Source organism: Schistocerca nitens, chromosome 1, assembly GCF_023898315.1.
Source record: "Schistocerca nitens isolate TAMUIC-IGC-003100 chromosome 1, iqSchNite1.1, whole genome shotgun sequence".
Taxonomy (NCBI): domain Eukaryota; kingdom Metazoa; phylum Arthropoda; class Insecta; order Orthoptera; family Acrididae; genus Schistocerca; species Schistocerca nitens.
The window spans coordinates 963,466,663-963,994,317 of record NC_064614.1 but is presented as its reverse complement, the minus strand read 5'-3'; the positions used below and the strand labels follow the sequence as shown (position 1 = coordinate 963,994,317).

Sequence of the window (527,655 nt, the reverse complement as noted above, 5' to 3'; positions counted from 1 at the left end):
AGTGTCGCTCCATCTGTCAAACGGCAACAACTTTTACAGCAGTGAGTGTCGCGACTGTTATGTTAGACTGTGGTCTAACATAACAGTCGCGACACTTCGCCTCGATTTTGTTGCCTTCAGCGCCAGCAGCGCTCCAAGCGGCCGGTAGGTTGAACTGCGAGTTCGGCGCGATCGTCAAAGCGAATAGTGATTGTTTATTTTGATTTATACAATGGTTTTTACCATCGGGAGCGTTTGTAACGCAATAAATTGCAGCAGCAACAGGCAGAAGACACCACAGTCGTCTTTTTTAGGTTTCCTAAGGATCCTGGGAGGTATATACCATCATGTTACTAAACTGTATCGTCAGGATTCACTTGCAAATGTATGTGTATAAATGATGAATGTTTCGTTTTAGGAGCAAAAAAATGGCTAGTTAATAGCAGACGAGAAGACCTTATGAAGAAAGACCCGGTTTACCTGTAGAATAATATTAGGTTTTGTTCGCTACATTTCGAACAAAACCAGTTCATGAACGCAGACAATAACAAACTCGTGTGGAATGCAGTACCCACACTGTTTGACATTCCAAATAAGCCACCTCAACTGACGATGAAGAGGAAACTGCCACAAAGATTCGACAGTCAATATAAAGCTGTAAAACAGTCCTATGACACAGAAGCAGCCAGTTCTACTCTCCATGTATTAGTGCCAGATTCGTGAGAATCGTCAACACAGACCTGCTTTGACGATGAAGTGGTTAGATTAAGTGGAGCTGTTCGTGTCTTACAAAAGCGTGTGAAGTGTCAGAATGTGCAGATCGCTAGACTTCGAGCGAAACTATTATGGGACAAGGAAAGTGCCTACAGACAGATTGTTTAAAAATTATTCAAACATTTGGTTTTTCGTGAAATGTAATGTAATCAGCTCATTATAATGTTTTCAGCATATTTCTCCCACTATTTGTCAGTTGCTTGTCCCACTTAGAATAATATAAAGATGAAGGTCGTACTTGTGGCAACAGGCGACAATGACAAACACAGTAGGCCTACAGAACGATAAACGAGCTGTGCATCGCTTTTGCATGTAGAGGTACATGTCTGTGCTTCTTACATGTGAATCTGTGTGTTTATATTCTTTTGATATCAACGTGGTAAGCTGCAATTCTGTCCAATGTCGTAAATGTTTCTTCACGAATGTGTTGTAGCTTGCCACTCTATTCATGGTTTTTGTCCATACTTGCGCTTATTTTAGAATCATTTTTAGAAACATATATGCCTTCTGATACTACACAAACTCTTGGAGGCAAGAAACTAACTCGAATAATTCGGAAATTACGTAGGAAATGGATGCAAAGAAACATTATGCTTACGACGCGTCTGACGTTCACCTTACCTGCCGCTTGGAGCGCTAGTGCCGCTCCATCTGTCAAACGGCAACAACTTTTACAGCAGTGAGTGTCGCGACTGTTATGTTAGACTGTGGTATATTTTCTACCTGCGTGCACTCCGGCTGTACGCCATTCTTTTCGTTGCTCTGGATCTTTGGTTAGCAACGAAATAAATAACGCCGTTTTTCCGATCGCTCTCAAGAATATTGAGAAAGGGTGATTCATTATTAACACTTCGACTCTAGTGTTGCCTGCAGTGAAAAACTTTTCGACGAGTGGTAACAACAAATTGTTGCATGCAGTTACGGCAGCCGTGCTGTGCCGTCGTTTGTGCTTCGTGCGGCGGCTGGCACCGATTCCATCAGGTGTTTCATGGCACTGTTATCAAGTTTTTTTTTTAGTGTAATCTACTGGATATTTTACCTACAAATAGTTCGCATCAAGATTCAAAGCATTGTCGCTGGGAGATTTCTCTCAGCGGCTATTTTTAAAATGGAAACTAATAACGAAATCCCTGTCGGTACCGGCCAAGGGTCGGCTATCGCTTTGCATACGAGTCACAACATCGAGACTCTCATGTCGCACCCTCCTTCAATAGTGTTAATTACAAATAAGCATCAACTGGGTGCCATCGAAATGTGCTCACAAGATCACTGTCCTCAGAATGATCAGATGGAGATGGATCAACATTCACCAAGTTCAGCTGGCTTGTCGCAGTGTCTGACAAACAACACCCAGCGACAAAAGGCAAGACACCGATCACCATCACACCAACAGGCAGCAGCTCCTAACGCAAATGTTCCACCGGCCGCTGTGGCCGAGCAGTTCTAGGTGATTCAGTCCGGAACCGCGTGACTGCTACGGTCGCAGGTTCGAATCCTGCCTCGGGTATGGATGTGTGTGATATCCTTAGGTTAGTTAGGTTTAAGTAGTTCTGAGTTCTGGGGGACTGATGACATCAGATGTTAAGTCCCATGGTGTTCAGAGCCCTTTGACCCATTTGAGCAAATGGTCCGAAGAAGGCAAAGGCAAGTGAAAAGCACAGTAGTAATGTTGAAAAGGACGTAGATATTGTAGATTTTGATAATGTTGCATGCACTGTGGAAGTTCTAGAGGTAGGCAGTAACTTGAGTTTAAATATAGGGGACAGGAATTGCGATGAGCAGCCTGCTTCCCAAAAGTATGTTAGTCGCGAAAATTTGGACAATTCGGTGACCACAACGGTACCTCTTACGGAAACAACACGTTTCCTAGTAACAAAAAATATGGTAGCAAAGGTAATACATATCAGTCAACAGACATGGTTCCCACGTCGTCTTTGTAGAGGGAGAAAATGGTAATGTAGGAAAGTTACATCCAATGACATATTTAATATCTCAGCTATTGGTAGAAACAGGTATAAAATTGAAACCAAAACAGGGCAGGTTTTGGTTGCTTGATGTTTTTTGGCTGAAGAATATGGAGGCTTATATTCCAAATTTCCTGACAAAGAGGAGGGGAGTTATCTGTGATGTTGATATTGCATTATCCCACCAAGACGTCCTTGTAGAAATAAAGTCGAAATTTTTAGTAATCGACATATGAAGGTTCACAAAGAAAGTAATAGAAAATGGAGAGTTGAAAGTACTTCCCACACAGAAATGTGTTGTAACATTTAAATCTCAACAACTTCCCCAGTATGTATATTTGTGCAGTATGCGATACCCTTTTGTACCATGTGTCCAGTCAGTTTTGCAATGTCACAATTGCCTTAGATATTTCTATTTAAGTTTGCAATGTCGTAGTAGTGCCCGCTGTGCCAAATGCATGGGAGCCCATGAGACCTCACACTGCTCACATGTCGGAGAGCCCAGGGGTTTGCATTGCAACGGAAACTACCTCGGTATGGATCACCGTTGCCCAATATATCAGCAGCACATGGAAGCAAAGAGCAGCAAAGCCTATGGCGCTTCTTACGCAACTGCCGTCTCGTCATTGCGACCATCACTTGGGCAGACTATTGCTGGTGTTTCTACAACACGAGAGCTCTCTCCTAGTGACTGGCCTAAAATATGTGAGAAACAAAAAGGTTTGAACATGACGGACAGAGGGCTACAACAGGGACCTAAGCATGCAGTTCCAGCTCCCAGGTCTTACAAATATAAACCATTTACTCTCAGTCCATACAAGCAGGGTTATTCTGATATGTTATACGAATTTCAGGATCCTCAGAACTCAATACAAAACAATCCATATCCTCCCACTCCTCTGGCAACATCTTATACTGGTCGAGAAACTACTATTAACAGCCTTTGTGTTTTAATTATGCACAGCTTACTTTCTCTTAAAAGTGAAACAGACGTGGTAACGACACAGGCTCTTATATATCATGCTGTTGAAGACTTGTGCAAATCTGACAATGGCTTTTAAAATACTCTATTGGAATGCACGGTCAGCAATCTTGAACAGAGAAAGTCTTTATCGGGAGCTTGTATTTGCGAAACTTAGTTTCAGCCAACCCAACGAATACAATTCAAATGATATGCTGTTCTCAGAAACGACAGAGACGATGGAAAAGGAGGAGGAGTAGCCATTTTGATTAGAGAGACAGTTAAGTTTAAAAAATTGGACATCACTATTAGGACAACAGAATGCTAGGTAGTTGCTGCTGTGATTTACACTCCTAACGGGACATTCGGAATCCTCACCATTAAAAAAAAAAACACCAAAGTGTAAAATACAAGATCTTTCACTGGATCAGATTGTAACCCAGCTTCAAACGCCATTTCTCCTTTGTGCAGACTTCAGCGCACACCACTCACTATGGGGTTGTGTAATAGATGACGCGGATGGCAGACAGTTAGTTACACTTTTTGAAAAGTTCAATTTGATTCTTCTAAAAGATGTTTCTCCTACTATGACCGTCGACCATCGATTTGACATTCTGCTCTGTTGACTTCAACCATGTATCAGAGTGGATGGTCAAACGAGACCCTCTTGGCTCAGATCATTTCCCTCTGGAAATCACAATAGACTTACCTATAAATACAGTAGAAATTATCTACTGAAACAGCAGGTGGAAAATAAAGGATACTGACTGGCCAAAGTATATTGCAACAGTTGAGGTGAAGTTTCAATCTTTCAACAATTTTTAGCTCCGAAAGAAGCCTATCAACAGCTAATTTCAATTATTGAAGACGCTGTAACAATTTCCATTCCAAGAAAAAAGTAAGTCATCGTTTTGAAGTAACTGCCCCCAGACTGGTGTACACCAGAGTGCTCTTGAGCCATAGCACAGCGCAAACTTGCGTACAGTATCTTCTGTAAACAACAAAATGTAGAAAACTTCATTGCATATCGGAAATAGCAGCGAAAGATCGAAGGTGGTTAAAAGACTGTAAAAAGAATACTAGCTGGCAAAAATTATGTGAATCTTTAAATAACAATGTTAGTCTCACTGATGTTTGGAAGAAATTAAGATTTTTCAAAAACAGAAACTCCACTATGCGTCAGCCGTTAAGTGACGCATGGCTTGAAGACTTTGTGAATTTAATCTCACCAGCTTTCGCAGCCGAGCAGCCATATTGCCCCCCGGAGCAACGGGATTACAATCATCTGCTCGTGGTACCGCTTTCGTATGAAGAACCGATGAATGGCATTAAAAAGAGCGTAACTTCCACACCCAGTAAGGACGGTATACACTATCAGGTGATAGAAAATCTTTCAGACATAGCACTCAGAAAACTGTTCCAGAAATTTAACCAAATATGAATGAATGACACGCTAATAGAAGATTGGACAACTCACGTAATGGTACCCATACTGAAACCACATAAGGATGACGAGCAGGCCAAACTATATACCTATTTCTCTTTCTTGCTGTATCGGCAAAACTCTAGAACACTAAAAAATCGCTTGGAATGATGGAATCAAATCAGACCCTGTCAAGAGTCAGTATGGGTTTAGAAAAGGCAAGGGAACAACAGATAATTAAAATATCTTAACCTCAGAGATCTATGATGCAACAACAAGAAAAGAGAATGTAACAGCTATACTCATGCATATAGTTGGAGCATATGATAATGTTCTTATACCTGTGTTGCTACAGGACTTGGGAACCATTGGAATCCTGCCACAACTGAAACAGAGGATGACAGACTAAAGGGCGAAATACTAAATGTCTTTTTCCAAAGGTGTTTCACAGAGGAAGACTGCACTGTAGTTCCTTCTCTAGATTGTCACACAGATGACAAAATGGTAGAATCGAAATAGACGACCGAGGGACAGAAAAACAATTAAAATCGCTCAAAAGAGGATAGGCCGTTGGACCTGGTGGGATACCAGTTCGATTATACACAGTGTACGCGAAGGAACTTGCCCCCTTCTTGCAGCGGTGTACCGTAGGTCTCTAGAAGAGCGTAGCGTTCCAAAGGATTGGAAAAGGGCACAGGTCATCCCCGTTTTCAAGAAGGGACGTCGAACAGATGTGCAGAACTATAGACCTATATCTCTAACGTCTATCAGTTGTAGAATTTTTGGAACACGTATTATGTTCGAGTATAATGACTTTTCTGGAGACTAGAAATCTACTCTGTAGGAATCAGCATGGGTTTCAAAAAAGAGGATCGTGTGAAACCCAGCTCGCGCTGTTCGTCCACGAGACTCAGAGGGCCATAGACACAGGTTCCCAGGTAGATGCCGTGTTTCTTGACTTCTGCAAGGCATTCTATACAGTTCCCCACAGTCGTTTAATGAATAAAGTAAGAGCATATGGACTATCAGACCAATTGTATGACTGGATTGAAGAGTTCCTAGATAACAGAACGCAGCATGTTCTCAATGGAGAGAAGTCTTCCGAAGTAAGAGTGATTTCAGGTGTGCCGCAGGGGAGTGTCGTAGGATCGTTGCTATTCACAATATACATAAATGACCTTGTGGATGACATTGGAAGTTCACTGAGGCTTTTTGCGGATGATGCTGTGGTATATCGAGAGGTTGTAACAATGGAAAATTGTACTGAAATGCAGGAGGATCTGCGGCAAATTGACATATGGCGCATGGAATGGCAATTGAATCTCAATGTAGACAAGTGTAATGTGCTGCGAATACATAGAAAGAAAGATCCCATATCATTTAGCTACAAAATAGCAGGTCAGCAACTGGAAGCAGTTAATTCCATAAATTATCTGGGAGTATGCATTAGGAGTGATTTAAAATGGAATGATCATGTAAAGTTGATCGTCGATAAAGCAGATGCCAGACTGAGATTCACTGGAAGAATCCTAAGGAAATGCAATCCGAAAACAAAGAAAGTAAGTTACAGTACGTTTGTTCGCCAACTGCTTGAATACTTCGCAGCAGTGTGGGATCCGTACCAGATAGGGTTGATAGAAGAGATAGAGAAGATCCAATGGAGAGCAGTGCGCTTCGTTACAGGATCATTTAGTAATCGCGAAAGTGTTACAGAGATGATAGATAAACTCCAGTGGAAGACCCTGCAGGAGAGACGCTCAGTAGCTCGGTACAGGGTTTTGTTGAAGTTTCGCGAACATACCTTCACCGAGGAGTCAAGCAGTATATTGCTCAATTCCTACGTATATCTCGCGAAGAGACCATGAGGATAAAATCAGAGAGATTAGAGCCCACACAGAGGCATACCGACAATCCTTACAATAGTGGGAACAATACGAGACTGGAATAGAAGGGAGAACCGATAGAGGTACTCAAGGTACCCTCCGCCACACACCGTCAGGTGGCTTGCGGAGTATGGATGTAGATGTAGATGTAGAACTGATTTATGGGATCAGCACTTTCCTCACTTAAAGACCCATATGGGTTCAGTTCCAAAATAAATTAATTGAACCACTTCATCTTACAACGGGTCTTCCACAAGGAGCTATCCTCAGCCCCCTACTCTTTGCACTATACACTAACGAGTTGGCGAGGATTATTCCTTTTCCAGTTAAAATCCTCCAGTATGCAAATGATATTTGTTTGTATGTGTCGGCCAAAGGAATGGATCAGGCTGTGTGTGAACTATCAAAGGCGATGGGCACAATGGATCAAACATTACGTAGCTGTGGGTTACAGATTTCGGGAGAAAAATCGGTACTTGTTTCTTTTACGAACCAAACTATGCCAGGCTGCTTAAATAGAGTAAGACTTTCTAGTCATAAAATACCATTAAAATCCCGGGCGATGTTTCTTGGCGTTCTCTTCGTTTCCTGAATGAGTTGGATACATCATATTCAAACCGTCGTCAGTACATGTGAAAAAGCATTGAATCTTTTCAGATCAGTTACAAGAGTATGGTTGGAGGCTCATCCAAACTCTCTGCTCACTCTCTACCACACGTTGATACGTTCCCGTGTAGACTACGGATGCACAGTCTATCACACTGCTGCTAACAGGTACCTAGCACTACTGGATAAACTGCAGTACAGAAGCTTACGCATCTGCCTCGGAGCTATGCATCTTTCCCACCAACGCCCTTCTCCAGTAAGCATCAGAAATGCCTCAACATATTCGCAGAAAAATGTTGTGTGATCGTTATATCTTACAGCGGATGGCTGATACTAAACATCCACTGATAAAAAAGTGTGAAAGGCTCTCTCAAGTAGGAAATAACAGCAATGTCAGGAAACAGAAGTTTTATATCTACAAGCGGTGAGAAGACTGGAAATATCTCCAAAAAAAGTATATCGAAGTGAATTTCTTCCAAAGTTCTTATATGACTATGACAGCTCTTATCACGATATTCTTGTAGCATACTTCGTCTATTGCAGCAAAGGAAAAGGATATGGGCAGTTTTCACCTACGTCACACGGGCCGAAAAGTGGGCAGGATATCTTAAACTATATACAGATGTCTCAAAAATGGGGATGTAAAATGTTACCGGATGTGCTTTCTTCTGTCCAGAATCTGCAGAAGAAAGGAAGTTTCAACTACCAGGTGATGCTTCCACATTTCTTGCTGAAACTTTCGCTATTATAGAGGCAATAAAATATGCAAGATCTCTCAAAATACCCTAGGCAGCAATAATCACTGACTCTCAAAGCGTTTTGAAACCCATTAGTTACAGGAATTGGAAAAAAAAGCTAGTAAATACACCCTCGACATACTGGATCACTATCACAAAGCTAAGAAGACTGGCCATATTATAGAATTTGTATGGGTCAAATCACATTCCGGCATTCTATGCAATGACAAAGCAGATCAACTAGCGAGAGATGCGATTAACAGTGGAAGACCTATGGACATTAAACTCCCATACACAGAATACCTCCTAAAAATAAAACAAGCGGTTTTCTCATGGCAGGAAGAATGGAATGAAAGTCAACAAAAAAAGAGGTAAAAGCTATGCTCGAATACAGACGTTCATACCAAGACAGACATGTTTGCGAACTTCAAACATTCAAGGAAAATTACAACGTCCATTGTGAGAATGCATCTCAATCATGGACCTTTCACTGCCCACTTACATAGAATCGGCGTATCGGAGACACCCTACTGTCAATGTGAAGAGGAAACAATTGGTGATGTAAATCACATCTTATTTCATTGTAGACGCTAAGAGAAAGTCAGAATCAACTTTTTAAAGGAGCTTTTAAGACTTGGTCACAGCCAGCCGCTTTGCACGATCCCAATTCTGGGAGACAACCAGGAGTACATACTGTGACGTCTCGTTTTGTCTCGGCTCGATGGTGATGGTTGTCCCAGTCGAGATTACGTGGAACGGCGTCCGTCGATCACGACAACGCCAATCGGTAACTATTAGAAAAATAAACTCCTCCCGCGATTTGGTTATTTTTCAGATACTGTCTCTCAGAACTGATATCAACGCCTTGATGGAGCAGCACGCCGGAGTGTGTGCGCCGCCCTTGCTTGTAATTAAAGCAATGGTGTTCGATGTCTATCGATCTTCTCCACTTATAAATATAGCGACTGCACCACTCGATAACGCGATGACTCCCTTGATCTGAAATGATAACCAAAAGTCCTTTGGGTGTTCGCGACAGACTTTTCAGTTTACGCGAACTTGCTGACTGCAGTTCTTATGCCCAGTTTGAGAATGGGTATTCATACGTTGAAAATATAATGTCTTGAATCATCAATCTATCACCCAACCGATTTCACACCATGATTTTTGCTAGGGTATTGAGTTGTTAATTATTATTCCGTCGTCAAAGCGTCGCTACGTCGCGTATTCAACAACTACATGACGTAATTCCAGAGATAACATACCCTTGAACAATGTTCAGAATGCGTTGTATTTGGGTGTAAACTTATTGCTGTTTGCAGTTAAATTGTCACTAAATCACTTTTATGTTATCCGAAGAATCAGTTAATTTCACAAATACAATTTAAATGTCCATTAAATGATGTATGCGACACGAAGAATTAAAGTTGAATTAAAGTTGATTGTTAGTTGGTAGGGTTTGGTTGTTTTGGAGAAGGAGACAAGACAGTGAGGTCATCGGTCTCATCGGATTAGGGAAGGATGGGGAAGGAAGTTGGCTGTGCCCTTTGAAAGGAACCATCCCGGCATTTGCCTGGAGCTATTTAGGAAAATCACGGAAAACCTAAACCAGGATGGCCGGAAGCAAAGTTGATTGTTCTTCGTAGTTATTTGTCCATACACTGAGCACATACACCGATTTTTCATTCAGGGAATTGCGTCTGTTAGCATCAGCGTTTCTGACTTTGACGATAACTTCTGACAACACACAGCGCAATTGTAAGTTCTTCATGCGTTTATCTGATTCCTAGTCAAGTCCAATAATTTAGTTTATGTCCGCGATCAATCTATTTCTGTGTCCTTTGACGTTCATGACCATTAAGTATCACGAAGGTTAAGTCTCATCACAAATAAACAATCACACAAATTATTTTTCTGTCACATATATGAGCTATCTTGCTATCTGTCTAAACGGTAATGATGATATTACTTCAGTCTGACTTCTGGCTAATACTTCCAACCGTAAAACTTTTAAACCTCAGATCGGTTTTAAAATAATCTAGTAGCGCTTAACATACGTATTACCATTGCAAGAGTACAAAAGAGAAGTGAAGTTAACATCTCCATTACCGAGTTACATTGTAGTCACAGCGAACTTACAGCTTGATGTGGCTGCAACTCTCTTCTAGGATAAATGTTATCTATGGTCAATTTATGGTCTGGGCTTAAAACTTCGTAAATAACAATTTTTTTAAATTCTTTCTTTAAAGTTTCTGTTTCGTATCATATGGTATTCCTTGATTCAGTTTTTTCTTTATGATAAGCATTAGTATTTACATAACATTCCTGTTAATCAAACTGTCAAGAGTGTAAATTTTGTTGTCAGTAGCTGTCATCACTGTCAGGATGACTGATTTTTCTATTTCTTTTTGCAGCAAAAGGGTGTTCATTATGGATTCTACAATTGGGGTATTACAATATGATGCCATATCCCAGTTCCTAGAGAAAGAAGACATAAAAATCTAAAATGAATTGAACTTAACTAAAGAACTTAATAAACAAATAAATTTTTAGCAGTCAACTTTGTTTCGTAATCTGATTACAAAAATTTTGATCTGAAAACATATGAATGTATGCCCTAAACAGTATGTATGGCGAAGAAAAAATGTTACCTTGTTATGTGTGTCTGTACATTAATTTGTGATTGCTAAAAAGTTTGTATGCTAGAAGACAATAAAAAGAAAAAAGTAACTGTTGTTCTGTGGAGTTGGTAAGTTAAAGTATATTGTGGCTTATAAGGACACAGATACAGTATTTGTTAGTTGTAACTGTGCTGTCTACTCATAGCAGTGTATGCCATTATGAGGAAAAATGGTGAAGAGGTGCACAGTGCTGAACTGCATGTATAAATTCGAGACAGGAACCAATATTACCTTTCACAGATACCTAGATATGTTTAGACGCTTTATATTACAGAATTTAGATCATAGTGCTTACGTTTTCAGAAAGTATTCCTCACTGACTTTACAGTTTCTTTTTTTTTCAGTTGCTGCTGTTTTTGAGAGTACTGGTCTACATGAGGCTCAGAACATTTCATTATGTCACACTATAAAACAGGTCAGATGTTGGCGAGAACAACACGCAGTTAGGTATCAGAATTCGTCTGCGCATCAGATATGAGACTAAATGGTGATAATATAGTGTACCACATACCAGAAAATCAGGAGCACTAAACAATGAAATACTACAATTCGCACTCATGTCAGTGTAATATGCTGTGCTTAGTTGTGAACAAACAGTTATTTAGAATTTCTTGTAGTATATAAAATAAAAATCGGTGAACAGTGAGTGGTTGCCATTTGTTTATAAATCAAATTGTCACCTTGTATTTATATACGTAAGTGAACTATTATGTTTGTGACGTAACTCAATGGAATGTGTGTTATATCCAAAGCCATGTAAGTTCACCACCCCAATGGCTGTCTAAGCAGCTATCTAACTATGCACTGTTAACAGTAGACCACTTATGGGACTGTGGGCACTAGTGTTGTACTGTGGTTGTACCCATAGGATAAAAAAATCTGTTGACTGAGCATTCAGATGGGCAGAACAGAATTTGGTTGCCACCATACAATACCTGCCAAGCCATGTGAAATTGATACATTGTAAGATTAGCCCACAAGAGTTGTGTTGTTTTAGACGTCAGTACATCGGTAGTACCATACAGTTCCAATACCGACAAGTCTTTCTGAAGTCCTAGAGAAGCTTGTGTACAAGATGATTGTGAATGGTCTTAATTCAGTTCAAATTATTCATTCACTCTGTAACAATTAATATATTTATATGTTGTCAAATATTCATAAAAATTGTAGACACACATTCACACCCACCCACACAAGCACACACACACACACACACACACACACACACACACACACACACACACACACACACACACACACACACACGCACACACACACACACACATATATATATATATATATATATATATATATATATGTGTGTGTGTGTGTGTGTGTGTGTGTGTGTGTGTGTGTGCTTGTGTGGGTGGGTGTGAATGTGTGTCTACAATTTTTATGAATATTTGACAACATATAAATATATTAATTGTTACAGAGTGAATGAATAATTTGAACTGAATTAAGACCATTCACAATCATATATATATATATATATATATATATATATATATATATATATATGTATGTATGTATGTAATCAGTTTCATTGCCAATGTAAGTTACAATTAAATGTGTGTTCGCACATGAGTCAAACTTTCTCCTATGACAAAATACAGGTAGATTTCAATCACTAATAACTACAAGTCTTGTCTGCCTGTGTTCATTGCATAGTATTTGTTCTGTCTGTGATGTCATCGTTCTGGTGTAGATGCATGCACGTAATTGTAATGAATTAGATTTGTGTAACATTATAAATTGGCGTAGCATGGGAAAGCATTTAGTTTGAACATTTGTTTGGATGTTTTTGGGAAGAGCTTGCAGAGCTCTGCTAGAACCCAAAGTGAGACAATAAAACTACTGGCCATAATATAAATGAAATTTGGTATTAAATTGAAAATTAAGAAACATATAATGAAAGATTTCGTGTCATATGACTCGCAAATATGGTCAGAATTATTGGAAATCCCATATCAAAGGAAAGCTCACATCGAAATAAATCCAAAAAGCCTAAAAAGTCGAATTCCAGGCAAATGTGATAGCTACATCACCTTGTAAAAGAAATGAAAAAGTTTCGAAAAGCAGTTACCTAGATGGACCATTGGGCACACAGCGGTCACTGACAGCCAAAATTTCTGATTTATCTATTCTGTATCAGCACACTATTTTGTGTACCCATTAGATTAAGGGGAGACAGTGGCAGTCTTGCACTGATATTTTTGTAAATCCATATCTTTGCCATTTTTTGTTCAATCTCATTGAAATTTTGCACACTTATGTATAGAGATCTAATATGATTTTTTTTAATTCAGAATTTTTAATAACAATCTAATGCAGTGAGACAATTTTGAATTTTTATTGCATTATTACTTTAAGGTACACTTTTTCATAATTTCAAGGCAAATTTGGCAAATTTTTTTAATGGTAAAATAATCTACACTAATAGGTGTACAATTAAGTGCAGTAACTTTTTGGTAAATCAATGCTATTATTTTCTGTGATATTTTGAATTCCAACATTTTTTACAAGCAAACTTTTCAATATATTATCAACCACAAAACTATGTATAATATCTCGATTAAAATTTTGTTCCATTTAAATGTTGCTTCAGAGTAAAAGAACATGTGTTCCAAATTTCATTACAATCCTTCCAGTAGTTTCTGACATGTGTTCCTGAAAGTAGAAAAGCTTAAATTGGAGAAAAATCATTTTAAAGTTTGGATGAACTGTAAAAAAAATCTATCATACCTTAGCTAAAGCTGCCCATATTCATATTCCATTTCTTCCTCATCATCCTCTACAGCTCTTTTAGCTTCTCTGATCCTTTGCCTAGCAATTGTTTGTATGTTCTGGACTGAAGTCTCCGCCTTCACGATTCTTTGCTTATCGATGATCTGCAGTATCTGCTCAGTAAAGAATCCAGGTGTAAACCCCAACTTGCTGAGGATGTGAAGTCTTGCCACATTCCCATCATTAAACACTGCTGCAGCTTCCAAAGCAAAAATCTTCATCACCAAATTGGAAACAAACACAGTCTTTGGACATCTTTTCCAAATCAGAGCATTGAAACTTTCATTTGGATTCTGTGTTTCCCCATGCAGACATTTTTCTAGCAGTTCTGGTGAAGCCAGAGCTTTAAAAGTTGGTTTAATGGCCATTGAAACCTCATGAGGAAGGTTATTTTTATGGGTATAAGCTTCCCCACTTTCCTTACTTTTCAAAAATTTGCACCATTCGTTAGAACAGAGGCGATGTTGAGTTGTAGTGTCTGTCAACAAGTAATGAAACGAAATGGCCCATACTGCTTTCCTTATACTGTCTAAGCTTGTGAGATCACTTCTAATTGCAGCACCATAATAGACTTGTAGGCCGTCAATTCTCTTCTTTGTTAGTCTGTTTTTACCTCCCAGTAGCTTCCCATTTTCTAGTCACTTGCCTTTATTGTCTGCAACAAGTCTTCAGAGTAGTCCACCCATCTTCTTCTGAATATGGCCTAAGCACTCCAGTTTCTCAATAGTGCAATCTTTTCCATAGGGATGACTTTCAACTACATTCTTGAAAGCACTAGAGTGTCCATCTCCTAAATACTGTACATATCTTACTCCATACTTTTGCAAAGATCTATGGAAAATGAATTTCATACCTGCAGCTTCCATCCCACCACTGGAGCCTGCATAATTTCTGCTACAAACAGGTTTATGAGCTTCTTGCCATTCTGTTTCTTTACCTGCGTCAATATATTTCTTGTGCAAGGAACATGCAGAACAATATTTAGACATCACCTCAAAGTCTAATACTTTCCAGTGTCGACACTAATGATTGTTGAAACTCCATGCAGTGAAGTATGCCCCCTCTTCATCCAGGAGCTGTCACAGGAAACTGCTATATCGTTGCTATTAGTTGCTTCACAATTTTCTTGAATTGCCTCCAGGACTGCCATTTTCATGGTCTCTTCACTTACTTCTGCAACTGCATTGAGGAGAGCAGAAAATTTTAGGGGAGGACCAGGCATGTTCATAATAATACCACATAAAACTTTTCCACCATCTCTTACAATCCCTATACATCTTAGTCCATAAGCAAATCTCATATTGGCTTCATAGATTCTATTACTGACCTTTGATGTCTTGAATGGCCTGTCAGCATCACAGTTTTGACACAAAATGTGCAATGTGCAAACCAAACCTTCTCTCTTTCCATCATTAAGCAAATCCACGTTTCCTCCACAAACAGAGCACTTGCAGGCTTTTCTAAGAGCTTCTGCCACCATTTCCAGATCCACAATTCTGAAACCTGTATTTCTGTCATGATTTGTTTCTTCTGACACAATCCCTGTTTCAAGTTTTATTTTAGATGCACTTGGAGACAAGTTAATGTTTGCATCTGCAGGCCTGACCCAAACCTCAATGTCAGTTTTTCGGTTTATATTGGCAATATGGGTCTTACTATATTTTTTAAATACTCTACCATGCACAATAAATCAAACATTACTCGAATTCCACTGAACAGCACAAAATTTGTTTACAACACTCCCCAGCCTTCTGTACCCCACTGATTGAACCAGAAAATGGATCCACAGCCTTCTTTACAACACTGCTGTTATGTATTTTCCAGGTTCACAGGCCAAATTCTGCAATAAATTTTTTCCTCCATTTGGTACACTGCAAAGCGGGCTTGGCGCTAAGGGTTTTAATTTTGTTATGCCATTTGTAGTTCGAATTTCAAGGAAATATTTTTCATTATTTCTACCACCGTCTCCCCTTAAGGAGATTGATGATTAAATTACATAATAATACGATATGTGAGTATAATTTCGTCCTAACATTTTCACGAAAAAGTTATGCTATATATCCGAGATGCGCACACAGAAATTTTTATATTTGAATTATCAACAAGTTTACACTGGAGTGCAGTCATGCTACAGGCTGGCAGCCCTACGCCAGGCGAGATGTGCGAGCTCTTGCACTCTCGTCAAGATAAGTGATTTACATTGTAATAACTGTTAGTTTAGTACAAATTACTCAGTAAATGTCAGCAGCTTGTGGTCTTGCAGTATCATTCTCTCTTTCTGCGCATGGGGTCCCGGGCTCAATTCCCGGGGGTCAGGGTTTTTCTCTGCCTCAATATGACAAGGTGGTGTTGTGTCGTCTTCAGCATCATTATTCATCCCCATTATGGTCGGAGAAACGCAACGATAAACCACCTCTGCTAGGACCTCGCCTAGTCAGCGGGGTGGGTCTCCCGCATCAGTCACTATGCTCCTCAGAGTATGGAACCTCATTACTACTTACTACTCACTAAATAGTGACTTTCAAGTACAATGTCTGACCCATACGGTAACATACATAATGGAAGTACGAGTACAGGACGTAGACGCATGGTCGATGACATATGGAAGCTGGGGTCTGGCCGTGAGTCGTGAACGGATAGCCAAATGATAAGGCGACCGCACGCAATAAGCGGAAATCCAAGTTGTAGTCCCAGTCTGGCACAAGTTTTCACTGTTGTCATTCCATCCTACAGCTGATGGTGGTTCTTATTCGCAATTTCACATTCATTTCACGTGTTTTGCATTGTAATCAGAATAACACAGACATTTCAATATCATATAATACAAAAGTTTGTACTCTGTGCAGAAAATAATGACCAGTGAGCAAAAATTTCTGCCACTTCTTGACTTTTTCTGAAGATGAAGTAGTACTTACATGAGAAAATTGTTGAAGTGCATTGGTTTCGTTTCGAGAAAGGCTGAAAACAAGAGAACTGTATTACTGGAACATGGAGACATTGAGCATTTGCATTCCAGGTTCCTTGTTAAAACGTAAAATATTTGAGAGGTGGCATAGAAATACTTTATTTGAACAGTAATTTAGCATGCTTCAAATACTGACAAAAAAGATGTTGTGGGTGCCACTGCATAGGGAAGCGTCTCCAAACGACCATTAGTTGGAAGTGTTGGTTCCAAAAATAAATTCATTAAGCAAGCAGAATTAAAATTCTGGGCCAGGGATACAATCATGCTGGCATAAATTCTCCTAATTTCAAAAAATGGTTTGAATGTGTTGTGTTACCATATTTTACGCCCTGTTCTGTAATAATCATGGACAATGCATTTTATCAAAACATTCAAGACAACAAAACGCCCAAGAGATATAGAATTAAGGTATCCATGATGGAGTTGCTGTGGAAGAGAAAAATCCAACGTAATATCATCTCAAAGGAGGCTCTGTACTCCCTGATCAGGAGAATAGAGCGGCTGTGAAGTCAAATACAGCTGACATATTGGAAACAAGCAAGGGTCACAAAGTAATTCGCTTGCCACCATACAGTTGTGATTTAAATGCCATACAACTCACGACACTAACTAACTGTTGCTCCTCTAAACAGCATCACATACAAACAAAGCAGTTGAATCTTTACTTGTGGTTACCTGTACTTTATGTACTTGGTCTATGCACAGCTCTGTTTAAAAACAATTGATCAGTGTAGTCATAGGGTCGAGCCACGCATAGATGCTTTCATGCACCACCGCTAATTCAGCTGTGATTCTACAGTCAAATATTCTACACTTTGGCTACAACTGCTCGTTAATAAAATACACAGAAACACAAAATAAAAGTAAAATGGATAATTTAATAACAATGCTTCTGTTCTAACGTCTGTGATTGATGCAGATGACAGAGAATTATGTAGAATAATGTTTATTCAAGAAAGGACATCTCAAATAAAAGGGGGGTGATACTACGATATTCAGTTAAAATACAGAGGGGAAATATTCTTGTCAAATGCAGTAAAGCTACACTCAGAGCATCATAAGAATGGAAGCAAAATCTCCAAACTAAATTCTTATCAAATATAAACGAAAACTAAGTGCATTTCATAATCACAGTACATGAAATATTTACTAATTCGAAACAGTTCTCAATTCAACATGATGAGTTACAAATTACCATATGCAAATACATGGAATAATATCTCATACTCTGTCTGTCCTCAGTTCTGTAATACAAGTGGGAAAAGTTAGAGTCCTGCTCTGGATCACATTCAGACCCCTTGAAATATAAAATCCCTTCAGAAGTTACAGTATGATAGGAGCTGTTTGCCCAGAATCAAATACTTCCATGACTGATACCACTCGTTATCACAAGCAGGTCTGTTTTCTTCCAGAAATGTGTTTTCCCATAATAGCTCCCTCAAGCTCTTAATTCAGAAAGTCCCAGTCTCCACTTTACTCCAGTAGTCTTCCACTACCGTCTGCTTTCCCATTGGCTGAAGGTTGTCCCCACTAAAAATACATTGTTCTTAAGTTGTACAGACATGATTTAACTCGACCAATTCCCATACTTAACTATTACAAACCTTAAATAAGAAAATGTCATAAACATTTGGTCACACTCAGATCACTTACAATAAATATAAATAATACTGGATCACCAATGAAATTAGCCAACATTGTTCCACAAGTATGCTCATGATTAATGAAAACAGATTATTGTTAAATATTTTTTAAACAATTATTTATACCTTCTTGATAGATACGTCTTTAGTTTCTCATTTCACTTGTGGGGTCAGTTAGTACATGCGATTGACCATTTTTAAATTAACACAGTAATTTAGTAGCCCTCTCAATCAGCATTTAAATAAAATTTCTGGCAAAATAGTAAACTGTCCATTAACACATTCAGCGCTATGCTGTATGTTATACAGGCGCACATGTATCGGCTGTGTGAGCGATGCCTGTATTCCGTATGGATGCAGCTTTTCCGTTTGCTGAAATGTGTTTTCCCATATACTACACTACTGTCAGTATAATCTGTAATCGTAGTAATCCATATTCAGCCCACTAGGTGCAGCAGGAGACGAACAGGAAGTGCCTAACAACAAGCTTCAAAACAAGGAAGCTGAAGCAGATTTTTTTTATTTTAAGGAAACGACCTGCTTTAATGCTCAAATGGAAAAATAAATGTAACGTATATTTTCTTTCCACAAAACATCAGACTACAACCAAAGAGGTTTCTGCGCCTTCTAAAGGAGGATTTACACGAACAACAAAGCCAAACATTGTCATAGATCGTAAAATAAACAGCTAATACCTATTTGCGTGCCTCAGCGATACAGATAGCCGTACCGTAGGAACAACCACAACGGAGGGTATCGGTTGAGAGGCCAGACATAACGTGTGGTTCCTGAAGAGGGGCAGCAGCCTTTTCAGTAGTTGCAAGGGCAACAGTCTGGATGATTGACAGATCTGGCCTTGTAACAATAACCAAAACGGCCTTGCTGTGCTGGTACTGTGAACAGCTGAAAGCAAGGGGAAACTACGGCCGTAATTTTTCCCGAGGGCATGCAGCTTTACTGTATGATTAAATAATGACGGCGCCCTCTTGGGTAAAATATTCCGGAGGTAAAATAGTCCCCCATTTGGATCTCCGGGTGGGGACTACTCAAGAGGATGTCATTATCAGGAGAAAGAAAACTGGCGTAGAATGGATCGGGGCGTGAAATGTCAAATCCCTTAATCGGGCAGGTAGGTTAGAAAATTTAAAAAGGGAAATGGATAGGTTAAAGTTAGATATAGTGGGAATTAGTGAAGTTCGGTGGCAGGAGGAACAAGATTTCTGGTCAGGTGACTACAGGGTTATAAACACAAAGTCAAATAGGGGTAATGCAGGAGTAGGTTTCATAATGAATAGGAAAATAGGAATGCGGGTCAGCTACTACAAACAGCTTAGTGAACGCATTATTGTGGCCAAGATAGATAAGAAGCCCACACCTACTACAGTAGTACAAGTTTATATGCCAACTAGCTCTGCAGATGACGAAGAAATTGAAGAAACGTATGATGAAATAAAAGAAATTATTCAGATAGTGAAGGGAGACGAAAATTTAATAGTCATGGGTGACTGGAATTCGGTAGTAGGAAAAGGGAGAGAAGGAAACGTAGTAAGTGAATATGGATTGGGGCTAAGAAATGAAAGAGGAAGCCGCCTGGTAGAATTTTGCACAGAGCACAACTTAATCATAGCTAACACTTGGTTTAAGAATCATGATAGAAGGTTGTATACATGGAAGAACCCTGGAGATACTAAAAGGTATCAGATAGATTATATAATGGTAAGACGGAGATTTAGGAACCAGGTTTTAAATTGTAAGACATTTCCAGGGGCAGATGAGGACTCTGACCACAATCTATTGGTTATCACCTGTAGATTAAAACTGAAGAAACTGCCAAAAGGTGGGAATTTAAGGAGATGGGACCTGGATAAACTGAAAGAACCAGAGGTTTTACAGAGTTTCAGGGAGAGCATAAGGGAACAATTGTCAGGAATGGGAGAAAGAAATACAGTAGAAGAAGAATGGGTAGCTTTGAGGGATGAAGTAGTGAAGGCAGCAGAGGATCAAGTAGGTAAAAAGACGAGGGCTAGTAGAAATCCTTGGGTAACAGAAGAAATATTGAATTTAATTGATGAAAGGAGAAAATATAAAAATGCAGTAAATGAAGCAGGCAAAAAGGAATACAAATGTCTCAAAAATGAGATCGACAGGAAGTGCAAAATGGCTAAGCAGGGATGGCTAGAGGACAAATGTAAGGATGTAGAAGCTTATCTCACTAGGGTTAAGATAGATACGGCCTACAGGAAAATTAAAGAGACCTTTGGAGATAAGAGAACCACTTGTATGAACATCAAGAGCTCAGATGGAAACCCAGTTGTAAGCAAAGAAGGGAAAGCAGAAAGGTGGAAGGAGTATATAGAGGGTCTATACAAGGGCGATGTACTTGAGGACAATATTATGGAAATGGAAGACGATGTAGATGAAAATGAAATGGGAGATACGATACTATGTGAAGAGTTTGACAGAGCACTGAAAGACCTGAGTCGAAACAAGGCTCCCGGAGTAGACAACGTTCCATTAGAACTACTGACGGCGTTGGGAGAGCCAGTCCTGACAAAACTCTACCATCTGGTGAGCAAGATGTAAGAAACAGGCGAAATACCCTCAGACTTCAAGAAGAATATAATAATTCCAATCCCAAAGAAAGCAGGTGTTGACAGATGAGAGAATTACCGAACAATCAGTTTAATAAGGCACAGCTGCAAAATACTAACGCGAATTCTTTACAGACAAATGGAAAAACTAGTAGAAGCTGACCTCGGGGAAGATCAGTTTGGATTCCGTAGAAATGTTTGAACACGTGAGGCAATACTGACCTTACTACTTATCTTAGAAGAAAGATTAAGGAAAGGCAAACCTACGTTTCTAGCATTTGTAGACTTAGAGAAAGCTTTTGACAATGTTGACTGGAATACTCTCTTTCAAATTCTAAAGGTGGCAGGGGTAAAATACAGGGAGCGAAAGGCTATTTACAATTTGTACAGAAACCAGATGGCAGTTATAAGAGTCGAGGGCCATGAAAGGGAAGCAGTGGTTGGGAAGGGAGTAAGACAGTGTTGTAGCCTCTCCCAAATGTTATTCAATCTGTATATTGAGCAAGCAGTAAAGGAAACAAAAGAAAAATTCGGAGTAGGTATTAAAATCCATGGAGAAGAAATAAAAGCTTTGAGGTTCGCCGATGACATTGTAATTCTGTTAGAGACAGCAAAGGACTTGGAAGAGCAGTTGAACGGAATGGATGGTGTCTTGAAGGGAGGATATAAGATGAACATCAACAAAAGGAAAACGAGGATAATGGAATGTAGTCGAATTAAGTCGGGTGATGTTGAGGGTATTAGATTAGGAAATGAGACACTTAAAGTAGTAAAGGAGTTTTGCTATTTAGGGAGCAAAATAACTGATGATGGTCGAAGTAGAGAGGATATAAAATGTAGACTGGCAATGGCAAGGAAATCGTTTCTGGAGAAGAGAAATTTGTTAACATCGAGTATAGATTTAAGTGTCAGGAAGTCATTTCTGAAAGTATTTGTATGGAGTGTAGCCATGTATGGAAGTGAAACATGGACGGTAAATAGTTTGGACAAGAAGAAAATAGAAGCTTTCGAAATGTGGTGCTACAGAAGAATGCTGAAGATTAGATGGGTAGATCACATAACTAATGAGGAAGTATTGAATAGGATTGGGGAGAAGAGAAGTTTGTGGCACAACTTGACCAGAAGAATGGATCGGTTGGTAGGACATGCTCTGAGGCAAGAAGGGATCACCAATTTAGTATTGGAGGGCAGCGTGGAGGGTAAAAATCGTAGGGGGAGACCAAGAGATGAATACACTAAGCAGATTCAGAAGGATGTAGGTTGCAGTAGGTACTGGGAGATGAAGAAGCTTGCACAGGATAGAGTAGCATGGAGAGTTGTATCAAACCAGTCTCAGGACTGAAGACCACAACAACAACAACAACTACCTATTTACAAGCAAATCAATGATGTGGTGTAAAAAAATTTTGTGGCGTTTTTTTAATGTCATCTGTGAATATCACTAGTGGAATTTATAAAAAAAAAAGTCGTTTAGCATTAATAGCTGCAGCAGGAGACATCCAGTCAGTGGAGCCAACACCAAATATGGCGGCCGCACCATTCAAACACGCGAAGGGCTGAACTATGGCACAACCGACGCAAGTAAGTTACGCCCGGCATTCACGAGTGCAGCTATACCGCTACGCCGAATTTTGGCAACGATGCTTCGCGCATCGGACGCACAGAACAAAGCAAGTGGACAGTGCGAGCCGGTCAACGCAACGCGACACACGTCCCCTCTCCACCGACTTCGCCGTCGCGGACCACGTGCGTCGAGTTAACGCGACTCCCCCGCAAACGCGTACGCGCAGTCTGAAACGCAATCGCTCGTTTCGCGGAGTGCACCCTTCCGTTTGACAGTACCTTCCTCCCTTCCACGGACATCGCGGCGCTTCCGCTCGCGCCAGGAACTGGACATTCGGCGACGCGGCCTTTATCTCGCTCGGTCCACGCGATCGCGCCACGGCTGATCATTGGAGTGTACACCTTCCGGGATCTGTGATCGAGCCGTACCGCTAGGGCAACACGCCTGTACAGACGAACGTAAATGGTGCCTTGCATTTGTAACGTAGTGTAAGTCTTGCAAAGAATAAATGTGTCACGACAAAACTGCTGTAGTCATTCCATCGCCAAGCCCCCCTTTTGAACATAGTGCGTGGGCACGGCAATAAAGCCAGTTCACCGCATGCTGACGACCGTAAGCGGTGATACCACATGTCGCCGCTTCACAAACACACAAACATTAGCCTAGATGGAAATAGAAATAATGCTCGCCATTTTCGGGAAATTTACCACCCACTACCAACAAGGTTAATGTCACATGGTACTGCAAGGTATTCTCTGACAAAAGAAAGAAGGGGATTGTCAGCTGGAAGAGGAAAGAAAGCAGATGGTGGGGCAAAGGTTGCAGTGTTGGACTTTGTGTACCAAATGTTTTAAAGACTATCAGTTGGAAGTAAACAGTGCATAAATTACATGTAGGCACCTGTTGTGGTATAGTATGAAATAAACATGAACTTGTGAAGTTTTTTTGTTTTTATTCTACTTGAAATCTTTGTGAATAAATGTAAAACTTTTTCCAGGGAGGAGAGTTTTTGTTCTTCTCAATGGTAATACATCAGTAGTAATGCAAACATACACATATACACTCCTGGAAATTGAAATAAGAACACCGTGAATTCATTGTCCCAGGAAGGGGAAACTTTATTGACACATTCCTGGGGTCAGATACATCACATGATCACACTGACAGAACCACAGGCACATAGACACAGGCAACAGAGCATGCACAATGTCGGCACTAGTACAGTGTATATCCACCTTTCGCAGCAATGCAGGCTGCTATTCTCCCATGGAGACGATCGTAGAGATGCTGGATGTAGTCCTGTGGAACGGCTTGCCATGCCATTTCCACCTGGCGCCTCAGTTGGACCAGCGTTCGTGCTGGACATGCAGACCGCGTGAGACGACGCTTCATCCAGTCCCAAACATGCTCAATGGGGGACAGATCCGGAGATCTTGCTGGCCAGGGTAGTTGACTTACACCTTCTAGAGCACGTTGGGTGGCACGGGATGCATGCCGACGTGCATTGTCCTGTTGGAACAGCAAGTTCCCTTGCCGGTCTAGGAATGATAGAACGATGGGTTCGATGACGGTTTGGATGTACCGTGCACTATTCAGTGTCCCCTCGACGATCACCAGTGGTGTACGGCCAGTGTAGGAGATCGCTCCCCACACCATGATGCCGGGTGTTGGCCCTGTGTGCCTCGGTCGTATGCAGTCCTGATTGTGGCGCTCACCTGCACGGAGCCAAACACGCATACGACCATCATTGGCACCAAGGCAGAAGCGACTCTCATCGCTGAAGACGACACGTCTCCATTCGTCCCTCCATTCACGCCTGTCGCGACACCACTGGAGGCGGGCAGCACGATGTTGGGGCGTGAGCGGAAGACGGCCTAACGGTGTGCGGGACTGTAGCCCAGCTTCATGGAGACGGTTGCGAATGGTCCTCGCCGATACCCCAGGAGCAACAGTGTCCCTAATTTGCTGGGAAGTGGCGGTGCGGTCCCCTACGGCACTGCGTAGGATCCTACAGTCTTGGCGTGCATCCGTGCGTCGCTGCGGTCCGGTCCCAGGTCGACGGGCACGTGCACCTTCCACTGACCACTGGCGACAACATCGGATGTACTGTGGAGACCTCACGCCCCACACACACACATATATATATACACTCCTGGAAATGGAAAAAAGAACACATTGACACCGGTGTGTCAGACCCACCATACGTGCTCCGGACACTGCGAGAGGGCTGTGCAAGCAATGATCACACGCACGGCACAGTGGACACACCAGGAACCGCGGTGTTGGCCGTCGAATGGCGCTAGCTGTGCAGCATTTGTGCACCGCCGCCGTCAGTGTCAGCCAGTTTGCCGTGGCATACGGAGCTCCATCGCAGTCTTTAACACTGGTAGCATGCCGTGACAGCGTGGACGTGAACCGTATGTACAGTTGACGGACTTTGAGCGAGGGCGTATAGTGGGCATGCGGGAGGCCGGGTAGACGTACCGCCGAATTGCTCAACACGTGGGGCGTGAGGTCTCCACAGTACATCCGATGTTGTCGCCAGTGGTCGGCGGAAGGTGCACGTGCCCGTCGACCTGGGACCGGACCGCAGCGATGCACGGATGCACGCCAAGACCGTAGGATCCTACACAGTGCCATAGGGGACCGCACCGCCACTTCCCAGCAAATTAGGGACACTGTTGCTCCTGGGGTATCGGCGAGGACCATTCGCAACCGTCTCCATGAAGCTGGGCTACGGTCCCGCACACCGTTAGGCCGTCTTCCGCTCACGCCCCAACATCGTGCTGCCCGCCTCCAGTGGTGTCGCGACAGGCGTGAATGGAGGGACGAATGGAGATGTGTCGTCTTCAGCGATGAGAGTCGCTTCTGCCTTGGTGCCAATGATGGTCGTATGCGTGTTTGGCGCCGTGCAGGTGAGCGCCACAATCAGGACTGCATACGACCGAGGCACACAGGGCCAACACCCGGCATCATGGTGTGGGGAGCGATCTCCTACACTGGCCGTACACCACTGGTGATCGTCGAGGGGACACTGAATAGTGCACGGTACAGCCAAACCGTCATCGAACCCATCGTTCTACCATTCCTAGACTGGCAAGGGAACTTGCTGTTCCAACAGGACAATGCACGTCCGCATGTATCCCGTGCCACCCAACGTGCTCTAGAAGGTGTAAGTCAACTACCCTGGCCAGCAAAATCTCCGGATCTGTCCCCCATTGAGCATGTTTGGGGCTGGATGAAGCGTCGTCTCACGCGGTCTGCACGTCCAACACGAACGCTGGTCCAACTGAGGCGCCAGGTGGAAATGGCATGGCAAGCCGTTCCACAGGACTACATCCAGCATCTCTACGATCGTCTCCATGGGAGAATAGCAGCCTGCATTGCTGCGAAAGGTGGATATACACTGTACTAGTGCCGACATTGTGCATGCTCTGTTGCCTGTGTCTATGTGCCTGTGGTTCTGTCAGTGTGATCATGTGATGTATCTGACCCCAGGAATGTGTCAATAAAGTTTCCCCTTCCTGGGACAATGAATTCACGGTGTTCTTATTTCAATTTCCAGGAGTGTATTTCAGAGTAACTTATAAATGAATGTGAGCTTGCACAACATCTTACACACGTGTGTTAGACTTTGCACAGAGCGAGAAATATGGCTCAAAAATATTTCAAAATTGGATTTAGTCAATTGAGAATAGTTTTCGAACAAAACGTCGTTCTTGACAGATAATTCCCTTATTAGTGTATTGGAAGAACCCAAATAATTCATCTGAGGTGCTCATTCTCATGTCGTACATCTGTGTGTCTTGATTTTTGTTCATCAGCGTCACTGTATGCTCTTCGGCTTAAAACTGCTAACTTCCCTTCTGAATAATTTCACTTGTCGCCATCTTGAAAGTGGCATTAGTAGCATTTCACGTGAAAACACCAACGTGCAGGTAAGTGTAGTGGTGGGAGGATACATCTGTATGAAATTCATGCTTGTGGAAACCCAATTTAACGTACCAGATTTTAACCTGAAAGGTCGATTTTGCAAGGAAATTTATAAATGTGAGGGGAGTGGCAGGGGGCTTATGCACCTACGTTAGGAGTGGTGTTAACTCGAAGAAGGTAGAACTTAATAAGGTGAAGTGTGCTACACATTATTTTGAATGTTGTACATGTGGGTCGACTTACTGTTAATGATTACATGAACAAGATCTCTAATAGTATGCTGAACGGATGCACTGGGACAAAGGCAAAAATCGTGATGACATACAGTGTCGATGATGTGGTGTTCCTACTAAATATGTCAGTGAGAAATAAAACCTCATGGTAACATCACATAATAAAAATCGGTAGCCACCCTTAGAAATATAAGCAGACAAGCCAAAATGAATATAATAATAAAACTATAACTTTGATGATACAGAGATGTTAAAGGAAAGTTTTACTGACAGGTAAAAGACTAAAAAACGATTCGTTACATCATCAGGGGAAGCAACAAAACAAAATCCATTTGTTAGCTTTAAGTATTAAAATGCGAAAATGCAAAACTAAAACCAATAACTTCATAATTAAATGTTGCCAACTACAGAGAGAGCAGAAGAACCTAATGGAGAGAGCCATGAAAAATTATCATTTCAGACTAATAATCCAATCTTATCCTGGAATTTATTTTCTGCAATGTACAAAGTATAATTTCAACTGCAGAACGGAAAGTCTGCTAAAAGTAAGCAATACCCCATACGGTAACACAAAAGAGGAATTCACCATTGCTTTGTGCAATGCATTGTGGCCTAGTATTCTGGGGCGAACCAGCATCTGTAGTAAGGATGAGTTGGAGCAACCTTGGTATCCTTCCAAACTCAAGTTCAAAAGGAAATTCTTGGCAGATACTGTGGATGCAAACTCATTGCTAAAAATTGGTAAGCAGAAAAAACTTGAAATTTCTCTTAGTCAAGCATGAAATACAAATTTTAGTAGTACAAGAAATAAGATTTTTTTTAGAAAATGTTGCAGGAACCAACAAACACAGAATTTTGAAGGGTAAACCGGCAATAAAAAATAAGTAAGGAGTATCAATACTTGGTACCACCTTCCATACTCATAAAAATGCAGCAGATAACGTTACAGAATTCAAATCCAGTACAAAAGGAATCTCTCTTCTCACAGTGAAATGCAAAAATAAACAGTATACCTTTCTTAAATGCCGTGCTCCAATTAATGATGACAATAAGAAAAATACGAGTAAAGTGGAATCTTCCTGGGAATTTTGGAAGACGAAATATCATAAATTCCAAAATCAAATGTTTTGATAACTGGCGGATTTTAACGCAAAAATAGGGAGGGATAAAACTTTTCGAAAAGTACTAAGAGAATCTTCAGCCTGTATTACTGTTAGCTTCATTTAAAAAATGGATGAGAAAAGCAAAAACCTGGATAACTCCAAATATGATACTATGGGAATTCCAGTTAGATCATTTGGCTATTTCTCAAAGTAATATTAAAGAAATCATGAATGTAAAAGTAACAATAAACTCTATTTATCTCTGATCATTACCTGTCTAAGGAAACTGAAACTTCCTCCTACTAAAAACCAAAAGAGACAGCAAAAGTTGATTATATATAACACAAACAGGCTGAACATCACAAAAGAGGCACTAAACATCTTCAAGAAGAAATTAAAATAGCTACATCTGGGAAATGGAAAGAGTTATACAAAGAAATCAATAGGGCAGCGAAGAATGTGTTTGGATAAACAAAAATGAAGAAGAAAGTCTAGTCAAATGAAACCTGTGAAAAGATTGTTGCAGGAAGAACAAAACATTGGAAACAATTGGAATGTTCTGGGAAGAATGAACACCTTGATGAATTTAAAATGCAAAGTAAAGAAACAATAAGAATAATAAATAATGCTAAACAATCTTTTGAGAAGACACAATTGCTTGTCATACAAAACACCTCTGTTAAAAATAACTCCCAGAATGTCTATCAAATATTTAAAAATAATCTAAATGTCTATAAAAATTCCAAGTATTTGCTAAAGAGATGAAAATGGTAAAATAGGCCTAAGTAATACCCAGAACTGTGAAACACTAAGAAAATACCTTGAACAACTCTTGAACTGTGAAAAACCGAACTTTAAGCTTCTATTTCCAGATCTTTATGAAAAGAAGAGGTATGGAAATTAAGAGATAATGAAGAAGTATATAGGAAGATAGAAAACATAACTGAAATGCTACAGAAGAAGCGAGTTCTATTTTTTAGATGTTTATACAGAATGAATGGCGACAGATTAATCAAACAGATTTTTAAATATTTTTGGGAAAAGAAGATAACAATAGCCTTGATTCAAGAAATTAGGAAATATTTGGAAAGAAACAATACAAATGTAAAAGATGAGCTGGAAAGAGAAACTTTTAAGAGGAAAGTGTTAAAAATGGAAGGATTCTAATGAAGGAAGGAGAAGAAGACAGGGTCAAAATGGTCTGAGGAGAAAAAAAGGATACATAGTGAGAGTATGAAAGAAAATTGGAGGGAGAAGCAAGAAGATCAAATAAGGAAGAATTGAAACTGGCACCCAGGTGCCTTAGATGGCACAACAAGAAAAAGAAGCAAGAAAAAGAAAAGTGAAAGTAAGGTAACAGGAGATGCTCAGTAGATTGCCAGTATATTCAATGAGAAAACATACCACAAAAGCTGATTAAAATGAATGAAATTTAAACAATGAAAAAATGTCAGTTAATTAAAAGAAAACTTTTCTGAATCCATAAGCAGAATGTGAGGTGAGAGAAGCTATTAATAAATTAAAAAGTAAAATGTCCAGTGACATTAATGAAATTCCAGACAAGGTAATCAAACACAGTTTCACAGGCACAGATTCTCAGCTTACTGACAGTAATACCTCTTTCAGGACAGGTACGTTTCCATCAAAAGTAAAACAAAAATGGTTCAAATGGCTCTGAGCACTATGGGACTTAACTTCTGAGGTCATCAGTCCACTAGAACTTAGATCTACTTAAACCTAACTAACCTAAGGACATCACACACATCCATGCCTGAGGCAGGATTGGAACCTGCATCTGTAGCGGTCGTGTGGCTCTGGACTGTAGCGCCTAGAACCGCTCGACTACTCCAGCCGGCTCCAAAAGTAAAACCATCCATATAAAATCCATTCCATTAAAATGAGAAAATATCTGCTGCTAATAATTGTAGTTGAGTGTCGCAACTAGTAAATGTTTCTAATGTAGTAGAAAGAGTAATGTCTACAAGGCTAGTTGATTTTCTGAATAAAAATAAATTATTGACTAATACTCAAAAAAGGTTTTAGCCAAAACACATCAAAGAGCCAGCAACCTTTCAGTGCATGTTAAAGGTCCTAAATGCCTTGGTTAGGAATACATTAAGTGTGGAGGGGTGGGAGGTATTCTCATATTAATCCAATTAGTTTGATCTATTCACCCATGACTTTTTGTTTATGAAACTAGATTGTTAAGGGATATTGTGATTGACCTGCAATTGGTCTAATTCCTCTAACAGACAGCAAAGACTACAAATTTGTCCTGAAGACAGGGAATATCTTTCAGATAACGAGACGTTAGTTATGGAATGCCCTAGGAATTCAGGTTAGGTTCTCTGTTATTCCTAGTATATTAAAATGATTTGCCAAATTCTTGGTGACATCAGATGCAGTGTTCTTTGCCAGTGACACAATCATTCTTATAGAAAGAGGCATAGAAGATGATGCACAGTATAAAATTTGTAAGACAATTAATGAATCGAGAAAATGGTTTAAGGATAGTGCCTACGTCATAAATATGGGAAAATGGTGTTAATAAATGTCAATAGTATCAGACATAAAGCTAGAAATAGCATGAGAGCTGAGTTAAGGAATTGCACTACTGCACCGTCCTGTTGCCCTGGCAGCAACAGAGACCTTTGCTTCAGAATTTCTTGCTCGCATGGAAGTGGACACTGATTGGCCGTGGGAGATTATGCGGACAGACGAAGCCCACTTCCATCTGACAGGATATGTCAATACATAGAATTGTCGAATATGGGCAACGGAAAATTCACACGCAAATCAACCAGTACCACTTCTTCCTGGAAAGGTCATTGTGATGAGCGGGTTTACTGCATCATTTATCATAGGGTCATTTTTTTCGAAGAGAGAGGTGCTTCTGGTCCTGTTATCTGTACCGTCTCTGGTAAGCGCTATGAGTGTCTTTTGCGCAACCACGTCGTTCCAGCTCTCCAACAGCGTGGATGGGATCTTTTTTATGCAAGATGGCGGACCTCCGCACATTACAAATCCAGTTAAGCAGGCGCTGAAGCGCCATTTCGGAAATGTAAAAATTACCAGCGTTTCCCTACAGCTTGGCCGTCGCGATCACCTGATCTTAATCCATGTGGCTTCTGGCTGTGGGACTATCTGAAAGATGTTTTGTTCAGTGTTCCGATTGCAAACTTAGCGGCATTGAAGACACGCGTTGCGCAACACATCACAGTACCTGTCGGCGTTAATTGTGGTCCCAGCGATTCAGCTCCGACGACGAGGTGAAAGAAGAGAGAGATTCATAACTTTCTAAACAGCATGGCGGCGACCTGGTAAGACATGGGCGTACAAAAACTGCCGCAGCGTCTACAAAAATGCGTCGACAGAAATGGTGATTATGTCGAAAAATAGTTAAATGTTCTAGCTGTAAACTGATGTAAACCATTGTAGAAATAACAGGTCTATGTGCTTATAAAAAAAATAGGAGACCTTACTTTTGGGATTACCCTCGTATAACCCATGTTTTTTTTTCTGTTTTTCTTCCTTGCGGCAGCTGGCGATGTTTGGCGTGATATACTTCATTTTCGTTGTTCTCTCTCTCTTCTACAAAGGCTGCGTTAGGGGAACAACTTCCAAAATACGCCATGACATGGGTACTGCGGGCGGTGAAACCAGCTTTGCCAAAGCGGGGACTGGTGAGGCATGCCTTGCTGGCAAGGACGCCGCTAATCGTCGTGGGAGAAGCCGCCGCCACCGCTGCTTCCGTCGCACCCATTACCCATGCCAAGGTCTGTTGTGGAAGTTGTTCCCTAACGTAGCCACTGTAGAATAGAGAGAGAACAACGAAAATTAAGTATAACATTCCAGACATCGCCAAGTGTTCCAAGAAGTTATTTATAAGCAGAGTGAGTATGTATTACCCATTTAACTCCGGATCCTTGGTATCTCTCTCAGGTTATCCGGTATCTCCTCACACCATCAAAGGCTTTCCTCCATCTCCTCAACCCACTGTGGCATTTCGTCCTCTCCTGAATTGTGGAACAGCCATCTGTCCATCTCACTGATATCACCTAAAGCCACATATTAATTTTTTTTAATAATAAAATACAAACACTCGAAAAAATACGAAAGCAGAAACTTTTTTTTTTTTTTTAGAATTTAAATGTACAGGAGATCTGCAATGGGTCCTGCTTGTCCTCAACACATACCCCTCCCTATCATTTCCTTCTGCCAGGAAATCCACTACAACAACAACAACAAAGAATAAGCACCATATTACATATATGATGAAATTTTTGTCAAATAGCAACGTATTACATATATACAATACTATAAAGAAGTAAAATATATGCACCACTTGCTATGATGATGATGATGCTGTTCCTGGCTTTCAGCAGCCAGCTCACCATTTATTTGTTGCCCAAATGCTGAAACTATAAGACGACGTGTATTCAATACTACGAAATTCTTAGTGAAAAGTTACAATTATCGATTTTGATTTTCGAAATCATGTACAACAGACTCACTGACTGACTACTAAATAATATCATTATATTACGTATGCAAAGAAAAAATCTATACTACTTGCGAAGCTGCTGCTGCTGATTCATCACAGCATTCATTTTCTCCAAAATTTGGTGGATGTATAATGAAACAATAAGGTGAAATGTATTTAATACTGTACTATAGAATTCTCAGTCGAAGAAAAAGTTGCAATTGCGGATTTGAATATTAACTTACCAGGTAATTCCTATTGCCTCGGACATTTGACACCACTGGCATTGCCACCGCTGCTTGATGCCACTGATAGCTTCATTTTTCCAAATAAACTGGTAGCACACACACACTAGCAAGAAAACAACCTGAGACACCGGCGAACGATGGGAGAATGAGGCCGGGGGTGGAAGGAGTAGGGTTTATATTGACTCAAGCTCTGCCCACTAATTTGACAGGAATAATCAGGTTGCAGTACTTGGGTATACCTTAGGCGACAGGTTTGAACAGATTCGTCGACACACTCACAAACAGAAAGTAACCATTTGAGAGACAGAGAGAGAGAGAGAAAGAGAGCATGTGTTTCAAGGGGAATTTCTCAGGTACCAGATATTAAAGAGTTGTTGCCACCTGAAGCTTTTGTTTGGGGATTGGCGGGACATCGGTCAATGTGCCATGTGAGGTGGGTGGTGTATGTTGTGGCCGACAGCATTTGTGTGCTCTGAGCGTGCATAATGCAGCCTGCACCTGTAGAAAATTGCGAAGTATCCAGCTTGGTATAGCTCTCAGGGCATGCGCACACAGTTCTTTGCGGTCGGTGTGAAAGATTGTTAACAGTGTAATTACGTGTGGTAAGATATATTTGTGCAATAAGAAAAAATCCATCTATTTAATTATTTCTTTTCGATGAATTTTACAAGACCTACATGTTCCAATACAGCAGAGAATGATGAGCAAGAAAGATCCAACACCTGCAAATTGAATTTTATAAATACACAGTATATTATTTGCTATGTAATCGAATTTCCTATCATGGGACCCGCCAATTTCCAAGTGGGGGAGGAGAGGGGAAGGATTGGGGGGCTTTTTTGTAAGGACAGATTATTTCCAGGGGGTCAAGTATCTACATCGCAGAGTCATAAAACACTTAGCTGAACAATAGGTTAAGGTCATAAATCAATCAGCTGTCACAATTTAATTAATTTGCATTTCAGTTTAATATCAAATTGGTGTGCAACCGCCATTGCCCACTACTGGCTTTATCTTTGGCAGATTCAACAGTTCAGATGCGAGAAATGGAAGATTTGTTACCTTGAGAAAACATGGGTTAGTGCAGGACATGTGACGCAAGAAGTGTGGACTGACAAAACAGTGACTGGTATGAGACAAGCTTTTGCTGCACTTCTACCACAGGTTAAGAAATTCGATGGGAAAAGGAAAAAAGGCCAATTAAAGCGCTTATAGGAAGTAACTGCGGTTTTGTGGAAGGTGCTGAACTGATGTTTGAATAAAAAATAAAAAGACTGGAGATAATCATGGAGACATATATGGTGAAATACTCATAAAATGGTTCAAAGATATTCTACCCAAGATAGAGCGCAACAGTGCTATAACTATGGACAACGATTCATATCACAGCGTTGAGGTTGAGTGTAGACCACAAAAACCTTGACAGCAGGAAGACATTGTAAATTGGCTGATGAGAGAGGGAGTACTTGTTGATCCTACTGCAATTCAGCTAGACTTACTGAAACAGGCTGAAGCTTGTGTTGTAGATCAGTATATAATAAATGAAATAACGCAGTCTGTGGGTCATATTTTATTAGTTTACCGCCGTACCACTGCAGTTTGAACCACATGGAATTTATTTGGAGCCAAGGTAATGGATTCGTCATAAGAAATATTGCAACATTTAAGCTTCCAGACATGCTTAAATTAATAAACGAAGCTCTGTCGCACATCACGGCCAAATGCTGGTGGGATGCAAAACAACGTGTAATAAGAGAAGAAGACAAAGTGTAGCACTTGCATGGTTTCATAAATCGTGCTGTTGATCAGCTACTTATCAGTGTTGAAGACGGCAGTTCCACTGATGAAATGTCTTCTTCAGATTCAGATTCAAAGATGGAAGGAGTTCAGAGGTTACCACACAGCTGAGGTACAGCAATATAGCTACAATATGCTTTTAAAACCACATATTGGTCTTGCAGATAAATTACACTGTGCTTACACAAGTATTTTTTTGATGTCCTTGATCTAATCTAAAATATCGTTCACACTTGGTCCCATAAAAATAGTATTACTGGGGAATTACTGTATATTGATTTATCCTTTTTAAAATTCAAATGGCATTTCGACTTTTTTATATGACAAGAACAACAAAACATGTAAATGAGGACATCTGTGCAGGAGCCTCGTTGTCGTATGACTGCTCGCAAGAAATTTATGACTCGAACATCTGCTCCTGTGAAAAGCGTGCTGTTAAAGGTATCGTGTGCATAAAATGCAAGAGTTCTAGAGCTTTTCTCGCTATATCTGTATTAATGGAAACGCCAAGCAGAAAATCTGGATATGAACAAATGTGACATCTTCAAACTACAGATAACACTTAGAAGCAAAGGGAACGCTGAAGAGATTATATCAGCGCTAATAAACGAGATTACAGATTTAAAAATTAAATATTAATTATACAACAGAAAGTGAAAGCTGAACTTAATATGTTAAATATGTGTGTGAAACAGAGTGTAGACAGCAGCACTCTATGTACTGTATTCCACAGGAACACTGTTGTTGGTACTGTGTGCATGATACGCGAGCTCAACAGTCTTGCTAGTGGACGGTACTTTACTGGGCGCTCGCGGTACGACGTACCTTACTTGGCAGGGTTGACCTTATCCTTCCCCTCTCAACAAGCCCAGTCAAGTTGCAGAGAGGAAAGTTCTATCCACGTGCGAAGCAGTCTTTCGCCCCTGTGTCTTAGTGACGTGCGGTTGGAAAGTGAAGGACACAAGTGTGGATACAAGTGCTTCGATATAGTTCCCGAGTGTCGTGCCGATCATCTCGAGCGAATTCTCCAGTAAATCAGCCCTGCCTTGCGTTTTTGGCAACCAGTTAAGCAGGCGCTCAACTCTCTTACACAGAACTAGATATATTTTCACGCATTTAGTAGCTCATGTGCTGCGGTCAACTCTTGCCTGTTTAGTCCCTTTGGAGAGTCTGCATTTCAGCCCACTGACTGGCCCTTAAATATTAAATTGGCAGTGCTAGGACACAGCATATTAGTCAGCGTAGTTTCCACTCTGAAACACCCGTCATTTCCCAACGAGATCAGGCAGCAACTGGCGGTAGTGACCACTACAGGGCAATTTTCGTAGGATGCTTTATTCTGTCTTTGACCAAGACAGCCACTGAAGTCATCGCCCTCCTTGCTATAGATGGACAACACTTGCTGAGCGGATAGATGCATTAACATTATGAGCACCCATGCGGAACAAACAGTTCAGTGCAAAACACTTCGCGCCTTCTGTTCTGTATAGGTGGTCAGGTTAAATCAGCTTTCTACACAACTTGAACAATTTGCGAGTACCGCTATACCCCATGCGCAGAGCCCACGATTAGCACATCAGCCAAGAAGATTCACCGCTCACCTCCCACCATTCGACGCCTGCAACCAATGCCTATGATTATTCTTCCACAGAGCTGATATTTGCTAGCTCCGAAATTACAAACAACACTACTATGTTTGTCATGACTGTTGCAAAACCCAAGCCTGTCGTTGCAGTGGACAGTAGGTTAATAGACCCCTTAGTCCCACGGCTAACTACACGACACTTCAACATCGAAAGAGCGTCCGGAGGTTACAACTGCTTAATAAAATACCCACTGGAGGCGCTATTTCGTAGATCATGGTAGATCGTCATAAAACACCGAAATTTAGTTTAAAGCAGTTTCCAATGATTGCTGTTGCACTTGATAATGAGGAACAGGAACAGCGAGCAAAAAGAGTCTGTGTCATAAAAAAAATTGTTAAAAAATGGAGACTGTGGAGTTCTACACTCTTTATAACGAGCTGGAAGAGGAGGAGTCATCGTTCTGTAAATATTTTAGACTGTCTAAACAACAGTTTTTTTGCCTGTTAAGCAGGGTACAAGTAAAAATATCGAAGAGAATTCAAGATTTAGGAGTCCAATATCACCATGGCAGAAGCTGATGCTTTGCTTAAGGTTCGTCTACGTAGGCCGTTTTGCTGAGCTAAATGAAACATATATGGGGGTGCTACTTGCAGGCAGCAAAAGGAAAATATCACGTGACTCCGTCAATGGCTCGTCAAAACATTCTTCCTGAGAAACCCCGACATGCTGCTGACGTGACGTGACGTGTCGATGACGTTCCGTTGAAGGCGTGTGTGAATGCCACCGTTTGAACTACAGAGGAGAATCTTTTGATGTGAGTGACGTGACGGTGACTTTCCGTCAAGTGTGAATCCACCTTAAGACGCGGCCTCGTGTCCATTGTGCTTAGCGACAGACATCCGTTTGCAAAACTTGCAAACTTCAAGCTCTACACAGAAATTCCGTAAGAATGTGTAGGAGAAGAAATGTTGGCTTACACACAATAAGATGTGGAGTGCTTTAAACAACAGTGTCATGGAAGAAATAAAAGGTAAAATTAAAATCCCCGAACGCTCTCGTCTAGAAGAACTGCTAGAAGGGAGAGATCTAATTATCAACGACAAAGCTGCTATCTCGATATTAATATGCACAAATCCGTTTGTGGTTAAATTATGTGTAACGTTGCACAGTAACATCGACTGGCCAAATCGAAAGTACATAGTTGCTGTTCACCAATCGGATGAACCCACATCTTTTCATCTTAAGTACAAAAAAAAAAAAAAAAAAAAAAAAAAACCTCTAGGAAAGAAGACTCGCATACTGCTGGATTAGCATATGTATTCAAATATATAGACACTCATTTCTCTACTCGATCAGAGCATGAGATTGGGATGCAAGGTAATCTATAATATTAGTGCGATCTACATTCAGTGAATCATTGTATAGCAGCTTGTAGTGGTTTTCTTTTAATGTAGAACATTCGCAGGTGACAGAGACTTCTGCAAGCAGGCGGGAAGATCTGTGGTGTGGTTGGTGGTTGACCTGAACAAAACTAAAACTATTGCACATTAACAGTACCTAGAAGTACAATACACTGTCATAGGAAGTGACAGTAAAATACCTAGCAGTGAGCATGTAGAGTGAGCTGAAGCAGAAAGCATATGTTGGGTCTAGATTCATTTCCTGGAATCTTAAGGAAGCAACCCAAGCACTAAGAACTTACAAGTCGGTAGTAGTAGGGAGATAGAGTTGCTGGTGCAGAGTGCATTGTTGCCAGATGTATCCAAGATGGCGGCGATGATGTCATCCAAGATGGGGGCCTGGAGACTTCGCAACAACACATGATGTCATACAAGATGGTGGTCATGACGTCAGCTGATGACGCGAGTACCATTATCCAAGACGGCGGCCTTTGGCGGGAAAGTCTCATGCCCCATGCCATGCCCCCTGACAAGAAGTTTGAATTTTGGTGGGAAATTGAATTATGTGCTTCTACGGGTCACCTGGCAGTTCCCTGCCTCAACTTTGTGACTTTTTGTATGATGGTGCGTTATCCTCTTAGAAAATAGGCTGGCATTTCGAATTTTGGAGGGCATTTTGCTCTAAGAGCTTACTCCTGCAGCTGAGGGGAGTCAGTATGGTGTTGCCCCCCACTAGAAACTGCTCATGAAGTCATTCAAAACGAATACAGTTTGTTTAAATTTGTGGAAATTTATTATCTACCTATAGCATTAGAGGCTTAGTGTGGTGTTACCACCCCAAGAGACTGAGATATCAGTGCGTGTCGAGCTGTTAGTGTGGAAGGAGCAAGTGTTCAATTAGTGAGATGTTGGTGCCAGATAAGGGGAGTTTTAATAGCTGTATTACATGCACTCATTCAGCCAAGGAGTGCATCCACAGCTCATTGCATGAAGAATGGAAGCGGGCATTAATGCTTGACTACATGAAGAGGAATAATACAGTGCTGCAAATAAATGCTTTGCACTAAGATGTATTAAAGATGGATTACACAACACAAGGAAACATCTCTCTGCTGTAACTGGCTGTTATTTCTAAAACCTACACATAAGCTCCCACCACACAAGAGACAACTGCCTCTGATCCAGCAGACCAAAGAACTGAGCTAGTTCATGAGTTCAGTACACAGCATACAGACATGCAGGCTACTCGTGGATCACAGAAATAATGCATGTGTAATGCTATGTAAACACACTCACAATGGTTAAACACCCGGAAATAATGCAGTGCACAATCACTCAGTGCACGTAAAAAACGCAACTTATCAGTGACTCAAACCCTGATTCTATTGAATGGAAAGCTCAAGTACACCTGCTAACACAAGGAAACTGTCCAGATGTGGGAGGGAAGGTTAGTTTAGTGTACTTTATTTGTTTTGGTCGGGAAGCTGATGCAAATATCGATCCTAATTATGTAATAAATCACAAAGATCGGGCCTAATTACACAACTATATGCATAGCTCTGCACAAGGACAGCATAAAATCGCAATACAGCGCAAAAACTGAAGTTACCATACAACGGGTGTTATCCTGCTGGGAAAAAATTTCCCAGTACCACTCGGACCAATGACAGAAACACTCAGACTCTATCCCACACCTACGAGCTGGTGGGGTGTAAGGTACAATCCGTTCTTTTTGGCGGGAAGTATGTTCAACTGACAAGATACTGGTGTTGAATAGAGAGGAGTTAATAGAGTATAGTACCTGTAAACTGTAAAGTATATTACCTGTAACCTGTAAAATGTTTTTTTATTTCATTTTTTTTCACCAATAAGATAACAGTACCTCTTTTTATTTGTACTGTCTCATGCATTTTGTGAACAGCACCTTCCGGCGATGGTCAACACTGGATCAGTAATCATTACATGACTGAAAAATGAAGAAACAATGCTTTTCGAAACGGAGTACCGAGACATCTGTTACCGTTTAGACTGGAACTGAGATTAACTGTAGAGCTAATCACCTTCGAATAGTTGTTGTAAGGGCTATACAATATCGCAGACTCTTCCAGTTTCCCTATGTTTCAATATCTTCCACATTTTTGTCAATGGGGAACATTGTTTCTGTGTTTTATTTCTACCAGTCTGTGGTGTGGTAGCTGTACAGATGCTCAGTTTTCTGTGAGAGTCAGAGGATCGAAGCGTGTTAATGTCAGTTTAGCAGCAGCTGACATGGGTCTTTAAGTCATGGTAGATAAAACCAAGTGTTTGGCTGTGTACACTGACTGCATGTGTTATAATCAAAAAATACAATGTATTAAACGGCTTATGAAGGAGCAATACAGGAACCCTCTCATGTGATTGATAGTTTGTTGGATATGGTCATCCTACTGTGCAGGTGATGAAACTTTACACCGGTCTGTGGAAGCGACATCGATTTCAATCCACATGCTCCAATGAACCAATACCTGTATATTTAATAGGACAGCCACATATGTTTGGGTGATAGTCAAGAATGCTCCCTGAGAGACCAAAAGTGACTCATTTCGAGATATGAGAGCGCCACGAATATGATTCACCAGTGGCTGTAATCATTAAAAGATGTCTCTACAGGATCCAACGCATGAAGTGGTTGAATGGATAGACTTGATTCCAAATCGCTGACAGCATTTCTACCAGAAAGCGCAACACTATCAGCGGCTCGTGTGTGTACCTGAAGACTCTGTGGTCAGCTTCAGATGTCGTTTCTCAATAGTGTTCCTCGAAAAGAACATCGTGTTCCCTGGATGGATTCCCATTTGACCTACCTGGTGAGTGTAATCCGACTACAGAAAAAACAAAACCAAAAATTACTCGCCATGCAAAGTGACTCTTATGATCAATTTAATTTCGAAATAACGAGGATATTCTGTGGAGATCGGTAGTTTTCGCATCAAAATAGTCGAAGTCGTTTTATTTTTTTATTTTTTATTTTATTTTTTTTTTTTTTACGTAGGGTGGGTATGACTCTGCTGATCATTTGTGATCGGTGGAGGCAAACTTCGCTGGACGACACAAAATAGTGAGATGCGAGTGCAGTCGAACGCATAAAACTATACCGATTTTGCTCAAAAAAACTAAATGAAAATTGACTTTGTCTATTTTCGTGGAAAGAGAACATTTATTATCGTCGCGAATGTTTTAATAGTTGCTTTATTATAGGAGTCGAGTTGATTTTAGATAGTCCAGCACAGAACAGTGGACGATTTCTCTATGGGACTGCGGCTCTCCCATGGTCCCAGTTGGAGCGTTCTAAGTTATGTTAAACAAAAGTGTTTTCCATCCCAGAACGAGAGGCCTATTGGAGGCGTTGAGAACCTGTCTAGTCTGTGACAGCTCGTCGCCGAAGGTGCGCCCCCTAACCATTAGGGGCAGCTGTGTCACTATACTTTAGACGACCAAGATGTATTCGGGACAGCCGTTCTTTTATCTCCCATTGTTTAGTTAACTATACCTGCTTTTGTCCTCCCCCCATGAACCATGGACCTTGACGTTGGTGGGGAGGCTTGAGTGCCTCAGCGATACAGATAGCCGTACCGTAGGTGCAACCACAACGGAGGGGTATCTGTTGAGAGGCCAAACAAACGTGTGGTTCCTGAAGAGGAGCAGCAGCCTTTTCAGTAGTTGCAAGGGCAACAGTCTGGATGATTGACTGATCTGGCCTAGTAACACTAACCAAAACGGCCTTGCTGTGCTGGTACTGTGAACGGCTGAAAGCAAGGGGAAACTACGGCCGTAATTTTTCCCGAGGGCATGCAGCTTTACTGTATGATTAAATGATGATGGCGTCCTCTTGGGTAAAATATTCCGGAGGTAAAATAGTCCCCCATTCGGATCTGGGTGGGGACTACTCAAGAGGATGTCGTTATCAGGAGAAAGAAAACTGGCGTTCTACGGATCGGAGCGTGGAATGTCAGATCCCTTAATCGGGCAGGTAGGTTAGAAAATTTAAAAAGGGAAATGGATAGGTTAAAGTAAGATATAGTGGGAATTAGTGAAGTTCGGTGGCAGGAGGAACAAGACTTCTGGTCAGGTGACTACAGGGTTATAAACACAAAATCAAATAGGGGTGATGCAGGAGTAGGTTTAATAATGAATAGGAAAATAGGCATGCGGGTAAGCTACTACAAACAGCATAGTGAACGCATTATTGTGGCCAAGATAGATACCAAGCCCACACCTACTACAGTAGTACAAGTTTATATGCCAACTAGCTCTGCAGATGACGAAGAAATTGAAGAAACGTATGATGAAATAAAAGAAATTATTCAGATAGTGAAGGGGGACGAAAATTTAATAGTCATGGGTGACTGGAATTCGGTAGTAGGAAAAGGGAGAGAAGGAAACGTAGTAAGTGAATATGTATTGGGGCTAAGAAATAAAAGAGGAAGCCGCTTGGCAGAATTTTGCACAGAGCACAACTTAATCATAGGTAACACTTGGTTCAAGAATCATAAAAGAAGGCTGTATACATGGAAGAAGCCTGGAGATACTGGCAGGTTTCAGATAGATTATATAATGGTAAGACAGAGATTTAGGAACCAGGTTTTAAATTGTAATACATTTCCAGGGGCAGATGTGGACTCTGACCACAATCTATTGGTTATCACCTGTAGATTAAAACTGCAGAAACTGCAAAAAGGTGGGAATTTAAGGAGATGGGACCTGGATAAACTGAAAGAACCAGATGTACAGAGTTTCAGGGAGAGCATAAGGGAACAATTGACAGGAATGGGGGAAAGAAATACACTCGAAGAAGAATGGGTAGCTCTGAGGGATGAAGTAGTGAAGGCAGCAGAGGATCAAGTAGGTAAAAAGACGAGGACTAGTAGAAATCCTTGGTTAACGGAAGATATATTGAATTTAATTGATGAAAGGAGAAAATATAAAAATGCAGTAAATGAAGCAGGCAAAAAGGAATACAAACGTCTCAAAAATGAGATCGACAGGAATTGCAAAATAGCTAAGCAGGGATGGCTAGAGGACAAATGTAAGGATGTAGAGGCTTATCTCACTAGGGGTAAGATAGATACTGCCTACAGGAAAATTAAAGAGACCTTTGGAGATAAGAGAACCACTTGCATGAACATCAAGAGCTCAGATGGAAACCCAGTTCTAAGCAAAGAAGGGAAAGCAGAAAGGTGGAAGGAGTATAAAGAAGGTCTATACAAGGGCGATGTACTTGAGGCCTATATTATGGAAATGGAAGAGGATGTAGATGAAGATGAAATGGGAGATACGATACTATGTGAAGAGTTTGACAGAGCAGTGAAAGACCTGAGTCGAAACAAGGCCCCCGGAGTAGACAACATTCAATTAGAACTACTGATGGCGTTGGGAGAGCCAGTCCTGATAAAACTCTACCATCTGGTGAGCAAGATGTATGAAACAGACGAAATACCCTCAGACTTCAAGAAGAGTATAATAATTCCAATCCCAAAGAAAGCAGGTGTTGACAGATGTGAAAATTACCGAATTATCAGTTTAATAAGTCACAGCTGCAAAATACTAACGCGAATTCTTTACAGAAGAATGGAAAAACTAGTAGAAGCCGACCTCGGGGAAGATCAGTTTGGATTCCGTAGAAATACTGGAACACGTGAGGCAATACTGACCCTACGACTCATCTTAGAAGCTAGATTAAGGAAGGGCAAACCTACGTTTCTAGCATTTGTAGACTTAGAGAAAGCTTTTGACAATGTTGACTGGAATACTCTCTTTCAAATTCTAAAGGTGGCAGGGGTAAAATACAGGGAGCGAAAGGCTATTTACAATTTGTACAGAAACCAGATGGCAGTTATAAGAATCGAGGGGCATGAAAGGGAAGCAGTGGTTGGGAAGGGAGTGAGACAGGGTTGTAGCCTATCCCTGATGTTATTCAATCTGTATATTGGGCAAGTAGTGAAGGAAACAAAAGAAAAATTCGGAGTAGGTATTAAAATCCATGGAGAAGAAATAAAAACTTTGAGGTTCGCCGATGACATTGTAATTCTGTCAGAGACAGCAAAGGACTTGGAAGAGCAGTTGAACGGAATGGATAGTGTCTCGAATGGAGGATATAAGATGAACATCAACAAAAGCAAAACGAGGATAATGGAATGTAATCGAATTAAGTCGGGTGATGCTGAGGGAGTTAGATTAGGAAATGAGACACTTAAAGTAGTAAAGGAGTTTTGCTATTTGGGGAGCAAAATAACTGATGATGGTCGAAGTAGAGAGAATATAAAATGTAGACTGGCAATGGCAAGGAAAGCGTTTCTGAAGAAGAGAAATTTGTTAACATCGAGTATAGATTTAAGTGTCAGGAAGTCATTTCTGAAAGTATTTGTATGGAGTGTAGCCATGTATGGAAGTGAAACATGGACGATAAATAGTTTGGACAAGAAGAGAATAGAAGCTTTCGAAATGTGGTGCTACAGAAGAATGCTGAAGATTAGATGGGTAGATCACATAACTAATCTGGAAATATTGAATAGGATTGGGGGAAAGAGAAGTTTGTGGCACAACTTGACTAGAAGAAAGGATCGGTTGGTAGGACATGTTCTGAGGCATCAAGGGATCACCAATTTAGTATTTGAGGGCAGCGTGGAGGGTAAAAATCGTAGAGGGAGACCAAGAGATGAATACACAAAGCAGATTCACAAGGATGTAGGTTGCGGTAGGTACTGGGAGATGAAGAGGCTTGTACAGGATACTGTAGCATGGAGAGCTGCATCAAACCAGTCTCATGACTGAAGACCACAACAACAACAACCTGCTTTTGTGTTGGCGAATGACCACCGTCTCAAGGCAGACAGAGGCCAGAACGTGTTGCCCTCAGTCCATCCACCCTGTAGGTGGAGAGAGGGCCTCGATCTTCGGCAGTTTGTGATCGTTCATCGAGGAACTACCGCCTCCTCTTCAGTCTTTTAGGATGACGATTTTTTCCTGTACATGTGCTGCGTTATCACCAGTTCGTTACAAGTGCTGGTTCTTTCACGACAATTCCGAAGTGTAAGTAGAACTGTGACGCATTTTTTCTATCAGCTGTGATAGCGTGAATTGGCTTCGATTACCTGGGCTGTAGGGTGATTTTTAGTAGGCTCTGCAGCAAACTCTGATGTCAAACAGCGATAGATGCTGTATGCTTACAGCTAATATACATTATTAACTCCTCTCTGTTCGACACCAGTATCTTGTCAGCTGAACATATTTCCCGCCAAAAAGAACAAAGATAGTACCTTACACCCCAGCATTTTTCCCGCCAGCTTGTAGGTGTAGGGTAGAGTTTGAGTGTTTCTGTCATTGGTTCGAGTGGTATTGTGAAATTTTGTCCCAGCAGGATAACACCAGTTGTATGGTATCGTTTGTTTTTTTGCTGTATTGCGATTTTATGCCGTCCTTGTGTAGCGCTATGCATATAGTTGTGTAATTAGGGCCAATCTTTGTGATTAATTACGTGTTTAGGATCGATATTTGCGTTAGCTTCCCGACCAAAATAAATCAAGTACACTAAAGTAACATTCCCTCCCGCATCTGGACAGTTTCCATGTATTAGCAGGTGTACTTAGGCTTTCCATCCAGTAGAATCAGGGCTGACTCACTGATAAGTTGCGTTTTTTACGTGCACTGAGTGATTGTGCACTGCATTATTTTCGGGTGTTTAACCATTATGGGTGTGTTTGCGTAGCACTACACATGCGTTAAATCAGTGATCTACGAGTAGTCTGTACGTGTCTATGCTGTGTACTGCATTATTTAGGTAATTTAAGAGTTGTTTGCGTCTCTGCACTTCAGTGTACTGCAATATTTACGAGTAGTTTCCAGGTCTGTAAACTGTATATTGTGACCCCAAGCACATCAGGATGAGTGTTTTGTATCAGTGTAATAAATAAACAACGTGAAAGCCGCCCTTAAATAAATTGTTCCAAAAATCAATAAAGTACACTCCTTCCTCTCTTCCAACAGCACAGAACGGGCTGAGTCCGTTTCCTGCCATTTTTCCCCTCCTGACTGCTGGGGGGATGAGGAAGTTCGGGCATATGTGCAGCTGAGAAAAACACATGACGTCATCATGAAGATGTGCTCCTGTTGACTGACTGCACAATCACATGACCTATCGCGGCGCCCTCTAGTACTGAACTCATGAACTAGGTCAGTTCTTTGGTCTGCTGGATCGGAGGCAGTTGTCTCTAGTGTGGTGGGAGCTTATATGTAGGTTTCAGAAATTACAGCCAGTTCCAGCAGAGACAGATGTTTCCATGTGTAGTGTAATGCATCTTTAATACATCTCGATGCAAAGCATTTATTTGCAGGACTGTATTATTCCTCTTCATGTAGTCAAGCATTAATGCTCGCTTCCATTCTTCATGCAATGAGCTGTGGATGAACTCCTCAGCTGAATGAGTGCATGTAATACAGCTATTAAAACTTTCCTTGTCTGGCACCAACATTTCACTAATTGAACACATGCTCCCTCCACACCGACAGCTCAACAAGCCCTGATATCGCAGCTTCTTGCAGTGGTATCACCACAGTAAGCTACTAATGCTGTAGGTGGATAGTAAATTTAAACAAATTTCAACAAATTTAAACAAATTCAAACAAACTATATTCGAATTGAATGACATCGTGAACAGTCTCTAGTGGTTGCAACACCATGCTAACTCTCTTCAGTTGCAGGAGTAAGCTCTTAGAACAAAATGCCCTGCAAAATTCGAAATTCCCGCCCATTTTCCAAGAGGATAACGCGCAATCAAGCAAAAAGTCGGAAAAGGGGGTGGGGGACTGCCAGGTGACCCGTAGAAGCAAACAATTCAATTTCCCACCAAAATTCAAACTTCTCTCCAGGGGGCATGGCATGGGGCATGGCACTTTACCGCCAAAGGCCGCCATGTTGGATAATGCTTCTCATGTCATCAGCTGGCGTCATGACCACCATCTTGTATGACATTATGTGTTGAAGTCTACAGGCCGCCATCTTGGATGAAGCCATCGCCACCATCTTGGATACATCTGGCAACAATGCACTCTGCACCAGCAACCTCACTTATGTACTAGTGATGGTGAGCTAAAGCAAAAGAATATGTCAGCTGCAAATTAATTTTCGTGGATTTTTAAGGGGTGTATAACCTGCCCACTAAGAAGTGTCAGTGTAGGAGGCCAGACGCATTGGCATGTCACCTAGAGACCACTGCACTGCAATTCGGATCAAAGTATAAGGGGTACTGAAGATAACCTGTTGCTGAGGTAAACATTGACACTGATTTGATCTGGCTTGTTCTTGTTAGTTAATAGGTTCTCGATGTACGACAGTTAGATAAGTGCTTAATTACTGTATTTGCTTCTAAATGAATAACTATCACTATCCATTTACATATTATCCATGTGGATATACTTTGCTCTAGATGGAATGCAGTATCATGGTTGGTTCACTGTCGAATAGCGCGTGGGGGTAAAAATGGAGAATGCTGTGATTGGGTACCGTATTTCCCTGCTATTCTAACAGTACCTCTGAATAATGCATAGAGGTGTGAGGCTGTTGCACCAATGTAAATGATACAATGGATAGTGTATTGGAAGCACTGTGATACTGTTAGATTCGTATTATGGAGGTATGTTCTATTTGAAAGAAAGGTGATGTATTTGTCTCAAAACATTACGCTGTCAATGAATACTCTGACACCTTTACACTGTCATATTACTAGCATAGTAATAAAAAAACCGTAAATGAGATTAGGACACATACAAAGGAAAATTTATGGTTAATAATTTGATATCGATGAATTGTTGGTGTTACGCTTCTGAATTTTTTTGTGCAGCCGTCGTATATTCTGATAGTTGTGAATTACTTCCTGTAAGTTAGTATGCAATTTTTCTGGTTGTGATAGCTCTCTACCCATCAGTGTACCTAAACTCCATCCCAAACGTTTCTGAGCCTGCGCGAACTGAGTTTCTCTTAGAGCACAGTCCTGTAGAAGCGTTCTACATCTACACATCTACATGTATACTCCTCAAGCCACCCAACGGTGTGTGGCGGAGGGCACTTTACGTGCCACTGTCATTACCTCCCTTTCCTGATCCAGTCGCGTATGGTTCGCGGGAAGAACGATTGCCAGAAAGCCTCCCGCCAAACTAGTGGGTAGATGCTTCGAGAACATAAATGGGAGCATGAGGAGGGAAGGTAATGTACTTTTCGATCAATTTAGAAAAGAGACATTTGAAGCTGACTACAGACAGATTTCACTGCTGCCAACATACATTTCGCGTGAGGACCACAAAGATAAGATAAAAAAAACGCTCATATGGAGGCATATAGGCAGTCTCTTTTCTCTCGCTCTTTTTGCGAGTGGCATACGAAAGGAAGTGACCAGCAGTGGTAAGGGCACTCCCAGCCACGTTCTGTATGATGGCTTCCGAAGTATGCATACAGATGTAAATGGAAATTTAGTCTACCTGTTAAGATGCCAGTCCATCCATTTATAGGCACACTAAACACACAGAAGATCGTTGTCTCCTATTAATCGAGAAATGGACTAGACTGGAAGTGACTGGCCACGCCTTCTTCTTGAGATGCAGTGTTCAAGAAAGATAAAGAACACTACACTCATAAAAAATATTATATGATGTATTTCGCTCATTTCAGTTACCTAGGATGCGACTTGTAGCTCATAAATAGCTATAAGATTGTTTCACTCCCTGATGATATTGCTTCATGTCCCCTGTATACCGGTAGCATAGATTTACAACAGCACCATCGATCCAGATAAACTTGTTTACAGGGAATAATTGTACCTGTGTGATCTTACAGACTGTCGTCGCCTCATCGCTGCCAGTGTCACCTACAGGTGCTGCTGCCTACCTACTCCTAGGAGTCGCCGCTGAGCCGACCCGCCGCCCCTGTTGTCATCATCGACGAGCCCCTGCCCGGAGGGATTCGCCAGACCGCCTTCACTGCCTGTCAGAGGGGCTGCCACCCCGCCTAGGTCGAGCTGCCGCTGCCCCTCCTCACTGAGGTCTACCTCGTCACTGCTGCCGCTGCCGCCACTGCCGTCTTCGCTGCCGCCGCCGCCGACGACGCTTCTCGTCCGTACCGCTGTCGCCATCACAATCGTCGCCATCTTCACACCCCACTGGCTCACCACCAACATGGCCCACCTACCATCTCCACCATTTCCACCTCCCCTTCTGCTGCTCCAACCACCATCACATGAAGTTCATCGCCATACCCCACCCCCATTATCTCTTCCCTCCCTGTTCGCCCTACTCCTGTTCTGTTTTCAGCCGTCACTTCCCCCAACTCTTCCCCACCTTTAGCTGCCACCCCATCGTCATCTTTGGAATTCCCGCCACACTCTGCACCACCTACATCAGGCTCTCAGCCAGCAAGAATTTCAGTACTCTGCACCACAGTCCCTGCCACACCCACACCCCACCCCCTGATTCACTTGCCCCTCAGGGAGGACCTGCCACCTGGCACCTACTCCTCCAACCCATCACCAGCCCCATTTCCCATTTGTCCTATCCAAGAAGCATACCAAACGCCCTAATGTTGACCCTACCACCACACCATCCACAAAGAAATCTCCTGATCCCCACGACCCACCCACCACCATGGACATGACTCCATCCCCCACCCCTACATCTCCTTTGACCTACAGCCTCTCAAATCCTATCCCTCAATTCCTCGCCACCAGCACCCTCATCCTGGCCATCTATAAATACTTCCCCAATGCCCCCATCTCCCTTATCATTCCTCACAATGATTCGGTCCTCTTTAAATCCCTTAATGCATCCTTCCACATCGATCTCCTTTCAAAAATCCCACATGTCCACTTTAGCCCACGAGCCACCCTTACCCCTTCCACACTCCCTCCTCTCCCCGACAGTCTCAACGTCCCCATCATCTGCTGACCTTCATTGCTGTGATCATGAAGCTAATCACATGGTCACAGAGACTGAGGTGCTGGCGGAACTCAGTTCCCACCCCATCCTTGAAATCCACTTCGCCCGTATCATCTTCAATTATGCCGGGCAGACTTGCCTTAGGAGAATGTTCACCAAATCCTCCTCCTCCATTGACTGCCTCCTTACAGAGGAAGCCTTCATCTTTAACAGACGCCACAAAGTTGACCCCCCCCCCTGTTCCTCTCTCCAGTCCTACCACTACCAAGGATGTCTTAAATATAAAGTTCTTGTCACTGCCTACCCACTAGTACAAATGCAAAGCAAAGCCTCCTCCCATCACCCCACAGCTCACCATCCCCATCCATCCAGAAGATAATCCCATCCACCCCAACAACTCCCTCTACCCTCTGCGGAGGACATCATCCATTTTCTCACCATTGTCCTACAAAACATCCACCCTTTCCAATGCCCCCACACCCTTTCCCAAATCGCCCTCACTGCCAATTCCTTCTTTCACTTCACCACCTATGCCACCTACTCTCACAACCAGGCCCACTTCACCTTTGCCCCCATCACCACTCTCATCTAAATCTCCCCTACCATGATGCGACAACATCACAGTATCCTTTACCATAATATCTACTCCCTGCCCACACACAAACACCTCTTCCTCCACACCCTCAATCAACACCGTGTGAGTGCCTTCATACTAAGTGGAACCTTCCTCCAACCCCATCTCTCCAACTCCACAGCCCCTTAAACCCTCCACCACTTCTGGCATAGCAGGGGTTGCTATTGGCCACCTTAAACACCTCCCTGTTCAGCTCCAGCCTCTTCTTCTCTACCCTTACCATCACACATGCCAACATCTCCATCCGCCCTCGCACTCCCATTCTGTATGATTCCCTGGCCCACATTGACCACACCTTCTCCACCTACATGATTGCTGCAGACCTCAAGATCCACAGCCGTGCTCCTGCCGACCTCCAGTGGTGGCATCGGTTTATTGCAAACATCCAGGGCGACCTGGTTCTCTTCCCACAACACACCTGACTCAAATCCAACACCACTCTTCAAGTGATCCTAGCCTCTCCCAACCTCCTTGGGCGAATCACCACAGAAGTCCTTGACCTCATTGGCAGTGACCACGCCCCTGTCCTCCTCACTGTCTCTGATGGTCGCAATCCACGCCCCATTCCTCGACCTGACATTCCTCCTAAACTTGTCCTTGATTACTTCTGCGCCAACTGGTATGCCTACTGGGACTCCATACACACCCAGGTCGAACGCCACAACCTTACCCTCAAATCTCCAGATGACATTGTAAGGTGGCGTCATTTTACAACTTATGAACTGCATTCACATCCAATATGACATAAGTAAGGCCCTTCAGAAACGAGCGCCATCTGGAAAGATGATTCGCCAACCAAATTTAAGGGGGAGAAAAGATTTGAGCAGCGAAAAGAGGAGTGAAGAAAAAAGAGTGGTTGTAGGGTTGTGGAGCAGGAGATTCTTCTTGGAGGTCCACGGCAATCAATGGATGTCTGTGGCTGTAATTTTGGTGAAGTACAATTTTGCTATTATCTCGCTGAGGCAAGAAGTTCTGTGGTTACAGCTTCTGATCGTTATGGTGATCTTGCTTATGCACCGGCGTGTGGGAAAGTGACTTTACATTGGTGAATCACGTGTTCTACTCCGTTCTGCACTGAGGCTTCACACTGCTCGTTGCTGTTTAGTACACAGGGGATGTCAGTTACTCCGTGCCTAATTACAGATTGCGAGTACATTATAGGGCACAGCCAGACAGTTTGAGAGCCAGTATTAATACAGGGAAAACCTGAGAATAGTAATCCTTATTTAGTTTCTTTAATTTGTTTTTATGATGAATAAATGTATTAAAATCACGGCATTTATCCTTTAGTGCATAGTATTTTCCTGTACCACTTAATCTTGTCTCTTGTGTACATTTTATAACTTATTCGTTAAAAGGGGGTCTGGATTTTGTCTGCTTATTCTGATATTGTGTCATATCCGCAGGATAAGATTAGGAAACGCGTAGGTTATCACATGACAATTTACATAATTAATGAAATACTGTCCTAAGAGTCAGGGAGACTTCAGTAGCGTTGAAATGTCCGTTGCGCAAATTATCACTTCTATGTACTCATGGCAAGTCTCCACCATCAATCGCCAGTTGAAGAAGTGGAGGTACGTTAGATATCGCTACCCTGCCAGGATTATCTATCGATCCTTCCTCTGCACTCACGACTGGGACACTCTTACTCACCACCAGCAATTACAATGGCACATCAGCAATATGCTTACTGCGAAGAAACGCCATTCCTGGCGACAGACATGCACACAACTCAACTACCACACTCCCCATAAACTCTTCCAAGTATTGGAAGTACTGGGAACTGTTCTACCCCGCAATGCCCTCTCCTCCATGATGACGGTTCCTTTCCTGACAACCTCAGTAAGGCCAACCACTTCGCCTCCCACCTATGCAAAGTTTTTTCATTCCAGATGATCCCCAATTTTATTATTCCCTCTTCCCTGATGTCATCAAACATATGGATGCCTCCGCTCCTCCCCTTGTTACTAGCTTCCAGCACTGGGGCCACACACTACCATCAGAACTTAACAGTCCCATCACTACACAAGACATCATCCTGACACTCCGCACCTAATACAACACTGTCACTGGCTACATCCATGCTACCTACCATCACCACAAACACTGCCCTCCCTCCTTCCTTGCAGTCCTTGCCACACTCTACAATGTAATCCTTGCCACCAACTTCTACGCTGATGTGTGGTAAATCTCCCGTATCCTGATGTTCCCCAAACCTAACAAGCGTCTTTCTGATGCCTCTTCCTACTGCCCTATATGTCTCACCTTGGTGTTCAGCAAGCTCTTAGAATCCATCCTTACCTGATGAATCCATCCCCACCTCCACCAACACCACCTCCTTCCCAACACCCAATGTGGCTTTTAACCTTCTTTCTCTGCTGACAACCTACTCCTACACCTCACTCATCTCCTCTCCCTCCAGCTTAACTCTCGTTGGTCCACCAGTTAAGTATCCCTACAACTTGAAAAGGCCTACGACTGTGTATGGCATCCCGGTCTCCTGTTTAAACTCCAGACGTACACCCTGCCTATCAACTATGTCCGTGTGATTGCCACCTCCCTCTCCCGTTGTCCCTCCCACGTCACCATCCACAACATCAATTCCTGCACCTTCTACCCTTCTGTGAGTGTGCCCCAGGGCTCTGTCCTCTCCCCTCTCCTCTATCTCCTGTACATAGAAGATATCCCCCAACCCCCCTACAGTCCACCTCCTGCAGTATGCCAATGACACCACCTTCCTTGCCGTAACACCTACCCTTCAATGATCTCAATGCCTTCTCTAGAATCACATTGACCTTTTTGCCATGTGGTGTAGCCAGTGGCTTCTAAAAACCAATCCTTCCAAGACCCAGGCAATCATTGTAGGTTGTATCACTCCCTCCTTCTGGCTCCTTGGTTTTCTCTTACCATCTGTGCCAATCCTATCCACCTCTCCCCCATCCTCACCTACCTTGGACTCACCATTGACTGTCACCTTACCTGGACCCCTCATATCTGCTCTATCCAATCCAAAGCCCACAATCGCCTCCATCTCCTTCAACTCCTCACTCGCTGGACGTGGGTATTAAGCCCCTCTACCATCCTCCACACCTACAAATCCTTGATTCATCCCACCCTCTGCTATGCCAGTCCTACCTGAATATCCCCCCCCCCTCCAGATCCTCGAGCACCATGCACTCTGCCTCACCTTCCGCATATGCCTACTGTCCCCCACATGGATCCTCTATGACCTGATCCATTTCCCCCATCTGCTTTTTATCCTCAAACATATCTTAATCCTCAACTTCTCCTACAGCAGACTTGATGCCCCCATCCCCTGGCTGCTCCTCTCCTCTCCAACCCCATCTGCTACCACGCCTTCACCATTGTGTCCCACCTACCCTCAACCTCTACACCCTTCATCTCCTTTCTCAAGGTGGTTTCCATCAGCTCCCCCCTCCAATGATACCCTCTATCCCTCCATTTATGCCTCCTATCAACTCTTATCGTTAACTCCCCCTCCCTACCCCTCTCCCTTGTCCCATCCTGTTTTATCCCTCTTCCCCACTTACCCTCTCTTTGACTCCTTTCTCTCCCCAAAATCCTTTTGCATTCCCCTCTGCTGCCTTTCCCACTCCCTCCTGTGTCCGTCTTGCCCCCTCCCCTCCAATGAATCCTCTCCCTTCATGGGCTCTTCCCCCTTTTACCCCCCTCATCTGTCTGGGTCTCCCCCCTCCCCATTTGCCCTAAGCTGTGGTGTGTCATCTACATGCCAACTTTTTTTAGTGCAGTATTTTAAGTGTGTGTTAAGTGTTATGCATCTTTTCTGAAGTTTAGTGAACAGAAACCATAGTGCTGCAAGGTGTGACTTTCTGTCTCTTGTGAACAGAAACCAGACTGTCGCAGTGTTTTTTAATTATCTGTCTACTATTGTACCTATCTGCTTACTGTGTTTTTTTTAATTATCATTGCCAACTTTTGTTTTATATTTTAACTTCCATAAATTTCCGCCATTTTTAACATTTAAAGGTCACCGTTTCTATTGCCTGCTTTTATCATTATTACCTTCTTATTGTGTTTTTAAAATTCTGTAGGCTGGAGAGCGGCGTACTAAGTTGCTGCAAGCCTGTCACCTTGGGGGGGGGGGGGGGTATCAAAAACCAATAAAGGAAAGAAATGTACAACAGCACTTTGACAGTGTATTGCTGTCCTAATGTTATTACCCATCCTTATGTATCTCCCAGCAGCTACTCCCCTGCACTTCAGTAATGTTTACTGTCCTTTTATTAATACGCATCGTTCTCACATGTAGCAGTTTCTATACTGACTGGAAAAGCTGTCTGCTGCTCAGTCAATGGCAACTGCCAACTCCCATGATTCACAGCCAGAGAGAAAATTTGAATTTTCCTTCTAATTTTTGAATTTCCTGCCATTAGGAGGAGGGGTTTAGACTGAGCCAGTATTCTGGGTCGTCCATTTCGGATTGTGACGCTATAGACAGACGTACTGATATTCCAAAGATGATGAAATGAAGAGGGAACCTTACGTCCTTCCACACCATTTATATACAAATTGAGTTTTTATAAATCATGAATATTATCAATTATTAATATTATGTCATCTGCAATGCAATGTAATTAGCATTTAAATTTAGCGCGAAAATTCGATTTTACCACGAAAATTTGAATTTCCCACCGATTTTGAATTTCGTGCCGACTTTGAGTTTTGCGTCATTTTTCTACGTCAGGGAGGGAGGAGTAGATAATTGATCGATTTATTTTATTAGTTAATTAATTTGATGTCAAAATTGCGTCGGAACCTCTTCTTTTATCTTCCAGTCTTCAAAGGCAAAGATCCCAGGTTTGAGTACTGATCTGGAACAGGTTTGATCTCCCAGAGGAGAGCAGAGAATATCCCATAGGGGGAGGACTCCTGAATAGGCTGGGCATTTGACAGGGCTAGTAGAGATAGTTATTCAATCAATTTAACTAATAAGTCAATTAATTTGGTATCAAAAATGGGCCAGAATGACCATCACTATACTACTGCCTGTGTGTCAGCCTATCGATTGTGCTCCAAACTATACCCCACTTCTTGGTCAGAACTTGTTACCTATGAGCAATTAATCCAGGTTTTGAATAATGTTGTGACAAGAAAGTTCAGGTGGCATCAGACAGGTTTAAATTTTGTCAGACTAGGGAAGTAGTCAGGAGAAACTTACAGGCAGTGGGTGACAGATGTGCTAGGGCTTAATTACGTGAAAATGCAAGTATTATACTCACCTCATGATATGTGACGCCATTGCTAAGAACATAGCTCAAACTAGAATAAGAGAACAAATTATCATGTATCCTGATAATTCACTGCAGCAAGTTTTATAAATTGTTGAGTATCAAGACTCTTGTGATAGTGCCATAGACAATTTTCAACAAGTCAACATGTGTTGTAACGTCTAGCAATAGTATTGTGCGGCCACGTAAAGAGACCACTTCCAGGTCGAGCCCACAGCAGCCCAATCGGGCTCGACATAGCCAACCACATGAGCAGTGCATAAGCATTGTGTGTGTCCATCACGAAACGTATCTTGTTTTTCAGGTGACAAGAACCGACATGTTCAAGCGGTATGTTCAGAGAAAAACAGGACTCCTTCTCCTAATATATGCCCATAGAAATCGAACTTTGCTGTACATGTTGTACATTCTGAACCATCAGAGCTTCTAGTGTGGAAGAGAAGTGTGGTAGCTCGCAAAGCAAGAAATCAACATTTTCTTCTTCAGTGCAACGCTACTCTAAAAGCTCTTTGTGGACCTTGTGATAGCAGACCAAACTACTCAGTTGCTATGAGATATGAATCCCGCATTTTCGTTGCTCAGTCGCAATACTTATGATCTTCTTGGCAACTTCAAGCTGCAGAAATCACACACTACACTTACGGAATATAATGGAACAGACATCCCTTTGCTATTGAAGTGGGAACGTGTGGGATTCTCCACTTACATGTCAAGCGTGCACATACTTTGTTCAAGATGTAGGGTATGGGATGGTGTGGTAATGGAAACTGGTAAGTGCACTTCCCGAAATTATATTTATTCTTCCGAACGAGTAAATGAACAAGTGACAAAACTGAAATCAGATCGCAACATCCATCAACTGGCGATCGCGATAATTCTGTCTGTACAACAACTCCACTCGAACACCTACCCCGCAAGGTGTACACTCCCCGGAGACGAGTGCGTCGCCCGATCGCGTGAGCATTGGAGAACAATGGATGCGCGACTCGAACGAAACGAACATTTTTCTCGCGCGGTTCCATGTATTTCGCGTACGCTACGAAGCGAAGGCGGAAATGAACAGAGAGCATCAAACAAACTTCTGTATGTGTATGTGGGGAGCTTGCATTAAGCTCGATGCACGTGGTCCGTGGATTGAAGTTATAAGGTGCAGTCGAGATTCAGTTGCAACCACGCGAATGCGTTCGACACAGGGATCCACGCATTTCCCCTGGTTTGTGAGTGGGCGAAAGCAGTTAGAGTTGCGGCCAATGGACGGTTGCAACCAGTTTTGATGGATCAAAGGAAATTCTTCTGACTGGCTCCAATGTCTTTAATAAGCCTTCTCCAGAGAGATGAACGCCCGCATGTGCAGAGCTTTTGGGGTTCAGTCCTGTAGCACTTTCGTTAAAGATAAGAAGTTATAGGTTCCTGCTAGTCTTTTAAAGGAACTGTATTCCTCAAACGAAATTTAATACATCAAAGAGTTTTTTCTGCAGAAATGTGTTGCATATATACAGCCCGGGGTATCAAAAGTAAAAGGATCTCATTGTTCTTTAGCGTCCCTCCAAAGAAAATTAATTTTTCTCTTCCATGTAAGGATCCAATCACAATAGCCAGTAGTTGAGGGTCAGATACTATATTTACTGCTACTAATGACATGGGCACATTAAGTTGGCACACTTTAGAGAGGAAGTGGCATAGGTAAAAATAAACATGCTATACTTTTACACATACATCATACATCAATGAAATTAAACTGCATACCAGATTCTTAACCAATGGACACATTGTGACCACTCCCTACCAGTAATCATCTTGTGGTGCAGCTCTTCTTGTTGTCTCCGTGCTTGCTAAGAAAATGGGATGAGAAGTTCCGCCTTATGCACGAAACCTTTTTTTCTTTTGTCCCACCCATACATGTTTCAGCACTTTTGTGCTATCGTCAGTGGGTTCTATTTTTATTTTTAACTGTAAATTTGTTGTTAACATATTAACATTTGCGTCGTTTACAACATTATGTAAAAGTTGCATTTATAACTTATTTGGCGAAAAGTAACATACCTTACATTATGTTATTGTCCTCTTGTTTTGGTAGCTGTTATGCTACACAATATACAACTTGACATCTGCAAACCAATCCCACCACCAATACAACAAACCCACTGAGGACAGCACAAAAGTGCTGAAACATGTATGGGTGAAACAAAAAAAAAAAAACGGTGTCTTGCATAAGGCGGAACTTCTCATCCCATTTTCTTAGCAAGCATGGAGACAACAAGAAGAACTGCAGCACACGATGATTATTTCTACACCAAGCCAGGTATTTCCATCGCAGCTCTTCAACAAATAAAATATGTTTGGCTTATAAAATTTTACCTAACTATGTAACAATAACTGTAAACAACATGTCACCAGCAGCACAGCAGACAAAACTTAAGGCAGAAATCATGTGGATAAAGCAAGAAATCCGGTCTTTGTATTCCAAAACACAGACTCTGAATATTGAATTATACAGATTGCATTCAGAATTAGCTAATCACATAACATACCCACCATTTTTTATGAACTAATATACAGGGTTAGAACATACACTGAGACCAAAATAGGCAGAAAACAGATAATCCAACAAAAGAAACTCAAAAAAATGTTAAATCACACAAACACCCACTAATCCCACCACCAATACAACAAATACACCTTTCACAAAATAGTGATTAATCTAACATACATAAAATTATCTGAACAAGAAAGCAGCCTACTTGAAAAGGGTCCCAAACATAACATTAACACAATGGTGTCACATAGGACAGTAGAAAATATCATAACAGAAACTGAAAACATCATAAAGCAACAAGAAAAACTAAACACACCCGAATTTAACGCAAACCTAACAAGACACCTAGTTGCTGAGGAAATAATAAATATAATCAAAGAGAACAAAACCACCATAAAAGAAAACACTAGGACTCCGGAAGAAAAAACCTACAGAAAACTACAAAATAAATTAACACAAGAAAATGCCATCATGACACAATCTGACAAAGGTAATTCAATGGTTGTCATAAACAAACAGGAATACATTCACAAAACATTAGAATTCATCCAAAGCAACAACAGCACAGAATTAACAAGTGACCCAACAAACCGATACCAAAGTAAGTTGCAGAAAACCCTGAGAAACATAGAAACAATTTTCGCAGGAACACAGATTAAAAAAATGATACAGAAAAATCCCAAGGCCCCCACCCTAAAATCATCGCCTAAAGTTCACAAACCTGGAATACCCATACGTCCATTAATTAACTTCACCAAAGCATCAACATTCCACTTAGCCAAACACACACACACTCTGCTACAGACAATATACAAATACACTGACAACAGACGTCTAAAGAACTCAAGTGACTTAATAGAAAAAATAAAAAATGAAAACATACCAAACCCAGCAACATTGGTTTTATTTGATATAATTTCAATGTACACACACATCACAACAGAAGAAACCATCAACATAATAGAAAGAAACCTCCAACTGCAAGGAAACATACCCACAACAAACATACAAGAAATATTAGCCATACTCAGGCTCATCACAGAAGAGAACTGCTTCACATTCAACAGATTTTACTCTCAACAAGATGGACTACCCATGGGATCCCCAATCAGTGGCCTCCTAGCTGACATTTTCCTCAACCAGATAGAAAAACAAATCTTTGACAAAATAGTAATACCAAAACAGAACGAAATAATATATTGGTACAGATACGTAGATGACATAAATTGCTTAATAGATGAACCACTGTCCCGCATAAAAGAACTTCATGATAAGATAAACTCCATCCACCCACAAATACAATTCACCATAGAAACACAAACAGATGAAAACTTAATTTCTTGGATCTCACTATACACAAGAGAAACAACAAACATGAATTCACAATCTACAGAAAACCCACACTCACAAGCACCATTATTCATAACCAATCCAATCACCCCATAACCCACAAAGAAGCCAGCTTCAGATATTTACTTCACAGGCTGAACAAAATACCAATGAATAAGCATGACTACACACAACAACTGAACACAATAAAACAAATTGCACAGGAGAATGGATATGACGCAATGAGAGTAGACAAAATAAACCACAAAATACAAAAACAAACAGCACATAACCATGAAACACACACACATACAAACACAACTCATCACACACCAAATCAGCAGACAGTAAGCAACAAATGGCACATAATAACTGACAACAACAAAGTCACACACAGGGTGAGTAATATACTAAAGCATGACTACACACAACAACTGAACACAATAAAACAAATTGCACAGGAGAATGGATATGACGCAATGAGAGTAGACAAAATAAACCACAAAATACAAAAACAAACAGCACATAACCATGAAACACACACACATACAAACATGAATTCACAATCTACAGAAAACCCACACTCACAAGCACCATTATTCATAACCAATCCAATCACCCCATAACCCACAAAGAAGCCAGCTTCAGATATTTACTTCACAGGCTGAACAAAATACCCATGAATAAGCATGCTCGCGGAGCAAGCTGTGAGCAGCAAGGCGCGAGCACGGAGCAGCGCGAACACGCTACCCCCACTACCAGACCAGAGCGGAGAGTGGGGAGAGTCACGTGGGGCAGACAACAGCTGCCGCCAGTCAATGTAAATCCGCGGCCACCTGCAGGGATATCACTCACGAATTATTACTGCGACAAATGAAACAAGTAAAGGAGAATGTACACGTGCCACATAATTTTATTAGCTTAGTGAAATGCCTCTACATTCGTATTAATTTGTGAACTGTTACACAATAAAAGGTGTCACTGAAGTGTGGGATTCTCGGTTATCTTGTACTTTTTTCCCTTTACAATTGCGTCTATGTTCGGAGTAATTGTTCTTGTGCATTGTAGGCGCAGCGTGCAGTTTAAATTTCGATCAGACAATGCGTTTCTCAGGCGCGTCTTGTTACATTTCATTGCAGAGAACAGTTGTTCACAAACATACGTGGAACCGAACATTGATATTATTGTAGCTTCCAGTTTGTGCAAACGAGGAAATCTATCCTGAGGGAAGTGTCTGTAGAATTCCAAAATGTTTTTCTTGTTCTGAAATTTGTCTCTCTATTATCTGTCACACTGAAGGTCAATAATTTCTAGTTGCAGCTCAGGACGAATCTCCTCAATATTCGCTGAATATGGAGAGGAGAACAGATCAAAATCACTGTCTAGTGTTGTCAGGTCTTGAAAGCGTCGATCAAATTCTCCCTTAAGGGCAACTAAACTATGTGAATAACGTTCACAGTCTTTGTGAACATCTTGCATGGATGATAATTTAGGAAAATGAGCTAGATTCCCTGTTTCCAGCTGACTCACCCAAAGTGTCAATTTCATTTTAAAAGCTCGTATTCGATCTATGAAATGAGTAATTAGCAGATATTTACCTTGTAGTGAAATGTTCAAAGCATTCAGATGGCTAGTTAAATCTGCTAAGAACGGGAGATCACATTTCCATGAAGGCTCTTTCAATTCAGGAAAACACATGTTATTTATTTCCATGACCATATTTATCTCATCTAATATGAAAAAAATAGATTTAATAATTCGCCACGACTAAGCCAGCGGACCTCGCTGCAATAAGGCAGGCTACCATACTGGCTTTCTACATCCTCAAGAAAGCTTTTAAATTGCCTGTGTTGTAGCCTACGGTTCCTTATATAATTGGTTGTACGAACAACAACACTCATCACATTTTTTAGAGTGATACTCTTTGCACATAAGTTTTCCTGGTGGATCACACAGTGAACGCGCCTTATTTCATTCGGCACGGTCAGTTTTTGCATATTCTCCCTCATTCTCCTTCAACAGCGCAACGAACCCTGGTTTTTTCCCTGTCATCGCTGGTGCACCGTCTGTAGACACTGAAACTAAAGAATTCCACGACAATCCTATATTTCAACACTTTCTTCAACACTACTTAAAATATCACCTCCGGTTGTAGTGTTCTTCATGGTTACTACATCGAGGAGCTCCTCCCTCACCTGAAAATCTCTATTAACACCTTTAATAAATATGGCAAGCTGCGCTGTTCCAGTGATATCAACACCTTCGTCCAGAGCTAGAGAATATGACATAAAATCTTATATTTGCAAGCTGGCTCTGGACGTCGTCTGCCATGTCCTGTATGCGACGCATAATGGTCATGTTAGATAATGGCACAATCCGAAACTGTTCAACTTGAGATGAACACAAATGTTCCGTTGCAACTGCCAAACATTCTTTTATTAAATCGCCATCATCGAAGGGGCGCAGGGATTTTGCTAAAAGCAAAGCAATTTTGTAACTTACTCTGAGAGCTGCCTCAATTGATTTTTCTTTGTCGTCCAGATCTTCTTCGGATAGCTTCCTTTTAAGTTTAATAACTTCCTGTGCACGATCTGGTCCATCACATTTTCCACTTCCGTAGTCTTTCGCGTGGTACAACATATAATGGCACTGCAAATTAAATTTCCTAAAAGAATTCAGCGTTTTGTGACATACTAAACATTTTGCAACACCATCTTTATCTGTAAACAGATACAATTCCTCCCAATGGGGGTTGAACTGCGAAAGCATGGTTGGGGTTACACATCGGCGAGATGACATGTTTCTTAACCAGCGAAGTGATTGTTAGAGCTGATCATAGTACTTTAAACGTTACTCAGACGGCGCGAATTCAATAGGCACCCTGCGGCCCTATTCAAACGTACGCGCGCATTTCCGCTCCTTCCCCTCCCACCCTACTCCGCGACCTTGCACCTGCTCGCGAGCACGTGCCTGAGCAGACGCGAGTACTCGCACTCAAAACTGGCCAGCTGTTAAGCCCTGTACTAAAGAAACAAGGACTCAACATAGCATACAGAACCAGCAACACAATACAGAGCAGACTCGGAAGAATTACCACCAACACTGACAAATACAGCCAGTCTGGCATCTACCAACTTACTTGCAACTGCTGTCAAACTGTATGTGTGGGCCAAACATGCAGGACCTTCAGAATCAGATATAATGAACACCTCAGAGCACTGAAAAGCAATAGCACACACTCAACATTTGCAGACCACCTGGTAGCACACAACCCCACCCATCAATCATTGAAACTGACCTTCACATCCTAAAAACTAGCAGCAGCCTATACCAAAAATTAACTATAGAAGAAAACTACCACATCCAAAAATCAATAGCCCAAGGAAAGAAAGTACTCAATGAATACACATCACTGTGCAACAAAACTCTCTTCGTCACAATATAAGAACTATACAAGTAACACACACACACACACACATATACACACACACACACATACAAACACAAACAAATCCTCTCTCTCTCTTATCTTTCTTTCTTTCTTTCTTTCAGTCTCTCTCTCTCTCTCTCTCTCTCTCTCTCTCTCTCTCTCTCTCTCTCTCTCTCTCACTCTCCCTCTGCCCCAGTACTCATCACACACACGCAAACCCACATAAACCACACACCACTAACACCAAATACGAGGGCGGTTCAGAAAGTAACCTCCGATTGGTCACAGTGCGGGTTGTGGGGGGAGTAGTGACGCCAACTGTGCGTTCACGCACTCAACAGGTCAGTTGGCATCAAGCCGTGGTCGAGTGAACGTCGTACCTGCGCTAGTTTAGTTTTTGTGGCAGTTTGAAATGTGTGCTGCAATAGAAAACCCCGCCAAATGTGAAGTGCGTGCTGTCATAAGGTTTTTTACAGCCAAAGGATATTCTGCAGCAGCTATTCATTGTGAGCTTTGTACCGTGTACGGACCAAGAGTTATGAGTGAAGGAGTTGTCCGTGAATGGGTACGTTTATTTAAAAGTGGACGAGAAAACGTTCATGATGAAGAGAGGAGTGGTAGACCATCATTGGTGACTGACGAACTCGTTCAGACAGTTGATGCCAAAGTTCGTGAAAATCGACGTTTCTCAATGTCGGAGTTGTCTACTGGTTTTCCACAGATTTCTAAGACTCTCTTGTACGAGATAGTGACAGCAAGATTGGGTTACCGTAAGTTCTGTGCACAATGGGTGCCCAAAATTCTTACCGACCACCACAAAACTCGAAGAATGGCCTCTGCATTAGACTTTCTGTCACGTTATGAGGACGAAGGAGAACCATTGTTAAACAGAATCGTGACCGGTGACGAAACCTGGATTAAGTACGTGAACCCTGAGACAAAAGAACAATCAAAGATGTGGGCACATTCAAATTCGCCTAGCAAACCAAGAAAAGCCTCGCAAGATTTTTCTGCCAGAAAACTGATGGCAACGGTGTTTTGGGATGCCAAAGGGGTGTTGTTGGTTGAATTCATGGAACGTGGTACGACCATTAATCAAGACGTGTACTGTGAAACAATAAAAAAGTTACGACGGGCTATACAGAACAAACGCCGTGGTATGCTGACTTCCGGTATCGTTTTTTTGCACGATAACGCCCGTCCTCACTCTGCTCGCAGAACAACGGCCCTTCTTGAGTCCTTCAAGTGGGACGTTGTCAACCATCCACCTTACAGCCCAGACCTGGCGCCAAGTGATTATCACCTCTTCATGCATTTGAAGAAATGGCTCGGGTCACAGCGGTTTGATGACGACGAAGAGCTCAAAGATGCGGTCACAGGCTGGCTCCAGGCACAAGCGGGTGATTTTTATGCAGAAGGAATTTCAAAGCTTGTGAAGAGATACGATAAGTGCCTCAATCGCTATGGAGACTATGTAGAAAAATAGTGCAAAGATGTAGTTGTAAGATGTATATATTAAAATATTTTTATTTAACTTGGTGTATTTGTTTAAATCAACCGGAGGTTACTTTCTGAACGGCCCTCGTACAATTCAAACTCGCGCGCCTCACCCAGCAGAACACGCTACGAAACAAATGAACGCCACACAGCCACAACAACACGTAATGTTTTGAGTAATCGAAAAACTGCATTGCCACACGAACACAGGCAAAGAAGTAAGCCTATATACTTCGCCAACAACACAGGAAAACGGACCACAACTTCAAAACTGTAAGTTACAGAAAGAAAACGTGATACAGTCTTATTTCCGTTCGTAAATGCATAACAAACAGAAAATAAATTACGTTTTGATGTTTGCAGATGTCAAGTTGTATATTGTGTAGCATAACAGCTACCAAAACAAGAGGACAATAACATAATGTAAGGTATGTTACTTTTTACCAATTAAGTTATAAATGCAACTTTTACATAATGTTGTAAACGGCGCAAATGTTAATATGTTAACAACAAATTTACAGTTAAAAATAAAAATAGAATCCACTGACGATAGCACAAAAGTGCTGAAACATGTATGCGTGAAACAAAAGAAAAAAGGTGTCTTGCATAAGGCGGAACTTCTCATCCCACTCCCTACCAGCTAAACCAACGACAATTTTTCTTCAAATTAGATAATTTTCAGCATTCGTAATGTTTGATCATCTACAACCTTGTTGTTTATTAATATTGGTACTAATTATCTGCAATGTATTGTCAATCAGCAACCAAATATTTTGCCAAAATCAGTAAGACGAACTGATCAAATTTTTTCATCATAAGCATGTAATCAAAATATGTAAAAGAAAACACCAAAACTGGATCTGAAGTTAATACATCCTTTAACTCTTGAAATGCTGTCTGACACTTGGGCGTCCAGCTAAATATAATCCCTTTTTTTTAACAATTTCGTCAATGGTTGTGCTCTTTCATCAAAACCCGTTCACGAATCGATGATAATGATTTGATAATCTAATAAATAATTGTAGCTGCTTAACAGTCTGAGGGACTGGAAAGTCACGTACTGCTGATGTGAGGCGCGGATCTGTCCTTAGCCCATCCTGACTAGTTATATGTCCCAGATAGTTTACTTGCGTCTGTGCAAAGTAACATTTTTCAATGCTAAGCGTCAGTCGAGCTTTCTCTAACCTGTCAAATACTGATTCCAAACGCTGCATATGCTCCTCTAGATTTTGCGCAAAGTCAATTATGTCATCCAAGTTTGTTGTTGTTGTGGTCTTCAGTCCTGAGACTGGTTTGATGCATCTCTCAATGCTACCCTATCCAGTGCAAGCTTCTTCATCTCCCAGTAATTACTGCAACCCACATCCTTCTGAATCTGCTTAGTGTATTCATCTCTTGGTGTCCCTCTACGATTTTTACCCTCCATGCTGCCCTCCAATGCTAAATTTGTGATCCCTTGATGCCTCAGAACATGTCCTACTAACCGGTCCCTTCTTTTTGTCAAGTTGTGCCACATACTCCTCTTCTCCCCAATTCTATTCAATACTTCATCATTAGTTATGTGATCTACCCATCTAATCTTCAGCATTCTTCTGTAGCTGAATTCATCCAAGTAGACCATACATTTACTTGGTTTTAAGCTTCTGAGGACTCCATCCAACGACCATTGAAATGTGTCTGATGCATCCTTCAACCCAAAAGGCATCCTATGATATTCATAATGACCAGATGTTGTGCTAAATGCTTTTTATGTCTATCATCAGGATAAACTTAAATTTGGTGGTACCTACTTCTCAAATCCACAGTCGAAAAGAACCTGCATTGACCCAAATTGCCGGCCGTTGTGGCCGAGTGGTTCTAGGCCCTTCAGTCTGGAACTGCATGACTGCTACGGTCGCAGGTTCGAATCCTGCCTTGGGCATGGATGTGTCTGATGTCCTTAGGTTAGTTAGGTTTAAGTAGTTCTAAGTCTAGGCGACTGATGACCTCAGATGTTAAGTCCCGTAATGCATAGAGCCATTTGAACCATTTGACCCAAATTATCCAATGTGTCCGTAATATTAGGTATTGGATACACATCTGATTGTTTACTCACTCAAAAATCAACAACCACAGCGAAATCGTCCCATTTGCTGATTTCTTAGGTATAAGGACCACACTGGTTGACCTCACACTGTCGATACGTTGTATGATTCCATCTGCCAATTTTTGATCTACAAACTGTTCTATCAAAGACTATAAATGCCTTGGCATTCGGTACTGTTTCCTAAACATTGATAGATGATTCCTCGTTGGAATACTATGCTGTGTGACCTGTGCAGCCGGTAACACTCCCTGTGTATTGAACAAACACCTATACCTCACTAACAATGTTTCCATCAGTGATCTCTCCTCAACCTTCAAGTGTGTCACCTTCTCTTGCAACGCAGACAAATCGACGGTTCATTCTGTTTCACTTTGAAACCCATAATCCTCCATGTCCTCATTCTCATAAACTTCTAATGTGGCTACAAGCAACACCTTTGAGAGAGTAACTTGGTATTCCCCAAAATTATCCAGGCTTATTGGCACAATAATCTGACCTCTAATGTCGCTTGTACATATAATACACCTACGTACAAAACCACCTTGCTCATCCATCATTATTACTAGTGGTTCTACCAAACACACTACAACTTGCGGAACGTCAATATCAACAGGTACCCAGATTAGTTTCCCTGCACCTGTTGGTACTCTGTCACGAAAATCAATATTTAATGCACTTATACACTGTTTATCTGACGCTACCTTTGAAATAGGCACATCTTGTGATGCAGAAACATTTGCAACTGTAGTCCTCAATGGAAATACACTCCTGGAAATGGAAAAAAAGAACACATTGACACCGGTGTGTCAGACCCACCATACTTGCTCCGGACACTGCGAGAGGGCTGTACAAGCAATGATCACACGCACACCAGGAACCGCGGTGTTGGCCGTCGAATGGCGCTAGCTGCGCAGCATTTGTGCACCGCCGCCGTCAGTGTCAGCCAGTTTGCCGTGGCATACGGAGCTCCATCGCAGTCTTTAACACTGGTAACATGCCGCGACAGCGTGGACGTGAACCGTATGTGCAGTTGACGGACTTTGAGCGAGGGCGTATAGTGGGCATGCGGGAGGCCGGGTGGACGTACCGCCGAATTGCTCAACACGTGGGGCGTGAGGTCTCCACAGTACATCGATGTTGTCGCCAGTGGTCGGCGGAAGGTGCACGTGCCCGTCGACCTGGGACCGGACCGCAGCGACGCACGGATGCACGCCAAGACCGTAGGATCCTACGCAGTGCCGTAGGGGACCGCACCGCCACTTCCCAGCAAATTAGGGACACTGTTGCTCCTGGGCTATCGGCGAGGACCATTCGCAACCGTCTCCATGAAGCTGGGCTACGGTCCCGCACACCGTTAGGCCGTCTTCCGCTCACGCCCCAACATCGTGCAGCCCGCCTCCAGTGGTGTCGCGACAGGCGTGAATGGAGGGACGAATGGAGACGTGTCGTCTTCAGCGATGAGAGTCGCTTCTGCCTTGGTGCCAATGATGGTCGTATGCGTGTTTGGCGCCGTGCAGGTGAGCGCCACAATCAGGACTGCATACGACCGAGGCACACAGGGCCAACACCCGGCATCATGGTGTGGGGAGCGATCTCCTACACTGGCCGTACACCACTGGTGATCGTCGAGGGGACACTGAATAGTGCACGGTACATCCAAACCGTCATCGAACCCATCGTTCTACCATTCCTAGACCGGCAAGGGAACTTGCTGTTCCAACAGGACAATGCACGTCCGCATGTATCCCGTGCCACCCAACGTGCTCTAGAAGGTGTAAGTCAACTACCCTGGCCAGCAAGATCTCCGGATCTGTCCCCCATTGAGCATGTTTGGGACTGGATGAAGCGTCGTCTCACGCGGTCTGCACGTCCAGCACGAACGCTGGTCCAACTGAGGCGCCAGGTGGAAATGGCATGGCAAGCCGTTCCACAGGACTACATCCAGCATCTATACGATCGTCTCCATGGGAGAATAGCAGCCTGCATTGCTGCGAAAGGTGGATATACACTGTACTAGTGCCGACATTGTGCATGCTCTGTTGCCTGTGTCTATGTGCCTGTGGTTCTGTCAGTGTGATCATGTGATGTATCTGACCCCAGGAATGTGTCAATAAAGTTTCCCCTTCCTGGGACAATGAATTCACGGTGTTCTTATTTCAATTTCCAGGAGTGTAACTTACCATCGAGTTCAACCTTTCGTTGCCAAAGATCAATTTTAGCACAATGCCTAACCAGAAAAGCTAACCCCAGTATCCCAGCAACACATTGTCCTACAATCGGCAACACCTCCATTTGCTCCGTTCCCTGTCTTAAACCGGAGACGTGTTGTCCTAATTGCATCTACTGCACTGCAGCCCACTGTACGCAATATACCTTGGTTCATGTAGTCTACCCTTATCCACGAGATCCAGACTCACAACCGATACACGTTTCCCGTTTACCCAAGCCACTAACGAACAATCCGTCTCGACGTGTGTCTTACATGCACTTCTCTTTACTGGGAATGCTTCCCGACGGTCGGTTCAAATGGCTCTGAGCACTATGGGACTTAACTTCTCGGGTCATCAGTCCCCTAGAACTTAGAACTACTTAAACCTAACTAACCTAAGGACGTCACACACATCCATGCCCGAGGCAGGATTCGAGCCTGCGACCCTAGCGGTCTCGCCGTTCCAGACTGTAGCGCCTAGAGCCGCTCGGCCACTGCGGCCGGCGCGACGGTCGGTAGACTCCCGTTGCTGTTTAACGGTTTCTTTTCCCCTTTATAGTGATTCCGCTTCCTCAACCCACAATCACGTGCTTTATGCCCATACCGTTGATAATTAAAACATTTTGGTTGATAACACTGAGGTTTTACACGACTCTTCCGCCTACAGCGATGGCATATTTTATTTAACATAAACAGTCTCTGCTCATTTTGAGGCCTAGTAGCACGGTCTACCTATTACAGATGCGTAGCTATTCTCAATCCCCCAGCTACATCCTGTGGATTCTCCATCCTTACCCTGCATGAAAATTCTGGAGAAAATTCCCCTTAGGAATACATCTAGTGCCCTATCCTCCGCTTCTTTCAATAACTCTGTGTCCGCATCTGGTTTGCCAGTCAACTCATAATTTTGCCTGTTCAACTTGTGTATTCTATCCAAAAATGCTTCCACTGTCTTATTTGACATCTGCCTCAAATAACTCAATTTTTCACGAAAGAACCGCGCACTGTTCTGTTTTCTGTACCGATGCCTTAACCCGTCTGCCAATTCTGTAAACGTACTTATCTTACCCAAAACCTCGTGGTGCATAACGTACATCTTAGCCTCACGCAACAAGTGCAATTTGGCCATCTTCAATGGTGTCTGCTCAGACCAGTTGCACAAGCTGGCTGTGGATAACACGTCCTGTATAAAAAGAGTGACATCCTCCGACGTTTTTCCAGAAAAAGCAGGAATAAGGCCAGCGGCTCTAGGATCACTGGATGGTAATTGAACTAGTAGTACTGTTTTAGACATATCAGACTCCGACTGTATGGAATCCACAATTAAATTAGTCGATTCTTTAGCCATCTGCTCATTCTGTTCCTGCAACAACCTAACCTGCTCCATTAGATGAAACAACAAGTTCACTGTTACCAATCACCGTTTTATTTATTTCCACGACGCGTTTCGAAGGTTTAAACCTCCATCATCGGGTGGATTTACATTAGTAAGTATTACATTTGTGTGTGTGTTGTGTTACGATTTTTGGAGGAACTTGTGGCACTGCCTTCAGTGGTCACAGGTTCCTTTTGCTGTCGTAACAAATATTTGTTTACAAATGTGGCAGTATACATGTGATGTGTTACGACAGCAAAAGGAACCTGTGACCACTGAAGCCAGTGCCACAAGTTCCTTCAAAAAATCGTAACACAACACACACACAATTGTAATACTTACTAATGTAAATCCACCCGATGATGGAGGTTTAAACCTTCGAGACGCGTCGTGGAAATAAATAAAACGGTGACTGGTAACAGTGAACTTGTTGTTTCATTTAATGTCAGTAACAGTCACGGTAAAGCCTAACCTAAAAATGTTCGCATTTAAAGCTGCTCCATTAGAGTGGAAATGGCATCTGTGGTAGAGGCTGCTCGGGTTTGCGCCATATTTGTGCATTTTCCTTCTCAAAATAAGCTCTACTTGCTACACACGACCACACAAAACATATAAAAATTACGTATTAATGCGTCTCATTACCAACCAACGACACTTATTACAGTCCTCTTTTGCATGACCATAATTCCCGCACGTGGAACACACAACAGGAATATATCTATCACGAGGCACACTATGACCAGACAAGTTACACGTTTCACACACTACTGGTACTAAGTACACTTCCCTACAATTCCCCTTAAGCTCAGACACGTTAGGTGTGTGTGAAATCTTTGGACTTAACTGCTAAGGTCATCAGTCCCTAAGCTTACACACTACTTATCCTAAATTATCCTAAGGACAAACACACACACCCATGCCCGAGGGAGGATTCGAACCTCCGCCGAGACCAGCCGCACAGTCCATGACTGCAGCGCCCGAGACCGCTCGGCTAATCCCGAGCGGCCACTTTAGGTGGTTCACCATGTTTCACCAAAGCTACTTTCAAATGACTGCGCCATAATCTGGACATTATCACAACCAAAACAAGTATTTGTGTGAGCAAGAAAGTTGTTCAGCAACTCACCCCACAACTGCTACTACAGCTGCATGGCTCTGGTACAGGCTCCTGACGCCGGTGTGGTAGGCGTCAGAAGAAACACTTCTGACAGCACTTTTCCATGTGACAACCATTGGGGGCCGTGGCAGATGGATTGTGTGTCAGGGGGCACTATCCCAGTTCGCCACTTGTCGGTTCCATGAGGGAAGAGGAGGTGGTTGTAACTTCTGTACGCTGGTGGGCGCAATAAAAGAAGAGAGACTTTTAACCATTTATTTCTGCAAATACGTCTCTCCTTTAGCGATGCTGCAGTGATCCTCTGCCGCTGCTTGTCCGGGTGTGCCGCGAGCGCCCGGCAGCTACTCAGGAAGTGCTGCGCGGCGTGGCCGAGCGGTTCTAGGCGCTACAGTCTGGAACCGCGTGACCGCTACGGTCGCAGGTTCGAATCCTGCCTCGGGCATGGATGTGTGTGATGTCCTTAGGCTAGTTAGGTTTAAGTAGTTCTAAGTTCTAGGGGACTGATGACCTGAGAAGTTAAGTCCCATAGTGCTCAGAGCCATTTGAACCATTTTTGAAGCGCTGCGTCTCCACCCTCCACACTCGAAGAAGGTGGCGCCAGTGTATGTGGCTTACACACGCCGGCCTAGGAAGTCCTCGACCCATTCCAGCAACTGTGACTCATCTCTGCTTTCTGAACTGCATGACAGTTGTCGTGCGGTCGAGAAGTGCTCCGACCCTGGCTTGCCGTACAGGCTCCACTGAAGTGTCAGGAGCGCTGGATCCCTGGCTCAAGTCGACATGGAAGACCCCCAGGCTTTCCTGTCCGCTTTGGAAGCTGTCAGCAGCGCCGAACTCGTGACAGATGCTTACGTAGATGTAGACATCTCTCCGGCGGCTATTGACCGTGCTGAGTACGAGCAGGAAACTACAACAGACTTATACCCAGCATTAATACTGTGTCAGGGAATCGAGTACGCGCGTCCTGTATGGCATCAATCCTTCTCACCAATGCCCTCCTGAACTCAAAATGCTGGAGTATTTATAGTGTGAAATATCGGCTGGTGTTGACCCAACATCACTTGTAATGACGGCATAGGCTTTCCTAATACGAATGTATCAGCGATTCATATCGAGCCCTATTTGCTTAACAAATTTGTTACACCAACAGACTGGTGCATAACAATATTCAGTACGTCTTCTTGCGTTACCGACGCGGTTCTTACTTCACCAGACGTGATATTTCTCAGTCGTATTGCTTTACTAAGCTCCTGCTGATGCTAGCTACCCAATTCTCGCAAAGCGCTGATGTCTTGCTTTCTTCCTGAATTGCTAAAATGATGGAACGCTGCCGTTTCGTTTCACACTTGTTGACACTCCCGCAAGGAACACAAAGTGAATGAGATCTCGCAGTTATGAAATTCTGCAACCAGCTGCCTGATACATGGTTGGTACGTAACAGTGCCTATCATTTTAAGTACAGACAGAAACAGAAACAGTATCAGAAGGATCAAGTGAAGAAGGACAAACAAATTGGAAGACTATGGGACCCCTACATTTAAAAGAAGATGCCCTTGACTTGTTGTTAAGCCAGATTAGCATGCCATCTGCAAGATGGAAAGACAAAAATAAGCTGTTTGCTGTTTTATGTTTCCATCAGTGCGTACGTTACAGAGGTATGTGGAAGGCATACAAATTAAATGTGGGATAAGTGACAATATGTTCCACCTTACATTGCACAAGGTACAGCATTTTTCTGATACTGATCAGCTAGTGCGTATATCATTGGACGAAATGTCTCTGATGTCAGATTTAACATATGACAGCATTTCTGACTGGCGGCAATGACTAAAACACAGTAGGCCTACGGAACAACAAATGGGGTGTCGATCCCTTTTGCGTGTAGAGGTATGGTACATATCTGTGCTTCTTATGTGTGAATCTATGTGTTTATATTCTGTTGATACCAATATGGTAAGCAGCAGTTCTATCCAACGTTACAGGTGTTTATTTACGAATCTGTTGTAACTTGCCACTGGGTTCATGATTTTTATCCCTACTTGGGCTTATTTTAGAACCATTTTTAGAAACATCTATGTCTTCTGATAATACAAAAACTCTTGGAGGTAAAAAAAATTCAAATATTTCGTAAATCTCGTAGAAAAGGGATGCAAAACAAAATTATGTTTACGACGCGTCTGAAGAGCTCCTTTATCGCCTCTTGGAACGCTAGTGTCGCTCAAGCTGTCAAACGGCAGCAACTTTACAGCAGTGAGTGTCGCGACTGTTATGTTAGACTGTGGTTCGCACCTGTGTTGCTTTTCCTGCTGACCCACGTCCGTGCGCACCACACATTGCCAGAATTTTGCCTATCAGCAGGTATGCACGCCGACGGATATCTGACGCAACTAACTTGGGCCAGCTATGAGCGGCTCTGATCTGTTCACTGATTTTTGCGGTATGGTGCCACATTATATTCTTGCAGCCTTCCTGCTGCGTACAAGAATTTGTAAAAGGCTGTGACATTTCGAGTTTTACGTTCATGCAACAGTGTAAATATATTTGGTCTTGATTTGATTGATTCGTTTGGGTTGTGTTGTCAGTTACTTCTTTTGATTCGAAGGACAGTGTTGCTCAATTCTGTGCTGAATTCAAAAATTTGTTTGCTGCGGCTTAGGCAAAGCTTCTATTTTTGTTGCGCACATGGCCATGAAAAATATTGCGCAGCTTCACTTCTGCAGAGCTCATGCTGTACTACACAAACTCCGTGAACAGGTTGCTCGGATACTTTCACAGTGCAGGACAATGGCGTTATTGCACTCATAACGGACAGTTAGTAGGCATGTCTGTTAGCATTGGTCAAGAAGCCTTCAGGCAGGTAATGTATTTATGCAGACTTTCAGGCAACAGTGATCCCTTTGCATCGATATGATAAACTTATGACCCGTTTGGGAGCGGGTAGTTACGTCTCTAAGACTGATTTACTCGATTTCGACCTCCAGATCACGTTAGATGGACAGTCACAGCAAGTATTTGTCATTAATACACGCAAGAGACTTTTCCAGTTCCTTCGTTAGCCTTTCATTAGTGCATCTGCACCAGCAATTTTCCAGCGCTGTTTGGAACAATTAATTGCATCTTTCCTTCGTGTACAAATTAGTTTTTTGATGGCATAGTTGTATCAGATCGCATAGCAGATGACCACCTTAGTGACTTGCGAACCCTCTTCCAGGTTCAGTCAGAGGCAGGCATAAAACGCAACAGAAACAAATGTGTGTTCCGTCAAACTGAGGTTGAGTACTTGCAGCACGTAATTAATTCTGAGGTTGTTCATCTGACGTAGTCGCACTTGCAGGCCGTTTGTGACTTCAAACATCCAAAGAAGGTAACCGAACTGCATGCAGTGCTAGGGCAGCTGATGTATTACATCTGATTTCAGCACCATTTCTCCGTCTTCGCTGCAAGAATGTACCCACAGCGTGTTCACAGGAATGTGACATACCTTTCAGACGACTTAGAGACGCTTTGCTCACTGATCGGTGCCTAGTTCATTTTGAATTTCCAAAACTATAATCTTGGCTGTGGATGTCTCTTTGTACAATACTGGTGCTGCACTCTGGCACAGGATTGGTTCTCCTGACAGACCAACGGCCTTCGCCAACAAATGGCTTAGCAATGCTCAGAGCAATTATTCGCAAATAGAGAAACAGGTTCTTCCATCATTTGTGGAATGACTAAGTGTTATCAGCATTTCTACAGAAGAAAGTTCTACTTGCTATCAGACCACAAGCCTTTGCAGTCACTTTCCATCCCGGCCAAGCCAATTCCAAATTGCACTTCACAAAAACTGCAACTTTGGATCTCTTCTTATCGCACTACCAATATGAGATAACGTACAGGTCCACATCCAAGGTCGCTAATTCAGGCATGCTTTCATGTCTTCGCTTTGAACTGGATGAAGAATTCGATGCATCAGAAGAAACTTGTTGCCACACTGATGCACAGAACTCAGACTGTACCAGTTTCCATTTGATTACCAGAAGATCGTTGAAGCAACAACAGAGGACCCAGAATTACAGACTCTGTTGGACCACGTCCACACTGGTGGTGTGTGATACTGTGAAACAAATTGTTAGCCAAGTGGTTCACCACTACTTTGCATATCCACATAAACTGTCTGTGCTACAAGATGTCCTATTGCTATGTACTGAAGCTGCACAATCGCTTGTGGTGATTCCACAGGTTCTCCAGAGAAATGTTCTTAGTTTGCTTCATCATGGTCACTGGTACATAGTCTGCACCAAACAATTAGCGCGCCGTTATTGCACATGGTTTGGCAAGGACTCACAAAGAGAACAGATGGCAGCTCAGTGCCATGCTTGTGCCGAATACTGGGAAGCCCCTCCTCAATAGTTCTTTGATTGCCCAAAGCCTGAAGTGCATTGTCAGTGCTTGCATTTGGGATTTGCTGGACTTTCTTTTGTGGTTCACATGCACTTTACTACGACACATTGCACTCTTTAAGCCTTGCAAATCCATATTTTACCTCGAGGGTGTACCAGAGTTGTTTGTGACTGGCAATGGACCACAGTTTGTGTCTGCAGAATTCGAAGACTTCTGTGCAGCCAAATGGAATTCGTCGCACCACAAGTGCTCCTTTACATACACAGTCTAGGGAGACTCAGAAGGCTTCAGCCAAACTTTAAAGCAGCGGATGGATACACTATGCATCCACCACATGGGGAACCAAGCTTTGTTGCTCTTGTTGTCATTCTTCAGCCCCGGAACAGCGCATCGTCGGCGGAAATGCTTCACGGACGATGCCACTGCACCTTGCTCCACTTGCTGCACTCTTGTGCGGTGTTAGAAGCAGCGGCCATCTGAGCGTCAGTCTTCTACGTCTTCTCCTACTTGTAGATCTGTGATTCTAGCGATAGTTCCGTTTTGATAGTTGGTGCCGAACATTACCCCACGTTGTCGATAGCTAAACATTTGGCGTGTATAAATGCTTACATGTGTCAGGCCTCTGCGTATTCCTAGTCACGACTGTAACAAGCTGTTAATAGTGTAGCAGTTCTTTAGAGTAAATTGAGTGCAATATATTTATTCAAAATGCATTTTTTCTACTAATCTTTAGATTCCGTTCTTAACCGTTTACACCAACAGTCACTTCACAAAATACACTCCTGGAAATGGAAAAAAGAACACATTGACACCGGTGTGTCAGACCCACCATACTTGCTCCGGACACTGCGAGAGGGCTGTACAAGCAATGATCACACGCACGGCACAGCGGACACACCAGGAACCGCGGTGTTGGCCGTCGAATGGCGCTAGCTGCGCAGCATTTGTGCACCGCCGCCGTGTGTCAGCCAGTTTGCCGTGGCATACGGAGCTCCATCGCAGTCTTTAACACTGGTAGCATGCCGCGACAGCGTGGACGTGAACCGTATGTGCAGTTGACGGACTTTGAGCGAGGGCGTATAGTGGGCATGCGGGAGGCCGGGTGGACGTACCGCCGAATTGCTCAACACGTGGGGCGTGAGGTCTCCACAGTACATCGATGTTGTCGCCAGTGGTCGGCGGTAGGTGCACGTGCCCGTCGACCTGGGACCGGACCGCAGCGACGCACGGATGCACGCCAAGACCGTAGGATCCTACGCAGTGCCGTAGGGGACCGCACCGCCACTTCCCAGCAAATTAGGGACACTGCTGCTCCTGGGGTATCGGCGAGGACCATTCGCAACCGTCTCCATGAAGCTGGGCTACGGTCCCGCACACCGTTAGGCCGTCTTCCGCTCACGCCCCAACATCGTGCAGCCCGCCTCCAGTGGTGTCGTGACAGGCATGAATGGAGGGACGAATGGAGACGTGTCGTCTTCAGCGATGAGAGTCGCTTCTGCCTTGGTGCCAATGATGGTCGTATGCGTGTTTGGCGCCGTGCAGGTGAGCGCCACAGTCAGGTCTGCATACGACCGAGGCACACAGGGCCAACACCCGGCATCATGGTGTGGGGAGCGATCTCCTACACTGGCCGTACACCACTGGTGATCGTCGAGGGGACACTGAATAGTGCACGGTACATCCAAACCGTCATCGAACCCATCGTTCTACCATTCCTAGACCGGCAAGAGAACTTGCTGTTCCAACAGGACAATGCACGTCCGCATGTATCCCGTGCCACCCAACGTGCTCTAGAAGGTGTAAGTCAACTACCCTGGCCAGCAAGATCTCCGGATCTGTCCCCCATTGAGCATGTTTGGGACTGGATGAAGCGGCGTCTCACGCGGTCTGCACGTCCAGCACGAACGCTGGTCCAACTGAGGCGCCAGGTGGAAATGGCATGGCAAGCCGTTCCACAGGACTACATCCAGCATCTCTACGATCGTCTCCATGGGAGAATAGCAGCCTGCATTGCTGCGAAAGGTGGATATACACTGTACTAGTGCCGACATTGTGCATGCTCTGTTGCCTGTGTCTATGTGCCTGTGGTTCTGTCAGTGTGATCATGTGATGTATCTGACCCCAGGAATGTGTCAATAAAGTTTCCCCTTCCTGGGACAATGAATTCACGGTGTTTTTATTTCAATTTCCAGGAGTGTAGATCAAAATTTATCACCAATCAACAAACGTCATACTGACATCACAAAAGGCAACATTTCACCTTCTGACTGCTTACAGCACCATATTTTCACCTGGTGGCAGAAAGTGAAACTATTATTTTTTTCAGTATACTCCATGAGCAAACTAATTAATGAACATACTTGCAGTGCATCAGCCCACAATGCAGCACTCAGAACATCAGTTTAATTACAACCATCTGATACAGTCGGTCACCTAAGTTCCCTTACAAATCTGGTTTTCAAAACAGGGATACTTCCAGAGAGCTTTAAGTTAACCACTATTTTGCCTCTGTATAAAAAAGAAGACAGAAACTCACTTGAAAACTAAAGGTCTACCACAATAGCGCCAGCAGTACCAAAATTACTGAAACCTTCGTAAAAAACCAACTGAACGATTTTTTAAAAAGTAAATCCCTTTTAAACAAGGTCCAGTATGTGCTTCGAAATGGACTATCAACTAGTTCAAGATGTGTTTTCTTCCTTACAGGGCTTTAAAAATAGATAATACACCCATGCCAGTCTAGCAGATCTTAGCAAAAACTTGGGCATTGTTTCACATAATAACTTAATAGAAAAACTAGAACATAATGGAATAAAATGCAATGAACTAGCGCTTATGAAATCATATTTAGCTAACAGTATTCAAGCAAAAAATCAGATTTTCTGAATGTAAGGTATGGAGTCACCCAAAATTCTGTAATGGGACCTTTCCAGACCTTTCCTGTTCGTTCTGTATGTAAATGACTTGCCAATTTTTGCGCCATGTAGAGCAGTGATGTATGCAGATAACACCACCTTCATCACATCTCATGCCGATGAAAAGTTCATGGTACAAATGAATGACCTCTTGATGAAAGAGGTTACTCAGCGGTTCAGGGATAATAGGTTATAGCTGAATGATACCGAGCAAACACGCGTTTCTTCATCAGGATTCTTAATACTGTCTTTCTCAATCAAAGTGAAAACTGAGAGAAATTGTTAGGTATACATTTCGACACTGAATTATTTGGAATACAACAACAGACAAATTGTGCAATAAATTATCGAGTGTAATGTACCTGATAAGAAAATTAAAAAGTTGTATCAATCAAGATCTGCTCCTGATGGATATCTTCCAACAAAAAACTGAACTATGGGCTACTGCTCTGGGGAAGCTCTGCTAGGACTATGAATGTTTTCCTCTTGCAGAAGAAAGCAATAAGATGCACTTTTGGTCCAGAAAACAAATGTTCTAAAAAAATAAGGCACTGGATACAAAGTAATTACTTTTTCCAGCTTGTACATACTCCAAATACTACTCAGTGTCAAAGAGTATATATATATATATATATATATATATATATATATATATATATATATATATATATATAGTGCCCATGCATATGAAACCATGAATAAAAACTTGATAAATGTCCTTTGGACTAGACTATCCAACACAAAAACAGTTCTGCATACACTGGCAAGGTGTTTCTGAACAAAGTACCACTAAGTGTAAAGGAACTGCCACATAAATTTAAAATGGCGATGGAATCTTGGTTAAAACGAAAGACCTTTTATAACCTTGAGAAATGCATATGTCATAGAGTAAACAATTAAATAATTTGAATATAATGTGATCTGAATTCTGGGTTGTACAAGCTGTGTGATATTGAAGTGTAAACTGACATTCATGTAAGTCAAATACGTAATATTATATTCTGTTGTCTGTAAAGAAATAACCTATACTGAACCATGTCTCATGCAACAGTAATATTGTCTTCAGACAAATAAAGGGATGTGATTTGATTAATTATATTGAAGTGGCACAAATCATTATATATCTCAATTACTGTATGCATTCATATTTAAATATGGCGATGTGCAGAACAACCGCAATTAGTTTCCATATTTATTTAAAATTCTCTAGCTCAGGTGTGAATTAGTAATGCCTGTCTAACACCGTTTGCACATTACGAAAACAGAAATCCTTCTACAGAATGGGAGGAGAAACTTTTTCAGTTTGTTTCCCAAGTCTATCTTCGCTACCTTTCAGACGTTTTATGTTCTGCGGTAGGTGATCAAAAATGTTGGTAGCAGCATTGTACATCTCTTTTTGTGCTACAGACAACTTTAATGTGAATTAATGAAACTTCCATCATATACAGTCACCGTAAAGAAACTTCTAAAGAAACAAACATTACTGTGTAATAGGTGTAAAACTATGTGTAGGGCTATAGCTAGAAAGATGCTGAATGAAACGCGTTTGGTTTCCAAGAGAGCAATACGTTACACCTTCAGTGACTACCATAGCAGAATAATGTCAAGTCATATTTTACAGAACCAAAAGAAGTTCTGGTCATATGTAAAGACTGTTAGTGGCACCAAAGTTAATGTCCAGTCCCTAGAGAATGAAACAGGAACTGAAAATGAGAGTAGCAAAGCAAAAGCTGAAATACTTAACTCTGTTTTCCAGCGGTCCTTTACAAAGGAAAACCCAAGAGAACTGCGCCAATTTAATCTTCGAACCAGTGAAAAGATAAATGAAATAACTATTAATGTCAGTGGTGTTGAGAAACAGCTGAAAACATTAAAACTGAACGAAATTCCAGGGCCTGATGGAATCCCTGTCATCTATCTATACTATATCGTTGATATCTCTAACAAAAAAGCGTGTCCAGTTCTTGGAAAAAGGCACTGGTCACGCCTGTCTACAAGAAGGTTAGTAGAAGTTATCCACAAAACTACCATCTAATATCCTTGACAGCGATTTGTTGTATAGTCTTAGAACATATTCTGAGCAAAGACATAATGGGATATCTTGAATAGAATGACCTCCTCAATACCAGCCATCATGGATTTCGAAAACATCGATCACGTGGAACCAAACCCGCACTTTCTATACATGACATACTGAAAGCTTTGGATCAAGGTAAACAGGTAGATGCTGTACTTCTTGATTTCTGAAAAGCATTCATAGTACCACACCTACACTTACTGTCAAAACAACGATCATATGGGACATAAAGTGAAATTTGTGACTGGACTGAGGCCTTTTTGGTTGGAAGGAGGCAACATGTTACCTTGGATGGATGGTCATTGTCAGATGTAAAAGAAACTTTGGATGCGCCCCTGGGAAGTGTGTTGGGCGCTTTGCAGTTCATGTCATATATAAGTGATTTTGCAGATAATATTAATAGTAAAATCAGGTTTTTTTGCAGACAATGCAGTCATCTATAATGATTACTATCTGAAAGAAACTGCATAAATATTGAGTCAGATCTTGATAAGATTTCAAAGTGAGATTGGAAACTTGCTGTAAATATCCAGGAATGTAAAAGTTTGCACTTCACAAAAAGAAAAAACATAGTATCAAATGGCTCTGAGCACTATGGGACTTAACATCTGAGGTCATCAGTCCCCTAGAACTTAGAACTACTTAAACCTAACTAACCTAAGGACATCACACACATCCATGCCCCAGGCAGGATTCGAACCTGCGACCGTAGCGGTCACGCGGTTCCAGACTGAAGCGCCTAGAACCGCACGGCCACACCGGCCGCCAAAACATAGTATCCTATGACTATAATATCAATGAGTCACTATTAGAACTGGCCAGATCATACAGGAACCTGGGTGTAATTCATTGGAGGGATACGAAATGGAATGATCGCATAGGTTCAGTTGTGGGTAAAGAAGGTGGCAGACTTTGGTTTATTAGTACAATACTGAGAAAGTGCAACCAATCTGCAAAGGAAGTTGCTTACAAATCACTTGTGCAATATTGTTCAAGTGTGTCGGACCCGGAGCACACTAGGCGTAACAGGGGATATTGAATGTATACAGGGAAGGGCACCACCAATGGTCACAGGTTTGTTTAGTCCGTGGGAGAGTGTCGCAGAGATACTGAAAGAACTGACCTGAAAAACACTCGAAGATAGGAGTAAACTATCCCGCTAAAGTCTGTTAACAAAGTTTCAAGAACTGGCTTACAAGGATTACTGAAGGAATATAACACAGCTCTGTATATATCTCTCACATAGGGATCGTGCAGATATGATTGAAATAATTACTGTAAGCACAGAGGCATTGAAACAATCACTTTTTTCGTGCTCCATACGTGAATGGAACAGGAAGAAGCCCTAATAATTGTTACAATTGGACGTACCCAATGCCATGCAACTCACGATGGTTTGCAGAATATAGATATAGATGTAGATGTAATAAATGTATTTCTTTTTGTCCACGTAGCACTCGTTTTTGTGATCTCGCAAAAAAGGCCTCTCACTGAACGATTCAATAAACTGCGCAATTGTTACTAACGACCAGCTGTGAGACGTATTTTGGTAGGCCAAAGCACACACATGACATAATTACAATCACAAAAACCAGAATAAGGTGACTTGAATACGAAATTCTGTCGCAAATTGGCAGTTGAAGGACGCTAATCGGTGATGGAGGAATGAAAGTGACTTCATGAAATTAAACCTTTTGGTAATTCGAGTTGTTTACCGCTGGTGCATACATTTACAAGAGTTACTTAAAGAGTTAAAGAGGTTCTAACTTTTAGTGGCATAACTAAAGGTGCTGCCACTCGATGAACACTACAGGAACCTGGTTGTATCCAAATGCAACTACAATGACACTACGGGTGACGTTACTATTGTTGCATTTGGAGACCCGCCTTAAGCCTTCAACGATGGTGAGGTAACGCTATAATCCTTCGACCATAGATATGGTCGAAGCTATAATATCTCCTTTCATGAACATCTTTGATGATTTGAAAATCTGTCATCAGAGTGGCATGTGTTTATTTATTGGGCTTTACGGTGGTTTGATGGATGACAACTTCGTTGGGCTTCACTGTTTATTTCTATTTCGCCTGGTTTTGCAGTCCTCAACGCAAAAAGTAACGTAAACATATTAAAACACTTCCTAAATTTACCTTTTCTTATGAGTGCACAGCAGACGACTAACTTGTTTGCATTTCTGTAGTTTTAAATCTAAAGTCGTAATATCTTGTACCTAAGTTGGCCTATAGACACTGTTTTGAAATACAAGCTCAAAGTGATATTGAATTAAGCTTCGTAGCTCAGAAATAACTATGTTTTTAGACGAAACATTTATAAAGCACTTCAAAATGATAGGAACAGACCATATCCTGCCAGAGCAAATCACATAGATCTCGTAATTGTTACGTACTGCTGACTTCAGATTGGAATCCTGACTTTAAAGTGCTTGTGGTTGCTTTTATGTTGTATTTGCGAATAGTGATTGTAGCCTTTTTCTAGAGATCTAGTAGCCTTTTTCGAGAAATCTAGTTGTTATGTTGTTTCACGACACGAAGTACTTGGGTACAATTTCATATATTTTTAAATCTCTGGTCCCTTCTTCTGTGAACGTTCAAAATTTGGATGGTGCTTAACTGAATGCATGTAGGAAAGTTTCATCATACATTTCGCATTATATGTGAATGCTTAAGATAGACTGTAACTCGTTAACTATACTGTGTGCTAAATTGTGGCAGAATTTTTTTTTTTTTAAATCCATGTATTATAGGCTGAGTGAAGTAGTGCCCACTAACACATCAGATAAGCAGACAAGGTACTTACAATAATTTACTTGAAGTTCTCAGATGTGAGTAGGGCTGTGTGCATTTTGATGCTGTATTTGAAGTACTTTTATTTCACTCTTAATTAATGGCAAGAAGACATAGTGCTTTGGTTTTTGCCTCAGTCAAGGATAAATAGTTCATCTGTTCAGTGACATAAAATTTTTATTTGTTGCTACTTAATTTTACTCATAATAATTGGTGATGACAAGAATGCCCAACTGTCACACTGTTTCACCTTACAGAATATTTTCATTGTCAAACAACAGTGTGGAAAATGTTTTGTTATAGATGATACAGACAGATGTCCAGTTCTGCAGTCAGTGTTAACCTCACTTCATGACAAGTGATACAGTTACTAGTACTGCATTTTGTAAGTTTGGAAAATACTCTGACTTGCATAACATATTGCATCCTATGTTAAAAAACTTGCCAAAATAAAATGCCTTATGTTTTCAGTTTAATATAAATCATCAGAAATTAAATTTTGAATCTCTAATAGAGATGTTGCTAAACATTTATTGTTTTATCATTTCAACAAGACAATAGGTGTTTGTGATTTTTTATTTTTTAATCCATCTTTCAGCATTAACATGCAATCGATGTCGTCAGAAAAATCACAGCTTTTTGTACATTATGTTTTACATGGGCCGTAGTCACACAACATTATTATTATTATTATTATTACATAGCAAAATATTACATGGTGAAAATATAGCAGTGTTGTACCCTATTAGCTTATAACTGCTGCTACTCCCATATCTATACATGACAGCAATCCTTAATTTATCGGCCGAGCGGTTCTAGGCGCTACAGTCTGGAACCGTGCGACCGCTACGGTCGCAGGTTCGAATCCTGCCTCGGGCATGGATGTGTGTGATGTCCTTAGGTTAGTTAGGTTTAAGTAGTTCTAAGTTCTAGGGGACTGATGACCTTAGAAGTTAAGTCCCATAGTGCTCAGAGCCATTTGAATCTTAATTTATCAATAAAGTAGGTCATCTTTACAACTATTCTGAAATTTTTCTATACCATAAAAGGTATTTTCCTTCATCCACACTTTGGTTTTAGTTTTGAAAATGTCCAGTGGAACCAACTGAGTGTACGGGTAAAGTGTTGAACTTTTTGCATGTATATATTGCATTGTGTCTACTTACAGGATAAGTGGGGGTAAAGTCCTACAATTTTCAATTTTTCTAACATTATGGTCAATGATGTGTAGATTTTTCCCACAGTTTCAAACTGAAGGCATAGATTGTGATGTTATCTATAACCCATCAAGATTTCAGCTCTACCTTATTATTAATTCCAGAGAAATTTACAGTTAGGCAAAAAAAGAAAAATTGCATGTTAAAGCACCCCAGGTCTTGCCCCATTTTGGATAAATATGGATTACAAAAGGATCATTGCATTAAAGAAAAACCACTTGAAATATCCCTTTGTGATGTCGTTCAATTGTAGCCAAGTTACTCAACACAATATTGAACTTAAATATCTCGCAAATTTGAACATATTGCTTAAAAAATATTTGTACAAAATAACATTTTTTTTTTCCACAAAAGAAGGATTGCTAAGGTAACCTGAAAGAGTTCAGTGACTGATGCTAAGCTATCTAAGTACCTAGTAAATAGTGTAGGCCTACTTTGTTGAGTCATCTGAATAAGTTATTGCATTATGGAAGCATGAAGCATTCATCCCTGTGGGTTACGACAGTTTCAGTATCCCATTGTCAACAACCCTTCCTCTGTCACAATAAATTTGTAGGCTCCTGGAAAAATTCACCTTCATAGCCTTCCTCCTGGTATAACGAAATTACCTCAGCAACAAAAAGCTGGAAGTCCTAGGCTCCTGTACCTTTTCTTCAGGTACTCCTTCACTTTACCTGAATATTTTTGTTTTTTGGCAGCAGAATTATATCTTTAAGTGAGATAATCTTATATAGTGTGGGTTTAATGTCATCTTTTGGGGGAGGGGGCAGGGTTGTTATTGGAGCATTTCTGTCATGTTACTGTGGCTATCGGTGTTAACCCCAAAACACTCTGGGGATTTGCTCCATTTCGCCATATTCTGGCAAATATCCCATGTTTATCTTTGGGACCAACTGCAACAATTATTTCCATTTGAAAGTGAAATTTAAATGCAGGAGTGTCAATAAGTTCTTCGTGATTCTTCTTTCCGAATGATACCGTATACAATGTTTAAGTGAAATATCAGAAAAGTTACATGTAAATAGGAAAATACGGTCTTGCCACATTTTCTCATCTCTGGAATGACTGACCAGGATGAAATTTAATGGAACAGTAAGTTATAATAAGGCAAATATGCCACTTGTTGGTCAACTCCTGAATCACTGACAATTAATTCAAAAACTTGGTGTGGGTTTTTACCCCACATGGTGCTTTATCCTGCCTACCCTAGACAAGAAAGTATTTGATAGCTTCAATTTTGTCATTAGGGAATCAAACTGGTGGCTTTTGCTTTGTTTTCAGGTGAAATGTTAAGTCCATATTTTTTCACCAGTTTGACTACCTGACATTGCAAGTATCATATCTGTTGACAAAACATTGAACACTGGTCACTTTACACTTGTACAAGATTTTGCAGTATCTGCTAACTGCATTCCTCCTTGTTGTGACAATTCTCTTGTGTGACGTTAGAGATGGCCTCCTTCATAATCTCAAAGACTGTGAAGAATATGCAGTCAGGTGCAGTAAAGATTTTAAATTATTTCTCACTAACAAAATACATTTTCTTTGGCAGTGGCTGCTGCTGAGTGGCTTGAGTTATTTTCACCTCCAACAAAATTTCTTTGGAGTGTTAGTTCATTTGAACCAGCTGCAGACTGTGAGAACAGAAAGTAAATAATTCCAAAATGGCAAATTCAAGACTTCAAGGCATTGACTCACACTGGCAGAGGAAACAATTTAACCAACTGTGATAGTGTCCACAATCTTATATAAAGGCAAATATTAAATAAATTCCTCACTAGTAATGCTGCTCATTTGTTCCGTGACTACAAATAAATATGTATGGTGAAACCTGACAGACAATAGGGGCAAAAATGAAAGTTGCAATTCCACCCATCTCCTTGACCTGTGATATCATCAAAATGGCTGGACGATCCTATTTCAAGCACATACAAAATGGCAACCATGATCACAAATTTCACTTCACCTGTGTAGCGCCCTCGATACCATGAACCCACAAACAACTCCAAACCCAATATTGCAGATTTCGCTTGACCTTTATGGTAGCTAAAACAACACGCTTATATTGTCAAATTTGTCATTTTGGCCTCCAGTTACTCTATCTGTCTAAAACAAAGTCCACAATACAACAAACCAAAATATACAAAAATGTAACTTAACCAACAATACCTGTCAACCACAATCCAACAAAGTTACCAAAAACTAACAAGAAAAACCCCAAACTTCATGAAAACTTGCATCAGTACCAATATTGATATACACAAGCAACTGCTAACACTAACACGCATCCATACGTATTACAATAAAAAAGAAAGAAAACTATGAAAACATGCTCGTCAACCAAAGCCACTGTCACGCAGATCTAGGCTGCCCAATCTTGCCCCCCCCCCCCCCCCCCCCCCACACACACACACACACAAAATCATCTGAAATCAGCCAAAAAACTCTAAGACATTGATCATAGACATCATATCTTTACCCTCTGCAACAAGCAACAACCTATTTGCAGAATTTTATCACATCCATGACAGACAAAAATAAATAAATCTCTGACCATAAGAAACTCATGGCACTAATAATTCCAAACATAAACAAGTATCCACCAGTAAAATTGAAGTGCCTCACTAGCAAACTGCAACAGACTCTTTCAATAACAACCTAACACCCTCATCCCACTGACTAACATGCTAACTAACAACTTTGAAACATAAAAACATCAGATACAGGAGACACTACAAAACATGATGCAACACATAAACACCACATCACCATTACTTCACACAACGTAACACAGTGATGTCATGGATCAAAGCAGTTGGGTGGAATCACAATTTTCGGTTTACCCTATTTGGGTTGCAAGAATGGCAACTTGACCATCTAGCACAAGGGAGACTTCTATGGCTGCATATCCTGTAAACACGTCTTATTCAGCCAGTGTAATGGATATAACATCACAGAAATGGTAATCTAATTTGGGAAAGTGCTAGTGAGTATGTGCTGTGCCATGTCGTAACACAGGATAGAGGGAAGACAGGGTTTGGGTCAGTCTGCAATTTCCAAATGGTGAGGAGCAAATGCAGAAAGACAAATTACTAGCTAGGCAGATTGACGATTTGGATTAGTGCTAAATTCTGTCACAGGACATCTATGAGAGACACTTATTCTGGGATTTGACAGGATTCCTGTAATGGGAGACTCATGGAATTCAGGGGTCTGATTAACACTATTTATTAGTGATCAAACTAACTACTAGACTGAAGGCTAGTTCCAAACATTAGAAAAAGCAAAGGAGACCATTGGTTGCACGACAGGAGTCAGTATCTGTATCCTTGGGGGGTGGGCAGTAACAGTAACAGCATGTTATGTACAAACTTGAGATCATCACTCCAAGTGAGAAAAATAGACGTTATAGCTTACCAAGGCTGGCCGAGAATGACATGGTGTCGGCACCCAAAGATCTGACTGCGAACTCCTCTAAATACAAAAACATGCATTTTTAAAGAATTGTGGTGGCACACTACTTCTCCCTTCCTGTAGTTGACTCACCAATCCACCAGCAATTACCAACTTTCAGTCAACCAGATGAGTCGCTCTAAACCTCCAAGGTCTCTCTAGCCAACCACATTTAGATTCCTCCCCTTCTTCTATTATGTAGGTAAAGTTCTTCTGGACTATACATTAACAAACCCCCAAGTTTGTCAGCAATACCATTCAGCAGAAAGCTGTAGGTCATTGACACTCCTATTATGGCCAGCAACAACAGTGTTCTACGTAACTTGGCCCTGCCCCCAGTCCTCTTGTGAGTGGGGAGAGCTATAGTAGCACTCTTAACTTGCCTATACCCACTGACGTTGCAGTTTGTAGGAGCAAGTATCAAGCTTGCTGCCTCTGGTAAGACTTGCCTTTTTGTGGCCATCTTCTAGTGTGATGCCTTACAACAGTGTTCAGGTGGTGACTGGAGTTACCAGTTAACTCTCTGACATGAAACTTGACTCCCCTGGGACAGCTGTCCAGAGCGTCTGCATTTTGCAGGGCTCTAGTGTTAGTGTTTAGCCCCACTAACTTAAAAGTTACCATTTTTGCCTGTTCTTTGCATTGTGTCTCTGATTTCCCATCTTGTAGTGCCCTTAACGGCTTCCAACAGCCTTAAGCATAACAAATTGCAAGTCATTACGTTGTCAGTATGTGACAGTTCTTCATGTCTGTAATACTTAACTACTCCTCTTTTCTCATATTCACAAGAGCATTATGGAGGCGATCAAGAAACTTCACTGACAGATGCTACAAGATAAGTTTTTATAAAAGGAACAAACACAATATACAGACCATAGTTCGGGATTACATATGCGTCCGATTCCACCCGTCTGCTTTGACCCATGACATCACCAATATGGCGGAAACGACCATTCTAAATGTCTCCAATATGGCACCTAGGACGTCATTACATAAACATGACAACAAACTCGAAAATACATATAAGACCAACACACATATCTCCCTCCAAAAATATAATCCAACTAACAGGATCATGAACACATATAGACACACACAATTCCAAACCACACAAAATGGTGACATAAAAACACCACAAAATCCCCAAATTCTGCTACACTTACAATATCGACAGGAATTGGTCTCTTCACTTCAACTACATAGCTCAACCGCAATTGTTAATACTGCAAAATAAAAACAAACTACTCCAAATATTATAATCACACTGCAGCTATCAATACCACAAAACCAACACTTAAAACAACAAAAATTGGAATAGGACACTTCCGTTGTGACCTATCAACAGCTCACAATACCAAAACACACATAGCTATGACGACAAATTGGAATCGGTCACTTCCCATGATCTGTGTAGCTCAAATACAACTGACGATACAAAAAAAAAAATTGAAATTGAGTACTTCCCCTAAGATACATAAATCAACGACAAGTGCCAATACCAAAACATCAACCACTAACACATGCAGTAAATAACACCGACCCAACAACACGCAAAAACCCCACTGAACAACATAACACGCGAACAATAGACCCAAAGAAATGACTGCTTACCGCATTTCACTATCTCCGCCACAAGCCCAAAAAGTTGCAGAAACTTAATGACGGACAACATTTCAGCCCGCAGATGCACACTATTAAACTTAGAAGTCATATTCACACCCATAAAAGAAGCCAAAAAATTGAATTAAACGACTTACCGCGCGACAAACAGCAAACCAATAACATCAAATGACACCACAATAACATAAACACAACGGAAACTTAATTCTTCACTCACTGAAACCAATTTCCATTCTTCTATAACAGTCACGACCGATAAATGCACACTTCAAGAACCGACACCCAAATAAACCCAATTCACATAACACGCAGACCATACACACACCACCAGAGGACACCACCAATCGCAACAAGACGACATCTACAAGCATAACACATTCATAAATTAAACTCCACACCGTCATGACATCACACGCCACAACACCCTTACGTCAGGGGTCAAAGCCGATGGGTGGGATTGGACGCCTCCATTGACCCCATAGTTCTTTATAGAGCAACACGTAAAGCGCAGGTTGTGCGTAGCACTGACCCCATTGACTACACAACAGTAACACAATGTAAAGGATAGGCCGAGCACTCATTTGTGATATCTTAAATAATGCTGTTTCATAGTGCATGAGTGGGCCATATATATAAAACTCTTTGCCTTACCAATGTCTGCTTGTGTCTGTGTATGTGCGGATGGATATGTGTGTGTGTGCGAGTGTATACCTGTCCTTTTTTCCCCCTAAGGGGGAAAAGGCCAAGGCCTGTACAAATGTCTGCTTGTGTCTGTGTACGTGCGGATGGATATGTGTGCGCGTGTGCGACTGTATACCTGTCCTTTTTTCCCCCTAAGGTAAGTCTTTCCGCTCACGGGATTGGAATGACTCCTTACCCTCTCCCTTAAAACCCACATCCTTTTGTCTTTCCCTCTCCTTCCTTCTTTCCTGATGAAGCAACCGTTGGTTGGGAAAGCTTGAATTTTGTGTGTATGTTTGTGTTTGTTTGTGTATCTATCAACCTGCCAGCGCTTTCGTTTGGTAAGTCACATCATCTTTGTTTTTAGATATATATAGACACACACACACACACACACACACACAAAACACTATGGAAAGAAAGAAGCACTGGTACTAAAAAAGTACAGATACTGTGGATGGAAAAGAAAATCATTAATGTCATAAGGTACCACTGAGATTATGTTTACTGAAAACACCAATGACTGTGCTGATGGCCATTTCATCGTATGACAAAGGCAGCTACCAGGTGCTGCAGCATGTGGCGGACAGCCACTGATGAGTAGGGGTGGAAGTGATGAGGGGTTGGGTTGGCGCAGTGTCTCCCCTCTTGTGAGAGGCTGTAGGGCAGGACCAGGGACAGTGCCTGCATTGCATCATCCTCATCCTCACTGAGGCCAGGGGCTGGTGTCACAGGTGTCAGCAGGGGCATCGGAGATGACACCCGCACAGGACCCAGCAACAACAGCGGTGATGGCTGCAGCAACTGGTGCAGCTTGGGGTGCAACCATGACGGCAGTCGAAGAGTGGGTGATGAAGTGTGAACCCCAGGAGCAGTCAGCCAGACACCGACCTGCTCTGTGGCATGAACCGGTCTGTCTGCGACACAGGAACAGGCATCAGCTGTGGCAGGGGTTTGCGGGATGGTGGGCCCCCCAGAACAGGCCCCATCTGGCGTGACCACAGCTGGTCGAAGTGATGGGACTTTTACCCATCAGGAGTGCAGGTGACACACAGGTGCCAGCCTTGGCAATGCTCAATAATGGCAAGAACCTAGTTTGGTCAGCAGCCAAAGCCACGAGCCCAGACAGGCACACTTTGCTGGAACTGTCGTGAAGCTGGTGGCGCTGGTGGATGGAGTGTCGGATGCAGCAGGTGAAGGTGGTTCAGTAGTTGGTGTCCATGTAGCAGCTCCATTGGGCCTTGCCCCCACTTGAGTGAAAAGGTATGGGCTCAAAAAACTTTTTAATGCAGCTTCAGGAGACCTGCCAGATACGACTTCCACATTTGATTTTTAAATATTTGAACCAAGTGTTCAGCCTTGCCAGCAGATTGAGTGTGAAATGGAGTAGCTGTGAGATGGCGAACACCATTAGCCTGACAAAAACATGCAAATCTTCAATTAACAAACTGGGGGTCATTATTGGTATCCACTGTATACATAATCCTTCAATTGCAAAAATCGTGGAGTAGGCATCCACTACAGTGAGCCAGTACTGATTTAGGAAGGCCCCGGCAAAATTGACATGTAGACACTCCCTTGGGTGGGGCCACCTGTTGCTGAACACAGTGAGTGCATGCGGCGATAAACCACATAAAATCCTCGTCTATGTCCGGCCAACACATATGCCGAAGAGCCAAAGTTTTGGTGCGAGAGGTCACCCAATGACTGATATACAGAAGCCCCAGTATATTATGGCGTTGTTGTTGTTGTTGTTGTTGTTGTTGTTGTTGTGGTCTTCAGTCCTGAGACTGGTTTGATGCAGTTCTCCATGCTACTCTATCCTGTGCAAGCTTCTTCATCTCTCAGTACCTACTGCAACCTACATCCTTCTGAATCTGCTTAGTGTATTCATCTCTTGGTCTCCCTCTACGATTTTTACCCTCCACGCTGCCCTCCAATACTAAATTGGTGATCCCTTGATGCCTCAGAACATGTCCTACCAACCGATCCCTTCTTCTGGTCAAGTTGTGCCACAAACTTCTCTTCTCCCCAATCCTATTCAATACTTCCTCATTAGTTATGTGATCTACCCATCTAATTTTCAGCATTCTTCTGTAGCACCACATTTCAAAAGCTTCTATTCTCTTCTCGTCCAAACTATTTATCGTCCATGTTTCACTTCCATACATGGCTACACTCCATACAAATACTTTCAGAAATGACTTCCTGACACTTAAATCTATACTCGATGTTAACAAATTTCTCTTCTTCAGAAACGCTTTCCTTGCCATTGCCAGTCTACATTTTATATCCTCTCTACTTCGACCATCATCAGTTATTTTGCTCCCCAAATAGCGAAACTCCTTTACTACTTTAAGTGTCTCATTTCCTAATCTAATTCCCTCAGCATCACCCGACTTAATTCGACTACATTTCATTATCCTCGTTTTGCTTTTGTTGATGTTCATCTTATATCCTCCTTTCAAGACACTGTCCATTCCATTCAACTGCTCTTCCAAGTCCTTTGCTGTCTCTGACAGAATTACAATGTCATCAGCGAACCTCAAAGTTTTTATTTCTTCTCCATGGATTTTAATACCTACTCCGAATTTTTCTTTTGTTTCCTTTACTGCTTGCTCAATATACAGATTGAACAGCATCGGGGAGAGGCGTAAGGAAGTGGAAATCTTAAAAAAGGGAGCATCCTTCTCCATAGCTAGCAAAATAACCCTAACAAACACAGGAAGCCGGTGCTTGATGGGAAGAAATTATGCAAGGGATCTGAGGCATGGCTCGGGATTTTTACCGACCAAATGTTCTGCACAGAAGAGAGGACCCAACAAAGTACAGGATCCATGGCGGTGGCAATGCTCTCAACTAAATAGAAACAAAGCAACTCATTTTGATCAAATGCTGTGTCTGGGCGATTGGAAGGCGAGGTAAGGCATCAGCGTTGGTGTGTTATGCTGTTGGCCAATATTGGATCTGATAATGATAATGGGAGATGAAGATAGCCCACTGCTGCAAATGGTACTCTGCCCTGTTCGGCGTGGAAACCGAAGGGTTAAAGAGAACAAGGAATGGCTTGTGATATGTGAGTAAATGAAACTTAGAACCTCATAAGAAGACGTGAAATTTCTTAAGGGGGAACCCAATCGCTAAAGCCTCCTGTTCAATCTGAGAATACCAATGCTGAGGAGGAGTTAGTCTTAAAGAAGTGTAAGCAATGGGCCATTCAGACTTCAGACCAGTCCGTATATTTGTGCAACAACACTGCACCAAGACAATGCTGAGAGGACTCTGTAGCCAACACGAGATGCTGACCCGCTGAAAGTGGGCTGACACAGGGCAGATTGCAGCTTAGATTTAAGCAAAGTGAACACTCCATCACAAATTGGGGACCAGAAAAAAGGCACATTTGTATGGAAAAGCATGTGCAGTGACTGAGCAACTGTGGATGCATCTCGTAAAAAACATATGGTAGTATGCAACTTTACCTAGAAATGCTTGCAGTCTTGTAATGAAGGTCGGCAACAGAAAATCTGCAATTGCATCAACATGGTGATGCAACGGCTTGATCCCTGTGCAAGAAACCTCAAAATTTTGGTACTCATTTGATGGCAGAAAAAAAATTGAGATTTGGCAAGATTACAGTTCTGTACTGCTAAACAGAAAGCAACTATCGGAGGTTGCTAATGTTTGGTCTTGCCCACTCGTTTTGTATAGGGTGCATAAGGGATACTGCATTCTCAAAATGCTATACAACAGTTCAAGCAAATAACATTAGTAGTTTTATTTCTATAAAGCACATTGACAATACTTAACTTTAATGTACAAAGGTGTTACAAATGATGGGCGACATGAAACATAAATCTGAGTCCTTTGCTATACACAATGTTCAACCAAGCAATGGATATGGATCACTACAATCTGATATCATAACACTTTCTGCTAGACAGCACTAATACTGTCCTCTAATGTTGGGCAGGAGTGGCGAATATATTCACTTCGGCTTGGGGGCACTGCCCGGTTATGGTGCGGTTCTAATCAGCGCACCATTGGCTGAATTCATTTCACCGCCTTCTCTGGTCTTGCATTCTTCGTCTTCATTCCAGTGCTTGTGGTTATGCCAGAACATTCCTCCTCCACTCCCCCCCTTCCCCCACTCCCCCAAAGTGATGGACCATCATCGCGTAGGGAGTGCAACTGTGGTGGCGGGTGCAGGAGTGTGGGTGCGATGTCGGGCCGGAAGCTGTGGCTGCAGGGGACGTCAAGCTACAAGCTGTACCCCGCCATCCGGCCAGCGCTCTGGCAGAAATGTCCCCTGGAAAATGACCAGAAGGGTACATGTCCACCTCCTGCTGCCATGGACCAGACAAAGAAGGCAATGACTGCTGCGGTGTGGGCGGGTGCAGCTCCATCAGTAGGACAAGATGAGGCGGAGCAGGTGGAGGCTCCATCTCCATGCGGTCAACCCGCAGTGTCATGACGACACCCTCAGGCAGCTGCTATGGCTGTGCTGCCCTCTGGACTCGTGAATCTGGGTGAAGAGAGGCTGGAAGATCGTCGTGTACATGACAGAGGCAAAGTTGATTTTGATGGCAGTGCTGCAAGCCGTCTGGACCTGGAAGAAGATACATGCAATTGCCAAGTCAACGGACTATCTCACCTCGCACCCACCATCTGCTGTCACTAAAAACCCTGTAAAAGAAAATATCATGTGGTGTGAAGCGATTCATGGGGCCTTCCTTTGGTGCCCGTTGCTGCGGAGGGTGGAGAAGGTGGAGCAGTCTCCAGTAGCGGTGGCCATGAAGTAATTTCACTGGCGATGGTCCATCTTGCGGGTGCAACGATATGAGGCAAGAAATACTTGCAATGCGTGATCCCTCGTGTGCTGAGTGAAGTTTGGCCATCTACTGCTTTAACGTTCTAACAAAATGTTCCACTTTGCCATTTGACTATGGATGGAATGGTGCACTAGTTAGATGCTGTACGCTGTTGCGTTTCCAGAATGTTTCAAATTCATTTGATGTGAACTGAGGTCCGTTGTCTGACACTAGTACTTCAGGTAAGCCTTCTAGGCATAAGACCGATGACAACACCTGAACTGTGCTACGTGATGTTGCAGAGTTAATTGCCACAGCAAAAGGAAACTTGCGATGTGAGTCAATCACAATCAACCAACTGGTGTTCAAAAAAGGTCCTACAAAGTCTATGTTCACACGTTGCCAAAGCGAGTGTGACTTAGGCCAAGCAAAGAATTTTTATGGCAGAGCGGATTGATTTTCCGCACATGCGTGACACTGTAACGTCATCTGTTCTATTTCGGCATCCATACCCTGCCAAGCACTGTGTCTGCACACTAACTGTTTTGTACGAACAATCCCCATGTGTCCTTGGTGAAGTAACTGCAATACTTCGTTATGCAAAGCTTTAGGGATCAACACACGTGACTGTCCACTGTCATTCTGAACAAGAATCACACCTTTCTGTACAGTGAGGCTATGCTGACGTGCAAAGTATTGGCACACTACAGAGTTCTTTATGCTTTTCAATGGGTGAGGCCAAGATGTGTGAATATAAACAGATGTTCAAATCTGAATCAGCTTCCATGGCCTGTGCTATTTTCCTATAGTTCAGTGGAAAAGACTGAAGCAATTCAGAATCCTGAGCATCGATGTACAAAAAGATGCAGCGGAAGCGTCAAAGTCTGTATCAGGGCCGATCGGAAGACGTGAAAGCGCGTCTGTATTACCATGTTAAACTGTCGGATGGTACACAGTCTTGTACTGGTATTGAGACAATAACAAAGCCCATCATTGCAAGTTTTGGTCAGTTCGTACAGGAACCAGTTTCATCAGATGAAACAAGGACTGCGAAGGCTTGTGATCTGTTACTAAGTAGAATTTTCTGCCATACAAATAGTGGTGGAATTTGGTGACACCATACGCAATAGACAAACCCTCTTTTTCAATTTGTGACTAGTTACATTGACCTTTGGATAACACTTTTGATGTGAAAGTGATAGGTCTGTCTTTATCACCAGTTCTGTGCGAAAGCACTGCATAGATTCCGTAAGAGGAAGCATCATCTTGCAATACAACTGATTTTTCAGGATCAAAGTGAATTAAGCATTGATCACTGAGCAATGCATCATTAAGTTTTTGAAAATCTACTTGGCACTCATCTGTCCAAACAAAGGGGATATTCTTGCAACACAAGCGATGCAATGGAGTTGCGATTTGTGCAGCATTCAGTATGAACTGAATATAATAGTTCATTTTCCATAAAGCTGACTGCAATTCTTTGACATTGTGAGGAACTGGCAAGTCTCGTATAGCTAACAAATGCGACTGAAGAGGATGTACACCTTGACTGTTTATGACATGACCAAGATACTGCAATTAGGTTTAAAAAAATCACACTTGTCCAGTCTACACTTTAGTCCTGGTTCAGATATCACATGAAACAAGGCATGTAAATTTGGAATATGTTCTTCAGGTGTACAACCTGCTTCTACAATATTGTCCAAATAGTTTGAACAGTTTAGTACTTGCACAGTCAGCTGTTCCAAATACCGTTGGAAAATGTCGAGTGTGGAAACATTGCCAATAGGCAAATGCAAATATTTAAACAAGCCCAAATGAGTATTTACTACACACACTAGCTCAAGACGGTAGCACACTAATAGATAATTTATTTGTACAGATAGAGGATGTAAAACAAACACATGCTTTCCCTGTGGTAAATGGATTGTCAGACCATGAGGCACAACTGATTAACTTACAAAACCTAACAGGGTGTACAGTTTGGAAACCATTAAGTAAAAGTGTGAGGTTATTCAACCCGGTATCTGTAGAGCACTTCAGAGAAAGCTTAAGAAATGTTAATTGGAAAGATGTATATAATGAGCCAAATGCTAATGATAAATGCAATATATTTCTTGATAAATTTATATCCATTTTTGAGCATTGTTTCCCAAAGAAAATTACTAAATGTAACACCATACACTTTTCAAAGAAACCTTGGATTACTAAAGGAATTAAAGTGTCTTCAGAAAGTAAAAGAAAACTGTATGAGGCAGCAAGAACTAGTAAAGATCCAGAAGTAGTTTTACACTATAAAAATTATTGTAACATACTGAGAAAAGTTGTCAGGAAATCAAGAAATATGTATGTTAGAGAAGAAATTAACAACTCCGGCAATAAAATCAAATCAATATGGAATGATGATAAAAGGGAGACAGGAAAAGTAGCCACTGGGGTAGGTAGTATTACTATTAAAGAGAACGAGACCATCCTAACCAACAGTACACAAATAGATAATGTATTTAACAACCATTTCTTAAGTGTAGGAGAAAAAATTGGTGAGAACAGTTCAAAAGAAAAAGCCAGGCAGTACATGGAAGAGTCTGTTTTGAAAAAAAAAAAAAAAAAAAAAAAAAAAAAAAAAAAAAAAAAAAAAATAGTCAGATCAAGTTTCACCTAACAACCTCTTGTGAAATAAGTAAAATTATTAAATCTTTGATAAATAAATGTTCTGTTGGAGTAGATGACATTTCTAATAAGATATTAAAACAATGTGGAGCAATGACAACTGTTGTTCTGAGTCATATATGTAATGCATCACTAACTCAAGGTATTCTCCCAGGCAGGTTAAAATATGTCATTGTCAGGCCTCTGTACAAAAAGGGGGACACCACAGATGTCAATAATTATCAGCCAGTATCCTTGCTTACATCATTTTCAAAAATCTTCGACTAAGTAATGTACTTTCGAGTGGTTAGCCATCTCAACAGTAATGGGATACTTAGTAAATCACAGTTTGGATTTCAAAAATGCTGTTCCACTGAGACAGCAATATAGAATTTCACTGTCCACATAATAGAGTCTTTAAATAGTAAAATGTCACCATAGGAATTTTCTGTGACTTGTCTAAGGCATTTGATTGTGTGAATCATGACATTATGTTACAGAGGTTACAGTTCTATGGTATAAATGGAATAGCATACGAGTGGTTTAAGTCATACCTACAAAACAGGAAGCAAAAAGTTTCCTTATATGGATCAAGTGATTTAAATAAGTTTCCGACTTCATCCAACTGGGATGAAATTACATTAGGTGTTCCACAGGATTCAATCATGGGCCCCCTTCTGTTCTTGATATATATGAACGACCTCCCTTTCTATCTGAAACAGGAAGTTGAACTGACACTGTTTGCTGATGATATAGGCATCATTATTAATCCAGTAAAAGAAACTCCAATTAAAAATGATACAGATAAGGTCTTTGGAAAAGTCATTAATTGGTTTTCTGCAAATGGGCTTGCTCTAAACTTTGAAAAAACACAGTACATCCAATTTTCTGCTGCAAAAAGTACAGTTCCTTCAGTAAGTATAAACACATCAACAGAAGTCAGTAGACAGGGTAGAGCATACTAAGTTTTTGGTTGTACATATAGATGAGAATCTTAATTGGAAAATTCATATTTTGGATTTTCTAAAGCGACTAGGTTCAGCAACTTTTGCAATCAGAATAATTGCCAGTTTTGAGGATATAGAAATTAGTAAGCTAACATACTTATGCATACTTTCACTCTCTGATGTCATACGGAATAATATTTTGGGGTAACTCAACATTTAGACAAAAAGTATTCACTGATCAAAAGAAAGTAGTTAGAATAATGTGTGGGGTTCATAGTTTCACATCTTGTAGGCATCTTTTTAAAAGATTGGGAATTCTTACAACAGCCTCACAGTATATTTACTCACTAATGAAATTTGTTCTCAACAACATGGACCAGTTTAAAAACAACATAACATTCATGATTATAATACCAGAAAAAAGAAAGACTTACATTATCCTTACTCAAAGTATCTTTGGCACAGGGGTAAAATATGCTGCTATAATTACCAGATGTCTCACACTGATGCAGTGTGGCCTTTTTTTCCGAACTGCCCAATGCTTAGGGTATGCAACACACTCATATTGGACAAACCAGTACAGGCAAGATGGAAGGGGGCAGGCGACTGCTACTGTGACGTGGCCAGTTGCTGCTCTGTCTGTAACCAACGCTGCTCCACGCAACACTTAGTTAAAGGTTGTACTGATGCAGTGGTTTCCCCATCTTGCTGAATACTTGCAGCATGACTAACAGGGGTTGACTGAGCAACTTCTGACATGTCCCCCCATGCAGTAATCTGATTTCCTGTGGCCTGTGACACTTCAAAGGACTGTGGTATATTGAGCACATCTGTAACCATTGGATTCTCACATTGAAGTGCTTTTTTGCAAACTTCCCTACCTGGGGCCAGCCGAATAACCATTTCATGCACCATGTGATCAGCATAGGATTTGTGATGAGTGCTAGTGACTAATTTACAGTGATGGCTCAAACCTTGTTATTCTGCAGCCCAGACTTTGTAAGATTGGTTGGGGTGTTTCTGACAATGGTAAAATTCTACATGTGTCCCAATGATCTGCGTTCTGTCACAGTAATCGGTTAAGAGAAGCTTGCAAATTTCATCAAACGATAAGTTGAGCGGTTCTTGCAAAGGCGCAATTTGGCACAACAACTGATACATGTGTGGCGAAAGCCAGGAGAGAAAGAAAGCCCAGCTTGGGTTTACATCACCCACATGAAAAACCTGGAAATTTCGGCGTAATCATGTCTTGTAGCAGTCCCGATCTTCAGCCAATTCATCATATGGTGGAAAGGACAATGATTACACTGATGTAAGAGCAACATGCTGCGAACATGAAGACACTACTTGATTGGAGTGCAGTTGCTGTTCTGCGAAAGCTTGCTGCTGGGCAGTGAGACATTGGAGTATTTCTTCCATCGGGATGTTTGTTGGGTGATTTAGCACTGGCACTAACACATGGAGGAAATCTAACCCTCACTCACTGCCAGGTTTCTTATATCAAGAACAAGCACCATATTTGGAACATAGTACGAGCAACATTAAGATACAGGTTGTGCATAGCACTGAACAAGTAGACTGGTCAACATGAATGCAGCATAAAGAATAAGCAGAGCACTCATTTGTGATCATTTAAATAATGCTGTTTCATTGGCGGCCCACCAGTGTGTGCCTGGGGACTGACACAAGTGGTCTCTATAAGCGGCTCTATGGACTCTTATGTGGACTGTATGGACTCGTGCTCTCAGAAATTGCATGCATCATGAGGAAGTGTTGCATATCGCAGAGAGGTTTATGGTTGAAATTCTGAGCATATGTTCCAAGAAGGATCAGGCAATATTTTACTTCCTCCCCCACACATCTTGTGAAATGAATGCACCTGGAAAATTAGAGCTAAAATTAGGGTTTGTCAACAGTCATTCTTCTCACTCATCATTTGTGAATATTGTGTTTAATGGGTTACATTTAAAATGAATCAGTGGGACCCATCATTATCCCCTAAGAGGCCCTACACATTCCTCATGGCCTTTCAACATGCTCGTGATGGGGTTCACTTGCTCATAAGTATGAGCTTCCACTGTGTTAAGAGTGAAGAAGTTGACAAATACCATCCTCTTGATTATACACAATTTAACAAACAATAAGTGCATATCATGAGCACAATTACAAGGATGTTGCGGTGCTCAGTTCATGCATATATTATTCATTAAAAACCAATTGAGATGGTGTGGTGTTAGCACACTCAAGAGGACCACAGTTCAGATCCACAGCTGGCCTTCTAGATTTAGATTTTCTGTGATTTTCTTAAATAACTTAAGACAAATGAGGGTATAGGTTCCTTTGAAAGGGCATAGCCAATTTCCTTTCCCACTCTGAGTTTGTGCTCTATCTATAAGGACATCATTATTGATGGGACGTTAGACACTATTCTTCCTTGCTTCCTTCTTTCTTCCCTTCCTACCTTTTATTCATTAAAATATGTGTATTCAGATGTATTGTATTTATCAATGTCTTCACAGTGGACACAATATGTTCTCATACTGTCTGATGATTCGAGCTATATAGTGGGTGATGCTCCAGGTGTGATTGAGAGTTTTGGTTACCTCTATATGTTATTCTAAAGGCAGTAGCATTTAAATAGTGTTTTGATTTTTTCAACACTTTATAATAGCCACCTACTGGAATCAGCTGATGGTGCACAAGCAACTAATCAAATAAACAGATATTTATTTAAAGATTTTAAATAACTGAAGGATGAAAAATGGTTTTAACTTTCAACATATTTTTTGCTAGAGTCTGTGCTCACAAACATATGTTTCCTTTATAGTGAGGCAGTCAGGAATGACTTTTAAACATAATCCTCCAGCTTCTCATTAACTCAAAATGGTGTCGCAATAGAAGCTAAGCTGTAGAGAACTGTCTGTTGTGCCTACGGCACATGATCTATCATGAGAGCACCATCAACCAGAGAAATGCTGCCTTCTTTTGGTACTACTATCTGTTCAAAAGAAAAAAAAATGGTGAGAATTAAAATGTGCCATGAAAATTCTGGCAAAGTGATTTCTAGGCAACTGTGGTAAGCACATTAATCAATTATTTGATCACAAATAAAGTAAACTTTCCATTTTCAGAAACAAAAAATAAAGCAACAGAAACTATATCAAATTTTTTGTTACTTGCTTGAACATCCTGTAATAAACAGCACCCATCCTTCTGCCCACATCTAAGCTGACTGGGTGTTGTTAATTTTCTTAATACTAATGGGACATTTTGCGTTATATAGATATTGTCAACTGAACATTTATGTCTTTTGCTGTTGGAACAGAATACCTTCACTACGATATGAGTGATAATTTTACTGGTGAAAGTGTCACTAAAGCTGAGTTACTAAACACAGTTTTCCAAAATTCCTTCACAGAAGAAGATGTAGTAAATAGTCCTTATTTGAATCAAGAACAGTTGCCAAAAAATGATTAATGTAAATAAAATATCCTTGGTATAGCAAAGTAGCTTAAAACAATAAAGGTAAGTCTTCTGGCCCACGTAGTGTACCGATTAGGTTCCTTTCAGAGTATGCTGTTATATTAGCACCATACTTATTGATCATGTATAGCTGCCTGATCGACAAAAGGTCTATACTGCAACACTGGAAAGTTGAACAGGTCACACCAGTACTTAAGAAAGGAAATAGAAGTAATACGGTGAATTACAGGAAATCATTAAAAAAACAGGCATTTTTCGTTGCAGCGAGATCTTTTTACAAAATTTCAGGCACCAACTTTATCCTGTGAATGCAGAAATACTTTGTTACCAGTTCACATAGGGAGAAATGATCATCTTAAAAATATAAGAGAAATCAGAGCTTGTAGAGGCAGAATTAAGTGCTCATTTTTCCCAAGCACTGTTAGATAATAGAAGCTAGGAAAATAGTCAGAAGTTGGTTTAAAGAACCCTCTGCCAGGCACTTAAATCTGAATTGCAGAGTGGTTATGTAGATGTAGGATGCCCAGAATGATTGTGTGTATTATCATGTTGTGTTGGTCTGCCATCCAGACACTGGTTTGTTGCAACTCTCCACATGGTGTATCCTATGAAAGCCTTGTAAACATTGCTCCACTACTACTGCAGCCTGCATCATCTGAACTTGCTTACTGTATTCAATCCTTAGTCACCCTCTACAATACCCCCCCCCCCCCCCCCCTCTCATCCCTACTTCCCTGCAATATAAAACTGATGATCAGTTGATGCCTCAGGACGTCACCAATCAGTCCCTTCTTTCAGTACGGTGTGCCGTAAGTTCCTTTTCTCCTCAGTTAGATTCAGTACCTCCCTGTTAGTTATTCAATCTACCGATCTAATATTTGGCAGATTCTACTGCACCACATTTCAAAAGCCTCTGTTCCTTTCTTGTCTAAACTGTTTACCACCCATGTCTCACAGCCATACAAGGCCACACTCCAGACAGACACTTTCTGAAGAGACTTCCTACATTGTTAACAAATTTATCTTTTTTAGAAAAGTGTTTCTTGCTGTTGTTGGTCTGCAGTTTATATATTCTCCACTTGGGTCGTAATTAGCTTCTTTGCTGCCCAAATAGAGATCTTCCTCTACTGCTTGAGTGTTTCATTTCTAACGTAATTCCCTCTTGGTTGCCTGTTAAGTGGTGTTCAATTTATAACCTCCTTTCAAATTACTATCCATTCCAGGCCTTATACTAGCTTTGGCAGAATCATGATGTCTTTGGCAAATCACAACATTTTTATTTTTTCTACCCTAACTTTTCTGTAATTTACTTTCCCAGTTGCTCAGTGTACAGACTGGATAACATTGGATATAGGCTACAACCCTGTCTCATATCTTCCTAGCTACTGCTTTCCTTTCACATTTTTCAACTGTTAGAACTGCAGTCTGGTTGCTGTATAGGTTGTAGATAACTTAATGCTCTCTATATCTTATCCTTGCTGCCTTCAGGATTTCAAATAATGTGTTCCAGTCTACATGCCAATTTTTTTTTTAAATATAAAAATGCTCTAAATCTAGGTTTACATTTCTTTAACCTATCTTCTAAGATAAGTCATAGAGTCAGTGTTACATCACATGAACCTACATTTCTCCAGAACCCAAACTGATCTTCCCTGAGGATTGCTTCAACTAGGTTTTCCATTGTTCTGTAAATAATTCATGTCAATATTTTGTAACCATGGCTTGCGAAACTGATGGTTAAAGCTAATTTTCACACTATCAGCACCTGTCTTTTTTTAATGTAAACTACTACATTCTTCTTGAAGTTTGAGGGTATTTTGCCTATCTTATATACTAGTAGGTAGCTTATAAAAGGCACAATATGTACAGTTCTGTACAGTAAATGGTGTAACACCATTGATAAATATAGACTCTGAACAGAATCTGTAGCTAAGGCAGAATATTCAAATTTTTTGGGTGTGCATATTGATTAGAGACTGAACTGAAAGAAACACATTGATGATGTGTTAAAGGCTTTGAGTTTGGCTATGAGTGCTGCATTCACTGCTTTCATATGGCATCATATTCTGGGGTAACTCGTCATTAAGGAAAAAAAGTATTCATTGGACAAAAGTGTGTAATCAGTAATAGTTGGAGCTCAGCCATCATCATCTTGCAGGGATATTAACAGTAGCGTCACTATATATTCACTTATGAAATTTGTTATTAACAACCCATCTCAGTTCAATAGCAGTAGTGATGTGCATAGCTAGGAAAGAGGCTATTCTTCACTATTCTTGGTTAAATCCAGCTTTGACACAGAAAAGGGTGAATTATGCTGCAAGAAAAGCCTTTGACCACATAACAAGTAGCATCAGGAGTCTGACAGACAGCCGACCATAATTTAAAAACAATTTAAAAGACTTTCTGTATGACACCGTCAACTCAATAGATGAATGTTTAAAAGAAAATTAGTAATTTTACAATTAGTAAAACAAAAAAACAAAATTGAACTATTGCATGTAAAGAAATCTCTTGTTAAACTGACACGAAGTGTCTACCTTTCCCCACATCATGCATGCTTCTGCAGCCTTGCATTTGTCCTCAAGCCATTCCTGCTTAGCAATATTGCACTTTCGGTCACTCATTTTTTTAGATATCTGTGTCCCCTTTTGCATACTTCATTGCTGCACTTTTATGCTTTCTCCTGTCATCAATTAAATTCACTATCTTGTGCATTATACAGGGATACTGGGTGGGTATTTTGTTTGTACTTATTTGTTCCATTGCTGCCTTCATTATTTCATGCCTCAAAGCCATCCACTCATCTTTTATTGTATTTCATTCAGTTGCTGCCTAATGCTTCCTTTGAAACTTTCAACAATTTCTAGTCTTTAAGTTTTTTGAAGGCCCATCTCCTTAGCTTCCTACCTTACAACGTGACTTTTTTGAGGGGGGGGGGGAGGGGGGAGGAACATATTTGTGGTTAAGGCAAGTGAAAAGGTACATTTGGTGCTGCGGGAGCTCATATAGACGAAGTGTAGATAGTGTACCAATGTAATTAGGTGAGTTGAAGAAAGGTTTTTGGAAATGGTGGATGCGTTCTCTATCACCAAGTTTTATGCCCAACTATGAAAAAGCTTTTCCCTGATGGGAAGGCAAATGTCACTCTGCTGATGGAACAGGTGCAGACCCTTGGCACAGGCCCTATTATAGTTCACTGTTGAAGGACAAAGACTGGACACAGATTATTAAAGGACGCTGATAAAGACTGAATTCCATCAGTTACTGAGCTGAAGCCACCAAAATGGTCATGTTTTACTTGAGTATAGTCAGGCCTATTCTTGTGTGGTATCAGACCGCACCAAAGACCTACATGCTTTTGGCAAAGACAGATTGTAGAGAACTGCTTCAATTGCAAGTATGAAATAATATATTACAGTCTCTAGTCTTTGAAACAGAGTTGGCGCCTGGTACATTATCTTAATATTTTTTGGGGGGGAGGGAGAGGGGGAGAAACATCTTTATTCCTCTCCTAAAACCAAGTAACTAAAGTTTTGATCTCACTAGGTTCACATGGAAGACCCTTAAAATAATCTTTAATCTCCCTATTTGACTTTTGACATTTTACTTTGCATGGATGATGTCTACTTACAATTACAAGTTAGAAGTACAAGATTAAAATATTAACAAAAGTTAATAAATTTCGATCTGTTCCAAGTTTATATTGCATAAATAGTTAGGCTATATGCAAACAGTTATTGGTTTCACCAATATATATGATTCCATCTGCACATGGATATAAGTGAGCAAATGTAATTCAATTATTTAGGACTCCTTACCAGAGACATGATTTTAAATTAAATTTATTTGCTTTTACAACACAAACAACGCCTAATTCATGAAATAAAAATGACATCCATGTGAAGTTGGTGGGTTTTTAATTCAATCAACATATCTTACTCATTCACCAGACTGTTACTCATTCACTGAATGAAAGCAGTTGTCAGTTAAATATTGCTGAAGATTGTTTCTAACTGTTGCAAATAATTTCACGTGTTTAATGTATTGTGGCAGATGGTTGTATAGTTTTATTTCCTGATGGGAAAGGCTGTTCAAGACTACTTCTGGTTTACTTGGAAAGTGAGTGTTTTCCCTAATTTTAGTTTATGAATATTAATAGAATTGTTTCTGGTGTATGCTTTAACATATTTTCTAATATATTTGAGGCTGTGAAAGATAGAATCATAAGGTTCAGCTAGGATATCAAGCATAATTTTATTAGAATCTGTTCACCTGTGAACATCAGCAGCTGCTGAGTTAGATTTTGTCTGTGGCTTGTATGATGTTTCAGCTGTGCTTATAGTGTTACTGTCATCTGCAGACAATATTTGTTTTTAGTTAGTCAGCAAATAGTATCTGCAAAATTAAAATGTATATTAAAAATGGTGAACGAGGTGCCGTGTTTGATTTGACTGACTATGGAAATTCATGAGTAACTCCCAGTGTAGATCCAGGAAGTATGAGTCCTACATTGGAGAGCATACCTCCATAATTGTCTTGGGAAGATGTTCTCAGACAAAATTGACACAAAGAAATGGTATCCTGCAAAGTATCACATGTACCATTGCTTTCTTTCCAGCTATATACAGAAAGCATAACCAATGTAGAAAGGAGACCATTTAAGTGTTCAGTATTTTGTGGTAGTTTTAAAATCTGTTGTTCATCCTCTAGGACTAGTCACTTTGCACTTGGTACTTCAGAGACTGGAGGAAAAGACTGCATAACAATGTTCATGTTTTCCTCAAAGATAATGTCTTTGTTAATTTCATTTGTGTTTGATGAGGTTTTAGTTTAGTTCAGCTGCACCTTAAGAGCTCCCTGCCATCAGTTTCAACAATTTTATAGTGTTTTTGGGCTTGATATTTAATGTTGAGCTCACTTTGCGGTAATTCCCAAGGAACCTTATTGTGAGAGCATTGAAGTTCGAGTATGTTTTGCAAATACCATTGTAAAAGAAACTAGGGAATTGACAACACACTACAGTTTTACTGTGAATACCAGTATATTCTTACATAATTTGATTATGAGTTTAGCTGTTATGGTTCTGTTCAGTTTTCTCAGTTGGAAATATTGAATGCCATGCAATCATATCAGCTAGTTGGAAGTTAGTGAACTACTTGTAGCAATTGGTTGATGAATCCTCACCATACTACGAGTTTTTATGGCCAAGTCAGCTGGAGCTTCTATGGAATTTTTCGTCATTGTATGCTCACGAACACTGTGGTCGTGAGCAATATTACCTTTAGAAAACTAAATGAAACAGCTAGTGGTGGAAGCTAAAGAAATGAATGTTCTCCTATAGTGGTGGAACTAGTAGCCGCCAAAGTTTGTTTTTTTGCAAACCCAAACAATTTTTAAGTTACCCATACACAATGAGATGAGTATTGTAACTACTGGTGTAAAATCCACTGTATTTTAAATATGCACTGTAACCTTGATTATTATAGGATGATGGCTCTAATCAAGGATACTTTACTGGTTACGCCATGATATTCCTAGAAAAAGGCATAAGAATAGATTTACCAAGGTAGTTCATTGTCTTTGATCAATAGTTATACACAATCACAATCAGTCTAAAATTGATTAGATGTGAACATTTGTTGAAATTGCTCATCTGTTTCAGGCCACTTTGTGCTCTTCTAACTGTTCAATGAGCATACCCAGCAGAGAATCTTGTGCTGGGCAGTTAGGAGTCCTCCTAGTGTTGTCTCTTCAAAATGGTGATGAGAGATCATTTTGCTGGGTATTGGAGTATTTTGGAATTCACAGATACAAGATGTTAGAGGCAGCTGTTAAGAATGGCTATAGTGAAAATTGAATCACTTCGTGCTTGCTTTCCTCCATGTTGTGGTTGAAAAGGACAACCATGGAAAAGAGGTTGGTTTGGAGTGAGATGAAAGACAAAAAAGCTTCTGTTGGTCAGGTCAACTGCTTGGTAGGGCATACCTGTTTCTTGTAACTGATGAAAAGGATACCATTTAAAATCACTTCTGTGTTGGAGATTCCTCTTTAGGCCGTGACTTCCTCCTCTGTCAGGAAGAACCAACATAGTTTTTTCCCTAAACTCTTGGGACACAGAGTGTAGTGCTTTTACAAGCCAGTTTTAAATACCTGTGTTTCTGATTCAAAGTATATTTGTTTTTCTTAGTGATTTATTCCCATTTTACCATTATCTGCTCAACAGTTGAACAGTTGTGGTTATTTTTGGAAAGTCACTAATGAGTATATTCTTGTGTGCCGTAACACCAATGAAACAATAATCTTTTCCTAGATACACTTGGAAAAGGATGGTTTGCAAAACATGAACTGTAGGACTATCGGAAGGCAAAGTGGAGGTGTAATCAGCACAGTTAAAGAGAGAAGCAGTTTGATATGTCAAGGAAACTTTGTATGTGGTTATTAAATGTGTTGAAATATTGTACCAAGAAGATGTGAGAAACTGGTGCACACCTGAGAGGACATAATAAACTGCTTAATTGTTCTGAAAGTCGGATACCTGAAATGTGTCTCTGTGAGCCCTGAGCCACTCACACACTCTTTCTCTGAGAAAATGTTTTTAGGGCAATATTACATAAAACTATACCTCTGCATAAAACTTTTGCTTTTTGCTCATTGATTCATCTTACAATTAAGACTTTTTTATTGCTATTTTCCTTGAAATTTCTTATGAGAAGTACTCCTATATTTTAATTTTGATTGTTATTTTCACCTTAGGTATTTTTTGTTTCAGGTCTTAGATGCTTCCATATGATGATATGACTGATAGACCCTTAAAATGTCCAATGAAGGGCCAGAAATGGAGCTGCAAGAGATACTGTTGTATAGTTCCAGGCATGGTGATTCTGTAATGGTACAGGAGCTTCTTGTAGCGCGCAAAGATGGAAAGATTAGATTGGACATAAGCTGCAAGGGTAAATAGTACTTAGTAGTTATTTGTCAAATGTAATTATAAACTTGATCCAGGGATGTAGGCCAAAACTGTGGCCAGCCTCCCGAGTATTGGCAGGTTTAACCATAAACTTTAGCAACATGAGGAAACATGTGCAGGCACTGACCATGCCAAGGTCTGTGATAGGCCTGGCAAGCCAGTGATAGCATACGAGGCCTTTCGTAATTTTGTCCACAAAATATTTCTACGCTTACCCTTTAATTATTGTGCATGGTGTCCTTTGAAATACTCTCCTTTACAATTGATACACCACTCCCAATGCCGTTTCCACTTCTGGAAGCAGTCTTGGTATGCCTCTTGCTGGGTCACATGAGCACCATTTATGAATTTTCTTTTATCTCATCCATTGTTGCAAATCTTTGTCCTTTCAATGGGATTTTCAACTTTGGAAATAATAAAAAGTCTGCACGGGCCAGGTCTGGAGAGAACGGAGGATGAGGCAATGAAGTGGTGGGTGTGCGATATCATGTGCAAGAGCCATGAGGTGTCTTGCCACATTTCAGGGTGTTTTCTTTTCACATTTCCTTGCAGCATCGTAACAGGTCTCGATAGTACCATTGATTAACAATTTGTTCCTGTGGCATGAATTCATTATGATCTAGTTGTTCAAAATCAAAGAAAACTATCAGCATGACTTTGACATTTGACCTGACCTGATGAGCTTTTTTTGGTCTTGGAGAACTTTTCTTGACTCATTGTGAAGACTGAACCTTAGTCTCAACATCATAACCATAGACCCATGTCTTATCACCAGTTATGATTCTCTTAAGGAACACCTTGTTCTCATTTGCGCATTCCAAAGCTCTTCATAGATTGCGAGGCGAAGGTCTTTCTGGTCTTGACTCATGAGCCGTGGTACGAACTTGGTGCCAACATTATGCATTCCAAGACACTGTGTCAGGACTTCATGACATGATCCAAACGAAATGTTACAGTCTTCTGCAATCTCTTCTACAGTCAGTCTTTGATTGGCACGCAGACTTTTGTTGAAGTTCCTGGCATGAGCATTGTTGACAGACGTTGAAAGGCATCCTGAATGAGGGTTGTCTTCAACTCCCGTCCAGCCATTTTTAACCGTGTGAACCATTTGTAGCACTGAGAGTGGCTTAAGTGCTCATCACCGTAGGCTTTCTGCATCATTTGATGTGTCTCTGTAAAGATTTTCATGATTTTTATGCAAAATTTAATGCTGATGCGTTTCTCCTCCACCTCTGCCATCTCGAAATTCTCAAACTGTGTGTCACAATATTCTACTCAATACAGCACTGAACAATAACTAACAGACAAACAACAATGAAACTTCCAGCAGTTACACATTAAACACAGGCATGTGCAGGGATGCCAACTGCATTTCACTCCAACACACTATTGGTGCGAAATTATGAATGTTTCGGATTTTTTTGAACAGGCCTCGTACTCTAAAGATATAACGTTTATTTGTCTAGATTGCTCCTAAAATGATATGACCAGTTTTGATTGTGCTAGCAATCATCTTCAGATCTAAAATAGACAGGAAGAAATTTTGTTCATAAAAAGTTCTTTCTACTTACAAAATGTTCAATGAAAAACGAAAAAAAAGTAACGAAGACCGTACCATAAAACACCATTACAGAGTGGGAGGAAAGGGACTAACAAAGGTTGAAGCCAGGGGTGTTATGGGAACGTAGGATATACTGCAGGGAGAGTGTAGTGCTTTGAGAATTTCGGAGGAAATTCTAGAATCATTCGGCCTTCCAATGTTTCGAACACACGATATTTTAGATATGAGTAGGAGAAACGAATCAGCTGACTGCGCATAGTTTATTTGTATGTGCAGGTCAAAAAAGAACAGCCACGAGAAAAAAGATAAGAACGGGGGCTTATCGGCTGCAGACAAGTACTTGCTGTACAGTCCACAGAGTTTCGTGTATGGGCAAAGAAGAACAAGAAAAGTTCATGTAGTATTCTGTGTTCTTTAATGTCTGTGATGATTATAAAAAGACTAGTGGACAGTTGAAAGTAGTTTCCTAAGGACACTCATGTGTTGGACGCGAATGAGGAATAGAGACCTTTAAATTTTTTCATGTCTCAGTTATGATCGATGCGAGACACATGTAAGCTATTTTGAAGAAGTGTAAATGATTCTAATGTTCGGAGAATGAGTTAGCTTGCCGAAGTTATTGTTTATGAACGTTGAAAATATATTGTGATTGAATTGAAAAGTTTTCTACGAGTACAAAAAATAATTTCAAGAATAGAAAAGTAGTTAGTAAATTCCTTTAACCAGCAAAATATCTTTGGAGAAGAAGCTGTTGGGAGATTCACATAGCGGATTAACCCAAGAAGGGGACCTGCTACACATATCGGGCAAGTTAACTGAATTGAGAGACGTGCGAGTCTTGCACGCCAGCACCACACTGTCTCTTGTTGTCATCCGGAGAACATTAGAAGAGTTCCTGCAACAATTCAGGAAAGCTGGTGTTGGTAGGAAGGATGTACATGGCATCATCTGTGAAACACACAGTGTTGGGCTTCATGATCAGCAAGGGGTTTGGAGCAGGGGTGGAGTAGGAATGAACAAGGATATTGTGTAGGTTCGATGAATGGTGGAATACAAATGTGGGATGGGGGAGGGGGGGGGGAGTATAATGGGTATAATTTTCCTCATTTCTGGGCACAAGAAGACATAATTGAAACTCGGGCAGAGAATATGATTCAGTTGCTTCAGTCCTGGGTTATACTGAATCACAATGTAGTATGCAACTAGAGACAAGGCATGGAAGATCTGTTTCTGGACAAGGTTGGGAGCATAATTTGGTCTGTGGAGGCCTCAGTGAAACTCTTTTGCATACATAGAGAGGGGCTGCTTGCCACTACAGATGTGAAGAGCATGGTGTCTAGGCTGTAAGGAAGGAACTTCTTGGTATGGAATGGGTGGCAGCTGTCAAAGTGGAGGTATTGTTGGTATGTATGGAGGAACTGATGGAGCCACCCTTGAGGTGGAAATCAATATTGAGAAAGGTGGCTTGTTGAGTTGGGTAGGACCTGGTAAAGCAAACGAGGGAGAAAGTGTTGAGGTTGTGGAGGGATGCTACCCCTCGCACTGCTTGTCTTGTGCCACCTCCTTACCACACCACCCACCCCAGACTGCTGCACACATTAGGTGCTGGCAAGTTCGCGATGGACCCCAGAGGATGGAGACAGTAACCATGTGTGTGTGAGTTGTGCTTGCATGAATGTGTTCATGCGTGTGTTCTATTTCAGGAGGAGGACTGTTTTGTCTGAAAACTTAAATGTTTAGCCTCTTTTCATTGTGCCTGTCTGCAACTCAATGCCTCAATGTGTTAATAGTGATCTGTCCTTTTGTATTGTTATTCCATCCTGGACTTTCCATTGTTCCATTACATAATAAAATTTATTGTATTAAAACAAAGTTAAACAATACACAAAATAATTTTGGCAGGTTAATTTATGGTAGTAAAAGAGCTCAACAGCAGATAATAACAAAGTGTGGGGAGAGAGTATGAGAAGATAAAACAATAATTCTAATGAGCAGGCTGCTAATTGATAATGGAAGTTGCTCTTTTGTAAATTATGAAGTAATTTAATAAATAAAATGCTAGGTACAAAAAAAGGAAAGTTGTACCATCAAAAAGTTCATTCATAACAATAAATTACAAAATAAATTATCAAATAAAAAGCAAAATACAGAAGGGCAGAGAGGAAACATTGTGCCACTGATAAGTTCATTGCATCCATCAGGGTTCTTTTACTACCATAAGTTGGCTTGCTGACATTAATTTGTATATTGTTTAATTCTGTATCAGTGTAACAAATTTTATTACATAATTGTGCTTCAGTGGTGCCTTCTAGGAAATGCATGCATGTTTTTAGTACTTACATATAACTTGATACACTCTTTAATAATATTTTATGGTGTCTGCTTTGTCCCTTTCTTTTCTTCAAATGGTTCAAATGGCTCTGAGCACTATGGGACTCAACTGCTGAGGTCATTAGTCCCCTAGAACTTAGAACTAGTTAAACCTAACTAACCTAAGGACATCACAAACATCCATGCCCGAGGCAGGATTCGAACCTGCGACCGTAGCGGTCTTGCGGTTCCAGACTGCAGCGCCTTTAACCGCACGGCCACTTTGGCCGGCTTTTCTTTTCTTTCTGTATTGTACATATTGTAAGTAAATAGAACTTTTTATGAGCAATATTTTTTCTTACATGCCTGTCTGCAAGGATAGACACTGTTGACAATCCCTAGCTGTATGAAATACTTCAGCATTAATTTCTGACTTAGAATGCATTGAGACCATCTATATTAGGTCCAGATCTACTATCCAACAGTGACATGTGAAAATTTGTGCCAGACTGGGACTCAAATCTTGAATTTCCTGCTTATTGTGAGCAGTCACCTTAATCACTTCGGCTATCTGCGCACCCTCAGCAGACCAACCTATATGTCCATGTGTCACACTATCTATGTCATTATATCATAGTCCACTTAATTCATTACCCAAGCTTGAACCGTTATTTGTATTCCTGCGACAGGTAGAATGAGACAGTGAATAATTGGGACAAATGATGATGTTGTCGTGTGTCCACCAAGGCCTGTAATTCTTACGCACATGTCTGAAAGAACAGACATTGTTGATGCTCCAAAGCTGTATGAAATACTGCAAAATGACTTCACTCACTGTGAATTACTTAACATCAGCTGTATTATGTATAGATCTATTACCTAATAGTGACCTATAAAAATTTGTGCCACACTGGATCTCATACCCGAATTTCCTGCTAATCGTGAATGGCAGCTTTAACCAGTTCGGATGTCTGTGCATGCTGTCCAGACCGACCCAAAATCTAGGGGACTGCATTTAGTGGGTTAAAGTATAATGATGTAGACCGTGTGACATGCATAGTTTGTGTTGGTCTGGGGACCAAGCTTGAATAGCTGAAGTGGCTAAGGTGAATACTCACAGTGAATGTGAAATATGTGTTTGAGTCCCAGTCTAGCGCAAATATACATATTCCACTGTTGAGTAGTAGATCTGAATGTAATACAGCAGATACCAAGGAATTTGCAGTTGATGAAATAATTTCGAAATATTTTTTCTGTCCATTTTAGATCTGAAGATGATTTTTAACATGGTCAAAAGTGATTCCTTCATTTTGTAAACTTGCAACCAAGACAAGCAAAGGTTATATTGACATTTAAGATTGATTTTCCACATTCTTGACCATATCGAGCATTATAGTATTTAAAAGAATTTGGAATCAATGTATTTAACTGAGGATCACATTCAACATTCTATAGATTGTTTTTGTGTGATTTATGTAACGAAAGATTGTATTATTGAGCTCAATTAGCAAATTTATCAACAAAAATAATCAATTTTTGAAATATAAATAATTGGATAGATAAAAAAATCTTCTTATCTAGCAGTAGCAGTAGCAGCAGCAGCAGCAGCAGGAGAACACACACTAAAGGGTATTACAGTTTGCTAGCTTTTTGAGCCAATGGGCCTTTTTCTGTCCGAAGGGTTGAGGGGAAGGAAGAGGAGCGAAGGAAAAGGACTTGTGAGAATTAAGAAAAAGAGTAGAGTTTGGAAAAGTTGCCCAGAACCCAGGTCAGGGGAGACTTACCAGATGGGATGAGAAGGAAAGACTGACGTTCAGTAAGTCTCACCTGACCTGGGGTTCTGGGTTACTTTGCAAATCCTACCCCCTTTCCTAAACATCACCAGTCCTTTTCCTTCACCCCTCTTCCTGCCCCTTCAGCACTGCTGCCAGAAGCAGGAGCCGCTGGCACCAAAAGCACAAACTTTAATATCTGTGTTCTCTTGCTGCCGCTTTGTGCATAGATTTTTTATGTATCCAGTTACTTATGTTTTCAGTTATTGAACCTGATTAATATTTCTTTAAGGTGATCTTCTTCAGTACCTTTGTGGCTTAAATTATTTTGTGCGATGATGGTAGTAATGAACCTTGTGGTGTAGCTTGTAATACTTGATAGCACACTACTATGGTCAGTAGCCTCTAAAATACTCGAACCACAAAATTGGCTATTCCAACATATTACTTGCACATTGTTACTACCAGAGAAAAGCAAGTTACAGTAATTACCAATACTGTGCTTCTACTGAAACACTTTGTTGAGCAGGAGGTATATAATGAGACTGTTCAGACAAGAATAGGTAGAAGTATATGGAGTGATAGAGGAGCAAATAACTGGACATCAAAACAGAGGTGGTGGGAAGACAGTATTGATATTCTCAGGCTGCTGATTGCTGCAGTAGAGAAGATGGACTCTTTCAGTGAGTTCCTTGGCCTTCAGCCAACTGATTACAACAACATTTAAGTAAGTCTGCCACACACATTCAGCAAGGACAGAAGCTTTAATTAATAGTATGCTCTTCGCTCTCTGTGGCATATACCACTGCCTTATATGTAAAATAAGGGAAAGGCAACCACTTACTTATAGGGGATTGGTGTGCGGTGCACAGGAACGCATAATAGAAAACAGGTTTCTATTACCAGTATGTATTTCCATGCACCATGCACCAATCCTCTGTAGGTAAGTGGTTGCCTTACATATTTTTCCATTGTGGAATTTCCATTACTGTTATTTATTGTGTTGTACTTATAACTTTGCGAATCTCTGTCCCTCTTTCCCTCCCCCCTCTTCCTCCTTCGTCCCTCTGCTTGGCCTCCCCCTCCACCTCTCCCCACCCTCTCCCTCTCCTATTCCTGCTCAGTCCCCTACCACTTTTTTGAGTCCTAGTATGGAATTCTATTACTTTACCCTGGTTGTCTGTAAGCCACATAAGCTTGATGAAGGAACCCAAGAAAATTTTTGTGCGAGAATGTACTTTAGCAACATCCATGATGGCCTTCCTGTCACTAAAACTGTATACTGGGTGAGAAGTTTTCGTCTCTGGAACCTCTCCCCAAAGTTCATAGAGGTATTTTTGAAACACCCTGTATATTAGTCACTGTCTCATATTCCAATATATTGTGGTTAGAACAATAGGTAATGAAAATGAAAATGAAAGTAAATGAATGCGACATCAAGAAGAGCAGATTATAACATTTCAATTCCTGCAGAGAGCGACACACTATGCCATTTGTCAACGTGGATCTGTAGATGACAGTGGCACTGTTGACCTCTGAATGCCTCCAATAGTGCATGGTGACACTTTATACTACGAACTCAAACTTTAGGGAGTAAAATCTTCAAAGATTTCAAAATAAAAGTTTTAGTTGAAATCACTTTATTCACTAACACAGTCAGATTGCTGTCTCTTACTGCCACAGATTTCAAGTTCCTCCAAAATTCCCACTGATCTCAAAATTAGATACCTCAGCATTTGTAATTTAAATAATTGATAATTTAAATATAAATCCCCAGATCATGAAAAAATCATTTAATCAGATGAGGGAGATCTAAGGGAACGAACTTACATATGAAGTATGCTTTACATAATCACTTTACAGTACGAAAATTGTCTATTTTTGACTGTTAACACACATGCAGCTACAGACAGTTGCTAGTAAATTGTTGCTCACCAAACATTATTGTGTTGTTTCCGCTAATTAAATACATTTGTAAAGTGTACTTAAGGTAAGGAAAGTGATATGAAACACAACTGTTGAGAAAACTCTTACCATCATGCACTGCAAGCCACTTTCTTATTTTGAATAGAAAATTTCTGTATATTACTGTCTGAGACTTTGTATTTAAATAAATATTGGTTATGGATATGGTATCATGTTCGTGTCAGACTCTTGGATGTATAGAAAACAGTTTAATATGGAACTTTTAAGTTATTTTTGTCATCTTATTGCAGTAGCTCACATCACTAAAATTCTTTTCTGATTCAGGTTTTGGTAACAGCAACATATTTTCAGATGGAACACTTTCTCAGATTCAGCAAGAATGGGGAAAATAACTAAATGCAGCAATACTGACAAAACTGTACTATTAATTCCTATTATCATTTAGGGCAGCAATACAGTCAAAATGCGGTTACTGTAATGTTTCTAAATCATTTTATTAGTTGTGATTTTCTCAGCAAGGTTCATTTGCTAATTCATTACAGTTTTCAACTTCTTGGTGATGAATTAACATTCATGGAGGTATTCATCGCATATCTGGTAATTGTTAGTTTCATGTTAAATTTCAGGGAAGAGCAAAAGTAATTTAGGCTGGACACCTTTACACCTTTCTACATACTTTGGCCATAAAGATGTGGTTGAACTTCTCTTGACCCATGGTGCGGATATCAATGCTGTTAATGATGTTGGAGATACGGCATTGCACAAAGCAGCATTCACTGGCAGAGAGGTGAGATGTATATTGAGCCACTGTTTCAAGTTTTCATACTACAGAATTTAGCAAAGATTATGTTCAGTTACCTGTAGTTTATACCAGTGAATATTAAATGGGTAATAACATCTGAAGGGCAGGTTATTTACATGTTGTAATAAAATAGCTATGACAGTGTGACATTTACACTGAAGATGAGAAAAATGTAAGCATCTCACTTTTAATTTTCTTCTTTTAGGAGTTTTAATGAAGTGAAGTGAGGAGTATGTGACTGAAACATCTGTGACCAAATGTGAGACATTAGATAATGTAATTTTGAACATAGTGTACAAGCCACTTCTGTTGCTTTTGGTCTCTTTTATGTTATAATTTACAAAACTGTACATTTGTATTGAGTTATATAGCTTCCATTATGGACTGTAATATAGTAGATTAAACTCAGATTGATTAAATAAATATGTTGTCTCTGTAGATGACGGTTGGTAGTTTTTGAAATGATGTACTATAGTGCTATGGGTAGATAATACTGTTGCAATTCCAAGATTTTTACAGTAATTATATTTGAAATAACTTCAGTATAGGCTATTAACATTTAATTAATCAAACAGCTGAATAATAGTTATACACCAAGAGAGCCCTTTCATTTGCTATAACAACATGATAGACTCTGTAATCATAGTGATCTGGCCCTGCCATTCACAATCTGAGCATCTTAATGTGATGTGATCACATTGAAGTGCCAATATTAACACTTCTCAGAGACTTATGTAGGGCATAAGTGTTGCTGGAAAGTGGTCTATGAATACCGTAGTTGCAAAGGAAGGAAGGTATAAGCAGATAGCCCAAAGTGAATTACAGAAGAGGCTTGAAAAAACTTCTGATAAAAATGTAAAAAGTTGTAATATATGTTTGAGAGCAGTCAATAACAGAAGATGCTAGAGTGTGGCTGGCAGATGATCTCTAGATATTGTAGAGGGAAAAGCACATTAAGAATGAAATCAGGCAAAAATTACTATCATTTCACGTTGCCTAAACTAAAACAAATTGGTAACACACCTTAACAGAGATATTCACAGAGTAGCTCTGCTGAAAATCCACTACAAAGGGAATTTTCTTTGTTGTAAATGTACATCACACTGCTCTTTCATAACATGGTCATGTCCAGTGGGTGAAGTAACTTTGAGTGAGATGCACTTTGACATAGTTGTATTGTTAAAAATTGTTGGTGTAGGCTGTGTATTAGGTACCCACAAAATATGTGCCATTTGAGTTTACCTTCATACCAGTAGTTAAAGTTAGATAATATTTGTGTAAATTATTTCTGAGGTGTATAAATGTGGACCTTCTTAGGAAAGTTTGGTGATGAAATCTTCTTGAGTTATCAAAAGAGTAACAATCCTATTCTATCAATCCTTTCGCTGCTACAAACATGCTCATTGCATTTCGTGCTGAGGCAGCTTTTATATAGCTCTAATGCTTGTCAAATGCTGGTACCTGTGCTGAGAGATGGTAATCTGGCCAATTTGGAATACTTATCATTTGATTTTTCGAAAACTATTAGGTGAAAAAAATTGATTTTTGAATATCTTATGGTTCGGTATCTTCACTCAATAAAGAACTGTGTTTCTTTTCGTTACCTATCATATATCCTGTGCTGCAACAAATTAAGTAAAACATAACATGAAATTTTAAAGATTTCAGAGAGGTAAAAATGGAGTGCGTAAACTTTGCATTTGGTTGATTTTAGATCATATATTGCAGTCAATGAAATGTTGATAAGATATCAAAATTTTATTTAAAATTGAGAGCAGAAGTGGGTATTTCATTGTGTTCTTAAGTTATTGAGTTTTATATCTGAAGGATAGTTGCGGAAGGGGAGGGGGGGGGGGGGGGTGCACAGTCAAGTCCTTACGCACTGTGAATCATGCAATCATGTGAATTGCCATATCTTATCAACAATTCAAGGTATCGAAATGAGGTTTTTTTGCAAATGATTGCATGCAATGAGGCACATATGTTGTATGATGAATACTCAAAACTTTTTTATTCACAGAGGTATGGAAGTAACTTATTCACAGCAGTGAAAGATCGGTAGCTCAGGACATATTTGGACATCCATAACATTGTAGGAAAATCTAAACAGTGTGCGTATACATGTCTACAACACCTGGGGAATGGCATAGCAGGATGTGTATACACACCCACAGCAACGAAAGGGTTCGAGTCTTGTAGGATACTCTCATTCATGTTCTATGGACAAAGCTTCTCTGTTTTTCAAAGAAGCAATTGAACCAATTACACATACTCAAACCTGCAAGCACGAGACACTAGCAGAGGACATGATAGTGTGAGGGGAAATAGATTGTTATGTGTCAGTGCTACCAATGCATATTTTACATAGCTGCCTGAATTGCTGTCAACCAGGAGTGATCTTGAAAAATTTATTTAACTTGATCAATCCATATGAAAGTTATGGGGAAGCTGCCATTCTGGTCAGATAGACTGTCATACCATGACTAGTAAAAGAAGTTTGTTGTGACTTGTCAGTGCAATAAAATTTCTCAGGTTGCTTGACACACAATTTCTCAGAGTGTCTGCAATATTTCAGAAAGCATACACTGCCCTCACAACGTTTGATGAAGCGCTAGTGTCTTGCGTTGTATCTCCCTTATATAGTCATTGTTGGAAGATATAGATCCATGTAAGTGGGTTATGGTATATCCCATGTCCCATGCAGGGTGTATACGCGAATGAGGAAAAAAAATTCATGGATTTTTCCCAGATTTCCCAGTTCAAAATATACTTTTTCTCTGTTGCAAATACACTTTTTCCATGTTAAGTGACAGTATACTTTTCCTCGGAACTTACAACTTATCAATCCTTTGAATGGTTTTGGTTTTATACACTGGCGTTGAATTTCCTAGCACTTTAGAAAACGAAACTCGGGGAAAAAACACGTTTTGGAAAGATATCTGATGTGCAGCAATATGTACACTGCATATTTTCGTATAAATTTTAATTCCACCAAACACCGCATGTTACTTTTTGAGATTGCGATGCACTTTTGTAAGCCAGTCATACCTCATGTCACGTGCTCTCGGCAGATTATGTCAGCGACTATTCAGAGCATAGGATGTGTAATGGAGTCAGCCAATAGCAAAACCACTGTTACGTAGCGCAAACATACAATAGGAAAAATTAATGCTTTAAATAATATGCATAGTACTGCTACAAAAAAGTTTCACATATAATATTGGTCTCGAAGATTAATAAGCTGTAAGAGAAGCTAAGATCTCACATATAATGTTGATCTTGTTTGCGTGTCTTATGCTCTAAGATACATCACACAAATTTGCCAGTAAAATTTTTAACAACAACATAAAGGTCTTATCTTCTAGGCTCGAAATTATTCTAAATGGTATTCCTCAAAGAGTTGATTTTTAAATGAGAGTCAAACACTCTGTGATTTAAGAAATTCATTGTACATTCTTGCACTTAGTTCATCTTGCGTAAAAGGAAATTTACTTTGAAAGTAACGCTTTTCAAACAACCATTCGCAGTATTTTCCTGCAACCTGTTAGAAATAGGTTCGTTTCAGTAGTTGCACTCTCGTGCCAGATAACAGGCGTCACCGCACTTGCGCAGCTACTATGACGCAGGAAGCCTGTATGTTCATACGTGTAAAACATTAAAAGATCTTACATTATGACATAAAAGAAAGAAGACATTAGAGGATGCTCAAGAGCATCAGAATTTCGTGAATCATAGTAAAATTCAGCTTAAAGTGCACATTCGTAAGTACAGATTCAGGTGTAAATTCTTTTGCAGTACCAGTACTGTATTATCTCATGTTTGGTTCTTTATTATGGCATAATTCCATAGGTGCTAGATGAAAATGTGCATTTGAAATGCAGCGAACAGTTGAAACTAGCCAATAGTGCAGAATTAAACACTTCTTTTTGAATAAATTGACTGCCTCAGCGGGAAAGATTAATGAAAGCCAAATTTCTTTAGCAAACTGACAAAAATAACTTTATTGTTCTGCAAGATGATTAATGCTTGACTGTCAGAAAGGTGGAAATAAAATAAAATCTGAAACTAATAACATATTTCAACTCAGCCTTCCGTAATTATGTGAATGTATTTTAATTCACTTGATAGCTCTCGGCCACATAAATTTATTTTGTTTTCGTTTAACGTGAGAGCAATAAATGAAGAGGAACCAGTAAAATCACTTAATGCAAACACGTGTCATGTGAAGACTACCCACCTTACTATTACAATTCAAGACCGCTCTGAGCTTCAGTCCTGGATCTACGGTATTTCCGAACCGGGGCAATACTGGATAGTGCCCCCCCCCCCCCTCCTGAGCGTTTGAGATAAGAGTAATTATAACAATGCTGATCATTCGCAAACTGTCAACCACATTGGCATTCACCCGTTCTGCATTATTCTGCTCAGCTCGTATAGTCCCGTCCCCTTTTGTCTGCAGGAAAGCTTATTTCTAGATGCCACGGGAATTCCCCTGGCAGAGACATCACATACACTACGCAAGCATTTAAAAATCAACTTATGATTCATTAGAAATCAACATAGAATTTGTTCAAAAATGTTCAAAACCAACAGGGATGCGTTTCAAAATAATATGAATAATCGATAGACCAACGTGCACTGGATGCTAGGTGCTTTGTGAAACAAGGTCTTTTTCCTCAAGAATATGAATATGGCATCCCCCCCACCCCATGAAATTGCCGCCCAAGGCAGATTACCTGGTTTGCCCACTGCCCCCTAGATCCGGGCCTGTTGCCCAAGAGTGAATCTGGCAGATTAGGCACGCCAGCAAAATTTTTCCGGGTAGCATCTTGCTGCTATTGCTTATACTGCTAACTGCCACACTTGTATAGCCAGAAGTGGGAGAAGATGCTACTTGTACGCGACACTACAGTGCATGCGCATTAGCTCGCTTGCAACTGCTCAAATGAATCTAATGTAAGCAGTTGTGACGTCACACTCATCGGAGGCAATTTGTTGTTATGAAGCATTGCATAGTCTTTCTAAAGCCTTTGACACAATTGGCTGTTGGCAGGAGCTTGTATAAGCACTGTTTTTTGTTGTTGTATATGGCACATTTCCTTTGCAACTTAAGTTTTTTTTCCCCCTCCCCTAATTCATGTTTTAGTGCTCCAGTATTACTCTGTAATAGCGAGATACAGTAATATACCTTTACAGTATTGGTTCTTACCAGTTCAAGTTACAAAAATTTAACTGAAAACTAAAACAATAAAAAATTAGTGGATTTTTACTGGTTTTCTGCTGGATGAAAAAATTCCCAGGTTTTTTCTGGATCTCCTGGTTGTCCCGGCTTGTATACACCCTGCCATGGTTTTCCTGCAGAATGGGTGGGGTGGGGGGTTTAGGAATGTGTCTTAGAGAATCCTATCACATTGCCACACCATTAGTATAAATACAAGTATGACTGCATGCTGCAGTGCATAAGGCAGTAAGTTTGAACTGCCAACCACATAAACACAGAGGTGAGCGGTGGCTAATTGGTTATGGAGTGGCTATTGTGAGGATTTAAATTTTCACCTCTGCAGATGACTATGAGGAGACTGACTGTGAGAGTCTTGCATTAATCCAGAATAAGGGAGGAGAGTAAATAGCTTCTGACATGTCGTGGATATTTTCTTGTGTTTATTGCGCTTTTATTTCACACTGTGTCCGGTATGAACTCCTGAAGCAATAAACCCAAAAAGAAAATTTTCATTGATGTATGGTGGAAACCTTCATTTGCGCATAAGTTGCTTCTATGAGCTGGATACCTTCCACCCTGTATGTCAACTAGAAAAATTGTGGAAAAAGGATTCCAAGCTATTTAGTATTGTGAAATTTCTTAAAAACTGCTGTGACTGTACAACATTCTATGCTTTGCTAAGATGATTCTCAACCCCATCAACCTCAATGCATCACAATGCATCTTCCTCCACATGAGTTAGGCTTCTGTAAGTAAACACCTGCATTGAGAACCGTACAAAATAGCTAAGACATTGCTATTCAGTTGCAGTATCGACAATGTCTTTGTCGACCACATGTGGCACGTTCCACTTACATCTCTGTAGAAGAAGATACATTCCAACAGGTCGCCAGTGTGCCACCATGCGTCTCGCTTTCTCCAGGAGTTACCATTTCATATGAATGGTTCTGTGGGTGCCACCAGAGGAGGCCATCTTTGCTTCATCCCACTGCATGCAATGTTCTCATCCACGTGTCTAAGATCTGGAAACGTGCAGTGGGAGTAGAAGGGCATAGCATGAAACTACTAATGTTGTAACAGCTAGTGTGTGCTTGAATCGGAGACAATGTGAGAATGACAATCAAATAATCAAAATATTTGTATTTAATTGTTTATCCTGTTAATAATGTGAATAAATGTGATGATTTGTTCATTTACTAATGTTTATAGTATTCTGTGCCACCTCATTCAGCTATGGACACAGTATTCTGAAGGCATGCATATAGGACTTGACAGACACAATGACTACATCACAATGCAATTTACAGCAACTAAGGTGACAGCTGAGATATGTGGCAAATTTCAGAAATTAAATCCAGTGTGACACTGTATTATGAGATCTTCTGGTAATTTGTGGATCTAACTGGGACAGAAGCAAATACAGCAACAGCTTCAATCCTCAGGATATAAACTTTTGTCATCATCTAAGAATGTGAGATCATCAGTGGAATGGATAGTCCATTAGGGTACTGTCATCTGAAGGAGCTGAATAAATCCATTGAACTACATTTCACAGACCCAGAACTTCTTGGCTTCCCAGGCCTTAACATCTCATTCTCTGAGAGTAATCCATGATGAAGTTGCATCAGGAAGAGGACATAGTTATTTTTCCAACTGATAATGGGAATTCCAACGTGCTTCTTCACAAATTATGAAGAACATGGCAGCAGTCCTAAATGATCCAGCATATAAGGCAATGGCAGGTAACAAAAATCCACAGTAGTAACACCCACAGTAGCAAATGACAGTAAAAGTATAGTCACGTTAATGCTCACAACACAAACAAGTACATCTTCCATGTACACTGCCCGGCTGGTACAAGTATAACAACAAGATCCACGAATGGAGTGGAATTAGATATCATGTAGTACACAACAGAATGAAGGAGAGAGCACTCTGCTCCATGGTTACCAGGTGTACTGGTACGAAATGAGCGTTAAGATACAAATGTGTCGATAGGGAACATTTGTTGTGAACGAGCCTTAATTTTTTTGTTTGTTTGGTTGGTATGATATCTGTCAAAGATATTTAGTATGTATCAAGTCATGGAACAAACATCATCATATGTTTTCATCGTGTTAACAATGTCGAATTTTGTACCAGAGAGCGATGATTTGCGGAAAGCATTAATTTTTTGTTTTCATTTGAAAAAAAGTGCTGCAGAGTCGCATCGAATGCTTGTCGAGGCATGTGGTGATCATGTTCTATCAGAAGCAAAAGGCAAAAGATGGTTTCAATGGTTCAGAAAGAATGATTTTGATGCAAGAAATGAAGAACGTGGAAGACCACCAAAAAAGTTCGAAGACGCCGAATTGCAAGAAATATTGGATGAAGATGATACTTTGAGTCAGAAGCAAATGGCAGCAATGCTAAATGTTGCACAACAAACAATTTCTGACCGTTTGAAAGCTATGGAAAAGATCCAAAAGTGTGGAAAATGGGTGCCACATGAATTGAATGAATGACAGATGGAAAATCGAAAAACAATTTGTCAAATTTTGCTTCAAAGACATGAAAGAAAATCAATTTTGCATCAAATTTTTACTGGCAATGAAAAATGGATTTATTTTAAGAATCGTAAACAGGAAAAAGCATGGGTTAATCTGGGACAACCATCAACATCGACTGCAAAACCAGATCGATTCGGCAAGAAGACAATGCTCTGTGTTTGGTGGGATCAGAAAGGTGTGGTGTATCACGAGCTTCTAAAACCCGGTGACACTGTGAATACTAATCGCTACAGACAACAAATGATTAATTTGAACTATGCATTGACCAGAATGGGCCAGAAGACATGGCAAAGTATTTTTTTTTTTTACACGACAATGCACCTGCACACAAAGCAAAACTGGTTCAGGATACAATCAAAATACTTGGCTGGGAGCAGCTACCCCACCCACCGTATTCACCAGACTTGGCCCCTTCTAACTACCATTTGTTTTCATCAATGGGACACGCATTGCCTGAGGAACACTTCGATTCCTACGAAGAAGTTGGAAATTGGGTGTCTGATTGGTTTGCTTCAAAAGACAAACATTTCTATTGGCGTGATGTCCACAAATTGCCAGAAAGGCGGTCAACATGTATAGAAAGCAATGGTCAGTACTTTGAATAAAATGTTTTTACTTTTCAATTAAAAATTAGTGTTTCATTTTCACACACACACACACACACACACACACACACACACACACACACACACACAAAAAGAAGAAGAAAAAAAAGAAAAGAAAAAAAAATGCTCATTTCATACCGGTAGACCTGGTAAATAGACAAACATTAGAATGTCCCACTCGGTGGTGCTGGACAGCGGCAATGTGCACCATTGGAATGCACTGAAGCCTGTGCGATCTGAAGGTGCCACCTCCTGGCGGCCAGTATTAGCCGCCACATGCCAGTGTAGGATATGATCAAGAAACAAGTGATGGGCTAGCACCTGTTGATTTTAACTGACATGATTGGTGTAGTTGCTGCAGATTATCACAGTCATCTCCTCTTATCGGGGAAGCTGTAAGCTTGTGTTACACCGGCATCCCTCCACCATAAAATGGGACAGCGCTTGGTGTTCAGATTGGTGACATTGTCTTGTGTTGTGCTGCTGGTGGGTGCCCTGTGCGCTGCAAAGAGTTACCTGTCGACTTGCATTGGAGAATAGGGCCAAAAGTGACTTGGACGGTGATGGGATTGCTGTGGGTGGGACGATGACACCAGATTCTCAGAAATGACTTGGGCCATGGGCACAGGAGAGAGCTCTGGCAGAAGTGGTGCCTGCTGTCCCTGCCTTCGGCTGTTGTGAACAGTCTTCTGCACCCAGGTCCTGATGAACTGGATGAAGGCTAGAAACAACGTAGGAGGGTGAAAAAGATGTAGGATCATATGGGGACATAATCTGTGGAAGGCCCACCATGAACGAAAGGTAGGAAAGAGGACCAAGAACGGGAAGAGCAGGCTTCTTCCAGATGTGGGTGGAGGTGGCAGAGAAGAGTCGTCCACTGGGGGTTGGCATCGATTTTGTTAGTGGGTAGCCAGCCTGTCTTCTGTCTGCAATATGAAGACATGCCGACCATACCGGCTGTGGATGACTGCTGGGATTCAGCACTCACGGCGACTAAACACGCAAGCCCAGATTGGAGTTCCAGGTGTGTAGTGCACCTTCTGAGGTGCCTTTGGTGGCCTTGGTGTAGGGAGCAAGAGATTCAGCACTATGCTTGGCTGACAGCCATGCAGACACTTCAGCAAGCTCTTCTCACCCATGGGAGAGAACCTGCAGGAAGTAAGAAAGTATGTGGTGCAGTATATTCGTCCAAGGTTGTGTCACCATCCTCTTCTTCATTTGTGTCTTAAATGTGCAGATGAGGCGTTTTGCCTTCACATTTGACTGAACATGAAACGGGTACGTGAATATGTTGAATACCATGGTGTGCTCAAAAATCCTGAAAAGTATGATGGATGAATTGAGGACCATTGTCAGTTATCGGGGTGCAGTGCAGGGCAGTCCTTCAGTGGATAAGAAACAAGTGGGATCCTAACCATTGTATTTGCCGTAGTGGAGCAGCAGTTGACTACAAACAGAAACTGGGAGTTGGCTTTGATGACCACCAATCAATAAGCACTCAAGAAGGGGGCGTTGAAGTTAACATGGACCTGAACCCACAGCTGTGATGGCTCAGGCAATGGTTTACAATATTGTGAGAAAGAGACCTGATGACCTGCACATTTAGAGCGAGGGCTGATTAAATGTCCTATCCCACAATCAGTTCCAGGCCAGTAGACATAGTGGCAGGCCAGTATCCTCATGTGCAAGATGTCCCAGTGAAGAATGTCTTTGGAACAACCACCTGTGGAACAGCGTTCCTGTGGCAATAAGAGAATACCATTGAGAGGCATGAATCTGCGTCTCAGCAAAAAATAATTGCGGACGGGATCCAATGAACAAGCCAGAGGTCTCCCATGCCCCTCTGCTGAACTTATTGTTGCACTTGACGAAGAACAGAGTTGGAGGTCATGGCGTGAGTGATGCGAGAACTGCTAATAGGGAATCCACCGTCTGTCCAGCTATCTTCCTCGTCGAGATAAAAACTAAATACTTTATCTTGATCAAAATTAGGGTCAGGTCCCATCAGAAAAAGCAGAAGACCATCACATTGGAGTGCTGAACAGTAGGTTTGAAATGAAGCTCATAATTATGTCTGCTGTGAAACAGGGCCCGCTGTTAGTCCATGAGTTGTCTTGTTAGGTAACTGTGCCACAGACTAAAAAGAGACACCAATGGCTTGTGATCAGTTGCCAATTACAGTGAGATGCGGGCGTAACTATAGGTTACCATATCTAACATTATAAGGACAATGACTATGCTACCAAAGTGCTCTGCGTTACCACCTAGACATCCTGCAGTGTTTGGAGCTACAGGCATCAGTATCTCCAAAAGTTCACATGGAGGGCATACCATTAAGGCTCATAGTTAGTGCCCTCAGGTCTTTGACAAGCGCACTGTCAAAAGATGTAGCCACCATACAAAGTGCTCCAGTGGGACACTGCTGTCACCAGATTGAAAATTCAGCACATTTTGTGGATATTGTCAGAACATTAAAATCAGACACTGGTAACATATTGGCACTTTTTAAAATTATTATTATTATTATTATTATTCTTTCATTGGTCATCAGTGTTCGTCTCTAAGAAATATATTTCCCTGAACAACATGTTGAACATCATATTAGGTTGTTTGTGTCACTGCTTAACAGCAATGTGCTTCCTTAGGATGTGAAATACTATTAGAATTCAGTCAAGTTTGTGATGGACTCTATCATCTGTTGTGGTGAACTTCTGCATTGAGTAGTTTCATGAAATCACACTAAAGATAGTGGCACACCCACTTCAGTATTTATAACAATATGTAGATGATATGTTTGTAGTGTGGCAGCAAACATAATAGAGACTTTCTAAATTAATACTTTGATCTCTTAAATGATTTTCATAAATGCGCCAAATTCATTACGGAAGTTGAGAATAACAACTGTTTCCTGTTTCTGGAGGTACATTTGAAATAATAATAATAATAATAATAATAATAATAATAATAACCAGAACAAGCACAAATAGAACTCGAAGTAACACACATGTTAGATATAGAAGAAAAATTTCAGCTGACATATATAGAATACAAAGACACAAATACAGACATTAGACCATTCTTGCATAGACCGCCAAATAACCCACAAGTCGAAACAACAATAAAAACTATCAACACAATCATACACAACAAAATAAATGAAAACACAACTACGGAAGAGTTACAACTACTGGTTTGTATAGGAGCACTCACTACACTAAATATACACACTAGACAGAGATCAGAACCAACCAACACACAGAAGAAACCCACAAAACCAGCATGGCAACACAGGCTACAGATCAGAATAGAAAAACTGAGAAAAGACATCGGACAGCTAGCACAATTTATAAGAAATGAAATGCCAGAAAAAAAAAAAAAAAAAAACGAAAAAGGTTAGGTAAAATCTCACAACAAGAAGCGAAAGAGCAATTAGATGAAAAGAAGCAGAAATTACAAGCATTGGCCAAACGACTTAGAAGATACAAAAAAAGTGAAAATAGGAGGAAACAAAACCAAACATTCAACACAAACCAAAAGAAATTTTACCAGACAATAGATAACACACACATTAAAACAGACAATCCACCAAACATAACAGACATGGAACACTTCTGGAGCAACATATGGTCAAACCCGGTACAACATAATAGGCATGCACGGTGGATACAAGCAGAAACAGATACATACAAGATGATACCACAAATGCCTGAAATGATAATTTTGCAACATGAAGTCACCCGAGCAATTAATTCTACTCACAATTGGAAAGCCCCTGGAAAAGATAAAATAGCAAATTTCTGGCTAAAGAAGTTCACCTCAACACATTCACATCTAATGAAATTATTTAACAGTTACATTGCAGACCCATACACATTCCCTGATACACTTACACATGGAATAACTTATCTGAAACCTAAAGATCAAGCAGACACAGCAAACCCAGCAAAATATTGCCCCATAACATGCCTACCAACACTATACAAAATATTAACTTCAGTCATTACACAGAAATTAATGACACATACAACACAGAACAAAATTATAAATGAAGAACAAAAAGGCTGTTGCAAGGGAGCACGAGGATGTAAAGAGCAACTGATAATAGATGCAGAGGTGACATATCAAGCTAAAACTAAACAAAGGTTGCTACACTACGCATACATTGATTACCAAAAAGCTTTTGATAGTGTACCCCACTCATGGTTACTACAAATATTGGAAATGTACAAAGTAGATCCTAAATTGATACAGTTCCTAAACATAGTAATGAAAAATTAGAAAACCACACTTAATATCCAAACAAATTCAGATAATATCACATCACAGCCAATATAGATTAAGCGTGGAATATACCAAGGAGACTCATTAAGTCCTTTCTGGTTCTGCCTTGCTCTGAACCCACTATCCAACATGCTAAATAATACAAATTATGGATACAATATTACTGGAACATACCCACACAAAATGACACATTTGCTATACATGGATGATCTAAAACTACTGTCAGCGACAAATCAACAACTCAACCAATTACTAAAGATAACAGATGTATTCAGCAATGATATAAATATGGCCTTTGGAACAGACAAATGTAAGAAAAATAGCATAGTCAAGGGAAAACACACTAAACAGGAAGATTACATATTGGATAACCACAGCGACTGCATAGAAGCGATGGAAAAAACAGATGCCTATAAATATCTAGGATACAGACAAAAAATAGGAATAGATAATACAAATATTAAAGAAGAACTAAAAGAAAAATATAGACAAAGACTAACAAAAATACTGAAAACAGAATTGACAGCAAGAAACAAGACAAAAGCTATAAATACTTATGCTATACGAATATTGACCTACTCATTTGGAGTAGTGAAATGAAGTAACACAGACCTAGAAGCACTCAATACACTTACACGATCACAATGCCACAAATATAGAATACATCACATACATTCAGCAACTGAAAGATTCACATTAAGCAGAAAGGAAGAAGGAAGGGGATTTATCGACATAAAAAACCTACGTTATGGACAGGTAGACAATCTAAGAAAATTCTTTCTAGAACGAGCAGAAACTAGCAAAATACACAAAGCAATCACTCATATAAATACATCGGCTACACCACTGCAATTTCATAACCACTTCTACAACCCTTTAGATCACATAACATCAGCAGATACGAAGAAAGTAAATTCGAAAAAGAAAACACTACATGGCAAGCACCCATATCATCTAACACAGCCACACATCGATCAAGACACATCCAACACATGGCTAAGAAAAGGTAATATATACAGTGAGAAGGAAGGATTCATGATTGCAATACAGGATCAAACAATAAATACCAGATATTACAGCAAGCATATTATTAAAGATCCCAATACCACAACAGATAAATGCAGACTTTACAAACAACAAATAGAAACAGTAGATCACATCACAAGCCGATATAAAATTCTAGCAAATACAGAATACACCAGAAGACATGATAATGTAGCAAAAATAATACATCAACAAATCACCATACAACATAAACGAATAAAACAACACGTTTCCACATACAAGTATGCACCACAAAGTGTACTGGAGAATGTTGAATACAAATTATACTGGAACAGAACCATTATAACAGATAAAACAACACCACATAACAAACCTGGCATCATACTCACCAATAAAAAAAAGAAATTAACACAACTAATCGAAATATCCATACCCAATACAACAAATATACAGAAGATAACAGGAGAAAAAATTGAAAAATACATCCAACTGGCTGAGGAAGTCAAGGACATGAGGCATCAGGATAAAGTTGACATTATACCAATTATACTATCAACTACAGGAGTCATACCACACAATATCCACCAGTACGTCAACGCAATACAGCTACATTGAAATGTATATATACAAATACAGAAATCTGTAATTATTGATACGTGTTCAATTACCCGAAAGTTCCTAAATGCAATGTAACATATACCGCACAGTTAAAAGGAAGTCACGCTTGATCAAGGTCCGCGTCACTTTCCATTTTTAACCAGACATAACGTCTGAGAAACGGAAGAAATAATAATAATAATAATAATAATAATAATAATAATAATAATAATAATAATAATAATAAAATATGTTCTGCCAGTCGTAAAAGGCGACGAAAAGAACAAACCACTAATAGGGCTAACCCCCCTTTTAGTGTGATTACTTGGTTCAGGACAGAACTAAAGAAGCCTCGGACAAGCGCCGTCATGGTCGGGGACGGCGCTTGAACCCTATGCCCGCCCACAATGGTAATGACACTGCTAGCCAACTGGAAAATGATTTAAATCCAAATAGAGGTGTTTTGCAGGATATGCTTCCTGCAACCACCCTAGAAGGAAAACAAAGACAGAGGATGAGATGGTCAGATGAAGTTAATCGACACCTCATGTTCTGTTATTACCAAGCAACAAACCTAGGAACCAACACAACTGGATACAGATCACAAGTATACACAACATTTATTACCAGATACCCAGAATTAAAATTTTTAACAGAACAACGTCTAGCTGATCAGATTCGTGTAATAATAAAAAATAACAGGATACCCCAGTCAGAATTAGAAAACATCAAACAACAAGTACAACAAATACTGGAACAAAATAATGTGCAATTAGAAGAAGAAGAAAATACAGTAATGGACTCAAACATCCCAGAGCAAACAAACAAAGAACAACACGCATCAATTAAACAATCAGAGGAAAATGAAATTTTAAGACAGCCACCAGCACAAGCACAAATAGAACACGAAGTGACACACATGTTAGATATAGAAGAAAAATTTCAGTTGACATATATAGAATACAAAGACACAAATACAGACATTAGACCATTCTTGCATAGACCACCAAATAGCCCACAAGTCGAAACAACAATAAAAACTATCAACACAATCATACACAACAAAATAAATGAATACACAACTATGGAAGAGTTACAACTACTGGTTTATGTAGGAGCACTCACTACACTAAATATACACACTAGGCAGATATCAGAACCAACCAACACACAGAAGAAACCCACAAAACCAGCATGGCAACACAGGCTACAGATCAGAATAGAAAAACTGAGAAAAGACATCGGACAGTTAACACAATTTATAAGAAATGAAATATCAGACAAAAAACGAAAAAGGTTAGGTAAAATCTCACAACAAGAAGCAATAGAGCAATTAGATGAAAAGAAGCAAAAATTACAAGCTTTGGCGAAACGACTTAGAAGATACAAAAAAAGTGAAAATAGAAGGAAACAAAACCAAACATTCAACACAAACCAAAAGAAATTTTACCAAACAATAGATAACACACACATAAAAATAGACAATCCACCAAACATAAGAGACATGGAACACTTCTGGAGCAGCATATGGTCAAACCCGGTACAACATAACAGGCATGCACGGTGGATACAAGCAGAAACAGATACATACAAGATGATACCACAAATGCCTGAAGTGATAATTTTGCAACATGAAGTCACCCGAGCAATTAATTCTACGCACAATTGGAAAGCCCCTGGAAATGATAAAATAGCAAATTTCTGGTTAAAGAAGTTCACCTCAACACATTCACATCTAACTAAATTATTTAACAGTTACATTGCAGACCCATACATATTCCCTGATACACTTACACATGGAATAACTTATCTGAAACCTAAAGATCAAGCAGACACAGCAAACCCAGCTAAATATCGCCCCATAACATGCCTACCAACAATCTACAAAATATTAACTTCAGTCATTACACAGAAATTAATGACACATACAACACAGAACAAAATTATAAATGAAGAACAAAAAGGCTGCTGCAAAGGAGCGCGAGGATGTAAAGAGCAACTGATAATAGATGCAGAGGTGACATATCAAGCTAAAACTAAACAAAGGTCGCTACACTACGCATACATTGATTACCAAAAAGCTTTTGATAGTGTACCCCACTCATGGTTACTACAAATATTGGAAATATACAAAGTAGATCCTAAATTGATACAGTTCCTAAACATAGTAATGAAAAACTGGAAAACCACACTTAATATCCAAACAAATTCAGATAATATCACATCACAGCCAATACAGATTAAGCGTGGAATATACCAAGGAGACTCATTAAGTCCTTTCTGGTTCTGCCTTGCTCTGAACCCACTATCCAACATGCTAAATAATACAAATTATGGATACAATATTACTGGAACATACCCACACAAAATCACACATTTGCTATACATGGATGATCTAAAACTACTGGCAGCAACAAATCAACAACTCAACCAATTACTAAAGATAACAGAAGTATTCAGCAATGATATAAGTATGGCGTTTGGAACAGACAAATGTAAGAAAAATAGCATAGTCAAGGGAAAACACACTAAACAAGAAGATTACATATTGGATAACCACAGCGACTGCATAGAAGCGATGGAAAAAACGGATGCCTATAAATATCTAGGATACAGACAAAAAATAGGAATAGATAATACAAATATTAAAGAAGAACTAAAAGAAAAATATAGACAAAGACTAACAAAAATACTGAAAACAGAATTGACAGCAAGAAACAAGACCAAAGCTATAAATACTTATGCCATACCAATATTGACCTACTCATTTGGAGTAGTGAAATGGAGTAACACAGACCTAGAAGCACTCAATACACTTACACGATCACAATGCCATAAATATAGAATACATCACATACATTCAGCAACAGAAAGATTCACATTAAGCAGAAAGGAAGGAGGAAGGGGATTTATCGATATAAAAAACCTACATTATGGACAGGTAGGCAATTTAAGAAAATTCTTTATAGAACGAGCAGAAACTAGCAAAATACACAAAGCAATCACTCATATAAATACATCGGCTACACCACTACAATTTCATAACCACCTCTACAACCCGTTAGACCACATAACATCAACAGATACGAAGAAAGTAAATTGGAAAAAGAAAACACTTCATGGCAAGCACCCGTATCATCTAACACAGCCACACATCGATCAAGACGCATCCAACACATGGCTAAGAAAAGGCAATATATACAGTGAGACAGAAGGATTCATGATTGCAATACAGGATCAAACAATAAACACCAGGTATTACAGCAAGCATATTATTAAAGATCCCAATACCACAACAGATAAATGCAGACTTTGTAAACAACAAATAGAAACAGTAGATCACATCACAAGCGGATGTACAATACTAGCAAATACAGAATACCCCAGAAGACATGACAATGTCGCAAAAATAATACATCAACAGCTTGCCTTTCAACATAAACTTTTAAAACAACAAGTTCCTACATACAAGTATGCACCACAAAATGTACTGGAGAATGATGAATACAAATTATACTGGAACAGAACCATTATAACAGATAAAACAACGCCACATAACAAACCTGACATCATACTCACCAATAAAAAGAAGAAATTAACACAACTAATCGAAATATCCATACCCAATACAACAAATATACAAAAGAAAACAGGAGAAAAAATTGAAAAATACATCCAACTGGCTGAGGAAGTCAAAGACATGTGGCATCAGGATAAAGTTGACATCATACCAATTATACTATCAACTACAGGAGTCATACCACACAATATCCACCAGTACATCAATGCAATAGAGCTACATCCAAACGTATATATACAACTACAGAAATCAGTAATTATTGATACATGTTCAATTACCCGAAAGTTCCTAAATGCAATATAACACATACCATACAGTTAAAAGGAAGTGACGCCTGATCAAGGTCCGCGTCACTTTTCATTTTTAACCAGACTTAACGTCTGAGAAAGTAAAGAATAATAATAATAATAATATGCTACTCTGAGCACATGGGTGGTGGGAACCAAACACGTGTAGTAGAGCATGACGATCATTACAGTAATCTTGCTGTATGTGCTGTTTGCCAGGGTAATATATGCTACCCATTCTTCATGTGTACAGCCATACTTCATGATAACTCTGCAATCATCATGCTTACATAAAAAAATAAATTGTTGTTCAAATGTGACACACCATATAACCTAAAAGGTCTTACCAGTTATACCTGTGATAGGATAAATTTTGCACTGAAGGTGATTAAAAGGATGTGAAACATATAGCAAAGAAATGGATGAGGAGACATTCAGTTTGATTAGGTTTTTGCCAGTATTGTTATTGTGATTATCATGGGAACAGCTGAGGACCTCATTTCAGAAGCTGGCATTATAAAATTATAACTCCAAAATGAAAGATTGTTGAAATACTCAGTATAGTACAACGGTGAGAGGTACAAATTCTTCAACCTCTTCCTCTATTTTTTCACAGAAGAAGGAAATTAAAGTTCAATAAATGTTTCCCTCTGCTTTTGTATGTCTCTTCATCAGTGTGCTGTGGCTTCATAAGTAGACATTTCTTTGAATTTATTTTGCTTTTTTTTATTGATGTCCAGTAAATGGAATAGAAATATTGTGAATTGTGTAGAGCTTTAAAGTAATATCCAATCTCTTTTTCCATTGTGTTGGTAGTTAGAATATGTTATGTTAATTTAATGAAAGCTTTTTACATCAAACTGTTTCAGAGAATCTCATTTAATTTTAAGTAGGTTTCATGTTGTTTTGATTCTGCACACTATATGCAAACCTCAACTGAAAATTGTTATTTTAACACACACATAGTTCCTTAAGAAAACTGTAGTAAATCTGATGTATTCTGTTGTAGGACATTGTTGTTCTCCTGTTACAAAACAATGCAAAAGTTGATGTAATAAATGGAGAAGGCCAAACACCAAGAGACTTGGCCAAAAATGAAGATGTTGCAAAACTGCTTTGGGCTGCAGAAAAAACAGACATGCGCCACAAAGAGGAAAGGCTCCTTGCAGCAGCGAGAGAAGGGGACCTAGACACTTTGAACATTTTGGTAATTATAATATTAAGAACTTGCTGGATGTGTTTTTTCTTGCACTGTAATCCAGTATAATTTGCTTAATTTTCAATAGATAACTACTCACCCATGAACTGTGGACCTTAATGTGGCGGGGGTGGATTGTGCGCTTCAACGATACAGATAGCAGCACCATAGATGCAGCCTCTATGGAGGGGTATCTGTTGAGAGGCCAGACAAATGTATGGTTTCTGAAGAGAGGCAGCAGCCTTTTCAGTAGTCGCAGGGACAGCAGTCTAGAGGACCGACTGATATGGCCTTGTAACATCAACCGACATGGCCTTGATGTGCTGGTACTGTGAACAGTTGTAAGCAAGGGAAAATCACAGTTGTTGTTTTTCCCAAGGCCATGCATCTCTGCTGTATGGTCAAATGATGATGGCATCCTTTTGGGTAAAATATTCTCTATGCAAATTAATCCTACTCTCAGATCTCTGGGCTGGGACCACCCAGGAAGATGTCATCATCTGGAAAAACAAAACTGGCAATCTATAGGTTGGAATGTTAGATTCCTTAATTGGGCAGGTACGTTAGAAAATCGATAAATGGAAATGGATAAGTTGAAGTTAGATGTAGTGGTCATTAGTGAAGTTCAGTGGCAGGATGAACAGGACTTCTGGTCAGTTGAGTACAGGGTTATAAATACCAGATCAAGTAGGGAGTAGGTCTAATAGTGAGTAAGAAAATAGGAGTGTGGATAAGTTACTATGAAGAGCATAGTGAAAGAATTATCACAACCAAGACAGAGGTACAAAGCCAACACCTTCCACAATGGTACGTGCTTATATGCCAACTAGCTCTGCAGATAATGAAGAGATTGAAAAACTGTGCGATGAAATAAAAGAAATTATTCAGCTAGTTGAGGGATAGAAATTGAATTGTGATAGGAGACTGTAATTCAGTAGTAGGTAAAGAACATATATACTTTGTTCTGAAAAGACAATGCTCTACATGGGCTCAGAAAGAAATTATAGAATGGATTACACAACTCAGTAACATTGTTTTCTCAAGAGGATGGTCTACATTGTGCTGCACAGATGACTTAGAATGTATACATCTTCATATATCCTTATAAAGTTATGAAACATACAAATAGATTGAACTATCGAATCAATTTTATTCATGTTACAATTTATTGAAGTGCCGAATACCTGGATCCTCAACACTAACATGCTAGAAAAATATGTGCAACAGAACTGACTTGTTCATAGCATTAGAATATTTTAAATGACAGTAACACACACATTTTATTCATGTAAAGTTCAGTTATTAATTAAAGTGGCCAGTCTTTACGCAATGAGAAATAATCAGCACAAGTCTACAAGCAGCATGCACAACTACAGTGGGAAGTAATTTGTTCTGTTGTTGCATAAAACAATGTCTCTACTTGTACAAAAATATCACTGCTCTCATTTACCATGATACAGTTCAAATTTAGCACAGTCCTTCAGTAATTTGATAAGTATAATTACAGTCCAGTGGTCCATTTAAGGCAGTGCAGAATATGAATCACCGAGTCGAACAACAGTTCACTATGACGACGATGGTAGTCTTCAGTACTTGTTGATCACATTGCAGTTCACTTTTTTAAAAAATCATTTATTTAGATTACAGATATCACTTGTTGGTAGTTAACATTAAAGTTTTTCAGTTGCCAGTGTGCATATATTCCATTATATAACGCACATTACTGTGGAATGATTCAACAATGAGCACCTGTCTGACGTAGATGTTACTTGTTTACTTTCAGACTGCAGACTGACCCTTTCATGACTGAGACTGGTGTAGGAATGAAGTGTTATTTTGAAACTTACTAATGGTTTGAAAAATGGCTAGTTTGGAATTAATTGCTTTTGATGCACTACAAGAACTAATATGATTTTGTTTTATAGAAAATGTTGCTATTCTATTCAGCAATTTAGGAAAATATGTGGAACTATTATCCTTATGCCATTGTGAATCCCCTCATTTATATGAATGAGTGCAATATTTCAAAACACATGAAATTATCAATTAGTGAGTTAATTAATTTTACTGAAGTCAGACGGGACAGAAAAATTAATGTAACAAAAGAAGTTAGGTAAAGGTCAGAATCTAGCCACGATTACTACAAAATCAGCAATGGAAAATGGTCTTAGCAAGATACTTTGATGTTAATTATTGTGTAAGATAATTAGCATTAGGTAATTTAAAACACTTTACAGGAAAGTGTGAATCCTAAACTTTTGAATAGTATAGGTCACTTTCCTGAAATATAAGTATTAGCTAAAAGGTTTCTATATGAGGCAAACAGCAGTGCTAACTTCAAGTAATTGTAACTTTTAAGTAATATAGCTGTAATGGGAAGAAAATAAAAATTAGTAAAAAAAATATTGATTATTTTTGGGAGTAGAAAAACATAACAGATACAAAGGATCCACCTGCTTTGTCACATAACTGTACATTGGTTGTACAGACAGGGTGTACAGGATGACTCAGCTGCCTGTACTGATCCATTTTATACAACCTGCACTACATCTGTTTCAGGAATGCTATCCAGATAGGTGACAGCCACATAATCCTTCTCAGAGCTGAAAATATGAATGTATGACTCACTGCATTAATATGCTAACATAATTTCATAAACAGAATTTGTACAATAGGTCTAAGATGTCTTTGTAGATTCTACCAGTTATGCTGCAACATTTTGACAATGTGTTTCACATCTCCAGAGAGAACTAGCCAACATTGTTCTGTCATGTGGGGTTGCATAAAACCTCCCATTTTGATATCTCGTGTTAATTTCATTGTTTCCGATGAAACACACTTTATAAGGCAATGTTTTTGAGCCATTATGAATGGTTAAGTACTATAAACAGAGTAAAGTTACAGAGATAATCAAACCTGTATGACTACACTGCTAATTACACAAAGAAAGATTGGAGACACTTGGATAAGAATGGAGGAAGTAAAAACAAAATCAAAACCAAACAATGGAAAATCCAGGATGGAATGTAACAACATTATGAAAAGGATAGTTGCTACTCACCATATAGCAGAGATGCTGAGCTGCAGATGGGCATAACAAAAAGACTGTCACAAAAGAAGCTTTCAGCCAACAAGGTCTCTATTATCAAAAATAGACCACACCCACCCACCCACCCACCCACCCACCCACTCACCCACCCTCACACACACACACACACACACACACACACACACACACACACACACATGTGTGTGTGTGTGCAAACACAAATCGGACACACATGATCATAATCTCTGGCAGCTGAAGCCAGACCACGAGCAGCAGCAGCAGCAGTAGCAGTGCATGATGGGAGAGGCAACTGGGTGAGGGTAAGGAGGAAGCTGGGTTGGGGAGGGGGAGGGATAGCAGGGTAGGGGTGAGTGACAGTGGGGAGTATACAGGGACGAGGTGGAGAGAGCAAAAGGCAGCTAGGTGCAGTCAGTAGGTTAGGCAGAGTGTGGGGGAGGGTAGGGGGAGGGGGGTAGCAGAGAAGGAGAGAAGTAAGAAGACTGGGTACGTTGGTGGAATAGAGGGCTGTGTAGAGCTGGAAGGTGGTAGATGGGTGAGGACAATGACTAATGACGGTTGAGGCCAGGAGGGTTACAGGAAAGGAGGATATATTGGAGGGACAGTTCCCATCTGCACAATTAAGAAACGCTGGTGTTGTTGGGAAGGATCCTTATGGAACAAGCTGTGAAGTAGTTATTGAAATGAAGAATGTCGTGCTGAGTGAGAGGGTGGTCTAGTTATTTTTTGGGCATCTGGTAGCATACATACCGACAGACAGCTTGTTAGTTGTCATGCGCACATGGAAGGCAGTGCAGTGGTTGGAACTTAGCTTGTAGATCACATGACTACTTTTTCAGGTAGAAGAGATGTGAGGTAAGGGGTTGGGAGCAGGGATGGATGAGTATGTTGTGTAGGCAGAATACCACTGTGTGTGGGGTGGGATGGATAGTGGGCAGGACATTTCTCATTTCAGGGCACAACGAGAGGTAATCAAAACCCTGATGGAGAATGTAATTCAGTTACCCAGTCCTGGGTGATTCTGGGTTATGAGGGGAATGCTCCTATGTGTCTGGACGGTGAGATTGTGGGAGGTGTTGGGTCACTGGAAATATAAGGCATGGGACATTGGTTTTTTACAAGGTTGGTTTCATAATTACAGTCTGTAAAGGCCTCAGTGAGACCCTCAGTATATTTCGAGAGGGACCGCCCATCACTGCAGATGCGATGGCCACAGGTGGCTAGGCTGTATGGAATAGACTTATTCACACGGAACAGGTGGCTGCTGTCGAAGTGTAGGTATTGCTGATGGTTAATAGGTTTGATATGGGCAGAGGCACTGCTGTAGATGTTTTTGAGGTGGAGTTCAAAGTGTAGGAGGGTGGCTTATTGGATTGACTAGGACTAAGTGAAGCAAATGGGGGAGAAGGTGTTTAGGTTCTAGAGGAATGTGGATAGTGTGTCCTCATTTTCAATCCAGATCGCAAAGATGTCATCAGGGAATCTGAACCAGGGGAAGGGTTTAGGATTCTGGGTAGTTAGAAGCATTCATTTAGATGGACCACAAATAGGTTGGCATAGGATGGTGTCATGCAGGTGCCCATAGTCGCATCCTGGATTTGCTTCAAGGGAGAAGTAATTGTGGGTGAGGATACAGTTGGTCATGACAACTAGGAAGGAAGTTGTTGGTTTGGAATCATTTGGGTGTTAGGAAAGAGTGTTCAATAGCAGTGAGGCCATAGTCATTAGGGATGTTAGTGTAAAGGGAGGTGGCTCAATAGTGATGAGCAGGGAACTGTGTGGTAAACGAACAGGAACTGTGGAGAGTCGGTGGAGGAAATGATTTTATATAGGAGGGTAGCTTCTGGGTAATAGGCTGAAGGTGTTGGTCTATGAGAGCAGAGATTCTCTCAGTGGGGGTACAGTAACCACTCACAATTGGGCATCCTGTGTGGTTGGGTTTATAGACTTCAGTAAGCATGTAGAAGGTAGGAGTGTGGGGAGTGGTAGGGGTGAGGAGAGAGATGATTGTGGGGAGAGTTTCTGGTATGGGACTAAGGGGTGGAGGAGAGACTGGAGATCCTGCTCGATTTTTGGAATGGGGTCTCTGTGGCAAGATTTGTAGGTGGATGTATCTGACAGCTGGTGGAGTCCTTCTGTCAGGTAATATTTGCAGTTCAAAACAACAGTGGCAGCCAGAGATGGGTAATTTCCTTGTAAGGCCATGTGGGGAGGTTTCCATGAGCCAAGCAACAATGCAGGAACAGTATGTGGGACTGGATTCTGGCTAGGGATAAGGCAACTTTTCTGTATTGATGCAGGAGCAATGATCCGTGCTGGAGGGAATCCCAAAAATACACTCAAATATGCGTGAAAAATCACAAAAAGAATGAAACAGATGAAATACGGGAAGAAAAGATGAAATCTTAGGGAGTACGATGATAGTGAAAGGCGAAAACCTACTAAAATTGGCGTGAAGACACAATGAGGTAAAAAGAAAAGATATTATTGAATATACAGTGTGGCTCATAAGTAGTGTGCGCAGTGTGGTTTATCCTGGGGGTTGAAAGTCTGAGGGTGGATAAATGTGAAGGATGAGGATGGCAGATGTGACTGGATGAGGTGCGTAGTGGTGTAGAATGGAGAAGGAGTGGGAGTTGGGGAGTGGTTGGTAGGATGAGATACAAGATAATGAGGAAATAACATGCGAAAATATGGGGGAGTGATGCAGGGAGAGTGATCCATTTGAAGGTATAGGATTAATGATATCGGTGGGAGTAATATAGGATATAAGATGCTGCACCAACAGTCAGCATGGTCTTGTAGCCGTCTGTTGTGCACGGTAAAAACAGTTGATACAGTGTGGCTCATAAGTAGTGTGCGCAGTGTGGTTTGTAAGGTGCCAAGAGAAATATAGGGGAAAAAGAGAAAGGAGGACAGACATTGAGTGTAGTAATGCATTATAAAATAGTAATGAAGGAAAACAGCACTGGGTTAGGATGGGGAAAAAAAAACTGTCAGGCAGAATCAAACAATGGGAAATCCAGGATGGAATGTGACAGTATTCTGAGAAGGATAGTTGCTACTCACCATATAGCGAACATGATGAGTCGCTGACACACACACACACACACACACACACACACACACACACACACACCTACTTATGGGTCATGTAGAGGAATCCTTTTTAAACACCCAGAATCATAAACCCCTCACCTGGTTCAGATTCATTGGTGACATATTTCTGATCTGGATTGAGGATGAGTAACGCTAACAACATTCCTCCAGAACACCAACACTTTCTCCCCCATTCGCTTCATCTGGTTCTACTCAGTCCAACAAGTCACCTTCCTACATGTAGAACTCCACCTCAAAAATGGCTACATCAGTACCTCTGTCCACATCAAACCAATTAATCATCAGTAATGCCTACACTTTGACTGCTGCCACACGTTCCCTACCAAGAAGTCCTTTCCATACAGCCTAGCCACACGTGGCCATCATGTCTGCAGTGAGGAGCAGTCCCTCTCCAAATATACAGAGAGTCTCACTGAAGCCTTCACAGACCGTAAATATCCTTCCAAACTTGTACAAACATACATCTCCCATGCCTTATCTTTCCAGTCTCCCACCACCTCCCAAAGCCACACCGTCCAGCCACAGAGATGCATTACCCTCATAACTCAGTACCACCCAGGACTGGAGCAACTGAATTACATTCTCCGTCAGGGTTCTGATTACCTCTTGTTGTGCCCTGAAATGAGATATGTCCTGCCCACTATCCTTCCCACCCCTCCCACAGTGGAATTCCGCCGTCTACTGAACCTACACAATATACTCCTCTATCCTTACGCAACCCCTGCTCCTAATCCCTTACCTCATGGCTCATACCCCTGTAATAGACCTAGACGCAAGATCTGTCCCATACATCCTCCCACCACCACCTACTCCAATCCGGTCACTAACATCACCTATCCCATCAAAGGCAGGGCTATTTGTGAAACCAGTCATGTGGTCTATAAGCTAAGCTGCAACCACTGTGCTGCAGTCTATGTAAGCATGACAACCAACAAGCTGTCTGTCCACTTGAATGGCCACCGACAAACTGTGGCCAAGAAACAAGTGGACCACCCTGTTGCTGAACATACTGCCAAACATGATATCCTTCATGTCAATGACTGCTTCACAGCCTGTGCCATATGGATCTTTCCCACCAACACCAACTTTTCTGAATTGTGCAGGTGGGAACTCATGTCCTACAGACCGTAACCCTCCTGGCCTCAACCTTCATTAGTCATTATCCTAATCCACCTAGCCTCTTCCCTGTTCCCATTCCAGCTCTACACAGCCCTCTATTCCACCAATGCACCCAGTCGTTTTACTTCTCTCCTTTTCTGCTACCACTGCCCCCTCCCTCTCCCCCACCCTTTGTCTAATCTACCGACTGTACCTAGCTGCCTACCCTCTCTCCGCTTAATCCCTGCACTCTCCCCAGCAGCACTTCACTCTCCCCCACCCATACCCTGTTATCCCCACCTCAGCCTCCTCCTTACCAACCCAGTTGCCTCTCCCAGCATGTGCAGCTACTGCTGCTTGTTGTCTGGCTTCAGCTGTCTTGTGTGAGTTGCATTAATGTGTGTGTGTGGGGGGGGGGGGGGGTTGCGCGCGTGAGTCTTCTATTTCTGACAAAAAGCCTTGTTGGCTGAAAGCTTATTTTGCAACAATCTTTTTGTTCTGCCTATCTGTGACTCAGCATCTCCGCTATATGGTGAGTAGAAACTATCCTTTCCATAATATGAAGGAAGTAAGAAATACCTCGGGGGGGGGGGGGGGGGGGGGGGAAAGATTAGCTCATAGCCAGTCCTTATTTGTATTTTGAAACTGTGATTCCATTTGCCAACAGTCGCCCAAAGCTTTGAGAAGGGATTAATATTGATTACATGGCTACTGTGTGTGTGTGGATACCATTCTTGCTACGGATAGAGTGCGGGTTCCATAGATGAGATTGGAGGTGGCAGCTGAATCACCCTATGTATTCCAAAGTCAAGATAATCATATATTTAACTTCCTACATGAATCACAGACTTTACAATTTTCATAAAACATGAATTCAGATATTACATATGTAAATGAAATATATACTAAAACTGTCCACCAATAAAAGCTATAAAATTATACACACCATATAAAGAAATTACAAACAGCAATAAGATTACCAAAATATGCTTAAGTAACTCCATGTTATACACAACTTGTAAATATATAATTTGTGTTACTGTCATAAAGAAAGAAAAGTTTTTTTACTATTTGACAAATATACAAAAGAAAAACATTTTAGACCGACCAAATAATTCAGTTTATTTATTATCGACTTATTCTATTCAAATAATTCGGTTTTACACAGTCCATCACTGGAGGTCCAAGACACAGCTCCATCTTTGCTCACTGTCACTCCTTGAAGGTGGTCACCCTCTGTAGTTATTCATGAAAAGGAAAGCAAACAAAAAACCTCTACATTTGCATACTAGTAATTTGCAAACTTATCCCTGTAAGAAAATATTTCATATGCTCTAACAACCATGACACATTTTACATATGAAGTTTGATCCAAAGTAATGAGATTGTTTTATTGCATGGACTTTATATATACAATTTTCAATTCTTTTATGTTGGTGATACACATGTACCTGATGTATGTTTGAATTTTCAGATGTATGTTTGCATTTTCAGCTGGTTTGAGTATTTGATTTACTGTTGGCAGCTGAAGAGCTTGTACGCTTTTGAATAATTGGCAAATTTTTATTTTTTACAAAAAATGGATCAAAAACTTTGGGTTAAATTTTACTTGAAAAATGGAATCAAGTGAGCACCGCATTCAGAATGTTGACTATGTCTTTTGGCTAATTAACTGTGAGTGAGAAAAGAGTTTACAAGTGGTACAAACATTTCAAAGGGGATCGAGAAGACATTGGAAGATACCCACTGCCCTGAATGTCCGAGCACATCAATTAGTGATGACAGTTTGGAAGAAGTAAAGAAAATGGTTCTGTGAAATTGCAGAATGATTATCAGAGAGGTTACTGATGATATCGGCATATCATTTGGCTCATGCCAAGCAATATTTTTGGATGTTTTGGCCATGAAATGCGTTTGTTCCAAAATTGTTGAATATTGACCAAAAATGACGTCGCATAGACATCATTCGAGAATTGCTGAAGGTTGTAACAGTATATGGGTATGACATTGAAACCAAGGCCCAATCATTCCAATGGAAACTGTCTGAAGAGTCAAGACCGAAAAAAATCAACAAGTTCAATTACATGTGAATGTTCTTCTCACTATTTTATTCACTTGCAATGAGATAGTGTACCATGAGTTCCTGCCATATGAGTGTACGGTCAATAAAGAATACTACCTAGAAGTTGTATGGCATTTACATAATGTAATCTGAAGAAAACAACCAGAATTGCAGCAAAACCATTTGTGGAAACTGCATCATGATAATACTCACCCTCACACCTAAGTGCTTGTTCATGATCTTTTGCCAAAAAACAAAGCCATTGTGTTGTCTCAGTCACCATATTCATCAGACATGGCCCCCTGTAACTTCTTTCTATTCCTGAGGATGAAGGGGACCATGGAAGGATGTTGTTTTGCCACCATTGATAAGATAAAAAACAGAATTGCTGAAGGAGGGGAACACCATAACAAAAAGTGAATCCCAGAAGTACTTCCAGGGTAGTACAAAACACTGTCACAAGTGTATTATATCTGAGGGGTATTTCTTGAAAGGGGATCAAGTTAGTGTTGATGAGTAAATCAAGATTCCTTAAGAAAAACACAAACTCACATTACTTTTTGATCACACCTTGTCTCTTGATTTTTTAAAATTTACAGCAATATTTGATAGTTCAACCAAGTACTTATGCTACCAATTCAGAAATTCATCTATGAAGGAGAAATAGTTTCAACTGGAAATTATTTCAACAACTTTCATTATATGACAGCACATATAGTTGAAAGAGAAGTGGTCAGATATTGTTATGGCTCATTTCTTTGCTCCTTTCTGTGCAAGAGTAATGGTAAGTTGCAGATAGTGAAGGCTATTTTTGTTTGCATTGTTAAACTTTGAATTTCTGAAGGAGTTGAACACCATAACAAGAAGTGAATTCCAGAAGCATTTCCAGGATAGTAAAAAAAACACTGGCACAAGTGTATTATATCTGAGGGGGATTACTTTGAGGGGTACAAAGTTGATTTTGGTTAATAAATGAACATTCTTTAAGAAAAACAAAAACTCCCACAGTTTTTTGATCACACCTCACATACACATTTACTTTTCAGACTGACACAGAAAATTATGTAAAGTAATACAAAGAGATTGGAAACTGAGCCTCTATAACCAACTGTGTAATCCAAACACTTTCCAACGTGGCAAAGCATAAATATTTACATACCACAAACAGTATATATCCATTATCATAACATTGTTACATAATTAATAATTGTAGTAAGTTAAATGGATGGAAGCTGTTTCATATCATTAAATGACTTTACTCAAATCAGAATAGTAGAGGCAATCGTATGAAAATGAATCAGATGAAAAGCAAAGTAGTAAATTGTTCATAAATTCCTAAGTAGGCACCATTATTGTTCGAACAGTCCACAGGTGTACTGCCTGTCCATAGTGTCCAACAAGCACAATATTTTGGCGATCAGACATGTCGCCATAATCAAGTGCACTTACGAACTGAGCTCCTGAGGGCGGGCGGACGTCTTAAATCCCCTCCCCTCGCGAGGTATTCTATTTGCGCTCCATGCCCACGCTGGTGTCGATGTCTGGTGGCGTCGGTGTAATTGTCTCATCCGCCCTACTCGCACGTTTGTTTCCTTTGCTGAGCATCTTTTTAATTAGACTAAATGCTGGTTCCCATGCCCTGCTGAGGCTGTAGCCACAATCTCGGTTGATGAGTCCGCCCTGATACGAATTTCGATAGCCTCTCTAACAACACTGTCCCAGTATTTAAATGTCTGTGCCAGGACCATGGTATGTTGGTAGTCCATTTTATGATTTTCGGACAAACAGTGCTCTGCGACCGTAGATTTGGTGGGGTACCCAAGTCGAGTGTGCCTCTGATGTTCTCGGCAATGATCTTCGATGGTGCACACTGATCGGTTTGCGTTTTCTTCCTGTATACCCCGTGGCCAAGAGTACCATCTGCTCTTCTTTTGACCATGATGTCCAGGAATGGTAATCTTCCTTCTGCTTCAGTCTCCATAGTGAATTTGATGTTCGGATGTATGGAGTTCAGGTGTGTAAGAAGTATAGTAGCTTCTCTCTTCCATGGGGCCAGATCACGAACGTCTCATCCACATAACGTAGAAAACAAGTAGGTTTCCATTTGGATGAAGCCAAAGCTTCATCCTCGAAGTACTCCATATAGAAATTCGCGACCACAGGTGAGAGCGGGCTCCCCATTGCCACTCCTTCTGTTTGTTCATAGTATTCTCCATTAAAGAGAAAATACATGGAGGTCAGAATTTCCTTACACACCTGAACACCATACATCCAAACATCAAATTCACTATGGAGACTGAAGCAGAAGGAAGATTACCATTCCTGGACGTGATAGTCAAAAGCAGAGTAGATGGCATCCTGGGCCACGGGGTATACAGCAAGAAAACACACACCGATCTGTATTTGCAAGCAGGTAGCTGCCACCACCCTGCACAGAGGAATGCGGTGCTAAAAACACTGGTGCACAGCGCGCGCATCATCTCTGATGCAGCTAGTCTGCCCTAAGAGCTGGAACATGTCAAAACTGTATTCTGGAAAAACGGGTACTCGGAATGGCCGATCAGACGCGCTCTCCGCCCCACCTCTACAGTACAGCATGTGGAGATGGAAGAAGTCACAGAGAAAGAGATAGCCACTGCCTATATACCATATTCTGCCACACTATCAGGGAAAATAGGACGAATATTGAGGAAACACTGAGTAGGAACTGTCTTATGCCCACCAAATAAAACGCGAGCATTATTGGGAAGTGTCAAAGACAACCTTGGTTAGCGAAAGGCTGGCATATACCCAATTCCGTGTCAATGTGGGAAGACTTATATTGGACAGACAGTGTGGACCATCGAAAATCATTGCCAAGGACATCAGAGGCACACTCGACTTGGGTACCCCAACAAGTCTGTGGTCACAGAGCAGTGTTTGACTGAAAATCACAAAATGGACTACCAGGGTCCTGGCACAGACATGTAAATACTGGGACAGCATTTTAGGAAGGCTATTGAAATTCATACCAGGTATGGACTCATCAACCGAGATTGCAGCTACAACCTCAGCAGGACATGGTAACCAGCATTGAGTCTAATTAACCTTTTAAGTGGGCATGACGGATATATCCGTCCATGCTCTGCTATTGCACAGTGGGTTCGACGGATATATCCATCCACTGCGTTCTGTGGCTAGTAGCTAGTGGGAATGACGAGTTATCGGCCTGCCGTTGACACTGTGAAATTAGTTGAGCTTCGTCCACTTGATGGCAGCTCTTGTCACGCAACACAGCGTGTTCTAGGCTAGTTATAACATTGTCCACTCGAGCGCGCATTGAGAAAATGCATCCTGTGAAGCAGTTGCAATAGCGCGCCTTTTTCGTCTGTGTTTACCGCAGCGTTAGTGAGTGATCTTTTGCAATGGTGAAAAGAAGTAGTTTATCAGATTCGGAGATTGAGAAGCTGCTTTTAGAAAGTGACGATAATTTCAGTGACAGTTCTGAAATTTTTCAAGATACAGATGTTGAGGCTAGTGAAAGTGACTTCGATTCAGAAACATCTGACGACGACACACTACTGCAGCAGACGGTACCTAGTGAATTTGTGTGTATTAGTTCAGTTCGTATTCAATATTTGTTCAGTGGTAATAGTGGTACAGTTGGGCCTCTAAAACAAAACGATGTGACGAGTTGTTTTATGTGTTTTGTGGATGATGCTTTGTGCACAATGATAGCTGAACAGACGAACTTATATGCAGAACAGTTCATAGCTTCTCATCCAAATTTAGCAGCACACTTCAGGGTTCACAGGTGGCAGAATACTACATGCGACGAGGTAAAAACACTTATTGGAATGCTTGTACTTCAAGGAATTCCTCACAAACCAGACCACAAAGTGTACTTTTCAAAGAGGGAATCAGTTGACACACCTTTTTCAGGAAAGTGATGAGTGAAAAGCGGTTTAATCTTATATTGAAATTCCTCCACTTTGCTGACAATACCTCATATGATCCACTAGACACTCGAGCAGAAAACTATTCAAAATTCACCCCATTATGGAGCATCTGCGGCGTAAATTCAGATCAGTGTACATGCCAGAAAGGAACATCACCATTGACGAATCATTGTTGCTCTGGAAAGGACGGCTTGGATGGAAGCAATATATTCCATCAAAGCGTAGCAGATTTGGCATCAAATTGTACGAACTCTGTGAAAGCAGTTCTGGGTATGTATGGGACTTTATTGTTTACACTGGAAAGGACAGTAATTATGGTAGCCACTATCAAGACAAAAAAATAACGTCTCGAATTGTTTTGGAGCTTGCACACTATCTACTCGGGAAAGGCCACTGTATTTATCTTGACAACTGGTACACCAGTACAGATTTGGTGGACAAACTAACCAGCAATAACACCGATGTTGTCGGCACAATGCGGCAAGACAGGAAGGGGTTCCCTGACTTCGTAAAAAAGGAAAAACTGAAGAAAGGGGAGTACATAACAGGGTACAAAGGCAAGCAGATGGTAATGAAATGGAAAGACAAAAGAGACGTTGTTATGGTCAGCACCTTCCATGACGATACATTTGTAAATGTAAACTCAAAGAAGGGAATCGTTCAAAAGCCATAAGTTGTCGTTGACTACAACAAGAATATGGGGGGGGGGGCGTGGATAGGTGCGATTCTCAGTTACAAAGCTACCAGATGGCCAGAAGCAGGCTGAAAAAATACTATCAGAAGGTTTTCCGCCACTTGTTGGACATTGCATGCTACAATGCATACATTCTGTACAAGAAGCATGGTGGTGAACAAAGTAGAATGAGCTTCCTGATTAGTCTTGGTGAACAGTTGACCATATCTTCACCACATCAAGGGACATCAGTAGGACGCCCACCTCGAAAACCAAAAGCAACACGCCTTACAGCCAGGCATTTTCCAGACCTTCTGCCACCCACAACAAAGAAAAGACCAACAAGGAGGTGTGTAGTGTGTGCGAGAAAAGGCCTTCACAAAGAGACTTCATACTGGTGCGCAGAATGCGAAGTTTCCTTGTCTGCAGCACCTTGTTTTAAAATGTTTCACACTGAAAACGATATGTAATATTGTGAAAATACAGTTTTGTTAACTTCTGCAGTATATTTTATTCATTTCCACCCAATATCAATTTAAATTCAACAATGAAAACACAAAGGAAAACATAAGAACAGTGCACAGCACCAACGCGAACAGGTGCGCTGGCGTATATTACCCATTGTGGAAGAGGCGCGCGTGCGCAAACTACCCACTTAACAGGTTAAGAAGATGCTCAGCAAAGGAAATGAATGGGCGAGTAGGGGGGATGAGGTAATTACACCGATGCCACCACAGATGCTGATGCCAGTGTCTCACTGACCACTGACGCGCAGACAGTGAAGAGAAAGCTTTGTGCCGGCCGAAGTGGCCGTGCGGTTAAAGGCGCTGCAGTCTGGAACCGCGAGACCGCTACGGTTGCAGGTTCGAATCCTGCCTCGGGCATGGATGTTTGTGATGTCCTTAGGTTAGTTAGGTTTAACTAGTTCTAGGTTCTAGGGGACTAATGACCTCAGCAGTTGAGTCCCATAGTGCTCAGAGCCATTTGAACCATTTTGAAAGCTTTGTGAGGGGAGGGAGGTTTAAGACGACCACCCGCCCTCAGGAGCTCAGTTTGTCAGTTCACCTGATGATGGCGACACGTCTGATTGCCGAAATATTGTGCCCATTGGATACTACAGACCGGCAGTGGACTCGTGGATTGTTCGAGCAAGAAATACGCCAGGAGAAACTGATGAATCACCCCATAATTGTTACTACATTTATCCTACAATGAGACAAGATGGTCAGTGACTTCATGGAAAGATGTTTGTGGCTGCATACAGAATGCTGATTGTATCCAGATGTGCACCTCTTTGTCTGAAGCAAATCGGTGGCCACAAATTTCTTTCTTTGGGTCTCCAAAAATATGAAAACTGCATGGGGACAGATCGAAGCTCTATGGAGGATGCGTAAGGGCTTCTCACTGAGCCTACATGTTGCCAAGGCTGTTTTGACTATGCTGTAGAAATTTTGCTGGGTAGCTCATACTCATCCTCTATTCAGTACCAATCTCTTCCCCATGTGATTTCAGTATTTGTAGAGCCCTGAGGAAGACTTTTGTGGCCATTGATTTGCTTTGGACAAAGAGGTGCGTGTGTGGGTATGTTCTGTAAGCAACTGGAAACATTTTTCCATGAAGGCCGTGACTGTCTTGTCTCACAGTGGGATAAATGTATTAACAGTTATGGTGGTTACTTTTGAAATAATGAACAGTCTACTTTCTTTATTCCAGCCATCTTGTTTTCATTTTATTGCCCCTTATACCTTCACTAAACACGAAAATTAAATTCTCACGAAATTTCCAAAATGTCACTCATCATTCACTCTTGTCAAAACACTCATATTACTTTTGAGTTATTGTTATCAGTCAATTGGCAAAAATATTTTGCTTTGATGTATCATCATTACTTTAAGCACTGAATACCAAAAAATACAATTATCAAATCTCATTAGCATGTAAAACAAAATAAGCAGCAGTACATAATTAGTACTTTATCAAATATTGCCCTTTCAGACATCTCTCCATTTTTAGTGTCATTCTTTATGTACAAAATACTAACATATTACTTAACATGCAAAGATGTTTTATTACACAAAAACCATATGCATTTGTGCACATTTAGCTGTACCTTATACATTAACGGTCTGTGATTTCCATCAAATCCTTTCAGTTCTAACCTCGTTACCCTAAGGAGTGCAGTCGCAATAAAAAATGGCTCTAATGCAAAGTCAGGCTCCCTAACAATTGGTATCCAACCTAACAGATTTGACATTACTTCACATTAGTATTTCATCGATGCATCATTACTTATTTTGTAATTAGACATGACTGACTTAAGGAGCGTGACTAAATGTAAGTTTATACAAATTTATTTGACTTTAGCCCAGTAGTCAAGCCATAGTCACTGTACATTACAGAAAGTTTATGTGACTAGTTTTGTGAAGGTCAGTCACCATTATCAAATGTAACAAGTATGAAATAAGTCTGTTATTAATTATGAGAACCTGAAATATAAGTAACGTCTAACCATAAAACCTTTGGCATAGGAAACAGTATTGTGACTTTAGAATGTTAAATTAAACCTCGTTATTTGGTAATGACAAAGTAGCAACATTATTGCAATTGTTTACTGAAGCTTTTGCCTATACAGAACTTTACAATCTTGATGTTGTATATGTTGGATCAGGATCAGTAATGCCCAGCTACTTGCAAAAAGGGACCCGACAAGTGAAAATCTTCTTAATCTTAGCTATTCTGCTGTTACTGTGAAACATACATAGCTCAAATATGAGATGGAATCATTAACTGAAGTATCAGGTCGCATCTTGACGTCGTTAATGAAATATGACATCTGTGTGTGAGCAATGTATATTATTATCTGCATATATTTTCTCCAAACCAATTGGTCAACTCTGACTTAAGACTTAAAGATGTGGAGATTTTTGTCGCAGAGTTCACTGGTTGGTTTGAAGTTAATAATACAAACAACAATATACAGTATTCATGCATGGATGCTGTTATTTCATTCACTTCATCAAGGTGTGTTCTGTACTTCAGTTAATGGTTTCACACCATACTTGAGTGATGTATGTTTCAGAATAACAGCAGAATTGCTAAGATTAATAAAATAAGTTTTTCACTTGTCACGTTTGTTATGGAAATAGTTGGATAACGCCGATCCTAATCCAATATACAAGACATTAAGATTCTTAATGTTCTGTATAGACAAAGACTTCATGGCAATCAACTGCAATGTTGTTGCTTCTTTGCCATTGCTGCATAACAAGATTTAATTTAACATGATAAATTCACAGTATTGTTTCCTATAACAAAGATGTCGTGGTTACTTATATTTCAGGTTCTCATAATTAACAGCAGACATATTTCATACTTGTTACATCTCATAATGGTGGCTGAGCTTTACCAAAGTTAGTCATGTAAACTTCCTGTAATTTACTGCAAGTATGGCTTGACTACTGTAGTGAAGTAAAATAAATTTGAAAAAAAGCCCTTATGTTGTTACTCCATTAACTAAGAATAAGCATCTGCTTTGCCCCTCATATACAAAAAATGACTCTACAGAGTCACATTTCCACAGTAAGAAATCCTAATGCCAGATGAGACAAACATCAATACTACAAATATCATTACTTCGTTGTATACCATCATATTACTTTAAACTTGGACCTGAAGGGCAATACAGATACAAATGTTGCCTTGTTTCAAATATTACTTTAGGAAACTGCATCTTGGATTTATTCCATTTTACTGATATGTGAAGTGCTATAACATGATAAATTATTGCACTGAGCACAAAACTTTTATATATTACCTCAGATTTTGGCTGAGAGAAATTTATTATTATAGATACCAAATCATTCTCATTATGACATTCAAAACCAAAATGTTAACAACACCTCATCAATTTTATGAAGTTCGATATATGTAGTATGTACTGTCGATCCTTTCCTCCTCTTATAGTTCCATCACTTGTGATCATTAACTCAATATAAAATAATAGCCCAGCACAAAATTTACCTGTACCCATTTTTATACCAAAGCTCATACAAACGTTGCAGGCAATTACTGATCAACTCATGAGCTGACAGGATAGTGGAAGAGGTTGAGTGATTCAGGAAAGATGAAGAATGAAATCACGGCAGCTTGGGGAAGCATTATTTGCCACATAATGAATTTATTAGATAACAGTGAATCCCCTACTTACTGGTAGGTTCACAACTAATTTGACCCCAAGTACTTCCCTCTAATTTTACTTTACTGATTGCAGTCCAACAACTGTCTTTCAGAGAATTTGTCAGATCAATACAAAGCACAACAAATTCTTTGAACATTTGATCCCTGGGCAAACAAAAATGCATTGCATGTCGTATTTACATTGAAATTTATTTCTTTGACATTAGCATTTGAAATTCTTCTCATTGCACTTGCACTGAAAATTAACTCCTGATTCTTATTACTCCAAATCACTTCCCGCATGCTCTCACTAAAAATTATCCTTTGTCACAAGTACTGAAATTTCCCTTTTTAACATTGGCAGCAAAAAATATTGTTTGAAAATTTACAAGGAAAGTAACTTTTTATACACTCTCATTAAATACTACTCTTTACAAGCTGTTCACGTCTTTATCTATCTGTAATGCTCTTTACATATCAGTTATCGACAACTTGAGAAGAGGTTTCTGTACTTTTATGAATTTTAGCTTCTAAGTTCTCACTTCAGCACTACATGACCTACACTGGCAATAGTAATAGCATTTTACATTCCTTATTACTAATTATCAAAGATTTGCATTGTGTCAACACTTTTATTTAGCAATTGCACACTTGGTCCCAACGTACACAAAAGCATAATTATTTACATCAATATTCTGTTGGCTACCCCCACCTACCCAATATCAACAATATTTACCTGCTTTGTATATGAAATCATTTCATTACTGTCATCAAAAGAATATGTGTGTGCTACATTAGTTAAATCAGACAGAGATATCAACAGCTCCTATCTTCTTATTACAGCTACATTTTCACTGTCTTGCAAATTATGAATCCACACACCGAACTGATTTTCAACACAAATTTTTGCAGATTTAGTTTACTTATCCAATTTTGTATGGTTGGTGTTAATTACATTAACCTTGTTCTTATTTTGTTTCATTCCAACCCTTGTACCAACAATCTCTCTGTGGGTTTTGTCTTTTTTTTCCCATTAAGTTTAGCAGTTTGGAATGAAAACTATCATTTATTGATACATCCTGCACTCTACTACTCTCCTCATTCAACTCTTTTTTAATGTTAACTGGTTCCGTCAACTTGGAAATGTCCATTTCTTTATTCCACTTCAGTTGGCATTGTGTTGAAACCCTAGACATTTTGTTCTTAATTTGGCTCTCATCCAAACATTATATAAAATTAAGTGTAGCCCCAATTTAAACCTGCTGTCACATTCAGGTTCACTTTTAATTACTACTTTATGTTCATGTACAAAGGTAAATCCCTCCATTGTGTCCCTAAGAACACTTTATTCCTCATGTCCATTCACAGTTTACCCTCTATCCTTCATTGTCTAGTAAACTGTCCTTAACTTACTGTCACACATTTGTACGAATAGTTACTAACAAACAAACACAGTGTCAACTTACCTCTCTACATTTTTGCATCAGTTGTCGCTACGCCATGTCATCTGCAAGTTACTTTAGTTTGTAATCTCCCATTGCCTGTGCTCACTGTGTTGTTTATATCTAGTTTGCTCTGCACTAATTGGTTGCTGTGCTCTGGGATGTGATATCAGTCAAGCTCACTTGCTGATTGGTTGCTGTTCAGGATGGCATCGGTGATTTTCAGGCAGCCTTGTTCTTCCATTTGTCGAAGTTTTCTGTGTATTACGCCACTCCCTTTTGTTTGTATTTCAAACAATAAAATTTGCACTGTTTTGAACAATTGCCTATGTACTGTCCATTTGCTGTCTGCGTGTCATTTCAGTTTGTCTGTGCCACTCAAAAAAAAAGTTGACACTGTAACAGTCACTTTCAATGCTACGCGTAAATAGTTCACTGTCACTTGAAACAGTTCACTGTCACTTCAAACAGTTCATTACAATGCCAAGTTTCTTCAAAGTTAGTGAGTTAATAATTTCTGTACCAGGATGGAACAGTTCTCACATGATTTGGTACCTAATGCTACAGAACTGGCACGTTGTTCGTAGCATTGTCCTTGGTAGCAGCAATATTGATGATCGCCAATCTGAAAATGTAATTGTAATTGGGATGGTATATTTTTCTTGACATACACAAGACTGTATTTTAGATGACAATACCACACACATTTTGTTTATATGAAGTTTAGGTTATAGCGTCAAGTTGAACAAATATATTTCTAGGACGACACAATACATGTAAGCCACAGAGCAAGTAAACAAGGTGAGACGAGTGTACACTGTAACAGTCAAATCAGCACTGAGTCCAAGTCTAGTGGCCGCTGGCTGGCTGTCCGCTTAGGTGGCGCGGCTGCTGCATGGCTGGCAGACAGCGCCGCATGTAGAGGACGTGCGTAACTGTGCGGCAGCACTTTGAAAGATCGGCGAGTCACAACACTTTTCCCCCCTTTGAATTTTTTGCACTGGTCTTGATGGAGGTGGCTTGTAGATTGCTAACGTCCATAGGTGTTGTTTGACTGGCCATAAAGTGTTGAGGAGGAGGCTTCCCGTACAGACGGAAGTGTCCCAGATGATAACGGGTCGAGATGACAGGAGACGTAGGGGTCGAATCTGCTGGGGCCCCGTGCACCAATCTGCCCGTTGCGGCAAGTCCAGTTGATATAACAGGAGACATGGGCGATGTGTTGGCGTCTGTAGGAGGAGAAGGGGAGTAGATTGGCTCCGACAGAGGATGGTCATCCGGTACCCTGCATGGGCACGTCTCTTGGTGGCGTCTGTTCTTGTGCTGGCACCGAGATGACAGTGAGAGGGCTGCGTTGTGAGTATTGAGAGATGCCAAGATCCTAAGTGTCAGGTAGAGCCGAAGGTGGTGTTGCGGCATTCAGAACAGGCGTTGCCGGCACATGAGGCTGAAGCTGGTCCGAATGACGCACTGCAACTCCTGTGTCTGTCTGGATTTCATACAGGCGTCGGCCACAGTGTCGTAAGATGCGGCCAGGACTCCATTTTGGCCGCCTGCCATATCCCCGTAACCATACAAGGTTGCTGGCAGTGAACCAGCTAAACGAAGACACCCGCGACCTTGAGGTGAAAGGCCGCAGAAGATGGAGTAGTGTGCAGGGTTGTCAGCCATGTAAGAGCTCAGCCGGGGTGTGGCCGCCCATGGGTGTGAAACGGTAAGAAGCCAGAAATTGGAGAAGTGCATCATCAGCAGCAGAAGAAGTCAGGAGTTTCCTCATCTGAGCCTTAAATGTGCGGACCAGTCGTTCAGCCTCACCGTTTGACTGTGGATGGAACGGAGGGGCCATGACATGCATGACGCCATGGCGAGCACAAAAATCTGGAAATTTGGAAGAGGCAAATTGCAGATCATTGTCAGTAACAAGAGTAGAGGGTCGGCCTTCCAAAGAGAAAATGCGAACTACAGCATTTGTGGTTGCCGTGGTGGTAGGTGACGTGCAACGGACAATGAAAGGAAAGTTAGAGTACATGTCAATTATGAGTAGCCAATAAGTACCTAAAAAAGGTCCCGCAAAGTCATCATGAATACGCTCCCAGGGCTTCTCAACCGAAGGCCACGGTGACAAAGATGACTTCGGGGTGGCGGCCTGTGATGCACAAGGGCCGCAGGCAGCGACCATGTGTGAGATTTCAGAGTCGATGCCGGGCCAGTACACATGATGGCGCATCAGAGATTTTGTGCGAGAGACACCCCAGTGCCCTTGGTGAAGGAGACGCAAGACCGAAGCACGCAAAGACGTAGGTACCACAACACGCGGCGAAGCATTGTCGGTGGAAATGAGGATAACACCATCCCCAGCCCTGAGGCGGTAGCGCAAAGTGTAGTAGTTCCGCAACGGATCAGAAGTCTTAGCAGACGGACAATCTGGCCAACCCTTCTGAATACAGCGTAAAACCCAGGAGATGGTAGGGTCAGAAACCGTAGCAGCTGCCAGCCGGTCCCCGGTGATGGGGAACCCGTCCACAGCCTGCTGCTTGGCAACATCCAGGTGGAAACACAAAAGTTCGTCCCTATCGAATGCCAGAGCAGGACCCATGGGAAAGTGAGACAGTGCATCAGCATTGGCATGTTGAGCCATCGAGCAGAAATGAATCTCATAATTGAAACGAGACAAGTAAAGAACCCAACGCTGGAGGCGGTGTGCAGCATTGTCGGGAAGCGACGTTGATAGATGAAACAAGGAAACAAGTGGTTTGTGGTCCGTAACAAGATGAAATTTGGATCCATAAAGAAAAACACCAAACTTATGAAGAGCATAAATAATAGCCAAAGCTTCTTTTTCAATTTGAGAATATCTTCGTTGGGCATCCATGAGCGTTTTGGAGGCATAAGCAATGGGTTGTTCAGAACTGTCAGATAACGGTGCGCAAGGACTGCACCAACCCCGTATTGAGAGGCGTCCATGGCAAGAACAAGATGTTGACCAGGTCGATAAGTAGTGAGGCACGGGGCCTGTTTCAGCATAGTCTTCAATTTCTGGAAACTGCACCACATGACGCAGACCAGTGAAAGGGCATGTTTTTATGCAACAGGCGATGCAACGGTTGAGCCACTGAAGCAGCAGACGGTGAAAACCTGTGACAGTATGCTATTTTCCCCAAGAAGGCCTGCAGTTCCTTAACAGATGTAGGGCGAGGAAGGGCATCGATCGCAATGACAGTTTGCTGAAGCGGACGAATACCATTCCGAGAGAGTTGAAACCCCAAGTACGTGACAGATGCTAAAAAAATTTTTGATTTCTGAAGGTTACACTTAAGACTAGCAGTCTGTAAGACATGGAAAAGTGTGCGGAGATTCTGAAGATGTCCTTCAGTGATGGAGTCAGTGACAACAATGTCGTCCATGTAATTGATACACCCAGGGACAGGGAACAATAATTATTCCAAGAATCACTGAAAGAGAGCAGTGGCGCTGGCAACCCCAAATGGCAATCGTTGGTATTGATAGAGGCCAAAAGGCATGTCAAGTACCAGGAACTGCGGGGAAGCAGCATCGAGAGGAAGTTGATGATAAGCTCCTGACAGGTCAAGTTTAGAAAAATACTGGCCTCCAGCAAGTTTAGTGAACAATTGTTCAGGTCGGGGCATAGGCTAAGTGTCGATGAGGCATTGGGCATTTACAGTGGCTTTGAAATCGCCACAGAGACGAATATCACCATTTGGCTTAGCAACGACAACGACAGGAGAGGACCACTCACTTGATGTGACAGGAAGCAAGACCCCTGAAGCAGTGAGTGATTCAGCTCCCATTTGACCCGATCACGAAGGGCCACAGGAATGGGCCAAGCCCGAAAAAACTTAGGCCGAGCAGTGGGTTTGAGCGTGATATAAGCTTCAAAGTCATTTGCACGGCCTAACCCAGGAGAAAAAAGGGACAAAAATGTCGTCAACAAGGAATCCAATTGAGCATAAGGAATGGGTTCAGAGACGATATTGACAGAGTCATCTATGGAGAACCCAAAAACGCGAAAGGCATCGAAACCAAACAGATTTTCCACATTACTATGCTCGACCACAAATATGGTAACAGTGTGAACAACGGATTTTTAAGATACCTCAGCATTAAATGGTTCCAAGAGAGAAATCTTCTGTTTATTGTACGTACATAATTGCCGAGTCACAAGTGATAGTACTGGAGAACCCAACTGAAGATACGCCTGAGAATTGATGATAGTGGCAGCAGAACCATATCCACCTGCATGCGAACATCCTGACCAAGGATTTGGACAGTGAGGAATAACTTCCCTGAAAGGGAAGAAGTACCATTGACAGACAACACAGAAGCAGAATCAGAATCAGCGTCACGTTCATGAACGTCAGGTATGTGGTCAGATTTGCAAATGGATGACACATGACCCTTCTTTTTGCATTTATAACACACGGCCCAACGTTGTGGACAATCTTCTTGTGAATGTTGTGTAAAACACCGCGTCATGAAGGAAGTTGCCGTGGGTTTTGCTGCAGTTTCTTAGAAGTTTGTTTACGGTTAGGCCGAGGCTACGCTTGGGAGCGTAGTGCGGCCACATCGGCTGGCAGGGACAGGCTGCATGCTTCGTCAACAGCGCACAGAGGTTGTACTTTCCTGACGTCAACCCATGCCTCTATTTGCGCCGCAGCGGCGGGAGAAATTTCAAAAGACTGAGCGATGGATAGGACTTCATCTAGAGTCGGATTTGCCAACTGAAGGGCACGTTGCCGAACTTCTTTGACGGCCGCTGATCGGATAATAGCATCGCGTGTGATGGAATCGGCATAGGATTCTTTGTAAACTTCAGTAACAAATTGACACTTTCGACTGAGGCCGTGAATTTCAGCAGCCCAAGCGCGATAGGATTGATGCGGTTGTTTTTGACAACGATAAAAGGCAACACGAGAGGCTACCACATGCGTTTGCTTTTGAAAATAGACGGACAGAAGTGAGCACATTTCAGCAAAGGACAAAGACGCAGGATCTTTCAAAGGAGCCAATTGCGACAACAACCGATACATTTGAGGTGAAATCCATGAAAGGAGCAGAGACTTACATGTTTGTTCGTCCGCGACGTGAAATGCCAAGAAGTGCTGTCGAAGACAATTTTCGTAATCAGACCATTCTTCTGCCGTCTCGTCGTAAGGAGGAAAAGGAGGTATATACAATGACGAGAGACGCCCTGCATTTGATGTCGCGACTAAATCACGAATCGCAGATGTGAGAAGTGTTTGCTGTTCAATGAGATCTTGCAATAGTTGCTCTAAAGTAGCCATGGAAACCAGTGGGTCAACGAAAAAGAAAAATCCACTACCTCTTCACCAATTGTTATAACATCAGGTTGAACAAATATATTTCTAGGACGACACAATACATGTAAGTCACAGAGCAAGTAAACAAGGTAAGATGAGTGTACACTGTAACAGTCAAATCAGCACAGAGTCCAAGTCTAGTGGCCGCTGGCTGGCTGGCCTCTTCGGTGGCGCAGCTGCTGCAAGGCTGGCAGACAGCGCCGCATGTAGAGGACGCGTGTAACTGCGCGGCGGCACTTTGAAAGATCGGCGAGTCACAAGAGTTAAGTTATTGATTACGGTGACCAGTTTTTACATTACACAAAATAATTAGTGCAAGTCTACGGGCCAGCTGGTACAATTACAGTGGAAAGTAACTTGTTCTATTGTGCATAAAGCAATGTTCATATTTGTATGAATGTGTCACCATTATTTTATCATGTCACATTTCAAATTTAGCACAATCATTCAGTAATTTGTTGAAGATTATTACAGTTCAGTGGGTTAAGACAGTTCACGATTCAGATCACTGAATACAATCGTAGTTCACTGCAGTGAGAATGGTAGTCCACAGTAATTTTTGATCACATCGTAGTTCAGTTTAAAATGACCATTGTTATAGATCACAGATATTACTCATAGGTAATTTACAGTAATGTTCTTAAATTATGCGGCTGCCAGTGTGTGTATATTCACTTATATAATGCGCATAACTGTGGTATGAGTCAACAATGAGCACCAAGCTAGTGATGGAAAAATAGCAGTAGCCAGAGACTTTGATGTTAATTATTGGATAAACCAGTTAGTTTTTGATAAGTATTAGCTAAAAGATTATTTTATGTGGCAAACAGTAGTGCTAACTTGAATTAACTGTAACTTTTAAGTAACAGTTCTCTGATGAAAATTATTTAGACATATGGAATCAGAATATTGAAATTATAATTAGAAAATAAATTTAAGTAAAATTTTGTTTAAAGAAGAACTTGATGTTTCCTAGTAAGTGTTATGTGTTAACCAATAAATATATTCGAAAGAAGGTAAAAAATAAGCAAAAAAATTGGTTATTTTTGGGAACAGAAAAACATAATAGATAGAAAAAATCCACCTGCTTTGACAACACAAATTCTATAGCCCTTCTTTCCCTGGATAATCCATAATTAAATATACATCATGGTGGCCCGTCTGCTAAGGCAGGAAGCTTCTCTTCGCTCATTGACTAACGTCACAAGCTATGAACTCCACTGTGTGACGGGATACTTGGACGCTACGGTTGCTGGCTACCTGGTGTTGATGAGGCTTCTGCCATCCTGCTTTGCTGAGTCCGGCTCTTCTAAGTCCAGCTCATGTCCTTGTGGTGTCAGCATCATCCCGTTCCTGCACCTGCATCTCAACAGACATGCCACGTGGTGACACACTTGAGGTTGAGACAAGCACAGTCAAGTTGGAAGGTTTACCTGTAATGTACTGTCTCCACACTCACTTCGGATCTCGGTGAGTGACAAAGTTCATGCCACAGACATTCCGACTGGTGTGTATTTTGTGACCATGTAGGTACTGCCATGTAAACCTCATTCTTGATCTTGCCACCATTACTTCCCGCGTTAGACAATTGCCCTGCATGTCTTTACCTAGCACTGTAGAATTTACCAAGTGACCTCCTGCAAGTTCAATTAATCTGTGAAACTAATTCATGTCCCTCTGGTGTAACTATTCGGTTTGTAAGAAAAGTGTCACAGCAACATGCTTGGAGCCACTCGCCTGAACCCATGTCTGTACCCGATGTCACTGCTACCACAGAGCCACTGCTTTTCTTTCTACATGCATTGCCTGTTTCGGCTACCTCTGCCACATCACAATGGACTGTGGGTGCCAATTTACATCATTCCTTTTCCGGGCATTGACAGGCATCTGTTCGCTGACTTGCATCTGACGTCAAGCTACGAACCTGTCGCCAATGGCATTTTGGAAAAGCTCCACTCTACTTTGAAGGCTACCATCACCTGCCACAACAGAAAGTGGACTGCTGCCCTGCCACTAGTACTTCTTGGCCTCTGCGTCACTCACAAGACTGACCTCGAGATGTCAGCTGCTGATCTTGTTTATTGCTGACCACTTTGCCATTCCAGGTGATTTCCTACAGCCCAGTGACCTGGCCACAGAAAATGTCCTGCCCAAATTCATTGTCGCATGATGTGCCTGTTGTCCACCCTTCCCCAGTGCCACGGTGAATGCAGGACATTCATTCGTGGTGACATCTCATGCACCCACATTACACTGTGTATTGACACTCACCAGCCCCTGCTTTGCCTGCACTATACTGGCCCCTACCAGGTCCTGAAATGCGACTTCAAGAAATTTACCCCACATCTCCATGGCACCCTGAAAAGCATTTCAGTTGATAGGCAGAAGCCCGCCTATATGCTGCCCGATCTCAGACTGTGTAGCCCACCTACTGTGTTTGTCAGCACCTGCTGGCACATGCCACCAATGATGCCAGTACCACTGATGATGGCAGCCGCATCGACATTGCTGACACTGCTGCTGCCAACATTTAGCCAAGGACCTCCACCACTGAAGCCTACCATACCACGGCCAGGGACACCATGGAAAACCAACCTTGCTAAGCTGGCACCATCTCCGACCCACCAGCCATGGACAACACAGGTGCTAGCATCCCCAATGCCCAGGACACTCATGTGCCAGCCCGTCCATGTCCCCCGCAGCCTGAACCTCATACAAAAATTCTGCCTCTGCCACTACCAGCTGCCAGCAGTGGTCCCAATGCTGCATCAGTGTCCCTGCCGCTCCCACAGCAGAATTATGTCACACACTTGCAACAAGCTGCGGATGTTCCCATATTGCATTTGATGTTTCAATCACAATATTGGAATGATAGTGTGTCTTGAGAAAAAATAAAAGGAAAGTGTGATACATATTGAGCTCTTTAAATACCTTAAGGCGGAGTTCAAAGGACTGTAATGTTTGTGGAACATCAGTTGCAAGACAAAGTTTTGAGTAGCCTCTTGCTGTTGACTTCTTGCAGCATGCTTCATCTGACACACTCTAGCAAACAGACAAATCAAATTGGAATTGTGGAGGAATCTGATAATGATTTTTGAGTTGACATGCAAATAAGGACAAAACAGTTCAAATAACTACAAAAGTCTGAAATGATGTGATTTATGAAGTATTCCCAGCATGACTGATCATTGATTATATATGTGGAAACTTGTCTTGTCAGTGTAAAGATAAATAAGGAATTTGTTATTTATTTTACTGCAAATGTGCACAACAAAAGAAATGAATGACTGATAAAAGAATGAAACATTAGTGGCATCATACATTATAATTTGTACAAGGTGTGACTAAGAATACTATTTCCACACTCGTTTTGTGAAAAGCAGCAATAATGACATTGATTCCTTTGTCTCATATGAATTAAGCCACATGATTATCTTGTACAGTTACTTTGTTGGGAAGTGTGATACAAGTATAAAAATAGAACAAACCACATTCAGTAAAGACTGCTGCAGGACAGATTGCTGGATGGTGTGGGGAAGAGTCAACATTAGCAGATTACTTTGTTCTTTTAGATTTCAGAAGAATGTATTGATACTATTACTAAAGATATAATGAAATTAATAAAATTGTGCCTATAAAGGGAAATGCACATGGCAGCTCATATTATGTCTTATGTAACAACTCAGATTTTGCTGTCCTGCCAAGGCACCGTGGCACTTTACCAGTCTTACTTATGAAACATTTAGTCACTGCATCTCTATTTCTTATTGCTGACACATTTCTTCTTCTTTGTCCAAGTGTGAGGCAGACCCAAATCCCTTCACAGTAAAAGATCTCTTGCATACATAATTATCCGGAACACAGTATGGTTTAGTTATGTCAGTAACAAAATCAGATTTTTCATTAATTGCTTGCCGGAACACAAGCCATTTGTTTGACAATAAGTGAAGAAAAACAGTTACTAATTTTGTTGTGACTGAAACTGTAAGACCAAACAAGAAAAATTGATGCACATAGTTTGTAGGTAACTCTGCCACTGAATCTGTGATTGTCTGTCTCTAGATTCAAAATGAAAATAACTCGTAATGGAATTATAGCCACCCTTGGTGTGGAGGGATATGACAATAACTCATAATGGAATTATAGCCACCCTTGGTGTGGAGGGATAGCTGTGGTGTCAGGATGGGAGGTGAAAGTGGTTTGAGGTGAGATAGCAGACTGGTGAAGGCCCAGAGAGAAGCGGCTGTCAAAATTAATACTTTATTTCCCATTTGTACAATAACACTGTGTCAGGGTAGGGCAGCAACCATGTCCACATGCCAAGGGAAGAGGCCTGGTGGCCAGCAAGATGTCAACTAGCATTCTGGTGAGCTGGCTGCACCATGTGCGCAGCCAGCTTTGCTAATGCCTGCACTCAGTGGTTGGGATACAACCCTGTTGCTTCATTTGCACTGCAAGTTCCAGGTCTCAGCAGCATGTGAAAACGAATTGCGACATTGGCCAATTCTGATGACCAACTCGTCTAGGTGGCCAGTGATGTGTAGCATGGAGGCACACGCATCGTGGTGGCAGGAGTTGACTGCTGCACATGGGATGCGACCTGCTGCCCCCTGGGCAGGAATGTGGCTTTGGCTGGAGTGAACCTGGAAGGCCTGCTACACTGTGGCAGTAAGCCTGGAGGATGGACTTAATTCAGAAAGCTGGTACTGTGATGGAGACTTGAACTCGTGACTGCTTCTTGCTGCTACATTTGGTTCCTTTTACTGGCATAGCACCCCCACTACCCCACTCCCTGTCCTGGTAGAGTAGCTGGGCTGCAAATGAAACTGCTACAGAAATTGCAGCTATTTATATAAGGTAGCAGAACATCTGTTATTACAGTGTGCCACTCTAGTCACATGCTCGGCAACATACCAAAACCCGAAGGTGGAGAAATCCCCTTGTCCGCACTGCAAGAATTGTGCATTACTGCATCACTGGCACGTTTCACTGGTCTGTCTCGCAATAGTTCAACAGCTAAGTTACTATAACTGAAATAACAATACCCTGCGCCCACCAGCTAACAGTGTCTTCTGCAGTACTCCTCTACATATTCTCACTGAATTGCCCCCAAAATGGTTGTAGCATTATTCTACCCTCTCCTCCATGGAAAGATCTGTCTCCTCAGGTCTCACTTATGACTGATCTACTGCAGCATATCGCATGACCACATTTAACTTGTAAATCCTGCTTGCTAGATTTCTTCTACGCTGCTACGTTGGTTGTTAGTACTCCACTTAACAGTCCATTAGTTCCTTTGTAACGTACATCATGCCATGCCTTCTAAATTCTATCAATCATGTTCCCTTGGCTATTCTCTTTGCAAACGTTAATGGCTTGTTCCTCTTAAACTCTAGTAAATACATTTCTCAATAACCTGCACATTACGTAGTCCACATTCATTTATTTTCATGCTCTAGGGATCCAGTCAACTGGAATCTATATTACCGGTTGGTTGGGTCAATGGATGGCTTTCTGCCTCAGATAGGTGAAGGCTATGCAAAGCAGGGTTACACCCACAGTGATGCTAGGTACTGTGAAGATCAACATCATGGTTATATGTCATTGCTCTTTACCATCCCCAAATTGTCTGCAGCTCGTGGTCTAGGGGCTAGCATTGCTGCCTCTAGATCACGGGGTCCTGGGTTTGAGTCCCTGCTGGGTTGGGGATTTTCTCTGCTCGGGGACTGGGTGTTTGTGTTGTTCTAATCATTTCATCATCATCACCATCACCATTTGTGAGAGTGAGTAGTTTGGATTGTGAAAAGAAAATGGACTGTGTAAAAATTGGGACTTTGTACAGGCGCTGAGGATCGCGCAGTTGAGTGCCCCACAAACCAATCATCATCATCATCATCATCATCATCCCTAAATTGCTTAACCATTGCATCAATTGTTCTGCTGAAATCTGACTTCTTGTGCAATTATTGATTGGTGTAGGGAATGGATTGGGTGTGGTTTCAATGTATTATTCAGGAGTACTTCCAGGTCAGTACAAGTATGGCTGTGTCATTCTCAGCTGGGTAATTCCTGTTACTGTGGCTGGTGGATGGAAGGTTGACCTTGTTATCTTGCATGCTGTCCCATTAATAAATAACCCATTACCACCCCTCAGGCTTCATCTGCCATGAGCCTTCCATGCTTGTAACAACTTGCCACTACCACCACATTATCGTACATGGAGTTAATCCAGTGCAACCACACTTACTGGAAATAAGTTTACGGTCCCACAGTGTCACTCAGGCAATACTGCCCTGTTGTTGTGCCCATGAGTAGCTACACCATACATCTGTTTGTACCAGTTTCAATCACCGAGGATGGACTCACTATAATATTCTCCCCCTCAGAATGCAGCAGTTCCTCCTCCATCACCACCACATTTCTGTTTGCCTTTTCAGAGATTGATAAAACACCACTATGCTCACTTGTACAAACTTTCTTATGATTCCCCATTTCACTGGATATTGATGAATGGTGTAACATCTGAACTGTGCTTGCTTCCATGCTACTGGGAATCTAACCAATGTGTACATCTGCACCTCTACTGGTGCCATATGGCAGTAAAACCTCTGCTTACTGGGCTCTGCTACCAAGCTCAGCTCCAACTATGGTTTCCACTGCACTTTCCACAACACTTACGAGTATCGCTCTGTTGGTAATAGGATAGAACTCAGCTGCCCATGCAGTGTGTGATGAATAGCTTTCTGTAAGCTCACCATTACCACTTGAGCATCACTTTCGCTATTTGCTAATGGTTGTAACAGCCTTGTCATACTGATCTTGCATCCAACACATCCACACTTGCTTGCTTGATTCCTAGATCTCAATTTACAGTGTACTCTGATGCCTTTGAATAATCCATCACTCCACTTGTTAGTTTTCGTAGTGTATGTGTATTCTTCAACACTCTGCACTCTTCTTTCCAAGCTTGCTGTCTGTGCAGTATTCCACTTCACCACCAACTTGCTATCCTCTCCTGACTTCTTCACTGCCTCCACTGTCATGTTCAATTCCCTGATGTCACTGGCATCTGTTGTCCCCAATACAGTCTTCAAAATTCTTCCCCCAGCACCTATCCGATCCCATCTATCCAACCCTTTTTCTGCCAAGTGTTCTTATGATTTATCCATCTTCTTAGATTACCTAGAAACATTTCCAAGCAAGCCCTGGCTCTCGGTTTTCCATTGAAGCCCAGAAAACACCTGCTCCAGCCTTCTCACTTCATTCCACAATACCCAAGCGTTAAAAACTAATCTTGATGCCAATTGATGGCTGGTAACCACCACATCTTATTTAGAAAAAGAACACCTTCCTCCAGGTGGTGATTCAGCAGGTCCCCCATTCCACTTGGGGTGAAGAGATACAACACTCCCACAGCTAGCATTCTTTTTGTCTTCAACCACTGTGTACACCAGCCTGAGAACAAGGACTATCATCTCCCCCTCCCCCTTAGAAGGCTGCTGCCACTCGTCAGCATACCCATACAAAGAAAATTAAAGGAACCCCCAACTCTGACACAAGAAACACATTTCTTTACCCTCAATATATTACACCTCACATTTTACACATTGTGCCCTAAGTGAACATCAACAATAAAAATATCTCTGTCACTTCCTTGAACTTAATACATATGGCACCTCCCAAACAGGTCACACTCACACCCACTTTTGCTATTCCTCTTTCTCAGGCTGTGCTCTTACTACCCCTGGTATTGACTCAGGAGCACCGTGGAACAGTCACGGGCATCCAGTATGCACTGCTGTTGACCACGCTGGCAACTGTAGCCTAACATTGACTGATGATGTAGTTTCAACCACTTGGTAAGATCCATGGTATGAATTTCTTACTTGACCCTTTGCTGTGTAATGGCTGGGTAGCATTATCCACTGCCATATTCTGTAATGTGGTAAGCTCCGTGTATGCTTCACAGCTTCCTCCTGTTCCTCCAGTGCCTTTGTGTTCACCATTTGCCCTCATTTCCATACTTCTCTTACCATCCTCATGGAATCATCAACCAACTCTCTGTCCTTGCCCCTTTTTGCCTTAATCATATCAAACAAGATGGCATTTTTCTGCCATGCAGTATCTCTTATGGAGATATTCCTTTATTAGTGTGTATCACTGAATTGTATGCCGACACAACAAATGAGATGTGTGTCCCCCAGTCATTAAGGTGTTAGTTCACATAATGGCTTAACATCCTTCTGACTGTATGATGTACCCGTTCCATTCTGACATTTGACTGTGGCTGGAGTGTCCTATTTCTCAATTTCTTCATACTTAAAGCAACATAAGTCCTTTATCAAGTCCAACGTAAAATTTGTCCCTTGAACTGTAATCATCATCTCTGGCACCCCAGACTTAAGTATCCAGCTGTTGACCACGGTCTGTACAGCTGTAACTGCTTGGTGGTTCAGCATGGCAATCATTTCCACATACCAAGAAAAGTGATCTATTACTGTCAACACAAAATGGGTCCCTGCTGAACTCTGGTTAATTGGTCCCAACACATCCACCTCACTCATTTCAAATAGCTTCGACACTTCTGGAAGTCTCTCTAATGGTATTTGTTTATTGCTCAAAGGTGTACACTACACACAATTTCTCATATACTGATCCATAGCTCCCTTCCTTCCCTTCCACCAGTATCCTGCAGTTGTATTTCAGTTCATTACTCTGCACCCTCCATGACCAGACAGCACGTGTGCATGCATCTCCCTCAGGACTTCTTCCTGCAACTTAGGTGCCACAACTACTCGTACATGACAAAATGTCACACATGCCTAACTGCAGTTGCATTTTATATAGCTTACAGTAACTGTCAGCTTTCTGTGCTGCTTACCATTCAGCAAGGACATGACACAGGACTTGCACAGTTGCTATGTTTTTGCTCAGAGTATCCACATTTCCATGTTTCTTACCTGGCTTGCACACCACTTCGTAGTCAAACTCGCTGAGTATAACTGCCCGTCTTGTTAGTCTGCTGTATGGGTATTATTGCCTATATCCAAATTCATATTACATCCTATAAACACAGACAGACCAGTCCAATACAGCCTGTGAAGCAACTTATTTAACAGGTATTTTATTCTTCTTGTCATCAGTGGTAGCTGTCATCTCAGTACTATTAATGTTTTCATAAACAGTCTTTCTTGCAAATCAATTGCATAAGCATCTCATAGCTGCATGTTACATAACACTTCCGCAGCCCCCTAGTATTACCAGAGGCTGTGGTGCGATGAACACATCCGACCTTTGGCACCCTTAACTAGTTACACGATACACAACCACTGTGATGTTGAATATATAAAAACATACAAAACGCACGTGCCACGTCACTCTGCGAGAACTGCTGCACAAGCAGCTGCATTGAATGGAGCCACAGCCCTGTTGCTCTATACAAGGAGATATTGATGACGTTTCTAGGAAGACTGGCATGGTCAATCACTACTTTTAATTCTTTCCCATGAAGATATCAAAACTACGTGACTCTGTATATGAGGATAAGCATCTCTTTCTCTGTGGCTGGATAGTTTTTCTCTGCCCTTTTAAGTTGTATGATGCATAAGCTGCAGGATGTTCCTGCCTAAAGACCTCTTGAGTCGGGGTACACCCCAAAGTGTGGTTAGATGCATCACAAAATAATGTAAACCGAATCTGAAAATCTGGAAAAATTATGACTGGACTTGACGTTAAAATTTTTTTAGCTCGTCGATGTGCCCGGACAGTCCACACACATGAATTTCAGACCATTTTCCAACAGCTGCACAGCTGCATGAGTGGTTGCACTATGTCAACGAACCCCCCAGATATCTTCTATAATAGTTCAAGAGTTCCAAAACCATCTTTGTTCTTTACCCAGCTTTGGAACTGGGAAATCGTGTGTCATCCATACTAATCTTGGGTTCGTACTCACCCTTTTCTTGCTGATAACATGCCCAAAGTAACACACTTCCTCCAAAGCGAAATGACACTTTTCTATAACATCAGATTTGTAACCAACAGCCTCTTAAATATGTCTCTTAAAATGTTGCCTACGTTCCTCCACATCGTTTAAGAATACGGTTATATTGTCCAGGTAGACTAGATACTGGTGATGCTCCAAGCTGCTCAGTAATCCATCCAACACTCACTGAAACATTGCAGAACCATTCTTCAACCCAAATGACACCCTCCTGTAATGATAATGGCCCCAGGGTACAAAAAATGCTGTCTTCCATTGGTTGTCTAAAATCACTTCTAAGTGACTGTATCCACTTCATTCTTGAGCCCAAACAGCATCCTCCTGTGCTGATAAAGGCTCCAAGGTACCAAAAATGCTGTCTTCAGTTGGTCCTCTAGAATCAGCTTTAACTGATGGTATCCATTTCTTTATCCACGGTGGAGAATTACCGGAAAACTCCAAGTTATCAATGTTCTCTGCGATGTTGGGTATGAGACATGCATCTTCACTGTTTTGTTATTCAGATGACGGTAATCACAGCAGAACCTTTGCTTCTTAGAACCAGCCATATACTTCTTAGGCATGACTACAATTCTTGCTCCCAATCGGCTATCGCTCTCTTCTATTATCCTATCAGTGAACTACTGGTTGATAAAATCCACAATCGGTTGTAAATACCGAGTATCTGCCATGGTTTCCGGTACACTGGTATTTCATTTCCTGTCTGAGTTGGGTGCTGTGTAATGGGCATTGATGGTAATGGATGCAAGGGGGAAAAGAATCTTCAAGTTCCATCAACACTTCCTCCATTCGCACTCTCTCGACTCCCTTTAGATGCCCCATCTTCTTACATAATGCAGTCTTAGCGGTGGCCTGTGTGTGCTCATGGTTTACTCCCTCTCTGCACCAGTCATCCTCCTCTGAAATGCCCAAATTTGATACTGACATCCCTTTCGTCAGCTTTACCTCTTTGCCATCAAAATTATCTAGATTCATGAGCACTACTATTCCTCCATCTCTCTCCTGTATGCATATAATACTCCTTTTAACAAAACAACGTGCTGAATCCAGCGCATCATTCCCTTTCAGTGGCTCAATCATACACAACATGTAGAGAGATTAGTCTGGTACCACACCACTCAAGCGACTTTCCATTGCCACCTGGCACACAGTCATGTGAATCAAGCCTTAGTGCATTTGTACGCGATTAAATCGGATTGCACAATACTGTAGATGCACCTTGCAACAGCTCTACACTGATGGCAGCTTCCCCTAATTGGAATGTTTTCCGCCTAAGTTCCACTGCATTACACCAAAGATCTGTTTTGGGATGATGTTGACGCAAAAAATCTAACCCCAGGATCATGCTGTAGCCCTTGCTTATATGAGGCACTACCTCCACACATTGCTTTAACTGAACTGCCTGTACTTGAAAACTTCTTTCTGCTGACCTCTGTGGCCTTACTTCACTATCTCCTACCCCCCAAAACCTGTACCATCGTGGGTTCCATTGCCTCCACCTTACTAGATCTTCACTAAATACTGACTTGTGCACCCCTGTGTGCAGAATGCCCAAACAAATTGTGAACATCTTACAGGTTGCAAGTGCTGTTCTTTGCATTTACACCAAAATTCAGGCGCATCTGCCACTTTGTATGGCCTAAACAAAGTATCTCTCAAATTACAGTTACACTTCATTCTAGACTTGATGTTTGTCACACACACCAAAAATAATAAATAGTAATCTCACTCACCCCACTGTGTTGACACTGCAGGCTGTGGTCTAGATGATTTGCTGCATGGATGATGCAACACCTTCTGCCTGCTGGAGACAGTGCCACCACTTCTGAATCCTTGAGGCAATGGTAGCAGGCCAGTTAGCTTAAAATATGACTGTAGCTGACTTCATAAACCACATATGATAGATGAACATGAGTCATAGTTCTTCAGACCCTTCCAGCATTAAGAACAATTTCAGTACTTTACCTGCATTTCGTATGCAGCAATGTATTATCCAACATTCACAAAACATAATCTGGTGAGTGACTATAGTTTTCACTACAAACTTTTTGAAATGTGTGCAGTGGGTTACTTAATTTTGAAGGGCCATAATAACTATAAAAAACAATCAAAAGAGAGCAAGTTCATCATCAAGGTAAGATGTGCGAGTGTAATGTGTGAAAGAATAAATGTATTCATCAAATAGTTTCCTCAAAATCGACTGAGAAAGTCTGCATAGGGGAAACATTTGCAAATCTTATAACAGTGGTCTTTAATTTTTCATGTGAAAAGCAGAAGTGTTACTGAGAAACTAACTAAAAAGACAGATGTAGGTTTGCTACATTACATTAAAACATTAATTAACAGTATTAGGAAAAGGATAGATTGCTGTTCACCATAAAGTTGACCCATTGAGTTGCAGACAGGGACAACGAAAAGACTATTGCACTTTATAGCTTTCGGCCAAAGCCTTCTTCAGCAAAGAAGATATACATAAATTCACACACTGAAGCACGCCTCAAGCACACATGACCGCTACTACTGGCAGCTCTGAATGGAATGTGACTGTCACATGAATAGCAATCTGGAGTGGAGTGGAGTGGGGAGGGGGAGAGATAGCAGGGTACAGATGGGCAGAGAGAAGAGCACTGTATGTTTGGGCATGCAGGGACTAGATGGAAGCCTGACACAAGACTGCCAGGTTTAGTGTTGGGGGGTGGGGGGGGGGGGGGTGAGGTATGGGGGGGGGGGAATGGGGAGTGGGAAAGGAGAGGAGCAGGAAGGGGAAAGATCGGGTAAGTACATTGGCACAGGGTGCCATATGAAGAGAGTGAGGGAATGTGAAAAGGGAGGAGGTGATAGGATGAGGGGCAGAAACTCTTGGGTGGAACATGTGGGGACAGTAGGTTACCAACGGTTAAGGCTACGATAATTTTGGAAGTGGAGAATGTGTTGTAAGGATAACTCCCATCTGCAAACTTCAGAAAAGCTGGTGGTGGAAGGAAGGAACTGAACTGTGCTGCTTTGGGAATTATCCTTAAAACATGTTCTCTGCTCCCAAAATTATCCCAGCCTAGACTTACGGTAACCTATTGTCCTCATGCCCTTCACCAAGCAGCTTCTGCCCACTTGTTCTATCACCTCCTCCCTTTTCACATTCCCTCACCCTCTTTGTATGCCACCCTGTGCGAGCTATCCTTTCCCTTCCAGCTCCTCTCCTTCTCTGCTCCCCATCCCTCCCCCTCCCCCCTCCCCTCAAATACCACATCTCCCAATGCAGTGCTTGGCCATCTCCAGTCCGGGTGTGCATTGCCAGACAGTGCTCTTCTCTCACCCCACCTGAACCTTTGTAGCCCTCCTGCTTCTCTGCTGCACTCCAGATTGCTATGCACATGGCAGTAACATTCCGGTTGGAGCTGCTGATGGTAGCAGTCCTGCATGCATGAGATATGCTTGTTTCTGTAAATATGTTTGTTTTCTTTGCTGAAGAAGGCTTTGGCCGAAAGCTGTAATGTATAACAGTCTATTTGTTGTGCCTGTCAGCAACTCAGGGTATCATCTTTATGGAGAGTAGCAGTCTATGCATAGAAAGTTTACTAAAGCTAGAGAGCCTTCATCATCCTAAGAAGAAATGGTGCCACGATACTTCCATTGATGTCAGGTCACATGCTTGCCATGCTACTTCCATGTATCTGCCACTCAAAAAAGTCACATCACGTGTGCACCACTTCGGTGGTTGCCCTGCCTTAAGCATGAAATGATTTTTCTTTATTTTTCTTGTTTTCACATGTGCTGTGGAATGATGTGTTTTGTCAGTACTGGTTGTATTCTTATAATGTTCTTTCCTTGTATCATCAATAGCTTATTTTAATCTTTGCAATCCCTGTCCTAGAAGTCTTGTTTGACTAACCTAGCACCATGTTACTTTCTGTATACAGGCTGTCTCATTTATCTTGACCACCCTAAATACCTGTTTGTCCAGATGCAAATTACAAAATGTTTCAAGCAAATGTTCTTTAGCTGTCAGGGAGACATCAATCAGCATGATTGCCTTCATCGTAGCTATGTTCTTTACAAAGATATGAAAAGCAGTATGACTTTTTTAAATGGTACCCTGTATTTTTTATTTGGTAATTCATTTCCTCTCTTAAAGACCTATTCAAAAATGTATCACAGTGTACCATTCACTGAAACACAATGTTATTAATTACATAACACAACATTGACGTTGACACTCCCAGCACTTAGTGCAGGTACTCAGGGTAATGGAACACATCCATGTGCTGACGTTGACAGGGGATAAATGTAAACATAAGTAGAATGCACACCCGTCGTCCCATCAACCATCGTCAGTTGAAGAGAAGGTATAAATGCTACTCATCTATGGGGAATGTAAGTTAGCAGAACAGTAATTACAATACTGTTTTCTTATGTACAGGTACATTTAGTACAGTAGTTTAGTCCTTTTAAATACTGTTGTGTTGAGTAGGCATACAGTAAAGGCTGTCCTTCCTACAAACTGCATCGACATAACGTTTCTGTTATTATTATTGTTGTTGTTGTTGTTGTTGTTGTTGTTGAAAGTAGGCGAAATGCTACGCAGGCAGCGGAACTGTACAGGGAGTGATATCCTGACAAGAACCCACCTTCCCAATGGATGTTTTCTGGTCTTCTTGCAATGCTTCAGGAAATGCGAAGTTTCAATCCACGACAATGCAATCATCATAGCTCCCGCACAGACGAAGCTGCTGAAGTTACTGTTCTCACTTCCACTGCTATGAATCCACATGTGAGCACACAGCTGCTTGAACACAAGATTGGCATTCGTAAAACTAGTGTACATCGTATTCTTACACGTCACCGGTTCCATCCTTACCATGTACACCTACATCAAGAATTGCGTGGGAATGATTTCCAGAATCGTGTACAGTTCTGTCAGTGGGCACAGCAGCAAATCCTCACCAACTCGAACTACTTCTCCAATGTTCTATTTACTGATGAATATTCCTTCTCAAACAAAGGACAGGTACATACAAGGAATGTGCATTATTGGTCCAGCGACAATCCACGATGGCTTAGACAGGTGGAACATCAGTGTCAATGGATAGTTAACTTCTGGTGTGGGATGCTTGGTACTACAATTATTGGCCCTTATTTCACCAATGGTAGTCTAAACGGCACAGCGTATACCAACTTCCTCAGACAAATTCTTTCTCCTCTTCTGGATGAAGTGTCGCTAAGAACCAGAATGCTTATGTGGTATCAAAATGATGGATGTCCAGCACATAATGCCTTGTGTGCTTGTTGTGTTCTGAACTGAAGGCATCCTGCCCAATGGATTGGTCGAGGAGGAACAGTTACTTGGCCTGCTAGGTCTCCTGATTTAAATCTTCCGGTTTGGGGATGCATTAAAGACGTTGTCTATCACGATATTCCAACAACTGCAGAGGACATGCAGGAACGTATCATGCTTGCTTGTAATTCTCTTCAGTAGGCAACACTGGAACAGTAAATAGTTCTTTCATTCAATGAGTGCACCAGTGTATCGGTGTCCAGGGTCACCACTTTGATCACCGTTGAATGTTCTACTCCTGGGAAATGGTACACGAGAGTCAAAGTCAATTATGTGTTATGTTTTTACTTGGTTTTCATTTGATTTCTGACATCTCCAGCAACTGGACGAGTTTGTGATCCTGGGCTCAAAGTTAATGTTGTGTTATGTAATTAATAACATTGTGTTTCAGTGAATATGTTTTTGAATAGGTCTTTAGGAGGGGAAATGAATTACCGAATAAAAAATACAGGGTGCCATTTAAAAAAGTCATACCGCTGTTCATATCTTTGTGAAAAACAAAGCTACAACAAAGGCAATCATGCTGATTGATGTCCCCCAGATGGCTAAAGACCATTTCCTTGAAACATTTTGTAATTTGCATGCATTCTTTCAGCTTGGTCATAGATACCTTTACTATCAGATTTAAATAATGTTTTATGTCTGAGGTCATCATGGTTGGTGAGTTGTTGTTACGTGTAACATAATGTCTCTTTTCATCCTTACTGTATCTTCAGTGTTGGTAATTATCAAATCATTATGTTAAGATTTATTTTCTGAGTTTGTTGAAGTGTAATTTAGAATAATTATCTCAACTCATTTAACTTTATCATCTCATTAAAATACCAAGTGTGTGGTAATTATCAAATCATTATTTTAAGATTTATTTTCTGAGTTTGTTGCTGTGTAATTTAAAATAACTATTTCAACTGATTTAACTCTATTATCTCATTTAAGTACCATGTGTATTAATAAAGTATGTTTATCAGCATACAGGAAATGTTTCGTTTTGCTAAATAAATGCACATTTTTGCAGCTTGTTTTCATAATGGATGATCACCATTTATCTGTGTAAATATGTAAATTCACTAACTTTGTCATTAAGTTTTTTAATAAAATTCCCGTTGCAGTTGAAAGATGAGAGGCCACCAAGTATAAATTGTGTAGATGCACAAGGAAATTCTTGTCTTCATTGTGCGGCATATAGAGGGCACAAGGAAGCAGCAGTACTTTTATTACAGAATGGCATTGACACCACAATTCAGAATACTCGAGGTGAGAAAAGTAATTTTCAATCATGAAATTGGTTGTCTTGGGCTTCCAAAATGTGGCTATATTAAGGTATTTCACTACAAATGGGGATATTGAGGCTAGTTTAGGTATTATGAAGTATAGTTTACACAGACAAAGTATAAAATACTACCATGAATGTACTGAAATGCATGTATTGTTTATGATGTGTAGGCATAATTGTGCATCCCTGTATACCGGCCTGATGAGGCTGTTTCCATGAATGCCCATAAACATCAGAGATAACCATAGTCTCAGTCTTCCAACAATTTCCTCATCAAAAGACATACCTCACAGTAATACATGATTGTAATTATAAAAGCAACAGACTTACTGTAACCGCATATCCAGGACCATTGCAGAAACAGGTTCTCAGTACCACTGCTGCCATTACTACTACTACTACTACTACTACTACCACCACCACCACCACCACCAGTTGTACTGTTTGGTCATGACAAGTTGACTCATTGAGTCTTGGCTGTTGGGAATGGCAAGTGGTGTGCTTTGGCCTTGATTAGGGCAGTCAAGGGAGGGGAGCATTGAGGGGAAGGCAGTACCAACTCTTTCCCACAGTGCTGGCTGCATTGCCCATATTTTGTGCATTTATGAAAGCAGAGGTGACACGTGGAAATATTGACAACACTCATAGAACGAGTATCTTCCAACTAATGCTGATTTCACCGCTACTGGCAACACTGTTAAAAAGGGTCAACTTATCATGAACCAACAATAGAAAGGGCACATGTTATCATCACTATAGCCAATGGTTTCAAGTCTTAAGAAACCAGTACAAAATGGTTTACATGTTTGAACATTTTGCAACTTTTTCTGAAATTCAGGACCAATATTGTATCATGTCTTACAATCTGCCTTTCAGATAAACAGAAAAAAGTTAAATTTAGTTTGTGTGTAACTCTAGTGTGGTAGTGATATGTATGTAATAAGGTGGGTAGTGAAGCTTTTAGCTTTAATTTAGTTGCTAGTCACTGTGATGGAGTATTACGCAAATAAGTGATAACAATACTACTCTGTGTAATTAATGCTTTGACAGAGAATAAGAAATAGAAATAGTGTTCCCATATGGGTCATCTCTCTCTCTCTCTCTCTCTCTCTCTCTCTCTCTCTCTCTGTGTGTGTGTGTGTGTGTGTGTGTGTGTGTGTGTGTGTGTGTGTGTGTGTGGGGGGGGGGGGGGGGGGCGCACATAGAAGCTGTCACTCATTTATCTTGTTACGTGCACATCACTTTAATATCACGTAATTTAAGATCTGAGAGATAATACAGACTTCCTTTTGTGAAGCTGTGCTTTCCATGTAATCCAATTTAATGTTGCTCTTGACTGCTGTGAAATGAGGTTAAGTAAGGAGCCACTGGGCAAATGAAATTCTCATCCCGCATCCTTTACAGTTGAACCACCCAGAGACACCCCATGTTCTAACTCGGTGTTACACTCTTTCAATGTGTATCTCTCCTTCAGCTCCTACAGTTGTTGTAGCCATTCTCCACCTTATACTTTCTGTTAACAACATAGTTCCATTGTGAGAAGGTGTTTGTAGGATTAAGAAGTGCAGAAAAAAGAACTGTAAGAGTGAAGTCCTTGAGTCAGGCTGGGAGGTGTGTTTGTTTGCTTCAATTAGTCGAGTACTATATGTGAAATGCAAAGATTGTGCGTGAATGTCCAAGTCAAATCTGGTTGGTGAGCAGCCAGCAAACTCTCTCCCATGAGAGTTGAATTTTTTTATTGGTATTAAATATATTCATTACTTTTTGAAGCTATCTTATCAGAAATGTAATATATTTTGTGCTACGATGTTGCAACACTTTTAGTGCAGTATTTCATTTCTTTTCACTTTCTGTTGGCAGTTTAAATGCAACACCTTCTGTTTTTCCACAAAAAGGAAACTCTTCAGCTCCTGTGCAATGGGCTGCTGTCTTCCAGAACTGTATATTTACTCTGCAAGGCAGCATATTTTAATAACTTCATTATATATATTCAAAACTCAGTGTGGTGTGTGACCAGTCATACAAAAATTCACATCTGTGACATGAACTTTTAATCTTTGCTCAGTTGCCACATTTTTGTTTGACAAAATGATGAATTTATTTTTCCAGGACAAACTGCTGTTAATTTAGCAAGGGATCCACATATGCAACAAGTTCTGTGTGTCCGACCAGTACGTCAACTTCAAAAGTCTGCTGCACGTTTTGAAGGACAACTTCTTAAACGATCACGATTTCTTGGTTGGAAGCCAATGTGGGTATGTTATAAATTATTAGAGTGAAATCAATAAAATAGGGCACAGTAGTAATTTTGTTCATGGATTTTTTTGAGTCAAGTGTGTGTGTGTGTGTGTGTGTGTGTGTGTGCGCGTGCGCGGGCGGTGGTAGGGGGATGTGCACATCCACTCGTGCATATGCGTTCATATGTACTTCTCATTCAGAAAGGAACTGGTTTGATACAGATATACAGAACTCAGAGTAATAGAGTTATTAGCATTGGCCAGAAGGAGTGAAAACAGGTCCAAATGAAATTATTGTTATACATCATCAAATTAATGATGATTTTAGTTTTCCTGTAGCAGTAAAATAATTGATTTTAGGTTGTGCATATAGAGTAGCATATTATAAATTGAGGGAAACAATGAACTACTGCATCATACAGTTATTGAAGGAAACACATACACGAGTTAAATGTAAACATCTGACTACGAACCATACTTAAATTGAACTACTTTGAGAGTAAATGCAGATAGGAATATGTGTGGTTCATCCATAATAGATAAGCTTAATAGTGTTATACATTTTTCATTCAGTCAGCCAGCCATATGTGCTTTAGTTGTAGTTTGTTAACTAGGAAGTGAAGTAGTTACATTAAGAGGATATTCACAGTTATTTGAATTCAGTTTTAAACAAATTTAGTACCTCTGGGGCAATGAAACCAACTGAAATGTTTCATGTATCACTATCTAATGAACGCCTCTCCCCCATCACAATTGTAAATGGCATACAATATACTCTGTTTGTGGAACTGAGATGTAATTTGCGTTACTTACACAATCAAACTTATGAAATATGTTCTTAATGTGTATTTGTGGTGTTTTAACCCTTTTGCATGCCATGGGGGCTATATTTCCCAGTAACTGTGGTTTTTTTTTCTAGGATACATTGTACCGCTCCTGTATGTTCCTGGCATGTAGTAGTGATTCACTGCACAAGTTGTAGTTTCTGTTTGTTGTGAAATATATCTTTTAGGGGCATGGAAGTACACATACCAGCAAATAATGATGTTTTAAAGGTTCTTGGGAAGTATGCTGCTTACTACCAAAGTAATTTCTCAAAGGAGCTGGGGAAGTAAACTTACCACAAAGGGGAAGTATACTTACCACAAAATTAACTGGAAATAAATCTTACCACCTCTGCGTGCTTGATATCTTGTGGTAGTACACTGCACCATGTGTGTGAAAGCTGCTACAGCAATCAGTTTCCGATTGTCATTACCTTTTCCAAAATACATTTCTTCATTTCTACAGTATACATTATTGTGACTTTTATCGGCCCGTGTCTTTGTGTGGGCATTGTGAGAGAAAACTGGAAAGAAGTGCTTTCAGTGACAAGAGAGGAATGTAGCTTGAAAAAAGGAGGATATTAGTTCTTGTGCAGTTGTATTGGAGATATAAAGTGGATGAACAACATATCTCTCAATATTTTGACAACTTCAGACAATCCTAGGAATTTGTTACAAGGAAGAATAAAGATGGTATTACCAGCAGTAACAATTGTTTAACAGCTGTAGCAACATACAATAATATAATGGGAAGTGTAGATCACTTTGGTAATCTTAGAGAACACTCTGCGATAGGTCAACATTCTTATTAATGGTGGCACCAGATTCTCTACTTCGTGCAAGTTGTGGCGATTGTAAATATTTTTATATTCTACCAAATTAATGAAGGACAGGGATGATACCAACATCAACTGAACTTACTGTTATGACTCACAAAACAGTTGATAGGCGGCTTCACATACTGCTCGAAGAAATTCTGACCACACATGCTGCTCGAAGAAATTCTGACCAAGAAGAACACTGTACCAGATCATGTTCAGCTGGCAAAAGTGGGACATCATGTGTCCATTTTGGAAAAAATTACAGACAATTCCAAAAGTGCTTTAAAAAAAAAAATGAGGCTAGAATAAAATACATATGCTATTTCTGCAGAGTGCACATGTATTGAACCATGCTTCTGCCAGTTCTATGGAAACAAAATAATAAAAAATTTGACACTCATTTGAACATTTGTATGGGAAAGAAATATTACTTGTTTAGATGTTCTAAATTGTTAATGTTGATTATAAACTGTTTGTAAACATGAAACGTAAATATTTTTGAAATAAAGTAAAATAAAAACACACAACGCTTTCTTATTTTTTTTCAGCTTTCTGTTCAGCTCGCAAAGATATTGTGGTGATATATATACTGTCATAGTTTTTGGTCCTAAATCCTAAAAGTAAAATTATCGAAAAATAAACATAATCAGCTAATCACAGGTCTAATATGATAAACAAAAAGTGTCTTTGCTGAATTGCTACAAAAAAATGGGTCCGCAAAAGGGTTAAGAATTGGGTATATTAGATTGATACCATTAGTGGAGGTGTGACTAGAAGATGTGAAGAAATATTAAGCCTGTGATAGGCACATAAACAAGATGTTGCAAATATTGCTCATTCAGTTTTCCAAACTTGTATTTATTTACAAAACGTAATATGCATGTGCTTGCTCTGAAATAATATGCAGCTTCAACATCTTCTTTATATGTGTATCCACTGTTCAATACTTCATCTACACTGTGAGTAGTCATTTTCACTCATATCTATACTAAAGTAAATTCCTTTACTAACAGTGGTCAGTACATTAAAAACCTTAAAATGATCAGTGAAACATCATATTTCTAGAACCATCAAAATTTATTGCAGTCAACCCGTTTCATTATTAGCTTCCTCCTCAAAAGTTGTGGAAAAGGTGATGTATTTTGACTGAGCATATCCGTAAATATAATGTTCTGAGTCAGTCACAATTTGGACTGAAGAAAGGGATCACAATCAAATATGCCATCTATTCTGCAGTTAATTGTGTATTAAGATGTTAGAGTGACAGGATTTCTCCTATCGGAATTTTTCATGATCTGCGTAAGGCACCTAACTGCGCAAACAACATTCTTCTGGAGAAACCCATTTTTCTTGCTATATAAGTAAATTATCTTCCAACTTACACTATTAAAGTAGAAATTTGCTGAGCAGAACTGCAATAACAGGAGCAGCAATGAATAAAATATTCAAAAGTATTATTGATTGATGGGCTATCGCTTAATTAAAATGGTTTATTCAGTTCTAGGTTGGATGTATCATCATCAACAACAGTAGAGCATGGAGGAAAGAAACCATGTAAAGCTGATAGTTCAAAATTCATGGATGTGCATTTTTATCAGAACTTGAATTTGAAATCTCATACTATAAATCTTCCAAAACACTTCAGTTCAGCAAAATTTCCTCTGCATATGTTTGGTGCTGAAAGCATTCAAAAATTAGCTTTCTTTGCGTAGCTTCATTGATGTTGCACTGAATAAGTTTCGGGTCAATTCCATACACAGACACCAAGTGCTGTAAGGATAATAACCAATATCCATTCTTGAACTACTTGTAGATAATGATTTAAAAAGTTGGTTGTATCAACAATGGCCTCCCAATACGATTACATTGTGATGAAGTTTGTTCTGAAGCATTAGGCACAATTTTTAAAAAGTAGTAGCACTTATAAATGTAACACTAGAAAGAAAAAGAACCTCCACTGTCCACAACTTGCCATCAGTTTTGCTCAGAGAGGCAAAGGATGGAGCCATTACAATATCTGACCACCTCTCTTCCAATTAAAAGTGCTGACAGATAGAACTGAAATAATTTGCGCTTGAAAACTCTTTATATTCGTAGACGAATCTCTGAGTCGATAGTATAAGTACTTGGTTGACATACATTTATCAAATTTTGTTGTAAATAAAAAAAAAAAATCCAGATCTGAGATGTGATCATAAAGTCATGGGAATTTTTATTTTTCTTAATTTTTATTTATTCATCAACATTAACTTGTCCCCTTGAAAGTTATCCCCCCTCACATATAATACACTGTGCCAGCACTTTTTACTATTTTGGAAGCACTTCTGGAAACCATTTTTCATTAATGGCATTCAGCTCCTTCAACAATTCTATTTTATCTCATCAGTGGTGGCAAAATGACATCCGTTTATGGTTCTCTTCAGCCTCAGGAATAGAGAGAAGTTGCAGGAAGCCATGCTGGTGAATGCAATGCTGAGGCAACATATGGCTTTGTTTTCTGCCAAAAAAAATTATTTGTCAAAAAATCATGAACCAGTATTGAGATGTAAGCAAGAACATTATCGTCATGCCATTTCCACCAGTGGTTTTGCCTCAGTTCTGGCTATTTTCTTCAGATTTCTTCACGGAAATGATGCACAACTTCCAGGTAGTATACCTTATTGACCGTACAACCATAGGGTACGAACTCGTATGCACGATCTGATTATAATCAAAGAAAACAGTGAGAAGAACCTCCAAATGTGATTGTAATTGTCAAATTTTTTTCAGTCATGTCTCTTCAGTCAGTTGCTATTGAGATGATCGGGCCTTGGTTTTGGCATCATACCCACATACCCATGTTGTGTCACCAGTTACAATCTTCTTTAGATGTTCTGGAACTTTGTCGACTTCATTCAGGAGTTCCTGAGTGATGTCTATATGACATCATTTTAGGTCAAAGTTCAAAAATTTTAGAACAAACACTGCTGCTACACATTTCGTGCCCAAAACATCTGAAAAAATTGCTTGGCATGAGCCAAATGATTTTCCAAAATCGTCAGTGACCTTTCTGATGATGATCTAGTGATTTTCCATTACCATTTTTTTTACTTTTTGCACATTTTTGTCAATAATTGATGTGCTAGGGCATCCACAGCAGTCATCGTCTTCTACGTCTTCTCGACCCTCTTTGAAATGTTTATACTACTGTAAACTCTTGTCTTACTCATATAGTAGATTCACCAAAAGCAACAGTCAACATTTGAAATGTGTTGTTGCACTTCATTCTATTTTTCAAACAAAATTTCATGCAAATTCTTTGAACCATCTTTTTAATAAGTAAAAATTCACTGAGCACTTGGAAGTACCTATAACCTTTTCGACTGTCAACAGTAAACTAAATATTCAAAACAGCTGAAAATGCATACATACATGTGGAACATGTGTACCAGCAAAATAAAAAAAAATCGAAATGCAATGAATAATGCCCATTAAATTAAGAAATCCTCAATACTTTTTGATCACACCTTGTGTGCCAATGTCTGGCATGTAGTGATTACATTTGCACAGAGAATATGTATTGTATTTGTGAACCTACTGGCACATTTCACATCATAGTGACTTGTCATGGATATCATCCATGGAACAAGCAAAAACCTAAACTTAATTAAATTTGCTTTTCTACAGGCTGTGCTGGAACGTGGGGTTCTTACATATTTCAATAGCAGAGCTGATGCTTCCACAGGATTTAAGAGAAAGGACTTTAAGTATCTTGATGGTGCAAACATTTTACCACTTGACTGTGATAATTCATCATTTGTAGTGCATTTCTCAGATGGAGCAGTCCATCGACTTAGTGTTGTAAATTATGGAGAAACTACAGGACAGATAAGCAGACAGGTATAACTTGACATGTATGGTGTCTACATGGATATTATAAATTTATTTGTTTTAAATTATGGATTATTTTCTGTTTTAGAAATGGATCAATGCATTTTCAGAACATGCAGAATTCAGCACGCACTACTTAAGTCAAGGTCATATTAAACATGACAGTGATGAAGAGGATGACAACATTAAACCGCTTGGGTCCATGCAGGTAAAAGAAAATCTACTATTTTAACTGAAACTAAGTAAACAGTTTGAAAATATCCCCACTCAGTTATTCCAGATGTCAGTATGTATGCGTATGTGCATAATACATTAAATCGCATAATCAGTTGTTTCAGAAATTTGCTTTGCTGGCATCTTGCACATTAAACAGTTTTGGGAACTTGGTGATCATTGCTAAATGGCATGTGTATAGTGCTGGTCTTTTCACATTGTAATATTAAACATGTAAACTGCACGGCCATCTAGTGAACAGTGGAAACTCAAAATTGCTATTACAAAGAATGCACACATGAAAACAGTGAACTGACACTATTTACGTTACGCCATTTAGAGGAAATTGTTAAGAAATACTCTGTACAAAAAAGAACTGTCATAAATATTTGGCAATTCAGCATGAAAGATTGGCTCATACAATGAAAGTCATCTCTGTGAACTAGGAAGAAGAATATATTGTACATATGATCCTCTACACTTCCAAGAGAGAAGTCAGAAACTTGACATCATCTTTTGCAATAATAAGATGAGAAATGTACTTAGTTAGAGAATGTAAGTTTATTTGTGAGATAACTCACGCTTAAAAAGGAAATATGTTTTCATTGTTGGTAAGACATGGGAAATATAATTTTGGTTACTAAAAGAATGGAAGTAGAACCAGACCATACAGGAAGTCAAGAACCTGCTTCATGGTGTAGCGTCCATAGACAATTATAAGGAAGATATTCTATGTATGTAGTACATTGTATAAATGTAATGAAATTTGCAAGGTATTTCAAGTATTTCAGAGAACAGTAATGTAATAATAATTGTGACCATTTTGCAGAAGGTTCTCTTACTTGGATCATTTGCGTGACGGTCAGCGATGTAAGAAATATTTTACCTTATAGTAATCTCACTTCATCATTAATGAAAAATGGAATGCCAATGCAAAATTGAGTCTGCACTATTTTAAACTCATACAGAGCAGAGAAGAGTATTAAATAACAAGGGCAATATGGGTATAACAATGCGAAATAAAAAAATTCAGAGATGTATTTAGCTTAATTTATGTGCTCGAGCTGACATGTTTCTCAACAGAAAAATTACAGTAGACGCATGTCACTGAACACACATGTACATGTCAAAATGTTAACTATGTACTACTGAAAATTTGATCTATATGGAGTAATTATCAGAGCAGTCGCACTCATGTCCAAACTCCATGATGCCAGCACCCAACAGACAGAACAAGATGGTGCTAATTTGTACGCTCTTATCTTTAAAAAAGTGAAGAGCAGACTTGCATAAAATTGTGCAATTCAGAGTCTTAAGCAGCTGCTTCTGTAGAGATTAATTAATCATAGCAGATGTATGCTAGGAGTAAAAATATGTTTGGGACATTATGATGGGCATCAAAGACTAGGTTCACACAAAGATACATTTCACATGTCCAGGATGAATTTTCACTCTGTAGCAGATTGTGTGCTGACTTGAAACTTTCCAGCAGATTAAAACTTCATGTTTGAGCGAGATTCAGACCTGGGATCTCTGCCTTTTGTATTTGGTACTCGATCCTGAGATGTTTTACACAGGAAAGTGTTCATCAAATGAATTATCGAAGCATGACTCACGACCTGCCCTTGGAGCTTTACCTCTGACAGTACCTTGTACTTCATAAAAGTTTACATTTAACATATGCTAGCACTTGAAATTGAGCATTAACTCCACGGGAGAGCAAAGGATGTGGACACTGACCTGAATGATACCTTGCAAACCAAAAGGTGTGAATATTACTTTGAATGAAAGGCTACACACCACTTTTAACACACCAGTATTTTAACATTCTGAAAAAAGGAACCAGTCAGTCAAGAGATTCAATTTTTACTTCAGCATACTACCAGTATCAACAGCTTGCGAAACAACATGAGTAACAGTGACTGTCATCAGAACAACAGAACAAACAGACTGTAAAGGACTGAAGTGTTTACAGTCAAAGTATCATTACCACCAAGGAATCATTCAAAACATAGTGGGCCAAAGAAATGTGGCAGTGTAACTGTGACTTATGAAAATATTTCATTCTGCTATTTTGATTTGTAAAACCTCAGTTGTTTGTCAGACATTTAGTGTCTGCAGACGTGTGATAGAAAAGACAGAGAGGAAGTGTTCTTTTTATTGTGTTTAGACATTGATATGTCTTAGATGTTTTGAATGTGCAGCTTTGTGTATGTGTGTGTGTGTGGTTTTTTTCCCAGTACAAAATCTCCTTTACCCATATCTTGTGCCCAAATTAAATTTATGCAGTGATGATAAATAAAATGGATTGTCTTGTTATACCCTTTACATGCATGGTGTTCAGCTTGCTGTTCATAATTTGACTAAAATTTATATTATGATGAATTTATTTGTATGATGCTGAATAGTAAGTAATTTTGCAGGATGCTCTGCAGACTGCTGCTGCCCATCATCAGGTATTAGAAAAACAACTTAGAGACAGCACAGCTGTAGTTGAAGTCTTGAGTAATAATAGTCTTGCATCTGACACAATTACAGGAGCTGCTATAAGAGTAAGTTGAAAGAACAGTTCACAGTAAATATATGAAAAGTTTTAAGTATGACAGTTTTATGCAGGAATTGTCAAATGTCATAATTTTGATGCTTTTCAGAGATTCCAGGCTTTGTCTGACACTGCTGGTGACATGCTCTCTTCCCTTGGGCATTGTCTCTCTCTGTTTCAGCAACAGGAGGAGGTATGCTAAAATTACTGTTTTTGGAAAGTGAAATGAATAGTTCCTTGGGGATTCAGTATGACGGGTATATAGTCTCCCACTGACATTAAAGTCAGCTTGTTTGTCAAAATCTTTCAGTTTCTATTTCTAATATAATTCCCTATGTTTTGAAATGTTTAATGGAACAAGGATACAGAATGGCGGAAAAATCGATTTTTTTTTTTAATTACTTTATTAAGTTCTATAGTCTTTTGTGATTGCATTGATATATACATTATAGGTTTTCAAATGAAAAATGACCGATATATACCAAATTTAAAAGTTACTGTCATGTATTCTGCCACGCCCCCTTTATTTCTGTTACAGAAACCAGTATTATTCCGAAAAGAACTGTGAACTTTCTGCTTCCAGCAATCATACATATGATACATTGTATATGTTGGTATCAGTGCAGTTTTCTAGTGTCTGTAAATGATTATCTTTGCTAGTATTTACTTCTGTTTCACTGAATCAGTTTGTTCACATATTATTGAATGTTTGTTGCCCAAATGCCACATATATTTGTGGAAGTACATATTCTTTAGTGTGCAATGAATATGGACTATGCCATGCATCAAGAAATTCAGTAAAAGGAAATTCTATAGTAACCAGTTCACATACGAAGCAAGCCACACTGTTGAAAGTAACCTGTGTATCAGTTCTTCAGGGAAGAAACTCCCACATGGCACACCTCCCGGTGATTCAAATTTTTGTGTTAACAGTGATGCTGTCTGTAGTGGATTTTTTGTTGTTGATGTAGGCATCTTTCTTCTTTGATAAAGGAGGTGGTGAAATGTAAGCAATGTGACTGTGTAAGCTGTCTGGAAATAACTGAACAACAAAGTAGGAGGAAGGGTTTAGCATCAAAATTAGTTGATCTGTGTAGATCCTGCAATAAATCTACATTGAAAATAGCTTTGAACATTGTGCACAATTCATATGATGTGAATTTGAAATTAGTGTATGCAATGCATGCAATAGGAGAAGGAAAAAAGACTGTTCAAGTGTTTTGTGGTTTGATGGACCTTCCTTCTCCCAGTAGGTTCAGCAGTACATAAAAATACTTTTAGGTGCCTTGACGGTTGTGTCTAAAGCATCTATGAAATGTTCAGTAGAAGAAACTGGAAATATTAGTGGAACCAGGGACATTGCTGTTGCACTTGATGAGACATGGCAACATCGAGGACATCATTCCTTGAATGGTATTGCAAGAGCTGCTTCTCTGGAGAATGGAAAAGTTGTTGATGTTGAGTTCTTATCTAAGTACTGCCACACTTGCCATGGTAACACTGAAGGACATATTGAACATCAGTGTTCTAAGAATTATGGTGGTTACAGTGGAGGTATGGAGTGTGATGAAGAAATATTTCAGAGGGCGATGCCCATTTATAAAGTTAGATATACGAAGTACCTAGGCGATGGGGACTCTAAAGCCTTCAATAAAATTAATGAGTTCAATGCTTATGGTGCTACATTGGTAACAAAACTGGAGTGTTGTGGACAAGTGCAAAAGAGGATGGGTGCTAGATTGAGGAAACCACAAAGAGAAATGAAAGGAAAGTTGCTGTCTGATGGAAAAACTCTGTCTGATTGAGGCAGGTTGACATAAACTGAAATAGACCTTCTTCGGGGTTATTATGGACTGGCCATTAGACAAACTGCACCTCTGAATGATGTTGCAGCAATGAGAAAAGCTGTATGGGCCACTTGCTTTCATAAGTTGTCCACAGATAACCGCCCTGTTCATGGACTTTGCCCTAAAGGAGCAGATTGTTGGTGTGGTTACCAAAAAGCAAAAGAAAGTGGTCAATCATACCATCCTAAGCATTCTCTTCCTGAGCCTGTTTTGAATGAAATGAAACCAATTTTTAGAGACCTGAGTGACCCTGTTTTGCTTAGTAAATGTCTTCGTGGAGGCACTCAGAATACAAATGAAAGTTTCAACCATTGCATATGGGAAAGATTACCCAAGAATGTTTTTGTAGGACTAAATACATTAAAAGTTGGTGTACAAGATGCAGTGATTGTTTCAATGATGGAGTGATAGGAAGGTTGGAAGTCCTGAGAAATTTAGACATAAAATTTGGCTCTAATATGGAAGATCAATTACTTGTGTGTGATGGACAATGGGTGCATGAAGCTGAAAGATTCGCTCTTCAAGTTACCAGTTAGCAAGAAGTCCTAAAAGGAATGCCAAGAGGAAGCTTGAAGATGAAGCAATGCTGCAGGATGAAGGCTATGCTCCAGAATGTTCTGAGGCACAGTTTAATTGGACTCATATCTTTGTTTGCAATTTCCCACAAGTTGTATTTTTCAGAATTCAGGTACAAATATTTTCCAAAGTTTGTAAACCATTGCTCTAATTTTTTTCTGGTAACTTGCAATAGTCCATACTTAAGTAGTAGACCTAAACTTTATTGCAGGAATAACTAAATTATAGAAAAAATAACATTTTATTAGGAAAAAAAATATAAAAATTAAAATGTAAGATGTGATATTTTTTATCCTTGTAATATACATAATAGATGGAATTAAGTAGGTCTAATACCTCAGCCATCTCCTAGCAACATATTCATTGTTCCTGTAGTCTCCCCTGGCCTCAACTTCTATAGTCCGCATCCTCCACTTGCTGCTGTCTCCTTTACTGTGCGCACTTCAGCCTCACACATATCTCGTAACCCCCTCCTTGCCTGCATGGATATTTCCTATTGTCTGCTTCTCTCCTCTCCTCTCCTCCCTTGCTCCCTCCACTCCTTCCAATTCCTTTCAGCACAGCTTATCTGATGCTGTACTTAGCAGCTCACCATCCTGCTCCTGCCATGTCCCTACATACTTCTAAAAGCAGCACTACAGCATCTCCCCACCCGTATGCAGCTATCCCTCATCCTCTCTGCCCCATGCCTCTTCTGTACTCCACTACCCACTCAAGCTAGGATTGCTAGTTGCCCCAGTGGGGCTAAAAACACTGAAATGACGGTGGCCATGTGTGTGAGAATTATGGTATATGAATGTGTGTGTGTTTTTTCTTTCTTCATCTGATGAAGGGCTTTGTCCAGTAGCTAAAAATTTATACAAGTGTACTTCTAAATGTGCACATCCACTACTGAACACCATCTCTATGTAGTGAGCTGTGATTTGATTCATGTTGTTATTCCACCCTGGATTTTCTATTCTTTAATTTGACCCCTGTGTTCTGACAGTCTGATTTGAAACTTCATCTTTGTAAAATAATTGTTGCTGAAATTTATTCAGTTTTTAAGAGCACAATTTTCCATCAAGTTTGTAACGATTCAAACCACAGTGTGGTTTTTGTTGTCAGAGGCTGCAATCATGTGTATGGGTTGTGTTTGAGTGAGTGTGTGTGTGTGTGTGTGTGTGTGTGTGTGTGTGTTTGACGAATGCCAGTGGCCGAAAGCTTTAATTGTTAAAGCCTTTTTGTTGTGCCTATCTGCGACTCAGTATCTCTGCTATATAGTGAGTGGCAACTTTCCTTCTGATAATAGAGGATAGTTATGTAATACAAGCAAGGTGCATGCAAGAGGCAAGGTAAGAACACATGCACTTCTCTTAATTTCTGTTTATTTGTGTTATCCATGTTTAACAAATATGGCATTTATTTTTCATCAACTGTGATTGCAACTAAGGATTTTTTCCAATATCAGAATGTTATCTGTTAGGTAAGAATACTGCAGTTGAAACAAGAACAGGAGAAGTGTCGAGTTCTAGAAGAAGCCCTTAATGTGCTGGCAAAAGAGCATCATGAGCTGGAGCAATCAATGGCATCACATCTGTCAAACCCTTCACTCCATAACATGGTGGATGGTCCAACTCCAAGGAGAAGTCCTCGTTTTTATGACACGTCTGATGATGAGTTTTATGATGCATTTGAAGCAGGTTAGTACTTCCAGTATTCAAATATGCTTGTTGGAAGGTGATTACACTTAGGAGGACTGGTCCGTGAAGCTCTCAGTATCTTAGGTGCCTGCATTGTTTACATAATTGTATTTATCGGTACTGGTTTTACTTACAAGGTAATGATCCAGTACAACTTGTCAAAACCTGGTATGAAATGTCTTATGCAAGAAGAATTCACTGAAGTAAATGCACTGTCAAACTTTTAGCTGTGAAGCTACTCATTTGTGCTAAACGTAGAATCTCTTTTAACAGCAGTTTGTACAATTCCTGCATTGCATACGAATGAACAAATGAACAGAAATCACTGTAATGAAAGCTTAACATCACTTAATGCGGAAATCCAGCACTACACACAGAGAAATTTCAAGCACCTGTGCCATACCAAAAGTATCAGTTATTACTTACTTTTTGGATAACCTGCACTTCATATTGACAGTTAAGCTATTGACTATATAATTCTTATGGAGATGATTAGCAAAATATTGTGCTGTATTGACATCACACTGCAGATAACAAGTGTCAGTTCTATTGGGAATTTGATTTGTACACCATTTTGTATCAGTTTTTGTATCACAGTTCTTATGAAATTTTTAGGTTTTATTCTAAAAGAAGGGATTGGTTGATAGGACACATCTTCCTGAGGAAGCAGTTAATTTGTTAATGGGTGGTAATGTGTGAAGGAGGGGAGGGAGGGGGATGAAAATTGTTGAGTGAAATCAAGGGTTGATTATGATAAGCTGGTTCCAATGACTGTAGACTGCAATAGTTACGCAGAGATGAAGAGGCTCGCCCAGGATAGACTAGTGTGGAGAGGTGCATCAAACCCGTCTTAGGACAGTGAGACTGAAGGCCACAACAGTAACATTTTACTCACAGTGACACTATTCCTCATCTGTTTCTTATAGTCATCACTAAAATGAATCACAGTACAAAGTTTCTCTTGACAAGTAGTACACAAAATGTATCCAGTTGACAGGATGATTTAGATTAACCATGACACCTTACAGCAGATCCAACACCAAGGCAAGGACGTGGACTTTTGCTGAGTACTAGGACACATTGGGATATCGGGAAATGACACATCCAACAAAAATAAGCATTTAGGGATGGAACCACACATCAGTGTACTGTCCTCTTGCATGCTATCAACTCATGATCTGACAGAAGTATCATGTCTCAGTGGGAACCAGATGGTTGGAAGTGGTGAATGAGTGTCTGTGGTCAACGAAATTGACCATATATGCAGGGCAGACTTCATGCTAACCACACTGATGGAAGGAGGTGCTGCTCATCAGACAGAGATTAGGACACTGCTCATTGACACACAGTTTCCTCCTCCAGGGGAAGATTCACCACTCTATGAAGTTTGTAGTGTACTGCTTTCGGGTCAGCATGTTCTAGCAGTTTGTTTTGTATATTAATATGAGGACAACCTTCAGTTTGGCTGGAGATCTACCCCACCATCCTTGCTGACACTGACATCAGTGTACCATGGGTTTTGGAGTTCTGCGAAATGTTGGGCCTCATCCATAAATTGTTGGGGAGATGAGGTCAGTGTATTTTTAAATGATGGCTCAACCAGACTTTTAGCATTTTTATCAACTGATTTCAAGTGCCATAGTTTAGTGTACTATGATGACAGTTTTTACATCCGTTATGTCGATTTTTAATGCACTATAAGAAACTCTGTCTGGTGAGGCAGCCATCATCCCCCCACGAGTTGGTGAGTTGGTGTTCTGACACCTCGTAAGGGCACTAATGACCATGCTGTTGAGTGCCCCACACCACTAAAATACAAAGTGTCTGTTTAGTGATGAAAGGAAACATTTTCCTCCTTCCAGGGACACTGTACAAAAGAAACGTTGGATGCATTTGGGCATTCCTGCCTGTCATAAGAGTCGACTAAAAGGAGTCTCAAACGTTTCAGCCCTTATGTGATGGTCCTCTCTTGGGTTTGACCACCATATTTCAAAATTATTCTGAAGAGTGAGCCAATTGGGGAAGGGTGCCTTACTCGGTGGATTGTGTCCATCGTGCATCGAGACTTTTAGCCAGCTTATTCGTCGTTGCATTGCAGTCCCGCTCGCTCTCCATCTCTTTGGTGAGGATACATTCCTGGTTGCGATTTCCTCCATGCACTCTGCAGTGTCGCTTTCTGCACTGACGATGACCATGGACCACTTGCCACTTAATATCCAGCACGATAGCCAGACCGTTGTGGTGGGGCCGCCATGTACCCTGGACTCTCGGCTATGGCCATCCTGCCAGATGGCCCTTGCTGAGGCTGGGTGACACCCATGGGGAGGGCCCTTGGTCGGAGTAGGTGACATCAGGGTGGATGACACGCAATGAAGCATGGCACATCTCCTTTTGCTGGTGGCCAGCCACCAGTAGTCTCTAAGCGTTTGAGAGCTCACTTCAATGCAAACATGTATGACCCCAAATCATTCCCCTCCCTGGCCACACTGTAGGAGGAACGAAAGGCTATGAATGACAGCGAGACATATTCACCCCGGTACCTAGTCTGTACGAGAGCTGATGGGGAAAAGTTTGTGTCCATGAAGCCTCAGTTCTTTGTAGAGCATTTAGAGGACAAGTTCGGGGAGGTGGAGGGCTTGTTAAAAATGCGATCCGGGTCAGTCTTGATAAAAACGGCATCCTCTGCCCAGTCACAGGCATTAATTGCTTGTAAGAAGCTGGGGGATGTTTCTGTTACTATCACGCCCCATAAATATGGTCCAGGGCATTATCTTCCACAGGGACCTTCTTTTACAGTCCGATGACAAGCTGTGCGCCAACTTAGTGCGACGAGCTGTCCACTTCATCCAGTGCGTCCACCAGAGTCTGACGGTTAATCAGGTTGCCACTGGTGCCTTCATCTTGGCCTTCGAGGGTGACACATTACCGAAGAAGGTGAAGGTGATGGTCTACCACTGTGATATCAAGCCGTATATTCCTCCCCCGATGCGGTGCTTCAAGTGTTGGAAGTTCGGCCATATGTCTTCCCACTGTGCTTCCAGCGTCTTATGTTGTGATTGTGGTCATCCATCCCATCCCGATACTCCATGTGCCCCGCCTCCCATCTGTGTCAACTGCGGAGAGCACCATCCCCCTTGCTCGCCGGACTGTAAGATTTTACAGAAGGAACGGAAAATAATGGAATAAAAGACCCTGGACCGACTGACCTACACTGAGGCTAAACGGAAATTTGAATGGCTTCATCCCATGTGCATGACGTCATCTTATGCCGCCGCTGTCACTCCTGTTACAGCTCCATCCGTTGCTCCACATACAGTCAGCTCTCGGAGCCAAAGGACCACACCTGCCCCCTTGATGGTGGGGGGCACTTCCCTCCCTGTTGCTGCTCCCGCACCACCTACCTTGGGAGCAGCACCCCCCATCCCCCCCACCCCATCGGGGACACCAGTCCCCTTCTAAGCTGGAGAAGCGTAAGTCTTCTTCGACTTCTCTCACTAGAAAGGGATCGCTTGGGTCACTCCCTTCCCAGGTTCCTACTAGTGGCAAACCAGACAACCACCAGGAGCAGAAGAATACCCAGGTAGATGGTCATAGGGTTTCGCGGTCCTCTTCAGTCCCGGAGACTGAATCAAAGACGTCCTCCCAGCAAGGGCGACCAAAGAAACAGCGTGAGAAATCGAATACTCTTAAGACCAAGGGAATTGTGGTGGCACCCACTCCACCGCTACCTACGAGCTCTGCGTCTGAGGATGCGGTGGAGATTCTGGTGTCCGCTGAGGACCTAGATCTCACCGGTCCCTCAGACATGATGGATGTCGCTCCGGTAGGTAATCAGTCGGTGGCAGCAGGTGACCCAGTGGTGTAATCCGCCTCCTCGGTCCCTGCATGACTTTCTCGGCCATGGACAGTGTCATCCTCCAGTGGAACTGCAGCAGTTTTTTCCACTATCTTGCTGAGCTCTGACAACTTCTCAGCCTTCACTCTTTCCTCTGAATTGCTCTTCAGGAAACTTGGTTTCCGGTGATGCGAACCCCCACCCTCCGTGGCTATCGGGGTTATTATAAGAATCGGGCAGCTTATGAGAGGGTATCTGGTGGCGTCTGCATCTACGTCCTTCACTCTCTTTACAGCGAGTCTGTCCTCCTACAAACACCTTTAGAGGCTGTCACTGTCGGGTGTGGACACCTCAGGCTGTTACTGTCTGCAGTCTCTATCTTCCACTGGATGGTGATGTCCCGCAGCATGTCCTGGCTGCGCTGATAGCCCAATTGCCGCCACCTTTTCTGTTACTGGGCGACTTCAATGCCCATAACCCTCTGTGGGGTGGATCAGTGGCAACAGCCCGAGGCAGCATCATTGAGCAAGTATTGGCACAACTCGACCTTTCTCTTTTAAATATTGGTGCTTCCACATATTTCAGTGTGGCACATGGCACATACTCAGCCATTCAGCCATTGACCTTTTGATCTGCAGTCCTAGCCTATTACCATCTGTCCAGTGGAGTGTGACGACTTGTGCGGTAGTGACCACTTTCCAATCTTTCTGTCACTGCCACAGTGTCACTCTTCTGGGCACCCCTGCGGATGGGCTATGAATAAGGCTGACTGGGACTTGTTCACCTCCATTGCCACTATTGAGCCTCTTTTCAATGACGCCATTGATGCGGTGGTTCACTTGGTCACCACTGATATCGTTACTGCCGCAGAATGTGCCATTCCCTGTTCTTCTGGATCCCTCAACGGAGGACTGTGCCTTGGTGGTCACCTGAGATCGCTGAGGCAATTAAAGGTTGCAGGCAGGCACTCTAGCGTCACAAGCGGCATCTGTCATTGGCACACCTCATCGCCTTTAAACGACCCCGTGCACGATCCTGCCGGCTCATTCGCCAATGCAAGTGGGAGTGCTGGGAAAGGTATGTCTCCACTAATGGCCTTTGTACACCCCCCCCCCCCCCCCGTCAGCGTACCTGCACTTTCACTGAATGGAGCAGTCTGTACTGACTCCGACACAAATGCAAACCACTTAGCGGAGCATTTTGCTCAGAGTTCCACGTCTGCGAATTACCCACTGCCCTTCCACTCCCTGAAAGAGCAGTTGGAATGTCAGAGCCTTTCGTTTCACACGCGCCACCCTGAATCGTACAATGCTCCATTCAGTGAGTGGGAATTCCAAAGTGCCCTAGCCACTTGCCCTGATACAGCCCCCAGGCCAGATCGCATCCACTGTCAGATGCTCAAACACCTCATGGTGGACTACCAGCGATGCCTCCTAGACCTTTTCAACCATATCTGGGTTGAGGGTGAGTTCCCGTCGCAATGGTGGGAATTATCGTAATCCCCATGTTGAAACCTGGCAAGAACTCACTGGAGGTGGACAGCTACTGCCCCATTAGCCTCACTGACATTCTTTGCAAGTTGCTTGAATGCATGGTGAGCTGGAGGTTGAGTTGGCTACTTGAGTCTCGGGGCCTTCTGGCTCCGTCCCAGGGTGGATTCCGTAAGGGCCGCTCTGCCGCCGATAATCTGGTGTGCCTGGAGTCTGCTATCCATATGGCCTTTGCCTGCTGTCAGCATCTGGTCGCTGTCTTTTTTGATGTGCGTAAGGCATACGATACAACACGGCGACATCACATCCTCTCTACATTTTATGGTTGGGGTCTTCGGGGTATGCTCCCGATTTTCATACAAAATTTTCTGTCACTTCATTCCTTCCACGTGCAAGTTGCCGCCTCCCATAGTTCCTCCAGAGTTCAGAAGAATGGGGTACTGCAAGGATCTATCTTAAGTGTCTGCCAGTTTTAATTGCAATTAATGGGCTCGTTGCGGTGGTGGGAAGTCTGTCTCAGCTTCCTTGTATGCTGATGACTTCTGCCTATACTTTAGCTCCACTGGAATTGTAGCTGCTGAACGGCAGCTGCAGGGTGCTATCCGCAAGACGCAGTCTTGGGCTGTAGCGCAGGGTTTCCAGTTTTCGGCTGCCAAGACCTGTGTTATGCATTTCTGCTGGCGACGCGCTGTTCACCCTGAGTCATGGCTTTATCTTGACAGCGAACCTCGTGCTGTAGTGGAGACGCATCGGTTTTTGGGATTGGTTTTTGATACCCCATTGACTTGGCTCCCTCATATTCGGCAGCTTAAACAGACGTGCTGGCAGCATCTTAACACTCTTTGTTGCTTGAGTCACACCAGCTGTGGTGCCGATCGGTCTACCCCTCTAAGACTGTACCAGGCGTTAATTCAGTCACATCTAGATTATGGGAGCCTGGCTTACGGTTCAGCATCGCCTTCCGCATTGTGGTTGCTGGACCCCATCCTTCACAGCGGGATCCGACTCGCCACTGGAGTTTTCCGTCAACAGCATACTTGCATACTTGTGGAGGCAGGTGTCCTTCCATTGCGGTTCCGGCGCCAATGATTACTGGCCACTTATGCTACACATGTTTGTAGCTTGCCCGGGCATCCCAATTATCTTCTCCTGTTCCCTCAGTCGGTCGTCCATCTTCTGGAACAGCGGCCCCGGTCAGGGTGTATGATCGCGGTTCACGTCAGAGCTCTTCTCTCTGGGCTTGAGGTTTTCCCTCTTGCACCTCTTTTCCGGGCTCCTCTGTGTATACCCCTGTGGTGTGTGCCCCGCCCATGCCTTCAGCTCAATTTGGCACAGAGCCCAAAGGACGCAGTCCTTCCTGAGGCCCTCCGTCGCCAGTTTCTTTCAATCCTTGCCACGTTTCAAGCCTCTGACTTGTCTATACTGACAGTTTGGTGGTTGCAGGTCATGGCGGTTATGCTCTTACTCTAGGTGATCATTATGAACAACACTCATTGCTGGCTGGCTGCAGTGTTTTCACTGCCAAGCTGGTCGCCATCTCTCGCGCCCTAGAATATATCCGCTCCTGCTCAGGTGAGTCCTCTGTTATCTGTAGTGACTCCCTGACCAGTTTACGAGCTATCAACCAGTGTTTCTCTCGCTGTCGTCTAGTGATGGCTATCCAGGAGTCCCTCCATACTCTTGCTCATTACCGCCGCTCTGTGGTCTTTGTGTGGACCCCGGGTCATGTTGGCATCCCGGGAAATGAACATGTTGACGTGCTGGCCAAACAGGCTGTTGGTGCACCAGCCTTGGAGATTGACCTTTTGGAGAGTGACTTCAGGTCAGTTTTGCGGCAGAAGGTACTTCGCACCTGGGGTGAAGAATGGCACACCCTTTCTTCACCCAACAAACTTTGGGCTATCAAGGAGGCTACCGGTGCGTGGCACTCCTCCTTGCAGGTCTCTCACAAGGACTCTGTTGTCCTCTGCCAGCTGTGAATTGGCCACACGTGGATAACGCACAGCTATTTATTGCGCTACGAGGACCCACCTTTATGCCACTGTGGGTTAGCTTTGACAGTGGTCCACATCTTGTTGGACTGCCCGCTTTTAACTCCTCTCAGGCAGACATTTGCGCTGCCTGATACTCTTTCTGCACTTTTATCAGATGACGTTGCAGTGGCAGATTTAGTTTTGAGTTTTATTCATGCAGGGGGTTTTTATCGCTTGACCTAAGTGTTTGTCCTTTTTTTGTGTTGAGTCTGGCCTTTGGCCTACGGTTTTAGACTGGGGTTTTTAGTGTGTTTCTTGGTGGTTGGCTTTTCCTTTTTTGTTTCTATGGTCGGCCAACCACTGTCACACTCGGTGTGATTTTAATTCCTTTTTTCTGGTTTGTCTGTGTCTTTCTTGTCCTGTGTCATCTCTTGTCCATTATTTGTTTTTATTCTTTGTGGGTGTTTCAAGTTCGTGGAAAAAGGGGCCGTTGGCCCTAGTAGTCTGGTCCCTTCAACCCCACAAACCAACCAACAGTAATTACTAGTTTTATTTGGAGAAAATTTGGATGGAGTAAGAAATGGTGCTGTTGTTGTACCTGTTGTGCTATGTACCAGGCATACTTGATCTAGTTCGTGAAATGTGACAATGCAATCTGATAATGCGCAAATGAGTGAAATTTGAGAATAATGTAGAACTGGCAAACCTGAAATGAGAAAGAGCTGTGGAAAGTCTGACAATTTACAGAAAAGTGCAGAAAGAGCTGTGGAAAGTCAGATAATTATCAGAAAATGTAGAATTTATTTATTTTATTTAGAGGTTGAATAACATTAGTAATTCCAGGGGAAATATATATTATAAACAGCTTTCTGCCATTGTTTGGAAATACTGAGGTCGTGTTACATTGAGGCCAAGAATCCAGCAAAAGCAATGAATTATTTTCTGCAATCAATAAAAAGAAATTTTGAATGAAACGTTGAAAATCATTCTTTCCTGTGTTTCCAGGTTTTGATACATTGATTATGAGAGTATTGCAAATTAGAGTGTATGGAAATTCTCCCCAGTTTATTCAACAAATAGAGATATGTTGCATAACAGTCCTGGGAGCAGTACAACTTATGTCCTGGAAAGGTAGCCTACCAAAAACCAATTTTCACAGTATCGCAATCCAACCACTAACGGAGTCCAAACCATTCCTACAGTGAACATCAAACCATCAGACCGACTGGCGTGCACTTCCACTTCATTGGCACTGGAATCAAATTACATCTGACTCAGATTGACCCAGGGCCAGCTTATGTGCAGAATTCTGCTCAGCGTGACCTAATCAGAAGGCACTCCTGATCACAAGCACCATCTGTGTTGTTGTGACTGCTGGGGAGGGGGCGGGGGGAGGGGGGGGGGATGCAGGTGGTGCTTTGTCCAGCAGAGCTGCCATCTCGGATGGCAGCAGATTAGTGTCGATGGGTGTTCACGCAGAAGTCTGACACATAACAAAGCTCTATGGAAGTCACATGAGCTGCCATGAAATTGAAGTGTTCACCGGGATCAGAGTAGCGGGAGGTCCTGACCAGGATGATGGAGATGAGGTGAATTTTGATGGCACTGCAGAAGACCATGTACAGTGATCACAGTATACATCATGGATCCATGACAGGCTGAGGTTGTCCTGCAGATCCAGGTTGGGTGGCGTCTGAAATTGTGGTCCCACACTAGGTCACCCATCTGGGAAGAAGAGGTTTTGGTGAGCTGGCGCCAGCTGCAGCATGTCTACGAGAGTGCAGCGAGAGAAGCCATGCAGCAGCACCCCCCCCCCCCCCCCCACCACCACCTTTCCTGCCCCAAGCCTGTGGTCTTCAGAGTGGACCTGTAAGTTGCCAGATAACTAAAAAAGGCATTTGGTGTGGTGCTGGACATCATTTCGTTGAGGAGTTGGGTCTTGAAAGTGCAGAAAAAGTGTTCCATATGACTGTTGGAGACTGGGTGAAAGGGTGCAGTATGAAGGCACATAAAACTGTTCAAAACCATGGGAGCTGAACATTGCCCCATTATCTAAAATCAAAGTGCAAGGGGTGCCTTTGACGAAACAAATTTTTTATGAGGCCATGATAGTAGTGCAGAAGTGACCTGGGACATGTGGGACACAAAAGGGAAGTCAAAGCAGAAATCAGTCACAACCAACCATATGGTGCCCCAAAACAAACTGACAAAATCTAAATGGCTACACTACCATGCCTCCACAACATCAAGCCTCCACAACATCAAGCCAGTGAGATATACAGCTTGATGGGCTAGACAGGCAGAACTTTGATGGACAAGGTCCACGTTGTCAGAGTCAGTTTTGAGCCAAAACATGTTCTGTCACACCAAACTTTTTATCTGGGTCTTGGTCCAATGGACAGTGTACAGAAGTAATTGAATAATGATAACTTAAAGTAACAGCTGTATTGTAATTCAGTGTCATTGATTCAAAACATGCTATCAGTTTTGATACCGAAAGCATCCTCCTCAGGCCCCAAGTGTCGTCAGCCATCATTGTATGAACCACAATGACAAAGACCAAGACAATCTTTCAATGGATACAGTACACCTTATTAAGCATTTTGTGCCAACATGTGCAGCTAACAAATTCAAGTGCATTAACGCCAAAATCAGTTGGATTCCATATCAGTAACAAGCCCACGAATAACCAGACTTTTTACTGGAATCTAGTTGATTTTGGCCCTGCTCCACTCAACTTTGTTGGATGCATGGGCTGCCCCAACATGCTTAATAAATTGTACTGTATCCGTTTGATGACTCTATTGGTCTTCGTTATTGATGGCAGATTATTCTTGGCATCAAAACTGGTAGCATGTTTTGGATAAACAATATCAGGTTACAGCACAGCTGTTGGATTCAGTTATTATTATTCAAGTACTTCATGTCTAGCTGGTGTCTCACTGTATTCAGTGGATTACCAGAGTGTGCAGAAGGTACAAACTTCATGGTCTAAGTGGGGGAGAAATCATTAGGTGATAGTGGTCTCGTTTGAGACCCACAACAGAATCCCTTATTTTAGGTACATTTGTTTTTGTTGTGGCTTGTAGGGGCAAAAATCAGGGCTGTTAAGTGTGTCCATGCACACATGTTGCACAAAGTGGGTGATGCAGCATAACATTGGATCCTTGCAGATGGCAGCCTCAGTGTCACGCGATGTTAAGGGGAAAGCTGCAATTGCTGAATACAGATCTCAGTCAAATGGGAAACACATCAATTCATGGTGGTCAATAACTTGGTCTAGTGCCATGGGAAACCATGACAGTGCATCTGTGCTAGCATATAATGTCACAGCACAGTAATTGTGGAATACTGAAAAGTCTACAAGTCACTGCTCAGTGCTAGAGGCAGTGGTGGTGATCGGGTCTGGTAAACTTAGGACATAAGATAGCAAGCAACGGTTGACAGTCACTGAGAAGATGAAACTTATGTTCATAAAGGAATAATTTAAATTTTTGACTGCGTATATAACAGCAAGGGCTTCCTTTTTTATATGAGAGTAATGTTACTGGAAGATGGATAAGCTCTTAGAAGCATATGCACTGAGGTGTTCTGTGCCATCAGGATATTTACGGAACAGGACTACAGATATGCTGTGGGGGGTATGCGTTAGTTGCTACTAGCGGTGGCAGACCAGGGATGTGTGTTTTCAAGCACACTGTCTTCTTGAGGCAATCTTTTAAAGCCTGGAAAACTCTGATGACATCAAAGTGTCCATTTTCAACACAAGCCTTGGTGTCATAGGGGGTTCAGTGAGTATGAGAGTTCTGATAGGTTCCCAAAAAGTGTCCATAATAATTCATCTTACCCAGAAAAACTTGTAGGTCTTTTACATTTGTAGGTGGCTGCATGTTGTTGATTGCCACAATATAATCTTCCTTTAGTTAGAGTCCATTGGCTGGGAGTGTGAACTCCAAATATATCTTGGATAGTTGCTTGAAAGAACACATGCCCGGGCTACATTTGAGTCCTTTTGCTGCCAGCCTCTGGAACAAAAGTTTATTGTTGTGTAGGTGATCCCCTGGAGTCACATCTGAAAAGATATCTTCGAGGTTTGTAGTGCATTTTGGAATACCTTCTACTAATTTATTCACAAAATACTGGAATATGACAGGGGCTGATGGTATTTCAAAAGGTAACTTATTGTAACTATAGACGTCATATGGCATATTGAGGGCTAGGTAAGGCTGTATGCTGCATCCAAGGGAATCTTAAAGTATGCCTCTGTTAGGTTGATTTTACTGAATAAGGTGCCATGGCCTAATTTTGCAGAGTTCATCTGGCGTCAGTAAAGAGTTAAGTTTCCACTTCAGCTTATGAGTTTATCCTCACTTTAAAGTCACTGCTAAATCTCAAACTGCTGGTTGGCTTGTGTACTCTTGCCACTGGAGTGGCCCATTGGCTATGGGATTACGTGATACCGCACCTGCCACCATGTGAGCTTTGAGGAAGTATGAGCTAGCTGTTACCTTAACAGTGAATGAGCTTCGAAATCAATCTTCCCTAACCCGGATGAGATGAATTGAACATAGGTCTGTATTGCAGACAGACTTTAGGGTGACATAGAGTTCTTTGGATTGCATGGCACATACTGTTTCATGAGCTCTAAACACAAAAGTGTGGAAAAATCTACCCCAAAAATGTTGTTCACTTTAGGGTCATCTACCACAAGAAAATTTACTAGACAAGTGACTTGGTAGTAAGTGGATAAAATGGAAAATTTTCAAAGCAGGGTTACTTGATGGCATCCATAGGCCCAATGGCAGTTATATTAAATGTTAAGTGCCTTGGTCAGCAAGGACACATAGCACTTGCCTTAAGAAATAACTTTACTGATTGTTTGCCAGTGAATGTATCTAAGGACATTTGCTAAACCGAATTCTGAGAAACGTGCATTTCTGTAGATTTATCACTTACTTTGTACACTTCCACAGGATTGGGTGTGTTTGTAGTAAAGCTTCTACAATATACCTTGTGCAAGTGTCCCTTTTCACCATGCCTGTAGTGTGTTGCATGCAATGGGTGCACATGATGTGTGTGTAAAGGAGGAAGCTAACCTGCCACCACTGGTGTGGTTCCTTATAGTGTCACCTGAGCTGTGGAGAAGGTGAGCATGGCTGGTGCCAGAGAATTGACTGCCGTGTCATCTTCTTCCATTGCAAACAAACTCTGGGCTTCACAGGCACTTTCATAGGCTTGAGCTATTCACGTTACTTCCAGTAGGAAGGATCCGATTTCCTCAGTGCACGATTCCTCACTTTCAAATCGGGGGTAAGACATACTTTAACATGCCTCATTAGTGTGTCAGTGTAGGTCTTCCTGCACAAACATTCAAAATTGCAATTCCTACTTCATTCATGTAGGTCAGTGGCCCAGACTTCCTTCCACTGCCAAAATACAAAATTCTAACCTACGTGCAATAACATATTTGTACAGTGAAAAAAGTTTTTGTAGTAAAGAAAGTATTCAAGGAAACCCAAATTCTAGAATGAGATTTTCACTCTGCAGCAGAGTGTGCACTGATACGAAACTTCCTGGCAGATTAAAACTCTGTGTCGGACTGAGACTCGAACTCGGAACCTTTGCCTTTCGCGGGCAAGTGCTCTACCATCTGAGCTACCCAAGCACGACTCAAGCCCCATCCTCGCAGCTTTACTTCTGCCAGTATACTTTACTATGTCATGTTCCAGAGAACCAACAATGCATAAGGGGTATGCTTTACCATGTCATATTACTGTTGACAATATTACTACCTACAACTTTTAACATTTTGTGGATTATTACACCCTTTTAAAATATGTGCAAGCAAGGCAGCACACTGGTTCAGCCACTGGGCTGGTATTCAGGAGAAATGGGATTCATTACCCATCTGGCAACCCTGATTTAGGTTTGTATTAAGTTTACTAAATTACTTTAGACTAATACTGGGAAACCTCTTTCAATGAGATCATGGTCAATTACTTATTGTAATCGTTCACCAACTGAGGTAGTGTTCTCTCTTGACTAATATGTATTTCAATGAGACATTAAATTTTTATGTAACCAACAGATAAACATTGTTAAATCTAAGATGTGAAGATGATGAATGACAGGTCTTTTCTTTTTTTAATGTTCTTGTAGGCCTAGTAGAAATACATAATATGATTTAACTGGATCGTTCCATAAAACACAAAGATCAAGAGTGCAAAAAACACTTCATTAGCCATTTTTTCACCACCAAATAGTTTAAGGAACTAAGAAATTGAGCAATAATTTCACAATTGAAGAATAAAATAAGCCATCAAAAAATAACAGTGCCGGATGATAAAAATGAAGCTAACATTTTAGTAGCAATAACACACAGCCAGAATGAGCGGGAATTTCTTCCTATCCACATTTCACTCCATCAGCAGGTTCATGGCAATGGTTTTCAAAATTTGCTAGAGTCCTATGAATGATGTCTACAAAAAAGTGCAAAGTGACATGGCATTTCTATGCAATGTGTTGTTTGTACATTAAGCATCATTCAGACCTTCCCAGGTAACCAAACATGTTAAAGCAGCACTTCTGGGTTGTGGAGGTGTACTGTCCCCAGATTGAGTCCACCTGCCAGATTAACAACGAGGTTCTGTTTGCCAGCCAGCCTTGATATGGTTTTTATACATTTTACCACGTCCCACTAAATGAGTACATGGCTGGCACCCAAGTCCCACTTCAGTTACACAATTCACAAACATTTAAAGAACTTTCACTCACTTTCACATAAATAAGCCTACACGCCAGCAGTGGGCGTACATACATTCCATCCTAAGGGGGAGGAGGGTTTGTTAATGGTATGGTGACAACAGGAAGAGCATTTGGCCACCCCTTGATTTACCCTTACCAAATATGCTAATAACCATGCTGACCCTGCACTGATGAGAGGCAAAGGCACAAAAAAAGATGGAAAAGAATGAAGCATCATTTACAAACCATGTGAAAATCCATCTCCACAAAATGCACTAAAGGTCTGGTGAAAATCCTTGCTGGCTGAGAGACATGTATAAACAATGACCACGAACTGTCAACATTTACTGTGGGTTTTTCAAGGGTCAGATAAGCAAACCCTGTTTTACTAATTAGACTCTAAATAAAACAAGTATCTTCAGTTATTGACAGATATGCTGCTGCTGTTATTGCAAACACCCATTGGAAATCGGACAAGCCATGTGCTATCTGTGTAACAGATGGTTCACCCATTCTGCACAGGTGACCTTCTTAACAGAGCATTTGGGGTTGTTGAATCAATCATTTGGGAAACACAAAACAGCCTTCATGCTCACCACATGTAATCATGGACTTCTACCTGGTAGGAAAATTAAAACAAGGTAAATTGCACCATTTCTTGAAGACATGAACTACCATCTAATATGGACTGTGCTGTGATAAGTCCAAACAAAATTCAACATTCAGTTTTGTGTGTTCATAATTGCTTTATAGCATGTATCAATGCTCAAAGTTTTCAGCATTTGTTACAGCAGGCAGGCAGATACGTGTGGGACCTATTTTCCTGACAATTTAACAGTGTCTGTCAGTGGTGTTATCTGGTTACTATCATATTTTATCATAAAAATTAAAAATTTATGGTTTTAAAGATTTGATGGTGGACATTGCTTCTCATCATGTAGTGAGGGTCATTTTCATGTTACTGAAGTTATTTGTAATGGCTGGTCTTGAGATATTCTACTGGACGTGGCAGCTCCATCTTTTCAGCAATATTTATTGCAAATGTTTCCATATATCATTTACTCTTAAAGCTAATATTTCCTCATCTCTGGTTCTGCCAGTCACCATCTTCATTATATCCCATATTGTCTTTATTTTAGTACCTAATGTGGGTCTCTTTTTCTCGTAATGTGTTTGCTTTAGATGCCTGGATTGCTTTCTTCAGTATTTTGCTGTATGCCTTGTAATGAGCTATAGCATCAACATCAGAGCTCCTTTTAACAGACAGATACAGTTTCCTCTATTCCTACAAGATACCTTCATTCCTTGAGTGATTAATGGCTTTTTTGTAGACTTTGGTTTACTCTGACAATGGAAACTCCAGAATAGGATAACAACAATATTGAAAGGATATATTGCAGCCCACCACAGAGGGGAGGCATTGAGTTGCAGACAGGCACAATGAAAAAGAATACAAGATATATTTATTATTGGATTAACAATAAGTCCTTCATCAGATGTAGAAAACTCATGCACATTCACACAAGCACAGCTCACAGGCACAAGGCCACCGTCGTCTGTGGCCTTAGCACCCACAGACTACAGTGGCTTATGTCTGTGGGTGCTAAGACCAAACCGTGACTGCATCTGACGTGAATAGGAAACTTTGTTGGGGTGAGTAGTGGGAATTCAGAAGAAGAAGCAGGAGGTGGGGAGAGAGAGGGCTAGCAGAAAACTATGACCAAGCAACAGTTAGACTACTTAGTTGTTGAGCATGCCCTCAAAATAATGTGTTTGAGTTCAGTGAGTGCTTGAACATCTATACCATATGGATACTTTCAACAACAGCAGCTTTTCTGAATTGCAAAGTGATAACTCTCTGTACAACATATTCTTTGTACCTGTAACACCCCTGGCATTTATCTATGTTAGTCCATGTGCCTACCCCTTCCTCTGTTCCCAGTCCTTTACTATACCACCAGTGCACCTGCTTAGTCCTTTCCCCATTCTCTACATCTTTGCTCCCCCCTGCCCCACACCCCCCCACCCACTCCTCTACACCAGCCTCCATGTGCTGCTCCTAGCAGCCCTATGCTGTCCCCACCACCTCTCTGCATGCATCTTTCTCATCCCTCCCTTGTTACTCCGAGCAATCGATCACTGTTGGTTTAATCTGAGCTACTTTTGAGGGGAAGCAGGTTTCAAATAAGGTAAGAAATTACTTATTAATAAATGTGTTGCATTAGTCGTTCATGTGATGAATAATGTACATATCACTACAGGTCAGGGTTTGATAAGTTTCATAAAAATTTCAATTTTTTGCCCTACTAATTACTCTTTTGAACTCTTCTGATCAGTATTAACATTTAACGTAAGGAAATGTTTGTCTTAGTCTAAGTAACAATTAACTGCTTGTTTTGTTATATTATTTTGTTCATTAGGGCATTCAGTAAAGATTATTATCAATAGCTATTTTTGAGCATTTAACTACTTTATTTGAGAAGTTGACAGTAGAAATTAATTTTGATGAGCGTGAATCTGACTACAAATAATTTTAAGAGAAGTCTATGTTAAATCACTGACAACCACATTTTTGCTTCTTAGAGCATCAAGTTGATTTATAAACAGATCAAAATTTCCTGCATTTCCTTACTGTTGTACAGGATTTGTTTTGAAATTCTATTGCAGTTGCAGGTGTTTCCTTATGTTGCTATAAGAAAAATTTATTAATGTCTGTGGCCTTAAATGTATGACATTTTCTGATGGGCAACTTCTCCATTCTCCTCTTCTGCTCTACAGAAGTGAAATGCTAAATTAAATTCTGTAACATTTAATATATCTGTGTCAGTGGTTCAGAAAAGCAGATTAGGCAGCTGGTTTTGATGACACTGATGATGAATACAGATGGGTAATTCATTAACTTTGTTCATAAGCTCATGAAGAATATGATGAAATAGGAATAGCTTATATTTTACACTCACTGAAATATAAGTGGGTGGGAATAAAATTTCTGATGGTGCTGAATACAGTGCAAGCCGTGTCTTAGTTTTCATGGCATGGACGCAGTCAGCCTCTCAGTGTCGGCAAGTATAAGTTCATATGATGCTTCATTTTGGCCCACAGATTTTCAGTGGGGTTCAAGTCCAGCATTCAAACAGGCAAGTCAATGAGGATGACATACACCTGTTGTGAAACCATTGCTGAATGATTCAGCTCAAGTGAACTGGTGGGTGGTCCTGCTAGATCTAGCTCACTTCACTGAGATAGCACACTGAAATCATTGTATGTGATAAGTCCCAGGACATTATCTCTTATGGCCTGCATGTGTGGATTTATACTGTCGGTAAATGGCTGTTTGTCATATAAGCATATTCGACACATGTCAGCTATATTCATGTTATGTGTGCAAAACCTCGACAAACAATGCCATGTAAAAGAAATATGGTGTTATAGGGACACAAACCTCAATTACTTGTGTGGAAACCCAGACCTTGAAAGATTCCTGTGTGGCAGCCATGAAATGACACAGCTGTCTTCTTATCATTCAGAGGCAGAAACACATCAGCATTTCAAACAAATGAAAGTAAGTGTTATTATAACACACAAAACAATATGTGGTAATTATACACAATCACAGAAAATCAAAAACTTCCATAAGTAAAACCATTAAAAATAAGAAGGGAACAAATACAATGCTAAAAGCGTGTTACATATGGTGCTGATACCATTGGCAGTGTGTGTTGCATTCCCAATGGTGCAAGCTGTATAGAACTGAAGATATATAAACTGATCAAGGCATGCAAACAACTTCGTTTTGTCAACTGTACATAAACAAGAATTCTCCTGGTAGCTGTGCAGGTGACCTTCCTTGCCGAGTGCCTAGCAATACTACTACTACCAACCCCACCCCCTCCCACTCCCCTCCTTGCCCTCTGTTTACCCCTTGCATTCTGCTCCCCCCCTCACACACACACACACACACACACACACACACACACACACACACACACACACACACGTGCTTACATGTGCCTCCCTTCCCCACACGCAGTTGCTCTGTCTTTTGCAAATGCATTTCTTTCACAAGTCTAATGCTCAACAAGTTGCCAAATTAAAACATTTCTGCTTATCAGAAGTGCATCCTCATCCTTGAAGAGAATAGTCTGCCATTATGTGTTTCTAGTGTACATGTTCGTACTGTCTGTCTGCTGTGGCAGTGGTACATGAGACTGGTCATCTCATGTACATGTTCATTCATTAATTCCTTTCATTCATTCATTCATTATGTTCAGTAGATCTCATCAGGGAGGATTACATCTACATACATACTCCACAAGCCACCAAATGGTGCATGCAGAGGTTATGTTGTACCATTACTAGCCATTCCCTTCCCTGTTCCACTCACAAATGGAGCAAGGAAAGAAATGCATGTCTACACACCATTATACAAGACTAATTTCTCACATCTTGCCTTTGCGGTCCTTGCACAAAATGTACGCGTGGTGGCAGTGGAATTGGTCTGCAGTCTGCTGTAAGTGCTGGCTCTACAAATTTTCTCAATAGTGTTTCGCAATAAGAGTGTCATCTTCCCTCTAGGGATTTCTATTTGAGTTCATGAAACATTTATATAATAATTATGTACTGATTGAACCTACCGGTAACAAATCTAACAACATCCCTCTGAATTGTTTTGATGTATTCATTTAATGTGACCTGATGGGATCCCAAACACTCTAGCAGTACTTATGAATGGGTTTGCACTACTGTTCTTGGACTGTAGGTGTGCTCAGTTGCAGTCAAGTCTTTGAAGGAAGCACTTAAGAATTAATGATGTCCAAAACAGATGGCCCCATTATGCTAATATTGATAATTTTTGAGAGGTGCATATGGGGGCCTGAAGATGGTGTATTGAATTGTCAAAACTGGTACCGAAAATAAAATAAAATAACTTCTCAATTGGCACAGCTGTTTGATGAATTTCTTTGTTAAATATTACCTGTCTTGTTGTTCAAGTGTGAAAACAACATAGATGGAATGGGGTTGCACCCCTAGTTCTTAAAATGAATGAAATCATATGATACTCAATATTTATTGAAAATGTTTCTGGATATCAACCCTTTGTTTAGAAATAATTGTTACTTCTCTGAGTAATAGATCGCTGAACCTTCGACTGTATTACCAGTTTTTCAGAATTCTGACTGCCTCCAATTTGCCAATGATCCTCCACCACAGTTCATCCTGTAAATGATGCCTCAACTTTTTTCAACCATCTTGCCACTTCAAGTTATTCTCTTTCTCCGTAACAGCATAAACTGTTATCCTTCCCTCAAATATTTAGTTGCTTGCATATACAGTGTACACCATTAAGGGGGAGGGGAGGTGAGCACATTGCAAAAGAAATTGGTAGATGTGATATACATGTACAGACAAACGAAGGAGTGCAGTTTCAGAATAATTGGATGATTTATTCAAGAGAAAGAGCTTCACAAATTGAGCAAGTCAATAATATGTTGGTCCATCTGGCCCTTATGCAAGCAGTTATTCAGCTTGGCAGTGGCCTCCTAAGGAATATCATGCCAAATTCTGTCCAATTGGCATGTTAGATTGTCAAAATCCTGAGCTGATTCAAATGTTTTCAGTTGAAGAAACCTGGCCAAGCTAATTATTCCAAGCATTAAGACAGGCTGTAGAAACTCTTGCCATGTGTGGATGGGTATTATGTTGCTGAAATGTAAGAGTAGGATGGCTTGCCATAAAGGGGAACAAAACGGGACATAGAATATCGTCGGCGAACCACCAAGCTGTAAGGGTGCTGTGGAGAACAACCAAAGGGGTCCTGCTACAAAATGAAATGGCACCCCAGACCATCACTCGTGGATGTCAGTCTGTATGGGAGGCAACAATCAGGTTGGTCACCAGGTCTCAGTCTGAAGCGGGACTCATCACTGAAAACAGTTCTACTCCAGTCAGTGAGATTCCAGTCCAAATGTGCCCGATGTCGCCTGTTGGTGTGCAGAGGTCAGTGGTAGTTGACGCAAGGGGTGCTGTGAGCTTCCTTTCTGTGAACCATCTGTTGTTGGTCCCTGTGATCATTGAAGCACCAGTTGCACATCGGACTGAAGCACCAGAAGCATGCTGTATTGATGATAATGATGAATCCAGTGCCCTGAGTGCCTTTCTGACTATTCCTGCCCAGATTGCTGAATAGTGACATTTCTGGCATTCAAATGGTCTCTATGAGCACAACTACACATCCTCTCTCAAATACTGACATCTATGTATATTGTTCATGTTCCTGTCTGCAGGGGGCTGTCCAACTGCGTACATGGAAAGAAATTTGCAAAGACTGTATGCCAGGGTGTCAAATTATCCCATTTCCGTCCTTGCCAGCTGCACAGTGAAATTGTGCAGCAGCATCACGCATTCATCCATTGGCCAGCAAAGTTTAAAATTTTATGTTTTCCATCAGTACCTGTATGAATATCGATTTGGTGCTAATTTGCACAACTCCTTCGTGGTGCTTCTTTTTTTTTGTGACATATTGCATATGTATTGTTACATCACGGAAGTGCTGTAACAAATCTATATGAAAAGGCCACATGTGGAATCGCAGTTTGAGAGAGTCTCGGCGCTCATTTTGTACTTGAATTGGTTTACATTGGGTGAAAAGTTGGTGTTGAAGCCTGGATCAGCATCCATTTGTATGGCCATTTGAACATTTGTCTCACTGTATCTACGTTACTGTATATTAAGCGAGATTTGAACAATGAACTGGAGCAGGTGCCCAGGTTAATTGTGTGAATTGATTAATTGGAAAAGATTATAGTTGGGCAGAAATAAATGCACAGTTAATGGCATCATTTGTACAGCTATGTGCACCTTCAGATTTTACGTGCAAAACAGTCACCCTCGTTCAGATTGCACATGAAAAAAATCAGGGCTTGAGTGAGACTGATAGTTAAAATTTGGTTCACATGCAGAAAATCACGCGTGCATAGGAAACTATGTTTCATAGAAAAGCATTGAATTTCAAGTGCTGCATCTGGATGCAGGCCTAATTAAAAAACTGGTAATTACTGTTGATTACAAAGGACTGCAAAATTAAATTTTTGGTTAGGGCTTTTAATCTTGAAAGGTGATTTTTAGTAATTACTGGCCTCTGTTGAATAATGTGAAGTTAGATTTTGGCCATCATGCACGAAAAAACTGTAATAATGCTATAAAGAACTGTCATACTTATACAATAGTAAGACATTTTAGTATATTGATAAAGACATTTACAGCTATACTAGTAACTTGTAAATTGCTTAAGTAGACAAAATCAAACAGCATTTATTTGGTTGCAGACCTTATCACAATTTTAAGTTCAACATATTTCAGTACGTCTTAGTCTTCAGTTGAAATTTTATCTTAAAGATTTTCTTCTATGCTGTAGCTACATATTATCTCCTTTTAGAGCCCATCATCCCTTCATCCCACCTGCCTTGAGGCTGTAATTCTATTTATTTCATGTCTTGGTGAGTCCTTTCTCCATGTTCATCAACATATCTAAGATTGTTGGAGAAGTGGTCAAGGTGGCTATGAAGGAAATAGGTTTTAAGGCTTATATTGCATCCAAAATTTTTCAGAGCTATCAACATATTTTCCACCATGGCTATAAAATCTGTGTGTTTACTAGTCCCTAAGAAATTGTCAACCACATTCTTAAATATTGTCCAGGCCAGTCATTCTTCTTGTGTTAGTACATTCTCAGATAATTCAAATTCTAATGTTTGGTCCGACAAGTAATTCCTTTTAACTTTAGCCTTGGACATAAAAGAAAACGTGTAGTTTATATACATAAAACAATCACTATCTGTGGCAGTGCTTTGGCAGACTGTTTCATGATTACCAGTTTAATATCAAGAGGTAGCTGGATGATTTCTGTCATTGTACCTAAGATTCTCATATATCACATTTTTCTCCGCAGGATTCATGATTGTTCTGGTAGGCCACTCTATTTTACTCCAACGCTGTTCGCTGACATGGCTACCCCAGAGGCACAGGAAACAAATGAACTTTGTTAAGCCAGACTTTTATCCCAGCAACACTCCTATTACTTTTGGATCTCCACATACAACACTTCGGTGCTTTGAGATACCCACATCTCTTCCCAAGTCATTAAGTTCTCCTTGTGTAAACTGCTCTGGTTGTCGTTTTGTGGGTGTGGAGCTATAATCAGGATCTGAATTTTCACTTGATGATGCTGGTGGTGATGTTGAAGATTCTATAGTAGTGGGTGTTTCAGACACAGGAATGTTAGGACCATTTGATATAAAATCTTATGGTTGATTTTTAGGTTTGGATAAACAGTTTGTTTTGTATTGTTCTTGATAAGCCTACCCACTTTTGCCATACAAAAATAGCAATTATCTTCATGGTTTTCTTGTTCTCTCTATGCCGATGGAATCCTGAATGGTAAAGATTTCTTCTTGCCTTGTGTCCATTTCCTCAAAATGCATGCATGACAAGCAGGGTGTAGTGCAAAATGTTTGTCCTGGTCTCCTAACTTTATACCGAAATAAGACAGGTATGCTCTTTTGATAAATGAGGTCATGTTCTCTCTCCTGCTTTTGAGAGTCAGAGAGCTGCAGATGTAACAAAACACATCAGGGTCATTCACACATGATCTTCTTGATGAAGTGGCCATTATTAGGCTGATTTGAAATAACCTGGTAATGTTTACACACAAATTTCACTTCAAATTTACACTCGAATGACTCTGATGTGTTAATGCACTTCTAAACAACTCAATAAGTGTCAATTTTTCCACAGCTGATAGTGTTGAATCACTTTATGATCTATTGCAGTATATATTATGCGGAAATTTAAAAATAGGAAACTTCATGAATTATGAAATAACTGTAGGTCTTAGAAGAAAACATTACATTTTCGTAAAGAGTGTTAAAAAGCCACTTTAATTAGCCCACTTTCCTGTAAAATGCCAAAACATCACAGCCCTGTATTATTTTCTTGTTTGTACATTAAAGGTTAAATTCGCCAGGGGCTTAAAATATTCAAAAAGTATGTGGATTTGTGAAATAATGCATGTACTAAACTAGAATTATGCCCAGCACTATACAAAATGATGATCTAAAAACAAAGATGATGTAACTTACCAAACGAAAGTGCTGGCATGTTGATAGACACACACACAAACACAAACATACATACAAACTTCAAGCTTTCGCAACCAATGGTTGCTTCATCAGGAAAGAGGGAAGGAGAGGGAAAGACGAAAGGATGTGGGTTTTAAGGGAGAGGGTAAGGAGTCATTCCAATCCCGGGAGCAGCAAGACTTACCTTAGGGGGAAAAAAGGACAGGTATACACTCGCGCACACACACACACACACACACACACACACACACACACACACACACACATACACAGACACAAGCAGACATTTGTAAAGGCAAAGAGTTGGCCCAACAAATTTGCGTTCATTTCTTTTCTTCAGGAGGTGAAATTTCAGTGCTGCTGATGAGACACACCTGTAACAGTGCATACACTATCCTAGGTTTCAGAACTAACAGTTCCTTCATGAGGAAAGAGTTGGAGGTCATAGGTGGGTAACGTTAAAAATGAAGGGCAGGTCACACAAACCCCTGGATGATTAGGTTCCCACATGTAGTGAGGATGTGGCGAGCCCTTCACAGCTTCTGGGTCCCTTTCATCGTGGGCTCTGAATGACCTGCTCTTCCTTTTTAACCTTTTCCAACCAATTTCTCTCTCCTCCCTGAGGAAGGAACTAATAGTTCCAAAAGCTAGAATAGTGTATGTACTATGAACCAACAACACTGAAAGTCTACTTCCCAAAGGCCTGCAATTCTGCCTCATACTTTTATTGTTTTCTCAAGTTAATTTTATTTATGCACAAATAATATGAGTGTTACTCACATGACTTTAATACAGTATGTCCCACTTGAAAATGCTTGAAGTCTGAAACTGGTCTTGAGAGCGATAAAGAGATGCTGTTGTGATGGTACAAAATGTGTTTATTTTATTCATTATTTGACTATGGCTGCAGTATCCAATATGGACAACTTTCAACATAAGTTCTGTGGCAAGCGCACCTTATCTCGTGAAAAGTATTGAAGCTTGGCTGAGCAGCACTTTTTTACTAATCTCACTACAATAACTCTTCAGAAAGTCTGTTCGGATTAATGACCTCTACATACTATCACCAGTGGTAAATTAGGCCTTGGAACACTGTCAATTTTAATATTTACTCTATAACTTGTTGCATATGGATACCCATCCTTCACCACTCAGCACCATTTCCTCAGAACTGCGCTGATGCTAATAGCTCCTTCAGCACTTACTATGATCACACAGTTCCCTTGACATGAACTTTTGTTCTTGTCCTGTCATCATTCCCTTTCCACAATCCAACAACATCTGTTCTCTTCCTGCTTTGACTTTAGATTTTCCCAGTCACCCACTTTCTTTTTTTTCTTTTCATGTGCCTAATCTACTTTTTATTTTGTTCTTACGAGGGCAGTTCAATAAGTAATGCAACACATTTTTCTTCTGAAACAGGGGTTGTTTTATTCAGTATTGAAATACACCAGGTTATTCCCCAATCTTTTAGCTACACAACACTATTTTTCAACGTAATCTCCATTCAATGCTACGGCCTTACGCCACCTTGAAATGAGGGCCTGTATGCCTGCACGGTACCATTCCACTGGTCGATGTCGGAGCCAACGTCGTACTGCATCAATAACTTCTTCATCATCCGCGTAGTGCCTCCCACGGATTGCGTCCTTCATTGGGCCAAACATATGGAAATCCGACGGTGCGAGATCGGTGCTGTAGGTTGCATGAGGAAGAACAGTCCACTGAAGTTTTGTGAGCTCCTCTCGGGTGCGAAGACTTGTGTGAGGTCTTGCGTTGTCATGAAGAAGGAGAAGTTCGTTCAGATTTTTGTGCCTACGAACACGATGAAGTCGTTTCTTCAATTTCTGAAGAGTAGCACAATACACTTCAGAGTTGATCGTTTGACCACGGGGAAGGACATCGAACAGAATAACCCCTTCAGCGTCCCAGAAGACTGTAACCATGACTTTACCGGCTGAGGGTATGGCTTTAAACTTTTTCTTGGTAGGGGAGTGGGTGTGGCGCCACTCCATTGATTGCCGTTTTGTTTCAGGTTCGAAGTGATGAACCCATGTTTCATCGCCTGTAACAATCTTTGACAAGAAATTGTCACCCTCAGCCACATGACGAGCAAGCAATTCCGCACAGATGGTTCTCCTTTGCTCTTTATGGTGTTCGGTTAGACAACGAGGGACCCAGCGCGAACAAACCTTTGAATATCCCAACTGGTGAACAATTGTGACAGCACTACCAACAGAGATGTCAAGTTGAGCACTGAGTTGTTTGATGGTGATCCGTCGATCATCTCGAACGAGTGTGTTCGCACGCTCCGCCATTGCAGGAGTCACAGCTGTGCACGGCCGGCCCGCACGCGGGAGATCAGACAGTCTTGCTTGACCTTGCGGCGATGGTGACACACGCTTTGCCCAACGACTCACCGTGCTTTTGTCCACTGCCAGATCACTGTAGACATTCTGCAAGCGCCTATGAATATCTGAGATGCCCTGGTTTTCCGCCAAAAGAAACTCGATCACTGCCCGTTGTTTGCAACGCACATGCGTTACAGACGCCATTTTAACAGCTCCGAACAGCGCTGCCACCTGTCGGAAGTCAATGAAACTATACGAGACGAAGCGGGAATGTTTGAAAATATTCCACAAGAAATTTCCGGTTTTTTCAACCAAAATTGGCCGAGAAAAAAAATGTGTTGCATTACTTATTGAACTGCCCTCGTACTTTCTGACTATTTGCTTTATTTTCATGGTCCTTCTTTTCCACTTACTCCCTGTCCATCCTTGTTTTCTAGACATATTCAGCCATGATTGACTTGTGTACTTGTATTCTTATCTCTCAGCCTTAATTTGCCATCTCTCCTAACCACTCCAGGTATGGCATTTTGCCAACTTCTCCTCCCTCATCTATCCTCTCTCTGTACTCTTCTCTACCTATTCCACCTTAACTAGTACCTCAACTTTCATATCTGTACTTGATAGTGCTGTAGTACTTGTAGCTGTTCATAATTGTTCTGTGTTACACTGTTTTTCTCTTCTTTTTTTTATAATGGAAAAGAGATAAGGAGAAATGTGTTAAGTACTGGTCAGAAAATGAAACTGAGGATAATCATTAACATATTGGGTGGTATTAGTAGTATTTCAGTAATCAGATCTGCTAGTGCTTCCCTTTACCCAGATAAATATAGGCACTGTTCTATTGGTAAAATTGATTTAGTTTTAACCTGAATGCACAGAGGTTCCATCAAATTCCTAAAGTCTAACAGAATTTGAAATACACAAGAATGATATTAACTTTTCCCTTAACATTGAAACTAAAATAATACAGTTTTATATTAGAATGAAGAAATCCCTCATGTTTTCCATAATTTGTTCCATAGATTCAGATAGTGATACTATCGTGACGGCAGCATCACCTACCTCTGATAGTGACACGCTTGTGAGCTTTCCTTCACCTGCTTCCTCCTGTGCCACTTTGGTTTCGGCAGGGGGGCATGCTTACCATTGTGCTAGAGATCTTCCATATGACACTGTGGAGAAGAAAACTGTTAGTAGGTAAGTGAGACATTTCATTTACATTCGTAATATTACGCATGATGGGATGCATAAAATAATTAAGTAAGAAGCCAGTTGTTTGAAGCCTGTTTCCAGTTCAGGTAAGTAAAGTCAGTAATAATGCTGTTGATAATCTGAACCGGTAACTCTGAGAAATGGCAAGGTAGGACTAATATTCATGGATGGAAATCTTGGGCCAATTGTTGTTTTAGATTGTGTGTGGTTTCCCTAAATCACTTTAGTCTAGTCTCAGAATATTTCCTTCAGATAGGCCTTTGCTGTTGCCGTTTTCACAGTAATTGCCAAAAACTGTACTTATTGCTTATATCCTGTGTTAACAGGGAGTTCAAACATTCACAATTTTTAAAGGTAACTGTAAATAACTATGGACCAAATAACTTTTTGCTCTTTATGAGAAGGTACATAAGTCAGGGGTAAAACAAAGTATTGACTGCGATATTTTGGTAGGGATTTAAGGAAGATTAAGAATGTCAACATGTGTGGTGAGATAATTCTAGGACTATCATTAGGAGTACCTGTAAGTGCACCATGATAGAAATTAGAATCCTAGTGCTATCCAAAACTGAATACTAATTCATGATCCCTGCATCATTATTATGATATAAATTAGTATCCTAGCACCATCCAGAATTGAATAATCATTATTGATCCAACATCATTATTACACCAATTGTCATCCTTTCGAATTTCAAAGTTACACCATGGTTCTCACCCACAGATTAAAACTGTCATTCATATCACCAATCTGTTCAGATACTGAAAGATGCATGCCATCATAGGTTGTGTTGTTCAAACCTAGCTTGTCCCTGAGTAGGGATTTAAATCTTTCATTTATTCTGCTGAAGCTCTGTCTTTCCTTTCATGCTTATTTATTTATTTATTTATTTCATGTTCACTAAAATTGAAGTTTTTTTGTACCTTGACTGCACATCTTGCGCTTATTTAACCTTTCAAAAGCCATCTCATTGTTGGCTATCCTGAGAATGTTCTTTTTGCTGCATCATTTGTTGCAGTTTGTATCATTTACTGGGAAGACAGCCTGTACATGTCCTGATCACTATTTGTTGCAGCCTAAGAATTTGGAGGTTTCTCAATATGAATGTAACCAAATGTTAATTAAACTTAGAGCTTCTTAGCAAGCTGTCATACTACAGAAAATTAAAACACTTGATGGTTGTATAGTCATAATGATCCTACTTTTTAAAAATATTTTGCGTCTGCTCACTTCTCTCTCTCTTCGTGCTTGTCAGCCCTTTCATGATGGATATGGTAAGACTTTCAAGCTCTCCCTGAATTTTATGAAAAGAGGGAATTGGTTTTTGTTCTGAGAAACTTTAGATATGGGTCTAGTCCCCTATGTTAGCCAGACTTACTATTAAAGCAAATTCTTCTTAATAACTCTATGTTCCTGCTCCTTCTCTCATTTTACGGTATGCATTTGTTTGTTTGTAATAATACAAAGAATATTGAATTCACAATATCAGATTAACAGTGGTCATTTGCTCCACTGGCAACTGAATAGAATATAGCAGTTGTATTGTAGTTATTTCCTCCTTCACTCTTTAAGGTGTTCCTTGACTTATTTGATTCCCCTGAAGGTTCTCTTTCACAACAGAACTTACAGAACATAATTAATTAATTAATTGTGAACACTAGTCCCTATGCAAGATTTAGTAAACTGGGTAACAGGTCATAATTTTTAACATGTTATTTCAATGAAATAACAACACACTGGAGTAGCTCCTGATTGATACCAGGTAACCTGGGGCAACACAGTTGCCTTCATTTGCCTAGAGTCTTCCTGAAAGTATTTTATCACAGTTTGGTATTCCTGCAATGATACACTGTATAATTGTAGATACAGGCTGCCTGCATGGTGAACAAACAGAAGTGTATGATACGGCAGTTGGTTCCTGTACCATTCACCATTGAGGCATTACAGGCTGAGGCAAAAGAGAGGTGGAGATTTCATTCTGTATTGATGTCTCCTACAAAAGAATAAATTTACCTCCTTCCTGAACAGTATCCTATTCTATACTGTTCCTTTTCTCGTGATACGGGTCTCATTTAACTTTTCTTCCACTTGGCTACATTACTAGTGAATATACTGTACTAATAAAATGTTACTGCGTGCAAATGAAAGCCCATTGTCACAAAAATAAATACGCTTTGAGCTGTGCTGTTGCTGAATGTATGTGGCAGCTGGATTTCTCTCTTGAACCTTGGAACCAAGCAGCAGTCAATGCATAGGTGTCACAGTGGATCACTGGTCAAGACGAAATTCAAACACACTGCTTCAGTGCAGAAAATGATGTGTATGATGTTCTGGAACAGGAAGGACATTCTGCTCATTGACTTCCTGCCCAGAGGTGAACAAGAGGTTTGGAATGCTTACCGCAGGTGTTGTGCTGTTCCATGACAATACTCGTCCCCATATAACATGGCGCACAGCAACTGTTTTGCAGAAGTTCAGCTGGGAGCTGTCGCAACAATTTACATCTTTTCTTGCACCTCAAGAAATTCCTGTCCTCCGACCAGTGTTTTGACAACGATGAAGAGCTGCAGATGACTATTACATGCTGGTTTCATTCACAGGTAGCAGACTTCTACAACCCAGTAATACAAAAGTTGATACCCTGATATGACAAGTTACTCAATTCTTGTGGTGACTGTGTCAAAAAATTACTCAAACATTGCTGTACCTGTTGCCAGTAACTTTTTCGTGAAACTATGTTGCCTTTGTTTTTAAAAAATAGGAAAACTGACTTTCTGGATGTGCCTCATATGCAGAAGGGCTACATGTTGGATGACTTGCTTGTATTCTACTTGCATTCTAATGCAAGATAACAGTATAAAAATTCCAAATGAAATGTATAAAATTAAGGACTCTATGAAAGTTAACTAGGTTTTGCAAATTGACAGTTATGGCATCACATCAGATTGGATCATGCTATTTGAAGAGGACTGATTTGATTTGCGTATTTATACTGTATTTAATTTCATCAGTTAACTTCTAGAAAAAAGTTCCATATGTTCTGTACCTTCTACTGAAAGCTCTTTTAAAGGCGCATTCTGTTAAATCCTGCCTAGTCGTCGAATATGGGGTGTCTAGGAAACTTGCTTTCTTGGATCACTAGACAACATTTCAAGCAAATCATGTAAATGAGGTTTATTACAAAAAAATAAATGACAGTACTTAACTTTGAGAATTACATAGATGTGTTGCAAAAGGGCGACAGACAAAATAAGCCAGCTTCTTCAGTATATAAAATTCTTAGTACAAATGAAGTAATACAGTTGACATTTCTATTCAGGCTGCTAGTCTTGAAGCTTCTCTTCAACTGGGCCATGACCAGTCGGGCGCGGCGCTTATGTCCTCTTCACGTAGAGGTCATTGCAGCGTTGTCATCCTGGAGAGGGGTTCTGTCAGTGTGCAATTGGCTGACATTGTCTCACAGCCCTCTCTGCTCTGTCATTCCCAAATGCTGTGCTAGCCCTTGACTTTATGGTGTAACAATTTCAACTTAGAAGGGAGGCTTGAGAAACGAAATGGGATTAACATTTGTAAAAAGTTGAAACCTTTAGTGACAGTACATGTTGCGATGCGATATTATTACTGAATGGGAAAATGTAGTCTAATTATAACAAGAGCTAGTTAGGAATTGACTATGGGCTTGCTTTGTGACATTCACTCAGATCTTCTCAAATATTCATCCTACATTTTACAGTTGCACTGTTTCACTTGCTCTCAATCACATTGAGCAGTTCTAGCTAGCTGCAACTCAATGACCAAGGCACTGATCGCTGTAAATCACTGTGGCATTCCAAAAAATTTTTTTAGATGTCACTGGCTAATTACAGTCAGTTCTGTATGCTTTAGGAATGCAGTCTGGTTTAGTTTATAAATTGTGTATATTTAATGTGAAAAGATCATAAGAGGATACATATAACAATAATGGAACTTCTTGGATGGAACAGTACTTCAAATAAGGGGAAGACAACCACTCACTTATAGCGGACAGACGTGTATAGAAACATTTAACAGAAAACAGTAGTTGCAGCAGCTTTTGAGATGTTGTTATTTTTCTAATAAAATTACACACAACCATGGGCCGACCATAAGGGAAAGATCTATGAGTTCAGGATTGGGAGTGGCATTTGGGATAGGAATGAACAGGGATTTTCTGTAGGTTGAGTGGATAATGGATCACTACTATGGGTGGTGTGGGTAGGATTTTAGGTAGGATATCCATCATCTCAGGGCATCGGTTCATGGATGAGCTGGATATGACACTGTCCGTCAGTAGAGGCTCTGGTAAGATTACCGGTGTATTTTGATAACTCCTTCTTTCCACTGTAGAAGTGATGTTAATGGTTGTTGAGGCTGTGGGGGAGAAACTTTTCAACATGGGACAGGTGACAGCTGTTATCGTGGAGATACTGTTGATGGTTGGTGTACATGATATGTGAACAGATGCCTCATACATTCACATAGCACCATCCTAAGCAAACATATTTATGGACTCTGTGGAGGACTCATTCCTGTCCACTTCACTGGGTCTTCTCATTTCAACAAGCTAACTTCATAGATGTCAATCTACATCTCTCAGATGGCTCCATAAATAAATCTGTTCATATCAAGTGCACCAGCCACCAACAGTATCTTCACTTTGACAGCTGTCATAACACAAATGACTTCAACTGCAGCTTCACTACTTGGGCCATTTTGATACTTTTTTTCCAGCACCACACAAGTGGGAATTTTATCTCCAACACTGTCTGCACTACCACAGTCCCCCTGCCCTAAACCTCTGCTAAACTGTTTCCCTCTGCCCCACCTTATCTTTTCCCTTCCTCCTTGTGTTCACACCACTCCTTCCCAATTGGATCATGTACTGCCTTCGCCCGCCACTCTTCCTTCAGTTTGCCCTGCCCTGCATGTGGGCATTCTCTCTCTTTCTCTCCCCCTCTTCTCCTGTCCAAACCCTCACTTCCTCTCCCCCCTTTTCTACCCTCTCCCTTTCACGCACCCCACCCTGTCATTCTGTTCATCTCCACCTTCCTCTTCCACCTCCTTTCCAGCTTTACTCTCTCCATTCTTTACGTCTCTTCTTTGTTCTACCCCCGAACTCCTCTCATCTTTTTTGTGCGGCCACCAAATCATCTCTCGGAAGACCTGCCCTGCAGTATCCTATTGCACCCTCCTCCTGCACAGGCAACTGTGCTCAGTAATTGCTAATAGATTATCAGTCTTGCTATGGGTACTGTAATGTTCATTTTGGTGTCTGTATGGTTGTTTGTGCTTATTGTAGGAACAGAGCAAGAGTTTTAAAGTGAGTGTATACTGTTTTCTTTTACATTTATCAATGCACCATGCATCATTCTGCTATAGCTAAGTTTTACTTTCCCTTATTTTACACATAAGTGAGTACATAATTTGTTTTGACCAGTTGTGCTGTGGCATTAGTGTACTGTTTTGTTATATTTGTGAAGTGTCCACATTTAAAAAGTTATTTTAATTTATATTGAAATCCTTTAATTTTCTGTTGTGAAACCACATAAATACGACAAATATCAATGACAGTCATATTCATTCCTTCTCTGTTGTAGTCCTGTTTTTTGACTGATGTATTTCAAATTCTTAGGAACATTGTTCCAGGAAACAGTGACCTAATAATATTATAATTTATGTAGTAAGCAGTCGTGGTTGCTTATAAGCTGTAACTTTTTATTTGTGGATGACTGGTTTCAATCTACTACAGAGAGAGATCTGTGATGATCTCTATAGTAGATCGAAAGCAGTCATCCACAAATGAAAAGTAACAACTTAAATGTGATGACGACTGTTTAATAAATAAATTATGATATTTTTCACTTAATGGTTGGTTCACTTTTCTTGGTGTTGCCTTTTCTAAGGACTCAGTGGCAAAGAAAAGTGTTGAAAAACTTTATATTTATGCTTTTCCCTTACACTTACTTGATGAAGTGTTTTGGCTTGGTAATGTCAGGTATTATCAACAAAGGAACTCTTGCCTTAGTTTCTACAAAAATATCTTTATGATTACAAGATTCATTATTTAAAGGAGCTCATATGTCTTAAGAACATTGAGCAGTGTGTCTTTTGTCACGAACGTAAATCTTTGTAGCTGAATTACTGTCAGATAAATAATCTAAATGCTTTGTGTACATTCTCTAGTTGGTCCTTGAATGTTGCTTGTGTGAAAGCAGGTGTGCTTTTCTTTTCTGATGAAGGCTTTGCCCGAAAGGGTTATGTGCAACAGTCTTTTTGTTGTGCCTGGCTTTTACTCAACCAGTATTGTTTTACTTATTTTATGATGGTCCTATTCCATCTGTTTCAAGTGTCTCCAGATGAGCATTAAAGCCAACTGGCTTTCTTTCTTAGCATCATATAAGACAGAAGTAGAGAAAATAGGATCCACTTATTCATTAGAAAATGCAAGGCTGTATATGGAAGAGGCAATACCCATGCAATGTGATGAATTTGCAATTTAGACCACATCTCCCACTGAAATTAGGAAATTAATAAATTCACTCAAAAGCAAAAGCTCGCATGGAATTGATGGCATTTCCAAGCAGGGCACTAAAAGCTTGTGCCCAACAGATAAGTAGGATCCTCGGTTATATGCGTAGTAGCTCACTGAAATAGGGCATTTGTCCAGATAGAAATATGCTATTGTTAAACCACTGCATAAAAAAGGGGATAGGTCTGCTGCGAACAACTACCGCCCAATCTCAGTTCTGACATATTTATCCAAAATTCTTGAAAAAGTAGTGTATTCAAGAGTAGCATCATTTAAAAATGAAGTACTAACAAAATCCCAATTTGGTTTTCAGAAAGGCATTTTCAACAGAAAATGCTATGTATGCTTTCACTGATCAAATATTAAATGCTCTGAATAACCGAACATCACACATTGGAATATTTTGTGATCTCTCAAAGGCTTTTGACTGTGTGAATCATGAAATCATTCTAGATTAGCTTAAGTATTGTGGTATGAGTGAGACAGTGCACAAATTGTTTAATTCATATTTAACTAGAAGAATGCAGAAGGTTGAAATTGACAGTACAGATAGTCTGCAAAAATCAGCAGAGTCCTCTAACAGGGCAGGTGTCTCACAGGGTCTTGGGTCCCTTATTGTTCTTAATATATATAATAACTTGTCACTCTATATTCATGAAGAGGTAAAGCTTTTTTCTGATGATGCAAGTATTATAATCACATCCAACAAACAAGATTCAGCTGAGGAAATTGTAAATAATATCTTTGAGAAATTTATTTAGTGGTTCTCTGCAAATGGACCATCACTAAAGTTTGAGAAAGTACTGTACATGCAATTCTGTAAAGTAAATGGCATAACACCATTGATGAATATAATCTTTGAATGGAAGTCTGTTGCTAAAGCAGAATATTCAAAATGTCTGTGTGTGTGCATTGATGAGAAATAGAATTGGAAGAATCACATTGATGATCTGCTGAAACTGTTAGGTTCAGCTTCTTATACTATTGGGGTTATTGAAAATTTTGGTGATAAACATATCAGTAAATTCATTCACTGCTTTCATATGGCATCATATTGTGGAGTAATTCATTATTAAGAGGAAAAGTATATATTGCACAAAAGCGTGTAATCAGAATAATGGCTGGAACCCACCCAAGATCACCTTCTAGACATTTATTTAAGGAACTCATGATATTCACAGTACCTCTGCAGTACATACATTCACTTATGAAAATTGTTATTACAACTCGTCCCAGTTCAAAAATAATAGCAAAGTGTATAGCTACAACAGTAGAACAAAGGATGATCTTCACTATTCTAGTTTAAATCTGACTTTGGCACAGAAAGGGGTGAATTATGCTGCCACAAAAATCTTTGATCATATGATAAATAGCATTAAAAGTCTGACAGATAGCCAATCAACATTTAAAAACAAATTAAAATAATTTCTGAATGACAACTCCTACTCAATTGATAAACTTTTGGGCATGAAGTAGTAACTGTGTGTGTGTGTGTGTGTGTGTGTGTGTGTGTGTGTGTGTGTGTCACGAAGAGCCAAAGAAACTGGTACACCTGCCTAATATTGTGTATGGCCTCCACTAGCACGCAAAAGTGCTGTAACATGGCATGGCTTGGAATCAACTAATGTCTGAAGTACTGCTGGAGGGAACTGGCACCATGAATCCTGCAGGGCTGTCAATAAATCCATAAGAGTATGAGGGGGTGGAGATCTCTTGTGAACAGCATGTTGCAAGATGTCCCAGATACGCTCAATAATGTTCATGTCTGGGGAGTTTTGGTGGCTAACGGAAGTGTTTAAACTCAGTAGACTGTTCCTGGAGCCACTGTGTAGCAATTCTGCATGTGTGGGGTGTCGCATTGTCCCACTAGAATTACTCAAGTGAGGCGTAAAGCTTTGTATCGTGCAGTGATAAAGGGAACACAAGCGGGCCTTCAGTTCCAAAAGCCCTTATTGATGACGTTGAATGATTCTCTTCAGTCATCATTGGTCCCATTCTTATAGGATCTTCTTCTGACCACAGCAATGTCAGAGGTTGGATGTTTTACTGGATTCCCGGTATCCACGGTACACTCGTGAATTGGTCATATGAGAAAATCCCCACTTCATCGCTACCTGAGAGATGCTGTGTCCTATCACTCATGCGCCATCTGTAACACCATGTTCAAACTTATTTAAGTCTTGGTAACCTGCCATTGTAGCAGCAGTGAACATCTAACAAAAGTGCCAGACTCTTGTTGTCTTATATAGGCATTGCTGACCACATCACCATATTCTGCCTGTTTACATATTTCTGTATTTGAATACGCATGCCTGTACCAGTTTCTTTAGTGCTTCAGTGTATAACTCTGTTGGAAAAATGCCTTTCCGAGATTGATGTTTGAAATACTGCTCTGTGATAGTGAAAAGGGAGAGGTTGAGTCAGTAATTAAATCAATGATGACTAAGGACTCTCATGGATATGATGGAGTGCCTAGCAGAATATTAAAGTACTGGCTGAATATGTTAGACCTGCATTTGTAATTTTTCCATTAAGAATGGTCAGTTTCCTGAACGATTAAACTACTTAGTAGTAAAGCCACTCTATGAAAAGGGAGAAAGGGATAATGTAAACAATTTTAGATCTATTTCTATGCCATCAATGTCTGCTAAAATTATTGAAAAGGCAGTTTATCTAAAGATAATTGATCATTTTATTTCACATAATTTGCTATCAAATGTACAGTTGAATTTTAGAACTGATTTAACAACTGAAAATGCTATATTCTCTTTTCTCTGTGAGGTACTTGTTGGATTAAACAAAAAGTTTCGAATGCTAGACACCTTTTTTGATTTAACTAAGGCATTTGACTGTGTTGGTCACAAGATATTGCTCCAGAAGTTGGACCATTATGGAGCTCACATTTGGTTCACCTCTTACTTTAACAACAGACAGCAGAAGGTCATTGTTCACTGTGTTGAGAATGTCTGTGACAGGGGATCTAAGTGGGGCACGGTCAAGTGGGGGTAGCCCTAGGGATCAGTGCTGGGGCCACTCCTTTTCCTTATTTATGTAAATGATATGCCTTCTATTATTACAGGTAATTTTAAAATATTTCTGTTTGCTGATGACACTATCTTGGTATTAAAGGATGTTGTGTGCAACATGGTTCTGTTTCAAATAGTGCAGTTCATGACAAAGGTTCATGGCTTGTAGAAAATAAACTAATGCTAAATCACAGTAAGACCCAGTTTTTACAGTTTCTAACATACAATTCAACAAAACCCGACATTTTAGTTTCACAGAATGGCCATGTGATTAGTGAAACTGAACATTTCAAATTTCTAGGCGTTCAGATAAATAGTAAACTGTCGTGGGAAGCCCACATTCAGGATCTTGTTCAAAGACTTAAGCTGCCATTTTTAATGTTCGAAAGATATCTGAAGTAAGTGATAGTTCAACACAAAAAGTTGTCTACTTTGATTATTTTCATTTGTGTATCACTTATGGTATTATGATTTGGGGTAACCCCACCCATTCTCAAAGGATATTTTTGGCTCAGAAACGGGCAATTCGGGTAATAAGTGGTGTAAGTTTATGAACCTTTTGGTGATCCTTGTTCATTAGTCCGGGTATTCCGACATTGGCTTCTCAATATACACACATCAAAAAGAAGTTTTGCATCACCTCGGTTCTGAGAGTTCTGGAATCTGTACAGAAAATTGCAATAGAGATCAATATAAGTATCATTTCTGCCCATTTTATTGCTCATGGAAACCACACATTGCATGCTGTACCACCATACAGCAAGACCTTCAGAGGTGGTGGTCCAGACTGCTGTACACACCATACCTGTAAAACCCAGTAGCACGTCCTCTTGCATTGATGAATACTTGTATGTGTTGTGGCATACTATCCACAAGTTCATCAAAGTACTGTTGGTTCAGATTGTCCCACTCCTCAATGACGATTTGTTGTAGATCCTTCAGAGTGGTTGGTGGGTCACGTCGTCCTTAAACAGCCCTTTTCAATCCATCCCAGGCATGTTTGATAGGGTTCATGTCTGGAGAACATGCTGGCCACTCTAGTTGAGGGATGTCATTATCCTGAAGGAAGTCGTTCACAAGATGTGCATGATGTGGGTGCGAATTGTTGTCCATGAAGATGAATGTCTTGCCAATATGCTGCCGATATGGTTGCACTATCAATCGGAAGGCGGCAGTTACGTATCGTACAGCTGTTACGGCACCTTCCATGACCAACCACCAGCAGCGTACATCGGCCCCACGTAATGCCACCCCAAAACATCAGGGAACCCCCACCTTGCTGCACTCACTGGACAGTGTGTCTAAGGTGTTCAGCATGACTGGGTTGCCTAGAAACACATCTCCGATGATTCTCTGGTTGAAGGTATATGCGACATTCATTGGTGGAGAGATCGTGATGCCAATCGTGAGTGGTCCATTCAGCATGGTGTAGGAACCATCTGTACTGCACTGCATGGTGTCGTGGTTGCAAAGATGTACCTCACCATGGACGTCAGGAGTGAAGTTGCGCATCATGCAGCCTATTGCACACAGTTTGAGTTATAACACGATGTCCTATGGCTGCACAAAAAGCATTATTCAACATGGTGGCATTGCTTTCAGGGTTCCTCTGAGCCATAATCTGTAGGTAGCGGTCATCCACTGCAGCAGTAGCCTAGGGCAGCCTGAGTGAGGCATGTCACCGACAGTTCCTGTCTCTCTGTATCTCCTTCATGTCTGAGCAACGTCACTTTGGTTCCCTCTGAGATACCTGGACACTTCCCTTGTTGAGAGCCCTTCCTGGCACAAAGTAACAATGCGGATGCAATTGAACTGCGGTATTGACTGTCTAGGCTTGGTTGAACTACAGACAAGACGAGCCGTGTACCTCCTTCCTGGTGGAATGACAGAAAGTGGTCGGCTGTCGGACCCTCTCCCTTTAATAGGTGCTGCTCATGCATGGTTGTTTGCATCTTTGGGTGGGTGTAGTGTCCTCTCTAAACAGTTAAAGGGACTGTGTCTGTGATACAGTATCCATAGTCAATGTCTTATCGTCAGGAGTTATGGTAACCGGGGTGATGCAAAACCTTTTTTTTCATGTGTGTATATAGTCTTTACTGTTGTTTCTTGTTAATGATATCAGCTTATTCCCAAGAATTGACAGCTTTTACTCAGTTAATATTAGACAGAAATCCAATCTGCATGTGTATTGCACTTCCTTGACTCTTGTGCAGAAAGGTGTGCAGTGTACTGATGTTTTGAAAATACGTTTGTGGCTCAAGAAGTACATTACAATGAACTACCACAAGAATTCAAAAGTCTTAGCAGTAATCCACATGACTCCAAATCAAAACTGGAGAATTTCCTCATGGGTCACTCTTTCTATTCTTTTGAGGACTTCCTTGAAAAATTAAGCTGATTCCTGTGTTATATTGTTGATTGTGTTTAAGTAAACTTATGGCTTGTCTCTCTTTGACTTCATAAACATTTATTTTATCTGTTATTACTTTTATCTTGTAATTTCATGTACTGATATGTTCCATGACTTTGGAGATTTGCTCTTCAATTTGGTCATGTGGAACTAGATGTGTAAAATAAATAAATAAAATATATATAGTGTTGAGAAAACTTATGTTAAACTGATATGTTCCACATCATTACAAAATATTGTATACTTGATCTATGGAACAGGTATGAATGTCATGTAATGTACTTCTTGAGCCACAAAAGTATTTTCTAAACATCTTGACCTGTGGCAGCTCAACCTCTGCCCACAATCCATGTACATTGGATGGAGCTAATTCCAGTCAGTGAGCATCTTACTTGACGGTCCTAGTTGTGCTTAATAGATTAGTGATCAGGTAACTTGGATAGCTGGTCAAGCTTCCATGTGTGTGTGGAATATTCCTCAAAGCATTCTGACACCATTCTGAAGTGTTGTGGTGCACTGTTGTGTTGTAAAGCAAAGGATGCATATATGACACTACAGGTGAACAAACTGCTGCACACAAATGGGAAGTAGTGTTTGTTCATGAGAGACAATGATAGACATATCACAGCCCCATTTCGTCACAAATGAACATCCCCCACATGAGAATACCTGTGCCACCTGTCTGAATGGTGGTGTTCTGGCAAGCACATTGCGTTGCTTCCTGCAGTTTTTTAAATAGATTGGTGCGTAAGTTGGTAGTGTTTTTCCATGAGTTTAATAAACACGACAGATACATTTAACAGAGACTTTAGTCATCGATAATATATTCTCCTTCACTATTTACAACATTCCTCCAGAGCTAGGGTAACTTTTTGGTTTCATGGCTATAGAAATCATCTCGTTTTGAGATAAAAACCACATAGAGCCATGTTTGAGCTGCATTTTCATCTGGAAAGGAAGTTACTTGAAGGCTGCTCAGTAGAGAGTGGAAAGGTGAAAATCTGAGGGTGCAAGATTGGATGAGTAAGGAGGGTGAAGTTTGACTTCCTAACCAAAAGCCTGTATAGTGTTTTTTGTCAGTGTAGCAGAATGCAGGTGGGTATTATTGCCGAGTGGCGTAACTTTTCTTAGTCTTTCGGCTCGTTGTTCTTGGACTGCATCTGCAAGACATCTCGATTGTTGACAGTAAATGTCAGCAGTCATGGTTATACTTCAGAGAAGCAATTTGTAGTACACCACACCACCGCTGTTCCACCATATGCATAACATTATCTTTTGTGGATGCATGCAGGTCTTTGTACTGGGAGCTGCTACTTTGTTTGGGTTCAGCCATTTGTTTCTTTTCCTTATTTTATCATTGTTGTTGTGGTCTTACAGACAACATTTCTTGTCACCAGTAACAATACAGGATAGAAATGAATGATGTTGTTCATGGGACAGTTGATGACAAGCAAGTAGCGGTCATATATGGCCGCCCACTGATTTTAATGATTTTGGCTAAGAGGTTGCGGTACCCGTAGACCCGAGTTTTGAAACTTCTCCATTGCATGCAGATCTTGAATGATTGTGGAATGTTCACAGTTCATCACATTTGCCATTTCTCAAATGTACTGATGTGGATCTTTGTGGGTTCATGTGTTTAAATGATCTTCATCAAACCTCGAAGGTCTTCCTGAATGTGGAGAGTCACTAATGTCAAAACGATTCTCCTTACCTCCTTAAAATGAGAAAACCATTTTCTTGCCTTGCTCCGTTCAGTGGCATTATACCCATACATGGTGCAAATGTTTCTGGCCCCCTCCACTGCTGTCACTCCTCTATTGAAATCAACCAGAAGAATATGGCAGAAATGTTTGGAATCCTCTACCTGGCACTCCACTTTCTAGCATCCACAGCTCCACCGACTATCTCCAAATGATGGTCTTTTCTGTGGTTCGAGCATCCAATGACAGCAAATAGAGGTATACATGTGCATTGGTGAGTGATGTAGCCCGTATTGAGAAGGCAATTCTGTACGGTACAGCTGCTCTGCAGTAGCAGCAGTAGTGGTAGTTGTCATCCCACATTGAATTGGCAAGTGATTTGCTGCTAGGTGATATCTCTACCTGCTATTACAATCCACAATTCTTGCACACTGGAGCAATTTTTCTTGAATTCTCAGTACAACTGTGACAAGGAAGCATGTGAAAAGCCTGTTCCTGCATGGTCTTTGATATGGATTTTTGTAGCCACCTCAGTAATAAAAGATGGTGGAGGCATCAGCTTCTAAGAACATCAGGGAGAGAAGTAAAAGCTTTATATTTCTTTATTTTTCTTTTTCTTTTGCAGCTTAGTATATTTTGCTTTCCAGTTTGTGTGATATTGATTTACAAGTGACATGGCTCCATCTTTGAGCATGTGAGAATCAGTGGAAATCTACAGCATATATCACCTGATGGCATGGGGACACAGTTAATTCATTCAAGTTTCAATTGCACTGAAAAAAAAAAAAAGGCAACGCCAAAATATAATTACTGTAGAGTAATGAAATTTTGGAAATACATTTGTCTAGGTAACATATTTAACTGATTAACATTGCATGATGACAGGTTAATATAAGTGTGAGATAAGCCTTTACAAGAAATAGTGGTACGTTAATGACTGGTGTAACTGCGAAAATGTTGAATGAAAGCATGCAAGCATGCATGCATTGAGTTGCACTGGTGCCGGATATTAGTTTGTGGGATGGAGTTCCATGCCTGTTTCATGTCATCAGTCAATAAAGGGACAGTTAATGTAGTTTGTGGATGGCACTGGAGTTTGTCAGATGATGTCCCATATGTGCTCTATTGCAGACAGGTCCGATGTTCCAGCAGGCTAAGGCAACATGTCGACACTCTCTAATGCATGTTGGGTTACAACAGTGATATGTGAGCAAGTGTTACCCTGTTGGAAAACATTCCCTGGAATGCTGTTCATGAACAGCAGCGCAACAGGTTAAATCACCAGACTGACATACAGATTTGCGGGCAGGGTGTATGAGATAACAATGAAAGTGCTCCTGTTTTCATAGAAAATTGCACCCCAGACCATGACTCTAGATGTAGGCCCAGTATATCTAGCATTTAGGCAGGTTGGTTGCAGGCCCTGAACTGGCCTCCTACTAACAAACATACGGCCATCACTGGCACTGAGACAGAACTAGATGTTATCAGGAACACAGCAGACCTCAACCCTTCCATCCACTGAGCTCTTGGTTGAAAACAACTGAAGTCACAAATGGTGGTGATTTGGGGTCAGTGTAATGCACACCACGGAGTGTCTGGCTTGGAGCTATCCTTGAGGTAACCAATTTCTAACAGTTTGTTGTCACTGTGGTACCAACTGCTGCTCAAATTGCTGCTGCAGCGACAGTACGATGTTACAGAGCTGTATGCTGAGCACGATGGTCGCACCTCTTAGTAGTGCCTTGTGGTCGTCCGGAGTCTGATCATCTTCCAACAGTACGTTCTTGTGATCGCTGCTGCCAGCAGCTGTGTACTGTGGCTACGTTGCTGCCAAGTTTTACTGCAACATCACAAATGGAATATCAAGCTTCTCGTAGCCCTATTACACAACCTCCTTCAAACTCAGTGTGGTGTTGATAATGGTGTCTTCGTCACTTTAAAGGCATTCTTGACTAACGTCAGCTCACCACATCCAATCTCAAAGGTAACTAACACTCGCGACCATTACAGCATATATAGTGGCATTAATATTGCCACTCTTGTGCAACTGGTGTGAAATTTGAATAGACATCATGTTTCAGATGTAGAAACACATCTACCAACTTTCGTTTATGTCGCACAACTCCTCCATGGTGTTTTGAGTTTTTATTTTTCAGTTCACATAGTATACATTTATTATTACTTGTTGATACAGGGATGAATGAGCAGTTTACTCATGTTATCAGCTGGTATGTGTTGTGAATTTATATCAATTCCTACACCCTTTTGCCTGAAGGTGTAACTAATTGGCTCTGAAATCAGTGGTATACAAACTGGCAAATAATAAATAGAGGTGAGTAGGTAAGGAGAAAAAAATTCTTCATAAAAATCTGATATGAATTCTCCCATACGTTGTCGACTCACAATATGGCTACATTCGAATTCACTTATATCGTTTGTCTTGTTCTTCTTTAGGTCAACTGCTGCCAATGGGCAGTGCAAGATCTGATAACGCCCCAGGCGTGTTAGTAGCCAAACTATAAAATTGGCGGAAGCAGCAGCTATGTCTAATTAAGTTGCTTATTAATGTATAGTGTTGTTTGATTATAATGAAGAGAGTGTAGGGACGTGATGGAAATAGTGAAACCTGGTGCCAGCACATGATCTGCTGGTAAGGAGTTGCAGCAAAGGTTCTTTGCATTAGACACTGAGACATATTTGGAAATTAACCCAGGATCTTTGTGCACGGTATAGTGAATAGGAATGTACACGAGCAGCTTGTTGGGTTAAAAGTTCTTCCACAAAAAGCACGCAAACAGGCTTTCTAAAGACGTAGTGGCAGCTGACTAGCGCGCCTTTATAACCTTGAATGAGGGGGAGGGGTGGGGGTTCGGTAATACGGTAACTTCCTTATATACAGACGAAACATTATAACATCACTTTAAATCGTAAATTACGTCTCATTTGAGTTATGAGATAATGTATTGCCGGATGTTAAGTTGATGGTACACTTCCGAAAGGCGCTCATTCGCTGCCGATTAATGATGCAGACATTGACATATCGGTACGCTTGTGTTGGGTGTATGATTTTCTGTAACAGCAAGTTTGCTACAAGCGGCAATAAGTGTGCAGGCGTGCAGGCGGTGTGTAACGTCGAAAGAGTTTTGCGGTTGGAAAGGCGAGGTTATTGGATTTCGACAGACGCGGACCCACGTTTTCGGGGTCAAGGTCGCGAAAGCTGAGACGAGAGTGCTTCAGATCTAGAGAGCTTGGTTTTGAAGCCGAGCGACATTGTCGGGTCGTCGGCGGGTTAAGGTCGCTTCACACTTGACGAACGGAATTAAATTTCAAAACTTTCTATAGTGCATTTCAAACAGCGGCGTTCCTGAACGGGACGGAACGTCAGGATCGCGGTTTCTCGGGAAGAAAGTTTTGACATTGAGGGTGGTGGGATGAACGGTGTATTCTGCTAAAATCCGTACAGTTTGCATAATACTCTGTGCTGACATCGGAAGTGAGTCTTATTTTAGCTGCAATCACGCATGTCTTTCGTACTTTTGTCCCTTCTTAGTATTTATTTTATAATTTTGCTTTGTTTTTGTGACAGATCGCACATTTCTATGACGCCTTGCATACTTTTTACATTGAGTACTCTTGTTCAAGAGTCCTGGTATCGGAAAGCTAAAAATGATTCAGGCTCTACAAAAACTGAACAGATCTGACGCTTACACCCTGTATAAAGGAGAAAATACACTGAGGTGAAAAAATCATGGGATAGCGATATGCACATATACAGCCGCGTACACATGATATGAAAGGGCAGTGCATTGAAGGAGCTGTCGTTTGTACTCAAGTGTTTCATGTTTCCATCGTGATTTTAGTCGCACGACCGGAATTGACAGATTATGAATGCAGAATGGTAGTTAGAACTAGACGCCTAGAATATTCCATATCAGAAATCTTTACACAATTCAGTATTCCGAGGTCCACAGTGTCAAGAGTGTGCCGAGAATACCAAATTTCAGGCATTACCTCTCACCACAAACAACACAGTGGCCGACGCGTTCACTTAACGACCACAAGCAGCGGCTTTTGCATACAGTTGGTAGTTTTAACAGACAAGCAATTCTGCGTGGGATAACCGCAGAAATCAGTATGTAACGTACGACGAAATTCGACGTTAATGGGCTATACAAGGGCGATGTACTTGAGAACAATATTATGAAAATGGAAGAGAATGTAGATGAAGATGGAATGGGAGATACGATACTGCGCGAAGAGTTTGACAGAGCACTGAAAGACCTGAGTCGAAACAAGGCCCCGGGAGTAGACAACATTCCATTAGAACTACTGACGGCCCTGGGAGAGCCAGTCCTGACAAAACTCTACCATCTGGTGAGTAAGATGTATGAGACAGGCGAAATACCCTCAGAATTTAAGAAGAATATAATAATTCCAATCCCAAAGAAAGCAGGTGCTGACAGATGTGAAAATTACCGAACAGTCAGTTTAATAAGTCACGGATGCAAAATACTATTGCGAATTCTTTACAGACGAATGGAAAAACTGGTAGAAGCCGACTTCGGGGACGATCAGTTTGGATTCCGTAGAAATATTGGAACACGTGAGGCAATGTTGACCCTACGACTTATCTTAGAAGCTAGATGAAGGAAACGCAAATCTACGCTTTTAGCATTTGTAGACTTAGAGAAAGCTCTTGACAATGTTGGCTGGAATACTCTCTTTCAGGGGTAAAGTACAGGGAGCGAAAGGCTATTTACAATTTGTACAGAAACCTGATGGGAGTTATAAGAGTCGAGGGGCATGAAAGGGAAGCAGTGGTTGGGAAGGGAGTGAGACAGGGTTGTAGCCTCTCCCCGATGTTATTCAATCTGTATATTGAGCAAGCAATGAAGGAAACAAAAGAAAAATTTGGAGTGGGTATTAAAATCCATGGAGAAGAAATAAAAACTTTGAGGTTCGCCGATGAAATTGTAATTCTGTCAGAGACAGCAATGGACCAGGAAGAGCAGCTGAACGGAATGGACAGTGTCTTGAAAGGAGGATATAAGATGAACATCAACAAAAGCAAAACGAGGATAATGGAATGTAGTCGAATTAAGTCGGGTGATGCTGCGGGAATTAGATTAGGAAATGAGACACTTAAAGCAGTAAAGGAGTTTTGCTATTTGGGGAGCAAAATAACTGATGATGGTCGAAGTAGAGAGGATATAAAATGTAGACTGGCAATGGCAAGGAAAACGTTTTTGAAGAAGAGAAATTTGTTAACATCGAGTATAGATTTAAATGTCAGGAAGTCGTTTCTGAAAGTATTTGTATGGAGCGTAGCCATGTATGGAAGTGAAACATGGACGATAACTAGTTTGGACAAGAAGAGAATAGAAGCTTTCGAAATGTGGTACTACAGAAGAATGCTGAAGTTTGGATGGGTAGATCATATAACTAATGAGGAGGTATTGAGTAGGATTGTGGAGAAGTTTGTGGCACAACTTGACTAGAAGGAGGGATCGGTTGGTAGGAAATGTTCTGAGGCATCAAGGGATCACCAATTTAGTATTGGAGGGCAGTGTGGAGGGTAAAAATCGTAGAGGGAGACCAAGAGATGAATACACTAAACAGATTCAGAAGGATGTAGGTTGCAGTAGGCACTGGGAGATGTAGAAGCTTGCACAGGATAGAGTAGCATGGAGAACTGCATCAAACCAGTCTCTGGACTGAAGACCACAACAACAACAATGGGCTACGGCAACAGACGAGGGTAACAACTGACGCTAGGGTTCGAGTGTGGCTCAGACTCCACGAAGCCATGGGCCAAAGCTGTCAACAAGGCACTGTGCAAACTGTTGGTGGCTCCATAATGGAATGGACTGGTTCCTTTGGCCAACTGAAACGAGCATTGAATGTAAATGGTTGAGCCGTGTTTACATGGAGTGGGCTGGTTCCTTTAGCCAACTGAAATGATCATTGACTGGAAATGGTTATGTTCGACTACTTGGGAACCATTTGCAGCCAAAGATCGATTGAACTTTTGTGGGTGACAATGCGCATGTCACCAGGCCACAAATGTTCGTGTTTGCCTTGAGGAACTTTCTGGACAATTCGAGCGAATGATTTGGCCACTCAGGTCGCCCGACATCAGTCGCATCGAACATTTATAGGACATAATCGAGCGGTCAGGTCGTGCCCAAAATCTTGCACTGCCAACACCTTCACAATTAAAGATGGCTACAGAGACAGCGTGGCTCATTATTTCTGCAGGGCACTTCCAACGACTTCTTGAATCCATGCTTCGTCGCGTTGCTGCACTATGCCGGGAAAAAGCAGGCCCGACGCGATATTGGGAGGTATCCCGTGACTTTTGTCACAGCAGTGTAAATCGATGAAGCAATTTTCTTTGAACAACCTTTTGTTAAGTGAAAAGGTCGGCTCGGTTCAAGGAGAAAAATAAAGTTACTTCCGACATTAACTGCTACGTAGGGGGGGGGGGGGGGGGAGACACAGTGGATCCGGCAAACAGGTTACATGTGGTCATGTATGTTTAATAACGAGGAATATTATAACAACAAAGTTATTTTTTCAGCAGAAGGTTGCGCGTCAGTTGTTTGCATAGTGGTGCAGGACAGTTATCAGTTGTTCAGTTACTGTTGCGAATGTTCGTTCCCCATGCAGCTTGAAACGCCATATCTACGTGCAGTAATCGCACCTGGATATCTGATGATGGGTACATTCCGAAAGGCACCGTATTAGCAATAAAGTCATTCCTTGTCTGATGATGTCAGACTTTTCCGCCTGCGACCCGGTCAGCCTTAATATAGAACTACTAATTATAATGAAGGTCGATTGCCCCCTACATGACATTGACACCTTTCTATTACTCTCGAGGATGTTTTAATTTTAAGTTTTAAGCCGGATAACAAATGATAAAAGAAACAAGCTTTCATGGGATATAACGTCCGACCCGATAGCTGAGTGGTCAGCGTGACAGATTGCCGTCCTACGGGCCCGGGTTCGATTCCTGGCTGGGTCTGGGATTTTCTCCGCTCAGGGACTTGGTGTTGTGTTGTCTTCATCATCATTTCATCCCCATCCGGCACGCAGGTCGCCCAATGTGGCGTCGAATGTAAGAAGACCTGCACCAAGGCGGGCCGGACTTGCCCCGTAAGGGGCCTCGCGGCCAATGACGCCAATCGCTCATTTCCATTTCCATGGGATATAATTACAAAATAAATTTTCACATTTTTTCCTTTATTTCGCAAATTTCATAACTCTGTCACCCGGAAGTACCGTACAGGTTTTAAAGAGTGAGTTTACGTGTATCAAATATGTGACATAAATGGTCGTATCTTTTTGATAGTATTGACTTAGAAGCTTCAATTTTATATACCTCCAACGACCGTAGACCTTAGTATGTGACATAAATTTCAACATTTTACTTCCACCCATTCCTGAGAAAAAGAGCTCTTGACAGTAGGACAGACAGACAGACGACAACAACAAGGTAATCATATACGGGTTCCGTTTTTACCGATTTAGGGACGGAACCCTAAAAATAGGAAAAAACCATCACTTGACAACACCGCTTCGGCAGGTAATTGAGGGAAGCACGATTTCATTTTGGAAGAATCAGCTACCATTTCAACACAATTCAAAGTGCGCAGCTCACGGTGTGGATGTTAGTGGCTCTGCCTGTAGATCGTGGGGTCCCGGGTTCGATTCCCAGCTGGGTCGGAGATTTTCTTCGCTCGGAGGCTAGGTGTGTATTGTTCTAACCACTTTATTTCATCTTCATTGACGCACGAGTCACCTAAGTAGCGTCAAATTGAAAAACTTTCACCAGACGGCCGAATATCCCCGGACGAGGTGGGGTCAATAGTGCTATACGATCATTTGATTTCATACCACCTAAAAGAGAGAGAGCATTTAACATGTGTTGTTGCATGGAAACTGCGTGACTTGCGTTATAAATTTCTACCACGTTCCATTTATGGCGCCCGGTGACTTTTTTTTTAATTCTTAAGCCTGAAGGAAAGGTTTACCGTTCAATTCTTTTAAATATCTGCTCGGATGAGGTCATCGTCGAGACGGACGACACATCTTATGTGGAAATTGATACTGATTTTACTATAACAATAAGCTTAATTCATTCTCAGTGACACAGTTTACTTCTCTTATTTTCGTTCAATTCTGTTTAGTTGTGCCGTATTTTGGAGTAACTCTGAGCACCCACAAAGAATGTTTTTGGCACGAGAAAGGGCTTTCAGTGCGATTCTCAGTTTCCGTTCATCAGCTTCATATAGCTGTTATCAAGTGCCTCGGAATTCTATCTTCAGTCACTGTACACACACTAGCTCATGGGATTTATGATAAATAACATGGATTAATTGAAAAATACGTAGGGAATCCAACGGCACCATCGTGGCTTTGCTTTGGAATTATTTCCATTCCCTTAACCAACTCGCTTGTTTCATGCTCAGATTTAAGTTAGAACCCTTGACCATTGTTGCGTACCGTCCAGGAGCTGCCACTTGTACCCAGATGATTCAGGTATAAAGGTCTCCGACGCGATTTTGGCTGCACAACGGGAATGAACAGAGTTTGAGCGCGGAATGGGAGTTGGAGCTAGCCGCATGGGAGATTCAGTTTCGGAAATCGTTAGGGAATTCAATATTCCAAGATCGACAGTATCAAGAGTGTGCCGAGAATGCTAAATTTCAGGCATTACTTCTCACCACAGACAACGTAGTGGCCCCGACGGCCTTAACGACCGAGAATGAAGGCGTTTGTGGTGGGTTGTCAGTGTGAACATACAAGCAACACCGCGTGAAATAACCACAGAAATCAATGTTGGGCATACGATGAACGTATCCGTTAGGACAGTGTGGCGAAATTTGACGTTAATCGACTATGGTAGCGGACAACCGACGCGGGTGCCCAAAACGACATCGCCTTCGGCGACTGTTTAGGGCTCGTGACATATCGGTTGGACCCTAGACGCCTGGAAAATCGTGGCCTGGTCAGATGAGTCCTGATTTCAGTTGGCAGCAGTTGCTGCATCTTTTCTTCACAAGTAAGTGTACACTAGAGATTTAACTTCGAGTTTGATCGTCTTTAAATACGCTGTGGTTAAGAGAAAAATAAGAGACACCACATTTCTTTATACGTACTCATACAGTCGTTAAGCTGGCGAAACACAACCTTAAAAATTTCTCATATTTCTGAATGAATTCCGTTGAAAAGATTACAGATGTAAAAAAAAAACTTTAAATAAGTTCTATGCTTTTTAATGTATGTTACAACAGTACACCCATATTTACTGAAAAAGTCATTTTTTTCGAAACCCACTTCCCCCATATTTTGTTTTTCATTTCGATATTTGACTTAATAGAAAAACTTACAACATCATTAATATCATATACAGTCATATACATATGATAAAATGATATTTCGAAGGCACATTTGTAGAAACACACTAGATATATCTCTATATCGCTGCACGAGTGCCTGATATGTGTCCACTTCAGTAACAGTTGTCATATTGCGTTGTGTAATAAGACTTATCCATATAAATGTGTTCTAAATGTTTATTCTACATATATTGAGTTGTGTGTATATTTTCTTTAAATTTTATGAAATATAAAATATCTTTGCTGTATTTGCGTTTTCTTTTTACATTTGGTGTATTTTTTTGTTTTTAAGTTGTAAAATTTTCAGATTTAAGTATACTATATTTGAAATTATTTGTGCATTATTGTTGTAACATTACTTTAAATCGGTACACTAATGAGGAAGCGTAAAATTGTTTTACAAAGAGGTAACATAGCTCGATGAAACTTGCACCCTACATAGAAAGTACTACTACATCATAGTACAGAAAGTTAATAAAAGAAATACGCAATGAGACAAACAGAGGTGACACTTTTAATTAAAGACAGTAATTACACTGAACGCACTGCGATGTACAATAGTCTCCTGGACATTACAAAAGGTGGGACGTAGTTCTTAACAGGGTGTGTCGCACTATGCATGCTGTTCAACCTGCTCCCATGCCGACCACAAGTTTGGTTAAGACTTCTCGTGCCAGGGCATTCAGTTGCTCCACCAGAGCTGTTGACAATTGCTGGATGGTCGTTGGTGCATACGTACGTGCTGCGGAAACAAGCAGGTCAGCCCGTCTGCTGGATACCCTCTCATTCCAAGAGCTTTAGCACCTGCACTATTCGATGCGGTCGTGCATTGTACGAGGGGGTACGAAAAAAAAGGAATTATTTATTAAAAGTTATATATTTTCAAATTATTTACAAAACGATCTTATCCCCTTCAAAATACTCTCCATTACGTCTAATGCATGTGTCCCCTCCCCCCTCCCCCTATGCTTCCACTGTTCGAAACATTTTTTTGGATGTGTTTAGATATAATTAGAAATAACTGACAGCTCCTACCTCGTTTTTTCTAATCTTCGATGTTGTCAAATCCGTGTTATAAGTGAAGATGGAAATCTATGGAACTCGACCATTTTGGAAAAAAAAAAAAAAGTTAATGTGTAGAACTGTACTTAAGTACTGCGACAGATGAGAGTATCTGATAGGTAAAAAAAATACAACGTGATCTCATAAAAAAATTAATTATTCTGGCTTAGAGACCTCAGTTGTTTGTCTTCTCCAGTCTTATGGTTTTTCATTCAGAAAGTGTAATGTTGGACGAAAGTTTTTAATGGAATGCTAAGACACTGCAGCATTTAGAACCAAGTTTTTTGTACAATGAACTTATTGCGTGCTGAGGACAATAGTCTTTTATACTTCGATAAAACTTGGGTAGTACAAAACTATGTATTTACAAATATATATTGCACGATTTCAACGGAGTTAGTGGCCTGAAAACCTACAGTTAATTTTGTGTAGTGTATATCGGCAATATGGATGACTGATGCGGTGACGAAGGGACAGTACGAGCAGCAAATAAAAATTTTTCGCCCGTCGGAACAAAAATCCTGCGTCGGGAAAAGTACTCGCTCGCTGCCGCGCATGGACTCTCTCGCAGAAGAAAAATAGCATTCGTAGGTAACACGATACAATAATGATGTCTTAGATGTTACCAAAATTAATTCTATAGTTTTTAACAACTTTTCCGCTGGAAGTTTCTACGAATTCCAACAGAACGCAAATTCATCAGCGATGACATTTTTTACGACACAGATGGAACAGTTTCACTCCTCTTACGGTTTTTTTTAATCGCTGGATAGTCGTATGTTTTTCATATAAAATATGTATCATTTGAATTCATGAACATTCAGAATTTTAATGTTTTTTTTCTGTCCACTATGTCAGTACTTGTGATTTATCAACATGTTCAAGTAAAAAATTATTTTTCTCACTAATTTCTTGTAACGTTAGTTTTTATTTTTTTCGTAGCAGCTGGCAAGAATTTTCTTTTGGGAAGTACTCCATCATATTCTAGAATTAAAAACAGAGATGTCTAATATGTTTTTCTGAATTTTTACTAACATTTGAAATTATCACTAACTGAAAATGTTGTAAGATGGCGAGATGACCTTTAGTAGACTATTGTCGTGGCGACCGCTATGGCCATTTCATTTCTTGTTCCACTCGCAAATAGGACAAGGGGGAGGGGGGTCTGCCCAAGGGCTCCACACTAACCCTAATTTCTCGCGTCTTATCTACGTGATCCTTGTGCGAGATGCACGTTGGCGGCAGTAGAATAGTTCTGCAGCTGGCCTCAAAAGTCGGTTCATCGTTTTCCCTCCAGGGGTTCCCGGTCGAGCTCACGAAGCATCTCTGTAATACTTGTGTGATGATCGAACCTAGCAGCGTGCCCTCGAATTGCTTCGATATCTTCCTGTAACTCGACTTGGTTGCGACACACACTCGAATGGTACTCGTGAATGGGTCGCATTAGTGTTCTATATACCATCTCCTTCGTACATGGGCTACACCTTCCCAAAATTCTCCCAATAAAACGATCTCGAGCCTTCCCTACCACCACCCGAAATGCTTATTCAATTTCATATTGCATTGCAGCTTTACATCTACATATTTAATCGATGTGACTGCCAAGTTGCACCCTACTAATTCTGTACTCGAATGTTACAGGGTTGTTTTCCCTTCTCATCCCCGTTAACGTAAATTTTTCTACGTTTATAGAAAACTGCCATTCATCACACAAACTAGAAGTCTACGTCATTCTGTATCATCCTGCAGTCACTCAATGACAACACCTTCCCGTACACTACAGCGTTATGAGCAAACAGCTGTACATTGTTGCTCACCCTGTCCATCAGATCATTTATGTTTATAGAGAACAAGAGCAGTCATATCACACTTCCCTAGGGCATTTCTTACAATACCCTTGTCTCTAACAGTCGCTATCGAGGGCAACATACTGGCTTCTGTTACATAAGAAGTCTTCGAGCTACTTACATGTCTATGGACTTAAACCGTTTACTTGGACCTTCGTCAACTGTTTGCAGTTGTGCACGATGTAAAATACTTTCCGGAAGTCTGGGAATATTGTAACTGCAGTGTGCCCTCGCTCCATGGTTTATGGTAGATTATGTGAGAAAAAGGTGGGAATTTAAGGAGATCGGACCTGGATAAACTGAGTAAACCAGAGATTGTACAGAGTTTCAGGGAGAGTATAAGGGAACAATTGACAGGAATGGGGGAAAGAAATACAGTAGAAGAAGAATGGGTAGCTTTGAGAGATGAAGTAGTGAAGGCAGCAGAGGACCTAGTAGGTAGAAAGGCGAGGGCTAGTAGAAATCCTTGGGTAACAGAAGAAATATTGAATTTAATTGATGAAAGGAGAAAATATAAAAATGCAGTAAATGAAGCAGGCAAAAAGGAATACAAACGTCTCAAAAATGAGATCGACAGGAAGTGCAAAATGGCTAAGCAGGGATGGCTAGAGGACAAATGTAAAGATGTAGAGGCTTATCTCACTAGGGGTAAGATAGATACTGCCCACAGGAAAATTAAAGAGACCTTTGGAGAAAAGAGAACCACTTGTATGAATATCAAGAGCTCAGATGGAAACCCAGTTCTAAGCAAAGAAGGGAAAGCAGAAAGGTGGAAAGAATATATAGAGGGTCTATACAGGGGCGATGTACTTGAGGACAATATTATGGAAATGGAAGAGGATGTAGATGAAGATGAAATTGGAGATACGATACTGTGTGAAGAGTTTGACAGAGCACTAAAAGACCTGAGTCGAAACAAGGCCCTGGGAGTAGACAACATTCCATTAGAACTATTGACGGCCTTGGGAGAGCCAGTCCAGGACAAAACTCTACCATCTGGTGAGCAAGATGTATGAGAGAGGCGAAATACTCTCAGATTTCAAGAAGAATATAATAATTCCAATCCCAAAGAAAGCAGGTGTTGACAGATGTGACAATTACCGAACGATCAGTTTAATAAGTCACGGATGCAAAATACTATTGCGAATTCTCTACAGACGAATGGAAAAACTGATAGTAGCCGACCTCGGGGAAGATCAGTTTGGATTCCGTAGAAATGTTGGAACACGTGAGGCAATACTGACCCTACGACTTATCTCAGAAGCTAGATTAAGGAAAGGCAAACCTACGTTTTTAGCATTTGCAGACTTAGAGAAAGCTTTTGAGAATGTTGACTGGAATACTCTCTTTCAAATTCTGAAGGTGGTAGGGGTAAAATACAGGAGCGAAAGGCTATTTAAAATTTGTACAGAAACCAGATGGCAGTTGTAAGAGTCGAGGGACATGAAAGGGATGCAGTGGTTGGGAAGGGAGTAAGACAGGGTTGTAGCCTCTCCCCGATGTTATTCAATCTGTATATTGAGCAAGCAGTGAAGGAAACAAAAGAAAAATTCGGAGTAGGTATTAAAATCCACGGAGAAGAAATAAAAACTTTGAGGTTCGCCGATGACATTGTAATTCTGTCAGAGACAGCAAAGGACTTGGAAGAGCAGTTGAACGGAATGGACAGTGTCATGAAAGGAGGGTATAAGATGAACATCAACAAAAGCAAAACGAGGATAATGGAATGTAGTCAAATTAAGTCGGGTGATGCTGCGGGAATTAGATTAGGAAATGAGACACTCAAAGTAGTAAAGGAGTTTTGCTATTTGGGGAGCAAAATAACTGATGATGGTCGAAATAGAGAGGATATAAAATGTAGACTGGCAATGGCAAGGAAAACGTTTTTGAAGAAGAGAAATTTGTTAACATCGAGTATAGATTTAAATGTCAGGAAGTCGTTTCTGAAAGTATTTGTATGGGGTGTAGCCATGTATGGAAGTGAAACATGGACGATAACTAGTTTGGACAAGAAGAGAATAGAAGCTTTCGAAATGTGGTGCTACAGAAGAATGCTGAAGATTAGATTGGTAGATCATATAACTAATGAGGAGGTATTGAATAGGATTCGGGAGAAGAGAAGTTTGTGGCACAACTTGACTAGAAGAAGGGATCGGTTGGTAGGACATGTTCTGAGGCATAAAGGGATTACCAATTTAGTATTGGAGGGCAGTGTGGAGGGTAAAAATCGTAGAGGGAGACCAAGAGATGAATACACTAAACAGATTCAGAAGGATGTAGGTTGCAGTAGGTTTTGGGAGATGAAGAAGCTTGCACAGGATAGAGTAGCATGGAGAGCTGCATCAAACCAGACTGAAGACCACAACAACATGTGAGAAAAGGGCAAACTGAGTTTCACACGGTCAGTACTTCCTAAATCTGTGCTAATTTGTGAATAGAAGCTTTCCTGCCTCAAGGAAATTGGCTATATGACTCCCTACACCATAACACCTGTTCAACCAAAACGGTCAGGTTCGACAATTTTCCAGGTTGCATCACGTGTTCCCACCTCTCACTATCGGAGGATATGCCCACAGTCACTTCTCAGACTGAATCTGTACTTTTCCGTCAAGAGCAGGTGACCCTACTCTTCATTGTTTCAGTGTCTGTGTTCTTGACGTCATTGTAATCCGTGCCGCCCATGTGCATGTGTTAACGAACCACCACGCACTAGTCGTCGGGCAAAGAGACCACCCCCATGCAGTATCTGCCCCAGAGTGGAGTGAGTGATTATATGGCTTGCAGTCGGGTTACATGAATTTGCAGTTGCACCCGCTGTTTGCCGTCAGTCTATTCTTACTTGTTGCACACTGTAGCGGACATCTGCAGCTGTCAACCACTTCCTCTCTTTCGGGCAGCGGTGCCTGTAGTTCGGCACGCTCCCCACGCACATGAAAAAAAAAAAAAATGCTGTGACCAGTACATAACTCCTGGGCTACACACTTCGTTCTTCTCGTAGTTCCCGAATGATTCTTCCCCACGTGAAGCCATAGAGCTGTTGTCTTCGGACCACGCTGTAGTGAAGACCACCACCACAGTGTTCGCTGGTTGACACGCTGTCTTTTCTCGTTCTTTCAACTGCCTCATCTTGCGGTGCCAACTCCATGTGGCGCTATAGTCAAGCGGACTTCTCGCCATATGGCGTCAGTCTTTCCGTGCACGACTAGGAGACCTCTAACAACACGCTCCTGCACGCTCCTAGACTTTAGGACGATTTCACAGTTTGGCATAATACAAGTAGACCTAACATTCATGAAAGGTTTTGATAAGTCCGATCAGAAATGCAACAGTGTGCGTTGCTGTTAATGGTAATGTTGTTTTTGAAGTTAATACCATTCTTCTTGCAGCGCTGCTTTCAGCGAAGTATAATCGTTGGAGAGGACTGCGACCACCACGCTTTCCGAGAACGTCCCAAACATGCTGCGTGAGCTTCAAGTCAGCAGGAAAAACTGATCACGTCGTGCATAGAGCTGTTTGCTGTCGCAGTTATTCGTCTACAAAACGAGCCCTGAATACTTGGACGTTTGCGACTTGTAGGACGAAATCAACAACTTTTACATCAAAATAAGGACGTGCGCAATCATCTGGGTCGTTATCTCTATAGCACCAAGTTGACACAGTCCGACGTGGAATGACATGGTGGTACGGATGTTTGATGCATGATGAAGGCTCCGACTGAACGCCGAGTCAGAGAACGTTTGTTGCCAGCTTGCAAACTAGGCCTTGGCTCATCCGAGGACAGTTCGAGCCCCTCCATTGGTGTGAAATACACGTCGGCGCATGGTGGTCCCAAAGACTGAAAATCTGGCCAGTCTGGAAGTCATCGATCACGTATCAGCAGTTAAACAATTCACAACTGAAAATAAGTAATTATATAAAAATTTTTGTATATTCTGGAAGTTAATGAATATAAATTTTTACTAAAGATTGAAATTTTTTGTGGTAAGTTCCTGTGGGACCAAACTGCTGAGGTCAGCGATCCCTAGGCTTACACAGTACTTCATCTAACTTAAACTAACTTACACTGAGGACAACACACACATCCATGTCTGAGGGAGGACTCGAACCTTCGACGGTGGGAGCCGCGCGAACTGTGGCAAGGCGCCTCAGAACGCGCGGCACTAAAGGTTGAACAAATACTAATGATCTAAATATTTTTCCTTGAAAAACACCTGTTTGTTTCAAGTTAATTTTATTGTTTTAGAGATGTATATGTTACCGTGAAAGACCGAATCTGGAGATTGTCGTGATTCATATAGTCACAGACAACCTGGGTTATATCTCATGAATTTTCCTGAGAGTGAAAAGGGGCATGGCTCCCCCCAATCGTTAAAAACAATTTCAATATGTTATCTATATTTGACATGCAGCAATGTAGGCCATAAAATGCATCAGACGTAAAGTGGCAAGCGACTAGCCGCGCGGGATTAGCCGAGCGGTCTGGGCGCTGCAGTCATTGGCTGTGCGGCTGGTCCCGGCGGAGGTTCGAGTCCTCCCTCGGACATGGGTGTGTGTGTTTGTCCTTAGGATAGTTTAGGTAAGGTAGTGTGTAAGCTTAGGGACTGATGACCTTAGCAGTTAAGTCCCATAAGATTTCACACACATTTGAACATTTTAAGAATTTCAGGATCCATACAGTCTCTCGGTGTTTAGCCGAATTTTTTGCGAAATACCCTTAGTTTCACTTACACCAACAAATGTCGACATTCACGATGCACTGAATATGAAAGTTGAATAAAAATATTATTATTACGTTTTTAAATCATAATTTATGTTATGATATTTGTTAAAACAGGAGAAAGTTGTTGGACTTAAAAGGCAGTACATTCTTCTGGAATTAACAGTAGCTGCTACTCAGCGACATTTCCTGAGAAGTCTCATCTACGGAAAGTAACCTTTCTTTACGGTTACCTTTTTGTTTGCTAAATTATAAAAATCGGAATCTTCTATTCCAACTACAACTACCACACTTTTTATAGAAATAAACTCGTATTGTTCATTCAGGACTTGATATGCAGACATGGTGCGCTCCTCTTCAGTATGGCCAGTGCCAAATTTTCCTTCAAATGTATTAACAATTTCTTTCAGGTATTGCCGGCCGATGTTGGCCGCACGGTTCTAGGCGCTTCAGTCTGGAACCGCGCGACCGCTACGGTCACAGGTTCGAGTCCTGCCGCGGGCATGGATGTGTGTGATGTCCTTAGGTTAGTTAGGTTTAAGTAGTTCTAAGTTCTAGGGGACTGATGAACTGAGATGTTAAGTCCCATAGTGCTCAGAGCCATTTTGAACCAGATTAAAAACAAAAACAAAAAATCTTTCAGGTTTTCTTCGGTTTCAATATTTGCGATTTGTTTGCGAGACGAAGATAACGATCCTGTTCCTCTTTTTGGTTTAACGTCAAATGTGGCTTCATAAAGACTCCGACGTTTTGCTTCATGATATGTTGTCTTTTTGGCAAACTGAACAGAGAACAAACCATCTGATCATGTGGTTCCGTAAACATTCCCGGCGTAGTAATTGCTGATAATCATGTCGAGTTTCTAGCCGGAACATAAAGTCATCTTGACACAGTATTTCGGCGGTCCACCTGCCCCCCCCCCCCCCCTTCCCGTCTTCAGGTAAGTCATCGAGTTAGTACTCGCCGGATCGCTTTCGATATGAATATCATCTCACCATGTATTTGTATCGGCATCATTCATCCATGCAATTAACATATTCTTTATATTCTGATTGATGCCTTCAACCGAACCATCTAACATTTCCATTAAATTTAGGGCGTGCAGCCGCGCAAATAAAATTTCCTCCACTGATATTTCGGCCGCGTATCGTCCGGCCACCCTCAGAGTGAGTCACAAGACTGACGACAAGATGCCAAGCGCGGCCTTATATCCTCCACCGCGGCGGTACTGCGCATGCGGCTCACAGATGCTGGTCGGCGGCAGAGACATAGGCTTACACATGCGCCGCCTGTGGCGAAGGCGTACAGACTTTCGATTCGCTTATCGATGTTTGATCGGCGGCGGTGACACGATGACGACTTCTCTGCAGTTTAATTACTCCAAGAGCCGGATTCCATGCTTTGTCCAAATTAAAACCATTATCTCTATGTACTAAATTGTTAGCTAATCTAATTTCTATAGCTTCCTTGAATACAGATTCCCAAAAAGAGGAGGTGGATGTTAAAATCTTCACATCACTGTAATTCATGGAATGACCTTGTAACAATACAATGTTCGGCCACAAGTGACTTGTCTGGCTGTAATAAGCGTCTGTATCTTCGATGCTCCACACACCTCTCGTGAACGGTGCGTGTTGTTTGACCTATGTATCTGTGACCCGCATGCGCAGTACCGCCACGGTGGAGCATATAAGGCCGCGCTTGACATCTTGTCGTCACTCGCTGAGTAGCAGTCGAGGGTTGAGCATCGCTCCTCTCACTCGCGTACTGTCAGCCATAGGCCCCCGCTTGCACGGGAGTAAAAACAGGAGTGATCACCGGCTTTGTTTTTATTAAAACATTGACGGGCACTTGCACCGAGGTCTTAGCACGGACGGCACTTGGAGAAAATTTTGCATGGCGTCGCCTGGCAGAGTTGTCGTGTCTTCTCGTCGTTGTGGTATGTCGAGCTTGGGTGACGCCTTGGGGTCGCGGCGGTCTCTTTCCGCCGACGACACGAGGCGCGCTTTCTTGTTGCCGCGGGCCGCGCCGCCGGCCGTCTCGACCACCGCAGCTGCCGCAGAGTCAGTCTCTGCCCCCCCCCCCCCCCCCCAAGAATAGGGAAAACGTAGGCCAGGACCTGGAAGCGGGCCGCGGAACCACAGAGAGGTTTTCCGCCGCCCCCGTCCAGAATTCCGCGTCTGCCATCGTGATATTAGGGTCAGCTCTGCAACCGGAAAACCCAACGGTGCCAACAAAAGTTGCAACTGACAATAACCTGGCAGCAAGCCCCCTTTCTGCTACCGACATGGCAAAACCACATAATACGCAAACAAACAAATACATTGTCAGGATTTGCGATCCCGACCCTCCCTCCCCTCTCCTCAGCCCTCTCCTGCTTGCCCATGGCTGTAACCGCCTAGCCGACCACATCCGCAACCTGAATGGCAAGCAGAAGTCCAGTCAGCCGGCTAAAATCCTTCCCAAACCCGCAACTGCCACCCAACCCCCTACCCGATCCCAGTTCCTCAAATCCCCCCCACTCAAGTCCACCACATCCAAGCAACGGCGTGTAAGGAAGGACAAGAAGGAGAAGCACTCCAAGGGGAAAAAACACTCCACCACCACCACCCCAACCACTTCCACACCCTCTGAGGAGCCAGCGCCCCCGACAGCACCTGTTGTCGTCCTAGGAGGGGACCAGGAAACACCGGCACTGGAAGGGAACCACGAAACCGGGCAGGATGCGGATGGTTTCGTGCTGGCGAAGAAAACGTTTCGCCAGCCGAGGCTCCCGCCGGCCTGGGGAGTGGAACCCACCCCGAACAGGTTCCAGGCAGTGGCCGATGAGCCAGAGACACCACAAGACACAACAACACAAACACAAAACTAGGTCACCCACCACCTCCCCCCGATCGTCGCGGAGTTATCTCGGAATTACGAGGAACTCTTCGAAATGTTAAAAACAGCAATCGGGGGAGGCAATTTCAAAGCAAAACCTGCCGGTGGTGACAAAATAAAAATAACATTACTCACACTCGAGCACTACAACACAATAAAAACACTTCTCAACAACAAAAATCATACCCCACTACACTTTCCCTACAACAAAAACACGTAACAGAAACATTGTCATCAGAGACCTACCGAGACGAGTGGCCCCCCAGGCGATCAAAACAGACCTGACTGCCCAGGGGTACATCGTCAAGGCGGTCCAACAGATGGGAAACATAGGCAGCAAATGGCCCCTGTATCAGGTCACACTGCCAGACGTCCCACAGAACAAAAGGGACATTAAGACGATCCTGGCGGTCCCTGTGACCACTGAACCACTGCGCCGCAAAAACAAGACGGTGCAGTGCTTCAGATGTCAGGGCCTCAACCACATTGCGGCACACTGCTCAATGGCAGTAAGGTGCAGAAAATGCGCCGAGGCCCATGACACACGAACGTGCAACATAAAACACACGGACTCGCAAATAAGGTGCGCGCTGTGTGACAAAAACCACACAGCGGGTTACCAAGGTTGTGAGGTCCATAAAAGACACACACAGCAGGCAAAGGGCGCAAAGGCCGCCCCCCACACATGAAAAGAAAACACCACGAACCCATCCAGACACACAAGAAACCAAAACATTACAACACACACACAGACAAGGCCTGGGGAAAACCAAGGCCGGACACACCGAGGGCGACATATGCGGAAATGGTTTCTCCTCGGAGGAACCATGAAAGCGTAGCCCAATCACCACAACACCAGACACTATCACAAGAACAACATCGGGAAACACACAGCAACAACGACCAGGTCCACCATGACGGAGGAAGATCTAGGGAACCCCACACACACTCCCCCCCCCCCCCCCCCCTCCATGGATCAGTTGTTAGGCGTAATGGTGCAGACCATGAACCTCGTCATGGAAATGATGAAGGAATTCAGGGAAGCCCAGAAGCAGAATACACAGATCCTCGTCGCCCTTCAGGCAACAGTCCAGCAGTCGCTTCCCTCTGCGACTTCCTCAGTAGTATCAAAACCCCATCATGAATAGACGACCGAATATTCAAGGCCTGACAATGTGCGTCTTTAACGCAGACGGCATTGTTAATCAAGAGGTCGAGTTCCGAGAACTCATGAAGGAGTTCTCCATCGACATATGCATGATGGGGGAAACCCACCTAAAACCGGGAATAAAAGCGACAGTTCCCAACTACGTTACCTACCGTAAAGACAGGCCAACCCAAGGCGGAGGAGTGGCCATATATGTAAAAAGAGGGATCCCCCACCACCAGGTATTCTTACCACCTACCAACAAAATCGAAGCAGTGGCGGTGGAAGTGACCACTGCCACTGGACCCCTAACAATTGTTGCAGTCTACCGACCCCCACATGACCAGATAGATGAGGGAGACATAGCTGCTCTAGGGCAAATTGAGGGCAAACTCGTAATAGGGGGATACTTCAATGCCAAACACCCTGATTGGAATTCTAGAGTAACCTCCAGAGCAGGCGCCAAACTGCAACAACTAGCGCGCACCCACCACTTCGAAACATGGGGTCCAGTCGAGCCCACACATTTTCCGAAAAACGGAAGCAGGCCCGATGTGTTAGACATAGCTCTCACTAGGAGAATCGCAGGATATGTGACCGCAAGGACAATCAACAGAATGTCCTCCGACCACAACCCAGTGATTCTAGAAGTCGATGTGGGAGAATGGGTAGCACTCCCACGGTCCCAGACGTCTTACAAACGCACAGACTGGGAGCGATACCAAGAAACTGTCGCCTCTGATATCGCTCGCGCTCCGCCACCTACTGCCGAAACAGTAGAACAAGCGCTACTAGACTTGACAGGCAACATCTTGCAGGCAGCGGAAGAGGCCACCCCCCCACAAAGGGACGGCCCTCCACCGCAAATACAACTCCCGGAACACTTGCTAGCTCAAATCCGGCACAAGAACAGGGTGGCAAAAGAGTGGAAGATCACCAGAAATCAGGCCACCAGGAGGCTGCTCAATCGTCTACAGAGAGAACTGAAGGTAGCGCTCAATGAGCACAGAAACCAGCAATGGCAAAACCGCCTCACAGCTCTCAAAGTAGACGATCATACACTATGGCAAGCGACCAAACAGTTTACAAAACGACGCGCTAGGATGCCGCCACTGCATGGCGAGCGGGGACTGGTCTACAGCCATGCTGGAAAGGCCAACGCCCTCGCCGACTCCTTCGAGAAGCAGTTCCAAGCGGCAGAACCCCAGGATGATGAGCATGAAAGAGTGGTCCGTCGTCAACTGGCCGTCTTCCTCAATGCTGAGGAGGACCCACAAGACGAACCCACAGTTTTTGCCCCCGAGGACGTGGCAAGAGTAATCAGGTCCCTCCCTACAAAAAAGGCGCCAGGGCACGATAGTGTCACAAACCAGTTAGTCAAAAAACTCCCACCCACAGCGATCACACACCTCGCGAACGTCCTCAACGAGATTACTCGTTCCCGTATTTTCCCAGCTTGCTGGAAACATGCGGAAGTGGTCGCGATACACAAACCAGGGAAAGACCCTCTATTCCCGCAGCACTACAGGCCGATTAGCCTCTTGCCAACTCTCAGCAAGATCTATGAGCGCCTCCTGCTAAGACCTATACAAGAACATATTACCAGAGAGCAAATTCTGCCGGATTTCCAATTCGGATTCCGGCAGAACCACTCTGCTCCACAACAGGTCATGAGAGTGGTTGAAGCAGCCACGGAGGGCTTCAACCACAGAGGCTACTGCGGGATAGTGCTACTAGACGTAGCCAAAGTCTTCGATTCAGTATGGCATAGAGGGCTACTCTACAAGTTGTACACACAAGGGTTTCCCGGGAGTATAGTTCAGCTGATCAAGAGCTATCTCACCAATAGGACTTTCTCCGTCAAAGTAGAAACTGCCACCTCCACCAGAAGGCGTATTCGTGCTGGGGTGCCACAGGGATCGGTCCTGGGGCCCGTATTGTACAGTTTGTACACTGCGGACACTCCAACGGCCCCCTGGTGCACACTGCACAGTACGCTGACGATACAGCCTTCTACACGAGAAACGAGAACAAGGACCTGGTCATTCGTAGGCTACAAAGGGTTTTAGATGACACAGAAACCTGGGCCCGTCGCTGGCGCATCACCATCAACTCGGAGAAGACACAGGCAATGCTGATTACCCGCAGGCTCGGAAGGCGCGAACCTCCTCAACGTCCCCCCCTCCACCTTCACCTAAATGGAACCCAACTCCCCTGGCGCAGAACCGCCAAGTACCTTGGTGTAACCTTGGACTCTCGTCTTACGTGGAAACCCCACATAGACGAGGTCCACAGGAAGGTCTGCGCCAGAATGTCCATCCTATACCCTATCCTGAACACAACCAGCTCCCTTCCTTGCCCAGTAGCAGTAAATGTATACCAGGCCCTGATCCGGCCGGTAATGGAGTATGCGTGCCCTGTCTGGGGATACGCGGCAAAGCAGCACCTGGACAAACTCCAGAGGCTGCAGAACCGCGCCCTCAGAAGGGCGCTGCGTCTACCTTATGATTCCCTACAGACGACCTGCACGCCGCAGCCGAAATCCCACTCCTGAGGGAGCGTTTTCAGGACCTGGCAAGGGCCTTCTATGAGGGTTCTTCCAGATCCGGAAATGCACTCATCCACTCCCTAGGTCGGTATGACATGTCCCGCGATAAGCATAAGCGCCCTATGACGATGACGATCTTCGACGACTAAGTCGAAGAGAAAAATCCCAATATCCATTCCCAAATCCTGCTCCTACCCAAACTACTACAATTATCTCGCCAAACCTCAGGCAAGTACCAGACTCACACAGAACAAACATCACATTTCACAGACACCAAAAAATACAGAAATAATCATACACACAAGTACACAGGGGAGTAAAAGCCGAAAGGCTACAAACTCCCCCTCACACTTCTCCAAAGAGGAGAAAGTATTAGATGTAAGCAGCAGCAGCTCTTGTCGTCAGTCTTGTGACTCACTCTGAGGATGGCCGGACGACACGCGGCCGAAATATCAGTGGAGGAAATTTTATTTGCGCGGCTGCATGCCCGAAATTTAATGGATTATTCATTACGCCGCGAGAAGTTGAAAAAGCACATCCAACAATTTTCTATACAACGCATGATTCGGATATGATTTAATTACAGAATTCCCTACTACCATTATCTGCTCTAAATATAGCTGGGGCACTAAATGTAAAAAAAAAAAAAAAATCTAAGAAGAAGGTGATACGCTACTTCTTCAGCTGCTGCAGTTTTCATAGGTCGTAGCTGGAGAAAGCTCGTTAAATGAACCTGGTTACCATTATGAACTTATACTCGCCATCCCTGCGTGACTGTATGTCTGTCAGATTGAAATGAAATTGGTCACTGGTTTCACAACAATGCCTTTTTTAGGTGCACTGTGTTTCATTTGACATCGTTTCCATAACTTAGAACGCAACATTACAACTTAATATCTGACATTTTTATATTTTATTTTCAATTCTTTAAGCGTACATCATCTTCCTCGAAGGTATGTTCTGGTGTGAATTTCAGATAGTATCAGGGGAAACAGTAAGTAATGACGTTTCTGCACATGTCCATATTCGTTTGTCATTTGTCAGGTCATTGTGATTTCAAAGAGATAACGCTCGTTTCCCAACACTTATATCGATGACCGCGTGATCGGCTCTCGACTTTGTGACAAGGAAGAATGTTTTTGCTCCGATTCACTCGTAGCAATTTGAAGTATCCTCTTAGGTTCCTGCCTAACCACACACTCGGAACTCGCCACATTCTCGGAAATAAGGAGCCAAATATGTGTGAGAAGGAAGAATACGAATTTTATTGCAACTCGTTTTAGTCGCAGCATTTAGAGCTGTTTTCTTAGGTTCCCACCTCGAAATATTTGTGTAAAGGGAGAATATGAATTTTATTGCTGCTCGTTTCAGTCGCAGGAATTTAAGCTGTTCTCTTAGGTTCCTGCCAACCACACACTCGGAAATCGCTAAATATTTATTTCATCCTTCGTTCTGAAATCAGAGGGAATGGAAATAACATCGAATATTGCAGAACATACTGGCATTACATTCAAAAGAATGTCCCAGAACATGTTAACAACACTCGCGTGATGTTTGTCTCATGTCTTGGTTATCATAGTTTTTGCTCTTGAAGGCTTATATCGTTGTTGCGATGTTAAGTGACATTTAATGATAATAGTGACGTGTCTGTGAAAAATATTCAGTGCTCCGTTACCTTGAAACTATAAAACAAGCGTGTTGACAATAACTCACTCCTGTGAGAGCGCTCTTATATGAAGACATTAACTGTCGATAAATCATAATGTGACATTTTATTACAACAATAATTATAATACATCATTACAAGAATGACGTGTACTCGTAAATCTCCGGTACGCTTGCATGAGGTTTTGTGAGAGACCCGTATCAAACGCTAACGAAAGTTGATAGTCGATCATGCGGTCGTCGATATTCCGCTTGACGTCAGAATGAAACTATCGTTACCCATTTCAAAGTCTCGCACGAAATTTATGTTTAGAATGACTTGTTTACTTTGCGATGTTTATCAAAGTGCATTCGACTTTCGTAAATGCCAAAGGTGGTTTTCTAAGTTCAAATCCGGTATTTTTCGTCTTTAGGTCTCTTAATGACCAAGAAGACCATCTTAAGGGCGGAAGTGCAAGCAAATCCGTATCAGACAATCGAGGAGCTGTCACACACATTAGCCGACCTTGTTTGACCATCTAAGAACATTTTCAGCAGATTGGTAAAGACAAAAAAAAAACTAACCGATCCACCACATGCAACTTAGTGCTTCAGCCGCACAATACAGAAGCATTTTTTGATCGCTTGATCACTGGAGATGAAAAATGGGTCCTCAATGATAATACAAAACACAAAAGGTAGTGGATCTCTCAATATGAATCTCCACGTTGTTATACCTAAAGTTTCGCTCCTTGAGCCAGTGTAGCCGGAAACCTACACTGGTGTCCAAAGTTAAAACAACAAACTGCTATTTCCCTGTCCTGTGTCTAACTTACGGTATCAAAACGTACAAACTGTCAACAGATGTCGTTACGATCCTGTTCTGCACGGAAGATGGCATTCCGACCAACGGACAACCACGCCAGCAATTACGTCAGAGCACCTATCAATCGGGATAGCGTTTGCGAGGTAGTCCCACATCCACAATCGCTGTGTACACAGTCAAGGACGTGCAATATGGCACAGAGTAGATGCCTACAGACTCTCTGCTGTGGCGGGCCATAGGAAGAATGGAAGCAAGAGGGTCACAAACTGATGTGGCCAGATGGCTTAATGTGAATTGTTCTGCTGTTTCTCCGATGTGGCGACGGTTTAGAGAGACCGAAACTGCATTCTGGAGACCAGGACAGGGTCGACCACGTGTGACATCAGATAAAGTGGACAGTTATGTGGTTGTAAGGGCACGACAGTACCGCCTTAGTACTGAACTGCAACTAGCATCTGACCTCGTGGCATCTCCTGGACGTATTGCATCGAGGCAAACGGTGTGCAGAAGGCTTCAGTAGAGTGGCCTTTATTGTTGGAGACCTGCTGTCTATTTATCTCTGTCGCGTCTTCACAGAAGGGAACGTCTAGAGTGGAGCCGTCGACATGCCACATGAACGGTCGAACAGTGTTGTTTTCACAGTTGAGTCCCAGTTTGGTTTGGAGAGTGATTCTCGACGATTTCGCTACTGGAGGGCACATGGATCACGATTTCGTGACCAAAACATTGTGGAAAGAGGCCGATATCGAGGAGGATCCCTAATGATGTGGGCAGGGGTTATGTTGACCACTCGGACACCTCTTCATGGAACTACAGGGTGAATCAGCAAAATTTAACTACTGTCAGATACCGCGGGGAGATCTTGGAATCTCATGCGTGGTTATTGCGAGGTACTGATGGACGATAATGCTCGACCTCATACAACACGGGTGGTTGATTCTTTTGGAAACGGGGCATACTCCACGCACGACGTGGCTTTCTAGCTCTCCCGATTTGAATCCTGTAGAACATGACTGGGATTCACTAGGGAAATGGGCTGCATCCACCAACCACTCTCTAAGGCTCGTGAGCAGTTCTGCAGGAAGAACGGGCGTTATAGCCGAGATTGATGACATCATTCACAGCATATCCCGTCGTTGTCATGCCTGGATTGGTGACAAAGATGGTCACACCTCATACTGAACACAATAACCAGTTGTCAGAATGTGCGTGTCAAATCCTTTAAGTTGGAAAAAAACGAAGAAGATTTTTGCCTACCGGTATGCGTGTTGCAGTTGATAACGTTGTGTATTCACTACATTGTTTCTACTTTGCTATCGCCTGTTTGTACTGTTCTGTGCCAAAATAAACGCAACTATGCAAAATTTCCGTTGTTGCTTTAATTATGGACACCAGTGTGTTTACCGTATGAATACTTAACTTTATAGGAATGATGATCAGCCCGTGCACTGCAGGATTTGCATAATTAATATTGTTAGTGTCATGACTGGCCGTTAGCGCCGGTACTGGTTCGGCAACGTAGGACGAACTCTGATTCCAAGGACCAAGAACATGCAGCGTGAACGGCACACGTTGCTGTGATGTTCTTCGCCAACATGCGATGCCTGCTCTACGGGAGAGTGATGCTTTGGAATCAACTGATTTGATCACAGTGGAGCTCCACCTCACATTGTTCGTGAGGCCACTCGTTTACTGCGTAATACACTTGGAGAAAACCATTGGCCGATAGTTCCAAACTGCGTGGCCATCAAGATCATTAAATTTGAAACCGTGTGCTTTCTGGCTGTGGGGTTATCTGAAGGACAGGGTTTAGGAACGGGAAACCATCACACGTAGAAAGTTCTGAAGATGAGCATAGCGAGTGAGATAGCGAACATCCCACCTGAGATGTTTCGGGCAGCAGTAGAACAGATGGTCGTCACATTGAGCGGTGTTTTAAACACGGAACGTAAACATGGTACGCAATTTACAAATGTTACTCTCTCAGGTGGAAATGTGTTTATTCGTTATTTATCTTCCACTTGTCCTTTCCAATGTTCCCACAACGTTTTGTTGTCCTATGATTACTCTTTTTTAGAGAGGCCCTCTGAAGTGGTTTGGTTATAACTACCCTGCACAGCTAAGCCAGATTTAGACCTCAAGAAGGCGCTTTTGAAATTCTGAAACGTGGACGAATGGCGAATGCAAACCTATACTATGAACAAGTGTGAACCGTGATTTATTTTCAAAGAATTTTCTTAAGAATTTATTTTGTTTACTAGCGATTCTTCAAGAACATTAACACACTTAATCGCACTATGTAAGCATGGAAGTAGTTGCCAGGGAGTAACTGATGAAATCATAACCAAATTCCTTTTAACAAATGGGAATTTTATTCACTTTAATATAGCCTAAAAGCATTTTTTAAAGCAACAGATTTAAAATTATAATCAGAAAGCACCCTCTATATATCAAAGTTACAATTTATTCAGAAGCAGAAAGAAACAAGTTTTGACTGTATGAGCTTTCGCTCCCTTTGACACGGCCGTAGTTACGACCGCTCACAGCAGCCTGTGAAAGACTACACTGGTGCAAATCTGCAACACACCAGATAACTTTAAATAAAGAGTCGGTCGGGGCACACATTTTCAACATGTCCCCAATGAAGTACATCAACGTCTGTTTGCAGCTAGGGTGTCCATTTAATTATCATTTCATTTGTAGCAAAGCTGCATGGTCATCCACGGTAACTGTTCTTTCGGGAACAGATACTACCGTCATATATAGTTAAAATATGGCTTCCCGGCCATTGACCTTCTTGTGCGAACGCACACGCTATGCCCGAACTCGTACGGGACTTGGTAGATTAATCTGCCACGAGTAATGAGTATGATGGGCAAACATCTATTAGACGCACTACGAATGTAGTGCTGTGGACATGTTGGCAATGTGGATCTCACGGGGAGCGTGCAAGGGATAAGTCCCTGCAGACGCACTATCCTCTGTGCCCGCGGTGGCTCAGATGGATAGAGCGTCTGCCATGTAAGCAGGAGATCCCGGGTTCGAGTCCCGGTCGGGGCACACATTTTCAACATGTCCCCAATGAAGTACATCAACGTCTGTTTGCAGCTAGGGTGTCCATTTAATTATCATTTCAATAGTTAAGATGCTCTACAGTACACAGATACCACCTCTCAAGATCATAGGCAATAATATCAAAGTTTCCGAAGATCAAAACATATTTCAGGTATTAGGCCGTTACACTCCAAGCAATAAATTCGTTAACACACCAAATCCGACAAACATGACAGAGGCAGCTACTAACGTACGGTAGATTGATAGGGAGATTACCGAACAACCCGAACCGCAGGTTGCTCTAACCCGCCCCTACTCCACAAGGGAAAAACAAACCACCCAATTCATAAATAACCACCTTCCCGCGGGTGGGCAAACGAAGAAGGATGGTCGGACGACCCCAAAGCAAAACTGCTGGTGACCTCACCAAGAAAACAATTAGAATTTAACAAGAGTAAATCAGACAACACATCACCAAGCACTTAACTTCTAGTAAACTGCGATTTCTCGAGAAGACCTGGCGAAGCACCCCCAAATCGCTCTACCGAACCGTCCGCTGCCAGCCGCTCTAACGGACGCAGGAAGGCGCGCCGATCTCCCGTCTCACGGCGTCGCAGCTCGCACCGGCCAGTCTGATGTGGGTTGACTCCTGTTGCTGTCCTGTCGACCGCGAAGTCACTACCCCTCGCTATACGCCGCGGCCCACTGGACTCACGTGGCGACCTCACATGCGCCTACGCTCAAGACGGACAAGTCATCTAGTGTCTTAGTGCGTGACCGACCAACCGATCGATCCAACCGCCAATGACCATTTCCTGAGAAAACTCGAGCAGACTGGCGGCCTAACGCGCAGACTCAGATGCAGGAACTAAGCCCCGACCGGGCGACCACTCGCTGAGTTCTCTTACTGGCGGAGTGGAAAGACTCATTTTGCCGGCTTTAAAGGTTGATCCGAACGACAGACAGACATTAACTGCCTAACAAATGCGGACGAGAGACAGACCCAGACTGACCGCCTGGCGAGCTCATAGCGCTCCTTAAATGTACGTGAACAGGCAGCCTTTCTCATTTCCCACTAGAGGGAGACACCAAAGCTGCGATTGCCACAACGGCGCCACCGCCGGAAACGGAGGGTGACTGCTTCACACTATGCGCTGCGGCGCGCTCTTCAAAACAACAATTTTTACCACAGCTCAAAGTGGATGAGTAAATCAATCTTTTAATTGAAAAATTCCCCGCGATTCTCAACAGAAAATGCATAATTCAGCAAACGACAATGCAAGACCGCTCTACGCAAGACGAACCCTGGGGAAAAAACACTAGTCCCATATTGTGCCTTCGGATTTTTATTCATTCCGACCGCTGCAACGCTTTCTAAGTGGCAAAAAGTTGGAAAATGTGGATTATGTGCAAAATGCCGTCTTCAGCAGTTTTTCTCAAAAACCAATTGATTTTCATCGATCCGGCATTGACAATTTGCATAATAGATGGCAAAAGGTGGTTGATAACAGAGGTGATTATATTACTGATTAAAAATAAAAACATGTTAACATTTTATCTATTTGAATTTAATGAAAAAACACATGTTCTGGTCCCCTAATATACTGAACAATCCATTATTGTTTTGTAACGTCATCAGATGGTCAAAACAAATTGTAAAATAGTTGAAACAATATATAAGTTTAAAATCATCTACATGAGTGCGGAAAGAAATCGAATAAATTTCTATTCCACGACAAGGCTGTAAATTCAAATAAATACTTATCGACTACAATTACGAATAACTTAAATTGGCACAATGGCATAGACAATGTTGTGGGAAAAGCAAACCAAAGTCAGCAGTGTATTGGCAAAACATTTAGAAGATGCCCTCTTCTGGAGTATCGCTGTGCTGTGTGGGATCCGCATCAGGCGCTACTGACGGGAGGACATCGACAGAGTTCAAAGGAGGGCAGCTCGTTTTGTACTATCGCAAAATATGGGAGAGAGCTCCACAGACATGATACGTCAATTAGAGTGGCAATCATTAAAACAAAGGCGTTTTTAGTTTCAGGATCTTCTCGTGAAATTTCAGTCACCAACTTTCTCCTCCGATTGCGCATATATTTTGGTGGCGCGCACATACATAGGGAGAAATAATCTTAATAAAATAAGAGACATCAGCACTCACGCAGAAAGATTAAAGCCTTCCGTGGCCGAGAGGTTCTAGGCGCTACAGTCTGGAACCGCGCGACCGCTACGGTCGCAGGTTCGAATCCTGCCTTGGGCATGGATGTGTGTGATGTCCTTAGGTTAGTTAGGTTTAAAGTAGTTCTAAGTTCTAGGGGACTGATGACCTCAGAAGTTAAGTCCCATAGTGCTCAGAGCCATTTGAACCATTTTGAACCATTAAAGCCTTCATTTCTCCTGCGCGCAGTTCGCGAGTGGAGCGGCTGAGAAATAGCTTGAAGATGTTTCGATGAACCCTCTGCAGGCATTAAATTGTGAATTGCAGAGTAATCATGTGGATGTAGCTGCAGACGTAGATGTAAATTGGTAACAAAATACTGTACATCTACATCTACGTGATTACTCAGCTATTCACAATAAAGTGCCTTGCAGAGGATTCAATGACCTCCTTCAAGCTGTCTCTCTCTGTTCCACTCTCGAACGGCGCGCGAGAAAAACGGCCACTTAATTTTTCTGTACTAGTCCTGATTTCTCTTATATTATCGTGTTGATCATTTCTCCCTATGTAGGCGGGTGCCATCAGAATGTTTTCGCAATCGAAGGACAAAACTGATGATTGAAATGTCATGAGAAGATCCCGGCACAACGAACAACGACTTTGTTATAATGATTGCCACTCCAATGCAAGTGTCATGTCTGTGGCACTATCTCACGATAATACAAAACGAACTTCCCTTCTTTGAACTTTTTCATTGTCATCCGTCAGTCCCAACGGACGCGCGTCCCACACTGCATAGCAATACTCCAGGATATGGCGGACTAGCGTGGTGTAATCCTCTTGAGTAGACCTGTTGCACCTTCTAAGTGTTCTGTCAATGAATCGTAGTCTTTGGTTTGCTCTGCCCGCAACATTATCTATGTGATCGTTACAATTTAGGTTATTTGTAATTGTTATCGCTAAGTATTTAGTTGCATTTACAGCCTTCAGATTTGTGTGACTTATCGCGCAATCGAAATTTAGAAGATTTCTTTTAGTACTCATTCTTTATTCAGGGTCAATTGCCAATTTCGCACCATACAGATATCTTATCTAAATCATTTTACATTTAGTTTTGGTCGTCTGATGTCTTTACAAGAGGGTAAATGACAGCATCATCTGCAAACAATCTAAGAGGGCTACTCTGATTGTCTCCTATGTCGTTAATATAGAACTGGAACAATAGAGGTCCTATAACACTTCCTTGGGGAACGCCGGATATTACTTCTGTTTTGCTCCATGACTTTCATTCCATTAATACGAACTGTATATTCCTTTCTCCTGGTTTTGATGATGCTATTAATTTCTCACCATTAATTTAAAACTTCAATCGTCTGCAATCCAAATGTTTTCTGCACTTTCTTTTAGCAGAAATCACTAAAGAAAGTATTTAAGAATACCTTTTTTGAGGAAAATAAAAACAATTGGTTTTTCGTTTACTCGCAATTAATGCACGTAGGCATTTCTTTTCTTTAAAAAATCACAGTTCACTGCAGTATCCATTCAGTATTAATTAGGGCATCGGATAAAAAAATTAAGAAAACATTGCACGTACCCAGCGAACGTTGCATAAGACTGCCAAATAATAATGTTCCAGAGTGTAACAAATACACTGTTGTCCAAAATTAAAGCAACAAACGGACATTTTTCAGGGTTGCGCTTATTATGCTACAAAATAGTATAAACAGGTGATAGTAGAGTAGAAATAGTGTAAAGAATGTAGAATGCAAAACAACTTCAAGACGCATAACTGTAGAAAAAAAAAGCTCTTCGTTTTTTTCCATCGTGACGGATTTGCACACTTATTCCGATAACTGGTTAATGTGCTCACTATGGGGTGTGACTGTTTCTGGCACCAATACGGGCCTGAAAACAACGGGTTACGCTGTGAATGTTGTCATCAATCTCATTTTGAGGCAATAACGGCCGTTCTTCCCACAGAGCTCTCGCAAGTCTTCGGAGAGTGGTTGGTGGATGCTGACGTTATGCAATCCGTTTCCCTAGTGAATCCCAGACATGCTATATAGGATTCAGTTCGCGAGAGCGGCTTGCAATATGTTCCATTTAGAAGAAAACATCAACCACCTGTGCTGTATGTGGTCGAAAATTATCGTCCATCAGTACGAAACATGAGCCCACAGCAACTCACAACTACTGCACGTGAGGTCCCAAGTTCTCGTTACGATACCCGACAGCAGTTAAACCTTGCCTATTCACTCGTACAATTTCATGAGAAGGTGGTAGATTCAACATAATCCCTGCCCGCACCGTTAGGGATCACCCTCGATATCGGTCCATTTCGACAATGTCTGGGTCTCGAAATCGTGTGCCGTGTTTCCTCTATATGCCAATCCGCCGAGAATCATTCTAGACATTCCCCTCTGTGAAGACGCGACAGCGGTACACATACAGCAGATCTACGACAATAAAGACACTGCTGAAGCCTTTTGTGCCCCATTTGCCTCGATACAAGACGTCTAGCGGATGCTGAGAGGTCAGTTGCCAGTTGCCATGCAGTACTAAGGCGGAACTGTCGTGCCCTTACAGCCAAATAAAGCTCCTCCCTTTCTGACGTCATACGTGGTCGGCCCTGCTCTGGTCTTCAGGATGCAATTCCGGTCTGTGTAAACTGTCGCCGCATATGAGAAACAACAGAAAGATTCACATTAAGCCATCGGACTTGCGACTGTCCAGTTCCATTCCATTCTTCCTATGGCCCTCCATCGCAAAGTGTGTGGTAGGCGTCTTCTCTGTGTCTTACTGTGCGCCGTCTGTGATTGTGGGTGTTGCACTAACTGACAAACACTACCGCGTTTGATAAGTGCCCTGACGTCATCGTTGGCACGGTTATCCGTTGACCAGAATGCCATTTCTCTTGGAGAACACTATCGTACGGATACATGTTGACAGTTTGTATGATTATTTCGTGAATTAGACACAGGACGGACAAATAGCGGTTTGTTATCTTAATTTTGGACACCAGTATAGATTCCACGTGACCTCAATCGCGGCAGAACAAGGGGTTTAGCGACAGGCTATCACCTCTCTGTCGTCATCAGTTTCTCATTTCGCTATCCACCAAAGCATATCTGGTTTGTCGACATTCACCAGGTGATAGCCTGAATGTATAAGAATGGCCTGAATAATAATAATAATAATAATAATAATAATAATAATATAACCAGAATAATAAGAATATAACCAGATATTAGGTCTTTCTCCAACGTATTTGGTATGTGTTGACATTCAAAAAAGAATTCACCATCTTCGGTCACCCACGGTAACATATATTTAGTTCGTTCAAAATTGATAGGCGTTCCCCTTGTAACTCCTGCCAAGTAGCAGTCTGGAATGTGTGTCGATGTATACGTGAAGGTAGTACTAGTACTGTCTATCGCCATCAGATGGCGTTGCTGCTTCCCATAGGTGGCTCAATGCAACAGCAATTGTTCCGGCTTGCAAGTGCGCTGTTGTATATCGATAAAACAACATGGAAGCAGACAAGCATGAGCAACGGTCGGCCAGGGTGGCCGAGCGGTTATAGGCGCTACAGTCTGGAACCGCGAGACCGCTACGGTCGCAGGTTCGAATCCTGCCTCGGACATGGATGTGTGTGATGTCTTTAGGTTAGTTAGGTTTAAGTAATTCTAAGTTCTAGGGGACTGATGACCTGAGAAGTTAAGTACCATAGTGCTCAGAGCCATTTGAACCATTTGAGCAACGGTGGACAGTGTGGTTTCGCCGGAGGGTAGGAATGACTGCTTGGTACATCCACAAGAGGTCAGTAGCCATATGTGGAGAAACAGCATCAAGTCGCAGATCCATGTTTCGTTGGGTATCAGAATTCAGGGATGGCAGGGAATGTGCTAAAAAACGCAAAAGAACTGGGCGTGCAGTCACTGCAAACAAACCAAACAATGCTCAGCGTGTCAATGACTTGATAATGAGGCACAGCCGAATCATGTTTGATGAACAAGAAAAGGGAAGAGGCCTGTGATGAGAAACCTTCGACATCATCATCCGTCAGGATTTGAAGATGAAGGTGTGTGCAACATGCGTGCCTCATTCGCTCACTATTGCGTAGAAACAGAAGCGTGTGGAGATATGCCAACAATTACTGCAACAGCACAGTGCAGATTCAGCGGAGGTTTTTGAGCGTCTGGTCACCATCAACGAATTACGGCCTTTCCAAAAAAAAAGGAACGTCAGTACGTGGAGTAGAAATCTACTGGGAGTCGTCCTCCTGAGACCACTCGTGCAGGAACAAATGCGGACTGTTTTTTGGGTTTCAGCTGGTGGATTGACTCCTCCCACGCTCAGCAATGATCGGGACAGCAGTTCACTGCACCAACTCCGCCGGTGCATAAAGCGACGCTGCGTTCTACTTCAACACGACAATGCGCGCCCACATGGCAGTCCCCAGACAATTGCCACCGCTGGTGAACTAGGGTTTACTGTACTGTCACGTCCTCCATATTCATCGGACCTGGCTCCTAGCGACTATGCTCTATTCGACGCGCCGGCCGAAGTGGCCGTGCGGTTAAAGGCACTGCAGTCTGGAACCGCAAGACCGCTACGGTCGCAGGTTCGAATCCTGCCTCGGGCATGGATGTTTGTGATGTCCTTAGGTTAGTTAGGTTTAACTAGTTCTAAGTTCTAGGGGACTAATGACCTCAGCAGTTGAGTCCCATAGTGCTCAGAGCCATTTGAACCATTTTTCTATTCGACGCAATGAAAGAGGTTATGCGGGGTAAGAAGTACACCACCACGGACAAACTTCATGCAGTTGACCATCAGTGCCGCCAGGATAACCCAAAGTATGGTTTGATACACAAATACGGAAGCTGTCAGAACGATGGAAAGAGTTAGTCGACATAGGCGGGGAATACCTGTAAAACAATCTGTATTCGTTTGTTCAGTAAATGGTTTCTGTCAACCGACAAAAATTGTAGGGCTCAGATTACAAGAAAAAATTGTATACCATCTTCTGAGCTGAAAATGTTACCTTTGTTGAACACAGTCCCAGTTCACAGCGGAACCGTTTAACAGCAGCACACCTTTTTCTGGCAGATCTTTCATTTCTGTTTTGCGAACTTCACGCAAATATGAATCCGATGGAAGAAATAGCCTTGAGAAACCGCCCATCGTTAGTCTAGTCATGTGAATTTTTTCAAAAGTAATCAGTGCGATATTTCCTATATGACTTATTCGAAGATTCAGGACACTTTCCGACACATGCCTCGTAGGGTAGTTGTATAGGTATATTATCTCTGACTCGTGAATCAAAAGTTTGTTGACAGAAGTTCGTCTGTAGTTTCAAGTGTATAGTTCTAGACAAATAATCCAGCTGTTTCGATTGGATAGTCCTCGTATTTGTTAACATTAACATCCTACTAATTTGTCACCACTCGTAGCAAAACGTGAACCTTTTTAATTAAAAGGTTGATTCCCTTTACAACAGAGTTGCATCAGCTTTTTATGGAAAACAAAGTCCAATTCTTGTCTCAATAAACGAAATAATTCATTAAGTTTTATCTATAATAATTAGGCAGCTACATACAAGATAGTTATTTCCATTAATGAAAATTAATATTTCGTCCTTTTATACAGGGTGTTACAAAAAGGTACTGCCAAACTTTGAGGAAACATTCCTCACACCCAAATAAAGAAAAGATGTTATGTGGACATGTGTCCGGGAACGCTTATTTTCCATGTTAGAGCTCATTTTAGTTTCGTCAGTATGTACAGTACTTCCTCGATTCACCGCCAGTTGGCCCAATTGAAGGAAGGTAATGTTGACTTCGGTGCTTGTGTTGACATGCGACTCATTGCTCTACAGTACTAGCATCAAGCACATCAGTACGTAGCATCAACAGGTTAGTGTTCATCACGAACGTGGTTTTGCAGTCAGTGCAGTGTTTACAAATGCGGAGTTGGCAGATGCCCATTTGATGTACGGATTAGCACGGGGCAATAGCCGTGGCGCGGTACGTTTGTATCGAGACAGATTTCCAGAACGAAGGTGTCCCGACAGGAAGACGTTCGAAGCAATTGATCGGCGTCTTAGGGAGCATGGAACGTTCCAGCCTATGACTCGCGACTCGGGAAGACCTAGAACGACGAGGATACCTGCAATGGATCAGGCAATTCTTCGTGCAGTTGACGATAACCCTAATGTCAGCGTCAGAGAAGTTGTTGCTGAACAAGGTAACGTTGACCACGTCACTGTATGGAGAGTGCTACGGGAGAACCAGTTGTTTCCGTACCATGTACAGCATGTGCAGGCACTATCAGCAACTGATTGGCCTCCACGGGTACACTTCTGCGAATGGTTCATCCAACAATGTGTCAACCCTCATTTCAGTGCAAATGTTCTCTTTACGGATGAGGCTTCATTCCAACGTGATCAAATTGTAAATTTTCACAATCAATATGTGTGGGCTGACGAGAATCCGCACGCAATTGTGCAATCCCGTCACCAACACAGATTTTCTGTGAACGTTTGGGCAGGCATTGTTGGTGATGTCTTGATTGGGCCCCATGTTCTTCCACCTACGCTCAATGGAGCACGTTATCATGATTTCATACGGGATACTCTACCTGTACTGCTAGAACATGTGCCGTTACAGTTACGACACAACATGTGGTTCATGCACGATGGAGCTCCTGCACATTTCAGTCGAAGTGTTCGTACGGTTCTCAACAACAGGTTCGGTGACCGATGGATTGGTAGAGGCGGACCAATTCCATGGCTTCCACGCTCTCCTGACCTCAACCCTCCTGACTTTCATTTATGGGGGCATTTGAAAGCTCTTGTCTACGCAACCCCGGTACCAAATGTAGAGACTCTTCGTGTTCGTATTGTGGACGGCTGTGATACAATACGCCATTCTCCAGGTCTGCATCAGCGCATCAGGGATTCCATGCGACGGAGGATGGATGCATGTATCCTCGCTAACGGAGGACATTTTGAATATTTCCTGTAACAATGTGTTTGAAGTCACGCTGGTACGTTCTGTTGCTGTGTGTTTCCATTCCATGATTAATGTGATTTGAAGAGAAGTAATAAAATGAGCTCTAACATAGAAAGTAAGCGTTTCCGGACACATGTCCACATAACATCTTTTCTTTATTTGTGTGTGAGGAATGTTTCCTGAAAGTTTGTCCGTACCTTTTTGTAACACCCTGTAGAAAGAAGAAATTGTGCTAAATACAATGAAATGCACCACTTCTTCCTTCGTAATCGAAGAAAGGTTCTTGGATTTGTTTATTTGGTATAAAATAATGATTACTATGTATTTATAGTGTTCGTGTGTTTCAACCATTAAGAATGATTCTACATTCCTCCAAAATAGTCTTTTCACACATACCTCTTGCACAGCAATAGCCACTACCGATGAACACGCACATGTTAGCAGAAGGTTACATTTGCGATGAAATGTAAGTTATCTGTGTAAACGTTGTACCACTTTCACGGACAGATTCTAAAGCAAAAATTGTAATGAATCTGATACATGAGCCAAATAAGGCCAAATAAAAGGTTTTGGCTATACTACGTGACTTGCCAAATGTAAACGTTTTTACCTTGGTCTGTGAATGGTGTCACACATTACCTGGCGCTACGCGTACAGTCCACCACCGTGAAAGCGTCTGTGCACCTTAATCAATAGCAACTCTTTCAGTAGCTGCTGCTAACGGAGAGCGTTGAATTAATGCGATGTGGTCCTACTCCTTCAAATGCTTGACTGTAAATATCCTCATCCGTGCCATCCAAGGCTATTCTTTATGGCCTTAATCTGTGCATGAGACAACCTCAAATAGTTCGCAACCTAGCGTCCTCTGTCTGAATGTCATCGCCCCTCCACACGTTTCATTGACGTGGCATCATATTTCGTGTAGTAAATGACGCTTTGGTGTAAAGTGCCACCCCTAATAGTGAGAGGAGGGAAGCACTTTAATTACCACTGACGCTGAGTGAGAAAAATATACAGTATCTCAAGTTCTGACTATAGTTGGGCATTGGTAATAGTGTACTCTCAATCATACCACCGGAGCAACTCAATAGTTTGAACCTCCACTATTCACAAGTACGAAGACGAGTGAAACTAGAACATTTCAATCACAGTTAATGTAAGTTCTCATAACAACTTAGCTGCTCCATGTGAACTGAAGTGTGACTCATCCATGCCATCATCTCGAAATGTTCAGTACAACAAATGGGATTAAGGCTTGTTTGTTTACAACTTTACTTAGCTTACCTGTAACAATTTTAATCCTAAATTCAATGTACTCAGAACTCTGCTTAACTCTATCCCTGAACGTTTCACAAGTAACAGAAATTGCACTACCTGTGTCAATTAAACAATAACCATGCCAATTTCCAACTGTGATTTTGATGTATGGACTACCACATAAATCCTACTGCTCGTTCATATTAGTTTCTCTAAGCAAATCATCCTCTGTATCTTCAAAATATAAATCTTTCTGCAAATGGTTCTCATTCTCATTAGATAGCTGCATAGGGCAAAGTGGTACCTTTTTGCTTGTGTTATGAATAACTTCTAATTCTTGATTGGATTTACAAGTCAGACTTGAATAGTTGTGCTTATTAGTGTTGCAAGTAAATTCTGGCTGAGAATGGTCAATAAATTGGCAATATGAACTGAAATGTGGCTCATCCATACCCTCATCTCTGAAATGTTCAATAATCCTCGTATTTACCCCGCAGTGCTGTGTTCTAATGTTCTGGCAGTCGCACAAAATATCACTAATGTCAATTCTGGATCACTAATGTCGACTGGAACAAATTGACTGTTCTAAGCATCATCGCTGTCCCAGTCATGATCAATTACTTCAACGTAAACCATATTGTACAGCTCTTCTAAATTAAGTGTATCAGCTTCAGCTTAAACCACTAAATCATTAGTGCTGACACTACTCACATGGGTGTCAAACACTTCCAGCACTACTGACTTAGGATAAACCTCCCCCTCCCCATCACAGTTAGCTACAAAAGTGTCCTGCTCAGGGTATATTAAAATACCAATACCAAAGTAATCACTATCAACAAATACATCTTTCACAGAATATTCGTAGTTAAACAACTATAATAAAACACCTCCTTCAAGTTCATGAGGAGCTACAGTACATTTGTTACCACAATACATCTGTTTGATTACTATATCCCAAAACTTTCTTTCAAAAATAGGATGGATGGATGTATGTATGTATTTTACGGGGGACCTAGAAACGACGGAGAGGCTTCGGCCCACCGAAGCCCTCAGTGGTTCACAACCCCACGGCAACCCCTTTAGTTGTGAGAGGGAGGGAAACACTTTAATTACCACTGACGAGAATGAGAAAAATGTACACTCTCTCAAGTTCTGACTATAGTTGGACAGTGGTAATACTGTGTTCTCAATAATACACTGTACCAACTTAATAGTTTTAGCCTCCACCATTCACAAGTAGGGAGACGAGTGAAACCTGAACATTTCATTCACAATTAATGAAAGTTCTCATAACAACTGTGATATCCTCGGGGGTTGTTGCTTCATCCTTGCGTCGCTGTAGTATTAATTTTGAAATAAAACACTGAGTCTAACACTTTTCTTGTCATATATTGTGACTGATGACCAAGTACATAGGTGGAATATACTTTGGCCGTCTGACTCTTACCCAAATACACTCCTGGAAATTGAAATAAGAACACCGTGAATTCATTGCCCCAGGAAGGGGAAACTTTATTGACACATTCCTGGGGTCAGATACATCACATGATCACACTGACAGAACCACAGGCACATAGACACAGGCAACAGAGCATGCACAATGTCGGCACTAGTACAGTGTATATCCACCTTTCGCAGCAATGCAGGCTGCTATTCTCCCATGGAGACGATCGTAGAGATGCTGGATGTAGTCCTGTGGAACGGCTTGCCATGCCATTTCCACCTGGCGCCTCAGTTGGACCAGCGTTCGTGCTGGACGTGCAGACCGCGTGAGACGACGCTTCATCCAGTCCCAAACATGCTCAATGGGGGACAGATCCGGAGATCTTGCTGGCCAGGGTAGTTGACTTACACCTTCTAGAGCACGTTGGGTGGCACGGGATACATGCGGACGTGCATTGTCCTGTTGGAACAGCAAGTTCCCTTGCCGGTCTAGGAATGGTAGAACGATGGGTTCGATGACGGTTTGAATGTACCGTGTACTATTCAGTGTCCCCTCGACGATCACCAGTGGTGTACGGCCAGTGTAGGAGATCGCTCCCCACACCATGATGCCGGGTGTTGGCCCTGTGTGCCTCGGTCGTATGCAGTCCTGATTGTGGCGCTCACCTGCACGGCGCCAAACACGCATACGACCATCATTGGCACCAAGGCAGAAGCGACTCTCATCGCTGAAGACGACACGTCTCCATTCGTCCCTCCATTCACGCCTGTCGCGACACCACTGGAGGCGGGCTGCACGATGTTGGGGCGTGAGCGGAAGACGGCCTAACGGTGTGCGGGACCGTAGCCCAGCTTCATGGAGACGGTTGCGAATGGTCCTCGCCGATACCCCAGGAGCAACAGTGTCCCTAATTTGCTGGGAAGTGGCGGTGCGGTCCCCTACGGCACTGCGTAGGATCCTACGGTCTTGGCGTGCATCCGTGCGTCGCTGCGGTCCGGTCCCAGGTCGACGGGCACGTGCACCTTCCGCCGACCACTGGCGACAACATCGATGTACTGTGGAGACCTCACGCCCCACGTGTTGAGCAATTCGGCGGTACGTCCACCCGGCCTCCCGCATGCCCACTATACGCCCTCGCTCAAAGTCCGTCAACTGCACATACGGTTCACGTCCACGCTGTCGCGGCATGCTACCAGTGTTAAAGACTGCGATGGAGCTCCGTATGCCACGGCAAACTGGCTGACACTGACGGCGGCGGTGCACAAATACTGCGCAGCTAGCGCCATTCGACGGCCAACACCGCGGTTCCTGGTGTGTCCGCTGTGCCGTGCGTGTGATCATTGCTTGTACAGCCCTCTCGCAGTGTCCGGAGCAAGTATGGTGGGTCTGACACACCGGTGTCAATGTGTTCTTTTTTCCATTTCCAGGAGTGTAGCTTCCGAAAGACAGTAATGGAGACTGACCTCGTGGCTCATGCGCCACTTCCCTTTTATATAAAACTAAACAATCTAATACATTATTGAATGTTAGATTTACAAAATAACAATTAAAAGTGATGAAATGATTTTAGTTACTTGCATCAAAAAATAGTCCACATTCTGCACTACAGGTAATGATATTTGATTTGCAAAAGTTTACTTAATTTCATATATAATTTCAGTGGATTTACAGTACAATAATTTAAATTAAATTAATAACCCAGGGTTATTGTGCGGTTCGGCGCCCAGTGGACACCATCCCCCCCCCCCCCCCCCCCCTTACGCCACGAGATCGTCTCATACCAACCTCAAGTGTCTGCGTGGTAGATTAATTATGGTGAACACGTACGTGGAAATGATGTTTGCGCAGCAATCGCCGACATAGTGTAACTCCGGCGGAATAAGGGGAACCAGCCCGCATTCGCCAAGGCATATGGAAAACCGCCTTAAAAACCGTCCACAGGCTGGCCGGCTCACTGGACTTCGACGCTAATCTGCCGGACGGATTCGTGCCGAGGACCGGCGCTCCTTCCCGCACGGGAAGCAGCTCGTTAGACGGCACGGCTAGCCGGCGGGCTACATTTTAGTTAATTATGAACAAATTACTTTGAATAAATTATTACTAACAGTATTTCGGTTTGCTCTCAAGAGAGCTGTCATTTTAAATGATCATAATGCAGAAATATCGTAGCTTTCCTGAAATAAGGGAGAGGTAAATTTTCAAGAACATGTGGTGCAACATGACTGCACAGTTCGTATCACGAAATTTCAAAGTTGGATTATTAACATTGTGCTTATCCTTTTAGTTGCTAATATAAATCGGATAGTATATTAATGTGAAATTTAATCTGAGATAATAAACTCATTTGTACTAATTTTTTAAAACGCAGTTTACTACTGGAACTGGGTGTAGACATAACAGTATAAAGGCCAGAAAGTTAAAAAATCAGTTGTCTATTCCAGTTGTCTTTACCGATTCCCAGAGCACCACCTATCTCCCTACTCTGATTTCCTATTGTGTGCATGGGGAGATGATGGGAACGGATTAAGCTCTGCTGGTATTTATGGGATAGTTTGGTTCAACGCTAATGTAGTAGCGACACGAACGCCATTCGTGTCATTTGCATTATTTTCCCGAGTGCTGTTTTTCTGACTTTTTCATCCGGAATTTATGAAAATCTGCCTTCAACACAATTTGTGGGAGAACGCTTTTTGCGGTTTCTGCGATTGCTCATAGTCGACCAAAGGCGTATCCGGCACAAAATCTCAACACATTGTCTGGCAATGTTTAACGGCAATTCTGAGAACTTTTTGCGTCGATAGGCGACTGTTTATGAAACCTGGATCTGTAATTATGAAGCAGAGTCAAAACGGCAGTCATAACAGTGGTCGAAGACTGGTGAAAGTGCACCGACTAAAGCGAAGGCCATTTTGTCAGCTGGTAGCGTGATAACCACTGTTTTTTGGGATTCCCAAGGAATAATCCTCATAGATTACTTGGAAGGAGGAGGATCCGTGGCTGGGCCCTGTTAGACTTCATTGTTGTATCGTTTGAAACTTGTGTTGGCTGAATAAAACCAAGGTTGGCATGGAAAAAGTTTCTCTTTTACCAGGGTAATACGCCGTCCCACACATCGGCGATAAGTATGGCGAAAGTACATGAATTATGGTTTAAGTTAAGTTCCTCATCCACCCTATTCACCAGACATAGTCCCAAGTGACTACTTCCTGTTCCCTAACTTGAAACTTTGCCTTGGCGGGAAGAAATTTTCATCAAATGTGAATGTGATAATTGCAGTCAACGAATATTCTGCTGAGTTTGACAGAAACTATTTTTACGATGGGTTAAAAAATCTTGGAGGATTACTGGACCAAGTGCATATCTCTCAAGGGAGACTACGTCGAGAAGTAATACGAATTGTTTACGAAACAAAGATTTTTTCTTGCTTTTGTACCAGACTTTATCAAACCACTCTCACACTACTACTACTACTACTACCACCACCACCACCACCACCACCACCACCACCACGACCATCCTCGGGTCTCCATTTGAGCAACACAATGCCCATCCACCTTGCTTCTAGTTGGCTCTTCCTTCTTTTGGAATAGAGTCTTATTTTCATTAGTTCTTTGGGTATCTTATCATTCGCTAGCTTTCAATCTTTCCTGACCAAGGTATTCTCTGAGCTTTTATAAATTTCACTATATCTCGTGCCACCACGGTGTATTGCTAGCTTTTTTCAGTACTAACCAAAACATCCTTAGGGTTAGCTTGCAGATACTGCTTAAATTTTGAATGAAAATCATCAGCAGTGACGTCTGAAGACTTCCTTGTCAAAAAGGGCGGAGGAGAAAACAGAGGTTCCGGGCACCATCTTGCCCATGGTGTGAGGAACTGCCCCTAAAAGGCGGAAAAATCGACAGTGATCAGCGGCATTAGGATACAGAAGGCAACGGAAACCACTGCTTAAGACGAGTCACCTGTATCCATAGGACATGTGACCTGTAAATTGAGAAGTATCATGATTGCAAAAGGTTCCGCATGTGTCTCCTAGTCGGATCTCCGGAAAGGTGATGCCAGATGGGTGATAACCATGAGAAAAGCATGAATAGTCAACGGAAGGAGAACAATCTACGAATCGGAACTTGGAATGTCAGAAGCCTGTAGTAGGAGAGCTAGAAAATCTGAAAAGGGAGATGCTAAGCCTTAGTCTAGATATAGTGGAAATCAGTGAGGTGAAATAGAAGAAGCTAAGGATTTCCGGTCAGACCAATTTAGGGTAATATCACCAGCGGCAGAAAACGGAACAGTGGGACTGGAATAGGAAGATAGGGCAGAGAGAGGATTATTCTCGCAGAATCGACGGCAAACCAACGTTGACATCAGTAGTTCGGATATATATGCCGACGTCATAAGCAGAAGATGAAGAGATAAGGTGCTGATCGTGTTATTCAGTGCGTGACCAAGATGAAAATCTATTAATCGTGGATGACTGGAACGCTGTAGTATGGAAAGAAATAGAAGACAAGAGTTGCGGGAGAATACGGGCTCGACAGTTGAAATGTGAGAGGACAAATACTAATTGAGTTCTACAATAAATTGTAGCTAGTAAAACGAGTGCGCCGTTCAAGAAACACAAGAAGAGGAAGTATACTTGGAAAAGGCGTGGAGACACGGGAAGATTCCAGCTATATTGCATCATGGTGAGACAGAGATTCCGAATCAGACGTTGGACTGTAAGGCGCACCCAGGAACAGATACAGATTCGGATCACAATTTGCTAGTGGTGATGGCTAGACTGTAAGTGAATGGTTCAGAGAAATCAATGCGGTAAGAAGTTAGATACTGAGGAATAAGGAGAACAGCCACAAAAGTTTCAGAGATAAATAAAGGTAGAAGAAAGGTAACTGCGAAGAAACCTTGAGTAACAGAAATAGTATTTATGTTGATAGGTGAAAGACTGAGATACAAAAATGTTCAGGAAAGACAGAAACGAAATAAATAGAAAAGTGGTCGTCGCTGCGGGAAGACGAAAGTATTGAAGAGTAGTATCAACGAGGTTCGCCATAAACACCAAAATCAAAATTGGGGACCACGAAATAGACGAAGTGTAGGAATTCTGCTGCCTTGTAAACAAAATAACACGAAGCAAGAAGAACATAAAAAGCAGACTAGCACTGACAAAGAGGGCATTCCTGGCCGAAAGATAAGAAATGAGGTAGTTCTCGGCAGAATCGGCAAGGAGAGGAACATGTGGAAAATATTGACAAGAAGAAGGGACGGGATGAAAGGAAATTTATAAGGCATTAAGAAGTTACTTCCATTGTAGTTCAGAGAGCTATAGAGGGTAAAAACTCTAGGGAAGACGTAGATTGGAATACGTAAAACAAATAATTGAAGAGTTGAGTACGAAAGCTACTCTTGTCACAGGAGAGGAGCTGGGGCGGACCTCATCAAACAAGTCACAAGACTGATTAAAAAAAGCTGGTTGACACGCAGGTTTTCTGTTCGAGTTGAGTTACCTCATTACGTTTGAGCTAAGAATATATCGTAAGATTCTGCAACTGGTGGACGTGAAAGATGTTGGACGGTAATTTTCGGGATCAGTCCTAGAGCGCTTCTTGTAGACGGATGTGACCTCTTTCTTCCAATTACAGGGCACAGTTTTTTTGCTCAAGGGAACTACGAAGAACGTCTACGTGAGACTTCTGGAACTTCCGGATGAAAAACAAGAAGAAAAAAAAAACGTAGATGTAGATTGGGGAAACAATAATTCATCTCTGACCAGAGCAGACGGTATTTTGGCAGGTTATTGCCTGAGTCATTTGTGGTACGATTTGGTGACATCCTCCCGTAAAGAATATACCCTTTCGTTGCCTGATCGATATTTCCCCTTCTTACTCTAGTAATAGGGACTGCGTGCAGACCTATTGCCGTGTCCGCTAATTTCAGTTCTTTGTCAGTACCAGAGCGCTTATCTTACTTAACACCAGCCACTTACGAGTTTGTTAGGCGATGAAAAGATGGTGCGCTAGTAGAGTCCTCATTTGTGAATATATTATTGAAAGCAAAATTTGATATTCAGGCTTTCCTTTCGTCGATTTCTGTCCCGTTATCTGGGATTTTATCAGTGTGTGTCATGGAAAAAAAAAGAGAATCGGATTTGTTATCACCAAATCTAATACTAGGGATACCCATTCAAATGTTCAGAGAAAGAGTAAACTTGACTGGATTAGCGTAGTTGAATGCAAGATTTTGTCCCGTGGTGATGGTGGTAGAGGTAGAGGTAGAGTGGTGACTCTCCTGTGGCGCTGTGGCCGCTTTCCGCGCTCGTCTCGACCATGAAGTGGTTGCTTAGGAGGGGTGATAGCGCGCCGCCATGAGTGCTATTGGATCGTTAGCTACGCGCATGCGCCGTGGGTGCTGCGCGGGCGGTGGGTCCGCTCGGCCGGCGCTCGCAGTGCGGTGGTCGCTTCGTGACGTTCTGGACGCAACTTCGCGCGGTCCTCCCATCCCACGGACGCCGGCACCCCGCCGTCGTCGATCTGCGAGGAGTCGGCCGGCGATGCGAGCGAATGGCGCGCCATCGATCGCTAGCGCCAGGTCTGTCCGCCCTCGATTCACGGTGATCTCTTCTCCGCTCTGTCAGCTGTTGCCGGTGTCGCCTAAGCTGCGTTGTCGTCGCGGCGTCGCTCTTCGCCCGAACTGTCACATTCTTTCAGCTGTCATTCTCATTTCTCCGTTGTCTAGGTCATGGTTCTCTCGTCACGGACAGCGTTGCTTCCGCGCAGTGAATGCTGCTTTCACACATTTCATTCTCCAGCGTCCATTTTCAGTAGTTTACATTTTCTTTGCTACTTTTACCAATTTTGCAGAGATATTTTCAGGATCCAAGTTAATTTTCAAATTATTAAACGTCCCTCTGGAAGAATATACTATAGCTTTGTGACTGGTTTCGACCCTTTTGGCCATCATCAGATCCACGCAACGATGTTGTTACGATCTATCTATTCGTAATCACATCTGCATTGATTTTTACCCGTTTGCTTTATAATTCCTCTTTTTCATAGTAGACGAAACGCTACATATGCAGATTTAATTAAGTCGAGTTTCGTAATATCAGCTGCGATATTTGCCGATATCCACGAAAGCTATAAACTGCTCAGAACTAAACATTGTTTATGACCTGGACTGTAAATAAATTCCTGCAACTATTTCTGTGCCATGTTGTTCCGTTTTGTATATTGAGAAACGGCTGAAATGCCGAAGGCTATCTGTTAGATAACAATTTTACTGGAAAAAAGTGGCGTGGTCCGCTTGTAGTAACGAAAAATGAGCTACTTAGGGAGTTGGCGAGACGTATCCGTTTTCCACAAATTCATCCAGTAGGGTGTCAAATTAACACGGAAACCATGGCGGTCCCACTTGATGTAATTTTCTGCGATCACATCGAATGGATATGAGGGCTAGGCCAGGCTTTGAGAGGGAAGCTCGTGTCTCACAGCGATCCTCGGCAAGTCCACTTGCTTCCTATTTTGTTGTTTTCGTTTCGTCATACTGTGAGCGATGTGGTGCTGTGGTATGCTGCCGGACGCGCAATCTGGAGGACAGAGGCTCATTTTCCCGTCCGAACATCCAGATTTAGGTTTTTCATCGTTTCCTAAAATCGCTAAACGCCAACGCAGGAATGTTACCTTTGAAAAGGAAACTGTTGATTTCCTTCCCGAAAATTTCCTAATCAGAGCTTATGCTCCATCTCTAATGACCTCGTCGTCGATGGCATTTTAAACTTTAATCATCCATGTTCTTTTTGATATTTCATTATGGACAGCACAGCCAACTTATTTATATATGTATATTTGGCTACATATGAATTTTCTTGCGGTCAGTCGGTTTTGCACAATGCTTTGCGAACTCATGGAACTTGGGTTGGCTATTTTCATCCTTGTATGTTAAATTGTAATTTTATAACCGTAAGAAATTTTGGAATCATGTTGTAACTTTAGCGAATTTTACTTTATATAAGAATAAAACGTAACAGTATAAATAGCAATTTATTTTCTTTCTTTTGGCGATAGCTACCATTTGGTAGTACAGAGCTCTGAGTGCTGACTCCCTTTGTGATCATTGATAGTTATGTTAACAGAAACTGGTCACCACCAATAGGAAGGGAAAAAAATACGATTTACACTATTCATTTTTTCTCTCATACGTAAGCTTGAAATTTATACGGTTTCGGCAACTTTGCCTTTCGTATATCAGCTGCATATTTACGGCAGTACACAATCAGTTTAAACACATTAAAAAAGGATGCCAGGGCGTTACTGAGAATGCGGTGTGAAGTCTTTGATCAAAAGTAGCATTTCGTATTCTTAACTGGCAGTAATTAGTTACTATCAGCCGAGCGGTTCTAGGCGCTACAGTCTGGAACCGCGCGACCGCAGCGGTCGCAGGTTCGAATTCTCCTCGGGCATGGATGTGTGTGATGTCCTTAGGTTAGTTAGGTTTAAGTAGTTCTAAGTTCTAGGGGAATGATGACCTCAGACGTTAAGTCCCATAATGCTCAGAGCTATTTGAACCATTTAGTTACTATCACTCCAACAGCCGAATGTCTCCGTTGTTGAAGATAAATTAAGTGGCGCAGAGGTTTAGACACTGGACTCGCATTCTGAAGAGGTGGACTTCAAATTCCCAGATTCATATTTTTGTGGTTTCTGTAATTAGCTTAAACGTAATGCCTAGATAGTTTCTCTGATAAGGGGACGGCATGTTTCCTTCTCCATCCTTTCCTGATCCGACCCCTTCGTCGCTGGGATATTATCCTACAACCCTTTTCCTTTCTGTTTATGAACCACATTGTTTCTGTTTATGAACTACATTGTAGTTACGAACGTAGTCTGCGTATCAGGATATTATAAGATGGGACCTGAAGTGTTGGTCGAATTTTTATTGTTCGTCTTTCGATCGTTTCAAATAATACTACTTTGTATTTCAGCAGCGAGATGAAAGAATCTTAGTAGCGATGAAGCATTGCAGTTACGTGTCATTTACACCACACCTAAATCAGCGCGATGAAATTGGTGGCTAATGCTTCTTCGAGATGCGGGAAGTCACAAGCGAACAGATACTTCCTGTTACCATTGTTGTCGGTAGGATGTGAAGCGCAATGAAAAAAAGAAACTGTATGCACGGGAGGGGGACGACGAAGCCACCTGCGAGCATCCGCGAGTTCTGTTCCTGACCTGCGCAATCTAATGTCCATTTTCCGACGCGCTCCCGTTAAGATGGCGCGCCGGAAACATAATTTGGTACCTGTTACAGCCCATCAAGTCCCATTGTTTGGTAATGACGACTTATGAGTCGTTGCGAAGCGTCAGTGGTTATTATTCATGAAAGATGATGTGTACTGCATGTGGTTATCGTGATGTTGACACGACTTCATAGCTGGTAGAAAATTTTGGACGTCTTTTGGAAGATTTTATGGTTCGCGTCTTTCGTGCTGCCTGGGCCTGGTCAGATGTGCTTACGGTGGTGCTGTGGCCGTACTGCAATGAAATTTTCTGTCCCTTCTTTACAAGTTTTTTGCCTTTTTTCTTTTTTTATCTGTTTCGTGATTGGGCGTGCTTGCTGCTTGCACATCTTAATATAGTTTTACTTAGGTGACAATGTGTGGCATTGATTGCTGTGAAAATGCAAGCCGTTGTACCGTCTTTTAAACGTTTTCAATTAACCTCGTCCTCACTGGCTGTCTAAATGTGCGGTTTTCGGGAATATGGACGCACTCTTCCTACAGATGAACGATAAATAATAAGCTCCTTATCGATATCTCTTTGTGATTATTTTGTGATGGAATTATTAGATAGCTTATTGTAGAATAATGAGATGGAGCAGACGTCTTCTGCGCGTTCTAGTTGCTCAGATGGCAGATTTTCTAAATTTTTTGCTTGCGTACTCTGCAGGGTGTAGTCGTAAAGTTTTACTAATTACCTTGAAAAAAAAATCAATTTTAGATCATGAAACTTGGTGAGGGGGCACTAGTCATCATTTTATAAGTGCTTGCCAGGCAATGGTTTCTTCATCCGAGAAAAAGAAAGAAATCACTGGGTGCCATGTCAGGAGAAATCTGATAGCTCAAACAACACATGGTTCAAATGGCTCTGAGCACTATGGGACTCAACATCTGAGGTCGCCGGCCGAAGTAGCCGTGCGGTTAAAGGCGCTGCAGTCTGGAACCGCAAGACCGCTACGGTCGCAGGTTCGAATCCTGCCTCGGGCATGGATGTTTGTGATGTCCTTAGGTTAGTTAGGTTTAACTAGTTCTAAGTTCTAGGGGACTAATGACCTCAGCAGTTGAGTCCCATAGTGCTCAGAGCCATTTGAACCATCTGAGGTCATCAGTCCCCTAGACTTAGAACTACTTAAAGCTAAGGACATCACACACATCCATGCCCGAGGCAGGATTCGAAACTACGACCGTGGCAGCAGCGCAGTTCCGAACTGGAGCGCCTAGAACCGCTCGGCCACCGCGGATTGGATTGGATTGTTTGGGGGAAGAGACCAAACAGCGAGGTCATCGGTCTCGTCTGATGAGGTAAGGACAGGGAAGGAAGTCGGCCGTGCCCTTTCAAAGGAACCATCCCGGCATTTGCCTGGAGCGGTTTAGGGAAATCACGGAAAACCTAAATCAGGATGGCCGTACGCGGGATTGAACCGTCGTGCTCCCGAATGCGAGTCCAGTGTCTAACCACTGCGCCACCTCGCTCGGTACAGTGTTTGTGGCTGCGTACTTTACATAATCAGCCGGTACGTTGTCGTGGAGCAAAAACAACTCATTCGACAGCTTCCCATGACTCTTCACCTTGACAACCTTCCGTAAACTCGTCATAGATTTCAGTAGTATGCTCCTGAGGCGATTTGCCCCTTTTTAGTATAATCTGTTAAAAGAAAAAACCACACACTCAACACCACATAGTCAGTGACGGTTGGGTCTTCGCCTTTCTCGGTGTCGGTGATTCTACAAGTTTCCGTTGCTTTACTCTTTTGTCTCAGGGTCACAATGAGACACCCAGCAACTGTCCGTGGTTGTTAAGCGGCTAAAGAAGCTATTTGGATTGGCCTGGTTCTGCCGGTTTTTCGAGTGCCGGTGAGCAGCCAGCTACCATTTTCATTTTTAGCGTGACTGATTTTCACTTGTTCCGTTATCGTATCGATCGATATATGCTGGTCCTCAAACACCAGGACCGTCTCCCCCTCCCACTTCTCTTGTAATACGCGCTATCCTCAGAGAGATGATTTGCAACTTGTTTCTTAGTAATTGACCACTCTGGAAGCATCTGTACCACGTAACCACGGCGTCTTATGATGGTATACTGTTGCTGTGCACTCCCACCAATTGGTACGGATTGTTCCAGAGTTGTTCCCTTGCATGTACTGCAATCGAAATTACCGTACGGCACTACACTGTATCAGTGGCCCGCGCTGTTTTGGTTTGCTGTTCTAGCGGAACGATACGGTACTATGACGCGAGGATTTCGGTGTGTGGGTCCCAGCGCTGCATGTGTGTGTGTGTGTGTGTGTGTGTGTGTGTGTGTGTGTGTGTGTGTGTGTGTGCCAACAAAGAAACAATGATTACCTTACGATATTTTTTTCTACGATAGGGTACGATACAATACGCGAGGAACATTGCATCGTTCTTCTTAACAACACAGACCCTGCAGTATCGTATTTATCCGACGATACTAGGCAGCGACTTTCATTGTCGTCATTCCCTTATAAAGTTGGTGGTTGTTCGTATTCTCAACTGCGAATATATTTAATATATTTTTTTTCTACGTCATAATAATCTTTGCCTACTAGTCGTACTCATTTTCTGTGGCCTTTTTTTTAACGCTGTATTTTTAATTTTATATAAGCGTATGTTGTACGTAAGTCGAAAACTTATTGACAGACTAGTTGTTTTGTGATCTATGCTTCTGGTCAAAATAGTAACAACGTGAAGACATTGTTGGGACAGAATAAAACGGTAGCTACGAATGACTAGTATTCTCTGTTGTCAAAAAGCTTGAATAACCAATTTTTACAGTGTGGACCGCTGCGAGAAGTGCGGGAAAAGAGTCAGTGGATCAAGGTGGTCCCACAGGTTCACGATTGATCTTTAATCTGAGGAGTTTGGTGGCCAGGGAAGTACGGTAGACTCATCGTAGTGCCCTTCGAACCACGCACGTACACTATGAGCAATGTGACACATTGCATTCTTCTGCTAGTAAACGCCATCGTGCTGAGGATAAACAAACTGCATGTAGGGCTGGACATGGTCTCCAAGGATAGATATGTACTTGTGTTGATCCATTGGCCTTCCAGAATGACGAGATTACACAGGGAAAGCCCTCTAGCCTGGACCCTCCCGACTATTGTTGGAGGGTGCCTGCTTTCAGACTTCTCACGCCGTACAACGCCAGCTGCCATCTGTCCCATGGGGGCACAAAAGGTGATTCATCTGAAAAGGCTACCTGTCGTCTCTCAGTGGACGTTCAGTTGCCATACTGGCGTGCAAATTCCAGCCTTCGTAACGTATGAACAGTACTCAAAATGGGTTCTTGAAATAGGCGCCTGCTACGGAGCCCCATACGCAGTAACGTTCGGCGCATAGTCGTTGACGAGATACTGTTGGTAGCCCCTTGGTTCTTCTGGGCGGTCAGTTGCTCAAAAATTGCATGTATATTCGCCCATACACATTTCCGCAGCCGTCGTTCACACCTGGCATCTATGGTCCGTGGTGCTTCACAGTTACCTCACTGACAGTTTTGGATAGCGCCATTTTGCCATGCATGGCACACTTTAACCACGGCGGCTCGCGAACAGTTTACAAATTTAACCGTTTCGGAAATGCTTCCACCCTTGACCCGAAAGTTAGTGATCATGTCCTTTCGGACCTCACATAAATCGCGCCGTTTCCACATTACGAGAACGACTACACCATTTTCAGCGTTCGCCTGACACGCTTTATATACATCCCCACCCCCCTCCCGCTGCTAGTGCTGCCGTCTGTGAGTCGCTATTACTGGTTGATGGTAAACACAGGAGGTGGTCATATTAATGTGCCTGGACCGTGTAGTTTGTAAATAATAGCATCAGTATGATCATTGTCACTAACCGTTACTTTTTTAAGATGTTAATAACTGAAATATGAATTTCTGTCACAGCACAAATCAGAAGGTACCTGATTTTTTCAGAGACATTATGTACTGGTTTGTGAACTATGTTCACAGTGTATTTGCACATTCTCAACGTCATGTGTGTATCTGCAGGTTTCCGCTACGTAATGATTGGTTGAAGGAGTTTCAGCAACGCTGCTGTAACCAGTTACTTCCGGCTCCTGGTATTTCGGGCACGAAGCGTCCTTCCATCTCTAGAAAAGTCATTCGCATAAGATAGCCGGACCCTTCACACTAGTAATACCAGGAGCAGAAAGGAATTGGTTATGGCTAGATTTTCCGAAGCTTCATTAATTATCGAACGTTATGTGATTGTTGGACTGCAATTCAAGAAATATGTTGAAAGATATGCGCCTTTAAGTCGTACAGCTTTTGTGAAGGAGCGATCACTTTCGTTGTATATGCTATCTGTAGCAGTTGTGGCGGTTAGCGATAACCGTAGTTGTCAGATTAGCAGAAAACATAGAGAAGGTTCAATGTTCCTTTACGTGTTTGTTCAACCTGAGAGTGAGTGTAGAGGTGATGATGATGAGGTCCCATACTCCGAGGTACACTGAACAAATTCGAGTAGAAAGCACAAGAAAAACCTCCTTTCATGCGTCAGGAAATAGCACTCAAAAATCTGACAACGCACATGAGAGAAATAAGTGTATTTACCTTGTTATCCCCACGATTATAAAATCTGTGAATTTTGGGTTCGTACGGAGGTATACCGTAGTTCTTTTCGGATACCATTCGTGAGTCCTATACAAAAGGTATTTGGAGATGGGAGGAGGGGGGGGGGGGGGGCGTGGAGGCACTAATACTAAAATATACCCTCGGTCTTACACCACGGCGTGGATAGAAGAGCACAGATGTAGCTTTCGCTCGTGTTACGGCTCGTGCACGTCGTGATGCATCAAGATGTAATGGGCGACCAAGGCTAGATACTGTGAGCTCTGTGCAGTTCATAATGCAGCGGCTCCTCTTCCGCGGTTACGACTGGCAACAGCGAAAGTTTCAGCGATAGTTTTATACCTTTAGTTGGGCTCAGATGTCTGAGGTCCCAGGTTTGTTTGAGTCTGGCAAATAACAAAACCATGACGTCTTCTATACATTTATTTGCTACTGTCAGCTGTTTAAGGCCAGGCTAGCAGTATCATATCCATACATAGCAAGATAGCCAAATGCCCAGTTCTTCTGATCGATACCCGCAGCGGTTAGACGCCGACGCCCGCTTCGTTTGGGCGGTTCCACGGCCTTGTTTATCAGCCACGGGTGTGCCCAGATTGCGATGGTCAGCGATTTCCGGGAGCGGCCGTCTCAGCTACTTCTGTGTGGTCAGTTGACAGAGCGTTCGCAAGAGACGGCAATGTTGGAACGGCAAATGTCTGCAGAACTTCCTCGTTCGGTGTTCTTTGTGAAAGCGAGTAACAGACCGTTAAAATCCTAGCACCATATGTGTTTTACGTTGAGAAAACATTCACATAAACATATTTGGGTATGATGCGAGCCCTAGACTTCTCAATCCACATGAGACACAGTTCCTGGTAATATGAAACGTAGTAGCAGTTTCCACTCATAACTGCTAAGGAGCTGGAAGCGGCTCAGTTAGGTACTAATCCAGCTTGATGGTCTCCATCCAGGTTGCAGTGTTTTCCACTACTTTATACACTGAGATGACAAAAGTTTTGGGATAGCGAGATGCACTTATACAGATGGCGGTAGTTTCGCGTACACAAGGTATAAAAGGGCAGTGCATTGGCGGAGCTGTCATTTGTACTCAGGTGATTCATGTGAAAAGATTTCCGACGTGATTATGACCACAAGCAGGAGTTAACAGACTTGAACGCGGAATGGTAGTTGGAGATATTCCATTTCCGAAGTCGTTAGGGAATTCAATATTATGAGATCCACAGCCTCGAGAGTGCCTTGGGAATACCAAATTTCAGGCGGTACTTCTGGCCACAGACAACGCAGTGGTCGACAGCCTTCACTTCACGACCGAGAGCAGCGGCTTGAAATAACAACAAAAATCATTGCGGGACATATGAAGAACGTATCGAAAGTGAGGCGAAATTTGACGTTAATGGGCTATGTGGTAGCAGAAGACTGACGCAAGTGCCTTTGCTAACAGCATGACATGGCCTGCAGCACCTCTTCTGGGCTTGTCCGCAGCTCATGGTCTAGACTCTAGTGGCTAGCGTTGCTCCCTCTGGATCATGGGGTCCCAGGTTCGATTCCCGGCCGGGTTGGGGATCTTCTCTGCTCGGGGACTGGGTGCTTGTGTTGTCCTCATCATTTCGTCGTCGTCGTCATCATCATCATTCGTGACTGTGTAAAAAAATTGGACTGTGAAACAATTGGGACTTTGTACGGGCGCTGATGACCGCGCAGTTGGAGTCCTGCCTCGGGCATGGATGTGTGTGATGTCCTTAGGTTAATTAGGTTTAATTAGTTCTAAGTTCTAGGCGACTGATGACCTCAGAAGTTAAGTTGCACAGTGCTCAGAGCCATTTTTGAACCTAGACGACTGGAAATCTGTGGTCTGGTCATACGAGTCCCGATTTCAGTTGGTAAGAGCTGATGGTAGTTTTCCAGTGTGGCGCATATCCCATGAAGCCATGGACCCAAGTTGTCAACAAGGCGCTGTGTGAGTTAGTGGTGGCTCCATAATGGTGTGGGCTGTGTTCAAATCGCGTGGAATGAAATGGATGGTACAACTGAGCCGATCGTTGACTAGAAATAGCTATGTTCGGCAACTTGGAGAGCATTTACAGCGATTCATGGACTTCATGTTCCCCAACAACGATGGAATTCTAATAGCTGACAATGCGCCTTGTCACCGGGTCGCATTTGTTCGCGAGTGGTTTGAAGAACATTGTGGACAATTAGAGCGAATGATTTGGGCACCCGGATCGCGCAACATGAATCCCATCGAACATTTATGAAACATAATCGAGAGATCTTTTCGTGCACAAAATCCTGCACTAGTCACACTTTCGCGGTTGTGGACGGCTATAGACGCAGCATGCCTCAATATTTCTGAAAGGGACTCGTAACAAATTGTTGAGTCCATGCCACATCGAAATGCTGCGCTACACCGGGCAAAAGGGGGTCCGACACGATATTAGGAGGTATCCCATGACATTCGTCAGCTCAATGTATATTCGTGACATTGTCGGTCTGGGGGGCGACCTACAGTGTATGGTAATTGAAGAAGATTTCGCAAGCCAAGATCACTGAAAAAGCATTTTATTGAATGACCGGTTCGGACACCTCTTCGCCGCCATCATGAAAAATATGTTTTAATAATTTGAAAACGTGTGAAGTCCGAGGAAACCAGTCATCCAATAAAATTCTTTTCTTGCGGTCTTGGCTTGTGAAGGTTTCTTCAGTTATCACTTTCCACAACTGTTGGAGAATTTGCGGCGGGTAATTCAGATGGTTGAACACGACGATGGTAGGTTAGGTGTTCTCGCATAAGTTTGATTGTGTTACAATCCGGGAGTTATGAAAGTCCTGTACATACTTCAAAGTAATCCAACATTTGCGAACATTTCTAGTTTTGTACCACAGAACATTACCATGCTGAAGTTTCCAGTCTCGCCAAGACAAATGAAGGAAAACTAGAGCGTAATCCTCCATTGACGTCATCACACCGAGCGGGGTGGCGCAGTGGTTAGACACTGGACTCGCATTCGGGAGGACGACGGTTCAATCCCGCGTCCGGCCATCCTGATTTAGGTTTTCCGTGATTTCCCTAAATCACTCCAGGCAAATGCCGGGATGGTTCCTCTGAAAGGGCACGGCCGCCTTCCTTCCCAATCCTTCCCTAATCCGATGAGACCGATGACCACGCTGTCTGGTCTCCTTCCCCAAACCAACCAACCAACGTCATTAGAGACGATTTCTGATTACTAAGAGGAATTGTACCTTGCCCCATAAACATTCCTTGGAGTGTATTTTACTAGAGAAATATATTTTCTAAGGACGTTTTAACGATTAAAGGCTTTAAATCAACTTCTGGAACTTCAAAAAACTAATTGCTGATTTGTGAAAATATTTCGTATTCACAGATGGCTGCTCAGATCGTGCGCTTCATTTACTTGTTTCTTGTCCTTCCAGAGGCCAAACGAATCATTTAACAGTGTCATATGGTCTAGAATTCCTAAAACAGTATTTGCAGGTAAAGCTACATTGAATTTGGGTCTTTATGATGCAGTTCTTCCATTTAATGATGGTGATGTGGGGAGAGTTAGGCTTCTTCAAAATATAAGCATACAACCTGGGAAAAATATGGTGATGGCACGTTTCGAATTGGATGCTGTCCATGTGAGGAAAGCAGATTCTGAAGTGACTATGATAGCTAGGAAGGCAAGAATGCACTCAAGGACTGCTAAGAGAGCGAGGGAGGATGAAGAAAATGCAGATGACCCAGGACATAGTGCAGGGATGTTCATCGTTAAAGCCGAATTCCTGAGATTTAATTTTTTTTAAAATGATTAGGTACAGTTTTTTCTGGAACTTACCATCATAGAACAGTGAAACTTACACAACTCACAGAAACTAGACTGAACGTCAATGATGCATTTTTAAAAGAAGTTCAGTTTTATATTGTACAAATTATGAATTAAAGAAGCTTAAATATGTGGAAAAAATTTGACAACTTGCAAAAATTTTTCTAAAAAATAAATTATGCAAGCGACTTATCCAGAAAAATAGGTCAATGGAGAGAGACTCTTCCTCCACCAGCCATTAAAATTTTATAACATTATCATGAACCGTTCTCGAGATAAATGCACCTAAAATTGACAAATTTAACATTGTAAGTATATAAGGTACAATCTCCCTTTAAGGATGAGGAAATCGATCATCAGCAGCCGTTTCAAAGCTTCCACTGCGCCGTTTGTTTGAAGCGATTTACAGACGACATACAAAACATTAATGTTGCTGCCTGGACAAGTATTTGAACCCCGTCCTCTCAAATGCTAGTCCTTTGCTTTGGCTACTGCTCACCATCGGTCGTTCCCTCTGCAAGGAAGATAATTATTAAGAGCATGCTTACCAAGGATGGATATGTAACTAAATCCGCTTGGATCAGTGACCCTGGAGGCTGTCACGCTTTCCACAGACCATATTGTGTCCGTCTCCACCGCTTGCGTCCGTCTGCCAGTGGTTGCAGGATTTTTGCTCTTCTGTATTTCTGGCGGGCCTCTCAGACTTATTGCCGTCTTACAAAGGAGAAGCCTCATTCATAAGAGCAGCAACACCGTCGTCAGTAGCCGGCAGCAGCATCCACACAAACGACAGTATTTTCCGCCGTTGCCTGCGCCACTGAGTAAACCAATCTAGTCATTTTAAGATACACAAACCTTACCATTTTTCTTTTCTCTCAGTGCTACCAAAACACTATGAAAAAAACGTTTTAAATGCTCAAATCGTGAAGAAACTGCCATCGTACCTAACTATTAGGAAAAAAGACTGATTAGTAGTCTTCTTATATGTTTCTCCAAGTGTAAAAGCGCCCTTCGATAGGAGGCGAGGGAAGCAGACTCATCGGACCACCATAGGTGTCTCCATTGATTGGTTAGTTCTGGGTTTGATCTTCTCACATTGCCGAACTTTCTTACTTGTATCCTGATGGTTTACAATAGATTCGGCAGGAAAATTATGACCTTAATTTTTTACTCTATACCGTTCCCTTCAATCTGTTTTGTTTGACGCAGTGCCCTCTACGACGCATTATAATGATGTACGTATATCATCTTGCTACTGATTTCAATAGCACAATACCCTTCGTAGATTATAATCATGAATAAACCAATTAAATTATTAGCTCCAATTTGTCAATTCTTCACATTTTTGCATTTTTTTATGTAGTGATGTCAAAATCAATCCTCACTCAATCAGCATAATATGTCTGGTGGTTCTGACCCGTTTCGGCTGCTAACAAGGGAACCTCCCCATCGCACCCGCCTCAGATTTAGTTATAATTTGGCACAGTGGATAGGCCTTGAAAAACTGAACACAGATCAATCGAGAAAACAGGAAGAAGTTGTGTGGGACTATGAAAAAATAAGCAAAATATACAGCCTGAGTAGTCCATGGGCAACATAGGCAATATCAAGGAGGAATTGGACATAAGCGGGCCGTGGTTAGCGTGAGCAGCTGCGGAGCGAAAGGTCGTTGGTTCAAGCCTTCCCTCGAGCGAAAATTTTACTTACTTTATTTTTGCAAAGTGATGATCTGTCCATTCGTTCATTGACGTCTCTGTTCACCGTAATAAGTTTAGTGTCTGTGTGTTGCGACCGCACCGCAAAACCGTGTGATTAGTAGACGAAAGGACGTGCCTCTCCCATGGGAACCTAAAACATTTGATCGCAAGGTCATAGGTCAACCGATTCCTCCACAGGAAAACCCTTCTGATAAATTCTATACGACACTGGTGACGGCATGTGCGTCACATGACAGGAATATGTTGTCGACCCACCTAACTTGCACACTTGGCGAATGGGTAAAAAGATTCTTCTACCTTGCCCGATTTAGGTTTTCTTGTGGATGTGATAATCACTTCCAAAAAAGTGATGAAAACATAAGAGTGGGTCACATAAACTGCAACAAATGAATGCAACAGTTTCACAGTCGCACAGTTTTCTCTGTGCTCTGTCAAAACATATGTTTTTTACGTTTTCAAATTTTTCCGTGTGTAGACCGTCAAATCATGCATATGTCCAAGGAAATCTGAACATGTCCTGGAATTTTGGAGAGCGATGTTGATTATGTGTGAGTGTCTGAACTCTGATAATTATCTGAAAATAAAAAATTAAAATTTTCACTCGAGGGAAGACTTGAACCAAGGACCTCTCGTTCCGCAGCTGCTCACGCTAACCACGGGACCACGGCGCTCCTGAGCTTACAAACTCCTTGATGTTGCCTATGTTGCCCATGGACTACTCATTTTGTATATTTTGCTTATTTTTTCATAGTTCCACACAACTTCTTCCTGTCTTCTCGATTGATCTGTGTTCAGTTTTTCAAGGCCTATCCACTGTGCCAACTTATAACTAAATCTGAGGGGGTTGCGATGGGGAGGTTTCCTTGTTAGCAGCCATCTTCATGTCTGGCCTAGCTGTTTCCACGCTAAAATTATACCTGTAGCATGGCAATCCGTATCTGCTAGATTACGTGATACCCTTATACAAGAGAAATACGTGTGAAGAGGGTTACTTGGCATTCTAAAAGAGTCATAAAAAGTGATTATTGCGATCAGAATTAAATTTGGGACAAATTTGCAAACCACGATTGCTGGTTCTCTGTATTAGACTTTCGATACACTACCTTTAAATTACGGTATGTTTCAGTCTGGTTTCTTCGTATTAAAATGAAGAAGCACAAGTGTGTGAACGCCACGAAATTTACCTTGGGAAGTGGAGCAGTAAGGAGAAACTAGGCTCTTATTCAGGAGGTGGGTACGGGGAATGGGTTCGCCACCTTGTTGGCCCGTCCAGATTTCGATTTTTCGTGTTTCCCTAAATCACTTCAGATGAATGCCTGTATGATTCCTTAAACTGAAGACATATGTATCCTTGTACCCACGATTACTCGATCGAAACATTTCTCTTATTCGTAATTACCTCGATGTACATAAGAGTTTAAACCTTGACTGTCCTTCCTTTCACGATCTAAAAGGTTTGGTTGTGATGGCTTTGGTGTTGTATGGGTGTTCGGGTTTACAGGTAACGAAAAGATCTAGAAAAGCTGGTTTTGTTCGCCAGTGCGCAGATATAGTTTTACTCGAATGCGGACAGAGAAGCCTCGACGAGTAGGTCGTCGCGGAGTTGGGGCGCATTAGCGGAAAATCAGTTTGGCCGCTTCATAAGCCGGTCTCGGTCTCGCCCACGCTGCCGCCAGCGCGGTCTGGCGTTCCGCGGCGCTGGAGCGCCAGCCTCATCGGAAAAAGCGCATTAAAATATTGAAAAGGAAATTGCGTCAGTCTGGAGCCGCTGCCGTGGTGTATGCGGTTAACGAGCGGCCCGCGCTTAGCAACAGATTCGCTACGGGCAGGCATTTTATTTGCCGTAGTAGCTTCATACAGACTTCGGGGCACGTGGCAGAGGATTTCCAACAGCCAGAGGTAAGAAACAAGTGAAATATATACCGCTGTAGGAAATTCAACTTACAGCAAAATCTGCTGAAAAATACTCCTTATCGGAGCACAAAAAGGCGAATATGCTCCTCTTTATCCAAACATTCTGACTGAAAAGTGACATACCACCTGCTTCATCCTGATTTCCTCAGCACCTTTAAAAATTTACACAAAAATATTGGCATTGGGAGATATTCTTTTTAACATGCAATTCACCTCTCACTCCCACATGCTGCCTAACGGTAAGTCGCTCCCACCCACTAGTCCATCGCTGTTAAGTCTCTCATGCCCATCCACTGCCACTTGAACATTCTCTCTCACTCACTCATTTGGCCAACTCATTGTTATTACCTCTTGTGCCTCTCTCTCAGTCTCCTGTTTCACAGCTGCAGTCTCCATCAATCTGCCCTACTTCTATTACGGTCTTCTCTCACCGTTACTGCCTACCTCTTGCTCTCTCCTACTGCTACTATCTCATTCACTCCTCCTCGCTGCTGCTGTCTCTTCTCACTGTCACTATCTCTCTCTTCCTCGTTCCTAGTTGTCATTGTCATAGGCTCTGTCTCTCATAATCACTGGCTCCCACTCACTACCTCTTTCTCCTTCTCCGTAGTTCTGTTCCACTGGCACTGTCTCCTTCACACTTTTCCTAACACTGTTCTCTCACTCTGTACTATGTTTCACTGCCTTTGTCTCCCTCACTTTCTCTCATACTTCTGTTGTCTCCTTCGATCTTTCTCTACTACAACCACTATCTTCCAGTATTTATTATTTCCCTGTCACTTTCCTGCTACTGTCTCCTTCTCTGTTAGCATACAAAGTCCGAATATGATCGCATGCCAATATGTTACCGAAAATTTTTAAAGATGCTCAGCTGGTACTCCACCATTAAGAGTCTGTTAATGAGGAGTATATTCGCCTTTTTTGTGCTCCTATAGGAGCATTTTCGCGCTGGATCCCTTCTTTTCCCTGGCACAGCAGGACTTGTCACTCATATGAAAAGAACTTGATGGGCCAGTAAAATTTTGATAGTCTACTTAAGTGAAATTGAAATAAAGCAAAACCAATTTTACACCCTTACCGGATAGTAGTTGCACACAAATTTAGCAGTTGCTACAACCTCGAGCTCCTAGAATGCTTCTCAAGATAACCAAGACACTTAATACAGTATATATATATATATATATATATATATATATATATATATATATATATATATATATGCCATCTCAGTTAATAAACTACGTTTTCGTCTCACACCGCGTTTACGTGCGTATTTTACGTTCAAAAGTAGGGTAAATTTGAAACTCTGTATGTCGGAAACCGATAAAGGTATATAGAAAATTTGCAATGTTGTTCGAGACCAGAATCTTAGGAATATGTCGCAAAAATTACAGCCATTTTCTGTGCATAGTCGTCTGGGAATCCGCGACTGGGGTTTGGTTCGCTGCTGACGGCGAAAAATGGTAAAAAACTTTTTCTTGGGATGTCCTCAGTAGCCGCCCATGAATTTACGCAACTGCATTGTTCATTCATTCATTCATTCATTCACGGATATACCCGTCAGATTAATTAAGTCACGGGTTTACCACGGGTATACCCATCATCAGTCAATTTATTTAATTTTTGCGTGGATATTTTACTATATGACTAGGGTAACTGGTAAAGGGATTAAGAGATTAAGAAAATTGTCAAGGTTCTTCGAGATCGGTATCTCAGAAATATAATGTAATAAGGTTAGCCATTTTCTGTGCACAGCCGTCTTGGGTTTGGTACCAAAAAATCTTGTTTTCAATAATTTTTAAGCGTACAGGTAATACAATGTTGTCGCATTGTAACCACAAAATTTACGCAGATGCATCATTCATTCATTCATCACGGGTGTATCCGTCAACTTAAATCAGAGGATATCACAGATATAGCCGTCATCATTAATCATCAATCAGTTTATTTAATAATTTTTACGAACGTATTTTATTTATACAAGTAGTGTAACTTTGAACATTTGTACCTTAGAAACGGATAAAGAAATCAAGAAAATTTTCAAGGTAGTTCGAGATCAGGATCTTGGGTATACACATATATCGTAAAAAGTCAGCCATTTGTTGTGCGTAGCCGTTTTGGGATCCTGGGTTTTAGCCCGCTGGTGATGGCGAAAATATAGTTAAGAAACCCTTGTTTTAGGGGTTTTCCGGGGAACCACCCATGAATTAATGGTGCCTCCATAAGTCTCATCAAATACATTGTAGACGTCAAATACAAAAAGAACTAACCAATTTGCTCAATTTACCTAAGCTGGAGGAAGTGTGTAATATTCATACTTTGACCTTGTACTGTAGGATAGTGACGCTAAGACGAGCTTTTGTTGGATATACAAATAGTTCCTAGCCAAACGGCTATCCAAAACACTTGAGCCTACCTTTTTGTCTCCGATAGAACCCGAGGTATGAGCACCGGAAAATCCCGTTTTTATGCGCGGCATTTCGGAATATATTGGTAGCTTGCGGCGCGTGCATACAGATTCGTATAACTTAACGATGCAGGTATGCGATGCACTAAATCCTAAATTTGCGGCGTTACCTATATCTGGCATCTGTGCTGTCAGTGTATGCTAATTACCCACATGTATGGGGATGTGAGGTGTGGAGACATCGTTACTGGTGAACAGAGTGTAAACACATTACTCTCTCCCTCTACTTTCACATTCACATTTGGGCAAAAGAGAAATAATCATTTTGTACGCGTACTAATACATGTCCTCATATTCTGATGAAGAGTTTCGCGACCTCACTCTGTTTCAATAAAATTATTCTTGGCTTGTGGCTGCGTCATATCCACAGCTATAATCTGCGAGGTACCTTACGGTGTGTGGCGGAGGGTGCCTCTGGTACCATTTTTCCATTCGAGAATGGTGCGAGACAGTAGCGACAGACGATGAACTTCCGTATGAGCTCAGATTTCTCTGAATTTCTTCCCCGTGGCCATTTCGCTAGACATAAATGGGAAGAAGTAATATGTTGCCCAACTGTTCTTCGAATGTACACTCTTAGATTTTCAGCAGTAACCTTTTCCGTGATACACAACGCCCATCTGGTAGCGACTGACGCTGGAGCTTGTTGAACACCTCTGTAACGCCCTCACGCTAACTAAACGATCCCAAGACTAAACGCGCCGCTCTACGTTGGTTCTCCCTCCCTCCTCAGTTAATTCCATGTGGTAAGGGTCCCAGATGGATGAAGAATACTCAACAATTGATTGAACAAGTGTATTGTACATCATTTCTTTCGTGGATGAGCTACATTTCCATAAGATTCTCCCAGTGAATCTCAGGCTGGCATCTGATTTTCCTACCGTTTGTTTTTGTGATAGTTCCACTTTAAGTCTCTCTGTACAGTTACTCCGAGATATTTCACGGTTGTTTACATTTCCAGTGATTTTTCGCTAATAGCATACTCGAGCAGTAGTAAATCTTTCCGCGTAACATATATTTCATTTACGAGGGTCACTCCAAAAGAAATGCACACTATTTTTTTTTTAAAAAAATCCATCTTTTATTCTACATGTTTGAAAGTTTTACACTGTGTACATACATCCTCCACATAATTTCCATCCCTCTCAACTGCCTTACGCCATCTTGGAACCAGCGCCTGTATGCCCGCATCGTAAAATTCTGGACCAACCTGTTGGAGCGACTGTTTGGCAGCGTGCACAAGGGAGTCATCATCTTCAAACCTTGTTCCACGAAGAGAGTCTTTCAGTTTCCCAAAGAGAGGATAGTCACATGGAGTCAGGTCAGGACTGTAAGTCGGGTGTTTTCAGTGTTGTCCATCCGAGTTTTGTGATCACTTCCATGGTTTTTTGACTGACATGGGAACCCACCAGGCACAAACCTTTTTTAACGCCAACACTTTCAGTATTCTGCAAACACTTCCTTCCCCTATCCCAACGTAGCGTGACAATTCGTTCACTGTGATTCGTCTGTCAGCAGTCACCAATTCGTTAACTCTCTGCACATTGTCTGGAGTGTGTGCAGTACGAGGCCTGCCGCTGCGAGGACAGCCTTCAATATAGCCGTGCCCGCTTTCATCATGTAACCAGCTTGCCCACCGACTAACTGTACCGCGATCGACAGCAGCAGCATCTCCATACACCTCTTTCAACCTCTTGTGGATGTTTCCCACTGTCTCGTTTTCGCAGCACAGGAATTTTATAACAGCACGTTGCTTCTGACGAACGTCAAGTGTAGCAGCCATCTTGAAGACATGCTGAGACGGCGCCGCTCACGGGAACAGGTTGAACTAAGTTTAAAAACAAGCGGGAATGATGTATTTACACACTGTAAAACTTTCACACATGGAAAATGAAAACTGTATTTTTACAAAAATAGTGTGCATTTCTTTTGGAGTGACCCTCGTATTTACTTTCGGGAGCGACTGCCATTCGATTGCGAGTCCCTGCACCAACTGCCGATCTTCTGCTGGTCTCCCTGCATTTCGCTACAGAATTCAGGCCTTACAACCTTCCGGTAGACAACAGCATCGTCTGTATAGAGCCTAATAGAACTTGTAACGTTAACCACTAGATAATTTTTAAACAGGGCATCCCAAAGAGTTGGTTAATATTCAGGGATGTGACGGAATGATCATTCGAAGCAAAAAAGTCAAGTAAACTTGAGCTCTAAAATGCATATCTTAAGAGGCGTGGACAGTTGTTCATCTTCGATACTGTGAATGACGTCTCTTCTACAGAACAGTTGCCCACGGCTTTTAAGATAGGCATTTTAAAACCCATTTTTACTGGACATTTTTGTTTTACAGTCTCGAAGATGCTCATAGTTCGTACGGTATACATTTTAGAGCCTCTGTTTACTAGACTTTTTTGCTTCGAATGATCGTTCCTGTCATATCCCTGAATGCTGACCATTGCTCCTGGGAGACACTGTGTATTGCAAACAGCAGTGGCCCTGTAACACTCTCTTGGGGTACTGCAGAAATTGCCTGTATATCTGTCGATTTCATCCCGATAAAGACCAGAGTGTAGACTGCTATTGCTCTGTAGACAGCAACTTACCATTAACCGAAAAGTCAGGGAGACTGTCGAGACAGAAAAGCGGCCGTGAACATGACGCGAGGACGGCTCCAGACTTCCGCCGTTTGGTTGCCAGTAGTTACAGGCCGACGGGCCGACCGGTCTAGCGGGGCTGCCCGGCAGCGCGACGTTACTACAGGCAACAGAAAGTGCCGGCAAGTCTCAGGCGCCACCGGCTACTATGTAACCAGCACTGCATCACGATGGCAGCTTCACCGGAGTCGCCGATGAAAATCGATAAGAATCAACGTTAAATTATTTCTGTCACCCGATCAAAACGTAGTATGCCAAGACGCCCAATCATTTTCAGATAAAAAATATCAGTTTAAATAATAAACATCGTATAAGATTAACGAAACTAAAGGAAATATAAATCAACAACCAGAAATACCAAGTAGCCACCCTGTTGATAGCTACCTGTGATAGCAGCGGCCGGCCGGTGTGGCCTAGCGGTTCTAGGCGCTTCAGTCCGGAACCGCGCTGCTGCTACGGCCTCAGGTTCGAATCCTGCCTCGGGCATGGATGTGTGTGATGTCCTTAGGTTAGTTAGGTTTAAGTAGTTCTAAGTTCTAGGGGACTGATGACCTCAGATGTTAAGTCCCATAGTGCTCACAGCCATTTTTTTGTGATAGCAGCCGACGTTTTGATGGTTTTATTACGTATAATGCGCTCACACACCCGGAAGAATATTATGAAACTACCCGGCACAGTTCGGCTAGAACAATGTCTCCTCTCTTAGGACCCAGCCGGATGGCCGCGCGCGTTATCATGCTGCTTCCCAGACTGCCCAGCGGATTTGCGCCGAGTACCGCTGTGCCGGCCAGACTTGGGTGTGGTTCTTAGGCGTTTTCCCACGTTCGACTAAGTGAATACGTGGCTAGTAGCCACGTAGCGCTCCAATTACTCGATTCGCAAACATTTCGAAAACGTTCTCAAGCTTTCACATGGCTAACACTAGACACCAAAAATAGGGTACACAATTTCCGTCTCGGGAGGGGGGGACGGAGGGGGGGGGGTTGGCGATAGGAAGGGCATCTGGCCACTCTCTAAAAATTGCTTTGCCAAATCCCGTTTAACTTGTCGACACCGTGAAGATATGGGATAAGGACGGTACAAAAGAAGAAGAAAGAAAAGAACTCTCCTTTCTTAAAAATTGAAGAATAATGTGTCGCAGGTCAACGCAGTGGTCTTGTGCGCTGTTTATAAAGAAGGACTATTCTTTACCAGAATCCTCTCAACAGATCTTAAGCCTGCCATTGGACGTCACTACTGCTGATTTCACGCGGTTGTTCCACCTCACACCCCTTTGTAGTATCCAAAAATCGTAATCAGCGCATACTCACGAAATTATTATACAGGTAGATGCTGCTTGGTGCCCCGGTCAAGATTCTACTGGCGGTGGTTTATTGTTACCTCCTTCGACGTTTACGAACTCGATTGCTGATCCTGGGGAACCTACAGAAGCACTCATGGAAGGGACTTACTCGCTCTCACGATCTCTTTAAACCTGTAAGATTACGCCGCACGAAATAGATCCATTCCCAATTCCGCGCCGGACAGAGAAAGTGTACCATGCTAATCACGCTTCATGTACACACACATTGTTTGAAAATTTTGTTTATCGCTTTTTTTAATGAAGTATTGCACCAAAACGTAGCAATCAAAAGTTTGAGAGAGGGTAATTTGAGAAAGCACTCTACGCAGTGCTGTACATAATGGTTTGTGTATGATGTATCCGTGTTTGTATTAAACTTCGCGTCGGGTCTTTCAGCTGGTAACAGCACTGACCGAAAAAGTCAGAGATCAGAGTAGAATCCGTATCCTGCAGAGTTGCAGTTATTTTGGAAGTCGCTTCACTGTAGAGTGAAACATATGCACCAACTTTGCGCTCTCGTTTGCTCTGATAGTCGTCGTATCTCAAGCGGCAAAGCTATGAAAACGCAGAACATTGAAAGATGAACATACTCCAGGGTTATTTTACAGGCTGTATCGTAACACAGTGTGGTGAGCCAGAAACATTTATATCCGAAGAAAGGAAGAGGAAGGGTGTGACGGGGAGCTGTAACTTCACCAACTGAACTATTACGCTCGCGATCGCAATTCTCGCGTTTATGAGCGTGCTATCATTCGACTAGGTCACGGGTCAATAGTGTACCGTAGCGGTCCTTTTCGTGATATTGTCTCGTTACGAGGAACAGCGCGTGTAGGTTGGGCATCTGTAATATTCTAGAAACCATTTCAAGCCATTGAAACGATGTTTTCGGAAAGTTTTAGTGCCAAAGGGACCGAGTGCTGTCTGACTCGAACGGTATGCCAGCAAGAAAGCAGGTGCGACATTTGTTGCGTACTCCTTATGCCACGTGTAATGGACAGTATGACGGCAAAGTGGCCGACACCACATAGGCACGAAAATCAACTCCAGATGTTCAGCAAGCAACCTGCCTTGCAAGCTACAGACAGATGCGGTGGAATGACGCGATTGGCCTGCGCGTGACGCGTAACATTGCCTCCCGCTACTAATCATCGCCGTACCTCCGACCACACCACACTACATACATAACCAAGGGCGGATTCGGGAGGGAGGGGCGGCGGCAGGGGTGCAGGTGCTCCACCCCCCTCCCTCCCTCCATACAATCAGAGGCGGGAAAAGAAAAAAATGGAGAGAGGGAGAGAGAGAGAGAGAGAGGAAAAATCTAGGCATAATCACAATTTTTACTTGCGGGCAGCACTTAATTGTGAGTTTAAAAATGCAAAAAGCCAGGTCTTAACGGAACGTTAGTGTGACTTGTGTTATGCCTCCATTTCATTGCTTATTGTTTCTTTTTTGCCAGAATTTTACAGTAAAAAATACAATAAATATGATGTCGTTTATTGTTTCGTCATTGCGCAGCAGATAAGTGAGCCATTATGTAGAGTTTACTAGCTGTGCAAGTAGTTAAATCTTTAGCTTTTTGAAAAATTTTACATTTTTATGGTTACTTCAGGCTCACATATTCAGATATTTTCGGTAATAATTTGATTTCTCTTGATTGTTTTTATAGATACTAAAAATATTGTTGTTACTAGTTATTATAAACAGCTTTATTTGATGCTGCACATTTCGATTTTCCAGTTACGGACTCTTTAAGTTTCTATTGTATCTCGAAGGCAATAAAAACCGTTCTTTCCCGTTCTTCTGGTTGCAGAGATATGAGTGGCTTGTACAACGTCAAATTTCCGGTAGCGGATAATGCCAGTTTGCATTACTTTTAGACGACGTGAGGCGGATGCAAATGATGTGAAACTGGAAAAATTAAAGGCAGAAACGTTGAAATTATATAAAAAAGAGTTGATGAAATTTTCACACATCATGAGAACACCATGTGCCACAAAGTTAATATGGCAGCCTCACACAATTTCTTGATGATGATGATGATGATGGAAGGGAAGTCAATAAATATTTTTGGCCACACGAAATCCCAGGAGAGCAAGGTTATAGAAGAGAATCGTAAAAAAGCTTGTACCCTACGCAAATGCCGCTGCTCTCGGTCGCTATGTGAAGGCCGCCGACAGCTGCGCTGTCTGTGGAGAGAGGTAACGCCTGAAATTTGGTATTCGCGGCACATTCTTGACACTGAGGGTCTTGGAATGTAGAATTCCCTAACGATTTACGAAATGGAGTATCCCATGCATCTAGCCCTAGCTACCATTCCGCGTTTGAAACCATAGGGGATGAATCAACTGAGTACGGGTGACAGCTCCACCAATGTACTGCCATTTTATATCTTTTGTATGCGATACTGCCACCAGCTGTATTTGTGCATATCGTTGTTCCATGACTTACGTCACGTCAATGTATTACAGATGTCTTATGTTACACGGGGAACTTCGGGTGCTTCATAATTCCCTGTGGCTACCAACTGATAGCTTAACCATAGCTAACTCTCTTCAAACAAAATTCTGTAATGAGTCTATGATTGTGCACTACTGTTGTAATATACGTGACACACAACTGTTTCATAAATTTAGACAACATAGTCTATCGAGAGCAGCGATCTGATGCTATTTTTAAGTTGAAATGAACAATTGGTTATTTAATACAGACAGGAAGTGAGTACATTTTGTGGACATTCTCCTGTTCTGTTAAGTTGTTCGTTGTGGGGAAAGTTAGACAAAAAGGGAATATCTCACTGACGGGGAATGCACTGTAAAAAATACAGGTAGCTCCAAATCCAGTTCTTAAGATCGAATTTCTGTGGTACCAGAGATTTAAATGCTCCTTCCTCAACAATAACAAAGAACCTCTGTATTTAATTTAGCACATAGAGGAAGAGCATGGTTCAAATGGCTCTAAGCACTATGGGCTTAACATCTGAGGTCATCAGTCCTCTAGACTTAGAACTACTTAAACCTAACTAACCTAAGGACATCACACACATCCATGCCCGAGGCAGGATTCGAACCTGCGACCGTAGCAGCAGTGCGGTCCCGGACTGAAGCGCCTAGAACCTCTCGGCCACGACGGCTGGCGAAGACCATAGAGTAAGAAGTGATTTGGGTAGGTGAGTCGAGAAACAGGGAGTTTGACAAAATAGTGTTAAATACGTACAGGTCATGTCCATGCTGTTTACAAACTGCCACCAATTTCGAAAGAGAAATAACTGCATGAAATCATCAGTCATACAGAATAAGGCATTAAGCCTGAACACATCACATGTGTATGACAACTAGGTGTAATCACGGGATGGCTCAGTGCAAAACTCTCTTAAAAATCTTCAGCACGACTCCATTACGCCTACATGTACTGCTATATCTACTCCGCAAGCCATCTTACGACGTGTGGCGGAGGGTGCTTTATGTACTACTGTCAATTCCCCCTTTTGCTGTTCCCGTCACCAATGGTTCACCGGAAGAACCATTGCTGGTAGGCCATCGTGTTTTACCGAATTCATCTTAGTTTACATTCCTGATCTTTTGGCGACCTATACGTAGGAGGAAGCAATATTTTTGTTGACTCTTCTACGAGCATCCGCTCTGGGAACTGTAACGGTAAACCACACCATGAGGCAGGATGCCTCTCCTGAAACGTCTGCTGCTAGAGTTGGCTTAGCATCTCTTTGACGCTTCCGCGCTCGCAAAACGAACCTGTAACAAAACGCACTGCTCTTCTTGAGATTCAATATTCAGGTATTGCTCGAACGAGGGTTTTATAAACCACTTCCTGAGGATTCTTCCAATGAATTTCAATCTGGTATCTGCCTTACCTGCGATTCGTTGTATTTTGTCGATCCACTTTAAATTGCCCCGTATATATCTTATTGATGTGACTGCTTCCTGTGACTATTTTGCAATCGTGGATGTTGGATCTTTCTTTCAGTTTATGCGCAACACGTTACATTTTTTTATGTCGAGGATCAGCTGACAATCCCTACACCAGCCGTCGATCCTTTACAGGTTTTCCAGCATTTCGCTACAGTTTTGTAGCTTTGGGACTTCTCATTCGCTAAGGGCCTCGTGGAACTCCGGTTTATATATATTTTGGGAAATGATGATCCAGTAACACTCCCTCGGAGTATACCCGAAACCACTTTTAAGTCTGAGAGTTTCTCTCATTTGAGGAACGACGTACTGTGTTCTGTTTGCTAGAACCTTTTTAGTCCAGTCACGGAAGAGCTTGTCTGTTACTCCATACGCTCGTATTTTGTTCGTTAGGCGGCAGTGCGGAACTGTGTCGAGGAAAACGGCATCAGCCTGGGCCAAAGCGTCTATGGTTTACCGAGTGCCATGGACGAACAGAGCGACCTTAGTTTCACACGATCTTTGTTTGCAGAACACATGTTCGTTCCTGCAGAGGACATTTTCTATCTACAGAATGTACACTACTGGCCATTAAAATTGCTACACCACGAAGATGACTTGCTACAGACGTGAAATTTAACCGACAGGAAGAAGATGCTGTGATATGCAAATGATTAGCTTTTCAGAGCATTCACACAAGGTTGGCGCCGGTGGCGACACCTACAACGTGCTGAAATGAAGAAAGTTTCCAACCGATTTCTCATACACAAACAGCAGTTGACCGGCGTTGCCTGGTGAAACATTGTTGTGATGCCTCGTGTAAGGAGGAGAAATGTGCACCATCACGTTTCCGACTTTTATAAAGGTCGGATTGTAGCCTATCGCGATTGCGGTTTATCGTATCGCGACATTGCTGCTCGCTTTGGTCGAGATCCAATGACTGTTAGCAGAATGTGTAATAGGTCGATTCAGGATGGTAATACGGAACGCTGTGCTGGATCCCAACGGCCTCGTACCACTAGCAGTCGAGATGACAGGCATCTTATTCGCATGGCTGTAACGGGTCGTGCAGTCATTTCTCGATCCCTGAGTCAACGGATGGGGACGTTTGCAAGACAACAACCATCTGCACGAACAGTTCGACGACGGTTGCAGCAGCATGGACTATCACCTCGGAGACCATGGCAGCGGTTACCCTTGACGCTGCATCACAGACAAGACCGCCTGCGATGGCGTACTCAACGACGAACCTGGGTGCACGATTGGCAAAACGTTATTTTTTCGGATGAATCCAGGTTCTGTTTACAGCATCATGATGGTCTCATCCGTGTTTGGCGACGTCGCGGTGAAAGCACATTGGAAGCGTGTATTCGTCATCGCCCGACTGGCGTATCACCCGGCGTGATAGTATTGGGTACCATTGGTTACACGTCTCGGTCACCTCTTGTTCGCATTGACGGCACTTTGAACAGTGGACGTTACATTTCAGATGTGTTACGACCCGTGGCTCTACCCGTCATTCGATCCCTGCGAAACCCTACATTTCAAAAAATGGTTCAAATGGCTCTGAGCACTATGGGACTTAACATCTGAGGTCATCAGTCCCCTAGAACTTAGAACTACTTAAACCTAACTAACCTAAGGACATCACACACATCCATGCCCGGGGCAGGATTCGAACCTGCGACCGTAGCGGTCGCGCGATTCCAGACTGAAGCGCCTAGAACCGCTCGGCCACACCGGCCGACCGTACATTTCAGCAGGATAATGCACGACCGCATGTTGCAGGTCCTGTACGGGCCTTTCTGGATACGGAAAATGTTCGACTGCTGCCCTGGCCAGCACATTCTCCAGATCTCTCACCAATTGAAAACGTCTGGTCAGTGGTGGCCGAGCAACTGGGTCGTCACAATACGCCAGTCACTACTCTTGATGAACTGTGGTATCGTGTTGAAGCTGCATGGCAGTTGTGCCTGTACACGCCATCCAAGCTCTGTTTGACTCAATGCCCAGGCGTATCAAGGCCGTTATTACGGCCAGAGGTGGTTGTTCTGGGTACTGATTTCTCTGTATCTACGCACCCAGACTGCTTAAAAATGTAATCACATGTCAGTTCTAGTATAATATATTTGTCCAATGAATACCCGTTTGTCATCTGCATTTCTTCTTGGTGTAGCAATTTTAATGGCCAGTAGTGTATAAGCTAGCATAAAACATATTCCAAGACTGTACAACAGCTAGCTGCCCGTGTTGATTTTGCTTGATGTCAATCAGGTGTACTGTGGTTGAATTCCAGATACTGCTTAGTGCACCTGGTTGAGTGAGAAACAGGATGTCTATTATTAAAGTTCCAGTTTCAAAACGCTGTAGAAGGAGAACCACTGGTCGTAAAGAAGTTTAATTTGAACAGCATATTATTGACTTAGGAGGAAACGTCGCGCGAAAAAAATAAACGAAAAGTTTACGAACAGATCTCGCTGTAAGCGTTTAACTTAAATGGTGTGGGCTACAAATGACAGATGAGTCGCGATGCGACGGTTGTGGTTTCAGTTGCACATTACAATATCCCTACTATACATCGGACGGAAAAAAATGTGTTTTTTAACTGTCCTGAAAAGAAAAACTGCATAAAAAGAAAAATGACATTGGCTTTTAACTGTCCTGGAGAGAAAAACCGCATAACAAGCAAAATTACATTGATTTCTAATTGAGGTGAACCATGTTCAGTATGCTGTACTCGCTTTCTGCCATGAGTTGAACTCTAGATAGAGCATATTCCACATCAGGTCGGAGAGTATCGAGGATCACGTTCAGAATGTGTTGCGCAATGCATGCCTTCAGTTTAGCTGCGTCCATGATTGGATCGCTGAACATACCAACTTGCATATAACCCCACAGCCAGAAATCACAGGGATTAAGATCAGATGATCTGAACTGCCAAGCTGTAGGAAAATGACGGCTGATAATTCTAGCATTTCCGAAATGCCTCTACTGCAGTCTCTTCACTGGCTGTGCGGAGGAGCGCCATCTTGCATAAAACTGATCCCACCCACACATGCGGCCTGTTGAAGTGTTGGAATGACGTTGTTGCGCTTAAGACTGCCATAGCGTTTACCAGAAGTGGTACAGGTAAGATGATCCGCAGGACTCATCTCTTTGATAAAACTGGCCCTGCGATAAGCGATGTCATCAACCCGCACCATTCATCTTTGCAGAATGGAGTGTTACCGCCTGATGAGCGTGCGGTTTTCCATTGTGTAGATTCTGCAGTTTTGCGTATTCATATGTCTCTGGAGACGGAAAGCTTCGTTGTCCACAGAATGTTCCATGGCCGTTCATTGCCTACTTCCATGCGAGCAAGAAATTCCGGAGTGAATATTTGTGTTGCTGGCAGATGAGCCGGAAGCAACTCTTGAACATGGGTGATTTTGTATGGTTAACAATGCAGGATATTTCATAGGATTTTATGCACCGTGCTCGCAGGCTTGTCCTTACATTCGGGCGATTCCCCCTGCATTGCATGTTTGCCACAGACCTCTCCACATCTTCGCCAGACGTCAGATAAACTGCTTTCTTCCCTCTATGATACTCCACTTCGAAAGAACCTGTAATCATTTTCTCCAGACATCGAACCAGTGCCTTTTCTTCGTTCACCGAGTGTCCGGAATTTCTGCGGGGCTGCTGGCGCACAGTTACCATTCTTGTAAAAGAGATTTGTCAGTAGCTCGCGAACCTTCACGGATACAGTCATGTTGGTCGTTGCGGACGCAAACCGAGATACAGCCATGTGCCGCGTGTCTGTTAATGTGCCAATTCTGATACTTAAATATAATCTCTTCGTCAAACTTTCGTTAACTTTCTGTTGTTCAGTGACGTTTTCCCATGCGTCAATTATATGCTGTCCAGATTTGAAGTTATTCTGATCAGTGGTTCTCTTTCTAAAGCGTTTTGGAACTGGAACTTTAATTATGGCCACCCTGTATGTGACAATTTAGCGGATTAGACTCACAGAAAAATTTGTTCAAAATCTTGGCTAATATAAGGTGGGCCATTGATCGTGACCGGGCCAAATATCTCACGAAATAAGCTTCAAACGAAAAAACTACTACAAATAACGAAACTTGTCTAGCTTGAAGGGGGAAACCAGATGGCGCTATGGTTGGCCCGCTAGATGGCGCTGCCATAGGTCAAAAGCATATCCAACGTTTTTTTTAAATAGTAACCCACATTTTTATAACATATTCGTGTAGTACGTAAAGAAATATGAATGTTTTAGTTGGACCACTTTTTTCGCTTTGTGATAGATGGCGCTGTAATAGTCACAAACATATGGCTCACAATTTTAGACAAACAGTTGGTAACAGGTAGGTTTTTAAATTAAAATACAGAACGTTGGTACGTTTGAACATTTTATTTCGGTTGTTCCAATGTGATACATGTACCTTTGTGAACTTATCATTTCTGAGAACGCATGCTGTTACAGCGTAAATAGCACATTAATGCAATAAATGCTCAAAATGATGTCCGTCAACCTCAATGCATTTGGTAATGCGTGTAACGACATTCCTCTCAACAGCGATTAGTTCGCCCTCCGTAATGTTCGCACATGCATTGACAATGCGCTGACGCATGTTGTCAGGCGTTGTCGGTGGATCACGATAGCAAATATCCTTCAGCTTTCCCCACAGAAAGAAATCCGGGGACGTCACACCCGGTGAACATGCGGGTCATGGTATGGTGCTTCGACGACCAATCCACCTGTCATCAAATATGCCATTCAATACCGCTTCAACCGCACGCGAGCTATGTGCCGGACATCCATCATGTTGGAAGTATATCGCCACTCTGTCATGCAGTGAAACATCTTGTAGTAACAACGGTAGAACATTACGTAGGAAATCAGCATTTCCTCCCATAATGCCGCACCATACATAGCTACTTGGGCATCATCATTTGTTGCAGGTCGTGGTTGGGTTTCACATGTGGCTGAACACTTCCTGTTTCCTTAAATAACGTAACCATCCGGCGAACGGTCGGGAGACTTGGAGGATGTCGTCCAGGATACCGAGCAGCATACATAGCACATGCCCGTTGGGCATTTTGATCACAATAGCCATACATCAACACGATATCGACCTTTTCCGGAATTGGTAAGCGGTCAATTTTAACACGGGTAATGTATCACGAAGCAAATACCGTCGGCACTGGCGGAATGTTAGTGATACCACGTACTTACACGTTTGTGACTATTACAGCGCCATCTATCACAAAGCGAAAAAGTGGTCCAACTAAAATATTCACATTTCTTTACGTACTACACGAATATGTAATAAAAAATGGGAGTTCCTATTTAAAAAAAAAAACGCAGTTGACATCCGTATGACATATGGCAGCGCCATCTAACGGGCCAATCATAGCGCAATCTGGTTTCCCCCTTCAAGCTAGACGAGTTTCGTTCTTTGTAGGTTTTTCGTTTGATGCTTATTTCGTGAGATACTTGGACCGGACACTATCAATGGACCACCATATATAATGAAGCGCCAAAGATACTGGTATAGGCAGGCGTATTCAAATACAGAGATATGTAAACTGGCAGAATACGACGCTGCGGTCAGCAACGCCTATGTAAGACAACAATGGCAGGTTATAAAAATTTAAGTGAGTTTGAACGTGCTGTTGAAGTAGGCGCACGAGCGATGGGACACAGCATGTCCGAGGTAGCTATAAAGTGGGGATTTTCCCGTACGACCATATCACGAGTGTACTTTGAATATCAGGAAACCTGTAAAACATTAAATCTCTCACGTCGAAGCGGACGGAAAAACATGCAAGAACGGGACCACGACGACAGAAGAGAATTGTTCTACGTGACGGAAGTGCATTCCTTCCGCAAATTGCTGCAGATTTCAATGCTGGGCCATCAACAAGTGTCAGCGTGCGAACCATTCAACGATACATCATCGATATGGGCTTTCGGAGCCGAAGGCCCTGTCATGTACCTTTGATGACTGCACGACACAAAGCTTTAAGTCACGCCTGAGCCCGTCAACACCGACATTGGACTGTTGATGACTGGAGACATGTTGCCTGGTCGGACGAGTCTCGTTCCAGATTGTATCGAGTGGCTGGACGTGTGCGGATATGGAGACAACCTCATGAATCCATGGATCCTGCATGTCAGCAGGGGACTGTTCAAGCTGGTGGAGGCTCTATAATGGTGTAGAGCTTGTCCAGTTGGAGTGATATGGAACCGCTGATAAGTCTAGATACGACTCTGATAGGTGACACGTACGTAAGCATCCTTTGTGATCAGCTGCATCCATTCATGTCCATTGTCCATTCCGACGGACTGTGGCAATTCCAGCAGGACAACGCGACATCCGACACATCCAGAATTGCTGTAGAGTGACGCCAGGAAAACTCTTCTTAGTTTAAACACTTCCGCATGAACATTATTTAGCATATTTGGGATGCCTTACAACGCGCTGTTGAGAAGAGATCTCCACCCCACCACCTCCCCCACCCGTACTCTTTCGGATTTATGGACAGCCCTGCAGGATTCATGGTGTCAGTTCCCTCCAGCACTACTTCAGACATTTGTCGAGTCCATGCCACGTCGTGTTCCGGCACTTCTGCATGCTTGCGGGGCCCCTACACGATATTAGGAAGGTGTACCAGTTCCTTTGGCTCTTCAATGTGTATATGGAAAAGAGTCGGAATCGTGGTTGCAGTAATGTGATGGAATGCGTCGTGAGCAACACGACCTCGGGATGGGAAAAACCGACCGGTTAAAACTGATAGCTGTATTTTAGTTATGAATAACCGGAATTTTTCGATGTTGTTTGGTCTCGGTTGTAACAGGTGTTTTCTTAAATTTTACTTATAACTGAGTAAAAAAACTGAAATGCCAGTTAGTCATAGCAGCAGTGCTAACATTTTTCGTTTTTAAATAAGCCTGTTCTTTTTAAAAACTTCTTAAAATTTGCATTGGTTTGAAATATCGCGATATATACGCGATATATAGAAAATGGGGAAAGCGATTAGTGCATTTTAATACAGTGTCGACAGAAACGAGCAACAGAGACATGGCATAAGAATTGGTTGCCGTGTGTCGTGGCTTAAGATACGCGTGTACGTGTTGTGTGCAAGACATGCCAGTAATCCGTGGCTCTCGTCGCTGGATATCTGTTGTGTTGCAAAGTGGTACCATCTCTAGTCTGGAAATATGGTTAGGATGTGACGTAGCAATGAAGTACCACGCTTCATTTGCTTTGAAAGGTTGAAGATTTGTACATCATATCTGTGGAATGTTCAAATGTGTGTGAAATATTATGGGACTTAACTGCTAAGGTCATCAGTCCCTAAGCTTACACACTACTTAACCTAAATTATCCTAAGGACAAACACACACACCCATGCCCGAGGGTGGACTCGAACCTCCGCCGGGACCAGCTGTTCTGTGGAATAATAAAAGAGAAAGGATATTATGGTAACAGTAATAATTGGAAACAACAACAGTTCATTCGTTGTATACAATAAGAATAGAAAGTAGCTGATCTGATGTCTATGTCTAAGTAATATACCGTTGTCTGTCTGTAGCCGTTGAAAAGGACAAATTAACACCGATTACAGATTTGTTCAACCTCAGTTTTAAACTTTTAGCACTGACTATTCGCAACTCGCAAATAGTGCTATCATCTTCAATTAAAATATTACTTGTGAGCAAAGTTTCAAAAATTTAGAATTAGTGTGAGAATACTGGTGATTTTCTTACTATTCAATCACTTATCACTTTTCGACAAAAGCGGCGAACGGTGAACGGACTAAGTTTTCATTTATTTAATTTGATATTTTGATTATATGTATCTTGAATATGGGAGAGTCTTAATTTTTCAATCCGTGTTCGATTTCAACGTTTATTACATTAATAAAAAATTAGGAATATTAGGAATAAAAAACCGAATATCGGTTACTTCAGAAACCGGTAATTTTGTACAGTTTTAGCAGTCAGGCTAAACGGGCGTGGAAGAAAAACGGTATAACCGAAAATCGATTGTTCCAGCAATGTCCGTCATACCTAAAGCGACTCAGTGGCGGCCCAGGGATGGTCCGCCAACGGCGAAGAGCCGGCTTCGATCGCCGGTCCTGTCGGGGCCAGACTACGTTTCCATGTCACTGCATTAGGCACGAACTCTGGGTTCGACGGCCTGTCTGGCGCGCAACGCGAGGGGTGGAGGCCCTGTCCGCCAACGGATGAGTCCGAGTGGTCGATTACTGGCGAGCTTCGGAGGGGAGAGAGAACTACTGCTGCCCATTGGAATTACAACACCGCGACAGATATCAAATAATGAAATTTTACGTAGTGTGTCCATACAATATAGTAGTAAGAAAACATGATTAAATTTTTAGGTAATCTGGGTGTGTACAGAGTGAGAGATGTAGTACACAGACCTACTGGCTCTGGCAGCAACGACAGCTCTAACCCTTGAATGACTAACAAGGAACCTCTTGAGTGCGTGGTCGAAAGTACAGTCTTCGGTACAGCTCATATGAAAGTGTCGTGTTAACGGTTATGACAGGAAAAATAAGTATTAGCTGCTGCTCACTCACCATGTGTATCACGAGGGCTGCAGAAGGTGAGTATCTGGGAGGTGCAGAGATCAACCTTCTATGGGACGTTTATATTACACTTCACAAAATGGACATCGTCGACGTGCAAGAAATGTTGAAACAAACCATTAACTTACACCATGAATACCGCATGAAAAACGACGCGCCACAGTGATCACAAAGGTCCACACCGTCAAGATCGAAGGCGAACGGCTTGGTAGTTACAGGACGTTCAGCTAAGTGTTCACTCTTAAAAAGCGCATATAGAATCATATTGGTGTAACGGGGTGATGAGAACCGATGGAATGTGATGGCATGCAACCGAATGTGAAACAATCTGTCGTGGGCTTCATAATGAAACCGGCTGTCCTTGAAGGCGTAGCTGCCGATGGAGGCTGAATTTGTCCAGTGGTTCCAGATCGTTAGTCCTGCAACGTCCACGCTTTCCAGGAGGGTAGTTCGCTCTAAAGGAGTATGATTTTTGTACGCAGACCAGAAATAAAGCAAAAGCAAGCTACTTTCACTAGCGATTGGCTAAAAGCCGTGCACATACCGTAGTTGTAGTTGTCTTAAGGCCATTTTATTCAATCTTGCTCGCTGTGAAGTAAATATTCACTATTGATTGCCCTTGTGAGATCAGGCACACAAGGAAGATTCGTAGGGGGCAGAGCACATCCAACTTCTCACAGCTCAGTAAATTACTTACCTGCAAGTTGATGTTTTGTTTGAGATTTCGTTATCTTACGTCTTCAAATTCTGTAGCGCTGTTTGCAGTTATGCAACTATCCACTGCTTCCCTTGAAATCACTGTAGTCTGTGTCACGCACAATTTAATGTGCATAACGTAATAGGTCACTATCACGCATATCCTGCAAATTGTATCGAGCATCCTTGAAACGCACAAACGCCAATTTCTGTAATAAGTACGCCTTGTCCTCCCTAGAATATCTGTAGTTTTTCTTATGCACTACGCGTCATATTGCTGCTGACTTATTCGAAATATGTTCGTAATTGTTTTTTACTATACAGCGGACGAGCTTCCATGCACGTAATTATGTTTAGGACCGCCTCCTTGGACAACGATCGTACTTTACTGCCTTTCACTGGAGACGGGATTTGTGGTTACGTGTCCGACAAGGATGATGAACTACATGGCTCGACAACTGTTTCAGTATCACTTTCATTTATGAAGCACCTATCGTCGTGATTGTACTCGTTATGTACACACATCAAAAAAAGTTCTGCATCACCTCGGTTCCGCGAGTCCCGCAACCTGTACAGAAAGTTGTAATAGAGATCAACATAAACATCATTTCCGCCTCTTTTATTGTTCATGAAAACCACACATTGCATGTTGTACCACAATACAGCGAGACTTTCAGAGGTCGTAGTCCAGATTGCTGTACACACCAGTACCTCTAATACCCAGTAGCACTTCCTTGCCGGCCGCGGTGGCCGTGCGGTTCTGGCGCTGCAGTCCGGAACCGCGGGACTGCTACGGTCGCAGGTTCGAATCCTGCCTCGGGCATGGGTGTGTGTGATGTCCTTAGGTTAGTTAGGTTTAAGTAGTTCTAAGTTCTAGGGGACTTATGACCTAAGATGTTGAGTCCCATAGTGCTCAGAGCCATTTGAACCATTTGAAGCACTTCCTCTTGCATTGATACATGCCTGTATTCGTCGTGGCATACTATCGATAAGCTCATCGAGGTGGGTCACGTCGTCCATAAACAGCCCTTTTCAATCTATCCCAGGCATGTTCAATAGGTTTCATGTCTGGAGAACATGCTGGCCACTCTAGTCGAGCGATGTCGTTATCCTGAAAGAAGTCATTCACAAGATGTGCACGATGGGGGCGCGAATTTTCGCCCTTGAAGACGAATGTCTTGCCAATATGCTGCCGATATGGTTGCACTATCGATCGGAGGATGGCATTCGCGTATCGTACAGCCTTTACGGCGCCTTCCATGACCACCAGCGGCGTACGTCGGGCCCACATAATGCCACCCCAAAACAGCAGGGAATCTCCACCTTGCTGCACTCGCTGGACAGTGTGTCTAAGGCGTTCAGCCTAATCGGGTTGGTTCCAAACACGTCTCCGACGATTGCCTGGTAGAAGACATATGCCACACTCATCGGTGAACAGAACGTGATGCCAATCCTCAGCGGTCCATACGGCATGTTGTTCGGACCATCACTACCGCACTGCATGGTGTCGTGGTTGCAAAGATGGACCTCACCATGGACCTCGGGAGAGAAGTTGCGCACCATGCAGCCCATTGCGCACAGTTTGAGTCGTAACAACGTCCTATGGCTGCACGAAAATCATTACTTAACATGGTAGCGTTGCTCTCAGGGTTCCTCCGAGCCATAATCCTTAGGTAACGGTAATCCACTGCAGTAGTAGATCTTGGGCGACCTGAGCGAGACATGTGATCGACAGTTCCTGTCTCTGTATCTCCTCCATGTCCGAAAAACATCGCTTTGGTTCACTCCGAGACGCCTGGATACTTCCCTTGTTGATAGCCATTCCTGGCACAAAGTAACAATGCGGACGCGATCGAACCGCGGTACTGACGGTCTAGACATGGTTGAACTACAGACAACACGAGCCGTGTACCTCTTTCCTGGTGGAATGTCTGTAACTGATCGGCTATCGGACCCCCTCTCTCTAATAGGCGCTGCTCATGCATGGTTCTTTACTTCTTTGGGCGGATTTAGCGACATCTCTGAACAGTCTAAGGGACTGTGACTATGATACAATTTCCACAGTCAATGTCTGTCTTCATGAGTTCTGGGAACCGGAGTGATGCAAAACTTTGTTGGTGTGTGTATACATTATCCACACCGTCGAGCGTGTACGACACCACACATTCTACTGACTCATCTTGTAGAAACGCTAATATTTCATCTGTCACTTCTTTCTCACTCTGCGAAATCCCTTTGGTTCCATTCTTAAAAAATGTCAATTTTGGCAAGTGTTATTGTAGATATAACGCAATATTTGCTTTGTTTATCGTTTCCATTGCTCTGCTTTGTGTCAACGCCACTAACACTGAGCACTGTTATGAGCTGGTCATCGACTAAGCAGTTCAACGATGCTCCGTAGCCTCATGCTGTGATTACCATTGGATACCTACAGTCTCACCCCCTGTTGCCTTTAGCAGCCAATATTGTGGTTGCACGGTAGACAATATGTAGGACGTGGAATGCCGCAACCGTCATTGCCCTTCAATTCTGCGTCAACTCTGTGCCAATGCTAATGGCTGGTGAGTGGTGATGTTCCAGTCTGCGGCTACCAATGATCAGGTGTTTTCAAGCGTAAGAGATCAGGAGAACGTGATGGCGAAGGCAACAGGCGAACACTTATGTAAAGAGATGGTCACGACAGCACGAGAAAATGCGGTCTTGCTTTATCTTGTTGAAAAATAACGGCCGGCCGCGGTGGCCGTGCGGTTCTAGGCGCTTCAGTCCGGAACCGCGAGACTGCTACGGTCGCAGGTTCGAATCCTGCCTCGGGCATGGATGTGTGTCATGTCCTTAGGTTAGTTAGGTTTAAGTAGTTCTGAGTTCTAGGGGACTGATGACCTTAGATGTTAAGTCCCATAGTGCTCAGAGCCATTTTTTTGAAAAATAACGCCACGGAGACCTCGAAGACAGGGCACATCCACCGGCCTTCACACGTCAAAGATGTAACGTCTGCTCTCCAAATTACCTGCTGTGCGGATCGTAGGTTATCGTATTGTGTACCCAGCAGCACCCCAAACCGTCACAGGTGTTGAGGCCGTGTAACGATGACGAAAGTAATCTGGAAAAATTCGCTCGCGTCGGGGCCTCCACACGTAGATACATTTATGGTGATGCCATAAGCAGAACTGGAACTCGTCTGAAAAAAAAAAAAAAAAAAAAAAACCTGCGTGGTGCCTAGCGCTCCTATGTCCAGCAGTTTCGCTGGCCATACGATTGCCGACGCGCCTCTCTCTACTGTTGCGCCAGAGGAAGCTCTAGACGTCGCCTGACTGTAGTGTGGATAATTGTGCTGCTGCTGCAAGGAAGCTCTTTCCGTGACTCAAGGCACATGACATGGCTGTATGATCCAGCACGGACGAGTGAATAATATTGTATGTCTGTCCTGTGAGGTGACAGACCCAGGGCCCTGCTGAGATCCTGCATCGCGCTGAGTATGGCCCTGCTGAACTCCTCGATTCCATATTCGCATGACCGACACGACCAGCAGTATCGTGCAACGATAAACCACAGTCTCGATACTGGTAGACAATTGTCATTCTTACACAGGCATAACGCGAACTTCTTGGAATGTAATCTTTCCTTATATGCAGAATGTAGATGACGATGCAGAATGCAGATGACGTTGCGCTGAAATACTAATTATTTACATGTCCAAGCATGTAGTGCATTTAATTCCAATTTGACGTTTGTTGCATTCTGTCTTCAGAATGTTACAGTTTTAACGGCTCAGTTCTGACAGTGACAAGAGAAGCGTAACCGTTCTCCACTGCGTGCCTCGCTATTGCTTTCACAAGTCCTCAGCTCGTGGTCGTGCGGTAGCGTTCTCGCTTCCCGCGCCCGGGTTCCCGGGTTCGATTCCCGGCGGGGTCAGGGATTTTCTCTGCCTCGTGATGACTGGGTGTTGTGTGATGTCCTTAGGTTAGTTAGGTTTAAGTAGTTCTAAGTTCTAGGGGACTGATGACCATAGATGTTAAGTCCCATAGTGCTCAGAGCCATTTTTTATTGCTTTCACAAAGGCTGTTACTTACTTAACTTACAGCATGGTGGATGGGGTGGGAATACCGTATGGTTTTAAAGGCAATATCTAAGAGGAAGTGAATCACTGCCGCCTTCCTCTGACTTGTAAATGGAGGTATCAACTGTGTGTGTGCACATTATGAGTGGCTGTGGCGAGTGGGGTTTATGTTACGAATGAGTGCTGAATAAAAAGAAGCGTCACGGCGAATTCGTGCAGGCACATAGTTTAGTTCTTTTCAACAGCGCCGAGATTAATGCCCCAGTTCGAATCGACGGTCAGATTACCGTCGTCTCTGCCACCTGCCCTCCGCCAAAGCAGACTGCAGAGATTTAACGTATGGTCGTGGTGCCCAGCCTATATTGTACCTCAGTCAATCCAGCCGTTGCCGAGAAATTCCGTTAATGAAAATTTTTCCCATCATCAGCATTGAGACTAATAGAAAAATATAAGTTAATACGGATGAGTAGGAAAAACAAATACGTAATGGTCGGATACAGCATTAGTAGTGAAACCTGCTGCTTGAGACGGTCACGCCGTTTAAATATCTAGGCGTAACTTTGCAAAGCAATATGAAATGGAACGAACATACGAAGAAGGCGAATGGTCCACTTCAGAACATTGGGAGAATTTTGGGAAAATGTGGTTCATCTGTAAAGGAGACCGCATATAGGACGCTAGTCCGATCTGTTTTTGAGCAGTGCTAGAGTGTTTGGGATTCGTACGAGGTCGGATTAAAGAAAAACATCGAAGCAATTCAAAGTCGGGCTGCTAGATTTGTAACCGGTAGGTTAGAAGAACACGCAAGTATTACGGAAATGCTTCGGGAACTCAAATGGGATTCCCTGTAGGAAAGGCGATCTTCTTTACAAGGAATATTATTGAGAAAATTTAGAGAACCAGCATTTGAAGCTTACTGCAGAACGATTCTACTGCCGCCAACGTACATTTCGTGTAAGTATCGCGAAGATGAGAAATTAGGGCTCGTACGGAGCTATAGAGACAGCAGTTTTCCCATCGCTCTGTTTGCAATTGGAACAGGAAAGGAAATGATTAGTGGTGGTGCATGATACCCTGCGCCACATACCGTACGGTGGCGTGCGGAGTATGTATGTAGATGTACTTCCAGGTAGATCTTTAGGATCTGTCGATTAGTTGCATTTCCTCATAACATTTTCAAGTGTTGTTAAGAAAGGTGAAACACAAATTTTGGGAGGCAAATCCAGAAGCAGTAGTCATGGTCGATTAAAATCTAGTAGATTATAAAGGTACGTTATGTGATCCAGACACCGATAGAAAGGTTCCTACTTTTCCATCTCCTGTAATGAGGCTTAGCACGCCTTTTATAACATTCCTCACATTTGCAAGCATTCAGTGCGAAGTATTTCCTGGCGAACGCGGCAGCAACAAAAGCGCTGGTGGCCTGTCGTGGTTTTATTTCCAGAAATCTCTTCTAAATGTTCAGTCGCCTTTAAACCACAATTTGGCCTGTTCAACCTGTAATAAATTGGTTACTTTCTTGTTGTGAACTCAATCTTGTTGGAACTGCGCAGTTCGAACAACTCTTGTTCCATATTGCTATGCGTAATCTTCCTTACTGAAGGTTCTTCTGGGGTAAACGGCAAGTAAGTGGTAGAATGCTATTGTAGTCCTTTGTCGTGTAACTTGTACCTAGGGCAAGAAGAGACCAAAGTTCGCTTCGCGGCAGCCGGATCACACTGTCACTTCCGCGACTCTATGTTTCCTCTAGAAAGATGGCGTTCGGAATATTTTCTACTAAAGCGCATGTTTCCATAGGAAAGACACATGCTGTAACATGAATCGTCATTGGACGTATCTTCTTTGCATTGTCCGACGGTATTGTGACATCTCTCCACACACGACATGGGCATACTTCAGTATTATCTGTGGCGTATGAGCGGCTGCTCAACATTCTTACCGGGCCACGAAGAGATAGTCACAGTGCAGTGTTCGTCGATAGTGGTGATGGAAGAAGCAAATGAGATTCTCAGAGCGTTGTGCCTCTAGGGGTCAAACTGTGCGGTTTATCTAGTCGCCTTTGACCTGTGTACCTTCACTCACATTTATATTGCACTGTGAAATCGAAATAATGTGAGTATATTTTTGAAAACCGACGTATTAGTTAAGATTATGGCACACAGCCATTTGACTGCGTTGAATGCCCTGAGCTGCTACGGGGGACTCTCTTCGTTTCTCGCCCTCCGCTGTTTCTATGTCTTTCTTCTAAAGTATTACTCAGAGACATTTATTCAAGTATTGAACATTGGACAGCTACCTCATATCAGTGTATCTCTTAAGTTAATACTATCAGAAATATGAGTCCAAGTAACAGTGACGATGGAGTGAGCACTAACGGCTTCACTGTTGCGATGAGGAATGTGGTCAAAACTCGGTGGCACTATCGTTCTATAGGGCCCTCCTAATGCCGCTGAATTGTCTGCTTGTTGCATCACTGGAGTTTAGTAATGCAGGGACACGTGGTGAGCACACAATACTTCTGGCCGGTAAATGTCGCTAAAGAAACTGTAGCGCTAAGTGCTCTACATGAAACTCCTGTATTTTCTTCGCCAGGATGGGTGGACAGTATTCCAGTCTTCCTGCTCTTCCAAGCCTGTGCCAGACACGCAAACCCACAGCCAAGGAGGGAAATGGGTGGAGGGGGAGGGGGGGGGGGACGACGACTTTGTATGATTACATTGTCAACAACAGAAGAATCCTAGCGATAGACGTGTCCTCTGTGTAAAGTCTTCGTTATAATTAGTTCATTTGCTGTCATATCCATTGCAAATGCTGGACGGTCTCTTCGTAACACGTACGCTTTTTCGAGTGATTCTCCCTTTGGCGGGATGTCTGATGTGTGGGAAATTATTGGTAGTCCGTGTGTACGTGGGATATACCGCCAACATTGAATTTTTGTAAGGATGCGGTGTACGGGATACCGAAGATGAAACACTAGAAAAGTAAATCTTCAGAAGTAAAAGTAGCTTCGTGTGTATCCCAAGGGAACGTTATAGGGCCATTATTGTTCACAGGACATGTGAGTGACGTAACAGATAGGCGGAAACTCCATGAAATTATTTTGGGATCATGCTGCTGTGCCGGCCGGAGTGGCCGTGCGGTTCTAGCCGCTACAGTCTGGAACCGAGCTACCGCTACGGTCGCAGGTTCGAATCCTGCCTCGGGCATGGATGTGTGTGATGTCCTTAAGTTAGTTAGGTTTAATTAGTTCTAAGTTCTAGGCGACTGATGACCTCAGAAGTTAAGTCAAATAGTGCTCAGAGCCATTTGAACCATGCTGCTGTATATAGAGGAGAAGCAACGCTAGAAAATTGTAGCGACATGCACAAAGACCTGCAGTGGTCGACGCTTTGCATAGGGATGGTCAGTTGATCGTCACCATAAAAGAAACGTAATGAATTGCGCACATATACAGGCGGAAATCCTTGTTATTGTAGTCAAATAATCATTCGAAGCGGTAACTCTCGTTAACTGTCTGAACATCGGCTACAGAGCAATTTAAAGTGGAACGACCACATAAAACTCTTCAGGGAAAAAGCAGATAGCGGTCAGAAATCATTGAAAGAAGCCACGTGAAGTGTAGTCCATCCACCGTAGGAGATAGCGTACAAAACTCTCGTTCAGGCGTTACTTGAGTGTTGTTCGTCAGACTGGGATCCTTACCAAGTAGGATTGATAGAGAAAATAGAGAGGATTCAAAGAAAAGAAGTGTTTTCCGTCATGTTTTCGTTTAGCGTCGTGGAGATGCTCATGTAGCTCCAGTGGCAGGCACTACAAGCCATTGTGCATCACGGAGTGATATAATGTTAAAATTCCAAATGCGTACGTATCCAGGAGAGTCAACTAACGTCTTACTTCATCTTTCGTGTAACTCGCGAAAAGATCATAAAGGTAAAATTAGAGAAATCCCTTCTCACACGGAGACTTACCGACTATCGTTCTTCACGCGTACCATTCGCGACTGGAACAGAAAAAAGGGGAAAGTAACACTATCCGCTACACACCGTAAGGTGGCTTGCGGTGTACAGATATACAGGTAGTTTCATATGTATTAAACAACGACTCCTTGCTGCAGAAGACATCTTCGTCATTTTCGTTTCTTGCCTTTTATATTCTACTCGACGACCTTTGCTTATTCAGTCAACAATTCAGCTAACACCATTTGTCCTACGAAAGGTAAAAGTGAAATGTACTTATCTCTCTTCAGAAGCAACTCTTGAGACCTCATCAGCATAAATTCATTGTGTTAACCTTTAAGGAATGAGCACTGTTCGCCAATAGCTTCTCATATCTCTTTACTGCAGGAGGTACTTAATCTTCTTAATAGAACACGAGGAACTGAAAATTTTATCCAGTATAGTACAGCAACGTTTATAAAAAATCTCTGTAGGGTAATATGAATTCGGACCGCATGCTAACTCCTGCAAAGACGGAATATTTGCCTCTGTGTCAGAGCCATAGTCATGGGACGGCTGAGCAGATCACTACGCATACGAACGCTTCACTACCACAGAAAATCAATGCTACTCTGTTTAATGCTAAGTACCCCATTGCATCACCGACAGGTTGTTGAAGATAGTCCCTACAAACCTATTATTTGTGGGCGTTTACATTATACTTGCGTAAAAAAGCTATATGCAGTAGGTGGCAACGACTGTGGCATTCATTCTCATTACTTTCACATATTGGGCTTTACGTATACATCTTTCCAAATTATTGCACATTACAACTTTCTGAGGGCGCATATGCACAAAGAATTTCTTTGTGCGATTATCATCTCTTCTTGTTAACAGTTTGATGAATTGGCTTTTGTGTTCACCTACTGTTGTCTTGGGGCAGGTGTGGGCGCGGGCCACATGCGGCACAGTGATGATTTTTGTGCGGCCCTCCAAAACAATCAGAAAAATACGCTTTGAACCAAGATTTCCTTCCCGTGCGTGACCGAAGATTTACACTAGGACGGCCACAATAAAGCGCATGCGCAGTGTAGAGACTATTCGCCTAAACCAAGTTGACACTCGGTGCGGTGGTCGATGGGAGCGCACCCATCAGTCACCACGTCGAATGAACAGTAAGACGCACAGTGCTTTTCCGGTTCATCTGCTGTATTTCCACTTTGTCTGTGCGAAAGTAAATACATAAATTTCCATGAACGCTTCGAAAAATTGTAAAATCAATATTGAATGTGGCGTGTTTGATGATAAATGGACAAACACAAATTTATTTGTTGATGCAGCGAATAAAGGAGTGTGTTTATTGTGTCATGAAATGAAAGCCATGTTTAAGGAGTACAGTCTGAAACATTATCAAACAAAACATAGCGAATTTGGAAGCAAACTTTCCAGGGAAGAACGCAAAATAAAAGCTGCAAGTATGTGAAAAGGCCGAAGAAGCAACAAACATTATTTACAAAGCAATCAACACTTCAAAGCAGCTTTACAGAAGCAAGTGTCAGGGTAGCCTACAACCTTGCTAAACGCAACAAGCCTTTTTCAGATGGCGAGTTTATGAAGCAGTGCATGGTAGTGTGCAAGCATATTGTGCCCTAACGGTAGAAGCAAAGTTGAAAGCATTTCAGTCTCAAGGACTGTAGTGTTGCACATTTAGTTAATTAGTGACGAACAGTGTTCTGCTGAAATATATCATGTGGAGCGGCCACAGGAGCGAAGGGCATTGCCTCGACCTCTAAGACGTACCTGATGTAGTAGCAGTTGCTGTTTCTATTGCCCTCAGTATGTAGGAGGCAGATCGCATGTTATAGCCAATCGCACCCCAAACTAAGACACTTAACGGCTGTCAGGTACACCGCTCAACACTACAGTCCGCCCGATACCTGTTTCCAAGGTAGCGTCTAACACGTATGCTGCCATCACTGTAAGACAACTAAATTTTACCACTCAGCACGCCAGTGCTGGCCATACCAGTCTGACGCATTTGTGGTTTTGCGGACGGCGGAAACAGACACAATAGCAGACGTGCCACGACTCCATTTCTCAGCAGATGGTATCGAACCATCGGCGCAGACGTGTCCAAACTTGTTACAGTGCCTAAGCGTCAAGTCAACGCTGTGGACGATACTGTTCTGTCGGTTACGCGCACTCGGACAAGATGGCGGTCGTCCCGTGCTGTGGTCACATTGCCTGGACCGATATCCGCTCGCGGCTGTGTACGACTTTCCTCTGTCCACCGGTTCCAAACACACATCAGTGTCACAACAGCATGCATGCCTTATTCGAATCGCAGTGTCACGGTAAGACACCACGTTTCCCGAAGACTAGTTATTCTGACCCGTTGGAATTTATTCAGATGCCACGTTGTGCCCTTTGACGCTGACGAGGCATACCGGTACTGGCTTGCCGCGCGGGATTAGCCGAGCGGTCTTGGGGCGCTGCAGTCAAGGACTGTGCGGCTGGTCCCAGTGGAGGTTCGAGTCCTCCCTCGGGCATGGGTGTGTGTGTTAGTCCTTAGGTTAATTTAGGTTAAGTAGTGTGTAAGCTTTTTTTTTTGGTACTTTCTTGGACGTTCACACTTTGACGGTCATGCGACGCCTGAACGTCGCGTAACTGACCTGTCCGGCCACTGAAAAGCGTGCACTGCTGGGCCTACGTGCATACTGTCTCTCTGCAATCTTAATCGGTTATTATAGTTTCACGGTTCTACAAAACCCCCGATTTTGGAGTGATTCGTACCATCCCTTCTTGGTGTTGCAATTTTCGCAAAGAGCAGTGAATCTCATATTTTCCTGTTTCTGGAGTTACGAGTAAAGTCCTCACCTAGATACCGTAAATAATATAACTCCCATGTACAAAAGAACCCCGAGAGCCTGATTAAAATGAGTTAGTATATTAAATATTTGTCGTGAAGAGTGTAAGCGAGAAAAAGTTTTGAAAACGTTTGACATTATGTTAAAAAATTTCTTAGAAGTCGTTAATTGCTCTCATTATCAAAGTGTGGATAAATATAGTCCGGTTAACTTGCTAGTATTTCACAGATCTCAGTGTTTATGACGTCAAATCTCCCGAACTATGTGTCGTTCAGTTAACATTTAGTGGTGTGTGTGGATACTGTCTGCAAAGCATGGTGCGCGTAGAGTTGAAATGATAAATTAAAAGTCATGCGGGATGCTGAAGTTTTGCTGCATGAACATCGAAAATGTATTAAATTACAAACGTTTTTCCTTTCGTCATTTTATGAGAGACGTCAGCGAGAAAAAGTTTAGTAAGAGTTCGAAATTATGTGTTACTCTGTTGTCAGTAGCTGAGTGCTGTCATTCTCAAATACATACTGGATGAATGTAGACATATATTCAGTTTCTAAATGTAATACTCGTGTTACTGTGTTAAACCTTTAACATAAGATTATACCTCTTGATGAGTAGATTACAACAGCATTTAAAAGTTTTAAATTCTGTCAATAATTATATGAAATATTGAAAATCAGTTTTTGTTGTCCTGAAAACTTTAGATAGGCAGTCTGTAATTTACTGTGTGCCATGATCCGTTTAGCCATATAGTAATGTAGATACAATTTTGGGGACTACTGAAGAACGGGATACAACCGGTCGGCTTTGACAAATGACGTCGGATTTTGCTTCTTTCGCCTCCTCTATAGTAGCATTCTGTTCTTACGTAGATACTATTACTAGCGAAGGTGAAAAGACATACATACATAATTAATATTTGTATCCCATACTTCAGTTGACCTATATAGGTCAACTGAAGAATAGTATACTTGTGCTAACGAAAACGAAGAAATCAACGTACGTAGGCTAGCATTGGCATCCTGTATCTTATTTGAACTATGCGATGGCGTAAAAAAAGACTCACACAAAATTTGTATCCCATACTTTAGTTGAGCTATGTAGGTAAACTGACGTATGGGATACAAAATTCTTTTTGCCTATATAGTCGACGACAAAAAAACCGACAAGAGTAAAATTTGTATCCCATTCGTCAGTTTAGCTATATAGGTCAACTGAAGGATACTAGTACTAACGAATGGGAAAATGACGACATTTATAACATTGTATCGTGTACTTCAGTTAACCTCTACAGGTCAACTGAAGATTTTGATACTAGTGCTAGCGAAGACGGAAAATGGCAACATACATAATTTTTGTATCCTGTCCTTCAGTTGACCTATATAGGTAAATGATACCAATGTTACGTCTGTCGCTTTTTTCGTCTAGCTAGCGCTAGTATCCTATTTTTCAGTTGGCCTATATACGTCAACTGAAGTTGTTGTTGTGGTCTTCAGTCCTGAGACTGGTTTGATGCAGCTGTCCATGCTACTCTATCCTGTGCAAGCTTCTTCATCTCCCAGTACCTACTGCAGCCTACATCCTTCTGAATCTGCTTAGTGTATTCATCTCTTGGTCTCCCTCTACGATTTTTACCCTCCACGCTGCCCTCCAATACTAAATTGGTGATCCCTTGATGCCTCAGAACATGTCATACCAACTGATCCCTTCTTCTAGTCAAGTTGTACCACAAACTTATCTTCTCCTCAATTCTATTCAATACCTCCTCATTAGTTATGTGATCTACCCATCTAATCTTCAGCATTCTTCTGTACACCACATTTCGAAAGCTTCTTTTCTCTTCTTGTCTAAACTATTTATCGTCCACGTTTCACTTCCATCCATGGCTACACTCCATACAAATACTTTCAGAAACGACTTCCTGACATTTAAATCTATACTCGACGTTAACAAATTTTTCTTCAAGAAACGCTTTCCTTGCCGTTGCGTCTACATTTTATATCCTCTCTGCTTCGACCATCATCAGTTATTTTGCTCCCCAAATAGCAAAACTCCTTTACTACTTTAAGTGTCTCATTTCCTAACCTAATTCTCTCAGCGTCACCCGACTTAATTTGACTACATTCCATTATCCTCGTTTTTCTTTTGTTGATGTTCATCTTATACCCTCCTTTCATGACACTGTCCATTCCATTCAACTGCTCTTCCAGGTCCTTTGCTGTCTCTGACAGAATTACAATGTCATCGGCGAACCTCAAAGTTTTTATTTCTTCTCCATGGATTTTAATACCTACTCCGAATTTTTCTTTTGTTTCCTTCATTGCTTGCTCAATATACAGATTGAATAACATCGGGGAGAGGCTACAACCCTGTCTCACTCCCTTCCCAACCACTGCATCCCTTTCATGTCCCTCGATTCTTATAACTGCCATCTGGTTTCTGTACAAATTGTAAATAGCCTTTCGCTCCTGTATTTTACCCCTGCCACCTTCAGAATTTGAAAGAGAGTATTCCAATCAACATTGTCAAAAGCTTTCTCTAAGTCTATAAATGCTAGAAACGTAAGTTTGCCTTTCCTTAAACTTTCTTCTAAGATAAGTCGTAGGGTCAGTATTGCCTCACGTGTTCCAACATTTCTCCGGAATCCAAACTAATCTTCCCCGAGGTCGGCTTCTATCAGTTTTTCCATTCGTCTGTAGAGAATTCGCATTAGTTCTTTGCAGCTGTGACTTATTAAACTGATTGTTCGGTAATTGTCACATCTGTCAACACCTGCTTTCTTTGGGATTGGAATTGTTATATTCTTCTTGAAGTCTGAGGATATTTCGCGTGTCTCATACATCTTGCTCACCACATGGTAGAGTTTTGTCAGGACTGGCTCTCCCAAGGCTGTCAGTAGTTCTAATGGAATGTTGTATACTCCTGGGGCCTTGTTTCGACGCAGGTCTTTCAATGCTCTGTCAAACTCTTCGCGCAGTATCATATCTCCCATTTCATCTTCATCTACATCCTCTTCTATTTCCATAATATTGTCCTCAAGTACATCGCCCTTGTATAGACCCTCTATATACTCCTTCCACCTTTCTGCTTTCCCTTCTTTGCTTCGAACTGGGTTTCCATCAAAACTCTTGATATTCATGCAAGTGGTTCTCCTTTCTCCAAAAGTCTCTTTAATTTTCCTGTAGGCAGTATCTATCTTACCCCTAGTGAGATAAGCCTCTACATCTTAACATTTATCCTCTAGCCATCCCTGCATAGCCATTTTGCACTTCCTGTCGATCTCATTTTTGAGGCGTTTGTATTCCTTTTTGCCTGCTTCATTTACTGCGTTTTTATATTTTCTCCTTTCATCAATTAAATTCAGTATTTTTTTCTGTTACCCAAGGATTTCTATTAGCCCTCGTCTTTTTACCTATTTGATCCTCTGCTGTCTTCACTATTTCATCCCTCAGAGCTACCCATTCTTCTTCTACTGTATTTCCTTCCCCCATTCCTGTCAATTGTTCCCTTATGCTCTCCCTGAAACCCTGTACAACCTCTGGTTCTTTCAGTTTATCCAGGTCCCATCTCCTTAAATTCCCACGTTTTTGCAGTTTCTTCAGTTTTAATCTACAGTTCATAACCAATAGATTGTGGTCCACATCTGCCCCTGGAAATCTCTTACAATTTAAAACCTGATTCCTAAATCTCTGTCTTACCATTATATAATCTATCTGATACCTTTTAGTATCTCCAGGTTTCTTCCATGTTTACAACCTTCTTTCATGATTCTTGAACCAAGTGTTAGCTACGATTGAGTTATGCTCTGCGCAAAATTCTACCAGGCGGCTTCCTCTATCATTTCTTAGCCGTAATCCATATTCACCCACTATGTTTCCTTCTCTGCCTCTTCCTACTCTCGAATTCCAGTCACCCATGACTATTAAATTTTCGTCTCCCTTCACTACCTGAATAATTTCTTTTATCTCATCATACATTTCATCAATTTCTTCATCATCTGCAGAGCTAGTTGGCATATAAACTTGTACTACTGTATAGGCGCGGGCTTCATGTCTATCTTGGCCACAATAGTGCGTTCACTATGCTAGGCAACTGTAGGAAAGGCACTATGAGTACGGGAAGGACTTAATCATGGCCTTTTTAGATATTGAGAAGGCGTATGACAGTATCTGTAGGGACAAGCTCTGGGATGTGCTGAACGCAAAAGGGATAGATGAAGAGATAACACGAAAAGTCAGAAAAATGTATGAGGGAAGTTAGAGTTGTGTGAAAGTGGGGAGGGAACGTACTGCATGGTTCAAGCTGGAAAATGGGCTGCGACAGGGAAGTGCACTTTCGCCTTTATTGTTTATTATTGTTATGGATGAAATCCTACAGCAAGTATCAGATGCAATTGGAGATCATAAAATGAAAGCAGTGCTTTTTGCCGATGACCTGATGTTATGGGGAAATTGCGAGAAGGAGGTGCAAGAGCAGTTAGATGTATGGGAGGCAACGGCAGCACAATATGGAATGCATTTCTCTGGAAAGAAAAGTGAAATAATTGTCACAACAAGGAAGAAGCATAGGCCAAATGTGGATATAACTTGTGGAGGGGAAAAACTACAAGTGGTAGAGAACTTCAAGTACCTGGGAAGCATGATTGAAAGTAAGGGGGGAAACGCAATGGAAATAAATGAAAGGTGCAGAAAAGCAGGGCAGTTCTACAAATGCATTAGGGGTCTTATTTGGAGCAAGGAGGTGCCACAGAAATCCAAGGGAATTATATACCGAACCTACTTTGTCCCCATATTGACATACGGAAGTGAGACATGGGTAATGCACAAAAGCGACAAAAGTAGAATACAGGCTAGTGAAATGAAGTTCCAGAGGAGCAGGTTGAGTGTAACAAGACGAGACAGATTGCGAAATGTGTATGTGAGGGAAAGACTAAAGGAGGAACCAGTACAGGACAGGATAGAAAAATCAAGACTGCAGTGGTATGGACACATGAAGAGAATGGATGAGGGAAGAATTCCAAAGAGGATGTTTGATCTGCAACTGGAGGGGAAGAGGCCCAGAGGAAGACCAAGAGATAGATGGGTGAAGGGAGTGAAGGAATGTGTGACGAGAAGAGGAGAGAACTGGACGAAGGTGGAAGAGGGGGAATGGTGGAAAGACAGAACACGATGGAGAGGCTTGTGTTCCCGACAGACCCAGCCAGTGGCTGGAAACTGTCCAAGATGATGATGATGATGCTGTTTGTAGTAGCTTACCTGCAATCGTATTTTTTTATTCATTATTAAACCTACTCCTGCATTACCCCTATTTGATTTTGTATTTATAACCCTGTATTCACCTGACCAAAAGTCTTGTTCCACCTGCCTCCGAACTTCACTAATTCCCACTCTATCTAACTTTAACGTATCCATTTCCCTTTTTAACTTTTCTAACCTACCTGCCCGGTTAAGGGATCTGACATTTCACGCTCCGATCCGTAGAACGCCAGTTTTCTTTCTTCTGATAACGACGTCCTCTTGAGTAGTCCCCGCTCGGAGATCCGAATGGGGGACTATTTTACCTCCGGAATATTTTACCCAAGAGGATGCCATCATCATTTAATCATACACTAAAGCTGCATGCCCCAGGGAAAAATTACGGCTGTAGTTTCCCCTTGCTTTCAGCCGTTCGCAGTACCAGCACAGCAAGGCCGTTTTGGTTAGTGTTGCAAGGCCAGATCAGTCAATCATCCAGACTGTTGTCCATGCAACTACTGAAAATGCTGCTGCCCCTCTTCAGGAACCACACATTTGTCTGGCCTCTCAACAGATACCCCTCCGTTGTGGTTGCACCTACGGTACGGCTATCTGTATCGTTGAGGCACGCAAGCCTCCCCACCAACGGCAAGGCCCATGGTTCATGGGGGGGCCTTTGTCTTTAATACGTTATATAAGACGATTATACCATTACTGCTGATCAGTGCGGTATGTGCCGTTTCCAAATTATGTTCTAGGACATTCTAGAATTTTCGAAAACATTCGAAAGCATTCTTTGACATTCGAGAATATCGTAAAAGCACACAAGAACTGTATCAAATTTTTCCTTTCCCAATAAAAGAAAAAGAATACCGAATATATACTGCTGACCGTCACGATAAGGTGCTACCTCTGTAGCGCACAGCGAGGAATATTTAAATGTATTGCCAGAGTAGGAAGTAGTGACTCTCTTTGAACGTGAACTGCTCTGGACGTTCCCAGAAGTCATCTGTTTATCGGACAGTCACCTGTGTGTGCATGGTTAAGGAGTACAATATCTGTTATGTGGTTTCCGATCCCGACATACGCAAAGAATAGCTAGGTTGCTGTTCTTCAGTGTATTATTTGTAACTAATCTGGGACAACAAAGAACGTACACTTCACAGAATGAATCATCAGACCACACAGCGTTGATGCAGAAATTTCCATTACGGAAGCGTGACTTGATAGTGATCCGCGCGTTCGTGCATTACCGGTCGCTGACAGTGATCAACTGCGGGCTCTGGTGGAACCTGACCCTCTGCACACCGTAGAGCGTAGACGAAGGCAGCAGTGGAATTAGGGCACTGTTGCACAACTGCTTGGTATTAGCAACTACTTCATGGACCCTAAATTATGAATAAGTGTGGCCTCAACCAACTAGCGGGGCATGGACTCAACCGGAGTGGCTTTCGAATCCTATTTTAAGTCTGTAGCTTCCCACGAAACGTTCCGCTAACAAAGCCATGTTCGATTTCTTCCTCCGCCTTTGAACGACCGTCCTAGTGCTACACGTGTACTGACGTAGTTCGAGTGTACATATTAGTTTTTGCTTTTGTATTTGTATTATAGCGGACATTGTTGCATGCGGAATGAATGCAGGCTTGGTACTAATTTTGAATGAAAGAACGCACCAACTTAAACGTCGACGAAAGTTGTTTAGAGGGACCTAAATTGAGTATTAAGCTGCAAACTAGATTGAGACTGTAACACGCCATGGGATTTCGAAATTTCCTGTGACTAATGCTTACTTATTTTGTAGCTATGTTTCGGAAGATGAGAACTCTGATTACGACGTAATATATAAGATGGAGAGAAACTTCCCTCCGGCTGGCAATCACATTTTTTTTCCTGGGAAGTGGAGACGATTTCATCCGTTCGCTGCGTCTTCGTCAGCACAGTCTGTGTTCCGGCTGTCCTTTAATTCGTTAACTAGTAGTAGAAAACCTCTCCCCGTCGAATGAAGCTATTACACTTCCATTTAGATCTTTGCCAGTGTCACATTAGGCTTTGTACCCAGCGATTTGAATGTAAACTATTTTAATGCGATTTTATAGTTAGAACGACTAATAGACAATTGACGCTTGCTAACGTCTAATAAATTTTAATGCACTTAATTTGATCACATTTTCAATCAAGAACGAGAAATTTAAAACCGACAAAATACACGGATGCTCCGCGGAAGGAGAGAAATGGTTGCTGACCACAGTTGCATATCTTTTCGAACGGGTAAGCACGTGTCTCAAAGACCGGTGCCTCGCAACATGCCTACTAGAGTGTACTAGGAAGTTCCCAGTGAGCTTGCTACTACGTCGTCCGAATTGCAGCGTACTCTCATATTAGTGACATGTAATTAAACATGGGTTGCGTACAATAACCCTCATCATTTTGTCGAGTGGCTTGAAACTGATGAAACCCTAAGGCAGGGATGACCTTAACGTCTTCTTCGTTTCACAGAGTATACGTTCATGAAAAACTGTGAAAGACTGAATCTTAATAATCACTACACCCTTTATAATTTTACGCATATAAATTTGCAGGCGGGGTACAGTGCTTTTGTCCGCAGCTCGTGGTCTAGCGGCTAGCGCTGCTGTCTCTCGATCACGGGGTCCCAGGTTCGATTCCCGGTCGGGTTGGGTATTTTCTCTGCCTGGGGACTGGGTGTTTGTGTTGTTCTCATCATTTCATCATCATCATCATCATCGTCATCTTCATTCGTGACAATGGCTAGATTGGATTGTGTAAAACTTGGACTGTGACTTTGTACGGGTGCCGATGACCGCACAGTTGAGCGCCCCGCAAACCAAATACCACCACCTACAGTGCTCTTCAAAACGAACTAAGAGTGTTTCACGACAACCTGAACAGCCATGCAAGAAGATCAATCGAAAAACCTTTATAAATGACCATAAAGAAGTCTATCTTATTCGTCATTGTCACCAAAACTCCCGACATCCGACTACTACTTCGTAGAAGGTTTTGACTGTTTTCTGTCAAGAAGTTGGGACAGAATCTTAAAAATCGTATTGTAAGATATTCTTGTAATATAAGGAGTTATTATGAGAGCGGCGTGTGACAGATAATAGTGCATATTTTATAATAATAAAACTTCTTTTCCACCGAGTTCGTTTGCTTGAAGCAAAGTGTACATCATGTGCATAAATTTGATAACACATGGGGTCTAAGCTAGATTGGATTAGTTCTTGTTCCATAGAGCATGAATACGACACTTCGTAATGATGTGGAACGTGTCAAGTTAATAAAAGGTGTCTATACAAGATATTACATTACACAAAATATTACATGACACTCAATATTACTGAGCTCAAGAAGACGCTGTTATGTCGATGTATAACAATGGTGTGAAACATTTGGTAAATATCGGTGAGTTACCGAAGAGACTGCAATATGAATTGGGCATTCGGCATGAGAATCTAGATGTTACATCAACAGACTGCTGCATCGTGAGCATTAAAGTTGCTGGAGAATCGTGCAGGGAGTGATAACGGTTATTGTCATTCCCGTCGCAGTGAATCAAGCTTGATTAACAGAGGGGTACACTTTTATATTGTGAGCGGTAATCAGTTATTGCCAGGAGAGACCATTAACCGTTGCGCTAATTCAAAACTGTCCACTTCTACCCTACTTGATACAGATATTCAAGTAACGGATGGAAGTCCGCAGCAGAAATGGACAAGGCGCGACACTCTCCAAAACGCTAAACTAACCAAAAAAAGTTTAGCACTAACTTTTTGACATTTATACACCACCTCATTGAAAGTACCTGGGCATTTGCAGCGGACATTAATGCTGGAGTACGTTCACCCTTCGCCTGCATGTTGAACTCTGCTGGGGAACATTTTCAGTGAGGCGTCTGAATATATGTGGAGGAATGCTAGACCCTTGTTCCTCAAGAACTAAAACCAGACAAGGTAGTGATATTGGACACTGGGGTCAGGAGCGAAGTCGGCGTTCGAACTCATCCCGAAGGTGTGCCATCGGGTTAAATCTGGACTCTGGACAGGCCCGTCCATTTCAGTGATGTTATTGTCCATAAACCACTGCCTGAGAGATGCTCCTTGAAGATAGGATGCATAGTCGTCCTGATACAATCATAGTCTCTGAAATGATCCTTTAGTGTACACAGTGCTCAGTGGTGTAAAATGTGTCCACATCCTTCCACATTTAGCGTCTTCTTGAGCTCAATGAGGGGCTGACATCCTAACAAAAAAAAAAAAAAAAAAAACCGCATACATACCGTAACATCACTGCGTCCATATTTCACTGTTAGCACTACAGATGATGGCAGGTAACTTTCTTCAGGTATTCGCCAAACCCAAACCCTTCCATAGGATTGCCACTGGACATAGCGTGGTTCATCACTCCAAATAACTCGTGTTAGTCATCATCCACTGTCCAATGGCGTCGCTCTTTACACTACCTCGAGTGTAGCTTAGCACTGACTACAGACGTGTATGGCTTATGAGTTCTTGCTCGACCATTGTACCCCATTCTTTTTAACCTCCTACGCAGAGTCATTGTGCTAGGTGGGCTGCCGTTAGCTTTTGGAGCTCGAGAGTGATTCCTTTCTCTGATTTCTTGCGATTTTTTTCAGCCACGCAACGCTAGACGGTTCCCGTCTGTCTTGATTTAGCAGCGATTGTTCCTTTGCGTTTCCATTTCACAGTCAAATCACCAGCAGTCGTCTTGGGCAGCTTTGGAATGGTTGAAATGTCCCTGATGGATCTGTTACCAAGGGGCACATCCAATGTTGTTGTTTTTTGGGGGAGGATTCAAATGGCTCTGAGCACTATGGGACTTAACATCTGAGGTCATCAGTCCCCTAGATTTAGAACTACTTAAACCTAACTAACCTACGGACAGCACACACATCCATGCCCGAGACAGGATTCGAACCTGCGATCGTAGCATCATCGCGGTTCCGGACTGAAGCGCGTAGAACCGCTCAGCCACAACGGCCGGCTTGGGGGAGGAGACCAGACAGCGAGGTCACCGGTCTCAACGGATTAGGGAAGGACAGGGAAGGAAGTCGGCTGTGCCCTTTCGAAGGAACCATCCCGGTATTTGCCTGGAGCGACTTAGGGAAATCACGGTAAACCAAATTCAGGATGGCCAGACGCGAGATTGAACCGTCGTCCTCCCGAATGCGAGTCCAGTGTGCTAACCACTCCCAATGACTACTCCTCATTCGAAGTCACTGAACTCTACTGACCGACCCTTTGTGCTGTTACTGCTTGTATGATGAGATTACGATACTGGCTGCCTCCTTTAAACTGGACGGTCCACCTCTCTTGATATCTAGTCGCCAGTTCATTACATAGGGGTGTCCGGATACTTTTGATCAGGTGGTGTAGTTTATTTTTTATAGGAAACCTATATCTCAGTTCTCCTTTGCCCTTAGGAAATCACGATGTACTTGCATAATGGTGCTGAAAGTAAACCCGCATTCTCTGTGCAGACCAGCAGTGCGTGCTCTCTCCCTCTAATCGTGAAAGAAACAGTGTGGTTGGCTTATACTATTCGGTCGGTCAACCTGCCGATGTCATTTCATGTCTAGACGGTGCGCGCTTTCTCACTTTACGGCAAGCAGGGTTGTCGGCACAAGAAGCTATCCGGGAAATTGGTTGCACCACGGTGGCATCTTTGGAATATTCGACCACTATCGTCAGACACACTAAACATTGAAGATCCGCCTCGTAGCGGGCGCGTGCGGTCAACAACACCAGCTGACGGCTGCTACCTGAAAATTATGGCTCGTAACTTACCCGACGAGACTGCAACACGGCTACGCACTAACTTCTCGGAGGCAGCTGTGTCGACCCAGGCAACGAGCAGTCGTCACCGGGACGATTAAATTGCCCTCTTAGTGTCTGTTACGAGCAATAGTACAAACCTCCCAGCAGAGTGGTGCATGAAGATTGTGTGCAAAGGAATACCTGGAATGGAAGCTGTCTCAGTCTCGTGGTATTCTCTATCACCTTCGAGTGCAGGATTCGTAATCGTCGTAGAAAAGTGCAGAGTCGGCCAGGTAAGCACGTGTCAGGCATGCAGTCCAACGGTTTCAGCAGGGATGTGGATCTCATGTTTTAGGAGGGTATCACGTACATATCCGATACTTGTCATCGCTATCAAGGGTCATTTGAGAATAGTGAAGTATTGGGATAGGATCCTCCAACCTGTCGTCCATCCCTAAATTTTGACGATGGGGTCGTTTTTCAAGGCGGTAATGCCATATAACAGTGCATTCACCTACCTCGCGAAGACGGCCTTCCAGGAAACAGAAATCATCGAAATGCATTGCCGCAATACCGATTAGGAATGTTTGGGGCTAGTTGAAATCTGCAGTGCGGTGTCGCGGGAACCTCTCACTCGCTGGATGATCTCGTCGTGTTGGAAGAGTAGCAACGTGTCGACCACAGTATGGACACCATGCCAAGAAGGAGCCAAGTTTGCTACAGTGGTGGAGCAATACGTTATTTAATGTTACCCAGCAGCAGATTTTGATTTCACATATGAGCGCCGCCCGGTGGCCGAGCTGTTCTAGGCGCTACAGGCTGGAACCGCGCGACCGCTACGGTCGCAGGTTCGAATCCTGCATCGGGCATGGATGTGTGTGATGTCCTTAGGCTAGTTAGGTTTAAGTAGTTCTAAGTTCTAGGGGACTGATGACCTCAGAAGTTAAGTCCCATAGTGTTCAGAGCCATTTGAACCATTTTCACATATTAGCATAGATATGAACTCTCGAACAGGCTACGTTTATTTTGTTTCCTGTTTTGCCTTTGTTTCACAGTAACGGTGTTTTTTTTTTAATTCTAGAGCTTTATCTTTCAGTTCCTGCTCTGTTTGAAACTAAGCACGCACACACATTTGCGTGTATGCAAGTGGTGCACAACTTTTCTTGAGCAGATTGTTTACCACTCCCTGCACCAAGTACAAGTGTTAAAGCCGTCACAAAATTTCAGGCGGAACATTTACCAACGGCAGTCTGAAAGAAACAGTACATACTATCGAACGGCGTAATACTGTGTACAGACTTCCCGCATAAGCGTAAATCTTGCCATGTGATGCAAGAAAATCTGCTACTATTAAAGTACACCGTTTCAAATAGTTAGGAAACGAAGCGGAAAGTGTAAAAAACTAAATGATCGTCTGTAGGAGGACAGACCGACGATGCTCATAAGATCGACACTCCACTATCGGAAATTACGAACCACTATTCTAAACGTCTGTTCTCTCGTGAGACTGTTTCTGTGCAATTAGAAACTGAACAAGTCGTGCCTAAGGAACGTTACAATCTGTATTGCGGAACGGAAACAGATTTTACGTCGTTCATTTCAACAGTCGTTTCTACTGTCTTCCAACGGACGACATACGAAGTGATATACCATTGACTAAAACACAGTCACACTGCGACTCGTTGTTGCTGTGGACAGTAAGCTGTATGATACTTAAAATTTAAGTTATTCTGTTTTATAATTATCGTGGCTATTTCCCACGTGCTAATTAGCAATCTATAGCACAGTACTTAACTTGTAACTGCTTTTCAATGTTTTTGCTAAAGTGGCTCACGTTTTAATGTTTTACAACTTCCTACTTGCTGTTCGTCAGTTGTGTGGGGAAAGTAGTCAGTTTACAAGAAAAATCTCTGCATTTCTGCAGATGTTGTGCAAAATCTTGTATTTCCCCCTGTATATTATTAAATAAAGATTTCTTTCTTTCTGTGAACTTGTGCATACACTGTAAAGTGTTTTGTGACACTTAACACGATTCACACCAAAAGGTAGAAAGTTCATACACTGTAAAGTGAGTAGTGGGCTACGCGGTTTCTGGGTAGCTGGCATTGATGCCAGATTTATCCAAAATGCCGGATCCAAAATGGCGGCCGTCGATGTGGCAATGTCGCGCTGATGTCATGGTGGAAAATTCAAATTTTGATGGGAAATAGGGCAATTGGGGTACCTCAACTAACCTAAATCTCCCCAAGCCTCGTCCCATTTGTATGACATCACCCATCCCCTACCATTGCACCACCTCTCGAAATGGCGGTAAAGGGTTTGCCTGTGCGGAGCTGCAGAAGAGGAAGTTTAGGTTAGCGTACATTATTTTTGGTGGGAAATTGAAGTAAAGGTCGCTCCTAATTACAAGTCAGTATGCATAGTGCTACACAACGAGTGCCTGAAATCGAAATATGACTTAAGATTGACGATGTCATACAACTGGTGTTATCCTGCTGGAAAAAAAATTCACAATACCCCCCGAAACAAATAACAGGTGGACACAAAATAAATAATTACATAGAACGCCTCCTTCACCCTCAAGTCGAAATAAATCTCCCGGTTCCTCTTGTGAATTGGCGGAAAAAAGACTCGATCTAAAGCGATAGTTAAAACGACACTCTAAACTGATATATGCATAGAAATCACAGAGTGTTAAAAAAACGGGAACTGTAGAGACGATAAAAAATCGGACTACACGTACCTGCTACATGCTGCTGATAGCAATACCGTATCCTCCTCTGGGTTGTCATCCACACTGCGCCCTCCCCCCCTCCCCCCACTTTCAGCCACCTCCTGCCCCGACTTCTTCTGATCGCGTGTGTGTTTGTTTTCTCCGAAGTCTGAAAACGGATTGCCCTAGCCCTCAATACCGCCACCGCAGGATGTTCGAAACTGTCCAACAGCCATCGCCCACTCTCCGCCCCCCCCCCCCCCACTTTTCGAGCTTGATGTTCATTACTTCTCTGTATGAGTGTGCCTAGTTTATTTTCGCTACTGGAGTCATGGATGTTAAGGTACTTATTTTTTATTTACTCACTTTTTGGAGCGCAATTCTACAATGAGAAACCCACACTGATGTCTAAACATGGACGGGAACATCAGAACAAAAAAAAGAACACAGGCACACCGCAGATCGAATGTGTAAAAGATTCTCCTAAAGCTCGAAGCACTGTACTACAGACGAGAAAAATGGCTGGAATTTTCGATGTCCTACAACTGCTGGTCTGGAGATACTCTAAAGTCATAATGGCCGGTAAGGAACAGCATCTCACATGTCCGAACCAGAGGAGGCTGGTTTTCGGTTTGTGTATGAGCAGTCGAACAAAGAAGACATCACAGAACCTTCCATAGATGCTTTGCTGTGCCCCTGTTCAGTCGCGGCATTTCCGGTGACTGTGGGCGTTCGGGCTTTGCGTGAACTTCGCCGAAGAGACCTTCCCCGATGTGGTGGCTGTTTTAATGAAGAAGCCATTTTCCCTGTTCTATTCCTTTCACCCACTGCACACACGACGCTGGTGAGAGTTTAACAACCATAAAGGTTGCATCAGTGAACTATACAGTTTTAAAACTAGAAGTGCTCTGTAGTTCTGGCACCCGCTGGGGTTCATATCAAGTGCTGCAACCAATGGGCTTCCCACCATCTTAAATTTCAAGTGACTACATTTTGAATTTCTCGCCATTTTAAACAGAGGACGAAAGAATTTTGTGAAATTTCCTACCAGTTTAAACGTTGGAGCAGTGATTTCTTGAGTCTTCGGGTCTGAAACTTACGGTAGCTTGAGAGGGGTTAAATTATTTAAACTATAATATCAAAGTAGTGAGGAAGGGAACTGTTTGAACTGTAATCTCAGAGCGACAGTGTTTAAGCATAGCAGTAGTAGACTTAGGACGGGTTAGTACACATGACAGTGACAACCATACAGCACCAAAACAAATTGTTGAAACTGTAACACCAGAAAGGCAGTTGTTTAAACTTAGAGGCAAAGCGGGCTTGCAATTTTAGAACTGAAATAACACATTGCTGTATGACATATGTGTTGGCCAGACTTAAATAGCGATTTAAATGGTGACATCAGTGAGTAAAATTCCCGAGGGCAGTTGGTGTATGTCAAAGGGACGGGTGGTGGGCATGTCCGATGATGCATATATGTCATAGGTGACCGAAACACCCCAAAACTATCCTGCCGTACCTACTCTGATGTTAAAAAGCTCAAGGATGTAACAGTAATAGTGTTGCTTGTTGTACTTTGCTACTTGATTAACTCCCTTGTTGAAACACCTTTCTCGCAAGTTTGGTTCCTGCATGCACTCATGATAAAAGTGAGAACGTGTCAGAATTTGTATCACCACGTCATTGCTGCCGAAGATAAAGTGTCATCGCTATGTAAATACTTTTCTTTCGATGGCCACATCACATTTATCAACAGTTATCACTTTTGACGGTTCCCCGGTTTTCTGCGCAGAGTGGACATTCTCACGTCCTGGACCGAACATCTGCGCTCGTCTAAACGCCACAGATTTGTTCACCGCATGGTGTCTAACAGATTCAGCGTCTCTGTTTGCGGCTCTCATGTTCCTACATTCAGACAGCGTATCAACGCGCGATACTCGCACACAGCACCCAGTGGCAGTTTCGGCCTGTCACACTTTAATTTCCTGTTATCGGTACTCAACATCACATTTCTAAATGCAACTGGCGAATATTCTCAGCTTAAATGACAATGTGTGCACGGCGCCTGCCCAGTATTTGCCGCACCTCGTAGCTTCCAGTATTCATTGACAATAACACGTTTTTTTTAAAAAAAAATAAAGAAAAAAGAAAAACGCACAACGTAGTCTTAGCACAAGAAAATGTAGTCCGAGAAAGCCACCACTGTTCCAGCAAAAAAATTGTCTCTCGTCGTCATCAGCCTAGTGCGATAGTTGTGTGCAGAAAGAATGAGTCGAGTGCTGCAGACACGGAACGCCGCTGTCTCACGGACACGTTTCAAAGACGCTGTCCTTCATCCAGTTTGTCGGACTTCACGTCTGTTGCGTAACCGGCAAAGACGTTTGTCGGACACTGTAAAGACGTCCTGCTGTGAAATGGTCTACAATAATGTCATTATCTACAGTGTTATTCATTTGCCGCTCGGCGGCATTTGAGTACAGTGTACAGAAGGAATCATCGGGTCCAAGTTTAGAAGAACAAACGTAATGGGGCAGACAAAAACTCTAGGTTTATTCGCAACATTTGTCGCAGAAAGAACCTGCAGCAAAGCGTAATTATAATTTGCAGAAACGAACATTTAGAAGTTAATATCGCTTTATTAATAATTTAAAACAATAGATGCCAAAATAGGAATATCGGAACACTGGTCCGTTTTATAATAAATCTGCTTCAAACTGTGACCGCATTTGGAAGTACGTTTGGCTCAACATCTCGATGACTTTAACATAAGTAGAAAGAGATTACGATAGCTCTGTTCGTGAAAAAGGGGACAAACGGATCGGTTGTTACCTTCCAAGAGAACGAATCCTGGCATTCGCCTGTTATCATTTACGCAAATCGTGGGAAACTTCAATCAAGACTGCTGAATCTTTCGAATAGGAGCCATGTTCCCTAACCACGGTGTCACTTCAACCAGTATTTCCTGGGAAAAATCTTTCCTGAGTCGTAATACGAATTTATTTGAATGCGCGACGTCCTCCTGCAATGCATGGCACTATGGTACGTGACAACTGCGTTCAGGGACGCGTAGTACTCTGTTTGTGTAAGTAGTGCTACGTCCTGCTGGGGTGGATTTTGATTCCAAAATTTGTCTCTTTGGCGTAATGCTGATTTTGGATAAAGTCTTACTACAAATACAGAGGTTCAGGATTCCATACTTGGATGCTTCTGCTATTCAATACTATTAGTGAGGAACGATCACCAAGATAAAATAAGGGAAATCAGAGCTCGTACGGAAAGATATAGGTGTTCATTCTTCCCGCGCGCTATACGAGATTAGAATAATAGAGAATTGTGAAGGTGGTTCGACGAACCCTCTGCCAGGCACTTAAATGTGATTTGCAGAGTATCCATGTAGATGTAGATATAGATGGTTTTCAGTTCTGTCAAAGTTATACATTCAGTGATGAGTCGATACATTACGACCAGTACCTATCGCGAGACAGAATGCCACTTGCTGGTGCTACGTGCGCGTGACGCGGTAACGGAAGCAGGGACCAATGGCGAATCAGTGACGGCGTGGCCAGTGAAAGAGGAAATCCACTGCTAACAAGCGACTTCGACAAAGGTCGGATTGTTACGGTCCGGTTCTTGGAACGAACATCTCGGAAACGGCAAAGCTTGTCATCTTATTCGTGTGCTCTTGTTGTTGAGCCTCTATAGAAACTGGCTGAACGGCTGTGAAACCGCGAGTAGACGACAAGGTATCGGACGTGCACGCTACATCACAGAACGTGGAGATCAGAGACTAACCCGCTCTGTAAAGAAGGATAGGCGGCGATCTGTGTCAGATCTGAAGACAGAGTACCGTGCTGGTTCAGGGACAGCTGATTCGGAGCACACTGTTCAGTGCACATTGTTGGCATGGGGCCCTGCAGCAGACGACCCTTACGTATGTCGATCCAACTACATAGTCGATAACGATTGCAGAGGACATGGGATCGTCGACATTGGACCGTAGATCAATGGAGACTTGTTGCCTGGGCAGATGAATCTCGTTTCTAGAAGTAGGACGGTGGCCACTGACAAATTCGCACGAACGGCTGCTCGAATCTTGCATCGCGCCACGGACGCAAGCCGGCGGGGGATTAACCTTGGCTACCATAGGACCTGTAGTAGTGATGAAAGGCATCATGACAGCTGTGGACTACGTGAACGTTTCTACTGAACACCTACATTGTTTCATGCTTCATGTCTTCCTCGACGACGATGGCACACGCACGCGAACAACCCCTCCCCACCACAAACACACTTGGCCAGAATCGTGCTGTAGTGGTTTGAGAGGTATGACAGCGAACTCACAAAAATTTTCGCGTGATATGGACCCGATTGAACACAGCTTAGTCGCTGTTTTGAGAGACCACTTTCCTGGAAGAGTAGGACAGCATATTACTTCTCCCACGTAATCTGATGAGCCAAAACATTATGACCACCTGTCGTACAGCGTGTTGCTCGACTCCACAAACACAGTACAACTGAGATTTGATTGGCATGGATTCTACTAGTCTTTTACAGGATTCCAGAAGTATGTGCACCAAATTTCTACGCGCAATTCCCGAGAATTACGGGATGGTGGTTACGGCCACGCAGCTGGCGCACGATATGTTCCAATGGGTACAGATCAGGCACATTTTCTGGACAAGACATCAATGTCAGTTCACTATAATGATCTTCAAACAATTGTAGCTCGATTCTGACCTTGCAAGCCGGCCGGAGTGGCCGAGCGGTTCTAAGCGCTTCAGTCTGGAACCGCGCGACCGCTACGGTCGCAGGTTCGAATCCTGCCTCGGGCATGGAAGTGTGTGATGTCCTTAGGTTAGTTAGGTTTAAGTAGTTCTAAGTTCTAGGGGACTGATGACCTCAGAAATTAAGTTCCATAGTGCTCAGAACCATTTGAACCATTTGACCTTGCAACGCGGACAGTTACACCTTGCAACATGGACAGTTATCCTGCTGGAAGATGTCATCACTGTTTGGGAGACTTTGAGCATAAAGCGATGGAAGCGGTCCGCGTTCATATTCATTTAGAAAAAAAAAAAGTCTTAGGACAGATTTTACATGTGAAGGTTAAATATACCTATCTTGTGCAACCAAGACTGTTTTTTTTTTCTGTTCTAAAGATTTATTATGGTTTCTGTACCACTGCCACTGCTGTACACATGGAGTGGAGTGATTTTAATCAATAATGTTCGTTTAGTTCACTGCTGTCACGATGCCTTCGATTACCACCTCAGATCCCAAGGAAGCCCAACTCAATGAACCCTACAGCATAATTCTTCTCTCACCGGCCTGCTTCTGTGCCGCTGTGCATGTTTCGTGCAGCCATTCGCCTGAATGACGGCGTGTAAGGACCCAACCATCGACATGGTGTAATAAATAATGCGATTGATTCGACAGGCGACACGTTTCCATTGATCCACGGTGAAAACTCAGTGATGCTGTGCCCACTGCAATCATATCTGACAACGTTGTTGTGTCAACACAGGAACATGTAGGGGTAGTGTAATGTGGAGCTCCATGTTAAACGATGTCCTTTGAACGGTATGCTCTTGTTCCTGCACTAGCATTGTACTCTGTCGTCAGATCTTCCACAGATTTATGCCTATCCTGGATTACACAGTGAGGGATCCTCCGATTTCTACGTTTTGTGATGAGACGTGGTCGCCCAATACCATACGATCGTTTTGTGGTCTCACCATCCTTTAACCACTTTCCACTGTAGTAGTAGGCGACCAGTTTCGGCGTTTCAGAAATTCTCGTTTCCAGCCGCAGCGCCACATCATTGTGCCCTTTGTCAGAAGCGCTTAATTCAGTGAATTTTCGCTATAATGACTGCCCATTCGTTTCTCTTCCGCTTACATTGTTCTCTTACTGTGTCACCAGCTCGCAACACCACCAGGAAGCATTCACCTCGCAGTGTTCAATGGTCATAGTGTTTTTGCTTATCAGTGTACACCTTACATAATGACCACGACGAGAAAATTCGAGAAATTAGAGCCAGTACAGAGGCTTGCCGACAGTCATTCTTCACACGCACCATACGCGAGTGGAACAGGGTAGGGGGATTAGTTGGTGGTTCCAAGAGTACCCTCCGCCACACACCATTAGCTGGTCTGCGGAGCATGGTGTAGATGTAGACTGGGCGCCAACTCCACGCTCACAAACCGCCGGTCCGTAACGCACGGCAATTGCTTGACCTGCACATAGACATCTGGTGTCACATACCCCCGGAAATCTACCAGTGACTTGTCGAATCTATTACCACGCAGAATCGGTGCCGTATTTCGTATCAAAGGTGGATCAACACGCTATTAAACAGGTGGTAGTAATGTTTTGGATCATCAGTGTATGTGAGAATTGCACATCTGACATTATCATTGCTTCCCGTTGTAGCGTAGCAGCGACTTCTGGATCGTCGGAGATCAGATGTAATCTGTACTTAAATGCAGAAACAACAAACTGAGATAAGTAATCCTGAAAATGCACCAGTTCTTCTTGACTGACTCTGTTGGCCTGCATTGAGAGGTCGTGCATTACAAGCTGCTGACAGACTGAGAACGCGCTAAAATTGCTGGGATTTAACTAGCTGATTTTTATGGTGCGGTAGGTATGACGACGTGAATCGATTCTGGACGCGGGACTTCGTAGTCACCACACGACTAGTGGCAGCGAGCATGTCTACCGCATTACCGCAACATATCGTTGTAAAGTCTATTTGCGCAGAGTATTGACTCTGGTAGCAACGGGATCATTTATAGTGGAAGGGCGGGCGAAATGGCTATTTTATTATTTTAATTTTCTTATTAGCTAAGTTACAACCGATCTAGGAGCTCCAAACTCGCAGTGTACAGTCAGATTATTCTAATACCTAACTGATGTTTTTCACTCTTGTTGAACTTAATGAAAGCATCTAAACAATCCGAGAAATACCCAGCTGGCCTTTCTGCCCCACAGGGTTGGACATAATGGTCACATAACTAAAAAGGGCTGAATGAAATTGAGAAAGTTTTAACTCTGAAAATGTGTATTGATAGGGAAAGGTACTCGTTTAGAGTATAAATTACCTACTGAGAGTTAAAAATTAATTACCTAGTATATTTAACATGTTGTTCAAGAAATTACTACTACAGGGAAAAAGGTTACTTAAAATATTTAGGGGCAGTTTTGCACAAATAGTCTCATTGGTCTTCACCAATAGCCGCGCACTGTTCGTGGGCCCGCAGTGCTCCCCCTGAGCGCTTGACATCAATTTCAGTGTTGGAAACCTTGTACCGAAACCAGCAATCCAGTGCTTAGCAACGGTCTCCTTATTAGAATTATGAGGATGTTTATGTCTCGGCCAGCTCAAACGCTGTTCATCGCTGATCGGTGACCATAATACCGAAAAATCTTTGCAACAAGTGGGGATAGTTTCCTCGGTTCTTGGTACTCGATAGGTGGTTGCAGCAATTTTGAAAGCCATGCCGTGACTCTTTGCCTGCTTTACTCTCTCTCTCTCTCTCTCTCTATCTATCTATCTATCTATCTATCTATCCACATCGGTCCCATATCTATTGCCCCCTTTCTGCTTGTATGTGTACAACATCGCCAAATGGAAAAAAATAAATTATTTTTATTACTTACTAACCCATCCTCACAAAATAATGGGTTCTAATCGCATAAAGTTGCTGTTGCATTTACAGCGAATGACGAGTACAGCTCACTAATGCGTGTTTCACTATACGAATGCATCGAGATCAGTTTACAGGCACTAGAGGGCTATTAAAGGTATTGTAAAACGAAGCACAGACTTCGCGTATCACACGGTAGTTGATCTTAGTAAACAACCAACATGGCGAAGAGAGTATTTCATAGTAATGATGGATGAATTTGCAGCAACTGCTGGAGTGTACACAATTAGCTGAGTACTTTGCCAACGAGTAGTACCTTCTTTAGGCTTCATGCAAAACCATGGGCTCATTTCCCAGTTTTCGTTCAGGGCGGGTGTGTTGGACACAACGGCGGGTATATTGAGTGCCTCTCTAGAAGCCGTCCCACAAAAGTAGTTAGTTGATGACAGTCTCCGGTGAAGCGACTGTCGATCGGCATTTGTTGCTAAGTAACCACGCTTTCAACACATTTATGTTAGAAAAACCTAGTAGTAGCTACATTAACTTAGAACTTACCTTAGATGAAACCATGACTGCGAGACAACGCGTTATCTTGGCTCTTCACATGGTTATGCGTAATCGAGGGGGTCTCGAGTGACACCTTTATGCAGTTACTGTACGACTGCAGCTCTGTGTGGACCTTCAGATTCAAATGGCCATTTTGCCAGCCTTTCCCTTGTAGCTATTAACACAGTGATTTTTTCTTCTGACGGAGCGTGCTTCTTCTAGTCCAGAGAAGATGACTAGGCTGGCTCTGAGCACTATGGGACTTAACATCTGTGGTCATCAGTCCCCTAGAGCTTAGAACTACTTAAACCTAACTAACCTAAGGACATCACACACATCCATGCCCGAGGCAGGATTCGAACCTGCGACCGTAGCGGTCACGCGGTTCCAGACTGAAGCGCCTAGAACCGCACGGCCACACCGGCCGGCTGAAGATGACTAGGGTATATGCGTTCGACAACTTCGCAAACATGGACAGTAAAACGCATGATCACTTCATCATCTTCGATACTCTGAAACAAATGTATTATAATGTGAGCTCTTTGCTTTCCATATTTTAGGAGGTAGTAGTGTGGACAAAACAAGAAAAAGTGTCCAGTAAACTTGGATTCGAAGGTGCATACCTTAAGTAAATACGTCTCTTCTACTGAACAAGTGTTCTTAGCGCTGAAGGTATGAATTTTGGAGACCATGTTTACTGGACAATTCTTTCTTGTATTGGCCTATACTACCTTTTCCCAAAGTATGGAAAGCACTGTCGAAGATGAAGTACCCATAACTCTTAAGGTGTGCATGCTCACGTATACAGGACTTCCTTGCTTCAAATGACCGCTCCCGTCATATCCCTGAATACAGACCATTCCCCATCTGACATATTGTATATTTTGAAATTTCCGTTGTGAGGTCCATTGAAATACGCTCTAGATCTCTTATTAAATACTAAATGTCTACAACTAACAGCAGGTATGCGTGACTCGCAAGCCTCAGTCGATCTCTCGCTCGCTGTCTCTGAATATACACGTATCTCGGAACTCTGCAATGTTCTGCTTCACTGCAGTGTATAATCTATTACTTCTTAACTTTCAATTTAACGTTATAATTAATGTTCTTGAATGAATAACAGTCTTTCTACATCTGTATTCCGTACAGTATGTTCCGGTGGGCATTTGTTGTACCTGAATCATTGCTACGCTTTGCTGTTGCATCCGCGGTTGGTGTTCGGGAAGGAAGATTGTACGTACCGTGTATATGCGCCCGAATTCCTCCAGTTGCTTTTCGACTCGTGGTGTAAATGGAAGTATTGCATTTCTTGACATATTCGCGCGCGGTCTCTCGGAATATTTCGAGTATGGCTCTCCACGCCTTCTGTAGCGCCTCCCATAGGAGATGTTTCTGACGCTCTCGCGCTGACTAAATCAAATCATTTCGAAGCGCGCAGTTCTTGCGTATTTCCTCGGTATCTCTTCTGTTTTTTTAATCGTCTGTCGCAGAGCAATGAACAAAAACTGCTAGAGCTAGGGTTTTGGTAGTGACTTCCTTCATATATGACTCGCACTTCTTCCGGATTCTGCCGATAAATCCGACAGACATCTGTTATCTCTGCGATTAGATTCCACCTATAATTGCTCGATCAGGCAATCCTAGATACTGGGATTGGGTACCTATAATTAAAGTGGAACTACACACAGAGGTCCGTTGTCAAGTGTAATTATCGTATGGCAGCAAAATATTGTAGATATTCTAATGCTTTAATGCGGAACCGATTTAAGCTGAAAAAAAAATTAGTTCCAATTTTGCCCACCAGGTGCAAATCTGGCGCAGTGAGTGCGAGAAAGACGTATAGAAATGTTTCCATGTGCAATAGATTAGGAACGTAGACAGAAAGGTCAAACAAGTGAGAGAGGCATATGTTGATTATAGTATTAAGCCACTTACAGGATTCGTTCAGTACGAGTACCGAAGACGTCGACGAGATGCTGCATTTGTAAAAGTGTGTGATCAGCCTGGCCTTCAGAAAAGATAAAGACAGAATGTATCCCTAGTCAAGGCGTTCTTTTATATATCCCCAGAGCCAAAAGTCGCATGGATTAAGATCAGGTGCTCTTGCAGGCCATGAATCTGGAACACCTCTGGAGATAACTTGTTCGTGAAAGGTTGCATTAAACAGATCTTTCATTGGACCAGCGACGTGAGGTGTTGCTCCATGTTGCGTGAAAACAGTGGTTTTCACACAATTGCCCTCTTCCAAAGCAGTAATCACATACTGTACAAGGAGTAGGTAACGTGCAGACGTCACGCCACACCTAACGGGCCTTCTGGGTGTCTTCTCTTTAAAGAACAACGGATCGAGAATAAAAGTGCTTGTGAATCAACACCACACTGTCACATACGGCAGGTGCTATGGCTCTTCGTGCAAAGTACGTGGTTTAACAGTACTCCATATTCGGCAGTTTTGTGTATTCACTGCACCCTGTCGTGTAAAATGTGCCTCGTCACTCCATAGAATCTTATACGGCCACATGTCATCAACTTCGAACCGTGCCAAAAACCGAAGAGAAAATTCAGAACGCTGCTGTGGATCATGAAGTTTAAGTTGCTTCACCGTCTGGACGTCGTACAGGTACCATTGTCAAATAGATCGCAAAACTTCCCGTACTGTTGACCGTGGGGATGCAACAGTTTCGTGACAGTGCACCAGCAGTAGCACTACCACTGCTCGGGGCACGTGCTGCGTGGCCAGTTACAGCAACACCAACCTCATCAATAACTCCCACCGTGATAGGACGCCTTCCTCTTCCAGGTGACACATCAAGCTCACCCATTATTCTAATTTTATTATCAACTTTTTAAACCATTTAATGACGTCGAACTTCTCCTCAGACATTTTAGTCGCCAATACTCTCGCAATTCAGCACTGGAATTGCTCCCGTTCAGATAAAATAGTTTCACTAACAGCGCACGCGGCTGTTACTGTCGCAAGTTCGAATCCTGCCTCGGGCATGGATGTGTGATCTCCTTAGGTTAGTTAGGCTTAAGTACACGACTGGCCATTAAAATTGCTACTTCAAGAAGAAATGCAGATGATAAACGGGTATTCATTGGACAAATGTATAATACCAGAACTGCATGTGATTACATTTTCACACAATTTGGGTGCATAGATCCTGAGAAATCAGTAACCAGAACAAGCACCTCTGGCCGTAATAACGGCTTTGATACGCATGGGCATTGAGTCAAACAGAACTTGGATGGCGTGTACAGGTACAGCTGCCCATGCAGCTCGATACCACAGTTCATCAAGAGTAGTGACTGGCGTATTGTGACGAGCCAGTTGCTCGGCTACCATTGACCAGACGTTTTAAATTGGTGAGAGATGTGGAGAATGCGCTGGCCAGGGCAGCAGACGAACATTTTCTGTATGCACAAAGGCCCGTACAGGACCTGCAACATGCGCTCGTGCATTATGCTGCTAAAATGTAGGGTTTCGCTGGGATCGAATGAAGGGTGCAGTCACGGGTCGTAACACAACTGAAATGTAACTTCCACTGTTCAAAGTGCCGTCAATGCGAACAAGAGGTGACCGAGACCTGTAACCAATGGCACCCCATACCATCACGCCGGGTAATATGACAGTATGGCGATGACGAATACACACATCTAATGTGCGTTCACCGCGATGCCGCCAAACATGGATGCGAGCATCATGATGCTGTAAACAGAACTTGGATTCATACGAAAAAATGACGTTTTGCCATTCGTGCACCCAGGTTCGTCATTGAGTACACCATCGCAGGCGCTCCTGTCTGTGATGCAGCGTCAAGGGTAACTGTAGCCATGGTCTCCGAGCTGATAGTCCATGCTACTGCAAACGTCGTCGAACTGTTCGTGCGGATGGTTGTTGTCTTGCAAACGTCCCCATCTGTTGACTCAGGGATCGAGACGTGGATGCACGATCTGTTACAGCCATGCGGATAAGATGCCTGTCATCTCGACTGGTAGAGATACGAGGCCGTTGGGATCCAGCACGGTGTTCCGTATTACCCTTCTGAACCCACCGATTCCATGTTCTGCTAACAGTCATTGGATCTCGACCAAAGCGAGCAGCAATGTCGCGATACGATAAACCGCAATCGCGATAGGCTACAATCCGACCATTATAAAAGTCGGAAACGTGATGGTACGCATTTTTCTTCCTTACACGAGGCATCACAACAATGTTTCACCAGGCAACGCCGGTCAACTGCTGTCTGTGTATGAGAAATCGGTTGGAAAGTTTCCTCATGTGAGCACGTTGTATGTGTCGCCACCGGCGCCAACCTTGTGTGAATGCTCTGAAAAGCTGATCTTTTGCATATCACAGCATCATCTTCCTGTCGGTGAAATTTCGCGTCTGTTGCACGTCATCTTCGTGGTGTAGCAGTTTTAATGGCCAGTAGTGTAGTTATAAGTCTCAGATGTTAAGTCCCATAGTGCTCGGAGCCATTTGAACTATTTGAACCACTAACAGCGCGCGTTCTCTTCTCAATAGCTGTAATGTCCATTCTCGTTCCGGTTTGTTAAATGACACTGTGGATATCATGCCGTCTTACAAATAGTGTGCAGCACTAGATTTGCACCTGGTGCTCAAAATCGAAACCAACTTGTTTTCCAGCATAAATCGGTTCGCATTTCTACCAAGCTTCACTGTCATACCGTAATTACAGACCTCTGTGAGTAATTCAAGTGTGTGAAATCTTATGGGACTTAACTGCTAAGGTCATCAGTCCCTAAGCTTACACACTATTTAACCTAAATTATCCTAAGGACAAACACACACAGCCATGCCCGAGGGAGGACTCGAACCTCCGCCGGGACCAGCCGCACAGTCCATGACTGCAGCGCCCAGACCTCTCGGCTAATCCCGCGCGGCATGTGAGTAGTTGGATTTTAATCATAACCACCCGTTACTTGACTCTTGTGACTGATTCTAGTGACTAACCACTGACCCAGTGCTTAAATGATACTTGCAGGACTTTCTGTTTGCGCTCTTTACATTGCATTTATTTATGTTGAGGGTCAGTTGGCAGTCTTCGCGCTAAACACTGGTTATTTTCAATTCCTCTTGCGTTTCGTAACAGTTTTCAAACGATGTGACTTCCCTACATACAGCTGCGTCATTTGTGTAATGTTAGTCTGGAACCGCGCGACCTCTACGGTCGCAGGTTCGAATCCTGCCTCGGGCATGGATGTTTGTGATGTCCTTAGGTTAGTTAGGTTTAATTAACTCTAAGTTCTAGGGGACTGTGACCTCAGATGTTAAGTCCCATAGTGCTCAGAGCCATTTGAACCATTTTTGTGTAATGTTATGAAACCTTGTGAAACTTCCTGGCGGATTAAAACTGTTTGCTGGACCGAGACTCGAACTCGGGACCTTTGACTTTCGCGGACAAGTGCACTACCATCTGACTTACCCACGCACGACTCACGCCCCGTCCTCACAGCTTTACTTCTGCCAGTACCTAGTCTCCTATCTTCACAGAAGCTCTCCTGCCAACCTTAAAATACTATCACTCCCGGAAGAATGGATATTACGGAGACGTGGCTTAGCCACAGACTGGGGGATGTTTCTAGAATGAGTAACGCTGTGAGGACGGGGCGTGGGTCGTGCTTGGGTAGCTCAGTTGGTAGAGCAATTGCCCGCGAAAGGCAAAGACCCTGAGTTCGAGTCTCGGCCCCGCACACTGTTTTAATCCGTCAGGAAGTTTCACATCAGCGCACACTCCGCTCCAGAGTGAAAATCTCAGTTTGGAAACGACACATTTCGGCACAATGAACGCCAATACAGTATTTCACAAATCTCTCACTCACTTTATTGTATAGTACTTAGCGCTGCAGAACGAGTGACAAAGAGCCGGGGAGCACGGAAATTAATAGCTGTACGTTCAGAAGGCGATAACTGTTTCCTGCAGAGTTATGGCCCAAGTTGTCTCGCGGGACTGATTGCTGGGGTTGATATGTTGCAAGCGTTCTTTTCTTCTCCTTAAAATATGAGGTTAAGTTGTTGGTGTTTTCTTGTCAGTGGAATGAGTGTTTTGTGACCTACTTATTCCGTAGACGAATTAAATTACTGTAGGATCCTTCCAATGAATGTCGCTCTGACATCTTGCTTTCCTTCAACTAGTTCTACTTTATCGTTAACTTTAAGGTCGCGCCGGACGGATACTTCAAGATAATTTACCCTCGTTAATGTTTACTATGAGTTATATCCCTTTGCATGCATGCAGTGTTGCTTCTGTTCTGTTCTGTTCTGTTCTCCCACGTCTTTCGTAGTTGTTCTTGCCCTTTCTTTCCATCTACCCATACCTCCTTCATTAATCTAGGCAGGTGATTTTCTGGAGGGGTTGAGACAACGTCAGCTATTGCTCTTGTTGCTTAGTCTCCTCAAGAGCGTTTGCATTTAATTTCTTCTGATTAGTTGTGTGTCAGGTCCTGCCCCTGGTAGTTTCTCATACCTGGAACATGCAGGTAAATAAACGTACATAAGTAAATCAAACGGTGTGTTTGTCATAACCTCAACTTAGAAGTATGTCTTGTTCTTACACGATTGTGCCTTGTTGTAGCCAACAGTACTTTTATCAGCACGTGTTCCAACACCCTTGTCCTCGTCTCCTTATCGGATTAAGGCTTTGCAGCTAAACTAGACGCGCAAAGCTAACAGGACTTTCGTATTTACTTGCTTACATTGAGCGACGCCGTCCGTCGTGAAGGTGCTAACATGCTTTGTAGGCGGAAGAGAACTGTCAGATAAACTAAATCTGCAGCTTTAACGGATTGTTTGAGGCATTTTAAAATTTTACGTGCTTTTAATTCAAGACCTCATTATAGTGGCGTAACCTCTGATTATTGAATCATTTGCGAGTTACACAGTCTCAATCGACGGCGTTTCGTACTGATGTGACTGGTCACAAAATGGAAATGCAAGAAGCACCATACAGATTTCAGTTTCATACCAGACATCCTATATCATAACTGAATCATCTGATAGAAGGTTGCGGATTGTGGTTCACAGTGCATTTCTTAAACTGTGGTGGCTTTGCTCATTATCACGGTGAGGTGTTCTTCTCCGTAGTCTTCGTGTGCACTCCCAGAGTAACGCGGAGTGTGTCAGCTGTCATATGTATTGTTGTCCTTGAAGTATTTTCTTTCCGGAACACCGATACAAGTGCGTGCGTGATGAAGCGGATGATACGAATATTTCTACATTTAATTCTATAGAATAATAATCTAGCAATTATGAGAAAGAATATTGGTTGCCAGATATGTTAATTATCTTGCTTATACTGTGCGAGGGTTTTGGATGGGAAAGACCATTTTCTGCTTCATACAGTGCTGATATAATGGGACGAGGCTTCTTTGCTCCGCGGTTACAAGCGTCTTATATACTTATACGTTTTGGAGCAGCTTAAGAAGTGACCTTTATAATGAGACATTTCGTAAATGAACGTTTCCTGTCCATAACACATTGTATGCCTGGACTTGGAGAGGCTGTAACAAGAAACATTGCAAGCCACATTAAAGGCTTGTAAGATAACTATACAGTATTTATGTTATTGATTCAATATGAGAACCTGCAGAACTTCACCTTGTGCTTCACAGACTTCTCGTACTACAGGGTTGTTCAGAAAGATGGAACAGATTTCAAACTTTTATTGCTTCCAAACCACCAACCATAGAAACACAATTCCAGCGCTCCTGGATCAGAAATTCTCTAAGCACGTCTGATGTTACCTAAACGAAACCATTCCAGGACGTTTGATTGGAAGAGGAGGAGCAGATGAACTTCATCGCCGGTGGCCTCCCAGGTCTCCAGACCACACACCTTGTGACTTTTGTCTGTGGGGTTACGTAAAAGACTACGTTTTATCCTCCCTATGCACGACACTCTTGAAAGTCTGCGACATTCTATTGCTGAAGCTGTGAATTTGATAACGAGAGACCAGCTGCATCGTGTGTGGTAGGAAATGAGCCACCGTTTTGATATTTGTCGTTTAACGCGTGGTGCTCACATTGAGTGCATAAAAATTTGAACTTTTGTCTTCCCAGGAACGTTGGGATTGTGTTTCTATCTTTTTGTAGTTTGGAAGCAACAAATGTTTGAAATCTGTTACTTCTTTTTCAATAACCCGGTATTTTAAGTATTATTTGCTTCGAAATTTGAGATAAAGGTAAAAGACTGTTAAATGAATCTCCGATTGCCATGAAAACGGGGAATAACGGTAAGTCTTTGGTTGATTGGAATCGCTTTCCTGAAATTTGTGTCTTTCTTTGATAGAAATGGTGCTACCATATTAGAAAGAATTTCGAAACTGGAAGATGACACACTGTTGAAGTTACGAAAACCAGCGCCGTTTTCGGAATTCAGCTGGTGTAGCACATTATTCCCCCCACGTTTTCTGTTTTATGTTTTCCGTGATGACTGGGTGTTGTGTGATGTCCTTAGCTTAGTTAGGTTTAAGTAGTTCTAAGTTCTAGGGGACTGATGACCATAGATGTTAAGTCCCATAGTGCTCAGAGCCATATGAACCATTTTTATGTTTTCCTTCGCCAACGACGACAACGTCTTTCTCTTCGTTTACTTAAATCTTCGAGTATGCATAGCGGAGCACCATAACATATCGCTCTCGTCAGTTAAAAACGTATCACATGATGCGAAGAGATACCTTCAACAGGAAACTCATTTGCAAATGTATTCAGATCAGCCTAGGGAACGTGTTTTCAACTGTGGATGTGTTTACCTGGCTTTAGAGAGAGTGTGGGAGTGGGGAGAGAGAGAGAGAGAGAGAGAGAGAGAGAGAGAGAGAGAGAGAGAGAGAGAGAGATAGAGAGAGAGAGAGTTGTAATGAAGGGACGATTCCAACATTCGCTTACATACCACTGAAATATTCTATTGGAATCATCTGACAGCACGCTCGAATCGAGATCTGACGATTTGTATTTGCGAAAACACTGTACCACCAGCATGGTAACGAAAGATAGTGATGTGAAGGTAACACAAGTTCTGTAGGCAATGGCGGTATCCTGCAAGCTTTCTGCATTAGACGAGTGCTTAACCGTAGATTACTAAATCATCCTAAGATTTTCTATTGCAGCAGGCTATAAAACAGGACATTTTGTACTTAATTTGGTATGTAACATTCCGTTGCAGATCTTATAATTGTACTTAACAAATGCATAATGTATAAATAGTGACTCCCTCGAATAAAATTGGGAATAGTGCAATTTACGATGGTTGTAGCAGTATAACATTCCCCCCCCCCCCCCTTTAGTGTTCTAGTGTTAAAAAGGATTCTAGATTAAGAGCAAGGGTGGTGCATCTACTTGCATTTGGCACAGACAATTCCGGCAGTCACCGTTTGTCGGGCATATGGTTGACGCGGCATAAACGGCCTGCTGAAATCTTGATTGCGCTAAAAAGGGATCTTTGGCATTAGTATCGATTGCGAACAGGGCCGGTGCGTCCGCAGTCGGTACTCCCTCGGTGCCTCGTTGGGCTGCTTTGCATTGATTCGCCGCAGTGCGCGTTGCGGTTGCAGAATGGAGCGGAGCGGTCGTTTGCACGATGCTGTTTTGCCCCATGCTTTTCAGGGGGCGCCGCGAACAACTCCACAGTAGTTGGATTTTACAGGAGCTTCACAGAACACTATGATCGCACTGTCGTAAACACATCGTGCCGTTTGTTTACTAGCTCACCAATAATTCCTGGCGTTGTCTGTTGTTTTCCTGTTTTACTACTTCTTTGGCAGCGTTCTTATTCAGCACTATGGTGTGACCGATGTGACAGTTTCTTTTTTTTTTTTTTTTTTTTTTTTTCTTTAGAGTTCGGTTTCGTGGTGTAAGACATCATAAATCTCCAAAGATTTACAGAGCTGCTTATTAGGTCTACAACTTTGCTTCCGCCGTTTTTTTTTATCGAAGTTCGAGACCTTATTTTGAAAAGCTTACAAAAAATTTACGATTTGAAGCATTGGCCATCGTTGGCAACTACTTAATCGAATCTTTGTGGCAGATACGAATCCCGCGACGGAGGAACTGGACGTCTTTTGAGGAGGTCCAATAATTGATCCAATTTTGCTCTTGTTCATACACCGAAGAGCCAGAGGAACTGGTACACCTGCCTAGGGCCCTCCCGAGCATGCAGAAGTGCCGCAACATGACTTGGCATGGACTCGATTAATGTCTGAAGTAGTACTGGAAGGAATTGACACCACGAATCCTGTAGGGGTGTCCATCAATCCGTAAGAGTATGAGGGGGAGCCGAAATCTCTTTTGAACAACACGTTGCAAGGCATCTCCAATATGCTTAATACTGTTCATGTCTGAGGATTTTGGTGGCCAGCGGAAGTGTATAAACTCAAAAGAGTGTTCCTGGAGGCACTCTGTGGCAATTCGGGACATGTGGGGTACTGCTGGAATTGCCCAAGTCTGTTGGAATGCACAATGGACGTGAATGGATGCAGGTGATCAGAAACGAAGCTTAGGTATGTGCCACTTATCAGAGTCGTATCTGGACGAATCAGGGTTCCCATATCACTCCAACTGCACACGCCCCACACCATTACAGAGACTCCACCAACTTGAGTAGTCCCTTGTTGACACGCAAGGTCATTGGATTCATGCGGTTGAGCACGTCAGCCCACTCGATACAATTTGAAACGACACTCGTCCGACCAGGCAACATGTTCAGTCATCAACGGTCTAGTGTCAGTGTTGACAAGCCCAGCGAGGCGCAAATCTTTGTGTCGTGCAGTCATCAAAGGTACATGAATGGGTCTTCGGCTCCGAAAGCCCATATCGATAATGTTTCGTTGAATTGTTCGCACGCTGACACTTGTTGATGGCCCAGCATTGAAATCTGGAGCAATTTGAGGAAGGGTTGCACTTTTGTCACTTTGAACGATTCTCTTCAGTTGTCGTTGGTCCCGTTCTTGCAGGATCTTTTCCGACCGCAGCGATGTCGGAGATTTGATGTTTTAGCGGATTCCTGATACTCACGGTACACTCATGAAATGGTCGAACGGGAAAATTCTCAATTCATCGTTACTTCGGAGATGCTGTGTTCCATCGCTCTTGCGCCGACTATAACACCACGTTCAAATTCACTTAAATCTTGTTAACCTGCCATTGTAGCAGTAGTAGCCGATCTAACAATTGCCCCAGACACTTGTTGTCTTACGTAGGCGTTGTCGACCGCAGCGCCGTATACTGCCTGTTTACATATCTCTGTATTTGGGTATGCATGCCTGTACCAGTGTCTTTGGCTCTTCAGTGTATGACCGGAAATACTGATCAGCTACACCATGTGACATAGATAAAAGGTGGTAGTGAAAGGGAGCAATGTCTGGAGAATACGGCGAGTGAAGGAGAACCTTCCATTTCAACTTTTCCTGTTATATATTGGCTGCTTTTGTGGCATGGGGTCAAGCTTTGCCGTGTTACAGAATCGCCTTTTCATGTCTGTCGCTGTACAGTGATCGTTTGTCTTTAAGTGCTTAGTTCAAATGCATCTATTACTTTCGATAACGATCTCTTGCGATGATTTACGTCTGTTTTAGTAGCCTTGAAAACCTTCTCTCTTCCACCTTTATGACGGTCTTCGACGTCAAAATCATCATTTTGAATCTTGAAACCATTCTCTACACGTTTTTTCACTAATAGGTGCCTCACCCTTTTATGAGCCTCAGCCGCAGATTTCATCATGTTATAACTTCCCGCAAATGACGAGACTTGGTCTCGTAGGTTGACATATTCAATCGTGAATAACTTTTTCATGTAATCACAAATCGACTAATATGTTAATGGCTTTAGGCTTACAAACGCCTAAGCTTATTTATTGTGTGACACGCCTACCACCTGCACCACCACTTGCCACTACTACCATCTGTTGGACAGTAGCGGAAGCTAAGTTGTAGACATAATATCTAGTGCTGTGACTGTATTAATGGAAAAAACTTCGGCTTCTAACTACAATAAAATGTAAGGAAAGTAAATATACTGAAGGAATGGGTGGAGTCCTTGAGAAGAGTACTGCCATGAAACTGACCGCCAGCCGTAATATTCATCTAGAGAAACCAGTGTCAACGAAAGTACACTAACTGAAATGGAAAGTGTTACACTATGAAGCCCAATCCCATATTTATCAAGCTTAAGTGACATGTTCATCATATGACGAGTACCCTATTAAATTATTAAACTTTCATTCCATTTGGAAGTGATGTCCATCGTCAACATCAGTATGAAATGAGAATTCCAGAGAGCCAAATGCACTCTTCTGTATGTTATGGCGTGGAAGCAGCCAGCCTCCGAATGTCATCTTGAGGAACTCTTTGCCACATCTGAAACACATACGGTGCCACTTCCCGAATGTTGCTGGTTAGAGGCTGGTATGAAAGTATACGTCCAAGGATCCGTACATCCCCCGAGGCGTTTGTGATGTGAACAGCAGCATGGGGTAAGAAAGTATCCCGGTCGTGAAGGAAATTGTAGTGGTTCTCTCTCTCTCTCTCTCTCTCTCTCTCTCTCTCTCTCTCTCTCTCTCTCTCACACACACACACACACACACACACACACACATACACACTTCCTGAAATAGCAAGTTCAGCCCGCTTTTAGAAAAGGCAGCTAACGCAGAAAAAAATTAATTGTAACCACTTCTTTATCGTTGTTTGCTTAACAATACAGTCCAATTATTCCTGCTAATGTACAGTATAATATATTTTAGTAATTGCTCAACATTGGTAATTAATTTGTCTGTTTCCTTTCTTATAACTTTCTTCGAACAAAAGAAGAAAATCCAAATAACGGCAGTTCTTGTTTAAAAAAATACAAAGAACGGCGCCCACAGCTCTTAGTGAAGATCGTCCTCTCAACACCTAAACCACTTCCTTGTGAAAGAAAAATTAAACATGTTCAATAATAGTCCATTTAAACGCAGTATCTACCAAGGTTACCATACAGCTACAAAACGAAGCTAAACGTGATGACAAATGAAGCAGGCGAAAGGGAATACAAACGTATAAAAAATGCGATTGACAGGAAGTACAAAATGGCTAAGAAGGAATGGCTGGAGAACAAATGCAAGGAATTAGAAGCACATATCACAAAGAGAAAGGTAGATATCACCTACAGGATAATTAAAGAGGCCTCTGAAGAAAGAGAAGCAGCTGCGTGGATACCAAGAGCTCAGACGGAAAACTAGTTCTAAGCAAAGAAGAGAGTGCCGAAAGGTGGAAGGAGTATATAAATGTCGTATACAAGGAAGATGTACCTGAGGGTCATGTTAGAGAAACGCAAGAGGACGTAGATGAAGAGGAGATCTGAGATATGATACTGCGAGGAGAATTTAACAGAGCAACAAAATACCTTAGTCGAAACAAGGCCCCCTGGAGTAGACGTTATTCCGACAGAAATACTGATTGCCTTGGGTGAACCGAACGTAAAAAAACTCTTCCATCTAGTATGCAAGATGTATGAAAGAGCCGAAATTCCCTCGGACTTCAGAAAGAATGTAATTCCAATTCCAAAACAAGTGTGAAAATTACCAAACTATCAGTTTAATAAATCATAGTTGCAAAATACTAACGTGAATCCTTTACAGAAGAATGGAAAAACTGGTAGAAGCCGATGTCGGAGAAGATCAGTTTTGATTCCGAAGAAATATAGGAATAAGCGTTACCATACTGACCCTACGACTTACCTTAGACGAGGGGTTAGGAAAAGGAAATCCACTTTTATAACATTTGCAGACTTAGAGAAAGTTTTGACAATGTTTGGCTGGAATACTCTCTTTTGAAATTCTGAAGGTAGCAGGGGTAAAATACAGGCGGCGAAAGGCTATTTACAACTTGTACAGAAAATAGGCGGCAGTTATACACTGAAGCGCCAAAGAAACTGATGTAGGCACGCAAATACAGAGATGTGTAAACAGGCAGAATACGGCGCTGCGGTAGGCAACGCCTACATAAGACAAGTGTCTGGCACAGTTGTTAGAGTTGTTACTGCTGCTATAATGGCAGGTTATCAAGATTTAAGTGAATTTGAACATGATGTAGTGGTGTCGCACGAGCGATGGGACGCAGCATCTCCGAGGTAATAATGAAGTGGGGATTTTCCTGTACGACCATTTCACGGGTGTACCATGAATATCAGGCATCTGGTAAAACATCAAATCTCTGACATCGCTGCGGCCGGAGAAAGGTCCTGCAAGAATTGAGCCAACGATGACTGAAGAGAATCGTTCAACGTGACAGAAGTGCAACCCTTCCTCAGATTGCTGCAGATTTCAATGCTGGACCATCAACAAGCGTCAGCGTGCGAACCATTCAACGAAACATCATCGATGTGGGCTTTCGGAGCCGAAGGTCCACTCGTGTACCCTTGAAGACTGCAAACAAAAAGCTTTAAGTCACGCCTGGGCCCGTCAACACCGACATTGGACTATTGATGCCTGGAAACATGTTGCGTGGTCGGACGAGTGTCGTTTCAAATTGTACCGGGTGGAGGGACGTATACGTGTATGGAGACAACCTCTTGAATTCATGGACCCTGCATATAAGCAGGGGACTGTTCAAGCTGGTGGAAGCGTACGTAGTTTGAGTGATACGGGACCCCTGATACGTCTAGATACGACTGCTAACACGTACGTAAGCATCCTGTCTGATCACCTGCATCCATTCACGTTCATTGTGCAGTCCGACGGATTTGGGCAATTCCAGCAGGGCAGTGCGACAGCCCACGCGTCCCGAATTGCCACAGAGTGGCTCTAGGTACGCTCTGTGTTTGAATACTTCCGCTGGCCACCAAACTCCCCAGACACTAACATTATTGAGCATATGTAGGATGCCTTGCAACCTGCTGTTCAGAAGAGATCTCCATCCCCTCGTTTTCTTACGAATTTATGGACAGCCCTGCAGGAAGGGTGGTGTCAGTTCCCACCAGCACTACTTCAGACATTAGTTGAGTCCATTCCACGTCGTGTTGCGGCACTTCTGGGTGCTCGCGGGAGCGCTACGCGATATTAGGCAGGCGTTTCAGTTTCTTTGGCTCTTCAGTGTAAGAATCGAGGGACACGAAAGGGTAGCAGCATTGAAATCTGCAGCAATTTGAGGAAGGGTTGCACTTCTGTCACGTTGAACGATTCTCTTCAGTCGTCGTAGGTCCAATTCTTGCAGGACTTTTTTCCGGAGCGAGACAGGGTTGTAGCTTATCGGCAATGTTGTTCAATCTGTACATTGAGAAAGGAGTGAAGGAAAGAAAAGAAAAATCTGAAGTAGGAATAAAAATTCAGGGAAAAGAAATAAAAACTGGCATGTTTGCCAGTGACATTGTAATTCTGTCTGAGGCAGCATCGGGCTTGGATGAGGAGTTGGACGGAATGGACAGTATCTTGAAACGAGGCTATAAGATGAAAATAAACAAAAGCAAAACAAGGATTATGGAATGCTGTTGAATTAAATCAGGTGTTGTTGAGGGAGTTAGATCAGGAAACGAGACATTTAAAGTAGCAGATTAGTTTTGTTAATTGAGCAACAAAATAAATGATGACGTCTGAAGTAGAGAGGATATAAAATGTAGACTGGCAATGGCAAGAAAAACGTTTCTAAAAGTATTCGCAAAGTGAAACATGGACGATAAACAGTGTAGGAAAAGAGAATAGAAGTTTATGAAATGTGGTGCTGCAGAAGAATGTTGAAGATTAGGTGGATACGTCATGTAACTAATGAGGAGGTACTCAATAGAAATGGGGAGTAGAGAAATTTATAACACAACCTAATTAGAAGAAGGGATCGGTTTATAGGACACGGTCTGAGACATTAAGGAATCATCAGTTTAATATCGGAAGGAAGTGTGTGTGTGTGTGTGTGTGTGTGTGTGTGTGTGTGTGGGAGGGAGGGAGGATTAAAAATCGTAGAGGGGTACCAAGAGATGAATACAGTAGGCAGATTCGGGAGGATGTAGTTTGAGATGAAGAGACTGGCACGGAATAGTGTACCTATGAGAGTAGCATCTTAGGACTGAAGACAACAATAACAATATGTGATTGTGCCAAGTGGTAGAGGTATAAAAGTTTTGTGACACTACAGTATGGCAACTAGGTTTATCATTCATTGTCGTATACAATATCTCACTACAACATGATTCCAGAAGCCGCAGATATGAGTTTTGAAAATCGGTGCTTCCTTTTCTTTCACCAGGTCGTCTACGAACACGTTGTTGTCGCTCTGACGGCTACAAATACAAGCAGCACTCGTCGCTGAATACCGTGTAAGTCTCTGATTTCTGTGGGGGGTATGGTGTCAGCGGTAAAAGACGCAAGGAAACTCGAGATCTCAACCCAAATTCCAGTAGTCCTTTTCTGACGGTTCAGGACCACACTCTCCCTGTAACAGCTGTCTGGATTTCAAATGTTGTCATCCATCTTCTCGTGGCGTGCTTCTTGTTACTCTTCTTGCTACACTGTAGTCCAGATTTCATCTTGTAACCATTCGTTCTGCTGTCGTCGTACTACTTTCAACTGTTTATGCAACCTGTCAGTATGATGCTCCTGTGTCTCAGTAAGCTCTTGTGAGGATGGAATTTTAATGAACATCTCAGACAGGCATGGAAATTCTGAAGTATCAGTTGGTACTGTTCGATCAGAGCGTTCGTGGTGTAACACTTTACACTCCTGCCAGAGCATCACGATTGGAACTAAATGAATGGCAACATTACGAAAGAGTGTGACTCACGACGCACGTCTGTTTTCAATTGAGGCCACTTGGGTGGCTTGCACGTCAGATGTCCCTAAGTGAACCTGCCTTGTGTAGGTGACTCTGATGACACTGTGTCTATGTTGTTGGTAGTGATGACACAGAAGGGGAACACTGGCACCGATTAAGAACCTACTGCTGTCAAATACTACCAGAGAAGTCGTCGAGCTTAACCTCCTAACAGACGGACAGACCACCATCAACTGCCGTAAGGCTTTAAGTTTAACCCAGGTCATTGTTGCAACCTAGTAAACAACAAGCTATCCTCCACTTGTCAGCAAAATACTGACGGTGTAAATATCTTTCGCCTCCAGGATACCTCCGAGTCGAGCACCTACGCACAATCTTGTGTTAACAATCTCGACTGTGGATTCAGTAAAATTCGTGGTAGAGCTCCTGATGCAATATCTCTTGTAAAATACGTGAATTCAGAGAATAATCTGTGGTCACACTATAGGTAACTGGGAACGTCATCGAAGCTGTGTCTCGGTGGTAATGAAGGCCTCAGCAGTACCCCGCATGTCATCCCTCGTAGGAATGACATATAAAGAATGCTACTGACAGCCGGCCGCGGTGGTCTCGCGGTTCTAGGCGCACAGTCCGGAACCGTGCGACTGCTACGGTCGCAGGTTCGAATCCTGCCTCGGGCATGGATGTTTGTGATGTCCTTAGGTTAGTTAGGTTTAAGTAGTTCTAAGTTCTAGGGGACTAATGACCACAGCAGTTGAGTCCCATAGTGCTCAGAGCTATTTGAACCATTTTTTTGCTACTGTCAAAATTGTAATTCCTGTAAACTTGTGAACAGAACCGAGGAAGGCGATTAAAAACCGAACCACGTGTTTTAGAGCAAATAATACTATATGTACAAATTATAAACAAGCAATCATCCACATTTTATTTTTGTTCAGTATACCATGTTTTTAACAAAAGACGACGAATTTTTTTCCGTTAATTAAATGAGCTTGAAGTATTTTTTAAACAAGAAAAAACGATGTGGTAAAGTACCAGATTACAGATCGAAAGGGCTTGGATTCGATTATCAATTAGTCTAGGATTTTTGTGTGTCCCATGTCACTTCTCTTCACCACTGACTGTTTGTTAATGTGAAAAATGCCGAGATGCGCCATAGTACGGAGTACACGTCAAAGTGTAGGCTCCCCTATAATTGGCTTGGTAAGGAGGAGGAAGACAACTTTATACCATATCCAATAGGACCATGTCTTGTAAACCTTCAGGTTTAATGATAGCTTTACCTCAAGGTCGATGGATATAGTCTAGATGACGAAGTTAATTCAGTGATGCTACGGTTGCGTCAAGGGAAGTATTGTATGTTCCGACATGAGAATGTTCTTGCTTATCCGGCTAGAAACGCCCAAGGTTAATCTGAAGGCCAAGAGGGTGAAATGAGAGGTGTTTGGTCTCCACAATTGCCAAGTTTTAGGATCAGCGACCCGTTGTTCTTTATATGGGGAAAAACAATTAAGTGTCCAGTATCTCTCTACAGCATATCTCAAATAATTTGATCGGTTTCTCTGCGTTGTGGTGACCGTTTAAATTTATATCCAGTCATCACTATGAAGATTCGGGCTGATCGGGTACATTAAGCGACCGTACAGCTTATTATGTGAGTGCTCGTACCTTTCGTTGAACCCGTTAACGGCTGGGAAGGAATCTCAGATAGAGCATGAAAGTAATGCTGCGTATGACTAATACTGACATAAGTTTTCTTTTAGGTAATGCATTCATATCGACATCTCCAGAACGGTTCAGATAACTAGTTACCTGTTGGTGGAGTGACAAGTGCTGTTTCGCTATCAGAAACGGGCCTGTGGCTCTGTGGAGGGCAAGAGCAACCTTCCATTATCGACCATTGTTCTTTTTTTTTACCACAGGTTTAGCACCCGACGTAATTGTTGTTCATTTTATTAACGTCCCAAGCGTGTCATTATGCGTGTGTTTTTGAATATTTAATGAAACTTTTGAACGTTTGCATTATTTAACCATATACGTCCGCGAGTATTGCTGTAAGGACGCTAAGACCTCAATGCCGAGCACCGTAAAACCTTTAGCCATCGTATTTGATTCGTAACACTTGTTTTATAAACTACTGCCGAACATTGCTTCATCCGGAAACATTTCTTGTACGTTATCTAGAGCAGCGTAAGGATTTTAGAGTCACAGAGACAGAGAACAAACTTTTAACAACGACGACGATGGCCATATCCGACGTAGTAACTACCTTAATGTCTTCTTTACGTCGTATACCTGTTAAAGGCACATATCTGAAGTGAACTATAAGTTAGTCAGCAGTTGCACTTTCATCAAAAGAAGTGCACTCCCACCCGTCCCTCCGCTCCATTCCCTCTTCGTCGCCACGCACTGAGAGTTCGCAGTTCGCAACACGTGCGGTCCGCAAAGCAAAAGCTCTAATTGACTCTGGGTAGGGACGTCCCAGTTAACAGTTTTGAGGCACGTAACAAAGGGCCAACTACACTTCCTGCGCCATGCATCATCTCAAGTACATTGCTAATGATGTTTCTTCTTTGAGAATGGTGCCCGAAGTTCTCTTACTACCAGACGTTGAGACGCAGGACTCATATTCTGGAGGAGTGGAAACCAGATTCCCGTATTGCATTCCTGATTAAAATGTTCCGTGTTTTCCGTAGATCATTTAAGGCAGTCACTGGACTAGATATTTTGATCAGCCGACTGTCGCTTCCTTCCTTCCACACTTCTTCTCCACTAGAAATAAGACAGGTTCTCATAAATTTTTAACCATCGCAACGGGGAAAAAAACCAACGTTCAAATTCGATGTTGATGTTAGTCTTGTCTGCGTGTTCACCCTTCAGTGCGACATATTTTTTCAACGATGGACGACATGGTGGAGACTGTCGTTGTAGAAGTCTGCCGTTCCTAGTTCCACCTTGAAAATCACATCGTTGGAATTCTAGAAGTGCCCGCCACGCAATGGCGTTTTCTTCCCATGAAAGTTTCCCCCAACGACTCGTCTTATTAGCCCACCATACTCTCGTCGGAAAATTTCGATAGTATACTCCTTTGACGCTTTGCCCCTTATAAGCGTAATACACACTGAATCAGCCAGAACATTATGCCCACCGACCTACTGTCGATACAAACCTGTCCAGGCAGTAACAGCGTCACCTGCTAGTCAGACACACGCACGGCGGATGATCAGTGAGCGTGCTGTCCGTGTGTAGAATGAGCAAGACTCGCAGTCTATCAGATTGTGATGGGTCGGAGGCTCGGTACGAACATTTCGGAAACTGCACGACTTGTCGGGCGTTCAGGGAGCGCTGTGCTGAGTGCGTTCAAGACGTGGCAAAACCAAGTGAAACCACGTCCAGACGTCGTGGGGTTGGGCGGCCATCACTCATTATAGATGTCGGACGTCCTAGGCTGGGCAGACTCGTAAAACAGGACATGTGGCGAACTGTGGCGGAACTAACATAAGATTTTAATGCTCGGCAGAGTACAAGTGTGTCTGGACACAGTGCACGAAAACTCCTAGCGATGAGTCTCCGCAACATAAGACTCATGCATTTGCCATTGTTAACACTAGCCAACTTAGGCGAAATCACAGTACACTCGACTTTAAAAGTCACAGTCCTCCGTCCAACGACAAATGTTCCTCTGTGCAACTTGGTAACCGCCATAACACTCCACCTTCTGACCCCGCAGGAGTGGGCTTCTTTACTCCACCGAAGGTGCACCATAGGCGCCTCGATTTTTCTGCTTTATAGCACTTCTTGAAATTCACTGCTTGTTTGAAGCATTTTAGCTGGCTAGTGTTGTGGTTGCGGAATGGGTGGCTTGTTTCTCAACCAAGATCAATCGCATTGGTTCAGTCACCTCTAAAAGCCTCAACCAACCATCAGTTAAATGCTGCTGCTTGGCAGAATCATACGTAATATATTTTTAAAAAACAAAATATCAGGAGTCATCGTGGGGAGCACTCTGAATACAGCCTGGCCATCAACCCAAATCTCTAGTATAATAACGACCAACAATCAAAAGTTAAAATTTCGTATTTACTTCCATGACTACACACAGGTAGAACGACTAGCATTGGTTGCATCCAGGCAGAATCCAGTCAGACAAGGATTAGATTAGATATACATTTTGTTCAATAGATCATCAAGGATACATATTTACAAAAAAGAATATCATAAAGTTTCTTCCATAGGTACTAAGCGAAATATTTCTCATACATGTGCAGTAAGTAAAAACATTCGTAAACTTATTTTTCATTTAACAGATACTAAAAAAATTGTCACAAAACACTGAGGTGCATATGATAAATCTTAGAGTTTACAACAATTTTTTACTTTGGTCACTTTACTGCACTGAAGGTGTGCAGAAGTCAAATTTTACGTTCACGTTATTTCATATTCTTAATAATGTATGCATCCACTGGTTCTACTAAGAAAATTGTCAGTGGAGTGGGAGAAATTGGGCTCCAATTTATCCTTAAAGTCCTCTTAAACTGAACTTTATTAATAATTAAACTCTATATGGCTACTGGAAAGTTATTGAAAATGTGTATTCCTGAATAGTGGACACATATCTGCACCAAAATAAGTGACTTTGAATATTAATGAGGATTATTTCTGTTACTAGTATTGATTGGGGGAGGGGGGCGAGGAGAGTCCTTTGCCACAATGCTTGCGAAAGGTTTACAGTTCCAGTTTTTGCAGTGCAGCGAACGAAACACTTGGATTGAATCAAGGGGCGCCTCTATTTATTTTATTATGTAGACAGTACTGGTGCAGGTAGAAATTTACAGTCACACTGTGTGTATAGGTGTGTGTCTGCGTGTGATAGCGGAGTAAGAACTATTAGATAATCAGTAGCGCATGTAGAGCGACTGCTTTCCGTGCAGTACGCTACCTATAATCCGTTCATCGTAAGAATAAACCTGATCTAAGCAAACACAAACGTGATGATTGGTCAGAAGCCGTAGCACACATACACTCGTGTTGTTACGCTTTCGGAAGTAGGTCCAACTTATGTATTAGATATATTATTACTAGTTACGTTAATTGAAATTTCAAGATATTCAAATGTATTAACAGCCACCAACGTTTTCCTTAATCACGCTTTAGCTACGTAGTTTTTATTTCAAAAATCGTGTACAGTCACACCCTCTGTAGCGTTGTGCTCTGACTGTCGCGCTGTTAATGAGCAGTATGAAAATGGTTCAGGCTGCTTTCTGTTCCGTTCAATTTGAGATACCTACATCTCATAATTATAAAACTCATCATATTCGTTATGAACAATGCACGTCTTCTTGCTTCTAATTGAATACTGGACGTTAAATTCCTGTTTCGGTTTCATATACAAATTCTTAATTAATGATGTTTTATGAATGAATTAAAAATCAAATCATCTTTATTTGGACTATATCCATCATTTTATACCACAGAGGTAAATAAGCTTCGTATAAACATGAAAAACAATTATTTTCACAGCATCGAGCGCTCATACGAATGCTGCATTTTTACGTTTGCTGCATTTTTACGTTTGCTGCTGTACTATTACAATATGAATTCAATAGAACCGATCTGTAGCCAAGCTGCGGGATTTGGCCCGAGAAGTAACAAGACTGTTCAAATGGTTCTGAGCACTATGGGACTTAACATCTGAGGTCATCAGTCCCCTAGAACTTAGAACTACTTAAACCTAACTAACCTAAGGACATCACACACATCCATGCCCGAGGCAGGATGCGAACATGCGACCGTAGCGGTCGCACGGTTCCAGACTGAAGCGCCTAGAACCGCTCGGCCACAACGGCCGGCCGACAAGACTGATAGGCTGCTAGTCTTACTGGAACAAAACGCACGCAGCTTATTCACAAGTCATTCCGAACGCTGGCGGGATATAGAACGGTTCGTCATAAAAGAAAAGAAAATGCTGTGCCTAGTTGGCTTTGTGGATTCTATTGTCGATAGGCTCGTTATCAATGTAGCAGATGTATTTCTCGGATTCGGATAAGCAAGGAGCTAAAGATTACCTGACGACTGGCTGTATTTAATACATTTAGTGGATTCGGTATTTAACTACACGGTGAAATCCTTGAATACTCTCTTGCGTTACACACAGCTTATGCAGAAAAATTACTCTGTGGTTAAGTCCGAACTTTTCCTCATTCTTCTTTTTAATTACAGTAGTACGTTAGCTAAAAGCGATAACGTGTCGCGGTTTTCGTCTAGTCGTCAAAGGAGCGTGTTGTGGTAGATTTGCAGAGTATTACGTCATTCTGCTTAAAAATTAAATGACATTCGAAGCTGTATCGCTCCTCTGCTCGTCTCTTTTTATGTGTGAACTGCAGCTGACCGGCCAGTGTTGTCCAAGTTAAATGCGCCGGTAAAGCTGTTGTCCCGTATTATTGCTAAGTCGATGTGCACGTAAAGCACGGCACAAAACGTACCCTTGTTATCGTATTTGACAGTACTCGAGCCGGCCGCGGTGGTCTCGCGGTTCTAGGCGCTCAGTCCGGAACCGCGCGACTGCTACGGTCGCAGGTTCGAATCCTGCCTCGGGCATGGATGTGTGTGATGTCCTTAGGTTAGTTAGGTTTAAGTAGTTCTAAGTTCTAGGGGACTGATGACCACAGATGTTAAGTCCCATAGTGCTGAGAGCCATTTGAACTATTTGACAGTACTCGAGACAGCTTGGCTGCAGTGCCACGTGAAACGGAAATCCAATGAGGTTCCAGCAAACGTGGAAGAATACATAGTGTAATGTTTACATTGGGTTTATGATGAACGGAGTATGGTAAATTAACAAACGACGGAGCTGATCCTCCTTGGTACACAAAACGGGTCATAACACTGTTGCAAAAATGGTTCAAATGGCTCTGAGCACTATGGGACTCAACTGCTGTGGTCATAAGTCCCCTAGAACTTAGAACTACTTAAACCCAACTAACCTAAGGACATCACACATATCCATGCCCGAGGCAGGATTCGAACCTGCGACCGTAGCAGTCGCACGGTTCCGGACTGCGCGCCTAGAACCGCGAGGCCACCGCGGCCGGCAACACTGTTGCAGAAACAACGAAAAAAGCATACCAAATTTAAACAGACCCGAATCTCCAAGACTGCCGACCTTTTACAGAAGCTCGAAATTTATCACGGATTTTAGTGCGAGATGCTTATAATAGGTTCCACAAGGAAACTTTGTCTCGAAACCTGGCTGAAAATCAAGAGATTCCGGTCGTATGTGAAGTGTACTGGCGGCAAGACACAATAAATGCCTTCTCTGCGCGATAGCAGTGGAAACACTATCGACGACAGTGCTGCCAAAGCAGAGTTACTAAACACAGCTTTCCGAAATTCCTTCACCAAAGAAGACAAAGTAAATCTGCCAGAATTCGAATCAATTACATGAGTAATGTAGAAGTAGATATTCACGGATTAGTGAAGCAACTTAAATTACTTGACAAAAGCAAGTCTTCCGGTCCATACTGTATACCAGTTAGGTTCCTTTCAGAGTATGCTGATACAATAGCTTCATACTTAACAATCATATGAGGCCGTTCGCTCGACGAAAGATCCTTACCTAAAGACTAGAAAGTTGCACAGCTCAAGAAAGGTAGTAGGAGTAATCCACTAAATTAAAGGCCCATATCATTAACGTCGATAAGCAGCAGGATTTTCTTAACAAATATTGTGTTCGAACATTATGAATTACCTTGAAGAAAACGGTCTATTGACACTGTCAACATGGGCTTAGAAAACATTGTTCTCGTGAAACACAACTAGCTCTTTATTCGCATGAAGTGTTGAGTGCTGTTGACAAGGGATTTCAGATTGATTCCGTATTTCTGGATTCCCGGAAGGCTTTTGACACTGTACCACACAAGCGGCTTGTAGTGAAATTGCGTGCTTATGGAATATCGTCTGAGTTATGTGACTGGATTTGTGATTTCCTGTCAGAGAGGTCAAATTCGTAGTAATTGATGGAAAGTCATCGAGTAAAACAGAAGTGATTTCTGACGTTCCCCAGGTAGTGTTATAGGTCCTTTGCTGTTCCTTATCTATATAAACCATTTAGGAGATTATCTGAGCAGCCATCTTATGATGTTTGCAGATGATGCTATCATTTATCGACCAGTAAAGTCATCAGAAGATCAAAACGAATTGCAAAACGATTTGGGAATGGTATGTATGGTGCGAAAATTGGCATTTGACGCTGAAGAACGAAAAGTGTGAGGACATCCACATGAGTGCTAAAAGAAATCCGTTAAACTTCGGTTACACTATAAATCAGTTAAATCTAAGGCCGTAAATTCAACTAAATACCTAGGAATTGCAATTACGAACAACTTAAATTGGAAGAAACACATAAAAAATGTTATGAGGAAGGCAAACCAAAGGCTGCGTTTTATTGGTAGGACACTTAGACAATGTTAACAGATCTACCCTTTTAGAATGCTGCTGCGGGAGTGAGACCCTTACCAGATATGATTGACGGAGTGCATCGAGAAAGTTCAAAGAAGGGCAACGCGTTTTCTGTTATCGCGAAGTAGGGGGAGAGTGTCATTAAAATGATACAGGGGTTAGGTTGATTTGGGAGAGGAGAGCAAATAGCGAGGTCGCCGGTCTCACGGGATTAGGGAAGGAAGTCGGCCGTGCCCTTTCAAAGGAACAATTATGGCATTTGCCAGAAGCGATTTAGGGAAATCACGGAAATCCTAAAGTAGGATAGCCGGACGCGAGATTGAACCGTCGTCCTCCTCCCGAATTGGAGACCGTTGTGCTAACCACTGCGCCACCTGGCTCGGTACAGGACTTGGGATGGACATCATTAAAAGAAAAGGAGTTTTTCGTTGCGGTGGGATCTTCTCACGAAATTTCCGTCACCATCTTTCTCCTCCGAATGCGAAAATATTTTGTTGACGCCGACCTACATAGGGAGAAACGATCATCATAATAAAATAAGGGAAATCAGAGCTCGCACGGAAAGGTGTAGGTGTTCGTTTTTTTCCGCGCACTGTACGAGATTGGATTAATAGAGAATTATCGTGAAGATGGTTCGATGAACCCTCTGCGAGGCACTTAAATGTGATTTCCAGAGTATCCCCGTAGATGTAGATGTAGAGGAACTCTGGAGCGCCACGATCTATCCGCACGACGCCATTTGTTGTGTCTTCCATAGAAGTGGCAGTAGAGGCGCACGTCGACAGTTGTGCACTGTACACGTGAGACACGTCATCTCTTCAGACGAGTAACAGTCTGCGTACCGCATCACATTGGTGGTATTCATGTGTGGAGGCTTCCAGGAGAACCAAAGTTTCCAGATTGCATTCGTCATCAGCATACGTGCCCAAAACATGGCATGATGGTATGGAGTGCCTCTGAATACACAGCATGATCACCTCTGGTTTGCATAGCTGGTAATTTGGGCGGTAGGCTTTATGTTCCTGACGTGTTAAGATAGGTGGGTGTGCCATATCTCTGAGATCTTCGCCGTGTGGTCTTCCGACAACATAACGCAAGATTGCATGTTGTTGAGCTGATTTCACGTACCTCGATACAAAATGTTTGGCTGTTGCTGTGGCCACCATGTTATCCAAATATCACATGCTTTGAAAACATCAGGTCGTGGGATGTCGAGAGGCCGGCAATAAGTAATATTTCTTATTTGTTATTCTTCCTGATGTCGCAGTTGTAATGGCCAGCAAAGTATATTTTTCCGTGTGATGTGAATACATTTCCATTGTTACATGACAAAGTCCCGAGAGAATTACGGCTCCAGTGATTTTGTAACTTCCAGCCCCAACTTCCAACTCTTACTTTTCAACTACTTCATTGTTGACAACACTGAAGTCCAATTTGTATTCCTTCCCTCGGGGATCGGCATTCGCTTTGCATTTGTGTGATTTTAGTCGCGTGTGTCCGCTTGCATTTCAGTAATAGCGCTGAGACTACAGCCTGTCGCTTTTCGGACGTATTTTGCCTGCCTATTACTTATTCAGAACAAATGAAAACAAAGGTAACTAGTGATATAAGTCGTTCCGTGTAGTACATGCTACACCTGATGGTGAAAAAATGAAAGAATATCGATGTCTAGAGCCAACCAGTTTTCAGAATTACAGTTTGGAGTTTAAGCATGTAAAAACATCTCAGTCCAGTTGCAGTAATTCCCTTCGAAAATACTTGAGTTTATGTTGGCAGGCATCGCCAATAAAACAGTCTTAAAACGATAGACCAAAGAAAACATAGTTTACAAAATATTTCTAACCGGAGCTACCAGAGCGAGCCACCGAGCAAGGTAATGCAGATTTTTAGGGACTGGACTCGTACTCTGGAGGAATCGGGTTGAAATCTTCGCCCTACCCTCAATTTACAGGTTTTCTTCTTTTCCTTAAATAACTTTAACGGGATTGATGAGGTATTTCCTTAGAAATGAACCACAAGTTTCTTGATCTATTTTTATCGATTCCAGGCATGTACTCAGTTTTTAAGTCCTCGTCGTCAACGAGATGTTAAACCCTAATATTCCTGCCCACTTTCCAGGGTGAGTCCTAACTACACTAAGGGGCATATTGCTAAGAACCCCTCATAAATGTGATGGTCTGCAGCACGTTGTTCGTGATGTGGGCCCCGTAATGTAAATTGATGAATCAGAAAATCGTAGAAAGCTCAGACCAAAGATAAAGTCGATGGATGTAGCAAAGCCTTCCAACAAATCTGTTAACTCGTACTGAAACTGAAGACAACTGACATAAAGACGAAATACATTGATCTGAAGTGGTCCAAAGCTATCAGACTGGTACTTCAATATTTCCATGCCTGCGAGATGGACAAAATTTCATCCTCCTTTGAGCTTATTTTCAGTACAGAAAAAGATCAGTGCTACAGATGAAGAATGGTGTCAGTTACATGATGACTACTGGGTGTGTTAGAGATGTTACTAGAATTTTTGAAGTGGAGATCGCAACACTTAATTCACACATGGCATCATGCTAACAGTGGATGCAGGTGCACAGGTAGATTCCGACTTCCTAGATTTGCGATAACCTTTCGACACTGTACCACTTTGCTGACTAATAATCAATATATTGACATACACGATATCTTCACAGACATGCTAATGTCTCGGTGATTTTTTGACTAATAAAAAATAGTGCGTTATCCTTAAATTAACTATAGAAATGAAAGTAACGTCGGATGTTCCTCGAGGATAATAGGGACAACATACTCATTATATGTAAATGATTTGCCAGGCAGGGTGAGGGGAAATATGAGACTGTTCGCTGGTAAAGCTGTTGTTCACAGGAAAATATCTCTCTTTGGCCAAAGGAAAGGAAATGCTGAAAAGTTTGGCCACAATTTGCGCTTAGCATAATGAAATATTTTCGAGGAGCGTTCAGTAAGTAATGCGACAATTTCTTTCTGAATGCGCGTTGGTTTTAATCAGCACTCCAAAACACCATATTATTCCCCACTCTTTTGGCTACAAAATCATATTTTTTAACATAATATCTGTTCAATGCGACGGCCTTACCCCTCCTTACTGGATGGGCCTGTATGCCCTCATGGTGCCACTCTACTGGTCGACGTCGGAGCCAACATCTTGCTGCATCAGTAACCTCCCCATTATTGCTTCCTTTGGAGTGCATCCTTCGTTGGGCCAAACAGATGGTAGGTGACAGATCAGGGTTGTAGGTTAGGTGTGGGATAACAATCAAGTGAAGTTTAGTAAGCACCTCTCGGGTGTGCAGACTTGTGTGACGTCTTGCGTTCTCATAAAGGAGAAGTTCCTTTGCATTTTTGTGACAACAAACACGCTAAAGTCGTTTCTTCAATTTCCTGAAGGTAACACAACACACTTCGTAGGCGATCGTTGCACCATGAGGGAGGACATCGAACAGAATAACTGTTTCAGAGTCCCAGAAAACCGTTGCCTTGACGTTACCGACTGAGCCTGCGGTTTTGAAGTTTTTCTTCAACAGGACAGGTGGTGTGGCGCCGCTCCGTGGGTTGCTGTTTTGTTTCCGGTTGCTATAATGACAGACGTCCCGCCCAAAGACCCACCGTGCTTTTGTTTACTGTCAAGTCTCCGTACACACTCTCCAAGCGCCTACGGACATCTGCAATTCTCTGGTTTTCCGCCAAAAGGAACTCACTGATAGCGATGGATGTGTTAAAGCTCTCTGCTTGGTCGCACCTCCATTACAGACGCTATTTTGAAAACTACTTATAGCGTTGCCACCTATCGGAACTTTATGAAACTAGAGGGGCCGAAGTGGGAATATTCCTCAATGTCCCGCAACAGATTCCTCATTCTTTCAACCAAAATTGGCCGAGAAAAAAAAAGTTTTGCATTACTTATTGAACGCGCCTCGTAAATGTAGTTAAATGCAAGATAATGCTCTTAACAAAGAGAAAGAACTCGATAGCATCCAATTAAAATATTAGTGGCGAATATAGAGGGCACGTCACATCATTAAAATGTTTTGGTATAATACTGAGAAGCGATATAAAATTGGGCAATGCATAGAGAAGGCGAATGGTGGAGATAGGTTGGAAGGAGTCTAGGAAATTGTTGTGAATCTGTTAAGCAAATCGCATACAAGGAGCTAATGTGACTAACTCTAGAACAATTCTCCAGCCTCTGGAGTCTTCAACCGTGGGGGATGACAGCAGACATCGAACTAATTTAGAGGCATGCCGCTAGGATCATGAGATGTCGGTACTCTCCATACGGAAGTCTGAGTTTGCCCGGGGATCTTCATTAGGAATTGTTGGAAGAAAAGCGATCTTGTTTTTGCAAAAATCCTGTTGCATACATTTAGGAAACCCATATTCGAGTATCCTATGTGATATTTCTGCTGCCACCCTGATATATCTGGCACAGGCTTCATGAGATCCAGGGAGGTTAGATAGTGCACAAGACAAACTGACATGTATTTTTGTTTTTGCAATATGTGATTGGGACATGAGAGAAGATTGCTAATATTGTTATGAAGTACCTTCAGCTCTGCACTATGTAGTGGCTTACAGAGTATGTTTATGAATTTAAACATAAATATATACAGGACCTGACACTCTCTATACACATTTAAGTCAATGCTTTCATAATTAAAGGAATCAATGTATCTGAATAGCATCGAGGTAGTGGAGGGGGGGGGGGGGGAGACAATATTTGTGAAATGATGGAGTAACATAGCTTGTTCATATTGATCTGTATCAAAAGTGGATCATGAGTGCAGCACTGCAGGAAAACTGCTTATAAACAGAGTGTCCACCAGAATCATAAAAGTTCATTGAACTTTGTATCATATGGGACTCTGAAAAAAATGTATGGTATCTGCACCAATGTAAACGATACTGTACTAATTGAATGATTTAACATTGCTCAACATAATCAAAGCTGGGCTACTGTTGATTGGTAGCAAGTGATCTTCTGCAACGATCCACATTTTCTGCATCAGAGGAGGGATGGACATCGATGTGTCAGAGAGCAAACATTCGGAATGAAAACTTAGCAGACTTTTCAGAAACACATGCATTTTTGTCTTTAGTAATTCTATTGCGATGTTCTTTAGTAACTTAATCCACAAGGAAGGTGCTTTTGACCAATATGCCCATGAATGGTACCTGGAATACAGAACTTTCCAGAAAGAGAACACTGCAAGTGTCTGTAAATTTGCGTAAGAACTTAATCAAAACTTCATAGAACTCCTTTCCTCCCAAATTTTACCATATCCCAGTTTGGTACATATGGATATCTCTTATTTGTTGCATCCATCTTTCACCACTCACATTTCAACAGCAAGGCATACAGCTTGGTCCCAGACACTGTGCAGACTCACCAGGAGCCAACTGACACACTTTCAGATTGGCTTACTTCCGTGTCTGTTGTAATTGACTCTGCATACTAACAAGGAAACAAGGAAGCTTGAGGTTAAATGTCCTGTCTACGAAGAGATCAGTACAGACAGAGTCTAAGGTTGGACTGAACAACACTGGAGAAGGAAATCAATTGTCTCCTGTTTCAAGAAACCATCATGGATGATATTTGCATTAATTGATTCAGAGAGACCTTGGGAGACCAAAACCTGTATGGCTTGATGAAACTTGAATCCTGCTCTTTTCTAAAGTGACAAAAGGACTTTCATCACCGCACCACATTATACAGTTTGAGTATTGCAGATAATGTTCGCCTACATTGAAGACTTATAATCTATACTCAGTCTGGATGACCATTGATTCACTCTCTTCATACAGTTAATGCCTCTCAGCTAACCCTATTTTAAAAGTCAGAAATGAATACAATAGATATAATGTATCTTGTTCGAATAAGTGTTTCAACCTAGCATCAATAAGTCTTTTTCATTTATTGATGGTACATCAAATTACTAATCATTATATGATACACCATATCTGCCATATTTATTGCGTAATCTGATGATAACATAGCAGAAATGTGCTAAATTGTGCAAAATCAGTCAACGAATTGTGATCTAGATTTGAACATAAATTTATCAAGTGCCAACATGATTGCTGATCCCTGTAAGGATTTTTAATCCTACAATGTTACAGAGAAAATGAGAATTACAAAGAATGCAGAAAACTTATGATGAATAATGCTACATATAAGCGGCAATCAAATGAAAATGAGACAGATGGACAAATAAGTAAACTGTTTATTATTTCAAAAGTAATCATCATAACTGTTAATAAAATTTATCCCATTGTGAGATATGATGGTCAGTACATTCACGGAAAAATGTTTTCGGTTGTCTTAAGAACCATGATTGTACCCAGATGGGGATCTCTTTGTCTGAAACAAATAAAAAACCATGAATGTCTTTCTTCAAGCCTCCAAATATATGGAACGTGCGTGGAGAGACTGGCTCTGTATGGAGGGTGTCCATGTTGACACTTAGCAAAATTGAAGTGTGCCAAGTCCAAATGCCCAGGAACATTGACGGATGGCATCAGTCTGTTGCATGATAATGTCTGCCCTCATGTTGCCAAGGTTGTTTCTATTGTGCTGCAGAAGTTTCACTGGGAAGCCCTTACGCATCCTCGATACAGTCTCCTGGGTACAATCAATGTTTGGTAGGAAACCGTAAACAATTTTCTATGAAGGCAATGAGTGCCTTGAGGATGGGGCGTGAGTTATGCTTAGGTAGCTCAGTTGGTAGAGCACTTGCCCATGAAAGGCAAAGATCCCGAGTTCGAGTCTCGGTCCGGCACACAGTTTTAATCTGCCAAGAAGTTTCATATCAGCACACACGCCACTGCAGAGTGAAAATTTAATTCTGGAAATATCCTCCTGGAGGTGGCTAACCCATATCTCTGCAATATCCTTTCTTCCAGCCCATGAAGGGCAAAGTTCCCAAGTTCGAGTCTCAGTCCGGCACGCAGTTTTAATCTGCCAAAAAGTTTCATATCAGTGAACACTTCGCTGCAGAGTGAAAATTTCATTTTGTAATGAGTGCCTTGTCACACGGTGGAATAGATGTATTCAAAATTATAGTGATTACTTTTGAAACAGTAAACAGTTCACTAACTTTCTTTTTTTTCATATCTCTCATTTTCACTTGACTGTCGCTTATACACTCATTGAAAGAATCTTTCCAATCCATAATTTCTTGTAGCAGAAATTGAACCAGGTAATCAAGCCATCAATAGGGGAAAATTACCAATGAGATCACCCTAATTAGCTGTTCTCTTCATTAAAGCATTTGTATGGCATATGCAAGCAATCTGTAATTTCAGTAAGTTCCCAGTGATAAGGATAAAAATGTAGATGCCTAAAGTATTATAAAATTTAGACATATCCTTTCATGTGGTTATCTCAGTTGCGAGACAGAATTCAAGCTACTCTCTCTCTCTCTCTCTCTCTCTCTCTCTCTCTCTCTCTCTCTCTCACACACACACACACACACACACACACACACACACACACAGTGTGTGGATTGGAGGGTGGGGGGTTAGTTTGTAACTGTCTCCCATATCCCCAAAATATAACTTGCCCTCACCCCAACTTCTGAAGTCTGGTTTACATCTGAGTGTGCAAGTGAACAAGCATCAACAACTGATAATTTTCTCTGATGTGAACTGAGACCTTCGATACTCTACAATACCATAGCAAAGTTTCAGTGAGAACTTCATTGATGAACATGAGTGATACCTATGGTTGTGGTCACACTTTCTTGTTTTCTCTGGGAATTAGACACTTCACATGGATTTGGTAGAATTTGAAGTGAAAGTGTAGATGAGTTACAAGGTGAAGCTGCCATCAACCTAAAGGTTGGCTTGACCATCACAGTGCTTTACTAGGCATGATCTTATGGGAGGTGATATGCCTTTGCCATCCTGTGATGTTTAAATTGGCTTATCCAGCCAGTTATAGGGGGACCTACAGTTTAACATTGACACTGAACTATGGCGAAACTCATCATTTTTCAAATACATAAATGGTTGCCAGGGATGACATAGAAGATAAGTGGCAGTAAAAGTCCCAGGACAAACTAAGCATAGAACACCAAACCTTTGGGATTGTAATCTTGCACTTACCCATGAACTTGCGAACCACATATCAATAAATATCATCAAAAATAACATACTGCTAGGATAACTAATATATCCTAGATTCATGTTTTAAACAGCTTGCAACTCACTTCAGTCCAGTACATTTTAAAGAAGATTCTGAGATATCAAATAGTCATATATCATGTTTCCCCAGCCTCTTTTCAGGATGGAGCTAACATCATCAACCTTCCCTTGCCCCAAACTATACTTGCAAACTTCCTTCTCTTGAATATTCAGGCAAATTGAAGGAGGGAAGATAGAGTTTAATGTTCTGTTGATGAAATGGATGCTACAGACAGAGCACAAGTTCTGATGGAAACTTTCAAGGCAACCATCTGAGTGTTTGCCTTAAATGAAATCACAGAAGCTCTACATCTGGGTCTCTGGGTGGTCATTTGAATCACCATTCTCCATTGTCTTAATACTTTGCCACCTTACCTCAGTGGTTAAGTTGATATCTCAGCTAGTATGAGAGATCCTGGATGTCTGTAGAAGGCTGGGCAGTAGCTAACCTTTGAACAGTTCTCTTATTCTTGTCCTGTTTCTTACTTTTGAGTCCCCTGTAAGATTATCAGCATTCAGTTGGCACAATACATGGCTAAAGAAATGTTAAAATGACTGATGTCTTCTGATAGTTGTAAGTAATTTGTTCTTCCCAAACTGTGGTCTGATTTTTGTATTGCATCACATGTCCTGATTCAGCTATACTTTAAAGCAGTAAATTTATGAGGACAGGAGAATAGTTTACTGCCCCTAACATGATATGAGACAAACCAGTTGTGCTCACACTAACTATTAGGTGATAACTACTTTTGTTTCACTGTGCAATTTATATCATTCAACTGAGAAGTCAGTTACATTCACTGGGGATGATCTAGTTGTGACAGAGCTATAACTGTCTATTTTGAATATTGAGTGAGGAGTCATTCTACAGCTCTTTTATTGTATGGACATGTTACTCAAAATAGGGAAATGCATAGTTTGAAGAATGAGTTGATCCAGTCCCTGCAGAGAATTATGGATCTCTATCTGATTCAACTTTGGACAGTCATTCTTAAAAATATTTTATTGACTGACATTATTAATTAAGAGAATGGAATTCTTGAAAGTGTGTACTATCTGAATTCATAACATTCAAGTATAAATTGATACAGTTTGTCTCATCCTAATGTCCCTAGAACAGTGACATGATACTCTAGTTCTCTAATGGAAGATTTATTAGTCACAAAAATTGCCATGCAGTTTGGCTGCAATAGCTTTTCTGTCTGTTAGTCAGAAGTGCAATTTTAGATGTTTAGGAGGTTGTCTGAAGTTGACAGGGAGTAATGCAGGAAGGTTATCAAGGAAAAGGATCTCATTACCGGACTTGATACAAGGAGTTATTGCTCAGCAAAAAAATCTTGGTAGTGTAGCACACTGAGGAGGATGTTGTTGTCTGTTTTGGAAGTGGGAGATGAATTGGTTAGAATAATAGCGAAGAAGACTTCCTGGGAGATCTGTTTGCAGAGAAGGTCAATAGAGTAGTAGTGGGAGAGGAAAACCTGAAAATGGTGACTGATGTTGATTGAGCTGAAACAATTCCCATAGATATCTAGCCTGAAGGAAAAAGAGCATTTGACTTGGATAGGGTGGCAGTATTTGAAATGGAGATGTTATGCTTTTTGGGTGGTATTACTTTGTTTGATGTTTGGATTTAAGTGTCAGACAGATGTCAACATGCTGGAAGGTGACTTGGGATTTGGATAAATTTAAAGTGAATTACAGTGTGGAAAAATAACTTAGCTGTTGGAGTAAGTCCATACAAAAATATGTCACTATTGTGTATTAAAATTTCTCAGATTCATTGTAGGAGTCTTAAAAAGTAACCTGTTTTCTAATTTCCTGGTTACAAATGCATTCCTTCTGTTAAATTACAAACTTGTACTTCATTCCTGATATTGGGTGGACATTGCTAGCCTTTGTGAAGACAAAGTTTTGTCATTCACTGCGAGGCATTATTAGCACTTCCATTCCTTTGCATCGCAAGGTGTATGCTAGGATTAATACATGTTCTCTTCTAATTTTTTTTTTTTCATGAGGCTGCCTCTGATTGACAGTTGGTGACACTCACTTAGCATAGCATTCAACATTTTCAGCAGAAAACCATGAACAAAAACTTCAAAGATAAATTGTGTTATGAAAGGAAACACACTAGTCCAACATCCTTGTAAAAGTGACCCACAGATGAATAGAACAATGATCACCACCACCCCCACCACAGCCACCACCACCACCACCACCACCACCATTACTACTACTACTACTACTACTACTACTACTACTACTACTACATGTCATATAGTTTAATATTTATAAAGGGATGCATTTATAATGCATCTAGCCTGAGTTCACATAGTAACACAATCTGACTAACAATACCATTAGCAGATGGAGGCAGTTATCTTCACTTTTTTGTGTTTTTGTAATTTCAAATCTTTTTTAACGGTATACATTCTATTAAAATTTATCTGATTGATTATATGACTTGTAAAAGTCGTATGTTTTGTAATTCTTGAAGCACTGATTCTTCCATTTTTTTAAATTGTAAATTCAAATTTGAGTCTCGTGAGTCATTTCACAATTCAAAAAGTGCAACTCACAGAGTGTGACTCTACACATTAAGATTTGTTTTGCAAGGTTACCATTTTCCTTTCTTCTTCTGCTATGTGTGATAAAATCTTATACGCTGTGTTGTGCTACAAACGGGGTTGCCATCTCTGACTGTAGCTTCCAGTCACCAGTCTAGCTTCATAAACTCACACTCTTTCTCTGCGTTGCTGTAGTTTTTTTTCTATTTTATTTTCATAAAAGTGCATGCACACACCACCTGTTCACCCCACTTCCTTGCAGGCACATTTTTGTATCATTGTGCACATGACTTAGGAATTTGCAGAAAATTGTGAAATGTGTTGCAGTACAGAAATATCTAATTCTGCATCTTTCATAACAGAGTTGAAACCATGAGGCAGTCTGGATGGTTGCTGCAATGAGGTGGTATTGCATTCCCCATCGTGTTTGATAGTATTCAAAGGCTGGGAAGCCTTATAGTGATTATAAACAATTTGGTTCAGAAAAGTGTAGCTCGAATGAGGCAGGAAGAAAGTGATAGAATTATAACAGTGACTGGTGTGGTTGATTCAGTGGCAATATGGCTTCAGAGGAGAGCAGTGCAGAAAGGAAGAAGTGTTACAGGTATGTAATATTTTATTTCAAAAAATTAATGTTTTAATAATGTTTTTTTTATTGCTTGTATTTGCAACAAACTTCTTTTTCCCCACTGTTTTACCTTTCACTCCAGGACTTACAGGTTAGTAAAAGATTAAAAAAAATTCATTCATTTTTAAGAATCTGATACTCAGGTTCATTACTGTATGGACTATGGGATTTGTGGAGCTAGTGATACCCGAAGACTCTCATTGTATACTGACTTTTGTTATTAAACCTTATTTCAAGTTATTCCCATGTTTTTGAACTACTGATTAAACCTTCCAAGATAACTTTTGAAGGATGCAGAGATAAAAGTTCATTTCTTAGAAATCCTACCCTAGTAACTTCTTCATATTCATGATAAATATTTTACATTGGCACAAGTTTCTAAACTCTGTGGAATGTAAAGTTGGTATTTACATAATTTTTTTTTTAGGGTTAGAGACGAGACTTATAACTGCTGAAAGGAAATTATTGAAAGATGTATTGCATGTGCAAATTTCAATTCATCTATCTTTATATCTCATATCCTAGTATACTCAGTTATGAATCATCTGCATTCAATCTGTAGTTTGGATGGTAATAATTCTTAGTCTTTGTTTAACCGTGGTTACCAATCACAGAAAATAACTACAGATTTCAGAAAATATGAACAACATTTCATGGCAGTCAGATACCACAACAAGGCATACAAAAATAAATAAATATTTTAGGTTTCTTGTGCAGTAAGGACTACTGTAGGTAGCTGTATAAGTGAATTAAATAATTCTTATCCAGCAGAAGAAATTTTCAGTGAAATTATCAGGTGATTGGCTATATCCTTTGTTGTCCACACAGTCAAGTCCAAGAAATCAGCTGGTGACGATAAAATATCGAATCAGGTAATGAAGCAAGTAAGTGAGAAAATCTCTCACCACTGCTGGACATAACAAACAGCTCTTTCAGAGAAGGAATTTTTCTAGAATAACATAAGATAAGCAGGGTGGCACCAATGGGCAAGAAAGGGGATAAGGATGACCCCAACAACTACAGGCCTGTTTAACTGATATTACATTTCTCAAAACTGCTGGAAAGGCTTATGTACAATAGATTAGTTGATTATCTGGACAAATTCAACATTCTCATTCCATCACAGCACGGTTTCAGAGAGAGTGATCTGTGAGGTGTGTTTGAATATTTTATTTGGTAAAAGTCTTCCGTGTGAGGCAAGCGTCTAGCTTAGAGTCCTGACCACATACAATTTTAATCTTTTAGAAAGGTTTATTACAATGCTCCAATATTGCCAGAATGCCACATTTTTTTCAGTAAAGGTGTCCTGAAAATGTTGGAGCATTAGAAGACCAAAAGACATATAGGAGGTGGAATCCAAAATTTTCGAGACTGGTGCTGCTATCTGGAAAGTAGGAGTATTAGATCTTTGCACCACTAGGTGGCGAGAGCTGCATATCTGATGAGTTAGTGTGCGGAGTGTCATTCAGCTGGGAGGATGTGTTGTGTGTCCACAGTGATTTCCGCAATACTCAGCGTTATTTTGCGACGGCTCCGTGAAAATGTTTGGCCACGACGGCCCGAATTTTGTGGTCAAGGGAACTGCCTGCTGCATCACGACAATGCACCCTGTCACATGTCCTTGCTCATCAGGACCTTTTTAGCAAAAAACAACACAGCGGTTGTACCCCACCCACCGTACTCGCCAGATTTGGCACCTTGCGATTTCACGCTCTTCCCTAAACTGAAACTCAAGTTGAAAGGCCATCGGTCCGACACTCTAGAGAGGATTCAAGAAGTATCACTGGTGGCGATAAACACCCTCAAAGAACAGGACTTCCAGAAAACATTTGATCATTGGCAGAGGCTCTGGGACTGGTGTGTAAGGCAAGTTTTTCAACAGTGGCAGCACCAGTCCCGAAAATTTTGGATAGCACCTCGTAGGCTGTCTTTGGCATCAGAAGCAGCTTATAAATGTGCTTCATTGTAAAGGAAAAGAAGTTGTTCATGTACTGATTTTTTAATGTTGGGAAATTGTGTAATTTTAGGAAAATGAGCTAACTTTTTCAGCAGGAAATCAGAAATGTAGATTGTGAGAATTTACTTAAGAATATGACTTTACAGTAGACCTTATTAAGCAACAAGTTCAGCATCTTAGAAAATAGGGATTCTACTGATAAAGATAAGACATTTTTAAAAACAAAGGTACTTATGCAAACAACAAAAGATGTTGCAGGTAAAAAGGAGTCTTTAATGAAAAAAAAAAAAAGCTATTAAAGAAAAGGAGAGAGTAATGATAATAGGAACAATATAGTGTATCCTAAATTAAACAAAACTATTTGGAACTGTCTTTAAGGGGACGTGTGATGGTAGAGTGATAATTTGGTAAGAGAAATGGTTTAAAAAAATAAGAGTGTGAAGAAAACAAAGCGAAATTATTATGGTAGACATCAGACTTCATCTGTGAAGGTGACAGATGGCACAGTACCTACAAACCTATAAAAAGTGTACTGAGGAGTCCCCACATCAATGCTACACCTTCCACTACACTTCATCAAAATAGTGAGAAATTAAATATAGAAAGGGGTTTGGGCAAAGAGATTCCAAATTATATTTTTATTACTTCAAGGTTTTCCTGCTCATGCAATGGAAACTTAATACAATAAATAACCAAGCTATAATTTGCACTTCCCAATTCCATGCTTAACACACCTGGCCCTCCTGAAATGTGAGCTTTTTCTCTATGTTCAATTTCTTTAAGTCATGGGTCTCAATTTTTCTAAACTTTACCTAGTTGGATTAGACGTTGCAACTTCACACTTAAGTGTGAGTTTTGTGGAGGTTCTGCAGTGCAATGAATGGTCCTGGGCTAATACAGCTCTGTGAATACAGTGATGTGCAGGCTGCTGCTGACCGAAATGAAATCTCATATGAGTAGAGTGCCTGTTGCTACAATTGGGAGATGAAGATGTACTAGACACAACTTATACATGAATAAGAGAGGGAAAGATAGGCTGACTGCGGTTCTAGCAGAAAATGTACAGGGAGCCACTCTCACATAAAGTAAGATCCCTGTGGTTACTGGTGTCAGGGGGATATCTTTTATTAAGTTAGAGTCAGGTTTCAGGCAACCTGTTGCGAAAGAAGTTAAAATAACGGAAGAGCAGCACAAAATGTGTGACAATGCACAGAAAAGTAAGATTATCTTATTTCTTCAGAATGTTAGGGGATTGAGTAATACACTAGAAGAGCTTCTTGCCTGTGTGGAAAATTTAGAAAACCCAGAAAAGATAAGACGTCCTTTGCCTATCTGAACACCCCCCACCCCCCCCAAAAAAAAAGCTGGAATAATTTTTTAAAAACTGTATGTTTTCAAATAGTTTACAAAACAATCTTATCACCTTCACAATACTCTCTCTAATACATTTGCTTCACTGGTGCTTCCCTGTTCAAAACATTTTTTGTTGTCATCTTTAGAAATAGCTGACAGCTCCTCCCTCATTTTTTTCTTGACTTCTTCAGTGTTGTCAAATAGGTGTTTTTTCATGCCACTTTTCATGTGTGGAAATAAGAAAAAGCCGCATGGAGGCAGGTCGGGCAAGTAAGATGCATGGACAGTAGAACTTGCCATTTCTAGCCAAGAACGGTCTAACAGAGATTTCCGTGTGTGCAGGTGTATTGTCGTGGTGGAAGGACCAGTCTCCTATCTTTCTTGATGAACACTTTTGTGAAATCTCCGTAAAACTTCCAAATAAAAAGTTTGATTGATGGTCTGACCTAGGGGAACAAACTGTGAATGAGCTAAACCCTTGGCATCAAAAAAGCAAATCGACATTGTTTTGATGTTCGATTTGACTTGACAACATTTTTTAGGTGTCTTCCATTAGCTTGACTGTTGCATTGTTTCTGGGTTGTAACCTTAGCACTATGACTCATCACCAGATTGTCAGTCAGAACCCGAGGAACAAGTTTGGCAGGAACTCTTTTCATTCCCAAATCTTCTATCAAAATTCACTGAACTGAGCTCCAAGATAACCCACTAATCTCTGACAGTTAATCAAGTATCTATCGAATATTTTCAATATTTTCGCCGATTTGGGCAGTTGGTGGATGTCCGGAATGAAGTTTGTCATCAATTGACATGCTGCCATTTTTAAATTAAGCAAACCACTCGTGTGCTAGAGTTTTTCCCATAGTGTCATCTTGGTAAGCTGATTTCAACATTAAAGCAGTTTCAGCAGCATTTTTACCGAGTAGGTAACAAAATTTCACATCTGCACATTGTTCACTTAAACTTGCCCTCATAAAGAATGAAACAAGAACAAAATAGTGCTAGCAAAAACAATCACTGCAGATGAACACAACAAGCCAGGTCAACAACACAGGCGGCAGCACAGAACTGGCAATGAGTTGCGCTATACACACCCAGTGGTAGAAGTGCATACCACTCAAGCTCCACCCATAGCAATGTTATTCCTTTTTTTTTTTTTTTTTTTTTTTTTTTTTTTTTTTTTTTTTTTTTTTTGTACCCCCTCATAATGTCAGGGTTAAAGAAATTAAATGTAAAAAATTGCATATAGAAGTAATACAGGAAAATGAGGTGTTTTTACATTGTATTAAGACAGAACACAAGTTCAGAAACATTGAATCAAGTAGATTTCATAGAGATCAGCACTTAGAAGAAGAGTGTGCTTGTGAATTAATACTGAAAAAGAGTTGAGATTTGATTGTAACTGGAGAAAAATTATCAGAAAACCTTATTTGGATCTACAATGTGATCTCAGTTTACTTCCCAACATGCGTGGATATGGGCAGTAGTGCTGTGATAATGTTTTCTTTGATGAAGTTCAAAGCAAGAAAATATTCATGTTGGACAGTGTGGTAGAATAAAAGGAGGTAGTGCCCGAGGAAGTGCTTACGGTTTAAAGTCGCTTCAGTGGAAATCTGTTAGAATAATTAATGACTCCTGCACAAGAATGTTTACGATTAGTTTACGAGAGATGGCCTAGGATGAAATTGTAAACGAACTAAATGCTGACATAAAATTTAATTTGTTCCATGGTAAATTCATACCATTGTTTGAAAATAGCTTTCCTCATAAATGAATCAGAAAGAGCATTATGCACCAATGTAAAAACCAATGGATCACTAGAGAGATTAAAGTATCTTGTGAAAGGAAAAGGGAAATATATCTGTTGACAAGAACTACTTAAGATCCTGCAGTAGCCACACACTGCAAAAACTACTCAAAATTACTAAGGAAAGTTATTAAAATCAAAGAACTTCCACATTGTGTCAGAAATCAATAATTCTGACAACAGACTCAAATCTGTATTTAATGTAGTGAACTGAGATACAGAACAACAAGCCACAGAACTGAGTAGTGTTACCATTGATTGAAATGGAAGGGCTATAAATGACCAGTCACAAACAGCAGGTATATTTAATAATAATTTCTCAAATATAGTAAAACTATAGGGACAAGCAGTTCAAGAGAACAATCAAAGAATTAGTTGAAAAAGCAACCCATGTGAAATTCAGTCATTTGGATGTCTTCCCACTTCTCATTCTGAAATTGGAAAAAAAAAATCTTTCAAAAATAAGAGCCCATCTGGATTTGGTGGTGTTTTGGACAGAATACTGAAGGCATGTTCCCATATAATAAGTGCTTCTTATCTGAAATACGTAATACATCACTAACTCAGGGTATTTTTGTAGAGAGATTAAAATATACCATCACTAAACCTCTCTATAAGAAAGATAACTGGAGAGATGTAAATAATTACCAACCTGTTTCAGTACTAAAATCATTTATGAAAGCTTTTGAGATGATGATGATGATGATGATGATGATGATGATGCATTTGAGAATAATATCCCATTGAAGCAACATCAAAATTATTAGGTGTCCATATTGATAAGAATTTAAACTGGAAAAAATGCATTTTGATACTGCTAAAACAACTTAGTTCAACCCCATTTAGACTTTGGTTCATTGCAAATCTTTGGGAGAGACAAATTGGTAAGTTAACGTGTCTTGTGTATCTTCATTCAAAAATTTCACATGGAATAATGTTACACGAAAATTCATTTTCCAGAAGGAAAGTCTTATTAGCTCAAAAATGTGCTGTAAGAGTAATACATGGTGCCCACCCACACTCATCTTGCAGACATTTGTTTAAGCTGTTAGGCAGTTTGACTATGCCGCAAAGGTTAATGCAAATAACACGCTGTCATTCAAAAGGACAGTGATGTATGCAGTTACAATAAAAAAGGCATACTTTAGTCTGCCTTAAGGTTGTCCTTAGCACAAGAAGTTGTGCACAGTGCTACCACCAAAATTTGATCGCTTATCCAAAGTATGGCAACATTAAATTTGAAAACAAGCTGAAAAGGTTTCACCTTGACAACTCCTTCTATTCTGTAGAACAACGATTTTTGTAATGTGTGGGTAGAAATTACTAATTCACAACCATATTAAAATAAATTAAAAAGTAAGAAAACTGCTTGCATGTGGTCAGCCTTTAGCGACATTTACATACAAATGAGTAATGTGAATATAAAATGACTCATTCTGTATCATAACAATTACTCATTCAAATGGTGCATGGAACAGGAAAATAACTAGCCACTGAATGTGTCATCTTGGATGTAAAGGTCATGAAATGTCAGTAAATTCCAGCATAGATCTAGAGACTTTGCAGCACCATTTGCTGACAGCCGTGATTCAGATATTTAGGAATGTAAGGCACCGGCCGTGCTTAATATTGTGTAATAACTTGATTATGTGGTTTGTGAACAATCTCAGTTTACAACTTCTGAAATTTTTGTACCTAGTTTTCAATTTTGAGACCTACTCTTTGTGCCATTATATGTTCTGGAACCTTATGAATTGAAAATAGTGTGTAGGGTGAATGCCCAAGGGTTTTGTGACTTTGCCACTATGGCAACAATACTGGAAAAATGACTACTATAGTTTGATATCTAAATTGCTATTTTTTAAGTACCGTGAGTGACTTTTATTTTGCTGCCTATTAAACATTTTTGCTTTATGTTAGTAGCAGCAATAATACCAACCTTATTTCTTACAAATTCTACACTATTGTTGTGACATTCTCATGCTGCTGACTTTGTCCTCATTTCATTATACTGTTAGATAATTAGTGCTGTTGTGGCTTTGAGATTTTGTAAGCTTCTTGAAGACAAGGAGTGATACTGATACTGCAACAAAGACAAGGTTTAGCACTTCTGCTACTGTGACAGGTCTCGGGAACAAAATGTTAGTAAAATTACTTGATCTGAATCATGCAATTTTTACCATCAGTGGTACATATGACAACAGTTGTTAATAAATTGAAACTCTTACTAGGTGCCTCTACTACATGCCGATTCAAGTATGCTGAAAAACTGTCATTTGCACAGAAGGATTAGTTAGGTCAGAGTGCTTGCTTTTGCAAATGATGTCCCAATGTTTGGCATTTTTGTAGTTGTGGATGTGACAGAAGAATATGCTAACATCACACTTAAAAAAGAAAAACATTTTAGATAATGAGAAATTGTGTTATAGGTATGACCCCAAAACCAGTCAGTAATCAAGCCAGTGGAAAACTGCTTCATCATCAAGACTAAATAAACCAAAACAAGTGAGAACCAAGATAAAAACAATGTGTATTTCTTTTACGTAAAGAACATAGGCTACCATGACTTTCTCTCACAAACATCATAGTCAACCTGTCTTCAAATGCTAAATTCCTTGTGTAAGGAGAAAGTTGTCTGCATTGTGTTAATCAAAGAATAGGTTCTCCCACCATGACAGTGCTCCCAGCCGCATAGTGCTGAGTGTTGGATAGTTTTTTTTTTTTCCCCCAATTACAAGATAACAGTGCTTCCGGCAACTGTTTACCTTACTGCCTTACTGGATCTGTCCACTTGTGGCTATTCCTATTCTTAAGAATGAAACAGACATAAAGTGGAAGTGGCTTCAGGACTTAGAAGAAGTGAAGTAGATTTTTTTTTTAAATACGCGAAAGATGTTTACAGAAACTAACAAACGATGGTTAGTTGACACATTCAGAACAGTATCTGGTAGGTGGCATTTAGCAGTTGAACCCATCACAAAATTCCTTCTGCCTGGAGGAATTCAATTCTTACATTTATATTTGTATATTTTACATTCTCATTACACCTGAAAAAATTATCATGTGTGATATGTGTTTGTACCACAAGCATCTACTTTAAGCACAGTGCAGAATAAGTTAATTATTTCACTGAATGATATGGAAAGGAAGTGTGTCTTCTTCATAACATATGACCATTTTGAGATACACATTATATGTCTGTCAATACTTTATTTTTCAGCAATTCATTGTCCACCATTTAACACATATGTTTGTTTTATTTACAGACAATGTTTGCCTGTCCCAATGTTCAGTCGAAATGATTTTTCATTGTGGTCTGTGCTGAAGAACTGCATTGGAAAAGAACTAAGCAAGATAACAATGCCAGTGATTTTTAACGAGCCTCTCAGCTTTTTGCAGCGGATGGTCGAGTATATGGAATATGCTCACCTCCTACAACGGGCATCTGAGGCAACTGATCCAGTTTCTCGTATGCAGGTAAGAGTCGCCAAAAAACCATGTAATACATAAAACACACACACACACACACACACACACACACACACACACACACTCATGAGATGTTCCCATATTCTTAGATAAAAAAAAATATTTTACATTGGATTACCTAAAAAAAAAGTATTTTTTTTCAGCAGATGTGTATGTGTACTCAGTACCTTGAACAGAGATCTATGCATCTCCATGTCCTCCTTGACATCTTGTGGATCATCTCAGGATTTATCCTTTGGAAGGCTTCCTCAACACTTTTGCACAATTCCTCATTAGTCTTGTATCAACATTGATACACAAAGGACTTGATTAGTCCCCGTGATGAATTAGCTGGCTTGCTAATGTACAGGCTTCATGATGTCCATTTCAATAGAGCTGAAGATGTTGTTGAATCATACCCATTTCTGTGATCTCAAAATTGATCATTAAGGAATTTACCTGCTAGCATAGCAAAGTTTGCCATAAATTAGTCTACATCTATGTATTTACTCTGCAATCCACACTTATGTGCTTGGCAGTTGGTTCATTGAACAAGTTTCAGACCATTTCTCTGTCCTTACACTCTCAAACAGTATGTAGGACAAACAAGCACCTAAATTGATTTCACTTATTTTGTTATGAGGTCATTTCTCCCCATGTAGGTGTAAATCAAATAAATATGTTCACACACAGAGAAGAAAGATTGTGGCTGAAATTTCATATAAAGGTCTGGTCACAATGAGAAACACTTTTGTTTTAATGATTACCACTCCAACTCACATATCTTATCCATGACACTCTCTCCCCTATATTGCAATAATATAAAATGAGCTGCCAGTCTATGAACTTCTTTGATGGCCTCCATCAATCATATTTGGTAACGATCCCATATCTTGCAGTAACACTCCAGGAGAGGACAGAAAAGCATAGTGTAGGCAGTCTCTGCTGTAACCAAACATGATCCGTGGTTCCCTTGTCTTGTAGCTATGTTTTGCAGCATGTCCAAATAAGAATTTCCATTCACCTACCATTAAATAAAACGAAGGTCTGAATAGGTACTGTTGTGACAGCCCAGCCTGTATCATAATGTGAGGTGCATTGTTTTCCAGTTCTTGCGCCTATCGGTAATTTTTATTAGGTGAGTATACCACAGTGCTCCTGAGTGAACCACAGTATATCATACATTCATCAGAAAATAGTACTCTTGAATGAGATATTACATTTGGATATTGATTGAATGACAACAGCACACATCCCCTCTTGTATTTTCTTAGTTCCATTATGTGACCTGTCTTGTACACTGCTTTAAACAAATGTCCATTTCTTGCAGCCAGGCAGAGTGAATTTATGAGGTAGCCTTACCAAAGCAGAGACACTAATAAGACCAGTACTTAGTCCTCCAATTGTGCAAAATCAAGAGGCATAGAGGGACTTTTTGGACACTTTGTTTGTACTGAAATAACAAGTTTTTTGGAGGAATGGATTTCAAATCCTCATGATTTCATCAAGATTTATTTTTTTCTGTCATTTCCCTAAATGAGCAGATGAAGTTGGGCATTTTCTGTGTTCTGCAGGATGCATAGTTAAGGTGATAGGATTCGGATTTTGTTTCTTCAAGGGGTGTGGCTTGTTTTGGCAATAGCTCTATGTTAGTAGCTTGCAGAGCTGATCCCTAGCTGACTAGGTCTCTGGGAAATGGAATAGATTTGGCTAAGTTTGTTTTATAAGATGACAAAAAGTGACATAGTTTCTAGAATGAGATTTTCACTCTGTCCCGAGTTCGAGTCTCGGTCCGGCACACAGTTTTAATCTGCCAGGAAGTTTCAGTAACATAGTTTCTGCTGAAAATCAAGTAAACAGAAGATTATTGTTTAATACTCTGCTGATGGTATCATTAACCTGGTAATTTTATTTATGTAACTATGTCCTTCCCTGCATTTAAGCATCATTATGAGACTTTTGGCTCCAGTGAATTGAAAATTGTAGGCAATTGAATAGGCATGCAAGAAGCATCTATTTCCTTGTCCAGACATCTGATCATGAGTTTTATGACTGTAATGAGGTGGCAGTAGGGTTCATATCAATATACAGTAGCAGAGACTCATCAGCATTGCCTCGCTGGTCCAAGAGGCACAGATGATTGTTATTAAAACAATTTTATGAACGTAGGTGTGAAGGGGTATTGCTTTTTACACCCCAATAAAATGTTTTCTTTGCTAATTTTGGAATAATTACTTGTGCAGCGTGTTTCTGGACCACATCAATGAAGACAATCAGTGCTCTTTACCAGTCATGTAGAGGAAAGGAACATTTTATCACCAGGTCTTAATTTCTTTCTGGAATTAAGATCTGTCTTTTATGCAAGTAGACTTCTGTTGGCCAGGAATGCCATTTTGCCTATGTTAATCTGATTTTCGTGTCCTATTTGCTTTGTCCATCATGTGTCATTATGCTTTCAAGGTAGCAAAGTACATTCACTCTGTCTACCTTGTTGTCCCCAATTCTGTTTTTAAGTTTATTACTAATCTCATTTCTGGTTCTCCTAATTGCTTTTTTCTTTCTTCAGTTTACTCTCAGTCCATGGTGGTGCTCATTAGAGTGTTCATTACATTCAGTAGTTCCTGCAATTCTTCATCACTTTCACTGAGAATAGCAATGTCATCACCAAATCTTATTCTTGATACCCATGCATTCTGAATTTTAATTTCATTTCTGAACCATTCTTTTATTTCCCACATCATATAACATATCCTTAATTTTTTTCGTTCTTCTGTATATTAATCTCTTCAGCAGCATGGATGCAGAGATGTTGAGCTGATTGTGTGATAGTTCTTGCACCTATCTGTTCTTGCTACCTGAAGGAATTTAAGGATGGTATTTTTCCATCCTTAAACTTTTGGTACTTTTCCAAAAGTCTGATGGTATGTCTCCAGACACAAGTACTTTGCAAGCCAACTTGAATAGTTGTTTATTTGCCACTTTACCCAATGATTTTAGAAATTATGAGGAAATGTTATTTATGACTTCCACTTTATTTGATCACAAGTCTTCCAAATTATTGTTAAACTCTAACTCTAATACTGGATCTCCATCTTCATATTATCAGACAGTTATTTGCCCTCATAGAGGCCTTCACTTATCATTAGTAATGTGCAATTTCACAGTTGACTTGGAGTTCATGACTATGTCTGTCTCCACTCAACTTGAATTTCCTAATCCATTGCATGGAGTACTGTTTCATTTTATGCAACACTTTGTACCTTTTGTTCTGTCTTTTCATTTCCTTTATATATCCCTCCCTCATACTGAATAAACCAGTTCCAGAGTTCTCAGAATTAGAGTTTTCAATTATATAAAATATTTGTGCCTGTCTACTTTGCTACAGTTGTGCTCATTTCCATGGCTGGTAAATAAATACTCCTTTTCTCTGTTATATGCAGTTGTGTACAAATTGATCTTGGACCCACTGTTGTTACTTACAAGCTGATTAGACAACAGATTTGTTACCTGGTGTCTCAAAACTGACAGTAATTTGAATGAGGAGCTTCCTTATGATATGTAATGAATGGAGTGGGGTCAACTGCTTGAAATATATTAACTTGTGTTTAGACTATCTGCAGATGAGAGGTGCAGTGCAGCAGTTGCATTGTTTGTCAAGTGTATAATGGGGTGCAAGACTGTTAAGATGGAATGTCAAAATGTGATTGGTTGCATTCCTGTGTATTGTGGTGTGACAATGTGGAAATATTAATTTTGTTGTTCTTACTTTTTATCCTTGATCATGAGTCCTTTGATTCTTCTTGGAGCCCTGCTCCATTGGTACTTGTGTTGTTGTTAAGGAAAGGTAAACCATATTTTTAAACTTCTATCAAATATACAAGATGTCCAGTTTTAATTAATAACTTATGTATCAACTTATCAAATACACATCACCAAACAAATTATAACAAGGTCTTCCATCAGTGCTCAAGGACAGTCACAGAATGAGTCTTAAAAGAACATCTCATATTTTTGCATTACTTAATCACTATTGTTCATGGATGTATATACATTTTCTTATGAATTCTGTTCATCATCAGAGCAGGCCAGTGATCTCTGGAACTTCTGTTTCAGTGTTCAAGCAGGTATTTCCTCTTGCACAGCTGCTGTGATCATTGTACCATGGTGAAGGAATTTGACTTGCCATGTGGAAATAAAAAATAACAACCCACACAATATCTGCACTTTTACATATGACATCTTGTATTATAATTTTCATTCATGTGTGTCATACATTGGTAAGGAGATGTAGGAATATATATCACTCCTCTGGAGTGGTATGTATCACCACACTATCTAGCATCGTGTTTGAAAAAGAGTCAGATTTTTCAGATGTGTCACAAAGGACTGTGCTACAATTTTTACTAGTAATGGTAGATTACCCTTTCATACTTGGAATTAATTTCAACATTGCAGATGAAAGATAACCACATTGGACTAAGTGTCCTTTGATTCTTTTGCAACCACATGACTGAGTAACATATTCTCAGTTTTCAAGTCAAATTATTTCAAAGAAAATACTTGAGATTTCAACAGTACTTGAGATTTCAACAGCTGTCGTGGTCATCAAAATGAGGAGAAAATGAAACTCCTGACTGCCAAGGCTGGCACAGTGTTTTGCTTATATAGGTGGGACAGCAGTGTCTGGAACCTCTCCGAAAGGTTCCAAACTGTGCTTCTATGCCTGTATAAACTGAACACTATGCCTGCTCTGGCAGTCAGTAAGTTTTTTTAAACTCCTATTGACAATGGCAGAGACAGCTGTTACAATGAGTGGAGGACTGTGTGCTAAAGTTAATGCAAGCTGGTGGATACTGTGTTGGGTTATTTCCAGTTAAATGAAAATGGCTCTGTTGGTTGAAATAACAGAAATTGATCCAGAATGGCTATATTAAACTACTGGATAAACAGATTATACTGTTTGTCTCTCATCTTTACGAAGTTGGTAATATTATCAGCTTTCTTTTCCAAGAAACTAGTGTTCACACATCAGACTAAAACTGATGATGTTGCTTGGTATGATAAATATTTAGGAGCAAACACACATCTGGAATAGCTCACAACGACCCCAAATTTGAACCAACACTGAAAACCCTGTGGGACTTTATGGTACAATACTCCGTATGCCAGGTTTGACATCCCCATATTGTGGCCAAGTTGTACAAGTGTTAATGGAAAGAATGGTTGGAGATTGGTTTAATCCACATCCAGAAACTTTTCCAGTCAATGCGACAGTGAATCACAATTGTTATGAAGGATTGCAAGATGATGGATGCCGGTAAGACAATGTTGACCAATTGTTTTTCTCACAAGCTAATATGTGAACTATCTTTTATTTAATATACAGCAAGTGGACGTAGTCCTATTACTAACTTCTCAATTATAATTAAAGCTGATGCAAAAATTAGAAATGACATATAATTTTTGCTATGTCTTGAGTAACAAGATGGTAGCATTTTGTAAATGTTCGAAAATGTGCATTGGAATGATGGTGCCTGGTGTCCATTAACAAACATTCAGCATACTCAACCTGAGGGTCACCATAGAGGACGGATGAGGACTGGAGGGACAGCAGCTGTGAGTGAGATACTCCATCTCCATCAGGTCATGATACCTTCCTACTCAATTATTTTTTGTGGATGACTGCTTGTACAGGGCAAGGGCACAGTTACATGGTGAGTAGTGCACAGGTTGTGGGAACATTGGTGGGTGCCACCTCGTGCTTGGAGCTGTGTGTGATTGGTTCCTTTGCCTGCATGAATGTTGCCATTAGGACTTCAATGTGATGCCCTTTGCTCTGTCTGACAAAGCTGTAACTGGTTAGTGTGCTGCATCACCTGCTGCTGACTCTCTGCCACAATATAAAGTTGTTGGCACTTATTTTCCACCACTATGTCTTGCAGCCAGCCTGATGTCCACCCGAAAAAGTGTGCCTAGACAGTGGAATCTTTCTGTTACCATGGCATGGCCCTTGTGTGAGGGACTGTGACTTTGAGTCCAATAGTTCAAAGAGACCACATGGCATATGGCCATGCAGCACCTCAGCCAGACTATGCACATTGATTGGAGTTCCTCAGTAAAATGCCAAAAGATGAGATAGATTTTACTATCTAGGTACCTCCGAGGCTGTCCTATTCAGTTCCAATCAGTTGTGATTTATATGTCCTCACCAACTGCTTGACCTACACATTAGATGCCAAATGGTCAGATTTGAATACCAAAGGAGAATGCTTAAGATTCCTCTGACACAAAGTAGTGTACCATTGACTGTGATCAGGTTGTGTATGTTAATCTCCACTGTTACAATGGCTCCATCCAAACATCTGTCCATATCATGCTCACTAACTGACAACTGTACCTGGAGTTATATAGCTGCCATCCATTCCACACTAAAAAGTATCTCCCTTAGAGTTTGGCCAACCCTGTATGGCAGACCTCCAGTGGTGAACAAGCCCCTGCCAACTATCCTGAATGACTAAGGCCTTCACAGACAGGCATTACCTCCCAAACATAGCCTTCAATTAGATTTGCCATGTTGTATCCACAGTTGATAGTCCTCTGATCATCCCCAGAAACCAGATGCAAAGAAACATCCCCCTGCCCACCCAAATCATCACCCATTATTATGCCAGACTGGAACAACTTAATATATTCTTCACCAGGGTTTCGGCTATTTATTATCCTGCTCAGAAATGAGGAACATCTGAGTCATAAATCTCCCCCCCCCCCACCCCAAATCCTCTCAAAGTGGTTTTTCTGCCACCCACATAATCTGCCCAAAATTTTAATGCATCCTGTGATCACACCTACTCCTAAACATATATGTTCGCTAGGGGGAGGAGGAGTGGCACTTGCTCCCAGCTCCTCCCAATCTAGAGTACAGATTTTTTGTTCATTACAGATCTCTCAAACATGTCTAGATGCAATTTCCTGTAATTCCAGTAAACCTACTGTATTAATGTAGTTCTTGTGACATGACACATCTCACACAAATTTTTGCAGGCAGTCATGCTCCCAATCCCATGCCCACACGGGTCATATCCCAGTGGAAGGCACAGGTGCATAACGTGTCATCCTATCAGGGGCAATGCCTACTTTCAAAGCAGTCATGTTACATACGTGTTTTTCTGTAACAGAGAGAGTGGTAATTCATACTCATTACTCTGATATATATATTTTTTTCCAACTTGCTTATCATTAATTTTGATACTGTGCTGTTTGTGAAAACTGCAGCACCCAGAGGAAATGGCCTGAGTCACTGCAAAATTAGGGAATGTGTACAACAGTGTAACAATAAAAAGTGATTAATATTGCGGGGAGATGACATGCATGAAGGCACAGCAACATCTCTTTTGTGCGACTGGGCAGGCCAGTTTTAAGCCACACTCAGTTGGTATAGAGCCATCAAAAAAAAGTGGAAGCATGCAAGCAAGTGCCAGTATGCCTCGCTGATGTCAAAGAGCATTCAATATCAGTATATGAGTGAGTTTGAACTGGACTGAATGATTGGCCTCTGGGAAATGGTCTTGTCATTCTGTGACAATGAGGCTTGTTCAGGGTATGCTGCTACAACAGTGGTACATATATGGAACCAGTGGGTAGAAGGGGGTCATCCACAATAATAAGCAGTTACTGGGCCACACAATGTGACAACAATGTGGAGTGACTGCTATCTTGTCCACATAGCCATAAGCAACAGAACAGCTTCGTCCCCACTGGTGGCTTGACATTAGAGTTCTGCAACATGCATGGACAAATCTGCATCGATGGTTTGATGCCGTCTGATGATGGCTGGACTGGTGGAACATATGCCATTGTGTCGGCTTCAAGATAACGGAAACCACTAACCCCTCAGGTGATCCAGGACACATGAACAGCATCACTGGCATGCTGAGTGGCAGAATGGTGTGCCTTCAAACGAGTCATCCTTCAACTTGCCCTAACTGATGGCCATGTGCATGTTAGATTTTTCTGTGCTGAATGCAGTTGAGCAAGCTGCACTGTTGAGTGGCATGAAGTAAAAATACCAAATATACTGGCTTGGGGTGCCATTCACTATAAAATGTGATCTCATCTTGTAAGTATTAAGGGCAACTAGAAGAGTAGCGACTAGTTCAGGGAGGTTTTAGAGCCTAAGGCACTGAATGCTGGGCCTCCTGCAGGCTGCTCTAAATCCTCTATTTCGGGGTAACAGTGTTTGCCCACATCTACATCTACATCCATACTCCGCAAGCCACCTGACGGTGTGTGGCGGAGGGTACCCTGAGTACCTCTATCGGTTCTCCCTTCTATTCCAGTCTCGTATTGTTTGTGGAAAGAAGGATTGTTGGTATGCTTCTGTATGGGCTCTGATCTCTCTGATTTTATCCTCATGGTCTCTTCGCGAGATATACGTAGGAGGGAGCAATATACTGCTTGACTCTTCGGTGAACGTATGTTTTCGAAACTTTAACAAAAGCCCGTACGGAGCTACTGAGCGTCTCTCCTGCAGAGTCTTCCACTGGAGTTTATCTGTCACCTCCGAAAAGCTTTCGCGATTACTAAATGATCCTGTAACGAAGTGCGCTGCTCTCCGTTGGATCTTCTCTATCTCTTCTATCAACCCTATCTGGTACGGACCCCACACTGCTGAGCAGTATTCAAGCAGTGGGCGAACAAGCGTACTGTAACCTACTTCCTTTGTTTTTGGATTGCATTTCCTTAGGATTCTTCCAATGAATCTCAGTCTGGCATCTGCTTTACCGACGATCAACTTTATATGATTATTCCATTTTAAATCACTCCTAATGCGCACTCCCAGATAATTTATGGAATTAACTGCTTCCAGTTGCTGACCTGCTATTTTGTAGCTAAATGATAAGGGATCTATCTTTCTATGTATTCGCAGCACATTACACTTGTTTACATTGAGATTCAATTACCATTCCCTGCACCATGCGTCAATTTGCTGCAGATCCTCCTGCATTTCAGTACAATTTTCTATTGTTACAACCTCTCGATACACCACAGCTTCATCTGCAAAAAGCCTCAGTGAACTTCCGATGTCATCCACGACGTCATTTATGTATATTGTGAATAGCAACGGTCCTATTACACTCCCCTGCGGCACACCTGAAATCACTCTTACTTCGGAAGACTTCTCTCCATTGAGAATGACGTGCTGCGTTCTGTTATCTAGGAACTCCTCAATCCAATCACACAATTGGTCTGATAGTCCATATGCTCTTACTTTGTTCATTAAATGACTGTGGGGAACTGTATCGAATGCCTTGCGGAAGTCAAGAAACACGGCATCTACCTGTGAACCCATGTCTATGGCCCTCTGAGTCTCGTGGACGAATAGCGCGAGCTGGGTTTCACACGACCGTCTTTTTCGAAACCCGTGCTGATTCCTACAGAGTAGATTTCTAGTCTCCAGAAAAGTCATTATACTCTAACATAATGAGGAATATGCAAGTCTTCTCAAAGAAAGACAGGTATTGCTATGATCCTGGCCTGCTCATTTGCCAGACAAGTCCCTCATCAAATATGTCTTGGATATCTTCAGTCGGCAGTTTCTTTGTTCTGATCCTCCTGCAACGCCTGTCAGTGCTTTGTGGATGTGCCTACAAACTGTGTGGCAGCACCTCTGGGCATTATTTAACTCCAAGCAATGATGTCTGCAAATTCTGATTGCAGCAGGTGGCAGCTTCGCACAATACTGAATTTTTATGCTCTAAGTCCATGTACAGTTCTGTAATTCTAATCATTTGTGTATTGCCAAGTCTCTAACATGTGAAATAAATTTTATTTTAATCATGTCTTCTCCTTGTGCTGCACTTTTCACAAATATTTTGTGTGTTTCCTTTTCTGAACCCAGCTTGTTTCTTTGCCAAATTAAAATGTAATATTTTTCTTTGCAGTTGCTGATAATTTTATTAAATATCTTGTTCATTATATAGTGGATCCTGATAGGGCTATAGTTTTAATGTCTTACTCTTCACTTGCCGGGAAAAAGTACCTCACTCTTTAAATGCCGGATTATTTCTCACAAGACAATGAATGCATGCTTAAAGTTGCTGAGAATGAAAATTTGATTAATTTTCTATTCATATTTTATTACTAATTTTTCAGTATGTGGCAGCGTTTGCTGTAAGTGCACTTGCGTCTAATTGGGAACGTCTGGGCAAACCATTCAATCCACTGCTTGGTGAAACATACGAGTTGGAGAGAGATGGATACAGGTATTTTAGTAAAAGTCAATCCTTCTGTCACAAATACAAGCAGAATATTTATTTTAAATCAGTTGCTGATCAGTCATTACTTCTGTTATAGAGTCATTACTTCTGTCATTACTTCTGTTATAGAGTGATCTGTGAGCAAGTTAGCCACCATCCTCCAGTCTCTGCCTTTCATGCAGATTCTAAGGATTTCATTTTTCATGGGTCCATACATCCTAAATTAAAATTCTGGGGAAAAAGTGTTGAAATCCAGCCAAAAGGTGTTGTTACTGTAGAATTGCCTAGGTGAGTATATCTTTGATAGTAATCATATTAATATCTTATCTCTCAGACTTTGTTGCATTATTAAAGTCTGTCTCACAGGTACATGCAGCACCTGTGTAACAATAAACTCCAACAAAATTTCATCTTCTCTGGAAACAAAAGTTTTTAGGCATATGACTTAAAAATAACTTCAGATGGCATACACATACATATATTTAAAAAATAAAACAATAAATAAAATATGTCATAGTCTACTGTTACTCTCTGTTAAAGGAAGTTTTAGAATGGTCCTAATTGCCTACTTTGCCCAATTCCATAGCATACTACTGTACAGAATTATATTGTGGGGTAATACACCACCTAGTTCACTCATTTTCCTAACCCAGAAAAGAACTGTAAGAGCAATGCCACATTCTAGATATACACATTCTTTTGTATCGCGCCTGGATAGGCGGTGCGTGGGTCTGCTCCTGTGAACTGTTTCTGTAATATAAGCCGAGAGTGTAGGAAGCGAGTAGGAGCAGGAGAGGTGAAGCACTTTGGTGCTGCATGTAACTTTAACACATTTAATAGAGTCAAAAACACAAGTAAATATCAAATGCGTACATAACTTTGGCTAGGATGAGCACATAGGTGTGAAGCCATAGTCCATGTCTAGTCCTGTGAAGTTAGGATGACTGTTCAGTATAACCTCAAAACTAACAAATATTCGTTGCTGTCCAAACTTTATCTGTATGTAACTAATATAAAGTCTCAATAGTAAGCAATATTTCCAGGCCATCTGCTCTTGATGAAAAATGGGTGAAATCCATACGGCACTCCCTGAGCTCCACAGCATTGGCCAGAGGGCACTGTGGTCAGCGTAGTTAGTCTTCTCTCGTAGTGCCAACTTACGAGGGTGTGCCCCTATGTTGTGGCATCGTAACTTATCAATGCTACACCCTTCTCCCCTGAAATGGCGCACCGACGTGGAATAGGGCTTCTGACAGCGGGGAGAGGGATCCAGGGGCAGCGCAATTTGACGATATGGACAGCTGAACTCCCAGGACGTGCTGCCCACCCATGTCCCTGAATTGCTCGCAAGGGGCAAGGAAAATGCCCCTTGCAAAACCTGCTCGGGAGACGCACCGCCACTGGATATGCTCAGATGAAGAGGCAGAGCAACAGCCTCCATGGGCGATTACAGCAGCGGTGTGACATCAACCTCAGCGGCCATTGACTCCGGCACTGCAGAGGAACACAACGGTGATGGCAGACGGAGGTGGGGCTGTGGCAGCGATGAGAGGTGCCCGCCCAGCGCAGCAGACTGGACCAGCAGTGCAGGCAGGGGCACCCGTGCCGTAGGCGCGTGCGGCGGAGGCACCGTCGGTGGAGTCATGGGCTGTGGCGGCGGAAGCTGCGAAGCATCCAGTTCTGCCGGAAAAGAACCAGCTGCAGAAAACAGAGGACAGCACAAACGGATCTGGTGCCATTGTCGCTTGAGAGTGCCAGAGAGACCAGAAATTACAAACAAGGTGTGGCCAAGCTGGCGAAGAATGTGCCCCTGCTCCCAGCGCTGCCTGCCAGAGAAAACATGATAGAAAACCAAATCGTGCTGCACCAAGCTGGAATGAGGCAAAGCAGTGGGAGCGCGCAGCAGCGGGTGCAACAGCTGCAATAGGGACCGATGTGCACGGTCATGTAGCAGTTCCACTGGGGAACGGGCGCCACGTGACTGGGAATGATATGAAGCAAGGAAAGTCCATTGTGCTTGCTTGCAAGAGTGCGTGGCATGCAACTTGTTCATCTGTGACTTAAATATATCCACAAAATGTTCAGCCTTGCCGTTTGACTGGGGGTGGAATGGGGCTGAGGTCAGATGGCGAATGCCATTAGGAGCGCAGAACACTTCAGACTCAGAGGGCACAAACTGGGGGCCATTGTCAGAGACAATGACTTCAGAAAGGCTCTCAATGCAAAAAATAGATGTCAAAGTCCAAAGAGTACGGGTAGATGTGGTAGAAGACATAGGTACAACAAAAAGAAAGTTGCTGTAAGCATCTATGACTATCAACCAACGGGTGTCCCAGAAAGGACCCAAAAAATCATACAAACATGCTGCCAAGGTGCAGTAGGAGTTGGCCACGTAAAGAAGTGCTGGCGGGGAGCAAATTGGTGCTTCATGAAAGAGCTGCAATTAGCAAACAAATTCTCAATTTGGTTATCAATATCGACCCAAGTGCAGTGACGACGTGCTAATTGCTCCGTCCTCACTATACCCCAATGACCAGCATACAGTAAGCGGAGGATATCTGACTGCAAAGAACGAGGTACAACCACATGAGACTGATAATTGTCAGTTCATAACAAAATAACACTGTGGTGTACAGACAAGTTGTGACGTTGCGCAAAGTAAAGTCGAACAATGGGATCACTAATCTGCGTAGCAGATGGAGGCCATTGAGTAGGAATATATTGCAAAACAATCTGCAAAGAATCATCAGCAACTGTCATGGAAGGAATGCAACAAAAATCCACCGGAAAACCATCAATGAAATCCTTGTCTTGCAAATCAATGAACGTGCATGACAATTCGGAAGAATCAAACACTTTATCAGGACCAATAGGTAGATGAGACAAATCATCAGCATTGCCATACTGGGCCGTAGGCCGAAACAAAATTAGTTAGACAAAAACAAAGACCAACATTGCACCTTTTGTGCACTACAGGCTGGAACTGGCTTGGACAGGTGAAACAATGACGTCAAAGGCTTATGGTTGGTGACCAAATAGAACTTGTGACAGTACAAAAAATCATGAAACTTGGTCACTCCATATACAATAGCTAAAGACTCTTTCTCAATTTGAGAATAGTTTTGCTGGGCAGAATTGAACAATTTAGACGCAAAAGCTATTGGGTGATCAACAGAATTAATGCGGTGTGAGAGAACCACTCCGATGTTGTGAGAAGCTGCATCGACAGCCGAAACAAGTTATTTGGAGGGATTGAATGGAATCAAACAGTGATCACTCAACAAAGCAGATTTGAGCTTGTGGAAAGCAGCATCACATTCCAAAGACCAAAAAAAAGGAACATTCTTACGCTGAAGGCGATGCAAAGGTGGTGCAATGTGCACTGCATTTGGTATAAACCGAACATAATACGTAATTTTGCCTAACCCAGACTGAAGTTCTTTCAAGTTTCTGGGTGCTGGCAAGTCCCTAATCACACAGAGATGTGATGGTGAGGGGTGGATACCCTGTCCGTTAATCAGATGCCCTAAATACCGAATCTCACTTTGAAAAAATTTGCACTTGTCTTTGTTACACTTGAGTCCTGCCTGCCAAAGTACAGTAAATAAGACACTCAAATTCTGCAGATGTTTGTCAGGGATGCGTCCTGATACCACAGTATCGTCCAGATAATTGGAACAACCAGGGACAGTGGCACATAACTGCTGCAAGTAAGACTGAAAAATAGCAGGAGCTGAAGCACAACCAAATGGAAGGTGGTGAAACTTGAAAAATCCAAGATGGGTGTTGATCACAAAATATTGCCACGAATGTTCGTCAAGCGGAATTTGAAAGTACGCGTCCCACAAGTCAATCGTGGAAAAGAATTTACCCGCACCAAGCTTAACAAAAATGTCTTCAGGATGCAGTAAGGGAAACGTAGCTACTACTGTCTGGGGATTGACTGTAGACTTAAAGTCAGCACAAATGCAGAGACAACCATTTGGTTTTTTCATGCAGACTATAGGCGAAGTCCATTGCGAAGCAGAAACAGGTTCAATGACACCACTGTCTTGCAAATGCTGAAGTCCAGTAGCTACGGCGTCGCACTGTGCATGCAGCACCAGATGTGTGTGCTGGAAAATAGGCATGACTTTGCCTCTAATGAAAATATGCACTGCAAAGTCTGTGGCACAACCAAGGCCCTCAGAAAAGAGTTCAGCAAAATCCTCGCATAGTGCGGCCACACTGTCTGCATGGTCTTGAGCGTTGATGCAAAGTACATTGTTCTGAATTGTGAGGCCAAAAAATTCAAATGTGTGCCTGCCAAAAATGTTTGGAGCATTACTAGAGTGGCGCACATGAAAAGACACAGTTTTTGTCGTCACACTATACGTGGCTTGCAACCTACACACCCCTAGCATTGAGATTTCCTGTCCAGTAAATGCAGTCAGCGTGGAATGTGAATGATGAAGCGGGGGAAAACCAAGCAAGTCGTATGTTGATCTGTTGAGTAAAGAAACAGATGCATCAGTGTCCAGCTCCATGCGAACAGCACGTCCACAAATGTTCAAAGTCACAAAAAGTTTATTCGAATCATGCTGAATGTGAGAGGAAGCATCTGGCAAAATTTGTTCATGCACACTACGAGCTGTAGAAGCACATGAAGCAGAAGGCTTTAAAAATGGCATTATTGCCCATAGGCTGATGATTGGAACTATGATCGAGGCGGTTTCCATTGTGGTGATGCCCACACGAGTAACGCGAACGTGAAACAGTCTGAGAATTAGAGTGTCTCTTATGACACACAGATTGCACATGCCCTTTCATGCGGCACAGGCGGGAGGCTGGGGGGGGGGGGGGGTCAGAGGTGCTGAGGAAGCTGCAGTTTGTAGTGTGACAAGTCCATTCACAGCAGCAAACAGCTGCATCATTTGCTGAGCCTGAAAACGTACAATATTGGACAGTGAAGCCTGTTCTGTTGTGAAGCCATCGTTGACACAAAATAATTTCTTAGAGCGAAGGGTGGGAGTGCACATTCACTCAGTCACCCAGAGATAGCACAAAAAAGATAAAGCAGTACCTAGCAAAAAAACATAGGTAAGAGGAGAAAAAAAAATTCGTCCAATCCTCGTTGCCACTTTCTTTTGTCCTGCCTGGATAGGTGGTGCGTGGGTCTTCTCCTGTGAACTGCTTCTGTAATATAGGCTGAGTGTGAAGGAAACGAGTAGGAGCAGGAGAGGTGAAGCACTTCGGTATTGCATGTAACTTTAACACTTTTAATAGAGTCAAAAACACAAGTAAATAGCAAATGCGTACTTATCTTTGGCTAGGATGAGCACGTAGGTGTGAAGCCATAGTCCATGTCTAATCCTGTGAAGTTAGGATGACTGTTCTATATAATACTTTTTGCTGTCCAAACTTTATCTGTACGTAACTAATACAAAGTCTCAGTAGCAAGCTAGCCCACTCGGTAGTAGAAGTGACATCTCCAGGCCATCTGCTCTTGATAAAAAATGGGCGAAATCCTGGCAGCACTCCCTGAGCTCCACAGCGTCGGCCAGAGGGTGCTGTGGTCAGCGTAGTTAGTCTTCTCTCATAGTGCCAACTTACGAGAGCGTGCACCTACATTGTGGCATCATAACTATCAACACCACATATTCTTTCAAACCCCTCTGTTATATGCTCAGATGAAGAGGCAGAGCAACAGCCTCCATGGGCGATTACAGCAGCGGTGTGACATCAACCTCAGCGGCCATTGACTCCGGCACTGCAGAGGAACACAACGGTGATGGCAGACGGAGGTGGGGCTGTGGCAGCGATGAGAGGTGCCCGCCCAGCGCAGCAGACTGGACCAGCAGTGCAGGCAGGGGCACCCGTGCCGTAGGCGCGTGCGGCGGAGGCACCGTCGGTGGAGTCATGGGCTGTGGCGGCGGAAGCTGCGAAGCATCCAGTTCTGCCGGAAAAGAACCAGCTGCAGAAAACAGAGGACAGCACAAACGGATCTGGTGCCATTGTCGCTTGAGAGTGCCAGAGAGACCAGAAATTACAAACAAGGTGTGGCCAAGCTGGCGAAGAATGTGCCCCTGCTCCCAGCGCTGCCTGCCAGAGAAAACATGATAGAAAACCAAATCGTGCTGCACCAAGCTGGAATGAGGCAAAGCAGTGGGAGCGCGCAGCAGCGGGTGCAACAGCTGCAATAGGGACCGATGTGCACGGTCATGTAGCAGTTCCACTGGGGAACGGGCGCCACGTGACTGGGAATGATATGAAGCAAGGAAAGTCCATTGTGCTTGCTTGCAAGAGTGCGTGGCATGCAACTTGTTCATCTGTGACTTAAATATATCCACAAAATGTTCAGCCTTGCCGTTTGACTGGGGGTGGAATGGGGCTGAGGTCAGATGGCGAATGCCATTAGGAGCGCAGAACACTTCAGACTCAGAGGGCACAAACTGGGGGCCATTGTCAGAGACAATGACTTCAGAAAGGCTCTCAATGCAAAAAATAGATGTCAAAGTCCAAAGAGTACGGGTAGATGTGGTAGAAGACATAGGTACAACAAAAAGAAAGTTGCTGTAAGCATCTATGACTATCAACCAACGGGTGTCCCAGAAAGGACCCAAAAAATCATACAAACATGCTGCCAAGGTGCAGTAGGAGTTGGCCACGTAAAGAAGTGCTGGCGGGGAGCAAATTGGTGCTTCATGAAAGAGCTGCAATTAGCAAACAAATTCTCAATTTGGTTATCAATATCGACCCAAGTGCAGTGACGACGTGCTAATTGCTCCGTCCTCACTATACCCCAATGACCAGCATACAGTAAGCGGAGGATATCTGACTGCAAAGAACGAGGTACAACCACATGAGACTGATAATTGTCAGTTCATAACAAAATAACACTGTGGTGTACAGACAAGTTGTGACGTTGCGCAAAGTAAAGTCGAACAATGGGATCACTAATCTGCGTAGCAGATGGAGGCCATTGAGTAGGAATATATTGCAAAACAATCTGCAAAGAATCATCAGCAACTGTCATGGAAGGAATGCAACAAAAATCCACCGGAAAACCATCAATGAAATCCTTGTCTTGCAAATCAATGAACGTGCATGACAATTCGGAAGAATCAAACACTTTATCAGGACCAATAGGTAGATGAGACAAATCATCAGCATTGCCATACTGGGCCGTAGGCCGAAACAAAATTAGTTAGACAAAAACAAAGACCAACATTGCACCTTTTGTGCACTACAGGCTGGAACTGGCTTGGACAGGTGAAACAATGACGTCAAAGGCTTATGGTTGGTGACCAAATAGAACTTGTGACAGTACAAAAAATCATGAAACTTGGTCACTCCATATACAATAGCTAAAGACTCTTTCTCAATTTGAGAATAGTTTTGCTGGGCAGAATTGAACAATTTAGACGCAAAAGCTATTGGGTGATCAACAGAATTAATGCGGTGTGAGAGAACCACTCCGATGTTGTGAGAAGCTGCATCGACAGCCGAAACAAGTTATTTGGAGGGATTGAATGGAATCAAACAGTGATCACTCAACAAAGCAGATTTGAGCTTGTGGAAAGCAGCATCACATTCCAAAGACCAAAAAAAAGGAACATTCTTACGCTGAAGGCGATGCAAAGGTGGTGCAATGTGCACTGCATTTGGTATAAACCGAACATAATACGTAATTTTGCCTAACCCAGACTGAAGTTCTTTCAAGTTTCTGGGTGCTGGCAAGTCCCTAATCACACAGAGATGTGATGGTGAGGGGTGGATACCCTGTCCGTTAATCAGATGCCCTAAATACCGAATCTCACTTTGAAAAAATTTGCACTTGTCTTTGTTACACTTGAGTCCTGCCTGCCAAAGTACAGTAAATAAGACACTCAAATTCTGCAGATGTTTGTCAGGGATGCGTCCTGATACCACAGTATCGTCCAGATAATTGGAACAACCAGGGACAGTGGCACATAACTGCTGCAAGTAAGACTGAAAAATAGCAGGAGCTGAAGCACAACCAAATGGAAGGTGGTGAAACTTGAAAAATCCAAGATGGGTGTTGATCACAAAATATTGCCACGAATGTTCGTCAAGCGGAATTTGAAAGTACGCGTCCCACAAGTCAATCGTGGAAAAGAATTTACCCGCACCAAGCTTAACAAAAATGTCTTCAGGATGCAGTAAGGGAAACGTAGCTACTACTGTCTGGGGATTGACTGTAGACTTAAAGTCAGCACAAATGCAGAGACAACCATTTGGTTTTTTCATGCAGACTATAGGCGAAGTCCATTGCGAAGCAGAAACAGGTTCAATGACACCACTGTCTTGCAAATGCTGAAGTCCAGTAGCTACGGCGTCGCACTGTGCATGCAGCACCAGATGTGTGTGCTGGAAAATAGGCATGACATTGCCTCTAATGAAAATATGCACTGCAAAGTCTGTGGCACAACCAAGGCCCTCAGAAAAGAGTTCAGCAAAATCCTCGCATAGTGCGGCCACACTGTCTGCATGGTCTTGAGCGTTGATGCAAAGTACATTGTTCTGAATTGTGAGGCCAAAAAATTCAAATGTGTGCCTGCCAAAAATGTTTGGAGCATTACTAGAGTGGCGCACATGAAAAGACACAGTTTTTGTCGTCACACTATACGTGGCTTGCAACCTACACACCCCTAGCATTGAGATTTCCTGTCCAGTAAATGCAGTCAGCGTGGAATGTGAATGATGAAGCGGGGGAAAACCAAGCAAGTCGTATGTTGATCTGTTGAGTAAAGAAACAGATGCATCAGTGTCCAGCTCCATGCGAACAGCACGTCCACAAATGTTCAAAGTCACAAAAAGTTTATTCGAATCATGCTGAATGTGAGAGGAAGCATCTGGCAAAATTTGTTCATGCACACTACGAGCTGTAGAAGCACATGAAGCAGAAGGCTTTAAAAATGGCATTATTGCCCATAGGCTGATGATTGGAACTATGATCGAGGCGGTTTCCATTGTGGTGATGCCCACACGAGTAACGCGAACGTGAAACAGTCTGAGAATTAGAGTGTCTTTTATGACACACAGATTGCACATGCCCTTTCATGCGGCACAGGCGGGAGGCTGGGGGGGGGGGGGGGGGGTCAGAGGTGCTGAGGAAGCTGCAGTTTGTAGTGTGACAAGTCCATTCACAGCAGCAAACAGCTGCATCATTTGCTGAGCCTGAAAACGTACAATATTGGACAGTGAAGCCTGTTCTGTTGTGAAGCCATCGTTGACACAAAATAATTTCTTAGAGCGAAGGGTGGGAGTGCACATTCACTCAGTCACCCAGAGATAGCACAAAAAAGATAAAGCAGTACCTAGCAAAAAAACATAGGTAAGAGGAGAAAAAAAAATTCGTCCAATCCTCGTTGCCACTTTCTTTTGTCCTGCCTGGATAGGCGGTGCGTGGGTCTTCTCCTGTGAACTGCTTCTGTAATATAGGCTGAGTGTGAAGGAAACGAGTAGGAGCAGGAGAGGTGAAGCACTTCGGTATTGCATGTAACTTTAACACTTTTAATAGAGTCAAAAACACAAGTAAATAGCAAATGCGTACTTATCTTTGGCTAGGATGAGCACGTAGGTGTGAAGCCATAGTCCATGTCTAATCCTGTGAAGTTAGGATGACTGTTCTATATAATCTCAAAACTAACAAATACTTTTTGCTGCCCAAATTTTATCTGTACGTAACTAATACAAAGTCTCAGTAGCAAGCTAGCCCACTCGGTAGTAGATGTGACATCTCCAGGCCATCTGCTCTTGATAAAAAATGGGCGAAATCCTGGCAGCACTCCCTGAGCTCCACAGCGTCGGCCAGAGGGTGCTGTGGTCAGCGTAGTTAGTCTTCTCTCATAGTGCCAACTTACGAGAGCGTGCACCTACATTGTGGCATCATAACTATCAACACCACATATTCTTTCAAACCCCTCTGTCAAAAGTCCAAGACAGAAAGTATGTAGTGTGCGAATCACCAGTGTTACATGTTAAATGACAACAAAAACAAAATTACATCATCATTACTAGAGGAAGCTCAATCATTGTAAATGAAATATGAGAAATTCCACTCTTGAGTGTTATTAAATGTTGTTACACTAATTTTCCAGAGGAGTGTGAACATAAGAGGGAGGTGTGGGAGGTGAGAAGGGCTATGACTGATAAGCCCTCCAAATGATGGATTGTATGTGAAATGCGAATGAATGAAAATAAAATAAGGCAATACATTTGGGAGCATAAAACAAGTGCTTTTGTCATCTATTTAGATAGTCACAGAAGAGAATTATAGAAACTTTACAACAGCAGCAGGGACTTGAACCTGCAGGCTTTATTACATTAGTTGCTTGTAGCTATTGGAGGGGGTGAGGTGGACATAATTATTGTAATTAGGCCCTGAAAAATAAGTGCATGATAATATTTGCTGGAACAATAATCTTAGAAGATTAGCTTGAATGGTGTGAGTGATTTATATAGAATAAAAAATGAAAAAAATGATTGTAATGTTCTCATCTGGTGTCATGATCTACTAGATTTGTCAAGCATTAATCCCTTGAATTGGGAACCTAAATACATTTTGTGGACTGTGAGAATCTACACGGGCAATAACCAAACCATGCTCTTACCAGCTCAAGTCTCACATGTAAAATTCTGTTGGTGGTGTGAGGTAAATATATGGAAATCTATGAGGAAGGAGTGTTAAGATCTTTCCCCTGAAATGAGTGAGTTGGAATAGATCAAAAATTACAACCTTTCCTGTTTGAAAGGAAAAATAAAGTTGTATGGTGATACGTGAAACAGTAGAAGGCTAAATGAATATTTCAGTACAGTGTGTGTGTTGTTTATGAAGCCATTGAGAAGGCAAAGGAAAAAGCACTAATAAATTTCTGGCTGTTTCTTGTAACTGAGTTTTTGGAAACTCACAGGAACAGAAAGTGATGTAGGATTCTGTTTCAAAGAGTGTTTCAGTATGTTGCACATTGACTTTTAAGTGTTGATGTATTTTTTAAATATAGTAAAAGTCTATTGAAAAGGTCTTGAAAATTTCATTAATTTTGTATAAATGATTCCTCCACTGGAATGATTTAAGTAAAAGGCTGTAATCCTTAACCAGCGAGCCATATGAAACCCCAACTTGAAGGGTTAACGAGAAAGTTCAGAAATCAACAGGCCCTCTTTTTTTTTTTTTTTTTTTTTAACACTGATGACAGAAGATCAGGAAGAAAAGCAGTTCTTGAAACAAGACTCAAATTTAAAGCATGCTTGTGGAGCTAATGAGAACTATCATCATATTGCAGTATAAATATTGTCGGCAGTATCCTGAGCTTTTATAACAGCATTATCAACAAAGGAAGTGAAATGAGTAGAAATACTAGATAGCATTATTTTATGTCTGTATGTTGATCAGCAATGAAATTAGGATGAAAATATCAGAGTACATGGAAAAGAATGACCTCTGAATGTTAACCACAGTGTATAATAGCTCATTCATTCATATCTTTAGTTATGGCATAATGTTCTGGGATGCAAATGCTCAGAAAATGAAAAATATGTTCAGAATGCAAAAGGGCCACCAGCATGATAATCAAAAGTATCAGAATGGCCTTCTGAATATTCTTTAAAAGCAGGAAAATTTTGACAGCTCCAATTGAATACATCTTATGAAGTACAGTCTGTAAGGAAAAATATGTACTAGTATTAATCAAACATCACTATACATAGTTATCAAATTTTGCTCAGCTTTCAGATGATGTCCTTTAGAATTAAATAGTACAGATTACACTTATGCATACCAGAATGGCTACATTGCCATAGTTGACTGTATTCTATTGGTGCTGCAGCTTGACTGGAGTGAATGATTGTATTGGATGGTGTGGCTGAGGAGAGAAATTAGGTGGAGAGGTGTTTTGAGCTACGTGGCTCACAGCCAGGAAAAGGAGGCAGCAGACAGATCAGTTAGGAATATGGTACTAGTGAGCTCATCCCAGCACAGGCAGGAAGAGTTGCATGTGGCCCATAATGATGTGGAAGAGATGTGTGGGAATAGAATACAGAATAGGGGAAGAAAGAGATGGCAGAGAGGATGATGTGAGAGTAAATTAACTGAAGTGGAGAATGTGAGGACAGCATTAGAGATTGGTGTGGGACAGAGTCTAATAAAGACTGAGGCCAGGTCTCGGTGAAATGGAGAGCATAGAACTAGGGATATACTTGTTAGTAGGTGTGGAAAAGGGTTTAATAGAGATTGAGATCTGGCCTCAAACTCCAATAGCTTCTATCCCGTAGCTATGTACTTCCACCTCTCTCCCCATATTCCCCATTTCACTTTGTCTAGGCTCAGATCATCCTCTCTGTCATGTCTCTCATCCCCTATTCTTCCTCCCACTTTCAGCCCACTTTTTCACATCGTTATGGGGCACATAAAATTTCCCCTGCCCTATCTCATCCACATGTTGCCTCTCCTCCCAAGCCATCTGCCAGCCTTCCCTCCAAACCTCTTTCCTTTTCTCCATCTCCTTTCTCCTTTTATTCCAGTTGAATTGCAGCATCGGTATACTGTAGTTGGTCAGGACAATGTAGTTGTCCAGGTGTATGTGTGTTATTTACTAATTAACTTTGAAGAAGGACATGTGTGTGGGAGGAACACGCGCGCGTGCACATACACATGCACACCCACCCACCCACCCACACACACACACACACACACACACACACACACACACACACACACACACAAAATTCTATTTATGTCTGCATAACTACATTGCCCTGGCATGTGCACACATCCATACAGTGGCATTTGTTTATAGAGTAATAATAAACAAAAAAATAATTAAAATATGTAAAGCTATCAGATTTCAACTGCATGACCTATCCAAAAGACACAATATTATGATTAATGACATTTTACAGGAGATAATGGGAGTGACACACATGAAAACCTACACATTTTACCTGACTGAAAACCCAATTACATACTACTACATCAATGTTTTTGCTTCCATTACACTAGAAAATGATTTTGTTTTGGAGCTCACAGGCTACTGCCATACTAATTTTCCACTCACCTGTGTTTATTGTTTACTTTATTTGCAATCAAATTCGTAGCTTCTTATTGCTTCATTCTCAGTCACTTAGGCACAATTCAACAACTGTGCCTAAGTGCCTGAGGATTCAGTTGTAAAAAAGCTGTGAAATAGATTGAAAATAAAGCTGAGCAGAAAATTAGTGTAAAAATAGTCTGTGTACTCCACAAGAAAAGCACATCAATATGCCCTAACAGACAACATTGACAATGTCAGGATTTAATGGTTCCTATAAAGCTCCAATTGAAAGACTTACTTAGTAATCATTATAGACACTGAAAAGTATCTTTTATTCATGGCCACTTCACCATTATTTGCAAGTTAAATACTGGTAAAAGAAGAATAAAGTCTACTCTATATGCCTGCGATTTTTGCTTATGAAACACGCACTATTCCATTCTGTTTACACTGTTTGCTAACACTGCCACTTGGTGTTAGTGAGGCTAGCCTGTCAATGGACTAAAATATTTGATGAATGCAGCGTGTCACAACTTTAGTGTGTGCAGTCATTAGTTAAATACCAAATTAAATAAGAAAGAGTCACACTTTCACTAAATTAGCAATTAAACATGTTTGATGTGGCAGTTCAGTTACAATAAAATGTTTTTCTTTCATCTTATTAGGTGGGGTGAGGCATATACATGGACCAATGTGAACTGCTGTGTCCACAACATTATTGTTGGAAAACTTTGGATGGAACAGTATGGAACGATGGAAGTCGTAAATCATTCAACTGGTATGAATAATAATGTGCTAAAAATTGTAATTTCTTTCTATTTTGAGAACTGTAGTGTAATATGAGAGAGGAGAAGGAAAGAATTCTGCTCAGGTGTGTAGACGATTACTGACAGGAATGGTATGTTTTAAAGAAATTACTTCCCAGTTTTCAATCATGGTATTTCCCAATTTTTAATCGTTTTTTATTTCAAGAAAATATGAGGGTACTCCCAAAAGTAAGGTCTCCTATTTTTTTATAAGTACATAGACCTGTTTATTTGTACAACAGTTTACATCAGTTTACTGCTTGAACATTTAGATATTTTTTGACATAATCACCATTTCTGTCGATGCATTTTTGTAGACACTGTGACAGTTTTTGTATGCCCGTGTCATACCAGCTCGCTGCCATGCTGTTCAGAAAGTTATGAACCTCATTGTCGGAGCTGAATCGTTTACCGGCCATATGTTCTTTTAACCTAGGGAACAGGTGATAGTCACTGGGCGCCAAGTCAGAACTATAGGATGGGTGGGTGATTATGTTCCACTGAAATTGTTGCAGGAGAGCAACGGTTTGCCAAGCAACGTGTGGGCGAGCGTTGTCATGGAGAATGTGTACGCCCTTGCTCAACATTCCTCTTCTCTGGTTCTGAATTGCATGTTTGAGTTTTATCAGAGTCTCACAGTACCTATCAGCATTAATTGTGGTCCCAGCGATCCTGCTCTGATGACGAGGTGAAAGAAGAGGTTCATAACTTTCTGTAAAGCATGGTGGCGAGCTGGTATGACATGAGCATACAAAAACTGCCACAGCAGCTACAAAAATGCATCAACAGAAATGGTGATTATGTCGAAAAATAGCTAAATGTTCAAGCTGTAAACTGATGTAAACCATTGTAGAAATAAACAGGTCTATGTACTTATGAAAAAATAGGAGACCTTACTTTTGGGATTACCCTCGTATAAGTTTAGAATTTCAAATGGCTGCTGTACTGGTCAACAAAAGAATGTGGGAAGGGGTTTGGGGAGGGGGGGGGGGGCAGGGCGGGAGGTTCTGGCTTCTGCTATTTCCTTTCAAGCATAATGCCATCAAGTTGACTTCAAGTCAAAACCCAGCTTTTAGAGTAATCAGTTTCCCTGCAACATACATAACTTGATCATAATATGGAATAAAGTGTAGATCTGTCCTTCATACTTCTCTAAATTATGAATTGTTTGCTATGCACATATTATATGCACTTTCTAAGAAAACTCTCAGCAAAGTAACTGATGGAAATCAAATGACACTGACTGGTAGCAACAGGTTTCTGATCACAGCTAGCATCAAATAGCAGACAAAACTGTTTAGTGTATCTACATCCACAAGAGTATTTCTTTATTTATTTATTTATTTACTTATTTATTTACATTTTCTTTGCGTGCATCCATCGTAATGATGGCTTTTGCAAACGCCAGACTTAATACTATGGTTATATTTATACTTATAAAATACACTATATTCTGTAGCTGTTGCTTCTTATGTCTATTTTTTACATTTATCACATTACAACTGATATGCTAATGCCTCATGTTACAATCACTATCTTAAAATTCATTGAAAGAATATAAACATTTTTCTATTAGAAAAGATTTTAATTTTGTTTTAAAAACATTTCCCGTGTACGTTCTTAGAGAGTTTGGTAGCTTGTTATACCAAATCAAACCACTGATATATGGACTTCTATCAGTCATTTTTAATGTTGTTCTGTTACGGAAATAGTTACACTTTGTTCTACTGTTGTGATAGTGATATGCTGAATAACAACCATTGTAGTGTTTGTGTGGTTTTGGAATCTGATTATTTATTGACATGGTAAACCTTTCCAACACAGTGTTGTCTGCTGTCTGAATTTGGTAGTGATGTGAAAGGAGTCAATACTGATTACTGTCTTTTGATTTCAATTGATGCAGCTGCTTCCAGCAGTAATCTCAATAAGAATCTTATTAGATTGTACTTGCAATGGTTTTGTATTCAAATGATGTAGTGTTTTATATGCGGGTATCCACAGCTGTTGAAATGCATGATATTTGGAAGAATTCCACTAACATCTGGTAAAATTGTTGTTTATCAAAACACAACCAGTTTTGCAGCCTAAAGCCACATAATTAGATGCAACCGACATGGTAAAAAGCAAAGGACAGTGTCATCACATTTTGTGGCTATTAAAATTAATGAAGGAATGTCTAAAATATGCTTGCAATATTAAAAGATCATATGCATATCCATCACTCCTAGTCAAAATTTTCTATTCAGTGAATATTGTCAATACTATGGTGAGTGAAAAGTAATGAAGATGTGTCCATTCATTTAGGCATGAATTTCAGAGAGGCACAACTCGTGGTTACAGAGCCATGTTTTAACATTTGCACGCATCTAAAAAGAAAAATATTCTATAGTGAGAGAATGCTAAAATTTTTTGAATGGGGCTGGATTGATGAGAAAAAATTGTCACTGCTGACATGGTTAGTCATGGCACTACGTGAATTATTATATGGAATGTATCAGTGTCTTACTGGTGTGACGGCAAGGCAACCCAGTGTTGGGTAAAGTAAAAGCGGCCTACACAAACAACAAAGTGACACTAGCTGGCTGGTGGAACAGAAGCTATTCATGTGGACAGTGTGACTTCATGTATTCATGTCTAGGAACACTGAGTCACTCCCTTTACAATAGAGAATAATACAGAATTTTATTATGTACTAATACCTAATTGCATAAACAATCAAAATTAGCCAGAATGCTGTGGTGCTTTGATTGTAATTGGTTATTCAGCGTTAACTGTGCTTTTTCTTTTTTATGTCTAAAATTTCTACTTCCCCTAATATTTTCAGAATGTGTTTTTTTTTCTTTTTATGGAATATTTTTAAATTTGCTGAAGGGCTTGTGATGCTGAGCCCTTCTTTGTGAAAGTGCATTTTTAATGTAGATTATGAATTATTTAAGTGAAAGTGTTCCTGCAATCTTACTTGAAATAGCCGACCAGTTTGCCCCGTGTATTTCTTCAGGCAATCATTATGTGTAATCCAGTGTACACACACTTCATTATGCAGGGTGTACATAAAGTCCGGGAACACTTTCAGTTATCTATTGCACAAGAACCAAACATTGTACAGATATCATTCATATGTCATTTGAAGAGAAACCTTGAAAGTTCCTTTTTTATTCCCATGTATACCACCACAGCATAGTTTGGTAATTTGCCGATAGTCAGCTCTAGTTGCAAACATGGCAAGTTGAGGTGTGGAGCTAACTTTCTGTGTGCCGGAGTTCAACAAAAACAAGTGTGCTACAGCTGTTCAACAGATGTTTAGAACCAAGTACAGTAAGAAGCCACCAACAAGGAAGGCCATTTACCACTGGCATGACACATTCTTTATAATGGGTTGCTTGTGCCCGGCAAAGAGAAGTGAATGTGAGTGAAGTGAATGTGAGTGAAGTGAATGTGGAATGCGTACGAGAGACATTCATAAGGAGTCCAAAGAAATCGGTGCATCATGCATCCTGTGAACTCAAAATGGCTCCAGTGACAGTGTGGAAAGTCCTGCGACAGAAGCTGTCTATGAAACCATTCAAATTGGAGCTACTGCAGAAGCTCAATGGCGACAACAAAGACAAGCATTTTGAGTTTTGTTTGCAGTTGCAACAATTGAATGAGGATCAGGATGGCACTGTTGATCACTTAAGTTTTAGTGACAAAGCCACTTTTCACACTAATGGGAAAGTGAACAGGCATAATTGTCGAATCTGGGGTACAAAGCATCCACATGAATGCATTTAATTTGAGCGTGATTCCTCTAAGGTAAATGTTTTTTGTGCCTTGTCACATCGAAAACTGTACAGGCCATTCTTCTTGACTGAAAGCACCATCACTGGATATTTCTACTTGAACATGTTGGAGCAATGGCTGATGCCTCAAATGCAATCGGACTCTTCGTTCATCTTTCAGCAGGATGAGGCTCCACCCCATTTTCATCGCGAAGTTCGTGGGTACCTGAACGCAGATCTGCCAAATCGATGGATCGGCCGTACTACAGAAGGGGACAGCTGTTTCATGAAATGGCCTCCCTGATCACCAGATCTCATTGCATGTAACACATTAAAGATCTGGTGTATGTAGCGCCTCTACCATGTGATGTAGCAGAGCTCCAGGAGAGAATATGGGAAGTGACTGCCACAGTTGATGATGCCATGCTGGGACGTGTATGGCAAGAATTTGATTACCTTATTGATGTCTGCCAGGTCACTCATGGTTCGCATATCGAATGTTTGTAAAAACAACTTCCAGAGTTTCTCTTCAAAATGCAAAATGTATGAGATCTATACAATGTTTAGTTCTTGCACGGTAAATAATTGAAAGTGTTCCCAGACTTTATGTACACCTTGTATTTATTTACCACAGTTTTTTCCTTGTGTCTGAGTTTTCATTGTAGATCTGAAAAAGAAAAATTTGCTGAAATAATATTTTTTGATCTCATACATCTGCCATTTTTTTCAGATACTACACCCAGGTATGGTATTCTACAACAAAATAGAATAATTCTTTGTCTGCTTGGTTGATTAAGTCTTATAAAATCTGCCTCTCATTTTCTATGGGGAGGAAGATGTTTCTTTTTCAATATACTTCTATTAATTGTGTTAAAAATTCTGTATTGTAACTGTTTTGATACACTATATACTGTATAATCTCGTATTCAGTTACTTGAGCTCCACTAGTAAGGGGCACACGATATAACATAGCTCAGAATGCTGCAGATTTATATTTCATTGGGTGACATGATTGCATGTGTGTAACTAGATCTGTTGTGGTTGGCTTTTGGTAAATATTGAAGCCTGTGTTTTCATTTTTTATGGTCACTTGTAGGTCCAAAAATGGTAAAGCTTCATCTCAGCACATTAACCAGTAAACTATATCTTTTGGTTCATAATATTTAGATCCCAGAGGAACTAGTCACTTTCAACATTATTACCATCATATAATATGAAAACATCGCCAACATATCTATTCTGTGAAATAAATCTTCTTGTGTGTTGAGGGAATTTTGTCAGAAATTCATGCTCAAAGTTCATCATAAAAATATTTGCTATGCAATAGGAAAGTAGTGAGCCCATGGCTAAGCCTTCTTGTTGTAAATAAAAATCATCCCCAAATTTAAAATAATTAAAAGATAAAACAGTAAAGCCAGAATTTCTTCCACCTCCGTACATGGTCTCTCTGAAAAGGTTTACAGATTCTCTGCAATAATACTTGCACCAGAACAATAGGTACATTATCGTACACATTATTGACATCATGTACCATCACACATGTGGTTGGTGGCATGAATACACCCTGCAAATTGTGTATGACCTGTTTCCTGTTTTTTATACTGAAATTAGTAGGATGTCGGAAATGTTTATTCAAATAATCAGCGAACAGCTTTTCTACTTCATAACCTGCGCCTCCTCCAGCATTCACAACTGCATGTAATGCTTTACCTATTTTGTGGAGCTTTACAGTAACACATAATTTTGGCGCAGTTGGGTGCATTTGTAAAAGTCGTTTATTTTGAATGCTAGGAAACATTTCCGTTTAGTAGCAAAAAGCTTCTTTAGGTTTGATACATATAGTTTGCAGTTAAATAATGTCTACTTTTCATTATCTTATTCTGCTCAAAAAAAAGAAAAAAAAATTGAAATTTATTTCTATAGTCTGCCTTATATGACGAGGGGCACAGCATCACAAGCCCTTCAGAAAATTTAAAAATACTTCTTAAAAAAAGAAAAAGCTGTATTTTGAATATATTGGGGGAAATAGAAATTTTTAGACATAAAAAGAAAAGTGCATAGTTTACGTTGAATAACCAATTAGAATCAAAGCACCATCTTGGTTGTTTGTACAATTCGGTATTTGTATGTAATAAAATTCTATATTATTCTCACTTGTAAATGTAGATATCCAGCGCTCCTAGTCATGAGCATATGATGTCACACCGTCCACATGGATAGCTTCCATTCTGCCAGCCAGCTAGTCTCACTTTGTTGATCGTGTGGGCCACTTTTACTTTGCCCAACAGCGGGTTGCCCTGCCATAATACCAGGAACACACTGCCACCTGATGCATTCCACACAGTAATTTGCATAGTGCCATGACTAATTATGTTAGCAGTGACAATTTTTTTATAGCCAATCCAGTCCCCTTTAAAAACGTCTAGCCTCCTATCTGCATAAAATATTTTTATTTTTTATTTTTAGATGCATGCAAATTTTAAGTTGCATGTATCAGCAATTTGTCCTAAGTGAATGGAGCACATCTTCATTAACTTTCATTCACCACATTATTGACAATATTCTCTGAATTGTAAATTTTAACTTGGAGCAATGGGTACACCTTACTTACTTACTTACTTACTTTACTTACTTATACTGGCCACACAAGCCATAGCTGGTCCTTGGTCTCACTCAGTCCAGCCTTCCACACTTTCCTGTCATCTGCATCTTTATCTCCCAGACCCAGTATATGCATGTCTCCCATGGTATTATCCTTGCATCTCATTCTCGGCCATCCCAGTGGTCTCTCTCCTTAAGCTTCTCCATCCATTACAGCCTTTATTGCAGTGTTCTTCCCTCTCCTCCTCATATGTCAATACCATCTTAGTCTGTTAATTTTCAAACTCACTACGACGTCAGGCAGTGTGTATAATTGTCTGAGTTCTGTGTTTTTCCTTATTCTCCACTGTTAATTTTCTTTCACTGGTCCGTGTATTTTTCTCAGTACTTTATTTTCAAAAGTGATGAGTTTTTTCTCTGTTTTCTTTGTCAGGGTCCATGTCTCACTTGCATAGCACACTATTGGCTTGATGATGGCCTGATATATTCTCATTTTCGCCTGCCTAGATAGCAACTTCGAATGTATGATGTTCTGCATAGCTCCTAGACATCTTCCCCCAGCTTGAATTCTTGTTACTATCTCTTGTTCTATAAGGTTTTGTTGTCTGCTGTTGACACCAAGGTACGTGAATGTGTCTGTCTTCTGTATTATTAGATTTCCGATTCTTAGATCGTTTGGTCCTAAATGAGCCCTATTTCCTACTACCATGAACTATGTTTTACTTTCATTTATAGTTAGACCTACTTTATTAGCTTCTTCCATTAGCACAGTCCCCATTTTCTCCAGTTCTTCTGTGCTCTTTCCTATCAGCACAATATCATCTGCAAAAGCCAGGACATTTACTTTTTTCCTATGGTGACTCCTACACTTTCACATGTTACTGTCTTCAGGGTGTTGTTGAGGGGCAAATTGAACAGGGTTGGTGATATAATATCTCCCTGTCTCACTCCTGTTTTTACTTCAAATGCTTCTGAGAATTCCCCCTGTACTTTCACTCTACACTTTGATTCCATCACACATGTTTTAGTTAACGTTATCAGCTTGTCCGGTATCCCATATTCTGCCATTATCCTCCACATTTCCTCTATTACTATGCTGTCATATGCTTTGTTGAAATCTATAAACAGGCAAAAGCTATCATGATTGTGCTCCCAGTTCTTATCTAATATTTGTCTTAGTGTGAATATTTGGTCAATTGTTGATTTACCTTCTCTGAACACTGCTTGTGCTGTGTTTAATATTTCCTCAATGTATGGGTTGAGCCTGTTCAGTATAATTCTTGATTTTACTTTGTAGCATGTGAATAGGAGAGATATCCCTCTGTAGTTCTGTGTCAGCATTTTGTCTCCTTTCTTGTGTATGGGACATGCAGCAGCAGTTTTCCATTCCTCTGGCATTATTTCTTTTCTCCTTACCTCTTTTATCAGTTTGGCTAACCATTCATGTATCTTCTCTCCCCCTTCTTTGATGAGCTCTGCTGATATCATGTCTATTCGAGGGGCCTTCCCATTTTTTAGTCTTTTTATTCCCTCCTTCACCTCCATCAGAGTTGGTTCTTCGACTAATGGTTGTATGTTCTGATTGTTTTCTGCCATGTTTGCATTGTTGTAGGTATCTACTGAGTTGTTCAGCAGCTCTTTGAAGTATTTCCTCCAGTTCTCTAAATTTCCTTCATTCATAGTGATCAATTTTCCATTCTCGTCCTTCATTATCACAGCCTGTGCTCTGTGCTCTTTCATTGTCCTGTTAAACTGTTTACTATTGTTCTGGTTATAGTCCTCCTCAGCATTCTCTATCTGTTTATATGTGAAAGCTCTTTTCTCTCACCTCTTCATTTCTCACATAGTTTTCCTGTATGTTGTTTGATTTTCATGGTTGTTATTGTTCATCATTGCCTGTCTGGCTCTCTTCCTGTCCTGTACTGCTTTTCTACATGTTTCATTGAACCATTATTTGTGCTTTATATTGCTATTATTATTATCTCCTAGTAGTTCATGCACGGTCTCCCTCATAACTGTCATCATCTTCTTCCATTTTGTGTTGATGTCATCTTCTTTTCTATTGTTGCATTATCTAATTCAGCAAATCTATTTTTAAGCTTAATCTTAAATTGGTTATTCACCTCCTCCTCTTTTAGCCTACTCACATCTACTCTTTGGGTTCTTTTACCACTGTTGTTCTTACTTGGTAGTTTGGTAATGATTGTTTCATCTTTCTTAGCACAAGAGAATGGTCTGATCCTATCTCAACCCCCATCATTGTCTTAACATATGTTGTTGCCTTTTTATGTTTTTTCTCTATCAAAACTTGGTCTATTTGGTTCCTAGATAATCCATTTGGTGAGGTCCATGTTGCTTTATGTATATCTTTATGGGGGAGTCATGTACTTGCTTTTTCCGTGTTTCTAGGTTTGGCGAAGTTGACAAGCCTTATACCATTATCATTTGATTCAGTGTGAAAGCTGAACATGCCTATATATGGTTGCCACTGCTGTTCTTGCCCTATTTTTTCATTTAAGTCTCCCAGCACAATTTTGATGTCATACTGTGGTAATCTGGAGTACATCTGATCTAAGATGTCATAGAATTCATCTTTTATGTCTTCCTCCTTGTCCTCAGTTATGGGATGGACACTTATTAACGAGATATTTCTATATTTACCTTTGATTCTGATGTAGCATATTCTTTCATTGACATTTTCTAATGTCATCACATTAGCTATTATTTTATCATGAACCACAAATCCTGTCCCATATATTTGGTGACCATGCTTGTGTCCACTGTATATGATCGTGTAGTTTTTCTCTCTGTGCATACCTTGTCCAGGCCATCTTATCTCCTGCAGGTCTGTAATATCCATCTTGTACTCTGTTAGTTCTTTGTCGAGTATCTTTGTCTGTCCTGCAGCATACAGGGTTTTTATGTTCCATATACCTATTCATAGTCCTTTATTCATAAGCTTGGGCCATTTTCCATTAGATCCATTCCAATTCGAGGCTGGGTGTAAGTGTATAGGAACCAATCAGTTTTTTAGAATGGTTGGATGGTTAGTCTGATGATTAACCCTCTCATTTTATATGGGCTTGGGACTGGCTGGAAGGCTGGGTAATGGGTATGCCTATGATCTTTTAATGTTGCAAGTATATTTTAGACTTTCCTTTATTAATTTTAATATCCACAAGATGTTGTGACACTGTACTTTGCTTTCTACTACGTAGTTTGCACCTGATGATGTGGTTTTAGGCTTCAAAACTGGTTGTCTTTTAATAAACAATAAGTTTACTAGCTGCTAGCGGAATTTTTCCTAATGTCACTCCAAAAAAGGATTAATAATAATATGGAGTAATTATTGTACAGCTACCACAAGGCCTAGCTCTTGCCTGCACTTGTAAATGGTTACACAAAGCATAAAAAACAACTGATTGTGCTCTTGAAAAGCTGAAAAACTCTAGAAAATAGTAATAAACAATTTACTGCATCTGTGATAATGAACACAGGCTGAAGCAATGAATTAAAATTTGTATCAAAGCTGGGATTTGAACCTGGACTCCTACTCACTAGGCAGATGCGCCACTATATCTAGCACAGCTGTACGCATTACTCTAGTACATCTCCCTCCATAATTAAAAATCCAGTTCATTACTCAGCCAATCTTGCTATTCCAGTGTTGGAGAACCCCTACAATACTGATACGAGTTATGAAGGGGAACATCAAGGTAGGCTGACGTGTGAACCCCCATGTATTGGTACCCTCCCCAAGTGCTGGTCCCCTCATCGTGCACTGGTCTGTTCATCATGCATGTGTCCCTTCTCTGTGCATTGCTCTCCTCCCCATGTGCTGGTCTCCCTCCCTGTACACTGGACCACTCTTCATGTGCTTGTTGTCTGCACGTGTGCTGGTTCTCTCTCTACATGCTGTTTCCTCCCTGGGTGTTCCCCTTCCTCCCTTCTTTTCTGTATGCTCTCACTCCCTGTCAGATTTTCAACCTGGTTAGTGAGGCAGTGCTTAACAGCTGGAGAGACTGGGATCATGTGTGTTCAGTCTAGTTTTCAGTTGTTCATAAGTAAAGTCTGTTTCATGTGATTAACTAATCTGTGTGGCATGGTGATTAGTTAGGATTTCAGAAGTTTGCCAGTCATTATACGATTTAAAAAATACCATAGGAGTATATGACTGTGTACTTGCTTTCAAATACTGGGAGGTATTCAAGAATGATAAGGGCAGTGTTGTTCTGAAAACACCATAATGTTGATCACCATATCTCTTTCTCATAGCCTGTATGATTGGACTGCAGACTGCAAACAGCAGAATATCAGTAAAGTCAATGCAGATCATCTTCAATCAATTTAGTGCAAGTGGCCTCAGTGCGTATCTTTCCATGATGTCGTGTTAACAATAAGACATTCTAGTCTCCACAGACAATGGTCACATATGTAATGCAGATAGATGAACACCACAGAGACCCATGTGTTTTTCTCTCTTAATGAGTTCTGATTTAGTGTGAACCCTGACAGTCACCATAGTTGCAGCTAAGAAGAATATGGAATATAAAACAGCACGAGGCAGACCTCATATACTGATGGACTGGGACCATTGAGCATTGTGGAGAGTGGATGTAAAATATCACATGAAATGAGTGAGAGGAATCACTTGCAAGTTCTGAAAACAGTTAAACGTCGTTCTGACAGACTGTTAGCATGGAGAGGAATCAGGTTTCATGTGTGTGCAGAGCTTACCATCACTCAAGTGGTTCCATAATCACTCAACGACATAGTGACAGATCCTCCAAATTTTTATTACGCTGTTGTGTGGTGGTGGTATTCATAATTCTTTCCTTTTTGTTGGTAGCACCACTCATTCTTCTCCATTTTGAATTTTGTTTGGATATGCTCAGTGTTCAACTTTGTCATAGTTCTCCAAGATCTGTATCTTCTGAAACTGTTAAAGAGCTGCAGTTGCTCATCTTGAAAAGCAATATAATATCTTTCCTACAACTATCAGTGTTCCAACTGACTCCATATAATCTATTTCTAAGCAGTGGTGGCCACTTCCAATGACGTCATACCACATTATGAGGTAGTTGTTATTTTGTTTCCTATTTCCGAGCTGCTACACTGGTGAAAAAAAATCCCTTTCACATTTTAAGATAAACGGATAATAATTACAGCATCTGCTCACAGTTAACAACACTTGAATCCTTGTATGAGAGACTTCAAAAAAGAAGTTGCACATTATTATGGCAGGCCAAGTAGCTTTCATATGATGCTCATCTACACATCAAAGTGGCAAAGACATATGACTTTATATTTCAATGTAGCCACCAGGTCTCTCTAAACAACATTCAGAAGATTCTACCAACCATTCAGTTCATTGGTGGTACTGCTCCATCACAGAGCCATTCGAGAACTGCTGAGTGAGCATCATCGTTGGAGGAATCATTTTCCCCCAGACATTTATTTAGCTTGCCAAAAAGATTGTTGGGACATTGTTATCTGTGGTTGATGTCAATGGCATTACTTCCCGATTAGTATCACCCACGTCTGTATGGCCTTGGCCAAATTTTTGGTACTATTTCATTATGGCAGCATGTGACGTTGCATTTGGTCCACGTACTGACAGAATTTCACAATGAATCTTGGTCAATGGAGATGTTTTGCCTACAAGAATCAAACTGTTCCAGGTACTTCATCTTTGGAGTATGTTTCCAGTTGCTACGGCATTTCACTCACATGCTGTGATGGACCTATTATGCTTACTGCAGCAGGACTAAGTCTGCAGGAAACCCAGAATGTGTGGTCTCTTTTGACAGTTCACCACTCTAGTTACACAATGGTCTTGTGTGGGATGACATATGTAACTTACTTTCTGAAGTTCCTACATAATTCACTATATTATAAAATGCCTGGATATAATATTTGGTGCAGAGTCAAAGGGGCTTAAGTTAAAACTACGACTTTTTGAGAAGAGCCCCAACGAAGATCACAATCCTCTCTAAAATCCAAATACGTATATATTTAAACCAACAGCACATTATTACATAGTAAATATTCATTATTTTATGGCCCAAATTTCTTTGGGCTCTTAGGTTTATTTTTCCCTCATTTTCATCCTGTAAACACAGATAAGTGCTCCAGCCCATTCGCATAATAATTTTGTGACCTTGATGAATGTGGCATGAAACAACTTTATTTGAAAATAATTACTACATTCTGACAACATTACATGAGTACCACTATATATTAAACAAGAAAGTATATACTGTGTAAATATTTCTATAACAACATGTTATGAACAAGAACAATATTGTGGATTTAGTTATTCCAGAAATAGGCCTGATGTTATAAATAAATCAAACACGATACAATGAGAATGCTACTCCAACTCAATTTTAGTTAGATCTGTATCTTGTGCAGTTGTATCAGGATCTGTAGGAAGACACACTGACAGTAACACTGGTGGTATAAGAGGCAGCAGGTCAAGTAAATCCTTCTTCTTTTTGTTGGATATAGGCATGAATGATTTGCATTTCCTTTCCACTTGGTCAATTGATGGCCTGCCCCTTCTTCTGAAAATCAACGTCTTGAAAGGTTCGTAACCCAAGGAATTCTTGTAGTTGACCATTCCTTCATTGTTAGTATACTGGAGCCATTGAACAGCATGCCATGAGTAATGTTCTCCATCTGTGTTTTTCTTTCTAGAAAGCAAACGAGATATGAGCAGTCCAGCGAAGTCAAAAAACTATTCTTGGTTTAATTCAACAACATTGAATTGTTTTTTGACAGTGTTCCTCACCAACTGGTACCAATCATGAGGATGATAAATTGGAAACTTGCATTTTTCCTCTGTTTCTATTGCATGGAATGGTCGATGTCGCATTCCATGTGTGTGTGTGTGTGTGTGTCCAGCAACTAGGAATTTATGATTGATGACCTTGATTTGAGAGAAGTCTCTTGAAGCTATAATGGACATTGCTGCAATATGGGAGTTTTTATTTTGACCCCCATATGTGTCAGAATAAAAGGTTATTTCTGAAATATTTATGAGCATATTAGACAAATGCATGTATAAGCACGAAGCTATTTCGTTTGCTCCCATACAAGCTAAAGCTTCATGCCACATATTGTTGGTGGATTGTCCTGTACCATTGTCATGTACTGTCAAATTAAATGTCCACAGCTGACGTTTGTAAAAAGTTACTGAAGGCATGGTGTAGGAAGGCATTGCTGCAGATCAAAGCTGAAACATTTTTTAGAATCATCTTGCTTACACATATCTTTGTCTTTTGCTTTTTATAAGAAAGCAAAGTCAGTAGTTGATGTAATTTTTGTTCAGCTGAGTAATTTTATAGGTCGGCTGTCATATCAGTTTCATTTGCAACTTGTATTTTCATATGTAATACATCACATTTATGGCATGTATCTACACTGGGTTGTTTGAAGGAGAGTTTCAAGGAATGAAATTCCCTCCCTGGATACAGGTTTTGATTTGTTCTCTTTGTATAACTGGTACATAATTTACGAATTCAGATGAAAAGGGAGATACCTCTTGTAATTGCTCCTTCTGGTGTAATGAATTTCATGTGAAGGGAAAGACAATAAATGAGGTATTACGTCATTCAATTCTTCCTCACCCTTCACGAAGTATGTTTTCCATGCCTATCAGTGGGGGGGGGGGGGGGGGGGGGTCCAGTAGTGCTTCATCTTATATTTTTAATGGCATGTCTAACAAATTTCTCATGCTCATCTACTGTGCTGAGGAAACAGTGTTTGCATACAGGTTTCCTTTGACCACTGATTTCAAAACAGTATTCATGATTAACATTCCTTTTTCTAGAACATGTTTCCTTTCTGGATCTCCTGGTTGCCTCATGTTTAGTAGTGACATGCTTTGGTATAAATGCAGCTCATATCATGAGTACTGAGTCCCCAGATTTCTGAAAAAATAGTTTTGTGAATATCATTTTCCAGGATGAGGAAACATTTCATTTTGCACTGTTCAAGAGGTTTCAATTTTCTAGCACATACTTCCTTCCCACTAACATTAATGTACAATTGTCCAATATGCAAAAATCCATCTCTTGAAAGAGATGTCTCCACCATTGCGTGTGCAGGAACATTTTGTGCAATGTACTCTTGTTGATGATCTGAATCATGAAAAGGGACTTTTAGTTTCTTAGTGATGTGACTTTTTCTTCTTGTTATTATTTCGACATCTAGGCAGTTTTGCCTTTCTGAACCAGGTATATTTGTCTTGATCACTGTCATCCTCATAATCCAAAATATCTTACAGTGAAGATGGTTTGTCAGGGACGCCCTCCAATATATCCCATATTTTATCTTGTTTGAGTAGTGGTGAAGACAGTAATAAATAGTTATCACTATTCATCTGAATATAAACAGTGAAATATTTTGTAGAAATTAATAGTGTTTCATATTCAGTATCCTTAATTATTGTGTCTGTAGTTTTACAAGAAGTGCAATTTGACACAACTTTTATAAGAGAGACCTATATGACTACATTTTATTTAATCTTGTAAAATGAAAGCTACTATATCGGCTTAAAGATCCACTTGTGCTAATGCCAGTGTGTTTCTGCAGTGAATGAACCATTTCCTTCCTACGGATAAACATTTTCAAATACGTTCAACAAACTGTCAATGTTAATCTTCCCTCTTTCACTATGCAACAACAGTTCACATATTTATAGCACATTCTTCCTCAATAATACAGTATTGCCAACCCTGGGAAAGATTATGGAATAACAAATATAAATTAAAAATGTTGAATATTACTAAGAGCATAAATCAACATAAAACTTATTCAGTTTATCGCACACTGCTGATATTAAGGGCATATGTCGACATAAGCACTTAATACAAAACAAATGTTAGCCACGGCACAGTGACCATTTGATTCAGTATGCCTTGTATTGCAACCTGACGTAAGCCCTTTATACCACACTAAAGCTTGTGTTTTCTTTGTCAGTGTCGTTTAACAAACCAAAAGTGACCAAAATGTGACTTACACCCTTATGACCTTGCACTAAAGATATATGCTGCTGTATGTGATATCAAATTAACTGAAATCAAACAATGGAAAATCCAGGATGGAATGTAACAGTATTATGAGCAGGGAAGTTGCTACTCACCACATAGTGGAGATGCTGTGGCACAGATAGCCACAACAAAAAGACTCTCACAATTAAAGCTTTCAGCCATTAATGCCTTCGTCAACAGTAAACACACACACACACACACACACACACACACACACACACACACGTGACTGCGGTCTCAGGCAACTGGTGAAACCACACTGCGAGCAGCAGCACCAGTGCATGATGGGAGTGGCGACTGGTTGGGGGTAAGGAGGAGGCTGCAGTGGGAAGGGTGAGGGATAGTTTGGTGAGGGTGGCAGACAGTGAAGTGCTGCAGGTTAGACAGAGGCTGGGGGAGAGGTGGAGAAAAAGGGGGGGCAGTGAAAAAGAAGAGAAATAAAAAGACTGGGTGTGATGGTGGAATGATGGCTGTGTAGTGCTGGAATGGAAACAGGGAATGGGCTGGAGGGGTGAGGACAGTGACTAATGAAGGTTGAGGCCAGGAGGGTTACGGGTATGTAGGATGTATTGCAGGGAAAGTTCCCACCGGCACAATTCAGAAAATCTGGTGTTTGTGGGAAGGATCCATATGGCACAGGCTGTAAAGCAATCAGTGAAATGAAGGATGTCATGTTTGGCAGCATGATCAGCAACAGGGTGGTCCATTTGTTTCTTATTGGTGGCCATTCATGTTGACAGACTGCGTGTTGGTTGTCATGCCTACATAGAGAGCAGCACAGTGGTTACAGCTTAGTATGTAGATCATGTGACTGGTTTCACAGGTAGCCTAGCATTTGATGGGCTAGGTGATGTTCGTGGACGAACTGGAGTAGGTGGTGGTGGGAAGATGTATGGGACATGTCTTGCATCTAGGTCTATTACAGGTGTATGAGGCATTAGGTAAAGGATTGGGAGCACGGTTGTGTAATGAAGGACGAGTATATTGTGTATGTCTTGTGGATGGCAGAATACCTCTGTGGGACTGGTGGGAAGGATAGTGAGCAGGACATTTCTCAATTAAGGGCAAAATAAGAGGTAATCGAAACCCTGGCAGAGAATATAATTCAGTTACTCCAGTCCTGGATGGTACTGAGTTATGACAGGAATGCTCCTCTGTGGCTGGACAGTGGGACTTTGGCATGTGGTGGGGAGACTGGAAAGATAAGGCACGGGAGATTTGTTTTTGTACAAGGTTGGGAAGCCTTCACTGACTGTAATTATCCTCCCAATCTGGTACATAAACAAATCTCTCGCCCCTTATCTTTCCAGTCTTTGCCACCTCCCAAAGTCCTGCCATCCAGCCACAGAGGAGCATTCCCCTTGTAACTCACTACAACCCAGGACTAGAGCAACTGAATTTGATTACCTCTCGTTGTGCCCTGAAATGAGAAATGTCCTGCCCACTATCCTTCCCACTCATCCCACAATGGTGATCTGCAATCTAAGCTGCAACCACTGTGCTGCATTGTATGTAGGCATGACAACCAACAAACTGTTTGTTCACATGAATGGCCACCAACACACTGTGGCCAAGAAATGAGTGGACCACCCTGTTGCTGAACATGCAGCCAAAAATAATATCCTTCATTTCAATGACTGCCTCACAGCCTGAGCCATATGGATCGTTCCCACCAACACCAGCTTTTCTGAATTATGCAGGTAGGAACTTTCCCTGCAATACATCCTACATAACCGTAACCCTCGTTGCCTCAACCTTCATTAGTCACTGTCCTCACCCCCCTCCAGCCACTTCCTTGTTCCCATTCCAGCACTACACAGCCATCATTCCACCACCACACCCAGTCTTTTTACTTCTCTTCTTTTCCGCTACCTCAACCCCCCCCCCCCCCCCCCTGCCCCCTCCCGCCTTCTTTTCCACCTCTCCCCTGGCCTCCATCTATCATGCAGCACTTCACTGTCTGCCACCCTCACCATACTATCCCCCCCCCTCCCCCTCCGAGCCTCCTCCTTACCCCCACCCAGTCGCTACCATCATGCACTGGTTTCAGTTGCCTGAGACTGCAGTTGCATGTGTGTGAGTTGTGTGTGTGTGTGTGTGTGTGTGTGTGTGTGTGTGTGTGTGTGTGTGTTGTTGATGAAGGCCTTAATGGCTGAAAGCTTTAATTGTGAGAGTCTTCTTGTTGTGCCTATCTCCGACTCAGCATTTCTGCTGTATGATGAGTAGCAACTTTCCTTCTCATGAAATTAACTGAAAGCTTATTTTTATATTGCACTAGTGACCTTTAAAATTGTAACACCAGGAATGATATCAAATAATGAAATTTAACTTATTGGGTGTTTACAGTATGGTAGGAAGAAAACCGTGTTAAATTGGTAGATAATGTGGGGGTATACAGGGTGAAGAACTTAGTGCAGAGAGCTGCCATCTCTATCAGCAATAATGGTGCTAATGCCACTGAGCATTGAGTCAAACTGAGGTTGGATGACAGACGCAGTTATGTCATTTGAGGAACATAGTTTCAAATCATATTAAATGACAGGAATGAACCATAGAAAATTCTTGAAGGAAGAACCTAGATATTTAGAATATGTTTCAGACTTAGTCAGGATTGAAATAATGAAGGCATGAGACATCACTTTAATTTTTAAATTGCTCTTAATACATTTTGAACCAGTTCACTGAACAAAATATATTTTGATCCAATTGTGTCTTCACATAATCTGAATTGAAATATTTATTTCAATTTTTTTATTAATTTTATTGTTGGACCGGGCCCATCATGTAAGAAAATAAAGTTATTAACATGTCATTGCTGGTAGATTGATGTGTTCCATTCTTGCACTTAGTTCTTCTTCCTCATGCAAACAGCCACAGCCATCATCCTCATGGGCCAGCCTACCAGTTTTAGCTGATGTATCAGTGTTTAGTGTCAAAACATAAAACTGCAAACTATGAAACCAACTCCAGTTGTCTTCAGATCTTGTTTTCAACAGGTTATGGACATCCAGTTTCTTAGAGTCAGGTAATACTCTCAGTTTATCATTAATGGGATGTTCACATACCTGGTCAATCCTTGTGTCTCATTGCAGATGGGTTGCAAATTGCTTTGAGGGGTCATCGAACCTGTATGTCGGCTCCATCTTTACACTGATGTGAGATTGCTTTACTTTCTTCAGAGTTTGTAGTTCCTTACAAAGCATTTTTGCCTAAAAATGTTACAGTTCCCAGAGCCTGGTAAATCTCATGGTATTCCTCAGGTGTAATAATGTCCAAGCACTTACACAATGCCAAAAACCCTGTCTGTGAGTAAAAATCAATGTCTTCTCACAGGAAAGAATACAGTAATCATGAAAATGTTGGTGGTGCTTTATTCTGAAGCCAGTAAACTAGAGCATGGATAACATGAATGTTATGTTCTGCCCTCCACACACATCTGCAGAGAGCCTGATGAAGGTGATCGAATTATCAAATTTTACCACACCTAGAAATGAGGTAATGCCAGATGGCTCCTTATTCACTCCTCTTCCAACCTTGGTTCCATTCCAAGCATACAATTTTATAGTCTGAATTCTGACATCAGTAACTCATAATGTGTAAAACTATATTTGCCATGAATAGTATGCTTTGGCAATCGATAATTTAGGCAGTTGTTATACCTGCTGCAAATCAAAGCAAAATGACATTGTATCAGGAGGACATTCCATCATAAGTCTTTTAAAAGCCTTTGTGCAAACTTTGTGCGCTCTCAGTCCAGCTAGTAAACCATTCTTTTTCGTTATGTCCTTTTCAGATTTAATCTGAAAGAGAATTTGAGCACAATAACTATAAGCATCCATGTATGGTATCCCATTTTGAAGTGTGTGTGGAAAATGTTCTGGAAGAACCATTTTCTTACTTTCAAGTACAGAGGAAATCTCACATTATGCATCTTGAAGAGACTGTTTATGTTTAGTTCTGCTGGATGATAAAGATTTTGACTTGTATTCCTACTGTAATGTGATTCCCTTGGTTAAATGAGAAATAAATGCAGTCATCTTTTCTCTTTTTGCACCAGAGCATTCTTTCTGTAGCCACCTCTCTTTTCTTGAACACCGTCACCATTCTTAACAGCTTTTGATATGTTGTTAATGCTGGTTTGGCTTACCCCAAATAAATTCTGAAAGAATTTTGAGCAGACTGTATCAAGATAGGTCGGGTCAGCACAAGCAACATGCAGTCTTACGTTACTGTGTTGAAAGATAACATTATGGACAACTCAAACATAGGGCATAGCCACCGGTCATAACATGTCAGAACTGTAATGCCTGCTGTCCAAATTACTGGCTATGCAAACCAGAGGTGGCAACATTCATTGTCCTTGAAGGCTCCACATAAGGATATATTCATCCCAGTGCCAAATGCAGAACTGAGACTCTTCTGGAAAGATAATGTAATGTCACTCTTGTGTCCTGTATTGCCAATGGGCACACTACTGTCGCCATGCCTCTTTCTGCTGTACTGTAAGTGGGAGATGCAACACTGGTCACTGAGCTGATAGTCCATACCACTCCAGACATTATTATACTGTCCACCTGGATACATGTCTTGCTTGTCCTGACACCAGGCATCTGATATGCCTGTACAGTCCTATTTAGCTGACTGAAACTCACTAAAGTCTGGTAACTCTAAACAGTATTTTGCAAGGTCTACACTATTATCCATTTCATAATGATTGACCCCTGACTTTGAGTTTTCCTGTCACATCGCATGACATACATTGATGTGTTATAGCTTAATGAAATTGTGGAAATGGTGATTCACATTAACAAGACGAAAAGTGTAAATGCAAGCTCTGTTGTTGCCTTTCATAGCTGTTATGTTTTTATGCGCATAAATCTATATAAAGCATTAACATAATATTTAATTTATTTGCTTTTGCATTGCTATGCACTGTGTACTTGATTGTGATATGTTACTGGACCTCTGAACAGTATTTCCACTTCATTGTTCATTATTGTAGTATTTACATCACAACTTCCCGTCAGATAGGAAACAACTGTGCTCCTATTTGTTGTTGTGTATTTGTGTGAGACAGTGCTCATAATATAATTAGTTGCCTTGTACTTGTGTGAAACCATGCATCATTTATGGAGCTGTGAGAAGGCTATGGTGATCAGTGAATGTGCTTATTTGAGGCTGAAAAAGAACAGGGAGTGAGCAGTTCCATATCACAGCCAGTAAAGAGAACTTCCGAATGTCTTGGTATTTGTGCAAGTACAGTGAAGCAAATTTCAAGAGAATATAGAGAAACTTCATGACTTGTATCACCAAAAAAGAGTTCTGGCAGAAGACAGAAATTTGCATCGGATGAGTTTACACAGGTAGTCACAAGAAGAAAAATCCATGACTTCTATGTGGAAAAGCAGCAGTTTCCAACATTGGCAGCAGCATTGGAAAAGTTGAAGACTGAAGTGGAAGATTTTCCTGATATGGGTGAAATTACCCTTTGGTGTGCTATTCAAAAATTGGGCTTCAGATTCAAAAAGTTCAACAAAAAACCTGTGCTGATGGAAAAACACAAAAAGAGACAAGTTCTTGAATGAGATAAGACACTTGAACAACACTGGAGGGACTATTTATTACATTGATGAGAGTTGGCGTGGTGCAAATCATTCCAGAAAATTTGGTTGCCAGGAACAAAAACTGCCTCATGCATCAGAAAATGTACACAATTAACTTGGAGAAAGTGTTTAGGAGCCAAATGGCTGCAAAAGGAGGAATTCAAACACTGCCCAGTTCTTGGAAAAGGATTATAATGTGCTACATTGGGAACAAAGATAGGTTCCTGCAAAATACTAGCTTATTTTATTTGTCGTGAAAGAGGTACAGATTATCATTCTGAAATGAATGCCAGACCCTATGAAGACTAGTTTAGGAGCATTCTCGAAAATCCACCAAACAGATCTGTGATTGTTTTACATCAAGCTCCATATCACACGATGATAAATTCAGTATCACGAAATTCACCTATGAAATTGAGAAAGGATTTTATTATTGAATGGATGGAAAGCTATAATGCAGAGCTTGTATCTAGTGCCACATCATCTGAGGAATTTACTAAAGCTGTGCTACTGGAACACATCAACTGCACTTCAGGACACAGGAGTACCTTTTAGAGCAGGCTGTTCCAGCTCGTCGGCTCCGTTGTGAGCCGCGGAGCGCTCCCTGCTCCAGGGAGCCGTGTCGCTCGCTGTGACCATTCAAGTGGGCCAGCACGTGGCACGGCTGGCTGAGGCAGGCGGCGAGGCAAGCGTTTTGATGTGCCAGCTGCGCCTTACAAGATCGACAACCTCTTACTCTTAGCTGCTAAGACGTGGTGGCATGATACACCAGGAAATATGATGTTCAGAAAATAAATAAGAAACAACTATTGTACAAGAAATTGCATACTAAATTTATTGGGCCTCTGTAGCTTGAAATTTTCTTTTCATTACAAGATCGGAAATATCAGGCGTCAAAGTGTTCCAGCGTTAATGCAGAGGATGGCCTTCATTGTTGCATCCCGAAGAAACGATCATTCCTTACTTTTTACTCTTTTCATTGCTGAAAAAAGCTGCTCACAACAGCACGTAGATCCGAACATGCACATGATCTGAGCGGCATTGTTGTGAAGCTTGGGAAATGTTTTTTGGTGTAATGAATGATACCATCGTGTTGTAGTACCTCTCTTTCAACAAAGTTGAATTTGGCAAATCAATAATCTCAAATGGAAGTGACGATGACAAGTCATCAGAGGAAACTGAAAAAAGAGCGCTGAACACCTTAAGTTCCATTTCCAAACTAGTGAGGTCTCGGAATCATGATCAAACGACGCGATGAGCTGCTTTAACTTTGCTTGGTAATCGCCGAAAGTAGTACCCTCAGGTAGTTTTAAAGAAGCAAGACGATTGAAGAATGTTAAATGTCCATTACTCATCTGCCTCTCAAATGAACGTAACTTTTCCATGAACGCTTGATCTGGTCGTGCATGTCAGCGATTAGCTGCCTTTTGCCCTGCAATGACAGACTTATATTATTCAGATGCATAGTTATGTCAGCTAGGAACGCCAGGTCTGATATCCATTTTATATCTTTCAGACAACGCATTTCTTCCCCTTTCATTTCGAGAAAAAGGGGATATTTCCTCACGAATGGCAAAGAAAACATCAAGAACTTTTCCCCGACTCAGCCACTGTACTGTACTGTGGTAAGGTATATCTCCATACTCCGCTTCCATATCTTTCAGGAATCCTTTGAATTGGTGATGATTCATACCGTGACGCCGCAAAAAATTCACAAACTTCACGACATCTTTCATTACGCCACCTAGCTGTACTGTTTCAGCACACAGTGCCTCTTGGTAAATAAAACAGTGAAGAGTCAAAATGTCTTTCCCGAATTCATCCCTGAGTTTATTTTTCAGACGAGAAGCAAAACCTAGGTGACGCCCGATCATTTGTGGTGCACCGTCTGTCGCTACAGAATGGAGCTTATCCCACTGCAAATTCATATTTTCCACTGATTCACAAACAGCTTAAAAATGTCATGTCCTGTTGCGGTGTAATCGAGTGGTACCACATCCAAGAGTTCTTCAGTTACTTGCAGCTCCATGTCGACACCACGCACAAAGACTGCAAGCTGAGCACAGTCCGATATGTCGGTGCTTTCATCAGGCGCTAGTGAAAATGCAACAAAGCTCTCCACCTTTTTCCTGAGCTGTGTCTCTAAATCCGCTGCCATGTCCAGGATTCGACGAGACATTGTTTGCTTCGACAGGCAAACCCCTTCAATTGCCTGCACCTCCCTTGGAAACAAACATTCTGCAACTGCTGCCATGCACGATTTTACGAGTGGTCCCACCGAAAACGGCTTGCCACTCATCCCAATGATGTGAGCGACCCTGTAGCTTGCTCGAATTGCAGATTCAGTAGTGTTTCTCCACTCTCATTCACTTGAAAATTATAAACGCATTACAGAACACGAACTATGATGCATGTTTTGATACCCTCCGTATTACGAAACCGTTTTTAAACTTACGTCTCCTGGTATGTCGTTCTTAAGCCTGGCTACCAGTCCTCTGCGTGCAACACCTTCTACCTGTGCGCTGCATGAAGACATGTATAATGTCGTCGTATATTGTAGCTCTTCCCAGAATTAAATACTTTGACTTCCCTCTCAATTAATAGAAAGGTATCATCCTCCAATAGAGGTACAGGGCTCCCGCCCCTAGTCATAGCTGTCATCGAACACGGATTATTGCATCAGTTGCGGCTGCATGCGGCCAGGGGGCAGTGAGTTCGCTTTCCCCCTCCACGTGGGCTCCGAGCTGCCGCAGTGAGCGCTCCGTCTCCCTGGAGCTCGGTTGGAACAGCTTGTCTTAGAGAGTATTTTGTAATCAGTGGACAGCAAAATTAAACTTCTGTGTTTGCCTGTAGTGCACTGCAAATTGAACACCATTGAACTTTTTTTGGGCATTTGTCAAGGACAAGGTAGCAAAGAAGAACAAGAATTTTAAAATAAATAATACTTTATAGTTATGTTGCTCCACTCTGGAAAATGTTCCCAAAAGTGTCTGGAGGAATTCAATGAGCCATGTACACAAACTAGAAAACAGTTACACACAAAGAGCACACTGTCTTGACATAGCAATAGGATCATTGCTGATCCAAGTCATGTCTGCAGTAGCAGCAGCAAGACTTCCACCAGCAGTGAAAGTGATTAAGGTAGGTTTTATTTCAGTCATCATTCTTTACTGCAAAATTTATTCAAGCTAATCAACTTTTTCATTTACTGTTGAAATGTGCTGTACAAACAAACGTTCATTTATTGTGAGCTGCTTGTATATTAGGCATTTATTTTCAATTTCCCATATTATTTCCCTCTACTCACAAAACTGAATGTGGCAATCCTGTACTGGAATGCGCCTATGAAGTTCCTGTTCTTCATAGATGAACAAACGCTTATGGTACATTACAACAGTGGCGGCGCACTGGTGTGACAACTACGCTCCACCACAGCTTCACATATATTGCAGCTACTAACACAATTGCTTTACAAACTCTTAAGTAACAAACCCCAGGAGTATTCATTAGTAAAAACATATGATGCAACCAACAAAAGTTCAAGATTAACACCAGTGTCTTCTCCTTCACCATAACTGCAATGGTAAGCTCAACTGCAACATCTTGCATTTGACATTATAACAATGAAATAATGAAAATCTGCGCCTGAATAGAAGAAGGTTGTATCTTTAAACTATGCAAAGAAAATTTTTCACCTAATTACAGTCTGATTTTTATAATTATTTGTCCTTGAAGTTGACACTTGTAAAAAGAAGCTAGAAGCAGCCCAGTTTCTCTTAAATATCACCATGTATGTCGTCCCCTTTTTAACTAAGATGTAATATTCATACAAAAAAAGGAGAGATTTCCATGATTCTGGTAAGGTGTGACATATTAATGTTTGTAATGCATTGTGACCAGAATATGAGCTCAAAGTCAGGGGTCAATCATTATGAAATGGATAAAAGTGCTAATACTTCTCGCATTCGGTATCTCTTTGCACTTTGTACATATTTTATCATACTGTGAGTTTTATGAATGCAGTGCGACATGATCACCGTATCACTTTTAGCAACCATGAATAATGCATTCTGTCCAAGCCATAGCAGCTTTCTCACCAGTGGGAATGTTCAGATTGCTTCTTCCCATCCTCCACACACCCTCCATTCCATAACAATATTGGTATCTTTAAGTTCAGACAATAAGAAACAATTGATTGGACACTTGACCATCATTAGTCTGCCAGGAAGTTTCAAATCAGTGCACACTCCACTCAGAGTGAAAATTCATTCTGGAAACAATCCCCCAGGCTGTGGCTAAGCCATGTCTATGCAATATCCTTTTTTGCAAGAATGCAAGTCCCACAAGGTATACAGGAGAAATTCTGTGTAGTTTGGAAGGAGAGTTGTGAGGGTGGATCAAGTCATGCTTGTATAGCTCAGTTGGTAGAACACATGCCCATAAAAGGCAAAGATCTCATGTTTGATTCCCAATCTGGCACACAGTTTTAACTGCCAGGAAGTTTCATTTTCCATTTATCTGACATTGTTCATCTGTTGTTTTACTGTTGTTGTTTATGATATACTGTTCTCTTTGTAGAACAAAAACTTCTGTAGAAACATAAATGCAGTATTTGTTGAAATATTTCTGTATTTCTTATTTAAGTATTTTCATTTTCGTAGGTCATCGTGCAATTTTAACTTTCAAGCCAGCAGGGTGGTTATCCAAAGATCTCCACAGAGTGGAGGGCTTTATCATGGACAAAAAGTAAGTATGCTTCGCTTCACTACCTGCTGAGATTTATTGTGGTATACTTTTTGACTCAAGTTAAAATTATTTTTTTTCTGTTTTGTGCATATGAATTAACTAAAAATGATAATACATTTAGTATTTTAACAACAAGGTTATGAATTTAAAGCCACACTGACTGTTAATTGACCACCACAATTTCAAAAATATGAAAAAGGTTTTTGGAGACCACTACCAGTTACAGTTTCTGTTGAATTACTTAAATTTTTTAATAAATCAACATGTTTAAAAGTACAAATCTCATCTTTAGGTTACAATAGCAATTCAAAACCATTTGTTAAAAGTATGTACTGTTCTTTACAGTCTTTGAGCATACTGTGGTATCCTGTAGAGAAAGATAAAGAGAACGTAATATAATTATTTGTTGGTATGCTGCTCACATAGCTTTCTTAAAAAAGTAATCTTTCAGTTTGTTCATATGACAGCTCTGTCTTCTTGTAGTGTGTTCAGTTACATCTGCTGCTCTAGCTCCTGGGATCTTGTTAACCACTATTTGTAAGCTTACAGAGGATACTTAAAACATCTCACAACAGTCAACTCTCATGATGACATATTTTAAGTGTCCTTGGCAAGTTTATAAACAGTGGTTGACAAGATCCAAAAAGCCATAACAGTGGATGTACTGAACACATCACAAGAAAGTAGCCATTTCATATGAACAAAGTGAGTGATTGTTTCAAACAAAATTATGTGAACAGCAACCAACAGTTAATCATAGAAGGTTATCTTTCTTTCACTTTGCAATATGGCCACATAATATATCGGGAATATAAAGAACAATCAAACATCTATATCTACTTTTTAAAAATGTTTTTTGTATAACCATTGTAACCTAAAGATAAGATTTGCACTATGAAACATGTTGCTTTATTAAAAAATTTAAGTAAGTAAAAAAAATGTGACTGGTAGCAATATTTAAAAGATCTTTTTATCAATTTATAGATGCTTGATGTTATTTTATTCCTGTTGTTGTGTGTTACATTTATTCGATATGCATACATGAAACAATAAGAAACATAAAATAGACAAGAGTCTCTCTTCTTGAAATTCTAGGTTTGATGACTATATTAGTCATCAAGTTAAAATTTACCTTTTACCCTCAAACATGTAAAGAGGCAAATGAATGTAACTGTACTAATACTCACAGATGAACTGTGTTTATATTTGCCAATCATAAACCTTATGTATTTAGACTGAATACTTCCACCCACTGTGTGTGTGTGTGTGTGTGTGTGTGTGTGTGTGTGTGTGTGTGTAGGAATCATAAACATCTATAAGGAGCTTGCAGATACTTCCAACATTTCAAAAACATCAGAATTAGACATAATGCATTGAAAGGCTAACCAACACAGAAATTAACATGTCGTTCCTCATACCTCCACCTACTCATTCGGATCTCTTGTGTAGTGACAAAATGCTTGCATTCCAAGTAATAGACTCCTTTCTCTTCTTTTTCTGATGTTCAACTGTTCCAAAACCACCACTGATGTACAAGGCACTGAGATTTGAGTCATGGAAAACACCATCGGTGGTGCTGAAGTTGTTTCATTGCCCTAAGATGGTGGCTGCTGCAGCTTGTGGTGGGCAGACACTGGTGAGTAGGGGTATTAGTGATGAGGGGGTGGGTTGGTGCCCCGTCGCCCCTCTCATGATAGGCCATATGGCAGGATTGGGGATAGTTTCTCCATAGTTATATCCTTGTAGAGGTGCCAGCATTTGCATCAGAGACAGTGGCCTCACAGGAACCAGCAATGGAGGTGGCGTTAGCGTCAGGTGCAGCTGGGGCTGCACCAGCAGCAGCAGTCAAGGAGTGGAGCCATAGACAGTGGTCTGCCACGCAGCAACCCCTCTGTGTTGCGACCTGGGCCATCTGCAACTCAGGAACAGGCATCAGTGGTGGCGGGGGCAGGGGACGTGGTGGGCCTTCCAGAACAGGCCCCACCATGCTTGGACGCAGCTGGTTGAAGTGACGGGACACCCGCCAGTCAGGAGCATGGACAAATGCACTGTGCTCACCCCAGCAATGTTCGATGACATCAAAACCCAGTTCAGATGGCGACCCAAACAGGCAGCCCAGTCAGGTGCACCCAGCCGAAACCTTTGCAGAGCTGGTGACACCGGCAGGTGCAGTGTCAGATGCAGCAGGTGAAGGAATGTCTGTGGTTGGTGTTCATGTAGCAGCTCTGCTCGGCTCATGTTCCTCATTGGAGTGAAATGGCACAACCTCAGAAAACAGTCTACAGCAGCTTCAGGGGACCTGCCAGATACACACTTCTCCATCTCAGTTTCAAAAGTCTGAACGGTGCATTCAGCCTGACCATTAGAGTGAGAAAAAATGGGGGAGCTGTGTGATGACAAGCACCACTAGCATAACAAAAAGAGGCAAATTGTCAAGAAACAAACAGGGGGTCTGTATTGGTAACCACAGTATACAGAAATCCCTCAATTGCAAAAATCTTAGACTGGGCCAAAATAATGGCTGCTGCAGACGTGGACAGATAATGCACCATGTAGGGAAACTTGGAATAGGCGTCCACTATAATGAGCCGATACCAATTTAGCAAGGGTCTAGCAAAATCAGTATGTAGACACTCCCACGGGCACTGCGACTGCGGGGCTGCCTGTTGCTGAACACTGTGAGTGCAAGCGGTGGGAAGTCATGTAATGTCCTCATCAGTGCCCAGCTCGTACACATGCTGGTGGGCCAAAGCTTTGGTGCCAGAAGTCCCCCAATGGCTGACATGCAGATGGCACAGTACGTTACGATGTAAGGAAGCAGGAATCACAACCAGGGGAGCAGTGTCCTCTGTAGCTAACAAAAGAACCCCGTCACACATAGAAGGGCAGTGCTGGAGGAAGAAGTAATTACGCAAGGAATCCGAGGCACGAACTATGCCTTTTAATCCCTAGCCCAGTGGCCTGTGCTGTTTGTTTGAGAACCAGCTCATTGTTAGCTGTGTTTCGAATCAGCCAAATATCAGCAGCAAGCAGTGACATTTCCAACATTTACTTTTCAAACAAGGAAAATCTCATAACTGGAACTAATTTTGTATCCACCACTGCATTTATCATTAGTCTGGATTTATTGTACCAAAATCTCAATGATTTTTAAACAGTTCCCAAAGCATGGAGCTTCTCATGTCCATCTGTTCATTAAACAGTGTCGTATGAGATGATGCTTGATGGCAGAAGATTTCAAAGTCTTCCAACAGATTCATACACTTTCCCTTCTCACAGGGATGGAGCATCCCCATGTGTGAGGCCTGGAGGTTTTACCGGCCAATCATACAGCACAAAAGACAGGAGCTGATTAAATACAGCATCCAAGGTGACGCCTTGTGGTATTGTGGCACTAGTGGTAGGTAAACTATTGACCATGTTCTGGTTATCAGTATATAAATAGAAACAAAGCAACTCATTCTGACTGAATGCTGGATCTGGCTTGATCGGCATTTGCGTGTTGTTCTGTCAGCTGGTAATGGATCTGATAATGGTAATGGAAGAGGAAGAGAGCCCACCACTGCAAACGATGTGTTGTCCTGTCTGGCGTGAAAGGCGAAAGGTTACAGCTTGTGATCCATGATTAAGTAGAACTTAGACTCGTACGAGATGAAGTGAAATTTGTTGAGGGCAGACACGATTGCTAAAGCCTCTGTTTCAGACTGAGAATATTGTTGCTGAGCAGGAGCTAAAGACATGGAAGCATAAGCAATGGGTCGCTCAGATGCATCCGTGTGTTTGTGCTCTAACACTGCGCCGAGATTTGCTGAGGGGCATTTGTAACCAACATGAGATGCTGACCCGGCTGGAAAGTAGCCAGGGAGCAGATTGAAGCTTAGATTTGTGCAAAGCAAATGGTTGGTCACAAGTTAGGGAGAAGAAAAAAAAGGCACATTTTTACACAAAAGCACATGAACTGACTGAACAACAGTGCATGTGCTCTAGTAAAAACTTATGGTAGTATGCAACTTTACCCAGAAACACCTTCAGTTCCTTAATAGAGGTCGGCCTTGGTAAAGCCACAATTGTGTCAACACAGAGATGCAATGGCTTGACCCCTGTGCAAGAAACCTCAAAACCTAGGTACTCAATTAATGGCTGAAAATATTCATATTTCGCAAGATTGCAAATGAGACCCGCAGACTGCAAAACAGAAAACAAAGATCAGAGAGTGCTAAGTTGGTCTTCAGTGGAAGAAACTGAAACAATGGTATTGTCGAGGTAATTGATGCAGCCATATGCCGAAGCTGTCAGCTGTTCTACAAAATTCTGAAAAATTGAATGTGTGCTAATGACGCTAAAAGGCAAGCATTGAAACTGGTATAGGCCAAAAGGCGTGTTGGCAACAAGAAGGTGTGTAATGTCCTCATCCAAGGGAAGCTGGAGGTAACCGTCCAACAAATTAGTTTTGGAAAAGTAGTGGCCACCTGACAATTTTGCAAGCAACTGGTCAGAGTGGGGCAAAGGATATGTAATCTATCATGGACCATACATTAATCATGACACTGAAGTCACCACAGAGACAAAGCTTACCCATTGGCTTCCACTGGAAGAAATAGGCCAAATGGTATTGAGCGATGTCAAAAATAGTCATTCAACCTTGACAGAGTTGCACAATCCAGCAGACACCTGTCATGCTCTTGCCTGGTAATTTTAGCCTGAAAACTGGTTGCACAAACTAGCCAGGGAAAACAGAGATGAAAACTTAGAGCAGAGGGACTCCAGTTGCTGATACGGAACTTCATCTGACACTAAATTTACATTATCGGCAATGCAGAAACTGAAAGTGTTAAATGCATCTAACCTGAACAGGTCTGCAGTATGGAAATGATCCACAATAAGGAAGATGAGAGGCAAAAAACAGATCTGTAGGAGACAGGAGCAGAGAACTGATCTAGGATTGGAATCTGCTGTTTATTGTCGCTAACCAACTTCGGTGAAGCCTGTGTGAGGGCTGGGGAGGGGAGGCTAAGTCCACATGTGTTTGCATGTTTACTAAAGGCACTGCAGTTCCTGTGTTCACTTGCATTTTTAGCAGTTAATTAAACACATGCAAGTCAATAAACAATGCATTCAGGGAAACAGTCATTGTAGAGATATAGTTTACAGTGTTTGTGTAAAACGTAATGAGACTTAGCTTGTGAATAAAAATTTATTGTGGATATCACCACAACCACATAATACTCTTCAATGTATGACCCTTGAGAATCAACAACTTGCTGCATGTGAGATTTCCATGCTTCAAAAGCTGCCGCGAATGCTGAGTCTGGGATGGCCTTCAAAGCCCTCATCGTGGTAGTTTGGACCTCCTCTAGGGTCCCATAATGGTGTACTTTCAGAGAAGGTTTTAGTTTGGGGAACAAAAAATGTCTGGTGGGGCCACATCAAGACTGTAGAGGGGCTAGGGAATCATTGGAATCCCTTTCTTGGCCAGGAAGCTGGTCGCCATGAAGCCGATGTGACTTGGCACATTGTCATGATGCAGCTTCCAATCATCAGTGATGGCTGTCTCATGCGATGGAACCTTGCTTTCAGTCTCTTGAGCACTTCACAATAAAAAGCACAGTTGACAGTATAGCATTGGGACACAAACTCATGATGAACTGCACCTCTGACATAGAAAAACACAATCTGCAATGCTTTAACCTACGATTTGGTCATGCAAGCCTTCTTTGGATGTGGTGATGCTGCGGTGTGCCATTCGACACTTGTACGCTTTGTCTCCGGGTCATACTGAAACACCTAGGTTTTGTCTCCAGTGATAATGTTATCTAAAACTTCTGGATCAGCTTCAGGGCTTTGGAGATTGTCTTGGCAGGCGTCCACACATGCTTGCTTTTGAATGTCTGACAAAAACTTCAGGTCCACCTTGGCACAGATCTTCCTCATCAACAATTCTTTAGTGATGATGTGCACTGTCATTTTATCAAGTCTGAGGTCGCCTGCTATCATTCTGACACTCATCTAACGATCAGCGTCCAATAAAACGTGAACATGGTTGATGTTTACGTCAGTTTTGCTGTTTGACGGGTGTGCAGAGTGGTCCTCATCCTCAACGCTGTCCCAGTCCTCTTTAAAGCTCTTCATCCACCTGAAAACTTGAGCCTTTGACAGGCAATAATTGCAATTGGCTTGCCGACACATATCCAACGTTTCTATACCTGATTTTCCTAGTTTCACACAAAAATTGATGGCATAACATTTCTTAATGGTGTGCCACGATCATTGAATTTGTGACGTGTTGACTCAGCACACAATGCTGCCGAGATAGGGCCTGCAGGCGACCGGCATGCCATGCGTCTTCGGCCAGACACCCTACACCACCAATCCCTCCAGCCCCCAGGCGAGTACACGCTGCGCGTCAGCAAAAAATCAGTCTCATTACTTTCTATACAACCACTGTATATCCATCGGTACTACTGTCTCTGCCATGTTTCAAGAGGAGTTACCCACACCGATGTAGTGTGGCCTTTCTTTTGACTCTTGTTTCAAACCACCCAATGCTTGGGGCATGCAGCACGTTCACGTTGGTTCAAGCAGTATGTGCAAGACACATGGGGGGGAGCACACACTGCTCTTTTGATACGGCCTGTTGCTGCTGTGGCCATAACCAATGGTGCCTCATGCTATGCTCAGTTGAAGGTTCTACTGCTACAACAGCTTCCCTGTCACCCTGAACACTTGCAGTGTGCCAAACAGGGTTGACTGAGCAACTTCTGATACCTCTCCCCATGCAGCAATCTGATTGCCTGTGACCCTGACACCTCATAGGACTGTGCTATGTTGAGCACATCTGTAAGTATTGGATTCTCACATTAAAGTGCTTTTTCACAGACTTTCCTGTCCAGGCCCTGACAAACAACAACATCAGGCACCATGTCATGAGCATAGTATTCGTGATGGGTACTAGTAAGAAATTTACAATGGTGGCTCAACCAATGTAATTCTGCAGCCCAAACTTTGTAAGATTGATGTCAGTGTTTCTAACAATGGTAAAATTCTACACATGCCACAATTACTGACATGAGTGGTGGAAGCCAGGAAAGAAAGAAAGCCCTATATAAATTTGCATCACCCCTGCGAAAATCCTGGAAATGTTGGTGTAACTGCATCTTATATGGGTTACAATTTTGAGCTGATTCACTATATGCCAGAAAGGGTGATGGTCACATGCCGGAAAGGTGATGGTTGCACTGACGATAGAGTAACCTGCCACAAACACACAGATAACACTTTATTGATGGTGGTTGTTCTGTGAAAACTTACTGCAGGGCAATGAGATGTTGGATTATTTCTTCCATGACAATGTTTGTTGAGTGACTTAGCACTGACTCAAACATGCAGAGAAAATATAACCCTTACTCGTTGCCCAGTTTGTTATAGCAAGAACAAACATAATGTACGGAACATAGTACTTTGTAAAGCAACAGGTAAGATATATGTTGTGCATTTCACTGAACACATTGACTGGACAGCTTTAATACAGCGTGAAGAATAGGCAAAGCACTTCTTTGTGATCATTTAAGTAATAATCAAACAGTGGAAAATCCAGGATGGAATGTAACAATATTATTAATAGGAAATTTGCTACTCACCAAATAGCACTGAGTCGCAGATAGGCACAACAAAACGACTGCCACAAATAAAGCTTTCAGCCATTAAGGCCTTCATCAACAATAAACGTAGACAAAAACACACACACACACACACACACACACACACACACACACACACACACACACACACACACAACTGCAGTCTCAGGCAACTGAAACCACACTGAGAGCAGCAGCACCAGTGTGTGATGGGAGTGGTGACTGGGTGTGGTTAAGGAGGAAGCTGTGGCGGGGAGGAGGAGGGATAGTATGGTGGGGATGGTAGACAGCGAAGTGCTGCAGGTTAGATGGTTGGCAGGGGAGAAGTGGGGAGGGGAGGAAGTACCAAAAAGGAGAGAAGTAAAAAGACTCAGTGTGATGGTGGAATGACAGTTATGTAGTGCTGCAATGGGAACAGGGAAGGGGCTGGATGGGTAAGGACTGACTAACAAAGGTTGAGGCCAGGAGGCTTACAGGTATGTAGGATGTATTGTAGGAAAAGTTCCCAACGGCACAGTTCATAAAATTGGTGTTGGTGGGAATGATATATATGGAATAGGCCATGAAGCAGTCATTGAAATGAGGGGTGTCATGTTTGGCAGAGTGTTCAGCAACAGTGCGGTCAACCAGGTGTTTCTTGGCCACAGTTTGTTGGTGGCCATGCATGTGGCAGACAGCTTTTTGGTTGACATGCCCACATAGAATGCAGCACAGTAGTTGCAGCTTATCTTGTAGATCACATGACTGGTTTCACAGGTAGCTCTGCCTTTGATGGGATAGGTGATGTTTGTGACTGGACTGCAGTAGGTGGTGATTTGGAGAATGAATGGGACAGGTCTTCCATGTAGGTTTAGTACAGGGGTATGAGCCATGAGGTAAGAGTTTGGGAGCAGGGGTTGTATAGGGATGGACGAGTATATTTTGTACGTTTGGTGGACAGTGGAATACCACTGTGAGAGTGTTGGGGAGGATAATGGACAGGACATTTGTCTCCCACCACCTCCCAGAGCCCCACTGCGTGGCCACAGAGGAGCATTCCCCTCATAACTCAGTACCCCCGAGGACTGGAGCAACTGAATTACATTCTCCGCCAGGGTTTTGACTATCTTTTGTCGTGCCCTGAAATGGGAAATGTCCTGCCCACTATCCTTTCCCACCCCTCCCACAGTGCTATTCCACCATCCACCGAACCTACACAATATACTCGTTCATCCTTACACAACCCCTGCTCCCAATCCCTTACTTCATAGCTCATACCCCTATAATAGACCTAGATGAAAGACTTGTACCATACATCCTCCCAACACCACATACTCCAGTCCAGTCATGAACATCACCTATCCTATCAAAGGCAAGACTACCTGTGAAACCAGTCATTTGATCTACAAGCTAAGCTGCAACCACTGTGCTGCATTCTATGTAGGAATGACAACCAGCAAGCTGTCTATCCGCATGAATGGCCACCAACAAACTGTGGCCAAGAAACACCTGGTAGACCACCCTGTTGCTGAGCATGCTGCCAAACATGACATTCTTCATTTCAATGACTGCTTCACAGCCTGTGCCATATGGAACCTTCCCACCAATACCAGATTTTCTGAATTATGCAGGTGGGAACTTTCCTTGCAGTATATTCTATTTTCCTGTAACCCTCCTGGCCTCAACCTTTGTTAGTCACTGTCCTCACCCATTCAGCCCCTTCCCTGTTCCCATTACAGCACTACACAGCCGTTATTCCACCATCACACTCAGTCTTTTTACTTCTCTCCTTTTCTGCTACTTCTCACCCTCCCCATCTCCCCGCTGGCCTCTGTCTAACCTTAACCTGCAGCACTTCACTGTGTGCCACCCCCACCATACTACCCCCCCTCTCCCCACCCCAACCTCCTCCTTTCCCCCACCCAGTCGCCATTCCCATCATGCACTGGTACTTCTGCTCGCAGAGTGGTTTCAGTTGCCTGTGACAGCAGTGGTGTTGGTGAGTTGCTTTTGCGTGTGTGTGTGCATGTGTGTCTACGTCTATTGTTGACGAAGGCCTTAATGGCTGAAAGCTTTATTTGCAACAGTCTCCGACCCAGCATCTCTGCTATATGGTGAGTAACAACTTCCCTTTTCATAATATTATTTAAATAATACTGTTACTTTGGGGGCTCTCCAGAGTGCACCAGGGGGCCGTACCAGGTGGCATCTGTAGGCAGGCCTCTGAACTGTATGGACGCGCTCTCTATGAAATCATGCGTGTTGTGAGTGAAGATACATCAGGATGCAGCTCTTGTAGTCTGTTTATTTGGCACTGACAACAGATTCCTCCCCTATTTAACTAACCAGTGGGTGAAATATTGGCCTGTCTTATGATGGTAGTGAAATGGAAGGGGAAATATTGTGCCCAGTATCCCTTCCAAGGACTCTGGAATGGAAAGATTGATAATTGGGGGAGATAAGTAGGCAGGCAGTGTCAACAGATCAGTGGAATTGTACTGGGCTATTTAGAATGTGGAGGTGAGTTTGAGAGCACTTCCGTGGTAGGAAGTGTTGATTCAACCCTTAGAACCTAAATATTGCTGTACGGCATTGTCAGGAATGTTATCTACTACACTGCAGCTGTTGATCCTTGCTTTAGTCCACTGCCACCGGAGACATCAGATTGCATTGGCTACAGGATACCATTGTCTCCATGGGCATAGACAGGACCAGGATCTGGACCCAGAGGGAGTGCAGAATCACAATTCTCCTCTCTACAACTTTGATCAAAATTATGATACGATGAAAATGTTCAGCAGATGGAAGATGAAGTATAAAGTGCACAATGCTGGAAAAGTGCTGTCTGGGAAATACTGTGGCTGTCAAATATGAAAAGAATTTGTAACTGAGGAAAGCTTTGAATGAGCTGGCAGTTGCCTTAGTGATCTGATGCAATGTAATGTGAAAACCATCAATTGTGTTTTGCAAATTGTTATCAATTTGAATGCAGAGCACCTCAAGCATGTCATATACTGGACCAGTCCCTAGGTAAAGATGATATATCAACTTTTTTCAGATGGCATTTGATTACATAATGTTGGTTAGTGAGGTATATTGAATTATTCCAGGTAGCACTGAAAATGGTTTGAGCACCAGTAAGCCACCGGAAGAAGGTAGTTTTACTTTCTGAGAGGAATGTTGCTAACCTTAAATTAATGTGAGATATCATCTAAGGGGTGCTGCAGATCAATCTTTGTGAAATATTGGCCTCTCAAAGGCCCAGTTACCATCTCTTTGGGCCGTGACACAGAATAGTATCAGTCTCTTATTGTACGTTAAAAGTAGTCAGAGAGGACATGGTTTACAAACAACAATAATGGATCACCAAAAACTGCATGAGCACTACTTGGTTTTCATGATGGATATTTGTTGCTCTGAGATCATCACAAAGGACAATGGTATGAGATGGACTGATTAAAAAAAAAAAGCTGAAGGAACCTAATGTACATAGTCCAAGAAAATTTTGTCCGGTGCAGGGTAGGAGATGACATTCAGTATTCTGCAAACATTTTTATGTTTCTGTCATGATGAATATGTCTTTTTATAGAATATCATATCTACCATAATTCAACAGGTATGTGCGCACTTCTTGCAGAGAAGGAGAGCCTATATGCCTATCAATTTTTCGCAAATGTGTAAGATTAATGCACATGTATCAAACAGAACCTCCAAGAAGGTGTCTCATACAATACATGTGAGCAGTATATTTTGCAGAAGGGCCAGTTCCAAGTTGTCAATAAGCATAAAGCTTTTTGCCTCATACCTACAGAGTGATGGCCATCTGGCAACCAGTGAAGCTGACCAGGGCAGACAACAGGAAGTTGATCTCAATTTCGTCATTATATTATTGCTGTGGAACAATGAGAGCAGTTATATCGCATGTTTGTGTGAAAGCAATCTGGACAAGCGAGAAAAGGTAGACATCAGTGCGTGTAAGAGTTTGAGACCCAAATGCTAAATTTTAAGCAACTGACAACATGAAGTGTTGCAGAAGTGCAACACTTTCCTCCCTGTGTAGGTAGGCACCAGCAAAATATTTTTACACTGAGGAGAAAGTTGGTGATTTAAATTTCATGAGAATATCCTGCCACAACAAGAAATGCCTTTGTTTTAGTGACTGCCACCCCAGTTCATGTTTCATATCCATGGTACTCTCTCCCCTACTTCACGATAATACAAAATCAACTGCCCTTTTTTGAACTTTTTCAATGTCTTGTGTCAATCCTATCTGATGTGGATAACACAGTGCACGGCAGTACTCCAGAAGAGGGAGGACAAGTGTAATGTAAGCAGTCTCTTTAGAAGACCTGTTACATTTTCTAAGTGTGCCGCCAATAAATCACAGTCTTTGCTTTGCTTTCCCCATAACATTATTTAAGTGATTGTTCCAGTTTAAGTTATTCATAATTGTAATACCTCAGTATTTAATATACTTTACAGCCTTTTGATTTGTGCAGTTTATCATGAAACTGAAATTTAGCGGATCTTTTTAGTGCTCGGGTAGAAGACTTCATACTTTTCAAGATTTACAGTTAACTGCCACTTTTTGTATCAAACAGATATCTTGCCTAAATCATTTTGCAGTTTGTTTTGATCATCTGGTGGCATTGTGTGATGGTAAATGACAGCTTCAGCTGCAAACAATCTAAGAGTACTGCTCACATTTTTCCTAAATCATTATGAAAATCATGTACAACAGGGGACTTATAACACTTCCTTAAGGAACACCAGATATTACTTCTATTTTACTCGACGACTTTCCATCAGTTATTATGAACTGTGACCTTTGTGACAGGAAATCACAAATCCAGTCTCACAAGTGAGATGACACTCCACAGGCATGCACTTTAATTAGAAGTCACTGTCAGGAACAGTGTCAAAAGCCTTCTGGAAATGTAAAAATATGGAATAAATTTGATGTCCCCTGTCAATAGCACTCCATTACTTAGATGTTGATGTTGAACAATGGCAGTTGCCTGCGCAATATTTTTTATGCCACAGTGGTATCTTTTATAATTTTATGACTTTAATTTTCTTTTAAAATGACTTCTGAACTCCCTACCTTCTCATCCTGTCAGTAAGTCTCCCCTGACTCAGGATTCTGGGTGACTTTTTGGTAACACTCTCCCATTTTATAAACCCCGCCAGTCCTTTTCCTTCATTCCTTTTCCTTTCCCTTCAATTGTTCATCCAGAAGAAAGAGACACAGGCTCCGAAAGTTGTGTGTTTCCATATCTTTTGTATGACTTTTCACCTGCTGTCTCTTGGTGAATAGAGAATAGGTTTTTTATTTGTGAATTTATATTAGGTCTGTAGAGTAAGGAATTTCTGAATCTCAGTATGAACATCTTGGTAGAGATAAAGTTAACCACATTATCATGGGCCATCCAGGAACAATTATAATCTGAATTTTCACAATGGGATTGGCAACAACAGCTGAAATCTTCAGGCTCCAACATTAAAACATCATAAGACTGGCTGCTTTACTTTCTACATTGTAAAATCTCTAAATGTGCAACCACTACTTGAGTCTTTTTTACAGAGTGATCATACTATATATATACACATACACATACACAGACACAAGCAGACATTTGTGTCTGTGTATGTGTCTGTGTATGTGCGGATGGATATGTGTGTGTGTGCTAGTGTATACCCGTCCTTTTTCCCCCTAAGGTAAGTGCTGGCAGGTCGATAGACACACAAACAAACACAAACATACACACGAAATTCAAGCTTTCGCTGTGTATGTGCGGATGGATATGTGTGTGTGTGTGTGTGTGTGTGTGTGTGTGTGTGTGTGTGTGTGTGTGTGTGTGTGTGTGGGCGCGCGCGCGCGCGCGCGAGTGTATACCTGTCCTTTTTTCCCCCAAGGTAAGTCTTTCCGCACCCAGGATTGGAATGACTCCTTACCCTCTCCCTTAAAACCCACATCCTTTCGTCTTTCCCTCTCCTTCCCTTTCCTGATGAGGCAACAGTTTGTTGCGAAAGCTTGAATTTTGTGTGTATGTTTGTGTTTGTTTGTGTGTCTATCGACCTGCCAGCGCTTTCGTTTGGTAAGTCACATCATCTTTGTTTTTAGATATATTTTTCCCACGTGGAATGTTTCCCTCTATATATATATATATATATATATATATATATATATATATATATATATATATATGTTTTTAGATATATATCCCACGTGGAATGTTTCCCTATATATATATATATATATATATATATATATATATATATATATATATATATATGTGTGTGTGTGTGTCGACCTGCCAGTGCTTTGTTTGGTAAGTTACATCGTCTTTATATATATATATATATACACTCCTGGAAATTGAAATAAGAACACCGTGAATTCATTGTCCCAGGAAGGGGAAACTTTATTGACACATTCCTGGGGTCAGATACATCACATGATCACACTGACAGAACCACAGGCACATAGACACAGGCAACAGAGCATGCACAATGTCGGCACTAGTACAGTGTATATCCACCTTTCGCAGCAATGCAGGCTGCTATTCTCCCATGGAGACGATCGTAGAGATGCTGGATGTAGTCCTGTGGAACGGCTTGCCATGCCATTTCCACCTGGCGCCTCAGTTGGACCAGCGTTCGTGCTGGACGTGCAGACCGCGTGAGACGACGCTTCATCCAGTCCCAAACATGCTCAATGGGGGACAGATCCGGAGATCTTGCTGGCCAGGGTAGTTGACTTACACCTTCTAGAGCACGTTGGGTGGCACGGGATACATGCGGACGTGCATTGTCCTGTTGGAACAGCAAGTTCCCTTTCCGGTCTAGGAATGGTAGAACGATGGGTTCGATGACGGTTTGGATGTACCGTGCACTATTCAGTGTCCCCTCGACGATCACCAGTGGTGTACGGCCAGTGTAGGAGATCGCTCCCCACACCATGATGCCGGGTGTTGGCCCTGTGTGCCTCGGTCGTATGCAGTCCTGATTGTGGCGCTCACCTGCACGGCGCCAAACACGCATACGACCATCATTGGCACCAAGGCAGAAGCGACTCTCATCGCTGAAGACGACACGTCTCCATTCATCCCTCCATTCACGCCTGTCGCGACACCACTGGAGGCGGGCTGCACGATGTTGGGGCATGAGCGGAAGACGGCCTAATGGTGTGCGGGACCGTAGCCCAGCTTCATGGAGACGGTTGCGAATGGTCCTCGCCGATACCCCAGGAGCAACAGTGTCCCTAATTTGCTGGGAAGTGGTGGTGCGGTCCCCTACGGCACTGCGTAGGATCCTACGGTCTTGGCGTGCATCCGTGCGTCGCTGCGGTCCGGTCCCAGGTCGACGGGCACGTGCACCTTCCGCCGACCACTGGCGACAACATTGATGTACTGTGGAGACCCCACGCCCCACGTGTTGAGCAATTCGGCGGTACGTCCACCCGGCCTCCCGCATGCCCACTATACACCCTCGCTCAAAGTCCGTCAACTGCACATACGGTTCACATCCACGCTGTCGCGGCATGCTACCAGTGTTAAAGACTGCGATGGAGCTCCGTATGCCACGGCAAACTGGCTGACACTGACGGTGGCGGTGCACAAATGCTGCGCAGCTAGCGCCATTCGACGGCCAACACCGCGGTTCCTGGTGTGTCCGCTGTGCCGTGCGTGTGATCATTGCTTGTACAGCCCTCTCGCAGTGTCCGGAGCAAGTATGGTGGGTCTGACACACCGGTGTCAATGTGTTCTTTTTTCCATTTCCAGGAGTGTATATATATATATATATATATATATATATATATATATATATATATATATATATAGAGAGAGAGAGAGAGAGAGAGAGAGAGAGAGAGAGGGGGGGGGGGGGGGGGAAACATGAAACATTCCACGTGGGAAAAATATATCTAAAAACAAAGATGATGTGACTTACCGAACGAAAGTGCTGGCAGGTCGATAGACACACAAACAAACACAAACATACACACAAAATTCAAGCTTTCGCTGTGTATGTGCGGATGGATGTGTGTGTGTGTGTGTGTGTGTGTGTGTGTGTGTGTGTGTGCGCGAGTGTATACCTGTCCTTTTTTCCCCCCAAGGTAAGTCTTTCCGCTCCCGGGATTGGAATGACTCCTTACCCTCTCCCTTAAAACCCACATCCTTTCGTCTTTCCCTCTCCTTCCCTCTTTCCTGATGAAGCAACAGTTTGTTGCAAAAGCTTGAATTTCGTGTGTATGTTTGTGTTTGTTTGTGTGTCTATCGACCTGCCAGCACTTTCGTTCGGTAAGTCACTTCATCTTTTTGTGTGTCTATATATATCTCAGAACTTGACAAACTACTGGAATATCCAAGAAGATTCAGGTGACATTGATAGCTATACTGCCCGCATCTCGTGGTTGTGCGGTAGCGTTCTCGCTTCCCCCGCCCGGGTTCCCGGGTTCGATTCCCGGCGGGGTCAGGGATTTTCTCTGCCTCGTGATGGCTGGGTGTTGTGTGCTGTCCTTAGGTTAGTTAGGTTTAAGTAGTTCTAAGTTCTAGGGGACTGATGACCATAGATGTTAAGTCCCATAGTGCTCAGAGCCATTTTTGATAGCTATACTGTTCTTCAGTTACTCCTCTTTATTCTCACTGAAGGGCCAGAATATAGGTGACAGTGCTATGTTTGTTGGTAGCTGATACCCCTGGCCCTGCCAGGTTTCCTGTGCCAGTTGCTGCTGATATTGTTGTTGTAACAGTGATAACAGCTGCTGATGGTATTCCTCTTGCTATTGATGTTGTTTACTGTTATCATTGTTCTTGTTGCTCCAAGAACTGGAGGTTTGCATGATTTACACAGAATGGAATGGTCCAGTGGAGTTCAATGTTCTGATACCATTTTATCAAAAGCACATAAACTGAAGTGAGCAGGCCCTTCACCACTGTGGAGTCTTTGTAGACACCAACTTAGTTAATGTCAAAGAAACACACCCTGAAGGTGCTACATAAAGTAAATCTGTGTCCATTGTAATCCTAATACTTTTTTGGTTAGGAGTGACGCCATTTCCCATTGACACTGACTTTGGTAACCAATCATTCCCCTTGTTCTTGGTTTAAATGCAGCTGTACAATTACTTTTACTTAAGCTTTTCTTATAATGTTGGGCTCATATCAACATCTTACTGTAGCATTGAGATATTTCTTTTTATAATAATTGGTTGAGTCATGTAAACTGTCTTTCAGATGTTGTATAATTTGTAGGTTATGTGCTGGAAGCAAGTGGGCAGCAACATTTAGCACTTAACTATTCTTTTAGGTGTTAGGAATTTAAGGTGGAATGTTGTCAGTAAAGTTTAAGGATTTACTGAGCATGTACTGCAGATACGATTGAGAATATTTTAGTGATGTATTTGTAACATCATCAGTTTTTTTTGCAATGTTCATACAGAACATTTTTTCTTTGTTTTATGATAAGTTTATGCTTAACTTAAAGACCGTGTTTACACTCATATGCATTTCTGCCTAACTGTAACAAAATAAAATATATTTCCCACATTTTTCTCAAATTCATGGATGCTTTACATTCCTCCATTAAAGAAAGAACTACCTAAACAACTATTTTCAATCACTTCATCTAATGATGAACCAGGAATTTTTACCAAAATTTTTATAAAAATTTAAGCTTATGTGATAGATTCTTCAAACAGTCTCATACTTATTTAACACATATTTCAGCAAGAAGAAAATAAACTTCCTCTATGGAAAGTGGACAGAATTCATTCGCTGTACAGATATAAGCTCCTATGATGATTATATGAAAGAAAATGCTCACAAATTCAGGTACAGTATGCTGTATAATACTTTATCAGTAGAAAAACTTGAAAAATGTTGTTGCATCATTACTTAAATGCATATCAAAAAAATTACTGCCGCAACTTATTACTGTTGGTATTAAATCTGACCAGTAAGGTTCTGAGTTTAAAAAAAATTCTAAACTGTCAAATAAAAATAGTTATGAGATGGAAGCAGCTCCACAGTTATGGGGATGATGATGATGAATCAGTTTTAAACTTTCGGAAAGAGGGATCCTATGTCACATAAGAAAAGAGGAAAGGATAGAGACTGAAAATGGTGTTAACATCTTATATAACAAGACAAGGAAATAAAGTGAGACCTTTGAGCAAAGAAAAAACCTCATTTTAAGATGCAATGGAAGTTAAAATAAATATAATTGACAGAGTTCATAAACACAAGAAGTAAACTCACTGCCAGTCCTCCGCACTGTAAGCCATGTGTTGAGGAGCACTGCCAGAGAGTAAAAAATATGGGAATAGAAGATTTGAAAGAGTGATGTCAGTTGAGCTATACATGGACAAAAATGGAGAAAACTGAAACAAAGAAATGAAAAGCTGAGCAGAAGGAATGGCAAAAGAAATGGATGGTAGGAGGAAGAATTGAAAGCACACTTGCTACCTCAGCTCATCCCTCCCCCTCCTAAATTTCTGATTCTAACTCTATTATTAATTTGTTAACTTTAGTAATATTCTGTATTGTGTGGCTCAGTGGGTAAGAGTCAGACTACAGATATAAAGTTATGGTGTCGATGCCCAGCCAGTCTTACAATTTTTTTCCTTATTATTGCTTCTTTTATCTTTTGTGATGATTCCTTAATGTGAAAAATATGAAATTTTACTGTGGTTTGGAGTCCACATTAAACTTGTAATCTTACCTCTCCCTCACATCATTTGTTGATTCTTTCTCTTCAAAATAAACTCTTTTAATAAGCTTCGAAAGGAGTAAGATTTACAATAAACTTTTTACTTATCTTCTTTTCTCATAGTTGGCTTCAATTCTTCATCATCTAGGGGTTGATTCATGAGGCTGAAATTTTTGACTTTATAGGTTTTCATGGTTCCAATTGACATAATAACTACTGAAAAATTGCCTGTTTTCATCTTGATTTTTATTTTTTCACATTTTTCTATCTCGCACTGTCTTTACAATTTCCACTTCATTATCAAAAATTACATTGTTATTGCCAAACATAAAAAAAACATCCTATCACATCACAGGCATGCCCACTACTAATCCAGTACTAACAATATTCCAAAGAGTTTACATATTTTCTTGACAAATGAATATTCACCAATTTATATTAGTATGATATAAATGAACCCAGAAATAAATTTAATAATTTATGTCAGATATTTCGTAACTTCAAATATTTCTAAAAGAAAAGTAACATTAACATACATACAGAGTTTGTACATGTTGACTGTAACAAAGAAAATAAAGTGATTTATTTTTATACATTTTAGCCTGAAACATAATGCATTGTATACAAAATCATATGAAATTCTTTTAGTTAAACAACTGAGATAATATGTTCAAAAGATAGAAAGTATTTTTGGTCTCAATAACTTCTGTTGAAGAAAGGTAATGTTAGACGAGGGTGTCCTTTTATAAACTGCAGGTCCCCTTATAACTGCCAGGGAAAGTCAGTCCAGAGTTTGGACGTATGAAGGGACACATCAGCTCCCAAAAGATTATATTTAGTAAAGCTTTGCTCGAAAGTGTACAAGTGTTAGTTTTCAGTTTCTTCCCCTTTAATACAGAACAAATAGTATTTTTGCACAGAATGTTTTTCTAAAGATCTGTTTAAAAAAGGAAATGAATAGTGATTATGTGAAGTATCAACTGCCAGAAATGGAGCAAATGAGATCATACTGAAGTGCTCGAAAATATTTTTACACCACCTGCATATCTGTATGTGTGTATGGGCTCAGTTTGAAAGGGTATAGGGAATGAAAGAATAAGCTACAAGAAACACAAGTAAAAATAAATAATAAAAAAATACTTAACTGTGAAATATACACAAAACTGTATTGACAGTAAAAGCAGTATATTTGAAAGTAAACTTCTTCCTTTATATACGAAATCAAAATCTTGTGACTGGGTAACATTCAGTACTGTGGTGCTCCATCCTACGCATTGTAACATACTTGTGTCATCCTCGGCACATAGCCCACAAGATGGTAGAGGTGTCGTCGTCGTGTCTGTTCTGCTCTTCAGCGGTGGCCCTATTGAGGCCGTCCAGAGAGTGAGAAGAGTCGATACAAATTTCAGCTGGTTTTGAGCACACACAGTTGGTAAGTACGACTGCCAGTTCCTTTCGAAGCAGCCTCCCCAGAATTGCACAGTTGTCGAATTACTGTCAGTAACAATGAGAGGCATCTGACATCTGTACGTGACACCAGTGCCTAAGCGTGACTGACCCACCTCCCTGCTGAATGTGTGGGACTGTTTGGTGAGATGTGCATTGGTACCTAGCTGCCTCCACACTTTCTGTGACAGGCATCAGGTGCCAGTGAAGAGAACTCAATACCACTGTACCACTGATATACGTTCCACTCCAAACATGCCCATGGGGCGGGAGTTGCACTGTTGTTTGTAATGAATCTGATGGGCTAAATTGATTGTGTCAAGATGGTTCTTTACTTTCTAGGTTGACACAGCTTCCAGTTGCCTCCAAAAGGCAGCACACATTTCTATAATTTTTCTTGTGGCACCTACAATCCATGAATCGTAGATAATGTTCATTAGCTGATTTAGGCCACAGGCAACCATTGGGAAGCAGCTCAGTGCTTTGTCTCTCACAGTATAACATTGCTGAGTGAAAACCAATTTTCTAGGCAAATTTACATGTAAAGTAATAATGTACATCTTGAAATGACACAATTGAACATTGCACAAGAGCCACATTTACAATTGGGGACACAATGGGTCCTACTGAACTGTACTGAGAATACAAGTTTATATCCACTTATACATCCATTACAAATATGACTGTACTTAGTGATTTCCTGAAGTCAAAAGGGTATTGTGAAAGATGCTTCCTATCAAAAATCACAAACTACAAAAGTTGAAAGGCTGGCATAAAACTTTTTTGAGCATTTCTTAGAGTAATAATGGAATGCTCGGTTGTGATACAAGAAAAATACCTAACTGTAATAGTGTAAGAAACAATAAAGAAGGAAGCATCAACATACACATACCTAACTGTGAATAATAGCTCCAGTCAGGTATACTGAAGCCCTTTTAATGTTGTAAATGGGAAGATAGCACTTGCACCATCAACAATGCGTATCCTCTGTTGAGTCTCCCTCGTAGCAATTATAAAGGTATTTGAAAAGATGGAGAGGGAGAATGGTTCTGTGCTGGAGGTGGGTGGAGGTGTAGACAATGAAGACAGTAAAAAGTTCTCAGAGTTTGTTATTTTAACCCAAATAGATATAGTGCAGTGTACTGCAGTAAGCAGATGACTGGTGATGAATATCGAACTCTGTAACCAGGTGTCCTTACGTGGACACACTGCTGCAGGCATTTCTCAAAGAGGCAGCTAGTAGCGAGGGGCCTTGGTACCAGTGCATTTCAGCAGTAAAACCGAAGTGGAATGATGTACCCTGCAGCTCCACTATTCACTGTGTAAACTGACTTTGGCACGATTTTTTATCACGAGATCTAGCCCAAGTAGACATCAGAGCTTATGTCCACATTAGGGAGAATTTCCACGCAAACCTGGAAGTCTCTACCCCCACCCCTCCCTCCCCGCCACTTGGTAACTCAACGAAGCCAAAGCAATCGAGTAAACACTATCCCAACTTATGCCAGTTACCTACGACGTGGTGGATTCAAATTAATGCTCCAAATGTGCTCTGTCATGCCACATATACCTGTGACTCCATATCCAATAAAAACTTGCTCAGTATTCCTCTTAACCAGTTAGACTAATGTCTGCCACTCAAAAAATGTGTGTGAAATCTTATGGGACTTAACTGCTAAGGTCATCAGTCCCTAAGCTTACACACTACTTAACCTAAATTATCCTAAGAACAAACACACACACCCATGCCTGAGGGAGGACTCGAACCTCCCCCGGACCAGCCGCACAGTCCACGACTGCAGCGCCTTCGACCGCTCGGAATGTCTGCCACCGATTCCGCACAGTGGGTGCCCTGTGCTCTTATTTACAGGGAGCGTTGCACAGTGATCACATAACCACACGTTCCATTTAATGTAGGGGGTAAATTTTACCTTTATCTGCCTTCCTTACATCTGTGGGCATTTTGAATTGAAGTGTCCCATTGCTTATGACATTTTGGATTCTTACAGTACTGCTAAATGTGACTCAGATGGCCTCATCTGTAATTTATGACTTCTGAACTGAAGACTGTTTTCCTCTCCCTCAGCTTTATCACCAAGTCAATCTCAGCCAAAGGTGCCACAGTCGCTACCAATTCTTTCAAGGTTTGTAGGAACTCCACGTGCACTTCACACAACATTTCAGCCGGCATTTGCTGCAAAAATGCATCAGGCTTGCTCTACGTCCTGCAAAATTGCCATATGCCTGCTGTAATCATTGGTCAACTTATACATTTTATTTTATTTTATTTTACACATCTAGTTCTGTAGGATCAAATTGAGGAGTAAATCTCCAAGGTCATGGAACATATCATATCAGTACATGTTTATGAACCAAAAAAATACAATCCATAAATTTGTGTAAAGGCAATCAACAATATAACACAGGAATCAGCTTAATTTTTCAAGGAACTCCTCGACAGAATCGAAGGAGTGACCCATGAGAAAACTCTTTAGTTTCAATTTGAAAGTGCATCTTTAAATTCTTGTGGTAGCTTATTGAAAACAGATGCAGCAATATACTGCATACCTTTTTGCACAGGAGTCAAGGAAGTGCGATCTAAATGATTTCTGCCTACTATTAACTGAGTGAAAGCTGCTAATTCTTGGGAATAAGCTGATGTTGTTAACAAGAAATGACAGTAAGGAATGTGTATATTGAGAGACCAATGCCAGAGTACCCAGACTAATGAACAGCCAAAAACGTCCTTTGTGAATGGGAAGAATTACACCAAAATATGACATCATATTTCATAAGTGAATGAAAATAAGCAAAGCAGACTACTTTTCATGTCAAACTATCACTTCCTTCATATACCATTTGAATAGTAAAAATGTCTGCATTAAGTCTTTGAACAAGATCCTGAACATGGGCTGCCCACAGCAGTTTACTATCTGTCTGAACACCTAGAAATTTACACTGTTCAGTTTTACTAATCATATGCCCATTCTGTGAAATTAAAAATGTCGAGTTTGTTGAATTGTGTGTTAGAAAGTGTAAAAACTGAGTCTTACTATGATTTAGTGTTAATTTATTTTCTACGAGCCATGAACTTATGTCACGAACTGCACTGTTTGAAACAGTGCCAGTGTTGCACACAACATCCTTTACTACCAAGCTAGTGTCATCAGCTAACAGGGATATTTTAGAATCACATGTAATACTAGAGGGCATATCATTTATATGAATAAAGAACAGGAGTGGCCCTGGCACGATCCCTGGGACACCTTTTACATTTGACTGTGCACACTCAGACCCCACATCATAGCCATTCTCAACACTGTGAATAATGACCTTTTGCTGTCTATTGTTAAAGTAAGAGGTGAACCAATTGTGAGCTACTCCCCATGTTCCATAATGCTCCAACTTCTGGAGCAATATCTTGTGATCAACACTATCAAACGCCTTAGTTAAATCAAAAAAGATGCCTAGCATTCGAAACCTTTTGTGTAATCCATCCAGTACCTCACAGAGAGAGAATATAGCATTTTCAGTAGTTAAACTGCTTCTAAAACTGATAGCAAATTATCTGAAATAAAATGATCAATGATGCTTACATACACAGCCTTTTCAGTAACTTTAAAAAACACTGATGGCATAGAAATAGGTCTAATATTGTTTAAATTATCCCTTTCTCCCTTTTTATAGAGCGGCTTTACTACGGAGTACTTTTTATCATTCAGGAAAGTGACAATTCTTAATGGGAAAATTACAAATACAGGGCTACCATGAGCAGACAGTACTTTAATACTCTGCTAGGCACTCGCATCATATCCATGAGAGTCCTTAGTTTTCAGTGACTTAATTATTGACTCAATCTCCCCCTTGTCAGTATCACAGAGGAGTATTTCAGACATCAATCTTAAAAAGACATTTTCCAATAGATTTATATGATTCCCTATAGAAACTAAGTTTTTATTTAATTCACCAGCAATGCTCAGAAAGTGATTGTTAAATACTGTACATATATCTGACTTATCAGGAACAGAAATATTTTTACTATGACCTGACTTTATATCATCAACCTTGTGCTTCTGACCAGACACTTCCGTCATGACTGACTATACGGTTTTAATTTTATCCTGTGAATTAGCTATTCTATATGTATGCCACGTACTCTTTGCCTTTTGTAGTAAAATTTCAGGCATCTTACAATACTGTTTGTAATGGACTACTTCTAACATCTTGGTATGATTCCCATTTTGTTCTGCATGATATTCTTATCCCACAGGCTGCCTTTTACTGCCAGTACCATGTTTATAATGTTTCAGTGGAAAGCAACTTTCAAAGAGCGTGAGAAATGTGATGAGGAAAGCATTATATTTGTCATCTATGTCATTGGCACTATAAACATCCTGCCTCTCTTGTTCCTTAACAAGATTTAAAATACTCTCTATTGCCATTGGAAGAGCTTTTCTAAATAAATTGGAATTATACATAACATTTGTTTGTGTACAAAAATCTTTTAGTGTTAAAATTTGTGCATCATGATCTGAATGGCCATTCACCCTTTTTACTAATAGAATGCCTTCATAGTAATGAAGAATGAATAAAAATCAACTCTCACACACAACTGCAGTCTCAGGCAACTGAAATCCTGCTGCAGCAGTGTCATATGGGTGGGGTTAAGGAGGAGGCTGGGGAGGAGGGGATAGTATGGTGGGAGGTGGGTGGACAGTGAAGTGCTGCAGGTTAGGAGGATGGCTGGGGACAGATGGGGAGGGGGGGGGATGTAGCAGAAAGGGAGAGAAATAAAAAGACTGGGTGTGGTCATGGAATAATGGCTGTGTAGTGCTGAAATGGGAACAGGGAAGGGGCTGGATGGGCGATGACATTGACTAACAAAGGTTGAGGCCAGTAGGGTTATGGGAATATAGGATGTATTGGAGTGAAAGTTCCCACCTACTCAATTCAGGAAGGATCCATATGGCACAGACTGTGAAGCAGTTATTGAAATGAGGGATATCATGTTTGGCAGCGTGTTCAGCAACAGGGTGGTCCACTTGTTTCTTGGCCACAGTTTGTTGGTGGCCATTCATGCGGATAGACAGATTGTTGGTTGTCATTCCTACATAGAATGCAGCACAGTGGTTGCAGCTTAGCTTGTAGATCAAATTGACTGGTTTCACAGGTAGCTCTGCCTTTGATAGGATAGGTGATGTTTGTGACGGGACTGGAGTATGTGGTTTTGGGAGAATGTATGGGACAGGTCTTTCATCTAGGTCTATTACATAGGTATGAGCCATTAGCTGAGGAATTGGGAGCAGATGTTGTGTAAGGATGGATGAGTATATTGTATAGGTTTGGTATACAGCAGAATACCACTGTGGGAGGGGTGGGAAGAATAGTGGGCAGGACATTTGTCATTTCAGGGCACGACGAGAGGTAATCGAAACCCTGGTGAAGAATGTAATTCAGTTGCTCCTGTCCTGGGTGGTACTGAGATATGAGGGGAATGCTCCTCTGTGATTGGATGGTGGGGCTTTGAGAGGTGGTGGGAGACTGTAAAGATAAGGCAAAGGAGATTTGTTTTTGTACATGGTTGGGAGGATAATGATGGTCAGTGAAGGCTTCAGTGAGACCCTCGGAAATATTGTCTATGGCTGTGCTACTGTTCCCCTGCACCCTGGTTGGAAAAAACACAGGGAGATCTTATGAATTAAGAGATCTTCCAACAACCTTTTTCTTGCACAATCACATACAAAATTAATATTGAAGTCACCACGTATTTCCTATAAAGTGAGCCAAGAACCCCCTCTAGGTTGCGCAGAAATGCTCTCTGTTAGTGAACCTACAAACGCCAACAATTATAAGTTTAGTTTCACTATATTCAACTGCTCATGCACAACATTCAAATACCTGTTCAGTGCAATGCTGTGATACATATGCAGACTCAAATGGAATACTCTTTGTTACATACGTGGTCACTCCCCCTCCACAAAGAACTCCTTAAAAAACAGCCATCTAATCTGTATCCTGGTACAGGAAGCCTCTGAATTGTCAAATTATTTAAGTGGTGCTCCAGTATACCAATAATGTCAGTGTCAACATCTATAAGCAGTTCACTAACTTTATCTGTAATACCTGTTATATTTTGATGAAGTATGCTAATTCCTTCACTACTTGAATACCTGACCTCCTCTGAAGGTGATTCCTTTGTTAGAGGTACTTCCTTTGAGCAGGGCTACCTATCAGCTTACCAAGTGAGGTGGCCCAGTGGTTGCACACTGGACTCGCATTTGGGAGGACGACGATTCAGTCCCGCGTCCGGCCATCCCGATTTAGGTTTTCCACGATTTCCCTAAATCGCTTCAGGCACATGCCATGATGGTTCCTTTGACAGGGCATGGCTGACTTCCTTTCCTAATCCAATGAGACTGATGACCTTGCTGTTTGGTCTCTTCCCCCAAATCAATCCAATCCAATCCAACCTATCAGCTTTCTTCAATCAAAAAAAGGTGCAGCCCTAATGCCAACTACTACAGGAATTTTTCCGTGAGTGATCCCACCACCATCACTACACTGTCATCTATGAGCTTTGTTAGCCTCCGCTTTCCATACCTATTGAGGTAGACTACACATAGTGAAACTAGATCTATTGATATACTCAACTGGCACCACTGCAGTGTGAGCCACACCCCCCACCATCAGCGCCCTCTCCAGCCTCATGTTAACATGTCTAACAGTAGCATTAAGATGAGGCTGATCATGATGTTGAAAAAGTTGCACGAAATATGCATTAGTGCCACCAGTTTGAGTAGCTATCTTTACCAAGTCACCACCTACATCATAATCCCCATCCCTATCAAGACTATTCCCAGCTCCACCTACAATCACTACCTGATCCTCTGTCGTAAAATTCCTACATAACTCCCTTATGTTAACAGACACCTGAGCCAACCCTGCACTAGACTTCACAATGCTGGTGACCTGGTAGTCACTCCTCATCACTTCCTGCTACTGCTGGCCCACACCTCTGCCATGTGTATTACCTAGTAGCAGAACCTTCTTCTTTCTGTTAGAATTTGCAAGTGACTTAGGCTTCCTAACTGCCGAGGTCTGCTGCATGTTTCCTACACCAATACCTACAAGAGGCTCCTCTCCGCTCAACTCTGACAGTTGGTCAAATCTATTGGTTATAAGCAAAGTACAACCTGAATATCTCCTCTTCCTAGCTGCCTTCTTACGAGCTGCCAGTTCTTGTTCCCCTCCACCCTTCACCCTCCTCAGCCTTTCTAATTCCTCCTTTGCATCTTGTAACTGCATCTGAGGGACATACAACTTAAGCTCCTGCTCCTCTGTTAACTTATTTCTGCTACAAGTTCAGCATTTCCAGGAGAAGATCTCACTATAATGCCCAATGGCTTCCCCACTGCATTTGACCCAATGAAAATACTTTCACCAAATCTCACACCGTAACCCACTACTCACAAACCTACAACATAACCTACTTCTCACTCGTGGTAAAATTTTAACAGTTACCGAAAAAAATATATGTCTGTGTTACTTAAGTTCGAATACAACAGTAGAACTATGTAAAGAACTAACAATAGTGACCTCGAATTTTGCTGTCTAATAAGAAAGCAACTACTTTTGTTATTACTACTAAACCACAACCAATACTAATACCACAAAAACTCCACACAATTTCCTATCTAAAACCAAAAATTCAAGCAACCACTGGAACATTCAACAAAATTAAACACAGCATATGAAAGTTTTACTGAAATATTTCACTACAAACAATAAGAAATGTCAGCTGAAAACTAACATCTTACATTTAATAAATGACTTCAATGCACCAACAACTCTAAAAAAACACAGTGGCCAAAAGTTTCTGAAAGTTTATTAAACTGTTATTTCACCAGAAACAGCATGAGACACTGTTGGAAACTACTAAATTTAATAACTGAATAACTGTGCACAAACAACTTTGTCAGGACTTAGCTTTAGAGCCACTACATCTGCAACTGCACACCACGAAATGTCCATGTACAATTAATATTGCTGTTCCTCGTATGATCTAAAAATCTTTCTACTGATTCCCCTTGTTTTTGAACTATGCTATTTAACTTTTTGTGATAAATGTCTAGATGTATTTTTCTTTCTGTAACACTCTACTAACCCTACCCGTAAGTCCTCACAGGACTGAACATCTTGCACCTTCTAATGCTTTGGACAAATTAAAGTGGTGAGGTACGTGTGTAAACTCCCACTACCTTAACGATACGACTTACTTGAGATGGTCAGCCGACTTTCCTTGCTGGTTAGCTTGCTGCTGTAACCTCCTATTCTCTTCATCTCTGAAGTATATTTGCTAGGAACAGGAATTTCTCAAGACTCTTTATACTTGTAAAAAAGCAGACATACGCAGTATCTTTTGCTTCACCTAACAATGTAATTTCAAACATCAAAACTTTTACAAATCTCATTCTCCACATAAACAAACACTGTCAAGTAAGTCTCCTCGCGTATCCAAAGGTTAGAAACAAAGTTCATTTACGCATAAGAGAAAGTTGGCTTAAAAACCAAGTCCGTTCTCATCCTGAATCTGAATACACATCTTATCCTCTCCAGGTCCAAGATGAGCATTAATTAATAATATCTCAACTGTTCTTTTTTTTCACTACAATAGTCAAAGTTATAAAACAGCACAGAATACATAAACACTCATTGTTCTTTCACTACAGCTTGCATGGCGTGACCGGCAAACACTTGTTGGTGCCATTCGATTGCCACGTCTACAGTTATCTCACAATAAATTTCAAACCTGCACACGCAGATAGGTGATGCACAGCAAATGGTGTTCCTTTCTTCCTCTCACAACTAAAATATTGGGTGTTCAAGATGGTGGAAGGCCGAGTGGTTCTAGAATTTACACAGAAATTCTCGAAGCACTGCAACCTTTTGCAGCCCATGCTAATTTCAGGCAGACCACTTGTAACAACTGCTTGTCGTACCAGTTCCCTAAATTTGTGGCTGTATGCAGATTATCAAAGAAAATAAAAATATGTTCTCCAGATATTTGGGCAACCAGTAAAAAAATGTATATGTCGTGTGACTAGGGCCTCCCGTCGGGTAGACCGTTCGCCGGGTGCAAGTCTTTTGATTTGACGCCACTTCCGTGACTTGCACATCAATGGGGATGAAATGATGATGATTAGGACAACACAACACCCAGTCCCTGAGTGGAGAAAATCTCCGACCCAGCCGGGAATCGAACTCGGGGCCCTTAGGATTGACATTCTGCCGTGCTGACCACTCAGCTATCGGGGGTTGACTGGGCAACCAATGAGTCAGTATTAGCGTGAAGGAGAGGTAGGGGTTACTAGGAGTTGACCTTCCCTTCTTTCCTGCTTTAACCATTCTACTATCCTAACGATCTCCACATTATGGCCTCGAAACTGAGCTGCCTGATCCAGAAAATGCTGAATTGCTTTCTGGGTTGATAATTTTCCACTGAAAGACATTTTGCCCATCTACAACCCAAAGTGTGTGATGTACACTAGCAGAAAAGAAAGGAAGAGCAAAACCAACTGTACAGGTCCAATAAACTGCCTTTTTTGCCCTACATTGATTCACCATTTCAGCCTGCAACATCTCTTCTTCTCACTTAAAATGTAAACATGTTGGGATGGATGGAGGGAGTGAGTGAGTGGCTGTTCTTGGAGGTGGGTGCAAAAATAGACAATGAAGGCAGCTAGATGTTGTCAAAATTCTTTATTGTTAACCATAAAAAACAGATGTAGGACAGCATGCCTGCAGATGACAGGTGACGAACATTGAACCCCGTACCCAGACGTGCCTCTGTAGATGTGCCAGTGTAAATGTTTCTCGAAGAGAGACCTGGTAGTGAATGGCGTGGTGTTGCTGAATCAGGATAGAGTGACAGCATCCTGGGTTTGGATGGCTGGAGCAAGGCTGGCTGCTGGCCAGTGTAGCAGAAGATGGTGATGATGCTCAGGGTGATGAACCCCAGACTGATTGCTAGTGCCTGTTTCTTGCAGTGTTGGACCCCAGCAGCATGAAGCTGGGTGGATCGAAGTTTATACCTTGACTGCGAGGCAGTGATAGGATTCTGGCAGGTGGCCTTGCGGAGACAGTGACAGAATGAAGGCAACTTGATAGCAAGACCATCAGGCAGTAGTTGTTGGTTCATAACCTGGCTTGAAAAATTTCAGTGACTCTACAGAAGGGATCTACACATGGCAGGTGTTGATGCTGACCCCAACAGTGCTGATGACCTCCTTGGCTGAAGTGGGTCTGTTAATGCAGAAGACAAATACTGCTGCATAAGTCAGTGCCATCGAAACTTCCTTAATGATGGTCATTGCCTGGAGAACCAGGTAGCTATTGAGGACTCTGATATGATGGTGAAATGCTTCATTGGGTGGCTGCAATGCACACCCTGCACACGGCACGGAGCTTGTGTCTTGGCCTGGGTTATTAAACAGTGAAGTTCTTTGTCAACCTGTAGAACTTCCTCTTGCGTCATATAGAAGACATTTGAAATTAATAATGGTAGTATTTCTTGAATAAGTACATTGGCTTCAGTGTCTCACTTGCAAGTAATGGGTGGTATGAGAGTGTATTCACAAAACCATATAGTGTGGACAGTTACATGAGTACCATCCTCAGAGGGTATATAGGACCTCTTAAGTATATGTAAAGTGATATGGTAATAAATAATTGCTCTGTGAGGCCTTGTAAATATTTTGTCCCTCTTTCAGACTCTTGCTTGCAATAAATAATTTTTCGGAAATAGAATATTGACAGATATAAATAATATTAGATTATGAGAGGTGTGTGCATCTTCTGTACAGATTTAGTGGCATTGATATTGGCTGAAGTTAATCTGGCAGTAGAGCCCTTTTTATTTAATGGACTGGTCATAACATACAGGAATTGTAGACTTTTATAACACCAAATGTGTTTACTGTGATAGTTTACATCTGAAGGGCTCAACTTGTAGTTAAGATGTAAGAGAATCTGGTGAGAATAACAATGCAATCTTGAGACTCAACTTTGTTCCATACGTAAAACAAACACTGAGGGAAAAGTGATCAGAAGGATGGCAAAGTTGTAATCTATGTAAAAGACAGCAGCGTAGATGGGTACAAAAATAGGCCACTATAGTGGTATTCAACAAATAAATAGCCAGAAAAATTTTACAACTTTTTGAGACTGAAATTTAATCATGATTGCAATAAGAAGCATTTTATCAGAACAGGCATGGTGATACACCAAACTGCCTTCAGTAAAGAGGAAGAAGAAGAAGGATGATGGTGACATCATTTAAGTAACGTTGGAACTGATATATGATGGAGTATTATTGTTGTGTTGTTGATGTGGTCTTCAGTCCAGAGATTGGTTTGATGCAGCTCTCCATGCTACTCTATTCTGTGCAAGCTTCTTCATCTCCCAGTACTTACTGCAACCTACATCCTTCTGAATCTGTTTAATGCATTCATCTCTTGGTCTTCCTCTACGATTTTTACCCTCCACGCTGCCCTCCAATACTAAATTGGTGATCCCTTGATGCCTCAGAATGTGGCCTACCAACTGATCCCTTCTTCTAGTCAAGTTGTGCCACAAATTTCTCTTCTCCCCAATTCTATTCAATATCTCTTCATAAGTTATGTGATCTACCCATCTAATCATCAGCATTCTTCTGTAGCACCACATTTCGAAAGCTTCTATTCTCTTTTTGTCTAAACTATTTATCGTCCACATTTCACTTCCATACATGGCGACACTCCATAAAAATACTTTCATAAATGACTTCCTGACACTTAAATCTATACTCGATGTTAGCAAATTTCTCTTCTTCAGAAACGCTTTCCTTGCCATTGGCAGTCTACATTTTATATCCTCTCTACTTCGACCATCATCAGTTATTTTGCTCCCCAAATAGCAAAACTCATTTACTACTTTAAGTGTCGCATTTCCTAATCTAATTCCCTCAGCATCACCCGATTTAATTTGACTACATTCCATTAAAATACATTATATTGTTACTGCAAACTAAAACAAAATAATGTATGGCACATACATCCGCATTGGCAACAAGATGGCAACAAGAGTGTAAACGGAGGTCTGTATGAAGAGATATCACATAAGTTGTAGATTAAAGGCAGTAATTTCAATAAGTAAAAACATCTTGAATCATTTTGGGCAGTTTGGTGGTGCCTCTTTGTTGGAACCTATTGTCAGCCTGTATGACAGAGCTATCAACAGTGAAAGTGAAATAAGCAGTTATGTTAATTACACTCATTAGTGATGTCAGTTTTGTGCTGGCTTCAGAAATAAAAAGTTTGGCAAGACTGTGTGAAATACACAGGTTACTGACTTCATGGTCACTCCAAATAACTGAGATACTGAAACTGATGGTTGACGGTTGTTGTGTACTAGATCCTTGGTAAATCATTTGAGTATAATTCAGAAAATGAGCATAAATCCGTTGTTTGTAACCAGTGCACTCCAATGAGGTGAGTCATAATTGACTTTGTTTACATTCTGCTCATGTTCCTTGCAACAACAATTGGTGCTATATAATCTACTGCATGTTTAAAGAATTTCCTCACCAGTTACCATATTTAAGATAATGTAAAATGGGAGAAAGAAACATTTGATGCATTGACTAAAGACATTTCAAAATCGCCATCTAAGAACCCTATCTGTATCAGCTTCTACACAACATGTATTTCTGTACTTGTGGTATTTGTTTTAGGTTAAGGTTTGGGTTGTATTCTGTAGTAGCATTATTTTATAGTCAAGTGAACTGATCTTTTGTACATGCTATTAATTAATTCTATGTACTCTTGTATCTTAAGTGGAGTGAAGTTGATTTCAAGAATTATTAATCATTTTCCTCATTTCATTCTCAGAAGAGATGGCGATAAAGGAAAGGGATCTACACCTACAGATAGCCCATCAAATACTCCAAAAAAAGTTTTAGCTAAGCTCAACAGTTTAAAAGTTGGGCCATTTAAAAGCAACTCACAGTCTGAGGTATGATTGTTGGACTTTGCAATGTCTGTTTCATTGTTTTTAGTGTAATGAACTCATAGTTTTATATATCTCATCAGGCAAGCTTTAGTGCTGATGATGGATGTCCAATACCTGAACCAGTGGATGGAGATATTCCAAAATGTGATTCCACCTACTCCATTGATATTCCTAATTCAGTAACCATGTGGGAGGCTGACCCACGACCAGAAAATGCAGCAGATGTAAGTCACACCTCATTGTAAAATCTGCATGTAGTACTAAGTATTTTTTTACATTTTACTGTATTACTGGATTCTGCAGTAATTGTTTAGTAGGGCATTCCATTCATAAATGAAGTATGAGAAGTATTAAAGTTCCATAGTTTATTTTTTCATTGCTGTTCAACTTACATGGTCTTGCAATTTACAAGGTCTTTTTTGTTTTCCAAACTATTGCTTTAAATTACGTTAATGAAGAGGGGGGAAATTAAGGTCTAACCTACAAATTCATGATGAATGCATGTAATTCTGTGAATAAAAATAACTATGTAGTAATTGAAAGAAGATTTAAGTGTAAGAATAAGAAATTAGCCAGTAGAAATATGTTTCAATAATCAAGGAAAGGTAAACAAAAATGGAAATAGGGACCAACTTTGAAATTTCATCAACTTTGAAATTTTATCATTTATCTTCAAATCAATGTACAAAAATGCCACTGTTTTTATCAGTTGATGATGATTGATGATGGTGATGATACTGAGTTGATTACTATTAATCAGGATGCTGAAGAAAGATTTTCCTATTTTTTCTTAAATTTTTTATTTTATTCAGTTATTTTTTTAAATGATTCAGTTAAGAAATGGAAAATTTGAGCATGCAGAGTTATGAAGCTAACACTTTTTCTCTTTACTGACGATAAAACCCTGAAAACTCCTAAATATGTTGTGACCTACTCAGCACATATCAAGCCAGAAATTTTATTAGATCAAAATTGTGTTTGAATATGTTATCCTTCAATCTTTTCAGCTTTTGTTCAGTCTGAAGTTTTATAGATAGCTTTCGAGCAGATTGCAGTGTGATTAACAACTAGTCTTCATCTTTTTTGCCTCCTACATCATATATAGACTTCATATCACAGAAAAAGTAAATAACGGGCACATAATGTTACACACAATTGCAGTAAGAATGTTGGAACAAATTTACTAACTTTAAAGTTACAAGAAGTCTGAGATTACAGTGTAAAAAAGATGAAATAAAATTTAATAAAACAGTGGCTATGTTTTCATTTTTGCTGGTAATAAAACATGGAGAAAAACAACAAGTTAGAAAAGTAAAATCCTAGAAATGAAATACTGAGTTAAGGAATGTATGAGACTAGACTGCATAAAAAACTGCAAAGTCTGAAACAGAAGGCAAACCTGTGTTATGGTTGATAATAGTGTAAATTGTAGCAAATAATGGTCTCAACTCACTATGTGATTGGAGGACTATTGTATGAGATAATGCCTGAGCAGCAACCAAATGGAAGAAAAAGTGTGTGACAACCAAGGGAAAGGTGGCAATGAATTAGTAGTTCATAATCAGCAAACATAACCCATCTCTTGTTGCAGCTGTGTGTGTGTGTGTGTGTGTGTGTGTGTGTGTGTGTGTGTGTGTGTGTGTGTGAGGGCATGCATGTGCATGGTAAAAAGCCCCCCCCCCCCTTTCCCCCTCCCCCTGTGACCTCCTGAATGCCTGAATGAGTGGCACCTATGTATGTAGAGGGGCATTGAGTGTGTTTCTGTCAGTCATAAAGGTTGCTTGAGTTACTACTCATCTCCTGTTACAGTCCGAACACACTCTTCATGAGTGTGGTTTGTTATATTGGGACACTGCAGCTCCATGGGATGTAATGATACTACAGTGATGTGTCTGAATGGATAGAGTGAAGGCAACTAGACAAGGAGTGACTTGCTTCTAAAATACAGTGTGTGACCTCACCACAAACTATCAGTCAACTCATCTAAGTGGTGGCACAATATAGGAGCATTGTCTAAGGTGGGTCATTGCCTAGTTCCTGCAGGTGACCATAACATGCTGTACGTATGAATTTGTGCATATAATCCTATGCTTGGGATTCAAACAATGGAAAATCCAGGATGGAATATAACAATATGAGAGAAGCAAAGTTGCTACTCACCATATAGCTGAGATGCTGAGCGACGATAGGCACAATAAAAAGATTCACACAATCATAGCTTTCGGCCATAAGGCCTTTGTCAGCAGCAGAGAAACACACACACACACACACACACACACACACACACACACACACACACACACACACACACGCGCAACTTGCACACAAATCTGCAGTCTCAGCAGAGAAACACACACACACACACGCAACTTGCACACAAATCTGCAGTCTCAGAGAGGTGGGGATCCATTGGATACAAACAAAATATCTTCAGCTGTAGCCAGCACATGAATACAGAAAGTTAACTGTGGACCAGGAGCAGACTATGAAATTTACTTCAGTTTGGATAATAATGTTGGATGAGAACATTTAAAATGTTACATAGATGAATATAGTATTCCAAAATTCATTAGATGGAGCCATCCCAAATGAGCTCCTGGCATTGATTTAGGTTGACACTGGATACTTCTGTCACCCAGTTAGTTCATTTTGTATTCTCAGTACCGGTCACTCCATTTACAGAGCTGTAGAGCAGAATGTGGTAATCTTTTTTGGTAGCTTTTCTGAACTGCATGACAACAGCTCAGCCACATTCCAGACTTGTGACTTGCATTTGAGGTTCCTCTTCTCACTTGACCAGCCCATTCACTAGATGTATTGCTTTGGTGATTCTCAACCCCGTTTTTGATTTTCATCTCAGACTAATGTAACTCAGTTGCAAGCTTGGATAGGCACTTTCTGGAATGAAATTCCCAGCATGCCTTCAAAGCCTATGTGAGTTGAAGACATGTTTTTACCACAGTTTTGCAGTTTTCACAAACAATAGAGCATATGAATATGTGAAATAACTGTATTAATTCATAAATCAAATGAGGCTTTTGGTATGATATTCATGCAAGTCATAATGTGCAAATTTTCTACGTGCCTATAGCAGTTGTTTTTGTTGTTGTTGTTGGTAGTGGTAGTAGTACTATTGTTATTACTAGTGCTATTGATATTATTAATTTTCTTTCTTTTGTGACAGTACTACCAGTTCACTTTGTTTGCCATGTCCTTGAATGAAATGGAAGAAGGAATGAGGGAGAAACTGTGTCCCACTGACTGCAGGTAAGAGAATAGTATCATTCATGATCTTTCATTCAAGTAGATATTTTTATCACCTAATGATCCATTAATAATGTATTGACACTATTTCGTAAACACTATGATAGTAATGGCACTAAACAGTGAGGTGGACTCTAAAACTGAGAGCAGCATTATACTAACACTGATATTTAGTTGCTACAGCATTTGGTGTGAACTATATGTGAAGCAGAAACCACTTGCATCTAATGTACGTGACATGTCTGTAAATACACTCCTGGAAATTGAAATAAGAACACCGTGAATTCATTGTCCCAGGAAGGGGAAACTTTATTGACACATTCCTGGGGTCAGATACATCACATGATCACACTGACAGAACCACAGGCACATAGACACAGGCAACAGAGCATGCACAATGTCGGCACTAGTACAGTGTATATCCACCTTTCGCAGCAATGCAGGCTGCTATTCTCCCATGGAGACGATCGTAGAGATGCTGGATGTAGTTCTCTGGAACGGCTTGCCATGCCATTTCCACCTGGCGCCTCAGTTGGACCAGCGTTCGTGCTGGACGTGCAGACCGCGTGAGACGACGCTTCATCCAGTCCCAAACATGCTCAATGGGGGACAGATCCGGAGATCTTGCTGGCCAGGGTAGTTGACTTACACCTTCTAGAGCACGTTGGGTGGCACGGGATACATGCGGACGTGCATTGTCCTGTTGGAACAGCAAGTTCCCTTGCCGGTCTAGGAATGGTAGAACGATGGGTTCGATGACGGTTTGGATGTACCGTGCACTATTCAGTGTCCCCTCGACGATCACCAGTGGTGTACGGCCAGTGTAGGAGATCGCTCCCCACACCATGATGCCGGGTGTTGGCCCTGTGTGCCTCGGTCGTTTGCAGTCCTGATTGTGGCGCTCACCTGCACGGCGCCAAACACGCATACGACCATCATTGGCACCAAGGCAGAAGCGACTCTCATCGCTGAAGACGACACGTCTCCATTCGTCCCTCCATTCACGCCTGTCGCGACACCACTGGAGGCGGGCTGCACGATGTTGGGGCGTGAGCGGAAGACGGCCTAACGGTGTGCGGGACCGTAGCCCAGCTTCATGGAGACGGTTGCGAATTGTCCTTGCCGATACCCCAGGAGCAACAGTGTCCCTAATTTGCTGGGAAGTGGCGGTGCGGTCCCCTACGGCACTGCGTAGGATCCTACGGTCTTGGCGTGCATCCGTGCGTCGCTGCGGTCCGGTCCCAGGTCGATGGGCACATGCACCTTCCGCCGACCACTGGCGACAACATCGATGTACTATGGAGACCTCATGCCCCACGTGTTGAGCAATTCGGCGGTACGTCCACCCGGCCTTCCGCATGCCCATTATATGCCCTCGCTCAAAGTCCGTCAACTGCACATGCGGTTCACGTCCACGCTGTCGCGGCATGCTACCAGTGTTAAAGACTGCGATGGAGCTCCGTATGCCACGGCAAACTGGCTGACACTGACGGCGGCGGTGCACAAATGCTGCGCAGCTAGCGCCATTCGACGGCCAAGACCACGGTTCCTGGTGTGTCCGCTGTGCCGTGCGTGTGATCATTGCTTGTACAGCCCTCTCGCAGTGTCCGGATCAAGTATGGTGGGTCTGACACACCGGTGTCAATGTGTTCTTTTTTCCATTTCCAGGAGTGTATAATTAGTGATAGTGTGTACGTCCGATGTTCATTGTAAATACACTACAGAATGTAATATGAGAGTAACATAGAGTCCAGTCCAAAATTTCTCAGTTCAATAATATGCAACTTTTTTTAAAAAAAATTGCCATGTATTCATTACTGAAACATATTTTCCCACATCTGAGCATACTTTTCATTGTACATGCTTATAGAGGTTTGAAAGTACAAATTGTTTTAAAAATGTTAATATAGTCAACAGAATGATTGATAATGTGATACTGTAATAATGAGAGATACATATGCTTTTGTGTATTTGCTTAAATTTATGGTTAAATTGATAGTAGTTTAAATAACAATAAAGTACCTAAAATAATAAACCTGTGCAGTGGATCAATTTACTCCAACCACAACAGATTCTTCTTGCACAGGAAGAGAAAATTTTGTGGCAATTTTGGAAGAATATATGGTTAGCACACTACTGCCATTCATAAGTGTCACATTTAAAAATCATGTAGGTTCTTGTTTGGAGTACCTTACAGTATGGATAAAACAGGGATGGTCAGTGAAAATTAAACTTTAGATCTCCACGTCAGTAACTAGTCTCACCAGTGACTAAACTATTTATAATTAAAGTAATATCCAAAATGAATCTACAGTCAAATAAGTATGTCATTTAACAGAGAAAGTTGAGGAAAAAACCACAAATGCTAATTTTTAGAACCATAGTTCCTTCATCTATAAGAAAGACAGGAAAGAGTTGAAGGAAAATGAATTGTGTTCCAAATAGAAAATAAAATATTTATTGCAAGTTATTAAAAAATTGCTAATTGTCTACTGAAATTATATACACTTAACGCCCATGAACAATGGACCTTGCCATGTTGGGTTGCCTTGCGTGCCTCAATGATACAGATAGCCATACCTTATGTGCAACCTCAGTAAAGGGGTATCCATTGAGAGACCAGACAAATACGTTATTCTTGAAGATGGGCAGCAGCCTTTTCAGTAGTTGCAGAGGACAGGGTCTTCACTGATCTGGCCTTGTAACACCAGCCAAAATGGCCTTGCTGTGGTGGTACTGTGAATGACTGAAAGCAGGGGAACACCACAGCAATAGCATGCAGCTCTACTCTATGGTTAAATGGTGATGACATTCTCTTGGGTAAAAAATTCTGGAGGTAAAATAGTCCCCCATTTGGATCTCTGGGCAGGGACTACAGGAGGAAGTCATTGTCAGTAGACTATGAACTGTAGCATGGAATGTTAGATTCCTTAATTGGATAGGTAATTTAGAAAACCTCAAAGGGGAAATGGATATATTGAAGTTAGATATGGTGGGAATTTGTGAAGTTTGGTGACAGGAGGAAAAGAACTTCTGGTCAGGTGAGTACAGGTATGGAGTATGGAGTGGGGGGAAGAAATGAAAGAGGAAGCAGCCTGGTAAAACTTCGTTCATAGCGTAATTTAATCATTGTTAATACTTGGTATAAGAATCATGAAAGAAGGTTGTAGATGTGGTAGAGGCCTGGGGACACTGGAAGGTTTCAGATTGATCATATAATGGTAATACAGGGCTTTTGTAACCAACTATAAGATGTTCAGGGGCAGATGTGGACTCTAACCACAATTTATTGTTTATGAACTACAGATTAAAACTGAAGAAATTGCAAAAAATTGTGAAATTATGGAGATGGGACCTGGATAAGTTGAAAGAACAAGAGGTCACTGAGAATTTCATAGGAATCATTAGGCAAGGAGTGAATCAAAGAGGGGAAAGGAATACAACAGTAGATGAATGGGTTGCTGTGAGAGGTGAAATATGAAGGCAGCAGAGGATTAAGTAAGTTAAAAGACAAGACCTATTAGAAATCCTTGGATATCACAGGAGGTACTGTATTTAATTGATGGAAGAAGAAAATATAAAAGTGCAGCAAGTGGAGCAGGCTAAAGAGAATGAAAATATCTAAAAAGTGAGATTAACAGGAAGTGCACAGTGGTTAAGCAGGAATAGGTAGAGGACAAATGTAATATAAGATACCATGTGTAGGAGAATTAAAGAGGCCTTTGGAGGAAAGATAACCAGCTGCTCAAATATCAAGAGCTTGATGGAAAACAAGTACCAAGTAAAGAAGGGAAAGCTGAAAGGTGGCAGGAATGTAGAGATGGACTATGCAAACGAAATGAACTTGAAGGTAATATTGTAGAAAAGGAAGAGTATGCAGATGAGTATGAAATGGGAAATATGATACTGTGAGAAGAATTTGACAGGGCTCTGAAAGACCTAAGCCGGGGTCTGATGTCTCATCGACATTGAGTTCATCTGAATCAGAGTACAAGCTTGGGTTGTTTTTAGGATGAGGACAGAAATTGTGTGTGACATTTCAAAGGAACCATCCCAGTGTTTTCTCGGACCATGTAGGGAAATCATGGAAGACCTCAATCTGGATGATCAGATGTGGATTTGAATGTTCATCTTACTGAATGTTTGTCCAGTGTGCTAACAGTTTTGCAACGTGACTCGGAACTTAGCAGGAAAGTTACATTAGCAGATGAATCAATTGAACATATAGTGCATACTGTCCTGCATTTACAGAAACAGTGAGCTGGTGTATGAGTACATGATGAAAGGCCCCCAGGATGCTGTAAAATTAAGATTTATATTAATAAATAAAAAAAATAAAAAAATAAATAAATAAATAAAAAAAATTGAAACATCGTGTAACCAGAGGGTTGGCAAAGACATTAATTGTGAATGCACAGTAAGGTGCAGGCAAATGAAAACATTTTCTCATTCAATTGGTTGTACAGTTTTTTGTTTTAGACAGACACAGTCTAACTCTCTCATATGTAGAAGGACGATGAGGATGTGCAATTTTAGAGATGAAGTATTGCGATCTCGATGTATTATACATGTGAATGAATAATACAATTTTAAAGAACCATATCAAGCATTTTTGTTATTGAAGTAAGTGAAGAGGAAAATTACAGGAAGAGGATTTTTGTGATTATGTCAAGCACCGTTGTCCCCGGAGTCCTCCGCTGCCTGCAGCTTCAACAAAAATGTAAGGAAGTCTGATGCCCAAAAGAATACCAATAAGCACAGAACATTTTAACAACGCAATCATATATAATTTAATTCCTTTAAAAATTTTATTTTTTTTGTATTACACTGGGCAGACATAACTGGTGTTACACATGGATTCTTGGGAAGAGATACTGTTTTATAAGTATATTTGTGCTTTATTTGAGAAGGGGGAGAAATCCAGACATCTTTTTTACTTGACTACAATATACTAGATACAGTTATGATCTATAGAATCAAAAAGGATTGTAAACTAAAGGGCCCTTCTAAAAGTGCAGCTTTTTTTAATCATGTGGTATATTCTTGTTTGTGCACATTGTTGAGTATCATTTCCATTCCTGTAAATATTTTGATTGTTGCTTTGGTCTAAATTTCTCACATTTCTTCATTGTGTGTCCAACCATGGAGCTGTTTACTGTTGTGCAGTGGATGCTAATAGTTTAAATATTATATGAGAACAGGAAAGTCATGCAGGAACTGTGAAATGTCTTCATATGATTCTAGGGTGCAATGCAGCAACTGTGAGATGACTTCATATGATTCTAGGGTGCAATGAAACACCAAATGAATCAAAAAACTTGCAGACTTATTGTAAAGTTCGATGAAACAAGTTCAAGAGTGAACATTAAGAATTCTGGATACCCTCATTCTGGCCAATCTGTGCTTGCAGTGGTTCGTGAAAGTGTGGCTATTAGTGAAGTCGATTCTTCACCTTTCTCAAAACCTGGGTGTAGGATTTTTTTCAGCACATTATACTTTCCACTGTGATCTTCATTACCACTCTTACATAATGTAATTAACACAGCAGCTGAAAGTAGCTGATCATGAGGAAAGGTAACATTTTATTGACTGGTTCCTGAGAAGACAGCAAGAAGATGGTGGTTTTGCAAGGAACATGATCTTTAGAGACAGAGTAACACTTCCAATTGAATGACCTTGTGAAAAAAAAGAACTGGTGTATCTGAGAATAAAAAAATCCTAGTTGATTGAAGACTTGTGAATTCATCCACGGCATGCGATGGTTTGATGTGTCTGCTGTGTAGGTGTTATAATCAGCCCATATTTTCTTGAAGGTGTGACAGGACAAGTTGTGTCAGTTAATGGAACTTGATACTGTGTATTGATAGGAGTTTTTGTGCCTTCATTTCAGCAGGATTGAGCCACCTGTTCACGTTTCCCACAAAACAATTGAGTTGCTCTGTGAATGGTTTCAGATCTCCTCATGTACCATCAATGGCCACTAAAGTCACGTGACTTACCCCTTACTATTTTTGTCTGTTTGGGGGTTATCTTAAATCATTGGTGTAAGTCAATACACCATGAAAAATCTGCGAGTTACAGGAAATTTGGCATGTTGTTAGTGAAATGCAAGTGGAGTCTGGAATGCTAGTTCAGTAGAGGAGGTCATATGTCAGACATCATTTTCCTTACCTGATATGGGGAGGTGTGTATATATTTTGGTAATTTGTTTTGAAACAATAAAATTCATAATTTATCTAAAAAGAAAGATGATGAGACTTACCAAACAAAAGCGCTGGCAGGTCGATAGACACACAAACAAACACAAATATACACACAAAATTCAAGCTTTCGCAACAAACTGTTGCCTCATCAGGAAAGAGGGAAGGAGAGGGAAAGACGAAAGGATGTGGGTTTTAAGGGAGAGGGTAAGGGGTCATTCCAATCCCGGGAGCGGAAAGACTTACCTTAGGGGGAAAAAAGGACAGGTATACACTCGCACACACACACATATCCATCCACACATACAGACACAAGCAGACATATATGTCTGCTTGTGTCTGTATGTGTGGATGGATATGTGTGTGTGTGCGAGTGTATACCTGTCCTTTTTTCCCCCTAAGGTAAGTCTTTCCGCTCCCGGGATTGGAATGACCCCTTACCCTCTCCCTTAAAACCCACATCCTTTCGTCTTTCCCTCTCCTTCCCTCTTTCCTGATGAGGCAACAGTTTGTTGCGAAAGCTTGAATTTTGTGTGTATATTTGTGTTTGTTTGTGTGTCTATCGACCTGCCAGCGCTTTTGTTTGGTAAGTCTCATCATCTTTCTTTTTAGATATATTTTTTCCACGTGGAATGTTTCCCTCTGTTAAATTCATAATTTGATAGATAAAAACAGGAGCACTTGTAGAAGGGCTCTATGTGTATATATTTATATATTGCAATCTCTTTAATGTGTAATGTGAAGTTAACAGAAAAAGAGAAGCTGAGAAGGTATGAGAAAGTACCAGTCCAAATGAAAAATACCTGACATCTGCTTCCTCCTGCTCTCTCTCTCTCCATCTCCACCTTCCCCATCTCTGTGCCTATTTCCTCCCACTTCCTCTCCCTCTCAATGTTCATTTCCTCCCCCTCTCCTCTTCTCTTTGACCTTGAGCCTTGTTTATTGTAATAACAAACAAAACCTTGATTGGGAGCTGAAGTCATGTAAAATGACTAACTATATCTGTTGGGATGATTTAGGGTGACCAGACATCCAGTTTTTAACAGGACTGATCCTTTTTTTGTTGTGTGTCCAGTTGTCCCAAGAAACCTTTAATGAGATACCAAATGTCCCATTTTTCTGTAGACCCTTACTTTAACTTTTTCATTTAGTTCTCTGTTTTTTTTGTTTTAAATGTCAATTTTGTCACATATGTTTTTGACATTTTCTTACTGAGAGCCAGGTGTAACTTGAATGTTGAAGAGAATGCAGATGCTAGCTGCAACATTTCAGGTGTTAAGTTTTATTGGCTCCTGGCCCGTAACAAGAGCAGAGTGGGAAAGTACACATTGACAGCAGAGTTATGGAGAAAAGACTTTCCACTGCCTTGCTCAGTGTTGACAACTCTGGTGTGAGCTTCGTAATGGTCATTTTTCTGTGTAGAAATGACATATGGAAATAATGAAGTGTTGTGAAAGCTCATTATTAGGACATTAATGTTCAAATGTTGTGCTTATCTGTAGTAACAAATATGAATTAGCTACACATCATTAGATCTTATGGACTGGCAGCAGCTGCAGATTGCTTGGTGTTCATATTTGTACTGAAAGTACAATAAAAAGTAGTGAACAGCTTTTAACAATGAGGGCACAGTGAGCTTCTGCGAGTGAGTTCTATTGTTTACTTTCACTTTGTTCAAGACACATATGCATGTTAATATGGGGAAAAGAAAATGTACCTTCTCCGAAACTCTTAAAGGTAGGGTTTGAACACTATTAGGGATTGCTGCTTAACATAAAGATTACACATTGAGTTGCAGACAGGGTATAACAAAAAGACTGCTACACATTTAGCTTCTGGCCAAAGCCATCTTCAGAAAAGAAAATGCACATCCATTCATACAAGCAAGCACACCTCACAAACACGTGACTTCCATCTCGGGTAGCTCAGACCGGAATGCATCTATCATGTAAAATGAAATTATTAGTATGGAGTGGTGGAGTGGGGCGGGGAATGGGGAGGGATAGCAAGGTATGGGTGAGGGGAGAGAAGAGTGCTGTCAAGTGGAGTGTACAAGGACTTTTCAAGACTGCTGGCAATTCAGTTGGCTGCAAGGTGTGGAAGGGAGGGGGGGGGGGGGGGGAAGTAGTGGAAAAGAACAGGAACAGCAGCTTTCTCATGTCATCATCTAGTCACCACACACTTTGCCTGGCAGTGCTCTTCTCTACTTCTACCCAAAACCTGATGTCCTTTCCGCTTCCCTGCCCCACTCGAGATTACTGATTTCATTCGATGTGGCAGTTGCGTGTGAGATGTGCTTGCTTATATGAATATGTGTGTGTTTTCTTTTCTGAAGAAGGCTTTGGCCGAAAGCTAAATGTGTAACAGTCATTTCGTTGTACCTGTCTGCAACTCAGTGTTTCATCTTTATAGAGAGTAGCAATCTATCCTTTTCCTAATATTATTGATATTCCAACCTGAAGTTTCCATTGCTTAAAGTAGAGTTTCCTTTATTGAAGCAAAACACAACATCTATGAATGTAGTATGTACTTTGTCCTTCAATTTTCATCATTCAATGTGGACATGTCAGTATAACACAACACATTAAGAAGAAGAAGCACATGTTGGCAATTTCCTTGAGAACTTTTAGTAGTATAATGTTCTTCGTAAGTATCAATCAACTACAAACTGAGCAAAATAAACACATTACTGCTGAAGAAGGGCTGTTTGTGTTTCATTCATTCCATTCAGTGGGCTGCACAGCTCTTTTCATCAGAACATTTTGAGAAGAAAGTCACTTGTTGCAGAACAAAGTGCGAGTCAATTGTAGTGAATGTTTTATTGCCATATGCAATACAGGAAGTGCAATCAGAACTTAGAGATGCTAATTATGTGTCTGTGGTAGCTGATGCATGAAATCATGAAAGCTTAAAATTAGCCCCAATTGTAGTTAGATATTTCATTCCTTCCAAAGCTATTCAGTACAAAATAAACATTGGTGGAGAAACAGAAGAATCATTAGCTAGTTTTGTCCTAGGCATCTTACGAAAGCATAATTTAGTTGACAACATCATTGCGTTTCGTGCAGATAACTGCAATACTAATTTTGGTGGTTACAAGAGGGCTGGGACAATCAGTGTTTATTCAGAATAGTGTGCTCTAAATGAGCATACAAGGCATTGGTTGTGGAACTCATGTGGTACACAGTGGTGTACAGACAAGTGCAGCCATTCCTCCTATTGATATACCGGGTGTCCAGAAAAGGGCTCCCTGATTTCAAAATTAAATATCTCAAAAACAAAGATTAGTAGAGGAATACAGTAAACGGTATGTTTATTGTGAAAGCTGTAAGAAGTTTATACAGCAGTTTGAAATAATAGTTAAAAAAGCTGCTAACAGATGGCACTGTATGCTGTACAGCTCATATCAGCACACATAAGTGAAATAATCATATGAAAGCAATCTTTGTAAACAATCACATCACAATGTTTTCAAAATGTTCACCATTGGCACTACAGAGGTGGCGCAAACGAAGAATGAAATTCGCCATCACATTTCGTAGTGTCTCAATCGAAATGGATTCACATGCCACAGAGATCGCCAATTCAAGCTCGTCCAGCGTGGTGGGATGCTTCGGGTAGACCATGTCTTTCACTGTGTCCCACAAAAAAAAGTCACAGGGAATCAAATCCGGCGAATATGGAGGCCAATCCATGCCTGCACCAGTAAATTTGGGATATTCCAAAGCAATGACTCAATTCCTGAAGTATTCCTCAAGAAAGCGAAACACTTGTTCGGTCCAATGTGGCCGGGCTCCATTTTGCGTAAACTATTCAGTACCTGGTCGATCCTCTAACGCTTGCTGTGTGGTGACAAATTGTTCCAAAATTGCAACGTAACGTGCACCAGTGACCGTTTCTCGAATGAAAAAAGGGCCAATAATGCCTCTGCTGCATACTGCAGCCCACACAGTAACTTTAGGAGAATACAGGGGTTTTGCTTCACACCAATGCAGCCAACATCAAATCCTTCACTATCAATCATTGTGAGCATCTGATTAGCAAAGGCAACCCTTTGTTGCACAGCTCGTACGGGTATGGCCTGGTGCGTTTGAATTTTGAATGGAAGCATGTGTAGGCTCTTTCTCAGTATTTTCTGCGTGCTGGAACCCTTCAAACCAGTCTCAGATGCAATTCTATGGACGGATGACATTGGATTTTGCTGAATAATTCCAGAAACTGTGGCGATATTTTCAGGCATAACTGTGGTTTGCTTGCGGCCAACATGCCCCACTAGATCATCAGTTACGCTGCCTGTTCGTTGAAATTTTGCGAAGAACGTACGAATGGTTTTCACATTGGGTCCTTTTGGAACATTAAATCGTGCTTTAAAACTTCGCCTTGTTGCCGTAGGACTCTCTTCTAACCTGTGGTACTCTAGCACCAGAAAAACGCATTGTTCAATGGAGTACATGGTTTTAATCTCTTCCTTCGGTACGCTAACCTCCTTTCACGTTTCAATAGTGGAACTGATCGCTCTGGGCTTCGGATCACTATTTATACTAGGCATTATGTATGGCGATTACAGTGCCATCTGTTAGCAGCTTTTGTAACTATTATTTCAAACTGCTGTATAAACTACTTACAGCTTTCACAATACACATACCGTTTACTGCATTCCTCTATCGATCTTTGTTTTCGAGATATTTAATTTTGAAATCAGGGAGTCCTTTTCTGGACACCCTGTAGAACTTGTGGTAAATAAAATACTTCAATATATTTAATATGTATACTGGAAGAAGTGAAATCTTTTGTGATTTTGTTGCTACTGAATATAAGGATGTTGATGCAATGGTGTCATCAATTATGATTGCAATGGGCATGGGACCATCAGGATTCAAGCGTCGATCAATGGAAACATGTCGGCTCTTTGGGTGAATCACATTTTTGCTACACTAGTTTGATGGTCGCCTCCACAAATGCCATCATTGAGGTGAATGATGGCTCAAAATGCAGATGCAGGATGATGGGAGCAGTATTATGCTATGGGAGACATTCTCCTGCACTTGCATGGGATCTGCAGTAGTAACTGAAGACACTCGTGACAGCTGCTGACCACCTGCATCACTTCATGCTTGATGTCTTCCCCGATGGAGATGTCATCTTTCAGCAGTAAAACTGTCCATGATTTGGAGCCAGAATTATGCTATAGAGGTTTCAGGAACATTGTAGTGAACTCATGTTGATGTCTTGGTGACCAAACTTGCCTGATGTAAATCCTATGGAACCCAACTGGGTCGCTGTTGGGCCATCACTACGTATGCAAATCAGCGGCCCGTTATTTATGCAAATTACATGACCTGTGTATAGACATCTAATGCCACATACCTCTGCAAACCTACCAACAAACTTTCAGATCCCTGGTTTGCAGAATCAATGATGTATTTCATTCCAAAGATGGAAACAAGCTATTGATCAAGTGGTCATAATAGTTTGGCTCATCATTGTATATACCTGTGTCTATGTGAATGTTTATTAGAATATTGTGTAAAAACTTGATGTATGTGTGTCAAGAATGTTTTGAACTTTGAGAGATTTTTGTTAAGCTTTACCCACTTATACATTATATGCATATTTATATATTATATATATTTAAAAAAATATGTAGCCCTTGTCCATCTGATTGTGCAAAAATTTGAAGTAAGTCAGTGAAGAACTTTTCGATATTACTGGTGACAATATTTACCCTTTATATTATGTACATATATTTATAAACCATATACAGAGTGAATCACCTAAAAGATGTGCCACAGATATTCCGGAAATGGATATTGCGGAATTGATGTGCAGTTTTCACCAAATGGATGGGTTATCAGGGGCTCATATTGTTAGCCAATAAACAGATTGTAACAATACTTAGAAAGTATTTAACCTACCTTTAACAATGTAGGAAAAGATAGAATACTATTTACCATAAAGAAGACACATCAAGGTGCTGCAAACAGGCACGATTAAAAGACACTTTTGGCCACAGCGTTCATCAGTAAACACACACACACACACACACACACACACACACACACACACACACACACACACAACGAGGGTCATGAGAGAGGCAGGGAGGAGGGGGAGGGAGAGGGAGGGGGGGGGGGGAGAGTTGGAGTTGTCTTTGTCTTTGTAAAGTAACATTATATGCATTCTTCTTTTAAGATTACGACCAGATATACGGAAACTTGAAGAAGGAGATATAGATGGTGCTGCAGCAGAAAAAACTAGACTGGAAGAAAAGCAGAGAGATGCCAGAAAAACTAGAAAAGGAAAGAAAGCTGTTGACTGGGCACCAAGGTACTAGTGATACCACTTTACCAATATTTTCATATAGTGTTGTGGTTAAAACTAGTTGTATAAAATAAATGTTGTCTGTAAACTATTCCTTTTTTCTCAGATGGTTCACTCAAGGAACAAATCCATATACCAAACAAGAAGACTGGTTGTATAGTGGAGGATACTGGGATCGTAATTTTACTCATATTCCAGATATTTTTTAAACAGTACAGAATACCATAAGGTAAGTGTACTTACTGGATTGGAGGTTATTTTTTCCTTTTCGCAGAGGGGTGTAGCTAATAGTGCGTATTTATTATTTATGCATGTGAGCTTTATGATGCTGACATGCTATATTTTAAAGGATCAAATTCATGTTGACATTTCAGATGTGGTACAATTGTTCATTGGTAAATACTGTACCAGCTTCAGTCCTGAGATGAGAAGGAACTAGATAATTGATTAAGAGCAAGCGATATGAATGGCACAACTAAGAACTAGAGAAGGAGAGATGATTATAGAGGGGAATGTGTTAATGAAGATTAAATCCAAGAATGCAATGATGTGTTGTAACGCTACTTCCTTCTCCAGAGTTTAGGGAAAATATTTGTAGTATCAGATGGCAGGATCCAGATTCTGTGTGGTTAAGCAAGAATGCAGGTCCCTTGAGTTATGCTGTTGAGCATCTTCAGCAACTAGGTTCTGGCTGTCACCAAGAGAGACATTTCTTCTGTTCATTCATGCACTATGACAGTTTAGTGATGATCATTACTACATAAAATGCTGTCCAGTGCATATAGTTAGTTTGTAAACAACTTTCATGGTTTTTAAAGTTGCTCTGCCTTTGATATTGATATTGTAGCATTTGACAGTGGGGCTGCTAGAGTATGTGGTAGTTGGAGTGTCCATGGTGCCAGTTTTGTAGTGTGAATGATTGCAGGAGTGGGGGTAATTGTCTGGCAATGACATTTCATTTGATAAGGATGTTACATAGGCTAGGAGGGTGACAGGAGGAGATAGTGGGTGGAATGAGGAGGATATCAGCAAGGAGGATATCATTTTAGTGCTTTACTTGAGAAAGTCACAGCCTTGGTGGAGTAAAGTGTTGAGACATTCAAGGCCTGTATGTTACTGGGTGTCTAGGAGGGTGCTACTGAAATCCTGGGAGAAGTTGTTGGTGTAGGTGTTGAGGGATTTGGTGGTAGAGCAGATATATATGCTGAAGATACCTAGCTTGTATGGAGGGGAGTAATTGATGTGAAACAGGTGGCAGCTATCAAAGTGTAGATATTGTTGCTTGTTGGTTGATTCTGTATGCATTGGCATTCGGATGAGGGCTTCAGGTGGCTGTGGATATGAATAAGGACTAGGTATGTTTGAGTTTGGTGAAGAAGTTTACCTGTTGCAAGAAGTGGAGCAGTAGTTCTTCATCATGAGTCCAGACCACAAAAGATGTCACCAATGAATGTGTAGCTAGCCAGGGTGTCCAGCTTCTGTGTTTTGAGGAATGCTTGCCCCATGCGGCCCAGGAAAAATTTGACGTAGGACAGGGAGATTTTGGTTCCCCTATCAGTCCCGCCTGGTCTGTTTGTAAGTCTGGCCCTCAAAGGTGAAGTAGTTACAGGCAAAGACAAATTTGGCAATGTTGACAATTAGTGAGATATTTGAAAGAGCTTCAGGTAGCTGTTGGGAGAGGTAGTTGTCTGGGTGTGAGATTCTGTGTGTGTGTGTGTGTGTGTGTGTGTGTGTGTGTGTGTGTGTGTATGGGTGCACGCATGTGTGTGTGTGTGTGTGTGTAGGTATAGTGACAAGGAGGGTTCCATGTGTGTGGGGAGGGGGGGGGGGGGAGAGAATGGATTTGAGACCTTCAAGGAAGATGTAGGCTCTATGCGATGGGTTAGACAAGCTGGTGAATGAGGGCTGAGATGTGGGAGCTTTTAATCCAGCTACTATGATGTGGCAGTGAAGGTTGCTTTATGTGTTTTCGGAAGTTGGTGAGAAGTGGATCAGGAGGGATAAGAATTTTTGTGAGAGTAGTTATGAGCCCTTGTGAGGGGCGTAAGCTTTTAAGCATTTTTTGCATCTCAGTCAAGGTGGAAGGAATGGGGCTGTTAGGGACAGTTTGTATGTTGATGTGTCCCAGAGCTGACAGTGTACCTTTGCCACATACTGCTGGTAGTCAAGTACCACATTAGTGGGGATTTTGTTCACAGTGAGGATGATGATAGAACTGCCTTCAGCTCACTCACAGCTTGGGTCTCAACTTGAGTGAGGTTTGGTGTTTTGCCCATATTTTATTTAGGAAAGATTGGGAAGCAATGCTGGAAGCAAGGAATTCCTGAAATGCATGGATAGGATGGTCTTGGGGAAGAGGAGGAGACTCACTTTGGGATTTGGGCTCAAACTGTTCTAAGCAGAGTTTGCTGCTCACTCTGTTGGTTGTGGGTTGCAATTGAATATTGAATTGGTGTGTCCAGTTGAGGTTGAATGAAAGATCTCTGACTAGGTCAGTGAGACTGAGTTTGACATTGGGACGAAATGTTAGAGCTCTGGAAAGAATTGTTCTCTCAGGACGAGAGTGGTATTTGGATGAGACCCCCCCCCCCCCCTCCCCTCCCCCCGAGCCTCAGTGTTACTTATTTATCTCCCTATGTTATAGTGCTGTTACCATCCATACATTCCATGTTGTGATTGATGACAAGTTTATAAAGCTGACAGTACAGTTTAGTATTTATCATTTGCAATCTATATGTCCACTTTTGTTTTTCTCTTCGCAGGGCAATTGTTACTCCCAGTGAGATTCAGTGGTGTACAGTGAATCTCCTATGTGGAATGGCATTATCACTGAATAGTGTACCCCAACCAGCAGGGGTCTCCATGTGCAGGAATACAGATGCCCATTGTACAGCCTTGTGGATATGCTGCTACTTTCAATCTCATGACATGTGCAAAATAACAGGAAAATTCCTGCACAACATGTGACCCAAAACTGAACACTCACATACTCACATACTAAAAGAACAAGATGATTGCACAAACTCATGAATATCTTTTTTTGGTTAGATTTCCAAATGACTTTGCATTTAACATGGCGAACAGTCCATTACTTACAACTACTTTCAAAAACAAGTGTGCAGTATATCATTTTATAGCATGTTAGAGCTGATTTCAAAATGGGACATAGCTTCCTCTTAAATCTTGTACCTTTATATCCTCTTAAATCCTCTTATATCCTCTTAAATCTTGTACCTTTATATTTTTATTTCAGTCCTTACAAGTTGCAAGTGAATTATCCCCATAATCTTAGCAGCTACTAATATTTAAATATATTTTTATTTACTTGGGTCTCTTTTTGGTAAAATAATGTAATTAATGTTACTTGCCAAAAAAAGAGAGAAGAAAAATCCTTGCCACAACAATGTTTTGCACATAACATCATTTTCTTTTAACTTTATTGGAATCTGTGTGGACTGTCCGCCTGAAACAACCATACCATTATTGATTACCTTGACTTAGTTACTACTATCTCTTGGGCATCTGGTTCCTTTTCATGTTGCCCATTTTCCAGTTGGTTTCTTAAGAAACTGCTAAGTATATCCCCTGATTATTGTCTTCTTCCTGTATTCATTTTATTTGAAAATTTATGTAAGAAAATAAATAGATTACTTATTCTAAGTTAAAACTAACCTCCTATGAGAAAAATATTTGTAAACCTAACCAGGAACTTCCTATGTTCCACAAAGCAATAAAATTTCCCAGGTAAAAACAATTAATCAATCTGTAACCGATATCCTACCAACTCAAACATACGTATTCATTGTTTTACTTTTCCACAATGAATTTTTAAAAATATTGGAATTGTTTGTTGATGATTATTGTGATATGCGTCATAACATATACTTGAGTATGTATCATCATATTTGTTATTGCATTATTGTCATCTCAGAGGAATTGTGTGCTGAATGGTTATTTGCAAGTTTCTGTTACTTTCATCACTACCAGTCCACTTATGCTCTCTGTGCCATGACTGGATAACAAAGCACAGATCTTTGTCTTCTTATTCATTTAATTTTTCAAAGGTCACAGAATCCTTGTGAGTTATTTAACTTTGCTAGCTTGGAATGAGCCTCAAAATTACCAACTGTTTACTACCCCTATAAACATCGTCAATTACATCACTTGTTGCAGAAGGTCACTCTCTATATACTTATTATTCCCTACTGAGATAGTGTCCCCTTATTTACACACACACATACACACACACACACACACACACACACACACACACACACACACACGGGGATGTTAACATATTGCTAGCTACGATACAGAATTGATTGGTCCTCCTAACTCTTCTCCCAATTTATGTGATGTTGTTAAGTTCAGATTTTTCCGTCTCACTATGAATGCATAGCCAGAAGTATGTATTACCTGTTTTGTAATTTTACTATGTGTCTGGTGTACAGTGCCAGAATTATGTTGAATTGGTAATATGCAAACCTCAATATCACACACTTTCTTAATGAAATTGATTAATAGAGTTGATTAACAGTGGTTCAGAGGTTAGCTTATTATTGTTAAGTAATTCATCTTATTCATACTCTTAATTGTTTTGTTATCTAATAACTAGGTTTCCACAGACCTCTAGAACTTCTGCAGGCACTAAAAAAAACTTTTTAGAGTAATCACAGTAAATCTAATATGATTTTATACATTACATAGAGTAGGTTGCAAAAGCAATACAATTTTATTACAATTGGAACCATTCGTTTAGTTTGCTGTATCACTAGTTCTTTCCAGGAATGTTAAATTACATATCTTTTTACCAAGTCTACGTTATAGGATCCAATCTCTTGACGTGTAGAGGGATCTTATCAAAAATAAAGCCTTAGGGTGTGGAATGTGTTATTTCATATGGACCCTCACAGTGATGAGAAAACCTGCTGGCCCATTTTTCAGGTTTGAGCTGTGATGATGACCTTTTATTAGTAAGAGCTTACTTATATTAAACTTGGGGAAGAAAAGGATAGCTTTCTGATTGTGTTTTCTCATTCTACAATTAGCTTGCTGTCTTAATTGTTTTCTGACCTGTTAATTTATTTCCTGATTACTTACATTTTCTTGTTTTGGCCAAGAAAAAAGTTTCAGCAAAATTTCTCCAGTGAACAGTTTATTCATTACCTCTACTGTTGAAAGTCCATTAGTTTGACATGGTAACTCATTTGAAATTATGTTGAAGTCTGCAATCATTTGTGCCCAGGTGGTGTGTCTAGTAGAACACTACGTTCTCTGTGGTCTACCATTTTCCTTCATTATCCATTCAGGTGGGTTGGATTTAGGGTGATGTCCTGATATGGTTGCAAGTTTAACTCCTTCCCACGTTAAAAAATGCCTGAAGCTATTGCTCATAAATTGTTATCCACTCTCAGTGAGTACCTTTTGGAACATCCTCATGCCATAAAATAATCTCTTAAACAATTTTTGGTAGTTTTATTTGCTAATTTTATCAGATACAATTTAACGTATTGTGACCAAGACAGTAGTAGTACTGAAATATAAGTAACTCTACCTCTACCTTTTGGTAATGGCTCATAGAGATTAGCAGCTGTTGGGTCATGCAAAGCTTTTGATACACTACTGGCCATTAAAATTGCTACACCAAAAAGAAACGCAGATGTTAAACGTTTATACATTGGACAAATATATTATACTAGAACTGACATGTGATTTCATTTTCACGCAATTTGGGTGCATAGATCCTGAGAAATCAGTACCCAGAACAACCACCTCTGGCCATAATAACGGCCTTGATACGCCTGGGCATTGAGTCAAACAGAGCTTGTATGGTGTGTACAGGTACAGCTGCCCATGCAGCTTCAACACGATGCCACAGTTCATCAAGAGTAGTGACTGGCGTATTGTGATGAGCCAGTTGCTCAGCCCCCATTGACCAGACATTTTCAATTGGTGAGGAACCTGGAGAATGTGCTGGCCAGGGCAGCAGTCAAACATTTTCTATATCCAGAAAGGCCCGTACAGGACCTGCAACATGTGATTGTGCATTATCCTACTGAAATGTAGGGTTTCGCAGGGATCAAATGAAGGGTAGAGCCACGGGTCGTAACATATCTGAAATGTAATGTCCACTGTTCAAAGTGCTGTCAATGCGAACAAGAGGTGACCAAGACGTGTAACCAATGGCACCCCATACCATCACGCCAGGTGATATCCCAGTATGGTGATGACGAATACGCGCTTACAATGTGCGTTCACCGTGATGTCGCCAAACACAGATGCGACCATCATGATGCTGTAAACAGAACCTGGATTCATCCAAAAAAATGACATTTTGCCATTCGTGCACACAGGTTCGTCGTTGAGCACACCATCGCAGGCGCCCCTATCTGTGATGCAGTGTCAAGGGTAACCGCAGCCATGGTCTCCGTGCTGATAGTCCATGCTGCTGCAAACATCGTTGAACTGTTCGTGCAGGTGGTTGTTGTCTTGCAAATGTCCCCATCTGTTGACTCGGGGATCAAGATGAGGCTGCTCGATCCGTTACAGCCATGCAGATAAGATGCCTGTCATCTCGACTGCTAGTGATATGAGGCCGTTGGGATCCAGCACGGCATTCCGTATTACCCTCCTGAACCCACCGATTCCATATTCTGCTAACAGTCATTGCGTCTCGACCAACGTGACCAGCAATGTCGCGATACGATAAACCGCAATCGCGATAGGCTACAATCCGACCTTTATCAAAGTTGGAAATGTGATGGTACGCATTTCTCTTCCTTACATGAAGTATCACAACAACATTTCACCATGCAACGCCGGTCGACTGCTGTTTGTGTATGAGAAATCGGTTGGAAACTTTCCTCATGTCAGCACGTTGTAGGTGTCGCCACCAGCGCCAGCCTTGTGTGAATGCTTTGAAAAGCTAATCATTTGCATATCACAGCATCTTCTTCCTGTCGGTTAAATTTCATGTCTGTAGCACGTCATCTTGGTGGTGTAGCGATTTTAATGGTCAGTAGTGTATTACTGGATATGACCTATAGCTCACAAGGCTGTTATCCTCATTCAATTCTTGACACAAATTACAAGTCTTCTGGGTATTTTTGACTTTTCTACTCAAATTCTTAAAATGCTAAATTTTTCCATATGCCTAATGCATTTCCTAATGCCAAAATGACAATAACCTTTATGTAAAAAACAAAATTAGGCCCTCCACTTGGGTTTCAGAAATACCCAACTCCACTGCATCAGTTGCTCGTCCATTAGCCAAAATAAGTTCCTACTGTGTATTACCCATAAATGATTTTCCATTTTTGGTAATGTCTCTTGCTTGCACAACAATATCTTTTCTCCAAAATATGTATGTGACTGCAGATCACCTTTAATTTTGTCAGCTATGGGCAGTGAATCAAATGGTTCAAATGGCTCTGAGCACTATGGGACTTAACTTCTGAGGTCACCAGTTTCCTAGAACTTAGAACTACTTAAACCTAACTAACCTAAGAACATCACACACATCCATGCGGGTGGCAAGATTCGAAGCTGCGACCGTAGTGGTCGCGCGGATCCAGACTGTGGCACCTAGAACCGCTCAGCCATCCCAGCCGGCAGCAATGAATCATTTTTGGTGTAACCAACAGGTGAAACATTAATAGTGAAAACCACACTATGCCCTTCGGTTCATGTCATTTTGTTCTTTCCCAATTGTAACCGAGACAGAATGTCTGGCAATGTATTTTGTGATATTTTTATGTACGTTACCTCTGTCTGAAAATCTTGCAAAAATAACACCCATCTCAGTAGGCAGCTGTCTAATAACCTGATTTTCAAGAGGAACGCCAAAACTTGTCGATGTGTATAAATGACCATTTGTGAGCTCCATATTAAAGTTTGGATTTTTATATACCCAACACAGTGGCTAATTACTCCATTTCATTGCTGTGTAGTTCAACTCACAATTGTTCAAGTTTCTACTAACAAATATATCATATTATTTTTGCCATCCTCTGGATTCCATTCCCCTTGGAACAATTGATGTAAAATTCTGTATTCAGGCACATCTGGGGCAAAGTTGAATGTCTGGCTCTTCCGTGGATATTTTAGAATCAAAGCATTCATTAGAGCTTGTTTCATACTTTGAAATGCCCTGCTGTGCTCTTATCCAATATCCATTGGGCTCACTGTTTCAGTGACAGGAGACATGGATCGTTTATCAATTGCCCCTTTATAAATTGCTGATAGACCTTGGAATGAACTGCTCTTATTCATTCAGGGTCTGGTTTTACCCCCATTGTAACTGCTATGTGACCTAAAAACTTAAGTTCATTTCATCCAAAATGGGACGTCCTTTTTCTGTAACCTTTTTAGATTCTTAATCAGGACTTAGGTACTATTAATATGTCATCCACATAAATAATCAACTCTGGCACGAGATCATCATGCAACACTTTATTCAGTGCACCTATGAGAACTGCCACTGAAATATTTAAGCCAAATGGGAATACTGAAAATTTGTCTGATTTTCCTTCAAATAAGAAGGTTGTGTAAGATCTTGAATCTTTATATAATGGCACCTGTCCATAACCCATGGTTATGTCCATAGAGATAAAGAATTTTACTTGTTCAAATTTCATCAACAATTCTTCAATGCTTTATGGGCATTCTCTTTCACTCTCATATGTTTATTTAGCATCCTGGCATGCAACACCAGGTGTACTCCTTCAGCTGGTTTTCATGTTGCGAACAAATAATTGTTTTATACACTTTGACACTGTTCCAACTTTTGAACTACTACCTACATCAGTGACCTTAGGTCCATGGCGATCGACTGAGGTTTACAAAATGTTGTTGTGTTTTCCTTTATTTTAAAATTGCATACAAACTCTGCTATTATTCCTATCATCTGGTGATATTTAAGTAAAATAGCCTGTAGTTAAGGCATTAGGTTTCCAAGACTATCTGTATCTGTTCTACATGTTAATTTACTTCATCTTTTGTGCTATCCACAATCACTATTGTAGTTGTAACTATTAAATGAATGTGATCTACCTGTATGTTGTGTGAAGGTGTGACTGAATTATTTTTTGTGTGGTAGTACCACCAATGTGCTGTTTTCACCCATCCAACATAATGTATTGATCTTAAAATTTAAGGATGCCTGGTGGGCTAAACTTAAATTTAAACTGGGTGCTATCAGTAATGTCTGCAAAAGCATAAATTTACACACGATTATAGGTAATCTAATTTCTTCTGTAACCAGTTAACCTTTACTTTCAGTTACACCTACTACATAAACACCTGTCACTGATAGTACAGGGCAACTAAATTCATGCTGAAATGTGGATACTAATTCCTGAATACTATAGGGATTTCATTTCTGAAATCTAGGTGAATTTCTACCTCTGTTCCAAATACTTCACATACGACTATCAGCCTGATCTGTTCTTCGTTGTTGTTTTCTTCTTCCTCTATTAGCCATTCCTTTTTAGGTTCTTAATGTGTAAGTGTGACTTGCATTTCTCCCCATGGGCCTATAGTTGCATTGTTGTGTCCTGGGGCCAGGCCTCTGCCTCAGAACATTCGCTGTTCCCCGAAATGGAACTCAAAAATGATCTGTCTGATGAAACCTGGTTATCTCTGCTATTTATGCTATTAGACATCAACACCAGACAGTGATTATCTGCTTGGTTATCTCCTAGGTTATTTCTCCAACTGTTGTTTTGCTTATTAATTTAACAAAACTTTCTTTTATTTTTTCCTTTGGAATTTGAAGGGGTAACAGTTTCCATAATTTTACAGATGAAATATCAAGAAAGCAAGGTGGGAAGCAGGAGGGAGTGTTGGGGAAGAGTGCTTGACAGTTCGAAGAGAGGCAGCAGGAATGCACCAGGGAGAGGCAGCAAGCATGCAACACATGGACAGGAATGTGACACATGGGCACCGAAGCCAATGAGTTCATGCAATGCTCTGTGACAATGATGTGAGGAATGGATTGAGAAGATGTGTAGGTTGGAGGGAGAGGAGACTCTTGGGTAGAGGATGTGGATGCAGTGAGCCAATAGAAATTTAGGCTACTGGGATAGCGGAAACAAAGGAAGTGTTGCATGGATATAACTTCAGTGTACGTAGTTAAAAAAGCTGATGCTGTGGGGAAGAATCCAGATGGCATAGTTTGTGAAGCGGCCATTTAACTTGAGCATGTCATGATTAGCAACATGTTTCACTATTGGAAGGTCAACACAGAAGGTGTTTAAATTCAGAAGAGTGCTCCTGGAGCCACGCTGTAGAAATTCTGGATGTGTGGGGTGTCACATTGTCCTGCTTGAATTGCCCAGGTCCGTCGGAATGTACAATGGATGTGAATGGATGCAGGTGATCAGACAGGATTCTTACTTACATGTCACATGTCAGAGTCATATCTAGACATATCAGGCATCCCATATCACTACAACTGCAGATTTGATGTTTTACCGGATTCCTGATATTCACAATACACTCATGAAATGGTTGTATGGGAAAATTCCCCTGCTTCATCGCCACCTAGGAGATGCTGTGTCCCACTGCTCATTCGCTGACTATAATACCACATTCAAAGTCCCTTAAATCTTTATAACCTGCCAATGTAGCAGCAGTAACCGATCTAACAAATGCGCCAGACACTTGTTGTTTTATATAGGTGTTGCCGACTGCGGCGCTTTATCTTGCCTGTTTGCACATCTCTGTATTTGAATATGCATGCCTACACCAGTTTCTTTGACACTTCAGTATATAATCAAATCTGGAGCACAGCCATGGGCACCTGCATGGTGCTTCCTAGTGCCAGACTGTTCAAGGATCATCTAGAGAAAACATTCATAGCTACCTGAAACCCCAATCCTCTTGTCCAGTTTATGTTTATTGATGATATCTTTATGACCTGGTGTCACAGTTAGGATACCCTATCCGAATTCCTTCACAACCACAACACATTCACTTCACCTGGTCCTTCTCAACCCACTGTGTCAATTTCCTGGGTGTAACCTTTACCTTTCTGATGTCTCCATCCACACCTCCATCCATATTAAGCACACTAACCATCAACAGCACCTGCATCTTGACAGTTGTCATCCATGCCATACCAAAAGTGTGCTTCCTTGTAGCCTGCGTACCAGTGGATGGTATCTGCAATGATGAGAATTTGAGCTAAATATGTTCATATAAAATTATGCTCTGTTTTAAATGATTCTTAAGATAAATGCTTGTAAAAATTGATTTCATTATGAAAATGTTTTAATTGTTCTTTTTTCATGTCTTAGGTGTTGTTATGTATTTGTAAGGTTATTACTTTATTGTAACTCATAATAAATTTTTGAAAGTCCACGAAACAAGTACTTTAACTTCTGTTTGCTTCCCAAAGAACATAATCCATTTCTCATCTCTTCAGCTCTTCTTTGCTTTATGAAGGCAGCAGTGTCCATAATGTGACCTAACACATCATCTTTCATCTTCACCGTTAACCTACAATATTTTGTTTTCATCTAGCCCATAAACTGAAGTCCGACAGCATTAAGTCTTAGAATTTATTAGTTATTGTTATGGTGCAGTGTGTTTAACTGGTTTGCATATTATTTGTTGAAGTACTTAGTTTTCATACTACAATAATGGAAATTTGTGGATGGAAAGAAAATGAGGAAGGATGGCAACTCACATATAATACAAAGACTTAACTATGCTTGCTCTATTGTAAGTACACCCTCTTATTACAAACAACTGTACAGACACTCAGACAGACTTACTTGGCCATGGCACCTGACCCCCCCCCCCCCCCCCCCCCCCCAGATATCCACTGCAGCCATCACCTTATTGTTCTTAATCACAGTCCTCTCAATGCTTGGAGTATTTCTGCTGGTGCACCAATTGCTGTGTTTCAACAAACACATCTCCCAACTCACAGTGTTATGCCTATTTTCTCATTTGCCAATGAACAGTAGTACACCTCTAAAATGAGAAAATAATGTGGAACCAGTTACTCAAGAATGGAATTGGTTGTTAACTTTAACAGTATGTATAGTTTTCCTGCGATTATGCATTTTCTACTGCATTTGTACCCAGTCAGTTGTTTGTAAAATCAGGAAACAATAATGTCCCATTCTTTCTCGAGTAGATCCTCTTTTCCTGTGCAGAAACAAATGTCTAGCTCTTTGGTAAAGGATGTCCATAAGTAAAGAACATGGCTGTACTGTCAACTTTTGGAATGTTGTGTAACTTTGAAGTGTAAGGGGTGATCCAAAGGTTCCCATTTTAGGGCATTGCTGTAGCAAACATGCAACATAGCATGACTCCAATGTGGACATATAAGCACCAACATTTAAGCAAGGGATTACTATTGCATGCATGACTTTCCAACACACATGCGGTAAATGCAAAAGCGTGAAATGTGGTGAAGTTATTATCAAATGCATCCAAACAGAACCAACATTTGCTTTCTTTTCTTGGTAGATATCCATTGGAGAATGAAAAACATTGTTGTACAGTGGTGCACCAGGTTCCATACTGGTCACGATCGAAACAGGATGCCAATCAATTTGAGACGCTAGCGAAGTTATGCCAACTAAATGGGAGACACTTGAGCGCCTGCCCTACAGTCTTGACCTCTCCCCATGCAATTGTTATGCCTTTGATCACTTAAAAAGGACCTTGAAGGGTCAACGATTCCTGTCGGATAAGGACATCCAGCAGGCTGTTACAGACTTCTTCATGCAGCAAGATACAATGTTTTACCACACAGGTATTTTCAGCCTGATGCATTTGTGGAAAGGGGGGAGGGGGTGATTGTCTCAGTGCTCATGGCAGTTTTACTTGATTGACATACCAATTCTGGACTGTATGGTCTTTGCACATAAACTTTTTGATTGCCTCTTATGCATTTGATAACTTTTTTCCATCTGTTGCATACATTTATTAAGAATGGAAAAATAATGTTGAATTTTTAATTTTCCAGCATGGTTCCTGATGGACGTCACAATGAAAATTTAAAAAAAAAAAAAAAAAAAAAAAAAAGAATTACACCTGAGAGTTAACAGACTACTCATAATTTGTGAGTGTGCCTAATGAATGAAAGAGGTGGGACCATTAATGTAGTAGTCTTCCAGGTATACTCTCTGCCTGGTAACTGGTGTGTTCCCATTCAAATTGCTCCCGAATATTTGTGTGTGGTGATGGTGAAGACAAAATGATTATGAGTTGACATTGTAAATTATTGTGAACTGTCATAAAAGTCTATGTTCTGTTGACTTATAGCATATATGTGTCTCATAGTATGCAGCTGTTAATATGGAATGCAGTTTGTACTGTATTATTAATCAGTAATGTATAACACAAAATGAATATGAAAATTTGATTGTGATATTACAACATCTTATGTTCACTACTATGACAGTGATAGTGCTCAGTTGCAGGCCATTTATTTTGCATGACATGGTTTTGGTAGCTGCATTCTTCATCATTTGTGATGATCCCTCTTCCTCAGGTAGATTGTATTGTGACATAATTTCACTCTTTTAATATCTTCAGTTATTCAGTTGGTGTAAGGTTTCCTTCAGATAGCTGTGATGCTGAAGTATGTAATGTTCTGAAGTTGTTACAGTTTTGACATAATGTTATATTAGAACATTACTAATGATGACATGTGAGTTGTTTAGATTGATAAGGTTGTGTGAAAAAAGGTACCACTATTATTTGTAATCAGATGGAGGGTAACCAATCAATAATTTGTGCTTGTATATGCTTTATTTCAATGTCATTTAAAGAGTTAATGTAAAAACAGAACATTTGTTTTCTGTGTAGGATGTGTTGTATGTATGTGATGTTTTAAATACGTTTACTTTCCTGCATATGGAAATATCTTATTCTTAAGAAGAAGAAAATTCTGAATGTGGGTTGATAGATCAGTTCATTATTCTTACATGTTTGTTAATACTCACTGTTGTAGACAACCTCTGTAATGCAGTTTGATTTCTGTTGATGTATATTCATTGAATTCTTCACTGTCAGCTCTAAAGTATTATATTTACTTGATAACTGTCTGTAAATATGTGTGTCATAAAAAAAATAATATAGTAGGTTTGAGTAATAGAAATCAGTGGATGTAAATTAGATATACTGGTAAATATGGTTGTGTGTGGTGCTAATACCACTTTTGGCACTGGCTTTGTCCAGTTGTAGTATCTAAGTATCAACTGTGTGGCATGTGGCATAGTCTTGCAGCTACAGAAACACAATACACACTAACTGTAAATACATGTACAAAAGCTCAGCAGTGTCATTAATAATATCAGCCATTATTGTAGTAAGATATGAGAACATTATTCTTGTTCTAACAAGACTCAAAAGATATGCAGTTTTAGTACAGTTAGTTCGTGTTGCATTTGTAAATGTGCAGGTAGTCACATTAATCTGACACTGATGTTTAACTAGTCCATTAAATTTACAACTGGCCTATTGTGACTGTGTATCAGAACAATCTTAGAGGAACATTTGTATCATTAGTATGCGTTACTATTTGTCAACTGAATTTTATTTTCTACGAGTAGTGCAACACATTTTGCTTTAAGTTAAAGAAATGTATTAAGTACCTTTCCAATTTATAGCTGTTGTGCAACAGAAGATCGAAATGCTTTTGCTGTGAAGTTAAGTCTAGCACACTACTGTATTGTGGTAGTGTAGTACTTAGTACAGTGCATATAAAATGTGTGTAATTTGAAGATGGTTACCCATAGGTTGCTAAACTGGTACAAACAGATACCATCTTAGTGTCGTTACAAACTGACTAGCATTATATGCACACAAAACTGCTACAAATCTGTCAATTTGTGTGTATTACTATATTGTTGCATTAATTGACAGTACAAAGTTACAGATCATAGTTACTGGTACTCAAGAGTAAGTTTTTGTGCACTAGCTGGAACAATTAGAATAAGGAAATATGCAGCTATTTTATACTGTGTTACTAGCCCTATAACTAATTATTTTCATAAACTACTGCCATTGTTTCGAGCAGAATAGAAGCAACACGGGGTATGAAATGATTCAGTAAGTAACTTAGCTAAATACTAACTCTATTTTTCATCCCATCTCTTTTCAGAGTAATTTACCATTTAGTAAAATATTATACTAATAGAGATCAGAGTCTCTAAATGCACACCGTGACACCCACTCTCGAATTTCCTGTGCCTGTATCCTTCGTCTGCAAACTCATCTCCCCCTCCCCTGCACACACCTCTTTCTTTGTTAGTCTTTGATACTTGACAAATTCTAATTGCTGGGGGCCATACCTTTGTCATTTCAATTTTTGTTCTCCTCTTCTTGAGCCTTATGAGCAGGTATCTGATTTGGGAGAAGCACTTTTTGTATTTTTTTTTTTTGTGTCATTTCTTTACAGACTTCATCACATGGGTATTTGGACCTTGAATAATGCATCTGTAGGCAAAATTCAACTTGTTTGATACCTATGGAACATGCAGTTAACTAATTAATCATATGCTGACATGGTGCTGATAACAACACAGGCAGTATTCCCAAGTTTTATGCAGGTTGTTGTAGTATCTGGTCATAATTCATTGATTCAGTTAGTAACATTTATTTTCTTGTGCCACACTTTATATGCAGGTGTTGATTTAAGGAGCCTTTGAGAAATAACATTTAAGTCTCAGTGCACAATGAACTTTCAAAGTATAGGGAAATGTTGACTTCAGGAAAGTCATTAGTATTAACTCACTTCCTGTATTATTTATTTTAATGATAGTTCCACTAATTATTTAGTTGTTCTGATTAAATATTCAGTTTCTTTTATTATCCAAGTTAAATTGCTGCTCAGACTTACACATAATGTGTATAGGTGGTTCCTCACCTTCCTTCCAAGAATCTCTCGAAAACAAAAACTTGAATGCTGATCTTAATGTGTCATTTACACAATACCCATAAATGTGCTATTTGGTTGCGACACACACACACACACACACACACACACACACACACACACACACACACACACACAGAGAGAGAGAGAGAGAGAGAGAGAGAGAGAGAGAGAGAGACAGAATGAATATAGAATAAAGCAATGCATCAAATTATTCAAAAGAATTCTCCTATGTAACTTATTGTTGAACACAACTAATATCAAAATAAGAGTAGTATTTTTGTAAGCTTTTGTGCAGGTACATTGAAGATTCAGTTTTTACATAAATTTTAGACTGCATTTATAATTAATAAATAGTTTTATTGCAACAAATACTTCTGTCTGTGCACTTTGTTGAGAATCAGAGTGAAATATTGGCCATTGAGATTTCTAAGAATTGGCAATACTTTCTTTTTATAAAGATTCATGTTGTAGGTGCAGTCTCTCTGCAATCATGTAATTATTTTTAATAAAGACTGTTTTCACTAGCAAGTTATTTCTGTCTGGAATAGTATTTATAATTTCTAAGAATTGGCAATACTTTCTTTTTATAAAGATCGTATTGTAGATGCAGTCTCTCTGCAATTGTGTAATTATTTTTAATAAAGACTGTTCTCACTAGCAGGATATTTCTGTCTGGAATAGTATTTATAATTTTTCCATAAAGACTAGTAACAGCACTTGTATGAACTACAAGCTTAAACAAGAAAAAACCAACATAAGCAATAATTGGAGTCAAATACTTGATGAGACTACAATGGAATACAAAAGATTTGTCGGCCACTTCTATTGTAACTACTGGTTATTGGTACTCACCATGTAGCCGAGACGCTGAGGTACAGATAGGCACAACCAAAAGACTCTCACAATTAAAGCTTTTGGCCATTGGCCTTCATCAACAATAGACATACACACGCAAACGCCCCCCCCCCCCCTCCCGACACACATGCAAATGCAACTCAGAGCTTTAATTGTGAGAGTCTTTCTGTTGTGCCTCTATGCAACTCAGCGTCTCTGCTATACAGTGAGTAGCAACTTTCTTTCTCATAATAGTGTTACATTCAATCCTGGATTTTCCATTGTTTGATTTTTGTAACTACTGGTTGTTATTTTTTATATGCTATACTGACTGTGGTAGATGCTACGTTAAAACAGTAATTTCATTTTAGCAAATAAGTTATATTGTGTATATGTTCAGGTGACCTCTCCAATTTTTTTTTAAATTAATTCATTGCATGTACAAGAACATTATGTCATAAAAAAGAAAGCAATTATTCAACTGCACTGGCATACAGTTCTTTTCTCTTTTCCTTTAGTTATGTATTGAAAATCTCCAGCCAATTTCCTGCACCATTTATTTGAGAACATTTCAAACAAATATTAAAGTCAATTAATCAAGTGAGATGTGTGAAATTACTTCAGTGCTGTTTTGTAAAATATATTTTGAAAATTACTTGTCTCAATCTGATTTGCAGATAGTGTAGGATTTAACACTTGTTCACCTCTTACTTTAGCTGTTATTCTAACTCTGCAAGTTAAGTTTTCTTGAGGACTTTTCATTCATAACTATGCAATTTATGTACTGTAGCAACTAGACTGTGTGTTAGATCAGTTGCAGACATCATGTGTGGGGTTTTAATAGCCCTCAAGAAATGTCTCTTTATGTCAAGAAGGGGGCACATTAAATTTCACAGTTGGTAATAAATTGTGGATCTCACACATTTGTTGTATCATTATATGTTTTCTACCAATATGGTTTGTAATATATACTTTGAGTTTCTATATTTTAACTATTTTCTCTAGACATAGACATGCAGTCTTATGTTTATTGGTCTACTGTGAAGACTGGCAATCTAAATTTTGTATTCTTTTTTATTTTATCTATGTCAATATCACTGGCACAAAAATCTCAAAAAATATCTAACCATTTCTTGTGTGATTTACTACCGAATGTTAATACTGATCTGAAATGAATAATTTCATAGATTATAGTTTAATAATTATGAATTAATCAGCTTTTTTAAAATAATTTATCAACTCCAGCTCTGAAATTAAAAACATCTTGAAAAGGCCGGAGGCCAAAATGTCAGGTTCAAAATGTTTGTGGAAAGCTCAGAGCTCAGAAAGTTACATGAACTTTGGTACATTTTTGACAAATTTTTGTATTGCTGGGGTGAAATGAAGAAACATTCTGCAGAATCAAAGATAATTTCATATTCAATAGTAATAGTTGGATGTTGATGTGCAGTGTTGGAATTATCTACAGCCATTTTTCAGTTGTGCTAGGTTTTTTGTGGCAGAAATTTTATTAATGCAAAAAACACTTTTTGAATTGTTTGACTGTATACATTTCATTACTGTGTCTACACATTCCCATGTTTGTAACATTCTTTACACTTGTAAATTTTAAGGTAGTCTTGCCTTTTTATTTGATATTACTTGTTTTTATATTGTCTAAATGATATAGTAGCAACAAATTTTCCATACATGTCACCAGGCAAACTTTTCTGTATGTATAGGCAAATTGTATAATCTGTGCACAATTTCTGTGGCAGAAAGAATTGTCATTCTAAAGAACAACAAATACACTGAGATTAAGTGATAAATAGGAAAAAAATTATTTAAAATATGGGTTGCTAATGATGTGGTTATTGTGTAAGATGATCACAATCAGCAGAAAGTGCTTCTCCTCATGTATGAATTTGTGTAAATTTAGGGAAAATTGTACAAAGTAGTGTCAGTTTTGTAGTATCAAAGTGCTTGTTAATGCAGTTTATATTCTTATTAAAATGAAGATGTTATGTACATATCTGTTATTGAAGTTTAAGTTGACAAGAACAGAGCAATAAAGTACTGTAATGGAAATACAATGTTCCTTATTGGTAGAGGGATGACAGTGCAAATATAGGCATGTTGATGGCTTAAAAAAGGTTGATTTATTTTGGACTTTATCAACTCGTTGAGTCCTATTGCGAATTGTGTTTTATTCATCTCATCATGTACATTGAAGTTTACACTATGAATGAGAGCAAACTGTTTTGGGCTTGGTGGTGAATATTTTACATTGAAATCAATTCTTTGTTGACAGGTAGAAACAAACCAATAATCATCTGTGTTCTTTATTTGTTGTTAATATTTAACAACTTGTTGCTAATTCTCCTTTGTTATGCATATTGAACCTTTACTAGCATTTAAGTCTACATTTCATGTTAAAAGAAGAACCATAATATTTCCGTGAACAATATTGGTGTTGATTTTGGGTGATGATAAAAAGATTGAGAGAAGGCATCAGTCATTTCTGCATTTTCATGGAAGTTTATGCTATAATGTATAGTAAAGATTTCGGTGTACGTGATAAGATGAATAAGCCACAATTCACAATAGGCTTAAGAAACTGGGAAATGTCACTCATTTCGTGATTCTGTAATTTATTGGTCTACAAAAGAGCAAGAAAAGGAGAGTATTTAAAAACCAAGAGTCCATAGGAAGCTCAGGTTAGAAACCATACGAATAAATGTGGCCATCAAAGCTTGACTGGACTGAAGCTGGCACAGTACTTTGACCACCTCCTCTCTCTGATGCTGCATCCCTCACCTTTTACTTCTCATGTCGTGACAGGGCAGCCTAATGTCGGAGTGACATGCCCTTCCTTTCTAACCTTCTCCAACTTATCCACATTTCTCCCTGGGGAAGAAATGAACATTTCTGAAAGCTAGGATAGTTTTTTCCACTATTATAGGTGTCTGTCAGCAAAACTTAGAATTTCAATTCTTGAAGGTAAGTACTGGTCATCCATTCTGTCTCCTTATGGTTAATAGTTCCTCAGAATCAAAAAAAATCAGAAAGAAATGAGAAAACTCTTGGGAATGAGGCATGCCTTAGCGCAGGTGTTGAATGATAAGTACCACAGTGGGTAATAATCATCTTTCACAAGATTTCTATTGAGGGATGTCATGGTCCTAATGTAATGCATCATGTTGTGTGACACTCCTTGCATGTGTGTTGTACATAGTACTGACACCATCTTGTTGTGCACCACCAAACTGTGTGTGTAGCCCATAATGTTTATATCATTTCAGCCTAGGAAACTTGTGATGACTTCTTCATCCTTCCTGACCAGGATGGTACTAAGTTTTCTGACTGAGAAAGTCTGCTCCTAATATGGGCTCTGCCACCTTCACTAACACAAATTATCACATACAGCTCTTACAAAACCATAGGTCTACCTCAACTTCGATATGTCATTATTGATGAACTATTTGCTGTTATGAGGCATACTGGCAAATTTGCAACTGTGCCTCTATATTCACTGCCTGACAATGTGCTGACATCCGGTCCAGAGTTGATGACGTACTAAAAATCTAACTCCATATATTACACATATAACCACTGCAACAGTGTTGGTAAACTCATTACTCACCCTGTTGGATCCCTCACCAAACTCACCTCTGGGTGTCTAAGGCACTCTTGCTGTTTCCCTCAGCCTACTCTACCTAATACCAGCTGCTGACGCCATTTAGATATGTATATGGTGAAGTACATGTCATAAGTCTCTCACAGGTGATACCAACATATTGGCTTCTTTTGTTTTGGTCCACTATTGTCTCCTGTGCTCTGCCTGAGCATGGTTCTCCTGTTTCCTAGGAGCCTTGTCATTTTCTTTTGCAACATGTCCATCTGTTCTTTAAGGCAGTGTATCTGCTTATTGACATCTGATTGTTGCTCTTTTTGTATAACTGTGGTCTCTTGTGTAACAAATATTGTTATGCTTGCTGTGCATGTACTATTCTGCTGACGCTGACTCCCACAAACATGAAGTGAAAAAATTTCAATCTCTTCCATCAGATCCATATATCTACTTTTCTGTGTTTCGTGTCGAATAGTAGTACTGTTTTCAAATTTATCTGCTACTTGATTTTTATCCCTTGAATATGTAGAAAATTAAAAATAAATTATTCAGCAACTTCACATATTATATCATTTCTATGGTTTATCAGAGATGTGCATCACAACCACCAAAAACTGTTTTAAAGTAATGTATGTTAGTAAAAATGGAAATCAACAACAAAACAATGAATGGCATTCAAATGAAATTTTGTAAAGTGATGGCTGTATATATGCTATTGTATGATTGTGAGAACTGGCCATTAAACAGAAAGGAGAGTGGAACTATTAAAGCAATGGAAATGATATTTCCAAGAGGAATGACTGGATACTGTCTTAGAAATGAAATATGAAATGAAGGCATCAGACAGCAATTAAAGATGTCTCTATATGTGAAAGGCTATGTCCTGACTGACTTATTTGTTATTGCCCAGCCCAAAGCACCAAGAATAGAAACTTGAAATTTGGAAGAGTGATGATCTTATACTGTAGGCATTGTTTAACAAAGGTTTTCTAAAAATTCCACCCCTAAGGGGGCTAAATAGAAGATGAAAGTTTTTTAGAAAATGTGTCGCTGTTAATGTAATTTTGCAGCTAGAACTACGAAAGTTGTTAGTTGGTTTCTTGGTTAGAAATAAAGAAACACATGTTTCAGCATTTTTGGAAATTCGACCACCATGGGGTGAAATACTTGGTGAAAGTGTTTTGAAAATAAATTATTATTAAAAAAACTACTAAAGCATTTTGTTTTGGTAATTTTGGAAATGAAACGGCTAAGGGGGTGAAAGTTTTATGGAAAAAGTTCATTATGAAAATATTTCAAACCGAAATCTGTGAAAATTTGTATTTGGCATCACGGTTAGAGGGGGGGGGGGGGGGGGGGGGGGGAAGACTCTCATTGTTTTTGGATATTCAGTCCCTAAGGGGATGAATATTTTTATGAAAATATTTCGTTATATTAGAAAACTTTTAAAGCTAAATCTATGAAAATTTGTATCTGACTTCTAAGGAAATATGTATTATGGGATGAAAGAATTGCTGTTTAGTCAGAAGTACATTTGAAAAAGACCACGATTCTGTTGCCTTATTACCTTCCAAACTTCACAGAAGCTCTTCTGCAAACCTTGCGGAACTATCCTCTTTTCCAGGAGTGCTAGTTCAGCAAGGTTTTCAGAAGAACTTCTGTGAAGTTTGGAAGGTACGAGATGGGGTACTGGCAGAATTGAAGCTGTGAGGATGGATTGCGAGTCCTGTTTAGAAGAGAACTTTAGGGCAATAAAATTGAGCCCACATAAGCAGCTCCATGATAAGCTGTGCGACAAATGGAGTGTGTATGAAAATGACAAACAAAGTACAGTATTCCTCTAGAATACATTTTAGTTTGAGCATTGGGTTCAAGTTATTCCTTGAGACACAGGTAGTCTGTGGTATCATTAAGAACATTATATAGCTTAGTAGGGTTTCTACATATTTAAGCGCTGACCTAGCACTTTTATGAGGAGCAACATACGTGGTTAGGTATCATTGTAAATGGGTCATTATCAGGCATACATTCAGATGGTGCAGTGACAATGATGATGATGTATGCATGAGGCTGTATGGTAAGCAATACAGATTGACTCTTACATAGAAGCAAGCAGCCACTTTTTACAATGCTATTTATTTATTTAAATAGCTCCCTTACCAGTTTTGAACCAGCCATCTTCATTGCTCTTCTCCATACTTGAGAATCAGGTTTCACTTTTTATTAATAAATATTAACTTCATGATATCTTGGGGGTCTTTCATTGTGCCTCAACACTGTACGTTGACATGGTATGGAGTCATATAGTGTTTGTTTGTTTGTATTTACATTTGCCAATAGAGGTCGATGCCCTTTATTGTTGGCTTCTTTTTTTATTTAAAAAAATGGATATGGCAGCTTACCCTACACATGTTAGAATTATACAAGAAATTAAAAGATTATATACATAATATGATAGTACGATGATGAGACTTACCGAACAAAAGCGCTGGCAGGTCGATAGACACACAAACAAACACAAATATACACACAAAATTCAAGCTTTCGCAACAAACTGTTGCCTCATCAGGAAAGAGGGAAGGAGAGGTTTTAGGTTTTAGGTTTTAAAAAACCTTAATCCTACTCCCAACATCACCACTGCTGAAGCCCAGGCTATCCGTGATCTGAAGGCTGACCGGTCCATCGTCATCCTTCCGGCGGACAAGTGTTCCACGACCGTGGTACTTGATCGTCGGGAGTATGTGGCTGAGGGACTGCGTCAGCTTTCAGACAACACCACACACAAAGTTTGCCAAGGTAATCCCATTCCTGATGTCCAGGCAGAGCTTCAAGGAATCCTCAGAACCTTAGGCCCCCTACAAAATCTTTCACCTGACTCCATCAACCTCCTGACCCCACCGACACCCCGCACCCCTACCTTCTACCTTCTTCCTAAAATTCACAAACCCAATCATCCCGGCCGCCCCATTGTAGCTGGTTACCAAGCCCCCACAGAATGAATCTCTGCCTACGTAGATCAACACCTTCAACCCATTACATGCAGTCTCCCATCCTTCATCAAAGACACCAACCACTTCCTCGAATGCCTGGAATCCTTACCCAATCCGTTACCCCCGGAAACCATCCTTGTAACCATTGATGCCACTTCCTTATGCACAAATATCCCGCACGTCCAGGGCCTCGCTGCGATGGAGCACTTCCTTTCACGCCGATCACCTGCCACCCTACCTAAAACCTCTTTCCTCATTACCTTAGCCAGCTTCATCCTGACCCACAACTTCTTCACTTTTGAAGGCCAGACATACCAACAATGAAAGGGAACAGCCATGGGTACCAGGATGGCCCCCTCATATGCCAACCTATTCATGGGTCGCTTAGAGGAAGCCTTCTTGGTTACCCAAGCCTGCCAACCCAAAGTTTGGTACAGATTTATTGATGACATCTTCATGATCTGGACTCACAGTGTAGAAGAACTCCAGAATTTCCTCTCCAACCTCAACTCCTTTGGTTCCATCAGATTCACCTGGTCCTACTCCAAATCCCATGCCACTTTCCTTGATGTTGACCTCCACCAGTCCAATGGCCAGCTTCACACGTCCGTCCACATCAAACCCACCAACAAGCAACAGTACCTCCATTACGACAGCTGCCACCCATTCCACATCAAACGGTCCCTTCCCTACAGCCTAGGTCTTTGTGGCAAACGAATCTGCTCCAGTCCGGAATCCCTGAAGCATTACACCAACAACCTGACAACAGCTTTCGCATCCCGCAACTACCCTCCCGACTTGGTACAGAAGCAAATAACCAGAGCCACTTCCTCATCCCCTCAAACCCAGAACCTCCCACGGAAGAACCACAAAAGTGCCCCACTTGTGACAGGATACTTTCCGGGACTGGATCAGATTCTGAATGTGGCTCTCCAGCAGGGATACGACTTCCTCAAATCCTGCCCTGAAATGAGATCCATCCTTCATGAAATCCTCCCCACTCCACCAAGAGTGTCTTTCCGCCGTCCACCTAACCTTCGTAACCTCTTAGTTCATCCCTATGAAATCCCCAAACCACCTTCCCTACCCTCTGGCTCCTACCCTTGTAACCGCCCCCGGTGTAAAACCTGTCCCATGCACCCTCCCACCACCACCTACTCCAGTCCTGTAACCCGGAAGGTGTACACGATCAAAGGCAGAGCCACGTGTGAAAGCACCCACGTGATCTACCAACTGACCTGCCTACACTGTGATGCATTCTATGTGGGAATGACCAGCAACAAACTGTCCATTCGCATGAATGGATACAGGCAGACAGTGTTTGTTGGTAATGAGGATCACCCTGTGGTTAAACATGCCTTGGTGCACGGCCAGCACATCTTGGCGCAGTGTTACACCGTCCGGGTTATCTGGATACTTCCCACTAACACCAACCTATCCGATTTCCGGAGATGGGAACTTGCTCTTCAATATATCCTCTCTTCCCGTTATCCACCAGGCCTCAATCTCCGCTAATTTCAAGTTGCCACCACTCATACCTCACCTGTCATTCAACAACATCTTTGCCTCTGCACTTCTGCCTCGACTGACATCTCTGCCCAAACTCTTTGTCTTTAAATATGTCTGCTTGTGTCTGTATATGTGTGGATGGATATGTGTGTGTGTGCGAGTGTATACCCGTCCTTTTTTCCCCCTAAGGTAAGTCTTTCCGCTCCCAGGATTGGAATGACTCCTTACCCTCTCCCTTAAAACCCACATCCTTTCATCTTTCCCTCTCCTTCCCTCTTTCCTGATGAGGCAACAGTTTGTTGCGAAAGCTTGAATTTTGTGTGTATGTTTGTGTTTGTTTGTGTGTCTGTCGACCTGCCAGCACTTTCATTTGGTAAGTCACATCATCTTTGTTTTTAAATTGCTTGTCCTGAATGTTCATTTTTTTGTATATGGAGTTAGGTTTCCAATGAAAATTCATACAAGTTTTGAGTTACAACAATATACATAACACAATAGCTTATACCTCAGGCTGACATTTCATCCATTGCTTATACTATGAACATAAATTTCTTATGTTTTAAAACGTCATAAAATTTTCATTAACTAGATCCTGTTACTACAGTTGATTTGTTAGTTTCAACTTCTCTTCATTCACATCACATGTACAAATTAATTACTTTTCACATTATTATGTCACAATACAAGGATATGATCCATTAATGTTTCATTTTATAGTTAGGCTTGTATCACTTATGGGAGCTCATTTCTTCCTTAGGTAGAAGAGGGAGAAAAACATTGGAAATAGGACTAAAATGTCACGCAATTCTGGCCTAACTACGCTTGGTGCCACCTCCTTTGTTTGGAAGGGAGGAAAGGAAATACTCATCTACTGGTTCAAGGATTCATGAGGGAGTGTTACTCGTACAATGATGGACTAGTTGCCAAGGAACTTTTGCTTCATTGAAATAATGTGTACCGACTAATCACTCATGTAGTATTATGTTGTTTCTTCATGTGTTAATGCTGTTTACTCCAATTCACATGTAGCTTAGTGTGAAACGTGACGTTTTAACCATCGTAGACTTATTTTCTCGAATACCAGAAACTGTTGTTATTTAAGCTTTCATGTGACGTGATAAAATTAATTGGTTTTCGTAAAAATCGCACGCTAAAATTTTTTGTGTACTCTGCAGCGAATAGCTAATTGTCATGGAGACACAATGCAATGATGCATATTTCATTTGTCATTTGCCTTATGACCTTTGTATAAATATCCTTATAACTAAATTGTTTACTCGAAGTGCGGCCTGTTTCTTCATTTGTTACCAACTCTCTTGGCGTAATTCTCTTCTTCTGCACCATGATGATGCGCTGGTCGCTGAAAGAAAAAACTTAAAACTGACTTAAAATTTATTGCATTATGTAGCTCGGTGGCCACTGATACAATTTGTCGTTACATACATCCGCAGATACTTCCATACTTTGTTTAAATTCATAGACATTCGTTTATTCTGTTACCCATTATGATCATTTACTCTGCAAAGAAAGTTATTTGACATCTCTCATAGTATTTTGTCAGTAGTCCTTAGCATACACGTCTCATATAGTTTTTCATAATGCTTCCTTTTGACTGTAAATATGTTGTATATAGCTTAGTATTTAATTAAATCTCTGTGTACATACATCAATCAATAGGTTCCTTAGTTCTTAGACAGCAGATGTATTTGCGTAATATTTCCGTTTACTTTGTATTTAGGTTAGGTAAATATTGCATTCCTATTTTGGTTGCACCTTCTGTCAGCCTGACGCGCATGCACACAGGTCAATGCCTCCTCTCCTGCTACTGACGTCAGAGTGTATTGTTGAGCATGGACAGCTGAGCCATAAGTTATCTTTGCTTATACTTTTGCTTGGCATGAAGCAGTTTGTTACTTCTCATTGCAGTTAATTTTATGCCTATGTGTACAAATCAGAATAATTACTTATGCCTGTTCACATTACTTTTCTTAAAATACTCTACAGAAGAAAAATGTACACAAATGTACAATTATCTGGTGATAAAAAAAATGTTAATGTGCTTTGTCATTCTGTGAGGGTTTTTATATGTTTGTGAGGGTGGAGACCTTTGTCTCTCCCTGTTTTCTCATAGGCTTATCTGTACATCCCTGGGTGTGGTATTTTGGAAATTACATATTGTCCTGAATAGAGTAATTGCCACTTCTTATTCAGTTTGCCCAATTCTGTCAATTTAGGGAGCATCCATAAGAGGACTCATTGCCCTTCAAAAAATTGTGTAACATGTTTCAGGTTCTTGTTATAAATTTTCCTTCTATACTTGGCCCTGTTTTCTAGTGTAACCATGGCTTGTTTGATTTTGTCTTGTAGTGTCATTTCAGTAGTGGGTACCTTTGGTATGAGCGACTCCCACTCATTCGTTTGTTTTGTCCAGAACATCAATGCATTAGGTGTGAAACCGGGTGAAGAATGTGGAAGGTTATTGACAACTTGCATGAAAGTAATTACGTATTCTACCCATCGGGTGTGGTTGTGAGGGCTGTATGTCCTAATAAAACGGTTAAATTCTTTAGAGACTCATTCTACTGGGCTTGCTTTGGGGTGAAAAAGGCTTCCTAATATGTGCTTTATGCCCTGTGAGATCATAAATTGTTTCCACTTTTGCCCAAGGAAATATGAAGCACTATCAGTTAGTTGTGCCTTTGGTTTACCTACTCCTCTCAAATATTCTCCCTTAATTCTTTTTCTGTTATTTGTGGCTGTTGCATTTTTAATAGTATAAGTTTTGATATATTTTGAGAAAATATTGTATAGTGCTACTACATAGCTTACTCCTCCTCTATTTCTTGGATATGGGATACTATATCTAGAGTGTTTTTTGTAAGTATTGGGTGTAGCTCAGTATGTTCTGACACCTTGGACCTCTGGCTACATCTCTAGAAGAAATTAGGCCTACATCAGCATCAGAATGGGAACCATCATTGTTGCCACTGGCAGCATCGGAAGTAGTAGTAGAAAATGTATCAGATATAGAAGCATCTCCACAAACCACAGCAGAAGTTACACCAGCAACAATAAGTACATCCCCACCAAAAGGAGGGAAGAGAACTACAGCAGAAGAAGCAGTACCAAGTGTTGTGGGTAATCTGAAAACAGTGCCTCCTCTCCGTCTACATGATTTTTTAGTGGAACACAGCAAGACGAAGAAGCCCATAAAATAGGTATGTAAAAGATATTATAGCTCCTAACCAAACTGTTCATTCTAAAGACAAGAACAATTCAGATCTTAAAATTTGCTATCTGAATATTCAAGGAGTAAAAAAACAAAGAATTTATTGTAAATAATTTTGGACTAGAGAACAAATTTGATATTTTTTGTTTGAGTGAACATTGGACAACAGAGAGTGAACTTACAGCTATCAAATTTGATAACTATAAAATAGCAAATGGTTACTGTAGAAAAGTGCATATAAGTGTGATGCGGCATTGTATACTAACCAGTCACTCAGCCACTCCATTAATAGGTTGGATCTAGACTATATGTGTGATGAACAGAATTTTGATGCCACTGGTACAGTTGGTGACAATTTTAATTTAGTGATAATAGCCTTACACAAATGTGTTAGAAAAACTGGACATTCTGTTAGATGTATTTAGAAAGACAAAATGGTTACATTATGAATTTGTAATAGGTGGAGATTAAAATGCAGCCAAACATAGTGTCACTGAGCTCAAAAAGACAGTACAACTGTACTTTATCAATAATAGACACACAAGAGATGAAGCATGTCTTGACAGTATGTTTGTCAGTTTCAATACTACAGAAGAATCATGTGATGTGACAGTATTCACATTCTCAGATCAAGATTCTGTATCATTAAATTACATAAGTAGGTTCTGTGCTGATAAGAGAAATATGATAAGTCTATCCCAAAAATGATAATCACTTGATGGGACACAAATGATAAAATTGACAGGTTTTGTAAGTCCATTACTAACAGAGACTGGTTTGGCCAATAGTCAGGTGACACAAATTATAGTCTACGTAAAGATCTATCTGCAAAACAAATATATGAAAGGTTTTTCAAAGCATATTTGACACAATTTAATGACTGCATTCTGATAAAGAAAAGCAAAATAATTGACAAAGGCTCCAAAGGCAAGGGTACAAACAAACAAAACTGATGGTATACTGCACAACTAACAAATCTGAAAAATCAAGTTATGTTGTTGCACAGTTTACACAAAAATCTAAAGACCGACCATGCCAGATCAGCCTATGTTCAATGTAGGAATAAGTACAAAAAATCCATTGTGGAAGCCAAAAGAGCATACAATTTCAGCCGTATTCAGAATTCCACGTATAAATTCAAAGCTACATGGAAACTAATAAATAGTGTTACTAAAGATGAAAGAAATAAAAAAAATCAGTATGTGCCCTCATAAATTCAATGATTTCTTTATTAAATCAGTGCAAGAAGTAGGAAAAGCTATCACCAAACCTGTCCTTATCTCATCTGAGATTTCATCAAAAAAGTCTGTAAACCACTAGTAAATACAAGTATGTTTACCTTCTCTGAGGTCCCACCTAGTCTCGTTCTTACAATAGTAAAACATTTGAAATCATCGGAGAGTGTAGACATATATGACACTTATTGTAACATTCTAAAAAAAGTAATAGATTGTATTGTGTATCCTTTAACAGACTGCATAAGTAAGTGTATATCTGAGGGATATTTTCCTGATGACCTAAAAGTGTCTAGAGTAGTCTCAATATATAATGAAGGAAATAGTGACTCACCTTCAAGTAACAGACCAAGTTCCATAGTCCCAGCTCTCTCTAAAGTGTTTGAATGTGTAATATACCAACAGTTATCCGTGTACTTTGAAAATGGAGGAATAATTAGCGAATCACAGTATGGTTTTAGGAAAAATTTGTAAACTGTTGATGCTATAGACTCAGTAGTCAAACACATACATCAGGTGTTTGGGGACAAAGGATTTGCTCAAGTCACCTTATGTGATATAAGTAAGGCTTTTGACTGTGTAGGGCATAAAATATTTCTAGAAAAAATGGAGCACTACGGCATTGGAGGTAACAGCCTTAAACTATTAAAATCATACCTACAGGATTGCAAGCAAGCTGTTTGTGTGGATAAAGAAAAGTCCAGTATTGAATTAGTTAAAATAGGTGTACCACAGGGATCTGTACTGGGGTGTTTTGTGTTCCTAATAATGATTAATGACCTGCCATCATCCATCGATATGTAGGTGATACAACTTGTCCCCATACTTCATCTGTGTCTCTTATAAATTTGTCGATATAATCTTCAGGAATACACACACACACCACTGATCATATTTTTCATATTTCCTATGAAACACCCTTGTACTCCTGATACCATTTACTTACCTTCCCACCCTCATATTGCTTAGGGTTTTGCATGACTTTACTCCATCCATGATCTTATTGTTGTATAATTTTCTTTTGTTTACCAAACTTATGGTAATCAGACTGTTGTGTTGTACATTGCGTTAATAACATTTTGACTTCTGCATCTTGCTCTGTTAATTCACCAAATTTTCTAAACCTTGTGGTAACCTGGACAAGGCATCCACAATAACATTCTGACTTCCCTTAATATAAATGACCTCGAAAGTGAATTGTTGTAAATATAGACACCACCTAGCTAATTGATGGTGTAATAGTTTACATGTTAAAAGAAATGACAGTGACTAATGGTCACAGTAAACTTTGGTATTTTTGCCCCACAAAAAATGTTCAAATTTTTTAAATACCCATGTTACAGCAAAGCTTTCCAATTCTGACACAGATCTTTCTGCTTCTGATAATGTGTGACTAGCAAAACTGATGACCTTGGGTACTTCCTTACCTTCTTCCTCTCACATCTGGAACAAGTATGCCCCAGCCCATGAGATGAGGCATCTGTGCATAGACAAAAATCCTTGGCCGTATCAGGGTGGCTAAGAATGTTTGCATTGACTAAAGCCTGCTTAATGCCCTCTTGACACTTACCGTCCCATAACCAAAGCCTATTTTTTCATAACAAGTTGAGCAATGCATCACTGTTCATCAGTTCCTGTGTAACAAATTTACGAAAAAACAAAACCAGTCCTAAAAAGGCTTTTAGTTGTTTATTATTCCTTGGAGCTGGACAATTGCATATGGCATCAAGTTTTTTCGCATTGGGTAATATACCTTGCTCTGATACAACATGTCCTAAAAATTTGACTTGTTCCTTACCAAAACTAGACTTTTTAAAATTGGCTGTTACTCCGTAATCTGCAAATCCTTGAACCACCTGTTCAATGAGCCTGATATATTCTAAGTGGGTGTAGCTATTAGCATATTGTCTACATAAACAGTGACTTTGCTAAGCAATTCTGGTCCTAAAACCTGGTCCAATGCAGATATAAACACTCCTGCACTTAATTTTCAGTCCAAGAGGTAGAACACGGAATTCATAACTTCTACCACCACAAATAAATGCTCTATATTTTCAACTTTCTTCATGGAGCTTTATTTGGCAGTAGGACATCTTGAGATCAAGTATACTTAAATATTTTGTATTTTAAAACTTTAGAAGCTATTCATCCTAGTTGTCTGGTCTTATCCATGTGGTTGGCTTACTGGTAATATTGGTCTACAATAGGGTGAAAATGAAGATTGTATAATTCCCCATTTAATCATATGATTGATCTCTTCCCTTAGTGACTCTCATTTTGCCCATGGAGTAGGATATGACATTACACAAAATGTCTCATATTCATAGTCTTTCATTACTCCTGGCTCCGTACTGAAAACATTGGCATGCTTAAATAACTAGCTAGAAAGTTCTTGTTATTGCATCTCATTTAGTACCTGTGATTCACTTAGTTTCCGCTCTACCATTTTTTAACTAACCTCAGTGTTTGCCTCTTGTTCAATATCAAATTTATTTGTGAAATATACAGCTAGAAAGGAATATTGCACTACTACATTTGACTCTGGTTTGTTTTTGTTAATTTCATCAGGTGCTTTGACTAAATCAATAGAAAATATCTGATCCTTTATAAAAAGTGACATTTACCATTATTATGTCAATCTGTGTTTTGTATGTTCTAAATGTGTCCCTGCCAATAAGGCAATTAACTATAAGTATGTCAATTATAAGAAAGTTGCACTTCACTGTAAAATGTTCAATTTGTAATGGAATAAGTGCCTGATGCTTAAGAAATTTAGTCTTACCACCTGTAGCAGTTTGCACCTTGCAGTTTTGGACAGGAAATGTTGGAAATTTGCCTCTCTTCTTCAATTAAAAAAATGCATTTGCAATTGGGTTGGTAGTTGAACCTGTATCTAAAATTAACTGTGTGTCAATGTTAAATATTTTCACCTTAATGATTACTTGTGCTTGTTCTTCCTTTGTTTTATCTACTATGTCTAACCCATGCTGATAAAAATCATTGATGTCATCTTGTTTGTCAAACCTTATCAAACATGTTTGTAGTTTTGCTTTGCCTCCACTCCCTGAGAGGTCGATAGCCTGGGGCTTAACTATGACCAGTTGGTGTTTTCTGACAGCATAGTGTGACTTAATTCATTACCTGGAGAAATTTCAGTTAGTTGCACTGTGTAGGTACTTCACCAATTTGTGTCATTAGCTGTTGTGCCTTTATTCTGCTGTCGAAAGATTAGCTGCAGTACAGCGTAAGACATGGCATTGTTACCGTGCATCGACCACTGCTGTGGCTGACTGTTACTATTCATTTTCAGCATAGGGCCTTGTGATGGTGAATTGTAATAAACCCATGTGTTGAAATTCCCCAGTTGTTTTGAAAATTTCTTTTAAATCGCTTGTTTTTCCTGTTCCCGTTACTGTACTCATTACCTCTGGGTGTGTAATTTTGCTAATTTTTCCCTAATGTGTGATGATAAACAACTTTTCAAAATTTTTAACATGTCTACTTATGATATTGGGTTCATCCAGTAGCATGTCTTGTTCAGGTATTTTTCAAATTATCCATGTAGGCTGCCATATTTGCCACTGAATGGTGCAGGGTTGAAAACCTCATGTCTGAGTCTTTATTGCACTGCTTCAGACCAGTATTTGTTGAGGAAAGCTCATTCAAATTGGATATAAGTGCTGCAATGTTTGGCCACTTCAGTTGCCCATAAAAGCACATCACCTTGTGTACATCCCAAGACAGATCTGATTTTCTGTGCTTCCATCCAGTTGCATGGAAATACATGATGAAAAGCACTGACAAATACTATGGGATTCATTCTTTTACCTTCAGTAGTGAATGTTGGAAACAGTCGATGTCTCAGCAAACCTTCATCTGCAAAATTAGTTGATAGACGTGTGGCATTTTTGGTCATATTTATGTTGTTATTGTAGTTACCTGTAATTCCAGCTGGTAATTGTTCAGATGTTGGAGTTGTGAGTATGTTTATATTTGGCACTTTACAACTGTCACTGGTACCTGCTGTGGGGCTCATGACAATTTGTGGATAAATACTGACAGGTTGTGGTATGTTCACTGTAGCCTGTGTATTATTTACATGCACATTTCAAGATCTGGTAATATTTGCTTCTAGAAGATTGTGGATACTATCTTTCGCAGCTTGTAGGTTATGTTTACCTTGTCCACAATTTCATTTTCTTTTTTCTGCACAGCCTTTTCTACTACATCTGTGTATAACTTATAATTGGTTACTATAGTTCAATTCTTTTATCTTGGCGGCTCGCGCATGCCCGCCCAGACGCTGGAGATTGCTGCGTTGCCAGTTGCACACGACGCACACGCCAATAGAAGCAGCGCCATAGTATAGCATAGTTCGCAAGCTTACGTGTAGGGGGGAGCGCGCAGTTCATGAAATAAAGCCACCACGGCCGCATTAACCCTTTCGCTGCCAGAAAAACGTGCTCCCTGCATTCCGCACTGTGGGCGATTTTGTCACTGCACTGCTCGCCTGTGCAGACACATTGTGTTCCGACTGCTTTGACACTCTTTAGTCTTTATCATTCGATTCCACAAAAACTATTTGACTCAAAAATTAGATTTTTACCTATCTTCTTGACTGATACCTTCCCCCCATAAATGACTTAATTTTGTTTCGATGTTCAACGCAGTTATTATGCAGCATTAAATATAGTAAACCTCTGCATGAAATTTTGAAGAGTTTGCAGAGGTAAAAGTCCATAGAGTATACTTTCCGTATGGTCGATTTTAGTTGCCACAATGTTGAGAATGAAATGTGGACAAGATACCTATATATTTAATTTAATTTAAGTACCACATAAGTGTCGTATGTAATATTGAGAAATGTTCCACCTTTCGCGACTGTAACAAAAGTTTTACTTACACTGGGGCACGTTTGGCTTTATTTTAAAGCACTTCAATCAATCAAAAGGAAGTAGACAAAATACATTAAACAAAACTGTGGACTTACAAAAACATTAGGACTTGAATATACCGTCTGTCAGTGAAGTGCTCAGAGCTATGTCAAATATAATTTATTTGCTAAAACACTGATGAGCCAACACAAACTTTGAATATTGTGCTACCGCAGCACAAAACTACGAAAGGTGACTTGGCAATGGAGGACACAAAATATAGTCCTCTTATGATGCTTCAAAAGAGAGAAACGCGTCTGGTCTAAATAAGTCGCTTATTACAGTTGCAGAAGAGGGATGTATTTCAATACCATTGGTAAAACTGCGACTATGGAACAAAAACAAGAAATAGAACATGAATACCATTGTGTATGTGCCATACCTTTCACCGATGGAAGTCCTTTAAAATAAAGCCAAACGCGCCGTGTGTATATAAAACTTTTATTACAGTCGCGAAAGACGGAATATTTCTCAATATTACATAGGACACCTATGTGGTACTTAAATTAAATGAGATAATGTTATACAGTAAATATTGTATGAAATTTTGGTATCTTGTCCACATTTCATTCTCAACATTGTGGCAACTAAAATCGACCATACGGAAAATATACGCTATGGACTTCTACCTCTGCAAACTCTTCAAAATTTCGTGCAATGGTTTACTACATTTAATGCTGCACATCAAAACAAAATAAAGTCATTTATGGGAGGAAGGTATCAGGCAAGAATACGTGTAAAAATCAAATTTTTTGGCCAAATAGTTTTTGAGAAATCGAATGATAAGTGTGTCAAAGCAGTGGGAACACCATGTGTCTGCACAGGCGAGAAGTGCAGTGATGACAAAATCGCGCACAGCGCGGAATGCGGGGAGCACGTGTCTGCAGCAGCGAAAAAGTTAATGAAGAGGCAAAGCACTAGAAATTTCATTCAAACGAATAAAATTCGTGAAGTAAGGCACTCCAATATTGTTTTTAAATAAAGAAAATATTAAGCACCACACAAAGTTTGAACTCATAACCTTTCCCTAGGCAGCCCGACACCATAACCGTTACGCTACCTCAGCTCCTCAAAAAGTGTAACTACATAAAGAGTCTAACACCTCACGCAACTACTTATAAACACTGTTGGTATGACTATGAATTACTCACGCTTCGTCGAAGTAGAATAGGAAATAAACAATTACCGGTGTTCTTTATTGCGAAAAAGCAGTTCGTGAGATTGAAACAAACACCTTTCCTTGCTATCGCCTTAATTAGGAGTGTTATTGCTTGTTTGGTTTAATTAATTAATAGAATATGAAGCAATTGGTATAAAGAATGCTTTTTCCAAACTTTCTGTAAAAGAAAATCTGCTATCAAGACATTGCTTTTGTTCTATTACTTTATTTATGACTGAACGTTTCTACAACTGAAGACACTCGTCCGTGGTCTGCACTGCTGTCGAGATCTGGCAACGTCGTTCTCTGTTCATTGGCTGACTGTGTTTTGTGACGTCAGATGCGTAGAACGAACCTAAACTCGGCCGCCAATATATATGACGCGCACTTTAACTTCTCTGCAATGGTATTACCCTTATCTAACATATCTGTTTTACCTTGATTAATGATATTGCTCAGATTTTCATTGATCCTGTCTGTCTCTTTCTTAGCTCATGCTGAGTCAACTTCTAATGTTGCTGCCCTCAATGTAAGCTCTTCTACAGCTGGAGGTACACTTTCATAGTGTTTATTTAGTTTATTAATGACAGAGGTTACCTTTTTTGCTGTCAAAACCAACTGGTTTTGTGTGGCTTCAGTGTTTGTGTTTGTATCTGTGATTTTCTTTATCTGTGCTCTACTCGATCATGATAATCATTAAAAGAATCTACCTTCTGTTTTAACTCTG

The 527,655-nt window shown here is 41.3% G+C and overlaps 1 protein-coding gene and 1 non-coding gene across 2 annotated transcripts; both read left to right on the top strand.

Annotated features, from left to right (window-relative positions):
• The first annotated feature begins 82,708 nt into the window (after positions 1–82,708).
• LOC126194829 (oxysterol-binding protein-related protein 1-like) lies at positions 82,709–507,607 on the top strand. The gene is made up of 25 exons (XM_049933164.1): positions 82,709–82,798; positions 83,266–83,347; positions 108,593–108,773; positions 116,986–117,146; positions 136,296–136,493; positions 177,844–177,988; positions 180,117–180,262; positions 185,556–185,768; positions 185,848–185,967; positions 188,396–188,524; positions 188,624–188,707; positions 192,403–192,619; positions 219,172–219,346; positions 392,859–393,069; positions 403,213–403,322; positions 403,446–403,604; positions 417,016–417,128; positions 442,836–442,920; positions 460,268–460,372; positions 475,622–475,745; positions 475,823–475,966; positions 478,927–479,009; positions 491,399–491,533; positions 491,634–491,756; positions 504,510–507,607. The coding sequence occupies exons 3-24, from the start codon at positions 108,638–108,640 to the stop codon at positions 491,734–491,736; spliced, it is 3,096 nt and encodes a 1,031-aa protein (XP_049789121.1). The 5' UTR covers positions 82,709–82,798; positions 83,266–83,347; positions 108,593–108,637; the 3' UTR covers positions 491,737–491,756; positions 504,510–507,607.
• Trnat-ugu (transfer RNA threonine (anticodon UGU)) lies at positions 262,112–262,186 on the top strand. Its single transcript has one exon. It is a non-coding gene; the product is annotated as a tRNA-Thr (tRNA).
• Positions 507,608–527,655: the final 20,048 nt, after the last annotated feature.

Excerpts from the sequence above, each read along its gene's own strand:
- LOC126194829 (XM_049933164.1), top strand. The coding sequence starts at position 108,638 with ATGTCCAATGAAGGGCCAGAAATGGAGCTGCAAGAGATACTGTTGTAT. Across the intron at positions 117,147-136,295 it reads CAGCATTCACTGGCAGAGAG|GACATTGTTGTTCTCCTGTT; the intron begins GTGAGATGTATA and ends ATTCTGTTGTAG. Across the intron at positions 185,769-185,847 it reads CAGGACAGATAAGCAGACAG|AAATGGATCAATGCATTTTC; the intron begins GTATAACTTGAC and ends TTTCTGTTTTAG.